Below are 543,362 nucleotides of genomic sequence, written 5' to 3'. Positions count from 1 at the left end.
CAACAGGAGTAACACGATTGTGTTCCAGTGCAGCGCCAGTCAGCAACTGTTTACAGACACTACAAGCGACCTCGAAGCTGGCGAACCGGGTTCGAGTTTTGCCAACGATGCTCAACATCCTGTGGTTCTGGGCAAATCACCTTGGGGCACCGCAAGCCCTTTGGCTGCCCCACGCTGCGCACTTTCAGAGCACAGGAATGCAACATATCTACAATGATATGTCGCATTCCTGTGCTCTCCCCAGCGCAGGCGCAGAAACAGCTGCCATACGCCGGCGCAGGCACCCTTGCATCATGGTGCAAGGATGCAAGCGCCATGGAGAGATTGCTTTTGTGAAGGAAGGGGCCCCTTCCTGCAGAAAAGCAATCACTGCAGGCATTTTCCTCTTTCAGTGCGTGCTATAGAATGCAGCACGCATTGAAAGAGGAAAAAAACTCATTTCGCTTGGCTACGCCACCCTTTTGGTGGCGCAGCAAACTGACGCATTTCCAGGTTTACGATTTCTCGTAAATCTGGAAATGCATCAGTGGACATGGGTGTTGCGTGGGAACACCCACAGAAACACCCATGTCCTGCCCCTAACACGCGCAGTGCTGCATGAACAGGGGCGATATTTACAAGCACAGGTTAAGTCACGCAGGGTGACTTTACCTGTGCTTGTAAATATCCCTTAGTAGGCTGCGCCACCGGTGCGTCACGCAACGTGATGCACCGGCGCGCATGGGGCTTGTAAATCTGTACCTTAATATCCCGAGGGCAGATTTATAAGCCCTTGCGTCACTTTTTCCATGTTAAAAATTATGCAAAAGTGGCGCAAGGGGCTTGTAAATAAGCCCCCCAGTGCATAACAAAAATTAACGTGTTCATCTGTAACGAAACTGGTGTAAAGCGCTCTGATACCCCACGTCTCGGGTCTACTTCGCGCTTTATAAAACTCTAAAAAACAGAACATTCAGGAACACATACAAATAAAACTTCCTGATAAGGTACACAAATATGGTCCCTAATGTACTTTAATTCCTCGAGTGCACAACTAGAGTGCTACCAGCCAGTGGCGTAACGAAACTTGAGGGGGCCCCCCTGCAAAGTACATGGATGGGGACCCCATTCTCCACGCCACTTAAGATCTCTCAGGCCAGCCACCAGCCATACTGCAGGGGCTAGTGCTACTTCATTGGTACCAATAGGGCCGTTATAAGTAACCCTGGATGGTGGAGTTAATAGGTGGGCTTAGTTTGCTTGCAGTCTATTTAGGTGGTGGTCTATCCACTACAGGGTCCCTGCCATCAGTACGCTGGGGAAGTTTGCCCTATTTTAGGTGGGTTTCCTGATGCAGACTCCTGTCATGATATACATCGGGCCCACTCATCGTTTAGTTTTACCAAAAGTGCATCCACTGCTTGTTCTCTTTCACACCTCCTTCCTCCCTCTTGATTTCTGTCTCTTCCTTTCTATTATTTCTGAGCATCCTATCTTTTCTTCATTCTCATCCCTGCCTTTTTCTTTCTATTCTCTATCACTTTTATCTCCAACTTTTTCTCTCCCATCCCCTCAAAATCATTCTGCTATGCTTTTCCTATCTTCTGTGCAGTATTTCTCTCCCTTTCTCTGCTCTTTTTATGCTATCTGCTTTGTATTCCCTTCGTCCATTTTCTCACCCTCTCCATTCCCTACCTCTCTTTTCTTCTTTTATACCTCAGCTGACTTTGTCCCCATAGCACCTTGTGATTTCTTTCCTTCATACTTTCTCACTGGGTCCCTTGATTAGCAATTCCAGTGCATTCTTATGCTCTTCATCAATCCTGTGCAGACCTTATTGCCCTTCTTCTTCCTCATACTTTCCCAGAACCCCTAGCATCAAAGGTTGTATTTGTTTACTCCAGAGTCTTCACTGGTGTCTCTGTAGAGGCCAGATGGTGCCTGTTCCCCAGTGCTATTTGTCCTGGCTCCCATAGTGCCCTCCACCACAGCTGATTAATGTATTGGGTGACGACACAGAAAACAAAGACACTGCACCTTGCCAAACACATTAAATTGTCCAACTACCTTTTGTAGCAAATCAGTGCTGTTTGATTACATTTTTTGAATCTCTCTCTCTCTCTCTCTCTCTCTCTCCATCTACGTACACACACAGAAACACACTCCCACGCACATGCAAAAAGGCCACTGATAGAGGAGAGGATTATGCTGGAAGGGGGGACACATTCTTACCTTTGACCCACCACAAGCACTTTTTGTTTTGGACCATGTATAATAGCCTTGTTCAAACCCCTTCACTTCCCTTATCACTCATACAGCATTCTCGTTGTATTCTGTACAGTGACATAGCAATGTTGTTGTGGACTCTTATGCAAACAAGAAAAAGATCCCCCACCAGGTCAATACCTCATACACAGAGACATCCGCATTGACACAGCTCCCAAAAACCCCCAGGCATATTCCAGCATAGGAAAAGGTAAAAAAGAGTATATTGCATGAGATGCATCTATTAGATCAGCACATTGGCTTAAATGGAATGTACACTTTTCTTGTGGTCAGAGTTAGCTTATCAACATTTCCATCACCTGTGGCATTGTGACATTAGTAAACCTGGTCTTGGAATCTCTCCCTGCTGCCTTTTAATTTTGCTAATTCATTGGTGTTTACACTCTGATATTAAACTGTAAAGACCAGGCAGGGCTAAGGTTTTTAACACATGCAACTGTCTGTTACCATTCTTGAACGGATGTATTTAAACAGTACATTGTTATATTTCCTGGATGCTAACTACTCGCGCTTCCTGCTTTTTCACCTCCACTCCACTACCTCACAAACCCATTTACTGATAAGCACTACTGTCGATCAAGGACAAAATCACCCCAAAAAATAAGCTATGTTCCAACCCCACACCACTGTTCCAATAACTCACTTTAAAATACTCCGCAGAGGTCTGATCCACTTAATGTTTGACAATAGCCCTTGAAACTGACTTCCTGTAGAACATCAAAACCCATCCAACCTGCTACTGTTCAGAGAACAACTCAAGGATCTCCTGCCAACACCCAACCTACCAACTCAAGACTCATAAGTTTCCCCAGCTCATGCCTTGTCCATCATCAGCCCAAAAGTAAGACCTACCTCTTTCTTCAACCTTCTGTCCTGCAGAAAGAATCCAAGGTATCTTCCCCAAATTTCTCTAAATCGATAAAGACAAAGACAACTAGTCACAAACATAACCTTTCACACTGTGCAGCTTTCTCTTCCTGGGTGTCTGAAAGACTGACAAACAGATAGACGTTCACTGTAGAGTGCGTCCCAGCACTTTTCTTGTCAATTGACAGAGACCATGCATTTGATCTAGTGCACAGGCCTTTTTCTGTGTAAAACACTGGATAAGGTGGGTCTGGGTACACAATTCAAAACATGGGAATTGTGCAACTATTCTTGCCCGCAGCTCGGAAGCTGAGCTGGACTTTCACTTCATCATAAAGAAATGCACTGACATCCTCCACAAAGTGCACACCTCCTCATTCTGTGCCTCAGGAAAAGAAGCAATGCTTAAGGTGACACACTATTGGTACTACACCCCAGCCAGAAGGTGAAATGTAAACTCAACAGTCCTAATGGCTGTTAACGCACTTCGGCCATCCAGACACACTGACTCGTGTCCTCTGGTTCTGTACCAAACTCAAACGCTACTGGTAGGCCGTCTGAAACATATCAATGAAATGTTTGCAACAGATATACCCTGTCTTTCTAGCTAAGTTTTACTGAGCCTCACCAATGCCCAAACACACACTCTACACTCTAACAAAGGGAAAGCAATAATAATGGGTTTTGGCTTTGTGTGGGGATAAACATGTCATCAAAACCAAATGGGGCACAGATACATTGTCGTCTCACTTTGACTGGCTGCATAAACTGTGGGACCTCACAGGGATGGACAAGATTACTGCTTCCCTGCCGAACAAGTTGCTACACTTTGACAAAATTAGGGGTCCATGCATCCAATATCTGGCACAGGACTTTTACGAACTTACCAGTCCTCTTTACTTATGAGTACACCAGCTTACAGGACGAGGAGGCACGCCTGATCAACAAGACAAAGACTGACCACAGTGGGTTTGAGGCACTAAAATACCCAGCCTGTTGACACTGAATACGTTGTGAAAGAGCTAATTGTAGCGAAAGTGGCTATGCTCCCTGGGTGACAGACCCTGATATTTTATTGCTTCCCTCTCGCCTTTCCCAGTGCCCCCTGGTATCCTCACTTCCTCGCCTTCTATCTCCTTATTCTGTTCTCCTACTGTTCTACCTCATTAACCTTTGGATTTAGGTAAGAGTATCTGTTCCTGGATAAATTAATAAAAAGATGTGAACCATAAAAGATCAATGGGTCGGCAAAATATTTACATTTTAACATTATTAATATAATATTCCATCAACACAAGTAAAATTCAAAGTGGTGTACTAACTTGCAGCTGCTGTCACCTCCGTCTTTCAGAACTACGTGCCTGCTGTTTTTGAGAACTACACCACGAGCTTTGAGATTAGGTAGCAGTGGATAGAGCTGAAAATGTGGGACACTTCAGTTAAGAGAGCGTTGGCATCCTGTCAAGGCGGCAGCCCCACAGTGGCATGGATAGTTTGTGCTTCAGCCAAGGCGACAATAACTTCTGGTGTCTACGTGTACCTAGTGGCACCCGAAGGGGATGCCTATCTGAACCAGTACTACATTTATTATTCCATTATGACTTTTCAAAAAAACTATTTTGTTTCCTTCCGTTCCTGTCAGTGACCTGGCCAAAGGGTGCATGAAAAAGCTAAAACAGGAATATAAATTCAAACCTGTTCCAAACAGGAGCCCCCAAAATAATTTGGCCTCAGGGCTCCCAAAATCCTTAAAATGTCCCTGCTCCTGGCCCTGTAGGCTCTGTGCTGCCTCTTCTCAGAGGAGCAGTGCTCTGTAGGGAATGTTCTTCCTGGGGCCCCCACCCCATCCCTTTTCCGGCCTGGCTCTGACTCTGACTGAAGAGAAACAATGTAAGTTGATACTTTGTTTCTCTTCAGTCCGCGTGAGGAGCTCAGAGCAGGCTGCAGACAGCCTGCACCTGCTTTAGAGGGAGAGAGGCTTGCTTTAGTGCAAGCCTCTCTCTCACAGCTATCACCAAAGAGCTGAGGGGGCCCCCTTTATGTACTTTAGAGTGGGGGCCCCCCCTCACCGCGGGGGCTGCAGGGGTGTTTGTTACGCCCCTGCTGCCAGCTAGCAACTGCTTACAGAGAGCTCCCCCGACATTTAGGAGCACAGATACAAATAACACTTAGCCCATAACGCTAAGTCGTTTGTACTTGTCTTTCCTATCTCTTCCTGTTCATTTTATTTCTGCTTGCTTTTTTCCATCTTTAATTTCCATGTCATCATACAGTTTTCTATCCTCTCATTTTCTTGCTGCCTTTTTAAACTTCCTTCCTTTCCATTGTAAAGGAGGGAGATATGTGGTATCCTGCAACTCAGCCAGAATGACTGCTTGATAGAATGTTGGTGTTTGGAATGTTTGCATGCTTGAATCAGTTTGGGGATGGACTGAGCAGCAGGGAGGCTGCTTCTGGCGGGGCTCATGCTTTCCCTCTTACGTGGGATTTTACTTACCATCTTGATTACTATCTGACTTAAGGATTACTCATTCTACCATGTATCCTGTTACTTAATAAACCTACATGGAAAATCCAGCTGGCTTGGAGTGTCCTTCATTATACTACATACACGTTAAAGAACACGCACCAAAACGAGTCCACAGCAAATATGTTTAGAATTGTGCTAAATGACATGTTAGCATTGCGTATGGTGTTCTTTTTTCCTACTAGTCTTATTTGAGGTAATTATTTTTATTTCGAGCTATATATACACAACAGATATTACACGAAAATATTGAGAATAAAATCTTATTTCAAATTAACAGAATTATTACAGAAATGTATAAAAACCAATCAAACAATTTAAACGTGGCACAATAAAGCATCCATCAACCATAAAGAATCATTCAGCCGTCTTTTTGATAGCTCCTTAAAAAAATACAATAGAGAAACATGTTCGTCATGCAACAATTGCAGAAATTCGCTGGTTGAATTTGATTAACGTGGCGACCTGACCACAATGATGCTATGAAATTCTCTTGAAGTTTACTATAAATAAAGCCCTAATTCAGAACAAAATAAAATGAAGTGTCCTGCTGAAACACAGAGACGCAGCTTCAGGAATTTGCATATTTAACTTGGATCCACCCTTTGGGCATGGCCAGGGTTGGATTAGCGCCACAACTCGGCCCAGGCAGCCAAATAAAAGTGGCTTACATTCCAGATCTCAACCTTTCACAATACACTATTTAGCTAGGATAATGGAGCTAAATGATGACAAACATTTGTGGAAATAAAAGTATTTTAAAGCTTATAGGACCAGTACTTAAATAGGAAGTTAACATTCCAATGAAAAAAATATACTTTAGAAGAACAGAATTATCAAAAATACTAGGAACTCACTTTTAATTGTGTTTTTTATCCATACGCTTGCTGTGGATGTTTTGATTAATGTTCACTGGGCAACATGATATGCCTTTTACACTTCCTTTTTTATGATATTCATTTTTCTTTTTTGCAGTACTTAAGAGAGGCCCTCCAATGTTCAGAGACTTGTGAAAGGTGCATGTCTTTTTTTTGTTTTACTTGCTGAAGCATCACGTGTATGTTCTGGGAAAGGGAATGATGCTAGTGTGTAAATGCAAAAAGAAACCAAAAAAAGTGTCACTTTCCTTAATGTGCAGTTTTATCTAATATGAACTAGGCCCAGAGGCATTGGAGCTGCTTACTTGAGCGCCTAATAACATTACAGAGAGTCATATTCTTTTTTTTAGATTCATATAGATAAAGTAATTTTCCAGAATCACAGGATCTCAAATTGACGCTGGGACTTGAACCTGGTTTCCCAGTTTCAAAGAAAACTAAGGCCACAACCTGTCCCTGTTGACTGCATTAATTGTTATCTGGCAGACGAAGGAGAAGAGCAGAGACTGCTTTATCTTCACCTGTTCCATGGAGTGGACGGAGACATAAATAAACTGGCGAGCTCCCTCCCTGGCCTGCAACAACCCCCACTACCAGATGCTCGAGTCCTTTCCCTTGCTGCAGTCCCCTGAAAGGTAAGTGCAGTTGGATTCCCACCAGCAGCTCCTTGCAGACTCTGTCACACCTGGAGGGAAGCAGGTACACTTCATGCTGTGACAGTCGGATCACAGCAGCCTATTGTCATTCTGCCACTGATATTAGCCCGCTGGCCTGACTTCATGTCCTTGGGGTTATGCTTGTTAAGGCTGTAGCAACTGCCTTTCACGCTGTGCACCAGAGGTGGAGTCCTTAGTAGCAGCCACGGTGCGTCCATTGGGGCGTAGCCCCACTAGCCCATGGACCCGTGGCTGCAAGGAAATTAATTTGTTATTGATTTATTTCATTTCAATCACACACTGTACTTAAATATAATCCTCATGATCTGAACGCCGTCGGGAATCCGGGCAGCACCTGGCGTATCCGGGAGTCGGGGAGTGCTCTGCGCGCTTGCAGGGGGGCTGGACTGCTGTGCAGCTTGAGTTGAGGGACAGTCCACTCCACTCAGCTGCAGCAGCAGTGGTGTACCAGGCTCTAGCGCACAAGTGAAGCTTGGGGCTGAAACTAGCCCAAGCATGCGCATTGGAGTTCCCTTGATAGCGAGTGGCCAGGGGGGTGCTGGGTTTAACCAGGCGACAGCCCCCGGCGATAGAAAGGGCAACAGGGCGAGCACTCAGTGTGCCCCCCTAGCCAACCCTGGCGCTGCATGCAGCGCCAGGATTGGCCGGTCACCGCACAACAGGGCAGGGCAATCCAATATTGGATGCCGCGCGTGGGTGGCTCAGCCGCACTGCATAATGGCCAATCACTGTGTCTGACTTCATTGAGTCATGCAGTGATTGGCCATTTCGCGGCTGTTCTCTATACTCTCTCTCTGGTGACTCTCGAGTCTCGCCTCGTGGACGGTGTGTGCGCATCAGCCAGCCTGTGAGTGTGCTGTGCCCTGGTTTCGCTCTCTCGAGTCGACCCGTCGTCATCAGTGAGTATTGATATTAGAGTTTTATAAGTAATTTATTGTTCTATCTAATCTCGATTTATTTAGAATGACGACGCTGGGCCTTGTGCAGCCAGAGAGGCCTAAGGCCTCTCAGGCCTAGGCTGTTTGAGGAGCCGAGCTGTATTAGTCAGTGACTATGACTCACTACTTGTAGCTAGCTAGATGATATATATTTTATTTCTATATCTACCGCGTTCTTCTTTCCTTGTGCTACTTAAGGCAGACAGACACACAACATTACATTCAAATTCGCACTTTGGTAAGGCGAAAGCCTTATTAAAAACAGTGCAAACATTTTTCACCTACCTTCCAAGGGGTAGGTTTTAGTATTACGGAATAGTCTGGGCTACCAGCAGCAATGCAATATAGAGTACCTGCGCTGTCCCTATTATAGTTAATAACTGGATTTATTGTTGACAGAAATGAACTATTTAATAAAGAGAAAGCACCCGGAAATACCACCAAACCGAAGAAGATCCTAATAGGGCCACATTACTGTACACGGTGCGTTTACGTAACCCAATATTTATCTGACTTACCACATGATTTGTAGATGTCACAGCTTGAAACAGGTTGTTTGTGTGCCATAAGGATCGGTGACTCATTTTGAGCGCATATATTTACTCAAAAAATCTCAGAGTAAGTGAATGTTTTGCTAACACCAAAAAGCAAACACTACCTTGCATTTCCAAGATTTCTTGTAAGCAAAATAAACAATAAGATATTGCCACTTAATGTATACGTAAAAGAGGCCAGGGCACCTGAGAACATGACACGGTATTTTAATGAAAACGAGTATATGGCCCATACTTTGTAACATACTGATTGATCATAGTTCTTCTCAAATACTTTTGATTTAAAGAAGGGTATTCACACGAGTCGCAAGATTATATGAATTATTTCTGTGAATGTATTAAATTAATAAGGATAATAATTATTACGACAATAATAATAATACGAATAATAAGAATTTGAATAAGACTAATAGAAGCTGTATATACATCTTTATAATGACTGTCAACCCCGCTTTTGGAGATCCTACCAATTTCGTATGAGATAAAGAAAGCTCAATAAAAAAGGCGACTAATTCCGTGATTTCCTGATAATATTATCTCCCGCATAAGTGATTCCTCTCCAGGAATACTCTTCATAAAATGATGTCCTTTAATAAAGTCACCGAATTTGAAAAACACTCCTGCAATAAATTTGTACCAATTTGCATAGAGTTTGGCACTAAGAATGCAAATGATCCATATGGACAGCCCAAGCAGGATTGCGGTATATTACTTGTTGTAGGAGTAATGGCTGACCCGAAATGCAGAACAGCCCTAATGTCTTGTATGGCTCCCTGATTGGAATGTAATAGTGTAAAAACAAGTACCAATTATGATTGGTTGAATGCGGACTTGAAACTCTGGCTCAAATGCCCCGTTGCTTCGGCCATTCTGTGTATGTTCAAGGGAGGTGCAGGTTGCCTTGCCACGGCATTGTAATGCCGCAGTTCTCCACCTCTTCCTGTGAGCTCCACACTATTTGTCAGTCATTTTACTGTCTGCAGATGCAGACTCTAACAGGCTTTGTCACGGTTTAGTAGCCATGTTGTACAGCAGCGCGTCTGTTGTGCAGCATGGCAAAAAGTAATTCATAGTAAAAGTGCTATGATGTGGCACGTGCTAGCCGCATAATAGGGCTCTTAATTTATTGCTCCCCCGATGCAACACGGGGGAGTGAGTAGGAGGCAACAGATGGATGGAGGGCAGGAGGCAACATGGAAGAAAAGGATGCAGGTGGGGAGGAATGGAAAAAAGTTCAATGACGCGGGCAGCGTTGGCTGTGTCATACACCTTTTGTTATTGCAACATGGTGGGAGGTAGAGGCATTGCGCATGGACGTGGGTAGCGGAGCACATGGGAAATGGAGGATGTGCAGGAGGGGCTGGGGCAAGCAGACAGACAATGGAGGGTAGAGGGAGGAATGTAACCAAGCACAGGGATAAGAGAGGATGGGAGGGAATAACTGAGGCAAGTGAATGGAGAACAGATGGTGGGAGGATGGGGTGTGGGCAAGCGGACAGACAATGGAGGGTAGTTGAGAGGGGCTAGGGCCGAGCAGACAGACAACAGTTGGTGGTCAGCAGGGGCTGGGGACAAGCAGACAGACAACAGTCGGTGGTCAGCAGGGGCTGGGGACAAGCAGACAGACAACAGTGGGTGGTTATCAGAGGCTGGGGACAAGCAGACAGACAACAGGGGGTGGTCGCAGCACAGGGGCTGGGGACAAGCAGACAGACAACAGTGGGTGGTCAGCAGGGGCTGGGGACAAGCAGACAAACAACAGTGCCAGTGGGTGGTCAGCAGGGGCTGAGGCCAAGCAGACAGACAACCGAGGGTGAGGGGGGGGGGTGCTGGGACCAGAAAATGGACAACAGGGGGTTGGCAGGTGGGACTGGGGAAGAACACAGATGGGGGAGTAGTACACAAAGGAAACAGCTGAAAAATGCACACTCACAAAGAGTGCTTAAACAAAACAAAAACATTAGTGTATGAAAAAAATGCGCAGTGGAAGCACACATCTAATGCTACCATGCCTGAGTGGAAGGAAAACACAAGAAAGAGTAAGTATGCCTATGAAACCTGACGTATAAGAAGCGAGCAAATTAGAGTGACAATGAAGCAATCCAATGGCAAAGAATGGGTGCCTACGAAGTAAGATAAAAGTTTCTAAAAGATACAGCACATGTGCCGTCTTAGGAGAGATCTAAATTGGTGTTTCCACTTGCCTTGTCTTACCACTGACTGAGTGAAAAGTTTGCACACCCAACAATGATAACACATTCTTGACCAGGGCACATGCTTGTGAAGGACGCAGGCACAAAGAGTCCCCACGCTCCTTTTAGGTTTAAGCTCTTCTTTATTAAAATACAGTCAATAAATACAACAAATTCCAACCTACAACCATTGGTCAGTGGGACAGCACTAGGATGGGAAAGAAAATAGTGGGGAACAGGAAAAGGCAGGAGGAGGGGGAAAAGGAAGGGGAAGTGGTGTGGTGGCAACTGGCAGACTAAGTAGGACCACAAAATAATGTTATGGAGGCATGGGGGAATGAGAGCTTGGTTTGTTTAGTCATTCGCTCCCGTCTAAGAATGACCTCGATCAGTGGGTGTCAAGCGTAGGACTCGAAATTTGTATAAGAGATAGCGGAGACAAGGCTTCCATGTCTTGTCTAAGGATGGCAGCATATGTGTCCCTATTGCTGTCAGTTTTTTCAACCCCAGTAGATCTCACATTTTGTGAAACCAGTCCCTGAATAGTCAGGGTCGTGTCTGAGACCCATCGCGTGAGTATAGGCTGTTTTGCAGCTCCCAGCGCTAAGGTGATATTAATGTAATAACTGCACTTTCACAATTGCTTTATTAACCTTCCTGCTTTCTCAAATTTGCTTGAAAATGCACGATTGTTCTTTTTTTTCAAATTTTTCTTGGGGGGGGGGGTAACCCCCCAAACCCCTCTTTTGGGGCTCGGCCTCGCTACGGTGCTGTATGCAAATCACTTTGCGCCCCACCACTTTCAAATGTCACCCACCGCCCCTGCTTAGTAGACCTAATAACTGGCCCACCAACTGGCCTCAGCCAGAGGCCCACCGGCAATGGCCGATTGCCCGCCTTGCCAATCGGAGGCTGAGCATGGCCAATAAACAGTGCAACAGATTTAAAAACAAAACTGTGTTGGCGTAATAGCCAGCACTGCCAACTTTAAAAGTAGGGCTGCAGTCAGGTTCGAGTTTGGGTGTCAGCTCTACATCCTGTGATTTTGGATATATTACTTAATTTCCCTGTGCCTACCAAAAACAAGCATTCGCAGTGCAATAGGTCTCGCATTACTGACAGTTTAAGCAATTGGCATTGCATTATTATTAGCAACGCCAATAGCTCAAACTTTCCGTAATGCGAGACCTGTTGCATTGCAAATGCTTGTTCCCTTCATCACGTATCCTTTTGCTTATTGTGCTTTCCCCTTTGACACCCCAACGCTCCATCATGTTATTCTCTTGCAGAGTGAGATGCTTTTGTATTGGGAGAAACATCTGCACCTAGAGTGTACACCTGTGCATGGAACAAGATACCTGTGTATAGGTAAAAACATCTGCACCTAGGGTGGACAACTCTACAGAGGCAGAGTCACCAATGCATGGAGTAAGATGCTTTTGTATCAGGAGAAACATCTGCGCCTAGGGTGTACACCTGTGTATGGGGCAAGATACCTGTGTATAGGTAGAAACATCTGTGTCTGGACACCTGTTCAGAGGGAGAGAGACCAGTGCATGGGGTTGGATAATGTTTATAGGTCGAAACATCTGCCCTTAAGATGGACACTTGTGCATAGGGTAAGACACATACATGGGGTGAGATATCTGTGGATAGAATGAAACATCTGCAGCTAGGGTGGACACTTATCCATAGTGCGAAACACCTTTCGAAATAGGTGCTATAAAGAACAATGTTTTTATACTTCCCCCGTGCTTGTGGATGGTGGCTCTAGAACCTCAATAACCCCTCCATTGCAGTTATGTCTTATGCGTTCCTCTCAACAGTAACAGCTAGTCACGAGTCCAGGAAACCTGTCACAAAGTGCTTGTGAGTTGGCATGAGCGCTTTATAATAATAACAACAGGGAGGCCATGTTATTGGCTGGGCCGGCCCGTGACTGCTTGCAACCAAAGCAATGGCTGTGGAGAGTGGCCAAGGCACGTGTGCAAAATATGGAACATCCTGAGGCGAGGGGCTAGCGGAGCAGCCGGTGCCAAGCATGTGCACTCAGACAGGAGTTGGGAACCGGGGACGTTCATTGCGGAAGGATCATGTAGAGCTCCCTCGCCTCAACGCGTTCATTACAGCGGGGGAAGATTGGAGGGGGTGGTCTATTCATCCGTGGGAGGATTAAGGGGTGAAATAGAGTGAACATGAGCATTGATTATTAATCGTAGGGATGGTCAAACTGCAAAATGAAAACAGATAACTGTGCCCCGGTCTCCTGCTCTGATCTAAGACCGGGCATGTGTTTATTTTAATTATAGATGGTTGGTTTCATTTAATGTAACAATAGCATGTAATCCCACAGAAGACCACTTGATGTCACTCTTTCATTTCCGTTGGTTTAAAAAAAAATTAGAGCACTCTCAACACCAGCGACACTCTAGATCTGCTCACCTCAAATGTCTGTTTTTCTATCAAAGTTTTTAAGCATAGGATTAGCACAGTGCTATCCACGCCGAGATAGAAAATGACGAAGTCTTTTGCCATTTTTACAGCAAAGTCTTTGAGTATAGGACTAGCACAGTGCTGTCCTTGCCGAGCTGTAAATGACAAAAGCCATTTATCACTCCAGGCACAATATTACAGCTTTGAATTGGTAAAATACCAACTCAAGCCAACCTGAAATGAGTAAAAGCAAACCCTGACACAGTGTTTTGCTCTAATTAGAGCTCTTCAGAGAGGTATAGCTTTGTCCAGACACAAGGGAGCACCCAGTATTAGGTCAAAACAAAACCCTTTCAGACATAGAGTGACGCATAAATTATGCAAAAAAGAAGGAGAGAACTCTGGGTAGTTCTCAAGTTTAGGTGGAAAGCAGCTCCTGTTAGAGCACTCTCAACACCAGCGACACTCTAGATCTGCTTACCTCAAATGTCTGTTTTTCTATCAAAGTTTTTAAGCATAGGATTAGCACAGTACTATCCACGCCGAGATAGAAAATGTCCTATGCTTAAAGACTTTGCTGAAAAAATGGCAAAAGACTTTGTCATTTTCTATCTCGGCTCTAACAGGAGCTGCTTTCCACCTAAACTTGAGAACTACCCAGAGTTCTCTCCTTCTTTTTTGCATATATATATATATATATATATATATATATAATATATATATATATATATATATATATATATATATATATATATATATATATATATATATATATATTACCTACTGGCGATAGCCAGTAGGTATATATAGTTAGGATTGTTTTCCATAGGGAAATCGCACCATTCTATTGGGAATAACGTTGGCGCCGGTTGAGGAATCTTCCTGAAATTTTCCTTAACTTTGCCTCACGGCGCTCCGCTCCTTCCCTGAAAGTTTGGGGGGGATTCGTCAAGCGGGGGCCGAGATAAAAGGGGGGTCCCAAAACGTGTTTTCCCCATGTTAATTTCCATAGGGCAGTTGGACTCACTTTTAGCCCGAACGGCTGAATGGTTTTCCACCAAACTTGGCAAAATTGTAGGGACTGGTAGCCCGATGTGCCTTTGCTATGTCTGAAGATATGTGCTCCAGTGGTTTTTACGAAAATTAACTTTGAAAAAATATATATTGGGCTACATTGGGCTATATATATGTTAGAGCCCAAATGTAGCCCAATGTAGCCCAATGTAGCCCAAAGATGGCCACCAGAGACAAAAAAAACAAATGTAGCCCAAATATCAGCCAGATGTAGCCCAACTATAGCCCAATGACAGAATGTCCCAGAGTGTTCTAAAGAACAACTAGAGCGCGAACAGTCTTACTTATGACAAAAGTATGGCACACCTGAAGTCATCTTGATTGGAATAAAGTGTTAACACTTAAAACATTTAATTTGCAAAGGAACAAAATGAGAGGGTTCATTTTGCCATAGAAATTATGATTAGTGCTGAAGAAAGAAAAATTAGGGCACATTTTGAGTGACTTCTCAAATCCTCTTATATTTCATTAAAAAAATTCTGATATGCAGTCTGCCAAGATGGCCACCAGAGACAAAAGAGCCCAAATGTAGCCCAAATATCAGCCAGATGTAGCCCAACTATAGCCCATTGACAGAATGTCCCAGAGTGTTCTAAAGAACAACTAGAACGCTAACAGTCTTACTTATGACAAAAGTATGGCACACCTGAAGTCATCTTGATTGGAATAAAGTGGTAACACTTAATACATTTAATTTGAAAAGAAACAAAATGAGGGGTTTCATTTTGCCATAGAAATGACATATGAGATGTCATCAGTGATGTCACTGACCATGTCATGAATGATCTAATATGTGACATCATCAGCAGTGGATTGCGGGTGCGCGAAATATAGTTAGTACAACTAACTATATAGGAGCAATTTCATTGGTTTTGTATGAGTAAAATGTCCAGCTAACTATAACACCACTAAAACTTATAGTTTTTTGAGTGAATTTCAAAGGTTTTTTAAAAACGAATTCCTAACTATATAACTCCTGAAACCTATGTTTTTTTCAGTGAATATATATATATATATATATATATATATATATATATATATATATATCCCTCGCAACTTGCCTCGTCGCAGGGGGAGCTCTCTCGTGCTGGTGCCATCCGCGGGATTAAGGCAGTCTCCCGTTAAACATTCAAACACAAAGTTCCACAAATGTGAATTGATGGCACTCCACTCGGGGGAATCTTTCAAAGTTTTTATTTCAACAAATGAGATCGCCTACGCGTTTCGAACATAGTGTTCTTGATCACGGCATTAATTTCAGACAGTTAGTTCCTCTTCCCTTTTCACATTAAATACACATGTGATATGCTGTGCATGCTGGGATTTGTAGTGAAAGTAAGTCTATTTCATTACAATTGAGCCGTATTTTGCATTTACTGATCAATTTCATTCATTAATCATTTTTCATTTCACATTTTGTTTGTGATGTTGTCGCACTGTATTTACCATGTGTTTGTAAAGCGCTATGTATTTATTGATTGAGTTGTTGGGCTAAGTGCCCTGTAACCCCAGCTGTATGTGTATACTGATGTTCGGTTCTGTGTCAGTTGGCTCTGAGAATCACTCGCCATTTCTATGTGGTGTTGCGGTGCTGGACTTCCTATGCAGTGATGTATTCTTTTTTATTATTGATAACTACATGAACTTGTGTTCAATATTCTGAATCTTGTCTATAAGTCAATTATTCTGCTGGAAGTTCTAATGGTTCCTAGGCTGAGTGCCCTGGTCACCGCAAACAATTACCACATTTATCTGGGAGTGTATTTAGCTAGGGTGTTGGATGTTCTCTTTCTGAGCATGTGTAAGCAGCAAGCTTATACAGTTTGTCTTTCTTGTTACAAGCAATATTTTCAGTTCTCTATTTACAGGTGAACGCATAGTTCAGCATCTCCATTCAATCCTTGAGGTTGTATTGTTTTAAATCTCATGATGAGTCTCGATTCAAGCCGTCTCAATTTCAATTTTCTGTCCCCACCACGTTCATGTTGCGGTATCATGGCTAGCCCTGAGTACGTCATATTAAGCCATGTTTTTTCAGGATGGGTAGCCATGTGTTTATATTAGAAGTCTTTATTCTGGATGGCCCTAGTATGTTCAAGGATTCGTTTCTTTAGAGGACACGTGGTGCTACCAATGTATCTTTTCCCACAGTAACATTGCAGTATATATACAACAAAGGATGTTTCACAGGTTATTGGTTCTCTGATTTCAAAGTTCGTTCCTGACGGGTCACGTATGTTCTTAAGATTCTTACCGATCTTACATGCCTTGCATACTAGACATTTCGTGAATCCTCTTTTTTTGATTTCTAGCCAAGATGGTTTTTTTCTGGTTTCAAAATGACTGTCCACCAGATGGTCTGATAAATTCGGGGCTCTTTTATAGGTGACTAATGGTCTTTCTCCAATGTCATTACCAATATCACCATCCTTCTTTAGTACATGCCAGTATTTCATCAGTATCTTCTGTATTTTGTGACTTTCCTTTGTATATCTGATTATCATCCTGGGTTGTTCTTCCAGTGTTCTTTCCTCTGTAGGCTCAATGTTTGGAAGCAATTGTTCTTCTGTATTTTTTCTTTTTCCTTTTCCAGGTGGCGCCTTTTTGGTCTTATTTGTAGATATGAGCATTTCATCTCTGTTCATTTCTCTCGCTGCCTTTTCCCCTCTGACGATATCCGTTTGCTTGTACCCTCTCTGTTTGAAGCGAGTTTTTGTGTCTTCAAATTTACGTTCCATTTCACTAACTTCAGAACAGTTTCTTTTCATCCGAAGTAGTTCTCCGTAGGGTATGCTTTTTTGAGGGTCTCAGGATGGAAGCTCTGCCCGTGAAGTATACTGTTCGTAGCTGTTTTCTTGCGATATACAGTTGTCTCTAATTTGTTATTCTTCATGTAAACTTTAGTGTCCAAAAATTCTATTTCCTTAGGGCTTAGATTGTAGGTGAATTTTAATCCCACAGTGTTGTTGTTCAGAATCTCAAAAAATGCGAGGAATTCCTGCTCTGTTCCCTTCCAGAGCAGGAATAGGTCATCAATGAAACGCAGCCACAATGCCACGTTGGCCATATATCGGTCGTTTTCTTCTCCCCAAGCCACGCACCTCTCCCACCACCCCATCATGAGATTAGCATAGCTTGGGGAGAAGGAAACTCCCATGGCCGTTCCGCAGCACTGTGCATACACTTTTTTGTTGAATAGAAAAACATTGTTATATAAGCACAAGGTTATCATTTCTATCAACATTTTTGAGTGCTCATATTGACCAATAGGCTGTTGCTGGAGAAAGTATTTGACTGCTTGTAGACCAATTTTGTGTCGATTGAAGTGTATAACGAGATGACATCAATCGTTATAAGCAAATAATTTGGTTGCCACTCTGTGTTGGATAAAATTCGCAAGAAGTCACCACTGTCCTTTAAGTAGGATGTTAGAGTGGGAACCATTGGCGCAATGAAGTTGTCAACATAGATTGAAATATTTTCATATTAGCTGCCACAACTCGAAATTATTGGTCTCCCCGGAGGTTTGTTTAGTGTCTTATGCACTTTTGGGAGAAAGTATATGGTTGGTGTTATGGGATTGTCCACCATTAAAAATCTTCTCTCTTGTTCTGTTATTAGGCCGGATTTTTTCCAATTTTCCAACTTATTTCTTAAGTCTAGTGTCAACTCTTTTGTGGGATTCCTGTCAAGTACAGTATATTTCGTTTTGTCCTCGAGTTGTCTCATCGCCTCATTTATGTAGTCTTCTTTTTCTAGAATGACGATGTTGCCCCCCTTGTCAGCAGGCTTGATCTCGATGGTATGGTTTAGCTTAAGTGATTGTATTGCCGATCTTTCTTCTTTGCTCAGGTTTTCTTTTCTCTTCTGGTTGACATTTTTCATCTTTTCCAGTTCCCCCAATACTAGGTCCTGGTAAATGTCTATTTTATTGCCTGGATATAGGGTCGGGCAGAATTTGGATTTGGCCTTGAATGGTGTTTTGGGTCGTTTATTGGTTTCTATCTCCATTTCTTCTAGAATTTGTGTGTTCGCGAGTTGTGTGCTTGAGGTTTCGTTCGCTAGATCGTATGCGACCCGTAGTTGCAGTATTTCTTTCATTTGGAAATGGATTTGGTCACCCCTTTGATATTTTTCTTGAGGTGTTCCTTCTGGTTTTGGATATCTTTTGAAATGTTTTTCTAATTTTAATTTTCGTACATATTTGTACAAATCAATTTTTGTATCCGTGATTTCCTGATGTATATCTGGACAGAAAGTCAGTCCTTTATTTAGGAGATTGTTTTCACTTTTAGTCAGTGTGTATCTGGATAGATTGATCACTAAATTTGGAGTTTTTTTGTTCTTGTTGAAGGACTTTACTTTTTTGTTGTTATTTTTCTGTTCCTCAGATTGTACCCGCCGCTTTGATTTCCTGCTTCTCCTTGTTTTGCGGCCTGATTTTTCGATGCTTGGAAGAAACCTCTTCCTCTTGCTCGGGTCCGGTTGTATCCTCCCCTTGAGGATGTTGCTTTTGACGTTTGCTGCTCCTTGTGGAGTAGCTGAAGTTTGTCTAAAAAAGTAAGCTGTTGACCACTTGGTTGTCGTTGTTCACCTTCACTAACTTCCAACTCTTCCTCGCTTGGTGATTTTTCATAGGTTCCTGCGGGAGTCCGATTCCACTGCATTTTGTAAGTGTCCAATTTTTTAGCAAATGTTAAAATTGTTCCAAACTGATAATCATCTTCGTCTCTCCTAAATTTTCTCTGTTTTCTGTTTTGAACATCCTCTTCATGTTTGTCTAGGTTTTTTTCCATTTCCACTCTCATTTTTTTAATGGTTTCTGCGTCTTCATTTAATTCTGTTATTGTTTTTTCAATTTCAGCAATGGCCAAATGTAATTCATCTACTTCGATTCGGTCATGTTTGATTATTATCAGTAACATGTTTCTGGAGCATGCCATATTGTTTCTGCCCCATTCTTCCAGCATTTCTGGCTTGGTGTCAGGATGATTAGGTAAAATAGATTCTCAGTCCTCTTGGTACCATATCACATTCGACATATTTTTCAAGGGTAATTATTTCCCATGAGCGTGATATTTCTTTGCGTTGTAGCTTTTCCAATTTAGCAAACAATTGTTTAATATTAGAAATTGTCGATTGTACACTTTTGTTTGTTTCATCCCCGAGTTTTGTGCCTGGAATTGTCTTTTTGAACATGTTTGCTGCTTTCGAAGCCCGCTTGGCACTTCTTTCTTCCATTGTAATATTTGTTTTTTTTTGCTGCTTTAACTCTTCTGATGTTGCTCTGCCCATATTTGCGTTTCTCAGATGCCCTGTTTGGTTGTTCGTTTGTAAAAGGACCGCTTGTCTCTTTCTGCGCAAGAAATCCTTAAGTTTGCGATTCCTACGCTTGGAGTTGTATTTCACTCCTGAATCTCAGTTGGTTTGTGTCCCCGAGTGAGGTGGTTGCTGTCAGAATACTTCTTCTGACAGCCGTCCTGTACGGCTGCGGTAGCCTTCGTACTATGTATTTCACCTCGCTAACAACGCCCATTAAACATTTCCCCACCGCCGAAATCTCTTACCTGGGAGACTCCCGGTCGTGTCCGTGTCCTCTGACCCAGCACGTCGGCGCTCAACCAGTCAGGCAGCGGGGCGGTTTGTTTATAATTCGACTTGATTCGCCCTCCTTTGGTTACGTGCGTTTTTCTCCTGGCGGCTCCAGATTGCACTTTCTTTCCAAATCACTAGGATTGTAGAGTCCCAGTTCATTAGGTGGAGACGCGATGTGGGCGTTGGGCTCTCAACTGTTTTTTCAATATCCCTCGCAATCAATAAATACATAGCGCTTTACAAACACATGGTAAATACAGCGCGACAACATCACAAACAAAATGTGAAATGAAAAATGATTAATGAATTAAATTGATCAGTAAATGCAAAATATGACTCAATTGTAATGAAATAGACTTACTTTCACTACAAATCCCAGCTTGCACAGCATATCACATGTGTATTTAATGTGAAAAGGGAAGAGGGACTAACTGTCTGAAATCAATGGCGTGATCAAGAACGCTATGTTCGAAACGCTTAGGCGATCTCATTTGTTGAAATAAAAACTTTGAAAGATCCCCCCGAGTGGAGTGCCATCAATTCACATTTGTGGAACTTTGTGTTTGAATATATATATATATATATTCACTGAAAAAACCATAGGTTATAGACCATATATAGTTAGGAATTAGCATTTACAAAACCTTGAAAATTCACTGAAAAAACCATAGGTTATAGACCATATATAGTTAGGAATTAGCATTTACAAAACCTTATTTTACTCACACAAAACCATTGAAATTCCATATATAGTTAGTTGCACTAACTATATATCGCGCACCCGCAATCCACTGCTGATGATGTCACATATTACATCATTCATGACATGGTCAGTGACATCACTGATGACATCACTGATGACATCTCAAATGACATCACTGATGACAACATCCAGTGACTGTATGTTTCTGTAAAGTTAAAATATGTCTTACATATTGAAGAATGAGTGGAAGTATAAGTGTCTGGACGAAGGATTTAGTAGGTGCATGACTGAATGTATGAGTGAGTGATTAAATGTGTCTCACTGAGTGCATGGGTTAGTGACTAAACTGTCTTAATTTGTGCATCATTATGTCTGTTGTTCTGTAAACTGCTGCATGTGTTGATCAGTAGCTATATGAGTAACTATATGGGTTATTGATTGATTGTCCAAGTATTTGTATGGGAGACTGAGTGTGTGTGTGGCTGGCTGGGAGGTGTGTGACTCTGTGCAGATCAATGTGTACTTGTATCAATGATTGTATAAGAGAGTAAGTATGTGTTAGTATATGTTTGAAAATGTAAGGTGCTCTATGTTTAACTGTATAGATTAGAAAATGGAAGTGTGATTGATTCTTTACAGGACTGACTAGGTGTGTGAGTAACTCCATGGATGAGTGGCAGAGTGTGAGTGTCTGTATAGGTGTATGAGTGCATATGATAGTGTTGTAAAGATGAGTGATTGTATGTATGAATGATTGTATGGGTGAATGAGTGAATGTGTGTGTAGACATAGGAATCAGTGAGTGTGTATGTAGTAACTAGTATTGGTGTGTCAATGGTTTCAAAAATTATACTCTGTATTTAACACTGGGTGTAACAGAGGTTATATTAAAATGTGAGGAGATGCATTGTATTGTCACATGAATGATATCATCAGTGATGTGGTCATTGATGTCAAATGAGATGTCATCAGTATTGTCATCAGTGATGTCATTTGAGATGTCATCAGTGATGTCACTGACCATGTCATGAATGATGTAATATGTGACATCATCAGCAGTGGATTGCGGGTGCGCGATATATAGTTAGTGCAACTAACTATATATGGAATTTCAATGGTTTTGTGTGAGTAAAATAAGGTTTTGTAAATGCTAATTCCTAACTATATATGGTCTATAACCTATGGTTTTTTCAGTGAATTTTCAAGGTTTTGTAAATGCTAATTCCTAACTATATATGGTCTATAACCTATGGTTTTTTCAGTGAATTTCATTGGTTTTTTAAAAGCTAATATCTATACCTGTAAAATGTATTCTTCTTTAAATCCAAAAATATATTTTATATGTTTATTAATAACTTTTTTTTTTAATATTTTTTTTTTCTTCGTTCCCGCTTCGCGAATCGGGAAGCTTCCCGTTAGCTGACCTTGATGCCGCGAAATAGACCGCGAGCATATAAACGTTTCTTTACCGCAACTGCCGCGTTAGAAAACAACATCATCACGCCTCCCGTCCGCATGACGTTTCGCGTTGTCGTGTGATACGTCATATGACGTGCTACGTTAGCGAACTGGTACGCTTACCGAGTCGCAAAGCACAGGTTTCTGGAAGCAAACCGGGAGGCCCTGCAAAGCGCGTAACGTAAACACAGCAGGTCATGTGACTTGGTAATAACACTTTTCATTGGTTCATTTCACTTTTGGTTTCCTAATGATGTAAGAAGCTTCCCGTTAGCTCAATTTGATGCCGCGACCCGGTCCGCGAACCGGTAAACGTTCCGTTAGCGCAACTGCCACGTTAGAAATCATTATCGTGACGCGTCGCGGAAGCGTGACGTATCACGTTGTCGTGTAATGCGTCTTATGACGCGCCGCGTTAGCGCACCCGGAAGTGCTCCTGGGCGCGGACCGATGCGCGAAACGCAGCTCCCCGGAAGCGATCCACGGCGCGTCGCGTAAGCGCGACGTATCGCGTTACCGCGTAATGCGTCTTATGACGTACCGCGTTAGCGCACCCGGAAGTGCTCCGGGGCGCGGACCAAGGCGCGAAGCGCAGCGACCCGGAAGCTATCCGGGGCGTGTTCCGCAGCGCGTAACATAAGCGTGAGAGGTCATGTGACTTGTTAATAACACTTTTCATTGGTTCATTTCACTTTTGGTTTCATAATGTTGTTAGGCTTGGTCATGTGACCTAAAAATAACACTTTTCATTGGTTTAGAACTATTTTTTTTTCTCAAATGATGAAAACCCCTCCTTCTTTTTACCTCATTCTTACTTTCTATTTCCAGAGAGCAAGACCTATTTTTCACAATGGCTTCTGTAATAGCTGCAGCTGGTGCTTCTCAGCAACCACCACCACCACCACCACCAAAAGGACCACCACCAACACTGGACTTTGGTAGAGAGGAAGATAATGAGGACGAAGAGGAGGAGGAGGAGGAAGAGCAAGTAAGGCAGTTCCTGCCAGAAACACCAAGGCAGAGCCATATTAAAGACCACTACATATGGCAATTCTTTAAAATTCCACCTGGACAAAAGAAGGTCAATGCACCCCAGGTGTCTTGTTTGATTTGCAAAAATATACTTTCTCGTGGCAACCCCAACAAGAAATACAGCTTTGGCAATCATACAATGATTCGCCACATGGAGCGATGGCATCCCAATAATCTTTCCCAAGCACAAGTAAGGGATCTTGCTGCCAACCCCCCAGATGTCATCCCCAGCACCAACAGGGGTCAAAGCTCATTCGCCGGACCAGAAGGCCGAGAAATAATCCCCAATATTCAAGCTCCTTTTGCACACTACAAAATAGTTTGTATATATTGTGGAGGAACTATTGCTTATGGAGAGAAGAGTATTACTTTGATTAACCGAGCTGGAGAAAATCATAAATGCTACAAGATGAGAAAACAATGAATCCTTTTTATTTTTTTTTGCTCCTGTTGAGACATGTTCTAACCCTGCTTTTTTGTTATTTCCCCCTTACAAAACACAAAAAAAACACAAAATAGTTTTCAAAAATCCAAAAAAAAATCAAAAAATTGTTCAGAAAATTCATAAAAAAAATAAAAAAAAAGAAAAAGAATAAAAAAACAGTTCTTTTCAGAACTACCTTCCATTTATAACAAAATTGCCAAAATGTTTATACCCTGTCTTTCTTTTCTCCTCATAGTACGCTCCTCCGACCGCTTCCCGGTACGCGTACCGGGCGCTACCCACGCAAAAAAAACAAAAAATATTTTTGTTTTTTTGCCCCGCGGGGCCCTTTTAAAGCCTCCACATTGACGCCGCCTCACGTACCAACGTATTTTCTCCGCATTTTACACCCTATGCCGCATAACAGGTCATGTGACTTGTTTATAAAACTTTTCATTGGTTCATTTTACTTTTGGTTTCCTAATGATAGAAGGCATGATCATGTGACCTAAAAACAACACTTTTCATAGGATGAAAACTTTTTTTTTTCCCCAAACGATGAAAGCCCCACCTTGTTTCTGGATGTTTCAGACTGAAGCTGGCGTCAGCATGAAAGCACCACCATCTCGTAGCTCAGTCGTGGTCATTCCGCGAGTAATCATGGCAGCCGCTCCCCACCAGAAGCCTGCAGGAGTCGGAGCCCCCAAAACTTTTGATGAATTCTCAAGGCGGAGGGGACGCTTTCGAGAATGGGGTCCAAGACCTAGCAGACAAGCGTCCGATTTCCAAGGTCTCCCAGGGCCATTTCAGTGGACCAGGCCCAAAAAGGAAACAGCCTGCCGCTATTTTGAGAGTCCTGTGACAGCCGCCTATCGCTGCACCGCAAGAGTGGGCGCAACTCAGCTGAATTGCGGCTTTTGACACAGTGGACCAAAAACGGACGGAATGGCAACTGAAACGGTAAAGGGGCGCCCCACTACAACAGATGACACTCCACCTGGACAGGCCCGTTCACCGCCTCCCCCGGGGCGCCCCGCGCCGTTATTCGGAGCAGCATTGTAGGATACCAAAACCAGTGCGGCAACTTACTGGACATCACCTTGGTGCCATCGTTCTGCTGCCTTGGAACTATTCGCGCAACAGTTTGCTACTGATGACCCACCCCCCGCGACGCCCCATGCCGTTATTTGCTGGGTGGCAACTTACTAGACATCACTTTAGTGTCATCTAGATTTCAGCGCGTTCTGCTGCCTTGGAACTATTCGCACAACAGTTTGCTACTGATGACCCACCCCCCGCGACGCCCCACGCCGGAAATCTGGACGTTGTGCTGCGTTGGGACTATTCGCACAGCCGACCGCTACTTCGTTGTTTTTCCCTAAAAATGTTTATATGTTATTACTATTTTTGTTTTCTTGTATATATTTATAAATTATTAAAGTTTTATAATCTTACTACTTTGTCGGAGTGCTATATATTTTTAATGTGACACATAATTGTAAAAACTTTGATGTACAAAGAGTCATCCCTGGAATCTTCCGCTTCACGCTCGGTCCCCTCCCCAATCACAATACAGGATGGTTTTCAGATAATAGCAACGCTTCTGCTGTGACGGATCTCATCGAGTGTGGGCCTTGATCTACTATAACTCCTTTGAAGAGGGGTGATTCTTTACAGCTGTGGCCATAAACTACATCTGCAGGGCTAGCTGATACCCTAGGACCAGCCTGGACAATCGGACACAGAGGAAAAGGAGTATCAGAGGGTGCGGTAGTGAATAGGGCGAAAGGGAGGTGTCGGGCGGGCACAGGGTGTGATTCTCAGGGAAGAGCAGCGCAGATGGGGGAGGTTTATTACCCATGCATAAGACAGAGAGCGGGGGGACCACTGCCTGGGGGAGATGCTTGCGAGGGTGGGGAGCCATGCTAAGGATCGACAGCGTGCACAGAGTGGGTCTGGTCAAGGCATCTAAAATGGCTGCCGTGCACGACAAAAGTGTGGCATTTGAAAAAAGACAAGATGGCGCAGACAATGTTTTTCAACACTTCCTGATTTCCTTCGAATCGAACGTTAACAGACGTTGGGGCATATTACCAAAGTTAAGCGATATTTATCCCTAACGATGCTTAGCAACGATTTTTTTACCGTCAGAAATTATCGCAGATAAACCTTGCTATTATCAAGGTTTATCGGAAATACGATAAAAAACGACCGCAATGCATTAATATCGCTGAAAACTCAGCGATATTCATGCATTACCGAGCTAATGCTCTTAGCCATGTTATCCACCTCCCATTGGATAACATGGCTAAGAACTGCTCAGGGCAGGTGGTAGCTTTTGGAGATATTCGCGCTTATCTCGAATATTTCCAAAAGTTGATAATAGGAGATAGCGATGTTAGCGACTGTTTCCAGTCGCTAACATCTTGGCATGCCCACTTTGCATGTCATTAGTGATAAATATCACTCACATGCAAAGTGGGGCCCAAGATGGTCGCTATCTTCTACTAGCCGTCGCTAACTGGTGTTAGCAACAGCTAGGTAATACACATATAATTTTATCTTGTTTCTGAACGTTAATTTCTCAAAATGCACTGAAGCACATATATTGAGACCTAGCAAAGGCACATCGGGCTACCAGTCCCTACAATTTTGCCAAGTTTCGTGCAAATCCATTCAGCTGTTCGATCCTACCGAGAGACAAGATGGCGGCCGCTACTGACTGTTTGGAATGTTTACAGACACCGGAGAGCCAATCAGCTTCGCTTCGCAAAGCTCCGTAACGCGAAAAGTACGCGGTGCGCTGTTACAGATATATATCTTTTTTTGAACGTTAATTTCTCAAAATCCACTGGAGCACATATATTGAGATCTAGCAAAGGCACATCGGGCTACCAGTCCCTACAATTTTGCCAAGTTTCGTGCAAATCCATTCAGCTGTTCGATTATTATTATTTTTATTTTTTTTTGCCCCGCGGGGCCCTTTTAAAACCTCCACATCAAACCTAGGGGGTGAGCGACAATGTACTATGCCCCCTTATGGTCATTTGCCCCTTCGCTTTGGCCTCCTCTTGTCTCTCGATCCTACCGAGAGACAAGATGGCGGCCGCTACGGACTGTTTGGAATGTTGACAGACGCCGGAGAACCAATCAGCTTCGCTTCACAAAGCTCCGTTGCGCGAAAAGTACGCGTACTGGAGCGCTGCCCGGTCCGCTGTTACAGATATATATCTTTTTTTAAACGTTAATTTCTCAAAATCCACTGCAGCACATATATTGAGACCTACAAAAGGCACATCGGGCTACCAGTCCCTACAATTTTGCCAAGTTTCGTGCAAATCCATTCAGCCGTTCGGGCTAAAAGTGAGGCCAACCGCCCTATGGAAAACTCAATGTTAAAAACACGTTTTGGGACCCCCCTTTTTTCTCGGCCCCCCCTTGACGACCCCCCCCCAAATTTTCAAGGGATGCCCAGAAACAAAATGTGCCATTTTCCTGAAAATTTCAGCCAATTCCGTCCACAAACGCCAAAGTTATTAGACATAGAATTTTCAAAAAACCCATAGAGAAAAAATCCTAACTATATATACCTACTGGCGACCGCCAGTAGGTAATATATATATATATATATATATATATATATATTACCTACTGGCGGTCGCCAGTAGGTATATATAGTTAGGATTTTTTCTCTATGGGATTTTTGAAAATTCTATGTCTAATAACTTTGGCGTTTGTGGACGGAATTGGCTGAAATTTTCAGGAAAATGGCACATTTTGTTTCTGAGCAGCCCTTGAAAATTTGGGGGGGGTTCGTCAAGGGGGGGCGGGGAAAAAAGGGGGGTCCCAAAACGTGTTTTTAACATTGAGTTTTCCATAGGGCGGTTGGCCTCACTTTTAGCCCGAACGGCTGAATGGATTTGCACGAAACTTGGCAAAATTGTAGGGACTGGTAGCCCGATGTGCCTTTTGTAGGTCTCAATATATGTGCTACAGTGGATTTTGAGAAATTAACGTTTAAAAAAAGATATATATCTGTAACAGCGGACCGGGCAGCGCTCCAGGACGCGTACTTTTCGCGCAACGGAGCTTTGTGAAGCGAAGCTGATTGGTTCTCCGGCGTCTGTAAACATTCCAAACAGTCCGTAGTGGCCGCCATCTTGTCTCTCGGTAGGATCGAGAGAGAAGAGGAGGCCAAAGCGAAGGGGCAAATGACCATAAGGGGGCATAGTAGATCCTCGCTGACCCCCTAGGTTTGATGTGGAGGTTTTAAAAGGGCCCCGCGGGGCAAAAAAAAATAAATAATAATAATAATCGAACGGCTGAATGGATTTGCACGAAACTTGGTAAAATATTAGGGACTGGTAGCCCGATGTGCCTTAGCTAGGTCTCAATATATGTGCTCCAGTGGATTTTGAGAAATTAACGTTCAAAAAAAGATATATATCTGTAACAGCGCTCCGCTTCGTGTACTTTTCGCGTTACGGAGGTTTGCGAAGCTGATTGGTTCTTCGGCGTCTGTAAACATTCCAAACAGTCCGTAGCGGCCGCCATCTTGTCTCTCGGTAGGATCGAGAGACAAGAGGAGGCCAAAGCGAAGGGGCAAATGACCATAAGGGGGCATAGTAGATCGTCCCTGACCCCCTAGGTTTGATGTGGAGGCTTTGAAAGGGTCTCGCAGGGCAAAAAAATATATACTGTTTTTTTAGTTTTTTTGCGTGGAGTGCGCCCGGTTCGCGAACCGGGAAGCGTTCTGGGGAGCGTACTTTCTTGAAAATTAGTGAAAAAAGTTAGAGTAAAATAATAATTGTGAGTGATCAGATGTAGGGTAGCTCTGAGAAGAGCTTTTGGGTTTATGGTACATTTAGGTACTTATAAGTAGGTACCAATGCACAGTCTTAAATTCAGAGTGAAAATTCTGTTGCCCTCATCTGAGAAGTGAACTCCATCTCCTCTGTAGATATCTTGCATGTAGTAACGCAAGTTATTGTTGTACAGGGAGCCCATTCCATGGTCTCTCATGTAAGCTGAAACAGATTTGTTTACATGCTTCCTCGATTTCTCAATTTGTGGACAAAATTGGTTCGACCACCTCCATTTTTGTCTTTGGCATATATTTGAATATACCAAGGCAGTCTGAGGAAAAAGTGCCATCAATTGCTCAAAGGTGTCCTTTAAAAGCATTTCCAGACCTACCCCAGTCAAAGTGCCCAAATCATTACCTCCACAGTGCACAATTAACAGGTCAGGTTTTGGCAAATGCATAAAGGTTTTCACCAATGGTATCAATTGGTGACATTTTAATCCTCTGTGGCCAAACCACTTAATTTCCACATCTTGTAAATTGAGGTTAGGTAAATTCCTGTTTTCAGCGTACCTTTGAGCCCAATAGATATAACTATGTCCAACAATCCAGACAGAAAACATGGCGAGAGAAGGTTCTGCTGCAGTCAGATGAAGTGTGGCAATGAAATGGCAGTTGAAAAAATGAGAGTGTAAAATGAAAAAAACTGAGGAGTTTCTGTGTTAATGAAGCAGTAAGAGTGATTGGTGGATTTTGATTGCTGAAAACAGAAAGTTAGTGTGCATGGATGAGTTCGTTGAAAGATGTATTTTGAGTGGCGAAGAAAAAATCATTAAATGAAAGAATGCTCTGGATATGCAGGTGCACTGAGAGTTCAGAGTTCAATTGCAACATTGTTGTGTGAACTTGGAAACACCAGAGGTCTTGCAAGAGGTGGTTGCTATGCAGAAAAAGCAGAGAGGGGGCAGGGTTTTGCTTTGAAAAAAAGTGAGGGAAGAGTTTTGATTGGTGTGACATGAGAGATATGTGTGAGGAATTACAGCATTTCTGTGCTTTTGATAGCTGCAGACTCTGGAGTGCATACCTTTTGCTCTGCTGAAGACAAATTGGTTTGTTTCTGAGACTGTTTTGAAACTCAAAGTATGAATATATAAAAAAAAAGAAAATCGTTTTTGAGGTAAAGGAATGTTTTCAAAATTTATGTGCGCCATATGCCCCCAAATTTCTTTTTCGGGGGTGCAGCAGGGTGTTCTTGAGACACCCCTGCACCCTCGGAAAAATTCGTAATTTGCGATGAGGTAATTGCTAATCGCAAATTGCACCTTCATTCCTATGGGCCTCCTGCTGCATGGAAATGAATGGGTAATTTGTAATTAGCAAATAGGTCATCGCAAACTAGGAATGGTAAAGAATCGCTATTTATTCCTTAAAGTTCGCTATTTAGGAAATGCAAAAAACTTTGATGATACATATGGCGGTTCATCTCTAACAAGATAAGAAGCATAGGGATAGATTTATGATGACTGGCGCATCACCAGGGATGTGTTAGTCATTCTGTGCCGCTGTTCCGTCACCTATGGTGTGCTGCATTTACAATGCGGCGCATCATGGGGCAAAAACAGCACAGATGCGTGACGTATCTGTGCCGTAAAGGTGGCGCATTGCTGGAGTTGTATCGCATGTGTGATGAAGCTCCAGCAAGGCTCAGGGGTGCCCCTGTCGCAGGGTTTCTGTTCTCACACAGAACTGTGGACAGAGGATTGGAACCTCGGCGAATTAGGGTGTCCCAGAACTCACCTTAGTAATCAAAACCCCTTAGCAAGCTAGGTACAGTGTCACATTGGATATAACAAACTCTCAATGTTTAGACAATCCAGAATATGAACTTATAGTACCTCAGGATACGTGGAACTCATGAATAGTCGGTCGTTATATATTTCTTAGAAACCAGAACATGGAGTTAAGAAGAACACATGTGTATTTGAAATGTTTATTTACTAATGCCGTCTTCTCAGGCGTAGTATCTTAGATAATACAAGTACACATATTATCAGTAGCAAAATTACCAGCATAGTTACTAGTACATAAAAAGCGAATGGTGACAGTATGTTAACATGCTGTAAATGAATAAGAGTTAGCAACACTTATAAGCAGCCGCGGGCCGTGGAGGGAGTTACGGTGGGGCAGGGAGGCGGGGAGGGGGAGGGGCAGGGTGGAGAGGGCTCCACCCTGCCCCTCCCCCTCCCCGCCTCCCTGCCCCACCGTAACTCCCTCCACTGCCCGCGGCTGCTTATATCTCACCCTCCCTAATACACATATTATATTATTTGCTAAGAAGGTCTCTTTGTGTTGGTTTAGGGCGTGCCCATACTTTAGTGTCTTAGATTTGAAGGAATCACATCAGCATACACCAGCTCTCTCTTCATGTGAACCGCATCAACTGTTGTGTATGTGTGTTCGGCAAAGCAATATAAAACCCGCCTCATGCCCAGAATTGGCAGAAGTTGCACTTATGTTATGAGTATGAAGTCGTGGAGATCAGACCTCATAACAATTCTGTATCGTGTTGTTCTTGAAACTTCAGCACTCGCTGTACAGATATAGTTTAACAAGCAAAGCAGATAGTAGAGCAAGAACATATTATTCTCATGTAAACCACGATGAACTACTAGGTTGAAAGCTAAAGCAACAACTAAGTGTCGTGTGCAGAAGTTGCAAAAAAGGAAAAATGGCGTTTAAACCGGTAATGAGCCCATGCTAACTTAACACGGTGTAAAGATATCCAGGACCTAGATGACACCTCCCCATGATCCGGAAACGAACTGAATAAGATAATAGAAGTGCCATCTCATGAGAGCAGATTGCAAGTTTATATGTGGACAGTCCGCAAGGTAAAGCATTAAAAACTAGAAAAATTTAATGCTAAAGAAAAATAAAACAGCCAAGTACTTTATCGAGTCTTAAGCCAATAGGCAAGCTAAATAATAAAAACTTGACAAATAAGTCAATGAATTGTCAATGAAATGCTAGTACTCAGCATATCAAACATGAAAAAGGTCTATGACATAACTGTGTATGCAAAATAAGCTGCAACAGCCTCCAATAGGAAGTCACCGTCTTCATCCGAAAAGAGTTCAGCCATCCAATTTAAAAGCGGAAAAGAACATACGTGCTCTCCCAGCACCGGATCCTCTATCACCATCAGAGGACAGCTCGGTGGGTTTTCAAGAAAGCTCTGTTCCAAGAAAGACTGTGTTGCCGGCAGTAAATTCCAGGGACCAATTAGTCCATGCATCAATGCCACAGCCATAATCCTTTCGCCAGGACAAACCAACTCGTGAGTAATGATAGGAGTCATCAGCTGATTAAAGTCGACGTCAGGAGAAACCGGTCCGCAGAGACACAAATCAATGGCCCAATCGAAATCACAGGTCAGGCAGTGAAATACAGGCTGGACACAGGTGAAGTAGGAGAATCGAAAAGATAATCCATATGCTGTGCTTAATATCGCCAACAGCATTGTGCCATAATATTCTAGCATGCGATTGCGGAACAGTGTCAGCAGCTGCAGGGCGGGAGCTTGCACAGGAGGGACATCCATATTCAAAAATGTAAAAAAGCACAAGAGCGTCCGCTGGTAATGCAAGTAAAAATGGGAATCCACGAAGCAGAGTGGAAAAAATAGAATGAAAGAAAGCAGGGATGACTCCAAAGATTTTCTCAAATGAAGTCACGAGACCACTGGTAACAACTTTAAAAAAGTGCGCCAGGGCCTTTGTGGAGGACGCGTTAAAGATAGTCCGAACCATCTTGCTGAAATGGAAAGGCAAATCTGTATTGAAAAGGGTCTGCACCTCTGTACGGGTGTTCGCTATGTGAAGCACGAAAGTTTCACGGGCCGAACTCAAGGCCACCTCTCTCTGAGACAAAAGAGCTCTTATTCTTGCCATGCCGTTGAAATCTGCTCCCAAGGTTGGTATTTGTGGCGAGATTGAAAACTCCCTATGTTCATGTGTGGGAGGAAATAGAACATTTCTGCAGCAAATAACCCGTTCACTTACTGTTACGATAAAAGGAATACTTTTAATTAACCCAGAACAATCTTCATTATTGAGCATCAAATAACTACCATTTTCCAACAACTTGAACGTGGGGATGATAGCAGGAACTGGCGTGCCTTGCAACACGCAAGCCATATTTGGTCGGTGTTTGTTGCATGAACCGTGTAACTGTATGTGCCTACACATTAGTGAATGATGTGGCGTCTCAGTGCATTCCTCTCCATTCAGATAAACTTCTTGATCATTTTTGAAACATCTGTATGTGTATGGAAGCGACCAGACCTCATGAAGAAAAGCACTACCTAAAGGTTCATAACGACCTATTGGTATATATTTCATACAATTTGAAAACTTATATAAAGCAAAAGGCAGCGTTATTAAACCGTGGATAAGGCACGTTGCCAAAAAACCCGCAATCCTCTGCTGATGATGTCACTGAGCATGTCATGAATGATGTAATATGTGACATCATCAGCAGTGGATTACGGGTAATAGTATCTCTAGTTTACTCCCTTATAGCTGTCTTTCTTTTAACATAAGTGTCTGTTTCCTTCCCTTATACTTACTGTTCTTTTTTTTTTTTTTTAATTTTTGGTTCACTTCCGGTTCGCGTACCGGCGAGCGAACTGGGAAGCGAACTACGAGAAATAGAGGTTGGCACAGTTCCAAATATTATACCAATTTTTTAATAACGGGGAGGTAGTTCTGAAAAGAACTTTTCTTTTTTATTGTTTTTGTTGTTTTATATTTTTTTTATTATTTTTCTGAACATTTTTTTACTTTTTTTGAATTTTTCTGAACAGTTTTATATTTTTTTGGGGTTTTCTTGGAGGGGGCAATGAAAACGATTCATTGTAAAGGGCTCAACAGGAGCAACAAAACAAAAAAAAAGTATTTATTATTTTGGGCGTTTCGTACAAACTTGCATATGATAGTCAATAGCTCTGTTGATCAGAGTGATGCTTCTTTCTCCGTAGCAAATGAATCCATCGCAATGTACGCAGACGTGTTTTACTTCACCAAATCTCATTTGTATATTTGGCACTATCTCCCTGCCCTCTGGTCCCGTTACTTCCGGTACAACAGATCTTCTGGCCATAATAGGGAGATTATCTAGGTCGTTCCGAAACTGTGCAGCACTGTAGTTGTTAGGATGCCACCTAGTCATATGGCGATGCATTGTGTAGTTTCCGAAACTGTATTTTTTCTCGGTCCCTCTGGACAGTCTATCTTGACATATAAGGCAAGTTACGTATCTTGCATTTACTTTTTTCTGACCTTTGGGAATTTAAAAAAATTGCCAAATGAAGTTTTCTTTCCGGTGAGACGTCCTGGGCTCCTCAGGCAAAAACTGCCTCTCTTCGTGCTCGTCGTCCTGTTCCTCTTCTTCCTCTTCTTGTTGAATTATAACTTGAGCAGGTGGTCCACTCTTCCTTGGATGTGGTGGAGGTGGTGGGGAAGCACCAGCTGAAGCTACTAAAGAAGCCATTGCTCACTGGTAACAAAGGGTCTTTCTCTCACAATGATGAAAGTCAGAGTGAGGAAAGAAGGAGGGATTTTCATCATTTGGGAAAAACAAGAGTTCTCAACCAATGAAAAGTGTTCATTTTATATTATATGACCTAGTCTTACATCATTAGGAAACCAAAAGTGAAATGAACCAATGAAAAGTGTTATTACCAAGACACATGACCTGCTGTGTTTACGTTAAGCGCTTTGCAGGGCCTCCCGGTTTGCTTCCAGAAACCTGCGCTTTGCGACTCGCTTCGCGTACCAGTTCGCTAACGTAGCACGTCATATGACGTATCACGCGACAACGTGAAACGTCATGCGGACGGGAGGCGTCACGATGTTGTTTTCTAACGCGGCAGTTGCGGTAAAGAAACGTTTACCGGCTCGCGGTCTATTTCGCGGCATCAAGGTCAGCTAACGGGAAGCTTCCCGATTCGCGAAGCGGGAACGAAGAAATTATTATTTTTTTTTTTTAAATTATTCATAAACATATAAAATATATTTTTGGATTTAAAGAAGAATACATTTTACAGCTACAGATATTAGCTGTTAAAAAACCAATGAAATTCACTGAAAAAACCATAGGTTATAGACCATATATAGTTAGGAATTAGCATTTACAAAACCTTGAAAATTCACTGAAAAAACCATAGGTTATAGACCATATATAGTTAGGAATTAGCATTTACAAAACCTTATTTTACTCACACAAAACCATTGAAATTCCATATATAGTTAGTTGCACTAACTATATATCGCGCACCCGCAATCCACTGCTGATGATGTCACATATTACATCATTCATGACATGGTCAGTGACATCACTGATGACATCACTGATGACATCTCAAATGACATCACTGATGACATCTCATTTGACATCAATGACCACATCACTGATGATATCATTCATGTGACAATACAATGCATCTCCTCACATTTTAATATAACCTCTGTTTCACCCAGTGTTAAATACAGAGTATAATTTTTGAAACCATTGACACACCAATACTAGTTACTACATACGCACTCACTGATTGCTACGTCTACACACACCTTCACTCATTCACCCATACAATCATTCATACATACAATCACTCATCTTTACAACACTATCATATGCACTCATACACCTATACAGACACTCACAGTCTGCCACTCATCCATGGAGTTACTCACACACCTAGTCAGTCCTGTAAAGAATCAATGACACTTCCATTTTCTTGTCTATACAGTTAAACATAGAGCACCTTACATTTTCAAACATATACTAACACATACTTACCTTCTTATACAATCATTGATACAAGTACACATTGATCTGCACAGAGTCACACACCTCCCAGCTAGCCACACACACACTCAGTCTCCCATACAAATACTTGGGCAATCAATCAATAACCCATATAGTTAGTCATATAGCTACTGATCAACACATGCAGCAGTTTACAGAACAACAGACATAATGATGCACAAATTAAGACAGTTTAGTCACTAACCCATGCACTCAGTGAGACACATTTAATCACTCACTCATACAGTCAGTCATGCACCTACTAAATCCTTCGTCCAGACACTTACACATCCACTCATTCTTCAATATGTAAGACATATTTAAACTTTACAGAAACAAAAAATCACTGGATGTTGTTATCAGTGATGTCATCAGTGATGTCATTTGAGATGTCATCAGTGATGTCATCAGTGATGTCACTGACCATGTCATGAATGATGTAATATGTGACATCATCAGCAGTGGATTGTGGGTGCACGATATATAGTTAGTGCAACTAACTATATATGGAATTTCAATGGTTTTGTGTGAGTAAAATAAGGTTTTGTAAATGCTAATTCCTAACTATATATGGTCTATAACCTATGGTTTTTTCAGTGAATTTTCAAGGTTTTGTAAATGCTAATTCCTAACTATATATGGTCTATAACCTATGGTTTTTTCAGTGAATATATATATATATATATATATATATATATATATATATATATATATATATATATTACCTACTGGCGGTCGCCAGTAGGTATATATAGTTAGGATTTTTTCTCTATGGGATTTTTGAAAATTCTATGTCTAATAACTTTGGCGTTTGTGGACGGAATTGGCTGAAATTTTCAGGAAAATGGCACATTTTGTTTCTGAGCAGCTCTTGAAAATTTGGGGGGGGTTCGTCAAGGGGGGGCCGAGAAAAAAGGGGGGTCCCAAAACGTGTTTTTAACATTGAGTTTTCCATAGGGCGGTTGGCCTCACTTTTAGCCCGAACGGCTGAATGGATTTGCACGAAACTTGGCAAAATTGTAGGGACTGGTAGCCCGATGTGCCTTTTGTAGGTCTCAATATATGTGCTCCAGTGGAGTTTGAGAAATTAACGTTTAAAAAAAGATATATATCTGTAACAGCGGACCAGGCAGCGTCCCAGGACACGTACTTTTCGCGCAACGGAGCTTTGTGAAGCGAAGCTGATTGGTTCTCTGGCGTCTGTCAACATTCCAAAAAGTCCGTAGCGGCCGCCATCTTGTCTCTCGGTAGGATCGAGAGACAAGAGGAGGCCAAAACAAAGGGGGTAATAACCATAAGGGGGCATAGTAGATCCTCGCTGACCCCCTAGGTTTGATGTGGAGGTTTTAAAAGGGCCCCGCGGGGCAAAAAAAATAATAATAATAATAATCGAACAGCTGAATGGATTTGCACGAAACTTGGCAAAATATTAGGGACTGGTAGCCCGATGTGCCTTTGCTAGGTCTCAATATATGTGCTCCAGTGGATTTTGAGAAATTAACGTTCAAAAAAAGATATATATCTGTAACAGCGCTCCGCTTCGCGTAACGGAGGTTTGCGAAGCTGATTGGTCATTCTGTCACTGGGCTATAGTTGGGCTACATCTGGCTGATATTTGGGCTACATTTGTTTTTTTGTGTGTCTGGCGGCCATCTTTGGGCTACATTGGGCTACATTGGGCTTCATTGGGCTACATTGGGCTACATTTGGGCTCCAACATATATATAGGCCAATGTAGCCCAATATATATTTTTCAAAGTTAATTTTCGTAAAAACCACTGGAGCATATATCTTGAGACATAGCAAAGGCACATCGGGCTACCAGTCCCTACAATTTTGCCAAGTTTCGTGGAAATCCATTCAGCCGTTCGAGCTAAAAGTGAGTCCAACCGCCCTATGGAAATGAAGGAAATGAATGGGTAATTTGTAATTAGCAAATAGCTAATCGCAAACTAGGAATGGTAAAGAATCGCTATTTATTCCTTAAAGTTCGCTATTTAGGTAATGCAAAAAACTTTGATGATACATATGGCGGTTCATCTCTAACAAGATAAGAAGCATAGGGATACATTTATGATGACTGGCGCATCACCAGGGATGTGTTAGTCATTCTGTGCCGCTGTTCCGTCACCTATGGTGTGCTGCATTTACAATGCGGCGCATCATGGGGCAAAAACAGCACAGATGCGTGATGTATCTGTGCCGTAAAGGTGGCGCATTGCTGGAGTTGTATCGCAAGTGTGATGAAGCTCCAGCAAGGGTCGGGGGTGCCCCTGTCGCAGGGTTTCTGTTCTCACACAGAACTGTGGACAGAGGATTGGAACCTCGGCGAATTAGGGTGTCCCAAAACTCACGTTAGTAATCAAAAACTCCTTAGCAAGCTAGGTACAGTGTCACATTGGATATAACAAACTCTCAATGTTTAGACAATCCAGAATATGAACTTATAGTACCTCAGGATACGTGGAACTCATGAACAGTCGGTCGTTATATATTTCTTAGAAACCAGAACATGGAGTTAAGAAGAACACATGTGTATTTGAAATGTTTATTTACTAATGCCGTCTTCTCAGGCGTAGTATCTTAGATAATACAAGTACACATATTATCAGTAGCAAAATTACCAGCATAGTTACTAGTACATAAAAAGCGAATGGTGATAGTATGTTAACATGCTGTAAATGAATAAGAGTTAGCAACACTTATAAGCAGCCGCGGGCCGTGGAGGGAGTTACGGTGAGGCAGGGAGGCGGGGAGGGGGAGAAGCAGGGTGGAGAATACAAGTACACATATTATCAGTAGCAAAATTACCAGCATAGTTACTAGTACATAAAAAGCGAATGGTGACAGTATGTTAACATGCTGTAAATGAATAAGAGTTAGCAACACTTATAAGCAGCCGCGGGCCGTGGAGGGAGTTACGGTGGGGCAGGGAGGCGGGGAGGGGGAGGGGCAGGGTAGAGAGGGCTCCACCCTGCTTCTCCCCCTCCCCGCCTCCCTGCCTCACCGTAACTCCCTCCACGGCCCGCGGCTGCTTATATCTCACCCTCCCTAATACACATATTATATTATTTGCTAAGAAGGTCTCTTTGTGTTGGTTTAGGGCGTGCCCATACTTTAGTGTCTTAGATTTGAAGGAATCACATCAGCATACACCAGCTCTCTCTTCATGTGAACCGCATCAACTGTTGTGTATGTGTGTTCGGCAAAGCAATATAAAACCCGCCTCATGCCCAGAATTGGCAGAAGTTGCACTTATGTTATGAGTATGAAGTCGTGGAGATCAGACCTCATAACAATTCTGTATCGTGTTGTTCTTGAAACTTTAGCACTCGCTGTACAGATATAGTTTAACAAGCAAAGCAGATAGTAGAGCAATAACATATTATTCTCATGTAAACCACGATGAACTACTAGGTAGAAAGCTAAAGCAACAACTAAGTGTCGTGTGCAGAAGTTGCAAAAAAGGAAAAATGGCGTTTAAACCGGTAATGAGCCCATGCTAACTTAACACGGTGTAAAGATATCCAGGACCTAGATGACACCTCCCCATGATCCGGAAACGAACTGAATAAGATAATAGAAGTGCCATCTCATGAGAGCAGATTGCAAGTTTATATGTGGACGGTCCGCAAGGTAAAGCATTAAAAACTAGGATAATTTAATGCTAAAGAAAAATAAAACAGCCAAGTACTTTATCGAGTCTTAAGCCAATAGGCAAGGTAAATAATAAAAACTTGACAAATAAGTCAATGAATTGTCAATGAAATGCTAGTACTCAGCATATCAAACATGAAAAAGGTCTATGACATAACTGTGTATGCAAAATAAGCTGCAACAGCCTCCAATAGGAAGTCACCGTCTTCATCCGAAAACAGTTCAGCCATCCAATTTAAAAGCGGAAAAGAACATACGTGCTCTCCCAGCACCGGATCCTCTATCGCCATCAGAGGACAGCTCGGTGGGTTTTCAAGAAAGCTCTGTTCCAAGAAAGACTGTGCTGCCGCCAATAAATTCCAGGGACCAATTAGTCCATGCATCAATGCCACAGCCATAATCCTTTCGCCAGGACAAACCAACTCGTGAGTAATGATAGGAGTCATCAGCTGATTAAAGTCGACGTCAGGAGAAACCGGTCCGCAGAGACACAAATCAATGGCCCAATCGAAATCACAGGTCAGGCAGTGAAATACAGGCTGGACACAGGTGAAGTAGGAGAATCGAAAAGATAATCCATATGCCGTGCTTAATATCGCCAACGGCATTGTGCCATAATATTCTAGCATGCGATTGCGGAACAGTGTCAGCAGCTGCAGGGTGGGAGGTTGCATAGGAGGGACATCCATATTTAAAAATGTAAAAAAGCACAAGAGCGTCCGCTGGTAATGCAAGTAAAAATGCCAATCCACGAAGCAGAGTGGAGAAAATAGAATGAAAGAAAGCAGGGATGACTCCAAAGATTTTCTCAAATGAAGTCACGAGACCACTGGTAACAACTTTAAAAAAGTGCGCCAGGGCCTTTGTGGAGGATGCGTTAAAGATAGTCCGAACCATCTTGCTGAAATTGAAAGGCAAATCTGAATTGAAAAGGGTCTGCACCTCTGTACGGGTGTTCGCTATGTGAAGCACGAAAGTTTCACGGGCCGAACTCAAGGCCACCTCTCTCTGAGACAAAAGAGCTCTTATTCTTGCCATGCCGTTGAAATCTCTCCCAAGGTTGGTATTTGTGGCCAGATTGAAAACTCCCTATGTTCATGTGTGGGAGAAAATAGAACATTTCTGCAGCAAATAACCCGTTCACTTACTGTTACGATAAAAGGAATACTTTTAATTAACTCAGAACAATCTTCATTATTGAGCATCAAATAACTACCATTTTCCAACAACTTGAACGTGGGGATGATAGCAGGAACTGGCGTGCCTTGCAACACGCAAGCCATATTTGGTCGGTGTTTGCTGCATGAACCGTGTAACTGTATGTGCCTACACATTAGTGAATGATCTGGCGTCTCAGTGCATTCCTCTCCATTCAGATAAACTTCTTGATCATCTTTGAAACATCTGTATGTGTATGGAAGCGACCAGACCTCATGAAGAAAAGCACTACCTAAAGGTTCATAACGACCTATTGGTATATATTTCATACAATTTGAAAACTTATATAAAGCAAAAGGCAGCGTTATTAAACCGTGGATAAGGCACGTTGCCAAAAAACCCGCAATCCTCTGCTGATGATGTCACTGAGCATGTCATGAATGATGTAATATGTGACATCATCAGCAGTGGATTACGGGTAATAGTATCTCTAGTTTACTCCCCTATAGCTGTCTTTCTTTTAACATAAGTGTCTGTTTCCTTCCCTTATACTTACTGTTTTTGGTTCGCTTCCGGTTCGCGTACCGGCGAGCGAACTGGGAAGCGAACTAAGAGAAATAGAGGTTGGCACAGTTCCAAATATTGTACCAATTTTTTAATAACGGGGCGGTAGTTCTGAAAAGAACTTTTTTTTTATTGTTTTTGTTGTTTTATATTTTTTTTATTATTTTTCAGAATTTTTTTTTACTTTTTTGAATTTTTCTGAACAGTTTTATATTTTTGGGGGTTTTTCTTGGAGGGGGCAATGAAAACGATTCATTGTAAAGGGCTCAACAGGAGCAACAAAACAAAAAAAAAGTATTTATTATTTTGGGCGTTTCGTACAAACTTGCATATGATAGTCAATAGCTCTGTTGATCAGAGTGATGCTTCTTTCTCCGTAGCAAATGAATCCATCGCAAAATACGCAGATGTGTTTTACTTCACCAAATCTCATTTGTATATTTGGCACCATCTCCCTGCCCTCTGGTCCCGTTACTTCCGGTACAACAGATCTTCTGGCCATAATAGGGAGATTATCTAGGTCGTTCCGAAACTGTGCAGCACTGTAGTTGTTAGGATGCCACCTAGTCATATGGCGATGCATTGTGTAGTTTCCGAAACTGTATTTTTTCTCGGTTCCTCTGGACAGTCTATCTTGACATATAAGGCAAGTTACGTATCTTGCATTTACTTTTTTCTGACCTTTGGGAATTTTAAAAAATTGCCAAATGAAGTTTTCTTTCCGGTGAGACGTCCTGGGTTCCTCAGGCAAAAACTGCCTCTCTTCCTGCTCTTCCTCGTCTTTCTCTTCTTCCTCTTCTTGCTGAATTATAACTTGAGCAGGTGGTCCACTCTTCCTTGGATGTGGTGGAGGTGGTGGGGAAGCACCAGCTGAAGCTACTAAAGAAGCCATTGCTCAGTGATCACAAAGGGTCTTTCTCTCACAATGATGAAAGTCAGAGTGAGGAAAGAAGGAGGGATTTTCATCATTTGGGAAAAACAAGAGTTCTCAACCAATCAAAAGTGTTCATTTTAGATTATATGACCTAGTCTTACATCATTAGGAAACCAAAAGTGAAATGAACCAATGAAAAGTGTTATTACCAAGTCACATGACTTGCTGTGTTTACGTTAAGCGCTTTGCAGGGCCTCCCGGTTTGCTTCCAGAAACCTGCGCTTTGCGACTCGCTTCGCGTACCAGTTCGCTAACGTAGCACGTCATATGACGTATCACGCGACAACGTGAAACGTCATGCGGACGGGAGGCGTCACGATGTTGTTTTCTAACGCGGCACTTGCGGTAAAGAAACGTTTACCGGCTCGCGGTCTATTTCGCGGCATCAAGGTCAGCTAACGGGAAGCTTCCCGATTCGCGAAGCGGGAACGAAGAAAAAAAAATATTTTTAAAAAAAATTATTCATAAACATATAAAATATATTTTTGGATTTAAAGAAGAATACATTTTACAGCTACAGATATTAGCTGTTAAAAAACCAATGAAATTCACTGAAAAAACCATAGGTTATAGACCATATATAGTTAGGAATTAGCATTTACAAAACCTTGAAAATTCACTGAAAAAACCATAGGTTATAGACCATATATAGTTAGGAATTAGCATTTAGAAAACCTTATTTTACTCACACAAAACCATTGAAATTCCATATATAGTTAGTTGCACTAACTATATATCGCGCACCCGCAATCCACTGCTGATGATGTCACATATTACATCATTCATGACATGGTCAGTGACATCACTGATGACATCACTGATGACATCTCAAATGACATCACTGATGACATCACTGATGACATCTCAAATGACATCACTGATGACATCATGACACACCAATACCAGTTACTACATACGCACTCACTGATTCCTACGTCTACACACACATTCACTCATTCACCCATACAATAACTCATACATACAGTCACTTATTATTACAACACTATCATATGCACTCATACACCTATGCAGACAGTCACACACTGCCACTCATCCATGGAGTTACTCACACACCAAGTCAGTCCTGTAAAGAATCAATCACACTTCCATTTCTTCATCTATACAGTTAAACACAGAACACCATACTTCAGTGACATCACTGATGACATCACTAATGACATCTGAAATGACATCACTGATGACATCTCAAATGACATCACTGATGACATCATGACACACCAATACCAGTTACTACATACGCACTCACTGATTCGTACGTCTACACACACATTCACTCATTCACCCATACAATTACTCATACATACAGTCAGTTATTATTAGAACACTATCATATGCACTCATACACCTAGTCAGTCCTGTGAAGAATCAATCACACTTCGATTTCCTCATCTATAGTTAAACACAGAACACCATACTTTTCACACATATACTAACACATACTTACTCTCTTATACAATCACTGATACAAGTACACATTGATATGCACAGAGTCACACACCTCCCAGCCAGCCACACACACACTCAGTCTTCCATACATCCAGTCATTCTTCAATATGTAAAACGTATTTAAACTTTACAAAAACACACAGACACTAGATGATGTCATCAGTGATGTCATTTGAGATGTCATCAGTGATGTCATCAGTGATGTCACTGACCATATCATGAATGATGTAATATGTGACATCATCAGCAGTGGATTGCGGGTGCACGATATATAGTTAGTGCAACTAACTATATATGGAATTTCAATGGTTTTGTGTGAGTAAAATAAGGTTTTCTAAATGCTAATTCCTAACTATATATGGTCTATAACCTATGGTTTTTTCAGTGAATATATATATATATATCACAGTTGTCCTCCAATCTTACTGTATGGATATACAGACGAGGCAAACCCAGATAGATGGTGCAAATTATTTGTTTCGTTATGCCCAACAACACCACCGCTACGACACGTTTCAGCCCGTGTAGGGCCTTGATCACATGACATGTAGGAGGGATCGCCACAATTTAAAGTGCCAGTGCAAGTAAGTACTTCCCTTTTAAATCATAGACATAAACAACATACTATGTTTTAAGAACTGCATAAATGCTTAAACTTCCTGTAAAATACATATTTGTGCAAATCTTGTGCTAAAATTCATATTTAAGAATCTTAAGCATGGTTAAAAACATGTTGTGTTGAACTATACAACATGTACAGAACACAATTCCATGATCGTTCTAAGTCTATATGGTTGTAATATATATATATATATATATTCACTGAAAAAACCATAGGTTATAGACCATATATAGTTAGGAATTAGCATTTACAAAACCTTGAAAATTCACTGAAAAAACCGTAGGTTATAGACCATATATAGTTAGGAATTAGCATTTAAAAAACCTTATTTTACTCACACAAAACCATTGAAATTCCATATATAGTTAGTTGCACTAACTATATATCGCGCACCCGCAATCCACTGCTGATCATGTCACATATTACATCATTCATGACATGGTCAGTGACATCACTGATGACATCACTGATGACATCTCAAATGACATCACTGATGACATCATCCAGTGACTGTGTGTTTCTGTAAAGTTTAAATATGTTTTACATATTGAAGAATGAGTGGATGTATAAGTGTCTGAATAAAGGTTTTAGTAGGTGCGTGATTGACTGTATGAGTGAGTGATTAAATGCGTCTTACTGAATGCACGGGTTAGTGACTAAACTGTCTAAAAGTGTGCATCAGTATGTCTGTTGTTGTGCAAGCTGCTGCACGTGTTAATCAGTAGCTATATAAGTAGCTATATGGGTTATTGATTGGTTGCACAAGTATTTGTATGGGAGACTGAGTGTGTGTATGGCTGGCTGGGAGGTGTGTGACTCTGTGCAGATCAATGTGTACTTGTATCAGTGATTCTATAAGAGAGTAACTATGTGTTAGTATATGTTTCAAAAATGTAAGGTGTTCTGTGTTTAACTGTATAGATGAGAAAATGGAAGTGTGATTGATTCTTTTCAGGACTGACTAGGTGTGTGAGTAACTCCATGGATGAGTGGCAGAGTGTGACTGTCTGCATAGGTGTATGAGTGCATATGATAGTGTTGTAATAATGAGTGACTGTATGTATGAGTGATTGTATGGGTGAATGTGTGTGTAGACATAGGAATCAGTGAGTGCGTATGTAGTAACTAGTATTGGTGTGTCAATGGTTTTAAAAATGATACTCTCTATTTAACACTGGGTGTAACGGAGGTTATATTAGAGTGTGAGGAGATGCATTGTATTATCACATGAATGATATCATCAGTGATGTGATCATTGATGTCAAGTGAGATGTCATCAGTGATGTCATTTGAGATGTCATCAGTGATGTCATCAGTGATGTCACTGACCATGTCATGAATGATGTAATATGTGACATGATCAGCAGTGGATTGCGGGTGCGCGATATATAGTTAGTGCAACTAACTATATATGGAATTTCAATGGTTTTGTGTGAGTAAAATAAGGTTTTTTAAATGCTAATTCCTAACTATATATGGTCTATAACCTACGGTTTTTTCAGTGAATTTTCAAGGTTTTGTAAATGCTAATTCCTAACTATATGTGGTCTATAACCTATGGTTTTTTCAGTGAATTTCATTGGTTTTTTAACAGCTAATATCTGTAGCTGTAAAATGTATTCTTCTTTAAATCCAAAAATATATTTTATATGTTTATTAATAACTTTTTTTTTCTTCGTTCCCGCTTCGCGAATCGGGAAGCTTCCCGTTAGCTGACCTTGATGCCGCGAAATAGACCGCGAGCCGGTAAACGTTTCTTTACCGCAACTGCCGCGTTAGAAAACAACATCGTGACGCCTCCCGTCCGCATGACGTTTCGCGTTGTCGCGTGATACGTCATATGACGTGCTACGTTAGCGAACTCGTACGCTTACCGAGTCGCAAAGCACAGGTTTCTGGAAGCAAACCGGGAGGCCCTGCAAAGCGCGTAACATACACACAGCAGGTCATGTGACTTGGTAATAACACTTTTCATTGGTTCATTTCACTTTCGGTTTCCTAATGATGTAAGACTAGGTCATATGATCTAAAATGAACACTTTTCATTGGTTGAGAACTATTTTTTTTCCCAAATGGTGAAAATCCCTCCTTCTTTCCTCACTCTGACTTTCATCATTGTGAGAGAAAGACCCTTTGTTACCAGTGAGCAATGGCTTCTTTACTAGCTTCAGCTGGTGCTTCCCCACCACCTCCACCACATCCAAGGAAGAGTGGACCACCTGCTAAAGTTATAATTCAGCAAGAAGACGAAGAAGAGGAACAGGACGACCTAGATAATCTCCCTATTATGGCCAGAAGATCTGTTGTACCGGAAGTAACGGGACCAGAGGGCAGGGAGATGGTGCCAAATATACAAACGAGATTTCGTGAAGTAAAACAAGTCTGCCTACATTGCAGTGGATTCATTTGCTACGCAGAAAGTAGCATCACTCTGATCAACAGAGCTATTGACAATCATGCTCATGTTTGTCCGAAACTCCCCAAACAATAAATTCTTTTTTTTTGTTTTCTTGCTCCTGTTGAGCCCTTTACAATGAATCGTTTTCGTTGCCCCCTCCGAAAAAAAAACAAAAAAATTATAAAACTGTTCAGAAAAATTCAAAAAAAGTAAAAAAATGTTCAGAAAAATAATAAAAAAAATATAAAACAACAAAAACAATTTAAAAAAAAGTTCTTTTCAGAACTACCTCCCCGTTATTAAAAAATTGGTACAATATTTGCAACTGTGCCAACCTCTATTTCTCTTAGTTCGCTTCCCAGTTCGCTCCCCGGTACGCGAACCGGAAGCGAACCCAAAACATTTTTTTTAAAAAAAGAACAGTAAGTATAAGGGAAGGAAACAGACACTTATGTTAAAAGAAAGACAGCTATAAGGGAGTAAACTAGAGATACTATTACCCGTAATCCACTGCTGATGATGTCACATATTACATCATTCATGACATGCTCAGTGACATCATCAGCAGAGGATTGCGGGTAACAGTATCCCTAGTTTATTCCCTATAGCTGTGTTTCTTTTAACATAACTGTCTGTTTCCTTCCCTTATACTTACTGTTCTTTTTAAAAAAAAATTTTTAGATCAGTCAGAAACAGTGAAAGTAATGAAATATAAAAGACTACGTAGAATATGAGGACTGTATGCAACAACTTTGACACTTACAGAAGCCTCACCTTCTCCATGCCTCCTACACAGTTCTACATGTACATCATAAATGCAAACAGAACAGAATTAATTATACATGTTAAATGGTTTATTTTTGCTGTTCTCAGAATGTATCAAATTTCACTAAAACAGTGACTTGAAGGTATTCATCATATAACAGCGGGGAAAAAAAAACACAATCAAAATGATTGTGTTTAAAAAACCCATACAACATTAGAAATCAGAATTCAGAACTCCTTAAAGTTAACTTACTTTCCATGACGGCCAAGGATGTCCTATGAACAGCTTACACTCTGTTGTGCTGTTATTACTTTCAACCCGCCACTTTCTGAAAGAAAACCTCCATCGTTTTCAAAAACATGTTACATACAATAAATGACTTCTTGCTCTCTACCACAAGATTCCACAAGGCCAAATCTTGTCAGAGCCATGTATAACTCTTGGATTTCTTGTTAGCCAATCCCGTCTTTTCGCATTTCCACAACTTTCAGAATTAAAATGTTGAAGATCATTTACACAATCCTGGACTAGTAATATCTTCCCCTTCTTCCTCAATCATGTTCTACATTTCCTATCACACTGATACTGCTTACTATGAAGCAGACTTACACTACCTTTATGACTAGTACAATTATTTAATTCTCTACATCACTTTTAATCACAAAGCAATGTAAAACAGTAGACAGCATTGCAGACTTACATTCCCTCTACTCCATGTTTTGATTGGCTGCTTCAATTAGCTTATAAAAAGAAACAGTTTTTCTGAAGTCATTCAAAGTGCACGTATTTCTCCATAAAGTCCAGTGTTATGGTAAGAAGTTATGTCTCTGTACTACACTTATCCTCAAGGCCAAATCGTGTAGGAGCCATGAGAACTTCTTGAAATTCCTCAGAGCACATCCCGAGATTCTTTCCCTAAAATTTTGGTTTTAAAAACACCAGGTAAGAGTTTTTAAGGTCAAACGGCAATTTTTTTTTGAAAATTAAAACAGAATCATTGCAGAATGACCAGCCATTTCTACACTTTAAATAAGCTGTATAATGTCCTGATGTTATTGAAGGACCATCATGATATATAATTGCTACAGTTACAAAAGTCCTTCCTGATATTGACAACTGTGAAGCCACAACATTTTTAATTAAAGTTGTCAATTTTGTTCCATCAGGCCTACATCGTTGGAACATTAAAATGACATACTGGCCATATGTTCGTATAAATAATGTGGACATCATTTCAGATTTACATTGGCTACACTCCATGTTGTGATCAGCTGCTTTTACTAGCTTATTAAAAGAGACTGATTTACTGTCTGGCAAAGTTAAATATATAAATCTTTCTGAGTCTACACTAGTAGTACTTGATACCCTACAGTTCTCGCAGTCATGCTGCCATTGATAAGAAAGCCCAAACAGGTGATCTACATCTACACCTTCATCATGCAATACATCAAGCATGTACATTAAAAACTCCTGACAATCTTGCTGACTATTTTGAGAGAATTGTGTTTGGCCTGAACATCTGTCTAACAGATTTCGAATTTCAGACACACTTTCTATGTTTGTTCTATCAGTGCTACATTTCTCTAACACAGAATTTAACAAACTGCAAAATCTTTGATCAGAATTGACCACAATCTCTTCTTTTACATTTTCTAGAGAAAACAAAACATTAACTACTACATTAGCATAGCAGTTGACACCAGAACTGTTTTCAAATTGAAAACCAACAACATCTTCAACAGAATCCTTTTTGTTTCTGCTTGTAATTTCAGGTTCATCGACTTTTCGTCTTTTTGCTACAACCTCCCCAGTATTGGTCACATTTCTTCGTTTCCGGCCTACCACACGTTTCTCAAACAAAGGATACTGAGGCAAATGTGGCGCATACTCTCTTCTCAACCTATTGTATTCCTTAACACAATCTAGATCCGCACAAATGTTTGTGACATCACACTAAATCAAGTACAATCCCGATAAAGTCCTAACTCGTGACAATGCCACATATGCCATACCCTCCTTGAACACAGAACTGCCAATATTCACCAATGCACAGTCTACACTTAAACCTTGCGATTTATGAATTGTCACCGCATATGCCAAGCAAACAGGAAACTGCTTACGACGAACATATAAGTCTTTTACAAGCAAAAATCTAGCAGAACAACGAGCAATTAGCTGTACTTCCTCAATGCCATCAAATTTAATTTTTAAAAATTCAATTCCATCTCTATTTCTGTATTTCACAAAATCAACAACATTACCCATTGATCCATTTACCAGACCTCTTTCAACATGTAAATTCCTTCTTAAAATTATACGGCAGTTCAAGCACACATTCAGAGTATTTTCAAAACCCGCAGTTTTAGATATACTCTTCTCTAATGAATCCAATTTTGTTTTCAGATTCTCAGACAAAATAATTGTTGATCCCATATGCTCTACTCTGTCAATAGCTTCCAATTTCACAATCTCTTGCTTTTCTAAATGCAACATTTTGTTGTTGAATTTGGCACATTCTGCAAGAGTTGGCATCAAACATATTCCAGATTTTTTCACAGTAACTTTCTGAAAAATATTCTCAGGCACAACATCTTCGTCTGGATATAAATTTGTCAGTAATCGTGCATGTAAAGCTTCTTTCCCATGCTCGGTCACTTTTCCAATTCTAACATCTTGTAGAATAGTCTTGTAAACTTCATCCTTTGCCTGACGCATATTTTCATGCAGTTCAGCATAATTGAAGTTTAAACATATATTGACGTTGCCAATACTCCCTAAGCACTTCCTGGTATCTTCATGCGTGAGCATTTTGAACACAGGTTGCCCTTTCACTGGTGTCAGCTGCAGAAGATCTCCGAAAACAATGATGTGTTTGCCACCAAATAACACATCATACTCTGTTTTGAGAACTTCTTGCATTCTCAAATGCACAAAGGCAAGCATGACATTGGAAACCATGCTTACTTCGTCAATGATAAGAAGTTTCATTTTCCTCAAGACTCTTGAAACTTCAAAACAAGCATCTCCAGATAGCTTGTGATATTCTAATTTGTTGTCATGCTCCACTGGCAGCATCAGTAAACGATGTAAAGTAATCCCTTTAATGTTATGTGCTGCCAGTCCAGTTGGAGCGGTGACAACACAAGACAGCGATGACTCTGTCCTTTCCTGCAAATAACATGAAATTGCTTTAATAAGGAAACTTTTTCCAGTTCCCGCTTCTCAACTCACGTACAGTCGGACAGGCTTCAACGACGTACATGAGCACTCTTTCTTGTCATGACTTAATCCATGATCAATTTGCATGGTAAGTTCGTCATATATTTTCCTCTGCTCAACGTTGAGTTGTCTTTCCAACTCTTCTAAGTTAACCGCATCCTCCTGAGCATGTGCCATGGCTCTTTCCACTTCATTCATAGCAGTGGCAGCTTCATTTTCGATAAGAGGTCCTCCTAGTGGATCCTGACTCAATGAAGCAGAACTCTGACTGTCCTGAGAACTGTCTCTGGCAATCTCGGCTGCAATCGTTGCTTCCTGCTCAATTTCCACATTCAACATTTCTACATATTTGGGAAAAGCAGGACATTCTATGGTCTCCTTGGCAGCATTGAATGAGTCTTCGTAACAAAGGAAATCTCCAAGCAGTTCCTCTTCTGCACGCCAAGGCTTAAAAAGTTGCAAAAGTGCTAAATAGAAAAACTCCTTTTTTTCAGGAGATTCGCCACTCAATTTTCGATGGTTTATCAAGTGGCATTTTCTTTGCTTGACCAGACATCCCTCACTTCCTATTACAGCATACACTCCTTTCTCAGTATCTTCTTTGATGTTCCTCTTGAATATGTAATTTTGCAGAACCTCATACAGACAAACATTCTCGAGGTGACTGCTTCGATTTGGATAATATGTATCCAACATGTTGCTCTTCAAAATGTCGGTACTGTTTGGCTCCTTTTCCGCCAAATACTCAATTTCCCGCACAGGTTTCAGAACTCGATTACGCGTTGCAGCAAGACCAACACTCGCCCAAACAATACTCCTGGACTTGGCATAGAGACTTGCTGAAGACAACCGGTCAGAACATTCGTAAGCTCCGATTTCTCGATGCGACAACATCTTCAGACTGAAACTGTACAACTTCTTGCTGAGGCTCTTTTCATGGGAAATGTCCTCCCACATATCCTTCAATTCTGTCTTCTCTTTTTTGGTGATGTAAGATGTCACATACCGAGCCACAGCCATACAGTTATCAGCCACAAACTGTATATCCATGTTAGCATTCCACATGGACAAAATCACCGGGTTGTAGTCGTTAATGTACTTAGACTCTTCGTTCCTCTTCAAATTGTATGTGTTTTTAGGTGATTTCTTCATCACATTATGTCGCAGCGAAGACATCAAACTGTTCACTCTTCCTTTAGAAATCACCGATCGTGGAAAGCCGAAACGACATTTGGTGTAGAACTTGTCTTTGTTCCGGAATTTACGACGACAGTACTTTCCACATCGATGGCTTTGGAAACGTAGAACTTTTTCTCTTAGGCTTTTTTTCTCCTTTGCGTTTGGAACAGCACACGTAGAATACTGTTCTATGAAACTCATCACTGAGTCGTCTGCATCCGTTCCAAATTTAGGTGCATCCTTGATCCACAGCAACATATGTATATGAGGAGCACCTCTTGCTTGGTACTCCTTCCTCCAGAAGAAATCCAACACCTCTCCAAGAGGTGGATTCTTCTTATTCATGATGAAAGACATCATACCTTCAAATCTATGATTGAAGTACCTACATACATTGACTGGATCCAAAGAGCACAGTTCTCCGGGTGTCTTGAATTCGATGTTTTCTACATTAGCATTTGCCTCTCGTAGAAGTTCAAGTAAGTCTTCCCAGCCATACTCAGCACAGCTCAAAGTGAGGAACCATGTGGGAGTTCCTAAGTTCCTTAGCATACATTTTAAATCACCATGACGACGGTACCAGTACTCATTAGTACCACGCTGACACGCCATGAGATTAATCAGGTGAGAATCCAAAATACTGTCTTGGACATTGACTTTATCCATAAAGTCACTTGCCGAGATGTTTTGCATGTGTATACCACTTTTCAAGATGTGGTTCACTGCATATGACAGTCCAGACAGATCGCTTTCAAACAGGAGATGAAACAAATAAGGAATGCATTGTCGAAACCTAGGATCTCCTGCATACAATCGCAAAGTCCGGTATTCAGAAGCAGGAATTTGATGAGGTCGCTCATCATATCTTCCTCCCTGACCTGTTGGAAAAAGCTGTGGGAAACACCGAGCTTCCAAACTTTCCTCCCAAACACTAATGGGACTCCCTTTCGCTTGTTTCATTTGAAACAACTCAATAGCATTCCCCATGACTTCCTTGGAATGCAAAGGATGAACACTATAATGTTCATATATTTCTTCACTAGTACAGGGTTCTACTTTCTCAATTTGACCAGCACACAAATCGTTATCCTCTTCCTCACTTACTTCCTCTTCTGCAACATATACATTTTTATAGTACTTATTATATTTTTTCAAATACAATGTTGCCCTTTTGACTTTCCTAACATCTACTAAATCTTGCCATATTTTCTTATTCTTTGTCGGAACCCCATTAACTAAGATAACAAGAGGTTCCTCTTCCACTTTTTCTACTCCAATTGTGTTAATGTTTTTCTTCAAATCTAGAGGCAAATAAACAACTCTTCCCTTTAATCCTCTCTGTAAATCTGATGGAGGCAATTTCCCTGTCTTTGGCTCCATTCTTACAATAGCCTGAAAGGGATGGATACTTTGAATCAAAATAGATTCATAAGTATTTAAATCCTTCAATTCAGAAGGAATCTCAACCAATTCCAGATTATTATGAACTGCTCTAGCAGGCATCTGGTTTTGATTTAATTTGTTACAACAATAAGTACACACACGTTGATCCAATCCCAAATCAAAACAATTTTCTACCATCAAGTATGTTGTAAAATCCTTCCATTCACTATTATTTTCCCTTTCACTTTTTCCATATAAATCCACTAACTTAGTCTGATTCTTATAATAAGTGCGTCGACAACACACACAAGTGAAATTTGGCCTCTCACTTGATTTCACCTCAAACGTCGCAATTTCCCTCTGGAAATTATCTGTACTGGAAACCTGTACACTATCTTCCACATTACTCTCTTCTTCTTGGTCAATTTCAACATTCTCCTCTTTACTTCCAAAGTAACAAAACTCAATTTCTTCACATATATTCTTCACATCTATTTCAGAACCATGCAAAAGAGCAGCGCATAATTGTTTAAGCATAATTGCTGAACTCTTAGCATAATACAACATTCTAACTAATTTCCTCACTTTATTATGATGCACTGCTAGCATCCTGAAATGATGAAAAACACTCTGGCATACTCTCCCGGAAAGACAAGCCAGTGAATGACCATGCAAACCTATCACTTCTCTCACTCTGCAAGGATCTAATTCTTGCAACAACTTCATTTTCTGCTTCAAACTGTTCTTACTAAATGACCGTATAAAATCACAAAGCAAATTGATGGAATCCTGTCGTACACTGCAAATACTACTACACTTCCAGGTGTACACAGGACCCTTAGGACGTCTCCCTAAAACCTCATTACCTAACACCTCTTCTATCTCTGTTGTCACAAGTTTTTCTTTTTCAACTGGACAACCATCTTTCACTTCATAAGCTCGACCACTGGTGTCAACTGCATGCACCAAATCATTATCCTGGAAATAACTCTCCTCATTAAAAAATGCCTCAGAGCTTGAACTATGCATCCATTCTCCAGAAAAAACTTCACAAAAATTACTACGATTAACTATTCTCTTCCATCTACTATTTCTTTTGAAATCATAAATTACCTTGTTTAGCTTCCGAATTCTATTGATTGTCAAAATAAATAACTTACGTTTAATTTCAAATGCCTGATCAATAACTTTCTCAACAATTTTTTTTCTCTTATAAAAAACCACTTTCTGCTGACCTTTCTTAATATTTTTTAACAAATTCCCAATTATCCTGTTGCGGAACATTCGTTTACGAATATCCCTAAACTCTTGTTTCCTTCTACTTTCATGCATAGAGTTATCTCTTACTCTAGCAGTAACATTTCTCATTGGCCTTTCCTTACCATTTGAATTCTGTCTCCTTTTCTGGACTGAAACATTTTCTGTAGTAATATTTTTTTTACTACACATATTTCTTATGACTGTTTTTCGACTCTTACCCGGTGCTTTCTTGGTGACTTGACAAATCTTTTTGTTAGAGGACTGCTGCATTCTTCCATGGTCCTGCTGTCTTTGACGTTTTGCAGCCTTTCTTACTCTTTCTTTGCTAGGCATCCTAAAATCTTGAAATAATCTGCAGTTGAATCTGTGGTAAAATATAATAAAAAATGTTATTAACCACTATTACCCAACAGTAAATTAATAACAGTCATCAAAAACTTAACACACTACTTAAGTATATAATATACTGAAGCCTATCTCCAATTTTTCACTGAACAGGACTCATCTCTTCTTAACCTTGGATAAACCTCACCTACTCTGTGTCCCCTGCACATAATTAAATGTAAAGGGGCAGATTTATATTAACTAGCACATCCCCAGGGATGCACCAGTTAACGTGCACCGCTGCTCTGCCACCCACGGTGTGCCGCATTTACAATCAGATAGGACAAAGCTACATCAAAACCCTGCGCCTGCTTGAAGCAGGCATAGATCTTGACGCAGGTAGGCTGAAAGCTAAAGCAACAACTAAGTATCGTGTGCAGAAGTTACAAAAAAGGAAAAATGGCGTTTAAACCAGTAATGAGCCCATGCTAACGTAACACAGTGTAAAAATATCCAGGATCTACATCAGTTTGGGGTTCACGAACCTGGCAGGTACAAGGCACTGAGGCTTTCCACCGTGCATGTCTCATCCCAAATCATATGTTGTTTGTGAATGAAACAATTTCCCAGACCAAATGCTTTGGATTGGCTACTTCTAAAAAATTAAACACCCCTACTATCCCGGAGTTAGAGGAATATGATGGTTGGAGTAATTTTACTCGTTGTCCATTAAAGATTTACAGGCCCTACTCCGTAATTCTTCCTTTAACATTTCCAGTATAAATCCAAAAGGTTCACTGCTTTGGCAACGTGCCTTATCCACGGTTTAATAACGCTGCCTTTTGCTTTATATAAGTTTTCAAATTGTATGAAATATATACCAATAGGTCGTTATTAACCTTTAGGTAGTGGTTTTCTTCATGAGGTCTGGTCGCTTCCATACACATACAGATTTTCAAAGATGATCAAGACCTTTATCTGAATGGAGAGGAATGCACTGAGACGCCAGATCATTCACTAATGTGTAGGCACATACAGTTACACGGTTCATGCAACAAACACCGACCAAATATGGCTTGCGTGTTGCAAGGCACGCCAGTTCCTGCTATCATCCCCACGTTCAAGTTCTTGGAAAATGGTAGTTATTTGATGCTCAATAATGAAGATTGTTCTGGGTTAATTAAAAGTATTCATTTTATCGTAACAGTAAATGAACGGGTTATTTGCTGCAGAAATGTTCTATTTCCTCCCACACATGAACATAGGGAGTTTTCAATCTGGCCACAAATACCAACCTTGGGAGCACATTTCAACAGCATGGCAAGAATAAGAGCTCTTTTGTCTCAGAGAGAGGTGGCCTTGAGTTCGGCCCGTGAAACTTTCGTGCTTCACATAGCGAACACCCGTACAGAGCTGCAGACCCTTTTAAATACAGATTCGACTTTGCATTTCAGCAAGATTACCCATTCATTTCCATGCAGCAGGAGGCCCATAGGAATGAAGGTGCAATTTGCGATTAGCAATTACCTCATCGCAAATTACGAATTTTTCCGACGGTGCAGGGGTGTCTCAAGAACACCCTGCTGCACCCCTGAAAAAAAAATTTGGGGTCATATGGCGCACATAAATTTTGAAAACATTCCTTTACCTCAAAAACGATTTTCAACTCATAATTTGAAAACACTGCACATGGGGAAATGACTTAAAATGTCCTTAAGACACATAAAAGCATTTTTTGATTGCCTTTGCAGCATGTTTCAGTCACCTTTAACATGCCTATGTAACGGAAACATTCAAAATCTAAATTTGCCATGCACAGGTGGGAGCATATTTACAAGCAATTTGCTCCACAGACAAACTTCTTACATTGAAATGGGAAAAATAACATCAGAGACTCTCAATTACCTTATAAAGAAGCAGACACCATTATGTCCTTCTCATCAATATTAAAACCATTGCTTTTTCTCAAAAACGATTTACAAGTCATAATTTGAAAACACTCCACAGCTCCTATGCACATAAAAGCCCTGTCAGTACTAATACTTCACATTTTCTCCAATTACAATTTCTCAAAGAAACAAAATCTATTTGTGAAACACTTGAGACAAAGCAACATTTGAAAAACACAACTTTCTTCATAATTTTCTCCTTAAAGCACACTATTTTCTATCTAAATTAAAGAAATTTTTTCTCACCTTAGCAAATACTTTGAGTTTCAAAACAGTCTCAGAAACACACCAATTTGTCTTCAGCAGAGCAAAAGGTATGCACTCCAGAGTCTGCAGCTATCAAAAGCACAGAAATGCTGTAATTCCTCACACAGATCTCTCATGTCACCCAATCAAAACTCTTCCCTCACTTTTTTTCAAAGCAAAACCCTTCCCCCCTCTGCCCCCTCTCTGCTTTTTCTGCATAGCAACCACCTCTTGCAAGACCTCTCACACAACAATGTTGCAATTGAACTCTGAACTCTCAGTGCACCTGCATATCCAAAGCATTCTTTCATTTAATGATTTTTTCTTCGCCACTCAAAATACATCTTTCAACGAACTCATCCATGCACACTAACTTTCTGTTTTGAACAATCAAAATCCACCAATCACTCTTACTGCTTCATTAACACAGAAACTCCTCCGTTTTTTTCATTTTACACTCTCATTTTTTCAACTGCCATTTCATTGCCACACTTCATCTGACTGCAGGAGAACCTTCTCTCGCCATGTTTTCTGTCTGGATTGTTGGACATAGCTACATCTATTGGGCTCAAAGGTACGCTGAAAACAGGAATTTACCTAACCTCAATTTACAAGATGTGGAAATTAAGTGGTTTGGCCACAGAGGATTAAAATGTCACCAATTGATACCATTGGTGAAAACCTTTATGCATTTGCCAAAACCTGACCTGTTAATTGTGCACTGTGGAGGTAATGATTTGGGCACTTTGACTGGGGTAGGTCTGGAAATGCTTTTAAAGGACACCTTTGAGCAATTGATGGCACTTTTTCCTCAGACTGCCTTGGTATATTCAAATATATGCCAAAGACAGAAATGGAGGTGGTCGAACCAATTTTGTCCACAAATTGAGAAATCGAGGAAGCATGTAAACAAATCTGTTTCAGCTTACATGAGAGACCATGGAATGGGCTCCCTGTACAACAATAACTTGCGTTACTACATGCAAGATATCTACAGAGCAGATGGAGTTCACTTCTCAGATGAGGGCAACAGAGTTTTCACTCTGAATTTAAGACTGTGCATTGGTACCTACTTATAAGTACCTAAATGTACCATAAACCCAAAAGCTCTTCTCAGAGCTACCCTACATCGGATCACTCACAATTATTATTTTACTCTAACTTTTTTCACTAATTTTCAAGAAAGTACGCTCCCCAGACCGCTTCCCGGTTCGCGAACCGGGCGCACTCCACGCAAAAAAACTAAAAAAACGGTATATATTTTTTTTGCCCTGCGAGACCCTTTCAAAGCCTCCACATCAAACCTAGGGGGTCAGGGAGGATCTACTATGCCCCCTTATGGTCATTTGCCCCTTCGCTTTGGCCTCCTCTTGTCTCTCGATCCTACCGAGAGACAAGATGGCGGCCGCTACGGACTGTTTGGAATGTTTACAGACGCCGAAAAACCAATCAGCTTCGCAAACCTCCGTAACGCGAAAAGTACGAGAAGCGGAGCGCTGTTACAGATATATATCTTTTTTTGAACGTTAATTTCTCAAAATCCACTAGAGCACATATATTGAGACCTAGCAAAGGCACATCGGGCTACCAGTCCCTACAATTTTGCCAAGTTTCGTGCAAATCCATTCAGCCGTTCGATTATTATTATTATTATTTTTTTTGCCCCGCGGGGCCCTTTTAAAACCTCCACATCAAACGTAGGGGGTCACCGACGATCTACTATTCCCCCTTATGGTCATTTGCCCCTTCGCTTTGGCCTCCTCTTGTCTCTTGATCCTACCGAGAGACAAGATGGCGGCCGCTACGGACTGTTTGGAATGTTTACAGACGCCGGAGAGCCAATCAGCTTCGCTTCGCAAAGCTCCGTAACGCGAAAAGTACGCGAAGCGGTGCGCTGTTACAGATATATATCTTTTTTTGAACGTTAATTTCTCAAAATCCACTGGAGCACATATATTGAGATCTAGCAAAGGCACATCGGGCTACCAGTCCCTACAATTTTGCCAACTTTCGTGCAAATCCATTCAGCTGTTCGATTATTATTATTTTTATTTTTTTTTGCCCCGCGGGGCCCTTTTAAAACCTCCACATTAAACCTAGGGGGTGAGCGACAATGTACTATGCCCCCTTATGGTCATTTGCCCCTTCGCTTCGGCCTCCTCTTGTCTCTCGATCCTACCGAGAGACAAGATGGCGGCCGCTACGGACTGTTTGGAATGTTGACAGACGCCGGAGAACCAATCAGCTTCGCTTCACAAAGCTCCATTGCGCGACAAGTACGCGTCCTGGGCCGCTGCCCGGTCCGCTGTTACAGATATATATATTTTTTTGAACGTTAATTTCTCAAAATCCACTGGAGCACATATATTGAGACCTACAAAAGGCACATCGGGCTACCAGTCCCTACAATTTTGCCAAGTTTCGTGCAAATCCATTCAGCCGTTCGGGCTAAAAGTGAGGCCAACCGCCCTATGGAAAACTCAATGTTAAAAACACGTTTTGGGACCTCCCTTTTTTCTCGGCCCCCCCTTGACGAACCCCCCCCAAATTTTCAAGGGCTACTCAGAAACAAAATTTGCCATTTTCCTGAAAATTTCAGCCAATTCCGTCCACAAACGCCAAAGTTATTAGACATAGAATTTTCAAAAATCCCATAGAGAAAAAATCCTAACTATATATACCTACTGGCGACCGCCAGTAGGTAATATATATACCTTGCTGCTTTCAGGCGTAATAAGATTTAAGAGGAACAAGAAAGTATCTTTATGGTGCTTTAAAGTGGGTTCTGAAAGAAACATTCTAATATATGTTTGATTCCAGTTGGTATTAGACTAACAAGTTTATCTAAGTACACAGGGCACAAGTCCCAAGGCCAACAAAACAATAACGAGGAGCACTTTCAAGCCTTGCAGCTGGGAGCAGAGAGGTGGGAGGGAACCAAGCTGTGTAAAGGCCGCCATGCCTATACAGGAAGAGGGAGAAGGGGCCATCACACGCTGTACAGTGTGATGGCCAAATAGAATGTTCTCTGAGTGAAATCGCCAGAAAGAGAGCTAAGCACACAAAGGAGGGGTATTTACATAAATGCACTAATAACAAGCCAGCATTTCTAAATGCCACGTGAAACAACAATGGCAATCAGTGGTTGTGCCAGAGCCCATAGAGGAAGATACAACAGGTCTTGCAGACAGGGTCTACCTAAAAATGTGTCCTTGTGTAAAGTAACTGGTGCTCATGTAAAGTGTTCCAATTCCTACGGGTTGAGTTTGCCCTTAATAAAACCGTAAAAAACACAACCAATAGCGATGATCTCCATGTGTAACAAAAGAAAGATGAGGTAACAGTTTGCAGCCTTCTCTATCCTGATATCTAAGAGAGGCAAAAGATTTTTTCTTGTCAATTTAGTTATAGACTTTGTACAATCAAATAAATCAGGACGACCCAAGGCAATAAATGAAGTCTTGATATATTTTGACCAGGGAATATCCGTCAGCCAAATGTCATGTTTTTATTCATATGTATATTGTCATACAGTAGATCTTCTATGTCCTTCCTTACGCACTCCCGCATTTCCTTCCTGCCTCTCTCCTACCCTTGCACTTTCTCACATACCGATTGGATACTACACTCGTGCCTGGAACGTTGAGGCAAAAGGGGTTCTGCAGGTTTACCGTTGAAGGCGACAGTTGGGGCATTTTTACTGTACGAGGTGCTGATGATGGACGCAAAATAAAGTCACGCCTGTTTCAAATAAGCTTTATTGTAATTGTCATTTGATGTACGTGAAATACCACATCAAAGAATTGTCTAATTAGAAAAACGAAGGCATCTGAGACCGAGGGGTTGAAATCCTCTTTGGCTCCAAAGCCTTTGTTCGCACAGCCCTTGCTGTCAATGTTCTACAGTTAACAACCACGTGCAGGGCTACTGCTGTTAGCTGTTGAACATTCACAACAAGAGCCTTAAAAGGGGGTTGAAGTTAGCCCCATTTTTTTCCCAGGCTTTACTGAACTGTGTTTTCTAGTTCAGCTAAGCCAGGGAGACCCAGGAGCAGAGCAGCATTCACCCCTCCCTCCTTCTGAATCCCCAGTGACACTGAGCAACAGGAGGAGGGACTGGCAAAGGCAGTCCCTCCTTTTTGAGACAGGGGAAAGAGAAAGGCAGAGGCTGTGTAATAGAACATTGAAATGTTGAGAGCAGTAGGCATATTTAAGTTCATATAAGCCACTGCTACTCTGCGTTGTCTTCAATGGAGCTCTCAACATTCCAATGTTCTAATATTTGGTAAACTCAATAGTCACCTGGTAAATCGATTTTCCACCATTTGCAGAATGAAAAGATCAGTATAATCCCCAAATGTCACAGCCATAAATGACTGTAGACACACACTTGGCCTGATAAATCTTCAACTTGGCTTTGATCGGCATATTTTCCACCTTGGAAGTAAAATTAAAAACAAACGCAATGGATCTTAAAAAAGTATTGTTTTCCCAAATAATAAAGGAGACTACTGTCGTGCGCGGTCAAACAGAAATCCCAAATATAGAAGAGTCTACCCTAGATATTTCTCTGCCTTGCACTAGAAAAAAATGTGTCTTAGTAGATGTAGGGATTTGGTATAATTAGTAGACAACTACATAGTTCATAAAAGTAACAATAAAATCTAACTACCATTGCAAGCATGATGCACTTCTAGCCAGTAGAACTTCATCATCTGCAAGCAAAGCTGTGATAAGGCTACTCCCAACACGGGGCACGTCAATAAAATTAGATACCACTGTTTTCAAGTTGTTTCTACATAATATGAACAAAAAAGGTGCAAGAATACACCCTTGTCTAATGCCATGTTTGATCGGGAAAGCTTCAGTACAAGATCTATAAATGTTATATCTAACTACCACAGACATACTCCAAAACCCTTTCTCGCTTCATAGACCTGGTCGTTCTACTGGCCAAGAGACAAATAATGAGGTGATGGAAATCCCCCATGGCCCTGTCGGCAGATATTTGGTGGAGGGAGGTTATACACTAGGGAAACGCAGAGAGCCTTGCATTAGACAGGGAGGAATATTGCAGGCTCTGGAAGAGACCCATCTGGGATATTCTTCAGGAATCATTGAAATCACTGACCGCTGGCAACCAAGAACATGATGCAGCACACTAGAGCCTCTCTTACTGGCTACACCCAATCCCTCTATGGCAGACCATCTTGCTGTCTCTTTTTGAAACTGGATATCGAAAACTGGCTATTTACTATACCAAAAAGAGGTATAGTGTGCAGAGAGTCCAGAGGATCCCCAAAGGCTTTACAGAGGCTAAAGTAGATAATTCTAATGCGTTCTTTTGTAGTAGTGTGGGCGAGCTGTTTGGCTTATCAGAGGGTAGTGTTACGCATTTGTTGTACACAGAGTGGCAACAAATAAGACGCACACTCAATGAATAAACCAGAGACTAATTTATAAAAATAATACTTGGTTATATTTATTTTGTAGAACCACAGTACTTCATTTCATGTTTTGTAATAGAAATACTTTTCAATTTAAAAAGTGGACACCACAATTTTCATACTTTGCAATGTTAACCTATAGGAGGAAGGAAACATTCAACACACGTATAGGCAACATCAACTATCAAGACCAGTCTTTGGAATTTAAGGTCAGTATTGGGCAAGGTTCAGTTCAGCTCCAACAGTACACTTCCAGTGGCACAGGGGCGGCAGGGTGCCGGGCGCAAGTTCGAGGTCAGGCGTTCAATTCAAATGAATAGGAACTGGGCCAATCAGACAGGGGCTGCTTACAAGAAGTAGCGGCTTGGGGGAACCAGTTTCTGGGGGTTGAGGCCAACACTGAATAGGGCCCAAGGTAGCATCAACACTACACCACCAGCAGCACAGGGGCGTCCGGGGACAGGGTGTCAACACACCATCGAGTGTCCAATGAAAAGCAATGAAGGCAGGCCAAGTCGCAAAAGGGCTGCAGGGTCAGGACAGGAGGCCGGTCGAAGGAAACCAACAGCTTTAGCGGTAAGTTCCGATGCTTGGTGATGTAGAGACACCTTTTACCCTCTTCAACAAGGCCCAGAACAGACAGGTGCAGGGGTGCCTTTCGGTGTCGGAAACGGCTTACCAGAGCAGGTCGCAGTTGAGGGGGGTCTCTGAGCAGACTCTGCAAGTGATATTGAGGTGTCCGGGAGAGGTCAGCTTATGGTGGACTTGGGTTCTGGAGTTCTGGGGAACCTTGCTGGAACCAGTGGGCTACTTGGACTTGGGCTGGAGGTATCGGGTGCAGAGGTAGAACTGGGGGTAGGCTTTGCAGAGTCTTTACTTTGAAGATTGTTGCTTTGTGAACAGGTCCACTGTTCTTGGGAAATCTTGATCTTTATCAAAGGCAGACAGTCCTCACAAGGTTCTGAAGGTCACTGGACTACAGGATGAGTTGTCTTTTGGTGCAGGATCATCGAGAGTTGCAGACAGGCCGGTAGGGCTGGGGCCAAGTCAGTAGTACCCTGCAGTCTTCTCTGCTGGTGTGACTCCGTGGTGTCTGGCTCTTCTTAGGTCATCAGGAACTAAAGGTCAGGGTCTTGAGATGCCACCTAACTACTAGATTTAGGGGCGTTATAAGGGAGTGACATGGGATGTATGTCAGTACTACGCGATCTTTTAGATCGCGGTACTTGACAACGCGATTTCTACAACGCAAGTTATTACAACGACTTGCGTTGGAGGGCGCGGATTGAGGATTATTATAATTTTATATTCCAACACCAGCCCACGTAACAGTAGGGAAGGTGTTGGAATATAAAATTACAATATTCCTTAACCAACAGCGCCATCCAGCGCAAGTCATAGTACCGACTTGGGTTGTAATGGCCGCGTGGTGAAGGTAGTGCGGTGTAAACACCGCGTTGTAAACAATGTTCCCCATGACATGTAGTGGCCAAATAGGCCTCTCACCTGGGGTGTCAACACCCTCCTTTATGCCCACCTCCGGTGGGAGGGGGCATAGTCCTAGCCCTCATTGGATAAGTCCCACCATCTTCAAGATGGTGGGCACTGAACAGTGTATTTCACCTCGCCTACAGCACAGGTGGAGTTGTCAAAAGGGGATGAAGGCAGGAAGTGGGCCTTCTCCCTCTAGCAGGAGAGCATGGGGTCGCATTACAAAGGCGGCAAGGCCATTGAAGCTCCCCTCCACGGATGGCTCTTCCTGACCAGTGGCAGGTGTGAACACCTCCACATAGGAATGGCATTGTTCTCCCCATGAGGTCGGAACACTGTCTGCTGGTAGCAGGCTGACTCAGGCCAGTCAGTGGCCAAACTAAGGATTGGTAGGTTTCAAGGGGGCCCTCTAAGGGCCCCTATGCATGCAATTTTTAATAAATTTGATGCAGGAATCAGTGCAGGTTTATTATGCTGAGATGTTTGGTACCAAAGATCCCATATTTCAGCAAAGCCATTATGGAGCTAGGGAACTCGTAATGACGAGTGTCCAGCTCATGCACTTACTATAGCTTCCCTGGTCACTTACAATATCCCGGAATCGACAAGGAATGTGTGCCATTTCGACTCTTCAACTTTGTCTGCATCAAGACATGCAGGCTGCAGTGGCAGTGTGCATGTGACTGGTGAGGGGGTCCCTTAGGGTGGCACAATTCATGCTGCAGCCCTTAGGGGCTCTCTTTAACCACACAGCCCTTGGTGCCAGGGGTACCTTTTACTGGGGACTTATATGTTAGCTAAAGGGGTGCCAATGGTGGTATAGGTTTAGGAAAAGAACACTGCTACCAGGAACTTGGTTAGCAGGGACCCAGTACTCTACAGTCAAAGTTGCATCAAAATCCAGCCAAAAAGTATATGGGGGTACTGCAACAGAAACCCACTTTCCTACACCGGTCCAGCTTCAATCATTTATAGAGACAGGTGCCTCTAATTAACTTTGAAAGCATTACAAGTCCGCCACCCCCTCTTCCTCTCTTGAGATCCCCTATAATATTTGATCACTTTCAAATTACAAGGGATAGAAGACAAACTGGGGTTGGGGTGGGGGTGTGAAGTACTTTTAATTGTTCACACTCTTTGTAACGGCAGTCAATAACGATATTAGATGACTAACCACACTGTGATACTCAATCTCCTCAAACTGTGGTTTTTATTGCTTTTTTGTAATATATTTGTGCACTATAAGTGCATAATCCAACTTCAGTTGTACTTCACAGTTTTCTAATGCTAAGAAAACTCAAAAGAATGTGTTTAAAACCTAACTATTACAGACATATTAGTGTGCAAGTCCCATAGGAAATAGACAATGCCAGGTTCTACTGGCATTCATATTTTACATAATTTATCCCTATTAACCTGGTCATAGACTCTAGGTAAGGTACATACAAGATGTATATAATTGGAAACACGTTTACCCACTGTATACTTGCTAATTAAAAAGTACAGTTTAAGGCACTGATTAATAGTTCCCAACCTGGGCCTGAACTCATATTGCAGATCAGAAAGCATTTGATTATCTTCAGCCCAAGCCATTAATCTATTCAAGATCACCTGCCCTATGACGTAACTACGACATCAATAAGAGAAATATGTCTACAGCAGTGAGCTTTCCACCGATCATCCATTTGAACGATTGGAATGATAATGGATTGCAACCAAGATGTCGTGCTTGTAACTTTAACGGAGTCATTTAAAGTTTGGGTAAGCAAATGAGCCCAGACTTCAGCATCTGAGATATACTGTGTTTAGTTTGTAATAGAATGAGTGCTGATACCCAAAGCTCTGCCTAGAAGCCCATGACCGGCGCTCTTACATGACAGTGCACCAAATACCAAGGCTGCATAATCTGGAACCCACTTCATGCCTTTTTAATCCACTACCAGACACTCCTCGCCCATTTATCTGACTTGTGCATGCTCTTGCTTTCTCCCTTTCTAACATTTTTTCCATCTTTCTCTTCCTTATTCTTTCCCTGTTTGTGTGTTATTCATTCTTTCTCTTGTTAAATGTCAGATGAGAAAAGTTGTGCTGGTCCCCAACAATGAATGCCGGTGGGCCTAACAGGCAACTACCAACTCAAGTTAAGCATTGAAGATATATAAATCGGGGGAATCCCATACTCCTGGTGCTTTACTTTTAGAGCGCTCTAAGATCGCTTCATTCACTTCTTCTAGCTAAATAAAATGTTTGAAACTCCTTCAATGGATTCATATCACCTCATTTGGGAATTGAAGCTGTATCATCTTAAATCATTTCTAAATGATTTATACCAGAATCTTGGAGAATATGGGCACAAAGGGGCCCTTCCTCGGCTTGTGAAAATAGTGGCTGGTGAAACTCTTCCAGAATAAGGAACTTCTGGAGAGGGAACTGGCGAAAAAGTAGCTGATCCCAGACTTCCTTTCTTAACTCTTTTCCATTATTTGACCATCAGTTTATATCTACTCCAACAGATGATTATCTTTTCTTGATCTCTAGGTTTTTTTTTTTTTAAATGCTTTATTTATAAAGTTTTCTTGAGTAACAACAAGAAGGTAAAACATTCAGGTAGGTTACACAGGTTCACATTGCACTCCTAAGCATCCATGTAAGCAAATATGACGGTCGGCTAGTCCGAGCGGGTCGTAAGCACTTGGTTATCATCTCACCGGCTGTATATTAGTACATGTTCCGCACAATACAAAACAGTTATCATCTATTTTTTCCCAGTCTTTTCGTTGTTATCACTCTTGACTGTCATTGTCCGAATCTGCAGATGCCGCTGCCTCCTTTAATAAGTAGGCCTGAAGTGGGCTCCATATATCATTCGGTCTACTTCGTACAGGTAACAAATCAGCATATACATTGTGTTGATCCTGGCAATAAACCATATCAGCAATCCACTCCTTAAATTTTGGGGCCCTACCTCTCCCCCATCGGCATGCAACACGTCTCTTGGCTAGTAGTAGTGCAACATCCATAAACCTACGAACAGTCTTAGGGATATCCTGCGTGTGCCCCAACAGCATTATCAACGGATCTCTAGCTATCACCCCTCCAGTCATATCCTGTAAGGCTACCTGCACCTGTGACCAGTAGTCGTATACACCAGGACACTCCCATGCCAAGTGGACGAATCCCGCCCCTTCCGCTCTGCAGCGGTCACATCTATCGTCGTCTGCTAAGTGAAAGCGTAGTTTTCTGACAGGTGTATAGTAAAAACGTTGTAAGAACTTGTAATGAATAATCTTCAACCTGCTACTAGACTAAATTTTAGCCGTAATGGCACAACAATAATGCCATTGATCGTCCGTAATATCCCTGCCTAGCTCTTCACTCCAATGTCGTCGAGCTGAGCTCTGAGGCCCGTGGTGCTGCAATCTGATATTGTTATACAACCTGGAAACAAGATGGCGGCCATCGGACAGCAGCATTGCGTGCAATGGCAGGACCACTTCAGGTTCCTTCGGAAAGTCAGGCAAGACAGCTCTCAACCCCTGTCTAAGCCTGACGTAATAGAAAACCTCTAGAGGAGTAGGCAGAGCATCCTGAAACATCTGTTCTCTGGTACGGAACTGCCCGTTGAGGAACAGGGCTCCCCACGTGGTCATCTTCAAACGTTTACACATCATCTGAAAGCCCGCCTCCTGTAGGAGCGATATACAAGGATGATACCTGAGGGGCAGAACAGGTGAATACAACTGCGCGGCATTAAGTAACCTTGCAATTCGAGTCCAGGCGTCTATGGTGCATGTCACCGTAGTAAATGGTGTTTCTATAACCCGTACCGAGCCGTGTATGAGGCCGTTAAGTGGAAGAGGTCACGCGATCCAGTCTTCCGCAGCGACTTGTGGCATAAAAGGCGTGGGGTTAATCCAGTGATAGGCATATTGAGCCTGGGCAGCAATATAATAGGTTTCGAAATCAGGCACGTCGAAACCTCCTGTCTCATAAGGCTGGGTCAGAACGTCCCATCGCAAGTTCGGTTGCTTACCCCCCCAGAAAAGACGAAGAAGTTCCGACCTCAGTTGCTTAAAGAAGAAAGCTCCTGGGAAGTAAGGCACATTCTGAAATAGGTATAGGAACTGTGGCAGTATCACCATCTTTATTAGTGATGCCCTTCCTGCCATTGTTAGCGGAAGCATTTTCCAACGTGTAATGTTATCCGCCAATTTCGAGATGGTCACCCCGTAATTAAGCCTCAGTGTCTCCTCCCTATTCCGGGAAATCACTATCCCCAGGTATTTAGGATCCGAATCGCACCATTCAAGTGGGTAGTCCAACTGGTATTTTTGAACAGCGTCCGTGAGCGGGAAGAATTGAGATTTTTTCCAATTTATTTGCACACCTGACAGCCGTCCAAAAACCAGAAACTCACGTAACATAGGGTTAAGATTAGTTTGCGGGTCTTTCACTTAAAGCGTGATGTCATCCGCATACAATGAAACACCAATCTGTGGTTGACAGCAGCGAAAGGCACTGTCGCTGTGCAGTTGTCGGATCCGACATGCCAGTGGCTCTATCGCTATAGCGAAGAGCAAAGGGGAGAGGGGACATCCCTGCCTGGTGCCTCTGGTTATCGGTATAGGGGTCGACAGTAATCCATTAACAACCACTCTGGCCGTGGGTGCAGTATACAGCAGCTCCACCCAGCTAACAAACAATTTCGGAAACCCCATTCTATGCAATATAGTAAATAGGTACGTCCACTCTACCGAGTCGAACGCTTTCGTGGCGTCCAGAAATACGGCAGCAACTGGGAGATCCGGGGCAATCGTCTGTATTAAAGAGAACAATGTTCTGAGATTATGCGAGGTGGCACGGCCCGGCACGAAACCAGCTTGATCTGGCAATACCAGCTTAGACATAATCAGCGAAAGGCGCGTTGCTAGGACTTTGGCTAGGATTTTCGCATCGCAATTAATAAGCGACAGAGGTCGATATGAGTCTGCGTCCGTTGGGTCCTTTCCCGGCTTCAACAAAGAGGTAATGACCACCTCCCTCATCGAACCCGGCAACACCCCAGCCTCCAAAGAGTCTACATACACTTCCCTAAGGACCGGTGCCATTATATCTATGTAACATTTATAGAACTCCGCAGGGAGTCCATCCAGTCTCGCCGCTTTGCCATTAGCCAATGACATGATCGCGTCGCGGATCTCGTCTAGCTCAAGCGGCGCGCTAAGGAATGCTCTATGCACATCACTGAGCGAGCACAGTGCAATGTCATCCAGAAAGTCTCCCAAGCCCTCCACACTAGTCTGTTGCGAGGTGTAGAGGTGACCATAATGCTCCAGAAACTCCCTCTGGATACTCTCAGTATCTCGATACCTCTCCCCGTCCTGCGTGACAATCTCTAATATATTGGTACTGAAGCGTGGCTTCCTCGTCATTGCAGCCAACACCTTGCCCGGCCGCTCCCCCTCACAGTACCGACGTGCAGACCAATATTTTCCCCTGAAGTTGACTTCCCTAGCCGCCTCTTCCTCATACTCAGATAGCTTATCTCTAAATGCCTTGTGCACCCCCAAATCCGGTCTTCTCGTCATGTCAATTTCTAGGTCTCTTAGCTCGTGCTCCAGTCTACTAAGTGTTCTTTGGATATCCCTCAGCACCCCCCCGCCCTTGGAAATACAAATCCCTCTGATCGTGACCTTGAATGCCTCCCACACCGTTTCCACACTATCAACCGACTCCCTGTTTCTGGGGAAAAATTCCTCTATTTCCACTCCCAATTCTGTCTTAAAGACTGTATCCAGTAGCATGGAGGGGAGCAGCCTCCATGGGGTCTCACGCGATCATGTCCCGGTATAGCGAGGGACAGCAGCACCGGGCAGTGATCAGAGTAGGTCCTGGGCAAATGGAGTACCGTTCCTATCCCCTCACAGAGCCCTCTCGTAACAAAGCAGTAGTCTAATCTAGCCCAAGTATTAGTATGTGATGTAAAGTGTGTGCCTTCCCTGCGCGTGTGATGCGTGTGCCTCCAACTATCTACCAGTCCAGCTTCCTCAATGATACCTGCCAGCACATCGCGCGCTTGTCTGTTATATTGCATGCATCCGTCCGACCTATCCATACCAGGAATCAATGTAACATTAAAGTCTCCCCCCCATATGACATGAGTGGCACCCACCCCTAATATATGCCCCCACAGTGTCGTGAAGAAATCCGGAGTGTCAACATTAGGAGCATAGCAACTCACTATCACAACAGTATCCGTGCCCAGCCTTCCCCACAACAGTACAAAGCGACCATCAGGGTCCAGGATCTCCCCCATCAGCTGAAAAGCAATTGAATTTTTGATCAGCACAGCAGTACCCCTTGAGTACGAGGAATATGATGAAAATTTCCTGACCGAAGCCCATTTTCTAGCAAATGTGGGGTCCAATCGCGGTCTAAAATGCGTCTCTTGCAACAATGCTATGTGCACATTATGTCGATCCAGATAAGCAAGTATATTTCTACCTTTCCTAGCATCATTAATGCCCCTCACATTCCATGACAGTATCGACAGTGTATTCCTAGACGTATCCGCCATGAGCATATTCAACAACCATGATGGTAAGCGCTCCCACCCGCTCCGACCGCCCGCCAGCCACCTCACAGCAATCCCTCCAATGGATATGCAATTCCCTGTGTAACCATCGTCCGTCGTAACCAACCCTCTCAAACATTCCCCTCATCCCTCGTCTCTCCCCACCCAATTCAAACATCTCACCGAGCTCCCCCTCCCCCACCCATGCAGTATCCCAGCATCCCCATTCCGTAACCTGCCCAAAAGACTTCTAAACATCAATATCGCAATCACACCCGTCCCTCCCACCTCCCACTGAAGTAACCCCAACTCTCCAGCATCCCATCCCCCCACCTCCCTCATCACCGCTAGAAAACCCCCAATTAGCTGCAGTGTAACAAACAATGTCAGTGGGGCACTCCCTAGTGGGGCCATCTAAGGGACGCACTTCACAACCCCCTTCGCCTCGCCCTACGATCCGAACCTCCCCACGGAGGGCTCCACGAGGGAAGGGGGTGTCGCCTGGCATACATTACCACCATTAGTCCCAACGCCAATGTCAACAGGCTCTTGTATCCACAGTAGCAGTGCTCATTCAGAGTCCCCAACGAGGCAGCTCATCCAAAGGCATTCAATATGTTCCAAACTTGTCATATCTCAGTCAGAAATAAATCACGACAACATCCAAGGAACATTCAGTCCCCTTCCTCCTCCGCTCCGTCCTCTGCAAGCCGGTTTCCATGCTCTCTCCTCAGTGTTTTCAGGAAGTCCTCAACCTGTTGTGGATTCATGAAGAAGTGTTGTTTCGCCTGATGCGTGACTCTGAGCTTCGCAGGATATAGTAAAGCATAATCAATTTGTAGTGCCCTCAGTTTTCTTTTCACATCCAGAAACTTCCGCCTTTGGTCTTGCACCATCGGTGTGAAGTCCGGGTACAAGGTAAAATTCACTCCATCACACGACAGCTGTTTTGTGTTTCTTGCAGCCCGTAGTGCATTATCCCGGTCTCTATAATTCAGGAGCCGTGCTATTATCGGTCTTGGCGGTGCGCCTGGTTTGGGCTGAGGCCCTAGAGAGCGGTGTGCCCTCTCAACAATGAATTGCTGTGAAAAAACCTCTTCCCCCACCGCTGTCTTTAGAATCCGCTCCACATACTCCTCCATCCGCCCCGTGTTTGTCGATTCCGGCACACCAATCACGCGTATATTATTGCGACGGCTTCTCGCTTCTAACTCCTCATTCTTTGCAGCTATCACCCGGAGTATGTTGTCCATTCTTGTCAATCTAGTAGCTTGGGACGCCGTGGTGTCATCATTGTCCGAAATCCTTCTCTCCACCTCCGTAATGCGTTCCTCGTGACCGTCCATCTTCTGTACAATAGCGTCCATCCTGGAGGATAGCCGATCCACCTTGTCCACCACCGTCGCAAATCCCTGCTTCATCTCTTGCAGGAGAAGGTGCATATCCGGTGTAGCAATGTCGCGACTGGTCCCGGCTGTGGATGTGCTCTGAGATCCTCCAGTGTCAGATTCTGACCTCGCATTTTTCTTCGACGACTGGGCAGAGTCAAAGGATAGTTTCGGCTGCCTGGTATCCTGCCGTCCCATTGTAGCGCCTTTAGTTGACTTGACTCTGGCCACAGAGGACTTCTTACCCCCTCCGCCGCAGGGCGATCCAGAGGCCTCCGTCATGAACTAGCACAAAGCCAACGATCAGTCCCCCAATCCAATGTCGATTCCTCCGAGTGGAGCTGTGGCCTCCAGCAAGCGCCTACACTCCTCCGGCACGGAAGCCCGCTAGATCCCTGTGCACGCTTGTATGCGCCGGCTCGCTATGATATAGACAGCATTCAGGGTACTCCTGGCTGAGCCCGGCAAGGCTGCAGCACAAAAGGACCTGGCGTCGGCCTCTCGGAATCCCTCATTCACCCTTCATCTCAACAAGTATAGTACAGCGGCTAGTGTGACTCGAGTAATCCACCAATTGCACCTCCAGAACTACAATGTCCTTCTGCAGGGTCGTCCCAGCTTACACAGTGCTCTCCGTGCAGCAGAGTGGGATGCACAGGCGCCGTGCGCGCCTTCTCGACACTTCAGTGAATATTAGTGGCCTTGCGCGCTTTCCAAGTCGTATCGCTTAAGGACTGGCAGGTCGCGGTTCTTACGGGTAGCCCAATATCATACTTCCACTGATCAGAGTGAGCTTAAAATACCATGTCCCTTACTTTCCGCTTTGTACGCCGCTGGTAGTATAGTGTTCACTGTCTGCACCCACGCACAGCCGGCCGCCGCCCAGATCCCAGACACAGTTCTCCAATCTAGCCGGGAAATCCAACAGTCGTCATCTCCCACGTCGCGTTCAGGCTCCCTTTTGGCGCCAAGGTGTCCGCTACAGCGCCGACCCTTACAGTTTACAGTGCAGCAGCCCGCTTCATCCCCTTCAATGGGGGAATGGAGGGTGGACAGGAGGGTAGAGTGTGAGAAAGCCTACGTCGAGTTGCACCACCACCAGCAGTCTCATCCAGCCCAATGTCTCTTCGTGTCACAGCCCTGTCCGTGTACACCTCGGACCACCCACAGTCCCTGTAGCTGCGTCTCAGACCTGCGCTAGCCTGCCAGGACAGACATCAGTGCACACAGCACCTCAAATCAGCGTCTCGAACATCATTTAGGGGCGGCAGCACGAACTTCCTCAGGCCGGGGCCTACAGACCTCGTGGGCTCACCGGTGTTGCGTAAGCTCGGCGCCCAGGCGCGCTCAATGCAGGCTCCGTCACTGCAGTCGGTCGGGCACTCCCGCGTCTATATCTCCGCAAGTACGGGTCCGATTTCCTTCAAATTTCAACCGAGTGTCGTTCCATGGGTTCTCGGCAGACGCACCAATTTTTATCGACGTGGTAGGTGGTTAAGTTAGGATAAACGAAGGATATCGGCACAGGCTTGCAGGAGCCTCACTCAGGTGCGGCCATGCAGCTCGTGCGCCCTCTAGCGCCCCCCCATCTCTAGGTTTTTTCTTTAGTGCCTTCTGAAAATCATGAACAGCCTTACAGTACATACTGTCAAACCACCTGGTTAACAGAGTAGAATTGGGAATGCCATGTACAGCCAATAGTTCACAAACCTTTTGGGGAAATGGATTGAAAGCACTAAGAATTTCCATCACTGATGTTTCTTCACGAGATAAGAATGAAAATCAGTTGCTATGGAGAAAAATAGTTTCCCCTTTCTTCCTGAACCACCTTGGACCATTTTAGTCAGCAACCCCCTGTCAGCTGTTTCCAAAAGACAACTCTTTTCTCATATGGTGTTCAAAATTTCAAGGCTCAGACTAAGGGAAAGGCAGAAAGGTTTATGATTACTAAACCCCATCCACAAATATGTATACAGCTTATAAGACTAGAATGATTGGCTGAGACCCCTCCTAATGAATGTATTTAATGCTAGAGCTAGAAAGGGCCCTTTAGCTTCATGGAACACCAGTATAATCATACCGATTTTTTTAAAAGGTGACAAAGCGAACACACATCATTAAAGACCCATGTCTTTGATGCATACTACAGCAAAGCTTATGGGTCACCTATTGTTACACAGGTTGGAGCAGTGGGCCAGGGAGAAGAATATACTTATTGAAGTGTAGTATGGTTTCTAGAATGGGAGAGGCACTGTAGACCAGGGCCTCAATCTCAGTTTAACAATTGATAAATACTCTAGAGCCAAGGGAGGTCAGACCTACTTGGCATTCATGGACCTCACTGCAGCATTCAATTCTGTGACCCACTCCAAATTATGGTACCTAATGTTGACTATGGTCTTTGAGGCTGCAATAATAACTTAATCTGCCAACTGCATGCTAACGCAACAGCCTCCGTTCAATATGGAAAACATGGGAAATGCACCCATCCGTTTAAGGTCACTAGGGGGAAGAGACAAGGGTGCGGCCTTGCACCATTTTTATTTTCAATCTATACAAATGGTGTGGAGGCAGCCCTTGGGGAGGCAACACCAGATGTCCCCGTTTTCTATACCATTAAAGTACTTATTTTGATATACGCGGATGATGCGGTTTTAATTGCCAGAACAGGGTTGGGTCTCTAGCGATTAATAAGGAAATATGCAGCCTGTATGTCCTCTCTTGACTTGAGAGTCAACAAGGCCAAATTCTTTGTCCTCATAACAGGGGCTCCCATAGCCAAAAGAATACCACCATTTTATTTTGGAGCATGCAGATTGGAGTTGATAGAGTCCTTCCCATATCTCTGGTTTTGTTCGAAAAAAATCAATGATCAAGTGTTAGACCTGGCACCATTGGGGTGGGTCTCCCTTCCACTTTTTGCTCTTACCTTCTGTGTTTTGTGCTATGTTTTTGCTGGTCTAGATGCTTTGGGCACTTTGCCACTGCTGATCAGTGCCAAAGTGCAAGTGCTCCCCATCGTAAATTGTTGTAATTAAATTAGTGACTCCATGATTGGCTTATTTGATTTACTTGTCAGACCCCAGTACAGTGCACCATGAGTGCCCAGGACCTGTAGATCAAATGCTGCAGGTGGGCTTGCAGCACTGATTGTGCCACCCACAGAAGCAGCTTTTAAAGTGTGGCTCAAGCCTGCCATTGTAGAGCCTGTGTGCAGTCTGGGACTGCCATGTGGACTTGACAAGTGCACCCACTTGTCAGTCCCTAAACTTTCCCTTTTCAACATGTTAGTCACCCCTAAGGTAGGCCCATTATACACCTATGGGCAGGGTACATTGTATGTGAAAGGTAGAACATGCCCTAGTGTGCGTGGCATGTCCTGATAGTGAATTACAGCCAGTTTTGTTTTTCACTATTGCAAGGCTATCTCTTCCCATAGGCCAGAATGGGCAGTTTGATTATAACATCTTATAATCCTAACTGACCCTAGGAACAAGATGGGAAGATAACGTTTTAGTATGCCTGAACTCAGAATGTTAAAATACATCTGTTAATGTGGGTGATTTTTACATTCTGTGTTTGAAAATACCACTTTTAGAAAGTAGGTATTTTCTTGCCTAACCATCCAGTATGCCTCTGCTAGGTTTGTGTATTCCATGTCTGGTTTGTGAGTGACAGTGAGCTGGAGAGGGCCTTGGCTCCAGCAGTCTGATGAGTCAGGGCTGGGCTGGAAAGGGCCTGGGTTGAATAGAGAGTAGGGGGAGGAGATTTCCTTTCACATCCCTGAGCCTACATAGAATAGAGAGTAGGGGAAGGAGATTTCATTTCAGCTACCTGGGCCACGTCTGATTTCGATAATGCTGTCTCCAACTCCTGCTAGGAAGCAGAGAGAACAGTGTGGGCAAACTGACCCAACACTTGGCGACAGTTGCTCTGCTGTTCGGTGGTCAGGGTAGGGGAGAGGATCACGCCTTCCACGGACCCATCATGCTCCTTGGCAGACAGGAGGTCGGGGAGAGGTTCACTCTCCTCTTCCATCCCATCATCTGTCACCAAGAGCATGCTCACTTCAGACTTCTCGAAGTGGGGCTTGAGGCAGTTCACATGGAGGATCCTCAAAGGGTTCCTTGCAGCTTGCAAGGTAGGTGACATCACTTTTGCGCTCCCCTACCTCAAACGGCCCAGTTCACTTGCCCTGCAAGGCACAAGGTTCTACTGGGGCTATAACCCACACTTTTTGCCCAGGTTGAAATTCAACCAGAGTGGCATGCTGGTCATACCACTTCCTCATTTCTTCCTGTCTGGCTTCTAGGTTCGCCTGAGCGAGTTTCCTGAAGTGGGCAGTTCGGTTTCTGAAGGCCAGCATGTAACTAAACACATCCTGGGGAGTTTTCCTGGGAGCTGCCTCCCAGCCTTCCTTCACCAAACTCAGAGGTCCTCTCACAGGGTGACCAAACAGAAGCTCAAAGGGGCTGAACCCAAGAGACTTCTGTGGTGCCTCCCTGTATGGAAAGAGAAGGCATGGCAAGAGGATGTCCCACTTACGCCTCCTGGGTTCAGTTAGACCCTTAATCATTCCCTTCATGGTCTGGTTGAATCTTTCCATCAGACCGTTACCTTGTGGGTGGTGAGGGGTGGTGAACTTTTAGGGTACACCACACTCCTTCCACAGAGATGTTATGTACTTGGATATGAAATTGGTCCCTCTGTCAAAAACCACCTCTCTGGGGAACCCCATGCGGGAAAATATCCCCATTAATGCCCGGCCCACCACTGGCACTGTCGTTGTTCTGACAGGGATTGTCTCCAGGTACCGGGTGGCATGGTCCACCAAAACCAGGATGTACATGTTGCCCATGGCTGTTTTGGGATCCAGTGGCCCCACAATGTCCATCCCTACACTTTCAAAGGGTGTTCCAAAGACTGGAAAAGGCTGGAGGGGAGCTTTGACCTTTCACCCGCTCTTACCACTTGCCTGGCAAGTTTGGCAAGACCTGCAATGTCTATCTGACTGCCTTCGTACTTTGGGCCAGAAGAAGTTTGTGACAAATCTGTCAAAGGTCTTGTCCTGCCTCAAATGTCCTGCCAAAGGCACGTCATGAGCCAGACCCAGTAGAAAGGTCCTGAAACGCTAGGGTACCACCAGCACACGGGCTGGCCCAGGCTCAGGTAACTTAGGCTCACTATACAGGAGATCATTCTCCCAGTAGATCCAATGTGATCTGGACTGATCACCAGCTCCCTGGTCTGCAGCCTGCTACCGCAGACCCTCCAGAGAAGGGCACTCTTTCTGCTCCTTGCAGAATTCCTCCCTGGTGGGACCCCCTTCTTGCTGCCAATGGGTCAGCTCCGAGATGTACTCCAGTTTAGCTACCTGCTCCCTCGTAGGTACTGGGGCGTCCCCTTCGAGGTCCGCCTCCTCCTGGTCTGTGGGAATGTCAGGGGCCAGTTTCCCACGCCCCTTGCCCTTTCTATTGGCCAGGGCTTGGGCCACTGTTTCAGGCTCCAAGTCCTCTTGATCACCCTCTCTGGCCGCCATTGACCGAGTGGACATGCATGCCCACTCTGGCAACCCAAGCATCTCCAAGTGAGACCTGAGCTCGACATCCTTCCATAAGGACGGCTCCAGGTCGTTACCCAGCAGACAATCTACAGGCATGGAAGGGCTCACAACTACCCTCAAGGGACCTGAGACCCCCCACCACTCTCGAAGGGAACCTGCGCCACCAGACACTGGCACTCTGAATTGTCCACAGCAATTACTTGGTGGAATGCCCCAGGGAATAACTGCTTCTCAGGGACCAGGTGACACCAGACTGAGGTCACACTGGCTCCAGTATCTCTGAGAACCTCTACCCTTTTCCCATTGATGGTCACCCAGGTGCTGGATTACTTTATGTTAGGAGGCACCTTGTTTCCTGGGACCATCTAACTGTGCCCTAGTGAGACAAGGGTAATTTCTGCAGGATCCCCACCCTCCTCTGGGTACTCTTCCTCCCCAAGCGCTACACAAGCCAACACCTTGGACTGCCCACCGGTTGGTGGCTGTGCCCCCTGGTCACATGAAAAGCACTTGCGGGCCGGTCTCAGCAGGCTTTCCTGAAGAGACCCCTTGCTTCTTATCTCCGGGGGGATGGGAACCTTTACCGTGGGTGTTAGTTTGGGCCCTTTAGAAAACTCCTGTGCTTTACCCTTGTCCTCCCACTTTCCTGCTGGGGACCCTGCCCACCTTTGGCTGAGTCTCCCCCAAACGCTTTCTTGTGGACCCAGGCACTCACCCAGCAGTCCGCCTCCATAGCAAGCTTCCTGGGGTCAGTCAGCTTACTATCGACTAGGTGCTGGCACAGATCTGCAGAACATAGACTAGACAAGTGCTCCCATGCAATCAAATTGTAGAGCCTCTGAAAATCTGTCACAATACTGCCCTTCACCCAGCCATCCACTGACCTGCAAAACATATATACACATTCCAACCAAGTGTTGGCATCAGACTTCTTATTGGACCTGAACTGATCCCTGTATTTTTCAGGAGTGACACTATATCTAGTGAGAAGGGCCTATAGTGGGAACCTTGCAGGTCTCGTGGTCAGACCACAAGGTCACTATCTTCTCTACGGAGGTGAAAGAAGAGGCAACCGTGCCCGCCCCACAACCTAAGAGCGTCACATACCGTGATTGGTCGAGGACCAATTCCCCAATATTATTAGAACAACTTCAGTTATCAACTCCTGAACTGGCCCCGGACAGTAACACTGCCACTTATCAAATTACACACTGGATAAACTGAGCAGTTAGAGCTGCAGTCCCTCAAAGAAAAGTCATTTTTAAGAGGAAAACCCCATCCCAACCTTGGTTCTTCGAAGCTCTTAGGACGCAAAAACAAAACTGCAGGAAAGCTGAGAAAAGATGGAGAACCAACTACGATCTAGGGCCAAAGGAAGACTATAAAGCCTCCTTGGCCGCCTACAAAAAACTGATTGTAGCAGAAAAAAGCAGGTATTTTACGCGTAAAATTAACGAGGCAAAAAACTCTAGTAAGGAACTCTTCACCACAGTAAAAAAACGAACAAAAATTGACAGCAATAACTGGGTAGCAATGAGCTCCGAATTTTGCAATAATCTGGGCGAATTCTTCATTAATAAAGTAACCTCAGTATATGAGTTTTTTAAAAGGACTGACAAAGACATACCCGCACAGCCAAGCTCTGAACCTAACAAGGAACCTCCTCTGATACAACAGGGCCCCTGGTTTCAATTCCTGCAACCCTCAGCGGAACAGATTCTGCAGGTAGTTAAGACCACCAGATCAGGCGGTCCGATGGACCCTTGCCCACCAAAGGTGATGCAGCGTTTCCCCGAATTGCTAAGCAAACAACTGGAAAAGCAGTTCATACAAATATTAAAGTCTGGCATCTTCCCTGATGCATGGAAAACCACCTTGGTGATACAAACAAGACGCGAACGGTTGGGTAGCAGCTCTCGAACCCCTGTTTTTTTTAGATTAGACATTATAACATCTTGCCAGGCTCCTGGAGGGGCTCTATCATCTCTCCAATTTTTAAGGCAGGGGACAAGGCTCTGCCACAAAACTATCGATTGGTGGCCCTAATTGATAATGAGGCAAAGTATTTTGCAGGCATACTGTTGGAGGAATTGCAGGCATGGGACACAGGGAAATCCCTAATTCCGGTCAACCAGACAGGCTTTGCCAAATCAGTTGGCACAATGACCAATATTTTAACTATGGGTATGCTAATAGATAAGGCTGAATCAAACAAAATGCCCATCCACTTTTGTTTTATAGACTACAAGCCTGCCTTTGATCACATAAATCGGAACATTTTATGGTCTAAATTGAATGGCTGGGGGATTCCGAGGCCTCTGCTGGATCTGCTTATTAACCTTCATACAGAGACCTGGGTTCAGATAAAGGTGGGGGAAGGATCACTTCTGTCAAGGCGCATACAGACCAATAAAGGCCTCAAACAGGGCTGCGTCTTGGCCCCCACTTTATTCAATCTGTTTTTAGGTGACCTTGTACCGATCCTAAACAGCTGTAACTCTCACGCTCCCAAATTAGGAGGGCTCCAACTACCGTGTCTTCTATACGCAGACAATATAGTCTTAATAAGTCACACAAAGGTAGGGCTACAACACCTTGTGAATATAACACACAGCTACTCTGAAGCAAACGAACTGACAATAAATTTGGAAAAAACCCAGTCGATGACCATTAGCAAGAACAAAAGAAAATCTAAATTGTGGTTCTGGAACAACACACAAATTGAAGACACGTCGACGTACAAATACCTAGGAGTAAAGTTCGATAACAGCGGACAGTTTACTGTACAGAGAACGAGCATCAGAGGAAAAGGGCTTGATTTGGCAATCTCTTTAAAAACATTAAACAGCAAACTCTCTGGGCCCTCTCTTTTACCTCTGGTACAAGTAATCCGTGCTAAACTTCTGCCAACAATTACCTATGGGAGCGAGGTACAGAGAGGCAGAGACGCAAAGACCCTTGACAATACAATTACAGCTGCATACAGAATCATTTTTAGCCTGCCCAAGCGAACCTCCCCAGCACAAATCAGGCTAGAGTTCGGTATTCAACAACAGCTCCTGGCAAGACAGGGGGCCTATATTTCTGCCTGGGACAAAGTGAGGAAATCCAAATAAGGAACTCTAAATGAGTATCTATCAACGGAGCTAGAACAACACCCTTCCTCACCAGCAGCCAAGTACCTTATAAGCAGCCTGGCAAATATGGGCTTAAAGCAGCTTTGGGATACCTCAACAAATCACACAATACTCAAAAATTTGGTCAAGAAATCAATCAAACAACTATCGTGGGTTCAAGATAAGGCAGCGCTTTCAAAAAGAACGCATGGCTGGATGACCCTGAACTCTTATTCAACAAAAGCACCACAGAGCTACTTTGGTTTGGGTTATGCCAAAACAGTCAAAATGTGTTTCTTAAAGTATAGGTTGGGCCTGCTACCCTGCATTCGACACTTCCCACACTGGCTAAAAGACAAAGCAGGCTCCCTCTGCCGGTTATGCGGCTTAGTGCAAGAGGACATGCTGCACTTGCTATGCTCCTGTGAGAAACTGTTGGATGAACGGAAATATCTGTTGAAACACAACTTTAATCGACGTGGGATACGTACACGAAGGAATGCAATTCTTGCCTGTTTTGCATCTCAGGACCCACAGTTGAACTGTAGTTTTGTGAAATTTATGAAGGCAGTGGAAAAGAAAATGCCAAAAACTGATCCCTAAAGGTCTCCATACAGTTCATTAAAACAAAACTGCATCTATCGTCATGGCTACCTTAATGAGAAATATGAAGGCACCGGGAAAGAAAAAGTCACAACTTGAATCTGACTCTACACTATATTATAAAACAAAACTACCAATTTTAAAAGATTAATTTAATAGGATGCAATTTAAACCGAGAAACTGTGATTGTGTTATGCTGGTTTAATCAAGTATAGTTTTTAAAAAAATTCTTTTATTCTGATTTTGTACTGCAATGGTTTTAATTAACTTTGCTAAATAAAATGTACTTACTTACTTATCTCGGTGATGCCACTATTAAAAAAATCGAATCTAGACTCCGAAGATCCTGGCAACTATAGACCTATTGCAAGGATACCCTTTGCTGCAAAAGTGTTGGAGAAACTATTGAATAAGCAGCTAGCCCAATTCCTCTCGGATAGAAACGCATTAGACCACTCACAGTTTGGCTTCCGAGAGGGACATGGTACAGAAACAGCACTGCTTATGGCAGTGGAGGAACTCAGGAGTGTTCTTGATGCCGGGGGAAAGGCCGCCTTGGTTCTTTTGGACCTCTCGGCGGCGTTCGATACGGTCAACCATGAGACACTCCTAACCCGTCTGGCTGAAGCCAGAGTTCATATTTCAGCACGTACGCTACTGGCATCTTATCTGTCCAACAGAACTTTTACAGTGGAGCTGGGGAAGGCAAGATTGAAACCTTTTAGGTCACCGTGTGGTGTTCCTCAAGGGTCCTCCCTAAACCCTACCCTTTTCAACCTGTATGTACACCTTTAGCGGCAATTGTAAGGAATTGTGGTTTCATTCCGGTTTCATATGCCGATGACACCCAAATAGAGGTGTCCATTGCCAATGATGCTAAAGAGACGGCTGAGAAATTCAGGTTCTGCATGACACAAGTCAAGCATTGGATGCAAAGCAATTGCCTGAAATTGAATGGAGACAAAAGTGAAGTCATGTTACTAGGATCAGATCCAAACATATGGTCTCCGGAGTGGTGGCCAGACAGTCTGAGCAACTGCCCATCCCCAGTAAACAAAGTGAAAGACTTGGGTATGACACTGGACAACAAACTTTCTTTTGATGCACAGCTATCAAACTGGCATCATCAGTTTGGTACATACTGAAAATGATAAGGAAGCTCCTGCCATATATCCCGTTTGATGCCCGGAAAACGGTGGTGACAGCCCTGGCCTTGTCAAGGCTAGATTATGGTAACGCCTTGTATGCCGGTGCCCAGACCCAAATCCTAGCAAAACTTCAACGCTTGCAAAATGCAGCAGCAAGGCTGGTGCTGGACGTCTCCAAGTATGAGCCAATCGCCCACAGACTAAAGTCCCTCCACTGGCTTCCTATCACCAAAAGGGTGAAGTTTAAATCTGTCAAACTGTACGAGCCTTCCAGGACTCTTAGATCGAGTCAAGCCAAACTGCTTGAGGTCCTAAGCACAGATTGGCCAGATGGGGAGGGAGAAGCTTCCTGTTACATACAGCTAAGGCCTGGAACCTTCTCCTAATCTCCATCAAAAATAGTCCATCATTGCTCTCCTTCAGGAAAGAAGTGAAAACATGGCTTTTCATTGCCAGTTAGATCTAGTCCTGTTGGAGCCCGAGTCTCTTGAATCCATCCAGCGCCAAGACGCCCAAGGGCATTCGCACGCTCTACAAAATTACAAATCAAATCAAAATCAAATCAAATCCTTCATGTCAGCATAGGTGAGGTTATACTTCTAACCCAAAGCTACTAAAGTATCCCTTGTTTCTTCTGGAAATGGAGGCCACAATCCTGCTCCCCAATTCTCCTCAGGGACCCCATTCATGTGTATCACTGCCTCTTAACCCTGAAACCACCTTTGTATGTCATCCCCCTTCTTGAATTCCTTGCCTACATCCTTAGGGATGTGCATAAATCTGTCAGCCTGTCTTGACGAGTTGCTGCCACCATCTGAGCTGGCTCTATTCCTTAGCTCTAGCTCCTTAAGACTTTGCTCATGATCTAAGATCATCTTCCTTTCCTCCATAGCTATTCCTTTTTCTTCCCTATCACTTTTTATCCTGAGTTTCTCCAACTCAAACTTCATTTCTTCCTGTCTGTCCTCCAGCTCCTCTGGGGACAGGCCACTGCTGCCTGGACTGGAGGGTTCCCCCCTCCCAAAGCACATCTACCCTGGGAGTAGGCTCCTCCACCTCTCCACTGAGATCACCAGACTGCTTGCTGGAATGTCTGGCTGCTACCCAGGCCCTCAGCGCCTTTTGTAGCTCCTCCTTCCTAGTGAGGCCTCTGACTTGGACTTATAGGTTTTTGCAAATTGATTTCAATTCTCTACCATTGTAGGATTCCAACCTATCCTCCTCATACGCAATTTCCATGGATGCAACAGATGACGCTCTTGATTCAGGCATAATGAAGTAGCAAGTTCAAACTGGCAAGATCAAAAATAGGCTAAAAAGAAGAAGAACCAGTATGTGGTACATAATGGTCTGCGATATGGTAGTCGTGCACACCAATCACAGTAAGTCAAGTGCAAACGCAAGTCCTATCCTCACTGCTGACACCCAATGTTAGAAATGGATTATTGGTCGGCTATGGCACAGTTGGGCAGAAACCACCACTCTAGTCAGGATAAGGGAGTTACACTCCTAAAATAACCCCTGCTCATCCCCTTGGTAGCTTGGCATGAGTGGTCAGGCTTATCTTAAAGGCAGTGTGTAAAGCATTTGCACATAACCAACAGTAATACAGTGTAAGCACTACAAAAGGGCACCACACCAGTTTGGAAAAATATCCAATATTTTTATATATTTGAGACAGGACCAAAGACTATCAAAATCTACATTACAGTACTTAAAAATCTCCAATTATCAAAATATGCTTGAAAAATAGTTCCTTGATATCAATAGCTCCGTCCGGGGCTATCACGGCGTCGTAAGCAAACAAATCCAAACAGTTCTGGCTGACCGTGGTGTTGTGGGCCAGCTACGGTGTCGGGAAGACCCGCAAACAGTACCTTTTAGAAATGCAAGGCGTCAGCGAACTCTCGTTGAGCTTCTGAAAGCATGGCGTCTGCAGGCGTTGGTTCCGGAGGTCGGTGCAGGAGTCGTCGGGCCCTTGAAGTCACACGCGTTGCAGGTCGAACTCCCCTCCATTGAAGTCAGGAGTGCTGGAGTCGGCAGGTGTCGGGTGCTGCGGTGCGAAGTGAAGCGGTGTGGGGTGTGGTGCCCTCAGGTCACGGTGCAAGCAGCGGCTTGGTGGCGGCCTTAGATGACGTCATCGGTGAGACCAGAGTTGCGGTGCGAGGAGAAGGCGATGCTCGCCACGGTGTTGGCAGGTCACGGTGCAAGCAGCGTCATCGTTGTGGCATAAGCGCTGTCGACGGCTGACAAACTGGAGTCGATGGTGCCGGGGTCGGTAGGCCAAGGTTGCGGGATGAGGGCAGTGCGTTGTGTAACTTTATGAGCAGTGCCCTCAAACCACGGTGCAAGCAGCGGCGTAGATTTTGGCGTGGAGCGTCGTCGTCGGGGATACCAAGGTGTCGTCGTAAAGCTAGGCGGTGCGGAGTGCGGTGCCCACAGGTTGAGGTGCGAGCAACGGCTCGTTGGCGGTGTCAGCAGGCGTCATCGTGAGACCAGGGTCACGGTGCAGTGTTGCGGTGGTGCCCTCTGCTGTGTCTTCAGGACACGTAGTCAGCAGCGGCATTGTAGACTGCATCGGGTTGCTTTTTCCTCTGTTTCAGCACAAAACACACAATACCCAGTGTTGAGGGAAGAAGAGCTTGAGGTCTTTGCTGTTCCTGAGACTTCTTGAACAGGGGGCAAGCTCTACCGCAAGCCCTTGGAGAAACTCACAAAAGTAATATTGCAGAAAGTCCAGTCCAGTCCTTTCACTGTCCAAGACAGAAGCAACTACTGCAGGCCAACACAGCAAAGCACACAGCAAAGTGGTTGCTCCTCCTCACAGCTTCTCCAGCTCTTCTTCTTGGCAGCCTTCTTGGTCCAAAAGAGTTCTAAAAGTCAGGGGTCTAGGCCCCAATATTTATATCCCAAAATCCTTTTATCTGTTAGGCAGGGAGTGTCTGTGTCCAGCCAGAACCAATTCTGCCTTCTCTGGTGTGACTTCCTGGCAGGAGGTGGAGATGGCATGGTCAGAGGCAGACCAGGCCCTTTGAGGTGCAAGGAAATCTCCTCCCCCTTCCCCAATTGCAGCCCAGGTCTATTCAGCCCTTTCCTGACCCACCTAGACTATCTGGAGCTACTCCTGCTCCCCAGCCTTCTGTCATCCAAAACCCAGACAGGCAATCCGCATTCCAACAGAGGCACACAGGATGACTGAGCAAGAAAATAAAAGTAGTATTTTCAAACACAGAATGTAAAAATCACCTACACTGAAAGATGCATCTTTAGATTCTGATTTCAGGCATACTAAACTTTATTTTCCTACCTAGTTCCCCGGGCCAGTTATGTTGATAAGATATTATAAACAAACTCCCCATTCTGTCCAATGGGGAATAGGTAGCCTTGCATTAGCGAAAAACAAAATTGGCCATAGTTCACTATCAGGACATTCCACACACACCAGGGCGTGTCCTACCTTTCACATACACTTCACCCGGCCCACAGGGGTACCTTGGGCCTACCTTAGGGGTGGCTGACATGTAAGAAAATGGAAGGTGAGGGACTGGCAAGTATGTGCCCTGTCCAAGTCTACATGGCAGTTACAAACTGCGCGCAGACTCCGCAATGGTGGGTCTGAGTTACCTTTTACGGGCTGCTCGTGTGGGTTGCACAATCCTGTGCTGCAGCCCACCAACGGCATTTGATTCACAGACCCTGGCACACGCAGTGCACTTTACTAGGGACTGACACATAAATCAAACAGGCCAATCATGGGAACACCAATCCATAACACATTTTACCACAGGAGCAATTGCACTTTACCACTGATTAGCAGTGAGAAAAGTGTGCAGAAACACTAATCCAGCACAAACAGTCAGAACCTGGAGGTCAGAAAGCAAAAAACTCAGGGGAAACATGCCAAAAGATGCCAAGTCTAACAGAAGTGGTCGGATTCATTCTGTACACAGATTGACAAAGCCAGGAAGCATGTTAATAAAACTGTTTCTGAATTCCTCAGAGACCATCGCATGAGCTGTATCTATACCAACAATCTGCATTATGACATGCATGAAATTTATAGAAATGATGGAGTTCACTTTTATAGATGAAGGCACCTGGGTGTTTCTAAGTAACCTGAAAAGCTGCATCCGGTCTTATGTATAGCAGCCATATACACACAACCAGCACAATGGCTCTTGTCAGAGCCACCCTAGTACTCGAAATATTATGTTGTTTTTTTCTAAAGGTTTTTGTTCCTTTTGTTTTTGGGGATTTTTGTGATCACATCGCAATCCCCGCAGACACGTCACTGACATGGAAAACAAAAGCAGACATTCAATGACCACCAACTCATCCCCAAAAAATATGTAAAAAAATCCATTCTGACCATTGCCTAATACTATATACATACTTCTTTCAAACTCAGATTTTTCTACTAAGTTTCTATACACACCATCTTTCAGACCTATTTTCAGTTTTCGCAGTTATTCAGGACATCGCAAGGACGTCGTTAACTGTGACGATTGCACCTTTCCCATAAAGTGTAAAGCACATATATTCACACATATTATAGTATTTTACACACTAAGGGTTTATTACAGTATTCTCTGAAGTCATGTTTTTTCAGAGAGTTTCTATAAAAACCATCTGTAAAACCTATTTTATCTTCTTGTGGTGAGTCCAGAGACCACAATGACGTTGGTAATCTCAATTCCACCAGACACGTCATGAAAAAGGAAAACAAAAGCAGACATTCAATGATCACCAACTCATCCAAAAATAATGTGTAAAAAAATCAATTTAGAAGATTGCCCTACTACACAAATTACTATGTGCATACTTCTTTCAAAGCATGTTTAACCTCATAGTTTTGTACTAAGTTTCTTTAAATACCATCTTTCAGACCTATTTTCCGTTTTTGCTGTTACACAGGACATCGCGAGGATGTTGTTAACCACGACGATCACGCCTTTTCCATAAAGTGTAAAACACATATTACAGTATTTTACACACAAGGGGTTTATTACAGTATTCTCTAAAGTCATGTTTTTTTTGTGTATTTCTAAAACCTATTTTCTGTTTTCACTGTGGGTCTGGATATCGCAATGACGTCAGTAATTTTGATCCCTGCAGTTCCTTCATGAAAGCAGGAAGCAAAACCAGGAATTCAATAGCCACCACCACATCCAAAAATTATAACTATATAATTAATTCTAACCATCACAGTAGATAACTCTCTATATAAAAAACTCTATAAAAACGTTTAGCAGAATCTCAATATCTCTATAACAATGTGTAGTAATGATTCACTGATCATTTTTTTTTATAGTTCCACCAATATTCTTAACAACGTTGATAGTCGTGATGTCCAAGTGATAGTATGGGGGGCCGCACTGGCGATCGCGGCTTCATCGCAAATATCGCGTGTGATTTAAAAAATCAATTTTGGACACATAACTTGTGTCACTAACACCTCGATTTCTCAACCATGGGGTCAGAGTATCTCCACCCTGACCCCTTAAGTGGGCTTTCACACAGATTTTCAGCCTAGGAACCATAACGTATAGATAAATTGGCGGCCGCAACTTTCAATTCAGTTTGCGTCCAGCCAATCACAGCATTCTACTTGGCACGTGCATTCGGGATTCATCGCGAAACCACTGCGAAATATCTGCAGCCAGAAATATCCCTATAATTTTAAACTTACATTTCTCAAAAACTACTGATCGGATTTACACCACATAAGCAGAGGCACTTCCTTAAAGCGACATCTACTTTCCTGCCTAATTTGGTGTAAGTTCATTCAGCTGTGTAGGAAACTAAAGGTTCCTATGGGAATTAACATTACAAATGCAACCTTATTTTGCGTCCCAAATTCTCGGTCCCCACTTGCACAAATAACCCCCAAACATTCCCAATCGATAATACCCACTGTGACACTTTTTTGGCAAAAATTCATGCAGAATGGGCAAATGACGCTAAAGTTATAGCCACGTCAAAAAATGCTTTTCCTATTGAAAGTAGGTCCTAACTATAACCACCTACTTGGGGGGGGGAAGAGAGAGAGAGAGAGATGCCTTAATACAAAATGTAATGTAATTGAGTTGTTAGAGTCCTGCATGTACTACTTCATCTGTACTAACCAGCGATGGATAGACTTGAGTAAAGCTGCTGTTGTTTCCAGAAATACGAGGCAATTCTGGAACTTAACAGCACAAAATTGTGCTTCCAAATCATCTGCTTACCGTTTGCCCGTTTCTAACCAAGAGGGGGTCAATTATTTCAGTGATATCTGCGACACTAACGAATTAGAAACAGTAAGGCCTACTGTACTTGGTTATTTACACTCATCAGACACTTACTCACAGGTCTCACCACACGCCTCCTACCTTAAACCATATGGTTGAACATATTAATGAAGCTGCATTCCCTAGGGTAATGGCCTCCATCAGAAACCTATAATGTGATTAAAAAAAAAGAGAGTCTCTGCCGTTGTGGTATGTGGCACTTAACACTCCAGTATGTACCACAGGGCAGCTTTTTGTACTGAGATTGCGGGTCTGTGTATTATAGAGTTTATTACATACTCTGTTACATATTTTCCCTGACCTTTTCATCAATATGTCAACTTCGTTCCCCTCCGCCCCTCCCGGACTCCTCCTTCGATTTCGCGCCTGGACGGAGGCCAGGACGGTATTAATATCTCCCCTGAGCTGGCAGCCCCCCGTAGGACAGGCCCAGGCTGCCTCGGTGACTCCGGGCCTCTGAAGCGCACATCTCCGGGCCCACGCCTGGCCTGTGGGGCATCAATACCGACCCGCCTCTCTGGAGCGGGCGTTGCCGCCGCCCTGCTGTGCTCATGGGTGGACAGATGGCACTCTGACAGATTGACACTTGACCCCCGCTGGGAGCTTGCCACCTCGACTTCTGAGAAGCCAGGAACCACGGAATCTGAGAGAGTCCCTCGGGTAGCGCCTGGAACTGAAACCGGGTCCGACCGGGAAGAGAAGGGCGGGTGGGTGTTTATTTTGAAAGGTTGAGAACATGATCAGCGCCTTCACTTGAGAAGTCCTCAGGGTGTCGAGAGCTGGTGTGTTTTTGGACACCCACCGGGACAAAAGGGCACACGGTTCAATATTTCCGGTAAGAAATATTGTTGTTCACTTATATTTTTTTTAATCTTTCTGTTCGTGTTGTTTTCTTCTATTCATGTTTCCAAGAGGTGGACACTGAACTAAAACTCGTGATCGATTGACTATCACAAGGGCATCGTAAAAAGAAATAATGCGTGTCGACTGTGAGTTGCGGGACATGCAGTCACGGCTGACTCTGAATTTCATTCGCCCACCTTAAATATCAGTATTGCTGAACTGAGTAATGATAGTACTCCTTTTAAAAAAAACATAATTCCATTTGTCGTGCATACTTTCTAAAACGTCACTGAAACCTAATTTATTTTGCATGGTATCAACTTTGAGTGTCCTATTTTTTACTGCTCAGTTTTATCCGGCGACCTCTTGTGAAGAACCTTTCATTTTTAGCGTTGTGATGTTAGTGCAATAGAGTGCGTGATGCAAAATGATACCCCAGAATATGATGAGGCTGAAGGGATTGGGGGGGGGGGGGAGTCTGCACCGCGGTGTCTGCAGAGCCCTGTGTACGCACCAGGTGTAATAATTGGTCCACTATTCTTTTTTATTGTATAGTAGTTGTGTATAGGCCTTACCATGGTAATTGCATCTATATAGAGGAGGTGAAATCAAAGGAAAGATGGTTACGTGCTACACCCTGACGATCCATCCTTCAAAAGCTCTGAGGTTGCTCGCAATCCGAAACCTACAAAATGAAGTTAACCCCTCCATCACTGTGAGTGTTTATTGTGTCTCTCCTGACAGTTGATAGAGTTTTCATTCTCCCGTCTTATATATATATATATATTCCTCATCACGTTCTTAGCCTGACAGGGGCCCTGTGTTGCTACTTCGCGTTCAACTATTTTGCTACGCGCACCGTCCACTCCCTGCCGGTCCACTTTTGGCGATTTATATAATGTATAGCAAATAAAACAGGAAGTATGCATTGTATCCTCTCTGTTTTCTTTGCATATAGCTCCTTGCACGGACGTTACCGGGTTTCTAAGCGCATTGTTTGCCAAGGATGACACAGTTAGTTTAGTTGGTTATGTCTGATTCTAACACCAGGCTTCACGGTTGCAGGAGTCTAAGACCACATTCCCGTCTCTTCTAAAACAGAATCACATGTATACAGGACTCATTAAAACAGATATGCAATTCGAGGGGTTGTAAGCAAGTGTTAATACTCTCAACTCGATTGCAAGTATTTTGTCATTTTCACAAAGCCGAAGGGTGATGTTATTAGCCCCTTAATTTGCAAGTTTCCCACAGTAAGTCATTGATGCACTGAGCATTTTGACCTTCAGTACTCCAGTATTGCACTCCCGGATGCGGATCACCTTATTTTACGTAGCCCTGCTATAGCGGAGCAGTCACCCCAACAGCGGCAGCTTTGGATCTTAAAATGAGAGCATGGATCCCGCTGTATAAAAATGGCATACTCTTCTGCCGTCGAGGCGCTGGGTGGTGCATGCAGTTGTGGGACATCGCCGTGTGCCAGCTCTCTATGTCTTTAAATGCTGTTCTGTATTGAAGGAAAGCGCTAAAAAACCTTGACATGGTACTTTTCGACTTTTATTGTAATTATGATACGTGACGTACCTGTAATACACAGAAAGTATGATGGACAGGCCCTGTGAAAGACAAAACATTCTTCATTTTACACACGCAGGAAAACACAGTCTTACGCTCCCATATGTCACCCTCCCCGCATGATCACCAACTGCAACATTCTCTCAAAACAGGCACAGCCTGGGCGTAAGCCGTACATACTCATGTACAAACGCCCCCCCCCCCCCCCCATGGGCATCGACAGAACAAGATTCACTCAGGCTCAGCTTCAGCATGGAAAGCAGCAAACTCCTGGCTCGCACAGGTCCAGAGCAGCCTGGAAGGCAGCAAGCTCCTGGCGTACATACATGTCCAGGGCAGCATGGAAAGTAGTTAGCTCCTAGCACGCAAGCAAGTCCAGGGCAGCAAGGAAAGCAGCTAGCGCGCACAGGTCCAGGGCAGCATGGTAAGTAGCTAGTGCGCACAGGTCCAGGGCAGCATGGAAAGCAGCAAGCTCCTGGCGCGCACAGGTCCAGGGCAGCATGCAAGCCAGGAAGCTCCTGGCGCACACACAGGTCCAGGGCAGCATGAAAAGCAGTGAACTCCTAGCGCACAAGCAGGCCCAGGGCAGCATGGAAAGCAGCTAGCTCTTGGCGTGCACAGGTCCAGAGCAGCCTGGAAGGCAGCGAGCTCCTGGCCCGCAAAGGTCCAGAGCAGCATGGAAGGCAGCAAGCTCCTGGCGTACATACATGTCCAGGGCAGCATGGAAAGTAGTTAGCTCCTAGCACGCAAGCAAGTCCAGGGCAGCAAGGAAAGCAGCTAGCGCGCACAGGTCCAGGGCAGCATGGTAAGTAGCTAGTGCGCACAGGTCCAGGGCAGCATGGAAAGCAGCAAGCTCCTGGCGCGCACAGGTCCAGGGCAGCATGCAAGCCAGCAAGCTCCTGGAGCACACACAGGTCCAGGGCAGCATGAAAAGCAGTGAACTCCTAGCGCACAAGCAGGCCCAGGGCAGCATGGAAAGCAGCTAGCTCTTGGCGTGCACAGGTCCAGAGCAGCCTGGAAGGAAGAGAGCTCCTGGCGCGCACAGGTCCAGAGCAGCATGGAAGGCAGCAGGCTCCTGGCGTACACACAGGTCCAGGGCAGCATGGAAAGCAGTTAGCCCCTAGCATGCAAGCAAGTCCAGGGCAGCATGGAAAGCAGCTAGCACGCACAGGTCCAGGGCAGCATGGAAAGTAGCTAGCACGCGCAGACCCAGGGCAGCATGGAAAGCAGCTAGCTCTTGGCATGCACTGGTCCAGGGCAGCATGGAAAGCAGCGAGCTCCTGGTGCGCACAGGTCCAGGGCAGCATGGAAAGCAGTGAGCTCCTGGCGCGCACAGGTCCAGGGCAGCATGGAAAGCAGTGAGCTCCTGGCATGCACAGGTCCAGAGCAGCATGGAAGACACCGAGCTCTTGGCGCACACACAGGTCCAGGGCAGCATGGAAAGCAATGAGCTTCTGGTGCGCACAGGTCCAGGGCTGCATGGAAAGCAGCGAGCTCCTGGCACACACACGGGTCCAGGGTAGCATGGAAAGCAGCGAGCTCCTGGTGCACACACAGTGCCAGGACAGCATGGAAAGGAGCAAGATCCTGGCACGCACTCAGATCCAGGACAGCATGGAAAGCAGCGAGCTCCTGGCATACACACAGGTCCAGGGTAGCATTGAAAGCAGCGAGCTCCTGGCGCACCACAAGTCCAGGGTAGCATTGAAAGCAGCGAGCTCCTGGTGCACACTTAGGTCCAGGGTAGCATGAAAAGCAGTGAGCTCCTGGTGCGCACACAGATCCAGGACAACATGGAAAGCAGCGAGCTCCTGGCACGCACTCAAATCCAGGACAGCATTGAAAGCAGCAAGCTCCTGGCACGCACTCAGATCCAGGACAGCATGGAAAGCAGCGAGCTCCTGGCACGCACACAGATCCAGGACAGCATAGAAAGCAGCAAGCTGCTGGCACGCACTCAGATCCAGGACAGCATAGAAAGCAGCGAGTACCCAGTGGTTACTGATTGACTTAAGCAACAGCACTCAACACTATGTACTATGGCTTTGAAACATGTATTTTTTTTTTACATAGAAATAAATGACAGCTCAAATTAGTCATACCTCTTATTCTTCCTCTCTACCCCAACCTGCACATCCATCTATTGATATGTTCCTAAGAGGATGTAGGAAAGTAGGATCTGCTTTTATGGTTACCCCCACTTTTGGCATGATGTGATGCTGTTTCTGACTAGTCTGATTGGTATCCTGCTAATCAGGACCCCAGTCTCTGTGCTTTCTCCCCTAAATTGGTTTGGTAAGTACTTAGGTACATCCCAGATTGAACACTGGTGCAACCTTATGAGTCCCTACTATATGGTACTAAGGTACCCAGGGCATAAGTACACCAGGGGTCCCCTATGGGCTGAAGCATGTATTATGCCACCCATGGGAGACCACCCAATTTGTAACTACAGGCCTGCCATTGCCAAAATAACTTCTCCCTGAACAAGAAAAAGGAATATAGGGAGGCTATCGAAATCTACAAGCTCTAAATTAAAAAATCCCAGGCCTCTTACTTTGAGGAAAAAATCTCAGCAGCCAACTCCCCCGTGAAACATTTCGAATTGTGAAGAAATTACTGAGAGCCCCTTCTCTCCCCGATACTCCCTTAGCTACGGAACAAAGTTGCAACAAACTTGCAGAATATTTTCATAACAAAATTCAAACGATCCACAGATTCTTTGCCCCAACCAATAGTTACACTATCCCTCATCCTGAGTATTCCTACACAGGGAGTAAGGAACACTCTCTAAAAACCTTCCCCTTAATGAACTATGAATCACTTCAGACCACCTCTGTACTCGTTAAGAGGGGGTCGCCCAGAGATCCCGCCCCACCTAAGATTTTGAACCAGGTGGCAGAGTCAGTTGGTCCAGTCATTCTGGATTTGATCAACTCCTCCATCTCTGCTGGGGTGGTCCCCCCCTATGGAAAAGAGCCATTGTCAAATCCCTTTTGAAACAAGCATTGGCATAGCCAATAGGTCTCACTTTTGGGACCTTATAAGTGTTTAGTCATGCAACAGTTGATGTTGTTGCACCAAGGATATTGTACTGTATAACTAAACACTTATAAGGTCCCAAAGGCAAGACCTATTGCTATGCCAATGCTTGTTCCTTTAAACTGTGCGTTATTTTATATGTGATCGCTTGAAGGTGAAAGACTGAAAAAGTTACAGATTATTATTTTTTTTTTTGAGCCACACCTTTGACTCCGCTCCCACGATCACTCACCCCACCCCCTATGAGCACAGCATCACAGTTCCCGTACTTTTTTAATGCACTTCGACCACTGACTAGACTCGTGTGATCACACGAGTAATTGCAACTTTCCCCTGCAATAAGAGAAACACAGCTCTTTTCGCTTACAATTTAGACAATTTCCATGGCACTTTCGCTTTCCCTGATAGGAGACCCTGATGGACTGACTAAAATAACAGAGGGGCAGAAATGGGGATACAGCACCCGTTCGAGTGTGGGGGTCTTCTTGTGGCACTGAAAGAGGGTCTGGGTTCGGGTGATCTCCTGGGCCAATAAATACACGCCACTCACGCCACAGATTGTACTGCCATCTACCAAAATTCCTTGAGGTTCTTTCCTTTAGAGTAAACTTTAAATAACCAATATCGCTATGTAATAACAATAACAACACCTTTTTATAAAGCAGTTTAATAGTTCTCAATGTTGTTACCCTCAAAGGGTGGAAGGCTGAGTCAGCCTTCCACCTACTGCTCACACCAAATGTCAGCAGTGAGCGTTCAATCAGCAAGTCATCTTGCATCTTTCCTTTAATCCGCCTTTAATATGACACAAAATAATAGAGCAAAGTAGAACAGAATTAAAAACGTTTGTACGATGCTTTTATAAAGTCTGACCCTCTGACAGCAAAAGCCATCTTCCTAGAGTGTCCAAACAATAGAGTCAACATGTTAGAAAACTAGTCAATAGAACACATGTTTACGGTTAAGAAGCGAAAGGACAGCCAGGCCTTTCCATCTACTTGTTAGAGTGAGGACACCGGGTTGTATTCTAAGGTGTGCATATTACATAAATGGCGTGTATATCATGTAACTGTCTCCGAGAGCCGCAGAACTTAATATTAAGTTGCAGCTTGACAAAACTTCTGACATGCATCACTTGTATCTGTGTCTATCAAGCGCTTTACACAATGTCATTTAGAAAATAAATATAATACGCTCCAAAGTTAAAGCATTTTAAAGGACAGTAGAATTTATTACCAGAGTGTTTGACGAATTCTTGTAAAATGAGAGAGTAGCTGGTAATTTCGTCTCAGTGAACACTCCGCAAGCTTGGCTGTGCAGTAAGCCCATACAAAAGTAAGAAGAAGCCCAACAGAGTCACACAACATGAAACACAGATGACATCACCGAAAAAAATAACCATGTGCCAAAAAGGGCGCTTTGGAGGATAGCAGGCACAGAGCGGGGTCTATACAGCCGAAGCCCTCCTCCGCACATGTAAACCGGATGTTGTCATGCGATGTCACACTGCGGTGCCAGCATGTGGGTTGAACCGGCCCGAGTCAGCCTGGACCTCGCCCTCGACTGCAGCCCTGATGAAAGCGCCCTGATGAAAGCGCCGAGTAGCTGTACTCCTTCCGACCCCGAACCTCGTTCGAATGATGCAAAAATAACATCACAACTCGGAGATAAATGCGCTCCTTTGACAGTGTCAACTACCCTGTAAGTCCCCGGGAATTGGTTTGATCATGAAGCATGCCGGTGTTCCTTGTGAGAAGATTGTGCTTTACATTCTGTGTCTCGTTCTCTACAAATGCAGGTGCCTCCTCCTTTATATATTCGCGTCTGTGTTTTTGAGAGAAAGGAAATTCCAATTATTGTGGATTCTAATTTCTCAAAAGTGGGAGAATGGTTGGCAAGTAGTCAAGTAGTTGCTTCGAACCAATCGGCTAGAAAGTACATACTGGCGCGGCCGTGAAAGTAATGGCCTGAAGATCCGCCATTTTTGTGAATAAGTAGGTAACAAAAACCTGCCCGAAAGCTGTGTGTGTCAGTACAAGTACTCACCATGCAGGAAGAAAGGCAAGAGAAGCCCAGGAGTTGTGTACAAAATGAGTACTCCCCATGCAGGAAGAAAAGCAAGAGAAGCCCGGGAGTTGTGTGCGAAAGTGAAAGTGATCGCGAGCGCGATGCACTTAATGAGGTCAGCAGAGTGAGGAGATCTGTGGTAGGGGAGGGAATTGAAGCAAGCAAGGCGGAGAGAGGCACGCAAAGCGCGCGCCCGCGCACATGCACTCAAGCTTTAGGCCGGTATCTCGTAGCTTTTTTTTTACCCATTTACTAAAAGTCGAGCAAGCAGCGCATGCGCTGCTCTAGGCTCGACCTAATAATAGCCTGGACCCAGACTGTCTGGGCAACTACCGACCTATCTCGCTCCTCCCAGGAATTAGCAAAATACTGGAAAAGCATGTAAATTCGGCGCTTTCTGCTCATCTAATAATTTTCTCCATCCCTCTCAAACTGGCTTTTGCCCCCACTATGGTACAGAAACGGCTCTATTAGCAGTCATGGAAGAATCCAGAAAGATTTTCGTTGCAGGAAGCTCCTCTGCCATGATTCTTTTAGATCTCAGCTCGGACTTTGACACGGTCAACCACCTAATTCTGGTCCAACGACTTAGAAATCTGTGTGTGTCCGGAGTAGCCTTAACCTAGCTGCAATCCTTTCTGGAGGGAAGATCTTTCCAGGTGTTTGAGGGTGAGGCCACCTCGAAATCCTGGCCCCTCCACTGCGGGGTTCCTCAGGGATCTTCCCTGAGCCCCACGCTTTTTAACACCTACGTGGCACCTCTTGCGGACATAGTCCTTACCAATGGGGTGAACATTGTGACCTATGCTGATGACACCTAACTGGCTGTTGCGCTTAACCACTCAGACAGGGCCTACACCTGCCTCTGTACCTGCCTTGAAGGTGTAGCCAAGTGAATGAAACACTCTTATCTAAAATTAAATGGCGAGAAAACTGAGCTCATGCTCCTTGGTAACCCTTCTCTTCTTAAGGCAGACATTATGTGGCCAGCCTCGATGGGCTCAGCACCTGTCCCCAATGCAGAGATAAAAAACCTGGGCTTCTGGCTGGATTCAGACCTTAGCTTTAAAGTCCAGGCCAGAAAGGTGGTGGCCTCTTGCTTTGGATGCTGCGTAAAGTGCTTCCTCTGCTCCCCTTTCAGGCAAGAAAGCTCATGGTTCAGGCTCTTATTCTTTCACACCTGGACTACGGCAATGCCCTATACTCTGGAACCCTGAGTTTGGTCCTTGCCAAACTTCAAACAGTACAGAACTGCGCCGCAAGGATCCTCATGGGGATTCAGAGCAGGCAGTCTGCAAAACCCGCCATGAAAGCTCTCCATTGGCTCCCCGTCCGGAAGAGAGTCTACTTTAAGACCTTATGCATTACCCACAAGCTGATAGGAGGGAAAGGACCAGATATTCTCTCCTCTATGGTCAAGCCCCATCGAGCTAATAGGCGACGGCTCTCAGATGAGCAATACCTGGCAGTCGTCCCCAGAATTAATAGAGTTAGAAGTGGTGGCCGGCTATTCTCATATAATGCTGCCAAACTATGGAACTCCCTTTCTCTTCAGCTACGAAGGGAACCCAATCACCTGGCCTTCCGTAAGCTGCTGAAAACCTGGCTCTTTCATAAGTGATTCTTTGAAGCTACAGTTATTCCCCATTGCTGGGATGGCTACGGGTAGCTATGCGATCTATAAATGCTGCTTAATTAATTAATTAATTCATTCATTCATTCATTCATTCATTGCAGCCTGTGAAGCTGGTGTTAGCACCCCTTACGAAAGATATAGCTGTTGCTATATTTAAGATCGGTGCACAGACATAATATCGACTCCAAAATATCGACTGGAAAGAATATCGAGTTGTAAATATCGTTTGGAGAAAATATCGACTAGACAGAATATCGACAGTCAAAATATCGTTTTTAAGGTAAGTGAAGTAATATCGACTGTAAATAATATAGACAGTGAAAATATCCAAGTATATAATCTAGATAGTAAAAAATATAGTTTTTTAAATAATATTTAATTATTTATAGTGTTTTATGTTATATTATATGTGAAAAGTGTCATTTTTTTTAATTATTATTTTTAATTAATAATTTTTTAAAATTATTGTGTAATTTTATTCTGTAGCGGGTTGTGGGTTTATAGGGGAATAGGGTGGGAAGTAATTTAATTATAATAAATTAAATATGTAAATTTATTAATTGGTAGTAATAATTAATTAATTGGTAATTAAATAATATATGTTAATTATTTACAATTAAATTGGTAATTAATTTAATTTAATTGATTAATTGCTAATTATGTAAATTAAAATAATGTATTTTCTGTAGCGGGTTGTGGGTTTATAGGGGAATAGGGTGGGAAGTAATTTAATTATAATTAATTAAATATGTAAATTTAATAATTGGTAGTAATATTTAAATAATTGTAAATTAAAAAATATTTTTTAATTAATTAAAATGTAATTGGTAATTACTTTAATTTAATTGATTAATTGCTAATTATGTTAAATTAAAGGGGTATTTTTAGGGTTCAGGGTCAGTTTTCAGTTTTTGGGCAAAGGGGTATTTTTAGGGTTCAGGGTCAGTTTTCAGATTTTTGGGTAAAGGGGTATTTTTAGGGTTCAGGGTCAGTTTTCAGTTTTTGGGTAAAGGGGTATTTTTAGGGTTCAGGGTCAGTTTTCAGTTTTTGGGCAAAGGGGTATTTTTAGGGTTCAGGGTCAGTTTTCAGTTTTTGGGCAAAGGGGTATTTTTAGGGTTCAGGGTCAGTTTTCAGTTTTTGGGCAAAGGGGTATTTTTAGGGTTCAGGGTCAGTTTTCAGTTTTTGGGCAAAGGGGTATTTTTAGGGTTCAGGGTCAGTTTTCAGTTTTTGGGTAAAGGGGTATTTTTAGGGTTCAGGGTCAGTTTTCAGTTTTTGGGCAAAGGGGTATTTTTAGGGTTCAGGGTCAGTTTTCAGTTTTTGGGTAAAGGGGTATTTTTAGGGTTCAGGGTCAGTTTTCAGTTTTTGGGTAAAGGGGTATTTTTAGGGTTCAGGGTCAGTTTTCAGTTTTTGGGTAAAGGGGTATTTTTAGGGTTCAGGGTCAGTTTTCAGTTTTTGGGTAAAGGGGTATTTTTAGGGTTCAGGGTCAGTTTTGGGTTTTTGGGGTACATATACAATATTGCCTATTATTTAATTAAATTTTGTTACTATATATATATGTTTTAAGAAATATGATGACATTTTTTTTATTTTTTTACTTTCATTAATTATTTAATTATTAAAAGTTATTTTAAGTATTGTTAATTATATTTTAGTAATTAATTTTTTATATTAATGTAATTAAACATTGTTTTTAGTAAAGTCGATATTTTTTACAACGATATTTTTGTAAACTATATTTTGTACTCGATATTTTTGTACTTACCTGTTTGTAGATTGGAACTCGATATTTTGACTGTCGATATTTTCTCAACGATATTTTGGGTAGTCGATATTCTTTCAGTCGATATTCTGTCAGTGATCCTTTAAGATCACTGCACTTAAAACCTAAAAGTAACCCCTGCAGCAGGCCTTTGCAATCTTGAAGGCAGGATGCTTGGCTCTAAGCATGAGAGTGACCCTTCATGAGCAGAACACCGGAACAACCTACGGAGTCCATTCTCCCGAGTTGTAAGTGAGGCAGCATCATGACTTATAGAGGGGCACCGCGTCATTACCCGGTGACCATCTCAAAACTGGCTGCAATAAATCCTATCATGTTTGGTATCAAACATGTTGGAATCATACTCCCACACCTTAAATGGCATTGGAGGTATAATTCCAAGCACTGGAAAGGCCCTCCGTCAGGCCCTCAATACTCCCGGTACCAGTGTTCCAGGGCTGCTGCCTGCCAGATACACGTTTCTGCCCTCCTGCTGCTGAGCCAAGCACGGGCAGGTGAAGGCAGAACAATAGGTATCCTTTTACAGCGAGCTGTGACCACCTCCCAGACAGGATTTAGTGTATTGGGGCAAGGTGGGAGCGCTTGCCAGCGCCACATAGTCTGTTTGCAGGGCACACTTGATGCCCTCCATGCATAGTCCAATTCAAGCCAGTTCAGGGAGCCGTTGGCTCTTGTTCTGGCGTGAAACTTGTCAAAGAACAGGGGATCATCCTCCCCTTGACCAGCCCCTCCTTTGGGAGGGACCCCTGAATCGTCCCAACCCTTTCCTTAGGGTATTTAAGGGCTTACTTGTGGGTGAGTCCCTAGATTCATTGTGGAACAAGATTAATTTCTGACACCACTTCATCTTCGATCTTCTGGGCACTCTGGACTTCGCTGGACTTAGCTCTGGGCATCAAGGCTTCAACTAAGAAGACTCCTGCTACTCCTGATCATGTCGCCTTGCGCATCTGCTGCAACGTCCGTGCCTGTGCACCATACAGGAACATCCCAAGACCTGTGGCGGCATCCAAGACACCTGAAGGAATCTCTCTTGAAGTGAAGGAGTCACTTCCCTGCATCTGCAGGCACCGCAACTAAGCTGACTGGTCTGTTGATCCTGTGCTCCCACAGAATCTGAAAGGCTCAGCAACACAGGTGGTAGTTCTTCACATCCCTAGAGGCCTGCCCTGTCCTCTCACCAAGTTTGAGGCAAGTATCCCTCATCTGAGCTGCAGTACTCCTGTGCACTGCGTTGACTTGCAGTTGCAAAGGCTTGTTGGCTTCCTTCCACCAAAATATTCGGGCTACAAGTAGCCCCAACCTCCAGCATCTCTAGTGACCAAGATCTTCATCCTCACCACATCTCTTGCAGCGTGGGCTTGCATCTTTAGTGAACCGCTCGAGATTCTCTTGCGACTCCAGTGCCTCCAGCCTGTGGGTCCTCTTGAGGGTCATCTTCATATTCTCTGGGCTTCCCTGATTGCTCGGGCCTGCCCTTACTCCCCTGCTTGTGGTGAGTCTCCTGGACGTTGCTGGTCCCGAGATTGCACCATTCTTCACATCCATGTTGGCTACAGTTGCCAAGGCTTGTTGGTGCTCTCGCCGGACACCGACCCTTCAACTCTCGACTTCCGATGTGGGACAGCTCGTGTACAGCTCCTGGTCTTCCACAGCATCACCTGGCCCACACAGCTGCATTTTTAAGGTCACCGTCAGCTCCCCTGCAGCACCGACATCGGTGGGCATTTGTCTTCCGTGCCTCCTGGTCACTCCTGAGTGGCATAGCCTCTGTCCCCACTGCTTGCAGGTTCTTCACAGCTTGAATCCACCTTTGGGTTCCACCGGACACTTTCACCTTCTCCAGCAGCAGCATCTTTCTGAAGTCCGCCATTGGAATTGACGGCGGTTTCCAACGCCACTTCACACCTAGGCACGCGGCATCCATTGTGTAGTTATCCTGGTTCCTAGGGTATCCGCGGGTGGAGTGACTCTCCAACCTTCTGTCTTCCATGGGGTTTCTTCAGAGTCCGCTAGGAAGAGTCCCTCTTCTTTAAAATTGCAACCGCAACTTATCTGTTGACTTGTAATGATCACGCGATCGTGTTCCCACTTAGCACAAGACCTCTGTGGGGCTCCTTGTTACTTACCTTGGGTGGCTCCTTGGATCCCTGACAATTCTATGTCTTCTGGGTACTGTCTTGACTAGAGTCGTGGTTCCCATTCACTAATTTAGTATATGGTTTGGTCCCCCCTGGTAACCACTGTGTATCACGTGCTTCTCACCTGTTTCTATTAAAAGTATTGTGTGCATTGTGTGTATCTCCGGCTAGGAGATACCTGTATGTGTTAGTGAGTGTAATATAATAAATACATATTTTTATAAATACACTGTGTGGTTCGTTATCACTTAATCTATATCAATAGGATTATGTTCTGGTAAAAGAAACTGCTTTATCCTCCTTCTGGAACAAGCCCGAAGGCTGCTCTCCACAGCTTCCACCTTGAGAGCTTTCTAAGGGTGTCTAAGACCACAAAAATCACCATTAGGGTTGGCTGGATTGGTGCAGGGTGCCCACTTCATAAGTGTGCATCATATACCAAGCTAGCTTCTCACATTGCACACTATATAAATCCCTTTAAAACCATACAAACAAAGTGCTCCTAGAGAGTTCTTGGCATAGATATATGAATCTAAAGATAATTACAGCTCTTGGGGGGGGGCAGTCTTATCCCGCTCCCAAAGGTAATGAGGGCAAAAACCATTCTATCCTTGGCTTATAGTATCAAAATCTTGCTGAGAAGAGATAGCAAGCTTGTAAATAGGCTGGTCACCAAGATTGATAAGACTGCTCGTTGACTGCTGAGATCCTCCTTAGCTGCTCAGATCTAGCTGGAATTCGGTCTTCTCGACCAGCGGGTGGCCAGGGCAGGTTTGTTCCTAAATCTCTGCCACCGTTTGGCTTACCAGGAGAGGAAGCTTAGAGGCCCTACTGTGGGATGAAATTGAATCTGCTGGCCGCAGAAAAACCCACTCTGAGGATTGCTGCAGCATCTTGAATATCATAGTGCTCTGGGCTCTACCCTTGAGTCACAATGCCTTGAAGCAATGCATTGAAGAGCGAGTTCGCTCTCTCTCCCTCATTTCAGACTGACATGGATGACCAAGCAAAGCACAGGCACGCGTGGACTATCATCAATTCCTACCAACGAAGGCGATTTCAACCTTACCTGGAGTGCACATACTCAAAGTATAAAAAATCAAGATTTATGTCCCTCAGACTCGGGGAATGGTCGTTCTTGTACCACAGAGCCAAGTGGTACTGAACTTCAGAATCAACAACATGTAGGGGCTGTGGAATGTAAGACAAATCTTTTCAACACGTCGTTCGTAGCTGCCCAGCCATGCTTGAGGAACAGAAAATACTCCTGTAGTCGGAATGGAATACATTGGGCACGCGTTCGTGCAGGCCGGCAATCATTAATGCTCTCAACTCTGACAATGCCACTCTGATCATCTTGCTGGTTACGTTTGAGGCGCTAGTGGTTATGAAGCTCTGCCTGGGGGCATCAACGTGTGGTGCAACCCCTGCCGCCAGCCGAAGGATTGCCCACTAGCACCACAGGCCATAAAGGCAAACATTCTCATTGAATGATCTCAAGTTTAAGGAAGCTCAGTGTGCTACATCGGAACTCCAAAAATTATTTCTAAATCAACATCACCATTTCCCTGAAATATCCGGACAGGCATTCATTCACCAGTGGGGCCCATAACACTGCACACTTTCTCTGTTCATTTAATTCGAATTCAGGGATTGGTGAAATACAAAGGAGTCAATGCTGTAACATTGGCGGAGTGTCTAAACCTAATCAACTAGTTATTATTTACACCTGCAGTTCTAATGTTTTACCATGGTTTTCAACAAATATTAATTTTATTCAGACACTCCACCATAGTGACAATGGATATGCTAGAAAGAAAATCAGGCATAGGAAAAACTACAAGACCAGCTTTTAATTTTTCATTTTGCTAATTTTTATTAAAAGCAAACTTTTAGTATGTCTGACATTTAGGCATTAATTCATTCTTTATTCAGTAAAATCTTAAACTTTATTTCAGAATGATCATTTTATTTTAAAGCTCGGAAAATAGATATTTATTTTAAAAATCAGTGAAAATTTAGCAAAGAACAGATAGTTCGAATTTCATTCTCCCCTAACCTCCGTGACTAACACCCTCATCTTATCCTTCAGTCCTGCAAAGAAAACAAGAAATAATTCAAAGAGTCTTACATCCAAGATTCGATCTGCAATCCGACATCACTTCGAGATGAAATCGAAAGGAGCGATGCTTCTAAGCAAAATCAAGGTTTTTTTATACACTAATTTCCTAACTTAATCTATCTAAAAAGTATCTATCAACACCAACTCGCGTTCTGATTGGACAAATTTGGGGTTGATGAGCATTTCCTCATCATTACAGCATCATATTCACGGTGAATCAGCATTTTAATTATAGAGTATTGTTCATGACAGTCTTTGGACTAGTCACATCCTCGACTGGCAACTTTACTGTTCTTTCTCATGTTCAGAACACTCGAATGTCCATGTTTTGGCCAGCATCCTGACTTCCAGGGCACAGTAGCCTTGAACTTCCCATCCGAGCACAGGCCGTTCACTCTCACTTGCAGGCTTTGGGCGTGCATGCGCAGTCCAGCACTTGCTCGCAGTTTACCAGAGCAGCCATGTTTTCACTAGGCCTCAGAGGCCACTTTTGGAACTATCATAGAAACAAACACAAATTCATGTTAAATATGGAACTAAAGCCCTTCTGTTTACCTCCCACCATACTAATGTTCCCCCATTTGTTATTACCTAGCAAATAAGCCACATAAATGCGTTTCATACTTACATATCCGATGACTTTCTGACACAACAACGTATACAATAAGCATATTCATGCTGCGTTTAATTATATTTAAGCTGTGCATTAGTTCCCATCACAATAACAATACAACTTAGTTAATTATATTGCTTCATGCAGGCAAAATTAGTATTCCCACGTGTGCATTTGTGTGCATCTTATACTATTGTTGATTATTTCACCACAACACACCATTTAGTAAATGTTAACATTATGGAATATTGACTTTACAAGGGGTACACAAAATTTTGTTTTGCCACCTTGCTCCATCAATTCCCTCATCTGGTGATTTTATCACCAAACATCTCTCAAAATTTTGAAAAATTTAGCAGAACATGTTTCGAATTCTTCATATTAGTACAATCAACACTCTAGTATCTTTCTCCTTTGTTTCTTTAAAAATCTCTCTAATTTCTTCCATTTCTATCTCATTCTTTTCTCTTTCCCTTGCATTTCGTTCTTGAATTGTCTTCTTTATTGCCTTTCTAAAATCTCTCCTACCTTTGCATATACAGGATAATCTTATCAGAAAAATCCCTATCACTAACATGTTATTGGAATTAGTATTTTACCTATAATTGATCTACCTATTTCTTGGAACCAATACTTAATTGCTGAAAAACTTTTACCCAACTTTTCGAGACCACCTTCAACCTCCAGTGGTTCAATTTCTCTATGTAAATCTGTAATATTTGTAATATACTTCTCAAGATTTTGACTTTTTTCTGGAATATAAATACAACAATGTTGCACTTTTAAAATTCCACAGACTCCTCCCTCTTTTGCTATAATTATATTCAAGGGCAAGTCGATTTTACATTACCATAGCTCTCATAGCAACCATTTCAGTATCAACCATCAGGAATCCTCCTGCGGTGTCTGTTGACAGACGATCAACTATTGTAGACAATTTTCTGATTCTATTTGCATTAAATGTAATTACCACTGCTGGTATCAGTCCTCCGAAGACATCACCTATTATTTCCATTACACTCTCTCTTCTTTTTCGACTTAAGACATTGCCTATCTCATGCTTTCCATTAGTACCTCTATCTACATGAAAAATTTTAGGAAAGACCAAACCCACATAACAGGTCCCATACCAATGGTCAGGTAACCTATAGTAAGCTCTATTCCCACAGATGAATTATATACCCGGAAAAACAGGATCATCTCCTCCTTTAAATCCCCAGCCCCCTATAATTCTATAGGTGTCTTTACATTGACTCGCAACCACAAAATAATTATCATACATAGTATTGTCTCTTCTAATACAAAATTTTCCTAACATTGGAGTATATATGTTTATAGCCACATTCACATTTTTATCATCAAGATTCTCATCATTAAATGTCCAGTATTTAGATTACGCATGTTTTATTTTCTCACTTCGTTTGTAAGCAACCCTTCTTTCTTCAACCATATTCAAAAATGTTTTCTCTTCAACTCTCATTTTACATGTCAAATTATTATTAAAAGCATATTCATGTGTCAATTCATCTAATTCTAAGAAATACTCTCCCATCTCTTTGGCAGGTTTCCTTTTATTCAATGCACTGTCAATTTTTAATTTTGCAAAAATTTCATCTACATTGGAATTATGATATTCCAATTTCCCAGTCTGATAAAGCAAGCTTGCAATTACACTACAAGTCACTCCATATGTGAGAGGAAGGTGGTGATAGGTCACCCCCTCTGACACTGATGCTGGCAATTTTACACAAACATAACAATCATCAACATTCATAGTTTTAATATACTCAAGTAATAACTTTGAAAATGTATTCTTTGTGTAGTCACTGATACTTATCCTAATGCACCTCTGGTTTGTACACATGAATCTCATGAACTTTTTCTTTCTCACTTGGCTTATTTAAACTCACATTTGGTTTCAATTTCGTTAAACTATCTTGGAAAGGAATAACAATAGCTAAAATTACCCATAATATTATCAATAATCCTATGCATATAGAGCAGCATCTACACCATTTTCTAAAAATAGAACATTTTGTTTTATGATTACTGATAGCCATTTTTCTCTAACACGATTTCTTCGACCTAGTGTCACCTATGAGTTATACACCACTCAATTCACTAACAGGTTTTCTTCGACCTTATGTCAATTCTATTCTAAATCATACTATGGTTAGTTTTTCTAACAGGTTTTCTTTGACCGTATCTCAACTCCGACCTCTTCTATATTTACAATATCCGTCACATAGGATTTCAGAATTTTTACTTATCATATACTTTGAGCACCTATCTCTTTTTCCTAAGATGACTTCTTTGCTCACTTTTCCCAATCATCTTTGGGTAGTACAGGTTTTCTTGGCTGCTATTAACTTCAACAATGGGTGGTAGGACAATATATGTCCACTCAGGTGATTTATACTTCTGGTTTGGTCGCCTTACTCTTTTTGGTCTTTGGACCATTTTTTTTTCTTTCCCACTGTTTCTTTCTGGCTAGTGATCTCATTTACTTGCTCTTCTGGCTCATTTGCTCTGTTCACTAGTTTAAATTTCAATCCACCAGTTTCTTTAGGCCAATTATCTCCTTTACAGATTTTCTTAGTCTTTGGCTCTACTGTGTTATGCTCCACTCTCCAAGCTATTTTCCTTGGGCTTTTTTTTAATGCAGTTTCATCTGCACTGTCATTGGTTACACATTCAGTATCCTCAACTGTATCATTGATTATAATTTTCACAATGTCTTTGTCTTCATCAGACTCAACTTTCTTTTCTGTTACTCTGTTAGGAACACCTTTATAACTGGTATTTGGAATCTCATCCTTATCTTGAGTTACTTCCTCTTCCCCAGTCTCAGGATTTCCGTTCCTGCTTTCAGAGTTTTCAGATTGCTCTTCAGTTTTCTCCTCTTCAACAATTTTGTCTTCACTTCCTTCTGCTTCTTTACTGGTGTCTGTCTTTACCAATTCTCGATCTTCAGATTGATCTTCAGAATCTGGTATCTCCACAACCTCCCTTTCGACTTCACTTTCAGACGCGGAACTGGCTACTGATACTTCCAGATGTCGACATTCCTGTCGATCTTCAGTTTCTGGAGTTCTTTCTGGTTCAGCTTCAGAATCAGAGTCAGTTGTACTTTCACGTCGTACGGGTATTCAGGTGCAGGCACACGAATGGTGTGGCTCACATGCACCTACCTCTTCAGTCCAGCACACTTGACTGCAGTAGTACTGACCAAAATAACCTGCCGTTGTTCCTGCCACCGAGGTACCAAGCAATTTCTTCTGCGATGCACTTTCACTCGAACCCAGTCTCCAGGGACTAGATCATGAGCTGGATTTTTCTCTTTGGAATTTGACTCAGTTCCCACCTGGTGGAGCACAGAAGTTACCACATCAGACAGATTTTTTCAGTAATCCAGTATGATGTCTTCATTAATTGTCAACAACTTATCAACAGGTACATAGGCCTGCCTCATCACCCTGCCCATCAAAATCTCATGTGGACTTAGTCCAGTTTTCTTGTCAGGAATACTTCTTAATGTCATCAGGACATGCGGCAAAGCATCTGTTCTTAATTGTTCCATTCACCTGCTCCACTACGCCTGAAGCCTCAGGTCTGTAAGTACAATGCAGCTTCTGGTGAATGTCCAGAGCTTCACAGATCATTTGCATGAGCTCGTTTTGGAAATGAGGTCCACGGTCTGACTCAATCGTCACTGGGAAACCGAAACGCAGTATTATCTCACATAAAAACAGTTTAGCAACAGTCAACCCATCGTTCCTTCTCGTGGGGAAAGCTTCCACCCATCGGGAGAACAAACAGATTATTACAAGAATATACCTAAGCCTGTTGCATGGGGGCAATTCCACAAAATCCATCTTAACCCCTGTAAATGGACCACCCTCCCGTCCTATGGTTCCCAAACTAACAACAGTTCTCCTGTTTGGATTGAATTGCTGTCATACTAAACACCTTTGGCACAAGCTTTCAGCAATCATCCTGAACTTGGGATTCTACCAAGTCTGTCTAAAGAGACGAATCATGGCATCTCTACCAATGTGGGCCTGACCATGGTACATTCGGGCCACGTCTGAGATCATGCTATCGGGCATTACTGGTCTTTCATCTTTATATACCCAAATTTCATCTTCCTCTCTTTGTCTGCATCCTGCTTTTAGCCAAATATATTTTTCTTCTGCTTCTGCTTCTTCCTGTATCTGTTTCACTTCCTGCCAAGTCTCAACTACAGTGGTTAGCATTAAAGGACTCAGAACATGTTCTATAAGCTTTTCTCGATTGATTGAAATTTGATTTTTCGCACAATGCTTTGCAATTGCATCCACATAATTATTTCCACGGGTAATGTAATCCTCACTCTTTTTATGGGCTGAACATTTTACAACAGCTATTTTCTCAGGCAAATGAATTACATCTATTAGTGTTTTTACAAATTCAGCATTCCGGATAGGTGTTCCTGCAGAAGTTAAATAACCTCTTTGGGACCAAAGCTGTCCATAATCATGAACAACTCCGTAACCATATTGACTATCAGTCACTATGGTTACCCTCACCTCTTTTCCCAATTCACATGCTCGTATCAAAGCAATCAGCTCCGCTACTTGAGCAGAATGAATTCCTTTCAGACAAGATGCTTCCAACACTTCTGCCACAGTACAAACTGCATAAGCAGCACTTAGAATACCACTCTCGTTCTCAGGCATGATCCATCCACAAACCTCACAAAATCTGATTCAGGCAAAGGTTCATCTCTGATATCTGGTCTGGGTTTTGTGCAGTATTCAAGAACATCCAAACATTTGTGATCAAGCTCACCTTTCACTTCTGCCTCAATGGTGTCAGGTAGCAATTTAGAGGGGTCAACGTTTACACACCTGGTAATTGTTACATTTCAGCTCCCAAAATTATTTTCTCATATCGGGTCATTCTGCTATTGGTTATATACTGTGTTTTGGCTCTAGTGAGGAGAATCTCCACAGAATGAGGTACATACACCCTCACAGGAAATCCCAGCACTATTACTTCACTTTGCTCCAAACTTACACTAGTAGCTGCTACTGCTTTCAGACAACCTGGCAAAGCTTTCGCAACAGGGTCTAAAACAGCTGAGAAATACGCAATTGGTTTTCTCAGTTTTCCATGTCTCTGAACCAACACTGACAATGCACATCCTTCTCACTCACTGCAGTACAGTTCAAATTCCTTCTCATAATCAGGCATTCCTAAAGCCGGTGCTTCACACAGTTTAGTTTTCAGCTGTTCAAATGCTTCCATTTCTGTTTTGGTCAAAACAATGGGGTCTCTGATATCTGCTTTTGTCAGTCTCTGTAATGGTTTTGCAATCAATGAGAATCCACTGTCTACAATAACCTACCATTCCCAAGAACATTCTCACCTGTCTTTGAGTTTTAGGTGGCTGCATTCCTTGTATCATTTTGGTTCTTTCTATTGTGACTTGTCTGATTCCATTAGCAATCTTGTGACCTAAATATTGTACTTCATTTTGACAAAACTGAAAATTTGATGGAGACATTTTATGTCCCTCCTCTGCCAAATGATTCAACAATGCTACAGTGTCAGTTACACACGCATCCTTTATTTTCGATGCAACCAAAAGATCATCAATGTTTTGTGCTAACACAGACTCTCCAGGCATACTCAGGTTTTCTAATGATTTCTTTAGCAGCTGATTAAAAATCGATGGACTCTCAGTGTACCCTTGTGGAATTCTACACCATGCTAAGGTACGATTCTGGAATCGGAACGCAAACATTTGTTGGCTTTCTGGGTGCAATGGAACAGTAAAGAACGCATTGCACAGGTCAATCACAGTGTACCATTCTGCATCATGGGGAATTTGGTACAGAATCACTGCTGGAATCGAAACAATCGGACAACATGGGACAGCAATTTCATTAACCTTTCATACGGTCTTGCACAATTCTAAATGTTCCGTTAGGCTTTTTCAATCCCATGATTGGTGAATTACAAGGACTGCTTTCTATTTCTCTCAGTATTCCCTGCTCAATCAAAGTTCAAAGTTCAAAATACTTTATTCGGTTTATACAGAAAACCATAAAAGTAAACATATCACGATAAAAGAAAAGAGACATTCAGAGTACAATGTGAATTAATTTTCAGAAACAATACATTATCAATTAAAAAAGAGATACATTACGAAAAATAAAATTTTAAAACTACAGGGATTTGTCTAATTTAAGAGCCCATAAATCAGTTATTTAACAGTATCCTTGGTATCGTCTCCAACTATTTAATTAATTCCCTCATTCTCATAGCTGTATTCAAGAAAGTGGCAACATTAAAAATTTCCCATGTGTTGGACAACAATTGGAGATATAAAAGCGCAGGTTTCACTTGTTTAAACCCCTTGTCCTTTAACAATGGTACAATACATTTTTTCCGTATCTCCCTGAGGTGCCCACAAAAGAACATAAAGTGGGCCGTGTCCATTATTGAGAAACCGTCGCAGGTACATACTTTCAGGTCTATCTCCCTAGTCCAACATGTCCTCCCAGAGATAAGTAGATGAATCTTATTTAATCTGAACTAAGATATCTATGGTTGGCATTGTTGACAACTCTCAGATATAATTCTAAATCGTCATCCGATGTAACAACCAACTGATGGGATCTCACAGATGGCTTGATCAACTCCAAACCCTCTCTATTTATCCCTCTGTGCATTTTAAAGTTGGTCTTAACCCATTTTATATCTGCTTTAACCAGTTTAGATGGTTCCTCAAAAAGTTCCAGGCGTCCTAATGAGACTGCAATTTTTTTCACATAGCTTAACCATGGAATAGAGTCCCAGTGTGCTAGTCTGAGGCAATCCTTCAAGATCTCATGATTTACCTCAACCTCTTGGTTTAACCATACCGAGATCCACTTCAAAAGGGGGGCAATAGCAATTCGATCTTCTAGATAGCCCACTCCACACTCTTGGTGGACAATAAAACATGGTGTCGATTGGGGGACTGAGAGGATAGACTTTAAAAATTTGTCCTCTGCCACTTGTAGCTGCTTGACATTCTTGAATCCCCATAAGTCTGCACCATACATTGCGATAGAGACGCATTTGGCGTCATAAACTTTTAATACTGCTTCCAATGGTTTTACTCCCAGTTTACGAGAAAAGCTCAAAACAGCCGAAATAGATCTTACGAATGCGTTTCTCTTCTCCACTAATTGGGGGAGCCAGGTGGATTTTTCATAAAAGACTACCCCTAAATATGGGAATTTGGATACCCTGGATAGCCTATTTCCATTGCAATGTAAGGTCATCAGCTTCCTTTGCCTGCCCCTCGTGCCCAGGGCCATGACATGGGATTTAGTATAATTGACACCAAGGTCCAAAGCGGACATAAACTCATAAAATGAGTTTAAAAGACTTTGTAAACCCACTGGTGTGCACGATATAAGAGCGGCATCATCTGCATATAACAGAGCGGACAATAAAAACGTGCCTGCCTTTGGAATATCTTTACAGGCTATTCCCAGAACGCTTGCTAGTTCATTAATATATAAAGTAAATAATATTGGGGCTAGTATACAACCTTGCCTGACCCCATTAGATATTCCAATTTCACCTGTCCTATTCCCCTTCCGATCGTATCTCACTGTAGCAGTGAGATCCCGATGGAGATCAGCAAGAAAGTATACTATGTTCTCATCGATGCCCATTTTGAGAAGTAATTCCCAAAGCTTGGCCCTGTTTACTCGATCAAAAGCCGAGGACAGGTCCATAAAGGCTATATACAGGCATCCTGGCTTTGCTAAGGTATACTTTCCGATTAACAATTGAAGGTTAAGGCTCTGGTCAATGGTACTATGTCCCTTTCTAAACCCGTACTGTACGGGAGCGAGGGTGTTTGTCTCCTCGAGCCAATCGGATAATTTAGATAATACCACCCTACCAAGTACCTTTACTGCAGTATCTATAAGGGAGATTGGGCGGTAATTACTTGGCTCTCCTCTGTTACCTTTTTTAAAAATAGGGACAATTACCGACTGCGACCAGGTCTTGGGAATCCCTGTTGTTGGAATTCTATTAAAAATATTGGTTAAAACTTTAGACCATGTCTCTATATCAGATAAAAAAAGGTCTGCTGGCACACCATCAGGGCCAGGGGCCTTATTACTGGTCATTTTATTGATAGCTTCGACCACCTCTGCCTCGTTCACTTCTAGGGAATAGGAGGAAGTAGACCCCCTGCTACTATTGTCGCCTCCTACGGACATGTGTTGGTAAACTAGTTTAAAATGTGAAAACCACTTGTCCTCTTGGATGGCGCAATCTAAGACATTATTGCTTGAATCTGAGAAGTATGGTTTGTTAATCACTTTCCAGAATTTTGCACTGTTTTTTATAACGTCTATAGAGGTCAGTTCTACCCAGGCGTCCTCCCTAATTTCCCACCTCCTCTGCATTACTGCAGCCTTATAAGCTTTCCTTAATAAAGCTACTTGCTTCCTATCAATAGGCTTACATTTCAGGGCCTCCTTTAATTTGCGGTTACATGTTGAGCAATTACGGTCGAACCACCCAGTAGATCCTGAGTCTTTTACTTTACTGTTATTTGTTAAGTCAATCATGATCTGGCGGCAAACCGTTTGATATGCAGCTGCTACTTCCTTGTCCCCTGCTTCCTTATCCAAACAGATGCGAATCTCCTCGCCTCTAGTGTGGAAAAGGTTGCGTGAAAGTCCTCGGGGATGATTTTGCCCCACTTAATTCTCCGGGCCTGATCTGTGGTCTGAAGATCTAAATTGATCCTACTATTTGATCTAATTTCGGGACCATTAAAAACTCCATTAATTCGTAAAAAAACAGGATTATGGTCACTAAAATGAGACCATTCCGGGGAGTATTCTACAATGTTACTCCCTAATGTTGAACTTATAAAAATGTAGTCAATAATTGACCCGCGGCCATTACCCTTAAAAGTTGGTATATCAGGGTCATCCCCCGTCGGCAACATCAAACCATTTTCTGCAAGGATAGATTCCAACAATGACCCCTGTTCCGTATGTTCAAAGTGAGAGTCCATCTGCCCTGGAGGAGCAGAAAGATCATTAGGCGGACATTTATCAGGACATCTATGGATGTTAAAGTCCCCCAACAAAATTACATAACCATCATTCTCTGGCAATTCCATGTAAGCTGTTAAGAAAGAGTCCAACGCTATCAGGTTACCTGTTGAGATTGCTCTATCAAAAGAATTATAAAAATTCACAATTAGCACATTTTGAGCCCCTCTGCAAACAACTTTGACAACCAAACAATAAGGTGAACCAGAGTCGATCACAGTATATGTTCCTGCAATGTTAGCAGCCACTAATGTTACCAGGCCTCCTCTTTGTCTACCGCTAGAGGTGGCGACCGCGGGGAGGAAATACGTAGTATAACCATCTAAGGTAAGTATGTTATTGGTGTCCCAGGTCTCTTGAAGGGCAATGATATCAGCGGAGCCTTAAAATTTCCTCCAGATAGGATCATCAATTTTGTTTCTAAGCCCAGCAATGTTCCAGGTTCCCACCTTGATGCCTCTTACTACTCTTGAGACAATCCTATTCTCCAGTTCATGTGCTGAGCTAGTTGTTTCAGCATTACCGGTTCCAGGGTCATCAATGATTGAATCTACTACCATATCATTCATGTCTTTGGTACTGTTATTTGGACTCGTTTCTATCAAGGACACCGAATCAACACTTTTGAGTTTATCCAAATCTGATAGGAGGATCACCTGTTGTCAATCGACCCAATCTAAGTCCGTCAAACACGCAAACTGGTTTGTCATCGGGACATTATATGGGTTATTTAATGTATAAGGGACCCCGGCATGACCGTAGTTATAGCCACCCAACATGCTGTTGCCCCTACACCTATCTGTTTGGAATCTGGGGTCTTGATTATACCTGCCTCCTCTACGTTGGACTAAATTCCACCCCTCCTCGCTAGTCCCGTACCAACCATTGGGGTGTCTTTCCCTGATTACCTCTTGCCTCATGCTTCCTCTCTGAGGGATTGGGTTTTTCAGCCAGCTCCATCTATTATCTTGTTGTTCCTTTGGCATATAGAAAAAGGACAGGGGTCTAGCCGTGACCAAGTAACCATTTTGTTTGCGAGGGTTTCTCCTACAGATGTGTTCTACAACTTGTGGGTCTTCGAAGGTCACGACTATACAGTCACCATGTATGGTTTTCCGGTTATGTCCTACCCATGGCGTTCTTTCAGCCATTAGCATGTTGCCACAAAGATTTGGTGGTAAGGGGTGATTATTCATAAGCCAGTGACATACCTTATTTTTAAGTGCCTGGAAAGTTTCTGATTGTGAGGGGGCCAGTTCTGTTACCCCAGTCAGTATAATCACATACGGGCAAGCATCTGGAGGAAGATGGATATTGCGCCGTGTTTGATTTATTGCAGTGGGGACTGGGTCAATCTGTGGGGCAGGGATTATGGGAATACTAGGGTTAGCTTTAGCAGGGGGCTTACTTAATATATGAGTTTGTGCATGTGGACTTGTCTTATTCATCACAGGGGTGGGCAAGTTCAGAGTCTGGACCTTTGTCATTTTCCGATTTTCTGTTGCAGTATTCTTGGCAACTGGTTGGGCTTTAGTTAATATAGTGGGGGCGTTAGCGGCCCTATTGGCAAAGCTACTATCATGATACCTAATATCTTTGTGTATATCATGTGGCACTTTTTCAATGCCGTTAAGTCTAGCTTCTAGGGGTGCAAGTAAATTATTTATAATTTCCGTTAAGTTACAACCCAATGAAGCCTCTAACCCAACAACTTCCCCATTAATATCATGATGAGACCTATCAGCTGTGATGCTATCCTGGAGAATATATGCTAAGGAATCATCCAAAATAGTATCATCGATGATGGTCAGGGGCAGACTGACGGTATCTTGGCCATTTTGAACTGCCCCGTTTATCTGACCGGTAGATTCAGTTACACAATCTCTTACCTCTACTGAGTCGGCCATGTTATTTGCTTCCTCACTGATTTGACTAGCAAGTGCGGGACGGACTTTTTTAGCTTTAGTTATACAAGCAAATGATTGCTTACGCTTAGGGATTGCCCCCTCCCTCTTCCCCCTTCCTTGTTCATCTATACATTGTGTCTGATCAATCACTTGGGGAATTGGTTGTACTTGCCCCGTACAGCTCTTCGGGGAGGTAGAATGCTCATCCTGGGGGTTTATGGGCAATGGGACTGAGGAGTCTATCTGACTACCATCCATAACATGGATATCAGCCACAGCCTGAACTAGGTTGGGGGTATGTGAGGGTTTATCTGGGGTGCGTGCAACGCCAATAAGGCCTAACGACGATCTCCTTGCTATTGCTAATTCATGGGACACCCTTCTTTCCATTAATACAATGCCCTCATTAATCAGGGAGTTGGTGCGCACAATAAAATCATCTAGTGTCCCAGTCAGTTTTTTCCTTCCCGCAGCTGCCATGCTTCTGGTTTCACGGCACTCCATAAGTCTTACCAAGGCAGAACCAGGAGCGGAAGTAGTGGGGAACGTGGGCACTATTACAGGGTGGTATTACAAACAACAAAAAATAAATAAATAAATAAAATAACAGCTTAATACATTAATAAGGAGATATAACCCCCCCTAAACTAACCAATATGGCGCACGAAAAGGAACTATCACATAAAATTCAAAATGCGACCTCAAATCAAAGAGCCTAGGCCCAGTCCAGTCTCTACCGGCCTCGGACGGCCACAGACGGTCCCGCCCTTGTCCCGGGCTTCTCCCGGCGCGCTCCCGCGCAGCGGGTACACTGTAGACTGTTAATAGCGTGGACGATGATTGGCGATGGGCGGTGGGGGGCGGAGCCGGCAGGGAGAGCAGCCCAGCTGGTGTTTTACAGGCACGCAGGGACTCCTGGTCCACGGAGTCCCTGCCTTGTGCTCGCAGCCCTGCCGGTCAGCCAACAACAACAAGCCCCACCTGCAGCAATTCCCGCGGTCACAGCCGCGCTGCGGGACCCGCGAAGCGGGTCCGGCGAGTTGCTACCGTCAGCCCGGTAGTGGGATCACCTCAAATATGGCAGCAGCAGGGAGGTAGGTTTCTTAGCGGCGTCCTGTTTAGAATAGTCCCACTTGCTGATTGCCTCAACCCCCTTTAACTCCGTGGGCGGAGGGGCGGAGCCGGCAGGGAGAGCAGCCCAGCTGGTGTTTTACAGGCACGCAGGGACTCCTGGTCCACGGAGTCCCTGCCTTGTGCTCGCAGCCCTGCCGGTCAGCCAACAACAACAAGCCCTACCTGCAGCAACTCCCGCGGTCACAGCCGCGCTGCGGGACCCGCGAGTTGCTACCGTCAGCCCCGGTAGTGGGATCACCTCAAATATGGCAGCAGCAGGGAGGTAGGTTTCTTAGCGGCGTCCTGTTTAGAATACTCCCACTTGCTGACTGCCTCAACCCCCTTTAACTCCGAGGGCGGGCGGAACCGGCAGGGAGAGCAGCCCAGCTGGTGTTTTACAGGCACGCAGGGACTCCTGGTCCACGGAGTCCCTGCCTTGTGCTCGCTGCCCTGCCGGTCAGCCAACAACAACAAGCCCCACCTGCAGCAACTCCCGCGGTCACAGCCGCGCTGCGGGACCCGCGAAGCGGGTCCGGCGAGTTGCTACCGTCAGCCCCGGTAGTGGGATCACCTCAAATATGGCAGCAGCAGGGAGGTAGGTTTCTTAGCGGCGTCCTGTTTAGAATAGTAGCACTTGCTGATTGCCTCAACCCCCTTTAACTCCGTGGGCGGGGGGGGGGCGGAGCCGGCAGGGAGAGCAGCCCAGGTGGTGTTTTACAGGCACGCAGGGACTCCTGGTCCACGGAGTCCCTGCCTTGTGCTCGCAGCCCTGCCGGTCAGCCAACAACAACAAGCCCCACCTGCAGAAACTCCCGCGGTCACAGCCGCGCTGCGGGACCCGCGAAGCGGGTCCGGCGAGTTGCTACCGTCAGCCCCGGTAGTGGGATCACCTCAAATATGGCAGCAGCAGGGAGGTAGGTTTCTTAGCGGCGTCCTGTTTAGAATAGTCCCCTGCTCAATCATTTTGTCTATCACTGGAGTTATTCCTTCAATTACTTCTGCAGTCATTTTATACTAAGGAATATTTGGGTAACTTGCACCTTCCTTTATTGTGACTTTTATGGGATCAGCACCTTTCATCAATCCTATATCTTTTCCAGTGAAATCCCATACTTCTTCTTTCACTACCTCTTTTAGTTCAACAGGAATCTTTTCTCGGTCAAAAACAGGAAATAGTTTGTTCTGTTCTGCCTCAATCATGAGCATTGTCATTTTATATAAACTATCCTCATCTGGGGTTTGCAATTCTATGCCATCCGGTGAACAATATATGGCACAATTCATTTTACACAAAATATCCCTTCCTAACAAATCAACAGGACTACTATCACACACCACAAATCGATGCATATCTTTGAAAGTTCCAATTTCTATTTCAACTGGTTTTGTCAGGGGAGTTTTTATCTGTCTATTAGCTACACCTATAACTTGGATCGACTCTCCTGAGAGAGGAAGATTTTGAACTTCCTCTGATCTAACAGTAGAACGGGTAGCACCAGTGTCCACTAGGAAAGTTATTTCTACATCATTCACCTTTCCGCTCACAAATGGACCAGACTGATCTACCTCAAGAGTGGCTCCAAGCACACACTCTTCATCCTCTCTCAGGCACCGTCAGAAACTTTCATCCGACTCACTGCCACCCTCCTCTTGTAACCAATACTGAGGACATGCATTCACCCTTTGCGGTCTTTTTACCTGCTCACCTCTGCTGAATCCTGTCTCTGCATTGTATCTCTGTTGGTTTATACTGTTTGGCAGTGGCGGTTGCGGCACCTGACTTTGCTGATTTGCTATTTGCTGTTGTTGTTGGTTTACCTCAAACTGCACCTTCGGATTCAATGATGTATTTTCCGCATTAACTCTTGGCGGACATTTACACACTTTCTTCTAATGCCCTAATTTGCCGCAATTAAAACAAGGGAATTTCTTCTTTAATTCATCAATATTTCCTACTAATTTAGGTTTACCCCTAAAATTTCCTTGATTCCCTGCATTCTTGCTCTCGATTTGCGCCGCTTGTTGTTCCGCTACCTTCACTTGTGCCCACATGGCCTTCTCTTTCAACTTTTTCTGTTTTGCATCAATTTCTTCACTGCAATATTTCACCTGTCTCAGTACTTTGTCTACTGAGCTCGACTGCCATCCTATCATGCTGTGTCTAATCATGTCAAATTTCTGGTCTCAAACCATATACAAATCTATATATAAAGTGGCTCATATCCTTTTCATTTAGTTCCTCATAACCGCTATACTGCTTAAAAACTAACAGCAATCTTTCATAAAATGAATGTACAGATTCTTTTGGCTCTTGTGTGGTCCTGTCTATTTTTACCCAATCGATTTCTTTTGGAGGTATCTTATTTTTCAACCATACTATCACTTATTCGTACTTTCGCATTACATCTGGTGATGGAGCTCCTGTTACTTTATCTCTGGGATACTCTTCCCTTGGCCATTCTACAGCTATTTTGCATATTGTCCATAAATCTGCTGGCACCACTGAGTCAAACAATCCATCCAAATCGATCCATAAAACTTTTGACACTTTTACAAATCTGTCTACCTGTCGATACCATTCCACTGGTTTCTCTCTCAGCCTAGGAAAATCATTTGTAAATGACAATATGTCTTGTCTGCTCCAAGGAACATGTACATATCCTCCTCCAGGTATCTCTCTCATGGGAAACTCAGTTGTCACTGCCTCCTTTTCCCTGATTGGAAAAGCTAATGTGGATTTATCACTATTTTCTTCTTTCTTCTTTGCCCACTTAACCCTCCATTTATTCACATCTCCCCATTTTCGCATCAGTACAATTAGCTCTTTTATTTGTGCTTACCTCCCAGCAGTATTCATGTTCTCAATGTCTTTTTCTGCAAAATCTACTCTATATGATTTCTGCAATGATTTAAATTTTGAAAATTCCACTCCTAATTCACTTGCCAATTCTTCCAACTGATCATACACCGTTTTGGCCTTCCATGTTATGCTTTTACACATAAACATAAGTTCATCATCCTGGTACGTTTTTAGTCTGTCTGTTCCAATAGTTCCAATAATTAATTCTTCCATGTCTACTTTTAATTTTGCCACATCCAGCACTTTTGATTCATGCTCTTTTAATTTTAAAGTTTTAATCCAGTCACTCAATTCTCTTTCTGATGGTCCTACAGGTGTTTGCGTTAAATCTATTTTATCTACACTTTTCTCTGGTGTTGCAGAGTCAGATTCTGCTCCAGTTGGGTATCTACATGACAAACTTTGATTAAAAGTCAATTCAGGTGGATTCACATTAGAATTCCGCCTTATCTCTGATAAATCAGGATAAATGTTTTATTTTACTTTCTGTAAACTCTGTTGTAACGGGATTGTCAAACTTGGCTCTTTTATTCTTTGATTTTCGAATACTGGTATTACAGGCCCTATTGTTACTGGGACAGTCACTGCTTCCATGTTTTTGGTAAGGTTTTGGATCAGTTCATGTGCAGAACGTTCATAATCAGAAATATCTGGTTGTACATCTTTTCGCTTTTCAGCACTTAGCACATTTTTGTGCGAGTCATTAATTTGTACAGAAGTACCTGTAATTCTGGCTTCCCCAAGTGGTGTACTTGGAATATATCTAGTTTCTACTCTCTCAGGGAAATCTCGGAAATTTGATTGTTGTCTTGGAGTTTCACTAATTCTCTCATCTGCTATTGGAGCATTCGGAGTAGTCCATAAAGAACCTGGATGATATGGTGGTGGCCTTCTATTTAATATTTCCTCTATTACAGCATCCTCTGGTTCACTTTCACCATAACTTTGGTTCCCTATCTTCATATTCTTTTTCTTTTCTGTGCATTTCCGTCCCTCATATTCATCCACTAATCTAACCGGATACATGCCATCACACATATTGGCATTTCTCCATCTACGCATTCTACTCTCATGTGTTTCTCCCCATAAATCTCGACCTCTACCTCTTGGTCTAATATGCCTGCTTAACCTCTCGCTCTCCAACTCATGCATCTCATTTTCCCATTCAACCAGCGCCTCAAATTGCGACGGTCTAGGTCTCGGCTCAAGCTGCATCATTCTGTTTCTCAAATTTCTCAAAACTGCCATGTCAAAAGATCCTCCTTCTGGAAAAGGTAACACACCATCATCCTTTGTATACCGTACCCAATTCTCCAACCAAACACACGTATGGTAACCATATTTTGACAACATATAAGAAGCAGGCGTCTTTGGCGGAGGAATTGTTTTTCCCTCTCTCGTAACTACCTCTTTGTCTTTTACAAATACACTTTTCAATCTTTTAAACCATGAAGGTTTCTTCTTGTCTCTGTCATAGTAATAGTAAGCCATTTTCAGTAAATTTCCTGCTTTCAAAAGATCGCGTACTACTCTATTGCTGTTCTGTAACACCAACCTATCACAGCGCGGTTCACACTAACATACCAATTAGAACAAGATACGTCACTGTAGTGCTCAACCAATAGCTTCTTTTACTTTTCGTGATGCACCAATCAGCCCTTTCCCTGTCTTGGTCACAAGGACCAATCCCTGTGCGACACTTTTGACGTCACCAGCACTCTGGCTTCTGCACCGCCGACTGACCCCTCCTTTACAAGGTTTATCGAGAAGCCGTATTTACAAAATATTTTACAAAATCAGTTAGTAACTTACACAAAACAATACCATTTGCCTGTTTTGCTAAATAAAATGATAGAATTTTCTCAATCACACAAGTATTCTGTATGCGGAGTAGACGACGCTTACCTCCACAGAATTTTAGACTTGTCGATAAAGTAGCACTACCCTCTACCTTACCCTTCTATCAGGCAATAACGAGCCCGTTTCTCCAGGAAAAACACATACAGAGACCTTTTTCACCTCCTTAGAGTCTAACCCAGAGTTTCACAAGAACTCATATTGCTATTTCATTTACACGCGTTCATACGGAAATCTCTATTCATACATACCATAATTCTGCATTTCCAGTAGGCAGCGCATACCTCTAGCCCACCACAGAATTTCTCTATCGTTAGCAAAGTAGATGCAACTCCTTTACTCTTATATCAAGCTCGGGTTAAGTCCTACTATTCTCCCAGCAATAAGTTTTAGTCAGGATACGCAATGATCTCTATACTTGAAGGCTAAGATTTTATAGACTGTCCTCGCTATACATTTATCCTTTCACACCTAATGTCCCTAAACAGTGATATGCGACAATACCACCGCAGTATACGACGATACTACTTCTTTGAAACAGACCAATGCACTGTGCGACTTTGCTTGCCACACTTCCTCTGCCTGCAGACGGAGGCACTAGCTTCACGCAACACTTGGAAGCCTTTTCAGAACTACATATAACGTAAAACGAACTCAACAGATGTTAGTTCATAATTTTTTACACTAAATTCTATATTGTACTTTATACATAACCCTAGCTAATTTCCTTAGCAACCACTACTCTGCTACCAAGTTATAACTGCTACAGCGGAACTCCAAAAATAATTTCTAAATCAACATTACCATTTCCCTGAAATATCCGGACACACATTCATTCAGCAGTGGGGCCCATAACACTGCACACTTTCTCTGTTCATTTAATTCGATTTCAGGGATTGGTGAAATACAAAGGAGTCAAAGCTGTAACATTGGCGGAGTGTCTAAACCTAATCAACTAGTTATTATTTACACCTGCAGTTCTAACGTTTTACCATGGTTTTCAACAAATATTAATTTTATTCAGACACACCACCATAGTGGCAATGGATCTGCTAGAAAAAAATCAGGTGTAGGAAAAACTACAAGACCAGCTTTTAATTTCCCATTTTCCTAATTTTTATTAAAAGCATACTTTTAGTATGTCTGACATTTAGGCATTAATTAATTCTTTATTCAGTAAAATCTTAAACTTTATTTCAGAATGATCATTTTATTTTAAAGCTCGGAAAAAATACATTTATTTTAAAAATCAGTGAAAATTCATTCTCTCCTAACATCCCTGACTAACACCCTCATCTTATCCTTCAGTCCTGCAAAGAAAACAAGAAATAATTCAAAGAGTCTTACATCCAAGATTCGATCTGCAATCCGACAGCACTTCGAGATGAAATCGAAAGGAGCGATGCTTCTAAGCAAAATCAAGGGTTTTTATACACTAATTTCCTAACTTAATCTATCTAAAAAGTATCTATCAACACCAACCCGGGTTCTGATTGGACAAATTTGGGGTAGATGAGCATTTCCTCATCATTACAGCATCATATTCACGGTGAATCAGCATTTTAATAAAAGAGTATTGTTCAGGACAGTCTTTGGCCTAGTCACATCCTCGACTGGCAACTTTACTGTTCTTTCTCACGTTCAGAACACTCGAATGTCCATGTTTTGGCAATCATACTGACTTCCAGGGCACAGTAGCCTTGAACTTCCCATCCGAGCACAAGCAGTTCACTCTCACTTGCAGGCTTTGGGCGCGCATGCGCAGTCCAGCACTTGCTCGCAGTTTACCGGAGCAGCCATGTTTTCACTAGGCCTCAGAGGCCACTTTTGGAACTATCATAGAAACAAACACAAATTCATGTTAAATATGGAAATAAAGCCCTTCTGTTTACCTCCCACCGTACTAATGTTTCCCCATTAGTTATTACCTAGCAAATAAGCCACATAAATGCGTTTCATACTTACATATCCGACGACTTTCTGACACAACAACGTATACAATAGGCACATTCATGCTGCATTTATTTATATTTAAGCTGTGCATTAGTTCACATCACAATAACAATACAAATTAGTTAATTATATTGCTTCATGCAGGCAAAATTAGTATTCCCACGTGTGCATTTGTGTGCATCTTATACTATTGTTGATTATTTCACCACAACACACCATTTAGTAAATGTTAACGTTATGGGACATTGAGTTTACAAGGGGTACACAAAATTTTGTTTTGCCACCTTGCTCCATCAAGTGCATGCTCCTGGTTACAGTTATGTTTACTTGTCTATTCGCCCACAGCTGAGTTGTTTATGAAATTCTCATTGCTATTTCATCAACTGCACTTTGCAACTTGCTTTTATTAGCTATTGGAGTAGTTGTTTGCACTGGCTCTTCCTTCTGAATGCAAATTGTAAACTAGGTGCTTGTCCCAGTCGTTAGCTTTAGGTTCTCACATCTTGTTGATAAAAGTCTGTTGCCACCTTACACACTGCACTCTGCGCTTTGTGACTCCCGCTACAGCTGCAAGCACTTTATGGGTTAACCCGCTAGCTCCACAGTCCTCCAAGGCAAAGTGCTGTTAATGGTCCTGGTTTTCTGCTGCTTATTTGCTCTTTGTTTATAGTTAAGCCTGTCCGTGAAACCCTTGCTGCTATCACATAGATTGCACTTTGCCTTTATCAGTCATGGGAGCAGCTGCCAGTGTTAGCGCTATCTTTAATGGCTAAATGTAAATTATGTGCCAGTCTTGGGTGTGACCGTTAGGTTGGCTTCAGTGTTGCTTTTTTGTTTATCTTGTTTTCAGCTGAGCTTGTTCATGAAATCTTGCTGGCCTGTCAAGGTTATAGGTGGGGGTAGGCCGGATAAGCACATTCCAGGAGGCACTGTGAGAACCCTCCTGAGACAGGCAGAAGGGAGTTACCCTCATCGACCTTGCCATAACGAGCTGAGCTGAACTAAAGTTGCTTTGTATGCCATATATGGTCTTTCCTTTGCAGCAACCTGTACCAACTTGTATTTTTCCTTTTTAGGTAACGGTTTCGAAATGTAACAGTATATATGTGATCTCTTGATAATGTGCCAGCAGTCTTCTCGGCGGACCTCGAGGGGTTAGGTCGCGAGAAGCTCCTCTGGCAGAGTTGTTGTATAATAAATGATTGTACCTTCTTCACTGCCAACTGACTGGTTAGTGGTAATTGGTATTGGGGGCTATCAGTAAGTATAGCTCTATATGGTATTATTTATTTTTCGGTACTTCACTACTCTACAAAACTCTAGTCCCCACCACTGCACTCTACCCCACTGCACGTTATTCCACTCTACTCTGCACCACTGTACTCTACTATGCACCACCCTAATATACGCCACTGCATTGTAAGATGCTGCATTGCATGCTGCTGAATTCTATTGTGCTGTACTCTACACCACTGCACTCTATGTCACTATACCCTGCAACACTCTACACCAGTGCACTCTACACCAATCCACTCTACTCTACGCCACTCCATGCCTCTGCACTGTACTGTACTCTGCAGCTTTCTACTCTGTGCCACTGCACTCTGCACCACTGCACTCTACTCTGCACCCCTGAACTCAACATCACTGCACTCTGGATGTATGACATTACAACGCATGCTTTTACATCGCATGCCTTAACAACGCAAGTATTACAACGCAGTCCACTACAATGCATAGTGCTTTGGGGTGCTGGATAGTGAATAGTTTAATTTACTATTCCAACTCTAGTCCCCGTGGACACTAGGGAAGGTTATTGGATAGTAAATTAACCTATTCCCTATCCTATAGAGCCCCCCAGAGCAATGCGTTGTAATAGTTTGCGTTGTAATGGTTGCGTTGTAAATGCTCTGCGATGTAAAAGTTGCGTTGTAAAGGTTGTTTACCCTGCACTCTACGCAACTCTACTCAACACCACTATGCATCACTGCACTCTACACCAATGCGCTCCAAAACCCTCTACTCTGCAACACTGCCCTCTACTCCACTGCACTCTACTCTGCACCACTGTACTCAACGCCACTGCACTCTATGCCACCCTTCTCAACACCACTCTACACCACTGGACTCTATGCCACTGCACTCTACAACACTCTACCATGCAACACTTCACTCTTCCCCACTGCACTCTATGCCACTAAACTCTATGGCACTCTACTCTGCTCCACTCTACATCACTCTACTCTGCACCACTGTATGCCACTGCACTTTGTGCCACTCTACGTACACCACTGCACTTTCCGCCACTCTAGTCTACTCTGCACCACTGCACCCTATGCAACTGTACTCTACTATACAACACTCTAATACGCCACTGCATTCTACAACGCTGCATTGTACACCACTGACTTTTATCCTGCTTCACTCTATGCCACTGCACTCTACGCCACTATACCCGCCAATACTCTACGCCAATGCACTCTGCAGCAGTTCACTTTACTCTATGCCACTCCACATGACTCCACACTATGCCAAAACATGACATCCTCTGCACTCCACTCTAAGCACTCTGCTCCACTCTTCGCCATTCCACTCTACGACACGTCATGCCTCACTCCTCTACACTAACTTTTAGCCATGGCTAAAAAACATTGGCAAAGCCAATAGCTCTTGCATTGGCGAGATGTATTGGCTTTGCCAACACTTGTTTTTTAAATAGCTTTATGCTTTGTTGGCAATGACTTGGCTAGACAGTTCATGTTCTCATGCTTGAGCTGGTGCTAACACCTTTCAGTAATATAGAATGAAGGAACAATAATGTAATTCTTTCAGTATCACACAAGCAGCAAAGTGCTACAAATGATGTTGCTCTCCATCTACAAGAGTGCAAAGCATCAGTAATATGGCCCCAACGGCTCCATACTTTAAAGGGGGTGATGTTAGCAGCAGAGACGGCTTTAGGATGGTGAGACCAGTGCAGCCACACCTGGCGTTGTGCTCGGGAGGAAGGTGCGGGGGACGCTGTGATTAGAAATAACCTATGGGTTTAAAAGAACCTGCTGCAGAGGTCATTGTGTGTCCAGAAGCTTTCAGACAACAATAACAATGACAAGATAACTGGTGACTAATGTTTCTGCTGTAGAGAGATCAGATATTTTTCTAGTGGCAGTTTGACTCACCATAAAGTAGCACAGAGGGATCATATGCCTGATGCAAAGAAGTGAACCTTGCAGTTCACAGAATTGTAGTTTATGTGGATAGGTCACTGCGTTACTGCTTTTGTCACAGAGATCCTTTTGTTACAGTGCAGTTCATAAGTTACAATCCTAATCCAGCACAGTGACCTATGAACTGCAATCAAAGAGCTGCATGCAAACTGCATTGCAGTTTAAAACATTATGTTTTCCTCTTGCCTTTCATTAACCTAATGTTGCTAAAAAGGGTTCGATTATGCAGAAATATGTTATTATTAATAAAGCCAACCCCAACTACTGTGGTATGTGCTTCTCCAAACCAAACATTCCTAAAACATACTGCCTACTAATATGGATGACATGTGATTCCTACATTCTGTAATCCTTATTTCTTTTGTAATATTTTTTATAGACTGATTAACACGCGTGGTTTATTGTCTCTGTATAATGTGTGTGTGATGTAAAGTGCTCTAACACCCTACACTGATGTGAGTAGTGCTATAAAAATTAAGTGCATGTGAGAGAGAGTCTAAGGAGAGATGAGTAACACTGTTTGAGGGTGATAGTGAGGGGATCCATGGAAAGGAGGTCAGGGGGGCAAAAAGGATTGTCGCACTGGGCGTACCCAGCTTTAAAGTTTGCCCTGGTTAGCAGCTCCTCACAAGGGGCAGAGAAACGTTCCATGGCAGACACCTTTTTGATAGTCAGCTCTTACAATGAGTATTCCTCCTGTCAGACCATTAGACGAATGAAGCACTGAGTAATACATCAGTCTTGTTTTGTAATCTCTAATCTACTCTTGCCCTTTAAAAACAGTTTTTAAGCAATTCGACATGCAGTGTCTGGTTTGGTTCGTACCAGAACAGTACAGGGTTGGCCCTGGCTCCATGTTTGACTTCTGCCTCCATCTTGTAACTCCCCCTGCTTAGACTGTCATTCCAGCATCGGTAAACAGACATAATATCGATGCAAAAATATCGACTGGACATAATATCGAGGTAAAAATATAGACTAGACAAAATATCGACCAGACATAATATAGACTACAAAAATATTGAGTACTATCGATATTAATAGCCAAAATATCGAATCAAAAATATAGACTAGACATAATATCGACTAGATAGAATATAGACAACAAAAATATCGAAAATAAGGTACGTTTTTAATAATTTGTAATAATTGTGTAATATAAATCTGTAGCGGGTTGTGGGTTTATAGGGGAATAGGGTGGGAAGTAATTTAATTATAATTAATTAAATCTGTAATATAATTGTAATTGTTAATTAATTATTAATTGTTAATTAATTAAAATATAATTGGTAATTAATAATAATTGATTAATTGATCATTAATTAATTTTTCGTAAAATATTTTCTGTAGCGGGTTGTGGGTTTATAGGGGAATAGGATGGGAAGTAATTTAAATATAATTAATTAATTATGTAAAATAATTATAATTGTTAATTAATTATTAATTGGTAAATAATTAAAATTTAATTGGTAATTAATTATAATTGAATAGTTGATAAATCATTATTTTGAACTAAATTATTTTTTGTAGCGGGTTGTGGGTTTATAGGGGAATAGGGTGGGAAGTGATTTAATTATAATTAATTAATTATGTAAATTAATAATAGTTGTTAATTAATTATTAATTGTTAATTAATTAAAATATAATTGGTAATTAATTATAAATATTTAATTGATAAATAATTAATATTTAGTAAATTATGTCTGTAGTGGGTTGTGAGTTTATAGGGGGATAGGGTGGGAAGTAATTTAATAATAATTAATTAATTATGTTAAATAATTAAAATTGTTAATTAATTAATAATTGTCCATTAAATAAAATTTAATTGGTAAATAAAAGTAATTGGTATTGGAAATTAAATTTAATTGGTAATAATATATCTATTAATTATATTTATTTATGAATTTTTTACTTTTGCTACTGTTGCACTCACTGGAGTGGGAATAGTAATTTTTACCCCTATGCTATCCATCGTTTTCCCTACTGTTGCACCCACTGGAGTAGGAATAGTAATCTTTACCCCTACGCTATCCAGTGCTTTCCCTACTGTTGCACCCACTGGAGTGGGAATAGTAAATTTAATCCCTACGCTATCCAGCGCTTTCCCTACTGTTGCACCCACTGGAGTGGGAATAGTAATTTTAACCCCTATGCTATCCAGCGCTTTCCCTACTGTTGCACCCACTGGAGTGGGAATAGTAATCTTTACCCCTACGCTATCCAGCGTTTTCCCTACTGTTGCACCCACTGGAGTGGGAATAGTAATTTTAACCCCTACGCTATCCAGCGCTTTCCCTACTGTTGCACCCACTGGAGTGGGAATAGTAATTTTAACCCCTACGCTATCCAGCACTTTCCCTACTGTTGCACCCACTGGAGTGGGAATAGTCATTTTAACCCCAACGCTATCCAACGTTTTCCCTACTGTTGCACCCACTGGAGTGGGAATAGTAATTTTAACCCCTACGCTATCCAGCGCTTTCCCTACTGTTGCTCCCACTGGAGTGGGAATAGTAATTTTAACCCCTACGCTATCCAGCGCTTTCCCTACTGTTGCACCCACTGGAGTGGGAATAGTAATTTTAACCCCTACGCTATCCAACGCTTTCTCTACTGTTGCACCCACTGGAGTGGGAATCGTAATTTTAATCCCTACGCTATCCAACGCTTTCCCTACTGTTGCACCCACTGAAGTGGGAATAGTACTTTTTACCCCTACGCTATCCAGCGCTTTCCCTACTTTTGCACCCACTGGAGTGGGAATAGCAATTTTTACCCCTACGCTATCCAAGGCTTTCCCTACTGTTGCTCTCACTGGAGTGGGAATAATAATTTTTACCCCTACGCTATCCAACGCTTTCCCTACTGTTGCACTCTTTGGAGTTGGAATAGTAATTTTTACCCCTACGCTATCCAACGCTTTCCCTACTGTTGCACCCACTGGCGTGGGAATAGTAAATTTTACCCCTACACTATCCAACGCTTTTGCTACTGTTGAACTCACTAGAGTTGTTACAATAAATTGTAACCATTTTGCTATGCTACAGTAAAAATATTATATATGTTTATTTAATAATATGTTTATATATATATATATATATATATATATATATATATATATGTATTATTTATGTTATATATTTTTTTATTTACAATAATTATTTATTAATATTACATTTATTTAATAATTTTAACTACGTTTATATTAAATATATTTATTATTATATTAGTTTTAAGTTAATTTAAAGACATTTAAAAAAAACGATATTTTGACAGTCTATATTTTTGTAAGTCGATATTTTAGAGTCGATATTTTAGTACTTACCTGTTTGAAGATATGCAGTCGATATTTTGTCCCTCGATGTTTTATCCTCGATATTAATGTATCTCGATATTTTTGTGGTCGATATAATGTCAGTGATCCTCCAGCATCTATTCTTTTTAATCCCTTCACTCTCCCATGATGCCCACCAATTTGTGGCACACACACAATCCATCTACGTAACCTGTGGGTATCTGCTCCACCCTGGCCTTTTGTCACCTGACTCGCCTCACAGGACTTCCTTCCCATTAAAATTGCATCTTCTCTCTGTCTTGTGTGACTTCTAATTGACACAGGCTGTAGCTCGGCGCTCATCTTCCTTGTATTCCTCTCCCGCTTCCTTGCCTGTCATCTGGACCACATTCCTACTTCTCTTGAACACAGAAATACATAAGGATATTGGCAACACCCCTTGTGTGCACTCCTGTACAGAGGTGCCTGCCAGCTCACAACCTTGGTTTCACGTGCCGTTACACCGCCGTCCTACCACCCGGCTGCACATTTTGCCCCTCTGCCCGCTCCATCACATTGTCTACCCTCCGAAGGCCTGCCCATGACCTTGAGCCCTACTACTTCTGGAGCTGTCTTGTTTGGGTCTTTATTTGATGGTTTCCCATTTTTCATGATACAAAGTTATTTGGGGCTGGCATGCCTGATGTTAGGCATGCTCCCTAATTCTTTACACAGCTCTTGCCCCTCTAAGGCTTCTTTCTACACTTTCCTTCTCTGTTCAAGCAGCCAAACTATGGAACTCTTTACCCCCCAACATAAGATCCACTGATAACCACCCTATCTTCATAAGACTACTCAAGAATTGGCTTTTCCCCACATAACCACATACTCAAACATAAATATACGGCATATCCCTCTGTATATAAACATTTATTTGGACTATAGATGTCTACCTGCATACGTGTATTTCTTTGTATAAACGTGTATTATAATTATGTTTCTAAAGATATAGATATTCATTAGTTGGTTGAATGTTGGAACAACAAGTTTCTCAACAACGACTACCTTAACAACGCGGTCTCTTCAACAACCGCGTCTTAAGCACGATTTCTTTACCACGCATTCCTTTACCGCAAATGTTTGCGGTAAAGACATGCATATTAAATGGTCATCTGAGGCTAATCTTACGACTTCCCTCCCTTTCCCCATGAGCCCTAAATACACCCCCCAACCTCTGAAAAACGACCCATACCCCCAACCCCCTAATAACTATCCCATATCCCCACCCCCTAAAAAGTATCCCGAACCACCCCACCCTCTAAAAACTACCCAACCCCCAACCCCAAAAAACTAACCTGAATCCCTCCCACCCCCTAAAACCTAACCCACCCCCTAAAAACTACCCCAACCCCAAAAAACTAACCCAATCCCTCCCACCCCTAAAAACTAACCCAAACCCCTCCCTACAAATTACTCCCTACCCCCACCCCCTAAAAACTAACCTGAACCCCTTAAAACTACCCCAAGCCCCCACCCCCTAAAACCTATCCCATACCCCTCCCACCCCCTAAAAACTACCAAGAACCCCCACACCTAAAAACTGCCCTAAACCCCTCCCACCCCCTAAAAACTAACCCAAACCCCTCTTACCTGTCCTGTTCCTGTCCAACGGTCCTCCCTCCCCGCCCATCCCGAACACTAGACCAACTTAGCCTTAACCACGAACATGGGTGGTTAAGGCTAAGTCATCTTTCATGCAAGTGGTTGTTTAGCTTGAGTGACTCTGAAACTGGTTGTTCCAGGGTCGTCCTTCCAGATGTTTCCCTAGTTAGTTATGCTTAACAAATGTACATATTACAGATTATTGTATGTTTAACATGTATATAAGTGACTGCATAAATAATTTATCTACAATTGCTTCACTATTGAATTACAAAAAAAACGAATACTTTAATTTAAAGCACAACAACATTTGAAAGTCTGAGTTTATTAAATGCAACGTTAATCTACATATATTACCTTCCTTATGCATATATATACCTTCTATGTACTTATGTATCTTTATATTTATTACTTTGCTTCTAATTCAGCATATCCAATGCACTACCCTATATCTTACCCCATATCTCTTGCTGTATATCCTCTACCTCCACTCTGACTAATCTCAAACCTCATTCTACTACTCTTTCCAATGCACTACCCTATTTCTCACCCTATACCGCTCTCAATATATCCTCTACCATCCACTTTCTCATTTATCTAAAACCCCATACCCCTACTATGATTCCCAAAATAACCCTTTCTACACTCTTCCCTCCTCTACCTCTCCTTGCATTATCTCATACCTCTTTTACTATTCAGATCTCTCAAATAACCCTTTCTAAACCCTACCCTCTATTTCTTCCCCCTTTACCTCCCCTTTACTCATCCCAAACACCCTTCTACTGCTATGAACTCCAAAAAAATAAAATAAAACTGTATACACCATTCCCTCTTCTATCCCTCCACTAATTCAAATTCAAATTAAAAAATTCTTTATTTCGGTTCACATAAAACCATAAAAGATACGTCATAAATATTCACATACAATTTGTTTGGATACAGGTGTAACAGCTTCCATTGCATTTAGTAACACTTCATCAAGGTAGGGCTGTCATTAAGAAAATAAATACAATTACCTAACCACTAAAATAACAGTTAAAATATATAAATAAGTTAAAACTAGACATAGAGTACCTTAAAATCCATTTGTATAGTATGTTCGAATCAATATCTAATATGGGCTCATGTTCCACTGTATATATTTTTCAATGCTATTCCCAACCAACAACATAAGGTTACAAATACTTTTTAGGAATCAATAGATACATACGTTGCCTTATAGCACCACCATTATACCCAAGTGCATGTGCATACTTTACTAAAACCGTTAGCTTAGGAAACAGCTATTCTTAATTTGTTAGACTTTAGAGTTTGAGCCCAGCTTTTGCCCTTATAAGGCTCACATTAAATAAAAATCTGCTGACACTAAAAACTATTTTTTGTGATGTGTCAATTTTCAATATTCTTCCCGCTTCTAGGCATAATCTAGTATTCATGTTCAGACAAATAGGTTTAATCCATTTGTTCCAGGGTTTGCTATAAGCCGGGCAGGAGAATAATATGTGTAAAACATTTTCCTTGGACACATTTTGATATAAATCACAGAACTCATTACTATTTCCATCTCTATTTGTAGCCCATTTTGATTTGTTCATGTTAATTTGTAGGACACCATATCTGAACTTCATATACAAGGATTTAGCCAGTTGTGGGCGAACTTTGTCTAAAAAGGACTCAAAACTTGCTACCTCTTTGAAAAGAAGGAACTTAGGGGCATATTATCAAGGACGGGTGATACATTATCGGCGCTTTTAAAGGCAGGAAACTGCCGATAAAACGGCGATAATGGGCTTGATAATATGCTCTATAGAATTCCTATCGAAGCCCAATTCCCAAAGTAATTTCCGCAGTATGAGGTGGAAAGCGGCCCTGAGGTCTACAAAAGCAATATACAAGTGGCCCTTTCTTAAATCAATGTATTTCCAGCATAAACATATAAATCTAAAAACCTGATTGATTGTGCTGATTTTGAATCTGAATCACGCCTGGAATTTTGAGAGGACATTGTTCTCTTTAAGCCAATCAGTTAATCTCATTAAAATATGCCTCCCAAAAAGTTTTTGTAAAATGTCAATTAAACTTATTGGTCGGTAATTTCCGCGGTCATAACGATTACCCTTCTTAAAAATCGTAATGATCTCTGCCCCTTTTTATGACTCAGGTATGGGAGAGCCCAAAGCGATAGCATTGCATATTCGATTTATATATGGGCCCTAAACACTACTGTCATGCTTCAACAAATCTCCTGGAATTTTGTCGGGCCGGGCGCTTTCCCAGACTTGACTGCATTAACTGCCATCAATGTTTCTTCCAAACTAAAATGAAGATGGTTGATATTAGGATTGAGTATAGGGGCTGCAGTAGAGAGTCTTTTTTCAGTTTGTGCTGCCGCATAAAGGCTGGAAAAATGGTCCTCCCAAGATTTAGCGCCGAGAAAGAGGTCCTTAGTATCCTTACCAGACTTATTGCCCTTTGTTAATATTTGCCAAAAACCTACTTGATCTTTGAATTTAGCTGCACAGATTAGATCCGTCCAAATATTGTCATCCCAGGTTTTTTTTGCATAAGCAAGAATTTGCTTCTAGTTAATTCTTTTCTCCCTTGTGGCCCTTATGTCGTTTTTTTTAATTGCCATTATAAGGTCCGCTTTTGCTTCCCGACACTCTTTATTATACCATGGGTTTGCTCCTATATTTGAGTCGCTCACACTACCACCCTTAGTTAATCTACTCACAATCAGTGCTAAGGCTTCTAACAAAGCATAATGTGCGGCCAATATTGGGAACTCTACTGCAGATGAATCTATATAGAGGGAGACGATGTCTACAAAAGTAGTGTAAATCTGCATCATAGATTAGATGTTTCCTAATATGTGAGGCCATTTTAAAGCTTGACGATTATTGCTAACAAGAATATCATCAGTAGGGATATTAATAACTTCATTGCTCACAGTGATGTCAATAAAGGAATCAGATGCTAGTGTCAAATGTAAGGGACGGTGATCACTATCGGATCTGGAATCTGTTATCAAGTCACGTACATTTGGCCAAAACTCGATTGATACCAATATATAGTCTATGTTGCTCTTGCAATTGCCTCTACTAAAGGTAAAAGCATTTGGTCTACCAGAAGGTAGACGCCCATTGCAAGCTCTAAGTCCCTGCCCAGTTATCAATTTCATGATTTGTGCTACAGCTATAGTGCAAGACACTGTCGGGCTCCTTTCTAGAGGAGGGATGTTATTTACTGTATCTTCCTCTTCAAAGAGGTTCTCAAAGCCCACCACTGGTTAAAATTTGCAATTTAGATTGCCCCCTACAATTACCGTTGCCCCGGGCTCTATTAAGTTTAAAAAAGAATCAAGCTGTTCTATTACCAAGGATTCTTTCGTGGCTGGACTTGGTCTATTATAGATATTATATCAGGTATATTACTTTTTTGTCCCGTGTTTTAATTTTCACACCAACCAAATCCTGGGATGGTATATCCAGCTTGGTTAGCTCAATTTTAAGAGTGATTCTTATCCATATAACGAGACCCCCTGATGGCCTACCTCTTGTTGATGGGACTGCATTGGTACTAAAGGCTTTAAACCCAACCTTATGGGGGTTTCTAAAGCCCACGTCTCTTGCAAGAGGCAAATGTCACTTTGTTCTATATATTCCTGCCATTCAGTATCGCTAAGATTCCTATTAAGTCCCCCAATGTCCCAAGAAGTAGGGCGTATTTCTGACTCCTACTTCACTCCTATCTTTATTGTGTTCAGCCTAGGCTGTTTGATTGTTACATCAGAAAAAGACTTAAGAAGACTAAATGACAACCCCTATAGCACTTCCACCCCCCAGTGGTTCATTTGGTTCAGATGTGTTACAACCATTTAGCTCGCCCTGTATCTCCTTTAAATGCTGTGTGGATGAGAGGCATATCTGGAACACACTGCAATTTGACTGGATGATAGCAGGAAGGTGTGTATCATTCCCTACAGAAGTTAGTTGTCAATCTAGGGCGTCTAGGTCAGATAACGCTTGAAATCTGTTTGGGAATAATATTGAGGCGCCCTCATGAGCAGATTTCGTAGCTTGTGGTTTGTATCCCTCCACTATTCCTTTTCAATCTAAATAACAAACTAACATGTCCACCACTCAAATTAATTTCATATTGCCCTATACTAATTCCCCACTAATCCTTTTTGGGTTCCGGAGTAGCGTGCTACCCGCCAAAAAACGTTTTAACACCTTATCAGGGGTAACAAGCACTATCTAAATGCAAACGCTTCTGTCTTCCATCACTCCACTATCCTTTTCAATCCAAATAACAGACTAACATATCCACCACTCAATTTAATTTCATATTTCCCTAGACTACTTCACCACTAACCTTTTTTGGTTCAGGAGTAGCTTGCTAATTGACTAAAAACCGCTTCAATGCCTCATCAGGGGTAGTAAGGGCTACATAAATGTAATTACAATTACAATTCTTCTTTTAAGTATCTTGCCTTGTGATCCCACTGTGGCCACTGGGGGCCACAACATCTTCCTGTTCTTGGTGGAGGTACACATTCCAAAATGGCCATGGGAATCCCTGTGGATGGTGCTGTCCTTGGCCTTGGCTTTCTTCCCTGATCTGTCACCATGGGGTTTAGTCATCAACCGACATGGAGCACCCTGCTGCCTTATGGACATCTGTGGCTACCTTAATGTTGGTCACCCTGGGTGTAAGGGCAGCAGCAGACATCCTTCTCTCCACTGCTCCAAAGGGATTGTGATAATCCTTTCATGCATGCCCCTTGGAGTACTGATGCAGTGGCCTTACAGCAGATTGTGTCCTCTGCCCTGTGTCATCATGTAATGACCAAGCTCAAGCATGGTGAGCAGAGAAGCAGTAAAGTTCCCTTCACGCTGGTCCCTCTTTGGCACTAAGGGTTGTGAGCTCACTGTTATAAAAGACATATCAGAGCTGGACTTTTCCATTCACTCTCCTGATGTATACACTACTTTGCTGTTTGAGATGGACTGTATTAATTCCACAATTGAGTGTACTTGTGATCTCATGAGCTGAGATGCTATGCAATTGGATAACTGCAGCGCCATTATCCAATTGCTTTCTTGAGCTGAGCTGCTTTGTAAGCAACTCATCTCAAACCTGTTGCATTGCTGCCGGTATCCTGCCTTGTGTCAGTGCCTGAGGCTATCTCAGGCGGGCTGAAAGCATGGTTCTCGCAGAGCCAGCAGATTTCTGAAAGTGTCAGTGGGCCACCATGCTCTCAAACTAAAATTACCTTCAGGCGGCCAGCCCACCAATGGTGTTCCCTATGCTACTTTTCCTCTCCGTAGGGGGTCTCTATCAAGCGATGCCATTGGTGCCTCCATACTTCCAGTCCTTTCTTGTGAGGATTTCCAATGAATAATATTTTACCCAATTCAAAATGGCGGTCACAGCATTGAAGTCTATAACCTTTTTCCTAATACCATTTTAAAACATAGGTAGTTCTGGTTCCTTTGGCCTATAAAAGGAGGGAAGTTGGTTCATTCCTTTCATAGCAACACTTTGTGCAGACCTGTTTTCTTGTTCCAGCTCTGCTGTTTGAATGGTAGTTCTTTACCAGGGGATTTGCCATTTCTCATCCTATCCTTCTTCCTTCTGGCTTATCCTGCTCCTCCAGTTCTCTCATGGTTCCTCCTTGGAATTCTTCTGGAAGGATCTCTTCTTCTCCATTGATGTCTTTGACCTCATGCCTTGTCGGCATTGGTGAGTGTTTCAGTCCAGGACTTCTTTCTCCTCAAGGAGGTTTTTTGACTAAGGCCTTTTCCTCCATGTGCCTTTTCTGGGAGGCATTTTCTGCTTAGTTGCTACCTCGTGTCTGCCGCAACATAGCTACTGAAAGGAGTTGCCCAAACCTCTGGCAGACTAAGATGATGAAACCCTGGGTCAGCGGGCAGAGCCACATCAAAAGATTGTGGCGTCAGCTTCATGGCAAAACTAGAAGGTTGCTTAGAACCTGAGGAGATGGTCAAGAGAACTGGATGAGACTGTAATGAAAAACATTTAAATGGAAGGCAGGTTGTGCGTGTGAAACAAATAAAGCATTCACCCCCCAGTCAAGAGATCTGGGTAAATCCATTGTTCTTTTGCTCACCATGCCACCCCAGCTTAGACCCAGCAATATGCAAATCAGTCTTGATCCTGTTCCCCATGGCAACAGTCCAGCCCGAACTGCCAAGCCAGGTCCTCCCTGGTCCAGAAACAAGCATCCATCAAGAAGGACTTTGGTAGTTTGACTGGACCGTTCTGATGAGGAGCAGGGTTAAGACTGATTTGCGTATGGCTGGGTCTAAACTGAGGTGGCAAGGTGAACAAAAGAACAATGGATTTAACCCAGATCTCTTGACTGTGGATGAATGTTTGATTTGTTCAACATTCCGTCCATAATTTGTGTGTCTTTTGCTTCCTAAAACAAAGGCATTAGTCAGTATTTTAAGTTGCTATGGATCTAATCTGGTGGGGGGGACTGAGTCCTTGAACACGGGGATCAATTACCTGCAGATTACAATTAGTCTGCACTGGGGCAATATTTTAATGTTCTGATGCTTGAGCTGACCTCCAGGCTCCTGGACATCCCCGGGCAGGGTAGAAACAGCAGTCTGGAGGAGGCATCGGTCCCTGGCCTCCTTAATATGCACAAGGCCAGGTGGTAGCTGCAATATCCAAGTGACGTGGGAATCATGAAAGATATGCTAAAAGTGTTGGCAGATGGAACTGGCAGGATAGAGAGAGGTCGCCCATGGGACCACAAGGCTACTCATAAGGATCACACATGCAAGATACACATACTATTAAGAGGGTTACACCTACCCCCACCTCAGTTTGCTGAAACACACAAATGGGGAACCGTTACATACAGTCTGTGGATGCCTACACTCTGTCCCAAATCGTGAGGTCAGTCCCAGTCAGCTGAAACTCAATGCAGGAAAAAAAAAAAGCAGAAATGGTGAAGATATTGGACTCATTCAACATGGCTGCTCCTTTACTTCACTCTGGGTCGACTCCTAAACAGGCTTCTTTCACTGCACTGGGGGGGCTACCACTTCTCCTATGATGAGTGTCTAGACTATCAATAAGTCCCTGCTTCACACCATGACGTCAGAATAACCAGTGACTGCCAAGGCAGTCTATTGCAAAAACAGCCATTTGCCAAAGATGGCTGCCTTGAGAGACGAGTTGGGCTGTAGTGGAGTGGCTGTCTGCCCAAACACACGGAACCATAACAACCTTTAAAGAGCTTGTAGAGAACCAGTAACATTGCGCTACATGGCAGAAGCAGCTAAGCAGCTATGCACACTGATAGTAAGCTTATTTGGTAGTCACCACTCAGAGGAGGAGGAGCCACTAGATACAAGAAGCCGTGTCACAATGTGACACAGGAGCAACCAAAGATAGCAACCTCACTGAGCACTACACACCTTCCGTTACATACAGGTCATCATCCTCCTGCAGACACTATGGCCATACTGCAGTTATCATTTATTTCAGTCTCAAAAGAGGTGAGGAGACCAATCTAGAACATGTGTAGGACAACTACATCCTGACCCACACTCGCTGCTACACACATGGTTGGACTCTGGCCTCACCCCTGTGGTATATGTTATGCTGATAGAGCTAAATACGCACTGCCCCATACCGCCATGACACCCTCTTGCATGGTGAAGTGTTCATGTGGGTACCAGTGACCATGGGCACTGCCATTGCAGGGTGACCCTGCAAAGGTAGGGAGGACGGTGGCAGTGTCTCCCCGACCCGCTGACGCTGAGTACTGTATGCTGCTGAACAGAGCATTTTAATCTTAATGACAGTAACTGTTTAAAGCGGATTTTAATTAGCGCCGTATTTTATAATTCACTGAATTTACCTTATCTGCACTGAAGATCAGGGGCGTTTAGGCGCATTGTGAAATTAAACTGTTGCAAAGCCTGGGCTCGATCACACGACCTGCCCGCCCCGGTCCGACTCGGCAACCAGTGTCGTTGAGCGGAGGGCGGGTCAGGCAGAGCCAGGTCACTTCCGCCCACATCGAGCGTTTAGCGCTCTAGCTGCAGGACGCAGAGGGGTATTTAGGCAGTGAGGAGCAGGCGGCGAATTGCGGTAGGGAGGACGGTGGCAGTGTCTCCCCGACCCGCTGACGCTGAGTACTGTATGCTGCTGAACAGAGCATTTTAATCTTAATGACAGTAACTGTTTAAAGTGAATTTTAATTAGCGCCGTATTTTATAATTCACTGAATTTACCTTATCTGTACTGAAGATCAGGGGCGTTTAGGCGCATTGTGAAATTAAACTCTTGCAAAGCCTGGGCTCGATCACACGACCTGCGCGCCCCGGTCCGACTCGGCAACCAGTGCCGTTGAGCAGAGGGCGGGTCAGGCAGAGCCAGGTCACTTCCGCCCACATCGAGCGGTTAGCGCTCTAGCTGCAGCACGCAGAGGGGTATTTAGCCCCCTCGTCGCAGTGAGCGCGCAGCGAAGCGCCGGAGACGCAAAAGAGAGTAGCCCGTCTGAGCCCGTCCGTGACCGGACGGGACCAGGGGCCATGGCAGTAACATCTATTGGTCTATGTAGAGAAGAAGTGTAGCAAACTCTGGGAGTGTATATAGACCCTAGACCAACATGTAACAATACATACTGTACAGCATCCAAATAAATATATACTGAAACAATAATATATCAAAAATTCTTGGATCTTTTTATTTCAGTTATAGTATATTTTCTTATTTTTTTCCTTTTTTCTTATTCATTTCATGTCTTCCATTAAAAACGTTTGTAAATTTTATAAATGGCATTCAAGTTTTGTAAATAAGGATTGTTACAAATAGAACAGTGCAAACACAATCAGTATAAACAAAAAAACTACATAAACACAATATCATAAACAAAGAGGGGGGTGATATACGATATAACCAGTCGTTGGAAGATTGGATGAAGGCAATGCGGTTGAATGGAACTACGCGCGTTTCGGCCAAAAGGCCTTCGTCAGGTGACCGTCATTCGTACACTACATATATACAAAAAAGTGGTAAAAACCTAAACAGACAGAACAAAAACAGAAAATTTATATAAGTGAAATGCACATAAATAGAGATGTATTTCAATAATTCATGATCAAAACTGTACAGTTATTAAGGGGTCTATAACTTTTCATGTATAAATGAATATATACACAGTATTTATATTTCAGTGCAACCACTCAATATCATTTGTAAAAAACCATCTAATTATTCATCTCAAGCGAACAAAAAAAACCCTTTTCATTCTAAGTTATACCTAACTAACTTTAATTATCAAAATTCTATCATACATTGTGTTTTTTACCTCAATCCTGATATATTTCCTTACATTTTTACTTCACTTCTAAGTATAGTATATCTACATTTCAAGAGGGTTCATTAACCAACAGTTCCAAAAATGAGAGAAAAGTTTAAAGAAGAGACAAAGAATAAAATGACTCTAGATATAAATATAGCATTGGTTATGTCAACACATAACTTCCACTGCTAAAGAAAAGCGAAGCAACCATTATTACTTACATGAAGAAAGTGGCTTTTTGAAAACAACACGGAATATCTGGTCCCTATGAGGGCAGCTTTATTTTAATGGCATCAAATTATAACATGCTGAAAAACAGACATATGATCTTATTAAGACACTAGGTATTCGTTGTACAGTGCTTTGAAAAATAATGGCCTGATATATAAATATACCTGATAAATTCAAGTAGATGCCCTTCAGAACACTTGATCTCGTGTGTAGCTCAAGGGTTTAAATCCAGTTATATTAAAAATATTTTCATGGAAACTTTGTTGGAGTTGCCTGACTCTGTATCGGTGGAAACAAAAGGGATAATATTTATATGTCATAAGGCCCTTATCTATGTCAGTTGAGGTCTGTTCAAAAATAATCTACCAAATTAATATGCTGTTACAGTCTAATAGTCGTATACAGGCAGTTAATTATTGGGGACAAAAAGCCTACCCTAACGATGTATTTCAACCCATTATTTGCACAGTTATAACAGTGCAATAATCACACTAAAAGTGTGCGGGTATGTACAATAAGTTGTTTATGAAGAATGCCTACAAACAAGGCATACAATAGTCTATCAGAAATGCGGCTATAGTAATGAAAACAATACGCCAAATGATTTCATAGAACAACTTTTTTAGGGGTTCCTACCTTAGCGATCTAACGATTGTTGTTTATAATATTCAAATCATATGATATTTTTCTGGACGAATTAGAGAGGAACGGCGGAGTGCCGTCATCTATTTCCTTGTTGTATAAATAATCTAAAAGACAAGAGAACACTGTTGTACCAAACGGAATTATAGTTTAGTTCGCTTTAGTAGTTGCATCTTTATTGAAATTACCTTAGCGTGATTATATAGATAAATACGCCGGATAGAAGTTCATGTAGGTCAGGCTTACTGCAACACGAACATAGAGTAGAGAAAATTTGATCAATATATATCCCTACTCTAAAACGATAGTACTGTCAAACCAGAGTTGTTTTACTCGAATAGAACATACCTTCGTTCTCTGGATAACGCGTTCTAAGACGGGGGTTCTGCTCGTTTGTTCCTTCCGATGGCGGCGATCTAAACGAGTTGTTAGAATTCCAACTTTATATGGGTTAGCGCGCCCTCGTAACCTACCACTTAATTCCTAACAGCTGATACTAATTGCCACAGCGCGTCTTGATGACGTAAACTGGCCTGAAAACGTTGTGATCATCTACGGACTCGCTTGAGTAAGATCGATATGGATGACAGACTACATTAAGGTCCTAGATGAAGATGTCAACACTACAAAAGCAGCGGAAGAGGGACTTCCGTTCATCGTTAATGATGGACACAAGGAATACAGTGATTTATAGTTCAAAATTATTTATACGGCGCTTACGTTTTTATAAGGTGTAATTAAACGACTAAATTATTGTCCATACACCCAATCGTCTAGTTTTTATGGATGTAGATTATAAATGACAAATGTAAATGGCGGACTGACTAGTAGGCCAGGATAGTAGTGTTAACACAGCATATATAATTGGCGAAGAGCTTCAAAAAATAGATGGTAATTATATTCAAAACGCTAAATAAATTGTGTAGGCACAATTATCCCTACAACATTTGTATTTACATATGCTGTGATCCGCTTTTGTCTTAATACACAGTAATCTAAACTTCTAGATAAATGATGAATAAAAATGACGTACTAAATCGTCTTTATATACATTGGTCTTTTTCTACATAAGAATAAAAAAAAGAGAACTTTCGCAAACAGATGGTATTTTATGCAATGATTAAGAAACTGACTGTTTTGAAGGCTCTTAAAGAATGTTAACATGATTACAGACGTTTACCCGATGATAGACATGGCCATCAATGTTTCATGATTTTATCCTCAGTGCGGTAAATGATGTTAAACACCACAAACATAGCACCAGATGACCAAACGCTCAACACAATGACAATAGTTTGTTATAGGTACATGTCTATGTATAGGATAATACCCAGATACTATGATTATAAGATCGCTTGCTGCCAAGGAATTTCGGAATTCAGGCCCGATTTAAAAGTGTCCAGAGTGAATATCCAAAAAACTTCCCGTTTTCGACGAATTTTATCTATGTTGATACCTGACTTGGCCACAATTTTTTCTAGGACTACCCACTGAATCTCTTCAGGTTCATGACCCTTGTCTAGGTAATGTGAAACTAGAGGGGCATTCATCTTTCGCGTACGAATAGCTGATTTATGTTCAGTAACTCTAGTACATACAGAGCGTGAGGATTCACCAACGTATCCCTTGTTGCATGGACAAACTAGCAAATAGACAATGTTTGTGGTTTTACAATTTGTCATATGCAACAAGGGGATAGTTATTTTGTTGAAGTTGAATTCTGTAGCCTCAATTGCTTGTGGACAAATTTTACTGATTCCACATCTGTGATTTCCTGTCACTGGAGCCCCAGTGACAATGTTTCTTTGACTCTTAGCCTTCATAGTTGACATCCTGGATCTGACAACTATATCCTTAATGTTTTTGTTTTTCTTATAGGCAAAAAGAGGTTTATTCATAATTTCCTTGCCACTTTTGTTAACATTAAGGATATGCCAGTTTGAATATAGGATTTGTTGGATCTGATTATTCAACATGGAGTGCCGTGTTACAAATACCAAACTGGCATCCCGTTTGTCGTTTGTGCCTGTAAGGAGATGCTGGCGATCATAATACCTAGCTCTCTTATACGATTCACGTATCAATCTGTGTGGATAACCACGTTCTAAAAACTTCTCCTTCATTACAGTAGCCCTCTCGTCATAATCAATTAATCTCGTACAATTCCTCCTCAGTCTGAGAAATTGACTGAAGGGAATGCTATCTTTCTGTGACGGGGGATGGAAGCTACTGTAATGAAGGAGTGTGTTACGAGCAGTGGGTTTGGTAAAAAGGTCCATGATTAGCTTTCCTTCAAGATGTTTGATGTTTAAATCTAGGAACTCAATTTCTGAGTTACTTATTTTCTCTGTGAATTTTAAATTGGGATCACAGACATTAAGCCAAGATATGAAGTCTTGCAAAACATCTTCGTTGTCATCCCAAATGAAAATAATGTCATCGATAAAACGTGACCAATAAAAAATCGATTCAAAAAAAGGTGCCACTTCATTAAAAATAAATTTTTCCTCAAATAAAGCCACATAAATGTTAGCGATTGTAGGTGCACACGAGGCGCCCATACTGACTCCTCTAGTTTGCTTATAGAGTTGTCCTGCAAATTCAAAAATGTTATTTTCCAAAATAATTTGCAGACAATCTAAGATGAATGGCATATTGCAGTCGATATTAAAAGACTCAATGAACCATTTGGTGGCTTCCATAGCCCCTTCGCAGGGAATGTTAGAGTACAGGCTCTCTACGTCCAATGTCACCATCCATTGTCTGTGGGCATTGAACGTAGTACCTTCAAACTGGGTAATTACGTGTCTGGTATCCTTAATGTGTCCCAAGATTTTATCTATGTGGGGAAGCAAAATAGCATCTATGTATTTAGAAATGGGTTCTGTCACACTACCAATGGTGGTGACTATCGGACGAAGGGGCGGATCATGTTCGTTCTTATGGACTTTAGGGATCCCGTATATGCTGGCCATTTTTGGATTTTCTATGTTCATATAGTCATACTCTTTCAGGCAAATATTCCCATTACCTAAGGCTTTAGTGATTAATCTGGTGATTTTATTTTTGATGGTACTAGTCGGATCCTTAGTGATTTTAGTATAGAATTTGGTGTCACTAAGCATATTTCCCATTTTATCGATATAGTTGTTAGTGTCAAAAATGGCGATGCCACCTTCCTTATCACAACTTTTCACAGTTATTTGGGTCGATTCCTTCAGTTTCAATAAAGCGTTGTGTTCATCAATGGAGATATTATAGGGAGTATGTGGTATATATTTGGTAATGTTTTGTAGTTTAGAGGTGACAATCTTTTCAAAGATTCCTATTTCAGGATCTACTTGATCAAGAGTCGGTGTAAAAATCGATTTCGGTGACAAACCAGATCTATTTGGTTCACGTAACTCACATTCCTGATTAGAAAAGAAACTTTTTAATCGTATTTTCCGAAAGAAACTTATCATGTCATTGAACAATTCAAACTTGTTCAACCCAGAGTGGGGAACAAATGAGAGGCCTTTAGAAAGCACTGCAAGAGTGGCTGAGTTGGTATCGTGGTTACTTAAATTAAAGATAGGTATTGTGTTCATTGTCTCCAGTACCTTGCATTTCTCGTTTCCAGATACCGGTCCGTATTCTGTTGATGGTCCTGGAATTGGGGCTGATATTGACCCTGAGGCTGGTATGGTTGGTTCGGTGGATATTGTCCTTGTGGCTGATATTGTTGATTGTATTGATATTGCTGTTGTGGCCGATATTGGGATCGATAATTCGTTCTCCAATTTCCTCTTGGTTGACGTCTTCCTAAAAAAGGTCTATACCCTTGATTAGCTCTGAAACGATTTCCCCTCGGTTGGAAAGGTGACATACTAGAATTACTTCCTGAATATGAGGAATTGGAAAAAGTGGAATTTTTTTTTGATCTAGAATCTGAATGGGTCACATATTCTTGATCATTGTCGCTTATTTGGGCATAAAAATTGTCTGCCAAATATGGATATACTTTTTCCATACTGAAAAAGCGTAGGTCTTTCTGAAGTTTATCCATTTTTCGCTTAAATAAATAATCGCTGTATGAATTGAGGTCCATCTCTACATCTTCTAGCTTTTTTTTGATGTCTGTAATTATTGTAGAGTTTTTGATCTTATCCTCAAGTTCTGCAATTTCTTTGGCTAATTCATCTAGAACCTCTTTAACCGTTTCCACTATGAGCATCATGTGGTCCCTAGAGCATCTGTTAGAAATAAGGGACCAACGTTCAAGAAAATGCTTTAAACGGACAAATAGACCAGGGATGTTTTTTATCTGGAGGCCTTGCGGAATAACTCCTGCTTTAAGATAGTCTAATATGAATCTTCCATGTAACTCAGTTCTTTTACTTTTCTTTTTAAGAGCCAATAGTTTTAATAAATCTCCACATTGCTCATCGTTTGATGTGTTTCTAGTTTCAAAACTGACCGAAGATCCTACCATAGAGGCAAATTCTTCGTCGCTAAAGCCATGCGATTTTAGTGTAGCCATAATGGATGCAAAAGGGAATAATTTCAAGAGAAACGAGAAAAGAAGATGAAAATCATAAAATTAGATTCAGATATACAATCGGAACTGTTAGCTAAATCACCCTAAATCACCGCAAATTATTATAAATGAATAATTAATGTGTAAATAAGGCACATGAAGCTTGCAAATTAGAACTGTGGTATACACTATGTATTATTTACTCATCACACTAAATGAGGTACATAAATACTGTGTCAGAGAGAATAATATTTAGAACAAGAACCCCTCATGGACTGGCCATGAGTATAAATTCAATGGAAAAAAAGGGGGCCCCTACAATGTACTGAGTTAGCTACTCGTAGGGAATGTAATCTATGTAGAGAAGAAGTGTAGCAAACTCTGGGAGTGTATATAGACCCTAGACCAACATGTAACAATACATACTGTACAGCATCCAAATAAATATATACTGAAACAATAATATATAAAAAATTATTGGATCTTTTTATTTCAGTTATAGTATATTTTCTTATTTTTTTCCTTTTTTCTTATTCATTTCATGTCTTCCATTAAAAACGTTTGTAAATTTTATAAATGGCATTCAAGTTTTGTAAATAAGGATTGTTACAAATAGAACAGTGCAAACACAATCAGTATAAACAAAAAAACTACATAAACACAATATCATAAACAAAGAGGGGGGTGATATACGATATAACCAGTCGTTGGAAGATTGGATGAAGGCAATGCGGTTGAATGGAACTACGCGCGTTTCGGCCAAAAGGCCTTCGTCAGGTGACCGTCATTCGTACACTACATATATACAAAAAAGTGGTAAAAACCTAAACAGACAGAACAAAAACAGAAAATTTATATAAGTGAAATGCACATAAATAGAGATGTATTTCAATAATTCATGATCAAAACTGTACAGTTATTAAGGGGTCTATAACTTTTCATGTATAAATGAATATATACACAGTATTTATATTTCAGTGCAACCACTCAATATCATTTGTAAAAAACCATCTAATTATTCATCTCAAGCGAACAAAAAAAACCCTTTTCATTCTAATTTATACCTAACTAACTTTAATTATCAAAATTCTATCATACATTGTGTTTTTTACCTCAATCCTGATATATTTCCTTACATTTTTACTTCACTTCTAAGTATAGTATATCTACATTTCAAGAGGGTTCATTAACCAACAGTTCCAAAAATGAGAGAAAAGTTTAAAGAAGAGACAAAGAATAAAATGACTCTAGATATAAATATAGAATTGGTTATGTCAACACATAACTTCCACTGCTAAAGAAAAGCGAAGCAACCATTATTACTTACATGAAGAAAGTGGCTTTTTGAAAACAACACAGAATATCTGGTCCCTATGAGGGCAGCTTTATTTTAATGGCATCAAATTATAACATGCTGAAAAACAGACATATGATCTTATTAAGACACTAGGTATTCGTTGTACAGTGCTTTGAAAAATAATGGCCTGATATATAAATATACCTGATAAATTCAAGTAGATGCCCTTCAGAACACTTGATCTCGTGTGTAGCTCAAGGGTTTAAATCCAGTTATATTAAAAATATTTTCATGGAAACTTTGTTGGAGTTGCCTGACTCTGTATCGGTGGAAACAAAAGGGATAATATTTATATGTCATAAGGCCCTTATCTATGTCAGTTGAGGTCTGTTCAAAAATAATCTACCAAATTAATATGCTGTTACAGTCTAATAGTCGTATACAGGCAGTTAATTATTGGGGACAAAAAGCCTACCCTAACGATGTATTTCAACCCATTATTTGCACAGTTATAACAGTGCAATAATCACACTAAAAGTGTGCGGGTATGTACAATAAGTTGTTTATGAAGAATGCCTACAAACAAGGCATACAATAGTCTATCAGAAATGCGGCTATAGTAATGAAAACAATACGCCAAATGATTTCATAGAACAACTTTTTTAGGGGTTCCTACCTTAGCGATCTAACGATTGTTGTTTATAATATTCAAATCATATGATATTTTTCTGGACGAATTAGAGAGGAACGGCGGAGTGCCGTCATCTATTTCCTTGTTGTATAAATAATCTAAAAGACAAGAGAACACTGTTGTACCAAACGGAATTATAGTTTAGTTCGCTTTAGTAGTTGCATCTTTATTGAAATTACCTTAGCGTGATTATATAGATAAATACGCCGGATAGAAGTTCATGTAGGTCAGGCTTCCTGCAACACGAACATAGAGTAGAGAAAATTTGATCAATATATATCCCTACTCTAAAACGATAGTACTGTCAAACCAGAGTTGTTTTACTCGAATAGAACATACCTTCGTTCTCTGGATAACGCGTTCTAAGACGGGGGTTCTGCTCGTTTGTTCCTTCCGATGGCGGCGATCTAAACGAGTTGTTAGAATTCCAACTTTATATGGGTTAGCGCGCCCTCGTAACCTACCACTTAATTCCTAACAGCTGATACTAATTGCCACAGTGCGTCTTGATGACGTAAACTGGCCTGAAAACGTTGTGATCATCTACGGACTCGCTTGAGTAAGATCGATATGGATGACAGACTACATTAAGGTCCTAGATGAAGATGTCAACACTACAAAAGCAGCGGAAGAGGGACTTCCGTTCATCGTTAATGATGGACACAAGGAATACAGTGATTTATAGTTCAAAATTATTTATACGGCGCTTACGTTTTTATAAGGTGTAATTAAACGACTAAATTATCGTCCATACACCCAATCGTCTAGTTTTTATGGATGTAGATTATAAATGACAAATGTAAATGGCGGACTGACTAGTAGGCCAGGATAGTAGTGTTAACACAGCATATATAATTGGCGAAGAGCTTCAAAAAATAGATGGTAATTATATTCAAAACGCTAAATAAATTGTGTAGGCACAATTATCCCTACAACATTTGTATTTACATATGCTGTGATCCGCTTTTGTCTTAATACATAGTAATCTAAACTTCTAGATAAATGATGAATAAAAATGACGTACTAAATCGTCTTTATATACATTGGTCTTTTTCTACATAAGAATAAAAAAAAGAGAACTTTCGCAAACAGATGGTATTTTATGCAATGATTAAGAAACTGACTGTTTTGAAGGCTCTTAAAGAATGTTAAAATGATTACAGACGTTTACCCGATGATAGACATGGCCATCAATGTTTCATGATTTTATCCTCAGTGCGGTAAATGATGTTAATCACCACAAACATAGCACCAGATGACCAAACGCTCAACACAATGACAATAGTTTGTTATAGGTACATGTCTATGTATAGGATAATACCCAGATACTATGATTATAAGATCGCTTGCTGCCAAGGAATTTCGGAATTCAGGCCCGATTTAAAAGTGTCCAGAGTGAATATCCCAAAAACTTCCCGTTTTCGACGAATTTTATCTATGTTGATACCTGACTTGGCCACAATTTTTTCTAGGACTACCCACTGAATCTCTTCAGGTTCATGACCCTTGTCTAGGTAATGTGAAACTAGAGGGGCATTCATCTTTCGCGTACGAATAGCTGATTTATGTTCAGTAACTCTAGTACATACAGAGCGTGAGGATTCACCAACGTATCCCTTGTTGCATGGACAAACTAGCAAATAGACAATGTTTGTGGTTTTACAATTTGTCATATGCAACAAGGGGATAGTTATTTTGTTGAAGTTGAATTCTGTAGCCTCAATTGCTTGTGGACAAATTTTACTGATTCCACATCTGTGATTTCCTGTCACTGGAGCCCCAGTGACAATGTTTCTTTGACTCTTAGCCTTCATAGTTGACATCCTGGATCTGACAACTATATCCTTAATGTTTTTGTTTTTCTTATAGGCAAAAAGAGGTTTATTCATAATTTCCTTGCCACTTTTGTTAACATTAAGGATATGCCAGTTTGAATATAGGATTTGTTGGATCTGATTATTCAACATGGAGTGCCGTGTTACAAATACCAAACTGGCATCCCGTTTGTCGTTTGTGCCTGTAAGGAGATGCTGGCGATCATAATACCTAGCTCTCTTATACGATTCACGTATCAATCTGTGTGGATAACCACGTTCTAAAAACTTCTCCTTCATTACAGTAGCCCTCTCGTCATAATCAATTAATCTCGTACAATTCCTCCTCAGTCTGAGAAATTGACTGAAGGGAATGCTATCTTTCTGTGACGGGGGATGGAAGCTACTGTAATGAAGGAGTGTGTTACGAGCAGTGGGTTTGGTAAAAAGGTCCATGATTAGCTTTCCTTCAAGATGTTTGATGTTTAAATCTAGGAACTCAATTTCTGAGTTACTTATTTTCTCTGTGAATTTTAAATTGGGATCACAGACATTAAGCCAAGATATGAAGTCTTGCAAAACATCTTCGTTGTCATCCCAAATGAAAATAATGTCATCGATAAAACGTGACCAATAAAAAATCGATTCAAAAAAAGGTGCCACTTCATTAAAAATAAATTTTTCCTCAAATAAAGCCACATAAATGTTAGCGATTGTAGGTGCACACGAGGCGCCCATACTGACTCCTCTAGTTTGCTTATAGAGTTGTCCTGCAAATTCAAAAATGTTATTTTCCAAAATAATTTGCAGACAATCTAAGATGAATGGCATATTGCAGTCGATATTAAAAGACTCAATGAACCATTTGGTGGCTTCCATAGCCCCTTCGCAGGGAATGTTAGAGTACAGGCTCTCTACGTCCAATGTCACCATCCATTGTCTGTGGGCATTGAACGTAGTACCTTCAAACTGGGTAATTACGTGTCTGGTATCCTTAATGTGTCCCAAGATTTTATCTATGTGGGGACGCAAAATAGCATCTATGTATTTAGAAATGGGTTCTGTCACACTACCAATGGTGGTGACTATCGGACGAAGGGGCGGATCATGTTCGTTCTTGTGGACTTTAGGGATCCCGTATATGCTGGCCATTTTTGGATTTTCTATGTTCATATAGTCATACTCTTTCAGGCAAATATTCCCATTACCTAAGGCTTTAGTGATTAATCTGGTGATTTTATTTTTGATGGTACTAGTCGGATCCTTAGTGATTTTAGTATAGAATTTGGTGTCACTAAGCATATTTCCCATTTTATCGATATAGTTGTTAGTGTCAAAAATGGCGATGCCACCTCCCTTATCACAACTTTTCACAGTTATTTGGGTCGATTCCTTCAGTTTCAATAAAGCGTTGTGTTCATCAATGGAGATATTATAGGGAGTATGTGGTATATATTTGGTAATGTTTTGTAGTTTAGAGGTGACAATCTTTTCAAAGATTCCTATTTCAGGATCTACTTGATCAAGAGTCGGTGTAAAAATCGATTTCGGTGACAAACCAGATCTATTTGGTTCACGTAACTCACATTCCTGATTAGAAAAGAAACTTTTTAATCGTATTTTCCGAAAGAAACTTATCATGTCATTGAACAATTCAAACTTGTTCAACCCAGAGTGGGGAACAAATGAGAGGCCTTTAGAAAGCACTGCAAGAGTGGCTGAGTTGGTATCGTGGTTACTTAAATTAAAGATAGGTATTGTGTTCATTGTCTCCAGTACCTTGCATTTCTCGTTTCCAGATACCTGTCCGTATTCTGTTGATGGTCCTGGAATTGGGGCTGATATTGACCCTGAGGCTGGTATGGTTGGTTCGGTGGATATTGTCCTTGTGGCTGATATTGTTGATTGTATTGATATTGCTGTTGTGGCCGATATTGGGATCGATAATTCGTTCTCCAATTTCCTCTCGGTTGACTTCTTCCTAAAAAAGGTCTATACCCTTGATTAGCTCTGAAACGATTTCCCCTCGGTTGGAAAGGTGACATACTAGAATTACTTCCTGAATCTGAGGAATTGGAAAAAGTGGAATTTTTTTTTGATCTAGAATCTGAATGGGTCACATATTCTTGATCATTGTCGCTTATTTGGGCATAAAAATTGTCTGCCAAATATGGATATACTTTTTCCATACTGAAAAAGCGTAGGTCTTTCTGAAGTTTATCCATTTTTCGCTTAAATAAATAATCGCTGTATGAATTGAGGTCCATCTCTACATCTTCTAGCTTTTTTTTGATGTCTGTAATTATTGTAGAGTTTTTGATCTTATCCTCAAGTTCTGCGATTTCTTTGGCTAATTCATCTAGAACCTCTTTAACCGTTTCCACTATGAGCATCATGTGGTCCCTAGAGCATCTGTTAGAAATAAGGGACCAACGTTCAAGAAAATGCTTTAAATGGACAAATAGACCAGGGATGTTTTTTATCTGGAGGCCTTGCGGAATAACTCCTGCTTTAAGATAGTCTAATATGAATCTTCCATGTAACTCAGTTCTTTTACTTTTCTTTTTAAGAGCCAATAGTTTTAATAAATCTCCACATTGCTCATCGTTTGATGTGTTTCTAGTTTCAAAACTGACCGAAGATCCTACCATAGAGGCAAATTCTTCATCGCTAAAGCCATGCGATTTTAGTGTAGCCATAATGGATGCAAAAGGGAATAATTTCAAGAGAAACGAGAAAAGAAGATGAAAATCATAAAATTAGATTCAGATATACAATCGGAACTGTTAGCTAAATCACCCTAAATCACCGCAAATTATTATAAATGAATAATTAATGTGTAAATAAGGCACATGAAGCTTGCAAATTAGAACTGTGGTATACACTATGTATTATTTACTCATCACACTAAATGAGGTACATAAATACTGTGTCAGAGAGAATAATATTTAGAACAAGAACCCCTCATGGACTGGCCATGAGTATAAATTCAATGGAAAAAAAGGGGGCCCCTACAATGTACTGAGTTAGCTACTCGTAGGGAATGTAATTTATGTAGAGAAGAAGTGTAGCAAACTCTGGGAGTGTATATAGACCCTAGACCAACATGTAACAATACATACTGTACAGCATCCAAATAAATATATACTGAAACAATAATATATAAAAAATTATTGGATCTTTTTATTTCAGTTATAGTATATTTTCTTATTTTTTTCCTTTTTTCTTATTCATTTCATGTCTTCCATTAAAAACGTTTGTAAATTTTATAAATGGCATTCAAGTTTTGTAAATAAGGATTGTTACAAATAGAACAGTGCAAACACAATCAGTATAAACAAAAAAACTACATAAACACAATATCATAAACAAAGAGGGGGGTGATATACGATATAACCAGTCGTTGGAAGATTGGATGAAGGCAATGCGGTTGAATGGAACTACGCGCGTTTCGGCCAAAAGGCCTTCGTCAGGTGACCGTCATTCGTACACTACATATATACAAAAAAGTGGTAAAAACCTAAACAGACAGAACAAAAACAGAAAATTTATATAAGTGAAATGCACATAAATAGAGATGTATTTCAATAATTCATGATCAAAACTGTACAGTTATTAAGGGGTCTATAACTTTTCATGTATAAATGAATATATACACAGTATTTATATTTCAGTGCAACCACTCAATATCATTTGTAAAAAACCATCTAATTATTCATCTCAAGCGAACAAAAAAAAACCTTTTCATTCTAATTTATACCTAACTAACTTTAATTATCAAAATTCTATCATACATTGTGTTTTTTACCTCAATCCTGATATATTTCCTTACATTTTTACTTCACTTCTAAGTATAGTATATCTACATTTCAAGAGGGTTCATTAACCAACAGTTCCAAAAATGAGAGAAAAGTTTAAAGAAGAGACAAAGAATAAAATGACTCTAGATATAAATATAGCATTGGTTATGTCAACACATAACTTCCACTGCTAAAGAAAAGCGAAGCAACCATTATTACTTACATGAAGAAAGTGGCTTTTTGAAAACAACACAGAATATCTGGTCCCTATGAGGGCAGCTTTATTTTAATGGCATCAAATTATAACATGCTGAAAAACAGACATATGATCTTATTAAGACACTAGGTATTCGTTGTACAGTGCTTTGAAAAATAATGGCCTGATATATAAATATACCTGATAAATTCAAGTAGATGCCCTTCAGAACACTTGATCTCGTGTGTAGCTCAAGGGTTTAAATCCAGTTATATTAAAAATATTTTCATGGAAACTTTGTTGGAGTTGCCTGACTCTGTATCGGTGGAAACAAAAGGGATAATATTTATATGTCATAAGGCCCTTATCTATGTCAGTTGAGGTCTGTTCAAAAATAATCTACCAAATTAATATGCTGTTACAGTCTAATAGTCGTATACAGGCAGTTAATTATTGGGGACAAAAAGCCTACCCTAACGATGTATTTCAACCCATTATTTGCACAGTTATAACAGTGCAATAATCACACTAAAAGTGTGCGGGTATGTACAATAAGTTGTTTATGAAGAATGCCTACAAACAAGGCATACAATAGTCTATCAGAAATGCGGCTATAGTAATGAAAACAATACGCCAAATGATTTCATAGAACAACTTTTTTAGGGGTTCCTACCTTAGCGATCTAACGATTGTTGTTTATAATATTCAAATCATATGATATTTTTCTGGACGAATTAGAGAGGAACGGCGGAGTGCCGTCATCTATTTCCTTGTTGTATAAATAATCTAAAAGACAAGAGAACACTGTTGTACCAAACGGAATTATAGTTTAGTTCGCTTTAGTAGTTGCATCTTTATTGAAATTACCTTAGCGTGATTATATAGATAAATACGCCGGATAGAAGTTCATGTAGGTCAGGCTTCCTGCAACACGAACATAGAGTAGAGAAAATTTGATCAATATATATCCCTACTCTAAAACGATAGTACTGTCAAACCAGAGTTGTTTTACTCGAATAGAACATACCTTCGTTCTCTGGATAACGCGTTCTAAGACGGGGGTTCTGCTCGTTTGTTCCTTCCGATGGCGGCGATCTAAACGAGTTGTTAGAATTCCAACTTTATATGGGTTAGCGCGCCCTCGTAACCTACCACTTAATTCCTAACAGCTGATACTAATTGCCACAGTGCGTCTTGATGACGTAAACTGGCCTGAAAACGTTGTGATCATCTACGGACTCGCTTGAGTAAGATCGATATGGATGACAGACTACATTAAGGTCCTAGATGAAGATGTCAACACTACAAAAGCAGCGGAAGAGGGACTTCCGTTCATCGTTAATGATGGACACAAGGAATACAGTGATTTATAGTTCAAAATTATTTATACGGCGCTTACGTTTTTATAAGGTGTAATTAAACGACTAAATTATCGTCCATACACCCAATCGTCTAGTTTTTATGGATGTAGATTATAAAGGACAAATGTAAATGGCGGACTGACTAGTAGGCCAGGATAGTAGTGTTAACACAGCATATATAATTGGCGAAGAGCTTCAAAAAATAGATGGTAATTATATTCAAAACGCTAAATAAATTGTGTAGGCACAATTATCCCTACAACATTTGTATTTACATATGCTGTGATCCGCTTTTGTCTTAATACATAGTAATCTAAACTTCTAGATAAATGATGAATAAAAATGACGTACTAAAGCGTCTTTATATACATTGGTCTTTTTCTACATAAGAATAAAAAAAAGAGAACTTTCGCAAACAGATGGTATTTTATGCAATGATTAAGAAACGGACTGTTTTGAAGGCTGTTAAAGAATGTTAACATGATTACAGACGTTTACCCGATGATAGACATGGCCATCAATGTTTCATGATTTTATCCTCAGTGCGGTAAATGATGTTAATCACCACAAACATAGCACCAGATGACCAAACGCTCAACACAATGACAATAGTTTGTTATAGGTACATGTCTATGTATAGGATAATACCCAGATACTATGATTATAAGATCGCTTGCTGCCAAGGAATTTCGGAATTCAGGCCCGATTTAAAAGTGTCCAGAGTGAATATCCAAAAAACTTCCCGTTTTCGACGAATTTTATCTATGTTGATACCTGACTTGGCCACATTTTTTTCTAGGACTACCCACTGAATCTCTTCAGGTTCATGACCCTTGTCTAGGTAATGTGAAACTAGAGGGGCATTCATCTTTCGCGTACGAATAGCTGATTTATGTTCAGTAACTCTAGTACATACAGAGCGTGAGGATTCACCAACGTATCCCTTGTTGCATGGACAAACTAGCAAATAGACAATGTTTGTGGTTTTACAATTTGTCATATGCAACAAGGGGATAGTTATTTTGTTGAAGTTGACTTCTGTAGCCTCAATTGCTTGTGGACAAATTTTACAGATTCCACATCTGTGATTTCCTGTCACTGGAGCCCCAGTGACAATGTTTCTTTGACTCTTAGCCTTCATAGTTGACATCCTGGATCTGACAACTATATCCTTAATGTTTTTGTTTTTCTTATAGGCAAAAAGAGGTTTATTCATAATTTCCTTGCCACTTTTGTTAACATTAAGGATATGCCAGTTTGAATATAGGATTTGTTGGATCTGATTATTCAACATGGAGTGCCGTGTTACAAATACCAAACTGGCATCCCGTTTGTCGTTTGTGCCTGTAAGGAGATGCTGGCGATCATAATACCTAGCTCTCTTATACGATTCATGTATCAATCTGTGTGGATAACCACGTTCTAAAAACTTCTCCTTCATTACAGTAGCCCTCTCGTCATAATCAATTAATCTCGTACAATTCCTCCTCAGTCTGAGAAATTGACTGAAGGGAATGCTATCTTTCTGTGACGGGGGATGGAAGCTACTGTAATGAAGGAGTGTGTTACGAGCAGTGGGTTTTCCATGATTAGCTTTCCTTCAAGATGTTTGATGTTTAAATCTAGGAACTCAATTTCTGAGTTACTTATTTTCTCTGTGAATTTTAAATTGGGATCACAGACATTAAGCCAAGATATGAAGTCTTGCAAAACATCTTCGTTGTCATCCCAAATGAAAATAATGTCATCGATAAAACGTGACCAATAAAAAATCGATTCAAAAAAAGGTGCCACTTCATTAAAAATAAATTTTTCCTCAAATAAAGCCACATAAATGTTAGCGATTGTAGGTGCACACGAGGCGCCCATACTGACTCCTCTAGTTTGCTTATAGAGTTGTCCTGCAAATTCAAAAATGTTATTTTCCAAAATAATTTGCAGACAATCTAAGATGAATGGCATATTGCAGTCGATATTAAAAGACTCAATGAACCATTTGGTGGCTTCCATAGCCCCTTCGCAGGGAATGTTAGAGTACAGGCTCTCTACGTCCAATGTCACCATCCATTGTCTGTGGGCATTGAACGTAGTACCTTCAAACTGGGTAATTACGTGTCTGGTATCCTTAATGTGTCCCAAGATTTTATCTATGTGGTGACGCAAAATAGCATCTATGTATTTAGAAATGGGTTCTGTCACACTACCAATGGTGGTGACTATCGGACGAAGGGGCGGATCATGTTCGTTCTTGTGGACTTTAGGGATCCCGTATATGCTGGCCATTTTTGGATTTTCTATGTTCATATAGTCATACTCTTTCTGGCAAATATTCCCATTACCTAAGGCTTTAGTGATTAATCTGGTGATTTTATTTTTGATGGTACTAGTCGGATCCTTAGTGATTTTAGTATAGAATTTGGTGTCACTAAGCATATTTCCCATTTTATCGATATAGTTGTTAGTGTCAAAAATGGCGATGCCACCTCCCTTATCACAACTTTTCACAGTTATTTGGGTCGATTCCTTCAGTTTCAATAAAGCGTTGTGTTCATCAATGGAGATATTATAGGGAGTATGTGGTATATATTTGGTAATGTTTTGTAGTTTAGAGGTGACAATCTTTTCAAAGATTCCTATTTCAGGATCTACTTGATCAAGAGTCGGTGTAAAAATCGATTTCGGTGACAAACCAGATCTATTTGGTTCACGTAACTCACATTCCTGATTAGAAAAGAAACTTTTTAATCGTATTTTCCGAAAGAAACTTATCATGTCATTGAACAATTCAAACTTGTTCAACCCAGAGTGGGGAACAAATGAGAGGCCTTTAGAAAGCACTGCAAGAGTGGCTGAGTTGGTATCGTGGTTACTTAAATTAAAGATAGGTATTGTGTTCATTGTCTCCAGTACCTTGCATTTCTCGTTTCCAGATACCTGTCCGTATTCTGTTGATGGTCCTGGAATTGGGGCTGATATTGACCCTGAGGCTGGTATGGTTGGTTCGGTGGATATTGTCCTTGTGGCTGATATTGTTGATTGTATTGATATTGCTGTTGTGGCCGATATTGGGATCGATAATTCGTTCTCCAATTTCCTCTCGGTTGACGTCTTCCTAAAAAAGGTCTATACCCTTGATTAGCTCTGAAACGATTTCCCCTCGGTTGGAAAGGGGACATACTAGAATTACTTCCTGAATCTGAGGAATTGGAAAAAGTGGAATTTTTTTTTGATCTAGAATCTGAATGGGTCACATATTCTTAATCATTGTCGCTTATTTGGGCATAAAAATTGTCTGCCAAATATGGATATACTTTTTCCATACTGAAAAAGCGTAGGTCTTTCTGAAGTTTATCCATTTTTCGCTTAAATAAATAATCGCTGTATGAATTGAGGTCCATCTCTACATCTTCTAGCTTTTTTTTGATGTCTGTAATTATTGTAGAGTTTTTGATCTTATCCTCAAGTTCTGCGATTTCTTTGGCTAATTCATCTAGAACCTCTTTAACCGTTTCCACTATGAGCATCATGTGGTCCCTAGAGCATCTGTTAGAAATAAGGGACCAACGTTCAAGAAAATGCTTTAAATGGACAAATAGACCAGGGATGTTTTTTATCTGGAGGCCTTGCGGAATAACTCCTGCTTTAAGATAGTCTAATATGAATCTTCCATGTAACTCAGTTCTTTTACTTTTCTTTTTAAGAGCCAATAGTTTTAATAAATCTCCACATTGCTCATCGTTTGATGTGTTTCTAGTTTCAAAACTGACCGAAGATCCTACCATAGAGGCAAATTCTTCGTCGCTAAAGCCATGCGATTTTAGTGTAGCCATAATGGATGCAAAAGGGAATAATTTCAAGAGAAACGAGAAAAGAAGATGAAAATCATAAAATTAGATTCAGATATACAATCGGAACTGTTAGCTAAATCACCCTAAATCACCGCAAATTATTATAAATGAATAATTAATGTGTAAATAAGGCACATGAAGCTTGCAAATTAGAACTGTGGTATACACTATGTATTATTTACTCATCACACTAAATGAGGTACATAAATACTGTGTCAGAGAGAATAATATTTAGAACAAGAACCCCTCATGGACTGGCCATGAGTATAAATTCAATGGAAAAAAAGGGGGCCCCTACAATGTACTGAGTTAGCTACTCGTAGGGAATGTAATCTATGTAGAGAAGAAGTGTAGCAAACTCTGGGAGTGTATATAGACCCTAGACCAACATGTAACAATACATACTGTACAGCATCCAAATAAATATATACTGAAACAATAATATATAAAAAATTCTTGGATCTTTTTATTTCAGTTATAGTATATTTTCTTATTTTTTTCCTTTTTTCTTATTCATTTCATGTCTTCCATTAAAAACGTTTGTACATTTTATAAATGGCATTCAAGTTTTGTAAATAAGGATTGTTACAAATAGAACAGTGCAAACACAATCAGTATAAACAAAAAAACTACATAAACACAATATCATAAACAAAGAGGGGGGTGATATACGATATAACCAGTCGTTGGAAGATTGGATGAAGGCAATGCGGTTGAATGGAACTACGCGCGTTTCGGCCAAAAGGCCTTCGTCAGGTGACCATCATTCGTACACTACATATATACAAAAAAGTGGTAAAAACCTAAACAGACAGAACAAAAACAGAAAATTTATATAAGTGAAATGCACATAAATAGAGATGTATTTCAATAATTCATGATCAAAACTGTACAGTTATTAAGGGGTCTATAACTTTTCATGTATAAATGAATATATACACAGTATTTATATTTCAGTGCAACCACTCAATATCATTTGTAAAAAACCATCTAATTATTCATCTCAAGCGAACAAAAAAAACCCTTTTCATTCTAATTTATACCTAACTAACTTTAATTATCAAAATTCTATCATACATTGTGTTTTTTACCTCAATCCTGATATATTTCCTTACATTTTTACTTCACTACTAAGTATAGTATATCTACATTTCAAGAGGGTTCATTAACCAACAGTTCCAAAAATGAGAGAAAAGTTTAAAGAAGAGACAAAGAATAAAATGACTCTAGATATAAATATAGCATTGGTTATGTCAACACATAACTTCCACTGCTAAAGAAAAGCGAAGCAACCATTATTACTTACATGAAGAAAGTGGCTTTTTGAAAACAACACGGAATATCTGGTCCCTATGAGGGCAGCTTTATTTTAATGGCATCAAATTATAACATGCTGAAAAACAGACATATGATCTTATTAAGACACTAGGTATTCGTTGTACAGTGCTTTGAAAAATAATGGCCTGATATATAAATATACCTGATAAATTCAAGTAGATGCCCTTCAGAACACTTGATCTCGTGTGTAGCTCAAGGGTTTAAATCCAGTTATATTAAAAATATTTTCATGGAAACTTTGTTGGAGTTGCCTGACTCTGTATCGGTGGAAACAAAAGGGATAATATTTATATGTCATAAGGCCCTTATCTATGTCAGTTGAGGTCTGTTCAAAAATAATCTACCAAATTAATATGCTGTTACAGTCTAATAGTCGTATACAGGCAGTTAATTATTGGGGACAAAAAGCCTACCCTAACGATGTATTTCAACCCATTATTTGCACAGTTATAACAGTGCAATAATCACACTAAAAGTGTGCGGGTATGTACAATAAGTTGTTTATGAAGAATGCCTACAAACAAGGCATACAATAGTCTATCAGAAATGCGGCTATAGTAATGAAAACAATACGCCAAATGATTTCATAGAACAACTTTTTTAGGGGTTCCTACCTTAGCGATCTAACGATTGTTGTTTATAATATTCAAATCATATGATATTTTTCTGGACGAATTAGAGAGGAACGGCGGAGTGCCGTCATCTATTTCCTTGTTGTATAAATAATCTAAAAGACAAGAGAACACTGTTGTACCAAACGGAATTATAGTTTAGTTCGCTTTAGTAGTTGCATCTTTATTGAAATTACCTTAGCGTGATTATATAGATAAATACGCCGGATAGAAGTTCATGTAGGTCAGGCTTCCTGCAACACGAACATAGAGTAGAGAAAATTTGATCAATATATATCCCTACTCTAAAACGATAGTACTGTCAAACCAGAGTTGTTTTACTCGAATAGAACATACCTTCGTTCTCTGGATAACGCGTTCTAAGACGGGGGTTCTGCTCGTTTGTTCCTTCCGATGGCGGCGATCTAAACGAGTTGTTAGAATTCCAACTTTATATGGGTTAGCGCGCCCTCGTAACCTACCACTTAATTCCTAACAGCTGATACTAATTGCCACAGCGCGTCTTGATGACGTAAACTGGCCTGAAAACGTTGTGATCATCTACGGACTCGCTTGAGTAAGATCGATATGGATGACAGACTACATTAAGGTCCTAGATGAAGATGTCAACACTACAAAAGCAGCGGAAGAGGGACTTCCGTTCATCGTTAATGATGGACACAAGGAATACAGTGATTTATAGTTCAAAATTATTTATACGGCGCTTACGTTTTTATAAGGTGTAATTAAACGACTAAATTATCGTCCATACACCCAATCGTCTAGTTTTTATGGATGTAGATTATAAATGACAAATGTAAATGGCGGACTGACTAGTAGGCCAGGATAGTAGTGTTAACACAGCATATATAATTGGCGAAGAGCTTCAAAAAATAGATGGTAATTATATTCAAAACGCTAAATAAATTGTGTAGGCACAATTATCCCTACAACATTTGTATTTACATATGCTGTGATCCGCTTTTGTCTTAATACATAGTAATCTAAACTTCTAGATAAATGATGAATAAAAATGACGTACTAAATCGTCTTTATATACATTGGTCTTTTTCTACATAAGAATAAAAAAAAGAGAACTTTCGCAAACAGATGGTATTTTATGCAATGATTAAGAAACGGACTGTTTTGAAGGCTCTTAAAGAATGTTAACATGATTACAGACGTTTACCCGATGATAGACATGGCCATCAATGTTTCATGATTTTATCCTCAGTGCGGTAAATGATGTTAATCACCACAAACATAGCACCAGATGACCAAACGCTCAACACAATGACAATAGTTTGTTATAGGTACATGTCTATGTATAGGATAATACCCAGATACTATGATTATAAGATCGCTTGCTGCCAAGGAATTTCGGAATTCAGGCCCGATTTAAAAGTGTCCAGAGTGAATATCCAAAAAACTTCCCGTTTTCGACGAATTTTATCTATGTTGATACCTGACTTGGCCACAATTTTTTCTAGGACTACCCACTGAATGTCTTCAGGTTCATGACCCTTGTCTAGGTAATGTGAAACTAGAGGGGCATTCATCTTTCGCGTACGAATAGCTGATTTATGTTCAGTAACTCTAGTACATACAGAGCGTGAGGATTCACCAACGTATCCCTTGTTGCATGGACAAACTAGCAAATAGACAATGTTTGTGGTTTTACAATTTGTCATGTGCAACAAGGGGATAGTTATTTTGTTGAAGTTGAATTCTGTAGCCTCAATTGCTTGTGGACAAATTTGACAGATTCCACATCTGTGATTTCCTGTCACTGGAGCCCCAGTGACAATGTTTCTTTGACTCTTAGCCTTCATAGTTGACTTCCTGGATCTGACAACTATATCCTTAATGTTTTTGTTTTTCTTATAGGCAAAAAGAGGTTTATTCATAATTTCCTTGCCACTTTTGTTAACATTAAGGATATGCCAGTTTGAATATAGGATTTGTTGGATCTGATTATTCAACATGGAGTGCCGTGTTACAAATACCAAACTGGCATCCCGTTTGTCGTTTGTGCCTGTAAGGAGATGCTGGCGATCATAATACCTAGCTCTCTTATACGATTCACGTATCAATCTGTGTGGATAACCACGTTCTAAAAACTTCTCCTTCATTACAGTAGCCCTCTCGTCATAATCAATTAATCTCGTACAATTCCTCCTCAGTCTGAGAAATTGACTGAAGGGAATGCTATCTTTCTGTGACGGGGGATGGAAGCTACTGTAATGAAGGAGTGTGTTACGAGCAGTGGGTTTGGTAAAAAGGTCCATGATTAGCTTTCCTTCAAGATGTTTGATGTTTCAATCTAGGAACTCAATTTCTGAGTTACTTATTTTCTCTGTGAATTTTAAATTGGGATCACAGACATTAAGCCAAGATATGAAGTCTTGCAAAACATCTTCGTTGTCATCCCAAATGAAAATAATGTCATCGATAAAATGTGACCAATAAAAAATCGATTCAAAAAAAGGTGCCACTTCATTAAAAATAAATGTTTCCTCAAATAAAGCCACATAAATGTTAGCGATTGTAGGTGCACTCGAGGCGCCCATACTGACTCCTCTAGTTTGCTTATAGAGTTGTCCTGCAAATTCAAAATTAGCTACGCTGAGTACTGTATGCTGCTGAACAGAGCATTTTAATCTTAATGACAGTAACTGTTTAAAGCGGATTTTAATTAGCGCCGTATTTTATAATTCACTGAATTTACCTTATCTGCACTGAAGATCAGGGGCGTTTAGGCGCATTGTGAAATTAAACTCTTGCAAAGCCTGGGCTCGATCACACGACCTGCCCGCCCCGGTCCGACTCGGCAACCAGTGTCGTTGAGCGGAGGGCGGGTCAGGCAGAGCCAGGTCACTTCCACCCACATCGAGCGTTTAGCGCTCTAGCTGCAGGACGCAGAGGGGTATTTAGGCAGTGAGGAGCAGGCGGCGAATTGCGGTAGGGAGGACGGTGGCAGTGCCTCCCCGACCCGCTGACGCTGAGTACTGTATGCTGCTGAACAAAGCATTTTAATCTTAATGACAGTAACTGTTTAAAGCGAATTTTAATTAGCGCCGTATTTTATAATTCACTGAATTTACCTTATCTGCACTGAAGATCAGGGGCGTTTAGGCGCATTGTGAAATTAAACTCTTGCAAAGCCTGGGCTCGATCACACGACCTGCCCGCCCCGGTCCGACTCGGCAACCAGTGCCGTTGAGCGGAGGGCGGGTCAGGCAGAGCCAGGTCACTTCCGCCCACATTGAGCGGTTAGCGCTCTAGCTGCAGCACGCAGAGGGGTATTTAGCCCCCTCGTCGCAGTGAGCGCGCAGCGAAGCGCCGGAGACGCGCCAGAGAGTAGCCCGTCTGAGCCCGTCCGTGACCGGACGGGACCAGGGGCCATGGCAGTAACATCTATTGGACCTAAGGTACCCAGGTTGACCTACTCTTTACAGGCTCTGATGCGTTTAAGAAATAACCCACTCACACAATGTGAGGAAAAACATCATTGCTCACTAGAAGGGCCGTTTTCGTGCAGGATATGTCAACACCAATTTCTAATAGTAAGAAATACATGCCCCCTACAACACATAAAATACAAACCTACTGTACTAATTCAGGGTGGGAAGAACCTGTTATGTAATATAAGGTCTTTAGCAAAGCATTATATTGAGGTCTGGGATCTCATTTCTACACATAAAGCCGATCTGTGTTTCCTTACAGAGACATGGCTTAAACCCCATACCATCCCGGCCATTACCCTTGGTATCCCGGAAGGTTACAAAATCATTAGAATGGACAGACCCAAGAAAGCCGGTGGGGGAATAGCAATTGTTCACAAAGACAAAATCTCAGTTTCGGTTTTAGACCAATGGTGTAATCGGCCTTTGAAATGAGGGTTTTTAAGATTGGTTTATCAGCCAAACACATTAGAAAGGGAGCTTTGGTTTATCGCCCTCCAGGCCCCATAAAAGGTGCCTCTAAACAGTTAGTGGAAGCACTCGCCCGCATGTTTGCCTATATAAAGATGTTTTTGTTGGTTGGTGACTTTAATATCCACAGTGAGATAGAAAATAATAGTGAGGCCCAATCCTTCTTGACTGACTTATCTTTAATAGGACTGAAACAGCGTAATAGTGGACCTACACATTTGGCAGGTCACACTTTAGACTTGATTCTCTCCAAATTTTCTGGTATTGAATGCTCCACGCCTAAACAGTGTAATTGGACAGATCATTTTGTGCTTGAGTTCTCGATGCCGGAGATGGCTATATGTTCAAATCTCCCTGTACAAATTCCGCTTAAACGAAGACAATGGCATAAAATAACTGATGACAATTTTAAAAAAGCTTATGTTCCTCCTCTCATTCTGGCTACTGATGATATCAATACTGCACTTTCAAAACTGGACTCAGCCACTAACACGGCGGTGCAGCAGATTGCCCCGCTAAAAACATTTAAAAAGTGTCTTGCTAGAAAACAGGAGGTCTGGTTTTCGGAAGAACTGCGAAGTTTTAAGCGCATGGCTAGGAAAGCCGAAAAGAGATGGAGAAAATCGCACTTGGAGGAAGACAAAATCAATCATCTGAAGGCTACAAACATCTATCATAAAGCCATTCGGTCTGCACGTAAGAACTATGTCACCTCGCAATTAGAGGCAGCAGGCAATGATTCGAAAGTACTCTTCCAGATTGTAAATACCTTTTTAAAACCTGTGGCATGCGAAAGTGCAGATATGGCATCCCAACATCTTTGTGACAACATTTCGAGTTTCTTTACCGAAAAAATGTATGCTATCTATGACAAGATAGAGACACTTATCCCAGCCATGACTAGCCAGGATGATCACATACTGGTGCAAACTGTGTCCACCAATTCCAACACCTTCGATAATTTTCCTGAGATCTCCCTGTCAGAGGTTGAGAAGCTGCTCAATAACATAAAAAGTGGGAGCCCGTCTGATTTACTACCAGCAAGGCTAATGGGACCGTTAGGAAGAACACTTGGTCCTGACATTCAGAGCCTGGTGAATCTCTCATTAACAACAGGGAGTATCCCAAGGGACTGGAAAAAGGCCTTAGTCAGACCGATTAGAAAGAACACCTCATCCCCTTGGACCAACATGTCTAATCTGAGGCCGATTTCCCTGTTACCTTTTCTGGGGAAAATCATCGAAAAGCACACAAATAAACATCTGTCCAACTTCCTGGAACAATCGGGAAGCCTTGATCCCTCACAGTCAGGTTTCAGGCCAAAATACAGCACCGAAACGGCCTTGCTGTTGATAACGGATGATCTCCGCATGTACCAGGACAGTGGTAACTCCGTTGTCCTGGTGCTGCTGGATTTATCGGCAGCGTTCGATACCATCTCACACAACATCTTGATCGAACGACTGACTGTGGAATCGGCGGCAAGGCACTGGGCTGGATAAAGAGCTTTCTCTACGACCGCACCCAATGTGTCACCATGGGTGAGTTCAGGTCGGAAGAGGTAAAGATCACCAAGGGGGTCCCTCAGGGATCTTGTTTGAGCCCGACTCTTTTTAACACCTATGTGGCCCCCTTGGCAGATATAACTAGAGCCTTTGGTTTCTGTCCAGTGTCCTACGCTGACGATACTCAGCTGCTTTTTCCCTTTAAACAACTAACACCGGAGGTTATACAATCTTTCTCTGAGGGGATGAAAGCAGTATCTTAGTGGATGTCTTCCAACTTTCTTCAATGTAACGTTGGTAAGACTGAGGTGATGCTTTGCGGTGAAGCCAGGATCCTATGGTCCCCTGATTGGTGGCCACTGGACTTAGGCCCAGTTCCCAAACCCAAGCTAATAATCAAGAACCTGGGGGTACGGCTGGAACCGGAGTTAACCATGAAACAACATGGTAACAGCATTGTGGGATCCTGTTTTCATATGATAGGTCTCCTTCGTAGGATATTCCCTTTCCTTCTAGACTCCTTCAGAAGAACTTTGGTTCAGGCTTTAGTAATCAGCCGTCTTGATTATTGTAATGATCTTCTGGCAGATGCAAATGAAGAGGTACTAGATCGTTTGCAAGTTGTGCAGAACACAGCAGCCAGGCTAGTTCTCAATGCCCCCCCTAGATCTCCATCCAAACCTCTGCTGAATAAACTTCACTGGTTGTCCATACGTCAACGAGTGAAGTTTAAGACCTGCTGTATTATACATAAAGGTCTACATGATCTAGGACCGGACTATTTGGCCAAAAAATTTGTACCATATGTCCCTACCCGCACTCTTAGGTCTAGTGAACAGCAGCTACTGAGTGTACCCAAGATCAGTAGAACTAGATTGGGTGGTAAAGCCCTGTCTGTGGTGGGTCCTACTTTGTGGAATGCGCTTCCACTCCCACTGAGACAATGCCCCGACCATTTCCTTTTTAGGAAACAATTGAAATTGAAAACTTTTTTGTTTAGCCAAAATTAGTTGAAGCAAGTCTTTTGTTTTAGAATTAAGTAACTGTTTCAGAGGGTGTTTAGAATTTCAATGCTACTGCTCTAAACTTACTTGCCGGCTCTCTCAAGCGCGGAGATACTCCTACGGGAGTCTATTCCTAGCGCTATATAAACATGCAAATAAATAAATAAATAAAAAACGTATTGCTTCCATACACATTGAGAAGCCCCGCAACCCCAGCTCAGCCCCTAGTAATGATCAACTAGAAGACCAGAGTTACAACCCCCTTGGGTAGGATCTCTGCACCCAACCTCACCCCACCGAAAATGGACCCGCAAAAAAGATGTCTCTCATTTACTCGTACCAAGTAAACTGGAATAAATTAAAGCCTCTTCCTCTGTTCAGAGTCATCACTAAGGCAAGCCCCTAGGCTAAATTATTAGATGGGTCCATAGTGAGTTTACATATTTGGACATCAGTATCAACATGAGTCTGGAGAGAACCGCGGAGGACATTTTCCACATCCTGACATCCCGGACAAAGAACGTTTAGCCTTTGGAACCATCTTAACTTACTGAAGAAGGGTTCAGACTGCCAAAATGACTGTAGCACTTAGATATACATATGTATTTGGCACACTGCTGTTACCGATACAAAAGGACGTACTTAGATGTATTTACTTGGATATGAAGACATGGGCTGGTGCAAGACCATGACTGAAACTCCAGAAGCTGCAATCATATACCATGTCTACAGGCTAAGATCCTTTACTGTCCGCAGTCATGTTACTGGTTTACATACAAAACAACTGCTATGTTCCTTAGACAATCCTGAAGTCAGATGCATGATGCCTACATGACAATCAGTGCATAGGCAACTAAAACAGATGCTTGCATGCACCACTCTGCACTTTTATGGTGAAATGCAGTCCTTCATATTCGTGGACCCACCCCAAAGTGGACGCACAGCTTGTCCTAGAGGATTTCTTTACTCTATCATCTGTTTTCTGACGGAACACTCCAAAGATTCCAGTCTCAGCTTTCTGAATTCCATTTGGAAAGCACCTAATTTTGACATTACCATCAACTGTCAAACTACCTGAAGTGATGTTGGGGGTCTGTCCCGACCAAACTGTAGGAGTCCCCTGCCTTACTGTATCTCAGCACATGGTGCTTCTTCTGGGGAATGCCCGCTAGTCTATGCGAGGTCCTTACCAATGAACTGCCTTCCATCCCATGGAAACTGCGTCCAGACTGCTGTAGTAAAGCCTCCCTCTTAGAGAATTCGCCAGAGGAATAGTCATCCTTGCTGGAATCTCAACATGAGTGTGTTAGCGAGGCAAGATTCAAGTTTCAATACTTTTATTTACTGAATGATTGGAACTGGTCTCCCTTGGAATTATAAAATGCGGGACTCCTCACTAACTCCAATCCGTGGTGACGCAGTAGAGAGGTGTGACTTGCTACGTCACAGTCTGAGTTAGACTCACTGGTTAGCTGTGTGGGACACACTGACTCATACTAGGTACATCACTATACTCCTCCCATTGCCCCACTTAACCTCACTACATGAAGTATCGTTGAGGTGATTGACCACTCATCGCCCAGGTGGATAGCGACATTCATGGCAGCCGCTAAGATCTGCATAATACATCATTGGATGTAGCAGTCTATACCCTCATGTCGTGACGGACTCATGGAACTAACACGTAGAGCACAGTGACAAAACAGCAGTAGGCGACAGTGTCCGAGGCCCCTCCTTAGATATACCTGGGTGATAACAGATGTAGTGGACCGAATCTGTTGATTGCCTTGCAGACACACCATTCTCAGTGATCCCTGCTCTCTCTGTCCCACATCACAGAGTGGTGTCTGTATTATTGTAGAGTCTCTATTGGGACAGGTGCATCTTATAGGAGACTAGTGGGTGGGATATCTACGGACAGCCCTAAGGGTTACAACCTGAGACCAGATACCTCCCTAGCATGGGAAATGCATGAAGCTCAGAGACTGATGGTTATATGGTAAAGGAAACACAAGGAGATGATGGACGGAGTGCTGAAACGTTTCAGACACTCACCGCCAGTCACAGATCTGGGTCGAATCTATCATCGTTCTTTAGCTCACTTCGCCATCTCAGTACAGACCCAGCCATATGCAAATCAGTCACGACCCTGTCCCTCATGGGAACAGTCCAGCCCGAACTGCCAAGCCAGGTCTTCCCTGGACTGCAAACAAGCATCCAGGGAACGGTTTCAGGGTAACACCTCTCATCAGCCAGGCTAACTTGAATACAGTGGCAAAGTGAGCAAGGGACCCACGGCTGGGCATACCCTGCCAACTTAGGGCAAACAAAGCAAACACAAGGAGATGATGATCGGAGCGCTGATACTTTTCAGACACTCACTCTCACTCACAGATCTGGATTGAATTCATCATCGTTCTTTAGCTCATTTTGCCACCTCAGTTCAGAACCAGCCATATGCAAATCAGTCTTGACCCTGTGCCTCAAGGGAACACTCCAGCCCTAACTGCCAAGCCAGGTCTTCCCTGAACCGGAAACAAGCATCCTGGGACAAGTTTCAGGGTAACACCCCTCATCAGGCTAGCTTGAATCCAGTTGCAAAATGAGCAATGGACCCACTTCTGGGTATACCCTGCAAACTTAGGGCGAACAAAGCAAGCACAAGGAGAGAATGGATGGAGCGTACCCCGCCCGGAAACCGTTTGAGCAGACCAAATCAGTTCTGAAAGGCATCCTTACAGCACGAGTCTTTCAGAGCCGATTTGTATAGCTCTATGGACACAGTTTCTGGACTAGTGATTATGATGACTAATTCGGACAACCATTCCGATTAGATGTGCCCAAGATTAAACAGCTTTTGGAATCGGTCTTTGGCGGCACATTACGGGCCCCCCTTTACCCGGAGGCATCTGAATGGGGCCCGCGGGGGTACCCAAGTGACCCCTCTTCCCAACCATGCACAATGTGGTAGACACCATGGTGTGCCCACCACAGGGTGCAAGGTTTTCCCCAACAACCCCTTTTTTCAATGGGAGACTGTGTTCGCTTCCGGAACACAGGCTTCCATGGAAACTAGTCCGGAACTGATTAGTTCAGTACAATTTCCAAACAACATTGTAATTGCGCCCTAAGTGAGCATTTGGCCATGTGAGGCCCAGGGCCCGGGAGGTGAGGTTGGTTATTTTCCATCCAGGGGTATAGGACAATCAGGGTAAACTAGAGGGTGGAGGGAGGCTTTGGCCACCAAGTCTGGAGCCAGTGAACCATTGACCTGCTGGGTACCAGTGGCACCGTATTAGGGTGCTGAGTGCGTATGTGTGTGTAAGAACGTGTCCACCAGACTGGCTGATACCTGTTGCATCGCGCAGTGGTGCGGAGTGAGTGTGTGTGAGTGGAGTGATCATGTGCAGACCACTTGTGATTCATGACACTGGCTGGCGGGCGTGCTTCATATGTTGATTGGTGCCAAAACCACAATACCTTTTAACATTGGGTGTACTCATATGGCTCTGGCTTGCGGTGCTGCTAAAAAGTTTGCTGTTTTCGTGTATGTACATCATTTTGATATCGTGCACTGTATAAGGGTGCTCTCTCTCATTTGGGGGGGGCAGATTAGGATATCATAACAATACGAGTGGTTCTAGTACTGCTAGTAGTATTTCCGAATGTGTTTTATGTCCAAAAGAATATAATATTCATGTTATAATGATTAAATATATGTGTTAAATATAAACGTTTTTACATACATCCTGTGTGAAGTCTCTTTTGTGATGCTCTGAGTATTTATCCCGGGTGGCTGATGTGCCTTTGGTTTACACATTGCCTTTGTAGTAAGCCTGACTGCTCAGTGCCAAGATACCCAAGGGTGAGCATGGGTTTACAGTGAGTGACATCACCTGCCATTGACGGGAGCGGTAGTTCTGCCTGGCTGGGGGCATCCCTTCAGCCAACCAGACACTGCAGGTCCAACACGTTATGCATTACTCTGGCCTCTAGTGGTTGGGTACGGAATTGTGGCACTCGGTTGCCCTCATGGGTTTCGTCGTAGCTGGACAATCCCAAATTCTTGAGTGACTCCAGCTTGTGCTGAGACTGTGACAAAGCATAGTTTGACCACATCTCCTTCTTTCTTGCTTTGAGGGTCTTTAGCTGGAACATGTGCTCCTCACACTCTGCGGCCTGATGCCACTGCACTTGCTGCATCAATGATGGCTATTCACCATCCCTTTTCTTATCTGGCCATCTTCCCAATTCTTATGTTGTCCCAAGTTCTATCGGCCAAGCATCAGCTTGCCTATTTGTGTTTCTCCTATTAGTATTTACCTATGATTGCAATTCATGTTTTCCGTATTTGCCCAGTTCAGCCTATCTGTCAGTTTCTGCTGTTCCACATTTTCCTATTTATGCCCATCTACAAGGTTTCTCATTTGTATGTGTAGCCTGCAACAGCACATAAGTTGAACAATAACTATTTGTTGGCTTCATTGTCACTCTTATTTGCAACCGTCTAATTGGTTAGCCACAGCTGGCTTCATTTGCTTTTCTTTCCGCTGGAGCATGGACCAAGTACTGATTGCTTCAACATGATTGCAGTCCTTCCACAGATCACACTGTGATTGAAGTACTGTTTTGTTTCTTTTCCTCCTGCTCCCAGTGTCCGTATTGCCTCTTTCCCCAGTTCCTGGTGTCTGTACTTCCTTCGCCCATTTCTTTTTTAACTTTCTTTCACTGCCTTCATTCTGCACATCTTCTCATCTGCCTTCTGTTGTTTCTGTTTTACATTTTTCTTTTCATGTCCAGTCTTATCGTCGGTCTTCCTTTTTACTCTCACTTCATTTGCTTTGTTTTTTTCTTTCACGCTATTAAAAAATAAATCTTATTTGGTTACCCATGCTGCCCCAATGCCCTTTGATGTGGCAACTCTTTTCCAGTCTAATAAGCTCGTAGCTGTACCAGAGTTATATCCCTGTGTGCTGTGCTCCCAACAATCAACTGCGATGAACGCCACTATTTATTCATTTTCGTGCTTTAGGATTTTTGGATACTCTGCACAGCAAATGCCGACCAACGATTTAAAGAAGTGCCAAACTCACATAGTATTTTATTTGGTTGATCGTTTAATTGTGTATTTTGGAAAAATCTTTTATAGTGCCAATTCGCCCTCTTTGATCTGGTACGGAGCGCTTTGACTCAGAACCACTCAGGCTGGCCAGAGACGTTTTAAGGCATGGGCAAAGCACAATTACCCAGAGCCCCCATCTTCCAAGGGGCCCCATATGAAAGTTAACTTTCTATCTATTAGATGTCTGACTATCTTATTTCTCCCTCTAAACATCTCTCCCACTCTGCCTACATCTATCTCTAACCCAGTGGCATCTTAATGTTTCTTGGGGTCACAGGCAAGTCATATTTCAACTTTTTTTAAAACTGTTGAAGTGCAACATATAATTCAGCATTGCTTGGCATCATGTCGGCTGGAATTAGCACTAAATGTGTAATAAAATTCAAATTTGTTTCAAACAGATGCCGGTAAAGTATGTTTTACCCAGAGACACCAAAATATATATTGCCTGGGGACCCCGAAATCTTTAAGATGACAGTGAGGCTGGCTATGATGTATATTCGCTTTACTGAGGTGTTTTCACTTTGCCAACAGCATTCCCCTTTCTCCATCCACTTTCAAAGATTGGGTCATATTTACAAGCAAGTGGCGGTGTGCAGGCTAGCTCCAAAATTGCTAACGCAGTGCTCCATCACTTTAGAAATGCTGGGATGCGCCTTATTTACAATAATACTGCTTACCCTAGCGTTTCTCCCTGCGCAGGCACTAAATTCAGCTGCCTAGCACCAACGCATGTACCCTTGCACCATAGTGCAAGGGTGCCTACTTTGAGGACATGATTATTTATGTGCAGGAAGGTGTCCCTTCCTGCACATAAACAATAATTCATGGTGTTTTTCTGTGTCTATGTGTGCTGCACAACGCAGACACATTTTATTTACATTCTTCTGTGTGTTATTGAGCCCCAGCTGTCATAGGCATCCTATAAAGGAGACAAAGTCAGAGATCATCCGCAGCCTTTTCTCTGTTATGGTGGTGAAAAGCCATTGTTTTTCTCTTTTTATGAAAGGGGTTTTGGGGGGCAGCCGAGCCTCGAGGTCTGCCCCCGGGCAGATTGGGAGGGGGGGCGAGATGGCGGCAGCCATGTTGTGCTGCTTTGGGCTGCTTTGGGATAGCCCAAAAGCAGCCCAATTGCAAAAGAAAGCCCAAAGGGTTTATAGAGGGTTTCAGCGCCTGCCCAGCCACCATTTTAGGTTTTGGTAACCAAGGGGGTGGGGCCTGATGTGGCGCTCCAGGAGCCGGCGGGCAAGGTCGCGGGTGCGGCAGGCAAGGAGGCGTTGGGGGAGGGAGCACAAGGAGTGGTGGTGGCTTGGTCCGCTAGCGGGGCGGGATCGGCAGGCATGGGCACGACGGGGGAGGACGTCGTGAAGCCAGAGCGCAAGGAGCTAAAGATTAAGAAACTTCCATACATGAGGGTCACAAAGCCGCTGGGGGCACACTTGATGTTGGCTACGAAGGAACGGATTTGGAAGGGGGAGTACGTGGAGATCCTTAAGCTGCTTCATCGGGAGGTACGGGCGAAGGAGGGCTCGAAGGAGGAGGAGTATGAACTCCAGAAGAGGCGAAAGTGCCTCTCACGATAGAGAATCGGACGGCGGCGTTTTTGATTTTCGCGAGCGTATATTGCGAGGAGTTTCCGGAGCGGTCAGTGTCCCTGTTTAAATACATGGACATCATCCGGAAGGCCCAAATCATGGGGGCGGTTTTGCCTGGGCTCAGTATGACGAGGAGTTCAGGGCACGGATGGCCTGGGATCCGGAGGCAAAATGGGGCGAGCTCGATACCGACCTTTGGCAACATACGATGGGGTTTGCAGGGTCGGGGAAGACCATTTTTACAGCAAGTGGGCTTCCCATCATTTATCAGCCCTTTCAAGGCCGCCCCACCCAGGGAGGGGTGGGGGCAGGGTCCACATATCAGTCCGGCAATGTGGGCCCCTGTTGGGATTACAACAAGGGGTTGTACACGCGGGAGCATTGCCGCTTCCGACATGAATGTTCCGGCTGTGGGAAATATGGCCACCCACTGGTCAGGTGCTGGGACGCGGCGGGCATGTCAAAAGGAGGGCAGCGAGGGGCATCAGGCGGTCAGCGGGCGAGCTCCACTCAGGCAGGCGGAACGGGCAGAAGTGATAAGGGTCCTGGGCCCAAGGGCTCATACGCCGGTTACAGTGGATCGGCTGGTGGCGGCACTACGCGATTACCCCGACACGGGGGCTGCCAAACGTTTGCGAGTGGGGTTCCAGGATGGGTTCCACCTGGGGTACGAGGGGCCCAGGTGGCGGAGTTGGGCAGATATTTTGAAGTCCGCCAAGGAGCACCCGGAGGTGGTGCGGAACAAACTGGAGAAGGAGGTGTTTGAGGGCCGCATGGTTGGTCCTTTTGAGGATTGGCCGGTGGAGGAGTTGATTGTCTCCCCGGTCGGGGTCATGCCAAAGAAGGAGAAGAGGCAGTTTCAGCTGATACAGCACTTGTCCTGGCCCGAGGGGGGCTCGGTGAATGATTTTATCGACGAAAGGGAGACTATGGTCTCATATTCCTCCGTTGATGCTGCCATGGCCTTAGTAGTGTCGGTGGGTGCAACGGCAAGGATGGCAAAGTGCAACATCAAGTCGGCTTTCCGGCTGCTCCCAGTCCATCCAGACGATTGGGGCCTACTGGCAATTCAGTTCGACAGCCGCTGGCACGTGGACAAAGCATTGCCGATGGGCTGCTCGATGTCATGCGCACTTTTTGAGTGCTTCAGCATGTTCCTGCTGTGGCTGTTTACGGCACGGACAGGTCACCAATGTATCACGCACTACCTGGATGACTTCTTTTTTGTCGGTTCCCCGGTTCTGTCGACTGCCAGGAGGCGCTGGACAGGTTAAAAGAGCTCATGGGGGAGTTGGGGTTGCCACTGGCGCCGGAAAAGACAGTGGAGCCAGGCACAGTGCTGTCCTTTTTGGGCATTGAACAGGACTCGGAGGCTATGGAGGCCCGTTTACCAATGGATAAAAAGCAGCACATGTTGGAGCTGCTAGAAGGAATGTTGGCACGACCCAAGGTTACAGTTTGGGAGATTCAGGTGTTGCTGGGCCACCTTAACTTCGCATGCAGAGTGGTGCGTGTGGGGAGGACTTTTTGTAGAAGGCTGGCCAGGGCTTTGGCGGGGCGGCACCCGCCGCATCACCACGTCCGGCTCCCCGCGGGAGTAAAAGAGGATTTACAGATGTGGCGTTTTTTTTTCTTACAACATTTCAATGGAATTCCCATGCAGCTGGGGAAGGCACTGGTTTGGGACGTGCAGATCTTCTCGGACGCGGCGGGGAGCGACGGGTTCAGATTGTGCTGGCAGGGCCGGTGGTGCGCAGAAAAGTGGCCCCTCCGGGGGGGGGGGGGGCAGGAGTATCGCCTTCCTCAAGTTTTTTCCTTTGGTGGTAGCGGTGGCATTGTGGGGGAACTGCTGGCACACAGGAGGATAACGTTTCACGTGGACAACATGGTGGTGTTGGAGGTGGTCAATCGGCAGTCGGCCAAAGATGTACAGGTTTTGAAGCTGCTGCGTGTGTTTGTGCTTGGCTGCTTGCGTTTTGATATTGCTTTTCGCGCGGTGCATGTGCCCGGGGTCGACAATGAAATAGCGGATGCTTTGTCTTGTTCGCAGTGGGAGAGATTCTGTGGCTTAGCCAAGGATGCAGATCGGGATCCGACCAGCATTCCCCCTCAGATGTGGTACGTAGGCAACACAGGATGTTGCAGCTGGTTCTAGGGTCCTTGGCGGTGTCTACGAAGGTGATATATTTGACTGCGTGGGAGGATTTCTTGGTGTTCGGGGCGCGGTGGCGGTCCTCGGGAAGGGAACGGCAGGAGGATGTGGTTCAGTTCATTCTTGACGTAATTGACAAGGGTCTTACGCGGGTCACGATTGCGGGCAAACTGGCGGGGATCGCTTTTATGGGCAAACTGTTGTGGGGGTAGGCGCCGTCGGCGGGGGAGCTGGGCTCTCGCATACTGGAGGGGTTGCCCTGAGAATGTGGGAGGGAGTGCAGGGTCCACCAGCCTTTGTCGACGGGTTTGTTGGAACAGGTCATTGAGGCGTTGCGGGGTGTGTATTTTGACGCTGGGGAGGCCTGTTTATTCACCAAACTGATGGTAAAGATGTTTGCGGGGACCTTTAGGGTATCTGAGTTGCTGGGGGTGCGGAAGGATGCGCGTCTGCAGTGGTCATAGGTGTTGTTTGAGGAGGGGGAGGTACGTTTGTGGTTGAGGAAAGCGAAAACGGATCAGAGGGGTGTGGGCCGTTGGGTTTCCTTGGCGGCGGTCGCGGCGGGGAGTAGGTGCCCTGTAAGGTGGGGATTGATACTGAAGGCGGCGGGCGACTGGAGGGGGCTGTTTTTCGACATGCGGATGGGCGTCGGTGTCGGGGGCGCAACTACTGGCGGTTCTTCGCAAGGCATTGCAGGGTCTGGGGCTGGATGGGAAGCGCTTTGGAACCCATTCTTTTAGGATTGGCATGGCGTCGGAGGCACACCGGCAGGGGCGTGGGCGAGGGGACATCATGCGGCTGGGCAGATGGTCGTCGGATTGTTATCGGTGTTACATTCGGGGTGCGCCCAGCGTTTGAAGCGTGCGGTGGAGTTGGTGACTAAGGGACTTACTGTTTGTTTCTTTTCTAGGTTCGGTGGCGGGTCCCCTCGCCAGAGACATGGTGGTCTGGATCATGGGGCATTCTTTTGTTAAGAGGGCCCAGGCGCAGGCGCGATCCAGTTATTTTGGAGAACATTTTGGTTTCAAACCTAATGTGTGTAGCATAAGTTGGAAGAGTAATGGGGGGATGTTGCAGCGGAATTTGGTACCCACGCTCAACACCATGGTGGTAGCGGGTAGGTGTCCTGATGTCCTAGTGCTGCATTTGGGGTAAAATGATATGGTGAGGGAGACTGGTGTGGTGCTTATGAGGGCCATGAAGAGGGACCTGGGTGAGATCAAGAGAAGGTGGGCAGGGTGTGTGGTAGTCTGGACAGAGTTTGTGCCGCGTCAGGTATGGAGGGGCACGGTGCATCCTCAGGCAATTGACAAGGTAAGGAGGAAGGTGAATGTGGAGATGGTGAGGTTCTGTAGGCACCTGGGTTTCTCTAGGATCTGGCACAAGGATATCAGGTATGATGCCCTGGAATTGTGTAGGGGTGACGGGGTCCATTTGTCCCATATGGGCATGGATCTTTACCTGCTGGAGCTTCACGAGGTGTTGTCGCGGTTGTTAAGAGTTTGCTAGTGAATTAGATGGTTCAGCCCGTTTTGGGGAGCGGGGGGGGGCAGGAAAAGTAGGGAAGTGGTGTATCCACCTATCCTCCTGACTTTTCCTGGGTGGCGGTGTTTGTTTTGGAAGTTGGCCAAGTTTGGCTGGAGTTTTGGTAGTTAGCGTTAAGTTGGGGAGTTGGTGTTCAGGAACGGGGAAAGGTTAAACAGGTTGGAGGTTTTACATCGGTACTCATTAGTTACAGTTGCAGGAAGATGGATAGGAGGTTAGGTTTTGGGGGTAAGAAGGTCAAAGGTTATGGGAGAAGATTGTGTATTATGGTGGATTTATGTAATGTATTTGCATTTTATGTATTATGTTTTGGGGGTGGGGGATGTTTTTATCATGTGTGGATCGTAGGGGCGGGGGGAGGAAAGGCAAGGGGTCAGGTAACTCGATGTTTAGAGAGGTTATAGTTTTGTAAGGCGAGGAGCCAGTTAATAAAGTTTGTGATGTGCACCTGTTTCAATAAAGAGGCCTTTTACACACACAATAAGGTTGTCAGTCTGGCTTGCCCCCCTTCTCCCTCCCAAGGAGGTTTTGTGGGGCAGCCGAGCCTCGAGGTCTGCCCCCCGGGCAGATTGGGAGGGGGAGGGGCGAGATGGCGGCAGCCATGTTGTGCTGCTTTGGGCTGCTTTGGGATAGCTCAAAAGCAGCCCAATTGTGAAAGAAAGCCCAAAGGGTTTATAGGGGGTTTCAGCGCCTGCCCAGCCACCATTTTAGGTTTTTGGTAACCTGGTGGCTGGGAGCGCTGCAGGATAGGTTTTTGTCCCCGCCCACTCTCCCTGGGTTTTAGTGGTTTTTGGGGAGGTTTTGTTACATTTTTGTTAGGTTTTGAAAAGGGCCTGTTTTGGAACAGGTGCGCAGGGGTTTATGAATTGTATGTTGTCGCTTGGAACAGGTGCTGACGGTGTTTGTTTTGGAAGTTGGCCAAGTTTGGCTGGAGTTTTGGTAGTTAGCGTTAAGTTGGGGAGTTGGTGTTCAGAAACGGGGAAAGGTTAAACAGATTGGAGGTTTTACATTGGTGCTCATTAGTTACAGTTGCAGGAAGACAGATAGGAGGTTAGGTTTTGGGGGTAAGAAGGTCAAAGGTCATGGGAGAAGATTGTGTATTATGGTGGATTTATGTAATGTATTTGCATTTTATGTATTGTGTTTTGCAGGGTGGGGGATGTTTTTATCATGTGGGGATCGTAAGGGCAGGGGGAGGAAAGGCAAGGGGTCAGGTAACTCGATGTTTAGAGAGGTTTTAGTTTTGTAAGGCGAGGAGCCAGTTAATAAAGTTTGTGATGTGCACCTGTTTTAATAAAGCGGCCTTTTACACACACAATAAGATTGTCAGTCTGTCTTGCCCCCCTTCTCCCTCCCAATGTGGGATCTTAGGATCGGCCTCACAAACTTTCAACACCCACACAATAGCAATAAGCACTGTGAACTTTTGCAATTCTCAAAAATTTAATTCACTATGGAAACATAAAAAAAAACCCTGATGTAAATACAAGCACTTGCAAAGCCAAAAGATCTTGTCTAAGCAAGATCTATTGACTTTGGCAAGGTTTTTTCAGGCATGTTGAACAGCAGTGTGACTGCTGTGCATGATGGCGAAAAGTAAACAAAACAAGCTTTGGCAAAGCCAGTAGTTCTCACCTGTGTGAGAGCTATTGGCGTTGCCATTAGTTTTTAGCTATGTTGTAAAGCAGAGTGGCTGCTGTGCAGCATTACTAAATATTATTAAAAAAGTGCTTTATCAAAAAAAATTGCTGTGATGCAGCAAGGTAAAAAAAAGAGCTTATAGAGCTTTAAATTATATTTTTTTAACTTTAGGCAACTCTGCTCTACAACGTGGCTAAAAGACACCAGTAAACAGATAGCTCTCACATAGGCGAGACCTATTGGCTTTGCCATTGCTTGTTACATTATCTGGCTTGCTAGTTCTCTGCTTTTTCCTCATTTCCCAATTTTACCAAAACTCTCATGATTACAGAATTCTTAGGAGTGAGAACAATTAACATATTGATGATATTACAGAAAGTTATGTCACAAGGCATTCAGCATTGTCTAGGTCACAGGAAGTGATTTTGCTAAAATGATGAAAATGTTCAAAATACACGTGAAATTGGGTCAAATAACTCCATATCTTGGTTAACACATACAAACCAAAATTGCACTAAAAGTAAAATACGTACAGCTATTTGGATAAAAAATGGAAATTGTAATATTCTTAAAATATAAAGTATTGGCCAACTGTGTTGAGAATGGCTCCTGTCTTCAATCAAAGAAGGTGGGGAGGGTTCCTCCAGTAGTCATAGGGCTTTCTCTGCCCTTCATGGCTGCCTTGAGCTGTCCTGCACATGCTCCAATTCTGATCTGTTAGGTAGAGTGGTGTTTTGAGCCTTACTCATCAAATATGAACTTTAGCCTCTTGTGAGTGAGAGTGCAACTCAGCCTCTAAACGAGTAACTCTCACTTATGATGAGTGAAACTAAAGTGATCTGCCTCATGTCATGCCAGGCACTTGTTTTCGTTTTCCTCCTCCCTTTTCCTGCAGTTCTTACAACATTTTCCCCATTTGATATATCCCTTCAAATTCCCAACACAGATTTTGTTTCCCACTTTTTCCTAACCTAGATGTTCATCTCGTTGCAGCATAATATAGCTAAATAAGAATGCATATCTACTCAAACAAACCATTTTTACAAAACATTAGGAATAGATAATGATAGACGTATAAAAGAAATAACACTATTTTATGCAGTTTGCATGCAGCTCTTTGAAGACAGTTTGTAACAGTCATTGTTCTATATTAGGGTTGTATCGGGGTGTGGCCTCGATGTTGAGTAAAATGGCCACGGCTCTCTAGAGCTCCGATCAGCTTCAGCGCAAATTCGATGGAACCGGACCGATAAACACGTCCCTATCGGCCCCTCTCCTGCAGCATTCATGTTGGAGGTCAGTCGCTGACAAAATATGCTTGTATTTTCCTTTTACATAGCGGTTTGTACTCAATTTCCTAATTAGTAAGATGCGTGACTTGGAGGCCTCAGCGTGTCTGAGGTAACCACCCTTCACCTGGCGAGGTTCCTCCATTCCTGTGTCTGTCAGCAAATGTCTCCAGTGGACTCTGCCTGGTGTTCTAATTAACTGCCTTCCTGTCACAAATCTATTACAACATTATGAAGAATATCTCAGAGTTTGCTGTATTTTCATGAGGTAAATTCCTCTCCAAGTGGCGAGTTGCTTTGCTAACTGTCAGGCTGCTGACATTTAATATTTTTAATTGCTGATGAGTTGCTTCAGGCCATTTCTTTTAGTACAATAAACAAGACCATACAAAAAAAGAACATTGGGAAAAGGTACACTTATGTTATAGTTTGCTAACTAGTGAACTATTTACCAGTTATTTAACATTTAAATATCTGCTGAGCAATCTTAAGTACCCATGAATATAATTATAGAACATAGTAAAGGAAAAGCAAGGAAAAGGAAGAAAAGAATGAGAAAGAAAAGAAAAGTAGAAAAGATAGAACATAGATATACAATTATTAATTTAATCTTTAGTTTAAACATAGACATCACTGTAGAGCTATATCATTCTCAATTGGTTTCCAAAATAAATGATAATCAGAAGTGTTGTGGATAACAGCTGTGAGAGATAAATTGGCTCCTCTTCTGGAAAAAATTATTCATGCCCACCATGTACTGACAGTAATGAAGCATTTTTCCAATTAGCAGTAATGGATTTCAATGTGTGAAATCAAAAACTCAAAAAGCTTGACCTCAAAATCTGTCAATTTTGTTGTAATAACAACTGATTTACAAATTATTATAGTATAAGACAATATATCAGTAATATTCAATATTTTGTTACTATATTCCAAACATCACTCCAAAACTTACTAATGTTAGGACAGTCACAGAGCATATGTTTTAACAATCCTTCTTGTTGAGAGCAATTCCAACATATACATGAATTCTATAATTTTGCTTTGTATAACCTAAAAGGAGTCCGTAAGCAATTGAATAAAATAAATGTATTTGTTTGATATCTTGTTATTCAGCCAGATTTTCTGCCAAATATCTAAAGGTAATGCAATAGCTAATTCTTTATTCCAAGAAGAAGTTAGGAAATGAATATTATCACTTGTACTTCCATTACATTTTTTATAAAAGAGAGATTCGTCATGGGATGTGGAGGCCAGGGTTTGTATGTATACAGCCAAATCGGAAGTCGTATTCTGGGGAAAATTATTAGGGAAAAAGTCTAGTACTGGTTCAGGTTTCAGGTTTCATACGTCTTTATTTCGATTTTTGCATCATAAAAGACAATTATACAATAAGAGATAAAAAAATACATACAATGAATAGAAAACACAATATACTTAAAAATTTCATCATTAAAAAAGAATTAAAGAGTATGTTAAAGACCCAGTGTATGAAATACCCAACTAAAATTGTCAATCGACTGGCTGCAGGTGTCTGGCTCTGATAATCCACGCCCATCCCAAGTACTTAGCCACACCTATTACCACCATCTCTGAGGTGTTGGTACGTAACGCCCACAAAGCCTCAGTGCTCCCTTTGAATTTAATTCGACAACAGATAGACCTAATCCATTTAATTCTAGGGGCATGATAGGCTGGACATGCAAAAATGAAATGACCCGCTCTCTCCTTATGATCAACACACCAGGGGCAGAGATCATTAGAATGGGCAGACCAGTTTTTGGTAAAAGACCTTACTGGTAGGAACCCGACTCGAAACTGGTGGTATAGTTTTTTATCTAGAGTTTTAGTAATAGCGTCCCAATAGTTCTCCAGAAGAGGGTCCAATTTATGGGCCAAAAATCTACCTGACAAGCTGGTAGCATCAGATTGGACAATAGATGGAGGTTTAACAGATGCCCAGTAAAGTGCTTTAAAAGCTTGCTTCGACGGAAAAGTAGTGGACCCCGGACAGACCCACAGGTCGTTAAGACCCATGTCCTCCAAAATTAGTTTCACCTCACGTACGCAGGGAATGTTACTAGAACCCAATACTGATCTCACATCCGCCAATTCGCTGGCAAAGAGACTTAGATCCGGAGACGTCCAGATCCGTCTCCAAAATGCCACAAGCCGATAACGCGCCATCTCGTTAATCGGTCTGCAGCCCATATCCAGCAAGAGTGGTTTAATTGGTGTAGATTGGGGAAGCCCTACCAAATTTCGCATGAATTTATTCTGTGCTTTTACCCATGGCGAAAGGTCCTTGTAACCCCAAAGGTCAGCCGCGTACAAAATGGCAGAACTAATCTTGGCTTCATAAATCCTAAGTGCTGGTTTAACCCGTTTTGTTAGCGGCATTTTTTGCTCCTGAATTAAGCAACCCGTAAGGCGTGCAAATTTTAAATGGAGCATGTCGATCTGGGGTTTCCAGCGGAGGCGATAATCTATGGTCACTCCAAGGTATGTCATAGCCTCCACTTGTTCAAGGCTGACACCATTCATTGTAACAAAACTTTTAATAGGACGATTTTTGGTTAGGACCATGAATTTGGTCTTGCTCACATTTATTTGCAGATCATTTGATTTGCACAACTCCACAAACCTATTTAATGCGGTTTGCAATCCTCTACGAGTCTTTGAGAGGAGCAAGGTGTCATCTGCAAAGATGAGCATTGGGAACTTAGACCCACCTAGGCTTGGTGCATCCGTGGGGGTATCAGCAAAAAACTTTACCACCTGATCAATGAACAATAGGAAGAGGGTAGGTGCCAGGACACACCCCTGACGGACACCTCGTGTTACGGGAAAGTTGTCCGTCACCTGCCCTTGGCCACCCCACCTTACCCTAGCAAAATTGCCCTTGTGTAATCTAACCACAAGGTCTAGGAGGTCCAGCGGTAATCCTAAGTTTCTCAGGACCACCCACAATTTAGCCCTTGGCACAAGATCAAAGGCCGACCTCAGATCTACAAAGGCGGCGTAGATGTGTCCACAGCCCATCAGCACCACCTTCCAGTATATCAGAGTGAATCTGAATACCTGGTCGATGGTGCTGGTGCCTGATCTGAAGCCCGCCTGTAGTGGGGAAAGAATGTTTTCCATCTCCATCCACCCCTGGACTCTGGCAAGGACCATCCTGGCAAAGATTTTTTGTAAAGAGTCGATTAAACTGATGGGGCGGTAATTCCCCGGTACCGAACGGTCCCCTTTTTTGAAAATGGGAAGAATTTCCACCCCTTTCCAGGACTCTGGGATCCTTGCCCCATTAACAATGGCATTGGCAATCAGGGTAATATAGGGAACCCAAAGTTGGAGGTTTGTTTTAAATAGATCCGCCGGAATAGAATCCATCCCTGGGGATTTCCCCGATTGAACCAAACTTAGAGCAGGCTCAGTATCAAGAGTCGTAAAGACCAGCGAGTGGCTATGGACATGGTGCATAGGTGTCTGCATCCCTAGCCCATTGGAGGGATCTACATTGAGATCCTTAAACTGTCGGGAATAAAAATCCACCCAATCTTCTGCAGACACATAGTTTACTGGGATTTGAGAATCGGGGTTCCTACCCCATTTCACAATTTCCCAGAATTTAGCCTGGTTCGTGGATAGGCAGGCCTCAAAAAGATTGGACCAATGGCACTCGTCCCACTCTCTCTTCGCCTCCCACTGGACTTTTTTATACATTTGGCGTGCCATTTTGATATCACTAGTGACCCTAGATTTAATGGCTTTGATTAGGTTACTATGTGCGGCCCTACAGATCTTATTATACCACTTTTTCCGACAACCCATTGCCATCTCTTTCCCTTGTTTGGGCGGTAGAGTCAGGAGAGCCTTAAGTTTAATAAAACATTGTTCATGAAGAACACCGATCTGAGGAGCAGCATCCAAAATGGGCGATAGATTTAACATGGCACTCAATGTCGTCGAAACTTCCTTTGATATACCATCTAGCAGAGTAGCATCATTCACGGCCCTACACCATTTGACCCTTCTTCTGTCATTGGTCAGGACGGCCTCGGCCGTTAAGCATGGAGCTAATAGGGGCCTATCCAGATTGCCTGGGAGCTTCAGACTTAAGAACAGAGGGTTGTGGTCACTTTCTGGGCGAACCACAAATTCCATGTCAACCAGGAGTGACCAGTATTCCATTTTAATCTGGATATAATCAAGTCTGCTTTTACTAACCCCATTATCAAAAGTGGGGTGACCAACCTTATCGGAGGTCGAACGCCCGTTTGCCGCTCTCAAACCCCACTCCAAACACAACCCTGACCAGTGAAGAGCGGCCTCAGTCCCCTTCTTAATAATATTCAAGGTCAACTTGGGAATATTCCACACTGCTTCTTCCTCGGTCCCCAAGTCCTCCTCCTCGCTGAACAAGGGTTCGAAGGTGCAGTTTAGGTCCCCTGCTACAAGAATTAATTTGTCTCTCCCAATTAAATCAAGGTAGGAGTCCAGTAAGTCTACAATAACCGGACAACGCCCACTAGGGCGGTCTCGGGCATAGATATTAATGACTACTATGTCGTGATGATTTTTCTTACATAATTTAATTCCCAGGAGATCTAGGTTATCCACTACAATTTCTGTTGGGTTATAACCAAAAGACTGTCTAACCCAGATCACTAGGCCCCCTGAGGCTCTACCTTTGGGACCCTGAATCGCTGGTTTATAAAAATTTAGAAACCCTGCCCGATATATTGGATCAGGAGCCCAACTCTCTTGAAAGATTAGAATATCAAAGGTATCAATAAAATCTGTCCAATCCTCAGAACCTACACGCCCCTTTAGCCCTGCGATGTTCCATGAGGCCATTTTAAGCGGCACAACCTGACTGGCGGGTGCATCATGATCCAAAGCGCACTGTTCCAGACTTAAATTCCTATCGATACTCGATGGGCAAGCAGCCAGCCAGATGCCATCGTCATGACTCACAAAGGCTGTGTCCAACCCCTTCTCTAGGTTTTCTCCCTCCATACTCGCAGTCACATTACATACTCCATCACCCCCACTAACATAATTGTCACATTCACTCCCTCTGTCGGGTGCGGAAAAGAGTCAATCGATACCATCCAGGCCAGAAAGAGGTTCGAAACGGTTAAACAAGCGAGGGTAAAAAGGGGAATGTGGGAACCCGACTACTTGGGATCTCCCAGCTAAACAATTCATCATCAGCGAGTTGGCAATGGGCACACTATATCTTTTGGGGTAAAAGTAGCCAAGACCCAGAGACTGCACATCACCCACCCTCCCAAACCTTGCTTCTCTACATATGAAGTCCACCACCCAAGGATCCCTAAAGTTTATGATAGTACAATCCCCTTCTAAATCCTTTGCACAATGTCCCACCCAGTCTACTCTTCTCACATTCAATATATCTGTAGCAGAGGACGGTGGAAGGGGTTGATTTTTGTTTAACCAAAAAACAACTTTGTTTTTAAGATCCCCATAAGCTTCATTTTGGCCCTCCCTACAGGGTGAGACACCTGTTAGGACAATCGTATAGGGGGTAGCTTCAATGGGTAAGTCTATGCAAGGGGGTCCCCGTTTATTAGCCTTCAGTGGGGGAAGCATAGAATTAGTAGTTGTACTCCCCATTGCTCTTGAACTTATTTTGGAATGCGTAGAAGGTATGGAACCACCCCTCACATGGTTTTGGGAACGGGATATAGGTGTAGGCATGGAACTACTTGGCGGGGTCGGGGATTGGATTTAGAGATGACCTTCACAGGTTTCGAAACCTGTATACTTAATGCTGGGGCGAGATTAATAACATTATGAGGATTCCTGTCCCCGGAACCCATACAAGCAGGATTATTTGGAGCCGGCCGAGTAGTGGCTGGCTTGCCAGAAGCTAAGACGGACTGCGTACTGTGAACAGCTGCTCCCTGAGTATTGGACTTACTGGAACTAATAGAATTAGACGAAGCCACTTGATCATTAAGTAACTTTTTTAACAAACCAGTGTTAGTATTAACAAGGTTCTGGAGAGTGTCCAATTTTGAGTGCATAAGTCTAGTTCTTTCCAATAGGGGCAGCATAAGTGTTTTAAATAATACTTCCATTTTACCCAGTAGGCCCTCGTCACCACTATAACTCACGGGATAGGAATCCGAAGACCCAGATTGTACTTGCAGGGAGGATAGGGGATCCCTAACAAACAGAGGAGACTGTGAGCCGATGTAAGCTTCAGGAATAGTTGATGGCTGAGGAGAGTTGATTATTTTAGATATTTTTGAAATACTTCCCCCTGGCAGTCCTTTCTTTTGCAGGGTAGATTCAAGGGCGAGTCCCCGTTTGAAGAAGAGTCTAATTGGGGTCGACATACCAAGTGTACACTCCCCCCCGTCATACTCCTAGATAACTCGCTAGAGCTCGAGTCACTGTCGGGGGGAATCAAAGACAAACCCTCCGCCTCACAGTGTATATCCACCAATACGGGGATCAAAGATGGGATAGTGCCCGATGCCGAATCTTTGGGACTAGGCACCGTGGCAAGGGGGCCTAACGAGGACCGTTTCCCACTAATGAGGTCAAGTGAGAGCCTTTTTTCAGCAAAAGCTATCTCCTTCTCCAAAATTCCTGTTGCCTTAATAATAAAAGCGTCCAAGGGGCCAGTAACCACCCCCTTAGTAGTTTGTAGTTGGACAGATCATTCCTTTCCGGAGCGCAAAGGCATGGTAACAACAACAAGTAAAAAATAAAAATAAAAGGGAACAGGTATGTAGTGTATCCACAATAACTCGCTTTATAAAAGAGGGAAACCAGGGAAGGTGGCCCAACCCAACCTCGCCCGACCGCGGACGGCCGCAGACGGCCCCGCCCTTGTCCCCGGACGCTCCCGCGCGGTGGTGAGTGCTGATAATAAAGGATTGTGGTGCGCAGGGGGCGGGGCAAGCAGGGAGAGCGGGCCAGGTGTTACCAATTGGCCAGGCAGGGACTCCTGGGAAATAGAGTCCCTGCAGTACCACTCGCAGCCCTGCTGCAAAGCCCCAAGACTCCCCAGCCGCCACACAAAGAACAGGTCCCCCGCTGGCTTCCTCGGCGATGCGGGACTCGCGAAGCGGGTCCGGCGAGGAGTAGAGTCATGAAGCAGAGGACGAACAGCCCAGCACAAAGGTCCAAGGGAGAGGTCCGCTCAGGGCAGGGTCAGTGCGCTATCAGTCCCGTGATAGCGAGAGTCAAAGCAGTTTTTCAATGCAACCTGTGCGCAGGGGGCGGGGCAAGCAGGGAGAGCGGGCCAGGTGTTACCAATTGGCGGGTCCCGCGAGGAGTAGAGTCGTGCAGCAGAGGACGAACAGCTCAGCACAAAGGTCCAAGGGAGAGGTCCGCTCAGGGCAGGGTCAGTGCGCTATCAGTCCCGTGATAGCGAGAGTCAAAGCAGTTTTTCAATGCAACCTGTGCGCAGGGGGCGGGGCAAGCAGGGAGAGCGGGCCAGGTGTTACCAATTGGCCAGGCAGGGACTCCTGGGAAATAGAGTCCCTGCAGTGCCACTCGCAGCCCTGCTGCAAAGCCCCAAGACTCCCCAGCCGCCACACAAAGAACAGGTCCCCCGCTGGCTTCCTCTGCGATGCGGGACCCGCAAAGCGGGTCCGGCGAGGAGTAGAGTCGTGAAGCAGAGGACGAACAGCTCAGCACAAAGGTCCAAGGGAGAGGTCCGCTCAGGGCAGGGTCAGTGCGCTATCAGTCCCGTGATAGCGAGAGTCAAAGCAGTTTTTCAATGCAACCTGTGCGCAGGGGGCGGGGCAAGCAGGGAGAGCGGGCCAGGTGTTACCAATTGGCCAGGCAGGGACTCCTGGGAAATAGAGTCCCTGCAGTACCGCTCGCAGCCCTGCTGCAAAGCCCCAAGACTCCCCAGCCGCCACACAAAGAACAGGTCCCCCGCTGGCTTCCTCGGCGATGCGGGACCCGCGAAGCGGGTCAGTCGAGGAGTAGAGTCGTGAAGCGGAGGACGAACAGCTCAGCACAAAGGTCCAAGGGAGAGGTTCGCTCAGGGCAGGGTCAGTGCGCTATCAGTCCCGTGATAGCGAGAGTCAAAGAAGTTTTTCAATGCAACCAGTGCGCAGGGGGCGGGGCAAGCAGGGAGAGCGGGCCAGGTGTTACCAATTGGCCAGGCAGGGACTCCTGGGAAATAGAGTCCCTGCAGTACCGCTCGCAGCCCTGCTGCAAAGCCCCAAGACTCCCCAGCCGCCACACAAAGAACCGGTCCCCCGCTGGCTTCCTCGGCGATGCGGGACCCGCGAAGCGGGTCCGGCGAGGAGTAGAGTCGTGAAGCAGAGGACGAACATCCCAGCACAAAGGTCCAAGAGAGAGGTCCGCTCAGGTCAGGGTCAGTGCGCTATCAGTCCCCTGAATTACACAACAGTTCATATTCAACTATCTGCAGAATTTAGCTTGAACAATAGTTGTAGTTCCTGAAAAGATAAAAAAAAGTATTGTCATGGTATATATCATTCTAGTACAAAATACCAGCTTTAATCCAGGAATTACAAAATGCTGTGGATCTATTTATTTAAGACTAGGATTATACCATAATGATGAGTGTAATGTAAATACCATCGGGTATTGACAAATGTAATCAAAATCATTTCATATTAATTTTGTAGATTTCACAATTGTTGATTTCCGAAGCAAACTAGTTGAATTAGACGTGGTGACTAATGCTGGCAACGGAAATGGGGCAACCAAGTTTTGTTTAATACTAAGCCACGTAGGAGTATTGTTAGGTGTCACAGTTTGAAACCATACTGTACTTTGCTTTAAAATGAATGTTTTATGATACTTTACAAAATCAGGTAAACTTAAACCACCATTGTTCTTGACTACCTTCAATTTCCTATAGCTGATACGAGGAGGTTTGCTATTCCAAATACATCTGATAATTATGCTGTCTAGTTTTTTATAGAATTTAAGAGAAAGCTGTGTAGGCATCATGGATAGAAAGTAAAAGATTTGTGGAGCAATAACATTTTAATGGAATCTATCTTTCCCACCAGGTTAAATGATGTGCAGACCATTTTTGAAAATGTTCTCTGATATAGTCTAAAATACATTCACAGTTTAATGAAATTGATTGTTTTATATTATGTGAAAATAATATATCCAGGTATTTGATTTTATCAGCAACCCAAATTATATCTTTGTTGGGAACCATAACTGGTAAACGATGAACATTTAAGGGAAAATAATCAGTTCTTTTTGTATTTAGTGAGTATCCTGAAAATTGAGAATACGCATTAATTAAATTCAATAATGAGAGAATTCACAAAGCCGGATTACCAATATAGAGAAGAACGTCATCAGCGTATGCAGAGGTTTTAATAGGAACTTTATTAATAGTATGACCTTCAATTTCCTTAGAATTTCTGATGCAAGTAACAAAGGTTCTATCGCAAGTAAACAAAGTAAAGGCATCCTTGCCTACTACCTCTGTAAAGTAAAAATGTATTGGACCTCTGTGCATTAATAAAAAGTTGAGCAGACGGACCCGAATATAAAGCTGAAATCATACAAATAAATGAGGAACCCACATTAAATGCAGCCAATGTATGAAAGATATATTGCCTATGTACTTTATCAAAAGCCTTTTCTGTGTCTAAAGCTAGAAGGCCAGCAGGTTGAGTTAATGATGCACCACTTTCAATTGCATGGAGAAATAATCTTACATTGTTTATTGACTGTCTGTTTTCCATGAAACCTGATTGAACAATATGCACAATGAAAAGTAAGACTGAAGCTAATCTTGTTGCCAGGAACTTTGCGTAAAGTTTACAATCCTGATTAATCGAGGAAAGAGGACGATAGTTTGAAACCATAGAGTGGTCTTTATCTGGTTGTGGAAGAACTATAATCAAGGCTTCCTTAAAAGACCCCGATGTTGTTCCTGTAAGACTAAAATGGGTAAATAATTTGAAAAAATGTAGTGGCCGGAGAGTAGCAAATTCTTTATAAAACTCTGCAGGAATACCATCCAGGCCTGGAGATTTATGCAACTCGGGTGATTTAATAGCTGAGAGTACTTCATCAATAGAAATTGACATATCTAATTTATCTCTAGCTAGTTAGGAAATTTGAGGTAAATCACACTTTTCTAAAAAATTAGCAATGAGTGATAAAACACTTGTGGGAGGTTTATTATATAACTGAATAATACTTCATAAAATCATTTACTATTGCTGTATGAGATATGACTGTTTGTCCATCTGATTTGTGGATAGCACTAATTTGAGTTTTATCTTTCTTAATACTCAAATAGTTTGCTAAAAATCTTCCCGATATATTGCATTGAAACAAAATTTAGCTTTTGAATTAGAGATTTGTGTGACTGCTCTAGTGCTTAATATAGAGTTCAGTTCATAGTTTGCAAGTGTATTTTGTATTTTAATGTCACTGGATGTAAAAAAAGACATTCATATTTAGCAATGTGTTTGTCTAATTCATTAATTTGTGTATTAATTGTCTTATTTGTATGAGCCATAATGGAATTTATAACCCCCCCTAATGTACGCTTAAAGGCATCCCATCTGTTTACAACTGATGTAGAACCTTCAGGATTAAACATAAAGTATTCATGAATTGATGATAACATTTTGGGTTTGTTGTCGTTATTAAGAACATTATTTGGGTTCATGCGCCATCTTCTTCAAGACTGTTGAGATACTGTAGGACGTAAAATGCATGAGACAAACGTATGATCCAAAATAGCAATATTTTGGATAGTGGGTTCAGAAATAGAGGGAACTAGATGACGGGATATTAATAAAAAAGTATAGTCTAGAATGTGAATTATGAAGATTGGAAAATAAGTGAATTATTTGTATTGGGAGATGTAAACGGCAGATATCCACTAATTTAGATGATTTAAAAATGGATATAAGAACAGAAAAAGCTTGTGGAGGATATTTGATTTGAGAACATCTATCTAATAAAGGGTCACTTATAAGATTGAAATCGCCTCCAATAAAAGTGGAACATTACCCAATTTTAAGACTTCTGACGTAAAAAGAGACCAAAACACAGGGTCATCCTTCGTGGGACCATATATATCAATCAAGTGTATGACCATGTTATCAATTTTAATTTTACTTATGAGAAAACGACCATTAGAATCAGAATAATTAAGTAATATTTGAAGATTACTTTTTTTGCAAATAAGATAGCAACTCCATTTTTCTTATTGAAAGCAGGTGAGGAAACAATATTACCCACCCATTTTTTGTTCATGTATGCTAGAATAGTGTCATCAATATGAGTTTTCTGTAATAAACAAATATCAGCCTTATGTCTAGCCAGGTAATCAAAAACGTTAGTATGCTTAACAGGATGCCGTAAACCTTTATCATTAAAAGACACAAGTTTAATACCATGAATGTTAGACATCATTGAAAGAAATAATGTAGAGAAGAAAATAAATAATTAAAAGAAATGACAAAATATAAGTAGTTCTGTAGAAAAAGAAAGAATGAGAATGGAAAAAAGCAAACCAACACATAACAAAGACAACACATAAACAGAAATAGAATTATTGAATCGCACATAAGCATAACAAGAATAACCACTCGAAATATGCCCAGTCAAGAGTTACATTAATTTAGGCTAACTATAAGTGCGTAATAATCGAGTATCTCAGGTAACATTTTCATTAATTTCCATGGAGAGCGGCGAGTGTTGGTCTAAGTATAGACGAATGTCATCTGGATGTTCAAAGGACTTCGAGAAGCCATCTTTCCTTATTTGCATGTTAGACGGATCAAAAAGTCCATATTTGAATCCACAACTTCTCAATCTTGGACGAAGTTCAGTAAATTCTTTACGGATTTTTACAGTTTCCTTAGCAAAGTCTTGATGAATACAAATATTATTACTCTTGACCATTAAAGATGGAATTTCTCTTGACACTTTCCGTATTAATACAAGAGGGTGATGATGCAACACCTTGAATATCATTTGACGAGGTTTAGTTTAATTTGGGCTTCTATGTGAAGGAATTCTATGACCTTTGTCGATCTCAAATTATTCCGTACATTTTAGCCGTAAAAGGTCAGGCAATACATTTTCTAAATACATTCTGCAGTCATTACCTTCCACATCTTCTGACAAAATTAAAATTCTTAAATTGTACTGGCGATTACAATTTTCCAAATCAAGCTATAATTTATTCATTGGTTCTATATTCGCTGCAACAGGAATAAGAGCATCTAATTTGGTTTTGTCATCTTGAATTTTAATTGTATTGTCAGAAAATTTCATTGAAATACTTGCTGTATCTTTGCGCAAATTCTTCAATTCCGATGCAATAGTCTCTGTGTTAGTACGAATAGCCTGCATTTCATCTAACAGATCAGTGAAGCAAGGTTCACAAGAGTCTATAATTTTAGACTTGACTGGTGGAAGTGAAGTAGTATTTTTTTACATTTGTTAAGAACCAAAGGAGTATTTTTTCCCTCCATAGTAACCAGTTAAATATTTAAGGCAGTAATCTTTTCAAATTATAATTCCAAAGCCCCTAAACATAATGCAGTATAATATAGCTCTGTGGAGCAGCTAAAACCAGCTGTGGTAGTATCCAGGCCACTGCTGCGCCCTTTACTGCCTGTGGTTCCACCCTCCTGACAGAGAAAATCGGCAATACCTGAGTGGAAACACTGCTGAAATGAGCTTCTCCACAAATCACCTTCAACCTCGCCAAAAACCTGATAGAAACGCCTCCAACGGATGCTGATGGTCTTAGAAGATGGCAGGTACCAATATTTGAAAGAAAATAGCCTTTTTGGCTATAACGTTTGTCGTAAAACGGGCCGAAATCGTGGAGCTCACTGTGTGGCGGCCATCTTGATTCGCGCACTCGCGCGGCTCCCCTTCAGGCCATTTTTCTTGCAGCATCAGAGATATTGTGTCTAACTTAATATTTTTTTAACCTCCAACTGTCCACATATAAGCAGTACTAATTTAATGGCTTTCTATTTAGTTTTATGAGGTAATGCTTCCCCAGTGACGGTCCCATTGACTTTTCTTTTAACGCTATATACAGCTTTGCCACAGGTCATTATTGTTCTTGTATGTTTTATGCATCTGTGCTTGCATATCTGAATGGGGAAGCCTCGAAAAGTGCTAAATTTCTACAAATCAACCAGCGTCTTGAAACCTGCTTCCTATCTCCGTGTTCAACGCAGTCATCTAACCAAATCCATTCTGTGGTTATAATGAAGAAATCCTCACACTTTTTACGGGGCTACACTCCTTCACCTCAGCAAAATGGTACCATTCCAAAGAAATCTACTACTACTGCTTCAGTTAAGAGTCCCAAAAAAGATCTTGATTTGCCTACTAAATTACCACTCATCTAACCCTGGAGGATGTTATGGAGGAGCTACAGGACTAAAAACAATTTTAATTGGAACAAATGCCTCCCTTCCAGTGGCTAATTTGAGTTGGTGGTTTCTGGTGGTCGCCATAGCAATTAATTAACTTGCAGTGCCTCAACACTGACACTTAATTGTCAACACCACACTTATGGCAGTCTGCCACATGGTGGCACTACTTATGTAATTTAGAGCTGAGCAGAACAACTGTTGTTTGTGAATAGAATATACATAAAAAATTACTACTACCTGTCTCCCCAGCCATTACTTTGCTTTGGGGAGCGGGAATAATCCGAACTGTCACACTTGCAGGCAAGAGGGATGGTGAGTTGTTGTTTTGGCAGTGATGACAGGGGTGATAGGTGGTGCAAGCTGCAGTGGCCTCCTGATCAGGGCCCTGGCACTTATTATTTTGCAAATTAAGCCCTGCTCCCTTCAGCGCATTAAAGAACAATGGTCTCTGTATGATCAATGTATTTCAACTCTGGAGGAAACAGTGAGCAACCTCAAAGATTTGCCTCCGACAACTTCTCACATAACTATGGACATTGCTCAACTCAAACGTCTTATATAGAATTTGGAGAATAGATACAATAGGAAAAGCTTTGCCTTTTTGGAATTCCTGAGGGTTCAGACGGTGCTAATATGATCACTTTCCTACACACAGTGATTCCGTCTATTCTGAATCTTCAGAACTCCTCTCCTCTCTCTATTGACTTGGCTCATCGTCTCAGCCCTCACGCATCTTCAGGCAATAACACATACCCTAGAGGAATCATCATCCTTTTTATTAATTTCACTGAGTTGATGCACTTGCTCTCTGTTGCTAAAAAGGCCAGATCTCTACAAGGGTCAGGTCATAAGGTATTCTTCACACAGGACGTGTCCCTTGCCACTGCTGCTTGCCGTATGCAATTTCTTGATCTTCGCCTACAACTGAGAATCATGATATTCACTATGGCCTTCTACACACATGCATCTTCAGAATCACTTTTGAGGGCAAGTACTTCTTCTTTTAAGAGCCCTCAGATCTGCAATCCTTCATCAACCACCACAAACAACCAGACCCCATGGACTTAGGGGCATCCTCTATTACATGGCTGTTTTCACTTTTCAATTTCGGATGTTCATTCTCTCTGTTCTTAGATAATGTTTATGGCAATTAATATGTATTAGGGTAATATTTCTTCCTTCAATTGTTATTTTTTCTTCTGGATATTTTAATTTGTGCATATTTAACTTTGTTTACAGTTGTTCATCCTGTTTAATGTAATTTTTCATATTTCCCCTTTTCATTGTTCCAGTAGGACCCCTTTGTGGACTCCCATCTTGTCTATTCCCTCCCATTTGCTTGTAGCATTATGTATGTCCTCCTCTTGAATCCAGTGGTATGTGTGATATTGTTTTCTTCACCGTTTTTACCTTCAGTAGAGATTTGTAATTGTTGTCCATTTAGACGTTTCTGCATATGTATTTCTTTATATGTTTCTTTTGTACTGTTCTGATATAATTATTGTTTCTTAATTTCCTTATCGATCATGCGCCGATGGCGCTATGCTTATCTTCTTAGGTGTTTCGCTCTCCCTATGCCTATGGGAATTCTTCTGGGTTCTTTTTCCATTCATCCTCTGCATTTGTGAACCTCAGTCCTTGTAATGCCTATTTCTTTGTGTATCTTGTTTTTTGAAGGCTGTTCGCCTTCATTACTTTGCATGCTATTGCCTGTGTCTTTCCTTTTTCTTTTCTATTTCTTTACCCCTGAAAGTTATATTTTGCCTTGCCTCTTAAATGCAACTTAGAACCATCACATGGAATGTCAAGGGGCTTAAAAACCCCATTAAACATCAGTGTGTCTTACCACACCTTGCTTGCTTGAAATGTCATATAGCTTTGTTAAAGAAATGCACCTCAGCAATCTAGAGGCAACTAAACCTATGAAACAGTGGGTCGGTAATATTTGTGTATCCCCTACCCAAATCAATAAAGACAGAGTCATATTTGTATGCCCTAATTCTCTACATCCCACCATTCACTCTTAACACCATGACTCAGAAGCTGGGTATTAGATACCCTTACAATAGGGAACAATTATCTTGCCATACTTAATCTATATGGCCCTACACATATAGGCATGGATTTCTGGAAGAACTTATCATATACTATCTCAGAACATGTTTGTGATTACTTATTAGGGGGAGGGGACTTCAATAACGTTTATGATCACTTTTTTGACAGACACTCTAATTCACATTTTATCCCCATGCCTCACGCAAAGTCTTCAAGACTCTCATATCTCACCACTCACTTTCTGTTTCATGGAGGTTATATAACCATAATGAAAATTGTATTCCCCTGTGCATCACTCTCATTCACACCTGGACTATTTGTTCTTAAGCAAAAGTTTAATTCAGCATGTAGTTAACTCAAAGATAGGTTCTATATTAGTCTCAAACCATGCTCCTGTGCTAACCGATGTTGATATTCTTGCCAGCAAACCTAACAAATCTACTAGGTGATTTAGTTATTTTTTACTTCTAGACACCACGTTTCTCAAATCTTATACTGCTTTCCTTAATGAATTTTTTTTACTTTAACAACAATGGTCAGACACCCTTTCCTTCAGTATGGGGTGCCTTTAAGACTGCTTTGAGAGGTTTTACAATAGGTTTCCTCCACTCAAACAAATACTATTCAATAGAAATCTGCCTCTATTTTGGCGCATATCAATAGTCTCAAACATAATTATTACACTAGTAAAAATAATAAATCTGATCTTGACATCTTAGTTGATACTAAGATTGAGTTTAACACATTCTCAACTTAACAGGCCTGCGGCACTCTGCTTAATCTCAATACCAAGTATTATAGGGGCTATAACTGGGCCAGTTCGCTCATCGCCTGCTACTTAAAATGCAGACAGGAAAAATCTGCAATCAAGTCCATCACCTCTTATAACAGCAAACAGATGTTCAGGGACTGAGATATCGCAGAATGTTTTGCCTCGTACTATAAAGATCTCTACTCCCTGAAGCATTCACCATCAGAGGAGTCTCTCGATGACTTTTTTCTATTCTCAAACATAGAAACACACCACCTACAGATCTCTCTACCATAGAATAGCCATTTCAAATGAAAGAAATACATTTTGCTGTCCCATCTTTTCCAAAAGGTAAAGAATGGCTTCACGTTAGAATTTTATCTTCATTTTGTTCAACTTTTATTTTTGAAAATGTTTAAGCTTTTTATCTATTTTATCAATTCTAATTGATCTTTTGCGGAAGCTACTATTTGCTTAATTCCTAAAAAGGATCACAACCTGACCCAATGTAAAAATGACAGGCCCATTTATTTAATTAATACAGATTGTAAAATATTTGACAGAGCTTTAGCCCATCATCTTCTTCTTTTAATGTCCAACCTTATTGATGTCCATCAATCTGGCATTAACTGCAACAGGAATGTTGTAGACAACTCTCAAACCTTCTTAAACATTATTAATAACGCCCACAAAATACAGGATTCCCTTGCAGCAGCATCCTTAGATGCAGAAAAAGCATTTGATAGGGTAAATTGGGATTTTTGTAATGAAGGTCGTGCAATGGCACGGTATTGTATAAAACTTTATTCAACTTGTCTCATTGCTCTATTCTTCCCCTGCAATCTTTGGTGTTGGTAAATGGTATAAGATCCTACTACTTCCCTCTACCAAGAGGAACTCACCATGGGTGCCCCTTGCCCCCTTTAATTTTTGCTTTAGCACTGTAACTTTTCCTCCATCAATTGAGAACTCCTCCAGATCTTATGGGTTTAAAAATTAATGACACCCACATCAAATTCAGAGCTTACTCAGATGATATTCTTAAATTTTTCATTATCTCTTTATTCAGTTTTTGACAAGTATAAAAAAACCATAAAAGCAATTACACAGATTAAAAAACAGTTAAATCTCATTTAAAAGATTTTTTACATGATACATAGAATTACTACTTTGTCAAAACAATTAATTATCATAGAGAATGTTTACAGATTCAGTCTATGTCTAAAAATACATTTTAAACATTTAACTACATACTTCGTTGTCCATTCCTCCTTCTTTAATTTATGTCCCAGCCCAAACGATCTCTGCCTCCTTTTCTCCGTGAAATTGATCTCTACACTGACACATTAGGATATAAATTAAACATGTTAAAACTGTAGTATTACCCTTTAATAAATACCGCTCTAAATCTATTTTTGAAGGCACAGGTCTTTCCTGAAATCCCAGCAAGATCAAATGTTTAGGAATTTGGTATGGAAAAACTTTTAAAGATACACTAAAAATTAATCAACTATTTCTCAGAAATAGTCTCCGTTATATCTTTCCTGGTGGGGTTGTCTTGATACCATTAAAATGAAGCTGCTTCCTATTATAACTTTTCATCCCATGATGCTCCCTATCCGCTTAGCCAAAAGCTTTTTTAGCGCAAACTAAAAACTTCTTTGCAAATTTCTTTGGCATGGTAAACCTCCTAAATCTCTTTATCAAAGTTAAAGCTCCCGAAATCTAGAGGGAGGTGTTAATTTCCCTGACCTTGTGAGTTACCATATGTCTTTTTGTATCAAGCAAATACAACCTTATCTGTCTCCATCGCTTAGCACCCCTTCGAAGTTATGGTTCTAACTGGAACAAGCTATGATATCACCCTTTTCTCACACACATATTCTTTTTATGTCCAATCCTCCTAAATATTGGCTTCCCGCTACTATCTCTCATATGTGTACTCTTCTCAAACCTGTTAAAAAATATACTAATTCCCTTGGACTCACTCAATATCTCCAATCACGTTCATTCGTCCACACTTCTCTCTTTTCCCATGTATAGTGCCTCACTGGAAAGAACCACAATGGTCATCAATACAAGTACCCCACAATCATGATGACGTCATACGCTATCAACGTGCACCGTATGCGGAAGTTAGGAAATCTCCCTGGCACCTGACGGCAATAATGCTCGGCACGGCAGAGCATATATAAGGGTGGAACGAGGAAGGAGCGTTTCACTCTCTTGGAAAACTGACGCCACGCAGTTCAAAACTTGATCGCTGAACAGGTATTTAAATAGGAAATGGGCTATACGCATGGAGGGAGATTGGTCACACTCGCTGAAAGTGTACCATCACCGTTATTGGCTCAGTTTAATTGGAGGGGATTACTGATGTCGTATAGGGGTTGGATTAGGAGTTTTTCTATGGAGCATGGCCACGAGTGGGACTCCTTGAACATTTAGGATGTAAAAAGTGTCGAGAGGCACACATAGCCTTTAGAAATTAAAAATGCATAATAGCCTTTTGACACAATGTTTTGTGTCTCCCATTTAATACAGGGTTCTCCGTACATGGGAACCAAAGTGTGAGAAAGAAGAATTACTGGTTTCAGTGGTAATTATATTATGAAACACCACATGAGATATAATAAAGGATGTGTAACACAATAGAACGTAATTTGGAACCAATACCCAGGTAGATATATGAGTGATATTTCCATATAAAGTTATTATTACGCAAAATGCAGGGTTGCGACAACACATCATATATGTTTGCGATCAGTTTATTCTAGAATGAATATTGGTGCACCCGGACAGCACAGCAGTAAACCGGATGTTTTTAACTCCATGAGGGTTTTAACCATTTCCACAGAGAACACTACAAGACAACGCCCATAGTGGGCACGTTCTTGTGAATTTTATACAGGTAACATACCATTAAATCAATATAGTATGAGACCAACAAGATTTTGGGAACTAATGGTAGGGTTCATAATGTAAGCCAGTCGTTGTTTTATAGAGGACTGCAGCTTCCCAAGAAAGCTACTTGGAGACGGCTGTAAAGTGACCTACCCCTGGCACTATTCAAGCTTAATGGTATGTTAGCTTTTGTTTGGATGAATGATTAATGGTATGACTATGACCCTGCATGGCTGTGGGTGCCTCTGGGGCAGAGTGTACAGTGGTTATGAAAACAACTACCGGAATGCCTAGATATGAATTAAAAGATAAGGGAGGGTGGACCTTTGGGGGCCAATGGTAAAACACATTATGGATATAGAATAGAGGACATTATGCCTAATACACAGCTGGTCTGAGTTTTGTCATCCTGTCATGTTTGTATTTTTAATTGTGAATCATGATATTGGGAGCAGCAATATAAGAATGTCATGAAGTAGTAAATAGCCTGAAAAGTGTTTGTGATTCAATGTGTAATATTGTTTTTAATTCTAATTTTATCTTTGTGTTTTGTTTAGATTTATATAAACAAAACGGTGGTTGAGAAAGAGACATAGAGCAGTACTAGTCTTGATAAAGGTGGTGCATATTGAGCTAACACACCGAAACGCGTCAACGCCATTACTCAAGTTAAATTCAAGGAACTACTTGTCAGGACTGGTCTATGTGATTCTGACTTAGTTGTAAAGATTCCAATGAATTAACATTCCGATGAATTAGGTCAACATCACGGGTTTCAGTCTCTTCCCCTTTTTTTGTATACTGTGTACATTTTTAAATGATTATTGTTTATGATAAGATTTAATGTATACATTGCATTGATATTTTATTGTTTTTATTCAATATATGATCTAAAATTAATTTATACAATGTGATAATAGGTTTTTTATGATTGTGGGGTACTTGTATTGATGACCATTGTGGTTCTTTCTAGTGAGGCACTAAAAAATTGGAAAAGAGCGAAGTGTGGACGAATGAACGTGATTTAAGGTATTGAGTGAGTCCAAGGGAATTACTATATTTTTTAATACTGTGTTGGTACCCTGTCCCTTGGATAGTTGGGCCATTCCTTTCTCTTTTTTTTATATTTACAGCACAGCTTTCGAGCTGACGGAAAGTAGGCAACTACTTATTGATCCAGATATCTACTGGTAACAATTATAGTCCTGATAAGAGTCTATTCTGACCAAAGGACATAATGGATTCAATACAGACATATGGTTTCAGCGAAGAACAGTTTAATAAAATTATTAACATGAGTACGAAAAAGGCGAAAAAGTAACTATAATATCAGGGAACAATGAAAATTGGGGCAAGCTTCTTAACCTAAAGAAGAAACTCATCCGAACTGAGATGCACGCCGAATTTCTGATTGAATATGTGAAGTCAGGCGTCATCCCAGTGGGATTACAGGTCAGAAATGAACCTGGTTTGTTTATTGAGAATAGGACATTTTTAGAAACCTGGTCCCATATTTCCAATAGGTGTAGTAGGGATTGGATCCTTTTAATTATTGAAACAGCTCAAGAAATTATTATTTTAGAAAAAGAGGAGATAGAGAGACTCGAGGTAGAAATAAACAGCAACACAGCCTTGGATGACGCCAAAAGAAAGTTGGAAGAACTTAGTGTTGAAGTAGATGGATACAGGGAATATTTGCTTAATAAAAAGATTAAAAAGCTTAAGAAAGATATTAATAAATACAGTATGGAAGCTAATTACCCTTTATTAGGCAAAGACTACTATCAACATGACAAAGAAGGGAACCTAACTGGGAAAGACCTCCTTTTCACAAACTAATTTACTCAAGAGGGGGGAGGAAACGCATCGCATTTTCAGAGACCTCGGGGTCTAGTAGTGAGGAGGAGGGGGGCAGGCAGGCAGGAACATGGGCACCACTTTCTGAGATTTGACCATGGTTCAGGACCCTCTTCTTCGTCGTCCTCCTCTACAGTATCCTCTTTTTTTGGCCAACGCCCCACGGGGGGCAGGAAACAGAGCAGGAACTTTGGGAGAGGTCAATATATGAGAACCCCCCAACAGGAGGAATACCTAGGGACCAGGAATCATCGCTATTTGCAGTGAAAAAATTCCCTATAATTAATCTTTCTAATATGGCGTTAAACAATATGAAAGTGGAGGTTTTAGAAAACAGATTCACCTTTGCACCGACTCCGTGCATTAATAAATTTAGTTTGGAAAAAGACTTGAGGGACTTTTTTAGGAAGATACGACTGAATCGCTTCTTTAAGAATAGGGACTATAACCCGGAGGAAAGTGTTTCAGGTTTAAAACCTAAATCTGTGTTTACCCCCAATTTAAATATGGTAGGGAAAAATGTTGACATTTTTGAAAGAACTGTAGAAACTAAGATTCGGAATATCTGTGATAACCCCCCACCAGTTCATAGCAATATGAACCGATTACAGAGAGAAGCAATGCTGGCCCTTAAAAATGATTTACTTGTTACTATTAAACCAGCAGATAAGGGTGTGGGGGTGGTTGTCTTTTACACCCAAGATTAGGAACAGAGGGTTTTAAAGCTTCTAGAAGTTAAGGAACATTACTCAAAGGTACCCATGAGATATTGGACGACATTAAAGGAGAAAATATCAGCCCTTGTTAAATCAGCTAAAGGCAATGAGTGGATCACGGACAGCTAATATGGATTTTTAATCCAAAGTGACGCAAAAATACCAGCAATATATGGTCTCCCAAAGATTCACAAAAATGTCACAGACCCGCCTTTTCGGCCAATTGTGAGCTGTATAGGGTCACCATTGGAACCCCTTAGTAAATATATTGACAGTTTTTTTAGACCAGCAGTGCAGAAGCAACGGTCATATATAAAAGATTCTACTCATATGATTAGCATAGTAGAGGGTTTGAGGTTTGATGAACAATCACAACTCCTGCTGACACTGGATATTGAAGCCTTATACACCAACATCCCCCAGGATGACACGATTGCCGTGATTGGCCGAATCCTGGAAGATGTTGGTGTATCTAGAGGAGCAAATATAGGATTCATAATTGATTGCACGAAATTAGTATTGAAAGAAAACCTCTTTTTGTTTAAGGATAATCTGTATCTCCAACATAAGGGGACCAGCATGGGGGCTACCTGTGCCCCAAGTCTGGCCTGTTAATTTGTTGGCCAATTTGAAGAGAGACACATCTTTAATGAATCAGCCCCCTTTTACGAGAATGTGTCAAATTGGCATAGATTTATTGATGACATCTGGTTCATGTGGAATGGACCAGAGTAATCATTGAAGGAGTTTTTATCATGGCTGAATTTGGGGGATGTAAATTTGAAATTTATGGCCCACTATAGCAGTAGTGCAGTCAGTTTCCTTGACTTAAGTATAAAACATGTAGCAGGGAAATTGGAAGTAGAGCTTTACTCGAAACCAACAGATAAGAACACTTTACTGCACTACAGCAGTTATCGTCCGAGGGCCCAGAAGGATAATATTCCTTTTGGACAGTTCCTTCGCTTGCGAAGGAACTGTTCATCCCTCACTGACTTTTACAAACATTCAGAAAATTTAAAAGCTAAACTCAAAGATAGGGGGTACCCTAAGAGAATAATCAATCACTCCTTTAAAAGAGCAAGATTTTATAATCGAGAGAGTATATTTGATAAATCACAAAATAATGGACAGGTGAGAGAAGAAATAAACAAAATTGTATTTGTAAGCCAATTATCGAGCTTAAGCAATAAAATAAAAAACATCATTAACTCGAATTGGGCGATACTAAATGACAATGAGCAGACTGTACTTAACCGCCCTATTTTTGCCTTTAAAAGAAATAACAACCTAAGAATGAACCTCGTACAGACTTACAGAGAACCAGGAGGGCTTAGACAACTTAATATGACAGGACAAAGAGCGGTAGGTAACCACAAATGTGGTAATTGTCTTATCTGTGAAGGCTGTATTGAGGGTAAAAGTATTACGTACAATAACCACACTATCACAGCCAAAGATCTTAATAACTGTAGGAGCAAGAATTTGATTTACTTGCTTATATGTCCATGCGAAATGAGTTATGTGGGCGAGACAGGACGGGAACAGAGAACCCGACTGTCAGAGCATAAATCGGCCATCAATAACAAAAAAGTCAATGCCCCCCTAGTTGAACACTTTATATCGAAGGGTCATACATTCGAGAAAATAAGATGGTTTATTTTATAAAGAATATCAGGAAGTAAACGTGGGGGTGACATTGCTATGAAAAAGAAACACCGAGAACAGTGGTATATATCCATATTAAACACTGTAAGAAAGGAGTTAAATTCAAAAGAAGAATGGGAACGCATTGTAGGCCTAGTCTAGCTTCAGTAGAGGTTTAGTTGAGGCCCTCTAAGAGTTAATAGGGGATACCCACCAACAGGTAAAGCATATGTACAGTACGTCTTGCTTCGACAGATCACTGGTCTGAAAGTTGTCGTCCGGCCGGCAGTCATGATAACTGACACATGGCTATTTTGGTCTTTATACCCAGACCTTTTAGACAGAGATATATGAATAGTGTGAAGAACAGGGCGTCCAGCAGTAAATGAGACATGATACATTGGCACATTACCTGTGGCAATTTTAAAGTAAAACATAATGTTCAGAATCGATTCTAGAAAAAGGTTTGCCGCCTCAGCTATAACATCGCATGTCTCTTATGTTATGAAGAGTACATGGGCGGCGGCGATGAAATAACAGCCGTTATAACTACATGGAAGATGAGGAGGTGTATATTATAAATAATAATAAACAACAAAAAATATGTATTAAAATAATTTGCACGGGACACGACTATATTATGAGAATTACGGTAATGTAATCAGAAGAAGTCGTGGGGTAATGACGTCATACGCTATCAACGTGCACCGTATGCGGAAGTTAGGAAATCTCCCTGGCACCTGATGGCAATAATACTCGGCACAGCAGAGCGTATATAAGGGTGGAACGAGGAAGGAGCGTTTTACTCTCTTGGAAAACTGACGCCACGCAGTCCAAAACTTGATCGCTGAACAGGTATTTAAATAGGAAATGGGCTAGACGCATGGAGGGAGATTGGTCACACTCGCTGAGAGGGTACCTTAACCGTTATCGGCTCAGTTTAATTGGAGGGGTTTACAGATGTCGTATAGGGGTTGGGTTAGGAGTTTTTCTATGGAGTGTAGCCGCGAGTGGAACTCCTTGAATACTTAGGATGAAAAAGTGTCGAGTGGCACATATAGCCTTTAGAAATATAAAATGCATAATAGCCTTTTGACACGATGTTTTGTGTCTCCCATTTAATAAAGGGTTCTCGTTACATGGGAACCACAGTGTGAGAAAGAAGAATTACTGGTTTCAGTGGTAATTATATTATGAAACACCACATGGAATATAATAAAGGACGTGTAACACAATAGCACGTAATTTGGAACCAATACCCAGGTAGATATATGAGTGATATTTCCATATAAAGTTATTGTTATGCTAAATGCAGGGTTGCGACTAAACATCATATATGTTTGCGATCAGTTTATTCTAGAATGAATATTGGTGCACCCGGACAGCACAGCAGTAAACCAGATGTTTTTAACTCCATGAGGGTTTTAACCATTTACACAGAGGACACTACAAGAGAACGCCCATAGTGGGCCCGTCCTTGTGAGTTTTATACAGGTAACATACCATTAGATCATTGTAGTATGAGACCAACAAGATTTTGGGAACTGATGGTAGGGTTCATAATGTAAGCCTGGCATTGTTTTATAGAGGGCTGCAGCTTCCCAAGAAAGCTACTTGGAGACGGCTGTAAAGTGACCTACCCCTGGCACTATTCAAGCTTAATGGTATGTTAGCTTTTGTTTGGATGAATGATTGATGGTATGACTATGGCCGTGCATGGCTGTGGGTGCCTCTGGGGTAGAGTGTACAGTGGTTATGAAAACAACTACCGGAATGCCTAGATATGAATTAATAGATAGGGGAGGGTGGACCTTTGGGGGCCAATGGTAAAACAACATTATGGATATAGAATAGAGGACATTATGCCTAATACACAGCTGGTCTGAGTTTTGTCATCTTGTCATGTTTGTATTTTTAATTGTGAATCATGATCTTGGGAGCAGCAATATAAGAATGTCATGAAGTAGTAAATAGCCTGAAAAGTGTTTATGATTCAATGTGTAATATTGTTTTTAATTCTAATTTTATCTTTGTGTTTTATTTAGATCTATATAAACAAAATGTTTGTTGAGAAAAAGACATAGAGCAGTACTAGTCTTGATAAAGGTGGTGCATATTGAGCTAACACACCGAAACGCGTCAACGCCATTACTCAAGTTAAATTCAAGGAACTACTTGTCAGGACTGGTCTATGTGATTCTGACTTAGTTGTAAAGATTCCATTGAATTAACATTCCGATGAATTAGGTCAACATCACGGGTTTCAGTCTGTAGGAGGGTGGATACCTGACTATGGTTACCCCAGATTGTTTGCCTTGTGTTTAGCTGGTTTTTGACTTAGTTGGCCTGGGACCCTGCTAATCAGGGCCCCAGGCTATCTGCTCTCTCTGTAAAATGGACTCCATGTACCCTAGGTACATAACTAATTGGATATTGAGTCACCTTATCAGCCCCTGTACAGTGTACTATAGGTACCCAGGGCATAGGTGCACCCAAGGCCTACCAGGGGCTGCAGCATATCTTTTGCCACCCCTGGCTGGCCATCCAAACAGACACAACTGGCTGATCACTCAGCTGGGGCAAGGTTGTGTAATCACCCCTTGCTTAGATATAGTATACCTATGTCTAAAACCTATATCTGGACACATATACACCTATAAGTCACTCCTATGGCAGGCCTTAACAATCCTGGAGGCAGAGTGCTTGGTTTTATGTGAGATGGTGCTCTAGCATGAGCTGAGCCTGTCTGCCGCTTTCGGAACCATTTCCTTATAGCTGTTCCAGGATATTGCCATACCATATACTCTCAAATGCATTATAATCCTCGCAGTTATTGCTAACTTTAGTTTGGCTTTATCAAAACATGTTGTGTAAGGTGTCATACACTTTGGAATACTACCCCCTCGCCAGTTCTGGCGACGGGGGTAGCATTCCACCCTTCTAGAGGGAGAAGACATGTTACTTTACTTAAATGCGGTTAAATCTAACCAGAGCCCCAGCATCACAAAATGGATGCTGCTGCCACAGACACAAGTCTGGCCTCCTGCTGCTGACCGAAACTCCGGCAGGGGAGGCCTGAACAAATGGTATCCTGTCACAGGGAGGTGTTACACCACCCCAGACAGGAGCTAGTGGATCGAGGCAGGCAGGGCGAGTGAAACTAGACACTGCCTGGGGCGCACAAGGCTCCCCATGCATAGCCCAGTTCAAACCGGTGCTGGGGCACTCCAGCCCCAGCTCTGGCACGAAACTGGACAAAGGGAAAGGGGTGTAACCACCCCCTTCCTGGGTCCCACCCAAAGGAGGGACCTAGCAGGATATCCAGCCCCTTGATTTGGAATAAAGGTAGGAGCTGTGCCCATAGACTTTAGATAATCCTGACTGAAACTTTGAAACGAAACTCTGGCCCCTTCGACATCCCACTCAACGTGGAAGACTGAAGAATCTCCCTTGTGGTCAAGGAGTGACCACCCTGTGCAAACAGGCACCATCCAGCACCCAACGGTTTGCTTTGTTGCAGCTCCCGCTGGAGCTCGAGCAACAGAGATCAACAAGAACCGGATTCTCAGACATCCTACAGCCCGATCCACAGCCACAGCAAAGCTGAGACCCGTGGAGGCGACGTGAGACATGGGACCGGCCATCTTGAAAAGACTGCGAAGTGCTGACAGTGCAGCTCCCGAGGCACCCTCGAAGCGGTGCATTGGGGTTTGAGAAACCCCAGCCCCGAGCAGCTCGTGCACCGAAGATCACCCCTCCACACTCACGAGTGCTGCGTGGGGCCCTTTTGCATTTTCCTGCTCAACGTGTCTGTCCGGTCACTTGCCCGTTGGCTAGTGGCCTCTACGATGACGAATCTTTGAAACTACTCTGCTGGTCTGGTTGCTCCAGACTGGCCCTCGCTCCCATGAAAAGGGGCAGTCTCTAAGCGATCTTCAAATCCTGCGTGTGTTGCATTTGCCAAGGCCTGTTGACTCCGATCCAGAAGCCGACACCTCCGACAGCGAGAGCCTTTGTGGGACAGTCCGTGATCCACTCCTGGTCATCGTCGATGCCCCCGAGTCCACGTGGCAGCGGAGACAAGCTTCTCGACAACCACCTGATTGCGCCCGACATCGCCTGGTTCCTTCCTGGTTCCATCCTGGTCACTGGCTAGTGACCCAGACTCTGTCTGCTTTCAGGTACTCTACATCTTCGATCCACCCTTGGATCCAACCGGACTCTTCTCTCCTGGCCGCCTGCCGTATCTTCATCTCCAGGCTCCATAGAACTCCCGACGAAACCCGACACACTTTGGCACCTATGCACCCGCTTTCTGTGGGTGAGGTAACGATCAAACACTGGTGCTCCTGTAGTGGTTTACACCTCTCGTGTCCTAGTTTTAAGTGGCTAACTTCTAGTCCAGTCGGAAGACTTCTAAAACAATAACTTTGTAACTTTTACGCACCATTGACTTTGCATTGGTGCATGCGTGTGCTTTTAGCGCTGCACCCGAATCACGCGGGCCTCTCCCTCCCTAACTACTGTTAGACCAGTATAGCCCCAGCGATTCCCAAGGCCCTAGGCCTTACCATTGTTCGACACGTGGTACTTATACCACTATTTTAGTATATGGTTTGAGTGGCCACCGGCCCTATCCATAATTGTGTAACTTTTGTATCTTTAACTGTGCTTTTGTTTAAACGCTTGTGCCTCTGTCCTCATATAGAGTACAGAGGATTATTCTAGTAATAAATACATATATTTTTATAATATATAACTTGTGTGGTGTCCTTTCATTTGGTATTAAAAGGATTGCATATGGTAAAACAGCTGGCTTCACATGCCCTCTTGAGTTAAGCCTAAGACTGCTTAGCCTATGCTACCCCTAGGATAGCTTGTCTATAAGGTTGACTTACAACCACCACCATAAGGGTTGCGTCGACTGATACAAGGTGCTCACTAGAATAGTGAACATCATACATCAGGCCAACTTCTCACACAGTCTCTTCCCCTTTTTTTGTATACTGTGTATATTTTTAAATGATGATTGTTTATGATATGATTTAATGTATAAATTGCATTGATATTTTATTGTTTTTATTCGTATATGATCTAAAATAAATGTATACGTGGTGATAATAGACATTTCAGGTTTTTTATGATTGTGGGGTACATGTATTGATGACCATTGTGGTTCTTTCCAATGAGGCACTATAAATGGGAAAATAGCGAAGTGTGGACGAAAGAACGTGATTGGAGGTATTGAGTGAGTCCAAGGGAATTACTATATTTTTAACACTGTGTTGGTACCCTGTCCCTTGGATAGTTGGGCCATTCCCTTCTCTCTTTTTTTTTATACTCTCCTCAAACCTTACTATGTTTTCACTTTATCCCCCATTGTTCAATTCCTCAATAGTTGTATTTGGTACAATTCTTTTCTAAAACAAAAAAAAGAGAGGGGCCCTTATTCTGGAAGGCCTGGTTGAACAAAGGTATTTTGCTCATTTCTTAACTTTAAAATGCTGGTTCCCTTATTCCCTTTTCTGAACTCTCTTCCACTTGCAATCTACGTGCATCTATGCACTCCCAATATCGCAAACTATGCACTTTGATTCATATCACTATTTTGCAACAATTTTCTCTTGACCCATCTCATCCCTGCTCTCCTTCTCACCCAATTGCCAATACTATGCATTCAAAAGCTGCTAACGTCTATAAGCTTCTGATTGCACCTGACCCTATTAAAGCCAAAACACATATTAAGACTTTATTGGAGATTTTGGCCTCTTCTGGACAATTTTTATATGGGATAGAATATGGATAAAAATCCATCCCACTGCTCGCACTGTTAGTCTCATGCAAACACTATACTTCTACAACAGACCCAGCTTGCCTTTTTAAGCACATGCAACATGACTCTTTCTAGCGATGTCACACTCTACCAGGTACAGACTTCCATATGTTCTTTACTTGTCCCACTTTGTCTACATTTTGACTTTCAATATGGAACCATATTACTGACATTATTCAAATTCATGTAGCCTTTTCATATAACCTACCTTTCTTAGGTAGTGCCCACGAACTTTAGAGCTCATACAAGGCAATTGGTAAATTACTAGATCAACTGCTGTCCATAGCTATTTTTACTGTGTCCTCCACTTAGAAGTCTACTGACAAACCCACTCCTCTATCTCGGTGAACTCAGTTTATCATCAACACAGATTAGACAACTACAAGATTGATTCCTTGCAGTTATTTATGAAGCTCACGTCAAATACGGATGCCACACACTTCTTATTTATCGCACTCTGCTAAGGGACAGGCGCTTTCCTCTACCTGATTGTATACTTTTGCATGACATATTCTCTCATACGTGGTTTATACTGTTGTACTAAACAATGTTTACTTCTTGAAATGTTGTTGTTTTTAGTATTTGATTTCCTTGATTCTTGCCGTTCTCACCTCGCTTCACGCTGGGTCCGCTGTGGCTCTGAAGATTGCTTTGTTTTCCCGGAATACTGCTCGCGGAACCCGCTGCGCGGGTCCCGCTTCGTTTGAGGCCACCACCCATCAGCGCTACCGAAGGATTTTTGCCTGTGACTGTGGGGACCTGCAGGGCTGCGAGCGCGTTGTGGGCGCAGGACTTCAAGTCCCAGGAGCGCCCACAACTCCCAATTGCCAACAGCTGGGACGCTCTCCCTGCAGGCTCCTCCCTTGGTTCCTCATTACGGTAATAAGCCACCCTTCTACTTGCATCGGCGGATTTCCTTGATTCTTGCCGTTCTCACCTCGCTTCACGCTGGGTCCGCTGTGGCTCCGAAGATTGCTTTGTTTTCCCGGAATACTGCTCGCGGAACCCGCTGCGCGGGTCCCGCTTCGTTTGAGGCCACCACCCATCAGCGCTACCGAAGGATTTTTGCCTGTGACTGTGGGGACCTGCAGGGCTGCAAGCGCGTTGTGGGCGCAGGACTTCAAGTCCCAGGAGCGCCCACAACTCCCAATTGCCAACAGCTGGGACGCTCTCCCTGCAGGCTCCTCCCTTGGTTCCTCATTACGGTAATAAGCCACCCTTCTACTTGCATCGGCGGATTTCCTTGATTCTTGCCGTTCTCACCTCGCTTCACGCTGGGTCCGCTGTGGCTCTGAAGATTGCTTTGTTTTCCCGGAATACTGCTCGCGGAACCCGCTGCGCGGGTCCCGCTTCGTTTGAGGCCACCACCCATCAGCGCTACCGAAGGATTTTTGCCTGTGACTGTGGGGACCTGCAGGGCTGCGAGCGCGTTGTGGGCGCAGGACTTCAAGTCCCAGGAGCGCCCACAACTCCCAATTGCCAACAGCTGGGACGCTCTCCCTGCAGGCTCCTCCTCTTCCTTTTCCACCTTGGATAGTATATTTACAACTGCAGATTCCCGCGGCACGGGAGCGCGCGGGAGGGTGCCGGGAGAAGCCCGGGACAAGGGCGGGACCGTCTGTGGCCGTCCGGGGACGCCCGAGGACGGGACGGGCCACCCCACTAACACTTATGACCCAGACTTGAAGGTAGGATCCTAATCCATGGCATCGAACAGTGAGAATTCTAGTATTGTGGGGACCAGCAAAAGAACACTAGATAATTATTTTACTAGGGCTTCCGTGGACTTGGACAAGGATGACTCATTATCTGAACGTAGGATAGAACGACGTCGTTCTATTGAGTCCTTGAAAAATAGACCACTAATTGATCTGGCATCTCCACCCATTATGTCGGACACTATCACTGACACCCCCTATGAAGATCCATTGTGCCTGGACAAATTTCCTTTACTCCTTAGAACTACTCCACCGCCTACGGGCTCCTTATCGATTGTTTCTCCATCCAATGCTTTGCTTTCATGTGTTCCCAGTACTGGCCCAAATGTAGACAATGCATCTTGTCCTTTACCTAAGGAGCCGCCCAAAAGGTTAGGCAGACTACCTACTACGTCCAAAGCTCTTGGACCACCACCTACTAAAAAGAGGAGGGGGTTAGGTGCTCCCCAAAGGGGCAAGCTTAGCCATACCGAGTTTGGTAAGTCATTAAAATCTAAGACCACTGGCGTAATTTCATCTAAAATTCCAGTACCAACTGATATAGTGTCTATAGTAGTACCAACTCTAGACCCAAACCTTACACTGCCTGATAATAACCAAGGGGGGGGAATTGGGGTTGCATCCGCTCCATGTCTAGTAATTACTCCCTCTACTGATGTTGAGCAGAATACTGTTGAGCAGCTGCTTAGGTCTTTTATGCTCCCGATTCTGGATATCTTAAAAAGGGTGGAGCACCGACTAGGTAATCTGGAGGCGTTGTTTGCTGACAGGACAAGTGTTTTTATGACCTCCTCAAGGTCTACTACTGTGTCGACAACTCTACCCCAGATTCCAACTGCCTCTGCTCCTATCCTGCCGGCTCCAAATGGCTCTAATAGTGGCAATAATGGAGCCACTAAACCCCCTGACAGTAACAAATCAAGCTCTGTAGACCCCCCCAAGAGTTCTGCTAAGGCTAATACTGTAACCAGTAAACCCCTAAATAACATCCAGCAGAAAAACTTGGTTTCCCAACTGGTACAGGTTCCTGTGCAAACAGCGGCAAAATCTATAGCCCAGGCCGCAAGAGTATCCCAGAAGGGTGGCGTAAATTCCAGTACTAAGAGCCAGCAACTGGGTAGGGGGAGGTTGAGCCAGCCCACAAAAGACAAACTATATGGACCTAATGTTGAACTACCCCCAGAGTCGCTACCTTTTGTAGTTGTACTCACAGGTGTCCCCCCATTAGAAGTAGGCAGAAAGGAGGGCCATCCTCAACTTAAGATAAGATTCTACACTGGTTAGGACAAAATAGACCACTCCCATATTACATCGATGGAGAGATAGTCCATGTCAGGCGTCTGCCCTGGTTGGGCAGTAGGGAAAAAAACATTGAGGGAGACATAGTTGTTATCAATTTTAGGAACCCAGAAGCAGTTAGGTGTATACTAACAGGGCCCCCTGGGAATTTGAATACTGCTATAGCCCCATACGATCTAACTTATTTTTATCCAAGATCGTATGTGACCCCTGCCCTTTTCTCCGGGGGGTTACCTGACTCCCATGGTATTAGGAACTTTCACATGCCCCCCCACAATAGTTATATGAGCCACTTCCAAAGGCCCCTGTCTACAGGGAATAATTTAGGGTGGAACACAGTCCCTGCTAGTGGCCGCAGTATGCCCCTCGGGGGGCCAGAGCATTTGCAGGGGAGTAGGAACATGGAACATCTGATCCCTTTTACCCCATTGGAAACCTCCAACAGATATGGCGCCCTTTCCTGTCTCGACGGTTGCGATTGACTTCCCGTTTTGGCCGCCCCCCCCCCTGTAAATGATTCAAGTGTTGGTGGAGGGGGGCTAGTAGGGGAGGACACTCAGAGTGGGACAAGGTTCTCAATTACACCCCTCCAACTTTGCATTTCCCCCTCTAGTATACATGAGGTCAACTGCACCATAACCAACCATGATATCTCTATGGTACAGACGAGTTCTGAAGTGGGAGACCCAACTGTAGATTATGCCATACCCCCTAATCAGTCAACTGACCAACTGTCTTGCAAAAACAAAAACAAAAACCTATTATTAATATCATGGAATGTGGCGGGATTGGTTGCAAAGCTAGATAGCATGGAGTGGTGTGACTTTGTGGATAACCATGGTATCTGTATATTCCAAGAGACATGGGCCAGGACTATCCATCATAGAATGGGTTTTGTTACTTACGCTGAGCTTGCAACTAAGGGACTTAGAGGTAGACCATCTGGTGGTCTGACCATATGGGTGGGTGTCCATCTTGGGTTCTCGGTCAAAAGGATTAACACAAATACTTGTGATATATTATGTATTCTCCTAACTCGCCCAAACACACCCAAAATAGCGATTATTAACATCTATCTACGCCCTGTTTTGGGGGGTGGGGCCTCACAGACTCTATTATTAACTCCATTATTAAACAGTTTCTCAAGCGAGACCAAGGTGTTAATGGGGGGAGATTTTAACTGTCATTATGAGCCACTTGGGGGGGTTTCTCACATAACAACAGATGAGGATGACGCCTGCCGGATCCCACCCCCAAATGTTTATCAAACTAAATCTTGGACACCCATGGTCATGCAGCTCACTTCATTGACATATACATTCTCGCTTAGAGCTTGTAATGGTCGCTTCCCGGGGGACAGCCCAGGAAGGAGTACCTACAATGGAATGGGCCACTCATCAATAATAGATTATATCATGGTTAGTATGTCCTTATGGCATTTGATCCGACATTTCTATGTACTTGACCGCTCGGAAAGTGACCACAACCCCTTGGTAGCAGATTTGGAATTGCCACTTCCCGACGGGGAGTTCCAAGAGGATGATATGGTCTCCAGTAACATCAGGATCTTACAGGGTGGTAAAAGAATCCGATGGGCCTCTATTAAGTCTTCGTCAGATAACCTGGCCTTATTGTATAAAAGTGTCACTCCCCAGTTCGAGCGCCTAATAACATTGCATGAAAGTGCCCAAAATCTTGATAAAGACGCTAAAATCTTAAATATTCATAAAGAACTAATGTTGGCCGTGGCGGTTAGCTTTTATAAACCAGCAAACCAGACCAATCGACAGGCATGTGTCACAAACCCCTGGTATAATCAGTCTTGTAGGAGGGCGAAGTCCACTCTAATTTTCGCCCTCAAACTAGGCCATAGAGCAACCACCATGGCTGCAAGGAATGCCTATAAGAATCTCCTTTCCCATGCAAAATCTGAATGGGAAATAGAGAAATGGCATGCTATCAAACAGGCATTAATTGCGAAAGATGCCCGAACCTTTTGGAATCTGGTCCATACGGGGAAGCCAGAGGGTAAGGCAAAGATTGATCCCAACATTGCCGAGGAAGCCTGGTGTACCTACTTTGGTGAACTTTATTCTAGTCCTGCTTCCCATCACAAAGCATTATTAACCACGTCTCTGAGATTGGCCCCTGGATGCCTCCCTCCCCCCTTTACCATGTCGGAAGTTACACTTGCGGTACAAGCATTAAAATGTAACAAGGCCCCAGGGCTGGATAAGATCCCTGGTGATCTCTTCAGAGATGAGCCGAAGATCTGGGTCCCTTACTTGACCGTCCTATTCAACGCTATCCTTGACGGCCAAGATGTTCCAAGTACCTGGCTGGGGGCCGTAATCATTCCGATTTACAAAAAGGGCTCTCCGTTGGCTCCGTCAAACTATAGGCCAATTAGTCTTATCGATGTAACCCAAAAAATCTACGCCAAACTACTTTTACAACGCTTGCAAGATTGGATTACTGAGAACAACATCCTCTCCCATCTGCAAGCAGGGTTCCTAGCTAAAACATCTACCATCGACCAATTACTACGGCTCCAGGTACTCTACTGGAAGCATGTGGTCTTGGAAGGTGGTAGCCTCTACCTGACATTCGTGGACCTCAAATCCGCTTTTGATATGGTGGATAGGAATCAATTGTGGAGCATATTAACAACAATGGGGATTCCACCCTATTTGTTTCACCAATTTAAAAGACTCCACGAAGGAACCTATGCGAAGGTACGTTATGGCAAATATGGCCAGCTGACAAGAGCTTTTCCAATTGAGAAGGGAGTTAGGCAGGGATGCGTACTTGCCCCTACTCTATTTTCCCTTTTTCTAAATGGTCTTGTTGATGACCTAACTAGTGTATACAATATTGACGCTCCCAATTTAGCTGGTGGTAAATTTCCTGCACTTATGTTTGCGGACGACACCCTGCTGCTCTCAAAAACATCAATGGGGATGCAGCGGGTGTTAGACCAATTCACCGAATTCTGTAGGAACAGGAATTTGGTGATTAATATAGATAAAACAAAGTACATGGTGTTTAATGCCAGCGCAATTAATTGTCCACGCCCGAAAATGGATGGACGAGCCCTAGAAAGGGTAAATAATTTCACTTACTTAGGTCTGACTTTAAATGATAAAATGAGTTGGGAAACCCAAATGACTAAGGCTAATCTAACCCTTTCTCAGTCTACGGGGGGGATTCTTAAAGTGCAGAAATCTTGTGTCCACAAAATAGTCAGCGTATCGCTGGAAATATATAAGGTTCAAACTAGATCTTCCACCCTTTATGGGGCGGAACTCTGGGGGCACCGTCCAGCGAGTGAGATTAGCATAGCTGAGAACAATTTCATCAGACAGCTGCTCTCTTTACCAAAAAACACACCACTAATTCCACTAAGGCTGGATTTAAATTTGAGGCCAATTGCAGAAGCAATTGCCTCACGCCCGCTTCTCTACTGGCGTAGATTGTGGAGTGTCCCGGAGCTTGAGTGCTATAGAGAAGAATTGAAGATTGTGATGGCACGTCCGGGTGTAGGGAGGATAAAGTGGTTATCTTTTATAAGGGGGCAGGCGTCCAGGATTGGCATGGAGAATCTCTGGTCTAATCCGGAGGTCACATGCCAATCCATCTCAAAGAGAACCCTGGCAGAGTCTATAAAATATCACAATTTACAAGAAGTTCTTCGATCAGCCAGGCCCTCTAGTCTCACTGACAGCTTTCTAGATTTCAAGAACGTCTACAGCTTTGAGAAGGAACTAGACATTATAGAACCGGTCTTAGCAAAAAACTGTATTTACAGTTCAGATACGGCACACTACCCCTCCACTCTCATACCGATAAATGGAAAACGGGTTTAGTTCGTCCTTGTCCAGGTTGTGATGATCCAAATGAATCCCTAATGCACGTGATTTTGTTCTGTCCTGCTTATTCTGTTAGCAGAAAGAAATGGATTATACAGCTATGTGTGAACCTAGGAGTCAGGAACCATATAGAGTTTTTTAGAATTTTAAAAACTGATACTAATGCATTAATAGTTACTGCTATTGCTAAATTAATTTTTGTTTTCAATGTGGTTAATTAGACGGAGAATGATTCGGTAGTAGGAAGGTACTCCAATGCAGGTAGACAGCTCGTCCCAGGAAAATCTAGGCTTCTACCGTGTTTTAAACTTTCTAATCTGTGTATTTTATTGTCCTAGTATTTTAATCGTCACTCTATAAACCACATGCTAACTGATTTACTGTATATATATAAAATGAGACGTAACTGTGTATTAGTTTATTGCTTCAAATGTATTTTTCTTCTTGATGTACTTTTATGGTTCATAAACGCCACTCACCTGAACTGCCTGTTCTCTGCGCTGTCAGAGAGGAACCATCAACTCTCCATGTTCCGTGTTGCCGCCTCCCCGTGGACTCGCTGGTGTGAGCGAGAGCTGCAGTCGGCACGCTCTGTTCTACGCTCCCAGCTGGAGTCTATAGGGTTGAGGCCAGGGCATAAAATTACATCTAGCCCGGGGGACTGCGAGGACCAGCAACCCCTGCCTGGAGCAGCTGGTTCCTCTTCCCCCAGGCGACACGCCCACGGACACGCCCACCGGCGAATCAAGAATTTAACTTCGTGACACCCGCTTCGCGGGCGCCACTCACCTGAACTGCTGTTCCCTGATTGTGCTCTGCGAGCTAAACAGCTCATTGCTGCCTGTTCTCTGCGCTGTCAGAGAGGAACCATCAACTCTCCGTGTTCCGTGTTGCCGCCTCCCCGTGGACTCGCTGGTGTGAGCGAGAGCTGCAGTCGGCACGCTCTGTTCTACGCTCCCAGCTGGAGTCTATAGGGTTGAGGCCAGGGCATAAAATTACATCTAGCCCGGGGGACTGCGAAGACCAGCAACCCCTGCCTGGAGCAGCTGGTTCCTCTTCCCCCAGGCGACACGCCCACGGACACGCCCACCGGCGAATCAAGAATTTAACTTCGTGACACCCGCTTCGCGGGCGCCACTCACCTGAACTGCTGTTCCCTGATTGTGCTCTGCGAGCTAAACAGCTCATTGCTGCCTGTTCTCTGCGCTGTCAGAGAGGAACCATCAACTCTCCGTGTTCCGTGTTGCCGCCTCCCCGTGGACTCGCTGGTGTGAGCGAGAGCTGCAGTCGGCACGCTCTGTTCTACGCTCCCAGCTGGAGTCTATAGGGTTGAGGCCAGGGCATAAAATTACATCTAGCCCGGGGGACTGCGAAGACCAGCAACCCCTGCCTGGAGCAGCTGGTTCCTCTTCCCCCAGGCGACACGCCCACGGACACGCCCACCGGCGAATCAAGAATTTAACTTCGTGACACCCGCTTCGCGGGCGCCACTCACCTGAACTGCTGTTCCCTGATTGTGCTCTGCGAGCTAAACAGCTCATTGCTGCCTGTTCTCTGCGCTGTCAGAGAGGAACCATCAACTCTCCGTGTTCCGTGTTGCCGCCTCCCCGTGGACTCGCTGGTGTGAGCGAGAGCTGCAGTCGGCACGCTCTGTTCTACGCTCCCAGCTGGAGTCTATAGGGTTGAGGCCAGGGCATAAAATTACATCTAGCCCGGGGGACTGCGAGGACCAGCAACCCCTGCCTGGAGCAGCTGGTTCCTCTTCCCCCAGGCGACACGCCCACGGACACGCCCACCGGCGATACGTATAAAATAACATCTAGTCCCCCGCGACGCGGGACGCGCGCGGGACCAAGCGCGGAGCGAAGCCCGGGCAAAGGGCGGGCCGTCTGTGGCCGTCCGAGGACGTACTAGGACGGGACGGGCCACCCCACCAACATCTGCTCCTAACAAGTAAGGCTAAATTGTAATTGAACACACAAACAAAGCACATTTCTGTTCCCTAAGTACGAGGGAATTGAAGTTCGATAGTAACACCAGATTTTGCGCTAAAGGAAATGGGGCTTAAAAAATTACGATCACGGACTATCTTCATGAAACGTATGGGCACAGAGGATGCCGTACGGAAAACTAAAGACAAATCAGTAAAACAAGGTCGCATAATGCGGACCCCGGCAATCAGTGAATATTTTTCTGGCCTTACATCTAAGGATGAAACTGACAAAAAAATTATGGACACAGAACCGACAAACAACTCTGTAGTACCCGCAGGGTTAGAAGCATGTTTTGAAATTGCATCTCGATCAAATCTAAATTTACATCTGAGTAATTTGGTTTCTGACAATAAACCAAAATCTATCAATTCCTCTAACAAACTACAATCCCAGGATCAAGAGGAGATTCATCTAGTATCCTCTACACCCAAAAAAAGCTCTGGGAATATATGTCAACTAGAAGAACTTTGGGCTAATAAATCAAAGATATCAGAAAAACTATCAGAGCCCAAAATAACTAATAGTTCCCCTCAGTTAATAAACCCAGCACAACCTTTCTCACTTGAATCATCTGTAGACCCATTCAATATAAAAACCGACTATTCAGCTAACATTGTTACACCAATGTCAAAAGCCCTTTTCTCGCTACATGATATACTAGAGTCGGTCCTTTCCTTTCTGGGAAATATATTAGAAAATTCGGACCAAACCTTGGACGTTCAAATTGGAATCCTTAGGCATCTAGTGGAGGAAAAGAAGAGAAGAAAATCCCCTGAAATGGAAAATAAACATTCGAAACCCAACAATAATGATTTACAAAAGAACAATACAAGTAACTACAACATTGAAAAGGAGACACTAAAACACGACTGTGGTACTCAGACATCAAATGTACCAAAACGAAAAAAGGGAAAGCTAGAAGGTCAATATGAAACACCAATACTCTCTCTAAAAAAACTCTTTACGGAAAAACCCCCAAGTGAAAGGCAATATCCAATTTTCACAAAAGCAATCAAATCAAATACACTAAATAACGATGATATGATTGAAAATACTCAAGAAGTCAGCCTCAATAATACACTAGAAAATGAAAAAGGTGGAAAACCGTATAATAAGATAGAAACTGAGCAAGTAGAAGGTAAAAAAAAGAGGAAAAAGCCATTAAGACGCATCCATAAAAGGAAAAACCGCAAGTTGAAATTCCAAAAGTCCATAATTGTCAATAAAATACAAGAAGTACAAGAAGCTGAATCCGTAAAATCAGGATTGATTGAGAATATGGAAACCAGCTACAAAAAAAGGAAGAGAAATTACAACTATTAGACCCGGCAGCAAAAGAATTCCATCCATACAAGCTCTTTGAAAAATCAGTACACCACGACACATGTGAAAGAAACAACGAAGGAAAAAATCATTATGGAGCAGAAATGCGTTATTCCAAAACATTACAACTTGAAGAACTTTTCCCAACGGATACGGTACCTCTTAACAGAAGTAGGGTCATCAATCTCCTTCACCATATAAAGCCACTGGAAACCCTAAATAGCAATGAAATTGATTTAGTAATTTTCCCGCAACGAGATAACAATAAAAAAGTAATAGTAACGTTTTGGTCATATGTTATCCCTGAGATCATACTCAATGAAAAAGAGACATTACACAAACATGGATACGATGTTATCGCAGTAATGAATCCAAAGGAAAATAGAATCCCCACAGGATACGATGAACAAATACGATCAATCTCTAATTCTCAATATAAAAATCGCCTTAGACACATTGACGTGACTAGAGCGTCGAACTCAGGAACTAATCTTTCAGGGAAAGACATTCTAAAAATAAAGGTGGAAAATGGAGAAAGGGCAGTATGGCACCAAGATTTAAAAGGAAAAGACTTCAGTGAAAGCATAAAGTCTTGGTCATGGGTATCTGAGAATTTGAATAGTAAGAAATTTTCTACATGTCTAGGACAATCTGTTTAACAACGGCCTAAAAATAACATCATGGAATATGGCGGGGAAAACTACGACCAAATTGAAGGAGGCCATAAGTAACCATCCAGATATCTTGATGCTACAAGAAACCTGGGCAACTGAATCATTTTCCCAGAAAACCTATTATGTTTATGACACCCCAGCCATAGCCACCAATCGGGGCCACGCAAAAGGTGGTTTGGCCATTCTATTGAGGGAGGAATACTTGTGGGGTCAGGAAGTTATTCAAACTAAATCATACCACCTGCAATGTATAAAGGTCTTTTTAAAAATACATAACACAGCATCCGAAAAGGCAATCTTGCTTTTCAATGTATATGCCCCTCCTGGCAAGAATCAAGATATCACATTCGTGGAGATAATGGAAACCATTATGCAGATAGTAGAAGATCTATTACATATTTCATACATAATAACAGGTGATTTAAATGGCAAAATTTCCAATTTAGAAATTAGTAAATGGGTTCAACTATATAATGAGGAATCTGTCGAATTCTCAGCCCCACAATTCCCCAAAGGTCTAAAATCTGATAAAAGAGGAAAACTATTACTATCAACATTACCTACTTTAAATGGAGTAATTCTGAACGGCAACATAGAAGGTGATATCCCGGCATCATACACCAGACGGGGTAACGGAAGTCTATCCATTATTGACTACATCATCTGCAGTATGAATCTATCGGAGACTGCTACACATCTACAAGTAAAGCTAAGCCAAGAGAGCGACCATGCGCTGATGAATCTAACTACTGAATGGAAGCCTCAAACAGCATCTGATAGGCAGCTAATTTTTCATAAAAGTTCTGTCTTGATAAATGGAGAACAGCGAAGAATTTTCTGGAGCTCTAAAATTCTGGACAGAATATCGACATTGATTGAGCACACTGAACTCCTAGCAAAAACAATTTCGGAAGACCCAATAGAAAATTTTGAATACATAATTAATGAGCTCAAGAATTTTCTATTGGATAAATTACATTGTGCTTCCTCAGGAGTTAACAGGTGGAATAATCAAAATCTCAATAAAAATAATATACAAAATACCCAAAATTCTATTACGAAGAAAAAATTGAACAAACTTGTACGCGTACAATACATGAATGCGTCTATATCTACTGAGAAAGAAATCAATAAATTAAAAAATAAACTCAGGAGAAGCAAAGAAATAAAAAAGAATTTCAAGACCGTAACTGGATTGACATTCAAGTAGCTGCAAAAGACTCTAATCAACGCAAATATTGGTCCCTCATAGCCAAATTAACCGGGACAAAAAAGAAACTTCAACCAATACCTGTTCCCCCAAAGGAGTGGGAAACTTATCTTACTGATTTGTACAAAGCAAACCCGATTATATCTGATGGGAAAAGTCAAGAAAAAAGTAAAAGTAAAGGTAAAGTTGACTTACAAACTTTCAGAGTCACAGCTATCTCAGTGGAATGGACAATCAGAAAAGCAAGAAAAACAGGTGCCTCTGGCCCAGATCAGATTCCTATAAAGATTTATCAAGCAAATCCAAGGGAATGGAGTAAGTTGTTATCGGATCTATTTAACTTCATCCTCAAAATCGGACAAATACCAAAATCCTGGCAGGGGAGTACTATCATCCCAATACATAAAAAGGGGAGTAAGACAATTGCTGGAAATTATCGGCAAATTGCACTAATGGATGCTGCGGGAAAAATCTTTGCAGCGGAAGTTCTACAAAGACTAAAAGATTGGGCTTTTTCACTGGATAAAATTCCAATGTTCCAAGCTGGTTTTAGGCCAAAACATTCAGTTACAGACAATATTGCTATCATCCAAACAATATTAGATAAATATGTAACAGGAAAATCTCAGACAGTATACGCAGTGTTTATAGATTACTCGACTGCGTTCGACCGTGTTGATCGACCAACTCTATGGCATAAACTCAGGGAACTTGGAATTCCAGAACAATTGTTGCAAACTATAGTGAATCTTCATACCAATACCTGGTGCCAGGTACAAATGGGGGGAGAAAAGGGCCTAACAAAAAGGATAAAAACAGCTAATGGTCTAAAGCAAGGGTGCCTTTTGGCCCCACTACTATTTTCTTTATATCTCAGCGACCTGCCCAAACAGCTACAGCAGGGCTTAAGTTTATCACCTAAAATTGCTAAGCAAAGCGTACAAGTATTACTTTATGCTGATGATATAGTGATGCTTGATCTTACCCCTTTCGGTTTGCAAAATTCTCTGGACATCCTTTACAATTACTCAAAAGCAAACTTCTTAATCCCGAACTTAAAGAAAACACAAATTGTGGTTTTTTCGAGAAAGAAATCTAGTGATAAATACAGTTGGAGCCTAGGGGGAGAAAAAATAGAAATAGTGAACGAATATCCTTATTTAGGCAGGATACTATCAAAGAACATCTCAAATTTAAAACATATAGAAAACTTAATGAAGAAATCTGAAGTTCACACTGAGGCCCTCTTAAGACTCTATCGTTCTACTGGGAATCGGCACTTCTCCTCTTTGATAAAAATATATAAAGCAAAAATTCCACCTGTGCTATCATATGCAACAGAGTATATTCCGATAAAACAGTGGACCTATATGGACTGTAAAGAGGGGAAAATCTTAAAAAGAATAATGAAGGTCTCTGATTCCGTACCAGTTCAAGCATTACGTTTGGAATTCTCGATCACAAGTTCTTACGCCACAGCGGTAGCCAACGTAATCAGGTGGAGCTACAATCTTCTCCATGCAAAGGAGGGCACATTAAGACACTTACTGAAAAAAGAAGTCTTCGATGGTGAACCAAAAAATCAGACTTTTTCAAACAATATGAAAATTATATTCCAAATGGCAGAAATTACCCCGGATATCTTACGTAGCTGGACAGCAGCTCAAATGAAACTCTTTCTAAAATGCTACACCCCGAAGTTAAGTTATGAATTAGACTATGATCATTGCAAAAAATTGAAAACATATAAATCCTTCGTGGACTCTCTGGAATACAAGCATATTCAACCATATATCGGGTTCTCCCTGACTCACGGAGCAAGGAGGTCAATTACTATGTTAAGACTGGGTATTCTACCAGTACTAACCTATACAGTAAGATGGTTGCCAGGAGGATCGTTGCTATGCCCCCTGTGTGAAGGGGGAGACCAAAACATTGAGCATTTGCTGTTCGTGTGTCCTAATACAAATGTATCTATTGCACGCACAAGATATCTCGCCCCGATTTATCAAATTTGTAGAATCATCAAAGTGAGTGAACTATTGCAGTTGTGTAAACAGCCACCAAATGAATTTGTTTGCTACAATTTCTTTAAGTTTTTAAAATCCTTTTTACCATTGTGTTGATTATATGTGAAATTTACCTTTTTTACCTTTGTAAATTGTATATTTGTGGTCCTCTGTCGAGTACCAATACAAATAAAAAAATTTGACTTTGACTTTGACTTTGGTTCATAAACAAACCGAAATAAAGTTAAAATGATGATGATGATTTAATACTTTACACGTGTATCTCTTCAAGGCAATATGTCTTTATTACCTCTTCTATTTCGGCTTTTTTTTCTTCTCTCTCTTCTTTCTTCTTTCGCCGTATCTTAAAACTATAATGTTTGCTTTTACATTGCACTTTCCGCATGCTTTTCTGTATTCTTTGCTTTTAATTCTTACATGCAAAGTATCACACAGAGTTAACGGGAGCTGGGCCTTGACATCGGAATTAAGCAGCTGAGGGAATGGAGATAATGTGTCATTTATACAGGTTTCAGTATGTGGTGGGGTGGGGGGTGGTCGGCTCAGTCTTGCGTCCTTTTAGGGAGGTTCATTCAGAGAAAAAACATTTTTTACATCAAGAATTTGTTCTGTTATGTATATGGATTATTAAAATGGTCTACACTCATCGCATCATTGAGCAGAATGCAAGGATAGCCCTGGGTCATTGAATCCGGGGTGACGTGAAAGGCTGCATCTATTTCCGGGTTGCACCTGCACGCCATGAATCACCAGACCTTAGTGGAGGATTTGAGAACATGAAGGAGGCTCGTGGGCCCAGAAGGAGGGCTCTTCAATGCACCCGACTGACGAGTGACAGGCATTAAAAGCCTAGCTCTGGCAAAACTCGGGAATTTGTGAAGATTAAATCTGAGCCAGGCGAGGGATACATTTACAGACACAGTCAAGACTCCCAGGAGGGCCTGATCCCTCTGCTGATACAGGAAGTTGATCCTCTGGGACTGAAAGAGGCAGACTCTTAGCTGTAACCCCTTCACTACCTGTACTTCGTGGCCAAGAAATGATATGATAATCGGATTGGCCTGTTCCTCTTTTCTTTGTCGAGTTGCTAGACGTGGTCATGTAGACTCAACAACACCGCAGATTGGCCTAAAACACGGGTGGAAGGTTACATACAAGTAGCAGGACAGAACTAAGCATTTTCTAGGCCTGTATCTCCCAACACCTTTTGTTGTTTCCTTGAATACCCTCTCCCTCATAGTTTCGGGCGAGATGGTAAAAATTACAATAGATGCCTCTGTGGTGTGAAAAGGCTGCTTTATTGAGACAAGCATGTGCTAAACATACTTAGCTTTACACTTCTCATAGAAATTCACCTATCCTCAGCATTAAATCTCTCCCATACTCTAAACACCATCATTTTTCAATCCCAATGCCTCCTTCTCTTTTTTCTTTAAATGCATGCATTTTCTTTGCTGTGTAAACTCCTCTCCAGTTCCCCTCCATCCTTGGCAACGACACCCAATTGAGATGGGTGGACTCTTCGGTGGCAAGAAAAACGTTTTTGTGACCCCTTCAAGTTGTCCCCAACCTGCACCCTGAAAAAACACTGCCTGTTAAAAATGTTGTTATGTTAAAAGTACTTTTATTGCACGCTTACACCAAACGGTTTCATGGCGCTGGTGGTTTCAAGTATTTTCTGGCCAGATTCCATATCAACCCTCTGGCCTTAAGGGTATCTCCTAATTTTTCCCTGCCATGTCTCCTGTTAATCAATAAAGAATCCATAAATGCACTCTGTTTTCCATAAATAAGCCATATTCCCCAAATTGCATTACTCTCTCGTACCCTTCGAAAAACCTTGTGAAAAAACTCTATATTTTCCTGCTGGGCTTTATTCTGGCGTTGTCGATCACTCGGTATTTCTCTTAAACCATTTCTGTCCATTGTGCCGCTCAGTGGAAGGCCCTTTTCAAAGGTTGACTGGTCACCTTTCTGTTGCTTATTGCCATATTTGAGTGTTCGATGTGTACTGGGGTTCAACCAATGTCCATACAGTGTTAACAAGTATAAAAACGATAAAAAAATGAATTAATACTAACACAAAATGTGCCTGATTACACCGCATAATGTGCCTTTTCTTATTGCATAATTCACTTAACCCTGCTGCATAATTCCAGTGGCCCTGGTCATGGGGCACACCACCATTTGAGGCAGTTCAGGTGGACTCCATTCCCCCTTAGGCTACTTGCTTCTGTTGCACTATCACCACACACAGTGACTCTGGGTCCCCTGCTGGTTCTTCAGTGCATGCGCAATTGTCCTACCTCTGGCCAAATTTCATAGACGCAAAGTATGACAGGATCTCAGTTGACAACGCCACTGTCCCAGGTTCGGCAGAGCGCTACTGAGGTCTGGCCCTGCCATCCACTCATAAATCCTGCACCACCCCAGCACCCCAATATGCCCTCCCAGTGCCCCTCACGCACCAATGGGATCACTAGTGCAACAACTGTTAACATGTCACTCAATCTCATGCCCTAATCTAACCACTCTCGCAACCACAAATGAAACAAACTACCATTTAAACTCCTCGTATTCTTCACTAACCACTACAAGAACCAGCTAAAGCCACTAAGTTGGGTATGCGTGAAGGAAAAGACGAATCCTTCACCCTCGTACCCACCATTAGCCTTCCATTGTCCACTCTGCCTCTCATCTTTTCAGTTTTCTACTGCTGTTTAGTGTCGGACAGGCCCTTAAAACTAAAAGGCCCACAGAGACACCTAAAATGGCCTCCTCTCCCCAAACACCTCCCAGGTGGGCGAGACCTCTGAGCTCCCAGCCAACATTTGCACCCCTTCGCCTCTCATGAACACAAATAACGCAATTCGTTTATGGTGCAAAAAGGCCGCAGATTTATTGACATACAGTTAACCAACACAAAATTCAATCAATCATGTTCGTCCATTGTTTTATGATCATTGCAGTTCTGACCTGAACCTAGACAGCACCCCTTTTTAACAGCGTACTGAGCGAATGCCCCCTTCCTCAGCCGGTCTAGCACTTTCTGCGCCCTCTAGGCTACACCTTGCTGCCGAATGTCCTTGACCTGGGTGGCCCTTTTGCCTGACCCGGGCTGCAAGTGCTGTTTCCTCCCTCTGCTGACCCCATGCTGACATGGAGCATGCCCTTCCCACCTGTGCCCCTCCATTAGGCATCCCAAAGGCACAGGTTAGAGCTGCTCCCCTTGTCTATTGCATTCTTTCTGCTGACTTTTGTGCGGTCTCTGCCACGGTGCTTGTGGTTTATCGACCGCAGGCAGCTCCCCACACTTGCTTGCTCTGGCTTCGTACTAGCTGAAACCTAAGGCCTCAAATACTCCACCAATATTTATAAGGAACAGCCCCATTCCTACTTCTGACAGATGGACGCCATCCGCCTCATGGTAGCCTTGTGGGCTGAGGTTGATGAGACCATGCCCCACGAAGCTCCACCCGTTTGCGTTGCACACTTTTGACATGGTGCAGTTTAACTTTTTCCGGTACCGCTCTATACGGCCGCATTGTCCAATGCCCCTTTCCACAGGATTCTAATATATAATCTCTGACCATATCAGCTCTGTTCGCGTTATGAGCTTCGCTACGGCTGCTAGGCCAGACACCATGACACTCAAAAACTCCCTAATCCCTAAATTGGTCAGGTCATTCCCCCCAGATGAATCACCACGGCATCCGGCTCCTTCTCATGTGCCAAAGCTTCCTGGACGGTTGGCAGTAGGTGCTCCCATCGCATGCCCAGCATACCCATCTAATGCACCTCCGTGTTCTGCAGCCCCAAACCAACACTGCACCTCTGCGCGCCACCCACCGTTGCGCCCTCGAGACATAAGAGTGACCCAGCATCCAAACCCTATGCGAGGCCACCGTCAAACATGCAGTGAAGAAAATTTACATTAGGCTGTGCCGAATGTACCCACAAAAGGCCCCGACGCCCACCGGCCTATCTGCTTGATGTGTTCTGGCTCCAGACCGCACGCTTCTCCTGTGGTGGCTGCGCCTATACGGAAGGAGTGAGGGGTGCACTCCTTTGGTGGGAGCCCAGCTGCCTTAACCACAATTCTGAGGACTGCGCTAAATTGGAAATGATTGAGATAAGACCCGTCCTCATGACAGAAAAGGGGCCCATCGCCTTGGCTGGAATGCCCCAGATACTCTTGCATGCAGCAGACAGGGCACCCGTTGCCTTGAGCCAAACACTGAAGGCGCGTGACTTTGCCTTTGCCCTTCTGATCAGTTTTGGACCTGCTCAGATATACAGTCATGACCCCTTCTTCGATCCTCAGATCCTTCCCCCTGAGGCAGGATGATCCAGCCTTGAACTTGGCTGGGGCCACCAATGCGCTAATTCTCTATGCCCCAAAAAATGCCAGGGAGAAGGCTGCTCGGAATAAAAGACGCCATGCCTCTGCGTGAAGATGAAGTCTAACTCCTTCACCAGCCTCTGTAGGGTGGTGAATGGTATCGGGCGTCTCCTGTCCTGTTTCTTGGGCAGCAGGCATCCCCAACCTTTCATGGCCACCCTGCAGTAAAAAGTGTTTGCTGGATCCTTTAGCCCTGCTAATTTTGCGTAATAGCAGACTGTGCTTATGTGACCCTGCGCCCAAGACAGACTCTGGTTGCTGAAGAAAGCCCAATGAATAAACTGTTCCATTATTAAGCTAGTAACCTGCGCAATCTCTAGTGTGCCCATCACCTTTGTGAAGGTTGCCCAGCACTTATGATATTTTGCAGCTGTTTTGGGGGCTAGGGAGCATTCCACCAGCCATCTCAGGTCTGGTCTACCAGGCTCCACAGGTCTTGGGGTATCGCTGTACCATGGCGGTCTGTGTGCGGCATCGCGTCCCTCAATCTCTGCCACTGAAAACGAGACACTGCATCATCCACCGTGTTCTCAACCCCTGGTATGTGCCACGCCCTAAACGCAATGTTAGCCCTCATTTGAATACCTGTCAGGTGTCTGAGCAAGCCCGCCGCTATCTGGCAGTGAGCTGGCCCCAGGTTTAGTGCCTGAACTACTGCATGATTCTCCACCCACAGAGTGATTTGCCTGTTTGCGAGGCTCTTTTCCCATACGGAAAAAGCCACCACTATAGGAAAGAGTTCTAACACTGCCAGTTTTCTGCTGATCCCTTTCTGTGCCAGCGCTCTGGCAAGCAGGCCGCCGCCAATGCGGAGCCAAGTATGGCACCGAAGCCTTCGCCCCCTGCTGCATCCTTAAACAGCTCCAATTGATCTGACATCATCCATGGTTCCCTCCAGATCAGTGAATCATTGAATGAAGCCAAGAAAGTTGCCCATTGCTCCAGATCCTCTTTGAGCCCTTGGGTCAGCCTGACCCTGTGATGCCCCTTGGTCAGCCCCTTCATTAGCCATGCCAACCTCCTTGTGAAGGGTCTCCCTGCAGGTATCACCCGGGTGGCAAAATTCAGCTTGGCCAACAGTTTTTGCAGTTCCCTTAGCGTAGCCTTTTTTCATGCCAGCATCCCTACAATAAGTTCCCTCAGCTCATTTACTTTTGTTATTGTCAACCTGCACAGACCTTGCTTTGTGTCCAGTTCAATACCTAGGAAGGACAGCTAAGTGCTGGGACCTTCAGTTTTTTTGTGCTCCAAGGGTACCCCCTACTCGCCTGCCAACATTTGAAAAGTGCCAATTGATCTGCACACTCTGTAGTCCCAGGCCTGCCTATGAACAGGAAGTCGTCTAGGTAGTGTAACCGGCCCCCATCTGGGTGACGCACCCCCAATACCCATTCGAGGAAGCTGTTAAAAGCCTCAAACAATGCACAAGATATGGCACAACCCATGGCCAAGAACTGATGGAGGCTATGGAAAACCACTGCCTACGTGAAGCACAGCTGAGGACAATGAATGTCTCTACAAACTTACAAAATCAAAAATGATAGGCAGAGACACCCATGGGCAGACACATATCATGATAGTACCTTCCATCTAGCTGGAAACCTAACAGATGGTAACTCTTGGGATGCACCGGTAGCCTTCTGAATGCCGACTCGATGTCAGCCTTTGCCAGCATGGATCCTTTTCCGCTCACCCTGATTAGATCAATGGTATCATCAAGGGTAGCAGATGACACCGAGCAGCTGTCCTGGTCCAGCCAGTCATTGACCGACTCCCCAGCTGGATATTACAGGTGATGGATGAGCCTAAATCGCCCCTGCTCCTTCTTTGGCACTAAACCCAAAGGTGATGCCACTAAGTTGGCACATGGGGGTTCTGTGAAGGGACCCGCTACTCTACCTAGACTAACGTCCTTCAATACTTTCTCCTTGGCTACTTCTGGGTTGTCTCTGACTGATTTCAGGTTCTTGCTGATTCATGGGAGCACTGGACCATGATATGAGATCCTAAAACCGTGCACGAAGCCCTCGGCTAATAATTGCGTCTCCCTCTCCTTGGGATATCCATTCAATTGTTTCAGCATAGTCCTAATCTTAATGGTTGTCGGCAGCCACTTCGTGAACACCCCCTCACTTTTTTCCACTTGAATTCTTGGGTTTGACTTGCCCTTTGGGTCTTTTGCAATCAATTGCTGGGTGTGCTCCCCCACAGTTGCTACAAGCATGACTGAATTTGCATGAGTGACTCCACTTGCAGTCATCTTTCTCATACCTCCAGCAAGGGGCATTGCGAGTTTTGACCATTCTGCCTCCTGGGTGCCCTTTTGCTTTGTCATAGTGTGGAATCCCTTCGAACCTTGCCTTTTGGCCACTTCCCCGGAAATGTCCTTCCTTACTCCCTACACCTTCCTGTGCTGCCACCATATGCGTGGTGTAACCCCCTACATCCTGATGGTCCCAATCAATGCATGGCCACATCTGCATTTTTAGCCTAAAGTCCTCATTATAGCGAAACCTTGCATCCCCTTGATATTTTTACTGTGCCTCATGCACTTTTTGCTCATGCAGAAAAAGGGCAGCCGCACTCTGGGGGAACTTCTCTACGAAGACACATGCCAGTGTTTTAAAAACCTGGAGCCAATTCTCTATACTGCGCTTAACCCATGGCTTTCTTCTGCCCCCTTCATCCTCATCCCTCTTATTTTGACCTGTGAGATCCAAGCAAGCCTGGAACACCTACAGCAGCAAGAAAAGATCTATATACTCCTTGCGCCATTTCCTCTCTTTCACCGACAGGGGTTTGAGACTGGCCAAACCGGTCTGTCTCGCTATGGCTGGGGGGTCTCCTGGGGAAGGTCTTGCGTAATCGCTGGCTTGCCCCCCTTCACTCCTATTTGCTTTGACTTCCCCTGATAATGCCCTTGTAACCTCAGTTGTTGACCGTACTGTACCCTCGTATCCTCCAATGCACCCGTCTTTAGCTCCCTCCTGACTAGCCCCCCATTGCCATAGCCCAACCAGTGACGAGACCGTGCACCAGCTGTGATAGGCTGGGTGGTGCCGTGATGCTCCCATGTCCTGGCCAGCACCATCACTGAGTCCAATTGAAAGGAGGCATTTTCTGACCCCATACCCCCGCTGAACTGCCCTGCCAAGGCCCTGCGTTCTGTGTACCTGCCCTGATTGTTTCTGCGCTACCCTGATTAGCCAGCCCAATGCTCGCACCCTCAATGGGACCCACTGCGCCCTGTGTGTGTAGTGCTTCCATGGCCCTGCCAGCGATGTGCACTAGCTGTTTACCGATATGTCTTGTCTGTCCGTCCGCATGCGTCGAGGCGCTTGAGGCCCCTTCCACGCTGGCCACAGGTGCTAGGCCTCCACTGCCGTTCAGCTCTTCTTCACTATCCGATGTATCTATAATGTGTGATGCCTGTACAGCCGGGTTCCTTCCCTCCTTTGCCCGTGCCTTCTGTGCCCTTGCAGGCAGTCCCTGGGTGGCCGCCGTTCTGGCTGCAGGCCCTCCAGTAAACTGCCCTCGCCGCTGAGACCCTGTGACCTTGCTGGTTCCACCCTTCTCTGCCCCATGACCCAGCTGGAGTACTTCGCACACTTGTTGGTTGACCCAGCCCTTGCCACGGCTTGCCATTAGGGTTCTTGCTTTATCCAGCAGCTCCTGCAGGTCTTCGCCAGCGCCGGCCCATCATCTTGACCCCTGGTGCGCTTCACCTGGTGTGCCCCCAAATCGCCTTCTTCGTCCTCACTGCGGTACCTCACCGGTTTACGCTGCTCCCTTCTGGTCCTTGTCTCGCCTGCGCTATCGGTCTCCCTCCTCGCACTTATGCTCCCAGCACCCTTGCTCTTGCTCCCAGCCATGCTTGGATGCAGCGTGTTAGGTTCCCCCTTGTCTGTTGTCTGCCCCTTTAAATCCAAGACTCCCTGCTCCTTTAAGGATACTTCCCGGTTAATTGGGGGGGCGTGGACTAGGCGATCGAGTCCTCTGCTCCTGCGTTTTAGGTCTCGTATAGGGCAGCGCATGCGCTGTCTCTACGAGGCGTCAAGTTATTAGCATTATTAGTTAAACTACACCCATTGCATTTCTCTTTATTTCCTCACTTACCATTGGCTAAATCTGTCATTGCTCTTCTTCACATGCTCTCTGTTGGCTGGAGGTCCGTCATGTCATTTACGTTTTCTTAGTTTCTGGCAGGAAGCAGCAGGGCTCAACTACTGTTAACTTGCGCTGCAGGGCGGCATCTTTGAATGTAGGCACTACTTTTTTTTCCCATGGCGCCTGGTTTCGCGCACCTCCTTTCTTTTGATGTTCCTAGGGCGCCCGCTCCACGTATATCATGTTTCCGCAATGCTTTTTTTTTTTCATTTTGATGTCCTGCGTCCACTTTACTGAGCCGTGTTTTACGAGCATGCTAGGCATGCAGTGACTCACCGCCACCCCACTCATGCCGGGCTCGAGAACAACAAGACTAACCACCTGTGTGTCCTGGCAAGGGGCAGGTGAGCAACGATCCACTTCCTGGCACAGGTCGGGGACAACCCTCAATCTCCGGCTTCTCTACTCTGTTCCTCCGCACCAGTCTCTTCGTGCCCCTGCTCCTCGCTGCTGTGGATATCGTCCGTCTGTTTGTGTTTGGGCTGTCACTGGGTCACTGCTTGTACCCTGAATGTGGATGCGGAGAGAAATCACATCCTGTGCGGTTATAGGAGCAAGCTGCCTAGGCACCCGGCGGGGCTCCGATTGCTGCGTCCTATTCCGTCACCATCCTGGACACTTCCCCTCCCGATAACTTTTAAATATCCAAGATTTCCATGACAGGCTCCGGGCAACAATTTCCACTTCAGTTTTTAGGTCTCGCTCTCGAGACCTATTGTCGCCCAGTTGCCTCTCAAGGGAGACAGAGCGGTGCACGAGCCTACCAGGGTCTGTGATCGCGCTTACGCAGGCTGGCTGAAGGCACACACACGCGCAGACACACACACACGCAAACACACACACATGCGCAGACACACACACACTCACACACGCGCAGACCCACACACGCACACACACACACACACACACACACGTGCCAAGCCCCCCAAGCCCCACTTACCACATCAGCGGCCTCAGCCGCCACTCCTGACTTCTGCTGCCACCGGTCTTCTGGGCCATCCACTCCGTGGGCGCGGGCTTCTTGCAAAGTCGGAAGTCCTGCCCCACGACAGCCGTGAGCGTGCACATCCCGAAACCGGAAGTTGGAAGCGTGCACGCTCACGGCTTGTTCTAATTAATGGATCAGCGAAACGTGTATGGGTGGGTTTCAGCTTTTCATTGATGTTGGATAGCACACTGGTTTATTTTTCTTTCATTTAATATTTGGTGCGGTTACCGTCTATTTATTTTAGATTGATTCATTGAGATGTTTGCCATAGCAACCCACCCTGCCCCCATTGGTACGTGTTTCGGTGCTGTGGCTAACCCTGTGATGGGATTGGCTTGATGGAAGACTGAGCAGCAGTGGAATTCACTGTAGTGAAACCCAGCCGCACCTGGGGAGTCGGCTGCTCTTTTTATAGGACGTGCTTCCTTGTATGAATTAAGAGCTCACTGATATATGTACGAACTGAATATAAACGAGCTTTCAGTCCCTCCCACGAGTAGTAGCATGTGTGAACTGCACTGTGTACGTGGAATCAAGCTTGAATACAGAGCTCAGCTCCTAGTCTGCATTGCGACATCTACTCCTGCCTCACTCGAGGCGTTTGTTTCGTCTCAGTCTTATTTGTAAGGGGCGATTGCTCCAACCCTGAGGTGGTTTGGTTCTCATGCAGCAGTACTTATCTGGTGCAGCATGGTTTGTTACACACGGGGCGTTTGCAGCAGCTGGCGCCATTTTGTCCTCTTCGAGCTCGACGTTAAAGCTGCTTTGAATGCCCCTGCAAGCATGTAATGTATTCTGCCGCAGCACTGCAATCTAAGCGACCCCGGCTTTTCTCCGTCTTTGAGTAGTTATACGGGGCTGCTAAGGAGTTGTAGACTGATCTGGCTGTATTTAAATAGGATAGTGGGAAGGACGACTGTAGACTGCACGTATATATCGTGATATCTCGAGAGAGAGGACCGCTATGTAATGTTAACATGTCATAGTGTTTATTTGCTCTTGAATTTTCTGATACCCTCTCACTACATATTCTTGTTAGCTTATACAAGCGTTTCTGAGAGCTAATAGACTGTCAAACTCTACAGTGGGGGGTTATCTGAGCAGAGCTCATTCACCGTGCTTGTCATTTCGTGCAGCTCTACATGCGGGAGTAGGCCTCGGGGATCTGGAGTAAACGTTTGTGTTGGAAGTATGACGCGTTGGGAGCAGCAATGTCAAAATACTAAGCTTCCGCAAATGGTTGTCTTGGTAGTGAGCAAACAAAAACGTTGGTCTAGCACTCGCATCTAGCACTCGCATCTGACTGTGCCTCTTATAACTTTTATACATTGTGCAGTAGCAGCCCGTTATTTCGTGTTTTGCATGCGGATTTAAACAAATGGGATTGGTGACACATTTACCCAAAAAACGTGCTTAATCAAAACGTGAAAAGAACATTACCACGTTTAAGAGGTCAAGAAACAGAACATAACTTAATTGCTGTTGCAGTTCAGCTTCTGCTATAGGACAGATATAAAACATAAAACCACAACTAAATAGTTTATTGTTTACATTTTTCTTTTTATGTCACGACCTACGTTGTATCAGCTTTCAACTTTTTTGTTCATCAAGAGGGGCGAAGATTAGGTTGTGGTCATATTCTGCTTTCTTGCCTGGAATATATACGATTGGTTTGCATTTTAGGAAGGATCGCAGAGTTGGAAGGACGCTGGTTGATGGGCTCTACTATTTGTTTCAATTCCTTAATAAATCATTGTCAATTTATAGAACGATTTGCCTGAATTATTGAGGGTACCTACTACAACGTCGGTGCCCATTTTTGTTTTTTTTTAGATATGTTTTTCTTTCAGTTGTGGCAAGCGTACCTATTGTCAATTTGTTTTTACATTGTAAATAGTTGGGGATTTAAGCGCCAGCATGAGCACACTTTACATGACTTTTTAGGTCTCGACTGGCGTACACTGCGCAGCAGTGTCGCGCTGCTCGAGAAATTTTGTTTTTCAGTTACTGGGGTTGAACCCGCCTCTCTCTTCCATTGGCTAGCTCCATAAATGGAGGCTAGCCATTGGAAGAGAATAATGTCACTCATCCTTGAAGCAGATTCATGGGCGTTTCTGTGTTTTTTAAGCCCCGCCCCTTTGTTTCATCATGAAGAGGTGGCCAATTGTGGGTGTTTCCTTTTTTTTTTGTTCTGGATGTTTGCGGCCGCCATTTTTTCATGGAGCTAGGGCGGGTGGGTCGCGGAAGAGCTTTATTGTGCCTTTAGCGCTGGGAGAGCTTTATTTCTTCTCTAAAGCGCCTGGAAGCTCTGTACTTGTCTTCAGCGCCTTGGGAGCGCTTTCTGTTCGTAGCCGGTGCCCACCCGGCATTTTCCTCGCTAATTGTGAAATTTGGAATCCCTGGCGAGTGCCCACCCCGCCAGGGACCTTGCGGCGATTTCTTTTTTTATTGTCTGAGCGAGTGCCCACCTCGCTTTATATTTAAATTAGAGAGGGTGCCTACCCCTCGTTTTCCCGAGATTGTCCCCGCCGCCCGGCGCCCGAACCGGAAGTCAGGCAGGCCGAGGGCGGGACTGCAGGACCACAGGAAGAGGCCGGGAGCCCACCCCGCCTCCTCTGGAAGCTGCCGTGTCTGGAGAGATACTGCCGCCGCAACCCCCCCCCCCCCCAAGGGCTCCCAAGAGCGTGCCAGAGCCCCGGGGAGTGAGAGGAGAGATAGAAGTCCAGCCGTGAGAGCCGCGAGGCTCCCAGAGTAAAGGGAGAGCCCCGCTGCCAGTGAAGGGAGCCGCCGCCTCGAGGAGCAGCACGGGAACAACGAGGAGCCCCCGCGAAAGCAGCCCGGTGAGTGTGGGCATCTGGGGGGCTCAGCAGTGGTTCTAGAGCGGCCCCGGAGGGCAGAGGGCCGCTCCATCGTTCCGCCACAGCATCCTGGGGCATTATTGTTTTAGAGCCCGTGAGAGGCTCTTGGCCAGTTTCTGATTCAGAGCCCCCCGAGCGGGACTCCAACGTTCCAGGCATTCCTTAAAGTTGCGAGCTGTGTTGCTCTCTGCCCTTGCAGGTGCCCTCAGCTCTGAATCCTCTGCCATCTGATCTCACCCCGGGCCCTCACTCACTTCTTACCCCTGTACTCTCAGCTCTTACTCCTCTGCCCTCAGCTCTTACCCCTCTGCCCTCAGCTCTTCCTAGGCCCTCACTTCTGGCACCTGTGCCCTCTGACCTCAACCCAGGCCTCCAGCCCTCACCACGCTGCCCTCTGCCCTTACCTGTGCCCTCACTGACTCCTGTGCCATCAGCTCTTACCCTTGTGCCTGCAACTCTTACTCCTGTGCCCTCAGCTCTTACCTGTGCCCTCAGCTCTTACCTGTGCCCTCAGCACTTACCTGTGCCCTCAGCTCTTACCCGTGCCCTCAGCTCTTACCCGTGCCCTCAGCTCTTACCTGTGCCCTCAGCTCTTACCTGTGCCCTCAGCTCTTACCCCTGTGCCCTCAGCTCTTACCTGTGCCCTCAGCTCTTACCTGTGCCCTCAGCTCTTACCCCTCTGCCCTCAGCTCTTACCCTGCCCTGTGCCCTCAGCTCTTCCTAGGCCCTCGCTTCTGACTCCTGTGCCCTCAGCTCTTACTTGTGCCCTCAGCTCTTACCTGTGCCCTCAGCTCTTACCCCTGTGCCCTCAGCTCTCACCCCTCTGCCCTCAGCTCTTACCCCTGTGCCCTCTGTCCTCACCCGTGCCCTCAGCTCTTTACACCTGTGCTCTGTGACCCTCGCCGGTGACCATGGCCAGCACGGCGGGGAAGATCGTGGCCTTCCTGCTGGCCCTGTCAGGCTGGGTGCTGGTCTGCTCCACGCTGCCCACCGACTACTGGAAGGTGTTGAGCATCGACGGCACGGTCATCACCACGGCCACCTTCTGGTCCAACTTGTGGAAGACCTGCATCACCGACTCTACCAGCATCTCCAACTGCAATGCTGGCCCTGGAGGGTGCGTCCCGACGGGGGGTGGGGGGGGCTGTGTGTGTGTCTGTGTTTGTGCCTCTGTGTATGTGGGTGTGTGGCTCAGTGTGTGTGTGTGTGGCTCTGCGTGTGGCTCTGTAGGTATGTGTGTGTGGGACTCTGTGTGGGTCTGTGTGTTTGTGTGTGGCATTTGCGAGAGATTAAGCTATTGGCATTGTAAATGACAGTGCCATTTATGTATCTGTTTTCAAAACCAACACATAAACAAAAATGTTGTCATTTACAATGCCAATAGCTCTAACTTTTTCAAAGGCGAGACCGTTGCATTGTAAATGCTTGTTTCTATTCTAACTGGCCAGCATATTTTTTCACAAGAGTGTCATTCCCTGTGTTTTTCTGTCCGTGGGAGTACAGGAGGCCAAACATCGGAGGCTTATAGCCCTTGCTAGTTTCTCTTAACTTCTTCCCACACACTTCAGCCCTTCGTCCTGCCTAAGCCGCACACACTTTTACCCTGCCTCCCCCCCACCCATCACAACATTCTTGCACGTCTCCCCCTTTCACCACTGTCAGCCATGCCCTACCGCTCCACCCTGGCTCCGTCTACTCACCCACACATCCTTCGACCATTAGACCGTTCCACTCCTCCCCCCACCCCTTAACACTCTCTAACCACTCATTCCTCCCCAAGTAGTCACTCCTCCGCTTTTCATCCCTCAATTTGTGTACTCACCCATCGGCCCTCCGCTCACTCCCGCAGTCCCCCATCCACCTATCGCTCTCACCTCTGCACCCGCCTCTCTCACTGTTCTTAAATGCTTCTCCTAATCCGCTCGCCTCCTCTCTCTCCATTCTACCCGTCAATCACCCTGACCTGGACCCTCGCCGGTCTATCCGTCAGTCCCTCACCTATCCACTGATCCCTTACCCATCTACCCTTACCGTGCTGGGTCCGACCTCCTGGCACCAGGCCACATTCAGCTCGGGTACTCTTGTCTTTCAGGTGCTCCCTCGGACCCACCACACACCTCTCCTGGGTTTAAACCCTCGGATCTGACAGCCATCCCTCCACCCCGTCCCGATACGCAAACAGTCCAGAACTGACTTGTTGTAAAGGACATGTGCGTGCCCGAAATCACTACGTTTTTTCAGTTCTGCATCCCTGGATAAACAAGAACTCATTATTCAAACATCTAGCCTTAACACCGCATATATGTAAAAATAGCGTGTGCACTTTTACACAAAGTCGCACAGATTTCCTTCGCGGAAATGTGCCCTGACTTGTATTACTATAAGGCAGGTTGCCCAAAAAATATTATTGTGTCAACCAAACAATGCCATGTGCTGGTTCTTATATTGATCTGTGACTGTAATAAGATGGAATGTCGCTAGGAGGCGCACTATATTTAAGCAGCCGCCACTCGCCAATAAAGGCATGTAACCAGTTAACCGACCAGCTTGTTAGAGAATTACCCAATGTTTTACCCACCAAGCCCAACCTTGGTATCAGAATGTTTTCTGAAAAGCTTGGGAACCACGCCAAACACTTGCGGAACAGGTACTCCCACGTCTGTTAAATCAACTGCGGTGTCCCGACTGATGCATGGCGTCTCGCTACTGTCTGACATCCCTCCATGTCCTGGTAACAAAAATCAGCAATAAGTAGGGGGCTAATACTTCCAGCCGTAAGCAGAGTGCTGGAAGAAGGGGTAAAAACACAACAAAAGCCTAACTTACAAGTAAACGGTCTATTAAAGACCTGTGAAGTGAAGTACTCGGGTGCGGCTGCAATTAGACGTCTGCAGCCGCGAAGCTGTCAACCCGGGCTGACACACACGCGGGGGGGGGGGGGGGGGGGGGGGCTGAAGCCACGTGAGCCCAATGGGTGTTGCGCGCCTGCCTCACATTGATGTACATTCTCCAAGTCCAAAACTTGCAGCGCTGGAAAACTGTAGAGCTGCATAGGCAGGAGTTCGGAGGAGGGCACGTGGAATACCTCACACGGCAAACTCACTAGCACGGCGAGTGCATTTACTCGTGATCACTGCCAGCCTCAGGATAGCCCCCACGCACCGGCAGAACCGTAGCCTACTTTTGGCAGGGCCCCTTCTGCTCTGACAGTGCTGCTGCTCTCATTCCCTCGAGGGCGCTACTTAGCCTCCGGCGGAAGGGCATGTAATCAGTTCCAGTGCCTTACTCTCCTGGCTGCCATATGCACTCAACTGCCCTGCGTCTCGCACCGTCCGCGTCGTGTCAGAGTCCAAGGTACAGAATTACCCAGACCCGGTGCAATAACCAGGCCTGTGCCGCATTGAATTTGTCATTGCATTTATTGTTTTAACCATATTTAATTCTAGTGTGTTGTTTATTTAAAAAAAGCGAATTATTTGTTGCACGCATCGTTTACAACGAATGGTGCATTTAGGCTTTGTCAATATTTGGGTCGTAGCATGTGTAAAATATCCGAAGCGTTTCGTTTAGTTTCATCACATATGGTGAGCGCATCATGTGTTTTTGTTTGACTAACCAGCACCTTTTAAACACGCATGTCACGTTTGTTTCCAACTATTTTTCTCTTTTGCTTTAAACATTGAAAGCACATACAGCCTGATTCATGAAGCTAAATTGCGGGCGCAATAGCTGCGAAAATGGCATTGCGCCCGCAATTACCCAAATCGGCATTCATGACGAAAATAACCAAAGCGCTAAACACAGATTGCGAATTCGCTAATAATTTGCGCCAAAGCACGGAATTAGAGAATAAAGTTAGCGAATTCGCAATACTAGCGCAATCGGAATTCATGAAAATTCTCTAATAGCGAAAAACCTCAAAATCTCCATTAGCGCCGCGCAAATTAAGGACAACCCAAAGCAGGTGGTAACCATAAAAGTGATTTGCGAAAATTTTGAAAAACTGTTGGCCAATCAGGAACAGGGACAGGGCTGACCAAACACACATAAGGAGACACAGCAGCAGCAGTTGGTGTCTCACAATGCCAGGAATGTACATGGTGGTCAGGCGGCGAAGGCTACAGTGAGCAGCACGGAGGAGACGCAGAATACAGGAGAGGATATTCCGCCAGCGGATCACCCTGCTGGGACAAACCAGGGAGCAGATCTATGCGAAGTACCGGTTGAATGGGGCCATGATAATTCAACTCATACACGACCTTGACCCCCTGATGCAGCACCCAACAAGGCGGACCAATGCTGTGCCTACACATGTACAGGTATTGTGTAGCCTGCACCTCTTGGCCTCTGGTAGCTTCCAGGGGATAGTAGCCGCAGCAGGGGGGATATCCCAGCCCACCATGTCACGCTGCCTCCGGAGTTTTGTTGACGCAATGCTCACACAGCTACACCGACACATCAGATTCCCCACCAGCCAACAGGAACTGGACTTGACAAAGTTACACTTCTACAATGTGGCCCATTTCCCATCTGTGATAGGATGCATAGACTGCACCCACATTGCCATCTGCCCCCCAGCTGCGACGGAGTACATGTACCGGAATCGGAAGTCATACCACTCCCTCAACATACAGATGGTCTGCAATGCCAAGACTATCATAACTGACATCGTGGCCCAGTACCCAGGGAGTACCCATGACTCTTTTATATTCCGGCACAGCGGCCTCCACACACGACTGGCCAGGGGAGAATTTGGGGAAGGACACCTACTTGGTAAGTACACATTGTCAACAATTACACATTGCAATGATGTAGCTGCGCAGCTCAGGCACTCACCCTCTGCTCCTCACATGCAGGTGACAGCGGCTACGCCCTCCGGGAATACCTCCTCACCCCATACCTCAACCCGGCTACACCACAGCAACGGCGGTACAATGTTTCTCACATACGGACAAGGAATTGTATAGAACGGACATTCGGCCTACTCAAGAGCCGGTTCCGCATACTGCACAAGACAGGTGGGGCCATGTACTACAGTCCTGATGTGTGCTGCCGCATTGTGGCTGTCTGCGCAATGTTACACAACATTGCAACCAAGCGCCGGATACCAGTCGAGATCTCTGGCAGTGAGTCTGAAGGGGACGACCGTCCACCAGCACATGTGCGGCATGCACGCGGGGAGAACCCTGCTGAAGGACACAGACGGCGCAACCACATCACTATGAACAGTTTCTGAAGGCCACAATCCACTCACCCAACATTCACTCCTGCATGGCAATGTAAAAAATGACAGGAGGCCCATGTATGTAGCATGAATAAATATTATTGTTAAATCCACAATAATAACGTTAAGTATACATTCATAATATTGCAGCAGTATTGCGCCATACTGCTCCTAACTAGCCACTGGACATGCTTGTATCATCAGCATTATCTAGGCAACTTGCAAGGAACTCAATTGCGCCTCCGCCGCGCAGCCCCCAAACGACGCTCTGGCTCTTCCTCTGGGACGGCACGTGTCCCTGCAGTGGGCCTGGTGCTGCGGCGTAACACGCCAACCATTGAGGCAGACAAGCTGCTGGCACTGGAGGCGCACTCACTGGTGTCGTCCCTCCCCACATTGCCTTCACCAGTAGGATGGAGTGCCAGTACGGCAGTGGTGACCTGCTCCAGCACCCGTCCAACATCCTCGACACATTGTATCAGCTGCTGCTGCTGCGCCAGGCACCGTCGTGATAGCTGGGAGGTGGCATTCCCCATTATGTAATTTGAGCGGGTGTAGGCTGTCAGGCGCGTTAGGAGCTGCCGGTGGCGTCGGCGGGCGGAGGTGCGCTGCGATATAACTGCAGCAGTGTTGGCCTCCATGGCCGCCGCCATGCGCTCAACACTATCACCCACATTGGCCACATTGCGGCCAATTTTATGTAGTTGCAGCTGGATGGCCGCTTGCCGTCGTGCCTGCTGTTGGTGAATGCGTAGCATCCGGCGCTCAGTGCTCATGCCTGGCTTGCGCACAGCCATCCCCCTCCTGCTGCTGTGTGATGTGTCATGGTGGGAAGCCCTGACATGGCTGCTCTGCTGGCTGTCCACAGTGGGTGTGTGCACAGTCACCGCAGTTGATGCACCAGAAGTAGTTGGTGCCACGGGTGGTGGAGTTGTGCTTGGCAAAGGTGCAGCACCTGATGGTGCTGAAGCTGTTGGTCTGGCCCTGCCTGCAGGGTTAGGTGCAGCACCTGATGGTGCTGAAGCTGTTGGTCTGGCCCTGCCTGCAGGGTTAGGTGCAGCACCTGATGGTGCTGAAGCTGTTGGTCTGGCCCTGGCTGCAGGGTTAGGTGCAGCGCCGGATGTTGCTGGCGCTGTAGGTCTGGCCCTGGCTGCAGGGTTAGGTGCAGCACCTGATGGTGCTGAAGCTGTTGGTCTGGCCCTGGCTGCAGGGTTAGGTGCAGCGCCGGATGTTGCTGGCGCTGTATGTCTTGCCCTGGCTGCAGGGATTGGTGCTGCCAATGATGGTGCTGGACCTGTTGGTGTTGGCCTGGCTGCGGTGTGTGGGGCTACGCCTGATGGTGCATGAGGTGTTGGTGTTGGCACCTCCTCCGCATCCTCTTCTGACTCAGCGATCTGCAGCATGTCGCTGTCGCTGCTGTAGTCGCCGCCACCTGTGAGGGGAATTGGACTTACATTAATGCCATGTATCTGTCACACGTACAGCTTAGCGATAGCTCATTTTGGGTTACGTCTGGCTGCTTTGGGGTTATTTTACATTGTTTTTTTTACATTATGGGCAGTGTACATGTCCGACATTGCTTGTGGCCATGATCTCATGTGCATTGTTTGTATGACTTGGAATGCATATGGGAGGCTATAGGGCCATGGCCATTGGTAGGGGACAGGGTCGCAGTCGCATGCCACTTACCTTGGCTGTCTTGGCTGGGTCGGGATGAGTCCAGGTTGGTGACACCTATGCATGCCTCTGTCTCGAGGGTGTCCTCCACGCGGTCCTCCATGGGGGTATTGGGAGGGACAGTAGGGTCTCCGCCCCCAGTACCAGATGTCTCGCCCAGCCTCTCTGCCACCCTTTCCTTGGCACGACCTCGGAGGTCGTACCACCTCTTCTTTAATTCGTCCAGTGACCTGTGTGTCACGCCCACAGCGTTCACTTTGGCAGAAATTCCTAGCCAGATGCGACGTCTCTCCATCTCTGGCACCCTCCGGGAGTCCTTTCCGAAGAGTTTAGCGTGGTTTTCAACCACTCCCTCGATGAGGTGCTCCAACTCCGGCTCGGTAAACTTGAGCTTTCTCTTGCGCCCGCTGTCACTGGGCCCGGGTGCAGACTCCTCGGACATTGCTACTGTCGCTAAAGGGTGACTAGCGCTACTTTGGAGGTGTCCCGGTAGGAGCTCTCAGTTTCGCTGCAGACTCGCGGTCAGCCTCGCAGTTCAGAATGGGTGTGGCAACTGGCTGCTTCCTGGTTGCGACGTCATCACGGCGCTCGTAAAGCGACTTCCCGTTGGTGAGTTCTCGCTACTGGCGAGATGTCGCAAATGTGGATTTGCGTGGCGCTAAATAGAGACGGAATATCTGGGTTTTTGCGACTTTTTCGGCGATTTCATTTTCTCGCTATCGATTTTAGCGCCCGTGTGCGAATCGCTTAGATTACTCGCTATCTATGATGAATTCCGATCTGCGCCTTTCCATTTGCGATTCGCTGTGATTCGCTAGTTGAGAGTCGCTGTTTCCTTTCTTGATGAATCAGGCTGTAAGACGGTAAACCATTTTCTGCTTTCTATCGCCCTTGGTCCAGAAAAAAGTCTCTCCTATTTTACCGTGTTCAAAAGGTTTGCTTTATTATTGTCATGGAAAGGCTCTTTCTTGGAAGGTGTGTATGTCACTGTAAAACTGTTCTGTATAACTTTTCAAGTCAGTTTAGCAAGGCGTTGCTTAAAGAAATGCGTTACTACATCTATTGTTGAATTGTGGGAGTGATGGTGATTAAGGAGATTGTTTTACTGAACATTTGGAAGATAATGTAAATGTCATTCGGTCCTTAAGTTCGGTCGGTGTAGAACAATTGGTAGTTGGTGTCTGTCACTTAATTAGAAAAATAATGAGTGGTCTAATTGTGCCATATTACGGTTGCCTAGGAAAACACTCACACCGGAGACACGCTTGTTATAAAAACAAGGAAGGATGTTTATTTTGTGCCCTTGCTGCATAGCCTGGATTTTGCTGCAAGAAACCCAGCCCAGGGACTTGCAGTGTTCAATTTTCAAAAGACTACTTAAATGTAAATTGGCTGTAGTTTAGGCACATGTCTGCAAAGCTTACACGTGCTGAAAGTTGCTTGCAACTGCTTCTGTTTTTAACAAATTATAAATGGTAGCATGGTGGCATCTTGAAACCCCGCCTGGCTCTCTCACATAAAACAAGCTGCATGTGATCCAGTCATGGAGCACACCCATAGAGGGGATGTATGACGTTACAACGCATACTTTTACAACGCCTACCTTTACAACGCATTTTTTACACCGCAACATCCATTAAAACGCACACCATTACAACGCATGCCATAACAACGAATTCATTGAAACTACCTTTACAACGCATTCCACTACAACGCATACTACATTTACAACGCATACCATTACAACGCATTACATTGCATTGCATGTAAGGTAAGTGTTGGATAGTGTAGGGGTAAAAATTACTATTCTAACTCCAGGGGGTGCAACAGTAGGGTAAGTGTTGGATAGTGTAGGGGTAAAATTTACTATTCTAACTCCAGGGGGTGCAACAGTAGGGTAAGTGTTGGATAGTGTAAGGGTATAATGTGTTGTAATGCTATGCGTTGTAATGGTATGCGTTGTAATGACTGCGTTGTAATGGTATGCATTGTAGTGGTGTGCGTTGTAGTGTCATGCGTTGTAATGACTGCGTTGTAAATGCATGCGTTGTAATGGATGTTGCGTTGTAAAAGTTTCGTTGTAATGGTAGTGCGTTGTAAAAGTTGCGTTGTAAAGGTTGTATACCCCATAGAGGTTATTAGCAGGAGTATAACATGCCAGAACTTTTTAGTATTACATTATTAGTGATTGTGAGGTATAGTTGTCCAGTACAGTTTTATGCGCTAAGCTTCTCGGATATCATAACCATACATGTTTCAACAGATGACTGGTGTGTCAGTATTTACCCGTTATATATCCCGTTCCACGGATGCTTCTGTTGCTTGAATTCAGATACATTTTACTATGTTTCAGAAATCAATCCACTGATGTATAAGTGTTCTTTGAAATCAAGGTCACAGAATGAGACCAGATCGGTTTTGATTATTGGAGAGGTTTCCAAGTGCATGCAACAGCTTTCCAGCATTAGAGCCAAAAACGCTACACACAACTATAAGGGCTCTACGCGATGGGAGTGATTTTAAGTTCGAGCTATTTTGTGTTTCATATTTTATAGCTCTGTCTCTCGGCATAGATGCTAGAACGGTGAAGTTTCTCATTATTAGTCTTTATTCCTTGGCTTTAAGTATGTTTTCGGACAGCCTTTGTTAGTGACACAACACTGAAGCAAAAGTTTCTTAACTTATCTCTGGTGACTTTTGGCAGATTCGATCTTCTGGGTTTGTTTTATCTGTGTTAGGATGCATATGTTTGCTCAGAGGTGAGTCCCTTGCTCACTTTGCCACTGGATTCAAGCAAGCCTGGCTGAAGACGGCTGTAATGCCAGAAACCGGTCCTCGGATGCTTGTTTCGGGTCCAGGGAAGGCATGGCTTGGCAGTTCGGGCTGGACTGTTCCCATGAGGCACAGGGTCAGACTGATTTGCATATGGCCATGTCTGAACTGGGGTGGCAGAGTGGGCTAAAGAACGGTGATGGATTAAACCCAGATCTGTTGCCTGGGTGTGAGTGTTTGATTGGTTCAAATGCTCCATCCATCACCCCCCCCTTTTGTACCGCAGGATGCATATGTTTGGCAGTGGCTTTTTTTTCATAGTTTGGTATTTTGCAAGCATTTACAAGCTTCAAGTTTATTCCAGGTGACCTGTAACGTTCTAGCATCTTGGTGCTTGTTTCCCAGTGCACTGGGCATTGATTCTTGATGGTTTGGTCGAATTTCCTGGCCAATTCTATTTAATCCTTGGGGTTTCTGGTGGTCGAATTCTGTGGGGGTACTCGATCTGTTGCCAAACATATTAAATTAAAGTGGTCCATTGCTTATTGTTGTTATTGCTTATTGGTTGCCTTGTCAATCTAATTTTCTTGCTTCTTATTTTAGTGTGTGTGGCCTTTCCTTCCTTCTCATGTTTGTCCCGTCTCTCTCTCTCGAGAAAAAACATTACTGTGCCCTTATTCAGAACCTCGTTGTCTCTTCCTGCTCCTTCTTTTCTGTCTCTGGACATCTTGTGTATCCCTCTGCCACCATTCTCTCTATATTTCTCAGTTCATCCCACCCTCACTCTATCTATCTATCTATCTATCTATCTATCTATCTATCTATCTATCTATCTATCTATCTATCTATCTATCTATCTATCTATCTATCTATCTATCTATCTATCTATCTATCTATCTATCTATCTATCTATCTATCGCCCTCCCTCTATCTATCTATCGGCCTCACTCTATGTATCTGTCTATCTATCTATCTATCGCCCTCACTCTATCTGTCTATCTATCGCACTCACTCTATCTGTCTATCTATCGCACTCACTCTATCGCCATCACTCTATCTATCTATCGATCGTCCTCACTCTACCTGTCTATCTATCTATCTATCTATCTATCTATCTATCTATCTATCTATCTATCTATCTATCTATCTATCTATCTATCTATCTATCTATCTGTCTATCTATCGCACTCACTCTATCTGTCTATCTATCGCACTCACTCTATCGCCATCACTCTATCTATCTATCGATCGTCCTCACTCTACCTGTCTATCTATCTATTGTCCTCTATCTATCTATCTATCTATCTATCTATCTATCTATCTATCTATCTATCTATCTATCTATCTATCTATCTATCTATCTATCTATCTATCTATCTATCTATCTATCTATCTATCTCCCTCACGCTATCTATCGCCCTCCCTCTATCTATCTATTGCCCTCCCTCTATCTATCTATCGCCCTCCCTCTAGCTATGTATCGCCCTCACTCTATCTATCTATCGCACTCACTCTATCGCATCACCACAACATCACTCAGCACCACCACAGCGTCACTTAGGGGCACCACAACATCACTCAGGGGCCCCACAACATCACTATAGGCTACCACAGCATCACTGAACGCCACAGCATCACTCGTCGCCACCACAACATCACTCAGCGCCACCACAGCATCAATCTGTGCAACCATTCAACAACAACTGCTTCAAATATGTTCTCTCAATGTTTCAAGCTTTATTACAAATGTCACAAAAAGATGTTAATATTTCACTTCTGTTCTTGGATTTTTGTCATAATAAAATATACTGAACATAATCTTCAAAAAAGTTATTTACAAAAGTTTAAGCTATTGCCATTATAAATTAAAATAACTTTTATTTAAGTATTAATTACAGAAAAAAATTAAAAGCCATTGTTATTTGTAATATCAATATATCTAAGTCACGTAAATACAACACATTTGCATTACAAATGCTATAGGTGTCACATTTGCGAAAGTTATAACTATTGGCATTGTAAATGACAAAGCTATTAATTTAGCTATTTTCAAAACCAACACATAAATAAAAAATGTGTCATTTACAATACCAATAACTCAAACTTTCCTAATACGAGACCTATTGCATTGTAAATGCTTGTTTCATTCAGCTGGGGCCCTCAGCGTGTGAGCCGGTAGGTGCTGGGTGGGTCCACGGGTTGATTCTGCTGGCTGCTCACCACTTCACCGGACAGCGAGCTCGCTCTCCGCTGCTGCTGCGTCCTGTGCTCTAATCCAGCTCCCCGACCGCAGCCTCACTTCACGCCGCAGCCCGCCCACTCTGAGCAATCCGTGCGTGGGCAATGCTACTCCCTCAACGCCGTTGTCCAGAAAAAACGGCGTCGCCTCTCTATCCCTGGCCAGCGAGCTCACCCCACACCGCTGCCCTCTCCTTGGCCACACACCGTGCAAGGTGTCTCCGATCACCGCCGCTCTTCTCTTGCGGGCCGTGAGTTCAACCAATGCTGCTGCCGGTACCGCACACTCCGCAATACCGGGCCAGGAGTCTCGTACCGGGTTGCACGCTCCTGCCCCCACCACAGCTTGCTTCCACGTCGTTCAGGCACAGTCCTGGCTTGGTTGCTCCTCTCCTTCCCGTGATGCTCCGTTCGGCAATCCAGCGACAACAGGCAACTATTACCTGGGGGGGGCTCATTCAGTCCTTAAATCCTGCTGTCCCCCCAGGTGGCCCCCATGCCATTGGGCGCTTTGAATGTCGCGACCCAATAGCGCTACCTCTTTTTTCGCGGGCCTGTTGACTGCCCGCCTCCCGCTCAGCCCCCCGGAAGGGGTTTGTCGCGGGCCCCTCACCGTCCGGCTTCGCCTCCCTGGCCCGCTTGCTAAGGCTCCACTTGGTAAAGAGTGAAAAGCTGTCACAGAACAGCCTCGAGTAACACCAGAGCGGCATAATGTGCATTGTCTCTGATCTCTACCACAGAACGGTAGCATAAGTGTGTCAGGGCAGCAACATAAAGGACGACCTCTTGTATCCCAAAGATATGATTCACAGACTGATAACGTCCAACACAAACTTCAAAAAACGTCAGATACAGGCTGAATTCTTTCATTCCAGTTTACATATTTAAATCTGCCACCATGCAAGAGTAAATCCATACGGGGGAATGCCCTGGCATCTCTACTCCAGCGGAATCTAACTTCTCCAAATTCCACAAAACCCCCTGCTAGCAGCAAGGAGTACAGGGGCAAGGCTTGCTTGCAAACCTTCACTTAAAAAACTTAAGGCCAGAAAACTCTATTTGAATGAGCAAGGGTTGAAATACAAATAAGCTCTGAGCCCTGATCAGAAGTAAGAGGGAGATAGACTGCCTCGCATGAGAACCTGCCTTATTGATCCTCGAAGTAGAGACCCCGCTGTATGTGTGCTGCTGTGACTGTGCCTACAAGGAGCTGGTGAAGATCAGAGACTGCAGTATTCAGGCGTTGCATAGTTCGCATTTCTCAGCACTGTTCGCTTCAGCCTTATCTAGTCTATTTCTGTGTGATGTAATGTACTTACACTTAGGAATTCTACTGGAGTATAACTGTTGTGCCATATTATATTAAATTAGCTTGAATGACACAATTTGTAGGTTCAAGATGTTTATTCTTGGATAAACGAGCCACCGCTCCTCTCTCTTCAACTGAGAGGTACCAACTGCCTCTCAATGGAACTTTAACACCATAGGAACCTTTACTACAAAGAAGGTTCCTAAAGATAATAGCAAACAAGCATATGTAAATACAACATTACCTCTTTTTCTTAAAATAAAATTAAACTAAGATGACAATGAGCAAATGAAATAAATAAAAACAAAAAGATGAAAATATAAATGAAAGAGTGCATAGATGAATTATGACAAAAAGAAACTTTTAAGAAAACATTAAAATACTATATAGTTTTTACAAATCACAAAGTAGCATTACTTTACGTATACAATGCAATATAGTTTTTAAAAATCATAAAGTAGCATTGCTTTAAGTATGTAACGCAACTTCCAAGGAAGTCGGGTAACACGTGCAGATCTCCTAACATTTTGGTCTTTGTCATTATACAGAGAAACTTTGTCAGGAGAAACTTTAGACAATATTTTACCATTAGAATTAGTATCCATTACCATATTTTTCTTTTGTTCAACATTTAGCAATTTTTCTTTAGAATAACCAGAAAAAGAATCTTTAGAATGTGTACTCCCTGGAAGGTAAGTATTTTCTTTTTTTACCTTGGCAACTTTACTAAGATTCCACCAGTGTCCACCTTGGACCATAACAGCACCACCACAAACTTTTTTCACACAAACAGGTTCACCAAATGTATTGTCACCTTTTCTTACACCTTTAGGATATTTGATGCGAACCATGTCACCAAGTGAAATATCAATAAACTTTGCAGATCTCTTCATATTATACTTGTCAGACATTTTATCCTGGGCTTCTTTTACCCTTGTTTCCAAAGCAATATTATCTATACTGCAAGACACTTTTTTAGAGACTGTTCTCAACAACCATGCAGGATAAAGTGTGGAAGTAGGTAATCTACCTTTGAGAGAAACAAATGGTGCAATTTTAGTAAGAGAATGTGGAGTCGTGCGATAAAACCATAACATAGATCTTACAGCATTTTCAACATCATAACTGTTATTTTTGGCCCACTTAATACATTCCACAATCACACGGTTCATCCTTTCCACTAAACCATTGGTTTGAGGATGTCCAACAGAACTCCTCAAATGTTTCACACCTGATTCAACTAAAAAGGTGGTCATTTCTTGATTCACAAATTGTACACCATTATCAGAAACTAAACTTTCTGGAACTCCATCCTTCCATGAAAATTTCTCTGAGAAACAATATAGCAGAGTTGGCTGTGGGATTTGCACAACATTTTACTTCTGGCCACTTGCTGTGAAAATCCATTAAAACAAAAGCAAAACGAAGATGATGTGGAAGAAAATTGAAAGGGCCAACTAAATCAATACCAACCTTCAACCAGGGTTTTGATGGAAAATAAATAGGTTGTAGTGGAGGAGTGACAACTTTAAGTCCCTTCTCTGCCCCATTGCAAACAACACACTCCTTTACTCTTTCATCAATATCCTTATCCATGGAAGGCCACCAATAATGTAGTCTAAGCCTCTTCTTAGTCATGGTCGCCCCAAGATGCCCATCATGTGCACAATCAATCAACTTAACTCGTAACTTATTAGGAGGAATACACCTGCCATCCCTCATGACAATGTTGTCTTCAATAGACAATTCTTCTGCCACTTTCCAAAATCTTATCTTATCTTAAGTGTAATTTGTAGAGCGCGCTAACACCAAAGGCTTCCTGGCGCTTTAAGACAGAATGAGTGAGGTTGAAAGCGTGAGCAGTGGAGTTTTAACCAAGGGAAGGGAAGAGGTGAGTTTTAAGCAATTTCCTGAAGTTCAGGAGGGAAGGGGTGGACTTGATGGAGAGAGGGAGGAGATTCCAAAGCCTGGGAGCCAGGTGGGAGAAGCGGCGACCACCGAATTTCTTGGTTTTAGCTTTCGGGGTAACTAGCAGGTGACGGTGGGATGATCGGAGGTTGCGAGTTGGACGATGAGGAGTAAATAAGGATTTGAGGAATGCGGGACCGGAGCAGTGGAGGGTTTTAAATGTGAGGCAGGCCACCTTAAAGGCTGCCCTTTGGCCTATTGGGAGCCAGTGCAGTCTATGAAGTAGAGGTTTTGCCGATTGCCATCTGGGGGTTTTATGAATGAGGCGGGCCGCCTGGTTTTGGACAACCTGAAGGCAGTGTAGCAGGGATTGTGGGAGACCGTAGTAGAGGGAATTGGAGAAGTCCAGGTGAGAAAGTACAAGTGAGATGACAACTTGGGTAAGTGCGGCGGGCGGAAGTAAGTGGCGAACTTTACAGATCTTCCGGAGCTGGTACATACAAGATGAAATTACCGCACCCACTTGGGCTTTAAGGGACAGTTCGGTGTCGATAATCACTCCCAGACTCTTCACTGATTTGACCGGGACTGGGGAGGGGCCTAGCTCCGAGGGCCAGAACTGCGGGTCCCAGTGAGCATGGCTGAGTCCAGGAAGAAGGAGCTCAGTTTTCCCGGGGTTTAGCTTCAGTTGGTTCCGGTTCATCCAATGTTGGATGTGGATCATAACTGCGTGAAATGTGTTGATGGCATGAGGTGAATTGAGCGGGAGGACAATCTGTAAATCGTCGGCATAGTTGTAGACAATGATGTCCGATTTCTGAAGAGAGTGGATCAAGGGCCGGAGGTATAGGTTAAACAGGAGCGGTGAGAGAGAGGAGCCCTGAGGGACTCCGCAGGTCGTGGGGGGTTTTGTTGCGGTGTAGGGGCCCAGGCGGACAGCCTGTGTTCTTCCAGTCAGGAAAGACTAGACCCACTTAAGAGCAGTACCCTGGATGCCTGCCTGTCCGACACGGTGGAGGAGGATGTTATGGTCCACCGTGTCAAACGCGGCCGACAGGTCCAGGAGTACGAGGGCTTGGGGAAACCCCGCATCCGCATTGCTCCTGAGTGTGTCCAGGACTGCCAGAATGACGGCCTCAGTAGAGTGGGCAGGTCTGAAGCCGGCTTGGTTTGGCTCAAGATGACAGGAAGATTCGATAAAGTTTGACAGACATCGGGTGACATGGGCCTCCATTAATTTTGAGAAGTAGGGGAGAAGGGAGATGGGGCGGTAATTGGAAGGCTCCACGGGGTCGGCGCCAGGTTTCTTGAGGAGGGGCACTAGGATGGCCTCCTTGAAAGAGCTAGGGACGATGCCACTGCTGAGTGAACCATTCAGTGGGGGAAGAATACAGTCGGGTAGATTAAGGCAGATACTCCGCAAAACAGATGGCGGGCAGCAGTCATTAGGGGAGCCGGATTTAACGCGAGTGGCCAGTTCTGCTAATGAGATAGGGTTCAGAGCAGGAAAGGTAGTGAGGGTCAGGGGGTTGTAAGAGGGAGTGTCCGATGGATATGGTTAGGTAGGGGAAGGGATAGAGTTTTTGATTTTTGTGATCTTTTCCACAAAGAAGAGGTTGAGAGTGTTACATGCCTCTTGAGTAGGGGTCTGGGCTGGGAGGGTTCTGTCGTCTGTGGTAAGTTCATTCATGACTTTGAACACCTCCTTAGATTTGTTAACCGCCGACGAGATCCTATTGGAGAAGTGTTCCGTTTTAGGTAGGGTAATGGCAGTTTTGTATTCTCTGCGCGCAGCCATATAGGTCTGCCTGGCTGAAATGGAATAATCGCGTCTCCAGATGCGTTCCAGCTGGCGCCTTTTTAATTTGTGTTGTTTGAGGTCATCGGAGAACCATCTGTGAGAATGGTGATGCCTAGTGCGGGGGAATTTGATCAGGGGGGCAAAGTGGTCACTGGCCGACTTCAGCCAGGATCCGATGTCATATTCTATTCTGTCGATGTTATCAGAGGGATTAAAGACTGGACAGGTGACGGCTAGGGTTGTGAGGAAGCCCTGGGAGTCATATGTACTCCATTTTCGTGAGAAGCCGCCGGCCATCAGAGGAGCAGGAATCCGGCCGACGACCGTGATGGAGGTGTCAACTAAGTAATGGTCTGACCAGACACAAGGGGATATATCTGGCTGGGACAGCGCCAGGTTGCAGGTCCAGATCTGGTCCAGGATGTGGCCCTTGGTATGGGTGGGTCGGGTGACCTGTTGGGTGAGGTTCAGACTGTTGAGAGACTCAAAGAGCTCTATAGCATGGGGACCGGCGTTGGTGTCATTGAACCAGTAGTTTAGGTCGCCGAAAAGGGCGAAGCTGGAGTGCTGCGTTAGTAGATTGGACAGCTGTTCGCTCATGAGGGTAGAAAAGGATGGCATTGGATAAGGAGGCCGGTATAAGAGGAGGAAAGTGAGGGCACCGGTGTCAGTTTCCACAGTAGTAAGTAAGTTATCCACCTCAGGGAGGGTGAGGGAATAAGAGGAGATCGAGTTCAGGCGCTTAGATATAATGGCTGCCACCCCACCCCCGGGCCGGTCACCGGGGCGATCGGCATGGAGAATGTAATAGTCAGGGGGGAGGGCCGCTAAAATGTCTGGGAGGAACTCTGACGTTAACCATGTTTCAGTCAGCAAGAATATGTCAGGGTTGTTGTTGGATAACAGAATGTAGATGTCCTCATAGTGTTTTACTAGAGAGCGGGTGTTCAAATATGACACCCTAATGGAGGTAGAGTTCCTGATCGGTTTGACTGAAGGTGAGCGTCCGCGTGGGGGGTGTAGAGCAGGGCGCGTCAGGCCGGCTGTGTGTATACGGCGGTTGGTATTAGGAGACAGCGGGGGGGGCAAAGTGCTGTAGCTCTTGGAGGGATTGTGACGAATATGAGGTGAGGTGGCCAGCGGGGCTTGCCCTAAGGCCCGGCCTGGCGCGGACGGGCGCAGACGGGCTTCCCTTTGGCGCGCAAATGGCGCGCCCGCAGCGCTCGCCCGCTGCGCGTCCGAAAGATACACATTATTTATAGGTGTGGAGGGGCGGCGTCGGGGGGCGTGGCCTCAGAAGGGGGCGTGGCCTCCGTCCTCACCAAGATGGCGGCAGCGGGCGATTGTTTGCTCTGGGGGCTGCGGCAGCGCTGGATCCACTGCGCGATCGCAACAGGAGCAAGTAAGTGCCAACTGCAACAGAGTAAAGTGACAATCAGTACAAGTAAAGTTTTTTAAAATCAAGTAAAAACGCTCTCGGCTTCCGCCTCAAGAGCTCAGATCTATCTTAATGAGGGGCGCTTGTGTTCAGCGCTATTTGTAGGGCGGCGTCGGGGGGCGTGGCCTCAGAAGGGGGCGTGGCCTCCGTCCTCGCCGAGATAGCGGCAGGGAGAGATAGTTTGCTCTGGGGGCCGCGGCAGCGCTGGATCCACTGCGCGATCGCAACAGGAGCAAGTAAGTGCCAAGTGCAACAGAGTAAAGTGACAATCAGTACAAGTAAAGTTTTTTTAAAATCAAGTAAAAACGCTCTCGGCTTCCGCCTCAAGAGCTCAGATCTATCTTAATGAGGGGCGCTTGTGTTCAGCGCTATTTGTAGGGCGTCGTCGGGGGCGTGGCCTCAGAAGGGGGCGTGGCCTCTGTCCTCGCCGAGATGGCGGCAGGGAGAGATTGTTTGCTCTGGGGGCCGCTGCAGCGCTGGATCCACTGCGCGATCGCAACAGGAGCAAGTAAGTGCCAGGAGCAACAGAGTAAAGTGACAATCAGTACAAGTAAAGTTTTTTAAAATCAAGTAAAAATGCTCTCGGCTTCCGCCTCAAGAGCTCAGATCTATCTTAAGAGGGGCGCTTGTGTTCAGCGCTATTTGTAGGGCGGCCTCGGGGGCGTGGCCTCAGAAGGGGGCGTGGCCTCCGTCCTCGCCGAGATGGCGGCAGGGAGAGATTGTTTGCTCTGGGGGCCGCGGCAGCGCTGGATCCACTGCGCGATCGCAACAGGAGCAAGTAAGTGCCAAGTGCAACAGAGTAAAGTGACAATCAGTACAAGTAAAGTTTTTTAAAATCAAGTAAAATCGCTCTCGGCTTCCGCCTCAAGAGCTCAGATCTATCTTAATCAAAATGGCTGGATAGAAAGTGGTACACTTCTTTCTTTCGGCCAACCATTCACAATGTATTCTTTAACTTTGATGAGAGTAGAATCTTCACATAAAGCTTCCTTCCATTCATTCTCACTACATGCCACATTTTCAACAGCATCAATCACAGCTATAAAACAATCTTCTTTGTCCTCTTCCACATCTAATGATTCATCTTCTTTTAACGGAAGTCTGGATAGCATATCTGCTTTGACATTATCTCTTCCTGGAATATGTTTGGTTGTAAAATCGTATTGCAATAGCTTAGTAGTTAAACGTGCAATACGTGGTGTAGCCTATTTAAGTCGATCACCACTTAAAATGTACACTAAAGGTTTGTGATCTGTTTGTATAATGAACTTTCTTCCCCAGATATTGGTCCTGAATTTTTCACATGCCCAGTAGCAAGCCAATAATTCCTTTTCTATAACCGAGTAGTTAACTTCTGGATCTCTTAGTACTCTTGAAGCATAACTAATAGTGACTTCCTTTTCACCTGAATTTTGAGTCAGGACTGCACCCAACCCATAATTGCTTGCATCTACTGTAATAGTACAATTTACATTGGGATCATAAGGCTTTACAGTTTTAGCATTTGTCATTTCAGATTTTCCCAGGTCAAAAGTTTCTTGACAACATTCATCCCACACAAAATCAACATTTGATCTAAGCATGTTAGATAAAGCTTTCATTTTGCTTGCATAGTCAGGTATAAATCTTGAATAAAATTCACACGGACCTAAAAATGAACGTAATTCATCCTTGTTTTTGGGCGATGGACATTCAATAACAGCTTTTATGAGACCTGGTCTGGGACACACACCTTCTCCTGAAACCATATGTCCTAAAAATTCAATTTCCCTCTTCCAAAATTCACATTTGTTCTTCTTAACAACAATGCCTTTCTCCTCAAACTTATTAAGCACAGACCTAAGAGTAACATCATGTTGTTCCAAATACTTATTGAAAATCAGAACATCATCTTGAAAAATGACAACTTCCTTGATATCCTTTAGAACAATCTGCATAACCCTTTGGAATACCGAGGCTGCCGAAGCAAGACCAAAAGGCATTCTACAAAATTGAAATGTTCCAAAAGGTGAATTAAATGCAGTGTAATGTTTTGACTCCTCATCCAATAGGATTTGGTGGTATGCTGAGGCCAAATCAATTTTCGAAAACCATTGAGCATCTCTCAATTCTTCAAGTAGGTCTCCTATTTTTGGAAGTGAATGAGCATCCACCCAAATTTCTTTATTAAGACTTCAGAGGTCAATACATAAGCGGATCTCGCCATTCCTTTTTCGTGCAACAACTAAGGGACTAAGCCACAAGCTAGACTCAACAGGTTCAATAATTCAATTTTTCTCCAATCTTTCCAATTCAGCTTTAAGATCATCCCTCAAACTAAAAGGGACGGACCTGACTTTGTGCTTCACAGGTACAGCATTGCATTTGACTTTAATTCTGTGTTTAAATCCAACAATTGTACCCAGAGAGTCAGAAAAAGCTTTTGAAAACTCCTTTTCTAGGGAAAGTGGATCAGGCATGTCTTGTACCACTAAGACCTGTTCACTACTAGTGCCCGGTCTCAACACCATGCCAAAAAGTCCCTGATGGTACCAACCTAATATATTCAAACCACGTACAGCTACATATATTTTACCGTATATTTTTCTTCCCTTAAATTGCAAAACATCTTCTATGAAACCTTCCAAATCTATTTTTAAACTTTCATAAGAGACAGGTGCCCTGGCTGGAGGAAACAAAGGTCTGTTTTCCCAAGAATTTTTGAACAACTCATATGTAATCATTGTTATTCTAGCCCCAGAGTTTACTAGAAGCTTCAAACATACATCACCTACTAGTGCATCTACATAGGGATCTTCGCAATCTGAAGGATCCCCAGTAACAATACTATCATTAGTGATAGTAACTATCATGTCCTTGAAATTCTGAACTATGTCAGTCTCACAAATGTGTTCATCCTTCATTACACAATTAACATTTTCTGCTCTAATGTTATGTGATTAACAAACTTTTGCCAAAGGGCCTATTTTGCCACACTTATGACACTTTGCAAATTTTCCTGGACAAAAACCTATCCTCTTTACTATGTGGAGCATATCCACATCTGTAGCAGATATTCGTTCTTTTGAAAATGTTTTTTTCACCAACCTTGTCTTTTCTAGTGTTAGTGTTTTTTGAAGAAGATACTACTGCACTCACATTTTCTTTGTTAGTTAAACTTACACTCAACTCTTTAATAGAATTCTGTGCAAGTTCCAAGCTTTTTGCTACTTTTATGATCTCTTCTAAGCTTGGATTTCCCATTGTAAGTAATTTTTGTTGTATATGTTTGTCAGAGCAGTGTGCTATAAACTGATCCCTAACCAATTGGTCACGATAATCTCCAAATTGGCACTCAGCGCAAAGTTTATGTAAGGCACTTAAATAAGAATCAACATCTTCGCTTTGAAGTTGAGCCCTCTTAAAAAATTTGTGTCTTAGAACAACCAAACTTGGCTGTACATCAAATTTGATAATCAATTTCTTTACAGTTTCTTGATATTCATCAACCACTTCACCCTCATTCAAAACCAAATCAGGTAAATGTTTATACACTTCTCTCCCTTCAAACCCCAAACAATTTAAAAGGAGACATTTTTTCCTTTCTGCTCTATACCGTGATGCACCAATTGCCCTATTATACGTCTCAAAAGCATCAAACCAAGCTCTCCATTGAATTTGAGGTGTTCCTGGACTTTCCAAAAATGGTGGAGACTGATTTACTGACTGCATCATGAATACTTTTTAAACTAGCTAAGCCTATATTATTTTGTGAATATTTTTTTAAATACAAAATAAACATTTACACATAAATAATGTATGTTAAGTAATATTCAAGCTGATCTCAATGTAGTAAAAAAACTAAATAAAAAAACATTGCTTCAGTCTTACTTCAAAAGGAATAGTGTTCCAGTACAAATATCAAACTAACTTTGATATGTATGGTTAATTCATGTTTCTTCTTTCCATACCCATTGTTTTTCATTCAGCTTTGTTCAAAAACGTATTTTCCAAACGCTGCTCCCGATCGGAAATGTTCCTGTCAACTCAGCGCTGAACACAGATATGACTTTGACCCTCAAGCCTCTGACGCGCACACTTTCTACGCTGTCGAGTCATTCATTACGTGCTTTAACATTCGCTGTAAGAAGATGCATGTTCTAATGCGTCATCATTTCTCCACGCCGCTTGACACGGCAATATCTCCGCTTCCTTTCAACTGACGAAAAGTTAATCACCCCTTTTCGGCTTACGCTCACGAGTTGATTCTCCTAGAATGACCTGCGCTTTAATTTACGAGCACAAGGACCCTCCCGCTAACCTCCTCACCTCGACAGGCTTCCTTTTGATTTACTGCCGCTGAAGAATTATGGAAACTTCCCTTCGATCTGTGGTTTCTGCTGCTGGAGGTGGTAGGTTTTGGAATGTCGGTCCTTTCTATTTATATTTGCTCGAAGTTTCCGTTTGTAATCTTCAAACTTCGCTGTTCAGCTTAACGTAACAATATCCTTAAATGACTGTTAAAGATATTCTAGTTGCAGCAGCTCTTTGTTATACTTGCCCCTCGTCGCCAAAATTTATGTTGTGCCATATTATATTAAATTAGCTTGAATTACACAATTTGTAGGTTCAAGATGTTTATTCTTGGATAAACGAGCCACCGCACCTCTCTCTTCAACTGAGAGGTACCAACTGCCTCTCAATGGAACTTTAACACCATACAACTTTACTACAAAGAAGGTTCCTAAAGATAATAGCAAACAAGAATATGTAAATACAACAGTAACCTACTAGGCAGCATGGAATGTGTTGTTTTAAAAAGGAGCAGTTGACCGAGTGTCCAGAGGAGGAGCTTGTACTCCGGCTCCTCCCGTGTAGCCTTCTACATTAAATGTCAAAAACAACCCGCCTCCGAGTACTTACTTCAGAGACCGTTATCTTTGCCCAGCCCAGCTCTCCCGACCTCTCATTATCTCCCCAAGAGAAGAGGGGCAGCCTCAGGATTGTGGAAGACTCCATGGTGACCGAGGGAAGAGCTCAGTGCCTATATGGCAGACCACTGCCTATGCTTGTCTACATGAGATGCTCAACCCTCTCTCTGCGACTGGCCAATTCCCCTTCACTGCCAGCCCAGAGAGGCAGCCTTCCTACGTCTGGCTCGCTCAGTGTTGCCTGACGTGTCTGGACTTCACCACTTCTAATGCCCACCTCCATGCTTGGACCACCCCGTACAATGGCACTGCGCAGCCTGTTCGTTCCGGCCTGTTCTCCTGGCATGATCTATCCCTGGGATGCCCCACTGCTCCCGTGACCACCTTCCTCTACATGCCTCTGTCATGGTCATCAAGACAGCAACTGTCTGATCTGCAGTCTCCTGCAAAATGCGTTGATGCACCGGACCAGCATGTGCAACAGATGTAAGACTAAGTAAGGACGTAAGTACGTTTATTGTGTGATTAATTAAAATCTTCACAATGTCATCATGTAACACACAAGATACATTCAATAAAATAGTATGTGCATAGCATAATCTTTCAATAAAAGCAAGGACGCCTGCTACAGCAAGTGAAAATACCTTCAGAGAAGTGAAACGTGCCGCGTGCGGTGGCAGTGACAGACTCACTGAAATTAAACCGCTATAAAAAAAACCCATATATGAACAAGAGTAGGTACCATTCCCAATTAAATGCCTCATGCCATGCAAGTAGCCTGATGATCAGTGCCACTAGATGGCTTGTGAGAGTGTTTCACTTTTTTCTCATGAGATAGCAAGTGCCTTCCACAACAAAGTGCGCCATGCAGTGCAAGTAGTCCTATAGTTAATGCCTCAAGACAGTTTGCGATGGTATTCCACTGTTCCCTCTTGAAAAGGGCAGAAAGCATCTAATGCCATGCTGTCCCCACCCGGCCCCTCCCCCGCCACAACGCCCCGCTGCGCGCCCTATGCGAGCCGCCACTGATATCCTAGTTGCGACACGTTCATACGAACAAAAGATGCACGAGTCATGTCAGTGGCCTAACTTGCTCCGTGGTTTGAAGTTGTAGACAAGGGTTATACGTCATTAAAATGGCAGCCCAAACTGCTACAAAATAGTGTAAGGTAGAGTAAAGCCGAACGTACTGGTCCCCTGGTCAGTCCATTCATGATGGAGATCAGTGCAAGTTCCCAGTTAATGCAACATGCTGCAGTGTAGGCCTGTGGGACCAATATTCCCTCAGTAGTCTTCCTGGTATTTCAAAGAACTGGCCAATTTGTGCTACCTCCATAGGTACATCAGAAGAGTAAACACAAAACACAGCTTCTTGCAGGTTCTTAAGCCATGCTGCAAGAAAAATGATCTTAAAAGGATTCGCCTTTGGGAAAGCAATGCTGGGCAGCAGCATTCTAGATGTTCCACAGATTCCTGAGTGTAGGAACACAGCCTGCACTGCCTTTGCCCTGGGGTTTTAATTTTCCAGTGTGCTCTGCATTATCTTATGGTCTGAGTCAAAAGTCTGGTCAATAGTATGTTCTTAAGGGCTTGTCTCCCCATGGCCGCTCACAAGTATGGCTGGCGATTTATGAAGCCCCATGGTCCCTGTAGCCTGACTAAATTCATGCAGATCTTGTTCCCATGACAGGTACTTTCCCTGTTACTTTAGTATACTGTTTAGTGATGTAGCATCACGTCTGGATTGTTGGGGTTTCCGACAACCAAATTAAATGTTATGGAAGCCCTTTTGAAATAACTTGCCCATGCACTCTCTGCATCGGAAAAGATCACAAACATGGCCCCTTTTATGGTGTCATCTTCTGCTCTGATCACTTGGTGGTGTTATTTGATTAGATCCATTTAACATTCCACATCCATGTTTACCAGGCCAAATTCTAATCGTATCAATGTTCATCTTGTTGACCTGGGGAGTCCAAGGTCATTATCATTAGCTTGGCAGTACGATGGACCGCCAAATCCATGTTGGTGGTGCGGCTACCACCGCACTGGTGGTCCGACCATCCTATTACAAACAGGGCAGTCTGACCGTAATGGGACCTCTGTTGTCGCCAGGGATCTGTGCTCCCTGATAGTCTTGCAGCGGGCTGATGCTCCTAAGATGCTGGTGGTACCGCTGCAGTACCGCCAAACATATTAGGAGTTTCCTCACCACCACAGTTGTCTTTGTGGTGAGCCCGTCATGAAAAGTGTGTCAGTGAGGAAACAAAGGGGCCCCTAAGGGCCTCCTAATGCCTCTGAGCCAGGGGATGCATGCAGACAGGGGGCACATGCTGTGTTTGCCTGTATGCAAGAACCCCCAGTTCCTGACAGTCTATGACCTGCAGGAACGTGCAATGGTGTTTCAATTACGGTGCCTTGCTAAGGCTCACATAAGAGCCTTAGCACTGCACTGCCGCTAGCCAATCGCTGCAGGACCGCCTGACCTGGATTCTACTATAACTGGTGGGCGGTCTCAATATTAATTTGGTGGTGTGGCAGTGGCGCGCTGGCGTGGCCGCCCGCTGCCACACTGCTAAAGTCATATAAAGGCCAGAAATATTTTCCTGTAAACTACAGTATGATAACAATAGGACAAAAGGACCAAGGCAGCAGACCAGGTCAAGCACTACGGATCATTTTGTTCCCAAATGTTAGTGGTGCACACTTTTCTAGCATCCGCTGCTGTAGGATGCGTAAATAATCCAATTATCAAAACAAAGTAGAAGGTGCACGCCAACAGAGTCAATTTCAATATTGTTTTTTGTATTAATTCTTCTTTATTCAGAAAAGTTTCGGCACGCAGCATAGGCACAGCCAACGCGTTTCGTTCCTCTTTTAGCCTTGGGAACTTCGTCAGGGCAATTGATTATAAAGTTCAAGAGCTGAAGTACGAACTCGGTTTAGACCGCGGCTCAGCGTGATAAGCTATACCAGCATATAGTGATCTCCTTGAAAAGTGACTATCACGTCTCCGCTGGTTGTCGGTTCAAGTGGCTCTGTTTCATGCGGTAAGTGCAAGTTTCCAAAACATTAGTCGTCAATGGATCCGATCAGTTAAATCAGAAAAAGGAATTGAGTCAATATCATCAATTATGGATCCTGAGTCGCATGTGGGCGTATTCCCACGCCGAGGTCCCCCGAGGTTAGGGAAGTATAAGGCTTCTCCAATCCAGTAGGAGGAGAAGGTATGATAACGCTCTAGTGTGTCTGTGACCATTCCATTGAAGGAAAGTTGTCCATAGCTTATGGTAGGTAGCAGTTTGGCGCTGGCCTTTTCAGATCCCATCGGCAGTTGGACTCTTTAATTTGTTATAAAGTTTGGTTAAGGCAAATTATTTTTTAGCTGCCTTTTCCACTATGGCCTTTGCCTGTAGAAAGGCTTTACTAGAATCCGACAGCAAAACACCAAGTAATTGTGTTTACCAGATGTAGATATAGCTAAGAGGCCCAGGCTCCATGTCAGCTGAAGTTTTTGACCCTCTGTCTAGATGTAAGACTACTGAACAGTGTGCTAATGCTCTGCCCTGCTCATGCAGACCAGACCCTGCAGTTAGCATGCCTAGCATGAATAAAGCTGCCACTGTTATCAATCATGTGCTTTGAGTTCTTGTGTTCTCCAGTGCTTAGTTTGTCTAAGGTAACATTACTGCTATGAGCTTTGAGATCATTATTACTACAATATTCAGAATCACTCCCACCCCAAAAAAATCACTTATCTCCCGGCCGTCCGCCTGGCCGGCTGCCTGGTCAGCCGCCATGGCATCTCTCACATCCTCTTCCTGGATTCTTGTAAGAAACAGGAAGCAGCAAGCACCAGGGCTCCCACTCTCCCCGCAGCCACATGCAGCATTGTGATTGGTCTGAGCGCCGTGACACGGAGCTCAGCCAGGGGCTGTAGGGGTGGGCATGTTTGCAGGCTGTAATGCAGCCTGCATGGAGAAGGGGGAAAGTGCGCATGAATGGTTTGGGTGGCCCGAGAGGGCCGACCAAACAGTCATTGCGCACTCAGAAGGGTTGTACCTTCCTCCCCTGCTTTTCAGCCCCGCCTCGCCCCACACCCTCGGGTAAGCAGGCGCAGCAGGAGGACAAAATAAAATGATAATAACATTAGTTATTATCATTTTATTGTTTCCTTTCCTTTGTTGCTCCGAGCAGTGGGGCGATGCTCATCTGCCTTATTGGAGGAGCCGTCACTTCCTGTTCCTCAAACCTTAGGCTGATCTTTCTCTGGCCTTGGCATGGCGGTTGCCTGTCGCTCAGCTTTTAGGTAGCTTGTTTCAGTGGCATAACAGTAGCCCCCACCACCCTAGTGTTGCAGGGGGGGGTCGAGCTCCAGCGGACCTCATCAGGCACTATGCATGGGTAGCAGGCCCCTGGCCTGCAAGCTCTTGACTGTGTCCGGAGTGTGGGGGGCACCCCTCCATGTACTTTGCAGGGGGCGGGGGGGCTCAAGTTTCGTTATGCAAGTGGCTTGTTTGTAGGGCCAGCTTCATGTGTGTCCTGTCAACAAGGCAAACTAAAGTAGTGAATGTACTGCATAACCATTGATGGTGCCAAATAAAAATAAATATTTAGAAAATATACTGTTGAAAGTAAGGAATAACAGGCACAGGAGAGGTTTAACAGCATTCCTTTATTGGTCATTGTTAGAACTTGCTATTTCTGGTAGGCTAAGGCTGACGCCAAAGCCAGGCAGAAACCACCATTCTAGTCAGGGCAATGGAGTCACACGCCAAGATAACCCCTGCTCACCCCCTTGGTAGCTTGGCACGAGCAGTAAGGCTAAACTCGGAGGCAATGTGTAAAGCATTTGCACCAGCACACAACAGCAACAACATCCTAGGCACACCACAAAAGGAACTCCACACAAGGTTATATTAAAATAACTTTTGTATTGTCAAAACACATCAGATAGAAATCACACATGTACATTGTGCCAACTGGCACGGGCAATATTCACAAGGGACTAGTCACAAGACAGGGCCACATGGGCCACTGTCATAATCAGCACTTAGTAGAAATAGAAATACTGTCAGAAATTAGAATAAGTATAGCACAAAATAACAGTTATAAATCACAACCAGTAACTACTGGTAAAGGTAGGTACACACTATGCAATAATAATAACCATAGGCCTAGATCACGCATGGACACATAACCTCTCTAGTATAAACTATACTAGGCAAAACACAACCACCTGAGAATAAAATACATTTAGGGGTAGAAGCAAGAACACATTACACATGATGCATCAAAAGCACATTCAGCGGTGTAGGAAAAAGGTAAACACATGATGCATAAAACATTCAGAGGTGTAAGGAAAGAAAACACATGATGCATAAAAATACATTCAGCGGTGTAAGGAAAGAAAACACATGATGCCTAAAACATTCAGAGGTGCAGGGAAGGAAGAACACATGATGCATAAACCAACACATTCAGAGGTGTAAAATCCAGGAAGACACATAATGCCTAAAAACATTCAGAGACGCCAGAACATAACTCAATAGCGCTAAAAAACACATGATGCCTAAAAACATTCTGAGGTGTAAGATCAAGGTGCGTAATCATATTAAATGCATTACATTTCCTGGCACCACATCACATTGCGCAAAACTCACATTAGGCAAATACCATCACATAGATAATCACATTGCGCCTAAATAAAAGTCACATACCAGCCCCCATCTAATAAAGGGACTAAGGAGCCCTGCATCCAGAATGTCAGGGCGCGCGGCCATGCAGCCCCAGTCAGGGGTGCGCCACTGGCGCAAAACCTAAACGTTGCAGGTGCCCAATACTTGCTCGGCACCTGGGAACAATCACATGGGCCTAAACGTTGCAGCTGGCACTAAGTGCTGCGCAGCTGTGACTGGCCGGGAACCTCTGTGCCATCTCTGTCCCTCTCAGGGACTCACTCTCCATCTTGCGCCTAAACGGTGCAGCTGCCCACTAATTGCTGGGCAGCTGGAGACAAACTGCGACAGGGTCCTCACTGACCCTAGAAAAGAACTGCGCCAACTGTTGGAGCCTCACAGGCTCTTAAACTCTGCGCACGTTGGAGCCACACAGGCTCTGAAACTGTTGGGGAGCATTGGAGCCATCTGGCTCTATAAATACACATGCCCCCAAGTCCTCCGTGGGACTTTAAAACAAATGGCTAGGGTAGAGCCACGCAGTCTCTAACAAAACATGCCCCATGGTTGGAGTCCCCCCTCTGGGGACTCAAAATCATTAACTGTCCAGGAGCCTCTCTGGGCCCTAAAACAAAGAACTGGCCCCTCGAGTCTCTCGGGACTCGTGCACAAAATGCGGCCATCGTTGGAGTCCCTCCTGGACTCATAAACACAGAAATGCCCCCGGAGCCCTCTCAGGACTCGTACACGCAAATGTGGGCATTGGAGCCTCAGGCTCCGTTGAAACATTGGGGCGGCCCACTGCCAGCTGGGGCCGCCCTACCTCCACTCTCGCCTCATGTGCCGCTCTCCGGCACCAACAGCAGCCGCACGGAGCCCCCCCCCAGCCCTTCCGACTCACCGGGCTGTCTCCTGTGCGGGGCTCCTCCGGGCGGCGGCTTCTGTGCTGGGCGGCGGCTCTCCTTCGCCGGCGCTTCCTTCTCTCCCCGGGGCTCCCTCAGCACACGGGAGCCCCGCAAGCACCAGCAGCCTTCCTCCTTCGTTACGCGGCCCCGAGGGTGGGACTTCCGGTCCTTCTCCGGGGGCCGCGCTAGGATTGGCCGGCCGGCCTAACACTTCCGGATCGTCGCGGGCAGCGCGGCGGCCCGTTTCAGGCACTCGTAGGCTGGGAGACAATTAACCGAGTGGTGGGCTCCCTCTAGTTAAATTAAACATTTAAAAATAGCGGCCAGGCCCCTGGCGGGGTGAGCACCTGCCAGGGGACCAAATCATAAAAAAATAAGCGAGGTAGGCACTCGCTAGCACGAGTGAAGCGCTCCTAAGTGCCAAAGGCAGATGTAGCGCTCCCCAGCGCTACGACAGTCACCAAAGCGCTTCCAGGCGCTAGAAGCAGAGCAAAGCGCTATTAAGCGCTGGGGACCATAGGAAAGCGCTCCCAGGCGCCAGGGCAACAGAAAGTCACAAAAGTCCTTCAGGGGTCCAGGACCTCAGCAGTCCAGGACATAAGATGGAGCACAGCAGCTCCCAGAAAAGGAAAGTCCATCAGATATCCAGGGGCTGGGCAGGGCCCAGGGATTCCCCTAGGCCCAAGCAGCAGCACACCCCTGGCAAGATTCAAGTCCAAAAACAAGAACATTTTGGAAGGGGACACAGCCCCTTCTTATACAGAGAAAAATCTTTGAAGTCTTAGGGTGCAGGCAGTGTGAGAACCAGCTAGAACTGGTTATAGGGAATTCCTTTCAATATCAGGGACAGAGGTGACAGTCGCCCAGCGGGGAGGTGGAGCCAGCATTGTGGCAGGCAGGCACAGCCTCATTCACTCCCAGGTGCTATCTCCTCCCACTTCCCTGGCAGCAGATGTAGCCTTTCATCCACGGGCTGACTCAGACCACCTCCTGGGGGCTCCCCAGCCCCTGTCATCCTCAAACCAGACAGTCAATCCACAAACAGGCCCAGGCACTCCTGGGCCAGGCTCACCAGCCAATCACACGCCAGGCACAAATTACACAAATATGCCAAGTTCTAAAAGTGGCACTTCTAGACTAGACACAATCATGCCGCATACACCATTACGCAGCATTCAATCTCACGAGTTCGCACATATCAAACTCGACCCTGCACTCCCCACACATCAGGAACTACCATGGGCATACATATTCCCCATTCATTCCAATGGGAGGGCAGGTCACTCACCACACATACACAGAGAGCTCACGCACTTTACACTGTACCACAGTGAAAAAGTGCGCCAAGACCTAAAATCACTAACACAAGGTTCCAGAAACAGGCTAGGAAAAAGCAAAAAGTTTAGGGGTGAACCTGCCAAAAGGGCCAGGTCCAACACAACCCCCTTCCAGCCAAAACGCAGGGTAGACCAATCACTCCACTGATGGGCTTCCTTGCTTTGGGCGACAAAACACGGACACGGGCCCGCACGGCAGGGACACCTTCCGGTTCTACGCCACTCTGAACCCACCTGGGTACCTCCAAACCAGAACTCTCTGTCTCAACTAGGATACCCCACGGGCACTCCCTAGTCGTCCACGGCCAGGACCAGGCCCTAGGCCATCCAAATGTCACAGGTCCTAACCAATCCACCGAGTGGGGGGCAGTAACCCCTGGCACACGATAGCCATTCTCCACTCTCCCTCTCAGTGTAGCTGCAACTACCACTGAACCTTCAACCTAGGGACCACACCCTCAGGCTGACCAGAGGTCACGGGCAAGAATGCCCCACCCTACCTCTACTTCTGGCTTTCGGCACCCTCACAGGGAAGCACTCACCAGCACACAATTCCTCTTCAAGCAGGTGGGGGGACTCAGCACACAGCACACAGCAAAGTCCCCTTTCCTCCACCTTAGCGGAAACAACAAACTGCAGGTGAGCCCCAGATCACACAGCAAGGGCAGCCCCCTCAGTTTCTTCAGCTGATCCACTTTGGTAGAGATTCCTCTTGACCTGGAAGCTTCCTAATCTCCCAACCTAGGATCTAAACCCTCAGGTTGCACCGGGGTCAGAAGTACACCGTCCCTCTCCACCCCCTTCCAGAGTTCTGCACCCTCCACTTAGGAGCGGTACTACCCAACACCAGGAACGCCGGAGTTCTGGTTACAGACACTCCCCGTCCTCTAGACACAGGAAGATCCTCCTCAAATGACCTGTAAGTACAGCCTAGGCCCCTGACCTGGCGCTCCCTTAGGGAACCCTCCAGGCCCTGAGACAGGGTTTCGGGCCAACGTGGGACACACCGTCCCACACTCACTCCGCCTCCACTGAGACAGGGCGTGAGCCCCTACACCCCTACCATCCTAATGGGACCTAGCTGGGCTACACATGAATCTCTTCACCTACACAGGATCATCAGATACACAAGCCACTACTTTTAGAATCACTCCCTAATGCCTCTGCAAGACATCTAGCACACCGCCAGACATCCACCTTCTTGTCCAGTGCCTCTGCAGGATCTCCTGCACACCACCAGAGGTACACCTCCTATGCAAGCTCCTTTAAAAAAAAACTCACACCAACTCCTCCAGTTCAAGACACCACTCATCCACACACTCCCCCTCCAGACTGGTGAGACAGTTCCTCACTGCCTCTGACTCTCAACCTGTACCCCTCTTACTGAGAACCAGGCACCATACTCTGGGAACTGGGAATGGGACTTCATGCACTGGACACACTTTAGCTGCCACCACTGGATCCTACCATACTGGGGAATCCAGACACACACATACTACACTCAGGGGATAACCACCCTCCCAAGCAAGTCATTTCTCAGCCACACTCCCTCTCTTCCATCTACCCACACAGGAACAGGAACAGGGATTGGACACTGGACCCAGCAAGGGATTCCTAATCTATGGGAACCTCCCCCTTTACTGGCGTCCCGCCCTGTCACTTTCTCTCATCTGCCACTAAACATAAAGCGCAGGAACACCATTTGAAAATGACACTCTTGAGGAAAAAACAAAATCAAAAACAATAATCCCAAACATGTGACTATCTGAAAAATGCAGAGTTTTGTAATGTAGCCAGCTGTCGCTGTGGCACTGCGCAAACACAAGTCCAAATCCGCACCGCTGACCAACAATGTTAGAACTGGCTATTTCTGGTAGGCTAAGGCTGACGCCAAAGCCAGGCAGAAACCACCATTCTAGTCAGGGCAATGGAGTCACACGCCAAGATAACCCCTGCTTACCCCCTTGGTAGCTTGGCACGAGCAGTAAGGCTAAACTCGGAGGCAATGTGTAAAGCATTTGCGCCAGCACACAACAGCAACAACATCCTAGGCACACCACAAAAGGAACTCCACACAAGGTTATATTAAAATAACTTATGTATTGTCAAAACACATCAGATAGAAATCACACATGTACATTGTGCCAACTGGCACGGGCAATATTCACAAGGGACTATTCACAAGACAGGGCCACATGGGCCACTGTCATAATCAGCACTTAGTAGAAATAGAAATACTGTCAGAAATTAGAATAAGTATAGCACAAAACAACAGTTATAAATCACAACCAGTAACTACTGGTAAAGGTAGGTACACACTACGCAATACTAATAACCATAGGCCTAGATCACGCATGGACACATAACCTCTCTAGTATAAACTATACTAGGCAAAACACAACCACCTAAGAATAAAATACATTTAGGGGTAGAAGCAAGAACACATTACACATGATGCATCAAAAGCACATTCAGCGGTGTAGGAAAAAGGTAAACACATGATGCATAAAACATTCAGAGGTGTAAGGAAAGAAAACACATGATGCATAAAAATACATTCAGCGGTGTAAGGAAAGAAAACACATGATGCCTAAAACATTCAGAGGTGCAGGGAAGGAAGAACACATGATGCATAAACCAACACATTCAGAGGTGTAAAATCCAGGAAGACACATAATGCCTAAAAACATTCAGAGGTGCCAGAACATAACTCAATAGCGCAAAAACACATGATGCCTAAAAACATTCAGAGGTGTAAGATCAAGGTGCGTAATCATATTAAATGCATTACATTTCCTAGCACCACATCACATTGCGCAAAACTCACATTAGGCAAATACCCACACATAGATAATCACATTTCGCCTAAATAAAAGTCACATACCAGCTCCCATCTAATAAAGGGACTAAGGAGCCCTGCATCCAGAATGTGAGGGCGCGCTGCTATGCAGCGCCAGTCAGGGGTGCGCCACTGGCGCAAAACCTAAACGTTGCAGGTGCCCAATACTTGCTCGGCACCTGGGAACAATCACAAGGGCCTAAACGTTGCAGCTGGCACTAAGTGCTGCGCAGCTGTGACTGGCCGGGAACCTCTGTGCCATCTCTGTCCCTCTCAGGGACTCACTCTCCATCTTGCGCCTAAACGGGGCAGCTGCCCACTAATTGCTGGGCAGCTGGAGACAAACTGCGACAGGGTCCTCACTGACCCTAGAACAGAACTGCGTCAACTGTTGGAGCCTCACAGGCTCTTAAACTCTGCGCACGTTGGAGCCACACAGGCTCTGAAACTGTTGGGGGGCGTTGGAGCCATCTGGCTCTATAAATACACATGCCCCCAAGTCCTCCGTGGGACTTTAAAACAAATGGCTAGGGTAGAGCCACGCAGTCTCAAACAAAACATGCCCCATGGTTGGAGTCCCCCCTCTGGGGACTCAAAATCATTAACTGTCCAGGAGCCTCTCTGGGCCCTAAAACAAAGAACTGGCCCCTCGAGTCTCTCGGGACTCGTGCACAAAATGCGGCCATCGTTAGAGTCTCTCCTGGACTCATAAACACAGAAATGCCCCCGTAGCCCTCTCAGGACTCGTACACGCAAATGTGGGCATTGGAGCCTCAGGCTCCGTTGAAACGTTGGGGCGGCCCACTGCCAGCTGGGGCCGCCCTACCTCCACTCTCGCCCCATGTGCCGCTCTCCGGCACCAACAGCAGCCGCACGGTGCCCCCCCCAGCCCTTCCGACTCACCGGGCTGTCTCCTGTGCGGGGCTCCTCCGGGCGGTGGCTTCTGTGCTGGGCGGCGGCTCTCCTTCGCCGGCGCTTCCTTCTCTCCCGGGGCTCCCTCAGCACACGGGAGCCCCGCAAGCACCAGCAGCCTTCCTCCTTCGTGCCGCGGCCCCGAGGGTGGGACTTCCGGTCCTTCTCCGGGGGCCGCGCTAGGATTGGCCGGCCAGCCCAACACTTCCGGGTCGTCGCGGGCAGCGCGGCGGCCCATTTCAGGCACTCGTAGGCTGGGGGACAATTAACCGAGGGGTGGGCTCCCTCGAGTTAAATTAAACATTATAAAATAGCGGCCAGGCCCCTGGCGGGGTGAGCACCTGCCAGGGGACCAAATCATAAAAAAATAAGCGAGGTAGGCACTCGCTAGCACGAATGAAGCGCTCCTAAGCGCCAAAGGCAGATGAAGCGCTCCCCAGCGCTACGACAGTCACCAAAGCGCTTCCAGGCGCTCGAAGCAGAGCAAAGCGCTATTAAGCGCTGGGGACCATAGGAAAGCGCTCCCAGGCGCCAGGGCAACAGAAAGTCACAAAAGTCCTTCAGGGGTCCAGGACCTCAGCAGTCCAGGACATAAGGTGGAGCACAGCAGCTCCCAGAAAAGGAAAGTCCATCAGATATCCAGGGGCTGGGCAGGGCCCAGGGATTCCCCTGGGCCCAAGCCGTAGCACGCCCCTGGCAAGATTCAAGTCCAAAAACAAGAACATTTTGGAAGGGGACACAGCCCCTTCTTATACAGAGAAAAGTCTTTGAAGTCTTAAGGGTGCAGGCAGTGTGAGAACCAGCTAGAACTGGTTATAGGGAATTCCTTTCAGTATCAGGGACAGAGTTGACAGTCGCCCAGGGGGGAGGTGGAGCCAGCATTGTGGCAGGCAGGCACAGCCTCATTCACTCCCAGGTGCTATCTCCTCCCACTTCCCTGGCAGCAGATGCAGCCTTTCATCCACGGGCTGACTCAGACAACCTCCTGGGGGCTCCCCAGCCCCTGTCATCCTCAAACCAGACAGTCAATCCACAAGCAGGCCCTGGCACTCCTGGGCCAGGCTCACCAGCCAATCACACGCCAGGCACTAATTACACAAATATGGCAACTTCTAAAAGTGGCACTTCTAGACTAGACACAATCATGCCGCATACACCATTACGCAGCATTCAATCTCACGAGTTCGCACATATGAAACTCGACCCTGCACTCCCTACACATCAGGAACTACCATGGGCATACATATTCCCCATTCATTCCTATGGGAGGGCAGGTCACTCACCACACATACACAGAGAGCTCACGCACTTTACACTGTACCACAGTGAAAAAGTGTGCCAAGACCTAAAATCACTAACACCAGGTTCCAGAAACAGGCTAGGAAAAAGCTAAAAGTTTAGGGGTGAACCTGCCAAAAGGGCCAGGTCCAACAGTCATCCTCTCTCCTCAACTCACAACAGTGCCAACATTCTAAAGCGAGCTCCAGGTGGAAGGAACCAAGTAGCGGGTAGAGGAGGGGGTAACGGAACGTACCAAGGTAAAAGGAGCACGGTTATAACACACCTCCCTCCCTTAAGGGAAAATACGGCTAAACAAATGGTACATTTCATGTAAACACTTTAGACTTTACCACTCTGTCACAGCTCCACCATTGTCCATTATCAAGGAGAACTACGTTGTTGAATGCCCTTACTATGTGACACGGAGGGTAACATTTGCTAAAAATGTGTGGGTCTTTCACGCTTCTCTTTCCCTGCACCACATCACCTACTCTCCAGCTGGGGGCCTTTACCCCATTCTTTCTGTCATACCATTCTTTATACTTAGACTGGTGCAGATCTATCTTCCAGCCAACCTCCTCATGGTTAGGGTTTACTGCTCCACCCCCTCCCAACCGACTAGGGTTACGTTTAGTGCAGGGCTCTTTAAGAAAGTGGCTCTGTATATACTGGACCAAAGTAAGGTACAGTGTGCACAGAGTCCACAGTCCCCAGAGGTAGGGCAGAGGCTAAAGTTAGATATAACCTTACTCTCTAAAGTGGTAGCTTGGTCGAGCAGTAAGGCAGTATCAGAGGACAGTGTAAAGCATTTCTTGTACACACTCAGTCAGCAAATGGTCTCACACATTCAAGAACTGAACTCTAGGCCAATTGTTTTGTTTATAAAAATATATAGTTACTTTATTTTAGAACCACCGTAGGTATCATAAATACTTTCTCAGAATGAGATGTTGCAATTGAATACTTTCAAAAAGCAGTTGACTTTTGAATGCAATAGTTACAGTTGTTGCAATATGCAACACAAGTTTAAACACAAAATATCATTGAGCTCAATGGAGGTTTTTAAGTAAATGCAATAACATCACTTTACGTTTGTTTTTCTAACTCAGGGCTGGATCCTGGATTCAGACCTGTCGCATTTCCCGTAAACAGTTGAAAGAAATCGATTTTGTTATACAGGCGATTTTTAAGGAATATTTGTAAGTTTGGAAAATTGACAGAAGATTTTCTGGTAAACACCACACAATGTATTCCTATGGAGGAAAATTGAGTTAACAGTAAATCACGGTTATAATTACTTTTCAGGTTACGTGCTGGGCTGAAAGATACAGCACTGGGATCTCTCCTAATAACAGGTGAGTAATTCGGAATTCGTTGTTCGGCTGACTTTTAGTGAATATTTTAAAATTGCAAAACTCCACACAGAAGAAATTCTGAGTGAAACCCAGCCAAATTTACCCTATGGAGAAAATGAAGTTATCGGTCTTTGGGTAAGTACTTGGCTGGCAGAGTTAAGGTTCTGGGGGTAGACTCAGGGGTCTCCGAGGGTCAGGTAAGTACAGTTGTTACACCCTCAGCGGCACAGGGGCAGCTGGGTGCAGAGTGAATATGCCCAATGTTATCCTATGGAGGATAGGGGGCCTTCGGTTGGTGGCTGCTAGCAGGCAAACCATGCAACTGTGGGAGCTGAGCTCCTGGTCACTTACACAGGGCAAGTGGGGAAGTAGAGTAGGGTAGTTGTTGCACTTCCAGCGGCACTCGGGCGGTTGGGTTCAGGGTGCCTTTGAGCCTTCGGGCGCACAATGTTATTCAATGGGAGACTTGGAAGTTGAACAAAGGCTGCAGGCTCGGGGACGGAGATTCTTCAGGTGCAACCACCACTTTGAGAGGTAAGTTGGGATCTTGGAGTATAGGTAGACACCCAGGAGTTGGGCACAGGGGGGCGATGGGGCTCCGGGTGCAGGGGTGTCTTTGGATGTTGGGAAATCTTACCCTCAGCTGGTCGCGGTTGGAGGGGTCCCTTGTTGTGAGGCTGCAGGCATTGTCAGGATCATCGAGGAGGATCCTTGGGCACTGGATTCTGGGTCACAGTCGCTGGGGGGATGTCCTTGTGGTCTTTGTCCACTCAGGCACAGGCCAGGCTCGAAAGGGTGCAGAGTGTGCTGGATTCGTGGTTCCTGGCTGGCACCAAGGGTTGTTGCTGTTTGAGCCGAACCACTGCTCATGGAAGTCCCAGTTTTTAGATGAGCAAAGAAGGCAGGTCCTCCGGGGTTTTCGAGGTTGCTGTCTGCAATGGTTGCCTGCTGGGGTTTTAGCAGAAGCAGGTTCAAGGATCAACATGCCAGTAGGGCTGGGGCCAAGTCAGTTGGTGTCGTCCTCTTGTTAGCAGCTGCACTGCAGGTCTTCTTTCTTGTTTTCAAATCGGGATCTGAGGAAAGAAGGTTCAGGGTGCCCCTAAAACTAAATTTAGGGGCGTTACAGGTAGGGCAAGGGCAGGGACCAATGGGTCCCGGTCCTGGGGTGAGTACACCCCCTAGCCTGCCACTCGCCAGTGGGAGGGGGGCAGGAGCCTAGCTCTAATTGGGTAGGGCTCCCCATTCTCAAAATGGCGAGAGCCCGGGGTTGTGCTTTACCCCGCCTCCCCCACCTGAGGGGTGGGGCTGGCAGAGGCTGGCACACCCCCTTTCCTTCCTTTGTTTTTCCCGCCTGTCTTCCTGCCAGAGTTGGGTCAGAACCAGTGGGAGCCAGTTGCTGAGTACAGCAAGTGGCCTGGGGAAGCTCACAAAGGCGGCATGCCTTTGAAGCTCCCCCTGCTCATCTTGGGGGAGGAGACCTAGCACCTCGTCCCAGGATGTGCATTGTTGCAGGCCCAAGAAAGCGGAGGGCTCTCTACCCAGGGGTCCAGCAACATGTCTGCTGGGTGGCAGCCTAGGCAGCCTCTCAGTCAGGACACGGGTTGTAGGTTAGTTTCAGGGGGCAACTCTAGGTTGCCCTCTGGCTTGCATTTTACATTAAATCCCACACTGGCATCAGTGTGGGTTTAATGTGCTGAGAAGTTTGACACCAAACTTCTCAATCTTCAGTGTAGACATTATGGTGCTGTGGAGTTCGTGTTGACGACCTCCCAGCACCATATACTCTTAATGGCAGCACTGCACTTACAGTGCCCAGGAATGGACCTGGGCACTGTAGAGGTACAGGGCTCATGCCCTTGTACCCACACCACTGGCATAGGACACCCAGCTAGAGGGGTGACTGATATATGCCAGGGCAGTGTGCTGTGGGCATGGCGCACAGGGATGTGTGCCATGTCGACTCTGTGATTTGTTCTGCACCAAGACACTCAGCCTGCAAAGGCAGTGTGTGTGTGTGTCAGGGTACAGGGCCCCTAAGGGTGGTACAATAAGTGCTGCAGCCTTTAGGGGTCTTCTCTGGTTACAGGGCCCTTAGTACCTAGGGTACCATTTACCAGGGGCTGGCATGTGGCCAGAGATGCAAATTGGGTTTGTTTTGGGGGAAGGAACACAGGCCCTGAGAACCTGATTGGCAGGGACCCAGGGCACACCAAGGAAAAGTGCATCAGTTATCAGGCAAAAAGTTTGTGGGGGGGTTACTGCAACAGAAACCCTCTTCCTAACAGGCTCTCTCCCTCTGAGTGAAACAAAAGAGGAGACCCCTGTTATAAGGTTAGGCATGGTGTGGTCTGCCCATAAGCAGTTACGTAGGGACGATTCTAGATCATGGTAGTTGGTTATGGCCACTTGGATGTGTTCCTTGATCATTCTATTTGTCCTCTCAACCAGGCCATTAGCTTTAGGGCAATACAGAGCAGTCAATTCATGTTTGATGTTCATTTTATTTAAGAATTCCTTCATGGTTTGAGATGTAAATTGAACATTGTCGGAGACTATTGTTGAAGGTATGCCCTCCTTGGAAAAAACGTCCTTAAGGAAATCCAGAACAGCAGTGGTGTGTACGCGACTTACAAATTTCTGCATCACCCAATGGGACATGTAGTCAACCAAAACCAACATAAACCTCTTCTGGATACTCAGGTTATCCATGGGTCCAACAATGTCCATTGCTAATTTACTCCATGGCTTAAGAGGTACCGTAACAGGGGACAAAGGTGCCGTCCATAGGGACTTAGACTTATCACTTCTGACACAATTGACACAGTCCTTCACAATCTGCTCTGCCATGGGGTCCATCCTCGGAAACCAGAAGTTATGTTTAAAGTTTATTTGTTGATTAATTAAAACCATTACAAACAGCAAAGAGCAAATTCAATTTACAACCTAATTTAAGAAAAACAATAAAAACACAGAACCAATACGAGAAAAAGACTAACCAACGCTCATATACATACTTACTTCAACTGTGGTAAAACAAGTTGAACATGATCAATTTATAGCAAAAGTTAAATAAAGTGCAATGTGCATTCTAATTCCAAATCAAATACTGTGGTTGGGAAACAAAGCATTCTAATAAAACCATTTTAAGCTTAAAATAAGCATAGTATACTATCCCCCGAACGGATTTGATGTACTTTGTGGCAACAGCATTAGAGACGTTACTTATTAAAGTGCGATATGCGAGCGCCTAAGGTTGTACCTCGACTTGAATTTAAAAAACAAATACTAATGATGATAATCATGTGACACCATAGATTGAAAAATCTTGTGCTAGCAGCAAATATTGTCTATGAAATGGGGTGATACATTTGTAACAATTAACTTAAACGTTTCTATAAAGTTCCCCCGCGATCCCTAAAAAGGTTTACTATTGTGGAATCATTGTCATTTTAGATAGCATTCATCACATGGATTTCATCAGTTACAGTGTCTTCCTTACATAGTTTTGTTTCAGCTATAAGGATATACTTGACAAACTGATGAATTGATCTAGCTGTAATACCTCTTAAACATACAATGATTGCAGTTCTGCCGGTTCTTACTCCCATTTCCTTAAAAAACGGTTTTAAAAACATATTTTTTTCAACAAGCAGTTTTGGGCACAAAGTTACAATATGCTGTAGGGTTTCTTCGTTCTTACCACATAATCTACAGACATTAGAAGACCAATTTGTTTCCCATTTTGAGATTCCATCTTTGGTTGGGTATCTCCCAAACCGTAACAGCATAAATTTATTTTTGATATAAGGTTTTAAATAAAATTGCATGTAAGGCTGAGGATACAAGTTAGTAAAGGAGTTTGCTATTGTCCAAAAGGGCTGTTGATTGATTGATTGTTTTATTAAAAACCATTTTACACCTTGTTTCATCCTCTAATTTCGGACATTAAAAGGCATGCAAACAATCATTTAAATAAGATCGCCAGCTTCCCGAAAAGGCCCCTCTTTGAATCGCAAGCCAACAAACGTTAGCCAACGAGCCTTCCTCAGATCTGGATAATAACAGTAAAGACTTTAAAAATGTAGATTGTCTAACTAGACACTGCTTCTTCAATCCAAATTCCAGTCTAACATTCGCTCGACTAATATGTTTTGGGTTTCTAAAAAACGATTTATATGATCTTATTTCAATATCATCTAAAAGTTTTGCATCTTTGCCTCGAAAAATAACAGAACCATAGTCCAGAGATGGAATTAACTTCGCTTTCATGGCCTTCATCAAATGGTCATGGTTTGGGCATAGTAACTTATCCCTCCATTTTCTAAAGGCAAATGTAAGAGATGAGCCTTTAGCTTCTAGGCTATTAAAATGTTTCTTGAAAGATAAATTGTGATCAAATGTAATACCCAAGTATTTATAAGTTTTTACACCGTCCACAACCAGACCATTGATATTCCATTCTTTAACACCTAGTTTACCTTTTCCCATAGTCATTATTTTTGTTTTTTTATATTTATTTTTAGACTATTCCTTTTAACATAAACATTAAAAGAGTCTATTAATCTTTTAAGGCCAATAACTGTCTGACTTAGTAAAATAGTGTCATCACCATATTGTAAATATTTAATCTCTTGGCCCATCACAGAAGGGGAATGGGCATTAATGTATTTAAAATGGGCAGGGAGATCAGACATAAAATGATTAAAAAGGCAAGGGGCCAAAACACAACCTTGTTTCAAGCCGGTGTTTGTTTCCAGGCGACGGGTTGTATGTCTACCGACGCCTACTTTGATCTGGATCCAAGTATCCGAATATAGCAGTTTAATCATTTTTAAGAGTGTGGCGGATATTCCCCAATCGTCTAATTTTGACCATAATAAGTCTCGGGGCACAGAATCGAAGGCGGCTTTTAAATCAATAAAACATATATACAGATTTTGTTTCCTAATTTTAGCTCTCTCACCTAATAGTGTTAATAAAACCAAATTTGAGTAGGTTGATTCTCCCTTTCTAAAGCCGGTTTGTAGATTTGGTATCAGTTTTTCTTTTGAGGCCCATAATTCTAATTCCTCTAACAGGCAGGTTTTTAGCATCAACATCAGTTAGGGCTATTAATCTATAATTTGCTGGATTATCTTGGGGGCCGTTTTTGTAAATTGGTTGAACGATACTGCCCTGCCAAGAATCAGGAATTTTACCAGTTCTAAGTACATCATTAAACAGGGAGGTAAGAACCTCTGGCCAATCCTTCAAGGTAGCTTTAAATATAGCGTTTGGCATTCCATTGGGCCTAGGCGCACCATTTGATCGAATCCTATGTGCCACTTTTTTAACTTTACCAATCGTCCATGGCTCAATAACCGGGGTATTTATTGGAGCTTGCCCCGATTTTTCAGTTATCTCAGGACAATTATTGCGCATAGGAATGTCTTTGCCATAAACAAGCCGAGGGCCTAATTGAACCATTTTAGAATTATTTAGAAAAGACACCCAAGTTGATTCGTCAATATTTGCGCTATTGCTTCTATTGTTTCCATTTTCTAAATTGTTGATTAAACTCCAGAAGAGCCTAGGGTCTTTAGATTTGCAGGCATGATGTAATTTGGTCCAAATTGTTTCATAATAAGCTTGTTTGGATTCCAAATTTCATTCCTGTAAACCTTTTTTAATTGTCTGATTTGTTGAGCTACCACAGCACTAATGCACCCATTCGCTTTCCTGTGTAGCGATCTTATGGTTTTATTGAGATTGCTTTTTAGATATTTTACGCGAGGACAAAACCATCCCGGGTTCCTTTGAATTAACATCTTACCACCAGTAGAGTTTAAATTAGAAAAATTTGACAAAAGTGCTGTACATAAACAGGGCCAAAGTTCTACCGGGCTTTTACCCTCGGATATCGCATCTTGCAAATCAACAATTAGACCAGCTAGAAATTCTAAAATATCCTTTTTAATTTTATCATTCCATATGAGCCTTTTTAAATTGAAAGCGGAAGCCGCTGTTTTAATTATTCTTGACTCGGGCAGATAGTCAAACGCAAAAGCAAGGGTAATAACTTGAGGGTTGTGGTCACTCTCGATCCTTGGTACAACTTGATACCTTTGGATTGCCTTCACAAGTTTTTCCAAAATTATGCTGTAATCAATTATCGAAGGACTAACACTTTTACTAAATGTAGGAGTATTGTCAACATCTTTGAGAATATTTAAATTATATTTTATGAATTCACAATTAGACCATTCTAATAGGATGGACGATGGTACCATCCCATCCCTTTTTTACATGAAAAAAGGTGCATATTGAAATCCCCAGTTATAATAATCATCGAGTCCAAATGGTCGTGATATAACAGTTTCACCATTTCCCATAATAGATCGAGTTGTGTAGACCTTATCTTTTTCTTCGAGCTCAAATAGACATTTAGAAAAAAAAATGATTGTTTGGCAATTAATTTAACACACAAAACCCATTTTACTTGGAGGTCTATCTCAAAGTGTTTTACATCAAGATTTAAGGAAACATATATGGAGAGGCCTCCACTAGGACGACCTATAGAGGCCTCACGAGTTGCCACATTCAGATATTCGTAATAACCAATGATAGGTGCACTGCACATTTGCAAGTTCTCTGGCAATATTAAAATATCAAAGGAGTTCAGAAAACTCATTACACTCGGATCCTCAAGAAGTGTTTTAAGACCGTTTGTGTTCCAAGAACAACATTTTAGAGATTTAGATGTTTTTTCGGAGGAAGATCGACTTCAGTCCGTCTTTGCAGAGTTAGCCTTTGATAGTATTGAAGGAAGCCAACTCCAATCCTCAATTGGGTTAGATGAAACCAGAAGTTAGCACGTACTCTACTTTTGGTAATGTTACGTCCCAAGTGTCCTTCGTGCGCAAGTTAAATTATCCTCCTCCTGAGACCTGTAGGCGGTACCGTTTTGTCGGTAGAGTTTGTCATCAATGATACTTAATTCATTCCTCTTTTCCCATAAGTCCTTGAGTCCATCTTCCAGATCACTGCACTTGCTAGGCCACCCATCTTTCAATTTGATCTTGATCCTGTCCATAACTTCATCTTCTTTCATGCCTTTCTTCCATTCTTCCGTGGTAATTGCTGGATCATCCATCATCATTATGGGACTGTCTAGCATCTCTTCAGGTTGTTCCACTTCTAGGGCTATTCTGGACAAAAAGTCGGCGATTTTGTTAACTTCCCCAGAGATATATTCCACTCTGAAGTTAACATTTTCCAGGCCCAGAATCCATTTCCCAATACACGGAGTGCAGTTCTCCATACCTTTCACGGTGAAGATTAAAGTGAGGGTCTTGTGATCCATATAGATGGTGAAGTTCAATCCCCATAAAAAGAATTTGAAATGCTTCATAGCCCAGTAACACGCAAGGGCCTCCTTTCTGCTTACGGAGTAATTCTTCTCTGCATTAGTAAGGCAACAGGAAGCAAAGGCGATGATCCTTTCTTACTTTCCTTCTCTCTGCTATAGTGTGGCTCTCAAGCCTTTATTGGATGCATCCGTGGTAAGAAGGGTCTTCCTCCTTGGATCGAAAGCCCCCAAAACAGGCAAACTTAGGATCTCTTCCTTGAGTTCATCCACCACCAATTTATGTCGCTCACCCCATTCAAAATCCTTATTTTTCTTTAGTAATCCCCTTACTGGTTCAGATTTGGACGTAAAGTTCTTTATGTACTTGGCCATGTATTCCATCAGCCCTAGGAATGACTTGAGTTTGTCTTTGTTTTTTGGATATGGATCATCCCTGACAGCACTAAGGAGGTTCCCTTTAGGTTTGAAGCCTTCTTCAGAAATTGAATGCCCCAAATATTCGTCAGATGTGACTCTCAGTCTGCATTTAGACTTCTGTACCATCAAACCTGCATCCATGAGTTTCCAGAAAACTGTCCGAAGAGCGTGGTCGTGGCGCTCCACTATACGTCCACACACGAAGATGTCATCCTGGAAGCACATGGAGCGGTCCACGTCCTTCAAGATTTGCTGCATGATTTTTTGGAAAACCGCAGCAGCGGACGCTAACCCAAACGGCATTCTTCTGAACATGTATGCACCTTGAGGTGTTATGAAGGCGGTAAGAGGTTGTGATTCCAGGTGCAGATCCACCTGGTGATAAGCCATGGATAGGTCAATGACGCTGAAGTGCCTAGCCTGGCCCATGGTTCTTAGCATCTCATTGATGTTCGGGAGTGGGTGTCTTTCTACCCAGATGCTTTCGTTGAGACTCCTTAAATCTACACATAGAGGGATGCCCTCCACATTGGCCTTGGCTGCAATCACGACTGGCACCAACCACTCTTAACACTCCACGGCTTGAATAATTTCCATTTTGCACAATTTATTAAGTTCTTTTTCTAGAGGCTCTCTCATCATTTGTGGAACTGGGCGCAATTTGTGAACCACGTGTTTGGCATTGTCCTTGAGTTTGATTTTGTGTTGGAATTTTTTCAACAAGCCCAGCTTTTCCTTGAACAGACTGGCAAATTCATCACAAATGTAACCCCCCTCTGGATTTTCAGTGGTAAGGAGGACCTGTTCTGTATTGTTGGGATCTAAAATTATAGCTAATTCCTATTGGTGCTTTACCATAGGTGCCCCTGCCCTTGAACTGAATGTGCATCTCCTTCATTCCTGGAAGGGGAATGGGCTCCTTGCTGTAGCTCGTGGGTGATATATTAGCCTCCTGCAATGTGTTCTCTACCTGTCCCTTAAAGCATTCAAGATCATTTTTGTTCAAAAGTGGAACAGGAATCAGCAAACATAGTTATACATTTGTTATTCAGCATTTCATCATATTTTGGGTAAATGATATTGACACTGTCAGAACAATCCTTAAGCTGTAAAACATATTTTTTATCACAAGGCTGTACACCTTTTACCTCTTTAACAATTGACCCTTCTACGCTCCCCCCTCCTTGATATGGGAGTCACCTTCTCTACATACCCTTGCGAAATGCACCCTTCTGTTGCACTTTTTGCAAGTTACACCTCTTGCTGGGCAATGCACGTTGTTAGCTAGGTGATATCTGCTGCCACACCTGTAACATTTTAGACTCCTTTCACTATTACTGATCTTGCTGTTCAAGCCTTCCCTATTCTTAAGTTTACATACCTCACTCCTTTCCTCCTCCTCCTGAATGTTAGCTACTACTTCTGCGTTAGACTTAATTTCTCTCATGCACTTAGCTGTGTGTTCTACTGATTTGGCGATAGCCACCGCCTCTCTTAGACTGGGTTCTTGGCTAAAAGCTTCTCCTGGATACGTACATTGTTGGTACAACAAACGAGTTGAGCTCTTATCAAGGAATCAGTGGGATTGCCAAATTCACACAATTGGGTGAGACCCCGCAATGCGGCCACATAATTAGTAACTGACTCTTGTTTTCTGTGGGCCCTGCTAATAAACCTGTGCCACTCCAAGACTACATTTATTTTATCACCAAAGTGCAATTCTAACTTGTTTATTGTGCTCCCAAATATGTCCATACCCTCAACTGCTCCTTCCCCTTCGGCTTTGGGTTCTGGTAAGGTTTTGTAGATCTTACGCCCATGTACCCCAAATTGTGAAGGAGAATATGTTGTTTGCGTACAGAACTGAAACGCTCCCCACCAATGGATATCAGATACGATTCCAACAATTTAACCCACTCCTTCCAGCTTATTTCTGGTTCACCCACTTCATTTAAGAATGGAGGAGGTTGGCTCATGCTTGCTGCCGCCATTATGGTGGGAAGGAAGGAGAAGGATAGGGGAGAGTGAGACAGGAGGGCCAGCGAGAGAATATAAGAGAGAGAGAGAGAAAAGAAGGGAAGGCAAGAGTAGCCTGATATTACTTTATAATATAGTGCTCCTATAATAACTTTGGCATAGGAATATATAAAGCAAAACAAGGCTTAATGTGAAAGTTGTTAGAGTCTGTGAAGCTGCAGTAGGATGAAAATGCAGACAGAGACTTTCAGTATGGGTGGCAATTTTACTTACAGTTCGTCAAAGAAGCAGACTATAAGAATAAAACACAACTATTCCTCACAGAATAGATTTAACCGACTAGTCCCCTTGAAGTGGCAAATGATAGTCCTTCAGTCACCGTGAAAAACCAGGGATATCGTTTAATATGCTGAATAGACGGGCTCAAGAGCTTTGAGTGCTTTTTCCCCACAAGGTGCCTGCTCTGAAATTGAAGAGGTCACGTTAATGGGGGCAAGAGGAGACTCTACTCCCCGTGTGAAGACGCCCAGAATCGACAATACAGTCGGCTCCTCCTCTAGACGTGACGGAGATTATGCGCCCTTGTCTCGATCCATCGGAGTGTGCAGAACTTCTGCCGGAGACTCTCGCCGTGGGAACTTGAAGAAATCTTAGAATACACTCCAGCTGAGCCGCTGAGGTGAATAAAATTACCTCAGAAAAGGCAGCGACGGAAGGAGATATGCGCTGTTGCTCCTATAACTGCCACATGGCGGCAGTTCAGATGTTCCGCTGGCGTGTACTCCGCTGTGGGGGCCTCAATGGACACAGACCTGGCACCCGCCCTACCTCAGGACAGAACGCTGCGACCGGAGGGTACACGCTGCAGTCCTACCACACGCCAGAACATTAGCGAAGCTGGAATCACAGGGTTCGACAGGGGTAAGTTGACAGACAGAAATACCTTAAATGTACTGCCACTGTAGAAATTATGTAGAAGCTAGCACTACTCCCACGTGCCTGTTGATTTGTTACCCAGGATACAAAGCGGAAGATGGTGAAGGCAATGTACCTTTGTAGTGCCAATAATTAGGAAGACTCTGAAGGCACTACAGCAGCTCTGCCCGGTGAATGCACAGTTCATACTTGATTCACCAGGGCCGGTCCTAGCCATGAGCGGTATGGGCAGCTGCCCAGGGCCTCGCGCTCAGGGGGGCCCCGCCGCCGGCCCCGCAGTTGCGGGAATAATGGAATAAATAATCATGGAATGGGGAAAAGTGATGCGCAGTGCGCACAGCACTCTCGTTGCGGTCGCGCAGGAGCCGGGCCGCAGCAGGCAGTAACTAAGGCAGGGAAGGAGCAGAGGGAACTGTCACACTGTCTGCGCAGTGCGCACGCACGCAAACCTGACCGTGACGCCTGCACGCACCCCAACACCTAGCTTGGTGGTGCCTTAGTGGTGGTGACGTGACGCCGGCCTTGCTGACATGATGATGCGGGTGACAGTGGGTCCCAGGGCCGTCAATCTGGTAGCGCGCGAAAGCGCTACCAATGACGGCACTGGACATGATTTTATGGCCAGCCCCCGCTCAGTGTGACGCACTCAGCATGCGCACACGCCATGAGCAGTCAGTCACTACTCGTATGAACGGATCGGGCCGCGTGGGCAGGGCTGCAGGCAGGAGTCGGTCGTAGGGGCCCCGGACTCCTCCTCGTTGCGACTGAGTTCTGTACGTTAAGGTAAGAGACCTGCATCAATTATTTTATATATTTATTATACTTAAAATGTTTCAGACACCTATGGCCGGCGGCCAAGCCCCACGCAGGGTGTCACATTCTGCTGAGTCACGCTGGACCCTCTTATCTCCCCCCGGGGGGGCTCTCTAGCCCTCATCGTTCTGCCCGTTCTGACGTCTTCTTGCAAAAAAAATTATGTTTTTGTCACGTCCGCACGCCTGGCGTGCAATATACAACCTTTTAAGGAGACAAGTCTGCGGGTCTGGGGTTAATAAAATTAATTTAGCTCTTACAATAAGAATATGGACACCAGATGAGCCAATGTCCTGAGACACCATGTACCAGTCCAAGGCCTTCCTTTTACCAATCATTGTTTTAAGTGCGTCACCCCAATTGGTTCAATTGTGCTCCTTTCACAAAAGACGAACATCACATAGATACACAGTCAAAAGATGCAGTCATTCAGAGAACAATGTGTAATCTCCTCCGGTGTCGAGCAGCTCTCCTCCGTGTGGGGGTGACGATTATCACCCTTCACAGAAGATTCGGGCGGGTGGAGGAGACAGCAGCCACAGTGTCTACTGCTCATGAGGGTGCCTCATTTGTTGCCTTGGTCACAATTGCTGCAAGGCCCAAGAGAGAGCCCCCTACCGTGGGCATTGTAGGGGTATACAATGGCTCTGTTACAAGGAGAGGGGCACTTCAGCCCTAGGTCTCGCAGTTATGGTACTGTGCTGCGAAGCCCAGGAGAGATGTGAATTCCGCTGGTCCTCTTACCACTAGACCAGGCTGCCACAGGCAGAGAATGAGGGCCTCCACTTTCGGTCTGGCATGGCTACAGAATGTGTGAGAGGCCAGGGAAAGATTTTTAGTCTGCCTATGTGTGCCTGCCACTTCCAGGTTTTCGGTGTTCTCATGTGACATTTTAATTAGTGAAAAATAATTAGCATTCTGGGATATGTAGTTTTGTTTGCCAATTAAAGAAGGGCTTCCCAGCCTTGGGATGTAAGTGACATTGGATAATAGGGCAGATTTGCCAGTGAGCATGTATATATGATCTTATAGTTTAATGATTTAACAATTAGATTAAATAATATAATGTATTTCCACTTAATATACTTTTAAAATATTCCAACTTATTTTATCAGTGCAATTATTTATATTTCTGTCAATATTGCATCAGTAAAGTTAATTCATGCAAAATCACTTCAACAACGCCACAGGATTAATAGTCAATGAATAGTATTAATGTGATATCATGCCATAGGCAAATTAGGGGGGCCTCTCACATTCCCCTTCTGCCCAGGGCCCCAGAAATCCTAGGACCGGCACTGTGATTCACCACGTAATTTGAAAAGTAGCACCTCCGTGCTGCAAAATCATTCATGTGGGCATAATATTCCTTCAATAACATTCCTTCAATATTCTTATCTTCAATTGTGAACATCCCATGTAAATCTTTTGTAATCTCCTCGAATCTGTCTGCAGTAGGAGAGAGTACACAGAGGGGAAATTACCAACACTGCCCCCTATGCAGTATCTCGTCGCCAGTGTTGAAAGTAAGGAATAACAGGCACAGGAGAAGTTTAACAGCATTCCTTTATTTGTCATCCACTCTCAACTCAAAATAGTGCTAACATTCTAAGGTGAGCTCCAGGTGTTGTGAACCAAGTAGCGGGTAGAGGAGGGGGGAACGGAACGTACCAAGGTAAAAGGAGCAAGGTTATAACATATACCTTTTTGGGTTTCGCCTGCCGAAAGGCTGCGCTCTGCGCAGCTTTTCAGCGCAGGTGAAATCCTTTGTTGACTATAAGGACTTCTGGAACGTCCCCCGGCTCTCATTGGCTAGCTCCATAAATGGAGGCTAGCCATTGAGTGCCGGATCTGTCCGTCAAGGCCGGACCAGATTCGGGGGCGTTCCTGAGATTTTTTCCCTGGGCGGAGTTACGTTTTTTCCCGTTCCCTCCCCTTTCACTAAAAGTGATTTCAGATGCGCTGTCCATTCCCGCCCCCTCCGTGTGCCTTTCCGCCCCCCCCCCCTCGCTGTCCTGTGCACGTTTCCCGCCCCCTCCCGCCCCCTCCCGCCGTCCGTGTCCCCTCCCGCCCCCTCCCGCCGTATTTCAGATGCGCTGTCCATTCCCGCCCCCTCCGTGTGCCTTTCCGCCCCCCCCTCGCTGTCCTGTGCACGTTTCCCGCCCCCTCCCGCCCCCTCCCGCCGTCCGTGTCCCCTCCCGCCCCCTCCCGCCCCCTCATGCCGTCCGTGTCCCCTCCCGCCCCCTCCCGCCGTCCGTGTCCCCTCCCGCCCCCTCCCGCCGTCCGTGTCCTCTCCCTTCAAGAATGCTTCGAAGGGCTCAGGTGCCGCGGCGTCAGGCAAGTCAGCAGAGTCCTGTGGGGTAAGGGAGGGGAAACGGGGGTTAGGGTGAAGCACCGTTGGCATGGTGCGTGGGAGAGAAGGCCGGAAGTCCCGCCCGGAGACGCATGGAGCCCCGGAGGAGAAGTGCTGGATGGTGCGGGGCTCCTGTGTGCTGAGGGAGCCCCGGGGGAAGAGACGGCAGGAGCGGAGTTGTGTTCCTCCAGCTGACGGAAGTCCCGCCCGGAGACGCATGGAGCCCCGGAGGAGAAGTGCTGGATGGTGCGGGGCTCCCGTGTGCTGAGGGAGCCCCGGGGGAAGAGACGGCAGGAGCGGAGTTGTGTTCCGGCATCCATCTTTGAGACGGTGGGCTCAGTCCTTTTGGGAGCCAAAGTCAGCGAGACCATCCGCAAAGGGTTGATTGATGTCGAAATGTACAACACCACCCAAGAGCTACTGATGGCAGGATCTGTGAGTGCCATGTTTGGTAAGTTTGTTTCTGTCAAGCTTTTAAGTGTATGCCCAAATGTGCTTTTTGAATTGAGCCAACATTAAGCTCCCGAGTCTGAGATTCGTTCCCCCAAAAAATCTCCACGTAATCCTTTGATTTAGCATCACAAAATAGGAACTCTTTTTGACAGTTGTCCATAAAGCCCATCTATCAGTTTTTAAGCACTTGCGTCCTTTGTCCAACACTCAATTAAAGTTAAGCCTGTATGTCAATTGTATGACTTTGCTATGGCATGGAAACTGCTGCACAAACAAAATCCACTTTACTTTCTGCTACTTTGAAAAGGTATCTAAGGAGGTCGCTGCCTCCGGGGTGCCGAGGGGTGCGTAGGGTGCCTGCATTGACTTACTAAGCATATCATTCAGGCGGTGTGTCCCCAGTCTCAATAGACTGCTGGTGTGTGTGTGTCCCTTATGGTGTCATCTCAGCTGAGACTGCAGACACCTCCCGCGCATTCTGAGTGGGGCCCCGGGGCCCTCTGCAGCAGGCTGTGTGTCCGCAGTCTCAATAGACTGCTGGTGTGTGTGGTGTGTGTCTCTTATTCTTCTCTTTGCTTCTATCTTCCTCCATCATTCGACCCCCTCCACATTTCTCTCACCAGTGTGTTTTTCTCGCCGGTTCTTTCCTTCCCTCATCCATTCCATTGCCCTCCCGATGTTGCTGTCTCACTTTGCCCCTTTCTCTCTCTCCCTGCTTTGCACGCTTCTCTTTTCTGTGCCTCGCCCTCGTTTCTCTGCTCCCCGTCTCCCTGCCTGTCACCCTCCGTAACGTGCCTCTTCCTCCTCATGCCTCACTCTTACCCTCTTCACTGCCCTCTCCCCCTCTACTCTCTGTGCCCCCCCCCCCCCCGCAGGCACCCCTCGTTTTCCTCTCTCACTGCCTGTTTACTGCCTCTCGCTTTCTCGGTCTCGCCCTGCTCTCTGCCTCTCCCTGACTCTTTTCTCTGCCTCTCCAAACTGTCCCCTGTGCACCCTCTGCCTCTTTCTCTCTTTCCACTCCACCTCACGTCCCTCTCTTTCTTTAAATCCAGTGTTGTCTGAGTTTCCTCCAGTCTCCCCTTTGAATTTAATGACCCATAAATGCCTACTTTCTCTGCCTTTCCCGTTCTCTCCCCTCCTTGCTGTCCTTTCTTCCTCTGCCCCCTCGTCTGTTTCTTCCTCCCCGGCCCTCTTCACTGTTTCTCTCCCTCTCCGTGCCTCTCTGTGCCTCTCCCTCTCTCCGTGCCTCTCTGTGCCTCTCCCTCTCTCCGTGCCTCTCTGCGCCTCTCCCTCGCTGTGCCTTCCCTCTCTTTGCCTCTCTCTGTCCAGGCTTTCTCCCTTGCCCCATTCCCGTCACAGCTGGCCAACTCGACTGCGCGGTTTGATCTTCAACGGGCTGGCCGTGACCTCAGTGGTCGTGACATCTCTGCCCTGCTGTGTTCTCTAGCTCCGTGACCTCAGACGCCAGCAGCCCCGTTGCTGTGGTGATCAGAATGCCACCTACAGACAGGTTTGTGGCCGTTGTGGAGGGTTTTGCTGGACTTCACTTTCGGGTTGTGTAAGAAGCAGGACCCTCCCATCAGAGGCCGCTCCGCCCGATCACAGATCATACCAGCGAGTGGTCACACTGAGAAGAAGAACCCGGAGGAGTGTCAGGTATGGGCGTGAGTGAAGCAGCGTGTGACTGTTGGATGAAGTAATCAGAGCAGAGAAATAGCCTTCTCTGGGGGTGGGGGCAAGAAGTAAATCGTGTAGGCTGGGCCTTTAGTGGGATGAAAAAAACTGGGGGTCTCTCCAAAGGGCATGACCAATATAATTAAGGACGTGGCTTAAAAACATGTAAACTAAAAGTCTGTGCTTAATAGTATAGTGTGCCGCTCGGCCTGTATTTTGCTGTTTCTGTCATTACATCCAGATATATATAAAAGTAACATATCTACAACAAGTCGAGACTATTGACTTTGTCAATAGTCGTTAGTTGCATAAGATAAATAAGCAGCAACTATGGGTTGCATATAATATTGGAAAAGCTTTGACTTAAAGCCCTGGTGACACAAGACCATGACCAAGACAATGTTGCTGCTCCTTCGTTTCAAAAAGAGAAGGGAAATCCAGAGAGAAAATTACTCTCTTTAAAGGATTCCCCTTCCCCTACACCGCTCACCTGGCATGTCCTCATGCCGTAACTTCTCCACTAGTGAGAAGTGAACAGTGTGAGCACGCGCATATCAATGCTCTGCTATTGCCATTATAAATTATTGCAGAGTGATTGCAGAGTGCTAGGGAGTGCTAGGGAGTGCAGAGTGACTAGGGAGTGCTAGAGAGTGCAGAGTGACTGCAGAGTGCTAGGGAGTGCAGAGTGACTAGGGAGTGCTAGGGAGTGCAGAGTGACTAGGGAGTGCAGAGTGCTAGGGAGTGCAGAGTGACTAGGGAGTGCTAGGGAGTGCAGAGTGACTAGGGAGTGCAGAGTGACTAGGGAGTGCAAGGGAGTGCAGAGTGCGAGGGAGTGCGAGGGAGTGCAGAGTGACTAGGGAGTGCTAGGGAGTGCAGAGTGACTAGGGAGTGCTAGGGAGTGCAGAGTGCTAGGGAGTGCAGAGTGCTAGGGAGTGCAGAGTGACTGCAGAGATTAAGCTAATGGCAATGTAAATGACAATGCCATTTATTTATCTGTTTTCAAAACCAACACATAAATACACATTTTGTCATTTACAATGCCAATAGCTCTAACTTTTCCAAAGGCGAAACCATTGCATTGTAAATGCTTGTTTATTAATGAAGGGGAGCACTCTAGGAGAACAATGCTAGTACTGAACATCCATTCACAGTTTCTGATTGTTTTCTTTGGAGAGTTTAGAGCGCAGCAGCAGCTTTTTGCAGGGTGTGGGCAGCCATCATTACAGAAAGCAATTTAGGTACCTCAGATATACCATCTTTTGTTATGAAAGAAAGATTATTTAAACGAGCCATACCTAGGCCAAGTCCGGAATTGAGTGGTTGTGCCTGCAGACAGGTACTTTGCTGTGCAGGGGAGGGGATGATAAATGTAATTAATTCTGAGTGCACTGAAAGTTTACAGAAGAGGTCTGCAGTATGACAGTGTCATAGAGAAAAGCTCACACATGACTTGCACCCATCATAGCACTGTGAGTCTTTGCTCCGCTGTTCCAGTTCAAGGGTAGGAATGATGAGAAAAAAGTCTCTTCCTTCGGGGGGGAGAGGGGAGAGGTGGGGGGCTCAAAGCGACTGATTCCCAAGGAAGTAATCAAAAAAATAAAACACCTTTCGCTTTGACATGGGTCCCAAATGAAACAGGGCCAGCAAAGGCCAACCCTCATACCTCCTCCTCTGCTTCTTTTTAGGTCAAGCCTAGCGGCTGGTCTCATACACTCTCGCTCTGTGGGGCATGCTGTTATAGAGTATGCAGTGGAAGCCCCGCCCACATTTGTCATTGGCTTGTGTCATTGTATTTCTTGAATGCTGCCTTCTGATTCGTAAAAAGGCTTGTTAGTCCCTCCTTTGTACCTCCTTCTCTGCATTTGTTACCTCCCATAATGACTGGACCTTTTACTTGGCTTGTTACACAGTCTGCATTCTAACCGGGTGAGCACTATTTTGTTTATTGACACTGGGGACAATGCCGGCTGCTTTTTCTCACACATCTATTTCTATTAGCCTTTCACATATTTTTTCGTTGTATTGTTGTTGTGTTTTATATTTTGTTTTTGTCTTTTATGACTGTGATCACTTCCGAATAAAGATTATTATTATTAGCCTTTCACTTATTTTTTCGTTCCATTTCCATCCTTTCCCTTTTTGTCTTTCACTCCGTTACCCAGCATGCTTATTTTGACACACCTGCCCCTATGTTACATCTGTTCCCTCCTGATGTTTTACAGTGTTAATTAGGAGCGTCTTTGGGGAGACCTGTTAGTCCCTGATTAATGTAGAGGTGACCAATATATAACATCCTGGAGCTTTAACTTGCCCAGCTAACCTGCTCCAGAGGCCTGGTGCCAACACCCGCTTAAGCTGATAGAGCCTGGCCTTGAATACGATGCCGCTTTCTCCCCTCTTGGAGGATGGGCCAGACCCTCTGTGACCCGAGGGCTGCACAGTCTGGCACCAGCCCAGGTACAAGCCACTGACCATCCATGTCTCAGCGGCATGTCTTCACCTGGCGTGAGATACTGAAGGAAAGAAGTCAGTGGACACGGGGAGGTGGAACTTTACCTTCAGTTCAGGCAGTGGAGAAGTGTGGCTCAATGGTTAGAGCAGCAGACCCTGATGCAGAGGTCTAGCCGGGACCAGGGTTCAATTCCCCGCCTCGGCGGGTCTTGAGCTCAAAAATTCCACGGACCTGATAATTCCCGCCTCGGTGCCTATTCCAATCATGGAGTCCCACTCTGCAACTCTGGCCAATAGCTTGCTTAATCTCCACAACGTCCCCCACAACGCTATGGATGCCTGGCCTCCACCTTGGGGGTGCCCAGGAGTGGCCACCTCACAGGGAAAGCCAGGATGGGTTCCACAGCGGTATTCGTACAAGCGCCTTGAGACCGTTGCGGGTGAGTAGTGCGCTATACAAGTATCAATTTACATTTACATTTTTGCAGTATGTGGGTGACATGCGGCTGGTCGCCACTGCACTGGCCAGGATTGAGTCTCGCTCCTCACTCTCACTCACGGTCAGATCAGTGTGGGGCATGTTAGCCAGATGGGAGCTCTCAGTAATTCCTGCATCAGGAGCGATGGTCCTCACACCAGAGGAGAGGGACCAGATGCCTGTAGCCATGGTGCGGGAAGGAAGAGTGAGCTACAAGTGCCTGTGCCTAAATGAGCTTCATTCTGATGAATTAAATGTTTGCCCGAATGAATTTGATTATCTGGTAACTTGGCTATTCCAGGCAATCAAGGCACTGTAAATAAGTTCTTACAGCTAATGCCCTCTTCAGCAGATGTAGATGTATACATAAATATCAGAGTAAATCACCCAGCCTGCTGTGCACGAGATGCTCTTGGAGCTAACTATGATTTATCCAAGTTAGAGATTCACAGATTCGATTAAGGTGGTAGATGCCCCAGGCATCCTGTGTATGTAGTGAATTTTAATTCCATGAATTCTGTGTTGTACTGTGCTTTGATGGTTTTAAAAGGTTTTAACCGAATAAAGCTTGTTTTGACCTTGACTGAAGGGAATATATTTCACTGTGTCTCTTTTACATACTGGACTTGGAATGTGCCAAACCCACTCATGCAACCCAAGAAGAGTCGGAGTCGAAATATGAAGTAAACTGTGGCTAATGACAGCCCATTCTTGGCCCCTTAGTCTTTGGTTGGCCAATCACTATCCCTCTGGCATGAGTCTTCTGTATCTCTCAGCAGTGAAGTCAATGTCTGTCCCTTTGTCCTATAGCCCTTAGACTCCTCACTTACAATCCCTCAGTCTTCAGTCTGGCTTTCCTCCTCCCTTGCCCTTCAGTGTGATCATTACGTGATCCTCTAATCTTCAATGCAGTAACTCCTTCTCTCAATTGTGGATATTTTCAGCTCACAAGAAGGCTTGGCCTCACCATGGCCCCAAAGAAGAAACACAGTTCCACTGGGAAAGGGGCCCCTCCCAAACCTGCACCAGCCACCGTGCCTGCTACAGCCGCAGAGGGCTACTACATGGACTCGCTTGGCTTCTTCGCCATGGACAGCAAAGTACCAGGACTGTCCCAGGTGATTCTGAGGAAACTGAACATGAGGAATTATGAGGAGTACAGGTGAGTGAGGAAATATGTCTATGGAAATTAGAAAAACAAACACTGTGGTCGACCCAGAGTGTTTACCACTCATCTTTACTGATCTTCTCTCATTCAAATAAAACACACAGAAAGGATTTAAGGGATGAGAGAGTTTTGCCAACTTCTAGAATCACAAGGAAGATCTGCAGAGGAAAGAGAAGTTCAGAGTAAGGGGCTCTTTTGGCAGGACGGGTTGCTCTATATTTTTTTCTGCTTGTTCAGTCATATATGCTAACATAGTTGCTCTGTTTATGGTAAGAATGGCGATTTCTGTAAACAATAGCTTTTTTTGAGGGTGCTGTGAGGGTAGAGGTGACTGGAAGCATATTGTGTCCAAAGTGTATATCTATATATCCACCTCACACCTATGGATAAGCCTTCCTGGTTGTTGACTGGGGACATCCTCTTGTCCCTCTTCACTGTTAGTGGCATTTGTGACTACATTTAAAGCCATGATAAGTCAAGAGTGAGACCCTAACGTCAGTCCAAGGTGGGTACCATTGATCGGGAAAGCGAATGAGTGTTCCTATTATAGAAACAGACTATACAGAATACTGCTGGGAGTAAACAGGAGAGTCGAACGAGTATGGTGTGGCGCAGCAGCAGGGTGACTGACTCCAGAGCGTGGGGCTCACGGTTCGATTCCCAGCACCAGAGGCAGTTCAGCTCAGCGTCACGTGACTCTAGGCAGTAGCTCCCTTAGGGCCAGATGTAGGTAATTCTATTTTACCGACTCATAAATACCGAATTTTACCGATTCGGTATTTATGAATCGGTAAAATAGAAGGAGGGAGATGTAGGTAAATTCTGTAATTGAACTACCGAATCTGTAACAATCGGTATTTACCGAATCGGTAAATACCGATTCGGTAATGCCCATGGATTCCTATGGGCATTGAAGTCCATAGGAATCAATGGGCATTACCGAATCGGTATTTACCAATTCGGTAAATACCGATTCAAGCAAGGGTGCAGGGGGTGTCATTTTGACACCCTCCAGCACCCCAAATACAGGCATGTGTGCCATGTGGCACACAGACATGCCCTAAGGGCATGTCTGTCTGTCACGTGGCATAGGTGTGCATGCACACATGTGCATGCACACCTGGATTCGGTATTTTACCACCCAATTAGATTGGGTGGTAAAATACCGAATCTGAAAGGCCATTGGGACTCAGAAGAGTCCCACCTACATCCCGAAGTTACAGAATCGGTAAAAATACAAAAATAAACGACCCAAACATGCACGACCCAGGCGCCCTGCAATTGGCCCAAAAGGTCACCAAAACAAAAGCTCTCTGAAATAAGAATGTGCAATGTTCTTACAATTTTCTTATCCCGTGCGCAGACTTGAGAGCATTGCCCACCAATCTCTGTGAAATAAGTATACAAAACAACTCTCATCTGCTGTTTCACTGCCAAACCCAAAACAAAAATACAGGCAAACCCATATATAATTTTGATGAATTGCCGAGTGAGGTGTCACACGCAGTGCTTTAAATGGGAAAAAATAAGTGCAGGTACTCATTAAAATGAGCTAGAGGTGTTGAGAGGGGGCGGGGCTAGGGGCGGGGCTTAAGGCAAGACATGATGATACTTGATGAGTACCTGCCGGGCGGTGACGTAGGGAGGGGGAGGGGCAGGTTGGGTGTAGTAATCTATGGATTACGGAGCTTTACAGGTAAGTAAACATATTAATAAATAAAAAAAATGTAGTTGCGAGCACTGCATCGCATTTGGGGATGCAGTGCATGCAACGAAATTTGTTTTATTTATTAATATGTTTACTTACCTGTAAAGCTCTGTAATCCATAGATTACTACCCCCCACCCTGCCCCTCCCCCTCCCCACCTCACCACCCGGCAGGTACTCCCACTACCGACCGCGGTTGTTCATGACTTCTATATTACTTGCAGCACACACCAAAACACACGAGAAATGTGTTTATATAAACAAAGCAAGTTAACGCATTACACAAAATGAAATAGAAATGCTATAATATGTTAACATTTCCTTTTTTTGCAATAGATGCACCTTCTTAATGCCATACTGTTAATTGCTGTTGTTTGGCACAAAACCATATATTTTTCAGCACGTGAGTAGGAAGAAACTGAAAATACCCCCACGTCGCACCAAAACTCTTATGGCACCAAGCAAATAAAGTAAATCATCATGACCCTCCTCAGAAGATATCTCTTGTCTCTTCCATAGATCTATCCATTCATCCTTTCATCCTACCCTTTACCTGCTGATGTCCACCATTTAACCATTACATTCTGTCGTCTATTCTGTCTTTCATCCATCATTCAGTTTTCACCATTCCGTCTGTCCACCCTTCATATTCAAACCTAGCCATCCATCCATCCATCTCCAAACCTATCCATTCATCCTTTCACTCATACATCTCTTTATCCACCCTTTCACTTATTTATTCATCCTTTCACTCATCTATCCATCAACCCTTTCACTCCTTTATTCCATCCACCCTTTCATTCCATCCACCCTTTCACTCAATCCCTCCTTTCACGCATCCATCATCCACCCTTTCATCCATCCTCCCTCCCTTTCATTCATCCATCCAATATTTCACTTATCCACCCATCATCCGCCCTTTTATCCAATAATCCACCCTCTTTCACCCAGCCATCCATGCTTTCACTCACTCACTCATCCATCCATCTATTCATTCATCCATCCATCCACCCTTGTTCACTCATCCATCCATAACATTTACACTATCAATACAACGTTCATTGCCTCATCAGGTTCTCCATGAAAGTTGTGACTCGATGTATCATGCTCTTTTTGACCACTCCCTCGGAAATCTCTGTCATCTGACACTTGTTTGCACACATGCGCAGGATAGTGTGACTGTGGTTGACAGCACAGGGCCCGAACAGACCCTGCTATGTCAAGCACAGCGTGATTGTGAGCACCCGGACATTATTCAAATGAGCCCTGCTGAATAGCTCCGCAGGGGCTCAGATGGGGGGGCTGGAGAAGCGGCGCCTTGGCTGCCCGACACACGTTCCACTCCGGCTCACCAGCATAGGCAATGAGCCTTACTTTTCATGAGTACCGGTACACTCTACGGCAGTAGAGAAGTGCCGGTACTCAGAGTGATAAATCTGAGAAGTGCCGGTACTCAGTACCGGTGAGTCTCAGCCCATTTAAAGCACTGGTCAGAAGTAAGCGAAGTGCGCCACTGAGGGTACTATCTAGCCTGTAATCTTTTGTCAGACGTAGTGAAGCTCCCAACTTTGTAGCATTTGGTAATGAGTCCCTTGAAATTATAATGCTGCTCTCCCTTTATCCATCATTGAAAATAATTGAGCCACAATCATCGTCCTGAGAATCAAAATGGCTTGTGAATTAAAGGCAGAAAATTCAGTTGAGAATTAATACACTTAGATGGGTTTCACGGGTGGAAAATGCATGATTAATTGCGGTGATGCGCAAAGTGCTCCCATCATGTTTTGGGGCAGGTTTTTTTTTTTTTTGCAGATTTATATAGCGCGAACTCGACCTGAAGGTATTAGAGCGCTTTACATGAGCACCGGTTACGTTACACAAGGACATTCCTTTTTTTTTTTGGTAGGCACTGGGAGATTACGTGATTTGTCCAGAGTCACAGGATGGGGACGCGACCCCGAGGCTCGAACATTGGTTTCCCAGCTCCAAAATCGGCAGCTCTAGCCGTCAGACCACATCCTCTTTGGTTCAAGACTGAACTTAACACCTCCTCCAATTAAGCAGTGGCAAGACAGGCACGGTCAGGTGGCAACACGGCATCGCGTGTGTCTGTGCCTAGATCCTTTACTGCCTTTCTGGTCTGGGCTGCCTACATCTCCATATTACCCACTTTGTCAGAAGGTCATTTGTGTGGCACATATTCTGTGGTTACAAAATACAAACTGAATCTCTGTTGTAACTCTAACACAATTAAATACAGCTTCGTAGTGTCAGGCGGCTGAGAAGGTAACAATGCAGGTGATGCATAGCATCCTGAGCAACTCAGCCATCAGAATGCATTGGTTTCCTCCGGGAAGGGTTTTCCATCCTGGACAACAGTACGAGTGGAATCGAGAGCCACACACATTTGGCCTGTTCGAAATAGAAACAAACATAACATAAACATGTGAAAGCAAATGCATTTTAATCAACTCACTATTTGCTAATATGTATGATTATATCCCAGGTGCTACAGGAAAAGTCAACTAAAGGCAAGCACACACACACTCATTCTCTCATACTGTCCATAAGCAATAGGCAGAGCACGCTCTTTGAAACATCCAACCATCTTCCACAAACCCATCATTTGAAATTAGAAAAAAGCCTTCTGCTCTTGTGATGACAAGAGGCATGTTATGTCCAACAATTGACAGCCTGCCTGCTCCTTCGGGTCATGGAGTCCGCCAATTCTTCTAGTTGGTTTCACCTTGGACAGATGCGCACTGGGAATACACTTTTAAGGTAATGTGTCAAGGAAAAGATCAAACCGTTCACGTAACTTTCACACAAGTATAAAATGTGGAGCGAGAGCTCGCCCGCACCGGAGGCTATATTTAGCTCCAGCTGCAGTCGCCCCAAACTGTTTACTTTAAACACTAAAGCCATTCAGACGGTGTATGTTTATTTCAGCTATGCACAGCTACCTAGTTCATGGAGAGGGTATGGTGCTGGGGATTGCTGGGAAAATTCAGGTTATTCTATAGAAAACGAACACAGGAAAAAGAAACAGAGGAAAGGACTTGGTGTTTGGGATAATGGGCCAAGAAGCAGGTAAGGGACGAGGGTGGTGTGATTCAAGACTGAGGGGCAGAGAGAAGGGTAAAGATAGCACGTTCAGGGCAGAGGGAGTGCAGAAGCGGGAGAAGAGGGGTAAGGGGGTGGATGGTTGAGAGGCAATGAACCAAGAGGAGGAAGCAGGGAGATTAATAGAGAGGAAATATGAAACTACAAGGAAGAAGCTATGGACATAACAAGCATCGCGGCACTGACGCTTTACTTTTAATGTTAAAAGTAAAGCGCGGGTGCCGCGATTATACAAAAAGTAAAAAAATAGAAATAAACATCTATTTTTTTACTTTTGATATAATCGCGTGTGACGGTTCCCCTAGGCTGCTAAGGACTTGGAAGGATGTAATGGCCAAACGTAGGGGTTTCTTTAAGTCCCTTCAGGGTATTTATTAAGCAACACAAACAAGAAGCGAACAGAACAGTAGAATGTCTCTAGGCTCCCGCCTCTCGGCTGTTCCGTCGTCTTCGGTACTGCCCAGGACTTCCGGTTCCGAGACACTCAAAAGGGAAAACAAAGAAAAGAATACGCCTGGTTACTGGCGTGGTCGGGAGCAAGACCGGTGAGAGGGGAGGGAAGTGGGGGGATCACCAGGGGCCACAACCGTGCTCTGAAACGCGTGTAGGAGGTGACGCTGCGCAGAGCATTGCCTGCATGAAACCACCCCGCAACCCTCTACCCGTTCCCGCCCTCCTTGCTGAACACTCCCCGTAGACGCGCCCGTACCTTGTGGAGCCACACTTCTCCAGGTGAAGCGTGGCAGGGCGGAGCGTGGTTCCGTTGGCCTCCCGGCTTGATGACGGCCGCAGCTTCCGTCTCGGGCACTCCTCCTCCAGCGTCCTCCTCCGCAATGGCGAACTCCACAGTAGCTGTCTCCTGGGCTTCCGTAGTCGCGCAGATCTGTTGCACCGGTCGCGCTATCAACGCCGTGGGAATCGCTGATTGGCCATCCTGGAATGACGTCACTGACGCAGCACTCGGCTCCGTGCGCAACCAGGCATCCGTAGAGGGGGCGTGGCAGTCCTGCACTCGTCGAGGCGGAAACGAAGAGGGACAGTGATCAGCGTCGGACCCGTGGCAGGTAGGGACCCCCTGACACATCCCTCCCTCAGGATTTCCCCGATCGGGGGAAAGAGGAAACCGGGACAAAAAGTCAGCATTCCCCTGGTCGAGACCCTTGCGATGGCGGACCTCGATTTGAAAGGGTTGCAAAGCCAGAAACCACCGCAAGATACGGTCGTTATGTCCACGGTTCCGTTGCAACCAAGTCAGAGGAGCATGATCCGTGTACAGGACAAAGGGACGTCCTTCCAAATAATACCGGAGTTTTTCCACACTCCAACGGACAGCCAGACATTCTTTTTCAATGGTGGAATAAGCCTGCTCCCTGGGGAACAACTTGCGGCTGATAAACAGCACCGGCCTTTCCAACCCCTCAGAATCCACCTGGGAAAGGACCGCCCCAATACCCACCCCAGAGGCATCCGTCTGGAGAATAAAGGGTTTCCCATAGTTCGGCGAAACCAAAACGGGGGAGGTGGTAAGGACGGTCTGTAGTGTCTGGAATGCCTTGGCTTCTTTGGAGGTAGGAGCTGGTAGTCTAGGAGAGGACTGGGACTTTTTCAACAAGTCCGTAAGAGGTCCTGCCAGATCTGCAAATTGGGGAATAAACCTCCTATAGTATCCCACCAGGCCCAAGAATGCCCTCAACTCTCTTTTGGTTTTGGGATAGGGTACCTCACGAATGGCCTTCACTTTTTCTGTCTGCGGTTCAATGAGTCCGTTCCCTAAAACGTACCCAAGGTACTTCACTTTTCTGAAAGCGACTCTTGTTTTCTTGGCATTGATATGAAAGCCGGTGTTTCGTAAACTAAGGAGGATATTTTCCAGGTGCAATTGGTGGTCTTCCCAGGTTTTACTGTAGACGACAATATCGTCCAAGTAAGCGGAAGAGTATTGCTGATGGGAAGACAGAACAGCGTCCATAGCTCTTTGAAAGGTGGCCGGGGCCCCATGCAGGCCGAAGGGGAGAACAGTGAACTGATAATGCCCCGATGGAGTGGAGAAGGCTGTTTTCTCTTGGTCTGCAGGGTTTAGCGGAATCTGCCAATACCCCTTGGTGAGGTCAATGGTAGTGATGTATTGCGCTTCACCAAGGCGTTCCAGCAATTCGTCCACGCGAGGCAGTGGATATGCATCTTGTTTTGAAACCTTGTTAACGGCTCTGAAGTCAATGCAAAACCGGATACTCCCATCCGGTTTGGGAACCAGAACCACCGGAGAACACCAGTTACTATGAGAAGGTATAATCACTCCTGAACGTAACATCTGGTTGATCTCCTCCTGAAAAGCCCGTCTTCTGGCTTCAGGGATCCGATAGGGTTTTTGTTTTACTACAGTCCCTGCTGGAGTGGGAATGGAATGGACCGCTATGTTTGTCCTCCCAGGCTGATCAGAAAAAACATCATTGTATCGGAGAAGAAGAGACAACACTTCCTCACGTTGAGCCTCTGTTAGGTCTGGGTTGATGGGAGTGTCATGGACCGTATGATGGGCAGTCATGACGGTTTGTACGACATGAGGGGGTTTCCCCAACCACTTCTTTAATAAGTTAATGTGATACATTTGAGTCTTATTCCCTTGTAGACGCAAAATATATGTGGTTTTTCCGATTTTTCGGACCACCTCAAAAGGGCCTTGCCATTCTTTTCTCATTTTCTGTGTAGAGGAAGGCAATAAGACCAGGGCCCAATCTCCCACATCTAACTCCCTCCATTTTTTTCCTTTGTCGTAGAACGTCTTTTGTTTCCTCTGCGCTATAGCGAGATGCTCATGAGCCAGCGTTCGCAGTTTGTGAAGCCTGGTCTGGAGCTGTCGCGTATAATCCAGTAAGGCTTCTGCCTCATGGGCTCCCTCTTTTTCCCAGCTATCTTTTGTGATCTCGAGGAGGGTTCTTGGAGTACGGCCAAACAGCAGCTCAAAAGGAGAGGTGCCAAGACTGGCTTGCTTTTGGCTTCGGAGAACAAAAAGAGCAAGGGGCAACAATTGATCCCAGTTTTTACCATCCCCTGACAGAAGCTTTTTCAGTGTAAGCTTTAGACTGCCGTTATACCTCTCGACTAAGCCATCTGTCTGAGGATGGTACACAGAGGTTTTAATGTGGGTGACTCTTAACTGTTTACAGACTTGGGCCATTAAGCGTGACACAAATGGTGTTCCCTGGTCAGTGATGATTTCGCGAGGGAATCCCATTCTAGAAAATACCTCAACCAGTTTTTGAGCGATGGCCGTAGAAGTGGCTGCCCGGAGCGGAAAGGCTTCGGGATACCGAGTGGCATAGTCCACCAGTACCAAGGCATACAGGTGTCCTTTTGCCGACTTGGGCAGGGGACCTATGAGGTCCATTCCGATCCTATCGAATGGATTCCCTATGATAGGCAAAGGATTCAGAGGAACTGGGGGAGGAACATAGGGGTTCTTCCTCTGACATATCTGACACTCCTGACAGTAGCGTTGTATCTGGGCATGTACTCCGGGCCAAAAGAAATGCCTTAAAATTGCCTGACCTGTTTTTTCGGCGCCTGAGTGCCCCGCTAGTAGATGAGCGTGTGCAAAAAAGAGAATCTGGTCCCGGAAGGCAAGAGGGACTAACAGCTGGGGTGTATCGTCTGGTTTAGCTATTCTATACAACAACCCATTTTTCTCAATGAAGGTGGGATACGTTCTCTGTTGTGCATCCTGAGTGGAACGGGCCACTTGCCAAGCGTTCGTTAGAGTGGCGTCGTTCAATTGTGCTGTTCTGAAGTGTGTATCCCTAGCCCAGGGTTCGGGAACAAGTAGCGCACTGCGGGGTAGGGCCTGTAAGGCATCGGACAGAAGGGCAGTAAAACCGGGGTTATCAGTGCCTATGATCACGGGTTCAGGGAGGGAAGCCATGACCCCTACCACTACTTCTGTTTTTGTGCCGGCAGCAGAACACAGGCTGATGGTGGCTAGCGGATACTCTCTAACGTCCCCATGAACGCATCGTATGTGTACCGACTTCCCTGGCATAAGGCAGGAGGAGGGGACAAGTTCCTGTCGGACTACAGAGTGCCTACACCCAGAATCTAGTAATGCCCGAACCACTTTCCCATATAACGTTACACTCACATAGAAGACTGGTCCTGTCTCTTGTGCGAACAACAGTGAATAAGGAGCATAACTGACGTCCATAGGTTCGTCATCCTTTTCCTTTGGTTTTTTTCTGCAGAACCTCGCGATATGTCCCCATTCACCACAGTCATAGCATTGGGGACCAGGGTTTGGTTGTAGGTCAGGTTTGGGAAAACGGGGCCGTGGTGGTTCAAACTGGGGTTTTGTATATTTCTTTTCGAATTTTATTGGCAAAGGTTTGAGAGGTTTCTCTGGTTCCTTGGTAGGGGGACGCCCTTGGGCACGGGCATACGACGTGGCCATTTCAATGGCATGTTCTAGAGTGAGTCCTGCGTGTTGCTTCAACCAACGTTGTGTCCCATAGGGCAGTGCCTCAAGAAATTGTTCTAAGTAGATTTTATTCATTACTTCGTCTATGTTCCCCTCCTGAGGCTTCAACCACAGGTCAGCAGACGCTTTTATTTTATAAAACAAAGTCTTAGGAAGATCCCCGGGTGTTCCTCGTTCCTGTCTAAACTTGAGCCGGTGTGTCTCTTCATCTACACCTAAACGATCCAGGATGTATTGCTTCACCACCGCATACAGAGCAGTGCCATCTTTATTGATCATTTGATAGGCGGACTGTGCTTCGCCTGTTAAGAGAGGGGCTAGGTAGAAAGGCCAGCGGTCTCCTGGCCATGCACTGGCTCTGGCAGCCCTCTCGAAGTTCAGAAAGAAAGCCAGAGGGTCGTCGCCTGGAGTGAATTTCTGTAAAGGGACTACGGTCCCAGGTGGGGCATTAGCCCTCCCTTGTCCCAAGACAGTCAGCAGTTGATTCTGGCCCTCAGCTAGCTTCAACAGACTGTCCGCCTGTGTTTGTATGGCTGCGGCGAAGGCGGTGCGGTCTGCTTCCGCCTGGGTGGAGGTTTGCCCTATAGCCCATTCGAGTTTGTCTTGTCCTTCTTTCATTTGTTGTATTAATCCCTCCATCTTGTATCAGAGGTTGGTCCGACCAATCATCCGAGTCACGGCACCACTTGTGACGGTTCCCCTAGGCTGCTAAGGACTTGGAAGGATGTAATGGCCAAACGTAGGGGTTTCTTTAAGTCCCTTCAGGGTATTTATTAAGCAACACAAACAAGAAGCGAACAGAACAGTAGAATGTCTCTAGGCTCCCGCCTCTCGGCTGTTCCGTCGTCTTCGGTACTGCCCAGGACTTCCGGTTCCGAGACACTCAAAAGGGAAAACAAAGAAAAGAATACGCCTGGTTACTGGCGTGGTCGGGAGCAAGACCGGTGAGAGGGGAGGGAAGTGGGGGGATCACCAGGGGCCACAACCGTGCTCTGAAACGCGTGTAGGAGGTGACGCTGCGCAGAGCATTGCCTGCATGAAACCACCCCGCAACCCTCTACCCGTTCCCGCCCTCCTTGCTGAACACTCCCCGTAGACGCGCCCGTACCTTGTGGAGCCACACTTCTCCAGGTGAAGCGTGGCAGGGCGGAGCGTGGTTCCGTTGGCCTCCCGGCTTGATGACGGCCGCAGCTTCCGTCTCGGGCACTCCTCCTCCAGCGTCCTCCTCCGCAATGGCGAACTCCACAGTAGCTGTCTCCTGGGCTTCCGTGGTCGCGCGGATCTGTTGCACCGGTCGCGCTATCAACGCCGTGGGAATCGCTGATTGGCCATCCTGGAATGACGTCACTGACGCAGCACTCGGCTCCGTGCGCAACCAGGCATCCGTAGAGGGGGCGTGGCAGTCCTGCACTCGTCGAGGCGGAAACGAAGAGGGACAGTGATCAGCGTCGGACCCGTGGCAGGTAGGGACCCCCTGACATCACGGCACTGCGCTTTACTTTTAACATTAAAAGTAAAGCGCGGGTGCCGCGATTATACCAAAAGTAAAGAAATAGATGTTTGTTTCTATTTCTTTACTTTTGGTATAATCCTGGCACCCACGATTTAGTTGTAATTTTCCAAGTAAAGCGAGGGTGCCGCCTTCACACGCGCAATAAAAGAAGCCAAATGGCAGCTTCGCACTATGGCAGCTGTGCACATCACGTGCGCGCTTGTGCATTTGATAGTAAGCTGGTCGCCAGGAAAGTAGCACTTTTCAAAGCAGCTACTAAATGTCTTGGCCAGACCAGCGCATGTGCTGGATCAGGCTGAGACCTAAAAAAGGACCATCACACCATGAACCCTAAATAGACCCTGCTCCGACGGGCCATTGGAGGAAGTTTTCCATCGGCAGAGCCAATGAGGAATACATCAACAGAAAGCAGGCAGCCTTCCTATAGGGCAAACGGCTCATGTATTTGGCTCACAGGGTAGTCCGTCGTGTTTATAATGGAGTACCCTGTCCACCAAACACTAAATCTGCCACTTAGTCTGCACTTAAGGATTACTGATGATATCTTTCTTATCTGGTACAGAAATCAAGAAGAACTAGGAAACAACATAGAGAAACTTAATCCTACCCACGCCAAAAATTGGACTGACAGTGAAAATGAGCATGGAAAGTATGGGTCACTAGATCTGGCAATGAGTAGAAATCCAACATTAACATAAAAAGCACTGATTGTAACAACATTTTACATTACAACTTTTTCCATGCTTTGGTACTCATGCATAATCTGCCCCTCCCCGACTCATTAGAAAGAAACACAATATAAGCAATTCAGAAGACTTCAATTAAGAAAAACTGAGGTTACAGACAAATTACTGGATAGGTGTTACAGTGGGGACATCATCAAAAGATCAGAATGTAGAAGAAGCAGAAAGTTGCAAGACCAGAACTTGTAACTAAGTTTTCCAGACAAAGCAGGCAGTTGAGAACAATCATTATGGAACTTTGAAAAAATCTGTACGCAAACATCCCCCCTATATGGTCATACATCTGTAGTAAAAATAAAAACACCTAGGGATTTTATGCATTAAAGAACACAACATATCCACAGCCTCCACATCCAAAGTGGAAGACAACCATGTCTAAATTGCAGTCATTATAATAACATCATCTAAATGCCATCAGTATACCACCCCAGTAGAGGTGAAAAATATGTCTATCTTTTAAAATGTCCCTGTGGTATTGGACATGTAGGACACACGAGAAGAAAAATCAAGATGCGACTAACAGCCCAAATACACACTTAGTGACACTCTTGATTGAAAATGGACATTAAATCAACCTATTATGAGAGCAGATTTTTGCAACAATTCCCTCAATGAAACTAGAAAGTGATAGATCGACGAGATTTCACAGTGGGAAATAATCTGGATAGACTGCTTGGGGACTATTTACTTTAAAGGAATGAATAATGAAGGGGAACTAAGCTATTTCTATGAAGTTATCAATTTTCTTTGAGGCATGGAACGAACACCAACATAGTACTGTTCTCTGGAACCTTGACTATCTCACAACTCTTGGAACACCCAATATTGAGAAATATTTGTACACTTTGAGTTCACGTTCTCTAAGCTGACCTTGGGCTCCTTGACCTTGTTGATCCCAGCATCAGAGTGTCTTTCCTTGTTTGAAGCATGTTCTAGGGACCATGAGGTGTTCAGCTGCTATGGCCATACCATGGTACAATGCCACCATGGGGGCGTGGCTAAGCACGCAATGGCGGCGGACGTGTTCGAGTAGAGCTCCGCACTGAGCTCCCCCTCTACGGGCCCATTATCCGCCACATTTCTTATGTACGGACCCACGCCTGTAGCGAAGCTCCGTGGGGACGCCTTACATGCCTGCGCGGGAGCTGGGGCCACGGAAACGATCGTTGGCCGCTCCTGCAGGAGGGAAGATTGCCTGCCTCATCCGCCGGATCTCCTGGCTGGCATATGAGATCACGCGAGACCGGGGATAAGCCGCGGCCGAGCGGCCTTGTCATAGAGGCCCGCGTCTGGCTGCACTTGGAGCGACTTCACGGCGGACGTAGGGCGCCGGACACCTGGGTGCCGAATTGGGGTGAGTGGCCCCTTTGCAGCAGACATCGGGTGCCCCCCCCCTCTCCCTGGACGAGTGGTGGCACGGTAGGGGCCTCGCATCCCTGAGCCCCTGTTTGGTGACCTGCGAGTGGCGGTCCCCCCCGGGGACGGATCGGAGGTCGGTGGTTCACGTCTCTCCCCTCCCGACACTGCTGAGGTGCAGCCTTGGGGCTGGAGGCGCAATCCCCTAGAGGTGGAGGGACCGCGCCCTGAAGAGTGAGGCCTGGGCGCGGGCGCCATTTGCCGAGCTCCATTGCTCGAGGCAACTTCAGGGTCCCGCAGCCGTCCATGCCGGAGGGGAGTCTGCCTGAAGTCAGTGGCACCTGGAGGCCTCTTGATACTTCGGTGGTTTGCAAGGGACATGTGCTTGGACCGCCCGGAGGGAGTTGACCGAGCTGAGAGAGAGTGCCCATCTTCGCGCCCAGCCCTGGTGTTATCGCCACTTCCTTGCTGCGCACATGGACGGCGCAATTGTTCAGTGATTCCTACGTGCGCTGGCCCTGGGAGCGGGGTGAACCACATCCCCTGGAGCCTGGGAACGCCTTTGGCCATATATACATTGCGACGACGGCTGTACTGCCCATGTCTGGGGGAGCTAGAACAAGGGCCGGCGCTGGAGGCACCCAAGTCAAGGGAAAAATGGAGAAGGCGGCAAAATCGGCAGACCAGGAACAGACGGCCTCCAAGTTAGACGCGATGCTGGCGGCGATGGAGCGGTTAGAGGAGTCGATGCAGCTGACCCGTACCTCCCTGGAGACGAAAATCGACATTGTCGCCATAGACCTAACGCACCTGCGAGCCGACCACAGGAAGCTGGCGGACCGCACCTCCGCCCTGGAAGCTACAGTGAAGGACATTACGCCTAAGGTCACGCAAGCAGACAAGCATGTGCAGGACCTCCTTAATCGAGTAGAATTCATAGAAGATCACGCGGAGGATGCGGAAGGGAGGGCGCGAAGAAATAACGTCCGCATCGTGGGCTTAACAGAGAGATGGGAAGGCAGGGAGCCCGAACTGCGCATGGAGACCTGGTTGCGTTGCCTGCTCCCGGAGCTTTCACTTACACTATACTTTATGGTGGAGCGAGCTCATCGAGTGCCGACCCGGCCGCCACCGGCCGGATCCAACCCCAGGCCCATGCTCATTCGCATACTGAACTACCGGGACCATGATGCCATTTTGCGGGAATCCAGGAAATTGCCGGAGATACGAGTTGAGAATGCAAAAATCATGCTCTTCCCGGACTACACGGTCCAAGTGCAGCGCCAGCGACACTCCTTCCTGGCGGTGAAACAACGGCTCCGCCAGCTGACCTTGAAATATTCCTTGCTCTTCCGTGGTTGCCCAGGATAAAACCCATTTCTTTAATACCCCATAGGCGGTGGAGACGTGGCTGGACTCTGGAGTGGGAGCGGACTCAGGGGCGTCAACATCGGCGTCGCCCTTGCGGCGCCCCCGACGCTGCCGCAGGCGCAGATCCACATCGACGGGAAGACAAAACAGAGGAGCGGAGGTGAGCCCCCGGCTGACCTTGTCCGCAACGAGCAGCAGGAGGCCCTCCGGATGGTGGCGGAGATCAGTGGTTCCCTGGGTGTGGACGCCGCCTTGGAGGATAACACACGGGAGATGCCCAGTGACGATGAGCATCTTTATGGCACACCGGACTCGCAGGTATCGATAGTTCTGCCAGATGTCACTCCACAAACTGCTGACCTGATCAACTGATGTGGGAGCGAGCTGTCCGGTATGCCCTGACTGCACCCGTTGACAAGTATTGCCCTGTTTGACCCAACCATCGAGGGACACCCGTGAGGCGCTGATGGTGGAGCTTCGTGTCCAGACTGAGCTTCTGTCTTCCACTATGCTGGCGCAGTGAGTAACATAGGAGTAGAGAAGATGGAAATGTCTTGGACCTGTTAGATGTTTGGGACGCTCCGACACTCGGAGGGACTCTGTCCTTAGGGGTGCAAGATGTGAACTACCTCGGTCCTGGGCTGTGCCCGTTAATATGACACCGTCCCAGGTGGGCCTCGGCCCTTTGCCCACACGAGAACTGGCCGGGTTGGGTCTGGCTGCCACAGGACGCCTGTAGAGGAGGGGGTACTCTTCAACGGTTCACGTACCACGCCTGTAACGGTCACGCTGAGTGCTTAGTGACCTCCCCCTGGAATACAGACTGTATTAGCACATCAATGTGTTTGGACGACAAAAGGTTCCGCTGTCGACCTTTTGGTATTGTAATTTCATTAAGTTTGTTAACAGTGATGGTTGATATCTTCTCAGTATCTGCTGTTCCTTTACTTGATTACACAGTGCGTGTTTGCCTTCCGATGATGATTGTGGATATACCATTTGGTGGGGTGATGTGTGGGCTGCTGGTAGGGGGTGGGCGGGGGGCGGGGGGTGGGGAGTTCTTGGAGGTGTCATGGCTGAGATCAGAGTATGCACGTGGAACGTGCGCGGGATGCACACACCGTCACAGCGCTACCAAATCTATTCATACCTTAAAAGACATCACATGCACATAGCCCTCTTGCAGGAAACCCATTTGACCGGCCCTGAGACACAGAAGCTACATCGTAGGCGGAGGGGACAGTTGTACGCTACAGGGTATTCAGCTTATGCAAGAGGCGCGCTGGTCTGGGTACGTCCCGGCGTCCCATTCGCGCTTTTACATTGCAGGGTGGATCCGGAAGGCAGATATGTGGTGGTACACGGCAGACTGAACGGCCGCCTGGTTGTCCTTGCTTCCCTTTACGCCCCTAACACTGAACAGGGCGCTTTTTTACACGACTGTCGACAGTGCTGGCACCCTGGCATGGAATGCCCCTGTTGCTAGGAGGAGACTATAACTGTGTTTTGGATATAACCCTTGACCGCTCCTTCCCACCTTTAACTAGCGCGCCAGTAACGGTGGCCGCGAGAGCACTCACGAGCTGGGCAACACAGTGGGATTTGCATGATGTCTGGCGAGACCGGAACCCACACACCAAGGTTTACTCCTATTATTCAGGTGTGCACACACTACATGTCAGGCTAGACAGATTCATGCTGACCAGCGACCTACTTCCCCACGTCGCAGACACGTACTACATGGGTCGTACTCACTCGGATCATAATCCACACGTCCTAGACTTGAGGTGGGAATGTCCCCATCCTCCGATACGCACTTGGAGGCTACAGCCTGATCTGCTCTTGGATGCCCCTTTCCGTGAGGCACTTTCAGCTCGCATTTTGCAGTACTTCGAGGAGAATAACGGCACTGCCTCTACTCCGCAACTCGAATGGGATGCCTTTAAGGTCGTCACCAGGGGCCACTACCTGGGCACACAGGCTGGCATGCAGAAATGCATAGAAGGAGAGCTGAAGCGCATTGAGGCTAGGCTGTCGAGAGAGGAGCAGGGGGGCGGTGGATGGAGATGAGGGACCGTTATTGGCGGCCAAAGAGGCTCATGCCCGCCTGCTTGATAGGCTTAAGAACCTGAACTATATGGCCCACTCGGCGCGCACCCATCACTCTGGGGACAAACCAGGCAAACTGTTGGCGTGGTTAATTAGACAGGATGCCCGGACCACCCCGGTGACATCACTCTGCACCAGGCAAGGCACCATAGTATACACCCAGAAGGCCATCCATGACGCCTTTGTGGATCATTACACTGATCTTTACCGGTCCCGATTGCAGGCCTCGCCTGCTGATCTGGCAGAATATCTCGCTGTTTTGCCTTTGCCAGAGGTAGATGATGCACAACGAGATGAACTTGGTGCGCCGTTGACGGCGGAGGAGTTGCGGGTGGCTATTTTCTACCTCTCTAATGGAAAATCCCCAGGGCCAGATGGGCTGCCCGCTGAATTTTATAAATCTTATTCCATCATTCTGATTCCAGAACTGTTAGGGATATATGAGGCGGCAATTGCCGACGCTGCCTTACCACCCACACTGAATGATGCCCACCTGGTCTCCCTCCCGAAGCCTGACAGAGACGAAACCCAGCTAGTATCGTATCGCCCTTTAGCTCTCCTCAACACGGACTACAAGATCCTGGCCTCCGCTTTAGCGCAGCGCTTGGCCCCCCTTGTGACCGCCCTTGTTCACTCGTACCAGAATGGCTTTGTCCCAACCCGCAGCACCTCGTACAACATCCGCTGGTTATTTAGGGTGCAGAGCGTTGCCATAAACCAATGGCCTCACTCTGGGTGTCTGGTGCTTGACCTGGAGAAGGCATTTGACTCTGTAGAGTGGCCTTACCTAGTGTCGGTGCTGCAGAAATACGGATTAGGGGACAATTACATCAGCATGGTGGAGCTTCTGTATCAGCGACCCACTCTCAGGGTCCGCATGGGCAAGTTGTTTTCTGACCCTATCAGGGTGCACAGGGGAACCCGGCAAGGATGACCCTTGTCCCCTTTAATTTTTTCACTGATGATGGAACCCTTGGCGGCGCTACTGCGGGCCGCTGGTGAGGAATGGGGCATCCCCTTAGCTGATGGCATACATGCGGTGTCGCTATACGCTGACGACCTATTGCTATACATCAGGGATTTGACTCACTTTCCGCCGGCACTCACTGCCATCTTTCGTACCTTTGGGGAAATGTCGGGACTCAGGGTCAACTGGACTAAGTCCGGCATATATGCATTCAGTGATGCCACACCCGAATATGTCATCAAAGTCCGAGATGAACAGCTTGTTTGGCACTCAAACACGTTCCGCTATTTGGGGATACAGGTGTACCGCGACCACACTAATGTTCTAGAGGGCAATCTGATAAGACCAATTTCCTCCCTGCGGGCGCAGATGACATTCTGGCAGATGCTCCCTCTGAATGTGCCCAGTCGAATAACGTTAACGAAAATGAATGCGCTGCCCAAATTGTTGTATTTTTACGCTAACCTCCCGGTTTATGTTCCCACGCGCATATTTTGCGAGCTGGAGACCCTAACCCGGAGCTTGATTTGGAGCGCGGGACGACCCAGAGTAGCTTTGAGGACACTTTATGCATCCCCGGAGGCTGGGGGCTTGGCAGTTCCCAACCAGGAGCTCTACTGCCTAGCTGCGCAGCTGCAATGGGTGACCTACTGGCTGAGCGGGAAAAATCTGGGAGATACGGCCACAGACGCTACGATGCAGACGCTTGCATAGGTACAAGCAATCTTTCACCCTTTAGACAAGGTCCGCTGCCCAGTCCAGCTGCTCTTGGCAGTAGCACAAAGGTGTTATGTGAGGAGCCTGAAGCTCACCAATTCTATGAAACCATATGCCCCGAAATCTGCCACTGCTATGGACGCCCAGGGATGGTGGAGTATTCACGGAGGCGATGCTGACTAGTTGGGTACAGGCTGAGGTAGATACTGTTGGAGACCTGTTCACGGAGGGGACATTAAGCCCGTTCGAGGCGCTGGTCGCCGACACAGGCCTTCCTGCAGGACAATTTCTTACTCACGCCGCAAGCATACGCACACTGACACGGGCCTGGGGCGATCTCTCAGGTGAACCGCCAACCCACCTGCTGGTGCAGTACATGCATGTGATGGGGAGAGGGTCTCACGTGGTGCATTGGCTGGCACAGGCCCTACTGCTTCACACTCAACTTCCCACCCAGCGCTTGAGAGATAAATGGGCGACAGACAGAGGCCGGGTCTGGACAGTTAAGGAATGGGAAATGGTGCTGGCTAGCGCCGTTAATGTTCCACGCAATTCCCGCTTTAAGATTATCCAATATTACATTGTGCACCTCGCATATTTATCCCCGGACAAGATTAACCGATATTTTGGACTTGCCACGTCGGCATGCCCGAGATGCTGGCTAGTTGACGCAGGCTTTTTACACATGCTTTGGCCCTGTCCCTCACTACATGCTTACTGGCGTGCCGTAGCAGCCTTACTGGCTGCGAGTGTAGGTGGGGATTTACAATGCACATGGGAAGCATGCTTATTAGGCCTCTGCAAACGGACAAAGCTGACCCGAGTCCCTAATAGGTTCTGCGACCTCGGTTTCATAACAGCGAAACGGCTTATCACCAAGCACTGGAGGGGCAGTGATCCCCCCACGTGAAACAATGGCGCGACTCCTTCGATAATTGGGCGAGAGCTGAAAGCGTGGTCCTACACAGGGAGGAAGCAGCGGGGCTTCATGCGTATCCCATATCCAAGGCCTGGGATGACACCCTGGCTGCTTTTCACTGCGCATGCCTCCAACACGGAGTCACTTAGATACACCTCCCTTAGTGGTGTTTCAGTATGTGACAGTAACGCTGGGCGTGATGAGGGGTCCCTCCCCCCATCTCCCCCCTTTCTTTCTCTCCCCCCGGATGATCCGCACGCACGATAGCGCAACACGCACAATCAACCATCTTCTGTCTTTTTTTCTTCCTTTTTTCCTTGTTTCCTCGTCACTGGTTTCTTTTTTCCTTTCCTTTTGCTTTCTCACATAGTTTTGATTTAGTATGTTCCTGTTTCACAGTTCTTGAATTAGCAAGTAAAATGTTTTGAATATCGAACTGCAACTGTGCCTATATTTAAGACCCACTACATTGGTAGGAGGTACAGTATTGATGCCCTGACTTGGCGAATAGCTGCTTGATTTTTTTCCTTCAGTAATGTGACGAAGAAGGTACTCCCCTGTGTGGACATTATTGGCCAGAGTGGACTATGCGGCTGGGGAGACAGTGATATTATGAGTATTGTTCACCCTTTGATTTAAAAGAATACTCAGTGGCCAACTGGCACGATTGTTGCAGGGGTGCTGCTTTCAATTGTATGATGCTTTCTTTATTATTTATATGTAATCACACCCCTTGCTAGGCCGCTTGCACCTCCTTCTTATTCCTGATGTATATGCTTATAACTGTATAACTGATTAACGGCTGTTGAACGGCAATCTATGACAATGCGACGAACAGTTGTTACCAACACATGTCATTTTGTGCAATCATGAGTTCTTTTCTCCTGCCTCTATTCACGATGTAAACACAGTGTACGTTTGCTACTATGTTATGCAATGTAAATGTAAAAATGCAATAAAAGATGTTCAAACAAAAATAAAATGGCACAATGCCACCATGTTGAGCATGCTGTTACAGCACCTGACGCTCCCTGCCTCATAACTTGAAATGCAACCTGAAGGTCATCACCTGCTTCCGAAAGCGCCACTGTATGTAACCATGTTGCTATGTGGCAGAAGTGGACACTTAGCTGAACACCTTGTACCAAAGTGACATAAAATACAAATCTCCTCTGTTATACCTGTCAGCCTTTGGGTGGTCTTCCCCCAAACTTTTGCCTTCCTCCTCCATTTCTTCTGACATTGTGTTTGCTCACCTTTAGACTCTGTGCACTTTACACATGCTAACCAGTGCTGAAGTGCGTGTGCTCTCTCCTCTAAACATGGTAATATCGTCTTATCAGCAATTGGCATATTTAATTTACTTATAAGTCCCTAGCAAAGTGGCATTATATGTGCCCAGAGCCTATACATTAAATACTACTTATGGGGCCTGTAGCACTTTATTATTATTATAGGCTTTTGTAGCGCGCTCTGTTACTAAAAAAAATAGTATCCTGGCGCGGAAAAGGTAAGAAACAGGACATAGGAGGATTTTATGCAGTGATGTTAAAAAGGTGGGTCTTCAATCCCTTTTTGAACAGGGCGCTGGATGGAGCTGTTCTTAGCTGCTGCGGGAGGGTGTTCCATGCTCTCGCCGCTCTGACTGAGATAGATTGGCCGCCGAGCCTGCTATATTTGAATTTGGGGACCGTCATCTGGTGCAGATTGGCTGATCTGAGGGGACGGTTGGGAACATATAGGGAGAATCTTTTCCTCAGGTAGGTAGGACCAGTTTGGTGGACGGCTCGATAGGCGAGGACAAGGATTTTAAATAAAATCCTGTGGGCAACCGGAAGCCAATGTAGGGTGCGGAGAGATTGGCGGACACTTGAGCTTTTTGGAATATTGAACAAAAGCCGTGCAGCGGCATTTTGTATAACTTGGAGGCGATGGATCATATAGGCAGGAAGGCCGCAGAAGAGGCCATTTACATAATCCAGTCTGGATAATATAAGGGCACGGATGACGGTCTCTTTTGCCGCTCTCGGGAGGAGTGGAAAGAACCTGCGTAAAGTTTTAAGTGTGGAAAAGCAGATCCCGGTGAGTCTTTTTATATGATCTTCAAATCTGAGGTCATTATTAAACCAGACTCCAAGATTTTTGGCAGGGCCTCCGATGGATGTGGGGCAGGGTAGATCGGCTGGCCAGAGAGAGTTGCCAAAATTATCTGGGAAGGAGCCATAAAGTAAAATTTCAGATTTGCTTTCGTTGCACTTTAATTGGGCGAGGGCAAGCCAACGAAAGACAGATGACAAGCAGGTTTGGGCTCCAGATGTATCCAGATTGTTTTTAGGCCACGTGAACAAAAGTTGAGTGTCGTCCGCGTAGGCCATATTTTTTGCTCCCAGTTGTTCAGCGAGGTAAATGAGCGGGGTTAGATATATATTAAAAAGCAGAGGGCTGAGGGTAGAGCCCTGAGGCACACCCGTTGCAAGTTTCTTAGGGGAGGAGGCGACTTGTTGGGATCTATTGTCCAAAAAGGATGTTAGCCAGTCAAGGGCAGAGCCTGTGATGCCAATGGCCGCTAGTCTGATGAGCAGAAGGGAGTGATGGACAGTATCGAAGGCGGCAGAGAGGTCTAATAAAATCAGAGCCGCCCTGCCACCTTCGTCCAAACACTCTCTGATGGCCTCGGAGATTTCCACCAACGCCGTCTCCGTACTTACTGAGCCACCCACTTATGTAGCCCTTTCAACATTTCTCAGGCCTGCAATTGCAGAGCCTGTGTGTGCAGTTTTAAATTGCCTTTTCGACCTGACAAAGTAATCCTCTTGCCAGGCCCAAACCTTCTTTTTTAGTACATACAAGTAACCCCCAGGGTAGGTTCTGGACAGCCGAGACGGCAGGATGCAATGCTGTTGTTTTTTTTAAACATTCTAAATTGTTTTTACCCCAACAGTAACAAAAAAGTACAACATCAGGTAGCAGTACTCTGTAAGACTGGCCCATGCACATAGTTACACTATAATTTTACATTGCAATGACATAATGATCATTGCTACTGACATGCTTTTAAATTATACATAAGTTACCGAACAGGCATTTTCCTACGACCGTGGCATCAGCACCTTCTATATTCAACATCGGGTGACCCCGTCCCTCCCCAATTGAATCATTCCCATCCCTTGGCTGTGAGTTGGAATCAGAAGTCTTCTCTAGGAGATATTGCTGCATCAGCTGCCTTATGTTGCGTGGCCTGGATGCAACAGGAAGCAATGTAGCATATAGTTCACAATTTGTGTTGCAGTGGAGTATACTATTTAGCCAAGCTTTCTGTGTAGGGGCATGTCTGCTTCCCCAGTGGATGGCGATCTCCCTTTTGGTCACCAATAAGGCGATTTCTAAGAATCGGTGCAGAGGTTTCGGGACCTCGTGGACATAGCCCAGCAGTGCCATCTCTGGGTTGGGCTGAATGGAGTGGTGTACCATCTGTGTTATTGTTGTGAAAATTTCCCCCCAGAATCTGCCGATCCTTTCACAACCCCAGTTCATATGCGCAACGTTCGCCTGATGCACGTGGCATTTGGGGCATGTCTGCGGGCAGGATGGTTCAAGTCGGTGCAGTTTTTCAGGTGTCATATGTGCCCTCCAAAGGAATTTGAAATTCATTTATTTGTGCCTATTGTTGAGGGATACCTTCCGTGTTTTTGTGCAACAGCATTCCTACTGGGAATCTAATATTGGATGTCCCAAATCTCGTTTCCATGTTTCGCGAATCTTAGCATCTCTACTCGGGTGAAGGGACATGCTGGCTTTGTATAGCTTGGAGATAAGGCCTTCCCTACCGAAGTTGGAGATTATAAGTGTTAGCGGAGGAAAGCTTTCTGTCTCTAACGGGAAACCCTGGATCCGGTCTTGTATGACCCTCAACATTCGGCTTAGTATGAACTGATCCATGAATGAAGCCCCCTGAAATCGAGCATCCTCTGTGTATGAAAATGCATGCCCCCCCGATTACAGTTCCCCCACCTTGCTGATCGAGTATCTGGTGAATACACACCGGGCCACTCTCTCCTTCATAATGAGCAGCCACATATTGCCCACCAATGGGCATAATTCAAGCGTATAATCTGCTCTATGTCCCCATGAAGATGTTATCCCAGATTTTTTACTGATGTTTCGTACCATGCTAGATGGTAGTCGCAGCACATCCTTGTTGTTGCTTTGGTGAAAGGGAACACCTCGGACTTATTCCAGTTGGTGCGCAACCCAGAGAGCCAACCAAACCAGACGACCTCTCTAATTATTGGTGCAAGGTTATCTTGGGGGTGACAAACGTAAGGTAGGATGTTGTCCGCATAAAGTGTGATCAAGAGTGGGCCCGTTTTAAACTGCAGCCCTCTATGGAGATGCCGCTCCTGTAGGTGTTGAATTATTGTATCAAGTGCAATGATGAAGAGTAGGGGGGAGAGTGGACATCCCTGCATCATGCTGCGCAACAGCATGAAAGGTAAAGAGAGGGTCCCATTCACCCGTATCCGAGCAGTGGGTTGTCTGTAGAGTAAAGTAATGAGTGCAATAAAACCCTTAGGCATGTTCATTCTACCCAGCACCATCAGCAAGAATGGCCATTCCAGGGAGTCAAACGCCTTCTCGGTGTCCAGCAAAACAGCAGCCACAGGACCGTCAAGCAAAATACGATGCAGCACCGCAAACAGGGAGCGCAGGTTTAAGGCCGTCGACCTATGCAGAACGAACGCCGATTGAGCCGGCGAGATTATTTGCCCAAGAAGGAGGGACAGCCTCATCGCTATCATTTTGGCTAATATCTTATTATCAAAGTTGAGTAATGAAAGTCGTCTATATGAGCCACATTCCAGTGGGTCTCGTCCGGGCTTTTGGACGAGAATATTACCCGCGTCATGAATGGTGGGTGGTACAAAAGGAGGTAGTGATGGACGGAGCATCTGAACCAATCAAACACTCACACCCAGTCAAAAGATCTGGGTTTAATCCATCACCGTTCTTTAGCCCACTCTGCCACCCCAGTTCAGACATGGCCATATGCAAATCAGTCTGACCCTGTGCCTCTTGGGAACAGTCCAGCCCGAACTGCCAAGCCATGCCTGCCCTGTACCGGAAACAAGCTTCCTAGGACCGGTTTCTGGCGTTGCAGCCGTCTTCAGCCAGGCTAGCTTGAATCCAGTGGCAAAGTGAGCAAGGGACTCACGTCTGAGCATACCCTGCCAACTTATGGCGAACAAAGAGGTACAAAAGGAGGTGGTGATGACGGAGCATCTGAACCAATCAAACACTCACACCCAGTCAAAAGATCTGGGTTTAATCCATCACGTTCTTTAGCCGACTCTGCCACCCCAGTTCAGACATGGCCATATGCAAATCAGTCTGACCCTGTGCCTCTTGGGAACAGTCCAGCCCGAACTGCCAAGCCATGCCTTCCCTGGACCGGAAACAAGCTTCCTAGGACCGGTTTCTGGCGTTGCAGCCGTCTTCCGCCAGGCTAGCTTGAATCCAGTGGCAAAGTGAGCAAGGGACTCACGTCTGAGCATACCCTGCTAACTTATGGCGAACAAAGCGGTACAAAAGGAGGTTGTGATGGACTCACCCCCAGTCAACTGATCTGGGTTTAATCCATCACCATTCTTTAGCCCACTCAGCCACCCCATTTCAGACATGGCTATATGCAACTCAGTCTGACCCTGTGCCTCATGGGAGCAGTCCAGCCCGAACCGCCAAGCCATGTCTTCCATGGACCGGAAACAAGCATCCTGGGACCGGTTTCGGATTCATAATCCTCATCAGCCAGGCTATCTTGAATCCAGTGGCCAAGTGAGCAAGGGACTCACGTCTGAGCATACCGTGCCACACTTAGGGCGAACAAAGCGATACAAAAGGGGATGATGGACGGAGCGTTTGAGCAAATCAAACACTCACCCCCAGTCAACTGATCTGGGTTTAATCCATCACCATTCTTTAGCCCACTCAGCCACCCCATTTCAGACATGGCTATATGCAAATCAGTCTGACCCTGTGTCTCATGGGAACAGTCCAGCCCGAACCGCCAAGCCATGTCTTCCATGGACCGGAAACAAGCATCCTGGGACCGGTTTCGGATTCATAATCCTCATCAGCCAGGCTATCTTGAATCCAGTGGCCAAGTGAGCAAGGGACTCACGTCTGAGCATACCCTGCCACACTTTGGGCGAACAAAGCGATACAAAAGGGGATGATGGACGGAGCGTTTGAGCAAATCAAACACTCACCCCCAGTCAACTGATCTGGGTTTAATCCATCACCATTCTTTAGCCCACTCAGCCACCCCATTTCAGACATGGCTATATGCAAATCAGTCTGACCCTGTGCCTCATGGGAATAGTCCAGCCCGAACCGCCAAACCATGTCTTCCATGGACCGGAAACAAGCATCCTGGGACCGGTTTCGGATTCATAATCCTCATCAGCCAGGCTATCTTGAATCCAGTGGCCAAGTGAGCAAGGGACTCATGTCTGAGCATACCCTGCCACACTTAGGGCGAACAAAGCGATACAAAAGGGGATGATGGACGGAGCGTTTGAGCAAATCAAACACTCACCCCCAGTCAACTGATCTGGGTTTAATCCATCACCATTCTTTAGCCCACTCAGCCACCCCATTTTAGACATGGCTATATGCAAATCAGTCTGACCCTGTGCCTCATGGGAACAGTCCAGCCCGAACCGCCAAGCCATGTCTTCCATGGACCGGAAACAAGCATCCTGGGACCGGTTTCGGATTCATAATCCTCATCAGCCAGGCTATCTTGAATCCAGTGGCCAAGTGAGCAAGGGACTCACGTCTGAGCATACCCTGCCACACTTTGGGCGAACAAAGCGATACAAAAGGGGATGATGGACGGAGCGTTTGAGCAAATCAAACACTCACCCCCAGTCAACTGATCTGGGTTTAATCCATCACCATTCTTTAGCCCACTCAGCCACCCCATTTCAGACATGGCTATATGCAAATCAGTCTGACCCTGTGCCTCATGGGAATAGTCCAGCCCGAACCGCCAAACCATGTCTTCCATGGACCGGAAACAAGCATCCTGGGACCGGTTTCGGATTCATAATCCTCATCAGCCAGGCTATCTTGAATCCAGTGGCCAAGTGAGCAAGGGACTCATGTCTGAGCATACCCTGCCACACTTAGGGCGAACAAAGCGATACAAAAGGGGATGATGGACGGAGTGTTTGAGCAAATCAAACACTCCCCCCCAGTCAACTGATCTGGGTTTAATCCATCACCATTCTTTAGCCCACTCAGCCACCCCATTCCAGACATGGCTATATGCAAATCAGTCTGACCCTGTGCCTCATGGGAACAGCCCAGCCTGAACCAGCATTGTTACGGAGACCCGTTATATACGATTGATTTCTTGGGGGTTGTAGTAGCCATGCAAGGGTAGGCCCTGGCCTTTACCCCTCCCTGTATCTCCTAGCGGAGGCATATTTACTGAGGAAATGCGTCTCCCTTTCCGCTGTCTCACGGAACTCAGCTAGCAAAGTCATCCGGCGATGCATTGCCACTGCAGCACCTGTTCCTGATCAAGAGCGTCTAGTTGCTCCTTCTGTTGAATAAGCGTGCGGCGGAGATCCTTTAGGATGCCTGAATGTTTGGAGATACAGATCCCCCTCATATATGCATTGAAGGCCTCCCACAACGTAGCTGCAGAGCCAACAGACCCCTTATTCAGGTCAAAGAAATCCACAATAGCAGTCCGTAGTTCAGACCTGAAAACATCATCATGCAATGCCTGCCTTGAAAAACCTCCAATGTCGTTCACAATCACAGGCCCTATCTACCTGTAGTTTAAGAATAGCCGGAGAGTGGTCTGACAGTGTTCTAGGAGGATGTTGTATAATAATTTGTCAAGGGGCCATATTGGGTGATCCAGTAGTCCAGCTGTGTCCAGATGGTGTAGGATGCTGTGCAGTGTGTGTATGCGGAGTCGGAGGGATGATAATGTCGTCATATGTACAGTAGGCCATGTGCTTTGCAGAGCTCTGTCATTGCCCTGCGTGCCCTGGGTTTAGCATCAGACATCGTGGCAGTGCTGTCTCGCCTGGGGTCAAGCAGTATGTTGAAATCTCCCTCAGGCAAATATAATCTGCCTCAACTTGCTCAATTTGGGCCTTCAAGTTGTAAAAAAATTTCATAGTGTCCGTGTTGGGAGCGTATGCACATATAAAAGCAATGTTGTGACCCATAAGATGACCTACAACAATGGTGTAGCGCCCCTCGGCATCCAATCGGGTCATCGTAGATGAAAGCTTAAGCTTTTATGTATAAGGATAGCAGTCACCCTGGCATTTGTACATGAGTTTGCAAAGTATCAGTGCGCCGCCCCCCCCCCCCCCTCCCTCCCATGTGGATGCAAACCCAGGTGTAGTTGTCGGGGGCAGATGCGTCTCCTGCAGGAATACTATGTCAGTCTTGTGTCACTGCAAATAATGTAGTGCCTGTTTACCTTCACGTGCATTATTTAGCCCTCTGATGTTCCAGGTGACCAGTGTTAGAGCTGAGAGGTCAGACAATCTATCCTGCGCGGCCATGCCAAGCTTTTACTGTGCTTAGATGTATGTGCCAAATGAAAACATTATAGAATGTATAAGATACATCACCCATGTAGTACAACCATCAAACATGTCCCTACTAATGTTAACTACCCCATCCCCCCACCCCCACCCATCCCTGCGATAGCCAAAACACATTCCGAACTTCCTATACCTGCAAAATAACAGGAAAGATAAAAAGGTAAGAACAGCAAGAAAGAGAGAATAGGAAGAGTGAGAAAGAGTGACTAATCAGAAAAAAAGTGATACACACTCAGGGGGTGCCATTATTTCGAGGAAAATAGTTTGACGCTCATCCCGGAGCAGCTGTTTGGCGTAAAACACGCAGGGCCCCCGCTTCTGTGTCCACCCCTGCCCTTTGAATAGTCACAGCAAAATTCTGGCGCCTCGGTGGGGGTGTAAAAGAATCTCACTCTGCCCTCCACCACCACCCGAAGCCGGGCCAGGTAGATCATGCCATATATTAGTCCCAAGTTCCTTAGAGTGGGCTTGACCCCCAACATATTTGTGTCTAGCCTCCTGCACTATAGTTGTGAATTCAGGGAATAGTGAAATCGACGAGCCTTGCCTATTCAACGTTCCCTTCTCCCTCGCAAATCTCAGTGCAGTGTAGTTTGCAATGTATTTAAAAGGCTGGACGTCTACTTTTAGGTTTTACATGTCCTGGTAGTGAAAAACTCTTAAATTTGTCTTTCACTACAGAAAGGCCTATCTCTCCCATAGGATAACATTGGAGTTGCCTTATTACATGTTATAAGTGCAATTTCGAAATGGGAAGAGATGACACGTTTGTTAGATTTGGGGGTTCTCCAGTTGGCAGACGTAGGTACCTTTGACCAAACAGGGACCCTTGCGTCTAGTAAGGATAAGGGGGTACACTCCTAAAATAACCCCTGCTCACCCCCTTGGTAGCTTGGCATGAGCAGAAAAGCCTATCCCAGAGGCTGTGTGTAAGGCATTTGTGAACACATACAGTAACCCAGTGACAACACTACAGAAGGACACCACACAAGTTGTAGTATAAAAATAAGTATTTTTATATAGACTTAACACAAGACCACAAATGACAAAAAATCCACAATACTGTATTTTAAAAATGGTAGAAATAGCGTAGTTCTCTTTAGATGTAAAATGCGACACTTTGAGTTCAATGTACCTTTGGAAGCGTAACGCTATACATCGAAAGTGTTTCAGGGAAGGTGATGCGTCTGTACCTTACACGCAAGAAGGGTGATGCGTCGGGTCCCTACTGCTGCGTAGGGGATGCGTCAATTCTTCTCCGCGTGGGGAGGTGATGCATCGGTTTCTTACTGCGCATCCGTGGCGATGCGACCAGCAGTGCCGTGATGCGATGAAGATCCAGTGCAATGAAACAAAATGGCAGCTTCTTCTTGATGCGACAACGATGCGTGCACGCCCGATGAACGTGCGACGACTCAACGATTCTTCTGAGCCGCGACAGGCACTGCGACACTGTTCTCTGGCAATGCAACGGCGTCTGCTGCGATGGCGACACTCTTCTCTGGTGATGCGAGGCGCTTTGGGCGATGTGATGGCGACAGCGGCAGCACGCTTCTCCGGTGATGTGACGGTGTCTGCTGCGACGGCGACACTCTTCTCCGGTGATGCGATGACAACAACTGCGGCGGCGACACACTTCTTCATCTTGAGTCGCGCTTCCAACTCCCAGCGACACACAGTCTCCTAGAAGGAACAGCTCAACAGCAGGCACTTCAATTCCCAGCAAGCGAAGGCAGGCAAGCTGGTTGGAGAAGTCTGTTGTCCCTGAGAATTCAGCAGGAGGCAAGCTCTATCTCAAGCCCTTGGAGCTCCTTTACAAGTTGATTTGAAAGCAGCACAACGTCCTTTCTCCTTTCTTTGGCAGTCAGGCAACCACTGCAGGCCAAATCCCCCAAACAGCACTCAGCTTAGGGAAAGTCTCCTCCTCAGTTTCTCTGGTTCCTCTCCTCAGCAAAGGTTCTTCTTGTTTCCCCAAAAGTGATCTAAAGCTCTTGGGTCTTGGTCCCAATATTTATACTAGCAAATCCTTTGTCCTCTGAAGGCAGAGGGTCATGTACCCAGTCCAAACTAGTTTTGTGCAGCCCTGGAGCACTTTTTTGACAAGACTCCTTCTTTCCTTTGGCTTTGTGGACCAGGGGCATCAGACGCACCACAGGAGGTGGAGCCAGCATTGTGGAAGGCAGGCACAGCTCTATTCAGGTCCCAGGTACGCTCCTCCCACCCATCTACATGCAGATAGCTCTATTCAGCCCTGTGCTGACTCGCCCTGTTTCCTGGAATCCCTCAGCCCCTGTTACTCAAACTCCAGACAAGGAATACACAACCTAGCACAGGCAGGCTTGGATAGTTAGACAAGAAAATACCTACTTTCTGAAAGTGGTATTTTTAAGCATAGAATGTTAAAACCACCTTCACTAAAAGATGTATTTTATCATTCTGAGTTCAGACATACTAAACTCGAATTTCTACCTAGTTCCCTGAGTCAGTTAGGATTAAAAGATGTTATAATGAAACTGCCCATTCTGGCCTATGGGGAACAGGTACCCTTGCAATAGTGAAAAACGAAAATGGCTGTAATTCACTATTAGGACATGCCACACACATCAGGGCATGTCCTACCTTTCACCTACAATGCACCCTGCCCTTGGGCCTACCATAGAGGTAACTAATATGCAGAAAAGGGACGGTTCCGACGGGCCACGAGAAGGTACTTCCTTTGGTGATCGCGCTCCTTCCCGTATTGTCTATTTGAAGGCGCCCAACACCGCTTGTGTGAGCTTATGGAGCGATAACAATTAAATTCTAAAGTTCTTAAGATATACAAGTGGTATATTTTCCTGCTTCTACGTAAGTCGTAGCACGCCCCGTCCCCTAGAGGGGCGGGAAGACCCCCATGATGAAGCATGACACTGAATCAGGTTTCAGTGTGTGAGGGGTTTTACAATTTTTTGAAACATTGCCCTTCCCACAAATTGAGAGAAGGAGCTCTGATCCTTTTGCACCATTTTTCACGTATGACTAAACACTTCAAATAAAAATAAAAATAGCAGCACACACATGGGTGCATATATATTCACATAATACATGGTAGAATCCCTATGTTGGATAACAGTATCAAGAGGAGAATGATGCTACCTTTTTCCTCTTCACTCCCTACTTTGATTTTTAGATTACAAGAATATCATATTCATATTCATAGAGTCTTTATTTCGATTATAGAATCATAAAAGACAATCCAACAATAAAATGAATACATTAAAACACATTAGAATAAATAGTTAAAACATGCACAAGGTACCCTAAAACAAGTATTAAACCACAGCCAAGACTCACTATTTAAAACCATGATTAGTACTCAAATGATAGATAAAATAAAACACTCAGCATCTCTGAAAAAGATTTACATTAGAAAAAGGTTTAAAAAGTAATTCACACTACCCCACGTCTGAATTTCGGTATGGAAAGACATATCTTTAGGCCCTAAGTTTATTAGCCCGAAGCCTCCATGCCCACCCAAGAAATTTGGCGGTGGCAATAACAATGGACTCCTGGGGGCTTGACTGTAGGATCCTCATGGCTTCACTGGCAACCCTTGTGTCGAGGACAAGACATATAGGTTTTAGCCATTTCCTCCTCGGGACACTGAGGGCGAATAAGCAAATAGCATGTGGGAAGTAGTTTCAGGGTATGCCTGACACAACTGGCATAAGTCTGTTGTGGGCCTAAGCCATCTGCTTGTGAAGGCTCTTGTGGGCAAGGAACCAACCCTAAAATGATGATAGAGCTTCCTATCCAGTGGTTTTAAAATAAGATCCCAGTATGGGGTCAAACACAGGTACATGCTTGACGGGTAGGAAGTCTCTAGTCAGGGAAGGACCTATTGAACTAGAAAAGCGTTTCTCTATCACAAAACCCATGTAAGCGGCCTTAAACTCCTTTTTAGAGGGAAAAGGAGTCGAGTCAGGATGATCCCACAAGGTACCCAGCCCCATAGCAATGAGGGTGTCTCCGATATACTGAAGCCGTTTAATCTTCGTTATAATCCCAACCCCCTAAAGTCCAAGAGGGCTCTAGCATAAAGATCAAGTTCGGGAGTGACCCACAGCCTTTTCCAGAGGGCTAAAGGCCTGAATCTAGCTAGGTCCTCATTATGGTGACAGCCCAAATCCATAAATAGGGGGACCAGGGGGGAAGATTGCGGCAAACCTGTTAAAGCCCTCATAAATTTGTTTTGGGCTGTAGCCAGACAGGTTAAATCCTCATGCCCCCATAATTCTGCGCCGTATAAAATGGCGCTGACCACCTTGGTGTTATATATTGTAAGCACAGGGGCAATGGGTTTAGTATATGACAGCCTGTGTTCTTTGAGTAATGCCCCAGCAAGCTGAGCGCGCTTCAGAGCAAGCACGTTGATTTGCGCTTTCCAATGCAATTTTCTATTTAGAGTTACACCCAAATAAGTGAACACATCTGTCTGGTCTAGGGCAACATCATTCATGTGGACCTTTTCCCTGACAGCTTTTGATTTATGAAGAACCATAAATGTTGTCTTGTCCACGTTAACCTCAGCTCATGATCTCGGCAAAACTCCTCAAAACCTGACAAGGCCACCTGTAACCCCGATTGGGTCTTGGATAATAGTGTCGTCCGCGAACACGAGAAGGGGGAATTTCATTCCCCCAAGCATAGGAGCATCGGTGGGGCATGTGGAATAATTTTGAACTACCCTGTCAATAAATAGGGAAAACAAGGTAGGCGCAAGGACACATCCTTGGTGCACGCCCTTTTCCACCGGAAATTTATCAGTGACCTCTCCGTGTGAGCCCCATCTAACCTGGGCATAGTTGGAATCATGGAGCTTAACTAACATCGATAAAAGCTCCAGGGGCATTCCCACTTCTAGGAAGGATCTTCACATTTTGCTACGTGGGACAAGGTCAAAAGCTGATTTTAAATCAATAAATGCCACGTAAGGCGTGCCACCACCTACGAGGACAACCCTCCAATATATCATCACAAACCTCAGGACCTGATCGATTGTACTAGTGCAGGGCCGAAACCCTGCCTGCATGGGTGATAGAATCTTAGCATCCTCTACCCATGATTGAATCCGGCGTAGGACTAATCTGATAACAATTTTTTGTATACAGTCTAACAAGCTAATGGGCCTGTAATTACCTGGCTGCACTCGGTCCTCCTTCTTGTATACCGGAATAATTACCGCTCCAGACCAAGTGGCGGTGATACACGCACCACTAGCAATAGAGTTAGCTAAGAAAGTAATATAAAGCACCCAGTTATCCTTATCGTGGATGAATAGGTCAGCAGGCACATAGTCCGGTTCCGGGGCTCTGCCTCTAGGAACAAGAGAAAGAACAGTCTCAACCTCAGAGTTGGTGAATACCAGAGCAGGAATTGGGCTGGTTATTCTAAAATCTTCTAAATTAGTGTTAGTCATGGAAAACTGGGCCATAAAATTCTCCGCCCACTGATCTGGCGGGACGTGATTGATTGCTTTAAAGGGCGTCCCGTTGCTCCCCTGTTTCACCAGCTGCCAGAAGTAGGTCAAGTTCTTCTCTTTGTTTGCTAGGAGAAGATCGTTCCAACGATCCTCATCCCATTCTTTTTTGGCCTTAAACTGGGTTACCTTATAGTTGACCCTAGCGGCCTTCACCTCGCCCATATCTTTGGATCTGATGGCCCTGGACAGCTTACAGTAAGCCTCTCTGCAGTATTTGTTATACCAAGAGGCCTTTACAGCCCTAGCCTCCACCTTTTTTTTACATCTTTTAACAAAAAACTTTTTTAAGTTAGAAAACAGGTCACAGTGGACCTGCGGAGAAATTAAATCAATGTCCGCCTGTGTAGGGCAGCTTTGAAAAAGGGTAATAGATTGTGCAACCAGGTCCTTCATTACTGCAAGATCCCCTTCATTGTCAGCAAGCCTTGGCCATATAACTCTCCTCAAGTCATTACATAAGGAAGAATATCAAGTACAGATTATTGAGGTACAAACTATCAAAACTATCAAAAGGTAACTGCATGTGTGGAAGTATCGATGTGCTAGTCCTTATTCCACATTTACGTATCTTAAAAATATACATATCGTCAAGGTACATGTATTTGGAGCTAGGTGTAGAAAAAATGTACTTACCTGTCGATATTTTATTTCGATATTTTGTCGTCAATGTTATGCTCTATCGATATTCTGGTGTTGATATTCATGGTGAAAACCAAACTGCCCCTATTTGCAAATGTGAGCCAATTTTTTAGCTTTCTGATTAGCTATGGGGCCAACTTTTATTTTGGTGCCCAGGCCTATTTTCTGCTCCAGTCTGACTTTTCCTTTGTTCCCTCTTTTTCTTTGTCTTGTTCGTATCTCATGAACTAAAGACCCCCTGAAGAAGAGCCTACAATTGGAAAAGCATTAGGGGCACTTTTGATTGCATAATTTCAAATTTTTTATTACCACCCTTATGAGACATATATGTATGACTTCCAATTTCTAATGATCATAAGTATAAGATCCTTCAAAAGATAAACACCACTCAAAAAAAGACATATTGTATTTATGGAGCAGTATTATCAACAACAAGCACTTTCTGGCACCCACTTCAGAAGCATGTTGCTTTATTCAAATTGAGCAAGAATCATTTTAATCATGATTAACCCCTGGCCTGCTTCGAACGGCACCCGGCCATCTAACGTCACAGTGGGCGTGTGTGGAGAATGGCATGGGGCCGTCCGAACTCCGCCCACTCTTTATTTCCCTAGCACCGCGGCAGAATTTGCGCCGCGGTCAAGGGGTTAAATTTGCTACTGTGAAGTCCTACCAGAATGGTTTGCCAAGAGTTGGTATACCTACATCCTACAGTTTTAACTCACTAAGGGCCACAAATATGAAAAATGTTGGTGGTCACAAACAGAGAATCAGGCTGTTTGCGACAGCTAAAACTGCTTTTAGCATGTACTAACCCTATTGTGTGAGGTGGTAACCTATTACTGACTCACAAAATAGGGTTTACGACTCGGTATTAGGAAGGACCGTGCGAAAGGCATCCCTTCATAAAAGCGAGTAGCTGGGGCATGTACGAATGTTTTACGATCACAAAACATTCATATTTTACAGACTCCGTGAGGGAGGTGGTAACCCATTCCCCTTTGTGAATGTGGACACCAACATTTTGCAAGAGCAGGCAGTGGTCTCAGGGGGCACTGCCTACTCTTAAAAAATGAAAAGGAAGCTTTTCATTTTTCTTTTTTAAATGCATCCCATTTTCCTTGAGGGAAAACAGGCTGCATTTCCCCTCAAAAACATTTTCTTTATTTAAAAAGCAATCACAGACATAATGGTCTGCTGACTCCAGTAGGCAGCCATCTCTGTGATCGCAGGCCATTCCCAATGGACCTCAAATTGCGACCTACCTCATGAATATTGATGAGGTAGGTAATTTACGACCGCATTGGGATCGCTAAATGTGTCTGAGACACATTAGTACATTTCATTTTGCGAGTCTCTAATAGCAAGTAGCAAAATATCGCAATTAGCAACTCACAAAATTAAATGGTTGTACATCTGGCCCTAAGATCAGAAGTGCTGAGAGGAAGGCATTCCATAGACAGTCAAGAGTGACAAAACAAGTGGGTATATCCCCATCATAGTTTAATAAACTTCAAACTCTTTTTTCAGGGCTTCATCTTGACTCAGTTCTGCTTTCTGCTCACTCTGATTCATCCAAATGTTAATCTCAATATCCACTGTAGCCACAAGACACGCCGTGTCTACCTCCATATATGCGTAATTTTAGGTCCAATCCCTTTGCAACGTCAATCTAGAAAGGCAACCAGCCTCCATTGTCATTGTCGCTGTAAAGTACCCAGCCATCAAAATGGCAGTCAATGAATTTGGTGTTAAGCCGGCAAGTTGTAGCGTGCATTTGGCACAATCACATTTTGTCCCCCTTCCAAGTGTAGAATAGTGGCTTGACATAAACTTTGTTCCTCATGTGTACGTCTTGAAAATTTGTACTGCCCAGGTCAGGACAAGATAGTCCAAGGATTTCTGTATTTCATGAGGTCGTCTTGTCCTCGAAGTGAATTCCACAGTGGATTCCTATTACCATCTCTCAGATATAAGACTGCCCTGAGCCGAAACTTACTGCACTTGCCTGCCTCAGTGCCTCACTGCCGGGACCACAACTACCAGGGGGCCACGCGGCACATACGTCGCAAGCTATCATTCTTTGCACCAGGAGGCGCATATCAGCCTGCCAGGGCTCCCGCAGCACGGGAGCCGAAAACCTACCACACTTGCCTGCCTCACCACCTCACTGCCGGGACAGCAACCACCAGGGGGCCACGCGGCATGTAGGCCACCAGCTATCATTCTTCACGCCAGAAGAGGCATATCAACCTGCCAGGGCTCCTGCAGCGGGGACCCGAAGCCTACCGCACTTGCCTGCCTCACCGCCTTACTGCCGAGACCACAACCACCAGGGGGCCAAGCAGCGCATATGCCGCCAGCAATCATTCTTTGTGCCAGGAGGCGCATGTCAGCCTGCCAGGGCCCGGCAGCATGGGAGCCGAAACCTACCGCACTTGCCTGCCTCACCGTCTCACTGCCTTGACCACAACCACCAGGGGGCCAAGCGGCACATATGCCGCCAGCTATCATTCTTTGTGCCAGGAGGCGCATATCAGCCTGGCAGGGCTCCCTCAGCATGCAAGCTGCAGACGACCAGGTAGGGAGCTAACTTTCTTCCTTTACTGCAATTTGTTACCGCCCCTCTACATGTACCAACCATTTGGCTAGATTATCAGTTGGTCACCGGTTAAGGATTTGGTCTCCTAATACAACCTGATTATTCTAGACTGGACTCCTGCATCTCCCTTGTGGCCTGTATTGCCTGGGCTGTCTTATCATCACTTAACTGATAGCCTGAACTCTTGACATTTACGTGTGCCGTGTATAGTATTGATCTGGACACCTTTAACGCTGCCCTTACAAGAACTGACACACTAACATTCCAATCATGGGCAGGCGCAGGGTGGCGGCAGGAACTACAAGCAAAGAGCCTTCCTTTATGGGCAGCACCATGGATGCTTTTCTCCAGCGTGCAGCAGGGGTCCTGGACAAGGAGAATGAACTAGCCACTAGATGTTTATCCCATTCTCCTGTTCACTGCCCGTTCTCATCACCCCACCTACCTCTCAGGCTGACACCTCATTGCAGCCTCAGTCTCCCGTGGCAGATCGGGTCGAGTTTTCGGCGACTAGGGTGGGTGGTACTATCCCTCTTTCCCCACAGTACGTACTTCCTACAGTTTTAGGCCCAGCCTGTTGGTCCGGATCAGGTCAGCCTCTTGGCAACGGCCTGAGTGCAGGAGGCGCAAAGAGGAAGCACCCTTCGGTGGGAGGGCCATATAAATGCAGTAAGAAAACAGGTCCCCAGTCAAACCCATTAGTACACCTGGTAACATCTAATTTGGACGCAATCTCCATTGATATGCTCAATGCTGCACTGTTGTCAGCCCTGGTACTAAATTGGACCCTATTTTACATTGTCTTGCTGCTTTGGAAAAGAACCTCTGAAACCTAACAGACCTCTTGCAAAGGTCTGCATTTATCTGACCACAAGTCCTCTCCCTGTAATGCCTCTGACCACGACCACTACTGACACTCTAAGTTCCAGTGGTAGTGTCCCAGGGGTAGGAAACGTGGTGGGGTGTTCCGCTGTCCAGCAGCCAAACTTCGAGCTAGCTGCCACCTCTACATCAACCACGACCAGGCATGGGCCCGTACCACCCATTCGTCCAAACATCTGTAGGAGGGACAGTAATTTGAACTCTGTTACATCCCGTTTCCACCAACCTCGGAAGGTTAACGTCAGCGGTTTGCTTAGTCACGCAGACAGGCGAGATGGGTCCAATGCCGTACCTTTCTCCCTCTGTGCGGACTCTGTCCATCTCCCTCCTGAGTCCACCCCTTACGTTGTGGTGTTAGCCAATGTACTGCGTCTTGAATCCAATAACATGGAAGATTTTTGTCAGCTTAAGAACAAGGTGGTGCACTGGCTCAATTCTAATATCGCCCCTGGGCCTAGAGTGGATAATCAAATTCTTATGGTGCAACAGACCGAGTGGGTTGGTGGCATCGCAAAAATCCTGGCAAGGAGACTGTATCATTGTCAATTTTAGAAACTCACGTATTGTTAATCATATTTTAAGTTCAGTAGCCAAGTTTGAATTATGGGGTTGGAATTCTGCAAGTTTGGCACTCCCATTAAGTTTCTTTTATAGATCCGGTAATCTTTACTCAGGCCCTGTCTGCATGCAAATCCCCGAGGGGGCTTATGGGAGTCTTAAGGAAGGGACCTTAGCGGTAAGCATTGTAAATAGATTTGCCCCACTGAGCACGCTGGAAGGCTGGGATTGACGCCGTGTGGGCCTGTTGGACTCTATGGTCCATACATCACATGGGTACTTTCCTCCCCCGGTACAGGTATCATGTAAGAACGGAGGGTGTAAGTTCCTCTCTTGGAACATTGCGGGGCTGGCAAGCAAGAGAGATAACCCTGAGTAGTTGGATCTTGTGAAATCATTTGATGTGATTTGCCTTCAGGAATCCTGGGCTACTGAGGGCAAATATCATCTGGACAGCTATAAACTCTCTTTGTCCCAGCAACTCCATCCCTGTCAGGGAGGGCAAAGGGGGGGGCTTGTTACTTTTGTTTTGCTGACTGTCCCCGACATTGTAGTATTTGTAGTTTATGCCTTGCCCAATGCACAAGTGTTGTCACTATCTAGTGGCAAGAGCAGACTCCTCCTGCTAAATTTTTATAACGCAGGAGAAATTTTTGAGGGTGAGGGTAACATAACGCAGTTGGGCTCAGTATTACGTGGAGAAGTGTGGCCCACTGGTTAGAGGAGGCAGACCCTGAAGCAGAGGTCAGACCCGGGACCAGGGTTCAATTCCCGACGCGGCAGGGTCTTGAGCCCAAATGTCCACGGACTCGATAATTCTCGCTTCGGTGCCTACTCGAATCACGGGTTCACACTCTGCAACTCTGGGCAATAGCTTGCTTAATCTCCACTACGGCCCCCCGCGGCAGGATGCCTGGTTTTCACCTTGGGGATGCCCAGTAGGGGTTATCTCACAGGGAAAAAGCCAGGACGGGTTCCCAAAGCAAGCGCCTTGAGACCTTTCGGTGATAAGGCGCTATATAAGAACATTTGACATTTGACATTATTACGGAGTTGTACCTTGAATGCCCTGAATTGTCATCATATCTTCTTAACAGAGGACTTTAATATCCACATGTGTGGGGACATCAGAAAAGGAGGAGTGGAAGCCATGGGTTGTGCACGACAATCAGGCCTGCACATGGAGCACACCCCCCAAGGAACAGAGATCAACTCTCTTCTGCTCGAATTTGACTTAACATCAGTCATGAACAAGTTGCCCCCTGGGAAAACCGACATCGCCCCTACTTTCAGTGGCAGAGGGTGTGAGACTTTTATAGATTTCACTTAAGTATCTACCCCCTTCTTTGCTTTAGTCACAGATTTCCTAATTCAGACAAGTGAATTTAGTAACCACAATCCCATCTGTATCACTATAGGCTGGCCCCGAGTATATGTACGCTCTGAGGTGGGCAGGGGAGGAGCCCCTCCTAAAGTGACCTAGGTAGGGAAGAGTTTTAAATTGGGGGTGCATGGTCCCAGAGTCCTTCCACGAGTCCCTCCCAACTCAGTGTCGCAGGGAGTTTGCCACTTGTCTCGATGGCGAGGCTGGCACCTCAGATGTCTTGGGTGCTTTCAGTACCATGTCATCCGTCATACAGAGGTTACTACGTGCCCCGGATGGGGGCAGGGAGACCGTAGGCCCAAGATGGTTTGATTCTGCATGCTCCCAGGATTCTAGGAAGTTGAGACAGGCTCTGAGTGACAATACCCGTGACGTGGTGGCGGTCAAAGGTTTGCGTAGAGAATATAAGGCTGCGTTAGCAACCCGTAAGTACCTTTAAAGATGAGGCTTGGTCGGACCTAGTGGAGGCAAGCACTCTGCGAAATAGCTCTAAGTTCTGGGCTATTATTAATAGCCCATTTCTTTCAGAAGAGAGTGCTCACCTATTGGATGCCCACATCACGGAGGATGATTGGGTTCATCATTTTGAGGGTATCTTTCAGCCAGATTCCACGCCTAGTGAGAAGCAGAATAGGGTGGAAGGTAAGGCGGATCTCGTCTTTTCAGAATTAGAGGTTAGAGCGGGCATGCTGGGCCTGACAAAGAGAAAAGCTCCGGGGTCAGATGAGATCCTGCTTGATCTCTATCTCACCCATATAGACACATGGGCACCCGTCCTTACCGCTGTCATCAATGCCTCGGTTCGGGCTGGCAGCCCTGATGCCTGGGCTTTATCGACCATAGTCCAGATTTTCAAAAAGGGCGACCGGGATAGCACCTCATGCTATAGGCCCATCTCCCTCCTGGATTCTGTGGTGAAGGTAGTCAGCCGCATGATACTTTGGTATCTTGGGCAGACGAAAGTAATTTCTTTTCTGAGATCCAATATGGGTTTCGCCCCAGGCATTCCACCATGGAGCAGTGTCTTAACTCGTATCTTGTCTTGAACAAGTACACGGTGGCCCGTGCCTGCCCAATATACTTAGCTTTTATGGACCTGTCCTCAGCCTTCGACTGTGTGAACAGGTCCAAGTTATGACAGCTGATGGCTTCCGTCGGTATTGATAACAACATCACCTGGTTTTTGAGGGATCATCATTGAGACTTTAGGGCAGTTGTACGCTATTCAAAGGATTTGAAAGTGTCCCGGCAACTCAACATAAAGAGGGTGGTGTGCCAGGGGTGCATCCTCGCTCCTTTTCTTTTTAACCTATGTATTAATTCTCTAGAGAAGGCTCTCCACTGGTAGGAAAGCGTTGTCTGCCGGTTCTCTTATATGCGGACGGCGCAGTCCTCCTGGAAAAGACTGCTAGGGACTTACAACTTCTCCTCAACTCCTTTGCTTCTTTTATGGAGGAGTTGGACTTCTCAGTAAACCACTCCAAGTCATATATTATGCAAGTGGGTCCTGGTAAGGTGAAGGCAAAACAGCCAACTTTTAAACTAGGACATTCGAAAAATACCTAAAACTAACGTCTTTTCCTACCTGGGAGTTGTTTTTGACGACTCCCTGAGCTGGTGCCCCCAAATTAACTGCAAGAAAGGGGACCTAATGAAAGCCTCTGCAGATGTTTTTAACTTTGCCAGTAGAGTTGGCAGGAAACCATTGGGGGCCCTCCTGTATTTATCAAGCAAAATGTATCTCTAAGGTTAGGTATGGTAGCTAGATATGGGGTCATATTGAACTTGGGGCCATGCAGAGCGCAGAGAACCCATTCTTGCGAAGGATCCTCTCTGTTCCGCAATGTACCCCATCCTATTTTGTACTCGAGGAATTGGGGATGTCTTTCCTTGCTGATGACCTACCCTTCCGCCCTTTGTCCTTCTGGCTTAAAATTTGGTCTAAGCAGGAGAATTCACTTAGTAAAGACATCATACAGGACTGTCTTTCACTCAACCATTCCTCGCACATCCGCTGGCTTCAGTGTATAAGCGTTGGCCTTACCAGGGTTGGAAGAGCTGACCTTTATACAAACCCAGAGGGTATTTGCAAAAGGGACCTCGCCTGGGTCAAGGAGGGTTTTTTAAGACATTGTCACTATGATAGAGAGGTTAAAGAGTTGCGTAAACCGAGTGTGCGAAAATACATGTTATATTGAAAACTGTGACTACCACTGAACCTTATCTTCTATGGCTTAAAAGTACCTATGAAAGGTTTCTATTGACGAGGTTTCAGCCCGACCTCTTTCATTATTTATTGACATACCCCCAAGGTTCTCACAGAGGTCAGTGCCTCATGCCCTGTGGCTGCAATGGAGAGTCTCCTCAAGACATAATGCACTTTTTAATGTTCGGTAATTTTTATGTTGTACCCAGAAAACTATTTATTATCCCCATTTTAAAACATTTGGGTTTTAGGAGGGTAAGACCAGCTTTCATGTTTTTACAAATTCTCTCTAGCGATACTGATTTACACACCCTCCGTTATTACGGGATGCCATTAGACTTAGGAAAAGTTGTGACTAATATCTGTTTTGTATATCATGTATTCTGCTTGTGTCTTGATTATTTGGATCTTGGTACACCTGTGAATTTGTACTGTACGATGATATTTTGTAGTTGTTTGACTTTTATGGTTTTATCCTTAAAGCTGAATAAAGTTTATTGATGATGATGATGATGACTACCCTGATGCCATAATCACTGGCACCAACTAATTTCATAATTTAAAATTTGGTACAAACGGTTCTAAAATAGGTGAGGGGATTAACACTTTTAAATAAACATTTTTTGTTTTTTGCGCCTGTCAAATTTGATTCTCTTCTGTTTAAAGCCTTCTGCAAGGTTCAACTACTACACCCAAATTTGGCATAAATTTGCAAAGAGCTCGTTCAATCATAAAATAAAATAATACTCTATCTCTGTTAGTGGGACCTGGACCTCCTTCCACCACATTCAACAATCAGGCTTTATAGACTTGTCAGTTATTCAAAATATCAACTTCGTTTTTACCCACTCAACATTCGTTGTTGTGTTATTTCAATTTTTCTCTGCTAACTCCTCTTCAATTGTGCGTTTCCCTGTTTTCTTAAAAATGTATTCCTTTTGCGTCTTTCATAAAAATTGAATGCGCCGAACCTCATTGGCGTTCTCTAAAATTGTAATTAACACCTGAAGTCATAGCCGCTTTAGATGCCTTGATTGATTGGCCAGCACAAATTTGTGGTAGGCTGCCCTTATACCAATCTTGGTTTAACACTTAGCCCGACCGGTCATGGCCATAATGCCATCAATTTTACCCAAGGAAGTCCACCTGCCTATAATGCACAATTAACACTTTGCAGATCGATGCAGGCGTTCAACCCTAAATGTTGTTATGTCCTCTGCAACAATTGGGAATAAACATAACAATGACTTTGCTGTTTCCACTATGCCTTCTTTACCCTTTCGATCACCTCTGAAAATTATTTCCTCACACTTAAATGAGTTCCTCTCAATTTGTGCTTTGTAGGGTCTGCTTTATCTTTGAGCTTGATTGCATGCTCAAAGCAGACCAATACCCCCAACCAATTTTTCACTGTGAAAAAATATATTTCCCAATTACCAACATTCCACTTTCGTTTCAATTCCATATGGCTGTCCGTAATTTCAAAATTAGACACTTCTTCAAAATGCATCAAATACAGAAAGTCTCAGGGAGATTGGTCTGCGAGGGACGGTGCTGGACTGGTTTCAATCCTTTCTTGCCGACCGCCGACAGGTGATCTGGGCTCCGCCGTTCTCGGCCGAAATGCCTTCGCTAGAGGTGGGGGTGCCTCAAGGATCTATCTTGAGCCCCACCATTTTCAACATATATATGGCCCCTCTAGCGGAGGTAGCAGAGGCGTTTGGGGCCCGGGTCATCTCATACGCTGATGACACCCAGCTCTTGTTCACCTGCAGGAAGGGAGAGGTCTTCAACGGCGGCAGAATCAAGGACTGTCTAAGTGCAGTCTTTGCGTGGTTTCAGCGGCACAGCCTGAAATGCAACTCAGACAAGTCTGAGCTGCTCTTTTTCGGCTGTGCCCCAGACCCGGGCTGGAAGACATGGTGGCCCCAGGACATGTTCCCCCCAGAGACACCTTCCGCTCAAGTAAAAAATCTCGGAGTGGTGTTTGATGACGACCTCTCTTTTCGTCCTCACATCCTGGGATTAGCAGGGAAATGTTTCAGCATCCTTAAGATGCTTAGGAAATTTCTTCCCCTGCTGTCACTGCAGTACCGTAGGAATGTAGTTCAGGCGTTGGTGGGATCACGCCTTGACTATGCAAATGCGCTCTTTGCGGGCCTACCTAAATATCTGTTATCTAGGCTGCAGATGGTACAGAATTCGGCGGCCAGAGCCATCTATGGCCTGCCCAGGAGAGCCAGTGCCTCAGCGCTCTTAGCCAGGCTGCACTGGCTGCCTATCGCTGGGAGAATTAGATTTAAACTCCTCACTTTGGCGTTTAAAGCTCTCCATGCGATCGGCCCTCACTATCTGAGGAAGCGTACTGTTTTCTATGTGCCACGGAGGTCTTTGCGGTCGGCGGAACTGGCCAAAATGGAGGTGCCTGTGGTCAAACGTGTCCGGATGGGAGGTCGCTCCTTCCAACACGTGACAGCTTGCCTGTGGAACGAACTCCCACTTTCCCTTCGGAAAGCAAGCAGCCTCTTGGCTTTCAGGAAGGAGCTGAAGACTCTGCTCTTCACCAAGTAACCCGCGATAACTGTAGTGTGTCTGCCTTGGTTTTTTTTCTGTTTCTAGGGGCCTCTTTGCTAAAGCGCCGGGACACCTCTTGGGGTAGCCGTGCGCTCTAAAAGTTTGGCTTACATTAACATTAACATTAACAAGTTTTGGAACAGCTTCATATCATTTTCAACAATGCTGTTCCACAAGAAGTTACTGTGAAATAATCCGGAGACCAACAATGGCTGCCATGCTTGTGATGCATGTTACACTATCTACCATGTCTTGCTGTGTTGACACAATGCAATTGGTGGCACTCACACTCACAGCAGCTAAATGTGAGGATGCGGTGCAATGGTCAATAGTGGCGACTGTTCCGCCCTCGCTTGTGGGTGTTTTTATAGAGTCCAGCATAGTCAATCATAATCTGGCAGACTAAACAATACATTAGGGTAAAGTTCAGGCTGTATATCTCTCACATCTCTGCGTCCCATTACATATCTAGGCACATAAAACTAAGTCAAGAAAGAGCACCACCCTAGTCACTCAAGTGCAACAGCAAACCACTTCCCAGAAAGTCCAGCCGGCAATTTGAATCCCTTTGCAACTAAGCACTCCCCGATTGTGTAGCGTGCTACCTATCTACTGAGTCACTTCAGGACATCTTCAGGGATATAAAATGCTACATGAAGGCAACTACAATACTATGCACTAGTCTTTTGATTGAGGAATAGCCCTGCTGGTCCTGGTAGACGATTATTACTAAAGTTGTATACCTCCCAAGTAACAACAGGGCATGGTTAACCCAACTCAGAGAAGGAGTTCCTCCCCCAAAAATGCAAGATTGTTGGGACGAAAAAGCCCTCTGCATAGTAATGGATGTGCTCCCCTGCTGTCAATGCCCAACAATACTTATATCTGGATCCCTAACACAAATTGTTATTGTCATAGGTAAACACGGATGATGCTTGTGCGCCATGACACTGCCTGCCTCACAAATTGTGATCCTGTTGGACCAGGAGTGGTGGCAAAAGCGCTACCCTCATAGTGGTGGAAGGTTACTGCCTTCATAAGAAGTTAACACAAGGAAATGATGGACGGAGCGCTGACATTTTTCAGACACTCACACCCAGTCACAGATCTGGGTTGAATCCATCATCATTCTTTAGCTCCCTTCGCCACCTCAGTTCAGACCCAGCTATATGCAAATCAGTCTTGACACTGTGCCTCATGGGAACAGTCCAGCCCGAACTGCCAAGCCAGGTCTTCCCTGAACCGGAAACAAGCATCCTGGGACCGGTTTCTGGGTAACACCCTACTTCAGCCAGGCTAGCTTTAATTCAGTAGCAAAGTGAGAAAGGGACCCACATCTGGGTATTCTCTGCCAACTCAGGGCGAACAAAGCAAACACAAGGAGATGAATGTATGACATTGTGCTGCATTCTGTCCATCAATTGTTCTTTATGCATTTGTCACCCCGAGTGGGACGGGTATGCCCAGATGTGGGTCCTGTGCTCTCCATGCCACTGGAGTCAAGCTATCCTGGCTGATGAGGCGTGAAACCCCAAAACCGGTCCTAGGATGCTTGTTTCCAGTCCAGGGAGGACCTGGCCTAGCAGTTCGGGCTGGACTGTTCCCATGAGGCACAGGGTCAAGACTGATTTGCATGTAGCTGCGTTCAAACTGAAAGGGCATAGTGAGAAAAAAACAATAGATTAGTCCCAGATTTCTGTAATGGGGTGAATGTATGACATTGTTCTGCATTCTGTCCATCAATGGTTCTTTTTGCATTAGTTACCCCGAGTGGGACGGGTATGCCCAGACGTGGGTCTTGTGCTCTCCATGCCACTGGAGTCAAGCTATCCTGACTGATGAGGATGTGAAACCCCGAAACTGATCCTAGGATGCGTGTTTCCAGTCCAGGGAGGACCTGGCCTGGCAGTTCGGGCTGGACTGTCCCCATGAGGCACAGGGTCAAGACTGATTTACATATGGCTGGGTTCAAACTGGAATGGCATGGTGAGCAAAAAAACCACAATGGATTAGGCTCAGATCTCTGTACTGGGGTGAATGTATGACATTGTTCTGAATTCTGTCCATCAATTGTTCTTTTTGCATTTGTCACCCAGAGTGGGACGGGTATGCCCAGACATGGGTCGCGTGCTCTCCATGCCACTGGAGTCAAACTATCCTGGCTGATGAGAGGTGAAACCCCGAAACCGGTCCTAGGATGCTTGTTTCCAGTCCAGGGAGGACCTGGCCTGGCAGTTCGGGCTGGACTGTTTCCATGAGGCACAGGGTCAAGACTGATTTGCATATGGTTGGGTTCAAAGTGGAATGGCAAAGTGAGCAAACAAATGATGGATTTAGGCCCAGATCTCTGTACTGGGGTGAATGTATGACATTGTTCTGCATTCTATCCATCAATTGTTCTTTTTGCATTCACAAGTAGTTAAGTAGCACAAGTGCAGTGGTGGCAGCAATCCATATAGTGATCATCAGGAGAGAACAGATCCTTTTTAACCTATGTCACTGGAGTGAGGACTACAGGCTTATTCATTCCACGTTCTTCTGCTGTGTGCTTAATTCACCTTTGTCCTGCATAGGTTGGGTGTGAAGTGCTGTGCAGGGCAGGAGTGTCGTATCTGCACTGGGTGTATGCATGCCTAGGAAGGGTACAATACAGGGATACTGCAATCGTGTGCAGTGCGTGTAAGTTAGGTGCATATTCTGTGTGCATGTGTGCCTATGAGTAATACAGTGCATGGTGTACATAGAGCTGTTCAGTGCACCCAGGTTAAATGCATGTTCTGGGTATATGTGTACCTGTGAGTGGTGCAATACATGAAGGGTGCAGTTTAGATGGTGCAAATGTCTCTGCCTCTTAACCTGTGGAATGATAGCAGTGCATAGAGACCCTTTCCAGGGTGCTTCATTGTGCTTTTTAAGAAATAAATAATGATATTAATAATAATGTTGTATTTCTCCTTGGTACTGATAGTGTTAGAAAATAAAATACCTCTCTTTTTCCATAAAAGTGAGTGTTTGGCTGAGCAATGTGTAGTGTCCTGCTCTAAATAATGACAGACACTCGTGTGAGTTTTACAGGAGCCTTTATTCTCTGCTTCTGTTCTCATCCCTGTCCCTACTCTATCTGCCTCTCCCCTTGTCTGCCCCTCCTCTTCCTCTCTCCCCCTAACTCCACCCACCAATAGACTAGACTGCACACAACCTTACATCTCCCCCTTTGTTAGCAAAATAGAAAAGAAACTCTAACTTGGTCATAGTTCTTCAATCAACCGCACGGGTCGTCGAATATCTCGCCTGGGTCGTAGGACTACACCCGTCCCAGAATCAGTTTCGGCATGCATCTCTGCTCTCTGTACCGCAGCTGTATTACCAGATTCCTCTATGTCCGGTCTCTCAGTCATTTTGTGGAGGGCATCCCTGGCGGTAGGAGTACATCTTTGGAAGTGCAACACATTCCTGGTAATTCTCCTGTTCTCCGATTCAGCGGTTAACATTGTGCCCTTTTGTTGAGTAATCACAAGAGGTTCAGCCCTGAACTTGCAATCAGTCTTTCTTTGCTGTTCTTGCTTAACCAAAACGCAGTCTCCTTCTTGCAAAGATGAAGACCGGACTCTCCTTCGAGTGTCAGCGTAAGACTTTATCTTGTCCTTGCGCCCTCGGTCAGCTACTACTAACTCCTTGTGTGTTCTTGTCGGCGACACTGTTCGCAGGGCTCCTTCCCATATGGATATACGTTTTCTGATAGGTCGTCCCAACATGAGGGTGGCAGGACATTTCCCCGTAGTGGCATGAGGTGTTGTACGATACGCCCTCAAAGTCTCGTTGAGAGCCACTTGTAAATCTTTTTTGTCACAGGTGGCTTTGCTGGAATGTCTTTTTCAACGTTGCCATAAAGCGCTCCACCATGCCGTTGGCCTGAGGCCAGAGGGGAGTGATCTTGCGGTGTCTAAAGTTTAAATGCTTTGCAAACTCTTCCAATTCATGTCCGTTGAAAGGGGGCCCATTATCTGTTTTGAGTTCTTTAGGAACACCCCAGGCCGCAAACACTTCATCCAACACCGCAATGGTACTGGTGGCACCAGTGGGGGTACAAATTGAGCTAATGGAAATCTGGAGTACTCGTCCATTATCACTAGGACATATTTGCCCGACTGAAGGCGTCCATAGAAGTCCATGGCCAGTTCTTGCCATACACCACTGGGTAGCTTTGACATGTGCAGGGGTGCTGGGGGATCTCCTGAATTGACCAGTTGGCACTGAGGGCAATCCTTTAGAGTGAACTCCACCATCTGGTCGAGTAGCGGGAACCACACTCGCTCTCTAAGTGCCCTTTTTGTAGCTACCACTCCACGATGAACTTCATGGGCTAAGTTGATGATTCCCTGGCGAAGTTGCATCGGGATGACGATCCGTTGGTCCCTCAGTAGGAGCCCCTCTGAGGTGGCAGATAGTTCTTCGCTTACGTGTTTGAAGGCCTGCATTTCTTGTCGGGCTTGTGTGTCACACCATTCTTCTTCACTGTCGTGGCGCCATCGATTAGTTTGCAATCGGCGCATCACCCTTTGAAGAATGTCATTCCGAGCAGTGGCATCACATATGGCCTCCAAGGGAACCGCCGGTGGTCTGGCATGGTCCACAACAAAATGAATGTACTCTTCAGCCACGGATGGACATGACGCCTGTGATGCTTGAGGGTGCCTGGACATATAATCAGCTGGATTCGCTGATTTTTCGGGTTTGTGCACTATCGTATATGTGTACTCTTGTAACCGCAAACCCCAGCGCTCAATTCGAGGTGGCATTTTAGCTCTGGGATTTCCGAAAATGGTGACTAGTGATTGATGGTCAGTCACTAGCGTAAAGTGCTTTCCATATATAAAAATGTGAAAGTGCTTGCACGCCCACACAACCGCAAAACTCTCCTTTTCTGGTTGGGAATAAGCCTTTTCTGTGTCTGACAGACTTCTGCTGGCATATGCCACGATGTGCCTCTGGTCTGTCTCGTTGTCAAACTGAGCCAATATTGCACCCAGTCCTACTGGGCTAGCGTCCACAGTGATCTCAGTCTTCCGCTTGGGTTATCCGCTGATTCGACAGCCTGTTTGATTTCTCTGAACGCCTGCTCGCATTGGGGAGTCCAGTTGAATGGCTTTCCTTGCTTGGTGAGGGATCGTAACGGGTGACTAATGGTGGCATAATCCTTTATGTATCTGGCACAATAGCTTGCCATGCCCATAAAAGACCGGATGTCACTCACATCTTGCGGACTCTTGGTGTCCTTCAGGGCTATCACTTTTTCAGGATCGGGCTTCATTCCCACTCCGGAAAACACATGACCGAAGAGTTTGAGAGTGGATTGATGAAACTCACACTTGTCTTTGTTGAGGGTGATGTTGGCCTCTAGGAGGGCATGGCACACTCGGTCTAGTGCTTTGTTATGTTCTTGGATATTCGAGCCATATATCAGAATGTCATCACTATAATTTAGTGTATTTGGTATGTGCTGGATGGTCTGGCGGATGGCCTCTTTAAAGATCTCCGCAGCAGATGAAATGCCGAAGCTAAGTCGCTTGTAGCGGAATAGACCTAAATGGGTGGCGAATGTTGTTATGTACCGCGACTTCTCATGAAGTTCCAGCTAGTGGTACCCTTTATTTAAATCCAATTTGGAGAAGACTCTGGCACCATTTAGTGAGGAGATCATGTCACTCAAGTGGGGTCCTGGGTGACGCTCCCTCTCAATGGCTGTGTTGGGAAGCCGCATATCTACGCACAAGCGCACCTTATTGGGCATGCCCTTCTTTGGCACTATGACTACAGGTGACACCCATGGTGTTGGCCATTCCGTCCTCTCGATAATGTCCGCCCGTAGCAGCTCTTGAATCTCATCTTCCACCGCTTGTTGAAGGTGGAAGGGCACTCGTTTTGGATGTTGTGCGACAGGAGGTATCCGTTCATTGATGTGTAACCGGATCTGACATTTGTTCATTTTCCCAAGCCCTGTAAATAATTTGGGAAATTTGTGTATGATATCCGGATCATCACTTACTCTGTATAAGATCTCAACCAGCCGAAGACGCTCCGCAGTGGGCAGACTGAGGAGACAATACGCTTCTGGACATTCAATTACGTGAATGTATGCCGGAACAGTAGTATCTTTGTGCTTAAGAGTAGTTGCGAATTTCCCCAGACAGCGAAGAGGTCTTTTTTGCATCCACGTGAATACTCTTACATAAGCTGGGCTCAGTGTGGGTGGTGGTTTCATCTTGTTATATTCAGTCACAGGGATGTAATTCAGTGAGGCTCCGCTGTCCATTACAAACTTGGTTGGGTGAGTTCCTACACTTATGTCCAGTCTGGGGTATCTTTTTAGTTGATCTGGGTCCGCTACCACGCAGGCATACTCAATGGTATATCTCGAGTCTCGAGATGTTGACCTGGATCCTCTAGATGGGGACCTTCGCTCCCATTGAGACCGGCGAGACTCTCTGCTGGAGCGTGAGGAGCCAGACGATGACTCTGGTCGATCCTGGACGGCCTTCACATGATGCCGCCGGGTATCAGGATGAGATGACCTCTACGTCTCCTTCATCCTTTCCTTTCGATATTCTCCACACATGGCTTCAAAGTGGTTTTCTCTTCCGCATTTTCGACACTGCTGACCGAGTGCTGGACATGCATCAGTGTGTGGAAAATCGTATCCGCATCGATAACATTTGTGGGGGCGATCTTGTTTCTTGTCTCCACGGCGAGACTCATGGCGTCTGCGCCCTGTGTAATGTTGGCGGGAGGATGCCCTTGAAGTTCGATGTCGGTCTCGAGAACGTCTTCGAGTGTCCTTGGCTTGCACACGATGCAGTTGTTCCCGCCTTTCACTATGTCCTGTCTCCATTCTTTTGGTGTGTTCCTCTGGTTGATCATATGTCCGGGTCATCTCCTCAATCTCATCGAGAGTGTGACCTTTCCGTAGCAGTCGCCTTCTGAGAGTTTCTGACTGGCATGCTTCAATTATCCGCAGTCTTATAGCGTCCTCTGTGGAGAACGTATCGAATTCACAATATCGAGACAGTCGTCTCAATCTCATTATGAACATACTCATCAATTCCACTTTTTCTTGACGAGCTTGGTGTAACATGTACCTTTTATAGTCCACATTTCTCTTATGTAAAAATCTCTTGTTCAGAGCATCTCGCACCTTGACATATGATCCAGTTTCAGGGGGCGGCAGCTCCTTAATGATTTCTTTCCCAACAAGATTGCGCAACGCAATTAACTTTTCTTCCTCATCCGTGACCTTTGATCCTTTCATGTAGTCCTCAAAGTCCTCCAACCACTCCTCCCATCGAGGTCCCATGCCTCCTCCAGCTATGAGGGCCAGTGGTTCGGTAGTACGCATATATGAGACACTGGACGTGCCTGGTGTGACTGCTGCCGCATTCACTGCATTCCTGTGTGGTGACGTCGACATTTTTGATCCACGTACCTTGGCTTTTGCCTACGCTTGTCTGTGTTTGCTGTCGCCTTTGCTCGTGCTTGTTGTCTTTCTTCTGTTGCAGTTGCTTGTGTTTATTTGCTTTTGCTCGTGCTTGTTCTACTTTCTTCTCTTGCATGTGCTTGTGCTTGTTTGATTTTCTGTTGCCTTTACTCATGCTTGTTTACTCTTGCCGTTGCCTTTGGTCGTGCTTGTTTGCTCTTACTGTTGCCTTTGCTCGTGCTTGTTGTCTTTTTCTACTGCATCTACTCGTGCTTGTTTAATTATTCTGTTGCTGTTGCTTGTGCTTGTCTACTTTTGCTGTGGCCTGACTTCAAAATGGCCGCTCAGGGATTGCACAGGGGACATCTCCCAGGTTGCCTGATCCTAAGATGGCCGCCGGTCTGGAAGTCTCGTCCTCCCCGAGATTTGGATTCATTCACCCTTCAGGCTCACGTGGATTTACTCGGCACTCACCGGCAGCCGATTTTCATTCAGCAGTGACTCATCGACGCCACAGACATCCTTGGACACCGGAGCAACCAGGTAGGATCGGGGTAGGCTCCCGACCTCGTTTCTTTCTTCGCGTGCTGTTTTGCACGCATCCGGGGTGAGCACCCGATTTTGGCGCGTAACACCGCGTTCCTTTCGGCACTTCCAGCGCTCGACCGCGCTAATTCAGCCGGGCTCTACGCGACCTCTCGCGGAGCAGGGGGCAAACACCGCTGGCCTTTCACTTGTGGCGGCGGCTTCAGCAGGGGCACACGTGTCGCGACGGCGACTGCTTCTCGTGCGCTGCTCGGGACAGGGCGCTTCTTTTCAGGGGTCCAGGGGTGGCAGACTGCACCATCCCATCCTTGTCGCCAGCTGTAGTGTCCTGCTCTAAATAATGACAGACACTCATGTGAGTTTTACAGGAGCCTTTATTCTCTGCTTCTGTTCTCATCCCTGTCCCTACTCTATCTGCCTCTTCCCTTGTCTGCCCCTCTTCTTCCTCTCTCCCCCTAAATCCACCCACCAATAGACTGGACTGCACACAACCTTACATCATGGTAATCAATCAATCAATCAATCACAGCATTTATATAGCGCACTACTCACCCGGAGGGTCTCAAGGCGCTGGGGGGAGGGGGTCCGCTACTGCTCGAACAGCCAGGTCTTGAGCTGCTTCCTGAAGGCGAGGTGGTCTTGGGTCAGGCGGAGGTGGGTCGGAAGGGAGTTCCAAGTCTTGGCGGCCAGGTAGGAGAAGGACCTTCCTCCTGTGGTGGCTCTTCGGATGGGGGGGGGACGGCGGCGAGGGCGTGGCTGGTCGATCGAAGCTGGCGTTTGGGGGCGTAGAAGTTGAGGCGGCTGTTGAGGTATCCTGGGCCTTGGTTGTGTAGGGCTTTGTGTGCGTGGGTGAGGAGCCGGAAGGTGATTCTCTTGTTGACCGGGAGTCAGTGCAGGTCTCTCAGGTGTCCAGAGATGTGGCTGCGGCGGGGGATGTCCAGGATGAGTCGTGCTGAGGTGTTCTGGATCCGCTGAAGTCTCTTCTGGAGTTTGGCGGTGGTTCCGGCGTAGAGGGAGTTGCCGTAGTCCAGACGGCTGGTGACGAGGGCCTGGGTGACCGTCTTCCTGGTCTCGGTGGGGATCCATCGGAAGATCTTACGTAGCATGCGCAGGATGTTGAAGCACGACGAGGAGACGGCGTTGACTTGTCTGGTCATGGAGAGGGAGGAGTCCAGGATGAAGCCCAGGTTGCGTGCATGGTTTGTTGGTTTGGGTGCGCTGCCTAGGGCGGGGGGCCACCAGGAGTCGTCCCAGGCGGAGGGTGAAGATCCCAGGATGAGGACTTCCGTCTTGTCCGAGTTCAGTTTCAGGCGGCTGTTCGACATCCATTTGGCTACGTCTGTCATCCCTTCGTGCAGGTTGGCTCTGGCGGTGGCGGGGTCGTTGGTGAGGGAGAGGATCAGCTGGGTGTCGTCGGCGTAGGAGATGATGTTGAGGTTGTGCTGGCGTGCGATGGTTGCGAGGGGGCTCATGTAGACGTTGAAGAGTGTTGGGCTGAGCGAGGAGCCTTGAGGAACGCCGCAGATGACTTCGGTGGCCTCCGATCTGAACGGGGGGAGGCGGACTGGTATGGTGTTTCTGCTGCGCGCCCTTAGTGTTGTTAGTCTTTGTTCACTATCCTGTATCCACACCTCTCCTCTGAGTTATCCTTCGATTGCTCGGACCATACTATCCTGAGAGTTAAGTGCAGAAGGGGTACTTAGCCCAGCTGCTTAGAATCCACAGTATGTCGGGCCACAGTACGTTGGGAGTAAAGGCCTCAACTCCCACTGTTTGGCCCAAGTACCCCAGCTTGACCCGTGGCCCTCTGAAAAGAGTTCTGACAGAGATACTACCGACCTTACAACCAGAAAACGACCATTTTGATTTGCAGCTATCTCTTTTGCCGCACCAGCTATATGAACTGTGTTTGATGATCCTGGGGCAGTTGTACTTAAAGACCTGGTCGCAAAAAGTGTTTGCAAATTGCTCACAAAGTTTGTGCAAAACTAATTTGGCAAATAAATCCATATAATAAAAGGCCACTTTACAAAACAAGGAATTGGAGGGATCACTGAACTTTTGCAGCCCTATTTCCTTAAAGGAAATCGAGCTGCTTTAAAAAACAAATGTTTCCAATTTTGAAGCATGTCACTGAGACCAAGCAGTTGTCCCTTGATCGATGTCTACTCCCCCTGAAGCTGCCACCTTGATTCCCAAAGTGTGAGGGGTCCAAAGGGGACCACTTCAACTTTGTGAATCAGTTACTACCAACTCACTTTGGGAGTCAGTAAATTTGATTTGCAATCAGTGTCAGTTGCAAACCTTTAATACATCAGGGTGAAAATCGCAGCTTCGAAGATCAGAATCACTAAAGGGTTTTTAGTCAATCCAAAATGCTTTTAGTAGGGGAAAACTATTTGATGTAATAAATTGGAGATTTTGCGATCATGAAAAAGTTTAGTACTTCGGGTCAACGACCAGGCCCATATGGCAGAAACGTTTCACTGGTGTAAATACACAAAGCAAGAATCATTGTAACCCTCTAAGCTGCTTATGTTCAACGGAATTTGGCAAACAGTTTTTGCTCCAGTCCATAGTACAGTTTTTTCCAGCAAGTCAACAATGAGGAGACCATGAAACCACATGAGAAAAATGCATAACTTATTCATCATTTGAAATGAGTAATAAAGACTATAACAAGGAAATCCTTCTCTGATAAATTATATTTTAAAAATAAAATAATAGAGGAAGAAATGTGCACTGGTTTACTACATATGAATAAACAAAATGCGTACTAGTTTAATTTTTCTGAATAACCAGTCTCATAATTTACTTGAAAATGGCGATATGAATGCTCCTCCACTTGTTTTTCTCTATGGATAGTAAAATGAGTATGGAATTGCTTTTCACATATTTGTCTTTGTGCAAGTATACTGCAGGGCACTGGGTTTCGCCTGGTTGTTTGCAGAACTACAAAGTATCCCTGACATTTGCATTTAACTAGTTGCCATCTTTCATCCCCTGTTCTCAGGGCGGCACTCGATGGAAAGAAAGCTACGCCTGACTTCGGGATTCGCACCTACTTTGATATGTTTCAGAAGATGGAAGACACCTTCAAATTCTGCGTCGAGTGCAAGAAGCTTCCGGAAAACCTCCCTGATCCAAGGAGCCTCAGACGCTGCAAAAGGTAAACAGGCATCTGTTGCTTGATTTATGCAGGGGAAGCTGGCAGAGGTCACTGTACACTGTGCTGAATCTGAAAAAAAGGAGTGCAGGGGACCAAAGGTTCTCGAAAGGGCCCTTCGCCAGCACTGCCGAACGCTAGGATTGGCTAATACTAAGGCTGCCTAGTCTTGATTCCCCGTCCTCAGGTCGCTTTGTTCAGCACCCTGCACTTTCTCTTTATCTCACTCCTAAATGTTTTCTTCCCTTCTTTCTGCCTTTGTCAGTATTTTCTTAACTTTCACTTCCTCCTTGGCGTTTAAATGACCCTGGTAAAATCTTGGTTACTTTAACCTCTGAAATTCATCGTCGTCATTGTGCCCTTACTTTTCTGCATGGATGCTGGTAAAAGAGCCATCTGTAACAAATACACAGCCAGCTCAGCTGGAGCTGCACACCCCGGTGTGGCTGCATTCTGCCATCCTCTGTGAGTCTACTTACTCCTGTGCAAAGTTCCAACGGAAGATGTGTGCTCACAACGGTAAGTGGATGAATGGATGTGGGTGATATTATTCAAAACGGATGGTGACTCCACAGCCTGTGGTTTCGTGAATACCCCTCTCCCGCCTTATGTCTGGTGTTGTTGCCAAAGCCTCGGTCTTGTTTTCAGCTGATGGATGTAGGGGCCCAGCTATCAAAGTGCAGACTGCGAAGTGGCAACAAAGACCAGGTCTGTGAGGGGCCTACTAGGCTCCACTTATGGCTGTCTTTGAGCAGCCTGCCACGTAGATGGCTGGCAGGCTTACTATCTTCCTGTCTTGCATCATGGCACATGCACCTGTTATAGCAGCCAAGTTTTCAGATTGCTTATGTGTGACATTTCCATGGTTTCAGATTTCTTATGAGTGACATTCAATGGCCAAATGTGTGGCATTTAAAGTAATACTTTCTCGCAAGTAAAAGCCAAGCAATGAAGTCAATGGAAATAAATAAATATTGGAAGTTGTGTTGACTGTGATATACTGTGTTATATGAAAAGAGAAAACTACAAGTCCCAGCATGCAAAGTACTTATTGTTAAAAAGTCAGGACTCACAGAAAGAATCACAAATGACATCATAAAGTCAGCTGGGGATCACTCACATATAGTCCTTGGCACCATCTGACACTCAGCCACCCTCTGCATAGAGGTGGGTGAGCCAACAAATTGACAGGGAAGGCTGAGTGAAGGGTCTGGCTTGGCTCTTCTGGCCCATATACGCGTTCATCCCTGAAAATGTTTGCAATGTTAATCACATAGCGAACATCAGGTAAAATATGAAAAAGTATCTTCAAAAGTCAAATAAGTACATCCCTTAACCCCTTCCATGCTGGCCCGTTTCCGCCGCTGTGCGGTAAACAAACGAACAGGGTAGGGCCGTGACGAACCCCAGCCGTCATCAGCACACGAGCACCGTGGAGCGTGACGGCTGGGGTTCGTCACCAGCATGGAAGGGGTTAAATATGTGGAAGTTTTGACATTAACATGACATGATGATAGTTTTTAAACATAAACCGTGAGTGAACTAGGAGACAAGACTATTGACAAGTAAACTCTGTAGGTGATCCAGATTATGATAGAACAACATTATTAAAGCAAATATAATACGTTTTTGTACAACTGGTATTCTGAACTCACATATTTGGAATTACTTTCACATAGGATAATGAACAAAAGGGAATTTTGGTGAAATAAAATATTTGCCCTAGATCACTCAATTTAAGCGGGGGAAACAGCAATTTATCCTGGTTTTCGGGTTTCACTTTGTACAATTAAACCGCTACAAGTGCCAAAGATTAGTACCAAATGGATCACTGACACATCAACTCCTATAATATCGACTTACAAAATTATTGAGTCACTAACATATATACAAAAATATCGACACCCAATACACAAAACTAAAATAACACAAACATAGATTAAAAAAATCATATAAATAAATTTAAATGACAAAAATGTTCACAACAAAAAAAGAAAACAAAAATATCGATAACATTAAAATAACATATATGACAACAAAAGCATTGATATGCATTTTTGAAAAAAATATCTTTTTATTGGCATTTATGTTTTAAATCAAGAAGAGACTCAACACATTTACATGTCCATGTGCGAAGGATCCTCATATACATTAGGTACATATAATAGATATCCTGTTTCAATAAACATAGTCATGGGATATTAGTCCCCTATATGAATTTCGACTTATGTTCATGACCAACAACCCCAAAACAAGGTCCTCTTCCAGATTGGAGCATCAACAGGAACAGTAAACAGAGAAAGTCCCCCCCCCCCACCCCCCCCCCCATGGCATGATCATTTATAGAGTATTCAGGTTGTCATCTACGCTGTCTACCATTCCACGAAATACAATTTTACTACCTAGTAAACTAGTCAGCCGTGGTGTTAAGGAAAATAAGAGCCACATGAGAAATTTAAAGAAACAACACAAGAGAATTCATTCTTGTGTTACTATAAAATGAAACATATTACTACAACTTGTAACAAAAATCCAGTGGTCTTTAGTCAGTGCTGTCTTTCATAGTATATGGGCTCATGTGGGTGAGGAATCGCAGGACCTGGTGTGGTTCGGTATGGAGGGGGGGAGGGAGAAGGGAAGGGGTAGCAATGTGTAGTCCAATTACAGCGCTCCACAAGAAAACTAATCTGCACCCCCTACTCTCTTATAGGCCCCAATCCATGCAGTCAGACATCATTCATCTCACATCTTTTAATGTGTAAGAGAGTGTGCATCCCCCGAGTCATCAGAGTCATTCGGGGTTGTATCTGAGGACCATACAGGTGAATGTCGAGTGTCCCATGCCTTTACAATATCAGCCCAGGGCTCTGCTAATGGTTTTCGCCTTTTTGTAATTTTGTCCTCCTTAATTAAGGCCCTTTCCTCGGCCCTCGCCCAGCAAGATACATCGTCTTCCCAGTGTGTCACTAAAGGAGCCTGTTGCACCTTCCACTTAAGAGCTACTCTCCTCTTAGCCAGGAGCAGGGCCAAATCCACAAATCTAAGCCCCAGTCATTTGGACTTGGATCTAGGGAATAAACCCAAAAGACAAGCCTCCTGAGTGCATACCAGGTTATTAGCCATCACCCTATTGATCATGTCTACAACCTTAGCCCAATATTCATTAAGCCCCGGGCAGAACCAAACCATATGATCAAAGTCTGCATCCCTATGTGAGCACCTGGCACATAACTGATCATCTCCTCTGTATACTACATTCAGCCGGTGTGGGGTGAGATAAGTTGTGTGGAGCATATTGAACTGTAAATATTTGAAAACCGCATTTCTGGACACCTTTTTTGGACCACCTATTACCTTTTTCCATTCCTTGTCTGTCAACTGCCTATTCAGAGTACCTTCCCATCTCTCCCGCAGGTGAGGGAACAAATAAGTCGTCAATTCCATAATCGCCAGATAGAGCTACTTTACTAAATGTCCGGCCGAGCCAGAGTCACCATTGCCTGTAGGCATACATGTGTGTCTGGTTCTTTCACTGCCTTCCCCCATAGGTCAGCTAACGCTCCCCGTATTTTATGATAGCTCAAAAATTGTCCCGGCGGCAGCTCATGGTATTCTAGAAAATTGTCTAGTGGAAGCAGTTCACCATCTATATAACAGTCCCCCACTGTCTGTACTCCTGACTCTTCCCACCCCTGTAGCTGCCGACCCGTGAGAGGAGGGCCCCTTCCTCTCTGTGGGAGTCCCTCAAGAGGAATGGTAGGTGCATAAAGCGGTGTATCTTTGGACCGTGGCGTGCATCTATCCCAGCATGTCATTGCGACAGAGAGCAACACTCCCATTTGGTTAATCTTCTGCTGACAGTCAAGCATACTAGGAAGCAAAACCGCCTGTGGGGCATCGATAATCTGGGATAGTGTATCTAGTCCCCTCCCATCAAGCCAGGGGGCCAGCCATTGCAGTTGGGCTGCCAAATAGTAGGCCTCGAAATCAGAGGCTCCCAATCCACCGCTTACAAGCGGTAGCCTCAGGGTCTGTAAAGACACTCTATTTCGTCCGCCATCCCACACTAAGTCTCTCAAAATTGCGTCAAGTGTCTTGAACCAGCTCTTAGGAATTATCACTGGTAAGTTGACGAAATAATAGAGGAGACAAGGTAAAACTAACATCTTCGATAATGCCACTCTAGCCATGACTGGTAATTTAAGTGTACGCCAAAAGGCCACATTCATCCAAAGTGCCCTTAGTGCGCCTCCGAGATTCCCTTCTGGCAGGTCCCCCTGAGTGTGGTAGATGCAAATTTCCAAGTACTTAAAGGAGATCGGTGCCCATTCCAGGTCCAGCGGGAGAGGCAGGGGTCCCGGTAGTGTGGGGTGCAACGGGAACACGTAGGTCTTCCTCTTATTAAGCATCAAGCCCGAAAGATCCGTAAATTCTTCTAGGAGACGTAGCATTACCTGAATCATGCTAGACCCATCTCTTAAATATAAAAGTACATCATCAGCATAGAATGATAGTCTGTGATGGGAGCCGTCTAATACCACACCCAATCTCTCACCTTCCTGTTGGAACCGTGCCGCCAATGGCTCCATTGCCAGAGCAAAAAGCAATGGCGATAAGGAACAACCCTGTCGGGTCCCCCTGGAGATGGTATAGGATGGAGACACTATTTTACCCATACGCACCCGCTCTCTGGGATCCTCATACAGGAGGCGGGCCCAGTTTAACTACCCAACTCCCATCTGCATCTTCTCCATCACTGTCAATAGGAAGTCACAGCATAGAGAGTTGAAAGCCTTTTCCAGGTCAATCGCCATTACGACTGCGTCAAGGAAAGTCCCCAGATCCCTGTGGAACATGGCAAGATATAATCGCCTCAAATTATTAGCGGTGGAGCGTGAGGGGATAAAACCATTTTGGTCAGCGTGGGCCAGCCGCTGCATGTGCGGCAGAAGCCTACTCGCCAGTGCTTTGCTTAAGATTTTAAAATCCATGTTCAGCATGGACAGGGGTCTAAATTCTGACACTGTTGGGGGTATATTTGAGGGTTTTGGTAATGGAATTACTAGGGCTTCCCTAATGGTGGGCGGTAGCCGTTTTTCTCGAAGCGCAGACACATAGAGTTGTTCCAGCTTCGGGGCCAAAATATCTACAAAGGTAATGTAAAATTCGGCCAGTAGACCATGCGACCCAGGGGTTTTTGCCTCGTGCCATGTCTTTGATTGCCAGCCTGAGTTCTCCTGTCTTAACTGGCAACACTAGAGAATTGCGGAGGTCCCGGTCCAACCCTGGCACCCTCAAATCATCTAGATAGGGAAACAATACGTCCTCTTGAGTGGCTCCCGGTGGGCCATAAAGCCTCTCATAGTACTCTTGGAATGCCTCGTTAATAGCTTTCGGGGAGCAAAGCAACTGTCCAGGTGCTTTGGTGAGACTAGGAATCGGCGCCCCCTACTTTCTGGTCTGATCAGCCAGGCCAATAACCTCCCCGCCTTGCCTCCCTCCATATGTTGCTGCTCCTGACAGTTTTTGAGATCAAGGGCCCTTAGCCTGTCCCAGGTAGATTTATAACGGCTGCGTACCTCTGCCAATTTTTCTTGTACTGCCACCCCTCTCGCACCCTCTCTGTCCAAGTCCTGAATCTGATTTTCCAATGCATCCAACTCCCTAGCAATCTCCCTCCTATTTCCCACCCCCTGCCCCAGGCAGTGTCCCCTGGTAACTATTTTAAATGCCTCCTATTCCACCAATGGGGAGCTGGAAGTATCCTGATTCTCTGTAAAATAGGTGACCAGGGCTGCTGAGAGGATCTGACGGAATCCATCATCGTCTAACAGGGGGTCCAACCTCCACAATGGGACTCGGGCCCTCTCGGGAGTAGGAGCAAATGTCATAAGCAGGGAACTATGGTCAGAAATAGATCTGCCCAAATACTTGGTCCCGGACATCATTGTAGCCAAAGAAGTGGAACAGAAAAACATATCCAGCCGTGGATGTAAATCATAGAGGTGGGAATAATAGGAGTATTCCAGTTGGTGTGTATTCTGTAATCTCCAGATGTCCAACAGGATCCATCCCATGGCCCATCTTCTGAGGCCCTTAGCCGTAGTGGCAGCAAGCGTACCCTGCATTGGGGGGGTAGATCTATCCCAATCATTATCACACACACTGTTAAAATCTCCTCCCAGTATCAGGCTCTCGAACCGTTCTAAGAAGGGAATCTGTTCACGATTAGGTGCATACACACTGCCTATCATAATGCCCCTGCCTTTGCAAACCTCCCGTCTGCATCTATTAATTTCCGGGAGAGCTGAAAGGGGACCCCCGGTCGTATCCACACAAGCACTCTCCATGCAAATGCAGAGTAAGTAGTTGCATATAATTGCCCTCTCCACCTACGGTCAGCTGCCCAAACTTGCAAAAATGCTGCATTTCAGTAACCTGTAGTTAAGGCCCAATTCTACGAGCACTAGTGCCTACAAGGGAGCAGGGCTGTCCGCCAAAGACTAACTAAGAGTCAATAAACCTTCATGACATTACAGCCTTGAGTGGCCGTTCCAACCTGCGCCCAGGCGTGCCCAACCATAGGCCCCACCCCTGCTCCCCCAACATATTTCCGACATCAACAAAAACAAAAAAAAAGTATCAGATACACAACAAGAAGACCATATTCATCGAGACAACTACAACATGCACGGGAAATGCAAAAGGGAAAAAAGATAAAGAAAACTCCCTTAGTCACTTATCCTACAATCTCGCCTGCAGTTTGAGGAGTCACCACCGGTAGTCTAACACTGCCAGCATGGGACGTGTCCGAGTCTGATTCTTCAGTTCCTTGTTTTGACTCCAAACCTCTCTCCACTCGCGACCCTCTGCTCTGCATCATGGCTGCCACTGCCTCCAATGCTTCCGCTCTCTCTACCGCCGTCTGAGATGGACTCGGTTTCAAAGCCCCCTCTTGTCTCTGGCGTCTTCGTGATCATTTCCCTGGGTCTCTGGCTCCGGTTGTTTGTTTTATATCGCGTGGCTGGGAGCAACCTTCCATTTTGTATGTCTCAATCTATTTCCAGGCAGATTTGGGGTCGTCGCAAAAATGGGTTTTTCCCTCTTAGATGATCATGAGGCGAGCCGGGAACATCAAAGAGTACTGAACACCCAACTCGCACAGGGCTCTCTAGACCTCCAAGAAGGAGGTGCAGCGTCTTTGGACTTCAAGCATGTAATCCGGGAATAAGGACACCTTGTTGTTCTGCATTGTGTATGGCCCATCCCATCGTGCCCTCTACAGCAACAAATCTCTGTCCCGGAAATGGACCAGTCTGGCCACAACGGTTCGTGCCGGACGGCATGGTGCCGGAGGCCTGGCCGGCACACGGTGAGCCCTCTCCAGTGTATAGAATTGTGACAGGCCCTCCAGCGCCACCACCTCACGGAGCAATGTCTCCAGGTAGTTGACCATGTCGTGGCCCTCCACTTCTTCCGGCAGTCCAATAACCCTCAAATTGTTCCTGCGGTTGTGGCCCTCCGCATCCTCTTCTCCAATATGTTGACCTTACTGGATAATTCTCCAACTTGGACATTTAAAGTGTGATGCGCAGGGACAAGCACCTCCAGGGTAGATTCCGTCTGTTTCACCCTATCCGATAGTTTAGTATATTCAGCTTGTAACAGGCCCAAGCCCACCAAAATGTCGCCTTGGTGTCAGCAATGGCTTCCACATATTTTTCCAATTGTTGGTGTACTGGTATCTCTGGTTGTTCGCTGACAGAGTCTTTAACAACTGTATCCGTTGTATTGTCATCTTGGTCCGGGGGGGGGGTCCGGCCTGTTTCCCTCTAGGTTTCCCCTTCTCCAGGTCAGTGTGATCCCTACCACAGATCAGGTACGTCTTTCTCTGGGTGGGCAGGGGGCCGCAGCCACTGCTTCTAACTTCCACCACTTGAGAGTCCGAACTATGCATCTCAGTCCATTATGCGTACGAGACTGCAATGTCTTCTCTACTGTTAGCTTCGTTCCGGGGGGCACTACTTAATTATTAGTTGCATGTAACTTCGGGTCCCTCATTGGGGGCACAGCCACACAGTGCTCAGACCTAGACATGCCGCCGCTGCAAACCGCTCCCACTCTATGAAGTCTGTACGTCTGCTGCCCAATAGCACCGAAATACCCAAACCATCAGACAGGCAGCCTGTAAGAAGATTGTGTCGCAAAAGGGAGCACGTGACAGTAATGCCAGGGTTGGAGAACTGTCTCACTTCAGTATTATTTCTGTCAGTGAACCAGTGACGGTGGAAGGATGCAATCTGAGCGTGCGCCAATGTTCAATGTCAGGGTGGATGGCCCATCATAACAACCAACAGCCACAGTGCCTAAAAGACTCAGTAATCCAGCATTTCCACTGCGCCACAGTTCTGATAGATACATCTGCCTGTGGATTCCCCACCTTATGAATATCCCCTGTGCCAGTATTCCGCAGAGATTTTTCATAGCTCTCCGCGCCCACGAACTCGTCACGGCGTCATGGCTCCGCACGCGGCTCCGCATAACATTACCGGAGCCATAAGAAGACCACGTTGGCGTGATGACGTTAGTTCCCTTTTTTCCATGCTGTCGCGCTAACGGATTTTCTGGGACTCTCCTATCTTTCAACCTGATACTTTGTTTCGAGATTTTATTTGTGTCTGGTTTTGCCATGTCTGTTCAGAGGAAGTCGGCTTTCAAGCCCTGTAAGGAATGCAGAGGTCATATGTCGATCACTGACCCGCATGATGACTGCCTTTGGTGTCTTTCATCTGATCACGACGTCAAAGGTTGTTCTTCTTGCAGGAAAATTAACCCGAAGGCATTGAAGGAAAGAGAAGCTAAACTTTATATGTCCAAAGTGAGAAAGGAGAAAAGGGGCCGTAAGCGGTCGCAGTCGAGGTTGTCAACTTCGCATGGATCAAAGAGAAGGCACAAGAAGAAGAAGAGGCATGGGTCTCGATGTTGTTCGTCGAAGCCTCGTGCTTTGAAGTCGCCTTCTCTGGCTCCTCGACGTTGTGTCAAGGACTTTGTATCTCCTTCACCTTCTGAGTGTACACAAGTGTCTCCGGACCGGTCTCCTTATATGGGCACTCCGGCGAAGTCTCCGGCATCGGTGGATTCTCCGGCTCCGGATGGTACTTCGAATCCGGTGGATGCTGAGACTCCTGCTGCTCCTGTGGCTCCACCTGTGACTCCAGTGGTTCCGACTCCGGAGGTTCCTCATACGGAGCTCGAACAGGCACAGTATCCTTAATTCCCGGCGCCAGATTCTGATCCATCGCACTTTTTTAACGCGATGTATGGCATTTTTGCCAGAGCCACATGCCCCTCTCGGGCACCTTCGGGTCCCATGGGGCCATTGGCGTTTAATTTGGGTGTGCCTCAGCATTATCCTCTAGCCCCCTTTATGCCATATATGCCGATGGCGCCATCATGGCAGATTCCGGCGCCGAGAATGTTGATGCCATATGCGCAGTCCCCGGCTCCATCTGGCGTCCCTTCTTCATGGGTTCGTTCGACGCAGGTTTCTGTCCTGGATCCGCCTTTGACACCGCTGCCGGAGCCGTCAACGCCGCGTATGGCACCACCGACACCGCAGCCGAAGATGCGCTCTAGAAGAGAAGCGCAAAGGTTGATCGAATAAGAACAATACCAGGCTGGTGATATGGAGGAAGGTGAAATTTATGAGTCTGAGGACTTGTTTGAAGACTTGTGTGAGGCTAGTGGTTTGGATGTTTCTCCAGAAGGGGATTTTGCATCACAGAAGGCTTCTCCGTCAAAGGATGTTGCACCTTACCATGCTGTTATCAAGAAGGCAGCTGAACTTTTGGATCTACAGCTTCCTATGGCTGAATATAAGCCTAATCTTCTTACAGAAGTGCTTCATTCTCCTTCCTCTGTAGTAGAGCCTCTCTTGCCTTTCAATGATGCCCTGACGGATCCGATACTTGAGGTTTGGCATAATCCTCTCTCTGCCCTTGCAGTTTCTAGATCTGTGTCTAGGAGGTATAGGCCAGCACCAGGGGACCCTGAGTTTCTTTCTTCTCACCCTTCAACTCAGAGTTTGGTGGTTCAGGCTTCATGTTCAAAGCAGTCTGTGGGATCTTTTCCTCTAACACCTGCTGACAGAGATTCAAAAAAGCTTGAGCAGTCTGCGAAGAAAGTATTTTCGTCGGCCAGTATGGTTTTGAAATCTACGAACGCAACCTGTTTGTTGGGCAGATATATTCACGTCCTTATGGACTCTGCCAAGCATATTCTTCCTAAAGTATCTGAAGAAGATCGGGGTAATTTAAGTGAAGTTTTGGCAGACTATCAGGCTGCTGCTCGCCAAGTAATCCAGTCGGGCTTGGACACTGCAGTGTCAAGGGTGATGGGATCATCTGTTGCTAGTAGGAGCCATGCATGGTTGAGGTCTTCAGGATTTTCACCGGATGTGCAAGCTGCTCTTTTGGATCTTCCCTTTGACGGCTCTAAGCTCTTTGGGGAAAAAGCTGACTCTGCTTTGCAGAGGTTTAAGGACAGTAAAGCCACGGCGAAATCCTTAGGATTACAGTCTCAGGCAAGAGGCAATGGATTGAGAAGGTACTGTGGTTTTGGGAAATCTTCCTTTCTTTTCCATCAGCCACAGCAGCAGCAGCAGCAGTAACAGAACCCTTTGTATCAGTCCTACAGAGGTAAAGGCAGAGGTCGCCTTCGTGGAGCTGGACGGCATCCCTCTTCCTCCTCCTCCTCTACCTCCCTTACCCCTCCCGATAATACAGGAAAGCAGCCCTAGATCCGCCATCCTGGATCATGTGGGTCCTGTGGGTGGCCGACTTACCCATTTTCTACAAGACTGGAAATTAATAACTTCGGACCTTTGGGTTCTAGATCTTGTAGAAAATGGGTACACTCTTCCCTTCAGGGATTTTCCCCCGCCTTACCCTCCTTGTCAGGGGTTTTGCATGGCGGAGCATTTGTTCTCCTTCAGAAGGAGGTTCTTACCCTGTTACCGAAAGGTGCTATAGAGGTCGTTCCGGAGCAGAAAAGGGGTCAGCGGTGCTACTCCAGGTATTTCCTGATTCCCAAGAAGGATGGCAGGTTTCAGGATCCTTGACCTGAGAATCTTGAATCTGTTTCTCAAGCAGGAGAGGTTCAAGATGCTCACCCTAGCACAGGTTCTTCAGGCGCTGCTCAAGAGGACTGAATGGTGTCCATCGACTTACAGGATGTGTATTTTCACATCCCAATCCTGAAGTCGCACAGGAAGTATCCCCGTTTTACGGTTGGGTCTCAACATTACCAGTTTGCGGTCCTTTCGTTTGGTCTTACTACTGTACCTCGAGTCTTCACCAAGGTGATGGCAGTGGTGGCTGCCAATCTCAGGAGGTCGGGGATCCCTGTTTTCCCCTACCTGGACGACTGGCTTTTGAAGGCAGAGTCCCCGGTGATGGTGCATCATCATCTGCAGGTTACAACCCAACTGTTGTTCATATTGGGTTTTTCGATATATGTACCCAAGTCTCACCTGGTGCCCTCCCAGCACAACCTGTTCATAGGGGCGGTACTGGATACCACTGTGTGTCGAGCTTTCCCACCGCCACAAAGGATTCTCGACATTCAGGAAATGATTCCCTTGTTTTACAATGGAGCGGTTGTTCCAATTCTGAAAGTCCTTTGCCTGCTCGGTCTGTTCGCTTCCTGCATTCTGTTGGTCAACCATGCACGCTGGCACATGAGGGCGCCCCAGTGGTGTCTCGGCAGGCAGTGGTGTCAGCACAACAGAGATCTCAGGGAGTCAGTCAGGATCTCCAGAAAGCTGCAGCGGATCTGTCTTGGTGGGGCGTGGAGGGCAATCTGTCTCAAGGAAAGCCCTTCCACCTTCCTCCATCGGTGGCCACAGTGATAACGGATGCCTCTACCCTAGGGTGGGGTGCACAATGGGGATCTGGCAATCAAGGGTCTTTAGTCTCCAGAGGAAAGGTTGTTTCACATCAACCTTCTGGAATTGCGGGTGATTCGTTTGGCACTCAAGGCCTTTCTCCCTTCCTTTCGCGGTCAGTCGTTTCAAGTCCTGATGGACAACACTGCTGTGATATGGTATGCAAGCAGGGAGGAGTAGGGTCGTACCGACTCTGCAGAGAGGCGTTGCTACTCTGGTCCTGGGCTCAGGATCATCGGATTTGCTTGATGGCAAATCTGGCCAGGGTGCTGAACGTGCGTGCGGACAGTCTCAGTCGACAGTTCTCCACCGACCACGAGTGGAGGCTTCATCCAGAGGTAGTTTGTCACATCTTCCAGATGTGGGGAACTCGTCGGGTGAACCTGTGTGCCACTCTCGAGAACGCGCACTGCCCGTCATTCTGCAGTCTCCAGTTTCCAAGGCAGGGAGCGCTGGGAGGCGTGTTTCAGTTGAGTTGGAGCTCGCAACTCCTTTACGCATTTCCTCCCATACCCTTGATTCCTCGGGTTTTGAGGAAGATTCCCCAAGACCGGGCCTAAGTTATATTGATCGCCCAGGATTGGCCAAGAAGGGTGTGGTACACGGACGTTCTTCACCTCACGTCGCACCCTCCGCTCCGTCTTCCTCTCAGGCCAGATCTTCTCTCTCAGATGGAGGGGCAAGTTCTACACCCCCACCTCCAGAGCCTGCACCTTCATGCCTGGAGATTGAATGGGGCAACTTGAATTCATTTTCCCTCCTGCCTGACGTCGTGGACGTTATTCTATCGGCCAGGCGACACTCCACCAAGTCCGTCTATTCATATAGGTGGTCTACATTTTTTAAGTGGTCCTGAGAGAAATCTATTGATCCCTTAAAAGCTAATCTTCCTGATGTTCTTTGTTTTTCTCTTCATTTGGCCCAGCAGGGTTGTGCTGTGGCCACTGTTAAAAGATATTTGCCGGCATTGTCGGCATTTTTGTGTTTACCTGATCAGCCTTCTTTATTTAAGTCTCCTATAGCCTTAAGATTCATTAAGTGGTTGACAAACATGTTTCCTCCCACTACTTTTATTATGCCCCAGTGCCCCAGTGGGATTTGAATCTGGTGTTAACTTTTTTAATGGGTTCTACGTTCGAACCTATGCATAGTTGTCCGTTGAGGCTGTTGACGTTTAAAACGGTCTTCCTGGTAGCTATCACTTCGGCAAGGAGTGTGAGTGAGCTCCAGGCTTTGAGTTCAAAGCCTCCTTTCCTGATCATACATGCTGAAAGGATGGTACTTAGGACCAGGGCTGCTTTTCTGCCTAAGGTAGTGACTCCCTTCCATCTAGGTCAGTCCATTACCCTTCCTACTTTCTATCCTCCCCCTCATCCATCCAAAGAGGATGAGAGACTTCATCGTTTTGATCCAAAGAGGGCGATTAGCTTCTATTTGGACAGAACAAAGGACTTCCGTCAAGATGACCAGCTATTTGTTGGATATGCTGGTCGTATGAAGGGCAAGGCGGTGCACAAGCGCACTTTATCCAGGTGAATCATCTTGGGCATCAAGATATGCTACTCCCTGGCTGGTAAGGAGCCTCCTTTAGGCATTAGAGCTCATTCCACCAGGGCTAAATCATCTCCTTCTGCATTGTCTAGAGGTGTTCCTGTTTTAGACATATGTAAAGCTGCAACTTGGGCCTCCCTCCACACTTTCGAGAAGCATTACTGCTTAGATTCTGAGGTGAGGAGGGATGGCCATTTTGCGTGCTCTGCTTTGCAGGACGTTTTGGTATAGAAGGGTGGACACCCTCCTCCTGGTGAGGTACTACTGTGGGATTCTATTCATAAGGTGAGGAATCCACAGGCAGATGTATCCATCAGAAGAACATGTTACTTACCTTCAGTAACGCTTTTTCTGGTGGATACAGTATCTGCCTGTGAATTCATCACAGACCCACCCACCTCCCCATTGTCCAACCTTTCATACCATAAAAGCTAAGGTATTAGTTATTTGATGTATTTTTGTGTACTCAAGACTTTGTTACCTCTATTGGTTTATTGTTGTCTTGTTTGAAGTGCAAGCTTTCTTATTTCATTATACACTGAGTGTATTTGTGTGAATTCTGTATACTCTGTATGCATTGTCTCTATGATCGGTTCTCCCGTTTTGCCTCGGTGCCACGGAAAAAATGGGTGGAACGGACGTCAGCATGCCGACATGGTCTTCTTATGGCTCCGGTGACGTCATGCGGAGCCACGTGCGGAGCCATGACGCTGTGACGCCCTCGTCGGCGCGGAGAGCTATGAAATATTTCCATGGAATGCTGGCGCAGGGGATTTTCATAAGGTGAGGAATCTACAGGCAGATACTGTATCCACCAGAAAAAGTGTTACCGAAGGTAAGTAACTTGTTCTTCTGTTTCATATAGAAGTACCCTTCAATCCTCCCAGGCCGCCTGGCCAGTGTAGTCAGATGAGCGGACTCACCCCCGGCCGTCTCCGCCTCTCACACCCGATACTACCAGCTGTCCCAGGCAGCCTCCAATCCAGCTGGGGAACAAGGGATGACTCTAGAAGTTCAAGCACAACAGGAGGTTGCCACACAGCATCAACGTTCCACTATGTGCACTAGTCTCTGTCCCGTCCGGCTTCCACTACCCCGTCAGGCAAAGGATCCACAGCTCTCGCAGGCAGTGCGCAGAGTAAGTGTCTTTCCTAAAAAGGTGTCGCAGGCCAATCGGGGCTCTGGAGGAACTTGCAGATGCCGTTTCATCAGCGCCCAAGGCAGCCAGCCCAACCAAACAATCAGTTGCCTTTCAGCAGGCCCGGACGTTCACACATTTCATTGTCACCACTTCAATTTCAGCTACACACAGGTTGGCAGGGGGCAGGGGTATCCCCAGCAGGCTCGATTTCAGTCAGGAGTCCCCATATGCAGTCTTTGACCTTGCCACTCTCACCTGCCCCCAATCATCCGCTGTCCACCACTCCCTCAGGGAATAACGTACCTGGCCTCTCCTGCCGGATCTCAGTCTGTGTTGCTGGCACTGGGAGCAAATATCCACCAATAAAGGCTGCCGTAGTTCAGGAGACAGCCCAGGTAGATATGTGACACCAGTTACATGACCACCCAGAGCTGCCGCCTTCTGGCCTGGATCTCAGGCCTCACTCAAGGATTCCTACTGCTGCCACGGGGGCAGGCCGCACTGCGGGACAGGGCGTCGGCTGGGCATAGGAGTCGGGACCATTGTTCCAATTCTTCCAGGGTGGATATTCGGAGCGCAGGCCGCGGCCGTGGACCCCCAGTACGCAGTCCAATCTCCACAGCCGAGCCAGCCCTTTGTCTTCCTCCCGAGTCGCCGTCTCTCCTCAGGCCCCCAACTTGCCGCAGCTTCGTCCGGCTAGCATCGCGTCTCTGGAGGTTTCCCACCATTTTTAAATAAATAAATAAAATGAGGTTAAAAAATATAAACAAATAAACTAAAAATATGATATGATTTCTATTATAATTCACAGACTAAACTTGACTAAAACTCCTCCTAGAACATTCAAAACAAAGATTTACATTGAAAACGTCTACAAAATCAACATAAACGAATAATATAAAACTAAGTAAGTAAATATCTTAACAAACTAATGGAGTTAACTGATTAAAACTAAAAAATTTATTAAAAAAGCAAAACATAACTAACAAATACTTTTATTTTAATTGCTTCTTCAGACTTCAACAAAACAACATCAACGAAATAAACTGCATCAACTAAAAATAGTAATAATTTTTTTTAAAACTAAATAAAGATAGAGACTAAATTAACAAAACTAACAAACTAAATGTAACACTCAATAAAAATAAAATTTTCCTTTTCAACCAACAGAAAAAAAAGAAACTAGGGAATAAACTACAAACATCAAAAAAGTATCCAACAAGAAAAGCAAACAAGATATATGTAAGTATAATTTGAAATTTAATAATTATATAAACATGTTTACTCTCCAATAATTAATAAATACAAATATATAAATACATCTACAGATATACAAAGAAAATGACAGAAGGGGCAATGTTCTTCTCACTAAAAGGTAAACTACTCCTGTGCTACATGGGCTATACTTATACGCGAGAAAAACCCAGAAAATCAACCCATCGGAAATGTTGTAAATACTCCTCTAATTCTTGCTATGGGAGAGGAACAATAGAAACAAATGTTATTAATGTGAGGGAACACAACCATCCCCCCAGTGTCACAGACATTTAGGTGAGAGTTGCTTTAGATACCATCAAAGAAGCAAGCACCAGCTCCCAACAAACCAGTACACAAATATTAAACAACATACTAACTAGGGTTCCTGAACATGTAACAGGACAATTACCTTCCATACCAACTCTAAAACGCATAATAGCTAGAACTAAAATATCCACTGCTCAAACACCACCCACCCCCCAAAATGTTTCAGAAATTGATCTTTTACAAGAATACACAGTCACACATAAAGATGAAAAATTAATTCTATATGACAATAACAGTCATGAAAAAGAGTTATCATCTTTGCCACCAACATTGAAAAGTTAAAGCAATATGAAACATGGATGATGAATGGGACATTTAAAGTCTGCCCTAAGCTCTTTTATCAACTCTATATCATCCATGGCGAATATGAAGAAACTAACATCCCCTTCATATACACACTACTCCACAAAAAACAAAATACTACCTACATAGAACTCCTTACAATAATAAAACAACAGACAGAAAGCTACTGCCCTCAAAAAATAATAATAGATTACAAGCAAGCAATGATTCAATTTTAAAAATATAGTTACATACTGCAATACAAGGTTGCTATTATCATTTCAAACAAAGTTTCTGGAAACATCTCCAAAAATCTACCCTAAGTATAGATTATGCCACAAACAGCAACTTTGCTGGTCAATTCAAAAAACGAATTGCCCTGGCCTATGTACCAACAAAAGAAGTAACACACGACTCGGACCCCCACAGAGAGCAGATCTCTCTTCTACTAATAAGGTAGTCTCTCGACCTCTCTGGCTAAGAAAGGGAACCTAAGGGCAGCGAAATCATATACCGCCCCATTAGGTATTTCCCGAGAAGCCAAACTGTGAATCCTTTCCTAACAGCAATCTCCTGCAACATAATCTGCTAGAAGTTGGGATATAGAGACATCTTTACATGAGAACTATGGCCTAATTTCTGATACAATCAAATGGTACTTGACATAACCAATTTAATCTTGATTACTGTTGTTAAGTGGGGATAACAAAGGTCGCACATTTTCAGAACAGAATATACTACTAGCAGGAGCAGTCTTAATGAGGCGATAATTGAAGCCCACGCTCCAACCAGAAAACGGAAACTGATATTAACAAGTGATCCTCAACATTATCTTAGGGGTAACTATATACACCCCTTGGCCTTCGCAGATAAAATTACATGTCTTGATAAAGGTGGTCATAAAAAGGAGACATCACTGAAACGCGTTGATGCAACTAAAACTGTATAATTCAAGTCTCCAACACCATAATTGATATGCTGAAGTGGTAGCGACGTAATACTGGTGTTAGTAGATCGGAGCAAGAATATACAAAACTGTATCCAACAATGTTATGTTGTAACTGTTCTGTCTGCTTGTAATTGTGCAGGTCGCAATTATTTGTATTGTTTAATTTTAGTGTTATTTTAGATCAGGGATCTAGTGTAGTCATCCCTATTATGTGTTAATTTTAATATATTCAAAATAAATACATTTTTAACTTCCCTTATGTTTCTGTTGTATGTACTTGTCACATCATAAGGTTCGTTATTTTAAACCTATATTTAGCTGTGCCTTAAGAGAAACCTTCTCTCTTACCCAACAAAAGAAGTAGCCAACCACTCACTATAATATACTTATTGAAAGTCCTATCTACCAAGCCAATAAAGCAAAATAAACACCCTTCCTTGACTACTTTGAAGACACCTGCGTAGGAAGTCTACATAGGTCAGGGCAACGAAGACAGCCCAAATTCCATATACCCTGGTGCAACGTCTTTCAAAGCACCCTAGCACAAAAAACTAAAACAAATAACAAAGTGGAGGGATGGCATAATGTCTTCCCAGCCTCAATAGGAAGATTACAACAAACTTTACATAAACTAATGGAAGCCATCAAAAGGCACAAGGTTGTCAAGAACTAAGGCTAGAACAATCCCTCACTAAAATAGGTCCTAAACTTAGTAAACAAAGAAAAACAATGTACAAATTCCTACAACACAAAACTAGGCTCTACCCAAACACCAAAGGACTAGAATTCCTAGACCCAATAACCAAATCTATATTTTAAACATAAGACAATAGCAGACAGCAGTCAACAATTGCAAAACAATTAAAATTAAACAACATATTTCTACTCTTTTTAAAATTAATAATTATAATTATGTAAATTAAAATTTAAAAACGTACATAAAATATATGACATAATATAATTAATAAAAGAAAAAAGAAACAAGCAAACCAAAAGTTAACAAAACACATTTCCTGCCCATAATAGTAAAAAATAACTAACAGTTGTGTCGCAGTAGATGATCCTCAAAAATGTCCAAATCCATAGTATTTCAAACAAAACACGAATCCATTAAAAAAGAATCCCCCAAAATAATGTAAAAATACAACTGTAGAAAAAAGGCTACAACGAAGCAATCCTCTCGATAAGGAAACCCTCAAAAACCCAACATTTTTTTTTTTAAATGCTCCAACAAACCTTAAAAATTAGAAGTTAATGTGAAAAAAGTAATTTGTTTCAAAGTAACAAATTACAGTTTCCGTTTATTAAAAAACTGCATCTTCAGCACCAAACCTTAACGAAATGGGAAACCTGCAAAAAAAAATAAACACCCTCCCACATTAACATTTACAAACCCAAACACATTAAATACAACATAATATAATGAAACATCAAATAACTAGCACTATATAACACTCTGCTACTCTTCAAAACTATGTCAAACACATCAAACACTACAGTACCAAAACAAAATCAAACCATACAAAAAATTAACATTTAACACTCTAACAAGTCTAAATGCACTACTACTACCTCCGGTAAGTAAGAAAAAAAGTTTCTCCTGGGAAAGTTTTTTAACTGTATTCTAATCAGAAATGTTTGTAGGTATCAACCCTATAGTCTAACTCTCATTCCTTCACAACACCATACCGTTCATCATACATTGGGTCCCCAATAGTCAATTATGTAAAACAATGCAATAACACAGCTAATTAAAAAATATATACAATCTATTTTTAATAAAATTTGTAACATACAATATAGGTCAAACAACTACTACTACCTCCCACTGTCCTAAATTAACCTTAAAAGTAAAATAAATCAAACTTACCTTACGAGACGAAACACAGCTCCCAACTGCGAGGTTCCGTCTTCTTGAGGTTTTGTCATTGGGTGGCTGCCTCTTCTCAGATCACTTCACCCAGGCCATGTGGGCTTTCACTTTGTCTCATCTGGGGGAGGTAAAAGTAGAGGCGAACAACTCACACACCGCGTTGTGGCGTGAATGACTTGGTTTCATTTATTGTCCTTTTCTTATTCTGTTTTGCCCTCCTCTGTCTCTTTGTGGTGATGAGGGTTTTCTTTCTGTCATGGTTCCTCCGGCCTCTCACGTTTCTTGGTTGCCTCCCCAACTTCAAAGTCTGGTAGTTCTAGCTGTGCACAGTCCATGACATGGTTGCGGACAACTGCAGGTCCCCAAGGTGGGAAGGTGAGCTGATGAGTTCCAGATTGTGGCTCTTGACGCTTATGATGTCCTACACCATGGTTGTCTTCAGGGATCTTGATCCCTTTCGGCACCTTGTGGCCTGGTGCCGTGTTTCAGTGTAACGTTAGGGGTGGAATTGGCTCACCTCAGGTCTTCTACATGTCGATGGCTGCCAGTGAGTTGCTTGGGAGACTTCACTTTCACAGTCCGTCTCGGGCCGCACTAGCTAGGATGGATGACGGTGTTTGGGCCGCTGCTCAGAGCCCTAGACAGACATGTCCGCCATCTTGGCAGGCTTGGCCATGCCCCGTCTTAGAACAATACATCACAATACATCACTTCATACTGGTAAGTGTGTGTGGTTGATAGAAGGGAATGTTGTGGTAAGTAAATATTAGTTTTTTTGTGTAAATTGTCAAATGCAACCTGAAAAGCCAAACACTACTTAAAATGAAAGTGAAAATGACTAGAAGACAATTTTTGGATTTTAAGAAGATACCACGTTATTAATAGTCAGAAAGGGGTTCTGGGATCTAAGATTATTGTATTACCTTCCATGAATGTGTCAGGACAGGAGGCTGGTAGTTTGCAGGCCTGGTCAGTCTTGTTTTTTTTCAGGGGCATGCCAGTTGGCTAGAATTTTAGCGATGACCTCACTATAATTAGCCTGGCATGTTGCAGACAAAGTGCTCATAAATATTATTGTTAGGCAGTATCATGAGTGAGGGGTGTGGGCGGCGGGCTGACATAGACCAAGCAAATAGCGAAGAAAAAATTATGAAATGATGAAACTAGGGAAACACATTGAGAGAGGGACAAATAGTAAAAGTGAACTTGAGAGAGAGAATGGAAATAAAGAAAAAGTAAAGATGAGAGAAAAGATGGGTAGATAGAGGAAACAGACTGGAGGGAAAATTACAGATAGAAGGAAAGAAACGTGGAAGGATAGAAGTGAGAAATGGTAATAGGCAGAATGGTAGGGTAAAAGGGGGGATGGAGGGAATGGTGAAATGATGAAGAGTAAAAGGAGGAATAGGTCAAAGGATGAATGACTGGAAGGATGAAGAATAGCTAGATGGGGAAAAGTGAAGGCTGGATGGGTCAAAGAATCGATAGATGGCTACAAGGATATAGTGATTGGTAGATATATGAAAGGATGGCTGTATATATGAAAGGGCAAAAGGACAGATGGATTAATGGATTAAAAAGTAAATAGATTGACAGATGAATAAATGAATATCAATCAATCAAGTCAATCTTTATTCAGGTGTTAGGAACAATCATAAAAGTACATATACATATAAAACAAACATATTTAAATTCCATGAGCAATACATACACAGATGATCAATGATAAAAAAGCATCAATAATTACAAAAGCATTGATTTCTGACAATAAACTACCGATTTCAAAGAGAACCCAACCCTGAGACATACCTCATAGTAGTTTGATAACTGCAAAAATGGTTGAGTGACTCTGCACTGTGCAAATCTGCTTTTCATCAAAAACGGAGGTAAAAACTGTGTCATAGAAATAGCGTAAAGATTGCAAAAAAATATATAGTGCAATAAGGACTGGTCAGACACATCATCCCATGAGCGCATGCTTGCAGAAAAAGCGATCACTCAGGGGCAAATAGAGCAGATATTTAACTGTTGCTGTTCTCAAACTAAACAGACGAGACCTCTCCCCTTGGTCATGGACCAAAGCTAATAAGGTTCTGAGCCAATATTAACTTTTAAAAAGGCATAGTAGGTCTTTACGGTTTGGAATCCTAACTCAACTTCTTCCCTCAGAAGACTCTTACTTTCGAAAAACTTGGCACAATATTTTTTTTTTTTATCTGAAGCACAAACTGAAGTTGATTGTCCATCATGGAAGACCGCTCTAGACTGACAAGTGTTTTATGGACATAGGCAAGCCAGGGTATGCTGAGTCCTTAGTACGTGAAAGGCAGCCTTAAACAATATTATGATTCAAGCTCGATTCATGGTTAAGACAGATCGATAGTCACAGAGTTCAGTCCCAACTTTATGCAATCTTCTAAATAGGGGAGCCCTAATCTTTGTGGCAGATAGAATGCGATGTGGAGAAAGGTAATAGGAAGAGCCACCTGCGAGTGATTCTCCTCGACCTGAATAGCTAATCTATTGGTGTAGCCCCATAACCCGGCACTATATCTGGATGTAGGGGCACATTGAGTTTTATACATTTTGACGAGGGGATGTGATTGTCCTACAACCCACAGGGCGTGGCAGATCAAAAAGCATGTCCATAGATAGGATGGGTTTCATATGACAGTTTAAGATGTTGGTATTCCAAGCTCCGGAGGAATTAACGAAGCCCAGAGATAGAGAAAGCCATTATTTTTGTCTAACCTGTTATTACAGAATGCAAGGTTAGAGATACATAAGCCATTTGAGGCTGCAATGTTATTTCAAGTGTCGCTTGATCACTTGACCCTGCCTGCACAGCTAATGCAAACTCTCCATTTGCTCTCAATTTTAACCATAGTTTTCCTCTCTTAATGCAATTTCACACAATTTTATACCATCCAATAATTTTTCAATGCTTAAAAATCATTCTTCAAAATGCTTTACTGTAAATTTCAACTTTTTTCAGCTTCACATGATGCAATTTCTAAATAAACAAAAACTTCATTCTTTACCATTCAATATACAAAAATCAATTCTTTATGATGTTGTAGGTCCCAATGCATTTCGGGATGCACGATCCCTTCTTCAGGGGAACTGTAAGAAATAAATTACAATGTTTTCATATATTCTGCAACACAAAGTGGTTTACGTCACTCTTATGTTTTCACAATCACAAAAGGACGTAATTCACTGTAATGAAAAGATCTAGAAACCAAAAACCACTTTTGTGCTTTCACCAAAGAAATACCACGACCAGTGAACCATAGTGCTTCATGTGTTCAAAGTTAAATACAACCACTCACCAACATCAACCACCACCTACAGCTAGTTGCTGTAACTATAATCCAGAAATCAAAAAAACGACGATGTAACCTGAAAGCATACCGTAAATGTAAAAATGCCCAGTTGAGAGCACTCCATTGTCGGCTCACCACGAAAAAAACACCGCCCTGCCTATGAACTGCGTGTTTATGAAGTTAAAGATCGTTTAACATGAACTCCCTGACCCTGCGCCAACACATTTCCTCCTTTCTTATGAGTAACTTAAAATTTTCTGTTTTCAAACTCTCAACACAGCTTGTACTTAGATGTTTCAAAACCCCTGACCACAGACAGTCAGTTATATAATGGAGAGACACCTCATGGATGAAGATGATGCGTACTTGCTGCCAACCTGCCATAATGTCCCAAAACTACTTGTAAAGTTCGCCCATCATCGTTATTACCTACGGTACCCTCCCGCCTTCAATTCAATGTTCTAAAAAGTTACCTTGGCTTTCAACTAGTAGATTCCCCCCGTTTATTCTTCCGATCTGTCCTTAGTCTTCTCTCGATAGTGCCTGCATGCAGTTACACAAACTTGTTCCTATAAAACAACGCGCCTAATTACAAACCTTAATCAATGTCATATCATGCCTAGCCCATATCCTTTCCCCGTTGTGAATTACCTGGATGCGTGGCAAGTTCAGCCCAACATCCTTCCTGTGCTTGCTGCTCGTATATCACAATGCCGGTACTCCTGAAACCTCTATCAACTCGGCTAACCTGTAACGTAACGCCGTAATTAGAAACACATCTCTCCCCCTACTGCGGTTACGCATGTCTCGTTCTAGATCTCTCCAATGTTCCATACCGTAGTTCACCAACCGCTCCTCTATGTTTCCCCTCGAGAACGTCTCACACTCCCGCCGAACGACGCCGAATCTTAACTCTCATTCATGATCATAAAGGACGGACTCAACTGTCTACATCCTGTAACTTTCTGCGGCGGCCATCTTGTAATATACTGAAACTTGATTTCCCACTTTCACAGCGCTAGTACCTCTATCTCAATGATCAACTTGAAATGCATAATAGTGTATTTAAACAAACCGCTCACCAACTCTTGATACCTATTGTCCTACTTCACAAATTCCCCACTACCTCGATCTCGCGCACGCACTCTGAATGCTGAATTTCAACACACAAAAGAAAAAACACACAAAGAAACAAGAAGGAAAAAGAAACAAGAAAGACAAAAGCGTCCCACTTGACAGCCATAAAGTGTGAGTATGTGACTCATAGTGCCCAAATAAATGCAGAGTATGATTACCAAAATATACTTTTTCCTATTACTAACAAATGTCACCTGGATACATACAATGAGAATTCATTACATTCCCAAATTCTACAATCCTTTTGTTGCTCACAATATCCAGACAGTACGCTGTTACAATCCATGTTTATACATACTATACATTGTGATGCCTATTTCATATGGCTCTATGCCTGAACCCTTGAGTGTCCAAACAGTAGTCAATATGTAACCTCATCAATCATTGAGTTGTTGGGTGTTTACTTCAAGAGTTTCACTGACTGTTGATCTTGACTGAATCTATACTACATGTGCCTGACCCTCAATTTCAGTTGCCTAATGGCATAGGAAGCATATCATGTCCAGTTTGTCATTGCGTCCTTTGGGTATCATTGATTCCATAAATTTGATCCACCAAATTTCTCTCTGCGATAACCATTTGGCGTTATCACGTTCTGGTTCTAAGTTGATTTTTTCTAAAACTTGAAACTGTAGTTGTGGAATAGTGTGTTTCAGTTCATACCAATGAGTGGCAAGACTGGGCGTGGTAGATTTACTTCTAATCCGGCATTTGTGCTCCGTAATGCGAATCTTGACTTTCCTTTTGGTTTTACCTATGTAAAGTTTACCACAAGGGCATTTTATGCTTTAGACAACGTATGTTGAGTTACAATCTGCTTGGTCCTTCAATTTGATGTTTTTCCCAGCTTGAGGATGTAAAATGGAGGATCTCACAATTATATTATTGCAGTGTTTGCAATTTTGGCATTTCCTCATTCCCGGGTTTACTGTGGGCATTGTTCCTAGCCTCGTTCTTTGACTCGTCACTAGTTCCTTTAAGTTGTTGCTTCTTGTGGAGTCGAACAAAGGTTTTTCTTTAAAGAGTCCCTTGAAGTCCTCTTCGTTTTGTAATAATTCCCAGTGTGTGTTTACTATGTGTTTGATTTGCGAAGATTCTGTGGAAAATCTTGTTACAAATACCATCCTGTCCTTCCTCACCTTGGGTTTTACTTGTAATAACTCATCTCTAGACATTGTTCTTATCCTTCCTTCTGCTGTTTCCAATGCGCTTTGTGGGTATCCACATACTAAGAACCTTTGTTTGTGTTTCTCTATTTCCTGGCTGAGTTTCTGCTCTGTAGATGCAATCAGTTTGATTCTTAATAATTGCTAATATGGCAAGTTTTGTAACGGGCTCTTGGATGGAAGCTGGTGAACAATAACGTGTTGTTGCGGTCCGTGGGTTTATGGTATACTGTAGTTTCCATTTTTTTAATCTCTGATGGACACCAAAACATCCAAAAATGGGATTTGCGTGTAGCTAATGCGGTGTGTAAATTGAATCCTGTTGTTTCTTGTATTCAATTGTTCAATCTTGGCTCTGAGCGAAAGCTCAGGCCCTTTCCACAGTAAAAGAATATCATCAATAAACCTCCTATAAAAAAATAGTATGTTCCATCCATCCATCATTGGACAAAATAAAATCATTTTCAAATTTGGCCATGAAAATATATGCAAAAGATGGTGCCCCGAAAAACCCCATAGAGGTTCCACGGATTTGCAAATAATACTCATCTTTCCACTTGAAATACGAATGCTGCAAACAAAACTGTAGCAATTCCAATATGAACACTTTCTGTGCTGCTACTTCTGTTGTTTTGAGGAGTGCCCATTCACATGCCTCTAATCCTTCTTCCGAAAGAATAGACGTGTATAATGCGGTTATATCTATTGTGCACAAAATTTTGTTTGATATGACTCCATTTCCACAGCCTGTAGTAATTGCAAAAAATGCACTGTGTCTCTCACGAATGTAACCCAACTCTGCACAAACGGTTGTAGAAATTCGTCAATATATTGTCCTAATGCTTCAAAGATAGATCCACAACCGCTGACAATTGGTCTAAATGGTGGATTTTCAAGGCTTTTATGAATCTTCGGCAACATGTATAATTTTGGGCATCTAGGAAATTGTTTATTGAGAAATTTCTTTGTGTTTGAATTGATCCATTCCATTTCCAGAGCGTTCTCCAAATTTAGTTCTAGTGTTTGCTTAATCTTACTTGTAGGGTCATGTGCTAACTTCAAATACGTTGTTTTGTCATTGATGTGTTCTGTGACCTTAGTTTCATAAAATGCCGTGTCCATTATTACTAAGGCCCCGCTTTTGTCTGCTGTCTGAAAAGTAATTGAAATGTCATTAGCCAGATCTTTAATAATGTTTTGTTCATGTTTGTTGAGATTTTTCCTGATTTTTTGGTTTCGTTGTAACTTTTAGAAATCTTGTCTGACCAATATTTCGAAGGTGTCTAAAATCGTATGTGAGACTGGAGGCATGTACGTGCTTGAGAGTTTGAATTCTTTGTACTCAGGCAATTCTTTGGGCGCAAACTCAGGCATGGTTGGAGCTATGTTGTTGAAAAAATGGCGAAGTCTCAATGATCGCATGAATTTAAAAAAGCTTATCTCTGTTTCAAATTTGTTACTGCAATGCGTAGGTACAAAAGACGTTCCTTTCTCCAACACTTGTAATTGCTGTTTGTTGAACTTTCTTGATGAGATATTAGTTACTAAGGTCTGTTCTTGCTCCTTAGTTTCTGACTGACCGTTCCCTTTCCCACGACGAGTTTTCTTGATTCTATGGTTTCTGGTGGCTTGCCTGATCCTGGACTCTTTTCTAAAAAACCCGACTGTTGTTGGGAAATTACTCCACTTCCTGAGGCTTGTAATTCCTCGGTCTCAGTAACTGCTGTCGGTGATTCTACCCTGGGAGGTTGATGAGAAATGGACAGTTCTTGATCGGACACTACACTCTCCTGTGATGATGTTGTAGTTTTAGGAAGAGGTCTTCGCTGGGCATACACCTCTGCCTAGGTGTAAACCTCTTTTAACTTGTAATCTATGGTGTCACGTTTGTATTTCATTAATTTCCGATCTTGTGTATCTTCCCTGTATTTGTCAAGTTTCTCATTCAATTCCTGTAGTATGACACATCACTCTTCACCTTCGATTTGCCTGGTGAGTTCATTTTTTAAGTGGTCAGTTTCTTCTTCAAGGTCCCTGATGGTCTTCACCAATTCCTCAACCAATAATAAAATCAGATCCAACGAACATTTGTTTAAGATCGCGTACCACTTTTCCATAAAGTGTTTGTTAAATTCGAACTTAAATAACATGGGTTTGATGGGTAAATGTAAACCCCGAGGGATCCTTTGTACTTTATGATACTGTATCAGTGTCGACGCATGTAGCTTTTCATTTAGTACTCTTCTGGATAAAAATTCAAACTGTCGCAATTGTTGGGTGACTGATACACTTTGTTTGCTGAAAGTTTGTATATCTGAAATTAATGAATAAATATCCGCCGCTTGAGCTGAAGCATAAGTTTTGGTGTCTGCCTTGTTGTCAGTGATCTTTGAAATAGTGTCGAACTGCAAGCCATAATATATGATTTTGTAAAATGTGCGACTCAATGAATAGATGGTTGAAAAGAAGGATATATGGAAAGAGTATGAAAGGATGATGAGAGGGTTGGGTTTGCTTGCCTTGAGTGCTCTGTGTGCGATTAGATGTATGGTTTGAATGAGGGGTATTTTCATTTTCTGGCTACTCCTTTATGGCATGGGTGTGCGCATGTGTGTGCGGTCATAGACACACAGAACCTCCAAGAGCCTCGGAAGTGATTACAGACAATTTCAGGTTTTACTGTGGGTGATGATTGGTGTGGCTCCCTATTTGTGGTAAGCCACTGGGAATGAATGGCCTTTTGCCATACACCCTCGCTTCCTGATGCCAAGCGTAGCATTAGGGGTCAATAAAGGAGGCCCTGGCGCACTCTGGCAACAGTTGACCTACACCGCCACACAAAGTGCTGGTGTCTCTGTTTAGCCTGCACCACCTCACACTACACTGGGATGAGGGTTCCACCTCTCACATTGATATCCAGGCCAAAGATGTCACTTTGGATAGCGTCACGTCCTCCATCTTGTGGGAAGATTCGGGGTGGAGGTCTAGTTGTTTGGCCCCTCCCACCCTCACAAGGATAAAAGACACGCTGGGGCTCACGCGCGCAGACAAAACAGATTAGCATTTCCTGAGGCAGAAGCCGGGAACAAAGTTAAGCTGCTCGAATTTTTTACTTATGTTTTTAAATCTCTTGCACTGTCCTCTACCTACCTGCACTCTTACTCACTTTTCCTCCTCAGCCGACTTGCCGCTGTCGTGGGAATTGAAAGCAACTCTGCGCTCTTCAGAGCCGCCATCTTGGGGAAAGATTCGGGGTGGAGGTCTAGTTGTTTGGCCCCTCCCGCCCGTACAAGGATAAAAGGCACCCAAAGGCAAGCCCGTCTGCGCCCGTCTGCGACAGACCGGGCCCAGGGGCCAGTCCCCCTGCCCAAATTACCACATACTCCTCAGAAGACCTAAGAAATCTTCATCAGGTGATCCATCCGTCTTGTTCCACCACTCTTGATCACCTGATACACCTCGGCATCTCCCGAGACCCCATAAGTCAACCAGGACCCTTGCCCAGCGCCCCTCGCCAGAACCAGCGGCCTATCCCAGCGCAAGATGGAGATCTAAAACTGCACATCTCCTACCTTAACACCCGCTCCCTAGTTAAGCACCAATTAGATATTTTTCTTTTCCTTTTATCAAACAAACCTGACATCTTTTTTGTCACCGAAACATGGCTCAACACTGACTCCTCCCCGGACATCTTGGCAGCCCTCCCAGACAATTATTACATCCTGCATGCCGACCGGGCCCCAGGGAAAGCAGGAGGTGGAGTAGCGGCCATCATTAATAAAGATCATGCTTTTACTTCCATGTCCACATTTGATCCCCCCGCAGTAGACAATCTAATCATCAAATTGTAATCTCAAGCTGGACCACTAATATGCATATTAATATACAGACCCCCACAACATATGCCCCTCTTTCCTCTCTCACTGTGCGATCAATTGGCCGCTATGGTCACGGACTACACAAAAATTCTCTTAATTGGTGGCTTCAATTATTGGTGTAACAACGATCTTGGCGACCCTCAGGCCAGCGAATTAATCGAGCTTCTCTCGGGCCATAATTTTAGCCATCACATTGTTTCTGCCACTCATGTTAAGGGACATACACTTGACCAGGTGTGGAGCACCAATGTCATTGTCTCCACACCAATCATATGCCCTTGTATATGGTCCGACCATTTTCTCATCAACTTTAACATTTCTATTTCGATATGTAGTATGCCCATGGCAATCAAGGGGGGTCTCATCAGAAAATGGGGCACCCTCGACAAACAAGCCTTTTTGGAAAGTCTTTAGAGCTCTATACCAGCTGACAACATAGACCTCGAACAGGCCGAGGCAAACATCTCAGACTGACTATTAGCAGCAAGTAACATACATGCCTGTTAGAAATGGGATCCCTGGCTGGCCAGGGCTTGCGCCAAAGTCAGTCAGAGACCACCACTTACACGTCAGGGCAAGGGAGTTACACGCCAAGATAACCCCTGCTCACCCTCTAGGTAACGTGGCGCGAGCAGCAAGGCTAAACTTGGAGGCTATGTGAGTTAAGTGTTTGCGAACGCACCCCCAGCAACAACACCCAAGGCCCACCACAAAGGAAACTCCACACAAGGTTATATATAAAAATAGCCTTTGTATTATACCAAAACACATTAGATAAAAACGCACACTTTACAATGTGCCAAAAGGCACGGGCAGAATTTACAGGGGATATGTACAAGACAGGGCCACCTGGACCACTGTCAGGAATCAGCACTTTTAGAACTTGAAATACTGTTAGAAATAGCACTTAGAACATAGAGTATAAATCATTGTAGCACAAAATAGAACATAAAGTACACAACCAGTAACTACTGGTAACGGTTAAGTACCACCTACGCAACCCTAACCACCTTAGGAACGGGTCACGCAGGGAACCAGGACCTCACTAGCACCACCTGTACTAGCAAGAAAACAACCACCTAAGTATCACAATACCTGTAGGGGTATAAGCACATAACACATGATGCATAACATACATTCAGAGGTGCTGGGAAGGAAAACACATGATGCCTAAAAACATTCAGAGGTGTAAGGAACAAGGCACATGACGCATTTAAAACACATTCAGAGGTACAGCAAGGAACAATTGCGCAAGAATCACCTAAGCCACCACCTGTGGCAGTCCCTAGGCCAACTGGCCTTGTTGGGGCTAGGATGCCCTGTGTCCCAGTTTCAGGGGCCTAAACGTAGCAGCTGCCCACAAAGTGCTGGGCAGCTGGAAGTCTCCTCTGGGCTCCTAAAAGAAACAATAGCACCAAAAACGACGTGGGAGCCTCCCAGGCTCTGCACAATTGACTGGGCCCCCAAGAGCCTCTCTGGGGCTCCAAAACACTATGTGGGCACTCAAGAGCCTCTCTCAGGGCTCTTCAGCAATGATGGGCTGAGCCTCGTGGGCTCAAAGAACAATAACTGGCACCCGGGCCTCTCAAGAACAAGGAACTGCCCCCTCGAGCCTCTCGGGACTCGTAATACACAAGATGCGGGCGGGGAGCCTCGTGGCTCTAACAAAGAAATGCCCTCGAGCCTCTCGGGCTCCGTAACAACTGGGGCGTCGTGAGCCACTCTGGGCTCTTAAACACAGAATTGCCCCTCTCGTGGGAGTCCCTCGTGGACTCGGAAACAGATGAAGCCCATGGAGCCTCAACAGGCTCTGCACACCGGAGGGGAGGGGCGGGCACCGGCAATGTGCCCCGACGCCCCCTCTCCTCTCTGTCACTCACTGGCTATCTTGCTGGGGGCTCCGCTTCGGTCTCCTGGCTCTTCCGCTGTGCTCCGGGGCTCTCCCTCGTTCTTGGGAGCCCCGGGGGAGGGACGCCGGCTGTGGTACTTTCTTCTGGGCAGCGCTGGGCTCTCCACAATACCGGAGTCCCGCCTGCGCCTGTAGCCGCTCTGCTTCCTGCTTCCGGGTGTCCCCAGGTCCCGCCCTCGGCCTGCCTGACTTCCGGTATGGCCGGGCGGCGACGGGGACAACTTTCACAGGGCAATGCCGGGTGGGCACCTGCCTTAAGCTCAATAAAGCGCTCCCAAAGCGCTCGTGACAGGGTACAGCACAAGGTCCTTGGCAGAGTGGGCACCTGCCCGGGGACTGTTAAATCGGTAAAAAGCGGCGTGGGCAGCCGCAAAAAGGGAAAGTAAAGCGCTCCCAGCGCTCAAAGACGATTCGCAGCGCTCTCAGCGCTAGGGGTGCAGGCACAGCGCTCCCATGCGCTAGGGGCACAGCAAAGTTCCTTAAAGCAGGCAGGGGGCAAGGATGGGCCCAGAGCCAGCTCACTGGGCAGGAGACAGCCCCCATGGCGGTCCCTCCTGGGCCCTACCAGCAGCAGCCCCCTCCTATCAGGACCCAAGCAGCCAGATCCATAAGAAAGGTCCATCAAGTATCCAGGGGCTGGGCAGGGCCCAGGGAGGCAAGCCTTCCCCTGGGCCCAAGCAGCAGCACGCCCCTGGTAGATTCAAGTCAGCAACAAGAACATTTTCATGGGGTCACAGCCCCTCTTTTATACACCTTTTCCCCCTTGTATTCAGGTGCAGGGTGGGAGGAGAACCAGTCGCAGCTGGTTTTGGAGCACCCTTGATGTGCTCAACTACCCTTTTCATTCACTGGCAGGGCTAGGGTCATTAGACGCACCACAGGGGGCGGAGCCAGCATTGTGTGGGGAAAACCCAGCCCCATGCAGGACCCAGGTGCACTCCTCCCCTCACATCAGCATGCTAATTTCAACACTCACCACTGGGCAGACCCATCCAGACTTCCTGGAGCCAGGCTCACCAGCCAGCTCCAGCCAATCACACGCCAGGCATATTTTACACTAAAATGCCAACTCCTAGAAGTGGCACTTCCACACAAGACACAATCATGCCACATACATCATTGCGAAGCATTCAATCACACGAGTTTGCACATACCAAACTCGAGCATGCACACCTCACGCATCAGGGACTACCAGGGACACAGACATTCCCCATGCATTCCTATGAGAGGGCAGGCCAATCTCACACACGCACTCAGGGAGAGCACGCACTTTACACTGCGCCACAGTGTCAAAGTGCGCAAAGACCAGAAGTCACTATAATTCAAGGCAAAAAGTTCAAGGGGTGAACCTGCCAGAAGGGCCAAGTCCAACAATGCCCCACTAAAAAAGATTCAAACAGCCCGCCGCTCGGATGCTCAAAAGTGGTTTTCCCATAACCTGAGGGTCCAAAAACTAGACATCCGCCAAAAGGAGCGGAAATGGAGGAGAGCTTACGATCCACACGCAAAATCCCTTTATTTGGCTGCTCGTGCAGACTACATGAAAGCTATCACCCAAGCCAAAGCCTCTTATTTCTCGGGCATAATAGAACACTCGGAAAACAAATCCAAGGACATCTATGCAATTGTCAATAAGCTATCCAATTCAGAGAGAATCCTGCCCAAATCCGTGGTCACCTAACACCTGTGCAATTCCCTCAATAAATACTTTCTTGACAAAATCGCCACCATTAAAGCCAGCATCCCAGTCATTGATCCTAAATCTATCTCTCCTGCATGTACCTTCAGCACCTGCTCCTTTGATCATTTTCCACTTCTCGAAGTACACTCTTCACAAGCCCTTTTTGCTAGGGTAAAATCTGGCTTCCCCAGGGATTGCTGCCCCCCTTATATCTTAAAAGATGTATTCTAGGCTTTTTCCCCCCTATTCTGACCTTTCTCAATGCCTCATTGTCCCAAGGCGTGGTCCCTAAAGCCCTCAAAGAGGCAGTCATTGTGCCCTTCTTAAAAAAGTCAGGGGCATACCCTTAAACCCTCTCCAATTATGGGCCTATCTCCCTCCTTCCCTATTTAGCCAAAGTCCTAGAGGCTCACGTAGCCACCCACCTCTCGAATTTAATCGAGCAATCCAACTTCCTGGATCCCTATCAAGCTGGATTTCGACCCGCCCACTCCACCGAGACAGTTATCACCGCCGTCATGGATTCTCTCAGTGACAATGCAGATAGAGGAATCCCACAGGTCTCCTCGGTCTCCTAATGGACAGGCAGCGGGCGAGGACTCACCTGAGCCCCAAGCCAATCCCGGTGCTGCTGCAGCGCCAGGTTTGGCTTAGGGGTTGCCACTCCAGTACTGCTGTTCCTGTTCCTGTTTGAAGACGAGGCGCCAACGCGGACCAGGAACAGAGGCGGTCAGGTAAGTTTTCTAATTTTTTTCCCTCGGCCCCCCCCCCTGTGACCCCCCCAACCTCCCTCCCGGCAACTCCCCCTGCTACACCCCCCCCCCCGCGAGTACTGCGAGACTTGACTTCACACCGATTATTTCACATCTAAAAATGTATGCGATTATCTAATAAGACGTATTTGTATGTGTGCAATTTTAAATGTCTGTCCATGCGTAGGATGGTTTCTGGGAGTGTGTGTGTCCACTTCCTGCAGCGCCACGTTTCCCTGACAAGAAAAGTAAGTCTTGTAATGCTGATTAGGCGGCACGAGGCTTATCTTCGGAGCCTGCATGTGATTGTTGCCCAAAGGGACAGCAGGAGGCAAGGAATGCTCCGCATACCGATGCAGCCTAAAATCCTATTATTGAAGACGTACAAGTCAGGGGAAAACATTTTTAAATTGATTTCTGTTTCATTCTGGTAATTTATTGGAAGGCATATTTTAGAGCTCGCGCGAGCATTGGTAGACTTCAGACTATTTTAGAGGAAACAAGGAAGGGGTCATGAGTGCCAGATACATACATGGGCACAACAGAGATCTTTTGTAAGTAGAATTCTCTTCACAAAACTGTACTTTTCTGGCACGCAGGGATTTTAGGGAGAGCAGAGGAGGTGGGGTTAGGATACGTGAAAGGAGAGAACTAGGTGGAGTGATTCTGTAATACAACCCTTCCCCAGCACCTTTCGATCTGGAAACCGCCAGTAGTTTAAAGTCTGCAACCTGCTCGTGCGTAATGACCTGTGCAGTTTTGTTTATTTGTGTAATGATTATTCAGCATGTAATGTTTGTTTTAGAAATTCGCCCATAACCAAGCCACAGTAGTTCTCATTTGGAGAGAGGCTAATGAGCGGGAACTTGATTGATGATGGAATGAGGAAAAGCCTCTAAGTGCTGTTGTGCGCAGCTATGGTGATATGTGTGTCGCTGTTGAGCTGCTGGACAGCCTCTTTGGCTCCTGTTGAGTATCTGCAGGGTGCATGGAGACGTCAGGCAGTTGGATGGGGGTTATTTAGTAGATTAACAGTGATATTATTAGAAGGCAGTGGTACTTGTTTTCTTGACTTACAAAAGGATGAAATACGGAGTTGGATTGGACGGGGTTTCAATCTGAGACAGCAACATTTCGCCTATATCTTTTAAGATAAATATTTGAAGACCTCGCTCTTATCACAGCTTGCTAGCAATGTTTCTTATTGTTGTTTGTTTAATGCTTCTGTACAAATGTACACTTGGATATCTCCTTGGATACCTGGAGACCAGTACACAATGCAAATCATGCCAGTGCTGCTTGTAGAAGGGCTGTAGACACTTCAGTACTACTAGTACAGAAACATATGAAGCAGGACAGGACGAGAGGCCTATGGGGGTTCATTGGTGGATTGTACAGAACAAGGGTACTTTCACAATTGCTTTATTAACCTTCTTGCTTCTCAAATTTGCCTGAAAATGCACCATTTAGCTACTCTTTTTTCAAAATGGTCTTGGATGTTCAGGCTCGCTCGCTGCACTCGCTCGCCACGGTGCACTCTGACGGAAAGTTTACGCCTCACCACTTTCAAATCTCACCAGCCACCACTGCCCTCAAAGCGTTCAAGGCCGTCACATTCAACTATGCAGACGACCTTCAACTCATTTTCACAATCGATAATTCCCCTGAATCTATCCGGGAGTTCCAGAGCACTATTCTACACATCCGTCAATGGATGGATTCCAGCCATCTGAAACTAACCCCGGCAAGACCGAATTAGTCCTCAATGGCAAAAGTCAACTACTCTGGGGCCCACACTATTGGCCCCGAGAACTTGGCTCTCCTCCCACTCCCTCCACCTTGGTCAAAAGCCTGGGGGTGTCCATAGACAAGGACCTGTCACTGAAAACCCAACTGGGCACGGTGGTGTCCTCCTGTTTCTTCCTGCTCCGTAAGATCAGGAGGATCTGTCGGATGCTAACCCAGCCGGCCTTGATACAGGTGGTGATAGCCTTAGTACTATCACACCTGGACTACGCCAATTCCATCTACTTGGGCCTCCCTCTCTCTCTCAGTAAGCGACTCCAGATGGTCCAAAATCAGGCCGCCAGATTGATTCGACTGCCGCGTTGGCAGTCTGCAAGGCCCCTGTTAAAACAACTTCACTGGCTCCCCATCTCCCACTGAGTAACATTCAAAACGGCCTGCATCATCTTTAAGTCCCTTCACGCTCATAGCCCCCAATTTTTCAACAACCTCTTGCCTAGATACACTCCCTCTCGCAACCTCCGGTCTGCCAATCTACATCTTTTGATCATTCCCCCTTTCAAGCTCCAACGCCAGGGAGGACGCAGGTTTGCAACCCTTGCTTCCAGACTCTGGAACTCTTTCCCCTTGGAAATCCGCTCCTGCACCAATCTTCTAGTGTTCAGGAGACAGCTTAAAACCTGGTTATTCACTCAGGCCCATGCATAATCCTCTGATTGCCAGAGCATCTGCTAGTCAGCGCCATGAAACCTCTGGGTGTATGAGCGCTATATAAATTATTGTTAACATAATATATTGTTAACATAACACCAACCAACCCAAACTGCTGGCTATCAGATATCAAGAGGCCGCAGTAGAACTGGTGATATACAATTTTAAAGATGTTAGTGAAAATAGTGCGAAAAAGCACAAAGCGCCAACTGTGGATATCTGGTTGAAAGACCAGGAAATAGTCATAAGTTTAGGCCAACTGCAATGAAGAGCAGTTCGCCTACAGGGGCCCAGCTAGGCCTGATAAACAGAGTACCTTACATCCAGATTTGCAGAGCATTGCTAGGATCCTCGGCGGAGATGTGTCTTGCAGCCAAAGTGGTGTGTCATCACCGATGTGCGGCGAGGCTGCGATGTGAGATACTACGTCATTGGGGATCCCATCGATGAGGGGTTGTGATGCGATGTCCGGCTTTGAGGATACATGGCACAGCCTGGGCGATATGTCTCTTCCAAGGAGGTGTGAGGCTGTGCTGAAGAGTCCGGCAAAAAGGCTGCCGATGACAAGGGATGTGACAAGTTTGTGATGAGGATGCGTTGCGCAGCGTAGGTTCTGAAGAGCTTGTGGGCACCAGTGGCGATATATGTCTTTGTAACGTGTTAAATCCATGCATCACTGGTGATAAGTTGGTTCTGCCTGCTGTCGCGCAACAGAGGAGATGCGTCAGTTCCACTGGATCTACAAAGGCTAGCAGAGCACCTTAGGCCCACTTCCAAGGAGCCAGGACAGGAGTGACACCACTTTAAAGAAAGGCTCACAGATGGCAGAGTCCAAATGCAGGGGCAAGGTTGTTGGAATACCCTTGTTTCCCTGAGGCATCAGATCAGGAGGCCAGCTAACCAGACCTTGGAGTCACTCTGAGTTTCTGGGTTCAAGAGATGAAGTTCTAGTTCTTCTCACCAGGCAAGAGGGCAGCAGGCAGCAGGTCAGCATAGCAGGGCAGCAGACAATCAGAGCGGCAGTCCAGCAGAGTGGCAGTCCTTTCAGCAGCACAGCAGTCTTTCTTCCTGGCAGAGTATCCACAGGTCCAGGTCCAGAAGTGTACTGAAGATTTGGTGCCTGAGGTCCAGTATTTATACCCAGTTGTGCCTCTGAAATGGATAGAAGCTTCTAGAGGCAAGCCTTTTAAATGCACAGGTGCCATGCCTTCCGGGCATTGGCTTCAGACTAACTATAGGGGTATGCAATCCTTTGTGTGGAGGCAGGACACAGTCTATTGAATTATAAGTGAGGCTGTGTTCAGCTCCTCCCTCCCACCCTGCCAGTGATGTCCCACCCAGGCACACCTAAGCTCTCTATTGTGTGTGGCTGTCTAGGAGGAATACACAAAGCCCATCTGTCAACTATATCCAGTCATGTGATCCAGGAACAGGCTGCAGGCACCAAATGGCTAAGATGGAAAATGAAAACTTTAAAAAAGTGTCATTTTCAAAATTGTAATTTAAAATCTGACTTCGCCGTAAGATAGTATTTTTCATTACATTTCCTAAGACACTAAACATGAACTGGTTACCTGTTCCCATTTGGAAATTACAGCTTATTAAATGTAGTAAGGTCACTCTAATGTTATTCTATGAGAGAAGTAGGCCTTGCAGTAGTGAAAACCTAATTTAATAGTTTTTCACTACCAAAACATGTAAAACTTGAAGGTACTTGTGCTACATTTTAAATGCATTGCACCCTGCTCTCTGGACTGTCTAGAACCTACCCTAGAGATGACTTACAAGTATGTTTATTTTGCCAGGTCGAAATGACAGTGTAAAACTGCAAATACACGCTGCAAAGGTAGTCCTGAGACATGTTTAAAGTACTACTTAAGTGGGAGGCACAATAAGTGCTGCAAGCCTATTAGTAGCATTTAATTTATCAGCCCTGGGCTCAGATTGTGTCACATTATTAGAGTCTTACAAGTAAATTAAATATGCCAATTGGGTATAAGCCAATTCTACCATGTTTTCAGGAGAGAGCACAAGCACAGGTTAGCAGTGGTAAAGTGCACAGAGTCCTAAGGCCAGCAAAAACAAAGTCAGCAAACAGGAGGATTGAAGGCAAAAAAGACAAAGGAAAAACGACCCAAAGGACTCCAGGTTTAACACCAAACATCCCAACCTATAGAGATCAGCTGTGGAGTTCCTCAGGGCTCCTCGCTGTGCCCCACCCTCTTTAACATCTACATGGCCCCTCTTGCAGCCATTGTCAGAAACCATGGACTCAACACCATCTCCAATACCGACGACACCGAGCTGATTCACTTCTTCACTGACGAACCTACAGTCACAGAGAGCAACTTTCACAATGGAATGAAGGCAGTTGCTGCCTGGATGTAGGACAGCTGCCTCAAACTCAACTCTGACAAAAACCAAAGTCCTCATCCTGGGCACCACTCTCTCCGCCTGGGATGACTCCTGGTGGCCCGCAGCACTCTCCCCCACACGTACCGACCACACACACAACCATGGCATACTCCTCGACTCCCGGCCAAATCAATACTATCTCATCCTCCTGCTGCTACACACTCTGCCTGCTTCCGGAGATTTTCAGGTGGATCTCAATCAAGTCCAGGAGAAGGGTCACCCAGGCACTCATCAGCAGCAAGCTTAACTAAGGCAATGCAGTCTACGCCGGTGCCACCCAAAAACTCCAAAAGACATTGCAGCGCATCCAGAATGCCTCCACCAGACTTATCCTGGACATCCTCTGCCGCAGCCACATCTCCGGTCACCTGAGAGACCTTCTCTGGCTCCCGATCAACAAAAGAATCACCTTCAATCTCCTCACTCATGCCTGCAAAGCCTTCCAGAACACTGGACCTGCATACCTCTGATAGAGCGCGCGAGGCCACCCGACCAATAGTTTTCGCCGTTTCCGGCTTCAGGGCCCATATACTTTCAAATCACCATATACATCAATCAGGTGACTTCACGAGCTCTACCAATTTGTGTGTGTGTGTTCCCTGCTAATATTTCTCAGTGCACCCGACTTACCATCCACCGATGCGGGTACCTAATGACCACAATGAATCAGGGAGCTAGCTGTAAAAGAAAGGCAGCAAAATACAAACCCAGCCAATAACATTCAAATACTGTTTAAATGACCACGGACAACTGGAAGTTTTAAAATGTTTATCTAAAGTTCATTATTTTCTTGCATTAAGTACACGAGAATGAGACAATCAATGACCAAGATAACGTAAATTATATAGGCATAAAGAAATAATGACAGGGTAATCATTCAAATGTAATATGGAATGCAGATGGGAAAATACTATAAAATCTCAGAAATGTTTAAGCATGGACAGTTTATGCATGGATAACTATAGGAGGGCCTATAAAGAGTAACACGCTTCACTTAAGGTGAATGGGCCTTTGAACAATCTAGGCAATGAAGTTCTAGACCATATCAGAAAATGACAAACTGCAATGCAAAATATAATTTCTAACAAGTGAGAAGACATAGGAACAAAACTTATGAAAATATGTAATTGACTTTCAATAGTTGCGGAAAGGCATGGAAATTATAACATATGCAATGATGAACTTTATTAAAGCAAAAGTTAGAAATTCAGAAGGTGCAAGAATTTAAGAGTTTCAGAGCAATATTTACCTAGAAAGGTGTGGAAACCAAACCCTGGCCACGGGTCAGTTAAGGACAGGAAACCCTCAAGGAAGGATACCCCATAAAAGACAGCAGGTGCAGAATGGACACCCAGGACAGGACAGGATACCCTCGAATAGGAATCAGGACAGGACCCTCAGGACAGGACAGCAAACCCTCAGGACAGGACCGCTCAGGACAGGACCGGAACCCACAGTTTGGAAGCAACGCCTGCGCTCCACCCGCTCTGCAGTTATCGATCAAGACCCCGATTGAGTCAGCGAACTCCCAGCAAGGTGCTTCGCCAGCACTTTTAAGGTTCAGTAGAACCTTAGTCTATGGTCAAATTCGGACAGAGTGCTCCGCAGCTCTCTGTATCTTTAGTCACCTATTGAGTGCGTTGGGTCAGTGACAGGTCAGCTAAACCAGACAAGTCGGACGGCTCCCTAGGGGAACCCAGGATAGATATACAGTTTGGGGACAGTGCACCACCCCCCAATGTTGCAAAGTGTCAGAATCCCTCAATTTCGATTGGTCCTAAGGTAGGATTTGGGTAACACACCAATCACAACATAGTAACTCAAGCCTACATTTGCATAGTAGGGTACCGCCTAGTAAGTTTGGGGTTCCCAGGAGAAATTGTGCAGAATCACAATGACAATTTAACATTGTATCATATGAGGAGCAACATTCGCCGTTCTCGCAGGGCAGAGGTGACTTTCTCAGGAGCATCTAGCCCATCGCTGCCAACTGGCTATGTTCCATCAGTCAAGGTCCACTGTGCTGCCGAAAGTGGCGCAGGCGCAGAAGGGACCTCCAATATGGCTCTCCTCTCACTCAGACCCCCATTCCCCGCGATACATGAAAAGTAAGCGAAAACAAATTAATACATAATAATGTCATCATGAAAACACATCACAGGGTTTGTACTTTTAACTCATCATCAAGAAATAAACTTATGCATTTAAATGTTAGCTACATTGATACGACCACAAGAGCAGTGGCACGAGCAGTACCACATGATAAGCACAGCTATGAATTACGCATGCGCATAAATTTCCCTCCACTTCTGCAGACGCGTCAGGACACGTGAGTGTGGCTGACGCATGCGCAGTAACTAAATACAAGCGGCGGCCATTTTATAAACACGGATTAAAATAGTTAGGAATACACATAGGCAAGCGTCATAAACTTTACTTAAACTAAATATAAACGTTAGTAAAACGTACATTGATTACCTTGTTATACATAAACGAGGTTCTTGACTTCGGCAAGCCGCAAAATATGCGAAGCTTTGCTTCATCAATCCCCTCTTTGATGATATTTACTATCATCACAAAAATGGACCCAGATGCCAACTTTCTTTCACACTTTATAAAGTTCTATTTCTTCCAGCAATCGTTCTAACTTTTCTCTCTCAGTTTTAGTAGGGTGAGAAGTCTTCACCTTTTTGTATATCTGATCATTCACTTCCTCCAACTCAATCTCATCCACACTCCGTTTCAACCCTCTTGCATTTACCTCGTGCTTCTTGGTGCGCTTGCGGCATTTACAACAGATAAAAATGAGAAATATAATAAGACCTATAATACCAATTGGCATCAGTATCTTGAACAACAAGCTTTTACCTATGCTAGCAAGCCAATGACCTACATTTGAAAGACCATCTACCAGTCTCTTCCAGGCACTATCAACCTCGAGTGGTTTGAGTTCCTTTGTCAAATTAGTAATGTTTTTCACATATCTTTTGATCTGTACACTTTTATCTGGAATATAAGTGCAACAATGTTGCGCCTTCAACATCCGGCAGACTCCGCCCTCTTTCGCTAATAAGGTGTCAAGAGCAAGTCGATTCTGTAAAACCATTGATCTGATCGCAACCATTTCGGTATTGACCAGCAGAAATCCATGAGCTGTTTCAGTAGACAGCACATCTACTATAGTAGACAATTTGCAAATTCTATGAGTGTTCAGAACCACTCCCACTCCAGGTATCAGTGCACTGAAAATACTACCCATAATTTCACCTATACTTTCTCTTTTACTACGCACTAAGCCATTAGTATCTTCATTGCTTCCAGTTTTTCCATTCACATGGTATATTTTCGGGAAAACAATGCCAAAATAGCAGCTTCCATACCAGTGATCCGGCAATTTGAAATAAGCCTTGTCCCCACAAATATAATAAATTCCAGGAAACACAGGCTCTGACCCATTTTTGAAACCCCAACCTCCAATTACCTTGTAATTATGTTCGCATTCACTGGAACCAATGAAAACATTATTATAATAGCTAGTCTTCTCGCGGTGAAGACATAGCTTGCCTTTCTTTTCAAAATCCAGCAACAGAGCAGGTCCCGCCCCACCATTTGAGGTGCCCTCCATGTTCTCTGCCCACTTTGGCTTTTTCTGACTTTCGTCATTAGCCTTCTTTTGTATCTTAATTCTTCTTTTCTCTGCCATGTTCAGGAACATCTTTTCCTGTTCACGCAAAGAACAAGTCAAGTTATCTCTGTGTGCATCTGCTATGTCAATGTTACCTATGGTCAAGAAGTAGTCTCCCATATATCTTATGGTGTCGCTTTTGGTATGTACAGGATTCAAGTTCCCACGTATAGGAAGTTCAGAAAAAATTACGTCATTATTAGAGTAATAGTACTGTAACGGTCCTCTTTTGTAAAATAAACTAGCCAGAATGCTACAGGAAATTCCATATGTCAATGGCAAGTGATGGTATGTCACGCCTTCAGCCACAGAAGTAGGTAGCTTCATGCAGACATAGCAATCTTCAATTTCCATAGTCTCTACATAGTGTATTAACAAGTTGGCGAAAACATTTAAGTGTGTCCTGTTCTTAATTCCATGATAATGTAGTCCTCCCTCATCTGATGCTTCTAAGTCTCGTTTTGTTTGTCTCAGTGCTCTCTCATGTCTTGCTACACTCTGTGTTGTCAACTCCTCACTGTCGGTATTTACAATTTCAGTAGGGACAATGTTAGTATCTTTACTTACAGTGAAGGGTATAAAGATTGTTAGTCCTATCCAAATTACTATCAGTACTACTATACTACATATACACACCTTGCAGCACGTCTTGCAACGACTGCAACTCGGTCTACCATTCACAGTTGAATCAGACATTTCGGCTCAGAAGACGTTTCTCGACCCCTCTTTGTGTCTTTACACAGCTAGCTTACTTTGTGCAAATTCACGGTGGTTCGTCTTCTTCTTCAGCAGAGTACTCAGGGACGGGCTCTCCGTCGCTTACGTCAGTTATATCAAGATCTTCAAGTTCTTCCAAAACGAGTGTCCATTCAGGAGACTTGTATTTCTTGTTTTGTCTTTTTAATCGTTCACTCCTTCTTTTGGAAGAGTTTTCTTCTTGCTCTGCTATCCGTGCACTTCTCCTTGCTTCTGCACGTTTTTCTTCCACCGTCTTTATCCTTAGCCTTAGTCTCTTTATGAACCTAGGCTCAAGGTTGTTTCTTTTCTTTAGTCTCTTAGTTGGTACTTGGACTTCACTTTCTTCTCTTATCTTCTTCTTCTCTTCAGCTTGTGGCAATTCTGCTTCACTTTCTTCTTCTTCTTCCCTTATCTCGCTAGTTCCAGGGCTATCATCAGATTCTTCTGCCTGGTTACTAATCTGGCCTTGTTCAGGAATATTTTGTTTTTGGCTTTCGATTGTCTCTGTTTCTGTTTCTGTTTCTGTTTCCTGAACCCGTTCTTCTAACCCTATCTGATCCTGTTCAAGCACTTCGATCTCTTGATTTTCTTCTGCTCGAACTATCACTCTATGTCTAAGCTGACCCTTATCCTCATCAGGTGATAGCGGTGGTGTATCGAACACCTGTTCTGTCCCTGTCTGACCTTCTCCTTCCTCAGTTTTGATATCAATCTCAAGCGGCTGAGGTTCTTCGCCTGTGCCTTGCTTTTCCTGACTAGTCCACTCTCTACCTTCACTAAGTCGCTCTCTTGTTCTGATAGGATCTTCGGTCAGATCAATCATCGGTATCCATTCTTCTGGCCATATGCTTGGCAGCTCGTCATCAGCTACTCCTGGCTCAGCTTCCTGGACCTCTTCAGCAGGCTGGATTCTTGGCAGTTCGTAGTCAACTACTCCTGGGCCAACGTCTGCTGTTCCTGCAGCCTGACTGGTGCTGGGCTGCTCGTTGTCAGCTACTTCTGGTCTGGCTCCTGCAGAGTCCTCTGCTGGTTGCCCTTCTTCTGCAAATTCTTTGTCTGGTAATACCTTCTGGGTGTGGCCAGCGTGGATCCACTGGGGAACACCTGCGACCTTCACTGCAGTGGTTGTTACCAGGATTACTTGGCGTTTCTTTCCCCACCTTGGTGCCAGACAGTTTGATCGAGTGTGCTTCTTTATTTTGACCCAGTCTCCTGGAACCAAGCTGTGGAGAGGAGTCGTTGGATTGAGGATGCCGTCGTCTCCAATCTGGCGAGAGATAGAACGCACTTGGTCACCCAATCTTCTGCAGTATTCAAGCACCAAATCATCAGTAATACTCAACAGTTTGCTTCCTGGCACCCATGCTTGTCTCATCACTCTTCCCATAATGATTTCATGGGGACTTAGGCCTGTCTTGCGGTCAGGAACACTTCTCAGTCCCATCAGGACCAGGGGCAGGGCCTTCACCCAGGTCATGCCAGTTGCATCAGTCAGCTTTGCTAGTCTGTTTTTGATAGTTCCATTTACTTGTTCCACTACTCCAGAAGCCCCTGGGTGGTATGCACAATGGAGTTTTTGCCTTATTCCAAAGGCCTTACAGAGTTCAGCCAGTATTTCATTCTGGAAATTTCCACCCTTATCTGATTCAATAATGAATGGCACCCCGAATCTAGGTATCAGTTCTTTTAGTAAACACTTCGCTACTGTCAGTGCGTCACTTTGGGGAGTAGGGTAAGCTTCCACCCATTTTGAAAATACGCAAACAATGACAAGGACATATCGCTTCCCTTCACAACGGGGCATGGTGATGAAATCAATCTGTATCCTTACAAAGGGACCCCCTGATCTCCCAATTTTGCTCAGTTCAACCATTGTCCTCTTTCCTGGGTTCATCTGCTGACATGACAGGCACCTCTGGCAGAGGGACTCTGCTACTTTCCTGAACTTCTTACTATACCAAGTCTGTTGAAATACCAGAATCATGGCATCCCTACCAATGTGTGATCCTTCATGTATTAATCTTGCCATTGTGCCAAGCAAGTGTCGGGGTAATACAGGCATACCAGTTGGGCCCAAGATGACACCATCCACACGTCTCGGTCTACACCCATCCTCCTTCCATTTCTCTCTTTCTTGCCAAGGAGCCGACTCCTGCCACTCTCTCACTTCATCCCAAGTAGGCACTTCTTCAAACACCTGAAGTTGGCAGCTGGTTCCTGGCCCCCCTCGCTTTGGATTTACGATATACCGATCTCTGGCGCACCATCGGTCAGCATAATCGTTTCCCAGTGATACTTTGTCCATGCTCTTCTTATGAGCACCGCATTTTACCACTGCCAGTTCCTTGGGTAACTGGATGGCCTCTAAAAGGTCATGCACCACCTTTGCATTTCGAATGGGAGTACCTGAGGAAGTCAGGAATTCCCTCTGTAGCCACAATTGGCCAAAGTCATGCACAACTCCATAACAGTACTGACTGTCAGTATACACTGTTATGCGTATGTTTTTCCCAATTTTGCAAGCTTTTATCATAGCAATCAATTCGGCTACTTGTGCAGACTTAATGTTATATAGGTAACCTGCTTCTTCGATTTTTGTTAAAGAGACTACTGCATAAGCAGCACTCAGGCCTCCTAGTTCATGTCTTAGACAGGAACCATCCACAAACAGCTCTTTATCATGTTCAGGCAATGGCGCTTCTTTTATGTCTGGGCGTGGTCTAGTACTGAACTCTGTCAGGTCTATGCAATCATGTTCATCATCATCCCCACCTTCCATTTCCAGGGAGTCAGGGAGTAAAGTGGCAGGGTTCAGAATACCGCACCTAACAATGCTTACATTTGCTGCACCCACAAGAATCCTCTCGTATTTAGTCAGCCGACTAGGGGTGAGATACTGCGTTTTAGTTCTGGTCAATAGAATTACCACTCCATGTGAAACATACACAGTCACAGGATGTCCCATGATTATGGACTCACTTTGTTCCAAACTTGCACAGGTAGCAGCTACTGCTTTTAGACAGCCTGGCAACCCAGCAGCTACTGGGTCCAAGGTGGCAGAGAAATAGGCCACAGGCCTTCTGGTCGTGCCATGTTCTTGAGTCAAGACTGACAATGCGCAATTATCGCGAGTGTCACAGAATAGGGCAAACTCTTTGGAATAATCTGGCATTCCCAGCGCAGGGGCTGTACACAGACAGTTTTTCAGTCTCGTGAAGGCCATTAGGCTTTCATCGTCCCATTCTACAATGTCTGGCATTCCTCTTGTGGTCATTTTTATCAAAGGCCTGGCTAAGGCTGCAAATCCCAGAATCCACTGCCTGCAGTATCCTAGTACTCCCAGGAACATTCTGACGTCTTTTTGAGTACGGGGCAACTGCATCTTTTGAATTATTCTCACTCTTTCTGATGTGACTTTTCTGACACCCTTTTCTATCTGGTGTCCTAGATATTTCACGGATTTTGCACAGAACTGTAGTTTGTCAGGGGCCACTTTATGCCCTTTCTCACACAGATGATTTAGGAGGGCAATGGTGTCAACTACACAGTCCCTATGACTTTTAGACGCCAGTAGAAGGTCGTCTATGTACTGCACTAAGACAGAGTTCCCAGGTAAGGTCAAAGTCTCTAGACATTTCTTCAAGATCTGATTAAAGATAGAGGGGCTCTCTGTATACCCCTGAGGGACCCTGTTCCAGCAATACACGTGACCTTCGAAGGCAAACGAGAAAAGAAATTTGCTGTCGGGGTGCAGGGGTATCGAAAAGAATGCATGACACAAATCAATCACAGTGAACCACTCAGCATCCCAAGGAATCTGGTACAGAATCACTGCAGGGTTCGGGACAATAGGGCAGCAAGGAACTACAATTTTGTTAACCTTTCTCAGGTCTTGCACTACCCTATACTTGCCACTAGGCTTCTTGATGCCCATAATCGGTGAGTTGCATGGGCTGCTCATCACTTCCTGTATGATGTCTCCTTCTAATAATTTTTGTATTTCCAGAGTGACACCTGCTTTCACTTCAGCATTCATTCGGTAGGGCTTAGTGTTAGGATATACTGCATTGTCCTTGATGGCTATCTGTATGGGGTCCACATCTTTCATTAATCCCACATCCTTTCCAGTGAAATCCCACACCTCTGGCTTTACCGCTTCCTGGAGTTCTTGGGGCAAATCCTGCAGGGTCAATCTTTTAATTTCTGAGTCAGGTCTAAGTAACAATAATTTATAAATGCCATCTTCATCCGGGGTCTGTATTTCAACACCTTTTGGTGTGCAAAAGATGGTACAGTTCATTTTGCACAGCAAATCACGACCCAGTAGATTCACTGGACTGGTGTCACAGACGACAAATCTATGCATTTGTTTAAAATTTCCAATTGAAATCTCCATTGGTTCGGTAACAGGAGTACTAATCAATTGATTAGATACACCCACTACTTGGATATTTTCTCCCGAGAGGGGTAGGTTTGGAACGTCCACTGTTCTTACAGTAGAACGGGTAGCGCCAGTGTCCAACAGAAAGGTGACATCATTTCCGTCAACCTTTCCTTCAATGTATGGTCCAGACTGGTCTACCGGCAAGGAAGCGCCAAGTACGCACTCCTCGTCCTCCCCTCTCAGGCCCCGTCAGTCCTGATCATTACAAAGGAAGGTATCATTTAGCAGATACTGCGAAGTTGCTGTATTTCTGTTCTCACCGCTTTCCCAAACTTCTATCTCCTCACCCTCTGCTTGTTTTCCCCTGTATACCTGCTTGGGTGCTCGAGGCACCTGAACTGTTTTTACCTGGGGTTGAGTCTTTCTTGGCCTTTCTTTCTGCGTCTGTGGATTTAAATCAGGAGTATTTGCATTATCATCTATTAATTGAGGACACTCGTTACGCCAGTGTCCAATTTCGCCGCACTGATGGCAGGGAAATTTCTTCATAGCCTCTTCCCTGCTAAATTTTGGCCGGGGCTTTCCTCCACCCCCTCCCCCAGGACTTTTGTTCTCAGCATTTTTAACCATGTTACTCAATTGTTTTTCCTGCTGTTCTGCGAGCTTCACCTGAGCCCACATCACCTTTTCCTTAAGGGCCTTTTTCTTTTCTGCCATCTCGTCCTCGCAGTACTTAGCGTACCGCAGGACCTCATCCATTTTCTTTGTATGCCAGCAGATTTTATTATCTTTTATCCACTGACAAATTTCAGGTCTTAAACCATTTACAAACCTGTAAATAAAATGCGTCATGTCCTTCAAATCGATGTTATCAATACCACTGTATGTTTTAAATACCTGCAATAACCTCTCATAGAAGGAGTGCACTGTCTCGTCCCTTTCCTGTGTTGTTCTATCTATTTTTGTCCAATCAGTTTCCTTTGCGGGCACCTTTTCTTTCAAATGCTGAATTACCTGCTCATACTTTCGCATGACATCCTTTGATGGCTCCCCTGTTTCCTTATTTCTTGGGTACTCCTCACTGGGCCAGTCTATGGCTATTTTACACTGGGTCCATAAATCTACCGGAACCACAATGTCGAAAAACCCATCCAGGTCTTTCCACAGACATTTCTGTACCTTCACGAACCTTTCCACCTGCCTGTACCAGTCTACTGGTTTCTCACGTAATTTTGGAAAATCGTTCGTAAAGGACACAATATCCTGTCTAGACCAGGGGACATGCACATATTTCCCTCCAGGTACTTCGCGCATGGGGCATAACTGTTCAGGTTTCTCCACCTCCCTTAAAGCAAACTCAGGAGTCACTTGTCGGGAGCGAGCCTCTTCCCTCTTTTTCGCCCACCTGCTTCTCCATCTTTCCACATCTCCCCATTTCTGCAGTACTCCCAATAATTCTTTAATCTGCAGCTTTTTCCCTGCCACATTCAAGTGCTCTATATCTTTGTCTGAGAAGTCTGCTCTGTACGGTTTCTGTAAGGGCTTGGATTTTGAGATATCTACCCCCATACTAACTGCTGTTTCGGTCAGTTTTTCGTGGAGCACTCTGGTGTTCCTTGTAAAGCTTTTACATATAAACGACAATTCTTCTTCAGAGTAGGTATTCAATCGATCCAACCCCACATTTCCTGCCATTAATTCTTCTATTTCTACCCTCAGCTTATAGAGGTCTAAAGGTTTCGTTTGCGGAGTCTGTTTCTCTAATTCACGACTCCAACTCTCAATTTCATCCGGAGTTACCAGAGAGACATTCCTAGTGCCTGTTGCGGATTCTAATTTAATCTCTTTCGCATTAAAAGGGTTATGCCTCTGCTGCATTCCCTTTCCGGTCGGTTTGTTTGGCAAGTCCAAGAATGCAACTTCAGACTCGCACTCACTGGACTGATCATCTATGATTATCGGTTCCTGTCTCGGGGGTGCCATGACTGGGGTCATAACTGGAGTAATCGGATTTCCCTGACCATTTCCGTATAACGGGACCACTGGTCCAATAGTTACTGGAATAGTCAATGCCTCAGGGCTGGTATTTAACTGGGAGATTTTCTGAATTATTTCTGTCCTTTGTCTAGCTAGAGCCTCTTGCTCCTTTTCCACTAGTATCCTTCTTAAAGTCGTGTCATGTAACATCTGTGGGGTCAAAGGAGGAGTAAAACTCGGGGCAGTGGGATGCGTTTCACTTGGTCCTCCACCATAATTGGGTTTCGGAAATAAAGTTCCAGTGTTAAAGGACCTGCGCTCTTCCCCATATGGAGGTTGAACAAAAGGCAGTCCTGAATTCGATGGTTTCTCTTCGCTTTCATACAAGGGTCTGGGGAAAAAAACTTTCGTACGTGAATATTTTTCTTCCTGGCTTGCGGGCACTTTGGGATATATATCCCTTGTTTCCTCCGGTTCGGGTTTCTCAGGATAGGGCAATACTTGACCACCCCCTCCCAGTCCTAGGAATCTGTCTTCTTCCTTGAGGAAGTGGCGTCGGGGAGCATCTCCTACACTGGAAGGGCGGGTTCCCTCATTATAAGGTGGCGGACTTCTGGTACAGATGTCATCTATCAGTTCATCATCTGACTCCCCCGGGGCCCCCCAATGCTTACACTTTTCGGTACTTTTCTCACCCGCTGTAGGGTTATGACATGCCGGCATCATGGGAAACAAACCCTCAACAATCATGCTCTGCCTCCACTGTTTCATCCTTTTATCCCTGGACTCCTGTTTCAGCCTGGGGTACCACTTGGTCAAACCCTTGTCCATTCGGGGTCTTTCTCTTTCAAAAGCCTCAATTTCCCATTCCTCTAATGCCTCATACTGCGTTAGTCTCGGTCTGGGATGTAGTTCATTCATCCGAGTTCTTAAATTAAATAAGATCCTACCATTGAAAGTCCCTTCTAATGGAAATGCCAATACTCCATCATCTTTTGTGTACTTCACCCAATTCTCCAACCACACACAGGTATTGTACCCTCGGTCAAACATCATGAATGAGGCAGGAGTATTAGGTGGTGGGACAAGAACACCTTCCCTAGATTTAATTGGTTTGTCCGTTTTGAAATAATTTTTCACCTTACTTACAAGGGACAATTTTCTCTTGGTTCCGTACATGATATCGTATCTATTAGTCTTCCACTGATCCCTTTCAAACCCTAGGTGCCTTGGATCAGGTCGAGTTCCTGTAGTCTGCGAGTGCCACATACGACTTCTACGCTAAACTTTGTTTACAAACTACCTCCAATCAGAACGCGCTTCAGAAATCCGTGTGACCAATGGGTGCGCGGCTCTGAATAAGCTCCGCCAATGGGTGCGCGACCCCTTCGTGAGACAGTTCCCACGCTCTGGCGCTCACCCCTCCTTTACAATTCCAGCTCCGCTACCCGCCCGCTGCTTCTACCAATCCCAGCGCGGGACAGAGTGACGTCAGAGGCGCTTCGCGACTGACTCCCTCCCTTCACAAGGTAACGGAAACTTTCTTTCTTTTAAAGTGCTCAGTGCTTGGTTATTTTACAACAAATACACATTCGCCACAGTGCTCAAGTGTCTAGACAGGATAGCTTTGTTTTACTGCAAGTAAACTACTTCCATTTACTTTTCACACACTGCGAGTAGATCTCTTCCGCCTACCCTTCACTCTAGCATCGGTGAACCTGTTATTCCCCTAAACTCATCCACTTCTTTCCGGGATATATTCCGAGTTTAAGGTTTCTCAGCGGACCCCTCTGCTTTCAAGCTAGCTCCGAGGAACCTGCTACTCTTCCGATGTGACCCTTACTAGGTTACGCCACTATGGGAATTTTGCCAATGAACCCCGTTACTGTCATTTATTCACACATGTATTCAGAAAACCCTAGTTAGTGCTTCCCGGTTATCTTAACCTGCACCTAACTTTCCTCGAGCCTGTGACCTCAGGACAAAGGATTCTATTCACCACTTGCCCTTTCAATTCCCCGGGGAGTTCGGACAACATGAAACAATACGGTTTACAAATGCATGGATTAGTACATATAACAATATAAGAACAAGAATAATAACAATACAAAAATTCATAAGTTTCAGCAGCGTATTCACAAGAGAATGATCAGGTCTCTCAGAACAGCCGCTCTTCTAGCAGCATCAATATACTAGCAGCTTCCGACTCAACTAGTCTAGCTAATCCCTGCCTTACTCTCAACTAGTCCCTAACCATCCTCTAGCTACCAGTAAAACTGATGGAGCGCGCGAGGCCACCCGACCAATAGTTTTCGCCGTTTCCAGCTTCAGGGCCCATATACTTTCAAATCACCATATACATCGGCCAGGTGACTTCACGAGCTCTACCAATTTGTGGGAGTGTGTTCCCTGCTAATATTTCTCAGTGCACCCGACTTACCATCCACCGATGCGAGTACCTAATGACCACAATGAATCAGGGAGCTAGCTGTAAAGGAAAGGCAGCAAAATACAAACCCAACCAATAATATTCAAAATACTGTTGAAATGACCACGGACAACTGGAAGTTTTAAAATGTTTATCTAAAGTTCATTATTTTCTTGCATTAAGTACACGAGAATGAGACAATCAATGACCAAGATAACGTAAATTATATAGGCATAAAGAAATAATGACAGGGTAATCATTCAAATGTAATATGGAATGCAGATGGGAAAATACTATAAAATCTCAGAAATGTTTAAGCATGGACAGTTTATGCATGGATAACTATAGGAGGGCCTATAAAGAGTAACACGCTTCACTTAAGGTGAATGGGCCTTTGAACAATCTAGGCAATGAAGTTCTAGACCATATCAGAAAATGACAAACTGCAATGCAAAATATAATTTCTAACAAGTGAGAAGACATAGGAACAAAACTTATGAAAATATGTAATTGACTTTCAATAGTTGCGGAAAGGCATGGAAATTATAACATATGCAATGATGAACTTTATTAAAGCAAAAGTTAGAAATTCAGAAGGTGCAAGAATTTAAGAGTTTCAGAGCAATATTTACCTAGAAAGGTGTGGAAACCAAACCCTGGCCACGGGTCAGTTAAGGACAGGAAACCCTCAAGGAAGGATACCCCTCAAAAGACAGCAGGTGCAGAATGGACACCCAGGACAGGACAGGATACCCTCGAATAGGAATCAGGACAGGACCCTCAGGACAGGACAGCAAACCCTCAGGACAGGACCGCTCAGGACAGGACCGGAAACCACAGTTTGGAAGCAACGCCTGCGCTCCACCCGCTCTGCAGTTATCGATCAAGACCCCGATTGAGTCAGCGAACTCCCAGCAAGGTGCTTCGCCAGCACTTTTAAGGTTCAGTAGAACCTTAGTCTATGGTCAAATTCGGACAGAGTGCTCCGCAGCTCTCTGTATCTTTAGTCACCTATTGAGTGCGTTGGGTCAGTGACAGGTCAGCTAAACCAGACAAGTCGGACGGCTCCCTAGGGGAACCCAGGATAGATATACAGTTTGGGGACAGTGCACCACCCCCCAATGTTGCAAAGTGTCAGAATCCCTCAATTTCGATTGGTCCTAAGGTAGGATTTGGGTAACACACCAATCACAACATAGTAACTCAAGCCTACATTTGCATAGTAGGGTACCGCCTAGTAAGTTTGGGGTTCCCAGGAGAAATTGTGCAGAATCACAATGACAATTTAACATTGTATCATATGAGGAGCAACATTCGCCGTTCTCGCAGGGCAGAGGTGACTTTCTCAGGAGCATCTCGCCCATCGCTGCCAACTGGCTATGTTCCATCAGTCAGGGTCCACTGTGCTGCCGAAAGTGGCGCAGGCGCAGAAGGGACCTCCAATATGGCTCTCCTCTCACTCAGACCCCCATTCCCCGCGATACATGAAAAGTAAGCGAAAACAAATTAATACATAATAATGTCATCATGAAAACACATCACAGGGTTTGTACTTTTAACTCATCATCAAGAAATAAACTTATGCATTTAAATGTTAGCTACATTGATACGACCACAAGAGCAGTGGCACGAGCAGTACCACATGATAAGCACAGCTATGAATTACGCATGCGCATAAATTTCCCTCCACTTCTGCAGACGCGTCAGGACACGTGAGTGTGGCTGACGCATGCGCAGTAACTAAATACAAGCAGCGGCCATTTTATAAACACGGATTAAAATAGTTAGGAATACACATAGGCAAGCGTCATAAACTTTACTTAAACTAAATATAAACGTTAGTAAAACGTACATTGATTACCTTGTTATACATAAACGAGGTTCTTGACTTCGGCAAGCCGCAAAATATGCGAAGCTTTGCTTCATCACCTCAACCACTACCTCTCCTTCTACACACCCACCAGACATCTCCGCTCCACCCAATTGGCCCTGGCCACTATTCCATTGATAAGCAAGACCGCGGCCGAAGGAATCTCCTTCTCCTACCTCGCTGTGAAGACCTGGAACTCGCCACCTCTACATCTCAGGCAATCACCTTCACTGCCTCAATCCAGGGAGGACCTCAAGACCTGGCTCTTTGACTGAACTACAGAGCCTCCCCCTCCCCTTTATACAGTAATAGGTCATTAGCTATAATATATAAGAACCCTGATTGATTGACTGAATGATTGAGCTACTTCTGATAGCCTATAGCATGGTGTACGATAATTCTGTCAATGTAGACAAAATCTTCCTCATCCCATTTACGACTAGCTACTCCGAAAACAAGTGAAAGTGGCACCCACAAGTCAAAATTCTGGGGCAAGTGATAATGGCATTAAATGACGCAGGGGAGTCCATCAATGTCATGAGCCTACAGCAGTTCAACCAGCTACCAGAACAACTCCCACCCACCCCCCAGTGACACAGATCTTTGCATATGACAGCAACAAGCCATTGCTACTGAAAAGGACAATCAATACACAACACCAAATTCTTTGCTGTTGATGAAGGCTTCAGCAAGCTTCTCAGCTGCACATGGGCTAAAGAACTTGACATGGTGCACTTTGCCTTCTGTGTACAGCTAAGAAATGTCAACTTCATCCTCTTTGACTTTGTAGAACTCTTCTCAAGCCCTGGATGCCTCAAAGTGACACAGATACAACTGCTTATTGACTATTCTGTGAAACCTCCAGTCCTGAGTCACCAGAGAGCCATTTTTCACCTACAATCAACGATGGAAGCAGAGCTGCTGAAACTAGAGGAGAAAAGTGGGACTCAACTCGTATCTGTGCCCAACTTGTGGGTCTCTCCCTTAGTAATCACCAACAACCCCCAGTAGCAAGGGTCCATCCGACTATGCATTGATATAGGACTGCTAAACAAAGGGATCACAAGTGAATGACATTGGACCCTCACAGTAAACGACCTCATAGCACACCTGAATGGGGCAAAGTGGTTTACTAAGCCAGATTTAAATACTGGCTATCCCCAACTGGTTCCGGATGAGAAGTGGAGAAACATCAATACCTTCTCTATCCATGTGAGGCTCCGCTGGTACGACCAGCTTAACTTTGGAATTTCATCAGCCACAAAGTCAATCAGAACTTTATCAGGAATGACCTCACATGCTTTCACAGTGTAATCAATATTGGTGATTACATCCCGGTAAAAGCATGCTCAGTCCCAGAACACTACAAGCAACTGGGAAACAGTCTGCAAAGGCTGAATCAAACCACAAAAACACATTCATAGAAGATACCCATTTCATGGACCTTCTCAAGAACTCAGCAGCACAAATGGTGGAATTCTCCTTCGAGGACAACAACATGTCATTTCCCCCACACTTCAAATGCAAATAGTTCAACTTGGACACCAAGACCACCAAACAGCCTTCAAGGGTACTCCAATACCAAAGCATGTTTATGAGAGAATGTGTGGTTCCCTGGAATAGATGCCATGGTTGACCAATTTGTGGCCAAAGTCCATGGCACTGACAGGGCCTCCTTTAGATCTCACACTGTCATAACTAAAGGGCAGAGTAAATGTCCCGTGACAGGAGCTTAGCACTGACACTCTCCCAGAGGGCAGTTCCATGCTGGTAATGTCAGGCACATACACCATACATGCTGTGGCAGAGATTGTCAGATTCAGGGCTATCATGCAGGATCAACTTAAAATGAAAAAATCCTCAGCCTATTCATACTCACAAAAGTCATCAGATCTGATAATGAGCCGTCAGTCTACCAATATCTTGAGTAATTAGATATCACACACTGGAAAGTCACTCCTTGCTGACTCCAGGCTAGTGGGGAGGCAGAGGGATGGATGTTAACCTTGAACAAGGAGATCTGAATTTGTGTAGCACAAACACAACATAGAATTGCCTATCTTTCAGTTCCTTTGGACGTACATAAACATCCCCCCCCCACACACACACACACTGCACAACACCTAGAGCCCCTGTGGCAGCCTTGCTGAGTCAACCTGTCGTGACATGATCTCACATGCCATGGGGGGAGAGCTGTAGCCGGTTGACCCAATGGCCAGCAGGCAGAGTAGACAGTGGAACAGCGCAGCTGCCACCCATCGAAGGAGAACAGTGTGCAGCAACCTGCGACCTGGGGATTGTATGTGACTGTAAAACCGAAACAGTGGCGGAAAATTCAGGCTCCCCTTTAACCCCTCCTCTGCGGGGCTAATTACCCCACTGTCCTGGGGGGTGGGGGGGGGCGCGCACAGTGCCCCGGTGCTCGTGACGAGTTCGGCTCGTCATGCAGCACGGTGGCGCTGTGCTCATGACGAGCTGAGCTCGTCATGACCAGGCCCGTTCCAATGGAACGCCACAGCAGGGGAATTATCCCTGCGTGGGCGCGGCGCAATGGTCATGACGAGCTCAGGTCGTCATAAGCACAGTTCGACCGTGTGAGTATGCAACGGGTTAAACCTTAGCCTTGGGTGGTGGCCCGTCAGCCTCAAAAATAAAGAGACCATCCCCCAAAATGTGTCGGTTTTTTAAAAGGCACAGAGGGACAAGGAAGCAAGGGCCCCACTTGGGAAGGCACCCTGGATCACTGATGGAAGACAACATAAGTGATGAAACGCTGATGGGCGCTCTAGACAGTGACCCCTAGCAACTCCGGACCCGTGACCTGGCCACTCGACTACCAAGATAATGCATGGAAACTATCAGCAATGTGCCACTCCACAGAGATGGTCAACCCCCAGCCTTCCAGATGACTCCAGGGTTATATTTGGTGCATCGGAGAGTCTCACTAGAGGCAATACTCTAACAAAACTTTAGTCCATGGGGCGACGAAGTTGGGATGAGATAGTTGTTAGTTGCACTCTGCTCTGGGGAGGAATGTCCTTAGGCACCTGCTGTCTACACCAGGTGCGCAACGCCCATAGGGCTCAAAGGGCTTCAGCCCCCTCCCCCCCTTCCGCGCCACCCTGTCATCATGTGTGTCAGGCCGGGTGACATAGCTTCCCGGGCACACACACAGACAATTTTTGAGCTGCTGCTGGCTGGCTGGTCTGGCGTCCGTCTTTTCACAGCAGCATCAGAGTACTTCACAAGTCTTTACTTGTTAACGAGGCTTTGTTGTTTTTTCACCCCTTCTGAGAGCCCCTGCATCTCCACTCTGCCTGTTGCTGAAAGAATTACCCCCACCACGAAATATTTAGTACCCCCCCTCCAAATTTGGGCCTAGTTGCGCCTCAGGTCTACACCCATCTGTCACACATCCACGCGCCCTGAAGCCGGGTGCTCTGCCTGCTCTGCGGGAGTTGCAACACACCCTCGTGGGAAGTGTTAGTGTCTCTGTGTAGCCTGCGTCGCCCCTCACGGTGCCTCTCCAAGGGCCCACTCCTTTTCCTTGTTCAACCCTATGGTCAAAAATATTCTAAAGGAGGAGATTTGCAGTAGTATTGTGGAAACATCCAGGGAAATGTTGTGTAAAGCTCCTCGCAGTGATAATACAGAAAATAGATTCTACGCCAACTTGATTCAAAAAGGTTCTTCAATTTCTTCTTGCGTACTAAGCGTCAACAATAACTCAAAATCGTGATGTAATGGCTGCAGCATCCCTCTGAAAGGATGCTTCCAAATCGACGGTGAAAGGGAAGGTCAAAGAAAGCACGACGGGATACATTCATAATTCACATTAGCTTTACGGAGGGGCTCGAAAGAGCTTGGCTAATGCTCGGTTCTCCTGGGCGCACAGGCGGGCGGCTCGGCCCTCGGGTTGCTCTCACTGCCGTCTGGGAGGGCTGACAGGAATGCAGGACCCCGGCGGTGAAGAGAGCAGTGTCAAGTGACGGGGGACAGCTGTGGGGGACGCAGTCGTCCTTGCGGTATTTTTAGAAAGCGTCTTGTCTGTGTGTGGGGTCCTGTCGACAGGGCCGGCTTTAGCGCCGGTCTCGCCTGGTGCTACCGTCTTTGTTGGAGCCCCCACACGACCCCCCTATTGTGTACAGCGCTCTGATACCGCTCTGTTCTCGCTTTATAAAACTTTCAACTTAATAAAATAAATAAAATAAAGGGTTCCCTCGCAACCAATCTCCAGTGGTGTCACTCTGCCAATAGCCCCTTGTCACGTGTGTTGATTTTTTTTATAGTGCTGCTCATACCAATGTCGGAACACTTCACATCACTCACACACACAATTAATGACTGATACAAGTGAGCACATGAAAGACAACGAGGAATACAAGATACAGGAGTCATGTGCCTTAAGAATATTGGTCTGTAGATGTAGAAAGTCCCGATTTAAAAAGTAACATGTGATTGGGGTTGGTTTTGCTCACTAAAGGGGAGCTGCGACAAAAGCACTAACTTGCTGAGCTATATAAATAAAATGCAAATTTGTCGGTCTGCATGTTATCCGTGCGACAGGCACTTTAACCCTCTCTGGAAAACTGCAACTAAACAAAATTAGGATCCCTCCAGCAGATACTTTATTCACCAGAGTTATCTTGACATGTTTAATTCGTCTGAAAATTTCTGGGCACTCAATGAGCTCTACAGTAGGTGTTTTTAAACACATTAGATATTTCGAAATACAGCATTCCCCGAGCTCGGCACCCGGTGCAGCGGCACTGGTTGCACCGCCCTAGAGCCCTGCCTTTCTGTTCTCCCCTGATCAGGATGGTGTCGCTCTTGCCACCTGTTCATGTCTGGTCTTTCACTTTTTATTGTTTTTCACCATTGGGAGGTTTCGTGCTACGGCATAGTTGGGACCAGAGACATGTTCCTTTCTGACCCGTCAGCCTGTGTGAACCTGACAGGGCCGGAGTGGGAAGCCAAATGCTGTCCTGGCAAAATGCTCATACCAACCCTGCTCCCTTTGTCTCTGCTCACACTCCCTCTCCTTCCATCTATCCTCTCTCCTCTCCCTCTCTGATCGCTTTCTCTCTACCTACCCTCTCTCTCCCTTCCTCTCTTTCTCTCTCTCCTGAAGCCTCCTAATGCCCGCTGCAGGTAAACTTGGGAGCTGGAAAATGGCAGAGCAGGGCTCGAGTCGGGGTACCACGCGGGTGGAGGGCGTCCCCCCAATTATTTTATGGGGAGCTCGACAACTGGAGTAAATGGAGCCACACATTCACTCTTTGGCCTCTCTGGGGCGAGATCGGAGCTCATTCAGAACGCTGCTAACACGCTGGCTTCTCTGATGCAATCGTGTCTAAGGGGTGAGCGAGGGGAGGCCATAAGTCTGATGGTGCAAGCCACCTTTCGTGATGTCACTTCCTGTTGTGACGTCAGCGTGCCCCCACTTCTTTTTATAGGACTTGTGCCCTGTGGCAGAGGCACCAAGTAGGGTGACCAACTGACATGGGTGCAAATTCAGGACCGTGAGTGTAAAAATTCAGGATAAAAGGGACGTTTTGCAGACACATCAGAAGATATAAGTAAGTAAATAGACAACCACATAAGTACAAGTGAAAAGAAGTTTATATTAGGTTGAGACAATTGTGCACTTCATGGTTTTTCAGTATTCGCGCTGCTTTGAGCAAATGTGCAGGTCTTTTTGTGGTAACAAAACTACCCCCCCACCTTTCCAGCCTCCCATGGAAACGCCTGATGCCCAGTCCAGCCTTGCTACCACTCTCCAGTGGTGACCCTCCTCTTTAAATAGGCCCTCTCTCATGTGTATTTAATTTCTTTTATAGTGTTACTTATCCCAAGTAAGTAGGACAGGGTGTTGGAGTGCGTTACATCACACACATATTATATAGGCACAATGACTCATATAAATGTGAAAGTCAATGTATAGGAAATGTGCTTAAGATAATGGGGGTTACAAGGCGTAATCATTCTTTCATCTATCATTCAGTCTCTCACCATTCATTCTGTCCTTCCATCTATGTGACCATCCATATCAATATTCAACCATTTGCAAACCTATTCATCATATATCCTTCCATCCATCCATCCATCCATCCATCATTCTATTCATCAATCCCTCCATCCACCCTTTCACTCATCCATCCCTCCATTCATCCTTTCACCTTATCCATCTGTACACTCATCCATCCACTCTTCCTCTCATCCATCCATTCACTCATCCATCCAGCCATCTACCCTTCAGCCATCCAGCCATCTTTTCACTTACTCATTCATCCACCCAGTTACTCATCCATCCACCCATCCACCCTTTCAGTCGTTCATTAAACCATCCTCCCTTTCTCTCTCCATCCCTCTTTCATTTAGCCATCCATCCTTATTTCCACCCATCTACCTACTCATCCATTCATGAATCCATCCATTGACTCTATCACTCATCCATACTTTCACTCATCCATCCACCCTTTTACTCCTTCACACATCCATCCAACTTTTCTCTCATCTATCCACCCTTTCACTACCCCATCCATCCTCTCTCTCATCCATCCAACCTTTTCTTCCTTCACTCATCCATCCACCCTTCTGTCCATCCACCCTCCCTTTTACTCACTCATCCAACCTTACATCTATCCTTTCAGCCACCTTTTCACTGTTTCACCCTTTCACTTATCAATTCATCAATCCATCTATCAGTTCACTCATTCATCCACCCATTCACTTGCCTGTCATCCACCCTTTCACTCATTCATCCATCCTTTCACTCATCCATTCATCCTTTTACCCGTCCATCTACCCTTCCACTCTTCCTTTCCATCTATTTATTTTTTCTCTCATCCATCCTTCCACTCATTCATCGGTCCATTCTTTCTCTCATTATCCATCCATTCACCCTTCCATTCATCCATTCACCCTTTAACTAATCCATGCATCCAGCCATCCACCCATCCCTTCACTTACACACCATTTCACATAAATTATGAGCTGAGCCTTTGTCTGCTGAGTTGCAGGCAGAAGAGACCAATCAAGGACTTCACCCCTGCTGTAGTTCCTAAAGCAAGGGGTGGGGCGGGGCGGGGTAGGGCTCACAATGCGCATAGACAATCCGAAAATGTGGAAGTCACCCGTCATGCATGAGGCATAGTGCCACTGTGACATGGTAGTGCTTCCAGGGCTTTAAGTGGGATGAAAAAGCTGGGGAGTCTCTCCAAAGGGGATGTTCGATATTATTAAGGGCGTGGCTTAAAACACATCAGCTAAAAATCTATGCTTAGCATAGTGTGCCACCTGACTAGCAATTTGCTGCTGCTGTCATTGCATCCAGTTACATAACACAAGTAGTGTTACACCTACAAGCCAGAACTATTGGCTTTGTCTATGGTTGTTAGTTGCATAAAATAAAAAAAGCAGCAACCATGGCTTTGCTGAATATAACATAAAAACAAGTGTCAGTTTTAAAATGATGAGACAGTGAAAGACCCATAACTCTTTTTTAAAAACTTGTTTCGCCACCTTTTTCATGAACTGGATTGTTACCTAGCAGCATGGGCGTTTTTATTAATTTCTTCGCCTGACTGATTGCCTGCCCTAGATGGAGGCAGGAGGAGGCCTACCACTTGCAGTAAAGAGCACAGACTGGCCCATTGTCATTCTGTAGGTGGCAATCAGCCGCAGACAGAATGACAATGGGAGGGTGGGGCTGCTCTTGTGCTCAGAGGAGTGTGAAGTGGCCCCATCAGGGAGTTGAGGCCTCTTGCCGGGGAACAGCTCTGTGTCCTGCAAGGCTCAAAATTACGTCCAAAAGGCGTCCGTAAAAAGGATCCTCATGGACAACGGGTGTGAGGTCCAAATTACAGACGGTCCGTGAAAGTTATGGACAGTTGGTCACCCTAGCATCAAGAGTGTCCATGGGTTATCAACACCGGCGTCCAAGGTTTCCAGTCCACCGGAGAAATGCCCACTGGAATAAAAGGCCTGTCGGGCCCTGGTACCTGATGTATTGTCTGCGTGCTGTGTCCATCAGTCGCCCAGAAAGGCTACGCGTAATCGACTTCTAGTCAGACTGTGTGTCCCTGACATTTGAGCAGACTGTATATAGATAATATCCCGTCTGTACTCTATATGTTACCACTATCTGGAAAGGCGATGTGAACATCACCAACTGTGCAGTGGCATTTAGTTGCCCTCTCTCAGACTGTGTTATTATCTCCTGTCTGGATTGTGTACACCTGATCTCCAATGAGGCTGAATACCCAGCTTTGTGCTTTCGCTTCACACTATCTGTATTGTAGGTCCTGTCTGTGGTTCCTGTGTTCCTACCAGACTGCGTCTACCTGATCTGCCAGGTTCTGTCCTATGTGTATTCGCCCTTTTATCAGGCCCTGTATACTTGACCTACTATCATACTATATGCACCTGACCTCCTAAACGACTTGTCTCAAAGTGATCGCTAAACTTCTAGCTCGAGACTGATGTATACGAGTAGCAATACCTTTAGGCGGATGCAGTGACTTAATTTTTCACTGACTGGTATATGATCCAAGACACACACATATTAGGCACACCAAAAATCTAGTTTAATCTCAGTAATTTATGAAGGTAGTTTCACATTTGTCGATTGGGTTGTGAGATCATCATGCTGTCTGTGTTTCTATCCCAAGTGCAATGCCAATATAGCAAGTTAAAGATAGCTCAGTCTGTGCATAAAAGACTACGGGGCATATTATCAAGACAGGCGATAAAATTATCGCCGCTTTAGCGGCAGAAAGCTGCAGCTAAAGCGGCGATAATTGGCTTCATAATATGCTCTATGGACTTCCAATCGAAGCTCATGTTAGATGTCCTTCACATTTAACATGAGCTTCGATTGGAATTCCATAGAGCATATTATCAAGCCAAGTATCGCCGCTTTAGCGACAGTTTACTGCCGCTAAAGCGGCGATAATATTATCGCCTGTCTTAATAATATGCCCCTACATTTTATCATGATGCTCGGTTGTCTCATTATCCATGCAAACAGCCCCATGCTGACTGAGGGTGCAGACCCCAAAAGCCTTGCTTTTCGATGGCAAAGCCAACACCAGGCATGTGAGCAACACAAAATGAGAAAAACTTCACGTGGAGGGTACCCTGTTATGCAAAATGATGGATATATTCTACGGTAGCACCAGACCATGAAAGTACTAGCTGGAGTCGAGAGCCTGTGACAAGGAACATCAGCCCTTGAGGATCATCCTAAATGAGGGGACGGTGACAAGGACATTTTTTTCTGACCCTCACATAAGGGTTCATTGCTCTTGAGAAAAGCAGCCTGCAGAGGTGAAGGTGTCTTCCTCCTTTTTTCCCAGATCGCAAGCTGAGGCGATGACAAAATAGCCACTCTGCAGCGCAAGTGCTAAAGCCATGTGGAGACATTTGAGAAACACTTGCCAGATGAATGTGAGTTGAACTGCGGAAGGTCCAAAGAGGAATATTTAGTGAGATGTATGGAGCAGAAACTCCCTCTGGTAAACAGTCAGCTGGTCATGGAACAGCACAGAGTATCAGGAGAGAGGAGGACAAAGGCATTGAGGGAGCTGCAGCCTTGGAAGGTAGAATGCATTGGATCCATTGATGAGAGTGTTCTGTAATTGTTTGCATAAAATTGAAAGTGACAACTCTCAACTGGCCACAACATTCTCAGATTGTTGTAATGAAAGGAGACCACTGGATGTCCTGATGGTACAAGCTGGGGTGGGTAGACATGGAGACGAAGTCAGAAACACCAGCTGGCTGAAGGTGTTGGAGGTGGTAGTGGTGAGACAAACTCCCCTTGGTTCTCCGAACCAGTGGTCACTTACTTCATGACTCTAGAACAGTGAGCACTGAGCTTCCTAATCTGAGTTTTAACTCCTACGCAATGACTGTACCCCAGGCCGCCGAACTCTCACTCGAGAGTCCTTTTGCACTTTCACTTCTCACCCCTGGGCACGTTCGTCGACATCAATGGAGCCCGAGCACCCTAACAGGATCATCATCTTGTCTCTTTCGATGCTCACTCAGCTTTCGAATCCATTCTATATTTTCCGGCCTCCTAATTCCATCCCCACATTGATATACCTGCAGCTGGACCTCCATGACCAGCAAAACTTGCATACCATTACCCAAAGCTTCAATTCTATTCCTTGCCCCTTCCCTCACACCAGGTAAACATCGTTTACAACGATGTTTTCACAACGCGGTACCTTTACACCGCGGCTGTGACAACGCAAGTCGTTACCACGACTTGCGCTGGAGGGCGCTCAAGGTCTAAAAATATTTAATTTACTATCCTAACACCTTCCCTAGGGTCCACGGGGACTGGTGTTAGAATAGTAAATTAAACTATTCGAAATCCGCGCCCCCCCAACGCAAGTCGTGGTAACGACTTGCGTTGTCACGGCCGCGTTGTAAAGGTATGCGTTGTGACGGTACGCGTTGTACCGTCATATATCCCTCACACCATGCCTTTCCATGCTTCTCTGGAATTTAAACAAGATGAGATCTCTCTCAAGCCCCTTCAACTGAAGGCAGAGCTACAGAACCTTACTACTGTCACCGAAGAGCTGGTGGTCAATCAAAGGCTCATCAGGTCCCTGACAATCAGTATGGGCACCCATGCTCATGCCGTGAACTTCTGCATTAGGCCACCTTCCCACCCCCTCTCTGTCCTCATCAAAGTTAGAAAACCATACCTTTTCTGAACGCTCTCTCTTAGCCCTGCAGATTGGTCAAGCATCTTACAGACAGTGACATTCACACCCTCCTCCGCACCTACAACCCTTCTAGAAATATCGACACACAATAGGGGACAAATTCAAGCTATTACTGCTAATCCACGCAGAGAGCCTAGACTCAATCCCAGAGCTGTAAACAAACTAATCTTAAGCATATTAACATCCCTCAGACTCCCTCCTTTGTTTCCAGTACTCACCTGAAATGCATGCTCCTTAACTGCAGATCGGCTTTGAGACATACACCACATATTTTCAAACTCATCCTCCCAAATGAACTCAAACTTGTATCCTTACAAAACCGTGGCTAAACGATGCACCTTCTCCTATTCCAGACTTACTAGTCCCCGTGAGTCACAACATCATTAGACTGTTTAGAGCGTGCAGACTTGGCAGCGGGCTTGCCTGCATCTACCGTAACACTCTCTCTGTGAAACAGTCTCAAACCGTTGCTCTGCCCACTTGCGAGTACCTATGCATCGATATATTACTAGCAACAAAAGATTTCTTTGCAAACTTCATGCGATCCACCATCCACTGGGAGACAATCTACCATTCATCGAACAAATCATGGAAATCATCTCAACCAGCATTGATCATCAAGTTACCCAGATCTTCCTTAGAGACTTCAACCTACACTGGAATGACTTGAATGACAATGCCATGAACAGCTTTAAAATCTTTCCAGCAGACCTCGGTCTGATTCGGTGACAGTCCTACACACATCAAGGGTGAGACCTTGGACTTAATCATTGCTAAAACTGACAACATCCAACTTTAATCTAGTGTCCCTTGCAATTGGAAAGATCACCCTTGTGTCACCTTCTTCATTGCCGAGTCAGTGAGTTCTAAAAAGGCTCAGCTAAAAAAAACTAAACATTGGAAAAGAAGTCTGCGGAACGTAAACTTAAATGATCTGACTGCCCTCAGTATCAACATCCTGACTACCTAGGCTGACATTGTAGACGTCCAGGTCCTCACAGAGCACTACAATTCTTATTTTGAGCATCCTAGACTCAATTGCGTCCTTACAATTAAACAGCATATCCAACAAAGACCCTAAACCCAGTTTCTGTGGCAGCCTAAATGCTGAAAGACACAATCTGAGACTAGCCGAATGAGCTTGGAGATTCTGTCCGTCTATTGATCACCTAAAACGCTTAAGATCCATGAGAAATACCTGTAACAAACTAAGCAGAAGTTCCAAAGTTAACTTCTTTAGAACCTAACTGGATCTAGCCAAAAACTGTCCTAAAAATACTTTTTTAACTTGTCAATTAACAGTCAAATAATCAACCTAATCCCTCTGGCAATGGGTCCAAAATCCTTCCTAGCTGCGAGGATTTCGCTACCTTCTTCCTGGGCAAAAGTGAAAAAAATTGAAAATGATTTGCGGGAAGCGATGGAGCTCCTTCGGGCTATTCCTCGTGCTATTCTGCCTAGTCCCCCTATATCTGAGAAGGTCGGCCTCTCTGGGCACTCCTCCAAAGACAATGCTTTCTGGCATAAGTTCACATTTCTAATTGATAGCGGCATCCACACCTTGCTTACAGCATTGAAACCTTCAAATCACTTCATAGACCCGCTACCACTGAATATCTTCAGGGAAATCAAATCTTATATACTTCCACTCTGGACCAAGATATTAAATGCCTCTCTTCACCAAGGCACTATCTCAGACTGCCTAAAATTAAGGCAGGTAACCCCCATCCTGAAAAAATCAAATGCAGACCGTTACAATGTTGGCCCAATCTCCAACATTCTCACTTTGGGTAAGCTCCTTGAAAAATGTGTCCAGGTCCAACTTTGTAACACATAGAACAATTCCAACTTCTGGACAAACTCCCATCCGGCTTCCATCAAGGCCACAGCACTGAATCAGGGCTCACACACTTAGTTGACGGCGTGCTAAAAATGCTAGATCAGTATGAAGCGTGCCTTCTAATCCTCCTTGACTAATCATCTGCATTTGATAGTGTTAAACATGACAGTTCACTAGATTTACTTGAGCGGAGGGTGGGGTTTTCAGGGACCATCTTAAACTGGTTTTCCTAATTTCCCCACAACAGAACCCAAAGAGTCAAGGTTAATCAATCCCTATCCAATGCCACCTTCGTCACCTTAGGGGATCCACAAAGGTCCTCACGCTCACTCACTCTCTTCAACGTTTTTATGAAGCCTCTAGCAGAAACATTGCAAGCCTCTAACATTCATTATCACATATACTTACGACACCCAAATGCATTTGAAAATCTCCTCATCTGATGACATCAGGTTCTTCAACTCAACTCTACCAGATACTCAAAACTGACTGACCCGCAACCATTTCAAAACAAATTCTATAAAACCAGAAGTCCTCCTTATCATCCCACCCAACCACAAATTCAAGATTGATCTATGAATGAAGCATCCTACTGCCCTCAATTGCTCTTCTCACATTATTGATTCCACGAAATCCCTAGGAATCATCCTTGACAAGTTTCTGAACATGCAGGAACACATCAGTACCGCTACTAAAGGAGCGAATTATCAAATGAACATTTTAAGGAAATTACAATCCTTCTTCACATATGACGACCTCAAATCAGCGGTCTAAGCGTTCATTATTTCCAGGTTGGATTATGGAAGTGCAACTCCTTTGGCCTTCCTAGAATAAAGCTTGTGCCCCTAAGGGTCTCTCTTAACGCTGCCACCAGACTCATCACAGGAACAAAAAGAAACAAACACATCTGCCAGAGTCTAAAATCCTTGAACTGGTTACCTTACGATGCAAGAATTTTCAGGCCGATGCAGATCCTTTAGAAGCAACAGCACCCTATTTCTAAAACCACAGATTTTCCATAAAAAGAAAACTTGCAAAAGAGCCTTCATGGGTATTGCCCCGAAAATCTGGAACTCCCTGCCTCTGGAAATCAGACTGATCCCTTTGACTGCATCCTTAAAAAAAAAAAAAGTGAAATCTCTACTTATGATAACATTTCTATGTTAGGTGCACTATTTATGACTCTTGATCTTTTCCTATGTCTATTATTCTTCTGCTGATAATGTATATTTTACCTATTGATATATCCTATGGAGATTACTTCATCAATTTGCTACTTCACACAGTTTTTTCCTTTCTAATGTATGTGGTTGTTCTCATGTTTCTTACCTTAACTTATTTCGTATCTCTTGTAAAGCGCTCTGATACACTGGTCATGTTTGTGCTATATAAAATTTGATATATAAATAAAATGAACATATCCACCTTCCCCAGCTTAAACTTATAGGATTCAGTAAATGAGCACCCAACAACAAGGGAGTGAGGCCACTGGAGGAAGGACATTTGCCTCATAAGTATTTCAGATGAGAAGCCGATGGAACACAAGTTCACTGAAATATTGTATGGTGAAATGTGTATGGGAAATGGAGACCTTATTAAGGAAGGGATCCATGAGGATGCCTGATTGACTCTTTATACATTACTGAGGGGAGGTGGGTTTAAGTCCATAGACCATTTGTTACCCATCCCATTCCCCTTACTTTTATTAGTTGAGGTAGATACCTACCCTCTTGACCATTTACCACCACGTTTCTTTGCCGACTTATAGGTTATAAGCTTGAGCATCTGTTCTGCTTTCTTACTCCAATACTATTTTGTCCTTAGGTCCATCTACCTTTTTCTCCCTCCTCCCTCCATTTTTGAGTAGAAGCCTCTAAACAAATTTTGTGAACTACACGATGTCATAAGCATACACCGTCCTTATTAAAAGTGGACATCCAGTATGGCAGAGCCATCAATGAACTAACGTTTATGGAAGAATGGACTGTACTGGAACACTTCAAGTTGAGTTGTGTTTGCATATAAAAATGCTTTCTTAGTTATGTTGTACTAATGTTGGGGGTCACTGAATATGCAAGATTGCCCAATTTTTTTTAAAAAGAAAAACTAAATGATGTCCTAGACAGCCCAGTTTTCAGGAGTTTCCTGATCAGAAAATGGTTCTCTGCCTTTTGGGCTGTATATTAGAGCTGTACCATTTGGAAGGATCTAGGGTAGTGGTTCCCAAACTTTTTCAACCCATGGCTCCCTTGTTTTATTGGCCGTTGGCCGTAGCTCCCTATTATGCTTTGTATCATTTGCTCAGGAGTTGAGGTGAAAGGAAGGGTTGCCTTCAAAGAGAACATTGCACGGGGCACCATACTCTGCCGCGAGGGGGAGAAACTACCGTTCCCAGCAGCCCTTGCGCCAGGAGGCGCCGCACGCACCTCGCCAGCATGCCCTCTGTGCCACAGACACCGCTCTTAAGCGGCAGCAGGTTCCCGCAGTGTGGGAGCCTTGTATCATTTGCCCAGGAGTGGAGGTGAAAGGAAGGGTTGCCTTCAAAGAGAACATTGCATGGAGCACTTTACTCTGCCGCGAGGGGGAGAAACTACCGTTCCCAGCAGCCCTTGCGCCAGGAGGCGCTGCACGCACCACGCCAGCATGCCCTCTGTGCCACAGACACCGCTCTTAAGCGGCAGCGGGATCCCACAGCGCGGGAGCCTTGTATCATTTGCCCAGGAGTGGAGATGAAAGGAAGGGTTGCCTTCAAAGAGAACATTGCACGGAGCAATTTACTTTGCTGTGAGGGGGAGAAACTACCGTTCCCAGCAGCCCTTGCGCCAGGAGGCGCCGCACGCACCTCGCCAGCATGCCCTCTGTGCCACAGACACCGCTCTTAAGCTGCAGCGGGCTCCCGCAGCGCGGGAGGCGTACGGGCAAAGCCCGGGCCAAGAGCAGGCCCGTCTGTGCCTGTCCGGGACCATCAGAGGCCGGGCTGGGCCACCCCACTGACGTTATCAACCAGCTGGTTCCTGCTGTGGTGAGTGGGGCTTTATACTCATCTCATGACCAAGGAAGAAAACATCATGGGCAAGCGAAATCCAACTCCTGCTTTACGAAATACTACGTCTATTGATAACATGCTGGAGAGGGCGGTAAACATAGTTAGCACAGAGATTGAACTAACAGAGAGGCGCCTGTCTTTGGGCTTAACAAAACCTTATTCTGCCGTACAAAATGAGAACACCGATGCAAGTGACCCCCAACTAATGATATCTAGCCAGGCTGATTATGGCTCACACCCATTAACTGGAGAAAACACACTGGGCGTTGAGAGGGCTGGGGAAACTGGCTATATAGGAGGCTCTGTATCTGGGAGCTGTTCTAGGGACATTTCGGCATCAGCAACTACAGATGTATCTCCGAATCCAGAAGTCTGAGGAGCAAAAAGGAAAAGGAAAAGAGCTAAACCGGTTTGCTCCAAACGGAAACAACATTCGCGATTGAACTCCCAATGTGCCACGCTGAATACGTGGATTCAGGGCTCGAAAGCCACAGCGGTGACCCAATTGACTTAGTTTCACCAGAGACCTTACATAATTCTGTATACACTCAGACGGAATCTATACAGACTCCTTTTTCTAACTTTACACTTGGGGATACTGCTATTGACATTATAATAGATACACCGTATGACCGAGTTAAAATGATTGTTGACAAAAATTTTGCAAACCTGTGGAAGCACCTAGATCGCTTGGAATCCTTAACTACTAGGACAAACTCATCCAGTAAGGAATCCAAAAAGCCATCCCAACAGGGCAGTCTCCACAAAAAACCCATTCAGAGTGAGCAACAGACGACCACAATATCTATGCAGCCCCCTGCCTCTTGTAATACTAACAGTAAACCCAATTGAAAGTCGAGTGGAATAGGCTGGGAATTCGGACCTGCAGGCAGGCAGTAATTGCAGCCCTGATTCCAGATAACACAGTTTTAAACATAGGTCTCACAACTCTTATACGCTACGCATACCGCAATTTTACTCAATAACGGGCAGTGCTGGTTAACGTTTCTATTTTAAAGGTATACAGTCTACTCTAAACCGCACTTTTATTAAATGCTGCTGTAACTGGTTATACTTGACTGCGTTTTCCTAGAACCAGCTGCTAGTAGTTGTCTTCTGACTGTACCCATCAGCATAACACCGCTATTGTTAAGTCTTCAAATTTCTTTTTTGCCCAAACGCCACTCTGGTTACAGTCGCTGTGCATATTTTGCCTTTTTTAACATATAACGTTACTGAAGTCCGCAAATGGAATTCGAAAGTTTTAATGTACCTACTGTTTTTATGCTGTGCTATTTTAATAATTTGTACTGTCGTTGGTATCTTCTGACCTGTACTTTTATAGATGTTTTATATCTAAATAAAGTTATACTTGTAACAGTAAACCCAGAGATTCTATCCCCCCAAAATCATGCCCTGACCGCATTAACACCCAATATATAACCTCAACTGTGACACCATATCCCACTACTCAAACTGGTGTCCACGCCATTTCGACAGCTTGTGCTCATGCTGTTAGTAATAATATCAGTGGGTATGCCGAGCCAAACAAGGACGTTCTAAGCCTACCTCCAGCATCCTGTCCATATGTTCTGATCTTTGCAGGGGTGCCCCCACTAGAAAAGAACAAATTTGAGACCTGGGATCAATTACGGAACAAAAGTATTGACTGGCTGTCTAAATACAAGGGGTACAGGAGGTTTGACATAACAGATATTTTAATGGTCCGAAGGGTTGGTTGGGTCGGATCGGCGGAAAAAAACATTCGGGCGATTGTATTGTTATCAATTTCCGCTGACCAACACTTGTTAGATCAATACTTGCCGCAAGGGAGATTATTTGCCCCTTACCCACAAACATCTGGGCATTACCCCTTGGCTTCTTTTATAGACCGATACCTGAGCAGCAACCAGTAACCACCCCTTCATACCCATTTGAAAATAGGTTCTCTGCTCTTTCTGATCTCGATACCCTTGATTGACCTTCATCTAAACCACAATCTATTGAACCCATTCCTCCGACACCTATGATGACTATCCCAGTGAATAACGGTCCTGAGGTTGAAAGTATTCTTATAAATGACCGCTCTGAGCCACATAACTCATTATTAAATGTGCTGAGCTGGAATGTAGCTGGATTGGCTTCTAAGTTAAGTATCGATGAATGGGTCAACACGGAAAATAAACATGATATTCTTATGTTTCAGGAGACATGGGCAATTAAAGAGTTATACCTTGAAGGATATGAATGTTTAACACCATTTCCCCTCCTCCTAAGCTAGGCAGACCTTCAGGAGGTTTATCGATTTGGGTCAGTGTCACATCGGGTGACAGTGTAAAACCAATCCCCACCAAAAACGCCAATTTCCAAGCATTATTATATACGCAAGGGTTTCGATTTGTTTTATTAATTTTTATAATAATTACTTTTTAACCATGCCTAATATGAATTTTGTTAACCTATTCAACTTTATTTCGGATATGCATAATCTCTTGGGAAAACAAAGATTGGCGGGAATATGCTTGGGGGGTGATTTCAACGCGAAGATTGCTGGGGGAAATATTTCATCCCCCACCCAGTATATTTTCGGCAACTCATGCAAAAGGGGGCATGATTTAATAGACCATCTTTTAAATAGCAGTCTTTAAAATGTTATGGACATCGCAACTATAAATAATGGGGATAGTTTAATACCAACTTATAGAGGTCTTGGCCGCGCTTCACAATAGACTACATCTTTAGCAATATTGGAAGACCATTTAGTTGCAGCGGAGGTTAAAGCATCTACTTTTGGGGACCATAATCCAATCTTGGTCTCATTTAGGGTTGCCTTTAAATCAGACCCTAGAAATGAGCCAGGGGCTGGGAACCTAGAACCTTCCAAAGACAATTTAAGAGTTAAATGGAAAGGTATCGATTGCTGTAGGGTGTTCCAAAAGATGGTAAAAAGCTATCCATCACTTTGTGAGACTTGTCTCACATTGGACGATCCTAACCCAGAGGTAGTTTCTGCATTTGCCCTATTATGTGAAGGCATCAAAAAACTGTTTTCGAGACCTGAAGTTATATTTGATGTCGAACCTAAGTGGTTTAGCAGCACTTGTTCTAGGGCAAATAGAGAACTCAGAGCTGCCCTATCAGCTTTCCCTAGGGACTCTAACCTTATTAGATCATTAAGGTATAATTATAAAAGGGCAATAAAGGAGAGGCAAGATGTGATTTTAAAAGAGCACTGGAGTAATTTGGCCTGTGCCGCAAAGATTAATAACACAAATGGTTTCTGGACAGCGGCCAAGTGACTGAGATCACTGGGCAATACACTTACCCCGTTAAGCTGTAATATAAGGAGTGAAGCGTGGGTGGCCCATTTTTCCAAAATATATGCTGTCACATCCCAGTGCGAAGATACTCTTGATAACCTTGCTGCTGTTCGAATCCAAATATCATTATCGGAAGTTGAGGATGCAATTAACCAAAGTCTGGGCAATAATGCCCCGGGCCCGGATGGGCTTCCAATTGACCTCATTAAATCTAGGCCAGAGTTCTGGGCTCATTGGCTACTGAATGTTTTTAACGATTTGACAACAACTAAAATCCCCAATACATGGTTCACATCTGTAATTGTTCCCATCTTTAAAAAGGGAGTTAGATCCAACCCGAGTTGTTATAGACCAATCTCTTTAATTGACAACACACTTAAGATATTGGGGAGGGTCTTATTTAACAAAATCAGAACGTGGGCTGAGGAGGAAAACATCCTAAATAAATGTCAGCTGGGCTTCCGAAGTCATCTTGGAACAGTGGAACAGTGTCTCAACCTTAATTTAATTATAGGTAAATATACCATCGCACGACACTGTCCCCTTTACCTAGCATTTATGGACCTTACCTCCGCATTCGATTTTGTTAATAGATCTCGGCTCTGGCAACACCATTTAGGCTAAGAACAACAGCAAGAGGGTATTAAGTATGCGGGAAGAAATGGCGCTCAAACAGTATTTGCGCACATATCAAAATTGGAAAACAAACAGCAGTAACTGGTGCAAGCAGGGAGGGGAGACCCTACACAAACCCCTCAATTTTAAATGTAAAAAATTACACTTAAGATTAATGCAACAAAGTCCCGCGCACACAGATTTAAGTATCAACAAGTTAAGTACTCATATATGTATTTTACGAAAACAACAATCCAACGTCGATTCTTTAAATTTTGATGTGTCACTCCTTTTATTAGATGGTCACACCAATAGAAATTGACAGCCAGCCAACACGTGTTTCGTTATAGGTCAATACAATCATAGACACTATGGGGCATATTACCAAGCAATAGCGATAATTATCGCTATTGCTTGGTTAGAGACAAAATTTTACCGCTGGGCTGCGGCGATTTTTATCGCAGATAAACCTTGGTATTACCAAGGTTTATCGCAAATGCGATAAAAAACGGCCGCAATGCATGAATATCGCTGACAAGTCAGCGATATTCATGCATTACCGAGCTAATGCTCTTAGCCATGTTATCCACCTCCCATTGGATAACATGGCTAAGAACTGCTCAGGGGCAGGTGTTAGCTTTTGGAGATATTCGGGCTTAGCGCGAATATCTCCAAAAGTTGGTAATCGGAGATAGCGATGTTAGCGACTGTTTCCAGTCGCTAACATCTTGGCACGCCCACTTTGCATGTCATTAGTGATAAATATCACTGACATGCAAAGTGGGGCCCAAGAAGGTCGCTATCTCCTACTAGCAGTCGCTAACTGGTGTTAGCGACAGCTAGGTAATAGGGAGATCATTTTATCTCCGCTTTCTTGGCTTTTAAAGCCAAAAAAGCGGAGATAAACTCCCTTGATAATATGCCCCTATAACTCTTCAGGGCTCAATGGCTGAATCTTTATCTTTTAGGGCCCAAGTCCGGTGATAATTCCAACCTGGCAGGGTAACCAATTTTTTGACGAAGACGACAAATTGATGCCGTAAGTATCCAATCGCCCTTTATATAGAGGACGCCCAGGTAATGCACGTCAGTGCCATCCAAAGAATTATTGTATAGAGGTCCAAATCATGTATTACGACAAATTTCGTGACAGAACACCACATGGGTACGTGTGGTTTCCAGATTCTTGGTACAATCACCCTCGTTGTAACAGGCGTCCCCGAGGTCATCGTCTTCGTCAAAAAATTGGTTACCCTGCCGGGTTGGAATTATCACCGGACTTGGGCCCTAAAAGATAAAGATTCAGCCATTGAGCCCTGAAGAGTTATAGTGTCTATGATTGTATTGACCTATAACGAAACACGTCTTGGCTGGCTGTCAATTTCTATTGGTGTGACCATCTAATAAAAGGAGTGACACATCAAAATTTAAAGAATCGACGTTGGATTGTTGTTTTCGTAAAATACATATATGAGTACTTAACTTGTTGATACTTAAATCTGTGTGCGCGGGACTTTGTTGCACCATTTAGGCTACGGGTTGGACAAGGACATAGTGTATTTTTTAGCGTATTTACACAGGGACTTAAGGGCACGGTGAGAATAAGCACGGATGGGGCAGTCTCAGGGGACATAGTGGTCGGCATGGGCGTCCGCAGGGGAGGGCAAGGGGGGGCACTTGCCCCCCCCTGGAACACCAGTCCGTCACTATTGACAGCCCCCACAATGGTGTTTGTCTGCAGGGAAAACTGCTGCTGATAGGCAAGAGAGAAGGTCCGGGCCTGGCTGCTCCCACAACTTGAAGCAGAGGCGCACCTAGAGTCAAATTTCGGCGGGGGGGAGGGGGGGCACATTTTTCAAGCTAAGGAAAAGTGAAGCTGCAGCTAGGGGCCCTAGGAAGGGGTGAAAACCATCAAAGCCTCATTAACGCCGGCACCGAATTACACAATTCGCCCAGAGATGCAATGGGTGTGTCTGCCTGTTTTTTGCGAGATCAATTGGAAAGTCCTTCTGTGCACTCGTGATTTATTCGTACTCAAGCTATATTCCTTTCTTTTGTTGGTGCTACTACATCCTGGTACCTACTCTTTAGGTGCCCTTTCATATACCATATCGTGTGTGGTGCAGACACCTCTGTTCCGATGGATGTGTGCACTTTACAGCGAACATTAAAGTTTCATCAATTTCTTTTCCATGGTAATAATCAGTTTTAACTCTTTTTCAGTTGTCAACAAAATATTTTAATTCATATTTTGGTTTCCATTGTTAACTGTTGTTATATGTTTTTAATATATCCATTATTTCTAAAATAAAATAATGGATATATTAAAAAACAGTTAACAATGGAAACCAAAATATGAATTAAAATATTTTGTTGACAACTGAAAAGGAGTTAAAACTGAACAGAAGTGTCTGCACCACACATGATATGCCTGTTTTTTGCACCATAAGCACTAGTATTACAGAAGGGTCTGCATATGAGATGGATTAAAGAGTTTACGCCTTGAGCTCCAAAGGGGCTGTCCCTTATGTTCATTGCAGTATCGAGTGTAGCCCCTGGACCACTGTCTGTACTCACTGTCGCCAGCCATGATTCACGAAGGGAAAGCTGTCCCACAGGGACAACTTTTCTTTTCTGAATGATGTACCAACTGCAGCTCAGTGTTGGTATCAGATCAACGGTTTGCGACTGCCATTGCGTTTGAAAACCATTGTTATATGTCATTGTAAATTGCAATTTGAAGATAGCACCCTTTCCACTGCCCCTCCAAATTCCAATATGAAGTAAGATGCAGAACCCCTTGTGTCAATCATGAAGGTTTTACACAACTCTAAAAAGGGGTTTTGCAGTAGCAACCATTGTGATGCTGCAAATTGTAAGCTTTATGACCACAACATCCTTTTGTATTTGAGGGCCCTAGTTATTTAGATAAAGCAGGATGTGCAGTGAAAGGAATGACGTTACCAATGAGTAGTGCCTTTAATGCTCTGGAAATGCTAGGATCTCCAATCTACCTCTCTCTACATCTCTCTCTACCTCTCTCTCTCTACCTCTCTCTACGTCTCTCTCTCTATGTCTCTCTTTACCTCTACCTCTCTCTCTACACCTCTCTCTACACCTCTCTACCTCTCGCTATCTCTCTCTCTCTCTCTCTCTCTACCTCTGTCTCTCTCTACCTCTCTCTCTCTACCTCTCTCTCTACCTCTCTCTTTCTACCTCTCTCTCTACCTCTCCCTCTCTATCTCTCTCTCTCTACCTCTCTTTCTACCTCTCTCTCTACCTCTCTCTACCTCTCTCTCTCTCTCTCTCTCTCTCCACCTATCTCTCTCTCTACCTCTCTACCACTACCTCTCTACCTCTACCTCTCTCTCTACCTCTCTCTCTCTCTACCTCTCTCTCTACCTCTCTACCTCTCGCTCTACGTCTGTCTCTCTCTACCTCTCTCTCTCTACCTCTACCTCTCTCTCTACCTCTCTCTCTACCTCTCTCTATCTACCTCTCCCTCTCTCTCTCTCTCTCTCTCTACCTCTCTCTCTACCTCTCTCTCTACCTCTCTCTCCACCTCTCTCTCTCTACCTCTCTACCACTACCTCTCTACCACTACCTCTCTACCTCTACCTCTCTCTCCACCTCTCTCTCTACCTCTCTCTCTGCCTCTCTCTCTCTACCTCTACCTCTCTCTCTCTACCTCTACCTCTCTCTCTCTACCTCTCCCTCTCTATCTCTCTCTCTCTCTACCTCTCTCTCTACCTCTCTCTCTACCTCTCTCTCTACCTCTCTCTCTCCACCTCTCTCTCTCTACCTCTCTACCACTACCTCTCTACCACTACCTCTCTACCTCTACATCTCTCTCTACCTCTCTCTCTACCTCTCTCTCTACCTCTCTCTCTCTCTACCTCTCTCTCTCTACCTCTACCTCTCTCTCTCTACCCCTCTCTCTCTCTCCCTCTACCCCTCTCTCTCTCCCTCTACCTCTCTCTCTCTACCTCTCTCTCAACCTCTCTCTACCTCTCTACCTCTACCTCTCTACCTCTACCTCTCTACCTCTACCTCTCTCTCTACCTCTCTCTCTCTACCTCTCTCTCCCTACCTCTCTCTCACTACCTCCCTCTCTCCCTCTCTCCCTACCTCTACCTCTCTCTCTCTCTACTTCTCTCTACCTCTCTCTCTCTACCTCTCTCTTTCTCTCTACCACTCTCTCTCTCTCGACCTCTACCTCTCTACCTCTCTCTCTCTCTACTGCTCTCTCTCTACCTCTACCTCTCTCTCTACCTCTCTCTACCTCTCTCTCTCTCTCTACCCCTCTATCTCTCTACCTCTACTTCTCTCTTTACCCCTCTCTCTCTACCTCTCTCTTTTTACCTCTCTCTCTCTCTACCTCTCTCTCTCTCTCCCTACCTCTACCTCTACCTCTCTCACGCTACCTCTCTCTCTACCTCTCTCTTTACCGTTCTCTCTAACCCTCTCTCTACCTCTCTACCCCTCTCTACTTCTCTCTCTACCTCTCTCTCTTCCTCTCCCTCTTCCTCTCCCTCTCTACCTCTCTCTCTCTCTACCTCTCTCTCTCTCTCTCTCTACCTCTCTCTCTCCCTCTCTACCTCTCCCTCTACCACTCTCTCTCTACCTCTCTACCTCTACCTCTCCCTCTCTCCCTCTACCTCTCTCTCTCTCTCCCTACCTCTACCTCTACCTCTCTCTCTCTACCTCTCTCTCTCTACCTCTCTCTCTACCGCTCTCTCTCTCTTTACCACTCTCTCCCTCTCTCTCGCTCTACCTGTACGTCTCTCTCTACCTCTCTCTCTCTCTACTGCTCTCTCTCTCTCTCTCTCTACTTCTCTCTCTCTCGCTCTACCTCTCTCTCTCTACCCCTCTTTCTCTCTCTACCTCTCTACCTCTACCTCTCTCTCTACCTCTCTCTCTCTCCCTACCTCTACCTCTCCCTCTCTACCTCTCTCTCTACCTCTCTCTACCTCTCACTCTACCCCTCTCTACCCCTCTCTACCTCTCTCTACCCCTCTCTACCTCTCTCTACCTCTCTCTTCCTCTCTCTCTCTACCTCTCTCTCTCTACCTCTCTCTCTCTACCTCTCTCTCTACCTCTCTCTCTCTACCTCTCTCTCTCTATCTCTTTATCTCTTTACCTCTCTCACCCTCTCTACCTCTCCCACTCTCTCTCTACTTCTACCTCTCTACCTCTACCTCTCTCTCTACCTCTCTCCCTCTACCCCTCTCTCTCTCTCTCCCTCTACCTCTCCCTCTATCTCTATACCTCTCTCTCTACCTTTACACCTCTACCTCTCTCTCTACCTCTCTCTCTCCCTACCTCTACCTCTTTCTACCTCTTTCTACCTCTCTACCTCTCTCTCTACCTCTCTCTACCTCTCTCTCTACTTCTCTCTACCTCTGTCTCTCTACCTCTCTACACCGCTCTCTCTCTACCTCTCTCTACCTCTCTACACCTGTCTACCTCTCAACCAGTTGAATTCCGGGAAGCCCAAACCATCAGTATTTTCAAATCTGCGCATGAAACGTGGGTAGGATGAGCCGTGCAGCTCAGAAAGGGATGTTCTTTTTAAATCATTTGTATTTAATAGAATTGGGAAGCAGGAGAGCAGTCTCACAGTTGAGATAGGGATTAACATACACTGGTGACCGCTTTTGAATTGGCTTTAAAACCATTCAAAGATGGCTGCAGCATCTACGTGGGATGTGGTGGACTAAGTGGCAGCCGGAGCCATATAGCACTGCTTGTCATTAAAAAAAAAAAAACAGCATTGACATAGCCAATAGGTCTCCCCTTTGGGACCTTATATGTGTTTAGTTGTCTAGTACAATATCCTTGGTGCAACAACTTCAAGTGTTGCATGGCTAAACACTTATAAGGTCCCAAAGGCGAGACCTATTGGCTATGCCAATGCTTGTTTGTTTTTTCCTCTGTTTCATTGTGGTTGCCAGGTAATCTGCTGTGAAGCCTCACATGCTTTTTCTCCCACCCCATGGGTTTCTTTGTTTATTTAAGCTCTTTGTCTTATTAGATTTTTTTATTTGTTTATTTAATACTTGAGCTCAATCATGTCGGAGGATGGTGATGAAGTAAAAATGTTGCCCCCCCCCTGGAAAAATTTCTGCGGACGCCCATGATTAAAATACTTGCTGTGCTTTCCCTTAGGCTATCAACCTAATATTGAGGAATTGGCCTGCCCTTGTGGCAATTTAGGAAAGCAGTCCATCTTGCATTTTCTGTTCAACTGCACTTTTTATCAAAAGTATAGTATGCAACTACTGATTCCGTTTTTTAGTGCCAAGGGAATAACGGACTTCAAGGTTGCATACAAAACTATTCTTTAGCTCAATAGTGAGGATTTAATATTGCGAGTTTGCACCTTTTTGAAAATGGATATCCGCTCACGCACTTCTATGAATTCTTGAATGGCGGGTCAGGATGTACTATGTGCACTTTTTGATTTTATACCTAAATAGGGAAATATGTTTTATGAGAGATCCCTGGATGAACAGAGCATTATGTATGGAACTTAATAAGTCTGTTCTTTCTTGCTGCTATTCTGCCAGTTCATTCTTCACTTAGCACATTGGATACACGATGCTGCTATTCGAAATATTAGTATTACCTTGTGTCCTGTCTACTACTGCTGCTATTCTCCTTGAAACACTTGCACTTTGCACTTTGGCACTTTAACACATGAAGTTGCTACCAAACTTATGCGTGATAACTTTGCGATGCTTCATTGAATTGTCTTATAGCTATGTTTTGTTTTAAAGTCTTTTAAACTCAGATGATGGTCTAATGTAATGTTTTAATGATTTATTATGAGAGAAATGTTTGTGCTTTTATGGATACTGCATATCCGAATAAAGATCAATTGACTGGCTAATTTCTTTTGTGGGTGGATGGCCTCGGGAGTACTTACACTTTTCTCCATGAAAAATAATTGGAATAAAGTTGGGTCATGTACCCCATGACATGCCTAACAGTCATGGGGTACTTCTGTAGTGTACAACGGGATGGAACACCTAGTTCAGTTGGGACATTTCTCACACACAATAAATGTAAATTCTTTTATAAGAAAAAAAATGACTTAATTTACTTTAGGAAGATGTACTTTATAACCTCAGGAAGCCAAATATGCGCCACAGGTCACCACAAACATTGTGTGGGTGTTGGAAGAAAGGAAGCCACACAAATGAGGTAATATTGAAATCAAGCATTTAAACAGGTAGGGTCGCCAAACTGAATATGCCTTCTAAAACAACCAGCTCCACCAACTGTATGAGAAGGCGGCAATTCCCACCTCCTCCTTTGTGTAAAAATGAAAGGAAATTGAAGATGGAGATGTTCCAAAAAACAGACCAACCAGAGAAGCTTTTGCATGGTACATAAGAGGAACCACAATCCAGACCCTCATCCCGAAACAGCACACACCTTTTGCGTTATAAAATACTCAAGCGTTATGGTGCTAAAGTAAATAATATATTTATTCGAATTAACACCCAACATCTGATAGATAATCCAACAAAAGAAATATTAGAAGGAATAGCGCATATACCCTAAGCATTGTTTATCACACACCCTTGAAACATTTGTCTAATTCTCCCTACGCTGCCCTTGGACTTGACTATCTGCCTATAACGCTGCCTGCTTGCCAATGCATGCAGTACCTTTCCACAGACCTGTCACAGACTTTATGGTCTTAAGTATAATGTCCCTTTGAGCAGCCTGCCTCCCAGCACTCCTCCTATCACTCCCATCCCTCTAATTAACGGGCGCCTATATACACTGTGCACCGTTGCACTTTTGTGCAACTTGGTCTGGGCACTTTGCTCCTAGAATCCAGTAGCAAAAGCCACCTCGCACAGGAATATTAGTATGTTGCAACTAATAGGGAGCAGGAAGACTAGAGACCTGACACATTACGTGGAATATTTTATTTTCAAACGTAGATTAATACTAATCAAGAAGCCATACAATGTAAAATATATTTGTCAGAAACAAGTACACCGTGATCATTTTCTGCCTCGAGGCAGCAGCTAGTCAATTTCCAGTTTGTTAATTCCTGTAGGTCCCACTAATGAGAGGGGTTGCAATCTGTGCCAAACGAATCTAAAGGAAGCTATTAAATAATATGCTTACCTATAATACTGTTGTAGAGCCTTTGAGGCAACTTCTTAGGAAATGTGTGTCTTCCGTTTAGGTGAAGGGACACGAAGTAGCTTTTGAGAATGTCAAAGTATTCAGTTATGCGCTCTTAATAAAGAGTGCTCTGCTGCCATCTGGTGGATAAAGAAGTTTCATGCTTTTACCAAATAACTCACATTTCTGTGATGTTACCGGCAATTTATGGCTTGAAATCGTAATTCTGAAAGCCGTGGCGCACAGATTGGGAAACACTGATCTAGGGGGATATTTACAATAAAATGTCGAAGCGCTGTGTTACTCCAAAATTGGTAACAGCATGTTCGTTTTTTAAATGCAGGGATGTGCCATATTTACAAAAATATGGCAACCCCTGCTTTTCTCCTAGCGCTGGCACGAGAAAAGCTGCATAGCACCAGCGTAGACACCCTTGTGCCATATTGAAAGGGTGTCTGCACTGCAGGGGCAATTGTTTATGTGCAGGAAGGGAAACCTTCCTACACATAAACAATCTGTGAACGCGTTATGCTGTTTCTATGTGTGCTGCAGAATGCAGCACACATAGAAAGTATTTTCTAAAGACAGGTGGGCTCACCATGAGCATTTTCTCATGTTGATAGCCACCGGGACTTCGCCTCTTGGATTCAAACCAAGATACCCCTCGGTATTCATCGTTGAATATAGCAGTTGTTGCTCCAGTATCTACGCGACCCGACTGACCGGATTACCATTGAGGAATCTGATTAATTCCAGTGATCCCGGTGCCCTCCTTCATTAATATTGTTCTTCTCGGCACCCATTGTAATCCCGAGGCACTATCCTGATCGTAACCAGCACGACAACCATGTATTGCCGTTTGTTGTCTGTATACCGGCTCTCACCCGCAACATTTATTGAAAGTACACTGGCATTATTTAATGTCTTGAGCTAAATGTACACAGGCATGTATAATTAAATGTCCTGAAGATGATCCCAATATATGTTCCCAAGGATCTAAACACCTTCTGCAGTCTTTACACCATATGCATGTAATATATTGTAAAGTTTATTGTGCAATGGTGTTCTTACGTTACCTGAGTCTGCTATAATTTATGCTACGCAGACATATTTTCTTTGCCTGAACCTTTCCCTTATTGTTTTTGTTCCTTTGTGTCAGTAGGACACTGGTTGTGTCCCACTTGGATTTTTTTGTGTGTATTTTACGTTATATACTTATTTGATAATAAATCCTGTCCGACTGGACAAAGAATATAGTACCTATTTAGTCTATATTTATTTCCCATAGTATTCCATTTTGTCTAGGGACCCCTGTCTGTAGAAAATATATACATACCCAAGGTCCCTGACCAATTGCCTATTGGGTTCCCTTGTGTTTTGAAACAGCACATATAGAAAGAGCAAATCACGAGGAGAAATTGATATCTTCTCATAGCACCATCTTAAGACCAGGTTTACCTGGTCTTAGATTTTTGCGCTGCCCCATAATTGTAAATATGTGGCAGCGTCAAAAAGCAATTGGTGTTGCAGTGGAATGCCCACTGCAACACCCATTGCACACCCCTTTCACACTAAGCGAAGCGTGAAAAGGGGTCTTATTTGCAAGGCGGTGTTAAGTCACGTTAAGTGGCTTAATGCTGCCTTGTAAATAAGGAGAAGGGAATATCGCCACGAGAACTTCACTGAAAGCGTCGTACTTGTGGTGCTATCCTCTTGAAAGCATGCCCCCTAGTCTCTAGAGCGACAGCACTTTATGAGCTGTTTCCACAGATTCAGCTGCTTGGCCTTCTCTGTGATCCTGGCCCAGGTTTAGCCTTGAGATTATCCATCTGCTCAGGACGCTCTGAAGAATGTTTTCCCTTTCCTCTGTTGAACACTCAGAGCTTCTCCTTCAGGTAGCCGGTGACTCAAGAGGCACAACTAAAGCGTTAGTATTTTTTCACAAATTTGGAGCATTTTGAGGGGAACTCGCTGTCCAATGAGGATGGCTTTATTCTTTGATTGCAGGGAGGCACGTTAGCCATTTTCAAGCACATCTACAGCCAGTCGTTTCACCACATGAAATTGGAGAAAGCTACTACCGCCAATGGGGCATGCATATGTTGTACCAGTCTTTTGACAATCCATCCACTTGCTGGACAGAAACAACCTTCCTCCATTCAAGGCACAGGAAGGGATGTACGTTGTTACAACGCATGCTGTTACTACGCATGCCTTTACAATGCAGGTTTTTCAACGCAAGTCGTTACAACGACTTGCGTTGGGGGGTGCTGCATAGTGAATAGTTTAATTTACTATTCCAACTCCAATCCCCGTGGATAGTAGGGAAGGTGTTGGATAGTAAATTAAACTATTACCTATCCTAGAGCGCCCCAGCGCAATTCGTTGTAATGACTTGCATTGAAAAACCTGCATTGTAAAGGCACTGCGTGGTAAAAGTTGTGTTGTAAAGGATGTTTCCCCACAAGAAGGAATGAGAGCGGCTGGTAAGTGCTACAGCACAAGGTGTCCCGGAGGCAGCAAGGTCCCACCGCCTCGTCTGAGTGGATAGTAGTCACCCTCTGCCAGGGGCTACTAAAAAATCTAGCACTCTGCTGGGAAGCCAATATTTGAAAACACAACTGGAGTTTTTGTGAGGAAATTTGCGACAGCGTCCTGAGCAAGACAAATGCCAACTGGGTCATAAATCACAGATAGAGATAAAGGTGGCACATTGGAACCATACTAGAGGGGGACATTTGGCCCAATACCAACTAAACATAAAGCCCATTCAGGAACTTGTAAGTATTGAACCCGAATCTGCTGGGTTCTTGTCAATATAAAAAAATTAAAGATATATGCTTTAGGTCTCATAAAGACAGAAGTCCCTCGTACTGAAGGGAACTACTTTGCGCAGGGATGTGTTTCTTCTGAAAGAGCAGAAGCCATCCCTCACAGTGAAGATAGCCGATGGCTAAAGTAGGCTGACCCATTCCCTATGCTGTAAGCTGTAGTGGTATGAAAACAATATTTGAATGGTACAGCAGAAGAGCAATGGCAAAAGTGGATTGGCTGAAAGTCCCTTTAAGTAAGTATACATGAAATGTTAGTAAATTCAAAAGGTCGTGGTTCATACCAGCACTAAATATAGTGTGTGCAGCATTCCACAAGGACTCCAGCGAAGATAAGGATACAGCTGTATCTTTGCTTATATCCAGAGAGTTCAGGAGGGCTTCTGCTGTGCTGAGGACTGTTGGCCTGATAGTCCTATGTGGTCTTGTAAAAGGCTGCCAGTGATGGAGAGTTATGTTTGCATTATTGGTGTATTTGGCTGGGGACCAAAGGATGGGTTTGGTTAAAAATATACAGAATGGACCAAGAGATATCAGTGAGAGGCATATATACTAGAAACCAAAGACACGACATGAATAGGATCAGAGTCTTCTGGAAAGATGCACAATGGACCAGAGACATGAAGGGCTCAAAAGTGACCATTGACGTCCTTTCTGCTTGTCTTTCTGTAGCGGTTTATCATGTTTTTTCCTCTTCCCCCTTACTCTTTCTTCTGGTCTTCCCCTACAGGTGCCAGAATGTTTATTACTGCAGCTCTGAGTGCCAAAGAGCTAACTGGCCAGTCCACAAGAAGTTCTGCAAGAAGCTGCAGATGGCTGCCACAGACCGCCTAGTGGAATGGCTAGTTTTCACTGGTAAGAACCCAAACAGCATAAGATGGATTCAGAAGACCTTCAGGGAACTAGTCCCAGAGATTGACTAAACCTAGGGGTGTGCAAACTTTGTTTTTGCAGGTAAAAGTTTCTTGACACTCCCTATTTTCCTCTTCTGCAAGGGCGGCAAAGTTTCCTTGGTTGCCTTCGTCGTCAAGAAGGATTTTCCTGCACTGCAGGATAATTTGCAAACTACATATCGAGATAATTTTCAGTCTAATCAAGGCCCGACAGGCTTCAAAATATTATAAGGTTATCATTTGCAAAGCTTGCATGTGTATAATTATACTGCACAGGGAAATAGCGCCAAAGCCCTGATTAGAAAGGGGACCAGATACTTCCGCCAGCATCAACCCCATTTTACGCAGGGATCTGAATTATATATTGCGTTTACCACACTCAGTAAAGTGTGATAAACTGCACATTTGCATTTTTTCCCAGGTACATTACAACAGGAAATAAAGGGGGGCGAAAGCAGGTTGCACGCTTACTTTCTAAAAAATAAGTAGATGTGCTCAAAGTTTTTCTTAAGGTCTCATCTGCTGCTGCCAACTGCAGGTTTGTCGGTTTCAAAGGCTGCCTAGTCTTGATACCTTCACATGACCCTGTCTTCCATCAACTTACACTTCCCCTATTTTTAGCTCATTCATGCAGTTTTTTTTTACTCCATACTGTCATGTCGTCTCTGCCTGACCCTACATTAGGACAGGGCAGGCGAGACAGGAAGGGGCGGAGGAAACAGGAAGCTAGGGGGAAAGTTAGTTAGAACGTAGACACCAGAGAATAAAGACGTGTCTTACGATACTCCTGGCTGGCTCTGCGTCTTTCCTTGGAGGGGTCAAGATACAACACTGGTGACAGAAGGTGGGATCGCATCAGCCCACAGCACCATACCCCCGCCGTAGGTTTATGGCCGAAAACGAGAGAGCCGACGGCGCCGAAGCGGGAAGAGCGCGAAAATCACGGGAAAACCCGCGCGCCGCCCAGACACTGCCAGCAGGAGCGCTGCCCTGTAAAGGCAGCCCAAGTAGAAAGACCGCCATCACGATCCCGACTGCACCGGGAATCGGCAGAATTGCGGCAAAGAGCGCGGAAGGCGCAGAGAGAGAAAAAAAAAAACGAGGAAGAAGCCTGGAGCGTTTTCCCTCCCCTGCAAGCACAGTAAGTGATTGTGAAAGGAGGGTGTATGCCAGATGAAACTGGGAGCAACTGCAGCTTCGCATGTGGCAGACAGAGAGAAATAACTTTAAACTTGATGCAAAGGAGAGACTGTCCCGAGCGGCGGCCATCTTAAAGTCAGGCACTGGCCATAGACTCCCATTGAATTTTCAAAGGCGGCCATTTTGAGGTCAGGCAAGACCCAAATACACAGAAAACTACAGAACTTTAAAAGACTTTTGAGTGAGTAGTTAATAAGTGAGTCAAGATGACCACCCAGCCTGATACGTCGCGTCCTTCAAGCACCGGGGCAGCAGCTCAGCCCCCACCACCACCTCAGGTATTCATGGGAGTACCCTACCTACGCCCAACAGACCCACTAGAACTGTCATCTGGAAACAGTATGGGACCCAAATGGAAGAGTTGGGCGGAGGATTTCGAAGACTTTATGACTGGATCCCAGGTGCAGGATCCCAAACAAAAACTGATAGCACTGCGAAACCTGGTTGGGAAAGACATTGCGCAGATCATCAAGGAACTGCCTACTGCCACCGCCACCTCATATGATGATGTAAAAGGGGCTCTTGACCGGAAATTCTTACACAAACGCAACCTGGACTACGAACGCTATACGTTCCACTTAGCGTCACAAGGAAAGGAGGAATCTATGAGTGCTTTCATTGTGCGCATCAGGCGCTTAGCACGACACTGTGAGTTTGACTCATTCACCATGGAGGATGCACTACGACTGTGCATAATTGAAGGCTGCCAATCCGAATCCTTACGGCGGCGTCTACTGAAAAAACACTACACACTGGAAGAGATAGAAGAGATGACACGGATCAATGATCAAGCGGAAGATCACGCAAAAAAGATGGAAGCCACCAAAACCGAAAGGAAAGAACAAGCTTTCAGAATGCAAGCCCGCACAAACACCAAACGCCGTTCGGATCCCCGTCAATCAAAAAGATTCACACAGAACTCCAGAGGGACGTCATCACGTCATGATACCTCATCACGGCACGAGTCCCAACATGAGAGAAGCGACAGACCTGCGTCAAAATGTTATAGATGTGGCCAAGAATACCCTCATTCAGGGCAGTGTCCCTCCACTGGTCAACAATGCCATCGTTGTGGACGGGACAATCATTTCGAAGCAGCCTGTCAAGCACGACATTCTGAATGGAAAACGACCACGTCACGGCCAACCACGCGCCACCATGCTCGAGCGATCAAAGGGAGAGAAGGACGCTCCTCCAGCTCGTCTAGGTGGAGCGGTCGCTCAGCCAGCTCACATCAGTCTCGAAGATCAACTTACAGAGAATAATCACCACACACACCTGTGTCACAAGACAGTGACGAGTATATATGCATGGTGTCAGATCCGGACCGACTAAAGAAGTATCCCAAACTAGACATCAAAATAGGGAATCACCCTGCAAAATTCATGCTCGACTCAGGAGTGTCTCTGAACTACATCTGCACCCTTGAGTACCAAAGCATGAAACCCAAACCGAAATTAGAGCCAGCAGCAGTCCGTGTCTACACCTGGATGACCAGGAAACCGCTGCCATGCCTAGGCCGATTTAACACCATACTAACTTACAAAGACCGGCAAATCCAAGCTTACATTCACGTAGTAGACGGGCCCGATGTAGCTGATTGCCTCCTCAGCTTGCCAACGGCAGAACGGTTATGACTTGTAGACCTCCTCTACATGATAGAAGATGCCCCAGACATTGTAAACAAATTTCCGAACCTCTTCAAGGGTCTAGGAAAACTCAATCAATTCAAAGTCAAATTACACATTGATGAACAAGTAACGCCTGTAGCGCAACACCACCGAAAGGTACCATTTCATCTGCAGCAGGCGGTAGATGATGAACTGCAAGACCTACTAAGGACAGATATCATTGAACGCTCCTCAGGTCCCACACCCTGGGTGTCACCAGTAGTAGTAGTACCTAAGAAGGGTCAGGACAACAAAGTGCGCTTGTGCGTGGACATACGTGCGCCCAACCTAGCCATCGAAAGGGAGCGACATCTGGGACCCCACCTTAGTGACATGATCACTCGCCTCAACGGAGCGACAGTCTTCTCGAAATTGGACCGTAACAAGGGCTACCACCAATTAGAACTGCACGAGAAATCACGATACATCACAACATTCACGACCCACCAAGGACTCTTCCAATACAAGCGCCTTAATTTCGGGATATGCTCGGCCGCCGAGATCTTCCAAGAAGCCATCCGTCGAGTGATTCAAGGCATTCCAAACGCTTTCAGTTACAGCGATGATATCCTGGTATTTGGAAGCGATCAGACTGAACACGACACAGCTTTGGACAGAGTCTGTCATGCCCTGCTAAACGCCAATCTCACTCTGAACCCTGACAAATGTGAATTTCACAAATCAACCCTGAAATGTTATGGTCACATCTTCTCCAAAGATGGCATGAAACCTGACCCGGAAAAAGTGTCAGCCCTTGCAGATACCCCACAGCCACAAGACGTCAGCGACCTCCGATCTTTCCTTGGGATGGCAAGCTACTGCGCCCGCTATATCAAAGACTATGCGACCATTAGCTACCCACTCACTGAACTCACCCGCCAGGGCCAATCATTCCAGTGGACACCTGCCTGCGAACACGCTTTCAACAAAATCAAGAAGGCTGTGGGTTCGGCCATCAACCTTGCATACTTTGACACCAAATGAAAGACTGAGGTAACTGTTGACGCTAGCCCAGTGGGCCTAGGCGCTATCCTTGCACAATATTGTGAAGACTCTGATCAACGGCACATAGTCGCGTATGCTAGCCGCAGCCTTACTGACACTGAAAAGGCATACTCACAGCCTGAGAAGGAGAGTCTTGCAGTCGTATGGGCCTGCGAACATTTCCACCTGTTCGTGGATGGGAAGCATTTCACTCTCATCACTGACCACCAGGCTCTTGTCACAATATTCGGAAATCCCATGGCCAAAATGCCCCCGCGCATTGAAAGATGGGGACTGCGTCTACAAGACTATGTCTACACCATCATTCATAAACCAGGGAAATCAGAGAATCCAGCGGATTACATGTCTCGGCACCATCATGTCAAGGAACATTGCTCTATGGGAGAAGAGTATATTCAGTTCGTCATTGACAATGCTTGTCCTCCCACCGTACCGCTAGAGGCAATCCATGAGGCATCCACTCAAGACCCCACATTTTAAGACATCATGGATCGCGTACGTACCAACTCATGGAGACATCTCCAAGACACCTCTCAACATACTGCTCATGCTCCTCAAGAACTTGCGGCTTTCAAACATATCCGAGAGGAGCTGTCAATCAGCACGGATGGGTTACTGCTGACAGGGGGGAGGATAGTAATTCCCCAGAAATGACGGCAAGGAGTCATCAATCTGGCCCACGAAGGTCATCGAGGGATAGTTGCCACCAAGAAAGCACTCCGAGAACGAGTCTGGTTCCCGTCCCTTGACCAGATGGTGGAAAACACACTCAAGGACTGCATCTCGTGCCAGCTAGTGAGTCGTGACGAACTACCGGCCCCTTTGCAGATGTCAGACTTACCGGACGAGGTATGGCAGCAAGTGGCCATCGACTTCTTCGGCCCTCTGAAATCGGGTAAATACATTGTCGTCATCATGGACGAATACTCGCGATTCCCCATCGCACATCAAGTAGCTTCGACCAAGGCGTCAGCCGTAATCCCGATCCTCGATGAGACTTTCGCAGCATGGGGTATTCCTGCAAGAGTCAAATCAGACAATGGACCACCGTTCAACGGCCATGAGTTTGCTGAATTCGCAAACCATCTCAATTTCAAGCACAGGAAAATAACACCGCTATGGCCTCAAGCCAATGGCATGGTGGAGCGGTTTATGGGGACACTCAAGAAGGCAGTCCAGCAGGCCGAACTTGCCCACCGCGACACACAACAAGCGCTGAATGGAGTGCTGCGAGCGTATTGCACCACACCCCATAGCACCACAAATCAATGCCCGGCCACGCTAATGCTTGGTCGAGTCCCTCGCACCCGGCTACCGGCCCTGAACAATGTCTCAAAACCTCAAGTGATGACCACTGACCATGACACATTGGTCAAGCTAGACCACGACAAGAAACTGAAGATGAAAATCTACACTGACAATCGGAGACATGCAAAACATGCAGACATCCAAGAAGGAGATTGGGTGATGGTCAGACGTGATCGCAAAACCAAAGCAGACACCCGATATCTCGCTCACCCCCTGCGAGTCTCCAGTCGGAAAGGAACCATGATCACAGCGGAGGCTGATCACAAACGAATAACGCGGAACATATCACACTTTAAGAGATGCACATCCACTGGTCATGAAGGAACCCGAATCCACGACTCCAGTGCTGATTCCCTGACTCAGAGCGAGAACAGTGACCGAGACCGTTTCAGTCCAGAAAGACATGAAGATACTGGGGATCACCGAACACCAGAACTGAAACAGCCCGACCGCCCACGCAGACACATCAAACGACCAGTGCGCCTCATTGAAGAACTCTAAGAGACAGTAAGACTGTTTGTACAAAAGGGGGAGGTGTCATGTCGTCTCTGCCTGACCCTACATTAGTAAATAATATCAATGGGGGGAGTGAAGAGGTGGTGCTCAATGGCACCGAGGTGGGCACATCCTTCTCTCTTGAAAGTACATTTAATCAACAGGGTCCACCTCACGTGGAATGTAGTGTGTATCCTGATGTTGGTGGAATACACACTGTGTGTTAAAATACCCCTCACACACCAAAAGGGCCCTTGGTGTCATGCTTCATCATTGGGGTCTTCCCGCCCCGCTGCGGGACGGGGCAGTGCTGCGACTAGCGACTACGCTGGAGCACCTTTTAATGTGGGTGCTATGTGAGTGAAGTGGAGTGAGTGTCAGTAGGGTCAGGGGTGATATAAGTAAGTGATGTTAAAAAATACCTGGCCTAGTGGTAGAAAAAATTATTTAATAAACACTGGCTGGTATTGTTATAAAAAAATTGATGCAGAGAGACAAAGCTGGTTAATGCGCTTACTCTCCTGTGCGGGTCAACATGTTTCGGGGTGCCATGCCCCTTCGTCAGGACAAGGGTCAGATCCCCCTGTCACTCACTAATGTTTTACCACAATAAGGAAAAATAAAGGTGTATGTACAGAAAAAAGTGAAGAATAGTTCTTTATCAATGTGTATAGATATAATTTATATTTATACGAATCCTAGCTCTATCAGAAGTTCTGATGTTGTAAGCCTGAAACACAAGAGCACGCAATTATTAGTGCGCCGATCCCATTGCGCTAGACAAATTGTCATCTGTAAGGAAAGGAAAGATACAACTAACACACATATAAACTGTGGTACTGGGTAATCCAGATGAATTGATAAGTACTTAATCTTGGGGCAGTGAAGTGCTAAATCACATACAGTAAAACACACACACAGTAGAACTTAAAAGCAGACTGTTAACTTGAAAAAGTATGTATTCTGTCATAGATAATTACTTAGGAAAATAGGAGTCAGTGCCCCATGAGCCAGGTCAGGACAAAGGGTATTTGAGGGTCCAACTGTAGAGGGGAAGAAAAAGGAGAACAAGGGGGAGAAATGTATACTTTGTTCTAGGATATCTTGTAGCAGTTTAAGTGGTCTGGCTGCATTAGGTTTTTTACAACAAAGTGAGCTCTCAACTGAGTGTCCCAATCGGCTATGCCGTACTTACTCAACCCCCAGCAAGTCTGTGCTTCCTCCTTCGTCCGTGGCTTCCGTGGTTATGAGAAACCAGGAAGGGGCTGGTCTATATATAGTGGGGTTAATTAGATAATTGCGAGTTAAGTGGTTACTGATGCCTATTCAGGATGGGTGTGCCCTCGGAAATGAGTCCGAGCTACTAGTTAATATGGCGGCCATTTCTTAGATGGAGAGATTCTTGCATAGTTATTGTATTGCTCGCAGATCCAATTTTATGTACAAGTAGCAATAGCGGTTCGCCGTTAAATAGTTGGTTTCTTAAAACATTCTTTAAGGAAGGGGAATAAAACCCCTTCACTCGTACTCAGATCGCGTCCCGGTTGAAGAGCGCATGCGCGGAATAGTATTATTTCTACGCGCATGCGCAGAACGGTGTGATTTCATGCGTGCATAGTTAGCCTTTGTGCACGCATGCGCGTGTGGTAATGCTAGTTCCTGTATTACGGCCTGTATGGCAAGAGAGCCTCTAATTCTCGTTTAGGCCATTTATAGAAGATCTACACAGATCGATATAAGTGCCTGGTGATGGTACAAGGGGGTTTACAATTTTTCTCAGAGATCGTGAAGTTTGAACATATGTTTACAGTAGTTCTGCATGAATAGCAAAGTAATTTTTAGTTTTTGTCTGGGCCATTTCTAATGATATAGGAAGTGTGACATCCACTATATATTCTTACAGAAGAATGTTTGGATCATTTAGATCTTTAGTTGGGACCAGGGTATATCGTCATTAAGGCCTGTCTGGTGAGTACCTAAACGGTACACCCAAAGTTGTTCTTTTGAAAAAAGGTCCTTGTCATTCCTGAAAGCCTCTATGACTGTCCATTTCAGATCATGGATACTATGTCCCTTGGTCACAAAATGTGTCGCCATTTTGGTCGTAGTTTTTTTGCAACGCACGTTGCTGCGGTGTTCTCCCTTACGCACTTTAACTGGCCCGGTGGTCATGCTCACATATTCCTTTTTGCAGGGGCAGGTAATCAAATAGTCTACGTTGCGGCTGTTACAATTAGTGAAAGAACGTTGCTCCCAGATAGATTGGTTAGAGAAGGTGATGCTGCGGCTTTTTTGGGTGTATTGACACGACGCACATGAGCCACACGGGTGGTGCCCACTGACAACTGCTAGTTTTAGAGGATCATTAGTGTCGATGTTCTTTGGTCTTGTGTGGACCAACAGATCCTTAAGATTCTTGCCCCTTCTATGTGCAAACATGGGTTTTGGGAAGTTAAGAAGCCGCAGCATCACCTTCTCTAACCAATCTATCTGGGAGCAACGTTCTTTCACTAATTGTAACAGTCGCAACGTAGTCTATTTGATTACCTGCCCCTGCAAAAAGGAATATGTGGGCATGACCACCAGGCCCGTTAAAGTGCGTGTGGGAGAACACCGCAGCAACGTGCGTTGCAAAAAAACTACGACCAAAATGGCGACACACTTTGTGACCAAGGGACATACAGCCAGATTCATGTACAGGCCGTTTTGCGTGGCCCTAATAGCGAATCATAGCGACTCGCTATTGAGGACACGCAAAACGGCATTCATGTAGGAATTGCTAATTAAATAGCGATTCCTACATGTTCTTTATTTGCGAGTAGCAATTTGCTACTCGCAAAAACTCCCCATTCATTCCTATGGGCCAAGAGGCCCATAGGAATGAATGGGGAGTATCCCTTATTTGCGAGTAGCAATTTGCTACTCACAAATAAGATAGCGATTTGAAGGGTGCCAGGGGTGTCCAAAGGACGCCCTGTAGCACCCCTAAAATGCACATTTGAACAGGTGTTGCGCACACACATGTCCAAAGGACATGTGTGTGTGCAACATGCAACTTAGAAAAATGCTTTTAAAAGCATTTTTCTGAGTTTTTGCTATTTACCGACAGGTCTGACCTCTCGGTAAATAGCGGCCCCAAAAGTGCAAAATCGCAATTTTTTAATGTGTCATGAATAGCATTTGAGGAATCTCTAATAGAGATTCCTTAAATGCTATTCCTCGAATATTTGCTAATTCTTAAATAGCGATTTTTGCATTTGGGATCATGAATACCAAATGCAAAAATCGCACTCGCAAAGGGCCAGATTCTCAGAATCTGGCCCTTTTGCGAGCGCTATTGCCTACATGAATCAGGCTGATAGTATCCATGATCTGAAATGGACAGTCATAGAGGCTTTCAGGAATGACAAGGACCTTTTTTCAAAAGAACAACGTTGGGTGTACCGTTTAGGTACTCACCAGACAGGCCTTAATGACGATATACCCTGGTCCCAACTAAAGATCTAAATGATCCAAACATTCTTCTGTAGGAATATATAGTGGATGTCACACTTCCTATATCATTAGAAATGGCCCAGACAAAAACTAAAAATTACTTTGCTATTCATGCAGAACTACTGTAAACATATGTTCCAACTTCACGATCTCTGAGAAAAATTGTAAACCCCCTTGTACCATCACCAGGCACTTATATCGATCTGTGTAGATCTTCTGTAAATGGCCTAAACGAGAATTAGGCGCTCTCTTGCCATACAGGCCGTAATACAGGAACTAGCATTACCACACGCGCATGCGTGCACAAAGGCTAACTATGCACGCATGAAATCACACCGTTCCGCGCATGCGCGTAGAAATAATACTATTCCGCGCATGCGCTCTTCAACCGGACGCGATCTGACTACGAGTGAAGGGTTTTTATTCCCCGTCCTTAAAGAATGTTTTAAGAAACCAACTATTTAACGGCGAACCGCTATTGCTACTTGTAAATAAAATTGGATCTGCGAGCAATACAATAACTATGCAAGAATCTCTCCATCTAAGAATTGGCCGCCGTATTAACTAGTAGTTCGGACTCATTTCCGAGGGCACACCTATCCTGAATAGGCATCAGTAACCACTTAACTCGCAATTATCTAATTAACCCCACTATATATAGACTAGCCCCTTCCTGGTTTCTCATAACCACGGAAGCCACGGACGAAGGATCAAGGAGGAAGCACAGACTTGCTGGGGGTTGAGTAAGTACGGCATAGCCGATTGGGACACTCAGTTGAGAGCTCACTTTGTTGTAAAAAACCTAATGCAGCCAGACCACTTAAACTGCTACAAGATATCCTAGAACAAAGTATACATTTCTCCCCCTTGTTCTCCTTTTTCTTCCCCTCTACAGTTGGACCCTCAAATACCCTTTGTCCTGACCTGGCTCATGGGGCACTGACTCCTATTTCCCTAAGTATGTATCTATGACAGAATACATACTTTTTCAAGTTAACAGTCTGCTTTTATGTTCTACTGCGTGTGTGTTTTACTGTATGTGATTTAGCACTTCACTGCCCCAAGATTAAGTACTTATCAATTCATCTGGATTGCCCAGTACCACAGTTTATATGTGTGTTAGTTGTATCTTTCCTTTCCTTACAGATGACCATTTGTCTAGCGCAATGGGATCGGCGCACTAATAATTGCGTGCTCTTGTGTTTCAGGCTTACAACATCAGAACTTCTGATAGAGCTAGGATTCGTATAAATATAAATTATATCTATACACATTGATAAAGAACTATTCTTCACTTTTTTCTGTACATACACCTTTATTTTTCCTTATTGTGGTAAGACATTAGTGAGTGACAGGGGGATCTGACCCTGGTCCTGACGAAGGGGCATGGCACCCCGAAACATGTTGACCCGCACAGGAGAGTAAGCGCATTAACCAGCTTCGTCTCTCCGCATCACTTTTTTTTAACAATACCAGCCAGTGTTTATTAAATAATTTTTTCTACCACTAGGCCAGGTATTTTTTAACATCACTTACTTATATCACCCCTGACCCTACTGACACTCACTCCACTTCACTCACATAGCACCTACATTAAAAGGTGCTCCAGCGTAGTCGCTAGTTGCAGCACTGCCCCGTCCCGCAGCGGGGCGGGAAGACTCCAATGATGAAGCATGACACCAAGGGCCCTTTTGGTGTGTGAGGGGTATTTTAACACACAGTGTGTATTCCACCAACATCAGGATACACACTACATTCCACGTGAGGTGGACCCTGTTGATTAAATGACCCTACATTAGGACAGGGCAGGCGAGACAGGAAGGGGCGGAGGAAACAGGAAGCTAGGGGGAAAGTTAGTTCGAACGTAGAAACCAGAGAATAAAGACGTGTCTTACGATACTCCTGGCTCTGCGTCTTTCCTTGGAGGGGTTAAGATACAACACATACTTTCTCCTTATGTTTTCTTTCTGCTTCTCGTCCTTCCTTTTATACCGTTCTCTTTTTTTTCTCCTCTGGATCAAAGACTGATGATAAAAAAAAATCCCGATAATAATGAGTGCCAGTATCCACCACCTGCAACCTCTTGTACAAAGTAAGCACGGGCAAAAGTCAGTAAATAGCAAGATATGCAGCGTTTGGTGAGGAATCCAACAAACTCTACATGTTAGGAATGCAAACTCATAACTTCGGGAATTCACCACAGTCATTGAATACCAAACCCTGGGGTATCACATTTTCTCTCTCTGGGGCCCCAGTAATTAGTGCATAACTGTTATTTGCGAAGTATATCTTATGTAGAAGGATTTTGCTACTGTTAAATAGGATATATGTGACATAAATTATCTCAAAAGACTTGATTTTTACGTGGAAGGTAAAACTGAAAAACTCTGCAACCTTTGTGAAGATGTAACATTTTCATTCCAACTTCAGAAAAGCGGCAAACCCCCAGACCCCCCCACACACACACTCGCATCTTCACACCTCAGTACGAAATCAGTGCAAACTACAGCTCATTCAGGGTCAGATGGATCAAGATACCCTTTTGCGAATCTCAAATAGCGATTTTTAAGGAATTGCTATTTGAAAATTGCAAAATGGAATGTATGTAGAAATTCGCTATTTTCTAGCGATTTCTTAAAATTCCTTAATTGCGATTAGCAAATTGCAAATCGCAATTAAGGACTAATTTCCCATTCATTTCTATGGGCCAGGCGGCCCATAGGAAGGAATGGGAAATTATTCGCAATTTGCTATTCGCAATTTGCTAATCGCAAATTGAGAATAATTTGAAGGGTGCAAGGGTGTCTGAAGGACACAGTGCTGCACCCCCTGAAATTGACATGTGTGCGCATATGGCGTACATACATGCCCTAAGGGCATGTATGAGCATCACATGCCACCTTTACAAATTGCCAAAAGTGCATTTGTAAAAGAATTCGCAAATTACAACCAACTACAAGTTGGTGGTAATTTGCGATTTCTTAGTGTGAATTCGCAAAACTTTCTTGTTTCTTACATACCATTTAAGGAATCGCTTTTTGCGATTCCTTAAATGGTAGCGCAAAAGTAAGGTATCGCAAATTTTGCGATTCCTTAATTTTCCGATGCAATTTTTTCATACATCGCATTTCCAGTTTTTTTGTCGCAAACGCTGCTATTTTGCGATTCACAGCGTTTGCGACAAAAAAAACGCTTGATACATCTGCCCCTCAGTGAGCCACAGGGAAACAAAAAGTCGACCTGCCACGATTGATAATTCTCTAACCTACTCTGATTCGTCAAGCAATAGGTCTGTTGGGATACAGCTACGCTATTCTTTCCATACCATATTTAAAGCATAGATTATATAGCGATGCACCATACACTCCACCTTCTACCCCTGCTTGTACCTTCTGAAGCTAACTTTCTTCACTCTCCTTCCTTTGCAGGAGACATACCGTTTCCCACGGGGCCCTGGGAAAAACCTGTCACAGAAGTGACGGGCTGGAATGAGTGGTTTTCCATGCAGGATAACCTGCAGGAGAAACTGGACAGCATAATGACCGGGCGTTACATGAACATCCTATGGTCCAATGCTGGCAAACCACGGCCAGACGAGAAGGACCTTCTGGAATCAGTGAAGCACCTTACGTCAGACTTCCTCTCCCGGCCGCTGACCATCGGCTTTGGGCTACAGGCCTTCAACGTTGACCCCTACGCCGGTCCCATCACCGTGCACGTGGTTGGGGCCTCCTACATCGAAACTCTGAACACCAGGGTGACAGACTATGATGAACTGGCACGCATGTTTCCAGGGAACCAGGGCATTGAAGTGGTGATGGTCGGACCCGAAGTGGTGGATGGGCCTCTCATGAGGCCCCCGCTGGCCGCCTTTGGACCGCGAGGGAGAGTTTATCTAAGCAGCTACAGAGGGCTCTACCATGTGTTCTGGGAGACCCTCGTGGAGAGCCAGCAGGCAGCTCGCCCCAACCTGGTGGTGGGCTTTCATCCAGGTAAGAGGGTTTATTGACCTTTCTGGCCTTACATTGTGATTGACATTCATGCTAGTAAGAAAACAGATTACCGTTTCAACACCTAACCTGGTAGCGGGTTTTCACCCTGGGTAGAATGCAGATAGGGCTCCTAAATGTAACCTAGTGGTGGCCTTTTATGTAGGTCATAATCAATTTGACCTCTTTAGGCCTAAAACCTAGACAGAGTTTTGGCCATGTGAGATCTTTATTAGTCAGCCCGAGCAGAGCCCATGACAACAACATGAGTCCAAACATTGCACGTGGAGTTTCATCCAGATTACAAACCTTTCATGTTAGCCAACTCTAAAACAGTGTCTTTTGCTAGATGTGTTGTCACAAGACGTGTCATATTTGTTTCTTGGAGCGCCCGGTTCATTCATAAACCTAAATGTGTTTGCGGTTCAGCATTCCAGCCTGGAAGATTACTTCGTATGATGCAATAAACCGTCAAGACCGGCTTATTGAACTTTTTGGCTGTATTCATTCTTCCCTTAGAAAGATTTTACTTCCTGAACTAATAAAGCAGCAGCTATGACCTATGATTCCACAGATTTTCAAACACCACGTGACCCAGGATTACACAAAATTTAAAACTCCTCGTAAAAAGCACTGTACATGCAGGGAGTTTGAACTGTAAACCTAGGGCCTGATGTACAAAGATTCCTAATAAGAAATTGTAATTGCATCAAATACCGATTTGCAATTTGCGAATTCTTATTAGGAATCTTATCAAATGGATGTGGGCGCCTTTTGCTCACTGACTTTCACCGAATGCACTGGTGTTTTGTCAACCAACCTTTCTATTAACATGTTAGTTTACAAACTATAGATTCATAGTGGGTCGAGATTCGACCTACCTCATCATTCTGCATGCAGTAGCTGATGTCCATTACGATTGATTAGGGTCTCAGGCACGGTGGCCTGCTGGGGCCAGCAGATCACCATGTCTGTAATCTTTTTTTAAAAATAAATGCAGCCCATATTCTGAAAATTAAAATTAATCATTTTACAAACATCTTTTTTAGAAGCAGGCAGTGGTCCTAAGGACCACTTCTAAAAATGTTTTTGTTGACACTCACAGAGGAGAAGGGGTCCCTGGCAAATCCGATCCTGTTTGTGAATGTTATCACCAATTTGGATGACGGTGACAAAAATTAATATATATTTTAAGGAATTGACATTTGAAAAGGACGCCCTTTACATGTCCCTTCCAAATACGGATTATGTATTTATCCTGAAACCCAAAGTACAATTCAGTAATGTGTTACAGAATTGCAATTTGGGCTTTGTATATTGAAAAATGTCATTTTGCGGTCGCAAAGGCTGAAATTTGAACTTTGCGACTGTGATATTACTTTGTACATCAGGTCCTTAATGGTTTATCATGAGGACAAAGAATGTAACATATGTACCCCAACACTATCTTTTTTAGAGGTTAGCTCTGTTACCTTAATGAAGAGCTGCCACCACACATTTGAATCACTCTTAGGAAGCAGGACGGGTACTAGGACTGTGACAGGGATCAGCTTTTAGTCTATTGTATGCACCCCGAAAGCTGACCTTTCATTTTTGACTCTGAACCAGAGGGTTTTGTAGACCTTTGGGGGAAAAGTCTCCAAGTGTGTTAAACATGAAACTGTGAGAAATTCGGTTAATGGTTGACTGGAGTCTGAGACCTACAGAAAACAACATATTCTATCCTTGCAATGAACAAAGCATAGTTCAAGAACTAGGAAAATGAACTGTGATTAGGTTGAGGGGCATTTTTTTCAAAATATAGTCTGATTTCAACATTATCAATACTCTAGGAACCAACATAAAATGTGATGGATTCTTTTATTTACTATACATATTTTAAAAAGCAGAAAAAAGCATTCATTCTTTAGCTTGGAATATACAATATTACATATACAATTAGGCAAACAACAATTGAGCTTCAGCAGTAAATAAATAACTCACTGGTTATTCCATCTTGGGTCAACCAATCTACAAAAGAGCCATGGATAGCAATCATCTTGCATCTGCCAAGATGGCCCTTTACCCTATTAATCACTGTTGCCATTTAATTTATAGCAAGGATGCTTACCAGTGATGAAAATAGGGAGTTTCTGAAACAGTCCATCCACAGATGGATTAAGGTGACGATAAAACAAAGGGGCATATTATCAAGAACAGGAGATAAAATTATCGCCGCTTTATCTAAGCCCATGGTAGATGTGAAGACATCTAACATGCGCTTCGATTGAAATTCCATAGAGCATATTATCAAGCCCATTATCGCCGATTTAGCGGCAGTTTTCTGCCGATAAAGCGGCGATAATTTTATCTCCTGTTCTTGATAATATGCCCCTTAGTCCTGCATTTAGGCTAAAAATATTGTCATCCACAACAAACATTATTTTACAGGTGGGCAAAACAGGAACAGGATGGGACATATCGCTTAGCTTCTAAGTAACTGTCTCCTGCAACCTGCTCAGATCAGAACTTTTAAAAAACGCATGCAAATCATGTGTACCTTCTAGATTACATATAGGACATTCAGATTAAAAGATATATCTCAGCAAAATTAGTTGTACGAAAATGTGGTTGCAGATATGCTGGTCTGAGAACTTTTAAGTTAACATTAATACTCTGCGAGATAGGAGTAATAGTTATACTTACGCTCCGAGCCCACTCAGTTGCCATGTCTTTGATATCATCTGTAACCATCTCAAATAACTGATTAAATATTTTGATATTTACAGTAGAGGAACCGATATTCAACAGTTCTCTGAAAGTCAGTATATCGACAACTAAATTATCCCCAATGATCTTGTTAAAAAAGTCCCATATTTACAAATGTTTCTAAAATCTAGGCCGTGGTAGCTTGCGCATTGCTCTATTTTCAGTAAATGTATCCATCACCCCATTGCAAAGCATTTGACCCATACTTCAAAGACCAGGTCACACTCACATGTGAAAAACGTGATTCACGAAACATAGGAAGTAAATAGATCCCATAGTGGAGTATGTCAACAATATTTTGTACTATTACATAACTTACACCATGCATGTATGCCCTATCTGTAGTCTAGCTAATAGTTTCTTATGTAGTTTGGGTCACACATTCTTAAGAAACAGCTAGAAAAACCAGGTTGACTATATTGCACCATCCAACCAAGAAAATAGACAATCTGTTCTTACTATGCATCAATGCAAAATAGTTCTTCAATTTTGATTTCTAATTCAATTTCAACACATACCCAACTTAACTTTTCACCAGGATACCTAAATAAACAGAAATCCTGAGATTGCTAGAATCTTTCACTACTGTATTGTGGTATGCGATAGCATGACTTTTAGAAACATGCAAATGATATCTAGAAATACAACCTAAATGAGCAGCCTTGGATTCTTTAGCGGGGGGAGCATCTATCACAACTTTCACTGAACATTGCCACATTGAATTCAACAGGTTTTCTCTCAGCTGTGGCTAGGCTGCATCTTAGATAAGGCTCCAAGCTTAAATAAAATTGCAAAGGACATGCCTGAGCGCACCCCTTGCAATCATGAATGGCTCAGAAGCAATACCCCTTGTCATAATTCTAGCAGTAGGCTTCTTTTACAGACTTGTGTAAGAGCGATAGATTTTTTTCGAAACCCCGACTGTCTCATAACTGCATCTACGAGGATCACACCAACATCCTTCTGCATAACTTCCACTGTATCGAATAGTCATAAACACATGCCCTTTGGCTTCTATACCAGGTGTGAATCCATACTGTTGTTGTGAAACAGGGTTTACAATCACTTTACTAAGATGATGACACATTAATTGAGAATAGAACTTTGTATTTTAATCAAAGGCATATATCAGTCAAAGAGATGGGAACTTTGATCTCATCAACAGGTTTGTCCTTTTGGACAAAAAACAGATATATGTGTGTGATCCCAAGAGGCCTGTCTTGAAAATAATTTCTTTGGGCCAAGTATAAAAGTGCTACTATGACACAAGAGGTTTTATAAAATGTGCCTGGGTAGGGTCCTCACCCGTGCACTGCCGTTAACCAGGCTGTTACTAGGAGCCAGGACTTTCTTAGGAGTAATTGATGCACCCAGACCAGGTCTGCCTTAGAGTGTCAGGACATCCAGCATAACACAATTTAAATATGGATCTATCTGCCTGCAAGCACTGATCTTCATCCAGATACAGGGATAGAAAGAATATCTGGATCTGTCATACAATTTTAACAGCACCCAGTACTTGCTTCCTGCTATCTTTTTTGGCAGGGTTCATATTATTAACACCTTCGCTGCGGCGGTTATTCCGCCGCAGCGCTAAGGGGCGGGGGGCCGCACGGCGCGCCCATGCTGATGACGGAACCGCTCCGTCATCAGCCGCGGTGGCGCTGTGCTCATGACGGAGCGGGCCCGTCATGGACCCGCCCGATCAATAGAACGTGCCACGCAGGCGCGTCGGGTGGGCCATGACGGAACCGCTCCGTCATCAGCACAGCGCCACCGCGGCTGATGACGGAGCGGTTCCGTCATCAGCACGGAAAAGGTTAACAGAATTACTTTCCTTAATTTTATAGGCTACTATCCACCCACTATTTCTCTATACTCAAATAACCAGTTTCATAATGAAAATATAATGCCAAAACATTGTTCCTAAACAGCTTAGATAACAGTGTATACTAGGCTAGCATGAGCAGATCAATCTCATGTTCATTATGTAGACTCAATTCAATTCAATTCATGAAGCTTTATTCGGAACATATAAAATGACCATAAAAGCACAGAGAAAAAATACACAATATAACAAATATTACAGTATTCAGATCAATAAAAGAAATACCATAAAAATACATACACAATTCCTAAAATGACATACTTTTACGTGCATTAATAGACTGATTTAAAAATGTAGCAGTATAAAAACAGATATCGACAGATTCCAGATTGAATATTAAACTCATTGCCTGATTAACTGTACGTACACCATATTTGACAAACATAGGTTTCAAATAGGCTATTTGAAAGTTCATATACAGTTTACAAAATAATAAAAAGTGCAGAGTGCTTTGTTTGGAAACGCCATCGCACAAACACGGCCCTATCGGATGTTTCTTAAGGTTCGGTAGGGCCACTAAGTGGTGTGCTACCCCAAACCTCAGTCTGGTTAGCACAAACTTATGAGATGGCCTTGCCACCAAAACTAGATAAAGTGGGAAACCTTCAATAATAGTGTATCTGCTGTAAAACATGACAGAGGACAAAGATCCATAAGTTGCATCCCGCTTCCTCGCCCTACTAGCAGGAAATTTGGTTTTCAGCTCTACTTTGGGGATCTGGGAGGCGGCAATTGGGTCAGCCAGTACATTTATGTTAAATATTTCAGAAAAACAGTCAGCCACATATTTAAGCCAAGGGATATTTAGGTGTTTATCCAATAATAAGCAATCCTCTATTATAGATCTATTAAAAGACTTTCCATCCTGAAGCCAAATAGAACGCCAAACCATAAGTGGCCTTAAGGATAATAGATCAGTTAAAAAATTAATATCCAGTTCCCGATGGATCAACTCAGTGGGGGCGGAGAGAGGTAAACACAAAAGCTTTTTTAAAGAGGTATTCTCCTCCTTCTGCAAGTTATAATCACATCTGTGGCCCAAAACACCCGCCCTTGTACATTGCTATGAATCTATGACAAAATATCGACTACAAAAATATCGAGGTACCAAAATATCGCAACAAAAATATCGAGGACAATAATATCGGGATCCTATCTCTAACAAGGTAAGTACAAAAATATCGCAAGAAAATATATCGATGTCAAAAATATCGTTTTTTAGAAAATATCGTTTTTTTAATTTAAATAAAATGTAATATTAACAAAATAATAGTTATAAATATAATAAACATAGTTAAAACTATATTATAATATTTAAAATTAATAAATAATGTAATAAAAACTAATAATAATAAAAATATAATACATAGTATATACTTAATTAATATTAACTCTAAAATATTTATTTTAATAACTTATAAATAAATGAAAATATAATAAATTACAAATAAATGTATATACATAAAATATTAATATAAATAACTATTAATAACAATGTAAAACTAATTAAAAAAATTAGGTACATTTTGGATAGCGTACGGGTAAAAATTACTATTCCCACTCCAGAGAGTGCAACAGTAGGGAAAGTGTTGGATAGCGTAGGGGTAATAATTACTATTCCACCTCCAGAGAGTGCAACAGTAGGGAAAGTGTTGGATAGCGTAGAGATAAAAATTACTATTCCCACTCCAGAGAGTGTAACAGTAGGGAAAGTGTTGGATAGCGTAGGGGTAAAAATTACTATTCCCACTCCAGAGAGTGCAACAGTAGGGAAAGTGTTGGATAGCGTAGGGGTAACAATTACTATTCCCACTCCAGAGAGTGCAACAGTAGGGAAAGTGTTGGATAGCGTAGGGGTAAAAATTACTATTCAAACTCCAAAGAGCGCAACAGTAGAGAAAGTGTTGGATAGCGTAGGGGTAAAAATTACTATTCCCACTCCAAAGAGCGCAACAGTAGGGAAAGTGTTGGATAGTGTACGGGTAAAAATTACTATTCCCACTCCAGAGAGTGCAACAGTAGGGAAAGTGTTGGATAGCGTAGGGGTGAAAATTACTATTTCCACTCCAGAGAGTGCAACAGTAGGGAAAGTGTTGGATAGCGTAGGGGTAAAAATTACTATTCCCACTCCAGAGAGTGCAACAGTAGGGAAAGTGTTGGATAGCGTAGAGGTAAAAATTACTATTCCCACTCCAGAGAGTGCAACAGTAGGGAAAGTGTTGGATAGCGTAGAGATAAAAATTACTATCCCACTCCAGAGAGTGCAACAGTAGGGAAAGTGTTGGATAGTGTAGGGGTAAGAATTACTATTCCCACTCCAGAGAGTGCAACAGTGGGGAAAGTGTTGGATAGCGTAGGGGTAACAATTACTATTCCCACTCCAAAGAGTGCAACAGTAGGGAAAGTGTTGGATAGCGTAGGGGTAAAAATTACTATTCCAACTCCAAAGAGTGCAACAGTAGGGAAAGTGTTGGATAGTGTACGGGTAAAAATTACTATTCCCACTCCAGAGAGTGCAACAGTAGGGAAAGTGTTGGATAGCGTAGGGGTGAAAATTACTATTTCCACTCCAGAGAGTGCAACAGTAGGGAAAGTGTTGGATAGCGTAGGGGTAAAAATTACTATTCCCACTCCAGAGAGTGCAACAGTAGGGAAAATGTTGAATAGTGTAGGTGTAAAAATTACTATTACCACTCCAGAGAGTGCAACAGTAGGGAAAGTGTTGGATAGCGTAGGGGTAACAATTACTATTCCAACTCCAGAGAGCGCAACAGTAGGGAAAGTGTTGGATAGCGTAGAGATAAAAATTACTATTCCCACTCCAGAGAGTGCAACAGTAGGTAAAGTGTTGGATAGCGTAGGGGTAAGAATTACTATTCCCACTCCAGAGAGTGCAACAGTAGGCAAAGTGTTGGATAGCGTAGGGGTAACAATTACTATTCCCACTCCAAAGAGTGCAACAGTAGGGAAAGTGTTGGATAGCGTAGGGGTAAAAATTACTATTCCAACTCCAAAGAGCGCAACAGTAGGGAAAGTGTTGGATAGCGTACGGGTAAAAATGACTATTCCCACTCCAGAGAGTGCAACAGTAGGGAAAGTGTTGGATAGGGTAGGGGTAAAAATTACTATTTCCACTCCAGAGAGTGCAACAGTAGGGAAAGTGTTGGATAGCGTAGAGGTAAAAATTACTATTCCCACTCCAGAGAGTGCAACAGTAGGGAAAGTGTTGGATAGAGTAGGGGTAAAAATTACTATTCCCACTCCAGAGAGTGCAACAGTAGGGAAAGTGTTGGATAGCGCAGGGGTAAAAATTACTATTCCCACTCCAGAGAGTGCAACAGTAGGGAAAATGTTGGATAGCGTAGGTGTAAAAATTACTATTACCACTCCAGAGAGTGCAACAGTAGGGAAAGTGTTGGATAGCGTAGGGGTAACAATTACTATTCCAACTCTAGAGAGCGCAACAGTAGGGAAAGTGTTGGATAGCGTAGAGGTAAAAATTACTATTCCCACTCCAGAGAGTGCAACAGTAGGGAAAGTGTTGGGTAGCGTAGGGGTAAAAATTACTATTCCCACTCCAGAGAGTGAAAAAGTAGGGAAAATGTTGGATAGCGTAGGGGTAAAAATAACATACTTCTAAATAAATCTTTTATTTTAAATAATACAAATATTAACTATTAAATAAATATCAACCATTTGCAAATACCAATACATAATTATTAAAAACATGTGAACAAAATATATGTAATTAAAAAAATTAATAAAAATACCATTTAATAAATATTTAATTAACAATTAATAATTAATTAGCAATTAGATAATTAACCAAACAATTACTTAAAGAACATTATTACTTAATTACATTTAAATTACTTCCCACCCTATTCCCCTAAAAACCCACAACCCACTACAAAACATAATGATCAATTAATCAATTAATTAACATTATTTACCAATTAATTAAAAAATATTATCAATTATTAAAAATTAGATTTTAATTCCTACTAATTAATAATTAATTTAACATAATTAAATTACTTCCCACCCTATTCCCCTATAAACTCACAACCCGCTACAGAACATATTTATCAATTAATCAAATAATTAAAATTAATTACCAATTAATTAAAAATAATTACCAATTAATAAATATTAATTTATAATTCCTAGTAATTAATAATAAATTTAACATAATTAAATTACTTCCCACCCTATTCCCCTATAAACCCACAACCCGCTACAGAACATATTTATCAATTAATCAATTAATTAAAATTAATTACCAATTATTTAAAAATAGTTACCAATTAATAAATATTAATTTATAATTCCCACTAATTAATAATTAATTTACCATAATTAAATTACTTCCCACCCTATTCCCCTATAAACCCACAACCCGCTACAGTACTAAAATACATTTAATTAAATTACATAAAAATAAATGAAAAACATAATAAATACATAATAATATACACAAAAAATTGTTTAAAATTGATATTAGTAACATCGAAATTATTAAAATCGATATTACTGACATCGATATTTAAAACTTCGATATTACTAATATCGATATTAAATGTATCGATATTACTTACCTTCTATATTTTGTCCCATCGATATTTAAACTTCTATATAATTGTATATCGATATTTAAATATCGATATTTTGTCTGCATACCCATTGCTATAGTGACACATCTGGCTTGGTAAATTTGAAGCATATCCCTAGTCCGTCTGTCCTCGACTTTTGACGCAAATCTAAAAACACCATAGGCGTTTTTAGCCATTTTATTACTAATATTATTAAATTCATTAGTCCATTTTCTGTCTTTTGAGAAGGTTATACCAAGATAGCAGAATGTATCTACTTGTTGCACCTTTTCACAATCAATAAAAAAGGCATTAGTAGATTTGCTTCTGGCCCCACAGGTCATAGTGTACGTTTTCCCCTTATTAATGGTAAGTTTTCTATCCTTGATAAAGGTGGAAAATCTATCGATCAGACGCTGTAGTCCACGAGGAGTTCTTGAAAGCAGTACAGCGTCGTCAGCGTACAATAACACTGGCACAGAGAAACCTTTGACCTTGGGGGCATCGGCATTTACATTTTTTAAAATAGCGTCGATTTCATTAATAAACAGTATAAAAAGAAGGGGGGCTAGTACACAGCCCTGTCTGATCCCTCGTTTGACACTGAATTTGGGGGTACACTCCCCATTAGTGCCGTAGCGCACACAGGTTTGTAACTTTTCGTGCAGCCTGGCAAGGAAAAAGATAATACCCTCCGGTGCTCCAAGCTGTAACAGGGTTGGCCATAATATAGTATGGTCAACCATATCGAAGGCGCTACTTAAGTCTGCGAAGCAGAGATATAATGAGCCATGTTTGGCTTCAGTGTATTTGCCAATCAGTAAATCAAGGTTTAAACACTGGTCCACTGTACCCCGATCCTACCTGAATCCATACTGGCTGTCGGCCAGAATGTCCTCCTGCTCGACCCACTCTTCTTTTTTTTTTTTTTTGTCTTTTTCTTTTTTGTCCTCATTTCACCAAAAGCTGTGCAAATAAACTTTCTCAACCCATTCCGTCGTCGTGGGCACCCAGGGTTAGCGTTCTTGCAATAGCCTGGGCATGGCCGCCCTGCCTCTTTATACCGAGGCCTGGTGTAATCATAGGACAGCCAGGCCTTAGACCAGCCTCATTTGTCTTCCCCAGTCTAATAAAGGATCCCATATCGTGCTATTTACTCTTTGTGCCAAACTAAATTCTAACCGTGCAGTGCTCAAAGCCGCCCGTAACCAGTTTTCATATGTGGGAGGGCTAGTGTCTTTCCAGAGTTTGCAAATCTCCCTACGCGCTAATATGATAAGATTACAAAATAAAGCCACTTGTGCCCCCCTTAATAAACTAAGAAGCTGAATATCCATCCCAAAAATGACTCTAACTAAATTTAACGTCAAGGACCCTTGTGTTTTAAAAATGCCATCTAAGGCCTTCTCAACCATAGACCAAAAGGAATCCAGAGAAGGACAGTCATAAAAGAGATGTATGTCATCTACTTCCACTAACCCACATCTTGAACACGATGGAGGGTGAGTCACAAACTTTGCAATTGTTTTTGGCGTGTAGTAGAGCCTGTTGATGGTAAAATGGTGATTCTTCTTCAGGGAGGCTGATCTGACATATTTATTAAGGTTTTGAGAGATCTATCGTAAAGAGCAACCAATGTCTCCTCCAGCCCCGAGGCATTCCAGATTTGATACATTGGGGGGGACGCTGTTTCCTCCTCCTGCAACATTTTCCCATACCACATTCCTACTTCCTTCTTCATTGGGCAAGGGGATTGAAGTGCAGAATCGATATCCCAATTCCCACCGATGTTCTCTCTCTCAGCGGCAAACCAAGAACAGATCTGAATATACTTAAATCTAGAGAAAGAATCCCCTATCTTTGTTCTCAAGACCTCCCATGTGAGAACTCCCTCTGATGTTACTATATCTGCCCATACTGTTATACCTGCTCTCCTGATGGGAAGAGAAAGACTGTCCTTAAAGCATGTCGGCAAGCCCGGGGAGTCCCAAATTGGGGCAAGATCTGAGTAATACTTTATGCCCCATCTCCCTTTGACTCTAGTCCATACTAAAAGTGCATGTTCCAGTATCTTGAGACGTACCTTTTTGTAAAATGTTGGCGCGCCAAATTTATAAAGGAAGCCGGGTTCGCCCCCCTCTTGGGCCACCATTGTGTTCAGTATCCGCCCCCAGTTGGAATCATCAGGGCTAGTAAGGAGGCATCTAATGTTTTTCAGTTGGAAAGAAAAAGCATACCAGAGAATGTCAGGGAGCGCAAGACCTCCCTTCAGCAATCATCTTTTCAGCTTTTTCCAAGAGATCCTTGAGTTTTTATTTGCCCAAATAAAGCTGCCAATTTTCCCTTGGATTCTGGCTAAGACCTTATGTGGAAAAGTCAATGGTATCATATTAAAAAGGTATGTTAGTTTCGGTAAAATAACCATTTTAACCAGGTTGATCCGACCATAGATTGTAAGCTGGAGGTTCTGCCACCTCAGGAAAAGGTGGTCGATATCCTTGGCCACTTTTTTTATATTGATCAATGCTACAGTGTTAAGGTCTGGTGTTACTATTATGCCTAAGTATCTAAACTGAGTGCTTCGGGCCCCCCCCCAATTGTCTACACCCCAGCACATTATTTCAGTTTTTTGGTTATTTATCAAATAGCCAGAGTGTTTACCGAAGTCTTTCATTATCTCGACCCACTCTTCTAGTCTAGCCAACATAACTCTACTCGTGATCTTAACTGAGGAGTCTAAAAGAGAGATAGGTCGACAATTCTTAACATCTGCCCTACTGCCCTTCTTGTATATCGGAATAATAATGGATTCCTTCCAGGTTTTTGGTGCCTCGGTACAGACTGCTGCATTAAAAACAATAGCTAAAAGGGGGCTCCACATCTCTGGGGCTGCTTTATAAACATCTATAGGAACCCCATCAGGTCCCTGAGCTTTCCCCCCCTTGCTTGCACGTATGCCTAGCTCAACCTCATTAACAGTAATTCCCAGAGTTATAATGGGCCACCTACTAGGGTCGGTATCTACACAGCTATCAGAGCCAAAAATATTAGACTCTATCTGATTGTATTTGCTTGCTCTAACTTTAGGACACATACTTGCTCTTTCAGAGTTTTAAACACAATTTGATGATTTTTTCTATTTTTCAAGATGGCATAGTTACATATGATTCCTCCCATGAAAGCTTTTACAGTATTTCAAACTCTACAGATTAAGGCAATAGTTATATTGTGCCAGAACATCCTAACTGTATTTAATACTAATACTAAATTCCTTTATGTTTTTTTACTCCCTTACGTTTCGACCGACAGAGCTATTGGCCTGGTAGTCATGAATGACAGCATTCAGAATTAATAAAAAAAACAACCTAATTTCCATTTTAGTCCACATTTAAAAATAAATACAGACAGGAAAATAAATAGGTTTCTGTTTGTATTTGTCTGTATGTAAAAATTAGTAAAAGAAGGAAAACAGGGATCCCTAATCATGATTTGAATGGTGCCTCAGGTGCAGTGGCACAGAAGCCAAAAAGTCTAGGAAACCCTCTGAACACCAATTATTGTTATATTTTATTATTAAATAAGCACTGACAAGTGCAATTACATTGCAGGCACTAGGGCAATGATTTGAAAGGTGCAGCGGCACACAGGATAAAAGCTCTAGGAAACCCACTGAACACCGATCATTGCTATATTTTACTACTAAACAAGCAGTCACAAATGCAATTACCTCGCAGGCACTAGGGTCTTGATTTGAATGGTGCAGCAGGTGCAGTGGCACCGAGGCCAAAACCGCTAGGAAACCCACTGAACACCAAATATTGCTATATTTTACTACATAATAAGCAGTCACAAGTGCAGTTACCTTGCATGATCTGAATTGTGCAGCAGGTGCAGTGGCACAGAGGCAAAAAGTTCTAGGAAACCCACTGAACACTGATTTTTTGTAATATTGTAATACTTAACAAGCAGTCCAAGTGCAAATAATTACCTTGCAGGCACTTGGGCCATGAATGTAATGTGCAGCAGGTGCAGTGGTACAGGGGCCAAAAGCTCTAGAAAGCTCACTGAAAATCGATTATTGTTAAATGTTACTTCTAAACAAGCAGTCAAGTGCAATTTTCTTGCAGGCACCAGGGTCATCATTTGAATGGTGCAGCAGGTGCAATGGCACAGGGGTCAAAAGGTCTAATAAATCCACTGAACACTGATTATTGCTATATTTTACTACTAAGTAAGCAGTCACACATGCAGTTACCTTGCAGGCACTAGGGTCATGATTTGAATGGTGCAGCAGGTGCAGTGGCGAAGGAGCCAAAGCTCTAGAAATCTCACTGAACACAGATTATTGCTATATTTTACTACTTAACAAGCAGTCAGGAGTGCTTTTTTTGGTTCTTTTGTAACCATTGGACCCAAAGTAGCCCATAGAGCATCACCATAATAAAAGGTGTAACCTATTGGACTTTTCTTTCTACCTACAGCTTATTGTTACATTCAGTGTATTTATATGGCACATTTTTCACTTCAGCCGTTGTAAACACTATATAAATATTGATAACTTATCATATGCTATTTCATACCAAGCATTCGCAGAGGCAATAGGCAATTGACTTGTCCAATGTTTTTTAAGCCATATTATACAGGGGAGTTAGCTTCAGTGCAGTATAACTGGAAATAAACCGGACAATGCTAGCTGTGTCATACAGCTTTTTTACATTACTTTCAGTCATTTGCAACATAGCTGAAAAACATTAGCACCGCCAAGAAATCTCACATAGGTAAGACCTGTTGGCTTTGCCACTGCTTGTTTATCTTACAAATTGCCTCACCACAGCATGCAAGGATTGGGTTTTCTAATTTTTTCTAATTTAACAGACATAGAAATATTTATTTGGGATTTGTCAGGACCACTTACTATAAACTTCTACCAATGTCAAAATATAATTAATTCTTTCATGGACTATGCATTTTCACAATATTACACACATCATAGTACTGATCAATTTCTGTATTGCATTGTAGATGCATCACACTGCTGCATGCAGTAACATGATACTTGTGGGATGATTGGGGATTTTTTAGCAACGTTGAATATTGGGGTCCAGATTTACAAAGCTTTGATGCAAGTAGGGCAGTGAGCAGAGTTGCTATGCTGTGTTGCGTCAACTTGAGACAGCAGACTGCACAAGATCTACAAAGAAGTGGTGCAGTTCTGCCCTGTCCCTGCCATGATGATGTTGCTGCAGCTATGCACCACTGCAGGCACCTTTATGCCTTAGTGCAATGGTGTCTGTGTGGTGTTCAGCATATGTTTTGGGTAGGAAGGGAACTCTTTCAGCACAAAACCTATGCTGAAAGACAATGTCCTCTTTGTATATATGCTGCTGAATGCAGCCCACATGCAGGGAAGAAAACAAAGAGAAACAAAACCGATTCTCCTCATTATGCCAGCGTCAGGGAGGTGCAAGATTTTGGCCCAAGTCTTTGTTGATATGGATTTGCTTCAAAACCCATGGGTGGATGCACAGGAATGCTCATGTATCACTCATAGAACCCCTCCTTGATGCAAAGTAACGCAAGGCAGCGAATTGCGCAGTTGCCTTACGCTTGGTTACAAACCAACTCAAATCCCCATTTGCATTGGCTTGTAAATACCAACCTGGATGTTGCGTTGAATCTGCGCTAAAAAAGAAATGCAAATCTGATGAAAAATCTAGACCTGTGTTTCCAGCATTAATGTCATTGGATCGCTTATCAGCAGCATATCTGGTTTCTAAGTTGTGGTGGGACTTCTGGGTCTTGTCTGGTTGAAGTGGTTTTAGGATGCCCAGTCTGGTCCTTGAGAATAAAAGTTACTACTCTTGCTATCAGTAATCAGGGTTTGTGTAAATATTTGATTGCACAACAGATTACTTTACAGACAGTCATTGTCTAGATACCATTTGAATCTAAAAACAGCCAGATGCTTGTTCATTATTAACCAAATAGAACACGCCAGCAATTCCCGAAAGCCCTTTTTAGCATAGTAAGGGACTTTGTATCCCCAAAAGTTTGTAGTGAGTCGCCAATAGAATCCCAAGAGTTTTGCAACTCCGTTGCAATTTACTTCCAATATAAGATAACTAAAATCAATGCGAACTTTCCATCCACTGCTCCCCTTGCTCCTGAACCTCCTACCGAATTGGAGGAGTTAGGAAATATAGCAAGTAGCACTCTTGATAGTTTCGAACTGACCTCGATTGAGAAGGTCACTTAAGGCCTCACTACCGCCAAATCAGGTTCACCGCTAGATATTTGCCTGCCAAAGACAATGGCCATCCTAGCCTCGAGTTGTGCCCCTGCTATCTGAGACATCTTCAGCCACTCAATATAATCTGGCACCATTCCTAGGACATGGAAGGACGCGTTGGTACACCCAATATTAAAAAAAACAACGGCTGACCCTTTAATCCTTAACAACTACCGCCCCATTTCTTTACTACCGCTTCTGGGCAAACAGCTGGAAAGCATTATAAACAGACAGCTAAAATCATATTTGGAATCCAATCAAATCCTGGACTCATCACAGTCTGGCTTCCGGCCAGGCTTCAGTACTGAGACCGCCATCTTGGCAGTGACCGATTCCCTTAGGCAGACCGTAGACGTGGGAGGATCAGTAGTACTGATACTCCTAGATCTCTCCGCAGCGTTTGACACCATCTCGCACTCAAAGCTTGAGGAGAGACTCCTCTCCTGTGGTATTCAAGGGACAGCCTTGAAATGGCTGCAATATTTCATGTGCGAAAAAACAAAAACTATCATGTTAGGACTTTATACCTCAGCAAAAATGCATCTGGATAGGGGATTCCCTCAGGGCTCTTGCCTGAGCCTGACTTTATTTGATATATACATGGCTCCACTAGCAAAAATAGTTGAACAACTAGGATTTGAGATCATCTCATACGCTGATGACACGCAGCTTATGTTTACTATCGGCTCAAACCCAGATACAGATAAAACTCATTTCGCTACTGGCATGCTCGCAATCTCCAGTTGGATGACGAAAAACTATCTTCAACTGAATCCTGGCAAAACTGAGGTCATGCTCATGGGGAAAGTCTCAGATATCTGGTCGTACGACTGGTGACCCTCTCAACTGGGAACAGCTCCTGTTCCCAAAAAATCTGTAAAAAACCTAGGTCTAAAATTGGACCAGGCAATGACCATGAAAGACCACATTGCTGCCACTACTAGTTCCTGTTACTACAGTCTACGTTTGCTTCGAAGAATTCTCCCCTATATGCCTACCATCTATCATAGAACTTTAGTTCAGGCAATGGTAATCAGTCTTTTGGACTATGGAAATGTTCTGCTGGCCAAAGTGGGAGAGACCTTGCTAGCTAAATTACAAGTAATACAGAATACTGCAGCAAGAATGATTCTAAATCGTCCTGCAGGCTCTCCCTCGACTCCTTTGCTCAGGGAACTGCATTGGGTTTCAGTAAAAAAAAAATCTTTCTTCAAAATCTGCTGCTTAACTTTTTTAACTCTCCAAAAGGCAGAGGTCCTCTCTACCTGCAAAAAAACCTCATAAAATACTCACCTTGCAGGAACCTCAGATCTAGCACACTAGACCTTCTCAAGGTTCCCCGAATTCGCATGACTCGTACAGGGGGAAAAGCATTCGCATATCTTGCTCCAAGATATTGGAATAAGCTCCCAGTGGCCCTGCGCAAAAATTCTAGCTACTGTATCTTTAGGAAACATTTGAAAGCCTTTTTGTTTTAAGTGTCTCCTCAGATTCACTCTTGTCCTTCCAATCGTCAGGCTACTATTTCTAGGCAGCGCCGAGATGCCCAAGGGTGAGTCGTGCGCTATAGAAATAAATCTAACGTAACATAACATACCATTCCATAGCTCTTGTCCTTTAATATTTGCACTTTCAGTTTTTTCACCATCTTTGCTATGCACCATGCAGGCGTATACTACTGGTCAATGTGAAAGTAGATGAAGGAGGTATACACAGCGGCTGAAATACTGACAATGCCAAAGGAAAAGCAAATGTGGGGTAATACATGTGTTTGACAGGTGAAGAGAGAGAGTGTATGGAAGAAAGAAAGGCTGGCAAAGGGCAGGTGACACACGGTGAAGGACAGAGTAAAAAGACAGTGATGAAGATGAAGGTGATAATGTGTAAGATATGCAGATGGACTGTTTCAGAAAGATGTGGGGAGCAGAAAGGGTTATGTGTCCAAACAGTGAGAGTAGCAAGAGTTATTCATATATTTTGAAGATCACAAACCGTTCCACAGAACTTAGAAATGTTAAAATCACAGTCTCATATTTTCAGTATCAACATTTTCAGTACTAATTAGTCGTAATATTTTTGTTACTTATTCATCTAATAATGCTAACAAGCATTGGCAAATCCAATAGGTCTGGCTTTTTTTTATGTTTGTGTGTGTGTGTGTGTGTGTATATATATATATATATATATATATATCATATCCGAGTTTGCCTAAACAAAAAGACGCAATCACATGCAGAGTCCAATGTTTATTTAAAGCTGGAGGTCTGACATTCACTTGGAGATGATTGCCTTACCCATTTTGGCTCCTCATGATCCTTGATCACAGGCTCTAGTGTGGCTTCACAGCTATACTCCTCATGCACTCTTATCAGCGCGCTAATTACACACATTGCCCTCCAGTGGCCTCTCTGGTGAGTCTTTTATTTCCACTGCATCCTGGGACTCATAGTTCAGAGGGGTCAATTATTACCTTTTAGTAGGTGTGTGTTGCCATACTTGCGATTTCTTGCATAATTAAAATCCTCCTGTGGGTATCTCAAAATAAATTGCCAGAATTATTTTCTTGCTAATCTGCCATTCCACGTGATTTGCCTCTACTCAATTGAGAGCCAAAGGGGACACACAATCCTGCCTCTGTGGTGGTGCAATCTTGAACGGTAGGACTGCCGTGATACATCCTATCCGAGTTTGTCCGAAAACCAACATGCACTCACATGCAGATTCCATTGCTTGTTTAAAGCTTGAGGTTTGGCATTCACATAGAGATGATTGCTGCCTTACGCGTTTCGGCTCCTCATAGTCCTTGATCACAGGCTCCAGTGTGGCTTCACAGCTATACTCCTCCGGCAGTCTAATCTTAGTCTCTCACTCTTGGTAGTGTGAATACAGGGGTGTTGTCCGAATTGCCATTGCTAATGCTTGTTCCCCCTGGATTTTGTCCCTGCACTGCTTTATTTTATTGCGGTGCATCCTTAAGCACCTTTCTTAGGACTCTCCTCCCTTGGACTCCCTGCATTCTGTTTGCGATACTTTGATTTTGAGTTACAGTAATGTGTAGGATTTTTTGGGTCCTTCTCAATTTAGAGGTTGCAGGGTGTTTTCCTCTACCGTTTGCACTGCACAACCTATGAAACCAACATATTACACGCAGAGGTAGTCAGGCGCCATCACCTCCTATACAACTAACACCCCATATCACAGAACACTTACAGCATGTGCATAGGATTGACTCTCACAACTCACATCTCCCTTTCACATTTCCAACTGTGTGTAATATGTTGGTTTCATAGGTTGTGCGGTGCAAAAGGTAAGGGAAAACACCCTTCAACCTTTAAATTGTGAAGGACCCAAAAATCATCAATGAGTCTCCTTAAGGAATGTTTCTGTTCTTCTGAAACATATTATTAATGATATCCCCTATCAACCTTAGTGCTTGGGATTATATACTTTCTGTATTTCCTGAACTACAGCGCAATAGTATAGATAACCCACCAATGGGTCTCCCCAAAGTTCCTTTTGCTGCTAACATGTCCATGAATTTGAAATTATGCAAGAACAGCTCAGTTGTCTTCTATGTTTTATGTAAACAGATATTTTATCAATTAAAAAAAATCTAAACATTCAGATGATGATGTTGAATGAAGACCAGACAAGGTAAGTGTAGAGTCTTCTTTATTCAGCCATCCACTCTCCGACTCAACTGTCAACTGGTAGGGTCCAACATTCCATGGCAAGCTCCATTGGAATGTTAAACTGGGTAATGACACGGGGGTAAGGGGAACATACCAAAGTGATAACAGGTTGATAATAAAGCAGTGAGGAATTTACAACAGATGAGTTTTTGCCTGTCTATCTCATCCTGCAATATTCCAAGAACAAATCTGCAGCAAGTTTTTAACATGTCTTAGATCGTTATTACCTGTATTGATTGATAATTCTGTCCCGGCGGATCAGATGAATATGGTTCAATGACTGATCGTGGAGAAATCTGTATGGATCTGTTCATTTTACAGACAACTCCGATGTTATTGACAGATTATTTGTATCCATCCTGGTATCATTTTCCGAGCCTTTAAATGTTACCATATGTGTCAGAAACGTCTCTGAGGGGTGCTTACCCACACCTACTTCTTTCTTTAGGAAGTAGGGATGTTTCCATGGCTCCCCAGTTTTTAACTTTTCCCCCAGTCTGCTAATGCGCCCTATTTTTCAAGTATAATGCTGTGGATTAGCCCAAGTAGTATGCGCAAATTCTATTTGAGTTTTGCAATTGGTCAAGTATTGTAAAGATGGGCATTCACTTACATTGACTGTCCAGTCTTCCTTATGGGCACTGGGAGTCAGACTCCAGTACTTGGCTTGTGTTTCACGAAATGTGTGCCATTTGAGTTGGGTAAAAGTAGTAGCATTCATTACTACACTGCAGTAAATCACGGTTGGAGCAGTGCACAATGAGAGAGAATATTATCATAGGATTTCTGTACTTTATGGCATTAAAGGTGCCCCTTTCAAATTTCTTCAGAAATGTAATATTGCTGCCTGAAAACAAACTTATGCTGCTGAAGTCAGACTGTCCTGCATGCCCTCAGGTAGACACTGGTGGTATAGTTGGTTTCCCCCTCTTTGCCTAAACAATCTGGCTCCTGTGATGGATACAAGCAAGCAATGACGCTGCTTCAATCACTGGTGAATCTAGGCACGCTGTACTTCATCATACGTACAATCTGTCACTCACACGTCCCCTAATGCATCCGTTCAACCTCCCACTGACTCACTCTTGCATTCATTCACGGTCCTAGCGACATTAAAATACACACACACACACACACACACACACACACAAACTTACCAACCACATGAAAAATAAATAAAAGAATAAAAGTAGAAAAAAACAAAATTTAGACTACCTAAATATGGTGACAATGTGCTTGTACTGAAATATGAATTTAAAATGAAACATAGTAGTTGGCTGCCATCTTAGGAAGGTATTGTGCATGGTGTATCATTTCTGTTCCAATCCAAGATACCCGACATGTTGCGCCTAAAATATGTAAAACAGAAACCCAAGATGGCTGTCGAGATTTAAAACAGTGGCATTCCAGTGCACTGCAGAAGAAATAGGCAAAAAGGATGCAGACCTCTAGCACAATCCGAGGAACTGTGAAACACAAAAAAAAGAAAGAAAAAAATGGGGATATATCAAAGGAAAAAAACGGAAAATGGAAGAACTGGTGCACAAACCCTGAAGCACACTCAGTTTCCAACAGATGTGCACAAGTAATCAGGCAAATATACTGTCACTCAAAGTACAACAGAGCCAATGACTGAAGTGTGCTGACTCATTGCCCCACGCCTTATGCTGTCTTGGGTGAACAAAGCCAGGCCCAGGGAAGACCTGGCTTGGCAGTTTGGGCTTGTTGGAAATGGCCCTTTTTTCAGGGTTATCCCCAAACCTTTTGCTTCTTCCTATTGTTTCCTGACCTGTTTGTGTTGGTTTTAGGACTCTGGGCACTTTATCACTACTGAACAGTGCTAAAGTGCATATGCTCTCTTTGTAAATTGTGTTATGGATTGGTGTTTACATGATTGGCCTGTTTGATTTATGTGTCAGTCCCTAGTAAAGTGCACTGCGCGTGCCAGGACCTGTAAATCAAATGCTGTTGGTGGACTGCAGCACTGGATTGTGCCACCCACTCAAACAGCCCGTAAAATGTAACTCTGGCCTGCCATTGCAGAGCCTATGTACAGTATGGTGCTGCCATGTTGACTTTGCAAGTGCCCCCACTTGCCAGACCCTAACCTTCCCTTTTCTTACATGTCAGCCACCCCTCAGGTAGGCCCAATGTACCCCTGTGGGCAGGGCGCAGTGTATGTGAAAGGTAGGACATACCCTGGTGTGTGTGCCATGTCCTGATAGTGAATTACTGGCAATTTCGTTTTTCACTATTGAAAGGCTAACTGTTCCCCATGTGACAGAATGGGGAGTTTGTTTATAACCTCTTATAAACATAACTGACCCTGAGAACTAGGTAGGAAAATAAAGTTTAGTATGCTCGAACTCAGAACCTAAGGATGCATCTTTTTGTGAAGGTGATTTTTACATTCTGTGTTTGAAAATACCACTTTTAGAAAGTAGGTATTTTCGTGCCTAACCATCCATGGTGCCTCTGTTGGGTTTGTGGATTGACTGTCTGAGTTTTGGATGACTGGGGCTGGGGAGCAGGAGTGGCTCCGCATAGTCTAGGTGGGTCAGAAAAGGGCTGAATAGACCTGGGCTGCATTTAGAGTAGGGGGAGGAGATTTGCTTGTACCTGAATGGGCCTGGTCTGCCTCTGACAATTCCGTCTCCACCTCCGGCCAGGAAGCCACACCGGGGAGGGCAGAACTGGTTCTGGCTGGGCACAGACACTGTCTGCCTGAGAGGAAAAAGGAGTTTGTGGAATAAATATTGCGGCCCTAACCCCTGAACTCTAGAACTCTTTTGGACCAAGAATACTGCCAAGAAGAAGAGCCGGAGAAGCAGCGAGGAGGAACTCCCAATTTGCTGTGTGCTTTGCTGTTTTGGCCTGCAGTGGATGCTTCTGTCTTGGATAGTGAAAGGACTGGACTTTCTGCAATCTACTTTTGTAAGTTTCTCCAAGGGCTTGAGGTAGAGCTTGCCCCCTGTGCAAGAAGTCTCAGGAACAGCAAAGACTTCTAGCTCTTCTACACTCAGCACTGGGGACTGTGTGTTTTGTGCTGCAACAGAAGAAAAAGCAACTTGATGACGTCGACGATGCCGCTACAGACTCTGTGTCCTGAAGGCACCGCAGAGGGCACTGCCTCAACGCTGCACCGCGACTCTGGTCTCACCGATGATGCTTGCTGATGCCGCCACTGAGCCGCTGCTCGCACTGCGACCTGTGAGCCACGCACTCTGCACCGCCTTGCTTTACGACGATGCTTTGGTATCCCAGATGAAGCCGCTCCACGCCAAAATCCACGCCGCTGCTTGCACCATGGTTCGAGGGCACCGCTCGTAAAGTTACACTACGTCCCCCCTCATCCTGCACCGCAGCCTTGGCCTACCGATGCTGGCGCCATCAACTCCAGTTCATCAGCCAACAACAGCTCTTCAGCAATGACGGCGCTGCTGCCTGCACCGTGACCTGCCAGTACCGCAATGAGCACCGCAACCATGATCTCACCAATGACACCATCTGACGCTGCCACCGAGCTGCTGCTCGCACCGCAACCTGAGGGCACCGCACAACGCACTGCTGCATTTTGCACCACAGCTCCTGACGTCTGCCAACACCAGCGCTCCTGACTTCAACAGAGAGGAGTTCGATCTGCAACGCGACTTCAAGGGCCCGTCGACTTCTGCACCAACCTCCGGAACCGACGCCTGTGGACGCCGTGCTTTCAGAAGCTCAACGAGAGGCTACCGATGCCCTGCATCTCTAAAGGTACTGTCTTGCGGTTCTTCCAGGCACCGTAGCAGTCCCGCGATGCTGCAGTCAGCCAGAACTGTTTGGATTTGTTTGTTCACGACGCAGTGATAGCCCTGGCCGGAGCTAACGGCATTTAAGGAACTGTTTTTCAAGCATATTTTGATAACTGAAGATATTTAAGTACTGTATTGTGGATTTCTTTTGTTTTTGGTCTTGTTTTAAGTATATAAAAATATTGAATATTTTTCTAAACTAGGTGGTGTCCTTTTGTAGTGCTTACATTATATTACTGTTGGTTATGTGCAAATGCTTTACACACTGCCTCTAAGATAAGCCTGACTGCTTGTGCCAAGCTACCAAGGGGGTGATCAGGGGTTATTTTAGAAGTGTAGCTCCCTTATCCTGACTAGAGTGGTGGTTTCGGCCTGGCTTTGGCACATATCCAAGCCTACCAAAAATCCCATTTTGAACAGGGCTGGACTGTTCCCATGAGGAACAGGGTCAAGACTGATTTGCATATGGCTGGGTCTGATCTGGGTTGGAGAAGTGAGATAAAGAACGATGATGGATTTAACTCAGATCTGTGACTGAGGGTGAGTGTCTAAAGAGTTTCAGCTTTCTGTCCATCATCTCCTTTATTTATTTATTTATTTATGTGCTTTTATAGCGCCTGAATAGACCCCCGAAGGGGTATCTCTGCGCTTTTGCCAGTGAATGAGACTGTCCTGTGCACGATCGTTTACAGTAACTGAGACAAGTGAAGAGACTAGCTACTACTAAAAAGAAAAGTCTTGAGGGTTTTACGAAAAAGAAGGTGATTAGTGATGATTTTTAATGTAGGGGGAAGGGAATTCCAAAGCACTGGTCCAGTGTGTGCCAAGGCCCGGCCTCCCTGGCGAGATTTTCTTATTTTAGGGACCTGTAGTAGGTGAAGGCTGCTAGATCGTAAGGAGCGGCCAGGGATGTAGGGTTGAAAAACTTTAGCAAGATATTTGGGGCCCTTACCTATCAAGCATTTGTGAATCGTGCACAGTATTTTAAATTTAGTGCGTTGCCGCACAGGCAACCAGTGAAGTTTATCCAGTAGAGGTTGGGAGGGGGTCCTGGGTGGAACATTAAGGACTAACCTCGCCGCCATGTTTTGGACTACTTGCATTTTGTTCATTTGGCCTTCATTAGTTGAAAAAAGAAGGCCATTGCAGTAGTCCAATCTACTGGTCACTAGTGCCTGGACTAGAGTCTTCCTGTGATTATCCGGTAAGTAAGGGACCACCCTTTTCAATAGACCAATGATCCTGAAACATGTACCAGCGACTTGATCGACCTGATGTTTGAAAGTCAGGTCTTGATCAAACAGAACTCCTAGATTTTTAACAGTCTGCTTTGGGGTAGGTACTGGTCCTAATTCTGCGGGCCACCATTCATCAGACCACAATGTCACCGCCTCCCCAAACAGTAGGACTTCTGTTTTGCCCACATTGCACTGTAAGCAATTCTCCGCCATCCATTTTGATACTGCCCTCATTCCTTCTGAGAAAGACTTTTGTAGTGCAGGGGTAAAGGTTTTAAAAGGGAACAGAAGTTGGGTGTCATCAGCGTAGGACACCGGGGTAAACCCAAAAGACCTCACCAAGTCGGCCAGGGGGGCCACATACACATTAAATAATGTGGGGCTTAGGCATGAGCCCTGTGGCACCCCCCTGGTGAGCTCCCTGGAGATGGATGTATGGGAGCCCAACCTGACTTCTTGGGAACGGCCGGAAAGAAAGCTCTCAATCCAGGACAGCGCCACTCCTCCCAACCCCACATCCCTCAGACGTCCGAGAAGCACTTCATGAGACACCGTGTCGAAGGCAGGGGATAAATCCAACAACACCAGAATCATAGACCCCCCATCATCCAGTGTCATCCTGATGTTATTAGACACTGCAAGTAGGGCCGATTCGGTGCTGTGATTTGGCCTGAACCCAGATTGTGATGGGTCCAGGCCATCCGCTGCCTCGATATAGTTAGACAGGTGGGTGTTTACGTGGTGTGTTGTACTTGTAGCTCATTAACCTTGACATGGAAAAATATTCCATGAGGACTGGTCCAAGGATCGGTCAGGCTACCAAGCTTAAAAATGTAGCTAAAAATGTAGTGGTCAAATTTGACAATACACTATCGTTTCAAGGTATTGTCAGCAACAGTCACTTATTTCTCAGTGATCCAGAAATGGAAGAAAATGTTGGTCTATATCGTGACTGAAACCAAAAATATCATTGTGCATGCCACTATTACCTCGAGAATTGATTAAGTCAATATCTTGTATTTAGAGTTGTCCAACTGTCAGGTAGATCACTTACAAATAGTGCAAAAGGCTGACTTTACAAGTACTTGTTGACAATCAGTTAGGCCAGTCCTTACACTTGCTGCCTGTAAAACAATGCATCTTTTCGAAATTGTTAGTTTTGGCCCATCAGGCGTTTTACAAATGTTCTTCAAAATACCTGACCAATAGACATTTCCATTATCACCAGTATGAGCTCTAAGATCTTTGGATGCCCTGCTGCTGAAGATTCCCAAGCTCAGGCTTAAAATTCATAGGAACCATTCTTTTACATATCTTGCCTCCAAAGCCTTGAATGGCATTCTACTCACTCGGCACCAACTTAAAAAGTAAAGCTAGTTTAGACATCAGCTGTAAACATCGATCTTCAACCGCTAACTACAAGCAATTTATGTGTCCTTAGCCAACTTCTAGCATAAGCACGCCTAGTCTGGCAACTGCAAGCTTTATAAATGTAATTTGATAAAGTGGACATGCCACATCTAAGATGTAAATTAATACACAAGCAACTAAATAATAAATTATGTTTAAAATGATGATTGGCAAAGCAATATACAACCTCTCCTGAAAGAGTCTAACAAGGAATATTATAGTGCAAATACTCCACCCCAGGAAGTGTCAGAGGCGTCCTAACCCTTGCCTACTACAGCGGCTTTGTTGGAGGGGTCCTAACCCTTGCCTACTACGGCGGGTGTGTTAGAGGGGTCCTAAACCTTGACTACTACGACTGGTTTGTTAGAGGGGTCCTAAACCTTTCCTACTACAGTGGGGGTGTTAGAGGGGTCCTAACCCTTGTTTACTATGGCAGGTGTGTTAGAGGGGTCCTAAACCTTGACTACTATGGCGGCTTTGTTAGAGTGGTCCTTACCCTTGCCTACTACCCTTGTCTACTACGGCGCGTGTGTTAGAGGGGTCCTAACCCTTGTATACTGTGGCGGGTTTGTTAGAGGGGTCCTAAACCTTGACTACTACGGCGGGTGTTTTAGAGGAGTCCTAAACCTTGTCTACTATGGCGGGGGTGTTAGAGGGGTCCTAAGCCCTATCTACACAGCGGGTGTGTTAGAGTGATCCTAAACCTTGACTACTACGGTGGGTTTGGTAGAGGGGTCCTAATCCTTGCCTACTATGGCGGCTTTGTTAGAGGGGTCCTAACCCTTGCCTTCTACGGCGGGTGTGTTAGAGGGGTTCTAACCCTTTTATACTGCTGCGGGTGTGTTAGAGAGGTCCTAAACCTTGACTACTATGGCGGGGGTGTTTGAGGGGTCCTAAGCCCTATCTACTACAGCGGGTGTGTTAGAGGGGTCCTAAACCTTGACTACTATGGTGGGTTTGTTAGAGGGGTCCTAACCCTTTCCTACTATAGCAGGTGTGTTAGAGGGGCCCTAACCCTGTCTACTACGGCGGGTGTATTAGAGTGGTCCTAAACCTTGATTACTACGGCGGGTATGTTAGAGGGGTCCTAATCCTTGCCTACTATGGCCGGTGTGTTAGAGGGGTCCTAACCCTTGTATACTGCTGCAGGTGTGTTAGAGGGGTCCTAAACCGTAACTACTACGGCGGGTGTGTTAGAGGAGTCCTAAACCTTGTCTACTATGGCGGGGGTGTTAGAGAGGTCCTAAGCCCTATCTACTACAGCGGGTGTGTTAGAGGGGTCCTAAACCATTACTACTACGGTGGGTTTGTTAGAGGGGTCCTAACCCTTTCCTACTATAGTGGGTGTGTTAGAGGGGTCCTAACCCCTGTCTACTACGGCGGGTGTGTTAGAGTGGTCCTAAACCTTGACTACTATGGTGGGTTTGTTAGAGGGGTCCTAATCCTTGCCTACTATGGTGGCTTTGTTAGAGGGGTCCTAACCCTTGCCTACTACAGCGGGTGTGTTAGAGGGATCCTAAACCTTGACTACTACAGCAGGTGTGTTAGAGGGGTCCTAAACCTTGACTACTACGGCGGGGGTGTTAGAGGGGTCCTAAACCATGACTGATATGGCAGGTTTGTTAGAGGGGTCCTAGTCCTTGCCTACTACTCCAGGTTTGTTAGAGAGGTCCTAACCCTTGCCTACTACGGCGGGTGTGTTAGAGGGGTCCTAACCTTGTATACTACGGCGGGTGTGTTAGAGGGGTCCTAAACCTTGACTACTACGGTGGGTTTGTTAGAGGTGTCCTAACCCTTGTCTACGACGGCGGGTGTGTTAGAGGAGTCCTAACCCTTGTCTACTACGGCAGGTGTGTTAGAGGGGTCTTAAACCTTGACTACTATGGTGGTTGTGTTAGAGGGGTCCTAAACCTTGCCTACTATGGTAATCAGTGAGATTCTATGTGTCAAAATATCTATATGCAAGCTTTAACATGCTGTAGAGATACGTCCTTAGGGGTCTTTGGCCTGTAGCACATGCTTTAAACAATAAGAATGTGACCGATAATGCCTTTGTTATACCTTTTCACAATTTACAGATATCTATAGCATCTGACATATAGTATAAGTGGCTTGACACCATAACTAATGAAGGCAGACATAATAAAGCATAAGCTTTCCAACAAGGTGTACAGTGCCATACTAACTCTCATTTTCAGCAGAAGCACACATCTTCTGCCAGATCACATAATGTAATTAAGGAAATCAACATGTCAGCAGACACAAGGCCACTCTCTCAGTAGTTCTTTTTCTGTGAATCACATAAGGTATGGTGAAAGCTGTGCTGTCAAGCCAGACCGAAAACAACGCCCCTGTTGTATCATGGTGCCAAGTTATACAAAGTGCGAGAAGCTAAAGGAAAAGGTAACACATGCCAAGTCCATAGCGGTTTTCAGTTCAGGATGTGTTTGTAATGAGAACAGCCACACATTTGGTGCCAGCGGTGCCAGCTTGCCCTTCTAGGTTTGGCTTTATGACTGCTGATTGAAGCACTGATCTTTAACAGTCTAACTGAACTGTAATACAGGAGGCAGCACTGCTGGCTCTTAAATCTGATGAATTACCCATATAGTGCGTAAGGAATGGAGTTTCACTTTTGCATAACATGACTTCTATGGCATCCTGTACTTTTATAAGCCTATTCTCAATATACATTATTTTGTTAGTTCCTCTGTGTATGTGGTGTATTGTCAGAAATAATTTGAGTTAGGCAGTAAATTATCAGACCATGATCAGTACTTTACCTTAAATGGGTACTAAGTACAGGCACTTTTTTATTTTGAGAGGGAGAGTACATGCACTCCTCAAGAGTGGCATAACTTTTAATTGGAGAGTACCAGCACTTCTCAGAAACAAGCCGGTAATCTGGTACAGGGTACCTTCACTTCTATTTTCCATTGCAAGCACTGACCAAGATTCAGCACCTCTCTTATCCCATTCAAATGATTGATTGAATCAGTCATTTTGGTTATCAATACAAGAGCAGTGGTCTTTACAACTATCCCGGGATCTACTGACACTGTGTGGGTCACTGTTCCCCTAGTGCTGTATTACCCCTGTTACACATTCCGCTGGTCAAAATGGGGCTAATGCTCCTTTTAGTTCCACATGCATCTCATATCATTATGTGTTTCTGAACAGTGTACATCCTAAAACATGTTGCAAATTTATGCAACAGAACAAGTGAACAAAAATATCTGACAGCAATGTGGAAGAGAGTGACGGATGCTGTACCTAACAGAGAACATTCCCTGGACTGCAAGCTGCTTCTTGGGTTCCCCAATTCCATGAAACACTATCCCTGTTTCCAACTGCAAGCAACAGTTAAAGCAAAAAGGATCATGTTAATGTTACTACACTTACTACTTGCATTGATTTTATTTTGAAACCATAGGAATGATTTATTAGACTTAGGACAAATTAAATTGTAGATCAGTTACTCCCCTTCAGTAAAATGATCCCATAAGCTATAATTTCACACATCAAGTTATCCAAATGAGAGGAATTTTACACCTGTAGAAAGAAAGGCAGACGTTTGAAGCACACAAGTAGAAAGTGTTCTTCCCATCTGAGCGCCTGTACAAAGAGCAGGCTTATTTCCCATTAGGAACAGTATCTTCAACAGCTGTGCTGAATATAGAATGCTAGAGGTCGTTCGTTCTCATACGTCACACCAAAACCATGGAACGGCCTCCCACAACACATCGGAGCCTCCAACTCACTTCTTGAGTTCCGTAAGAAGCTGAAGATCTGGCTCTAGTATTACTCTGAGGGGAGACTCACCTGCTCAAGCTCCTGGATACCCGCACGGGTGACTAGTGTGCTATATTTTCCCCAACATAAGAATCATACGCAAACAGATAGAAATATACAGCATATCCCTCTGTATTTAAGCATTTATTTGTACTATAGATATATATACCTATATATGTGTATTGCTTTGTGTAAACGGGTAAAAAAAATTATGTTTTAAAACAAATAAATAAAATACATTTTTAAGTACAACAACATTTAAAACACGAAATGTATTTAATGCATCTTTTATCTATATATACTTACTTCCTTTATGCATCTATATACATTCCATGCACTTGGATCTATATATTTATTACTTTTCTGCTAATTCAGCACATCCAATGCACTTCCCTGTTTCTCACCCTATACCTCTCTCAATATATCCTCTACCTCCACTCTCTCCCTCATCTTAAACCTCTTTCTACAACTCTTTCCAATGCACTGCCCTATTTCTCACCCTGTACCTCTATCAATATCTTAAATCTACATAGGCTTACTTCCTTTATGCATCTATATATTTTCCATGTACTTATGGATCTATATATTAATTACTTTTCTTCTAATTCAGCATATCCAATACACTACCCTATTCCTCACCCTATACCTCCTTCAAAATATCCTCCACCTCCTCTCTCTCATTTATCCCAAACCCCATACCACTACTATGACCCCCAAAATAACCCTTTCTAGACTATTCCGTACAATACTCCTCTTTGCATCATCTTATACCTCTTCTACTATACTGATCCCCTCAAAACAAACCTTTCTAAACACTTCCCTCGACTCTTCCCCTCGACACCCCTTTTAATTATCCCAAGCCTCGTCCTACTGCTATGACCTCCAAAACAAAACAAAAAAAGTCTAAATCCTCCCCTCTTCTATCCCTCCACTATCCTTTTCAATCTAAATAACAGACTAACATGTCCACTCATATTTCATTATACTAATCCTTTATAGGTTCCAGAGTAGCGTGCTACTCGCTGAAAAAACGCTCCATCAGGGGTAGCAAGTGCTATATAAATGCAAACCCTTTTTCCCTCTTCTATCCCTCCGCTACCCTTCTCAATCCAAATAACACACTAACATATCCACCACTCAAAATACTTTCATATTTCACTATACTAATTCAACACGTTTCCTCTATAGGTATCGGAGTAGTGTGGTACTCGCTAAAAAAGTGCGTCAACACCTCATCAGGGGTAAGAAGTGCTAAAGAAATGCAAACCTTTTTCCCTCTTCTATTCCCTCCGCTATCCTTCTCAATCCAAATAACTGACTAATACCCACCACTCAAATTACTTTCATATTTCACTATACTAATTCAACACTAATCCTTTATGGGTTCCAGAGTAGCGTGCTACTCGCCGAAAAAGCGCTTCAACGCCTCGTCAGGAGGAGTAAGCGCTACATAAATGCAATTACAGTACAATACAATACAATAGACATAACATAACATTGTAATTGCAGTTTTGGTGCGAACACCGTTTTGAGCCCTAAGTAGGTAGTTGTGCGGTATATCTAAAGGGAACCCTTGTGCTTGGTTTCTGAATCACTGCACATGGAAACTTTTGAGAAGGGCAGAGTAAATAAAAAGAGGTAAAAGTATCACTCAAGATTCAGAATACAGACATCAAAAATGCTGCGATCTCTGTAAAGATAAAAAGCAAAAACACTCATTGTCAATATCAATAGAAGTTGCTGTGTTAATGCTGGGATATGTATAATGCACCTTTACATATAGAAGTACAGATATGTGAGAAGAGGTTCAGCCAAGAAAAAGTATGAGCATGGAGAGACATGACATTGATGTGGAAAGGTAGAGGCAGGCCCATGTGTGAAGAGGAAGAGGTGCTATTAGGAAGAGGTGCTGGTATGGAGAAGTGCAACTGAAAGAGTTATGGGCTGGGAGAAGTGTGAGGTAGTTGCACGTTGGGAAATGTAGGGGGCTGGAGAGATATGCCGAGGGAGAAATAACAGCTAGAAGAGGTGCAAGAAGGCTCAGCTGGGGCAGGGAAAGTTGTGAGTGGGAAAAGTATGGACTGCGAGAGGTGTTGCATGGTTCCAGGCTGTGAGCGGTGGGGGGGACAACTACGGGCAGAGAGTGTTACGGGCAGGTACAGGAATGTGTAACAAAAAGTTTTGGCAAGGAGGAGCAAAGCACCTTTCCATGAATTTCATTGAGCGTGCAATCAAAACTAGACTGGCTAAGGCGGGGTTCAAGCTAGTTCTGCCACCAACATTTTGAAACAAGCATTTGCATAGCCAATAGGTCTCGCCTTTGGGACCTTATGACTGTTTAGCCATGCAACAGTTGATGTTGTTGCACCAAGGATATTGTGCTGCATAACTAAATACTTATAAGCCAAGACCCCAAGATGGAGAACATTAACTACAGGCTTTTTAATGGCCATCCCAGCCTTATAAAGATATAATCGGAGTCAACACAATATCGTGTGCCAATTCACTACCAGATTCCCCAACATAAGCCGGACTGGCATAATATAGGACAGGGCCTATTGCAGGCAGTTGCAGACAGAGATGCAGGCTTTATCAGCCTTCTTAACCAATCACTCAATACTGACCCAACAGTGCTGTAAAGAGAACTACCACGCATTGCTGGTCACCAGAGGATTCCAACCCAGTGCCCCCAACAGGTCGTAAATAGTCACATACTCAAAGCACCAATATCCCAAAATGTCAGTGATATAAGCGATGATTATAATACAGTGCCTCTTGGTAAGTCTCCGTGCTTGACATCTCATAATGGCAACCATATAAAGGAGGACTTTAATGAAGTCTATCCGTGTAGATATCAGACTCCCCTCACCCTCTTTCTACACAGATTACCTCTCTGGAACATTAACACCTCAGAGCAGACAACCTCCTTCCAAGTCCAACACAGTATGGGCATTATTATTTTCTATAATGCAACCAGCGCGCAGGGGGAGTGCAAGATTGCCCAGCTGGGCTGCCTTATAAGACAGTCCTGCGGTTCTGTTGCACATCATTTTTGGGTGGCTGTGGATTTCAATATTCACCATGTGGAGATCCCAAAATCAGATGCATGGCTGAGCTGGGATGTGCCAGGATGTGGGGATTCCATTTAGGCATTCTGCCCAGGGGGACGCACTGAATAATTTGCTTAATGAATTTGACTTGCTACCATCAATGTCTTTATCTGCCCCCCTTAGCATACAGCCCATTCCTTCTTTTAAAGGCTGCAGTGATGGTTCTTTTATAGATCACATCCTGATCTCCACTGGCCTCCAGTCCAATTTCTGTGGGTTTAGAATCATGGATATCGTTTTAGCAACCATAACCCTATTTGTGTGCACCTTGGTGGTAGGCTGTTGTCAACACAAGTTAGGGTGACAGTCCCTGGCATGTTGAGACCTGTGGATGGAAGACGCCACCTAAAATGGTCGCAGGTATCTCCAGACTCATTTTATGGCGAGGTACAAGTGTCATGTGCAACCAAATTAGCTTCCGATGTGTCATCTGGGTCGTACCCGGAGGGTGTCCTCAAGGCTTTTGATGTCATTATTACCAAGATAGGGCACTCTTAAGCGCTCCTTCTCATAGAACATAGTGGGTCAAACCATCTAGGGTCGGATAGCACCGTCGTAAGGCAGTGAGGCAATTAAAAGATGCCCTAAAACTACTCAGAGCAATCAATCTTTGATTTGCACCCACCATCTTGAGTACAAACGTGCATTGGCCACTCGTAAGGGCGAACTGAAGGAGGAAATGTGGAGAGATCTATTGGAGGCAAGTACCTTAGGGAACAGCGAAAGGTTCTGGGGCATTATTAACCGACCTTTATTTGAAAAGGCTAGGGTTGGAGAAGTAGGCACTAACATAACTGAGGATGAATGGGTGTCTCATTTTAAATCTATTTTCAGATGCACTGCGGATCATCTCCAGCTCCAAGGCAGGGTTAACACCAACGCGCCAGTAATGTTTGAGCAGAAAGAGGTGGAGAAGGGCATTTTATGGCTGACGTGCAACAAGGCCCCAGGCCCGGGTGGCATTTCTCCAGACCTTTTTAAATCAGACCCACTTCTCTGGGCTCCAGTACTGATGGCTGTGCTCAATGCGGCGGCCAGGATCAGTTGGATCTTTCCTCTGCTTTCGACTGTGTCAATCGGGGGACACTCTGGTGGGCCATGGGTGTGGAGGATAATTTGGTTGACTTCCTGGAGGACATGCACAGGGACACTAAGGCTAACATTAGATATGCCCAGGATTTCCAAGTATCTAGGGACTTTAAAATAGAGAGGGGGGTTTGGCAGGGGTGTATCCCGGCCCCCTTTCTATTTAATTTATACATCAATGACCTGGAAAAAACTCTGGTAAAAACAGGGGTCGATTTCCCATACGTGGGGTGACGAGGTCTGCCCGTCCTGCTATATGCGGACGACACAGTCCTTGTTGCTATGACGGCAATGGGACTTCAGACCCTGCTTGACACCTTTTTTTTGTTTTTTGAAATATATTTTTATTGCAGAATCAGGAATAACCAAGATCAACAGGCCAACCTATACACTGATAGCCCTCAACATTCAGACTGATAGTAACATAATACACAGCCGATTAGCCCACATCCCGGAGGCTGGGCGGCAGATCAATGAATCAGTTCGCTGGAGGCACCTCATTGTGTGCCCTATTCGGGCCATAGGTCGAATGTAACATATCGTGTCTGCTTTTACCCCATAACAACCTACTCGTCCCACTCCAGCCAGCCCTAGGCCACTCCACTGTCATTCCTCCTAATCGTCATAACTACCTTCCAGGGCCACCCGGTTCCGGGAGGCTGCCGCGGGCCGGCAAATCTCCCCCCCATGACTCCCTCCCAATGTCCCCCCCTCCCCACCAACTGCTGCTAATGCGGGCTCCAATATTCCTCTCCTGCTCTAGGGTGCCAACTACCAGGAAGTTCTGACATTCAAACAGTCCCATGGAACCCCTTCTAATACCTAATCGGACTCTTCGCCTTCAGTTAAGTAGTCCCTTAAAGCCTGCACCACCAGCTCCCAGGACCGCGCCAGTTCTAAACTTTTCTCGTTACCAGTTCTAGTCGCCTGACGCATCCTCAGCACACTCTCACAGCCCGACCATTTCAGCAATTCATTCCTCCATCTCCGCGCAGATGGCCCCTCTTTAGACTTCCAGTGCCAAGTGATTTCCCGCTGTGCCAGTATTAAACCCAACCCAATGAATTTGCTCGTCACCTTGGTCTTTTTGGTGTGCGGGAACCAAAGAAGCAGACATGCAGCCATGTCAAAGTCCACCTCCCGATCCGTAACAGCGTTCAGGAGGTCCCCTACCTCAGACCAGTAGTTCCCTAATCTTGGGCATCCCCACAGCATGTGATCCAGATCTACCGCAGGCACCAGACATCTGGGGCACATGGCGTCAAGCACCTGGAAGTGTCGACGCAACCTCTCCGGGGTCAAATACGCCCGATGGATAACGAAAAAATGCACCTGTTGAAACCTCGCGTTCCTCGTTCCTTTCCAGGTCCTGTGCAGTACCTGAGCCCATACGGAGTCCGGGATTAGTTTACCTATGCTGGCCTCCCACCGCGATTTCAACTCAACCAAAGGCACCAGTCCCTCGTTTAACATTCTGTTGTGGAGGCAGGTCACCGCCTTGACGGTGCCCGCGGCCATCACCACGTATTGGCACACCACCGTCACCTCCGGTTCCACCAGTCCAGTCCCCCAATGCCGCTGCATCGCCGCGGCAACCGCCGCATGCAACAGGAAGGTACCACTCGGCAGGCCGAATTGCTCATGTAAAGTCTGGAATGGGGCCAGCGTCCCGTCCACATAGAGGTCTCCCACCATCTGCAAACCCAGGTCTTCCCATGCTAACAATTGGGACCAATCACCCCCATGCGGCAAGGCAGTCAGCATTCCCAGCGGAATCTCCGGTGCATACGGCCGGCGCTTCCCAGCCCTCTTCAGGTGCCTATTCCAACACAATCTAAGCGTCCTCTCCTCCATCGTAAGATCCCTATCGGCCAGTCTCTGTTGCATCACGATAGACGACAAGACATGTCTCTGAACGCCAATCCCCCGGCCGCTATCAGGCCCCCTAAATTCCCTAGCCACATTTTGAGTCAGGACCTGGAGCTGCGCCGCTAAATAATATAACTCAAAGTCGGGGACCGCCATCCCCCCCTCACACTTGGGTCTCATCAAGGTGGTCAGTGCCACCCTTCGGCGACCCTGGCCCCAGAGAAAGCCAGTCACCAACGTCCTCAGCTCCCTAAAGACCCCCTGCGGGATCCATACCGGTAATGTTCTAAAGTAATAGAGCAGCCGCGGGAGTGCCACCATTTTCAACAGCGCAACACGACCCAGCACTGACAGTGGGAGAGACGCCCAGAAGTCCATACTACCCCTCAACGCTCGGATGCAGCGCCCCACATTCCCCTCAAGGAGGTCCGCTGCGTCATGGTAGATGCGCACTCCTAGGTAAACAAAACAAGAAGGCTCCCACACTACCGGTCTCGTGAGCAGCGGGCAGAGCGTGGTCTCCCGCAACGGAAACACACAGGTCTTAGTCCAGTTCACCCTGAGGCCTGAGAGCCTCCCGAACCTGCCCAACATGTCCACTGCGCCTTCCAATGCCCTCCCAGAGTCCGCTAAGTACAATAACAGGTCGTCGGCATATAACGAGATATAGTGCGAGTCAGGACCCTGAGCTATTCCTTCGTAGAGAACGCCTGATCTAGCCTGTGCTGCTAGCGGTTCCATAGCTAGGGCAAAGAGCAGAGGGGATAGCGAGCAGCCCTGCCTCGTTCCCCTGCCGACCGGATAAACCTGAGAAACCAAGGTCCCCAGCCGCACCCGCGCCTTAGCCGAGGAGTAAAGTACTCTTGTCCAACCCCGGAACCCTTCCCCAACTCCGAACTTCAACAGCACGCCATCCAGAAAATCCCATTCCAAGCTGTCAAACGCCTTCTCGATATCAACCGTCAACACTACAGGGCCCCGTTCCGCCGCAGCTGCACTATCAATAACCCCGATCAGCCGACGGACATTCATCGAAGTGCTCCTAGACGGGATGAAGCCCGCTTGGTCCCTATGCACTAAGGAGGTCATCAGCGGTAGGAGCCTGGTAGCTAGGATACGACTCAAGATCTTGTAATCTACGGTCAGCATAGACAATGGACGATAAGAAGAGACATCCAATGCATCCCTGCCCGGCTTCAGCAGCGGCACTACCAGCGCCTCCCTCATTGAGTCGGGCAACCGCCCCAATTGTCTCGCTTCCTCATACACAATCTGCAGCCTGGGTGCTAACACTTCCATAAATTTAGCGTAGAACTCGACCGGCAGTCCATCCACCCCAGGGGTTTTGTTCCGTGCCATATGACCAATTGCCCCTCTGATTTCCGCCAGGGTGATGGGACCCCCCAGATCCCGGGCTTCCTCCCCATCCAGTAACGGTAAAGGGATTTGATCTAGGTAATCACCTATTTCCGTAGCCGTCGCTTCGAGGTGGCTGGCATACAGTCCCGTATAGTAGGATTGGAAGCGCCCCAGGACCGCTGACTGCGAATAGACCACCTCCCCGTCCTCCTGTCGCACACTCATGACCGGGCACCCCCTAGGGTTCGGATCAGCCAGCTTCGCAAGGAGCGTGCCCACCTTATCTCGCTCCTCATGCACTTTCACAGCATACAATTTGTAATCATAGCACCGCAATCTCTCCGTCTCAGTCGCCACAGTCTCCTTGGCTTGCAACAATCGGTTCTGAATCTCCGGCCTCTCGGGTCTCTGCTGTTCCACCCCTCTCAGCACTTCCTCCGCTTTCGCAAGGTCATTCAGCACTGCCCCCCTCACGGTCAGAAACCGCCCCATACATACCCCTCTCACCACCACTTTCATTGCATCCCATTCAATCGCTCTAGTCGCTGTCGACCCAGCATTTTCCACAAAATAGCCGTCTATGCCCTGGCGGACCGTGTCACAGAACACCGGGTCCTCCAGCGTCTCCGGACGCAGTCGCCACGTAGGGACTGCCGATCTCGCCAGCTGCCATTGCATAGAGAGCAACAGGGGGTTATGGTCCGAGATGGTCCTGGACAAATACTCAGAGCTAGTTACCACCCTCGCCAATGATTCGCTACACAGTACTGAGTCCAGTCGAACATGTAGATCATGCAGCGCAGAGAAATAGGAGTAATCTCGAGTTTCGGGGTGTTGCGCCCTCCACACATCCACCAGACCCCACTTATCCTGCCAGTCCCGCCTATGGGTCGCAAGTCGGCGCACTGGGGAGTCCACTAAGGGCGGGTGTGACCTGTCCATCAGCACATCAGATATGGAATTAAAATCCCCTGCCAACAATACGGGGCCCGCCAAATAATGCGCCAGTGACCGCGATAAACCCTCGAAGAAACGTGCCTGATCAGCGTTGGGGGCATAGATGTTACACAACACCACCTCCCTTCCATGTAGCCGTCCCTCCACTACCACATACCGACCCTCTGGATCTATCCTCTGACTCGTGACTTGGAAAGGCGTGCCCGCCCTAATCCATATCAATACCCCTCTGGCGAATGGCGAGTAAGTCGTGCCAAACACCTGACCTCGCCACCTCTTCTGCAACGCTCCACATTCCTGCTGCGTCAAGTGAGTCTCCTGAAGCATCGCTATTTGAACGCCCCGCCTCACCAGGTAGGCGTGTACCTTGTGGCGCTTCACCATAGTTCGAATACCCCGGACATTCCATGTGACACATTTCAGGTTAGGTAACGTCCCCATAGAGCATCAATCCCAACAGTGGCGCACGCCAATAAGTGTGACCCGCATTGCAGCAATGGTACATCCCCTTCAAAACATGTTCCCCAACACCCCCCAACCCCCTCCCCAGGACAGGGCCTAATAACCCAGCTTCAGCCCCGTTCCAAACCTTAAACACCCAACACATCACTCTAACCTGTGGTCGTCACCACAGAAGACCTTAAGGGTCTGATGAGGGCTATGGAGCCCCTAACCAGGACGACAGAGCAACCACCCCGCGCCCGTAGCCCCACACTGCTAGTGCAGCCCCATACCTGGCAGTCCAATAGAGGTCAGGATTGTTCGCCCCTTCAGGCCACCCAAAAATGTTCAGCAGCCACGAGCATCATCCATTAAAGATACCATCTGACGTCTGTGGGGTGACCTCCGGCCCCAGCCCTCCACCCACTTCTGAGTCATCATCACCGGATTTCTCTCCTTCTCCTTCCGATGCCGAGCCTCTGGAAGCGTCCTCTTGCTGCGACCCCGTAACGCTAGCCGTGGCCTCCAACGAACTCTGTCTATCGGCCAGCATTTGTGCCTCCCGTTCGGCCCGCTGGCGCCTATTCCTGGGGCGGATACGCTGGGACTTCCTGACCCTGACCGGTTGCTGCCGATCCCTGGCAGGCCTGTGTGCACGATCAGTCCCCGCACGATACAGTTCCAGCCAGGACCATGCTTCATCGGGTGTTTGGAAAAAATGAGTCCTGTCATCAACTATGACCCGCAGCTTGGCCGGAAAAAGCAAGGAGTATTGGATTCCTTCTTCTCGTAGCTCTTTCTTCACCGACAGAAAGGAAGCTCTGCCCCGCTGCACCTCCTGCGTGTAGTCCGGAAAAATCGTCACCTTGCTGTTATCCACCTGGAAGGGCCCCAGGGATCTCGCCCGTTGGATCAGCAGATCCCGATCTTTGTAGTGCAGCAGTCTGACCACCATCGGTCGGGGTGGTCTGCCCTCCAGGGGGGGTTTGGCGGGCACCTTGTGTGCCCTCTCCAGCGAGAAGAAGGGGGACAGGCCCTCTGGCGCCACCACTGCCCGAAACCAGTCCTCCATGTAGGCCACTGCGTCACCCTTCTCAATTTTCTCCGGAAGCCCCACCACCCGCACGTTGTTCCGTCGGTTGCGTCCTTCCGCGTCCTCAGCTCGACGCTCCAGGATCGCCAGTCGATGAAGAACGTCCTCAATTTTATGTTCCGCAGTGACCACTGCTGGTTTCAGGTCCTGGAGCAGTTGTTCGTTGGTTTTCACTCTGTCAGAGAGCTTGGCGTGGTCCGCTCTCAGTAGGCCAAGCCCCGTCGCCACCTGCGCTATGTCCTGGTGCAGTTCATCCTTTGTGGCAGTGATCGCGGCCAATATAGCATCAAGGCGGAGATTCAGCCTCTGTTCCTGTGGCGATGGCTCTGTCGGGGGACCGCCCTCCGTGTCCCCAGACCCCCTGCCTCCACGCTCAGGCTGCGCGACAACGCCATTTCCCTGCGCGGCCATCTTGAGCGCGGGAAACCCGCCGCGCGAGCAGCTCCCACTGAAGACTGCCGACGGTGGCGGTCCCTCCGTACGTTCTGGTCCTAGGCTCACCCTGTGACGCCCAATGGGATAACTGAATGAGCTTAACTCTCCGATGTCCAGGCCAAACACGTCCTCGCGGGGCCAGCCGCCCCTCCTCCACTCCCCGCCGTTAGCCTCCAGTCCAGAGGTGCACTTCGTGCAGTTCCACCAACAATCACAGTGCGCCTATACGGCCCCCCAAGCCCAGGGGGCGCAAGCCCTCCCGAAACGGCGGGCAGCCGGAAGCTCGAGTCCCTGGGCAGGCCTAGCCTGCCGTCCCCGGCAGCATCGTTAGTTGTGGGTCTCAGCCAGGGTGACCAGGCACCCCAGCCACACCAGGACGGGCCCCGTCCCAACCTGCTGTCCCTGCAGAGTTCGAGATATTTAGCCCACTTCCCCGTGCGAGGAGAGGGTCGACCGAGAGTGGCGGGAGGTGCTTCCCACGTTCTGCAAGCAGGGATAATCAGCGGGTGGTTCAAGAGAGCAAGTCAATCAACAGGCAAACACTGGGCTGATAGTGGCCTTTCACGCCTGGCCCCACTGCAGGTCCTGCAACTCCTCGTCGGGGAGCGTTCTCACCCCCTGGAGCAAAACGTAGTCCCTTTTTGAGTAATGCACAATGTCCCAGTCGGAGCCGTGAAATTCAGGCCACCCCGGCCTCAGCGCACGTTGGGGCCGAAATATAATGGCGCTGGCTCAGCGCGCCCCTGCTGGCCACCGGGTGGGTCCCGCACCGGCGACCGGTCCGCCAGCCGCCGCTCGGTCAGTCCGCCCTTCGGGGCGCCCTAGTGCTGCGGGCGGCTCCCACTCCAACGCTCCGGCAGCTCTCCGTTTTCCACTGCACCTCAGCGGCCTCCGCTGCGGTGTCCGCAGTGGCCGGGTGCCCCCTCGCTCCAGCCGCACCCTCGCCTGCTCAGCGCGAGCCGGGGCCCAGCTCTCCAGCCGGCCGGGAAATCAGGTGGGGGAGGGGCGCCGCCTACCCCCGTTCACCGCGTCTATCTCCGCTGCCGCTCCGGCCCCGCACCTTCAGTCCGCCTCTCAGCTCACCGCCTCGTAACAGCCCTCCAGGCGCCTTCCAATGGTCCCGCGCCTCCTCACCACTCAGCCCTCGGCGCTCTCACTCCGTCGGCGCCGCCATCTTGCCGTCTCGTTCTGGCCAAACCGGTCCAGTCGCCTGGTCAGCCCACACTCGGCGTCCAGGGGCTCGACGGGGTTCAGACGCAGCCCACTAGGTCAGCGACCCTCCAGGACCTCGGATTCCGCCGTCAGGTAACCCGGGGCTCGGGTTTACAGGAGAAAATACGGGACGTGGCGCGGAGCAACTCGCTCACGCAGCCATCCCGGTCGGCGCTGAAACCACGCCCCCGACCCTGCTTGACACCTTCTGGAGCTTTATGGAAGCCTGCGACCTGGCAATTATTAATTCTAAATCTTATATTATGCAGGTCGGAACTTGCCTGAAGAAACAGTACCCTTTTAAAGTGGGTAATGAGAAAGTACCAATGACCTCGATATTCTCTTACCTGGGTGTTGTAGTAGATGGCCACTTGAATTGGGGGGCCTTGATTCAGAGGAAAAAAGGGGAGGTCATAAGGGCAAATGCTGCAATTTTCAACTTTGCCTCGAAGATGGGTAAGCGCCCAGTTGCGGCAATGGTGAAAATATATCAGGTCAAAAGTTTTGCTATAGCTAGCTATAGGTGCGAAATTTGGGGCTATGCAGCAACTGATGCTCTGCAGGTGGCGTAGAACACTCCTAGGAGTGCCCAGCAGGACATCAAACCTGGTGGTACATGAAGAATTGGGTTTTCCATTTTTATGTGATACCTTGGCTATGCGCCCTTTGTTGTTTTGGCTTAACTGTTGGCTAAAAAAGATTTAGCTCTCAACCACCAGATTTTAAGAGAAAATATGAGCCTATATCATATGCCACGCATTCCATGGTTGAAATACATTAAGGGCTGTTTCGAAGAGGTGGGGCAGCCGGACCTTTTTTAAAACCTGACTCTATTACTCTGAAGGATGTGGAATTTGTAAAGAATACTTTTACTACACTAAAAAAACTTGGTAGAGATGATCTAGAAATTGGAGAATCTAGCGTCCGTAAACATGTGTTGCTTAAAACAACCCCATCCATTGAGTCATATCTCTTGGGGCCATTGACGTCCCATGAGCGTTTTTTATTGATCATGCTCCGATTGGACTATTTCCACCTGTTGCTTGCTGTCTCAAAAGGTTGCTGCAGAGGCCAGGTGTTAGCATCCTGTGGCTGCGACGGAGTGTCTCCTCAGGATTTGCTACACTTTGTGTTTCTGTAAATTATATGAAGTACCTCGCAGATATTTTTTAACACCTCTTTTAAAGAAGTTGAATTTTATCCAGGTCTGCCCATCTCTTTTTTATTTACAACTGTTGAAACCAGAATGTGTAGCTTTTATAGAAGGCTTTCGGAAATCCTCACTGAGATCTAGGATCTGCATGGAGAGCTAGTAAACTCTCGACATTGTCTTTTCTTCCCTATTATTCCTTGCACTAGATGTATATATTTTTGTTTTAAGGGACTATCTCTCTCCATTTTACTGTTATGAATTGTATGTTTTAATTACTACATGGAGTTGTGTAACTTTTATGGTTTTATTTTAAAGCCAAATAAAGTATTTTTACATGAAATGAAACTCAGGAAATCGGATTGAGAACAAAAAAGAAAAAAAATACCATCACATTGAAGCGAGTTGCTGAGCCAATCGTAAATGACAACATACTAAAAACTACAAAAACGCTGCTCAATCTCATAATTTGTTACCCTTCAGGCCCTCACCCTGCTAAGGACTAAGTCCCGTTGGCCTAACGGCTAAGGCGCTTGACCTCGGACCTGGGGATCTGGGTTCGAGTCTCGGTAACGACGCCAAAAACCCCCTGTGATTCTGGGCAAATCACTTAATCTCCCCGTGCCTAAAAAAAAAAATGAAAGTGTGTCCTCATGTAACGTAACTGGTACTATGTAAAGCGCTCTGATAACTGATTCGGTTCGGTTCTAGTTCGCGCTATATAAAACTCCCCAAAAAAAACAAAAACTGTACCTCAGTAGCATCACGTACAACATAGAAGCATTTCCAACGCAGTTTGAAAGCAAAAACAGCACCCTGTATGTGTGGTCTGGAAGGTTCCTTCAGGGGTTCACAAACATACAAAACATGGGAACGCCGCAGGTTAGTAAATAAACCACACGTACTGTGCTCTTTGTAAGGGACCACCATATAAAGCACAGGAACAAATCCTGTGTCTGAGTGGAAATGTGTCATGACTGGGAACTACCACTCCACTGGATCCATCGCATGGGTGCTCGCAAACATTTTCTCGGGGGTGGGTGCAAGAAGTTACATTGTGGGGCGTGTCCGAGTGCTGCATCGAGGAAAGCCCAGAAAGATGGGGTGGGGGGGGGGTGTAGTAAGGATGTTGAGGAAACAGCAAGTAAGTGTCAGAGGTTTATCTCAGAATTTACATAAACGAGCGAACAGGAGCCCCAGCGTCTGTGAGGAACCACCAGTAACTGACAAACATTGCAGTGAGCCACGCACACAAAGTTCCAATCCAGAGTGTGTAGCTCATGTCGTATCGCATTAAGTTATCCTCGTAATAGAGGTGCATGAGGATACTTCACCCTACAATAACTTGGTAAACAAAGAATACAAGCAGATATAATGCATGTTCTGATGCCATCATGTGGACACTTTTGATATTGCAAGCATCGGTATAAACACACTGGCATGTTAATGCTTGCACTCGTGCTTGTGCTGGCATCCACGACAGCGAGCAGCGGCGTGCAGGCCATATGTTTTTAATTAGCACGACGCCGCTGCTCGCTCCCGCAAGGTGGATGCCAGCTGTTGGACTTGGCCCTTTTTGCAGGGTCATCCCTGAACTTTTTGCCTTCCTCCTGTATTTTGTCTGACCTGTTTTTGTTGGTTTTATGACTCTGGGCATTTTACCACTGCTGATCAGTGCTAAAGTGCATATGCTCTCCCTATGGTAAATTGATGAATGGATTAGTAATTCCATGATTGGTTGGTTTGGTTTACTTGTCAGACCATAGTACAGTGCACTGAGTGTGCCCAGGGCTTGCAAATCAAATGATGCTGGTGGGCTTGCAGCACTGGTTGTGCCACCCACAGAAGCAGCCTGTAAATGTGTGTCTCGGGTCTTCCATTGCAGTCTGGTACTGCCATGTTGACTGGGCAAGTGCACCCACTTGCCAGTCCCTAAAACATCCCTTTTCTGCATATTTGTCACCCCTATGGTAGGCCCAAGGGTAGGGTACATTGTAGGTATAAGATAGGACATGCCCTAGTGTGTGTGGCATGTCCTAATAGTAAAGCCATTTTCGTTTTTCACTATTGCATGGCTATTGGCTAACTGTTTCGCATATGCCAGAATGGGCAGTGAGATTATTACATCTTATAATCCTAACTGACTCAGGAAACTACGCAGAAATTTGAGTTTAGTATGCCTGAAATCAGAATGATAAAACACATCTTTTAGTGTAGTTGGTTTTAACATTCTGTTTGAAAATACCACTTTTAGAAAGTAGGTATTTTCTTGTCTAACCATCCAAGCCTGCCGCTGCTAGGTTGTGTATTACTTGTCTGGAGTTTGAGTGACAGGGGCTGGGGGATTCCAGGAGACAGGGTGAGTGAGCAGAGGGCTGAATAGAGAGATCTGTATGCAGATGGGAGGGAGGAGTTGCACCTGGGAACTGAATAGGGCTGTGCCTTCCCTCCACAATGCTGGCTCCACCTCCTGTGGTGCGTCTGATGTCCCTGCCCTGCACTGTGAAAGGAAAGAAGAAGCCATGTAGACAGAGTGCTCCAGGACTGACCAGAACTGATTGGACTAGGTAAAGGCCTCTCTGCCTTCAGAGAACAAAGAGAAACTGTGTATAAAAGAGGGGACCCAGACACCAGAACTTTAGATCACATTTGGGAAACAAGAAGATATCTTTGCTGAGGAGAGGAACCAGAGAGACTGAGGAGAGACTATCCCTAAGCTGAAGTGCAGCTTGGGGGTTTGGCCTGCAGTGGTTGCCTGCCTGCCAAAGAAAGGAGAGAGGAACTTTGTGTGTACTTTCATCAACTTGTGAAGGATCTCCAAGAGCTTGAGAAAGAGCTTCCCTCCTACTAAAGTCTCAGGTACAACAGACTTCACCCACCAGCTCCCCATGAGTTCTTTGGAAGTGTCTGCAGTTGTGATGGTCTTTCTGATGGACTGCGTGTCGCAAGGAGCTGGAAGCGTGACTCACAAAGGAGAAGCGTGTCGCCGAACTGCCACAGTCGCTTCACAATTCTAAAGTGCCTCGCATCGCCAGAGAAATACGATCGACATCGCACCAGAGACCGCCGCATCATCAGAGAAGCGTGTTGCAGTTGTCTCATCGCTGGGAAAGCTCGTCGCCGCTGCAAGCTGTCGCATTGTTGCTGAAGATGCCTCGCATCCCCGGGGAAGAGGATCGATGTAGCAACAGATGCCGCCGCATCACCAGGAAGCGTGTCGCAGGGCCTGTCGCGGCTCAGAAGAATCGTTGAGGCGCCGCACGGCCGTCGGGCGTGCACGCATGGTGTTGCATCCAAGAGAAGATGCCATCTTTGTTTCATTGCACCGTATCTTCATTGCATCACTGTTTTGCGGGCCGCATCGCCATGGGAGAATAGTAAGAAACCAACACATCACCTCCCCTCGCAGAGAAGAACCGACGTATCCCCTACACATCAGTAGGGACCCAACGCATCATCGTTCTTGCGTGTTAAGGAACCGATGCATCACCTTCCCTGCAACACTTTCGTTGTATAGCGTTACGCATCCTAAGGTACATTGAACTCAAAGTGTCGCATTTTACATCTTAAGAGAACTAAGCTAATTCTACCATTTTTAAAGTACAGTATTGTGGATTGTTGTCGTTTGTGTTCTTGTGTTAAGTCTATATAAAAATACTTATATTTATACTGCAACTTGTGTGGTGTCCATCTGTAGTGTTGTCACTGGGTTACTGTATATGTTCACAAATTCTTTACACATTGCCTCTGAGATAAGCCTGTCTGCTTGTGCCAAGCTACCAAGGGGGTAAGCAGGGGTTATTTTAGGAGTGTACCTCCTTACCATGACTAGACCCAAGGGTCCCTATTTGGACAAAGGTACCTACCTCTGCCAGCTAGAGACCCCCAAATCTAAAACCAGGACAAGCACGAGTGTGCATGAAAAGGAGCAGACCGATTTCTAAAGGTCATCTCCTAGAGCACTGCATGCACGCTGCCTAGGCAAGACCTAAAAATTGGGTCAAACAGTGCATTTTAGAGCATATTTTTCAAAGAAAATTGCTAAAAAGCATGGGCCCTCTCAGGCTTACCAAATGTAGTCCTTAGACCCCTAAGGTACTTTCTCCTTCTTCCTATATTGCTGAATCCCCTCCACCATACTCTTTACCCTCCTCCAGATTATCCATGTGTCCTTCACACCAGCTAAACCTCCTCAGCACCACCGCGTCTACCCGTTCTTGTACTCTTCATTACCTGGAGAGACAAATTTATATGTTTGTGTGCACCTCAAATACCTCTGTGCTTATCAGTTCCATCTGGAACATACTCAACAGCTTCTTATCTCCTCGTCTCCTCGTGTCCCCTATCCCTTTGTATTTCTGACGTACCACATATTCTTAGTGTCTAAAACTCTACTAAGCTCCTTCCTCAGCTTCATTAACTTCTTAACAACCTTCACTATCTAACCTCCTAAATCTGAGTTCCTCTGGCACCCTCAACCCTATGTAGCTGCTGATATACCTCAGAGTACCTTATTCTCTCTACTGCGCACCAGATGTATTGATTCTACATGGGGTCCCAACTTCATTGCACAGCCATTCTCAGACCAGCCTCTGCACTTGCATTTCTGTCACACTTTCCCTCTCTCTGTCACTCTGTGCCTCTCTCTCAGTCACTCTCTGTCTCTGTCACTCACTCTCCATGTGCCAGTCTTCAGTCACTGTTTCACTAACTCTGTCACTGTATATTTTTCTCATCATCATGCTCTCTGCCACTGACTTTCGCTCAGTCACCTTGCCACTCCATATATCTCTCTCTCTCCCAGTCGCTCTCTTAGTCACTAGCTCTTTCAGTTACACTCTAAGTCACTTTGTTACTCCCAGTCTTGCTCTTACTTTCAGTCAGTCACTCTGTCCCATTCAATCACTTTCTCAATCAACCACTCTGTTATTTAATATCAGTAACTCACTCATTCACTCTCATCCACTTTGACCCTACCTCTCTTACAGTCACTCACTCTCACAGTGACTCACAATCTTACACACACTGTGACTCTACCTGTCACCTTCTCTCTTTTACTGTCACTCACTCACTCTAACATGCACTCACTCTCTGTTGCAACAGGGATGTCCCTTCATGGTAGAGGACATGCTCTCATGGCCTGAGTGCCCAACTGCATGTTGCCTTTTTTTTTTGGCCTACTGGCCCACTTGTGTAATATTTCACTGATATGTGCATACCCATAACCTTGCACTGTGCCCATGTTGACTTCATGTGCGGTGTAGTGTATGAAGCACATGTGCAGTAGTAGTAGTACGCTGTGGGTGTAAGGTTTGAGTACTGAAGCCAGAGGGATCTATTTTGGATGCCCCTGGTTCAGCATCACACATGATGGAGGATGAGGATATTTTCCCCAGACAATGGAAGTGTATTACCTACATTCCAGTAGCTGGAGGGTGGAGATCCAGACACTGAGAGGAGGATGGTGGACACAGGGCCAATGTTAGAAATCCTATAAAGACTTTGCTAGCAAGAAGCTCTTAGTTCTTGCTGAGCACTGAAACCCCATGAAGACTTTGCTAGCAAAAAACTGTTAGTTCTTGCTGAGCACTGCCACCTGGTGGATGGTAAGGGCGAAGAGTGAGGCTGCAGTTTTTAGGTCTTAGCTAGTGTAAGACTGCGCACATGTGCAGTTTCACTGGAGAGACTTATTGACATACAGTGAGTTTCACTAGCGAGGTCAAACCCCGCCCCTCTTTTCCATTGGCTGGCATCACCGTTCATGCTAAACGGTGGCCAGCCTTTGGAGAAGAGGTCCCAGTGACGTTCTTCTTTCTCTTTAAGCCCCGTCCTTTTCAGACTGGGTTCCTTGACTTTCTTCTGCTGTAAAAGTTTTGTTATCTTTATGGGGCCTGCCCCATAAAGATTAGAAACCTTTTACAGCAGAAGGAAGTTGGCAGAAGAGAAAAGTCTATGTCAGCGCAGCACCAAACTTCTCTAGTATCCCTTTTCTCGCGCCCTCAAGCTCACCCCTCCCTGCTCTCATCCCACCCCCCCTCTCTCAGGGCCTGGGGCGGGAGGAGGGCCTGGTCTGAACTTTGCTCTTCGATGCCCGGGAGAGCTGCGCACAGAGTTGTTTTCCCTCTCCTCACCTCCCGCCCTCTCCCGGGTGTCCAGTGTCCCTCCCTGGGGCTGGCCGGCCTGCCTCCCCTCGCGAAGAAGGCGCTAGGAAGGGCTGCTTGGAGGGGCCCTGCAAAGCAAAACACTGGCCTGCTGGTCTCCTCATCAGTAGCCATCTCAGCCCCCACGCCAGCTCACCTCAGGCCGCAGTCTTATTGTGCAGTCACTCACATTTCTCACTTCAAGGCTCTTCTGCCGCTCCCTCTCCCCGCTCACTGCAGAGACTTACGCAGGGCTTCCAGCTGCTTATTTAAGCTTACCGGAGTTGTGGCAGGCACTCCAATCTAGTCCGTTCTACTTCTGCAGGACCACTCTGGTCCACGACTCCCCGCTCTGCCACACCTTCTACAGAATGTCCTTTGGCCCCGGTCTGCTCAATTCTCTCTTTTGCCCTTGTGCGTCTCCCTTTGCAGGTAGCTGCCCCTGGCTCCCCACTGCCACCGGAGACGGTGTCCGGAGCCTCTCCCACCGCCGCCGAGCCACCGCTCAAGCCCATCCTGGCTGTGACCCCCGCCCTGTCTGAGCAGCCCCCTGCGGACCACTCCGCACCCCCGATCTCCCCCGGTGAGTCATTGCCTGCTATGCTGCTGCTGCCCCCAGGGAGCAAGGGCGCCCAGCCCCTGGCCTCTACCCTGAAGAGGAGCGAGCACCGGTACTGGCACCACCGGCAATCTGAGGATGCGAGGCTGAGCGCAGAGGGGGGCTGTGGTGCGCCTGCTGGCGGGACACACAATTGACAACTGAGGGGGTGTTTCAAAGTGAGATGAAAGCAGCCCCCGCCCGCCAGAAAGCAAGCCCCTCATTTTCACCCAGTGATCTAGTGTTTTGGCACCAAACAAAGCACTACAAATTATCGGGATATTCCCAAAATACCGCAGGGAGTGAACGCTAATCTTTCATGGAGGCCCCTGACCTCACGCTGGGGTGAGAGGCTTTCCGGGTGCTCGCGCTGAGATCTCAGCGTCTGCGGCCCGTCGGGGATGTGTGTGGGAGGGGAGGGGGTGCTTTTCACCAGTAACAGTATGAGGGCGCTGACCTTCTACATTATCAGGGCAAATCATGTGTGAACAATAGTAGTGTTAATGGCTTCTCAGCTATTGGGCACAGCGGGTTGAGCGCTTGTTGCAAAGTCCGCGCGTAACTGGCAGGTCACAGGAATGTGGGCTCTCTTTTAGATTACCGAATTTGGTGCTGGAAACCAAGGTTCGAGCCTCGGGTCGCTTCCATATCCTGTGATCCAGGCCAAATCACTTAATCTCCCCGTGCCTGAATGTGCCCTTGTGTAACATAACCCGCGCTTATGTAAAGCGTGCTAATACCGTCGGGTCGAGTTCGCGCTATATAAATCTGCATTAAAAAAAACTAGCTGAGTGGGTTGTGCATCAGTGCCAGAGGTCCCTTTCCAAGCATACTCTTGAAAGCCTCTGGTAACTCCCTCTTAGAAAAGAAACACAAAGATAAAGAAAGCATCGTAATATTACTCCAAATCTAGAAGGAGACCATCAGGAGTCCATTTCCGATTTCTTTGTGAATCGGGGCCTGTGTGCTGCAGAGGAAGGACAGCAATAGTGCCACGCACTACTGAAAATCCCTAAATTTGTGAACGTATGTATAAACACTCACCCTTTACCAATCTCGGGTGGAGGGGGGAGTTCACACTATAAGGCAGATATGTAAAATAGATTTGAAAAGTATCCAAATTAAGACTATTAGAACGAGTGGAGAATGGTCATCAACCATTCTGATCTCAACCATATTGGTAGCACGTAAACCAGATCGTCCAATTGTGCTGTTTACTGTACATGGTGTAGAGATTTCAGCTGGGAATAGATACGTACTCTTCCGTAGACACAAATAATCTCCTGACATCAGGCAAGCAGCTTACTATTCACATATCTACACAAGTGCATTTAAAGCACAGGAAATGCTCCCCTGCTCGCTGCTACTCTCTACTACTCTATATTAATAACTATTACTCTCTAGTACTCACTCTACTACTCTACTACACACTCTCTACTCCTCTACTGCACACTCTCTACTACTCACTGTCTACTATCACTATTACTCACTCTACTACTCAGTCTCTACTTCTTACTCTCTACTATTCACTTTCTACTACTCTCCACTCTACTCACACTCTACTAATCATTCTCTACTATCTACTACTCACTCTCTACAACTCTACTAACTCTATACTACTCACTCTACTACTCTCTACTACTCTATTCACTACTACTCACTCTCTACTACTCTCTACTCTCAAATCACTATACTACTCACTCTCTACTACTAACTCTATTACAACTCTATTCTACTCACTATATACTACTCTCTACAACTCATTACTACTCACTCTAATACTCTCTATTACTCACTCTCGACTACTCTCTAGTACACTTTACTAACTCTGTCCTACTCACTCTCTACTACTCTCTGCTACTCACACTTTACTCCTCTCTACTCACGCTCTACTACTCTCTATTCACTCTCTACTACTCACTCTCTACTACACACTCTAAGTACTCTCTACTACTCACTCTACTCACAACTCACTCCACTAACTACTACTCACTATCTACTACTCTCTAATACACTCTAGTACTCTCTAGTACTCACTAACTACTGCTCTCTAACCTCTACTCAATTTTACTACTCATTCTCTACTACTCGCTCTACTAAACCTACTATCTACTACTCGCTCTAGTATCTACTACTCACTCTACTACCCTCTATTACTATATAGTACTCTTCATTAATCTCTACTACTCACTCTCTACTACTCTCTACTACTCGCTATCTCCTACACACTATCTCCTACTCACTCTATACTACTCTCTACTACTCTATACTACTCACTCTCTATTACTGCCTACAACTCACTACTACTCTACTCTCTACAACTCTACTCTCTATTAGTCTACTACTCACTCTCTACTAAATACTACTCCATACTACTACTCTCTACTGCTCACTCTCTACTACTCACTCTACTAATCACACTACTAACTCTCTAGTACTCACTCTCTATTACTCTCTAGTACTCTCTACTCACTATGTACCTCTCACTCTCTACTACTCAACCTGCAAAAACAGCCTAACCTTACTCCAAACCTTTACTCTTTGCCTAAAGGCACTAGTGCACAAAATGCCATAGGTCTCATCTTTATTACACATAACGCAATTCTGTTTGTAATCAGGTGGCTTTTTAGCTTTAGCTTTATTAGTGTTTTTCACACTTTCATGAACATAACATGCATATATATGCGTAGATATATGTATGTATATATATATGTGATCAAGGGCTCGTGAAGCCCGAAACGCGTCGTCGCAGGCTGTGGGAGAAACGTAAATAAAAGCGTACCTTGCCTGAGTTGCTGTAGTGGTCTGAGTTCCTTCTTCGCCGTGACACGGAAGTGGTCGGAATTGCTTGGCTTATATATATATATATTTTTTTTCGGTATTTTGAGCAAACTAACATGCAAGCATTGTGTGCAATATTTAGTTTCATTGTTATGCCTTACCTGTTTTAGTGCCGATTTTCGGCTGTGGACAGCATTTATATGACGCATTTAAGCTGTTAGTGACTCACATACATTATAGTATGTTTTTTATGTTCATGCATTAGCCAGGTGGGAAGGGCTTTATAAAAGAAGCATTAGAGCATGCCAAATTAGATTGACAAAGGCCTCTTGAAGGCTGAAACGCGTCTCTCCTGGTGCTCGGGATTGAGGGCGACAACAACTAAATAAAGTGATGCCGTATCCTGAACCACTTGTGTCCATGCTTCCTTCCATGGTGTTGCCGTGGGAGGTGGATTGTTTGGTTCATATATATATATATATATATATATATAAATATATACATACATACATATATAAACATATAAACATCTGCATATCTATATCAATTCCAATATTAATGCATACTTACATATACATAGATGCACACATATGCATGTTTTGTACATGGGACTTTTAAAAAACACTAATAAAAGCAAAACTAAAAAGCACCCTAATTACAAACAGAATTGCTTAAGCTTAACTAAAGCCGAGACCGTTGCATTGCAAATGCTTGTTGGTGTAGGTGAGGAAGTTTCATAAAGGGGCTTGTCTTTATAAATATCCCTGAGTACTGCTTCAGAGAGGCTGATGACATCCTGATGCAGAAACATCACACTATATGTGTCCAAGTGTGGATGCTCAAATTAGGAGAGACCCCTAGTACTACCTTTTATGAAAAGGATCGCTTTACACAAAGGGCTGTGCCAAGAGATCAGTTTGAGAAAGACACTTAAAAGAGATCCACCCCAAACCTGTTCTGAAGTTTCAGGGAGTGGATTAAATCCCCTGTTTAGAGCATGTGTATGAAAGTGGTACCCAAACCACCTAACTTGATTTCAGTTCCAAGTTCTTCATGAGCAAGAAAGGGAATGCCAAAATAGTGGAGCATTTTTAGGAAACACCATGTGTTTGCACTTCTTGCACTTAAAACCCAATGTATAGCTGGCTTCGGTATTTTTTATTAACAAAATCACAATGTGAATGTAGCAGTGAAAAGTAGGCAAAAGAGATGGTTCTGGGGCATTTTTCAGAAAGTCGACGTATGAGCACATCATGTAAATAAAACAAGCTGCTTAACTGGCTTTTCAAAATAATTTTCCCAAAAGTTTTTGGTTTAATCATTTCTGTTTACCTCATCATGCGCAACATTTACCATAGTATAAGTGGGCTTTCATTTAAATTCATTCATTATACACAGGAAGTTGATGAAAGGCAAAAAAGCTATGGTTAACATTTGTTGCTTTACTGCTTAAAACGTGTTAATTTTGTGTGAGAAAAGAACAATGAATGTCATTGCTTGGCAGAGCCTTAAGAATACGAGCTCTGCTTAAGTAACATGTTTATAGGTCCTTGGCAATAGCATTGTGCCTTTGAGCTGTAAATTCAACAAGATGTTAACATGACCGCCAAGTATAAAAACAGAAATCAAATAGCAAAAAAAATGTGATTAGTAGTGTGTGGGAGTTCTCAATTAAAATCCATAGGTCATCTCAGGTCAGGTCAGGTCATTATGTCTTTATTTCGAAATAAAATTCATAAAAGACAACATACAGTATATGAGTATTAATAAAAACAACATTATAAAACATTCGAAAAGACATTACACAAAGTGGACCTTCATACATAATCATTTTTAAAAGTGTTCAAATTCCTAATACGAATCAGCCAAGCCCCTCCCAGAAACTTGGCCACACAGACCACAACAGACTCAGATCTAATATTTCGAAACTTCCGCAGGGCTTCGAGGTGGCCCCTACTATCCATTCTACTACATAAGGGTTTCAGCCATTTTAGACGTGGGACTCGATAGGCTGGGCAACCAAAGAACAAATGACCAATACTTTCCACATGATCCGGGCAACAGGGACATTTATTGTTTACATTCTATAGGTCATCTCTCATCTGCAGGCTAACAAAAGGACTACTTCATGCCCACCACAACACTTAATGGTAACACAACTGGGACAACATAACCATCCTCAGAATTCCATGGACAGACAGGCCATCCAAGCAAAGGCACAATATAAAAACACTTGCAAGTCTCTAGCTGAAGGGGGCTGCCTCAAAGCCCTCGTTTTGTATATCAGCAGAAATATATTTTTTGTTTTCTTTCCTCCGAACCATGTGGGTAGCTGACCGTTGGCTCCTGCCATGTGTGACATTTTCAGTCTGCCGCAGAACAGTGAATTCTGGGACTTGTAGATTTGCTTTTTACAATGACAGTCATAATCATTAACAGCCCAGCATGGCAAATGCTGCTGACCAAAAATTTGAGGACTGGCTAAAGACATCACACATGACACAGGGCCTCTTGCAGCTGTGCTGGTGTCTCAATGTGAGTTGTACACATCTGTGTGTTAGTGTGTCCCTTTCCTGTTGTCCGTGCACACAGGTGGCTCACAAAACACTCAGGGCCCGATGTAGGTGGCCATTACCGGTCGGTAACGGCCGAACTCGGCCGTTACCGACCGGTAAATGGGTCAGTGAGATGTAGGGGACCTTTTTTACAGAATTGGTAAATTTACCAAATCGGTAAATTTACTGATTCTGTAAAATACCGAATCGGTAATTTTACCGATTCGGTAAATCTCACATGTAGGTGGCACTGCAAACAGTGCCACAGGCCTTTAGGAGTCAGTATTTTACCACCCAATCCAATTGGGTGGTGAAATACTGAATCCAGGTGTGCATACACATCTGTGCATGCACACCTGTGCCATGTGACACACAGACATGCCCTTAGGGCATGTATGTGTGCCACATGGCACACATGCCTGTAATTGGGGTGCCAGAGGGTGTCAAAGTGACACCACCTGCACCCTTGAAAAATTCGGTATTTACCGATTATGGGCCAGATGTAGGAGCCAAAATACCGGTCGGTAACGGCCGATTTCGGCCGTTACCGACCGGTATTTAAGATTTGGCATGTAGGGGGCATATTTTACCGAATCGGTAAAATACTGAATCGGTATTTCCCATTGATTCCTATGGGCTTCTCAGCCCATAGGAATCAATAGGAAATACCGATTCTGTAATTACAGAATCGGTAAATACCGATTTTTATAGAATCGGTATTTCAAATACCGATTTCACCTACATCTCCCATCTTCTATTTTACCGATTCATAAATACCGAATCGGTAAAATTCGGTATTTATGAGTCGGTAAAATAGAATTACCTACATCTGGCCCTTGGTAAATACCGATTCGGTAATGCCCATTGATTCCTATGGGCTTCAATGGGCATTACCGGTTCGGTATTTACCGAATCGGTAAATACTGATTCCTTCCGATTCGGTAATTATAAAAATAAAATTACCTACATCTGTCCTCCTCTTTTTTACCACTTCTTAAATACCGATTCGGTATGAATTGGTATTTAAGAAGTGGTAAAAAAGATTTACCTACATCGGGCCCTCAGTTTCAAATATGGCATCAACCCACAAATAATTTACAGCCAAACAAATCTATTACATGTATTAGGTCAAATTCCTACAATCACTAGGGTAAGAAAAGGGAAATATAATTTCACAGACGTGAATCCCAATAATCTAATAAAAACTACCATCTGAAAACACAACCAGCAATTCTCTTAAATTAATACCACAGCACTGCAGATCGGCAGCATCACTCACAATTGCTATAAGACACACACTCGCAGTCTTTGAACTTCATGTGCTATTCCTTACTGAAGCATGTTTAAAATATCTGAATGAATCTGGGGTACTGGGTTCGAGTCTCGGCAATGACACTGAACATCCTGTGAATCTGGGCAAATCTCTTAATCTCCCCGTGCCTAACAAAAATGAATGTGTCCTCATGTAATGCAATTGCCATAAAATGCACAATCTTATAGAAACTTAACGCCCAACTAATTACTATTAGGCACATGCATCAAAAGAAAAACCGGTTGCAAACCGGCACATTTTCAGAATCTGCCCCTTTGCGACTGGTATTTTTGCATTTGGGATGCATCATCCCAAATGCAAAAATTGCAATTTAAGTAATCTCTAAATTGCAATTACTTAAATTGCGATTGCATTTAAGGCAGTTTGCCTGAACTTTGTGCTCTCCTTTGGATTTGTCTTCACGGGATTGCGAGGACTAGCAGCCCCATTACACTCTGCAGCTGTGTTCCTCTTCCCGCCCACCTACCTGCCTGCATTTAACTGCTCGCGGCCCGCGCTTCACGGGCGCTGCTCGCAGCAGTTTGCCTGAACTTTGTTCTCTCCTTTGGATTTGTCTTCACGGGACTGCGAGGACCAGCAGCCCCGTTACACTCTGCAGCTGTGTTCCTCTTCCCGCCCACCTACCTGCCTGCATTTAACTGCTCGCGGCCCCCGCTTCACAGGCGCCGCTCGCAGAAGTTTGCCTGAACTTTGTGCTCTCTTTTGGATTTGTCTTCACGGGACTGCGAGGACCAGCAGCCCCGTTACACTCTGCAGCTGTGTTCCTCTTCCCGCCCACCTACCTTCCTGGATTTAACTGCTTCCGGTCCCCGCTTCGCGGGTGCCGCTCGCAGCAGTTTGCCTGAACTTTGTGCTCTCCTTTGGATTTGTCTTCACGGGACTGCGAGGACCAGCAGCCCCGTTACACTCTGCAGCTGTGTTCCTCTTCCCGCCCACCTACCTTCCTGCATTTAACTGCTTGCGGTCCCCGCTTCGCGGGTGCCGCTTGCAGCAGTTTGCCTGAACTTTGTGCTCTCCTTTGGATTTGTCTTCACGGGACTGCGAGGACCAGCAGCCCCGTTACACTCTGCAGCTGTGTCAATCATCCCGCCCACCTACCTGCCTGCATTTAACTGCTCGCGGCCCCTTCTCCGCAGAAGGCGCGCGGGCGCACACCGGGCAAAGCCCGGGCCAAGGGCGGGCCCGTTTGAGCCCGTTTGAGAATGTTTGAGGAAGGGACAGGCCTCCCCCTTAACATCTGCTATCAAGACCAGCGCGTGTGGGTGTTGCAATTGAGTAGGTTGATATTGATTTGTTACCATCAGCTATCCCAAGGAGGAGTTGGTCTTATCCCTTCTAAAATTATGTTTCCTTTGACGGGCGGAAACGCCAGAAAATCCACCACTGGAGGATCAATGATAGGTACTTTGGACCAGTTCCTCATAAGAGCATCCTCTGTCCTAGCTCACGAAATCGAGCTAACAGAAAAAAGACTATCGTTGGATATTGCATTCGACAAAAGATCTTCAATGGGAAGTTTGGCCAAGGCCCGATCACCAATCCCCGAACAGGCTACTGCCATTGTTATACCGGCTAGTTCTGTGGAGGGTGAGGGGAACCAGCTATTGCAATCTGCTGGGTGCCTGCCATGCCTCCCGGTAAGTGACGCTACTCCATTGGGCACTAGTAACACTATTTTTAACATCATGCCCCCTAGATCACCGTCATTGAGTGTCAAGACCCGATCTGCTTACAGTTCTAAAACAGGGGTAGCTTAACCCATGGTAGGCTCAACGTCAAAAAGGAAGCGGAGGGGGGCTCAAGCCCCAGCAAAAGGAAGAAAAGCAAAAGTCATGAAAGCTAACATAACTAATGAGAGTATGACCCCAATACCTTCCCACAGTTCTGCTATATGTCAACCTATTAACGAAGTAGATACCCATTCATCGGGCCCTGGGGATGCATTACCTGCTGAGTTGGGATCGGCTTTTTGGAGTAAGTTGGAAGTTATTTTTAAAAAGACATGTCTCCCAATTTATGATAGACTGGACTCTATAGAAAATAGACTTGTGTGTCTAGAACTATCGCTCGCATCGGTCCGATCACGGGGTGGAAATTGGGCTAATGGGGCAATTGGCACACAAACGAATTTGTCAGGGAGTAACAATGCAGTTGTTGACCTTACAGTCCCCCAGAACGGAAATAATATAGGTAATGCCACTGCTCCGGTTGGGTCTCCCACATCCCTCTCCCCTATGCATTCCTAGTAAATTAGTAGCATCTAATCAAGCCACGCAGAGTGGCAGGGCAAGGCTAGTAGAAGCCAGTAGACCAGTAATTCAACAATTACCAGTGAATAATTTCCCTCCCGCGCCACCTATTAAAAGCCTACCATGTATAGACCTTCCACCTGAATCTGTCCCGTTCGTGGTGGTCCTTGCGGGGGTCCCTCATTTGAGCCAGGATAAAGGGGAGGCGTACATAGAGCTTAAGAACAAATGTATCCATTGGCTTAATACAAACCGGCCAATCCCCACCCATGTATCTACTGAAATCCTATTGAAGAGTAGATTGGGTGGGGGTACGGATGAAGGCAATAGAGGGGGATTGTGTAATTGTTAATTTTAAGGACAGGAGGGCTGTTGAATATATCTGTAACTGGACCCATGCAGGCCTAGAGAGCGTAATTCAGTCATTGCACTTGACTTACTTCTACCAATCAGCATACCCTGCCCCTAAGAAAATGTTATAAGATGGGGGGTCACAGAATTGGAGTACCGTAGGGGGCTTAAGGATGTTTAATAGGTATGATGTATTGTCTGGGATGGAAGACTGCGATTGACGACGATCATTTGAACGTTGTCCGAGACTTAATGCAGTGGCCTTTATCGAGGATAAACCTGAAAAGAGTTTAAATCTATTTGTTGACAAAGTTAGCTCACATGGTGGAATCCAATCTAATGTAGAGAGTGTAGCCTCGAATCAGTTGGGTTGTGAGGTAGCCTCGAATCAGCTGGGTTCTGAGGCAAAACCAATCCACGCTCTGAGTGAGATAAATTAATTTTTATCTCCTGAGCCGAATATAAAGCAGTGTTGTGATACCTTAATTGGGGGGTAGATAATGTTGATAGTTTACCTAGTAAAAACTGTTTGTTGTCATTGATATCCTGGAACATAGCGGGCTTGGGATCGAAACTAGCCTCGCCTGATTGGTCCGGCTTTATTGATAAATTTGACATTTGCCTCTTTCAAGAAACTTGGTCGGTGGATTCTGTTTTTCGGCAGGGGTATCTCAATTTTTATGTTCCTGCAGTAAAGAAGGAAAAGGGACGACCAATGGGAGGATCATTGATTTGGGCTAGGCAGGACTAAAGCTGTAATATTCACCAACTTCCTGTTTTAAATAATGATATTCTTGCAGTGAGACTCAGCTTCCCGTCTGGTGAATGCATCAATATTTTTAATACCTATGCAAGAGGGCACCCGGGAGGGAAAATGTCTGAGATAATATCAGCTTTAGATACCCTAATTGAGACCTTGCCTAGTAATACACTACCTCTCGTAGCGGGGAACTTCAATACGACCTTCGAGCCGTTAGGGTTTGATGACCAGAGTCTAACGGAGGATGAAGACTCTAGATGGGGTATCCCCCAAATTGAGTTGGCACCCATAAAAAAATGGACTGAGGCGGCAATACAACTGAAGGGGCTATGTATGGGGAACCAACTAAGGGCTGCCAATGGTAGAACGCCATCCGATAGACAGGGCAAAAGAACGTATGATAACGGCCACAGGTCTAGCTGTATGGACTATTTGCCCATCCATCTAAGACTGTGGCATTGCCTCATGGATACGGCGATTACGGCCCGCATAGAGAGCGATCATAACCCTCTTTCCTCCTTATTTAAGTTGGAATTAGAAGGAGTTGTAGCAGCAGTCCAGGTTAAATCAGTCCCTGACGTTGCTTTAGCAAATGACGAGCGACACCTTAAGTGGAGCAAAGTTATTGAGCACCCTGATACCTTGACCACTATTAAAAATGATGTAAACAAGGTATTAGTCGATCTGGGGTCCATTGCCATTAATGGGACTCTTATTCTTCTATTATCGAAGCCCACACCAAACTTTTTGCCCAACTAAAAACATATTTTGTAAGGCGGGCTCAGGTAGAAGTAAATTCAGTAAGAAACCAGAGGGCTGGTATAATGAGGCTTGTAGACAAGCAAGGTCCGGGCTGGGCCTAGCACTAAAAATGAGGGATCCAAATAAGGTAAGAGTGGCACGGGCTGGTATAGGAAAGTTCAGATAGAGGCAAAAAAGTTATGGGACGAGTGCAAGTGGCAGGAGCTTAAAGAAGCGTGTACGGCAAAAAAACCAAAATTATTCTGGAATACATACAAATGGGATAGGTGTGGGGTGTCCGGACCGCCCGCAGAATAATGCCGCTCAACATTTGTGGGTTGATTATTTTAAACCACAATATGCTTGCAGTGGTAGTATTGAGAGCAGTGGTACATTCTTGTGTACATTTTATGAGGGAGTTGCTTTTACCCTAGAAGATGTTGACAGGGCATTAGAGACAGTAACTGAGGGAAGAGCACCGGGTATTGATTGCATCCCTGCAGATGTGTTTTTAAATGATAAACAAACATGGCGATCGTATATAGCCTACTTGGCAAATGCTATAGCCCAAGGAGCGGCTGTCCCTTATTCCTGGAAGGGGGCAGAAATTGTTCCGGTATATAAAAAAGGGGACAAGTCTGCTGCAGGCAATTTTAGGCCTATTAGCCTAATCGACTCTATGCAGACAGTTATGGGTAGATTAGTTTTGTTTAAAATGCAGATTTGGATGGACGAAAATAATATCTTGAGTCCATTGCAGGCCGGTTTCCGCCCTAAAACAAGTACAATCGATCAAGTTTTCCATTTTATCACCCTTTATTGGCGGACTGTGGTCCTGGGAAAGGGGTCTCTGTATGCTGTGTTCGTTGATTTGACGGCAGCTTTCGATTTAGTACCGCGCTGAAAATTATGGCAGGTCTTGGAGGAGTTGGGGATGGCCCCGGAGTTGCTGACATTGATCGTGCGCTTGCATGAGGATAACTTTGCCCGTGTTCGGTGGGGGGGTTGCAGGGCGAGGTTACGGAAACCTTCCCCATTGAACGGGGAGTGCGGCAGGGGTGCGCTATGGCACCTACCCTGTTCTCGCTTTTCGTCAATGGGGTGGCGGACTACCTTTCCCTGGCCCCAACGGATGCCCCTGTGCTGGCAGGTATCCGTATCCCAATCCTCATGTTCGCCGATGATACTCTGATTATTTCCAAAACACCAAGCGGCCTTCAGCGGGCCCTCCAACGGTTCGGAGACTTTTGCCTTTTGCACGGTCTGGAAATAAATACTGCAAAGACTAAATTTATGTCTTTCAATAAGCACAAATTCTTCAGAGGTAGCATATATATGAATAACTCTCCATTAGAACAGGTTGATGCTTTTAGCTACCTGGGTGTTACCTTACAGAGGGATATGCGTTGGAATAGCCAACTTGATTTGGCTGTTCTAAAGCACTAGCAGCAATCAGGGCTTCTTTTGCAAAAATTCAAAACCTCACTAACTAAACCTATTAGCCCAGTCCTTTACATCTATGGGATGAAGGTATTGAGTTCGGCCCTATATGGAGCCGAACTGTGGGGGTTTGAAAACCTAAAATGTCTGTCCCAGGTGGAAAATGAGTTTTTGCGCAAAGTTACCAGTGTCCCACAAAGCACCCCATTAACACCACGTTTATGGGATCTAGGTAGGAAAGCAGTTAAAGATCTGGCCATTCTTCGCCCATTATTGTATTGACGTAAAATATGGAGTACTGAGGAACTGTCGCACTTTGCCCAGGGCCTTATGGTTATCATTAAAAATGACTCCTTTCATAAAATTAAATGGCTGAAGGATATTAGATCTTTGCTAGTGAGGACCTATTGGTACTCGCAAATTTCGCATGCAATTTCACATTCATTCCTATGGGCCTGTAGGCCCATAGGAATGAATGGGAAGCCATTCCTTATTTGTGACTCGCAATTTGTGATTCGCAAATAAGGAATTTGTAGGTATTGCTATTTTTATAGCGATTCCTACATGCATAGGCTTTTGCGAGTCCTTAATTGCGATTCCTTAATTATCGCAATTAAGGACTCGCAAAATCATACCTTGATGCATGTGCCTGTATATCTTGAAGCTGAAAAAGACCCAGTAACCCTATCCCACTGTTAGGCACTGTTACCTACCACAGTCTCAGGCATCTAACAAAATCGCGGAAGATCCCATGGCACACATACTATCCAATAATTTCTGAAACACCAATCACATCGTATTAGAAAACTATAACATTAACTGTGGAGATATTTCAGACCCCTCCGCTAACACTCTAGCATCTTTCCTCTTGGAACACAGTATTGGACCTGATCATTGGCAAAGGAGGCCAGATTACGATCAAAAACCCCATTACAGTACACTGGTCATAGATCAAATTGAAAATTCTTTCCCTAATTCTGCCTTCAAAGGCAACAAAATATCCCAAGTTGAAATGCAAAAATCCTAAGAACCATGATATCAAGACCTCTATGACAAAGCAGCATAAATAAATGACTCTGTGTGACCAAATGCGTTTTTTTAGGTTAAGCATAGACAGCGCATGCGCAGTCGCAACACCTAAAGTAAACAGTACAGCGAGAGCTGCTTGCCTGCTGCTTACAATTGGGTTATTTATGCGTCACTCAGATTTCCGGCCTCCCTATTGGTTGCTGCTCCTATTCATCACTTCCGTTTTTATTGGAAGTAGCACCGATCAACTACAGTTTTGCTACGCTGGAAGTAGTAATTTGCACTCTTTTGGGACTACTTTTAACTGTGCAATCATGGCGCCTGGTACGTGTTTTTACAATAACGTTATCGTGTTGCTAGCAGCTTCGTGGTGCATCTCCCGTGTTGTACTCTCCCTCCTTTCCACCACCACCAAACTCCTGCTCCTGTTTTTACAATAATAACATTCTCGTGTTACTTGCAGCTTCGCGCTGCATCTCCTCGTGTTGCACTCTCCCTTCCACCACCACCATCTCCTGCCTTGGCTCAGATTGGTTGCACCGACAGGGAAGAGATAAATGGCGGCCCGCCCTTTGTTGGTATTATAGAGGTGGGTTCTTTTTGATTGATATTTTCAATCTTTCGGTTAATTAAAGCTTTTACTGTTGTTGTGTACCACTCCAGGAGTTTCTTTTCCAATCTCGCAGATCTACGTGTTACATTTTGAGACACCACACATCTGAGAATGCTCTATAGTGTCTGCCGAGATTGGTTGTTCGGTTTCTCCGAATCACTGCATACTTTACTTAACAGGTTGTGGGGTTCAGATGCATTTGGACGGGATGTATGACGTTACAACGCATGCTTTTACCACGCATGCTCTTACAATGCAAGTATTACAACGCAAACCTTTACAACGCATTATACTTGGGGTGCTGGATAGTGAATAGTTTAATTTACTATTCCAACTCCAGTCCCCGTGGACACTAGGGTAGGTGTTGGATAGTAAATTAAAACTATTCCCTATCCTAGAGCGCCCCCAGTGTAATGCGTTGTAAAGGTTTTCGTTGTAATACTTGCGTTGTAACAGCACTACGTGGTAAAAGTTTTGTTGTAAAGGATATTTCCCATTTGGACGCGGTGACCTGTGGTGCGCAACTATTTTTCCTTGACCGGTAATTTGTCTCTCACAAGTAAGGAGCGCATCTTGATTGGTGTGAAGTTTGTTAGATTGGCGTCTGGCACTCCACTAAGAGCTCCGGCTCTCTTTCTTTTACGGGTTCCACAAGGTTTAATTCCTTGCTGGCAAGTTGTTTTGTCCATCACCGCATCACACACTGCTTGAGGCAGTTGATGCACGTCATGTGATTGTAATAGGTAAGGTGTATGCTTTTCATTAAAGAGAACAGATGTAGTTGGAAGTATTGACAGTGCACTCTAATATAATACAGCTTGTCTGGGATGCACGCTTACGCGCTATTATCTCGTGGCCATGGCCTATGGTTCTCTTGGCTGCACAAGTAATTACAGGGATTCAGAACAGTTTCTTTCATTTTACAGGTCGACTAGCATGTCTCCGCTGTGGACAGCTGCTGACAGATAATTTCTCTCTGCAATCTTTAGTCTTTACTCTTGTGTTGCTTTAGGTACCTGTTTGTGCCGGTTTCTTCTGGTCGCATATTCTGTCCCATCAATAGTGGGGTGGTTACTTTGAAGGGTGTTGTTGCCCCTCACAATAGTAAGTGTGACTTGCCTGCATTTTTGCACGAGGACCATAAATTAAACTCTATCCTTCTCAGGATGTCATGGCTTGAACATATAACATCCTGGGACCAATTTTGTGACCAACTTTTTATTTATTTGTTTTTATTCACATCTTGTAAAGCATACTAATTAGGTGTCAACCGCATGACACTCTAACCAAAACCCCATTTACTCCTCGGGGCAACATTTTACCATATGGTGGCCTCACCTGGGAATTGCACTACGCACATCTTCATACAAAGACGTCCCCTACGCGGTGCACACAGATCTTTATCAGCGTTTTATCACACTGAGGGTTACCATGGGGCGCATTTTGCCACACAAGCTTTTTCCCTACATGGTCCTTAAATGACTGACTTTTACCGCACAGACCTATATCACATTCAAGTTTTAGCACACAGCGCACCTTTACCACATGATGCTTTTACCAGCTAGACTTATAAGAACAGCTACCAAATGACACCACTTTAAAACTTGTTTTACCTATCCTTTCATGATATATATATATCTTACATCCTTAGCTGACTTACATGGTTTAGTTTTCATATGCTTGGTGACTGCATTGTGCCCCTCCCCTAACATGATTAGATTGTTGATACATGTATTTATGTTCTTAAAATGATTCAAGATGTCATTTGTATTTGCGATTGCAATGGTTTAATACTATTTTAATTGTAGATATGTTTATGTTTTATTCTTTGTATACTTTGATGTTTTTATTTACAAATGACCGAATAAAGTTATTATTATGATGATGATACCACGTCACTTAAGACGCCGACAGCTAGATCAGGTTACCAACAAAGAACACTTAGATTTGAAGGCAAAATCTATAATAAACAGTAAGAATGACAAAACAAGTCACATATAAGAAATATTAGTGGCAAAAACAGCAAGACATGAAACAAGTATTTGCAATGCAATAGGTCTCGCATTTACGCGAGTTTGAGCTACTGACATTGCAAATAACAATGAATTTTTTTCCGTTTTTTAAAAAAACATAAATAAAACACATTGTCTTTTACAATGCCAATAGCTTAAACTTGCATAAATGTGAGACCTATTGCATTGCAAATGCTTGTTATATGGGGTGGTTGTGAGACCGCGCCATGTAATAAACTCACAAACCTGTCTTGAGTCCAGTCAGACTTGTTTGTAAAACCTTAGCTCAATTGTATTGTATTGTATTGTATTGTCGTTCTTATATAGCGCAGACGGTCATCCTACGGGTATCCTGGCGCTGTAATCTGAACAGATGGACTCAACAGAGACGGGCCTGATTGTTAGTGGAAGGTATTACTCTCATTTCTGGGAAATAGCCAAGTCTTCAGGCACTTTCTAAAGCAGAGCAAAGAGCTTGCTTGTCTAATGCTTTGAGGTAGCTCATTCCAAAGGTGTGATGATGCTGTGCCAAAAGCCCTGCATCCCATCCAAGATTTCTTTTTTTTTTTTTTTTTTTTTAAAACCTTTATTGTACAGAAGGCGATCACAGATACGGGCCTACAACCCATCGGGCCGGCCACCACAATTAAGTGACATACGAGGCGATACAGGAGAGACAACCGGATTTCTAAACAGCTCATATGAAAGGCAAAGGTAGCAAGTCTTCGAGTCGCCATCACGGACAGGATAAGAGTAGGTTAATTTTATAATTGAAAATAGGGTGTCACAGGATAATGACAGTCTGTAAAGGCCAGAGGGCCGTGGTGAGCCGTGAGCAAGCCGAGGTCTCGAACACAGGAAAAGACCAAAAGAACAGTATATTTTGGCAAAGGCAGAACGTGAGTCCCACATCAAAAACAATCACAATCGCTGCTCAACACCCTCCCACCACTACAAGGACACATAATAATAAAACAACAAAAAATACGGTTACAGAACTAAAAGCCCTCCGTTACAACAACCCAAGGGAGGAAAAGAAAAATGGGGGGGGGGAAAGGGAAAATAAGGGAGGAAAAGGACATCGAAAAAAGGGAGGGGGAAAGTAAGGGCGCAGCATCAAAGCACGTCCTCCACGGCCAACAAAGCACCCAATACTAATTCGGCACATGGAACTAGTGGCAACAGGAGAAATGAATGCATAGTAAACCGTGACAGCAGAAATACCAAAAGGGCCATGCCAGCACAAACACCCCGGGGGGCTACGTGCCGACACCGTGCCACGAAAGTAGGGGATACATGAGAGCCATAGAACCAAAAAAAGGAACAAGGGAAGATACAATAAAACAGACCCCCCCACCACCCCGCACAGCCCACCCTGCACCCCTGCAGAAGGCTATGGCCTACCCCCCAGCAGCGTGCCTGTCGCCCTAAGTAGAACCCGAAATATAGAAGAGTATAGAAAGTAAGAATCACGTAGATTAAAAAGGGGGGAAGGGAAAACAGGGAAAAAACAGCGGGAGAGGAGCCACATAATCAAAACCCCTTCAGCTCCCACCCCCCCACCCAAAAACACTCAGAGCCCACGGGAAGATAATAAACACACGGATATGCTCCAGGGACGTACAGAAGTATCAAACATAACCATACAATTATGAACGGATCACCCAACCATACCACAAAATAACAGTCCACAGAGGCAAGATCAGCTCAACCCTGTCCTCGTTTTTCGCAAACTGTAGTAGTCCAACGAACCAGGAACCAGATCGCATTGAACCGGAGGTGAATAACAGGGATTCGAATCAAAAAAACACTCAAGTTGTAGCGATCGCGTCCCGGATGATCCAGAAAGTACTTTAACCACCTCAGGCAAAGCAGGCACAGTCCCGATGGGAATACGAAGAAAGCCGGTCCAGCGGCGCAGTCACAGGATCTTCGTTCGGCCATGTTAGGCGAAAGAGGAAAAGGAGAACCATCGAGGTCGGTCAATACGGGATCCGGCTGGCGAACCTCCAGAGCAAAAGGAGGCACAGGATGAAGAAGGGGAGCGGACCCCCGGACATCGATACCAACAGCAGCCTCCAGGTCCACGACCCCAAGGAAAGTTCCGGCAGCACACAACAGAGAGGACGCCGCACGAACCGAGGGGGGTCCGGCAGGCCCAGCCAAGGGACCCCTCTCCAGGATAGCGATCGGTGCGGTCAGGGATGCCCCCCAGGAGCGCAGGGCGGCGAGGATGTCGCCAAGTGTAGGCTCACCTTTGCAGTATTCAGAAAACGTGCCGTGCGGCGGATCCGCATCGCCGGTCCCAGCAGGGCCGAGAGTCATGGGGCCGGCCGCCATCTTAGAAGCCCGGCGGGGCCGCTACGAACACTGACCCCCGCCCGGATATCAGCAGGGCAAAACAGGACACCGGCAACCACCAGCGGAGGTGCCTCCAGGGCAGGAAGGGAAGCCACCAGAAGAAGGCGATGCGCCGGCACCCCACACGCCGCCTGCACCGTTCTCCGAGTCCGGGCGGAGGAACTCAAAATGGCCGGGCCGGAGAACAAAGGGGAGACGAGCCAGATGTACGGTTAACCCCGTCCATGGAAGTCAGTGCCCCAACACCAGGCTGGAGGACCGCCGGACCAGGCCCGGGAGGCCGCAAGCGGTCTATTAGCACACCGGCCCCTCCGACCGACTCCACACCACCACCAAGGGCCGGCCACCGCGCCCCGTCCAGCCCGGGCGCCGCCAGGGAGTGCCAGGTCCGGCCGCTCCGGAGGCCCCGAAGCAGACAGGGGCGTAACTCAGGATCCGTGACACCCAGGAATCACCGGAGCAAACGGTAAGTGCCTGTGAGTTATCGTCGTTCCACTGCACATCGTGGAATACTTCCCGGGGCAGGATAAAGGACAGGATATTTGTTGCAGACAGGAGAGTGAACGGAGCCGAGCTAAAACGCGGCCATCTCGGACGCGAGCTTGGCTCCCCCCCCCCATCCAAGATTTCTTGAATCTGGTGGTCATTACTAGATTTGCATTAGAGGAACGGAGAAGTCTGGTGGGCCTGTACCAGATGAATCTCTCTTGCATAGAGAGAGGGCCAGTACTATGCACTGCTCAGTAGACTATGCATAGGGATTTAAAACTGACACTGTCCCTAATGGGCAACCGGTGGAGATCTCTAAGGGCCAGTGTAGTAGATGAGCTGCGTTGTCTGTTGAGTACCAGCTTTGCGGATATAGACTGGACTCTTTGCAACCCATGCAGGATATATTGTGGAGCTCCCAGATACAGGGAGTTGCAGTAGTCCAGCCTACTCAGAATTATACTCCTCACCACTAGTGGTCTGGCCTCATTAGGCAGCAGAGGAAGGATCTGGCGGAGCACTTTTAACAAGGCGAAGCACGTACTGATCGTTTTATTAGCCTGTGATGACATTTGAAGATCTTCATCAACCAGGACACACAGGTTGCGAACAGTTTTAACTGGGGTCAGGGGGTCATCCTCTGGGGTAAGTGTGAACTCGCATGGCAAACGCTGTAACATTTTGGCAGCCGAGCAGTATACCACCTCAGTTTTCCCCCCGTTAAACTGCAAGGAGTTTACTTTGAGCCAGCCAGAGACTCGACACATGCATTCCTGGAAAGTGTCCATTGACACCCCGTGCTGCCCTTCCAGGGAAAACACCAGTTGGGTGTTGTCGGCGTAATTGTCCAGATCTATCCCAAATGATTTTATAATAGGAATCAAGGGGCGAAGATATACATTGAAGAGAATGGGGCTTATTGCCGAAACCTGTGGCACTCCATGGCGCACTGGCGACTTCGATGAGGCAACCCTGGGTAGCTATGGTTTGAAGGCTTCAACAGTCAGATTTTAAGTAATTAACTAGTACAAGGCATTTAGAAGTACAAAACAACTGAATAAGTAAGAAACACGACACAAAAAATCCAACACCAATTTATAAAAATAGATCTTATTTTTATGAATTCTTTTAGACACCAAAATGAACAACATCCACTGGAAGGTTCCAGAAATAAAGATGTTCAATTAGCTGCATTTCACTCAAAGTGTAAACAAGTATTGACAACTACTACGATTACTTTGAAAAAAACATTTTATAAAGTTGTGTTTGGCTAGGCGGTCCCCTTTGGGCAATGAACTCCGGGAGGGAGCAAGTCAATGGGGACATTACGGCATAGTAGGACAGCTACCTTACAGTCAAAGCAGTCTCCAGTCCAATTCCAGGCTCTATGGACAACTGCCATAGACATGATTGGAGTGGTTCTGATTGATACAAGAGAAACAAGATGCTGAGGATGCAGATCCAGTCAACGAGAGTCTTTCTTTGGCACCCCTTCATCCACAAACATTGTAGAGTGACTTTGGCCACAGAGGTCCATGTCCCTTGGAGTCCAGCCAAAAACAGTTACCACTGGTCTACTGATCTCTGGTTATAGGGAAAACAGTGGATCCCCTTAACTGTGACTAGTGTCCATCTTGGGCAACCAAACAGCACTTTTATGACTCTCCCGGTTCCAGCAGACTCCAGTGCAACCTTTTTGTGCTAAGGTTTGGTCTACTGGGCTGCGCTTCGCTGGTTAGCGGTGAACACACACTTGTGGCTACCAACTTTGCCAAGGCGGCATCTTCATCTTTTGTGTCCCTGAAACTGTATGAGGAAATCAGCCAACTGACTTTTGGAGTTTGTTTCCTCTGTTTGGGGCTCGGGCGACTTCTTCATGAGCAGGCATCACAGACACAATCCTGTCTTTGCTAGTCCAGGAATAGCAGGTACAGTTCAGATTTTGGTGCAGCCTCCCAATTCCAGGCCCAGGGAACAGCATGGCAATCCTTCTTCAGTCTTCTTTCCAGTGCATACAGGAGGTCTGGGTGCCAGGGGTGCCACTTTTATGTCCACAACTTGCCATTGGGGGATGCAGTGTCTACTAGCCAATAGGTTACCAGGTCCCCTACTGCTTGATGACTTCCTGCAGTGTGCGGCATTTAGCTATCCCAGAATGCAATATTCTGCCCACTGCCAAGGTGGCAGAATCCTTCTCTCTCTCTGTGGCGCTTGGTAGACCCTAGAGGTGTGTATACCTGAAGGCTACACACCCATGGGAAAACTAGTTTGCCAACTGTTTTCACCTCTCTGTCACCCCGCCGACCTGTCTATCAGAACAAAAGAGAAGCCCCTCTCATGTGTGTTCCCCATTTGCCCTTCAAAGGCAGCTTTCCCTTTGAAGCTTGCCTTTTGGGCTCACACCCTGTGTGGTTTCTTGCCAGGGAGAAGTCAAACGTGTTCCAAAGGGGAAACACCCTTTACCACGCAGTGCCTTTACAACACGGGCACTACATCAAGCGCGTCATTACCACATGTTCCTTTAGCACGTAAGTCATTCCAACTACTTGCTTTAGGGAACACATTTTTGGACTGGTGTTGGATTTAAGTCCAACACCTTCCCTACTGCTACACAGACGGGAGTTGGAACAGTAAATTATACTAATCCAAAGTCCAGCGCTTCCCTAAGGTAAATCGTTGTGAAGATTTGTGCACTAAAGGAACTTGTGACAATGATGCATTTTTTGTACTGCCCGCATTGTAAAGGCATGCATGGTAAAGGCATGGTTGGTTCTGAATTACATCCGTTCCAATGGCAGGCCTCTATTGTGTCCTTTCCTGTGAGATCTTGACACCTCTCCCTTGAGGACAGGAGGCTGTCTTGTGGTCAGGATCTGCAAATGGTCACTGCAAACCTGATCAACAGAGTGGCAACTTTATTTTACTCAAACATTAATTTGAATTCGACTTGGGCTTCAAGTCAGGTTTAATGTAGAAATGTTTTTGATACCTTGAAGTACCACCTTTAGTAGTTCCATTCAGGAGTTAGCACAGCTGAGTTGTCAGTGTGTAACATTGTACTTGTACCAATGGGAATACTAGCCTTTCTACCGTACACAATTAGGGTGTTTTACTGTTAGGAGATATAACAGTACATTTCCTACCTTTTAATATACAGCCCTCTGCCTCAGTGCTCCAGCAGCCTATCTTAGGAGTAACATACATATATTAACGAGGGAGCTATGGAGTTTGTCATTAGTTAAAATGGCAAAATTGAGTTAGCAGTTTAAAACTGTTCGACTAGTCTGCAGTGGCAGGGTGGGAGACATATTTACTTTGTAATTAAAGCTTCTATTTTTCTGTTTTTATTTAATATCACAGATAAATACAAACAGGAAAGAATGTGCTTCCTGTCTGTATTTATTTTTAAAAGTGGAAAAATACTGAAAATGGTGCTTCTTGTGAGAGACTCTCCATGCTGTCTTTCATAAATTCCAGTCAACAACTGAACATATAGACAGCATGAAGAGTTAAAAAAACAGGATGAGATTTCCTTAAATACAGGTATATGTTAACATATATTTTCAGCATTATGCTAATATGTACCTGTAAGTGTGATGTTTGTTATATGTGGCTTCTTAATTTGCTTAAATGTGACAGGTAACCGTGTATGAGTGCATGCCCAAGAGTTGAATAAATGTTTAAATATACCATTTTAAGGCTCCTTTTATTTTCAAAACACAAAATAAATATGGATTAATACCAATAGGATGGCCCAAAAATATATATGGATAAATACAGACGGAAATGTTAAAAAAATAAATACCATAAAAATTGAGTCCTATTTATAATACTCAGGATGGCTCAATATGTGGTACCCATATACTAGGGGCTTATAAGTAAATTAACTTATGCAAATTGGGTAGAAGCCAATCAAACCTACACTTTTGTGGGTCAGAGCACTGGCACTGTGGTCTGATTAGCAGGCCTCGGTGCACTCTGAGTCGAAAAACCAGCAGCATCAATCCAAACTTTTTGTGGAGATCATGAAAAAAGAGGCATTTGGTTACACTCTTTCAGATGATGAAGATGTAAACCACTTAACAGCAGAGTACAACACCTTCACAACTAGTTTCCCTAAACAAATAGTATGAGTTATTCTCACATGAGAGAAAATAAAAAAACAAGAAACACAGTTCTTGATTGACCTAATGGCTGGAGAAAATCAGTGACAAAAGCAGTGATGGTCTGGAGAGAAATACATAGCATTCCAAAGTCAAGCACCCTTAAATTGACCAGAAAAAATATTTAAAAAAATAATAAAGACAACTCTTTCTTCCATCATGAATGTATAGACCAACACATGATAATTAATACCATTTCTAAACCTCCCCAAATAGCCATAGAAGACCCCTCCAAAACCAAATGCAAATAATGTCCCAAATACTTATTTGACAAGACACAAAATGTAAGAAATGACATCCTAGTGATTTGGGACACTGCACGCCATCACAGAGTTTCCCAGTGTTGCAGGGATTCTACCAAAAAACAGAACTCTGCGCAGGATTATATGACCTTGGTGTATAGGGACTGAATCATCCTACCACCTTAGTACCCATGAGCCCAGGACCAACTAGCTATAGTGTCTCACTTGCTCTCCTACTCACTCACAGAGAAACAAATGATTAGACACCACAACACTCCCAGATCTGTCAGGAATCACAGTAACAATACACACCCTTTTGTTAACACTCTTGTACTTGTCCACAATAAGATCTGACAGAGACATGAAACAGTTTAAAATATTTATTTCAACTAACGTGCCCTAACGTAGTATACATGCCACAACAAGCAGGAAAATGCATAGTACAAATACTGTAAGCATAGCAGCTAGTCCATAAATCATGAAGGGAGATGTCATCATGGAAAGACAATAGAGCCTAACCTCCCTCCCCATGCTAAGAAGCAGTATTATTATATATTGGAAGATCTCTGGGCTTTGCCAGCAGACCACATACCTTAGACTATAGATGGTGAATCTACATTATAGGTGCTGTCTCGCTCTTGTCCCTGGAAAGGTCCCTCTCCAAGTGTGTGCTACCTATTTGTGTATTCTAATAAAACCAAAGTGCGTTGTACAAACAACAGCTGCATCTGTATGTTTTGTCTAAAGGCTAAGGCCTGGCCATAACAAAAGGATAATCGGAATTGTTGTTCGACCTTGCTCCCAATGTTCAGTCAAAATCCCAGGAATCTGCAGAGAGTGAACACAGCGACAAGTTCTCATGTGAAAACAGCCATAAACGTTATTGCAAAAAAACAAAGTTGTGCAGTAGCGTGTGCAAAGCAGCAGGCAAGCTGCAGCGTGCTCATGCTAACTTAGAGAAAACCACAATGTCCCCAGAGGCCATGTGACAACAGAACTGCACAACTAAAGGTAAATCATTTGAACCTATATTGACTAATAGGCTAGAGAAAATCCTAAAAATAACTGTGCTACATAATTTTCTGGCTCAAACTTTTAAACAGTTCCCTAGAATTCTTCCGCAGACAAGACACACTCAACAATGTCACTCTGCTAACTGGTCCACCATATTATAGACAAAATGCTAAAGAGCATAGTCAAGAAACAACTACATGATGACATTAAAACTAACACTTGAGCAAATAAGGCTTCAGAGAAGGGTGCAGCATTGATGTAGCAACCCTTTCAGTCATTGTTGATGCTTAGAAAATCTTAGATAAAGGAGATTCCGGACTCCAATTTTTTAACCTTACCTCAGCGTTTGATATGGCCACCCACAAGATCCTCCTCAACATATTCCAGATAAGGACAGGAATGGATCCTCGTGTACTTAAATTGATACAGCCATACCTGTTAGGGTGGGAAACTTATCCTTTCTTTCGCCATCTCTCGTTGCAGTACCACAAGCATTGCTATTGATCCCGATAGTGTACAACCTGTTTGCTGTCCCATCAACATAAAAAAACCACAAAAACATACTCCATAGTATTAATCTCCTCACTCATAAGAATTTTGAACTGGTTCTGAGTAGAAAAACATTGCATACTCAGGGTGGGGTGCATAGCTTCTAAAGGCATGCACTATAACTCCCCTACCTACACATGCTCATTTATTTAGGGGAGCACACAGAATCTGAACTAACAACCCTCTGAAACTGAGAACTGCCCCTTCGTATATCTCTTTCAAGAGAGACGTGAAAAATACCCCTGTTTTCTGGTTTTGCAGTTACTTAGTCCAAACACTTTTTCATGAAGATCAAATTGCCATAGGTGATGTTTTTTATGAAAGTGTGTACTTTTAAGTGTGACTAAGTAAATATCTATGTACGTGTTTCAGTCTAACACCGTAAACATTGATATATACTATACTGTTCCATTTCTTACACACTTTGCTATTTGCACTATGTTTTAAACCTGGTGTGCCCCACCTATGTAAAGCTTTAAAATAAACAAATTATACGTAGGTGTGCTTCACAATGGGAACCCCTTTAGGAACATGACCCGGCATCATAGAACTATATGACACCCAGTACTTCTTTGATCCACTACACTAAATGCTGGGAAGAGGCACACTACCCATTGCTCCCATTAAACACATTCTCTGGTGCACGCCTGAAGGGCCTGGCAGTGTGCTACCTGAGGTACAGAAACCAGTCCTTTCCTGAAGTGCATTGCTAATACTCTCCTGTTCCACATAACCTGTGCTCCCATGGTGCACATAACCCTGTGGTCCTTTGCTGTAAATCACCCTGTGGCCTTCCTCCCCAATGCAGATCACCTTGTGGTCCCTTCTGATGCACATTAACTATTCTGTGTGCATTAATGCTTGTACGATTGTCGGTCACTGTTAACTGGTGCCTCTGTTTGGACATCGCGGAAACGTGTTGGGTGTGGTCAAGAAAATTCACTGTTGGAGCATAGGTGGAAAGAAAAGTAATCAAGTCATTCTTTTAATTTTGATGGATTTCTAGGAGAGTCTAACATTGCTTATTTGTAGTTCTCTTATGCACCTTCTTTAGCACCTGTGCCTGACAGTGTTGCTCTTTTCATTTGTATGTTAAAGTTCCAGTACGTCTATCAAGCGCATTCGTGCCTGAGCAGTTTCTTCTCACTCTCAGATACTGGCCCCAGAGTAACTTGTCTTGTAACATTTTAGGATGAAGCTCTTCAAACTTGAATAATTTATTTTTGTCAGGAGATTTGTTATAAAAAGTAAACATACCCATTGCAGTATAACTCGTAAGATCACGAAAAGTCAATTTACTGTTAACTAGCAGTTGTGAAGTGGTAGAATGGATTCCATGTACTGAGTAATGTAAAGAAACAATCCAATTGCAGCTTGTTTCCATCAACATGTATGTGGTAGAGAATTGACATTGCTTCTGATGGGATTATTATTGGCCTGTTCTGTAACCTATTTGAACTGGTGAATATAGACAGTGACTAAGGATGGGGCACATTTTGTGGCAATCAATGTGCCACCCTCTTTTTTTTTTTTACAGAGTTTTATATAGCGCAAACTTGACCTGGTATCGGCAATCAGAGCGCTTTACATAGCACCAGTTACGTTACACGAGGGCACATTAATTTTTGTTAGGTACAGGGAGATTAAGTGATTTTCCCTGAATCACAGGATGTTCAGCGTCATTGCCGAGACTCGAACCCGGTTCCCCAGATTCGAGGTCGACCTCCCTAGCCGTTAGGCCAACTCCTCTCCCCTTGATGGTAGAACTGATTTTCACATCTGAAAACATTCCTTGTGAAAGCCAAAGATGGGCAGGCAAGTATATGAAGCTAGAGGGATCTAAATGGAGCTCAAACTAAACAAGAGGTAGTGGGACCAAGCAGAAGAGACAGACTGTATTGGATCGACGTTTGTGAATGTTGAGGGATACAGGGCCAAGCCCAGGGAGATGAAGACAAGCAGGCGGAAATGTGTGTAGGGGAAAAGGAAACAGGACTGTGCTTCTGTCATGCTTCTTTAAGTGCTGTGATGTGAGTTTGCTCGTGTTGACTTATAAGGGAATTGTTTCTCCTCTCTGCAGGGTTCCATGCATCCCAAGGCCTGACTGAGGGCTGGCTCCCCACCTTACTACTCCTTCGGGACTACAATATACCCACCATCTTTACAGTGTACAAGTGAGTACCATTTTGCTTCGTGTTGACACTACACCTAAGCATGTCACTGTCTGCTATGGAGTTGTGTACAGGGAAAAGAGTTATTAAAATCAATGAAAACATACTAAAGGTAGATATGGAAAGTGGCCCCTAATTTGGAAGCTATCTATGACACCATCCACCAGTTCTCTCCCTTTAGTTGACACATGTCCCTTTGGCTGAACCTATTGCAGAACGTGGTTTGATTGTATTTATTTGCTGGCATGCACACACTACCACGTTTCCACGGCAATGTCAATAATCACAATTTTAAGAAATTCATTAAAGAAATTGAAAAGACAAAAAATATTAACATAAGGTTATTCGGACCATATTCCCCTAGCCTGTTGATGATTTATATATTGTTCGATTATTCAAGGCGATTGTGTTATATTTTATATGCAACAACAATAACAATATTCCAAGAAAATATGAACATCATCCTGTGGGTCTCTTCTGCAAAGTGGACATACCCCGGTCTAATGTGAAGGGATTAGGTGGAGGAAATATTGCAAAGTGCAACTGCAGTTAAGGGCTTTACTACTGAGTTTATATATGGGTGTAACACTAATTCTATGGTGAATTATTAAAGGGCTCCACCATGGATTTATTGTTTGAGTTGTGTTCAAGGTTGCTTTCTTACAAACAGGTCTGAATGTCCCACAATATCCCCACCCCATGCCCAGGGCCTTACATGCCAGCCGACCTAACATGGCAACTCATGATAATTTAATCTTAATGACCATAACTGAGATTTGGGCTGACCCATTATGAGATGATCTGAGTTTTTAAAGCTACATCATCACATGACGGTCTCTCTTGGGAGAGAATTTCATTTTTTTCTTTCTTGCTGAAGTACAGTCCGCTGCTTCACCAAGGAAGGATGAGAGACCTGGGCTGCTGGGTCCTTGCCATAGCAATATTTCACCGTCCCTTTTTATATGACCCACTTTATGCATAGTGACTCACATTTGTGCCAATAGCAGGAATAAAGTATGTGGTTTCCATCAAAGTCAGTACACAGAATAGCAAATATTGTTTGCTGTTGTCAACTGTTGTACTTTCATCTCAATCAGTATTACTCAGGTGTGATCAGATTGGATCTGGTGAAGCACGGAGTGGCCCTGGGGCACTAGTGAAGGGTAGTAGGGACATATTATAATATGATGAGGAATTGGGGCCACTGAAGGAAGTGAGGAGGATGCCATGTGTATAATATTATGGGTAGAAAGGCATTATTAAGTCTGGAAAGTTGACAAGTGGCAATATGGTCTTCATGGCACCCTTACTTTACTCCTGAGTATGCCTCATGAGAGTGAGGAAGCTATGAAGGGTAGGCATGTAGAATGTAGAATAGTAGATAGGTAAGTATCAAAATGGGAAAGGTTGCTATTCTTGGGTCCTTAAAGATGTACGCAACTCAAGTGTCTCCTCATTGTCTATGAAATAATTTGGATCTCCAGGGCAGAGAGCATCCATGTTGCTGGTTCTTATCCATCTGTATTCATTTAATATGTCGTTTTATATAGCGTTCAATCATGTGAAAAGTAAGGTGGCAATGTACAGCTGTCTAACATTAGTGTAACAGTTGTTTACAAGCAGCGCTCCAACAAGCTGGAAAGCAAATGGACAATATGGATAAGGTAACTACATCTGGAACTTAAATTCTGCTTGGCACACTGTTGGATTTTTTTTTAGCACTGACTGAACAGCCAAATTCATACCATACTGACAGGGCACAGCTGTAAGAAACTCAATACTGCTGGTTGTGTACAGCTCTGATAGACACTTCTGAGAGGAAGTTTGCACTTCTCGAACTCTACAGCTTTGGCAGGGGCAATGCTGTAATAAACTCATTGTAGTAGAGTCTAGAGTCCTAGTGCATTGTCAGGGCACTGTTGGCAGAAGGTCACAGTGGCTAACACAGATTGTTTTTTGTGTCTTCCATGGCAGTAATTGCTTCATCTTCTCTTCTTATTTTTAGTGAGCAGGAACTGAAGTATTCACTGCAGATCCTTGCAGAACTTGAGGCCCGAATCCTCTCACATGGACCTAACCCCTTTGCCTCTCTGAAGCTCGATCAGGTGCAGTCTGACCCCAATAAGCCTCCTGTGCACAGCAATGCATATCAGATCCAGTTCCTGGGGTTAGCAGGAGCCGAAGAGGAGGAAGACATGGAGGATCTAGATGAGGAGACTTAGAGACGCCAACATATTTAAGATCGGTGCGCATCCTCGAGATGGCGACAACGGTTGCATGCCTGAAATAAAGACGTGGTTTTGCAGCCTGTCTGAATTGTCTCTTTACCTGTTCACCTGGCTTTTTTGCCAAAATCTGATGATTTTACTGCATGCAGCATATATTCAACACAAGTGTCTTTGTGCCTCAATCAAGTATAGTAAATTATTTCAATAAAGGCATTCCAAATGAATTCAGGATTTTTTCTTTATAAATGAGTCTCATATTTGAAAATTAATGTCACTTTAAAATTTGAAAAAGAATCTGTAGTAAAACATATGTGCATACCTGCACTTTTTGTCCACATAAAATATAGAAAAGAGTGACCAGGCAAAATTATACTTTCCAGAAATAAGATAACCTGGGGAGTCTAGCCAGGAGTTGCCATTTGTAAACTCACAAACTGATGCGCCCCATAATGCTTCAGGGGTTCAGCATAAAGTAATTCGTTAACTCTCTTACCAGAAAGCCTATAGAAACCCACTCCTAAGTAAACTGTTTTAACATCGATGGAAAAAGCCATAAACGTACAGCTTTCCTTCCACCTCTACACACACCATTTTCTTGACATGTCTCCATCAGGTTTCCGGCCAAACCACAGCACTGAGACTGCCCTCATTCCAGCAACCAACATCACAATGATCCTAGATTATGGAGACACATCAGCCCTCACACTACTTGACCTCTTTGCTGCCTTCAAAACTGTCTCCCACCCACCCTAATCAGAAGACCACATGAGAGAGGCATACAAGGACCTGCACTCAACTAGTTCAGTTCCTTCCTCATGGAAAGAACACAAAGAATCAGCATACCACCCTACACAACAAAGGCGAGGAGTACCCCAAGGACCATCACTCAGCCCAGCGCTATGCAAACTCTACATGACCCCACTGGCTGAACTCATCAGATCATACAACAGCAACATACAACCAGCTGATACTCTCCCTATCAAACAAGCTCCCCACCACAAAAACCAACTTCGCCATATGCATGATCACCAGAACATCATTGATGAAAACAAACTGCCTCACACTCAATATGGACAAAAATGAAGTAGTGATCAGAAAGAAAACATCCCCCTAGGACTCCCCCTGGTGATCCACTAACCTCGGACCCCCACATAGGCCCCACCACCAAAGCAAGACATCTGGGAATCATTATGGACAACAAACTTGACATGGCAGCCCAAGTAAATGCAGTGATCTCCACCTGCTTCCACATCCTGAAGATGCTATGATGGATCTTTAAATGACTTCCGGAGAACAATAAGAAAACAGTCATTCTTGTCTTGATCACCAGCAGACTTGATTACAGCAACACGCTTTATGCAGGAATCCCCAAGAAGCTACTGAGCCGGCTTCAAACCATTCAAAGCACTTCATCAAGACTCATACTCAACCTCTCTCGCCACCCCCACATCAACCCACACCCAGGGAACTACACTGTCTCCCAATCCACAAGTGCACCCAATTCAACCTGCTCACACACACCTTCAAAGCACCACACAAAATCGGCCCTGCATACCTGAACAACTGCCTACGTTTCTACACATCTCCAGACACCTCTGCTCAGCTGGACTCTCACCAGCAGGTATACCCCACATCTGCAAAGCTACAGCTGAAGGCCGTGTGTTCTACTATCTCTTGCCCAAAGGTTGGACTACCCGCCCCCAACTCATCAGAGCCTCCACTCGCTTCTGTAGTTCCACAAAAATCTGAAAACCTGGCTCTTCGATTAACCCTCCAGGTGTCAGCTGCATGCCCACCTGCTAAAGCTGCTGGATACTCTTACTGTTAATTAGCACACAATACAAATAAGCATAACATTACACAACATCTTATGTTCCCACGTATCACCCGATAAAAATGAAACCACACAGGTGGGTTTACAAAGGTGTTGGAAATTGAGAAATCAGTAGCTGCTAACAAGTCTGTGGTTTGAGGAAACTATTTTGAATTGTGTGCCAGTTTTAACTTGTTTGCATTGCCTTATCCGAGGGAAACAAGAACCACAGAAACCTAGAAGTGCCATATTTGTAAAAGGAGTATAATGGGGAAGTCATGGTGGTCCTGCGAGGTTGATCCAGTCATAACTGACCTCTCCAACCCGGATGTATGACACTACAACGCATGCTTTTACAACGCATGCCATTACGACGCAGGTTTTACAACGCAAGTCGTTACAACGACTTGCGTTGGGGGGCGCTGGATAGTGAATAGTTTAATTTACTATTCCAACTCCAGTCCCCGTGGATAGTAGGGAAGGTGTTGAATAGGAATTAAACTATTACCTATCCTAGAGCGCCCCCCAGCGCAATTCGTTGTAATAACTTGCGTTGTAAAAGTTGCATCGTAATGGTAGTGCGTTGTAAAAGTTGCGTTGTAAAGGATGTTTCCCCTCCAACCCACTGGCTCATGTCATTTAGAAATTCACACGTACCGTAAAATCAGGTGAAGTGCACCGTGTATTGTGATTTTCCACATTCTGGCTCAAAGTAAAACACACTTTCAACATGCTTGTTAAAGCAAGTAGCAGGGCTCAGTTGAGAGTCTTATAAAACCGTTTTACGTTGTCACTGGGTACTTCGTTTACTAGTTATTGTGATTCTCATAAAAACTGAATGCGACCCACGACTGACTTTGTTAATTATTGAAATCCCACTTCTTTACCATGGCAATCGAATTCGAAGCACAACCATCATGTTACGGTCCGAAGCACAAAAGGAGTCCTGAACAACGTTGACCAAGACAAAATAAGTCTTCAATAACCCATACTTACCTACAACAAGATGATTCCTCCAATTTCATTTTATCATCAATGTGTGGAGCATAATGTACTTGTTACTCTACTGTACAGTGAAAACTAAAATACACAGGTTAGACCTGTCAACATTGTTAAGTCCACAAATTCAATAATATATGTGTAAACCAATCACTGTGTCCTACTGGCTTCCTCTTCACAAGTGCGTCCACGTTGAACCTGTGTTTTTGTGCCTTTGATTCACTGACAGACTGCTCCCTCATAATGGTTTTTTCTAATGTAAAACACACTTTGAGTTCAATCCGATGCAATCATAAAAGAGAAAAAGCGATTCATTCAGGATTCAGGATCATAATTCGGTCCAGTCAGATGCTGCTATACAAAGTCATGTCTTATTTAGCTGATGTCTTGAACTATAGTCCTGGTATTTTTCCAAGGGACCCCATGTTCTGAGTGTACAAACAAACAACAGAAGATACAAGGGGCAGGATAGTGGAAACCTGACCCTTGACCCTTCTGTGGCGGGCCCCTCTGTAAGAGGTGATGATTCTGTAAAATAGCACGGTCTATCGTCTCACAGGGCGAGCTTCTCTTATAAGTCAGCAAACAAAGACTAAAGGCTTACTTCTCAACCGGCTAGTCTTCAAACAAGACTGGAGAAATGATACCATGTAGCCTGTCGCAGTGTTGCCTAGTATGACAATTCCTCTCTACCCTTTACTCTCTGTGCTCAATTTTTATAAAATAATCTAATTGTTGTTAACAACTCTTAGCAAAAACAAATAACAAAAAGTATCCTGATTTCTTTCAATTATTTTCGTTCTAGAAGATTTTGTTTGTTTTCAAACAAATAACAACAATAAACGAGACACATAATTATCAACTTTCTAGAATTTCTTAAAAAAATCAATAACAGGCCAATGTAAAACAAAGCAGTCAACATTTAGATTAAATACTGCAGATATATTCATGTTACCATGATTACCACATTGCAGAATGTAATAATATAAACGAAAAGTGTGTCAAATGTATCACGTGTTTACTTTTTGATTGAACGACTAGCATATCACTAAAGCATAGGAATACCAAGAGTAGTAAAGACACAATATGCATAAAAGTGTGTTCTGAGATAAATAGCTCTACAACCTCACCATGTGCGTTAAGGAACACTAGTTTAGTGTTGCCATTCCTGTCCTGACCAGACCGGCAGTTGCAGCTCACGTTTGGCGTCCCACTCATCATAACGTGACAGCAGACAGACCGTGCTTCCTCATTGCATCATACTATTCCGTGATTGCCTTCGGTCCCCATATTTAAGTATTGGTGAAGGCAGACGGTCACAATTGTGTTATGTAGTTCCCACTTCAATGCACGTGAGGACGGTATACTGCAGATGAGCATCTGACCCACATTTAATGAGGATTTTTGATTCTTATATGTTGTTTTTCATGTGGATAATTTGCCTATGTTTAGTCTTATGTTGCCAGGCAAAGATTGTATTATCCCGATTGTGATCCTGACATTTAGGTGGATCGAAACATCATCAACTAAGGCACTCTGATCCTTCTGACCATATGTATTTTGCAATTGGGTGCAGAAGTGCTGGATTCTATAGTGTTGTAACTATAATTCTATATGGTTTTGTTTCTCTTTTTTCTTTTTTTTTGCCTGCATATGGTACTTGCCTGTACAATTGCACACCATAGGGGTACTACCCTTGCCTCTTACTTTATGTTCTAATAAATTGATGTTTTAAAAGTTGATTCAACATTCCCTTGGTGATATCTATACTCTAGTGCATTGTATATCTACCTAACCTGTTCTAGTTCCTCACAGCATTCCATTCCTGTCCCAGAAGCACAGAGAAGGAAATGCGTTAGAGAGTAATGAAGTGGTTAATGTCTGTTCAAGCCACAGTGCCTGTTATCCCCTAACTGCCTCCTGTTGTGTTGTAGATAGAGAGATACTTTTCATTGCACAACTAATTAAAATAATTCCAATATTATTGAATTAACATCAAGTATAAAGTGCATAATTTCCAGCAATATATAAAAAGCAATTTATGACAATTTGTCATCTTGTTAAAATAGGTAGACACCGTTTTATCAGCTTTCAAGAAATGAAGAGTGAAACGATTGACAGACTATATACATTATAGTCCTGTATGATTGTCAAGGTCCAGAATGTTTTTTACAGCTGTAATGAATTTCATGAAGTGTGCTGCCAGTTGCACTAAGTCGCCTTCTACACACTCAGCTGAAGCTTCCTGACATGACTGCATGTTTAAATTACGCTAACTAGGGCGAAGCCAGTAAATTCTCAGGGGGCGCAGTTTCTCGCAGATGCACAATCTGTGGACTAATGTTTCCTCTTCTCTCCCACATACTCGGCACTGTGTGGCAATGACTTCCTTGTACCCTTGGCCATGCTTATATGCCAATAGTGGAATCAAGCCAAACTGTAATCTCATTAGTTGGAGCTTCATTGTTGGCTTGAAAGAAGAGGACAGGTAGTGTGGCAGGACCCCGCTGTTATAAAGTTTTGATGCCCAACTTCCATGACTTTGTTTTTTCAGGGTTAGTGCGTCATTGTCGGTCGACATTTAATTTGCTTGTTTGGTTAATAATTTTGCTGCTGCAATCGTGAGCATGGGGGCAGACCGTATTTCGCGATCTATCAGTACTTCTGTGCAGTGTGTTAAAAATACCTGCCAGTTTGACCCTAGGTTGCTTGTCATTAATCAATTGTACTTCTTTAGTGCACGGTCCTGGGCTTGTTTGGCTTTCAGGCAGTAGGCTATGAACCTAGCTTTTAGTAGCTACTTTTGGGATGTCAAATTAAATTCTGTGCGGATTTGTGCATGGGAGGTAGAAGTTGGTAGAAAATATACTCTACGGAAGCAGGCTGACTGAGCTCTGTCCAACCATGGCAACATTTACCCCTAGATTCATCAAAGTCCCGTTTTGCGAGTCTGTAATAGCGATTATTAAGGAATCGCTCTTACAGACTAGCAAAACGAGATTCATGTCCAAATCACAATTTATTTTGCGATTCCTACAGCTTCCTTATTTGCGATTAGCTAATTGCTAATCGCGAATAAGGAATGAATGGGAAGACATATCAATGTGCAAATCGCTATTAGCGATTCGCATTTTGAGTTTGCGATCTCAAGGGTGCAGAGGTGTCCTAAGTTTCCGCTATTTACCACGAGGTTTGACTTCGCGGTAAATAGCGGCCCAAGATTGCGAATTCGCAATTTTTAAATGTTTCACGAATTGCATTTAAGGAATCTCAAATAGAGATTCCTTAAATGCAATTCCTCGCAAAATTGCGAATTCTATAATAGCGATTTTTGCATTTGGGATGATGAATCCCAAATGCAAAAATTGCGCTCACAAAGGGCCAGATTCTCAGAATCTGGCCCTTTGCGAGCCGATTTTACGTTGATGAATCTGGCCGTTTATCTTTAAAGGCTATTGCGCCATAGGCCAGTGAGGGTAAAAAGTTTGCCCCCATTGCTCGAATTAGGGGAGTAAGATCAGGTGAACTCATGGGTTTCCTTGCCCTGCAGAAGGCCCCCTCTAGCGATTGTGCCATTCCTTGCATTGCAGTGATGTGTCTGGTCTGCCTTCTATACTCCCAAGTACTTTTATGAGGTAACTATCTCAATGGGGTTTCCGTCAATATGTCATGAGCTTCTCCTCTGCTGAGTTTTAAGAAGATGTGCACATGTATAGGGCACTTCTTAGCGCCGGCCACTTGTATATGATGTTTTTCTCATATCTGCTTGTATTACATTATAAATGTGTACTTACATTTAACATTATACCACACTTATGAAACACTTTAAACAGAAATGCGCATCACATTGCCATCCACTGTGTCCAGACATGACCACTGACGAGTAAAAGACAAGTGCAACTGTGCAAAGCAATTACATTTACTATTGAACAAATTAGCGAGTGTATTTAGAGAATCGATGAGCGCCCCACACATATACCACTGTTAGGGCAGCTTTTAAAGCATGACTCACTAGTACAAGCCAGTGTAGCTGACATTTCATATCAAACTGTAACATCCAGGCTTGATATTGATGCTACAGACTATTTCCATGCACAGATTGTGGCAGAACAAAGTGCGGATATTGCAATGCAAACCTGGAAGTCGTACTACTTAAAAAAAGCCATTAAAACACTAAAAACCTGATAAGTGTGTGACACTAGGAAATACACAGTGATGATGACAATGCAAAACTCCTTCGTCACTGGGGCCTCAGTGTCACTGAACAAGCTAAGACAACAGGCAAGCCCAAAAAACAAGTGGAGGGAGCATGAGACTGCGGTGGGGGAAAGAAGAAATAGTTACTTAATACCAGCGTAAGCAGTGACTGGCACTAATTAAGTTGAACGAGCGCACAAACTCACCTCGAGTCTTGTCCAAAGCATTAATAAAGAAATATGGAACTATGATTAGTGTCCTCTCGAAACCATAATTCGACAGTGGTTTTAAATCCATACTACTGTGTTGCTTTACGTTTTAATACTGTCAAGTAGAGCACAATAATAAAGCTTAAAGTAGTGCATCTACCCTAGATAGTTTTAAAATGTTTCAGTATCTGATTTTTTCACATGTCACTGCAACCTCACAACACTCATCATACTCACATATGGGAATTAGTACCCATCCTCACAGTAAACAAAACATCTCTGAGCTCCTTCATAACAGCAACGAAGTTGTAGCTCTCAATGTAGACTAGGATGTCTTCACTGGTAAGGAGGACCCATATGATGAAGCATGTCACCTTTGGGTGAGTCAGGGGTCTAATCCTTAAGGGATAAATTCCCCTTACTGATTAATACAGTCACTTTTTTCATGTATCTGCTTTTTCGAGAGGACACTAATCATAGTTCCATATTTCTTTATTAATGCTTTGGACAAGACTCGAGGTGAGTTTGTGTGTTTGTTAAACTCAATACTGGGGAATCTTCACCTCTTGGGTCTTTAAACCCTTTCCCTTGGACCCCTAATCCATGGTTGTTAGAACTAATTAAGTTGAATCAATCTGTGCTTGTCCATGCTCCACAGAATGGGGCACAGCATCACAATTGTTTTTGTGAAGGAAGGTGTCCCTTCCTGTACAAAAACAAGCCGGCCTATGTTGGTGCTACGCAGCAATTTGTGCGACAAAGCAAGGAAAAAGGACAGGAATAGCACAGTGTTTCATAAATACGGTGCATTCCAGCCCTTTCACATTGGCATTGGGCAGCGCAGCAAGAAGACTTGCAGCGCTGCTCTACGCCAGTTTCTCATAAATGAAGCCCTTTCTTTTTAGCTACACCTTTGACTACACCCCCACACTCACTGTCCTTTGGTTTGCTAAACACAGTTTTATATTACTTCCCCATTGTAAAAATTATTTGCTGTGGGAATCTGGGGCATTAATGGTTGATCATAGTTGTCGATAATGAGGAGTACAACATTGTAGAAATTATGTCAGAACGGGGTACTTATGCCTAAAGTTTGATGAGGGGTCTCAGCATCAAAAAGTTTGAAGACCTTTGCTCTATAGTAAGGTAGGTCTTATAATAGTCTTTTGCAGGATTTATTTAGACTTGTTTCCTTTGTTTCCAGAGACTTTATTTATCCTTCTCCCTTATAATCCTCCTTATCTTGTTCTTGGATCTGGCTCTCATTGTTTCCTCTTAGGGTAGTCAATCCTCCCGGGCAAAAAGAATTTCAAGTAAAATGTTTTCCGACGTCATTTCTGCCTGACAACCAGGTGCGGCTTCTCAGCCTAGGCGGAGGAGCGTAACCCCACTGCTCTCAGAGAAGTGGAACAGAGAAAAAATAAAATGATAATCAGAACTATTATCATTTTATTGTTTGTTGCTGCGGGGCGGACCTGGGCGGGCTGATGGCATAGGAAGGAGACCATGACTGTTTGGCCAGCCATGCACACTTTGCATGTTCCTACTCTACATCTGAGCACAGAACCACAGCACTCAGACCAATCACAACACTGCATTGCAGCATTGTGAGTGGCTTAAGGGAGCCTGGGTGCTTCCTGCTTCTTCCGTCTCGGAGTCAGGAAGAGAAGGAAAGCAGAGACAGCGAGGAGAGACGGCAGAAGAGGTAAGTGTTTTAAAAAAAGCATTTTTCAACCGCCCCCCACCCCCGTTCCCTACCAGCAGCCACTGCTGGCAGCCTTTCAACAGATATCACTGTGTTGCACTGCACAAAGATTTGCTGCAATTCAAACCAGTCACACCCATTTGCATTTGGTTCATGTACGCAGCCAATTCTTCGAGCTATATCTCTGGGTGATAGGTAGGGTCTTCTTGCACTGCCTTCTTGGAACTATTGAGTACATGGATTAGGTGTGATTCTATATGGGTTAGGTGTGGCACTAGCCCAGAAGTCACACTTGTTTTCCCCGTTCCTCCAAGAAATTCTGGTCTGTTATTAAGTGTGCAGTCCTGGTTGAGCTCTATACAGTATATTTAGAATGATCTCTCCACAGCATTCATTATTGCGGGATAAACATCTTGTGCCACCCTGAGCTAGAAGTAAAGTTTCATGATGGGTGCACCTTGAGTGTGTGGATGGCTGTTGGTGTCCGTGGCATCTTGACCACCATGACCAGTAGAAATTAAACTATAGGCCCTTTTGTGACGCCGATAGGTGTCAACAGCAAGTAACTAACCTATTACCCAGCATCTTTTGGCCTCCTTACCTGTAACCAGCGTGACGCTGTGTGGATCCCCTAATCTGCTATTTAAGTCACTTATCTTCCTGACGATGGAGGAGTTCAATTTTAGCTTTGCATATTTAATGTATTTATTAGGACAGGTTATTCACATTGTTAAACTATGTCTGCATATTAACCCGTTTACCACGACAAATACTTAGCCGCAGTGCGGGTGTTCCATGGAGTGGGCGGGACTGCGTCGGCCGTTGGCTGTTCGCAGCACCAGGGAGGTAGTGCTTCCGACGGCCGACGGCAGCACGGAAGGGGTTGATCATATAATTTGTAGTAGGTGACCCCATTTAACCCTTATGTGCAGCACCCAAGTTAACATGCTGTGTACCTTAAGTTAGGCACCTTTTATTGTTATTTTGAATGTCGTTTTTTACACGTGTAATGCGAAGAGGCTTGCACATTTCATTTTTGTTTGTTTTGTAAGTTATGCGTTTTTCCATTGCAGATGCTGTGTTTTTCCAGAAGTTTTTTGCTAGCTAGTGAATAGTTTATTGTTTATTGTTTAGCATCAGATGACTGATGGTGAGGTTCTCAATGAAAGAAGAAGGTACCAGGATGCGAGAGCGACTCATGGGAAGAGCTGTTTGCATCCGACAGTCCGTCCTGTGTAACAAATCAAGGACATAGCCATGCATAGACCACTATGCTGCCCTGAGAAAGAGGGGAGTTTACTTGCTCCCAGAGTCTGTAGTAAAAAGATTGGCTACCCAGATTGGGAACAAGCTGTTATGTTGCAAAGTAGTGCCTTGTTGAATAATAATAATAGTGTGTTTCCTTAGGCTGGAGAGGAGAGATGCTTGCTGACTTCAAACTGAGAGGCCCCTGCTCAGAACTCTGCCGATCTACACTGCCCGAGTGCAATGACTATATGCCTAAGAATTCATATTCTCTCCTCATAAAACATTATTTGTTTTCTGAAGCTGACACCTTACCTTTTTTGTCTAACCAAATGCCGTTCCCAACCTATACCAGCTTAATTTAAATTAGGCGTTTCCTCTATGGAACACACTTTTTGGGGTGTTTTGTATTCTTTATGTAGATTTTGTTAACAGTCTGTTTTTCCTTATCCGGAAACAAGGGCTTTTGGACCTGTAATAAAGATGCTTAAAATCTGAATACTTAATTAATATTGCGACTTGGATTTAATAAAAAATTGTATTAAAACCTTTTAAACTCACTACAATTCTCTTTGCTATTTCTTTTGCGATCCCATTGGTCTTCACTGTTATGGAAATGTATGTAAATGATTGCTCCTACACCTTTCTCCACGTCGAAAAAAGGTCCATACGACCAGGGAAGAAGATTGTAGGATGATTACACCCTACATTTTAGATTTAAGAATCCACGCTCCATCCCAATAATACTGGAGGCTCCTGAAAGAAGGGCAGCATTTGGAACAACAAGGCAGAAAAGGTGCTCGTTTCCGGTACCTTTGGTTCGCTTCGATGGCTTTGAGTCCCCTTAGTTGTCTTGTTAAGCTGCAGTTCTGCTGTCGATGAATTTGGTCCACACATTATACAACAGAGTCAAATTTTATGCCCCAATGCATAGAGCATGGGAACCGAAAGTGGATTTAAACCTAGAAAGTATATCTTGAGTTTAGAACCAATGAGTCAATATTAAGAGCATCGAGCTACGTTCCTCAATTTGTATAGCACTGCTACATGGACATTTAACTTAATTTTCGTTTTGCCTCTAGTTCCTAGTACAAATTCAGCCTCTTCGGCTGGTTTCTAAAGATACTAGGATCACTTGGCATCTCTTTGTTATTTTGAACCATTTTACAGTTTATTTGCCAAACAAAGTGGTCGATTAGAATGGCGGACGGACTCGCCACCCCCGAGGTGGAGGGACCGACTGCAGGGGCAGCGGCGGTCCCTCCGTAGCAATTAGGATGTGACTGCCACCCTGGCGGTCACATCCCGTATATTTTACATTGCGGCGGGTACTGCTTTGAGCAGCACCCGCCACAATGTAAAATATGCATGTTTAACTTTGACATGCACAACTTGGCAGGCACCGCGTGGTGCCTGCCACCTTGTGCATGCCAAAGCAGGGGGGTACCATAGGTACCCCCCATGTGCATCCCCCATCCCCCAACACCCTGGGGGCTCGCAACAGGCCCCCAAACACAAAAGACCACATGCTTTGAAAAGCATGTTTCCGCCTGCATCATAATATGGCTGGCGGTGTCTTGCAGACACTGCCACCATATTTGGGTACACACACCGCAGATCAGCGGCGGACGGACTTGCCATCCGCCGCTGATCCCACCGCCATCCTAATGTGGCTGGTGGTGTTTTCGCAGTCCAAGGCGGTGAATCCGCATCCTCCAGGCCAGCGGTGGCTTCCGTCGGCCCGGAGGATGCGGATTCATCGCCATCCTAATCGGCCCCAAAGTTCTTTTGATTTTTTGTAATAGTAATAAAACAGCATGGGGATGGATAAATACATACTGCACATCATTACTATCATACTAAAAAAAAACAGACTCAGACCAGCTGTCTATTTTTAGCCTTTTAACTGACCTTCCCAGGTAGGAGAAACCAATACAGATGCATCACAAGCCAACTGAACGCTGTGATGGCCTAAGAAGGTCTGCAGGTGTACTATCAATCCACCTTCCTCTCCGACTTCAGTACTATAACTCCTACGCGGAAGATACTGGATTCTGTACATGGCATATTCAACATAGGGGACTACTATTACTTATTGTTCTTGATTTATGCACAGTTTTCGACACATTTGATCATGACATGCTAACCCAAATGCGAACACTATCTATGTGCATTCATGGCCAGGTCCTGACCTGCTACAACTCCTTTCTCACCAAGGCTCCATTATGAGGATTGAGGTCATTTTAATGTCATCAGTAGCTCTTGTTGCCAAGCCCCTTATAATGGCAAGTTTGACAGATTTACTGCAGAATAAGGGGTAGATTTACAAGCCCCTGCGTTGCCAATACGGCACTTTGTGTGAAGGGGGCGTTCCATGGGTGTTGCTGTGGATGTTTCCACGCAACACCCATGAAACCAGACATATTTCCAGATTTACGAGGAATCGTAAACCTGGAAATGCGTCAGTATCCTATGCCACCCTAGGGGTGGTGCATCGAAGTGCAACGAGGAGAAATGTTTCCTCTTTCAATGCGTGCTGCATTCTACAGCACGCATTGAAAGAGGAAAATGCCTGTAGTGATTGTTTGCGTGCAGGAAGGTGCCCCTTCCTGCACAAAAAGAATCTCCCCGTGATGCAGGCATCTTGCACCATGGTGCAAGGGTGCCTGCGCCGGCGCATGGCAGCTTTTTGTGTGCAAGCGCAGGGGAGAGCACAGCAATGCAACACATCATTGTAAATATGTCGCTTTCCTGTGCTCTGAAAGTGCTGAAGCGTGGCGCAGCCAAAGGGCTTGCGTTGCTGCGCTGCTGCACATTCTTGTAAATCTGCCCCTACATGTTTTGCAAAAGCATAATAACTCTCCAGTTCTGAGGGAATCAGACTCAGATATGTTGATTCCCCCTACAACTCCTTATTTCTATTGGGAACCTCAGGGTCTTGTCATCTCTTTTTACCTAGTATTCATAACTTGGAAGGCACTAACTTTGTGAGGCCAAATCCGGGCAGGTTTAACAGGGCCCTATGAGTTGAAAGAAGGTTATGATATCTTACTAAAAGCCACAATGCCATTTTATGGACCCAAAGGCTGGATTCTTGTCTCTGTGTAATTTAATATGTATATGGATCAATTAAGGCTGGGCCTCAAGGATACAGGTGTTTTGGTTCAACAATATATTGATGTCACTCAATTAAACCTAAAACCAACAAGAGCTGAAGACAGTCATGCTGACAGTCGAGGCTGGCATGGCTGGGTGGGCAAGGGCAGGGGTTGCGCAGGGAGGTGGGTCGCGCGGGGAAGGGCGGTTACAGGGGGAGGTCGCATGGGGGAGGTCAATTCATTTTTTTAAATTTGTTTAAACTTACCTTGAGGCAGTGTCTCGCATCTTCTTGGCTCCTGCTCTCCTGCCTCCGACAGGAACAGGAAACAGGCAGTCAGGCTCCCTCCTCTAAGCCAATCACAACGCTGCAGGCAGTGCTGTGATTGGTAGGGACAGTGCCCAGCCAGGGGCTTATGGGGAGGGCATGTTCTCCATGCAGGCTGCACGGAGAAGGGCAGAGTGTGTATGATTGGTTTGGGCAGCCAAAGAGGGCCGACCAAACAGTCTGGCACTCTGGAGTGGGCTCACCACTACTCCCCTACCCTGCTCGGAGAGCAGAGCAATGCTACGGCCATCTGCACACCGACAACAAAAACATGAAGTGGTAATAACTAAAAGTTATTACCATTTCATGTTTCTGCTTCTCACACTGCGAGAAAGCAGTGGGGCAACGCTCCTCAGTCATAGCTGAGGAGCTGCCCCTACATGCTAAATAGCCACTTCAAAAGAATTCAGAGCTGGATGCCAGATAATTTTTTTGCATTAAACCCCCAGAAACTGAGGGCCCAATTACGACTTTGGTAGTGGAACTGCCAGGCCACTGTTGCGGCGGTTCTGAAAACGCCACTGAGTCTGCAGCATTAGAAGTTTCCCACAGGGCTGGTGGTTGCACAGTGGTGGAGTCAAGCAGGATTACGCTGAAGACTGCTGGACACAAGCAGAACATCATCCCAGCCAGTTGGGGTTATGTGTGTATTTTATACATTATATAATAGTTCTAACATGAGCCAAAGGTATTAGAGCTCTTTTTGTGTGCATCATAAGTGCACAATTACCCTGGGTTCATATTTCAGCAATTTACATGCCTTTCTGCCGACTCACAGATGGCGATGTCCCCACTAGGAAAAGGTTGGCGGAAAGGTAAGTTGTAATTGGATGGCAGTCCACATGCCTGCACCACCTCCATTGACCACCTCTGCCTCTGCGAGGGGCTGCCAGGGTAGTGACAAATGTCAGTGTGGCAGTGGTCTTACTACTATCTTCCCGCTGTATTTGTAATCTGGAGGTTGGACCGCCAGGGAAGCGTGCGGTTGGACCGCCGAAAAGAAACGGTGGTTCCTTAACCACCAAAGTCGTAATCGGACACATAGTTCTTCCTAAACATAACTTCTCTTGAGTAAATTTGATAGCACTCTTTTGGACTCTTTGAAACTTGATGGTTCTCCCCTTACACTCCCCCACACATAAATAGTCAGGCAATGTCAGCTGATTTCTATCTTCACTCCCACAAATAAAAAAGCAGGTTAGGTAAATCGAAAACAACAACATGCCCTTGTTATCTATTCATTTGATGTTAGGAAAGCAATTCTTGCTGATACCCAATTAACCATTATGCCATTCAAAGTAGTGCTGCATCCAGTGTCCAGCTGTGCCACCACCTTCTGTAGTGTAGTTCCTATATCCCCAATAGGCTCTGCGCATTGGAATAATATATCCTATAGAATTGATGTAGGACTTAGGTCTACTAGGTCTCTATCGAATATATTAAACTTAATTGTGAGTGCCAGCTAGCTCAGAGGTCACTAGAAACTTTCTTGAATACACAAAAAGGGATTCGTTTCTGACAACCGCATAAACATGACAACTTTGTTTCCCAAGAATAAAACGTATCTTCAGAGTCGTGGAAACAATAGATAGATACTTTACTCAGTCAATCGTGCATGCTTCGTTTCATCAGAAGTGCAGAGAAAATAGAGAGACAGGCGTTTTCAATAAAAGTATTTATTGAACAGTCTTCTTTCTCATGCAGAAGAAATAAACTACTACAATCGTAATACTGGCTGTAAAGTATAATGCGTACAGCAAGAAGAGTATTATAAAATAATACTGTAAAAGCATGGTATGGTTTCTAAGCCATAAAATACATACATAAATAACAAAGACTAAAAGTACTCAACTGGTGCTTCTAAAATACGCCTACCTCAATGTTCCTAACCTAAGTGTAGTACGAGGGAAGAAATAAGTGAGGTGTAGCATAAGTTTAGTTTCTTTGCCAATAATCTATCCAAGATTTCTCTTAGGGTCTAATCAGCTCCGTACCTTGGTTAAGAAGTAGGTCTGGTATTTATTTATTTATTTATTAAGCGCTGCATTCATCCCGAGGGATATCAAGGCGCTGGTAGCGGATAACCTGGTATGCTGCGGGGAAGGGACTTAATACTTGGGGAACAGATGCGTTTTTAGTTTTTTCTGAAACAGTATGTAGTTGGGTGTAAGCCGTAGCTCCGGAGGTAGCTTGTTCCACTTCTTGGCTGCCAAATAAGAAAATGATCGCCCTCCGGTTCTCACTTTCCTGATGCGTTTGGTTCTGGCCAGAGCTAAATGAAGTGAGCGAAGGCTCCTAGTGGGGACATAGAACTCGATTCTCTCCTGGAGAATTAGCGGGCCAGTTCGATACAGGGCCTTGTGTGCGTGACTGAGTAGCTTGAATGCTGCTCTTTGTCACATAGGTAGCCAGTGCAGGGACTTCATGCACATAGTGGCCGAGTTTAGCCTGCCTTTGTTGCAGACAAGTTTGGCGGCCGCGTTCTGAAGCACCTGAAGTCGTGTGAACAGGTGCTCGTTCATGCCTACAAATAGTGCATTCCCATAATCCATTTGACTGACTAGCAAGGCTTGTGTGACAGATCTTCTGCAGTCCTGAGGTATCCAGGGAAAAAGCCTAGCCAGGAGTTTCAGGGTAGCAAAGCCTTTGGACAAAGTGTCATCAATGATGATGCCCAGGTTTTTGGCGCAGTGTTTTGGAGTTGGGGCGGCGCCAAGTGAGAGTGGCCACCATGTGGCATCCCAGACTAGCTTCGCCCGTCCAAAGAATAGGATCTCAGATTTCCCTGCGTTCAACTTTAAGCAGTGCTCATGCATCCAATGGGCCATTTCTGTGAGGCAGTTATGTAGCTTTGATTTAGTGACCTCAGGCTTATCATCCATAGCCACCATCAGCTGTGTGTCATCGCACGTCTTCGGAGCCGCCTCAAGAGCCGGATAACTGTGTCGGATTGTCAGGAAGGGTTCCCAGGAGCCGGATCCCTAAGGAGAAGAGGTCATTTCCTCTCACGGCCAAGTCACGCCCCCTACTCGACCATTGTTGACTGGATGGCGGCACCTGATCAAGCCAGTAAGTGGCTAAATATGACCTGAATACTGTCATAGCAATGAAGACGAATGCTCATATCTGTTCTGTAAGTGAATTATCGCCCACCCCTAATGTAATTAACTGTGTTGACATTTATTTTCCATCCAACTTGAGATTCTAAAATGGCACCAACATTACTTTTGAGAGTATCCAAGCTAGGGCATGATGCTAACATGTGTAGGCTGTCGGCAGCATAGAACCTGCAGGGAGGGCAGGATGTACCAGCTGACCAGCCCCATCTAGCAATCTTGGCCGGCGTGATGTAGAAATTAATCCAACTTTTAAAACACTGGAGTTGTGGGTTGGCTGTGAAAAAGGATGTTTGGTCTAAGTGTAGTGAGTCATCAACTTCTCCAAATCCAGTGTGTAAATGCTCCTGCCAATAATCATAGTGTTTGGTTGAGTCATATACCATTATTTCATACAGAAGTTTATATATCCTGCCAAGTGTGACTGATCCTTTGGATAATACTTCCAGTAATGTTATTTTTGCTAAAACCACAATGACCCCCAACCTTTCTTATCAGGAATTCCCTAATCTGGAGGTATTTGAAGAATTGATTATTCTCCAGGCAACACTTATACCCTAATTTGGTCAAATGGTCTAACTCCAGTCTCGTCCCTCACATCCCCTGCTGTCCTGATTCCCATTTCCCACCATATTTTCATGTATCCATCACAAAAAATATCGTGAAGGGACTAGTTTTTATATAATTGGGTGTAGGCATTAACTAATCCCAAACCAAATGTTTTACGGACCTCCGTCCAGATCTTAAAAGCGCCTAACAGGGTCTTAAATTTGACTTTTCATAATATTTAAATTCGGTGTGTCGTAGAAGGCACCCCATGTTTTTTTTACCGAGTAGCAGCTCATATATTGAGATGGGAGTTGTATCCTGCCCAATAAGTAAATTCCCCATTTTGTGCTCTATTGAAGTCCAGTGATACAGCTGAAAGATCGGGACCCCCCCTCCTCCTCTTTCCTTTGGAAATGTCATGAATCTTAGTGCCCTCATAGGTCATCAATTTGCCCATAAGAATCTCGATATCATTTGATTCATGGTTTTAAACCAACAGTTACTTAAAGTTAGAGGAATGGCTCTGAAGAAATACAGAATTTTTGGCAAAAACAACATCTTAATAACATTGCTCCTCCCAACCAATGTTAATTTAAAATTGTTGAGTCTGGTAAAATCTTTTCTACATTTTGGGCGAAGCGGATCTAAATTTGCTTCAACAATTTTGTTAAGTATGTAGCCTGCTGCACGACACAAGGGTCATTCAATTCAATTTAGACTTTATTATATCTTTTTCAATCATAAAAGACACAAATAATTCAGTATGATAAAATGAGATATAAAATATTTAAAAAAACAAAGTCAGTAGGATTAAAACTAGTTTAAAAAGATTCCAGTTAAAATTCCATACCATAGCAATACTTATGACAAAATTAATTATCATAAAGAGAGTAAAAATTTGGTAGAAAATGTAAGATCCATTATGGCAGAAGGTTAGGACAATTCATTCTTGTTTTATGTACAATTTACCTAGGGTGGCACCGAGAAAGGGACATGACACAGTATAAAACCGATTACTTAGTGCATTGCAAACCAACATTTATTTGTAAGATATCCCTTCTGAGGGCACATTTCCAACTCAAAAATTTAGCCAGAGCTATAACTACGACTTCACTAGCGTCGTTCTTTAGAATTCGCAAAGCCTATTGGCATGATCTTGAACCAATTTTTTGACAGATCAGCTTGAGCTATTTGTGAAGTGGGCCCTTTTATGCAGGGCACACAAAGAAGACATGGGTTAGAGGCTCTTCCTGGGATGGGCACCTATGGCATTTTGTGTCTGAATCATCACCCCACTTAGCCGTAAAAGATTTTAAGGGGAGAGAACCCACTCTAAATTGGTGAAAAAGCTTCCTGTCACCGGGTCTTGTGATAAAGTCCCAATAGGCCTCCAGCCTATGTTCATATTTATGATCTAAAAAAAGGCCAGTTAAGGAGGCACTATTCACCAGTGACAGGAACTTTTGACAAACCATGTCCCTATATAAAGCTTTCAAATATTTTTCAGTTGGGAACAAGTTCCCTTCTGGGTCCTTCCACTAGT

The 543,362-nt window shown here is 44.6% G+C and overlaps 1 protein-coding gene across 2 annotated transcripts; it reads left to right on the top strand.

Annotated features, from left to right (window-relative positions):
• Positions 1–88,468: 88,468 nt before the first annotated feature.
• On the top strand, positions 88,469–524,783 carry MSS51 (MSS51 mitochondrial translational activator). Of its 2 annotated transcripts, none has more exons than XM_078664282.1 (7): positions 88,469–88,868; positions 293,460–293,677; positions 348,709–348,864; positions 433,264–433,388; positions 446,028–446,591; positions 522,244–522,337; positions 524,340–524,783. In XM_078664282.1, exons 2-7 carry the CDS (start codon positions 293,484–293,486, stop codon positions 524,554–524,556), a joined length of 1,350 nt encoding a protein of 449 aa, XP_078520408.1. In that variant the 5' UTR covers positions 88,469–88,868; positions 293,460–293,483; the 3' UTR covers positions 524,557–524,783. The 2 variants fall into 2 exon arrangements, with proteins under 2 accessions (XP_078520408.1, XP_078520409.1); XM_078664283.1 differs by lacking the exon at positions 88,469–88,868 and adding an exon at positions 239,191–239,385.
• The last annotated feature ends 18,579 nt before the right edge of the window (positions 524,784–543,362 follow it).

This window comes from Lissotriton helveticus, chromosome 10, assembly GCF_964261635.1.
Source record: "Lissotriton helveticus chromosome 10, aLisHel1.1, whole genome shotgun sequence".
Classification (NCBI taxonomy): domain Eukaryota; kingdom Metazoa; phylum Chordata; class Amphibia; order Caudata; family Salamandridae; genus Lissotriton; species Lissotriton helveticus.
Note: the sequence above shows the minus strand (reverse complement) of the source record. Positions and strands in the feature narration are given on the sequence as shown.

What these genes read in the sequence shown, in the direction of transcription:
- MSS51 (XM_078664282.1), top strand. Translation starts at nt 293,484, where the DNA reads ATGGCCCCAAAGAAGAAACACAGTTCCACTGGGAAAGGGGCCCCTCCC. An exon ending in AGCCTCAGACGCTGCAAAAG is followed by an intron (nt 348,865 to 433,263) that starts GTAAACAGGCAT and finishes CTTCCCCTACAG; the next exon opens with GTGCCAGAATGTTTATTACT. An exon ending in ACCATCTTTACAGTGTACAA is followed by an intron (nt 522,338 to 524,339) that starts GTGAGTACCATT and finishes TCTTATTTTTAG; the next exon opens with TGAGCAGGAACTGAAGTATT.